The following is a 576,716-nucleotide window of genomic DNA, read 5'->3' as shown; positions in this document are numbered from 1 at the left end:
TTCCAAAGGGAGAGGGTGTCACACCCTCTCTCAGAGGAAGTTCTTTGTTCTGCCATCCTGGGCCAGGCCTGGCTGGACCCCAGGAGGGCAGATGCCTGTCTGAGGGGTTGGCAGCAGCAGCAGCTGCAGTGAAACCCCAGGAAGGGCAGTTTGGCAGTACCAGGGTCTGTGCTACAGACCACTGGGATCATGGGATTGTGCCAACTATGCCAGGATGGCATAGAGGGGGCAATTCCATGATCATAGACATGTTACATGGCCATATTCGGAGTTACCATTGTGAAGCTACATATAGGTAGTGACCTATATGTAGTGCACGCGTGTAATGGTGTACCCGCACTCACAAAGTTCAGGGAATTGGCTCTGAACAATGTGGGGGCACCTTGGCTAGTGCCAGGGTGCCCTCACACTAAATAACTTTGCACCTAACCTTTACCAGGTAAAGGTTAGACATATAGGTGACTTATAAGTTACTTAAGTGCAGTGTAAAATGGCTGTGAAATAACGTGGACGTTATTTCACTTAGGCTGCAGTGGCAGGCCTGTGTAAGAATTGTCAGAGCTCCCTATGGGTGGCAAAAGAAATGCTGCAGCCCATAGGGATCTCCTGGAACCCCAATACCCTGGGTACCTCAGTACCATATACTAGGGAATTATAAGGGTGTTCCAGTAAGCCAATGTAAATTGGTAAAAATGGTCACTAGCCTGTTAGTGACAATTTGGAAAGAAATGAGAGAGCATAACCACTGAGGTTCTGATTAGCAGAGCCTCAGTGAGACAGTTAGTCACTACACAGGTAACACATTCAGGCACACTTATGAGCACTGGGGCCCTGGGTTACCAGGGTCCCAGTGACACATACAACTAAAACAACATATATACAGTGAAAAATGGGGGTAACATGCCAGGCAAGATGGTACTTTCCTACAGGTGTGGCCTGGGGTCCCTGTAGAGGTGGGCACACTGCTGATTGACGTGTCCTGGGTACAGAAGTTTGGGTACACTGGGTGGGCGCTGTGGTGTTGTTTCCTGATGGGGGAGGCACTATGGTGGTATGTGACTGGGCTTGGGTAACTGGATATCCAGTGGTCCCTGATGGGCCAGGTAGTTCGTCCAGATCCTGAAGACCAGAGTTACTGTCATCACTGTGGGCCTCTTCAGTTGTGGGACTGGATAGTGCTGGCACCTCCTCTCCTGTGACATTGGCTGGGGTACCTGTGGGGATGTAAATGATGTGTTACGGTTAATGTGTATGACATATTGTACATCCCTGGCTTCCCCTCTATGGTTGGTGTTGCCCTGCCAGCTTTTACTTGTGTATGTTGTTGTATGGTGGGATTGTTAGTTTTCTATGCTGTGCATGCTTTAGTGATGAGTGTCCATGCAGGGCTGTGAGGGGTGACCATGCATTGGTACAGCATGCAGCGCTTGGCATTGGGATTGAAGAGATGTGATGGTGGAGTGTGTGGGCTGTAGTAGAGTGATGGGAGTGAGGGTGAGGGTATGTGATGGCATGCAGGTGGGGGAGTGATAGTAGTAGAGAGTTGGCTTACCAGAGTCCACTCCTCCTCTGACTCCGGCCAGGCCCTCAGGATGCAGTATTGCCAGTACTTGCTCCTCCCATGCTGTGGGCTGTGGGGGAGGAGGTGGGGATCCACCGCCAGTCCTCTGGATCGCGAGCTGGTGTCTTGCTTCAATGGAACGTACCTTCCCACAGAGGTCGTTCCACCTCTTCCTGATGTTGTCCCTTGTTCTGGGGTGCTGTCCCATGGCGTTGACCCTGTCCACGATTCTCCGCCATAGCTCCATCTTCGTTGCTATTGATATCTGCTGCATCTGTGCTCCAAATAGCTGTGGCTCTACCCTGACGATTTCCTCCACCATGACCATTAACTCCTCCTCAGTGAAACGGGGGTGCCTTTTTTGGTACCATGGGTGTTATGTGATGTGTGTTGGTGAGGATGTGTTGGGTAATGTGTTGGGGTGTGTGATGTGGGGTGCATGAGGGATGTATGGGTGTATGTGGTGTGTGTATGTGGATGTGTCGGAGGTCTTGGTGTCAGTCTCATGCCAATGATTTGTATTTGTAAGGGGTTGTGGGTATTGTGGGTGTGTTTTATGGTGGTGTGGGTGTGTGGGTGTGTGGGTGTGGTGTGTGTATGGGTGTCAGGTGTGTGTTGTTTGAATTCTACAAATGTGGTGTTGTTTTGTCTGTGGGTGTCTATTGTGAGCGCGGCGGTATGTACCGCCAATTGTTTACTGCCGTTGAATGTCCATTGTGGTGATTCGTGGGTTATAATGTGGTGGGCGTTGTTCTGTTGGCGTAACAGTGTGGGTTTTGATACCACCAGTTTATCACTGACCTTTGGGCTAGCGGATTTGTATCTGTAGCTGTATTCTGTCGGATTGATATGTGTGTGTCATAATATGGTGAATGGATATCCGCTGCTGCCGAGTTAAGTTGGCGGCCATCAGCATGGCGATAAGCGGGATTTACTGCCAGGGTCATAATCAGGGCCAAAGACATTTAACTGTTATAATACTAATTGAATCTGTGCTGTTCATTCCGAATTCCTGATCTATCTATCTTTCTATCTATCTACTTATCTGTCTGTCTATCTACCTGTCTTTACAAACTTCTCTGCCTTTGCAAGCCTATCTGTCTTCGCAAGCCTCTTTACTTCTCTGCCTTTGCAAGTGTCTATATTTGTTTTTCTTTTCAACCCTCTCCCCAGCCTGGGAGCTTGTAACGAATACGCCACATACGGAGCACTAGATTAGACGTCTTTATTCCTCTGCATACAATCACACCCCATTCAGTGATTATGTCATAAGAATTAATTAACAACTCCCAGCAAGTTACATGTTCTCTCTCTTAAGTCCGCAGAGAACCGCAACCGTCCTAGCGCACCTAGTCTCACAACACTACATCTCCCCACTTGTTAAATAAAAAGTACAAACAATAGTTATATCACATCCCTTCAATAAGTCGTTGAGGCATTGACCAGATCGAGTGGTGTGAGGTAGTTGAAATGCTTTCTGGTCAGGCACCGATGACACTAGTTCTGATGCTTGATTGAGACTGTCAGGCGGAATCACCTCATCCAAAAAGACAGAAGCTGATGAATGTCGATGTAGGTGTTTAAAATGTGATGAGTCCTGTGTGATGAACTTTCTGAGGCGATGTGCTGTCAACCATGTGTCCTTTGCACGCCACCCTCCTTAGAGGATCAACAGCAAACAGTGTCTGTTTTCCGTTTTTGTTTCTACTTGACCAGGACACAGTCACTTTCATCAAAAATTGTTTCCTGAGTTTGTTGACACACCGATCGTCATTTGTTTTCATCTTGCACGTTTGAGAAGTGTCAAGGACACAAACCTTTTCAGCATTTAAGGATCGGTCCACTCTCCACTGTGGCTCTGATGGCCCTCCCACATAGCAAGGTGATAGGGCTCTCGCCCGTTGTGGAGTGAGGAGTTGAGCTATAAGCATGGATTGCTTCTCTCAGCTTGATTCCTTTGAATTATGCTAATTAAATTACCCTCTTGAAAGTTCCCATGAATCTTTCAACAACGCCATTGGCTTGGGGCCACAGAGGGTAAAATTTCAGTTTGGGTAGAAACACCTTGAATTCTTGGCTATTGAATGGCAGGCCATTGTCATACTTAAGATGGCAGGTATGCCCCATGCTACAAAGATGTCGTCATGGGTGGTTGATGACAACTTGAATACTCATCAGTGACTACCTAGAGATGATGTCCACTTCCTAAGGGCCCAAAGAAATCAACTGCAACCCTATCCCACGCCTGTGTCGGAAGGTCAGACACTGTCACTCGAAATTTCAAATATTTCCTTTTTTATCACAATTTTAAGGTCTTAGCATTATCCTTTATATTTAGCTCTTTTTCTTTCTTTTGTAGTCCTGGTTCCTAGACTGGTGTCTATTCCAGACTTCACTGTTGATTAGACGGACTGGTGCACTGTCCCTTTTAGGCAAAAAATTACATCTTCACATGAAGTGAGCACATTATGAGTCCGCACGTTGATGATGTGGTTCAAAGAAAGTCCAGAATGAATTTACACTCAGTATGGTTGGTGGAGGAGCATTCATACAAGGGTGATCACTTTTTATGTGAAAAGCATGGCACTCAATATTGTAAAATTATCTTTTGCATGAGGCGATCACTGCATGCTTGAGGTCAAGGTCTTGGTCTCAAAGTTATAATTACTTTTTGTGGCTCTGCAGTTATATATGTTTTGTATTGTCGATGCAAGTGAATAAATTATGATGAGAATCTGAAGTGACATGTCCTGAGGGAGGCATGATGTGCCGAAACGCGTATAGAAGATCATGGTAGCCACAATAGTTAAAAAGCAAAAAGCAGTTTTGAGTTATAATTTTTAGGATGGAAGATTGTATTTTGGAACTCTCTAGGCATCTATCTATGAATGCCAAGAATTAATAGTGTCTGTACCATAAGATTAGGAGATGGTATGTCACAGGATGAAAACGACAAACTGCGACTTAAGTAAAAGTTAAACATACTGTTATGACGATGAAGATTTTCTTCGTACAGTTCATTGTTATAAAATATTAGCAGAAGTATGCATTTTTGTGACTTGGATATTTAGATGATTTTTATTTTATTTTATTTTTTGATGTTTATGAAGTATTTTGAGGTATGTATGAATAGAGGTTATGACTGGCTTCTGAATGTTTGAAGGTTTGGTTGTGGAAGTGATTGTTGGGGTGTAAGTTGATTGAGTTTTATTTTGTGTAGTATAGCATTGTTTACATATATATTTTTCTACATTTAATAAAAGGTTTTTGCACAACTATATTTCTGTTTGAGCCACATTTCACTAGAAAGGTTTATATATGGTTGCCAATGTTTTCTCTTTTACCTTAGCAATAACTTGACATGCCCAAGAAGGATCGCAGCATGGTGACATCCAGTGGGGGGTACGTGGCTGACAACCTGGATAAAGTATCGCTAAATAGGTTGCAGGTGATGCACAACACTGCTGCTAGGCTTCTACTGAAGCTGCCCCGCGCGGCCTCCGCCAAGAAGTGCCTAAAAAACCTACACTGGCTTCCGGTGGCCCAACGGATCTCTTTCAAGGCCCTCTGCATTACTCACAAGGCCGTCCATGGGATTGGGCCTAAGGCACTGACCACTAAGCTGCAATGGTACAGACCTAAAAGGCTGCTGCGATCTGCCACCGCCTATCAAATTCAAATTCCCCATACCAAAAAGGCGAAGTGGGGCGACAGAGCGTTCACTATCGCAGCTGCTAAAGTGTGGAACTCACTTCCACTGGAACTAAGGCAAGAACACAATTATCTGACATTTAGGAGACTGGTCAAGACCTGGCACTTCCCGCGATAAGCTACAGAGTCTCCCCTCTAGTGGACATAGCCTCACTCAGTTAGCGCTTTGATGCCCTTGGGCTGGAATGCGCTTTATAAATACTCAATACATACATACATACATACATACATACATACATACATACAATGCTTGCACTTTATCTGGGTCAGGAGACATCAGAGAATATGTCCCAAATAATTTAAGCTTGTTCTTGTGAAACTCACACTTTGCAGTATCAGTGAGCACCAGTATGTCATCACTGTAGTTAAAAGCATGTGTAACAGTTTGAATTATTTGACGTATACCATCCTGAAATATTTCTGCAGCTGACAACACTCCAAAACTCAACCTTCTATATCTGTACAAGCCAACATGAGGCTATAAAGTAGTGATGTACCTGCAGTTCTTTTCCAGCTCAAATTGGTGGTATCCCTTGTTCAGGTCAAGGTGAGAGAAGACTTTGGCACAGTTCAGTTGCATGATCATGTCCTCTATGAGTGGACCATGATGTCTTTCTCTCTCTATTGCTTTGTTTGCCTGGCGCATATCAACAAAGAAGCGCACTACACCTCCACTGTCCGTTTTTGGCACCACCACTATGAGCAAAATCCATGAGGTACGAGCAGTGGAGCACTCAACCATATCATGCTTCAACAACGTTTTCAGTTCTTGCTCAACAAGTGGAACGCAAGTCTGCGGTGCCTGTGGGTAATAGGGTGAATGTCTTCATTAATGTGAAGATGCACTTTCATTGTTTTGAGTCTTCCTAGGCCATGAAACAACAACTGAAACTAACTCACAATTTCAGACTGGGTGTGTAGACTGTTTTTGAGCGATATCAGTCCTATGTCAGCAGCAGTGGCAAAACTCAGCAGGCATGAACTGGACTTTGGGCCTGATGTATGAAATTCCTATTTTGTGTTTCCAAAATAGCAAATCCTAAGAAATTGCTATTTGGGAAATGCAAAATGGAATGTACAAAAATAGAGATTTTCCAATGCGATTCCTACAGACTAGGAATCTCTATTAGAAAATCGCTATTTTAAGAAATGCTACACCATTCGCTCCTATGGGCCTAAAGGCCCATGGATACAAATGGTTTTGCTTTTTCAAATTTGTGATTTACTAATAGGAAATTGCAAATTAGCAAATAAAAACCCAAGGGTGCCAAGAAACCTACGGCCTCCCCTTGATGCCCTCCAAAAAAAGTGGTGCACATGTAAAGCGCACAAATACCCTTAGGGCATTTGCGTGCTACATAGCACTTTAAAAAATGCATTTTTTAAACTTGCACATGGTTGCAATCGACTTGGAGTTGATGGTAATAGCATTTCCTAAATGGCATTTTTGCATTTACAAAATGCTTTATACATATGCTTAGGAATTCGCAAATAGGAAATCGCTGTTTGCAATTCCCTTTTTGTCTTTGTACATCTGAAAAGGAATTTAGCATTTCTTAAGAAATACTAGAGCCCTTATTACAACTTCAGTGGTCTTTTAAAAAGATAGCCGAAGCTGCTGGTGCCACTATACCGCCAGTGCTTGCGGTATATCTGGCTCCCTATGATGACTTTTCCGCTGGGCCAGCGGACAGAAACAGCGTTTCCGTCTGCTGACCCAGTGGAAAAATCACATCAACATTGCCGCCAGCACTATTATGAGCCGGCTGCAATGTTGATGTGCGGCGGGTGCAGCAGCACCCGTCGTGCATTTCACTACCCGAAATTCAGGCAGTGAAATGTGCGGTGGGGCTGTGCTGGGGGCCCCTGCACTGCCCATGCCAAGTGCATGGGCAGTGCAGGGGCCCCCAGGGGCACCCCAAGTCCCCCTTACTGCCAGCCTTTCCATGGAGGTGTTTACCGCCGTGGCCTGGCTGGCGGTTGGGGACTCATAATCCCAAAGGGCAGCGGTGCTATGCCTGGCGGTATGTTGGAGGGGCCGGCAGTATCGCTGTGGCTAATGTGCCACGGTCATAATATGCTGGCACTACACCGCCAGCCTGTTGGTGGTGTTACCACCACCTTACCGCCAGCCGCCAGGGTCGTAATGAGGCCCGGGTTGTAATGAGGCCGTAAATCCTTTCATACATCTGGCCCAAAGTTCCTTGAAGTACATGAATTGCCGCTTGAATGGACACTGCTTTGTATCACATAGTTGCTGTGAATGACCCTTGACTTTGCAATGGTTTGGAAGCAGCCCAGGTGTATACGTTTGTGTTTGATGGGTCGAGGCATGGCACAGGATACAAGTTATTAAACTCCTTGGCTGGCATGATGTTAATCAACACACTGCTGTCTATGATGAAAGTTATGGGGCAGCAATTGACTTTTATTGTAATCTTGGGACAGTGTCCAGATGAACTGGTTTGTTTGTTTGATGATCTATCTTTGTCTTTTGTTCTACCTTGCATGCAGCTCAGCCAACATGCACCCATCGCCCTTTGTTCGACATCATCAATGCACACCCATCTTCTTCTTTGGCACTTGACAATGACGCGGAAGAGCTTGTGCAGGATGAGCTTGACAATGGCTGAATTCGTCTGGTGTCTACTTGTCGCAACTGGTGTCACTTTCTGGCCTTGTAGGAGTGGTGAGAATGCTGCTGGAACTTTTCTAGCATCCATTTTTTTCTTCTCGTTTTGACGTATTTGTTTTCTCTTTCCCTTTGCAAAGCGTTATGAAGTGAATTTCCTCTCAGCAACCTTTGCATGCCTGTCCTGTGATATTTACCTCCGTTGGGTTATGAAGACCCACATTGGAAACACAACTTTTCCTTCTTTGATGACGTCGACTTGCATATACCTGCTTAGTACTTGTGCTTGCTTTTCATGACCAACACTGATTCATTTTTCTCTGTTCCTGCTTCCATATCAGCAGCTTTTCGATCTGCTCTTTCATCGGCTCTTCTAGCCATTAGTATTTTTACTAAACTGAGTGTCTCTCAACATGCATCTTCTGAAAGAGTCCAACAGACAGCCATCAATGACTATAAGGCATATGGCTTCTTCATCATTAAATTCACAAAAATTACAGTGTTTGAGCACATCATGGGCTACATGTACGAAGCATAAGAATTGCGAGTCGGAAAAAGCTACTCAATGCGAATCGCTGTTTCCTACTCGCAAAACGGGATGTAAGTACAAATCGCAATTCCATTTTGCGATTCGGTGTGGAGTCACATCGCAATTTGCGAAATCGCAAATTGCGATTTTGCAAATTGCACATGGGTGTGGCCCAGAGTCGCAAATTGCGACTGTGTCGCAATTTGCGAACAGGTGCAAAAAACTGTGAAAACACACTTCCCGGTGCTGTTTGATGACATCAGAACCAGGAAGTACCCCCCCATGGAACTGTGAGGAGTCTACCCAGCACAGACAGCAGAGGCACACCCAGCTGAGAGGAGCAACTGCAGTCATGTCACCTCAGACCAAGGAGACAACCACTGCATGGAGGAAGAGAAAACTGAAATTCTCTGATAAGGAGCTGGAGGTCCTGACTGGGGAGTGCTGCTGATTGCACCATGAGGTCCTGTTTGGCAAGGCAGCAATGAGTGTCCCTGACACACAGAAAAAGAAGATCTGGCTGGACATTCAGAGCAAGATCAATGCGATTGGAGTTAGCCATTGCACCATCGATGAAGTCTGCAAAAGGTGGTAAGACCTCAGGTCCAGAACCAAAGAAAGGGTGGCAGAGCGGATGAGCGAGGCGCATGGAACAGGTGGAGGACCATCCACAGTACCACCTCCTACAGCCATAGAGAGCATGGTGGAGACCACACTGGATCCAGAGGCTGTCGTAGGAATTGGGGACCTGGACAGTTCTGCACCAGGAACCTCCAAAAGTAAGTAGCAAATCTGACTTATTTACACCATTCAGTGCACCATGCACACAACCACAGTACACAAAAGCATGCATAACCCAAATTTGTTCCATGCCTATATTGCAATCTAAAGGACAAAGCATTATGGGCAATGTAGTACAGTAGTAGTCCAACTTTTGAGGAATATTTATTTTGATACACCACACATCAGAGAGGCGCTTACAGTGTATTCCCTGTGTCCCACAGGTCTCCCTCAAGTACCCACTGATGACCCTAGTGTGCAGGGAGATGAAGGTGCCACCATCACAGCAGACGAGGTGGCCAGAATATCTGCAGGGAAGTGCATGACCACACCAATTGTCCACCATGCACATGAGACAACAGAAGAGACCGATGTGGACACAGAGACAGGAAACCTAACACTGGGGCCACAGATGAGTGTGAGTCGGCCATTCAGAACAGCTGGGTCTGGGCGGTGACGGCGTCGTCAAACACAGGCTGCAGGTGAGGAGGGGGTCACAGGTGAACAATTCCTTGGACTAGAGGCATCCCTACTGAGCGGTCACCGCCTGCAAAGGAAACAGACTGCAACAGACCCTCACACAGGGATTTGCCAATTTTGACATTTTACGAACATGAACAACAACATGGTAAACCTCACTACCGCCATCAATGACTTGTGCAGGGAAATGGTAGCGGATAGGGCCCATGCATGGTGCAGAGAGCGCAACACTGCTGCCCATTTGGACCGGCTCAGTCCGTTGGTTGCCTCGCACCCACAACTACCTGCCTGTCAAGGCGCACTGTTATGGTACAGGTGGAACTCGGCCATTTTGCTTGAGATGTGGCAAGGGGCTTAGGGCACATCAGACATGCAGTTGACCTCATACAGACCTCCCAGGCAGCAAAGGGCATTGCGGAGACCCCTCAGGACAGTGAGGACATCTCAAGCGTGAGCAGCGTTTCTGCCTCAGATGCACGCATCCTGCGGAGTAGCAGTGCCCGCCAGACATCAGGGGACCAACCAGGAAAGGGCCATGGTGGGTGTAGTCGCAGGAGGGTGTGATGGTGCTTACCTAGGATTCGCCTGAGGCACATGATGTTAATTTGTCAGACGTTGTTATAGTTTACTTTTTAACTGCTAGCTAAACGTCAACAGTTCAATACTACACTCCTGAAATTAAAGGAATATTTTTTGTTGCACAACGTGGCTATGTGTATCTTACATTTGTGAGTGCTGGAACAGTTGCCACGTACCTACCAAAGTAGTGAGTTGCAATGTGGTCCCATCTCCGTCTGCCCTCCAGTACGATGCTACCATCCCCAGGCTGTCATTGTGGTGGCTCTTGCTCCTCATCCTCCGTATCCCACGTCTGGTTGCTATGTTATGTAGGATGGCACAAATGTCGCCACAATCTTGCATGCAGTCTCTAGGGCATACTGGAGTGCCCCTCCACTTGTGCAGGCATCGTAAACGTGACTTTAACATGCCGAATGTCCTCTCAATGACGGTTCTGATGCGCCAATGTCCAATGTTGTAGCGCCTCTCATTCTGATTGGCAGGTGTTAGATATGGGGTGAGTGTCCATGGCCTCCGAGCATATGCACTGTCACCTGTGGAACAAAACAGTAGATATGAGCATGGCTTCACATGGTTACGCAGTGACATGTATTCATTACATCGGTGTGTACTACACAGTACCTAATAAATATCCTTCACCAAACTCCCCACGTTCTAGGTGTTGGTGTATCCCACTGTGCCTGAAAACGTATGCATCGTGGTAATTTTGCCACTATATCAGTTATGACATTATGGGCATCACATACCACTTGGATGTTGAGTGAGTGAGTACATTTCCTATTGGGGAACTCATATTCCAGATTTCCAGGTGGTCAAATGGGTATATGTGTCCCGTCCACACACCCTATTACATGGGGAAAGTTTGCAATTCTGTAGATGTCCAATTTGGCGTTGTGTATTTCCTCCTCATTCCTGGGTAGGTATATGTATCTGGACATGTGTGTGAGTAAGGCATTAAAGAACCGTCTAAAAAATCGTGACAGGGCACTTTGAGACACCCCACCAGCAACTGCAATCACCCCCCTGGAAGCTACCCGAGGCCAAGAGGTGCAGTGAGCAGAGCACTTGCACATGTGTGGGGATGGAGCAGCTGCGCAAGGTCTGGTGTGATTATCTCTAAGATAACTGCGCTGCTCAGTCTGTATTTGTCATATATTTCCTCCTCAGTTTGTTGAAATATGGTCTGCCTGGTTCCGTATATCCTCTCCTGTCTCTGTCTCCTCCTCCTCTGCTGGGCAGCCTGGACTCTCCTCCTCCATGCAATCATGTATAGTGCCGTCATTTTGAGAAAGCCAGATGCCTTCTGGGTCTGCTTTTATACCTTGGTTCTGGTTACCACCTATTTGGAATCAGTGCTAATCTGGGTGTGCAAAACGGGCTTTTTGTGACTATTCGCAATTTGCGGCTGCCTTGTACATGCGGTTTGCGACTCGCAAATTTCGATTTCTTAATTGCAAGTCGCAATCACGAGTCGCAATTTTTGCAATTCGGTAATTGGTCGCATTGCTATTTGGGACTCTGAAATGGCATTGGAACATACCATTTATCTTTTTGAACAGTCTCAAATAGTGCTGCAACCAATTTGCGAGTCGCAAACTGTACGTACATGTAGCCCCAAGTCATTCATCAAACCCGTCCATCCTTTCACCAGCTTGCTGTCTCGCTTGATTGACAATGTACCTTTCATAGTCGACATCCGATCCGGTATCAGATTGAACTTGATTTTCAAAGCTTTCGGCGGTATGATATATAATCAGTCTGCAAACTTTTCTTCAATATACACAGTTTTTTCTTCAATAAGTTAGAGTAATTTGTGGTAGTTAGCAGTGCATGGCGAGGGCATGAGCTATAGTTACCTTAGGGCGTGAGTTATAGTTACTTAAAAGAACTCTAACTATAACTGTGGAATTTCTATGTTTTTGTACGAGTAAATTCAGAACCTAACTATAAAGTCCCTGTAACCTTTGTTACCTTTTTTGTTTTTTTCAGTGAGTTTTTATGTTTTTTTAACGCACACGTTAATATTTGTGTCAGGCTGTGGCAAGCCAATCAGGGCCTTACTTTTCCCAAGGATCCAAGGAGGATCTGCGAATCCACAGATCGGCCGAAACAAAAAGGACCCCTCCATGTGTCCTTTGGGGTCAGGATACTTGAATCATGACCCCTTATATGTTTTTACACTGCTTTTTCCCCACCCCCCAGGCAGTGCGGGAAACAAGATAGCAGCAGCTTTTCTGTCAGGTTGCGGCAGCCAATCATTGCCCTGCTTTTCCTCCGAATCCGCGGAGGATCCAAGGAGGATCTGCATCCCTATATATCCAAGTTTGTTTTCCAGATAACTACAAGAAATCCACTGGATGGATTCAAACCAAATCACAAAATGGTTGCGTTCTGGACCAGGACCTACCTTTCTGCTAAATTTATTGTAATTCCGTCCAGTAGTTTCGGCGCTATCGCTGTTCAAAATCACTATGGAAAAATGAATGGAGAAAAAGCGGTTTGAAACTCCTCCTTTTTCTCGGGTTTAGCTTGACAGATCACCCCAAAACTTTCCAGACAGCAGCTGACGTGGCTGGTAAATTGTTGTAGAAAATTTTGTGAAGATTTGTCAAAGATATAGGCGAGACGCTTTTTCTATGGAAACTATTTCCTAACTATAACTACTTAGTGGCAAGCGCCACTAGGTAATATATACTTGTGTATATATATATATATATGTATATATATATATGTTTTCTTTTTTTTTTACTGTGTCAAAATGTTTTGTCATCAATGTTTTTACCATGATATCAAGTACAATATTAAAGATTCATTTTTTTTTAGTACCATACCGAATAGGGCATGGCACCCTCCCTGGAAGGTCTTGCTGGAGTGGTTTTCGAAGAACAATAAGGCTAATATTTGACAAGAATCCTAGAGTTTATCATTAAGTCTGGATGAAATTTAAATTATGCCGCATAATGTGTCTAAGTTCAGTACTTTCGCATTACACTTGTTACGTGAAATTTCCACAATTATGCCATTGTGCCACATTACGTAATTGTGCTGCTGTTTGTGTCAAAATTATAATGCTGAAATGTGAGAACAAAGTAAACAACCGGCATGCATGCAATTTTCTGCTATTTTTCTGTTATTTTTAGTGTGAAACGAGTTCTCATGTCAGAAATTGACAGAGTTGCATTTCGTGTAATTTTCCCAAACTTTGCATATTTATGCGGAAACAATTTAAACACTCACGCCCCTATTTATGCAACGCAATACATTCAGCCAAGTTAAAGTAAAGTCACTTCTATACCATACACAGATAGTACTGGTCCTTGCAAAGAGATAGAGAATGAGACCCTAGTATCCAAAATACTGTTTCCACTGTAAAGTGCTTTTATCAGATGATTTTCACGTTATTCTGCTGCCCATATTAAGTGAATACTCTAACGCAGTGGGTAAGATCAGACATATCTTTGGTCACTTATATGAGAGTATTTAGTATCTGTTCTGAAAAGCAATATAGATGTTGCTTTTTTTAATCTGAGTCAAGTTCACATTTGTGTTAAGTAGACATTTATCCCCTCTAATGTTTGTGTGTTGGCTCTCTCATGCTAAGGGCACCAGGGCTTCCAACACGTGGTTGTAAAGTAGCTCGCTATGGGATGTGGGTACTTTTTCATGGCTGGCCCTTATGATCAAACAGTCAAAATATGTAAATCGGGCTCCCAACATGTAGGCGCAGTCAAGGTCGTTCTCTAGTGATGCCCACATAACTGTCTGGCGACTGCTGTGCTTTCAATCCAGACCATAAAAACAGTCCCATATATAGGCACGTCTTCACACAAATACACAGGTCCCTTATAATCTGTGGCTTGTGGTGATCTTTCAGCATAGGAAAATATTTGAGAGGCAGAGCAGGGAAAGTTAGAAACACACATTTGAGAGAGTATGGGAGATTATAGATTTAGCCTAACTGTCTTTTAAAGAGAATGATCTTAATTACTTTTATGAAGGTAGCTTGGCATAGGGTCATAAAGAGGGCTGGAGGGAGTGCATATCAGGTTCTTGTAGCGCTTTCAAAGAGTGATTGGTTCTCCTTTGAAGGTGTAAGTCTCCAGGAGAAGGAATTGTGAAGTTCTTGAACCCTGTTTTGAGCCAAAGATTTTCAATTTTCTAATTAGGTAGAGATGGGTGAAGGGGAATGTAGGGCCTTGTGTACAGTGCAGGCAGTTTTAAATTGTGCTCTTGTCTCAAAAAGAAGTCGTTGGAGGGATGGCAGGATATGTGTGATGTAAATTCTTTTGTTTCTTGTAACAACATGGGCTGCAGCATGCAAGAATGCTCTGAGCAGGGCTGAGTGTGCTTTGGGCGTAACTGAGAGGAGAGGAGAGATTTGCTTTAGTTTAAACTGGAGAGAACCAACACCTGATTTTAGGTCCTCTTCTGAGTTAAGCAGACTTAGAACCAGTTGCTCTTGGCCATGACTACAATTTGACTCTAGAGGTTGAGTCGATTGTGGAGGATGAAGCCAAGTGACTTACGGGGTGGAGCCAGTTGCCAGGAAATGGAGCACAGAGAGTACCTGTACAAGAGGGGGTATTACTGTGGTGCAACGAATAGCAGGAAGCAGATCAGGATCCAATTGTGCACACAGCTCTGTGATTGTGGCCCTGTCCAGACAATAGGTGAGTATGATGTCCTCCAGTGTAGCCAAGGCCACAAGTGGTCTGTACAGGGGTGCTTGCCTCCTCATCCTATTCCCCCTAAGGGACCCAAAAGTAAGAAGGGAGTGACCACAGGAACCATGACCTCACTACAGCAGTGTACACAAAGCATGTTTGTATGTTGGACACTGGAATTGTACAGGTGAGTACATTTGACTACAATGAGGCACTTTTAAATCTGTACATGTGTACTAGCATTAGAAAATGGCAACCGCCTGTCCTGTATGCAGGGACAGGTGGAAGTGACCTCACTTTGCCGGCGTTCGCGTCATGGCGGAAGGCGGTCTGCACTGCAGTGCAATTCCTCATTGGCTAACATGGCCCTCTATGGAGTACGGGAACCAACGATGATCAACGCCAGCAGTGACGGTGTTCACCACAAGAGAGATGACCGCCATTTTCTTTCTACCACTTCACTTGATTCCTGACTTTCCTCAGGACGACATCTCCATTGTGTGTGCTGCTCTGACCTGTGTCTGTAACCTGCCATGGCACATACAACAGGAGAAAGGGCCCCAGCCTTCACTTAGCAAGAGTTGGAGAGGCTTGTGGATGCGGTCCTACCCCTGTATGAGCAGTTGTATGGGCCTCCAGACCAACGGGTGAGTACATCATGGGTGTGTTGAATGCAACATGGCTGCATGGAGCTGTATAAGTGTGACAGCAGTGTCTCATTAGGGGGGTTAGGAGCCCCTTCAGTATCCAGTGGGCAAGGCGCCCCCTCAGTATCCAGTGGGCAAGGCGCCCCCTCTGTATCCAGTGGGCAAGGTGCCCCCTCAACATCCAGTGGGCAAGAGTCTCCTCCAGAACCAGTGGGCTAGGAGGCCCCTCAGTATCGAGTGTGTATGGAGCCCCCTCAGTATCCAGTGGACTAGGAGCCCTCTCAGTATCCAGTGGGCTAGAAGCCTCCTCAGTATCCAGTGGGCAAGGGCCCCTCCAGAACCAGTGGGCTAGGAGCCCCCTCACAATGAGATGCACCCCTTACCCACCCACCCTTCCCCCTGAGGTGCCTGCCAATTTCCAACATGATGCCCCTGAACAGTGGGGTCCCGATGTTGTCAGGAGTCAAGTTGGGGCCTGGACTTTGCCCTGTGGGCATTCGTGACTTTGAACTGGCTTTTGGGCCTGCATGTACATATGCAGTTGTATGTTCTTTGAATTTGAATTGTCATCCAATATGATTACAGTGGTTGGAACAGAGTTATGTGTCCAGGCCTTCTTTGCTCGTGGGTCCTGTTGCTGTCGATTTACTCTGTAGCTGATTTTGGGTGTGTGGTGTGTGTATGTTTGGGGTGTGTTGTGCGTGTGTGTGTTACTTTTCCACCCCATCTCTCCCTCCCTTGTGTGCTAGGTGGCTGTTACTCACTGTCATCGTCTTCGTCGGCGTTGGTGCTCCTGGACGGCCATGAAGTGGTAGAGCATTGGGAAGACTTGCAGTTCTGGTTCCATGGCAGCCGTGGACTCCTGTGTCCCTGGAGGTGAGTGTCTCCTTTTAAATGATGTGTTTATGCCAGGCTTTTGGTGTCATTGCTACCGCCCTGGAAATCTTGTCGGTGTGCTATGTCATTGTATGATGGGCGGATCCATGTCTTCCGCCTGCCTGTAGGTGGCTACCTCCTTGTTCAGTGTTCGTAAATCACTGGCGGTTGGGGTGGTACATTGGCTGTCTATGGGAGGAATCACCACCATGGTCATTATTTGGCGGTCATTATCGCCGGCCTGGCGACGGTACTACCGACATCACCAGTGTGGCGGTAACCTGACCGCCAATGTCATAATGACCACCTTTGTCTCTTGATCAATACCAAAAGATTATTTAAACTGACGGTTCAGCACAACCAGCAGTAGGCACTAAACAACAATACTCAACTGTGAGTGGATGCATGAAAGATGGCAAGATCTACCCTCAGAACACATACACACAGACCTTAGGGTACTGCACAATACAACTGGCAGAGCTTAAGGCTCCAATATTGGCACTGGAACACACAGACCCCGAGCTTCTGACACTCATTGTGTGCGATTCATATTATTGTGTCCAGTCCTTCAATGAATACCTGCATTACTGGCACCAGAATGGGTTCAGAGATTCTACAGGGAACACCATCAAACATAAACTTCTGTGGGGGAAAGTAGCAGACATAAAGGAGACGCTACCAAATACCCATGTACTGCATGCAATGGGCCATCAACGTGGAGGAATACACGTTGCAGGAAACACTTTGGCTGATGAAGCTGCCAAGTCAGCAGTAGCCACAGCTTCTGTTGCTGAGATTACTCATTCGAGGACGAGGTTGGATGATGTAACACTGGCTGCTGTGAAAGCTTTAGCTGACAGGAAGCCCCTGCCAAAGGTGTATCCCGCCAAATATTCCTACCATCTATGGCCCATATTTATACTTTTTTAGCGCTGCATTTGCGTCATTTTTTGACGCAAAAGCGGAGCAAACTTACAAAATACAATTTTATTTTGCAAGTTTGCGTCACTTGTGCGTCAAAAAGCAGTGCAAATGCGTCACTAAAAAAGTATAAATATGGGCCTAAGTGCCCAAAATGTTGCATTCATAATAATACTAGGGGTGGGTGATCGTGTGATCCCAAACCAAGTCCAAAGATTAGATCTAACAAAAGCAGCACATGAAGGGGTTGCTTCCGCCCATGCAGGTGTGGCAGCTACAACTCAATTATTGCAGAAACACTATTGGTGGCCAGGTCTATGCAAACAGACGAGACAGTATGGGTCACATGTAGCAAGCTTTTTTCACATTGCAAACAGCGAATTTCGCTGTTTGCGATGCGCAAAAAGCACATCGTGATGCACAAACCCTGTTTTGCGATTCAGTAACATGGTTACAGAATCGCAAAATGGGTTTGCGACTTGCAATTAGGAAGGGGTGTTCCCTTCCCAATTGCGAGTCGCAGTGCAATGTAGGATTAGTTTGTGACCGCGAATGCGGTCGCAAACCAATCGCATTTTTCACCCATTTGAAATGGGTGGTAACCCATTCGCAAAAGGGAAGGGGTCCCCATGGGGCCCCTTCTCCGTTGTGAATGTCACTGTAAACATGTTTTCAGAGCAGGCAGTGGTCCTATGGACCACTGCCTGCTCTGAAAAAATGAAACGAAAACATTTAATTTTTCATTTTTGTAATGCATCTCGTTTTCCTTTAAGGAAAATTGGCTGCATTACAAAAAAACTGCTTTATTGACAAGCAGTCACAGACATGGTGGTCTGCTGTCCACAGCAGGCCACCATCCCTGTGAGGGCTGCCATTCGCAAGGGTGTCGCAAATTGCGGCCCACCTCATGATTATTCATGAGGTGGGCATTTGCGACCCCCTTGCGAATCGCAGATGGTGTCAGGGACACCATCCAACATTCGGATTTGCGACTCGCAAATTGCGAGTCGCTGTGACTCGCAATTTGTGGGTCGCAATTCCGAATGTTGCTACATGTGGCCCTATGTCCTTTGTTGTGACATCTGCCAACAAATAAGAGGGTCCACGGCAAAAGTCCACTGCAGACACCCCTTCTAATTTCAAACAAACCACTACAATGCGTGTACCTTGACCATTGTGGTCCCTTAACAAATGATGAGGCCTACAAATGCATCCTAGTCGCTGTTGATTCTTGCTCTAGATTTTTTTGGGTATGGTCACAAAGATTAGCTGATGCAGTTATTAAAGATTTGCAAGTTTTCATCAGGACATATGCAGTTGCAGAATTCCATTTGGACCAGGGCCCTGCCTTTTCCTCAAGGGCACTCAGGGACATCATGGCGACAATGGGTGTCCAACTCCATTTCTCATCTCCCTATTATCCCGGGGGAAACGCAGTGATGGAGTGGAAAAACTGAGACTTAAAGTAATCCTTAACAGCAAGGGTACTAGGTACGGGTCGCAGCTGGCTTACCACCTATATGGAGTCCAGAGAGCACTAAATAATCTGCCCAGAAGGTCCTTGGGAGGGCGCACCCCATATGAAGTTCTGTTCGGCATACCCATTTATGTCTCTGATCTTGATGGCCCTGGCACAGTGGTGGCAGACACACCTTTTGACATAAATGAACATGTCAGTGTCTTGCAGGAATTACAACAGTTTTGTGATAAAAATCCATCAGTATGTGCTGCCACCTTGGGAATGAGAAATTCACCAACAACATCCACTGGCTGGATTCCACAAGTTGGGGATCTGGTTTGTGAAAAGATTGCTGTGAAGAAGGAATTTGGCCCTGCATATCGAGCACCCGTTCCAGTCCTGGGAATACACAGTACCAGAACTGTCATTCTACCACTGTCATTTGCCTGTTTCCAAAGAAAACCGTTTTGCATCAATTGACAGTGTGAAGTTACACCATGTGGCCAGTCCTACACAGTAGACCACACTGACTCCTGAGCAGTTCCTGAAACTCTCTCACTGCAAGAGGATGTACCTCTTCAGAGTTTGAGCAATAATGATGAGACTTCCCCGAGCTTGGGGAGAGTGGAAAATGAACTTTCATCAGTACCTGTCTCAACATTATCAACAAGAGATGTCCAAAGTTCCTATTTATCTTTCTCTAACTCAACACAAACGGATAAAGTTGTTTATTATGAACCACCAGTGGATATATCTGCCAGTTCTCCTTTTCCAACACCAGCCCCAGTATTTGCACAAACAGCTTCTGGATATTTTGCCAACAACAACAATTCCTTTTAAAATTATTCAGCTCCTTCAACTGCACCTGTATCTGTCGCGTAGGCTCTCATTATCCTAATGAGACTACTGGATGTTTTGGGCAAATCTAACCCACGGCGAAGGACCCTTGTCACCCCAAATCCGGGGTATGCTCCGGCTAACTAGCAGTGCCTCATCTCTCACAAAGGGAAGAGACAATTGGGCAGCCGAGCGCATGACATCTTAGTGCTTCCCAGGGAAGCCGTGGTCACTCAGATCCCAACCAGTTCTCTCATACACAATGTGGTCTCACATATAAATGACAAAGGCAGTTTGAGTTTTAAAGATTGGTTTAATAAAAGACTGCATTTTAGATAACAAGGCGTGAGCCGCAATAACCAGAACCATACAACACAGTAGGATTGAAATAGTAACGAGAAGAGTGAAACATAAAATAACGCTATCATAGTGCAACTAGATTACGTTCTCTCTCCTGAGTTCTATTTTGAGCACAGCATGTTAGGCTCTAAGCCTGCCTTTCAGGTTCCCCCGGGAGGACATCGACCCTCATACCTGAGCAAAGGCCTGTGATCGGGATCAGCATCTGCAACAGGGCAGTCAGCGTCTAGTTGTGGGTTCCTGGTCGGAATCTCCCTCCTACGTGAACCAGGACTAGGAAGTGTTTTTATAACTAACACGTTGGTGTTCTAAGAAATAGATAGAGTTGTTTATTATGAACCACCAGTGGATATATCTGCCAGTTCTCCTTTTCCAACACCAGCCCCAGTATTTGCACGAACAGCTTCTGGATATTTTGCCAACAACAACAATTCCTTTTAAAATTATTCAGCTCCTTCAACTGCACCTGTATCTGTCGCGTAGGCTCTCATTATCCTAATGAGACTACTGGATTTTTTGGGCAAATCTAACCCACGGCGAAGGACCCTTGTCACCCCAAATCCGGGGTATGCTCCGGCTAACTAGCAGTGCCTCATCTCTCACAAAGGGAAGAGACAATTGGGCAGCCGAGCGCATGACATCTTAGTGCTTCCCAGGGAAGCCGTGGTCACTCAGATCCCAACCAGTTCTCTCATACACAATGTGGTCTCACATATAAATGACAAAGGCAGTTTGAGTTTTAAAGATTGGTTTAATAAAAGACTGCATTTTAGATAACAAGGCGTGAGCCGCAATAACCAGAACCATACAACACAGTAGGATTGAAATAGTAACGAGAAGAGTGAAACATAAGAATAACGCTATCATAGTGCAACTAGATTACGTTCTCTCTCCTGAGTTCTATTTTGAGCACAGCATGTTAAGCTCTAAGCCTGCCTTTCAGGTTCCCCCGGGAGGACATCGACCCTCATACCTGAGCAAAGGCCTGTGATCGGGATCAGCATCTGCAACAGGGCAGTCAGCGTCTAGTTGTGGGTTCCTGGTCGGAATCTCCCTCCTACGTGAACCAGGACTAGGAAGTGTTTTTATAACTAACACGTTGGTGTTCTAAGAAATGTCCCTATGTAAGAATGTGTACTTTCTACGAACCCTAAAAACTAAACTTCTACCACGTCTATCGGCAATGTACCAGACTGTATCCTTGACTGAAGCACAGAGCGAACAAGAATGTAGTGTTTGAGAACTTCAGTGCTGAAGTAAGCTAAACAGTGTGATAGAAGAAAATAAAACAAGATTGTGAAACTGGTTATTGTAAAATAACACTGCGAGGCTAAATAAAATGCATCTAGGGCAAAGTGCACAGAGGCCTAATACTAAGCAAACGGGCAGAAAGCTACATTAAATTTGGCTACACTACACCCTCCCCTTGTCGGTAGAAAGTGGTTTAAGCTGAAGCTAAAAATGCCTTAAGCTAAAAAAATAATTAAAACCCTACAGAATTTCAACAAGTCAAGAGGACACCAAAGCTCATTAATCCTCAATTTAGAAATAAGCATGCAGCTAAGAGCCAAATTCATGTGACAGTTTTAATTTCGACCAGATCCAATTTAAGCAGTGGCCATGGAAAGCAAGAGGTTCTCCACTTCGGCAGATGACAAGACCGGAAAATCCACGCCAAAGACTATCAAGGAGCAGGTGTTTTCCGAAGCCCCAGTGTCAACCAAGGCGGCATCCCATGCAATGCCTATAAACGAGGTAATGTCAACTTCCTCCAGGAAGGGTATCTCGTAATCAGCCTCACGAAGCAAACGCAGCCGCAGCGCGCATGTCTGGGAATGAGCCCTCATCGGGAACATCAACAGATCGGCATCAACCACTGGGGGGAGTTGCTGTGAGAGACAGACAGCTAGTGCATGTTCAAAAGAGCACCAATGGCACCGAAACACAGGCTGCACAGAATCCAAAACCGGTCTGAATGACAGAGACCAGTCATACCCCAAATGTTTCAGGAGTGTTGCTCTAAAGTGCTGCATCATGCATTCACGACACAGCTGCGCTGATGGGAGCGCCCACATTCGTCCTTGTTGCGGCGGGACAGCCATTGCAGAAAAACAACAGCAACAGCAAAATGCCGGCTATTAAGGCCAAAGTTATCGGAAATCCCCCAAAAATGCTTCCGAAAATTGAATGAATAGCCGAAGGTATTAAACCGAGTATGGAAGAGAAGGTGTGAACGAAACCAACATCAACGGCTTTGAAAAAATTTGCTAATCCAGCCGTGCTGGACGCATTAAATATACGTCCCACGAGTTCACCAAAGTGGCTCGGAAAGTTGGTATTTAACAGGGACTGTATTTCCACTGATGACCTTGCCATCTGAAGTGCGTAGGTCTCACGTGCAGATGTAAGGGCCACATGCTTCTGAAACAATAAAGCCTTTAGTCTACTTAACTTGTCGAAATTCACATTGGAAGTAGCAATGTGAGGCCAGATATCTGCTACCTCCCTTAACTTAGTGAGGGGAAACAACACACTCCAGCAGCAAGGAACGACCTTAGTGACCGAAACAACGTAAACTATCCCGGCCTGCATGCCACAACAGTCTTCACTATTGAGGAGGACGTAGCTGCCGTTTGAAAGGACCTGGAATGGAATCAAGGGGACTCGAACTCCCTTCAGATAGCAAGCCAAGTTCGCAACCGAGGCATTACATGCCCCATGCAAGGACAGCTGCTTACAAATCATCGAATGGCTGACTGAAGTCTCGCATTCACTACTGCTTAGAAAGACCTCTCTCATACCATTGAGACATTTGTACAAGAAGGGAAGCTCCCACACCTCATGGATATAACTATCCCCCAACTTCTCATATCTGCCTACCGGAACATGTTTCAAACAAGAAGTGAATTGTAACGTAGAAATAGGCAGATTAATAACCCCGTGTATCAACCACTCTGCAGATGGAATTTCGGCCACGGTAAAAGGCAATCTTTCAACATTTTCAATGTTGAGCATGATATAAGTCGCCTCCTTCTTAGCCATTAGTTGTTGTTGTCGCGTTAAATTAAAGGAAAAAAAGATCTCCCTGGCACTGATGTGCTGCCAAGGAACGCGACCCGCCTTCAATGTCTGAAGTGTCCAACCCAACTGCATAATGGACCTGGTCTGACTTTGTCCATGATATAAAGAAGACCTATCAGATTGTATAATGTCTAATGCAGAAGAAACAATGTTGTTAATCATATATATTCAGTCGGACAAGGTGTGAATCCCATTATCCACAACAGCTAATGCCTTTTTCAAATTTTCCTGATCTATCTGCCTTAACCGGGCTGCAGCCTCCTGCTGGGAAAGTTTTCATATTTCATTGTACACTTCGTACAAGAAACGCTTCCTACGTGGTGTCTTCAGGCCTGACAACAAATCTTGCAAGTCAGTGTTATTAGACAGGAGAGTGAGATGTGTCTTGACTGCTTCTAGTGAGGATGATTTTAACCATTGTTGGCACAATTTTCCCACACTATGAGGGTCATTCTGACCCTGGCGGCCGGTGGCCGCCAGGGCCACCGACCACGGGAGCACCGCCGACAGGCTGGCGGTGCTCCCACGAGCATTCTGACCGCGGCGGTTCAGCCGCGGTCAGAAGCGGAAAGTCAGCGGTCTCCCGCTGACTTTCCGCTGCTCTTTGGAATCCTCCATGGCTGCGGAGCGCGCTCCGCAGCCATGAGGATTCTGACCCCCCCTACCGCCATCCAGTTCATGGCGGGAAAGCCGCCATGAACAGGATGGCGGTAGGGGGGGTCGCAGGGGCCCCCGTAAGAGGGCCCCAAAATGTATTTCACTGTCTGCCTTGCAGACAGTGAAATACGCGACGGGTGCAGTAGCACCCGTCGCACCTTCCCACTCCGCCGGCTCGATTACGAGCCGGCATCCTCGTGGGAAGGTCGTTTTCCCCTGGGCTGGCGGGCGGTTTAACTGGAACCGCCCGCCAGCCCAGGGGAAAACTCGTAATACCCGCTGCGGTCTTTTGACCGCGGCGCGGTAATTTGGAGGGCGGGATCCTGGCGGGCGGCCTCCGCCGCCCGCCAGGGTCATAATGAGGCCCTATATGTAGTAATTATTTCAGCATGTTCAGGTGATATATAGCGAGGGTCTGCCCGACTCGTCCTGAAACCCCCAGAGGAGGTGACAAAACATCGATGACACCCGTTGGTGTCTATAGGCCACAATAACCACCCGCCCGGACGTGTCAATGAAGTGTTAAATGTACCATTCTGGACCCAGTCTGCAAGCTCACTAAAAGTGGCATTTATGTATTTGTGCCAGTTATTAACTTTAGCAGGGACAGGTATACTAGGCATGTTCAATTCTCTAATCGTTGCTAAGCCCAAACAGCTAGTCTGTTGTACTGTTTCATTCAAAAAAATCATTTGGACGGGAATGAGACATGCTCTAAACAATGTTTCTCTACCCTTTGTCTGCCAATGTTTTGTTCCCCAAACACTTTTCAAATCAACATTATTTGACCAATATTCATAACCTTCAATCGACAGTCGGGAAACAAAAGAATCTGAGTATATGAATTTCGTATTAGTCAACAACATTTGCTTATCTTTAGACAGAGTTAACTTAAAATATTATGACTTAGCATTCATTTGATGATGCCCAGAAAAATACGTAAATTTGTCAGAATAAGTTTTAGAACTCCCTTGCGGGGGAGTTGGGCAATGCCCCCATTGCTTATAGTCAAATATAGTTTTTGGACTACTTGCTTTATGTATAAAATGGTGCCCATAATAATTATAGCAAAACATGTCACCATAATTGTCTTTAAACTGGTAAACATCTTCATTTTCATAGACAGTATAATATTGTATTTCAGTCAGCATGAAATCAACTGTCTTCACATCCCAATCATCAGATACAATGCCTGGTATTACGATATCATTCATAGATAACTTTAGGACATATGGTATTTGAATTATCTCAGTGGGACCGTATATATCAAACATTACTTTATCCCACACAATCCCATCCGGAATTGGCACTGCAGAAATGTTCACATAGGACAAGTCTCTTCAAACCTTATGTGATGAAAAATGTGGCTTCAACACCTCCTCCACCTATTCACCCGCTGATCTCTCAGGAAGAAAATGACCATGTATCAACAGAAAAAAGGTAATGACAAACCCTATCCTGAGAAAAAATGCTGACATAGTCAATAAGAGCCACAGCTAGTTCCAAGGAAAAACAAAATACATATCTTTAAGCCAACACAACAGCTTACGTGGACCAGGGTCAGTAGTTGAAGAGGCAAACGAGTCCGATAGACCATCGTTGTTGGTAAAGTACCCAGAGGCAGTTCGTGCAAAAGGTGTCGCCGTATTCAATGGAGGAGTCGGTGTTTCTCGCGGTGGTACACTGTAGATAGCACCATCCGCAACGTCAGTAGTCATGGTGACTCGATCAAAGGTTTGTAAGTTATTTGTTGTTAGTGGAACTAAAGCGAGATCATCATCCACCCTACCCAAGCTCGGAGAGGCAACAGTGTTGGTATAGATAACTTAAAGTGGAACATCTTCCCCAGTAGTGAGAGGGATTCGGGAACTACTGGACGTTCCTCTTGGTCTGCTGTGCAGAATCGGCCACATGTTGTAATTTGACATTGTCAATAGAAACAAAGCGATTTTCTTTGGCCCCTGGCAACGGGGGTAAAATAACAGTTCTCCTTCCGTGTATCCCCAACACAGGGACTGGTGCTCGATAAGAAGGGCCAAAGTCTTTTTTGACTGCAACCTTTTCTCGCACAAGATCCCCTACTCTGGGAATCCAACCAGTAGGTGTTACTGGAACATCCTTAATTCCTGTGGAGGCAGCGCTCTTAGAAAAGTTATCTTCACGGAACTGTTGTAATTCCTGCAAAACAGTGACACGATCATTTATGTCAAAGGGCGTCTCTGCCGCCTCCACACCAGGACCATCAAAATCCGGAACAAACATTTGTGTTCCGAACAGGCACTCATATGAAGTATGACCCCCAGGGACCTTCTAGGCAGGTTATTCAGTGCTCTCTGTACTCCATACAGGTGGGTTAGCCAACTATGACCCGTACCTAAGACTCTACCTGTTAAGGATTGCTTTAAATCGCGGTTTAATCACTCCACGACAGAATTTCCCTCGGGATGAAATGGAGACGAGAACTGGAGCTGAACCCCCAACGAAGCCATGGTGTCCCTGAATGCCCTTGAGGCAAAAGCAGGGCCCTGGTCCGAATGGAATGCCGCAACTGCATATGTACCGACAAAGACACGCAAATCTTTAATAACAGTTTGAGCGTCAGCCGCGCGCTGTGGCCACACCCACACAAATCTGGAGCAAGAATCAACAGCGACTAGTATATATTTGTATGCACTATCTGGTGTGAGTGGACCGCAATGATCCAAGTACACACATTGGGCCTGATTATGACCGCGGCGGGCGGCGGTCGCCGCCCGCCATGCAGTTCCCGCCAAATGACCGCACCGCGGTCACAAGACCGCGACGGCCATTCTGGCTTTCCCGCTGTGCTGGCGGGCGACCGCCAAAAGGCCGCCCGCCAGCACAGCGGGAAAGACCCAGCAACGATGAAGCCGGCTCCGAATGGAGCAGGCGGAGTTGCTGGAGTGAGACGGGTGCAGTAGCACCCGTCGCGAATTTCAGTGTCTGCTAGGCAGACACTGAAATTCTTTTTGGGGCCCTCTTACGGGGGCCCCTGCAGTGCCCATGCCATTGGCATGGGCACTGCAGGGGCCCCCAGGGGCCCCGCGGCACCCCCTATCGCCATCCTGTTCCTGGCGGGAGACCCGCCAGGAACAGGATGGCGGTAGGGGGTGTCAGAATCCCCATGGCATGGAGGATTCTCACGGGCAGCGGAAAGTCGGCGGTACACCGCCGACTTTCCGTTTCTGGCCGCGGCTGATCCGCCGCGGTCAGAATGCCCAGCGGTGCACCGCCAGCCTGTTGGCGGTGCTACCGCGGTCATTCGCCCTGGCGGTTTTTACCGCCAGGGTTAGAATGACCCCCATTTTAATGGTCTATTTGATATTAAGAGGGGAGTCTGCGGCGGGCGCCTGGCAGTTGAAACTTTAATTTGTTGACAGATGTCACAACAAAGGACATACTGCTTTGTCTCTTTATAGAGACCAGGCCACCAGTAACGGGCCTGTAATAGCGAAATTGTGGTGGCCACGCCAGCATGTGCAGATGCCACTCCCTCATGCACTGCATTTATCAATTGTGGTCTTACAACTTTATTGGGGATCTTGCGTATGCCTACACCAGGTATTTTAACCTCAGCGTTGAGCATACTTCCCATGAAGTATTGATATTTATTAGGAAATCCTTTAGGATAAGGCGTACCATCAACAATAGCTTTTATGGCAGCCAGAATCTGTGTCTGGTTTGGAACTCGAACGAGTCACTGCGGCTACAGTGGCAACTGCCACTGCCGACTTTGCGGCTTCATCAGCCAAAGTATTCCCAGCAACGTGTATTCCAACGCGCTGGTGTCCAAGAGTATGTACAACATGGACTTTAGGTAGCGTCTCCTTCAGGTCTGCTACCTTCCCCCACAGCAGTCTGTGTTTTATGGTTTTACCCTTTGAATCTCTGAACCCATTCAAGCGCCAGTAATGTAGGTATTCATTAAAAGACTGGACACAATTATACGAATCACAAACAATCAGTGTGAACTGTGTCGGATCCGTATGGTCTGATGCCATCAGTAGAGCTTTCAGCTCAGCCAATTGTGCCGTACAATCCCCTAAGGTTTGTGTATAAGTATGTTGGGGGCAGAATTTCTCCCCCTCCATATGGCCTCTCACTGTTGCACAAGCAGCAGAATATTGGTGTTTTGTCCCCACCGCTGGTTGCGCAGAGCCATCGGTGTACATGACTACTTGATATTGATCAATAGGTAACGTGTCAGCGGGAACTGGATATTCAACTTCATATTGCAGAAATTCCTGAGTTTGTAACTTTGGGTCAAAAATGTAATCTACATCAGTGGCTGTTAAAGACATAGCCCATTGTATCCATCGCGGGTATAGTGCTTTTGCGTTAGGAACGCTTGCTTTTGTAACAGCCTCTAGGGCCGGAATAGGGGAAACGACTATAATGCGTTTACCCTGGGCAAGAGGTCGTTCCTTAATAACAGCCATCTGTACAGCAGTGAGAATTTTCTCTGTTGGTGCGAATCGTTGTTCAGCAGCCAAATACAAGTGAGACTTGTATCCAATCTTCGTTAAATGTGACATACATAAACCCAATGGCCCCAGCTATCACCCTGATGACCAAATGCGTCTTATTGTCCCGTGCATATAAATGTTTTGCAGCTAGGAGATCTGCTTGTAACTTTCGAAGAGTATGTGTATGTTCAATTGTCCAGAATTTGCATGAAAAATCAGGACGTATTAATTCATATAAAGGTTTTATGCGTGTAGCATAATCAGGAATGTATGTTCTGCCAAAATTGAGAAAGCCCAACAATGATTTAATTTCTTAATCGTATTAGGTGGTTGCAATTGTGCACATTTGTCTAAAAATTGTGGCGCTAGGCTCTTACCTTCATTCGACAGTTCATATCCCAGGAATATGACGTTGAGGAAGGCAATTTTAGATTTTTTGAAGTTAAATTTGTAGCCAATTTTGGCAAACCCTACAACAATGCGGGCTACCCGTCTTAAATGTTGTAGTAACTCTTCATCCCTGAGATATATATCTCTACATATGACAATGCTTCAGGGTCCAACTCGTGTAAAATTGCAGTCACATGAGCCGCAAACAGTCCTGGGCTATTCTTATACCCCTGAGGCAAACAACAGAATTTTTTCTGGGAGCCTAACGCGCTAAAGCTTGTTAAATCCCTGCTTTCGGGTGCTATATTCTAGCAGAAGAATCCATTCGAGATGTCTAAAGTCATCTTATATTTTTTCCGCACAGTGTTGTTCATCAGTGCGGCGCTATGTGAATTTTGTATAGCATAGGTACGTGTATGTCCGTTCAAATGTCTGTAGTCTAAGACTATTCTATATGAATGGTCCGGTTTAGCTACAGGGAATAAGGGATTATTCATCGGTGAGACACAGGGTTCAATTACTCCCTGGTATTCTAGTTGTGTGAGTATTTCTCTCACCGGTGCCCTTGCTTCATGTTTTATTGGATACTGCGGTTGTGGCTGAGGTTCACCTTTAATCGTAATTACATGATATGGAGAATCCCTGTCCCACCCAACGTGATTTCTATATAGGGCAGGTGCTTGTGCTAGAGCCCATTTGATGCTATAGGACTCTGCGAGTTCCCCTGGAACAAGTGGTGAGAACGAAGGTTTAATATCCTCCTCCCCAAATGGGCAGGTGCGAACAAAGTCAGGCGGCCAATCCTGTTCAGCCAGCAAAATGTCATATATCTTGACTACACAATCCCAAAAGATTGCGTTTATAGTTCATTCAATGTCTCCTTCCAATTGTAAAGTCACTGTATACACCCTATCGGATTCAGAGACACGCATATCTGCTGTTTCAACTTGTATGAAGTAATCAGTTGCTTTCACCTCCAAACACCAAACTCTTAACTTAGTTCGCCTAGAAGATTCCGGCGAACTATTGGGACCTCTCCCGCGCTGTCTAGCAGTGCTAGTGCCCATGTCTTGTTCTTCAAGAGAACTCTCTTCCTGTGTGGCATGTCTAACTGAGACTGCCGCCACCTTTTTCTTTTTAAACTGTTGTTTTTGTTGTATCGGTTTCTCTTCCTTCTTGACAGAAACCTCCGAAGAGCGTTGTGATTCCCGTCTCGGTTTCACGTACTCTGTTCTCCGCTCTGACCGCCCACCTCTCTCATTTCTCTTTTCCGATGAGTCCTGAAAGGAACGAAATTGGCGTGTATCAGTGTATTGATATCTATCAGGCGTCTTCAAATTATCCCTATTTCTGAAATTATACCTATTCTGCGGGGTCTCCGTACGCGGAGATTCTCCCCTATCTTTTTTAGGTGTCTGTTGTTTTTTCTCCCAGCACTTCTTATTACCCTCCGGTTGCTGTTTAGCAGTGTCTTTACTAATTTTTCCTTGAAACTGTGGTTTCTGTGGTCTAGCCCCTAGACTATCTCGACCGATACTGGAATATGTTTCCGCTATTATTTTAGGCAGTTCCCGTTCCTGATCTAGTTGCGGGACGTCACGAAGACGCATACGCACTGCAAGTGCAACTGCCTCCCCTTTAAGATTACTTAGTATTATTGAAGAGACCGAGGCAAAATTGCCCATCAGTTGCATTCCTAAATCTAAGGCTGGGGCAGCCCCATATTCATCCTGAATCTGTTTAAGCACTTCCGGTAGGATGGCCAAGGTCGGTGTACCGTGTGCCGTTGTATAGAGCGCGGCAAACACCGTGCCCCATGTATTACAATGTTCCACTGTGGGAACCATGCCAAATGGTAAACACATAGTTAATATTCTATGTTTGTCCTGAGGTCCCGTATGGGGAAATACCGCCTACAGCGTATTCATTTTCTGTGCCAGCCAAAATGGAGTCTCCTCCTGTTTTGCTGGAACTTTACCTATGATAGAGTGTACAGTCACCGGATTTATACCTGGTGTTACTGCATGTGGTTGTGCTGGAGCAGCACACGCTGGGTTTGTATTTAGTTTCTGCATCACAAATTGTACTAAGCGTCTACATGTAGCCGTTAAGTCTGTATATAACCGATGAACTTCAGCCACCGGCATATTTGCAACCGCAGGATGTGGTGTATATGTGGCCAATAAAAGCCAGGTCGGACCATCGTTACTCAGTGGACCTAATCTTACTGGCAATATTGTATGGGGTAGGGCGTCATCAAGCCAATTATTATGTTCTTGATAAGATAGAGGTATCTCTAGGTATGTGTACGCCCTGTACTGGCCAGGCGCGTTCGAACCGTATATATGTGAAATGTATTTGTATTCCCATCAACTGCTGGAAATGTGACCCGGGAGTAGAAAAGTTCTGTTCTATAGGCTGCATGGACAGCCACCACAAACGCGACTGGACCACCCTGGATCGTAAGACCATGTGCAAGCAAATGTGCTGTGAGCGGCTGTCTCATATTAAGAGCTATTTGTATTACCTGGGGATTCGCCATTAGAAAAACAGCGTTAGTTCAGAGAAGGCACACCAAAACTAGGTTTTTCCTTTTAAGGTTCAAGCTTGAACAACCATCCGCTATATTTAGGGTTACCTATATCGCGGTGGTGGAAGTCCTCAGTGCCACAGACGTCTCAGTTAAAGGAACTGAGGGATCATTTTAATATATGAGACCGAGAGAGACTGGTGGAGACCAATAGTTGGCGGCGCCATGTCGCGTAGGCTCTCATTATCTTAATGAGACTACTGGATTTTTTGGGCGGCAAGATCATTCACAGTGTGGGGACTAAGCCTAACCCACGGAGAAGGACCCTTGTCACCCCAAATCCGGGGTATGCTCCGGCTAACTAGCAGTTCCTCATCTCTCCCAAAGGGAAGAGACAATTGGGCAGCCGAGTGCATGACATCTTAGTGCTTCCCAGCGAAGTCGTGGTCACTCAGATCCCAACCAGTTCTCTCATACACAATGTGGTCTCACATATAAATGACAAAGGCAGTTTGAGTTTTAAAGATTGGTTTAATAAACCAACTGCATTTTAGATAACAAGGCGTGAGTTGCAATAACCAGAACCATACAACACAGTAGGATTGAAATAGTAACGAGAAGAGTGAAACATAAGAATAACGCTATCATAGTGCAACTAGATTACGTTCTCTCTCCTAAGTTCTTTTTTGAGCACAGCATGTTAAGCTCTAAGCCTGCCTTTCAGGTTCCCCTGGGAGGACATCGACCCTCATACCTGAGCAAAGGCCTGTGATCGGGATCAGCATCTGCAACAGGGCAGTCAGCGTCTAGTTGTGGGTTCCTGGTCGGAATCTCCCTCCTACGTGAACCAGGACTAGGAAGTGGTTTTATAACTAACACGTCGGTGTTCTAAGAATCGTCCCTACGTAAGAATGTGTACTTTCTACAAACCCTAAAGACTAAACTTCTACCACATCTATCGGCAATGTACCAGACTGTATCCTTGACTGAAGCACAGAGCGAGCAAGAATGTATTGTTTGAGAACTTCAGTGCTGAAGTAAGCTAAACAGTGTGATAGAAGAAAATAAAACAAGACCGTGAAACTGGTTATTGTAAAATAACAGTGTGAGGCTAAATAAAATGCATCTAGGGCAAAGTGCACAGAGGCCTAATACTTTAAGCAAATGCACAGAAAGCTACATTAAAAATGGCTACACTACATATCAAAAGCACATAAGTTATGCAATTGCTTAAAACAAACTATCTTACTTGTCCATAGAGTTATCTATGGGTTTTGTTAACTGTGCTTGCCTTCCATCTTTAAATTGGTTTTCTCATTGTTTTCTTTCTGCTGATACACAGTCATTACCTTCCTGAACGCTCTGCTGTTGAACTGGTGGATGAGGTTTTGAAGGCTCACCTATCCTCACATAAGGTCCGCAGAGATTTGTTCCTAGTGAACATTTCAGCTATTCCGATTCCTGATTGGATTGTTTGGGATAAAGTTCCTTTTGATATATTCGGGCTGACGGAAATGATTCAAATTCCATATATATTTAAAGTCTCATTAAATGGTATAATTACACCTGGGGTGGTTTCTGATGATTGAGATGTGAAAACAGTTGATTCTATGCTTTCAGAGCTTGATTATTATACTGTGTTTGAAAGAGAGGATGTTTACCAAACAACAGCAAGTTATGTGGAAATGTTCTGTTACCATCATTTCGGACACTACTTTATACATAAAGCCAGCACCCTGAGAACTGTTTACAATTACACACAATGGGAACATTGTGTAAAACATGTGAAAAGTTTGCATATTTTACTGGGCATGAGGTAAAAAATGCTGAGTCCTATTATTTCAAACTGCCTTGAATGGAATTGAAGAATGTCCTGTTAACAGACATCAAATTAATTTATTCTTATTCCTTTGTTTCCCAGTTAGCTTTTGAAGGCTGTGAATATTGGTTGAAGTTGATTGACTTAAAGAGTGTGCGATGCAACTAGAAACTGGCAAATACAGGGATGGAAAGCTTTGTTTAGAGCATGCCTTATTCCATTGCAAAATATATTTCTCAATGAAACTGTACAATAAACAAGTTGTGACAATGTGGTGGGACTCTTCCTGTGTTTCACTTTCCTGGTCACTGCTGTAATAGTGTTGTGTTTCATTATCCTTATAATCACAATTTGTGCCTTTTTACATAGAACTCAGTTGCTTCAATAAAACCTATTGAATCAAGATTCTGCTTCTGTTCATGTCTTTGCATGTGTGAGACTTATATAACTGAGAGAAATGGGTATGATCTGTGCTACCACGATTTCCCTGAGGAGTCTGAGTGTCATGCGATAGGCTGCCGTAAATCACTTCTAGCTTTGGTATTGGTGAGGTGCTGCCAGCTAGTCGAAAGGGTTAGGCCGACAGCTGTCACATGGTGTGGGATCAGACTCAGTCTCCCATACTCGGTGGCGCTGCTGCCCAAAATCTAGTCTTTTTACTGTAACGGGAGTCTACGAGATCTCTCATACCTATATGAGTACGTTTTAATGTGAAACCGGATGGGGAAAGATTAAAAACAAAGATATGTTATTACTAATCCTTAGCATCTAGTAACTTGGTTTACATGTTTCGGCCAGTGGAGTCTATGTGGGTCAGTTGGCCTTCATCAGGACCTTGTCAATCAGATTCCTGTGTTAATATACAGGGATAGGGTCACTAACTCATAGGTCTAAAGGTCCCAAATGTTTGAAAATTTCCAAGTTATTTTAACAGACATGGCACAGAATGCCAGTTCATTACACCATGGACCAAAATGCACCACAAACGCTCCTAGTCCTTTACATTTACCCACAAAGGTGGCTAATGATAACAATTATTAGAACCTTTCCAGGACTAGAGGAGAGGATTTGGCGTAAGTGTCAGAACTGATGAATTTGAAGCTGGGGAACCAGGTTTGAGTGTCGGCGTTGGCTCAACATCCTGTGATTTTGGGCAAATCACTTAATCTCCCCTCCCGTGGCTACCAAAAACAAATGTGTCCATGTGTAACTTAACTGGTGCTCATGTAAAGTGCTCCAATACCATCAGGTCAAGATTGCGCTTTATAAAACCGCAAACTAAAAAAAAAACTAGGTGAAGCTATTTACTCATTTACAGCTATGTACTCACTCATACTATGGGAATGTACAAGGCCAGATATAGGATTACCAAAAGGCTCCATGTTGTCAGAACTAATCTTTTTCTACAGAAAAGTGAATTCTGCATTCTGATTCAAATAAACAAATTGGACTAAAACACTTGAAAACAATGATTTCTACGATCAAAGGCCATAAATGAAATGTTGAAATTGTGACATCTGATATTTAGAGTGATCCTATCAAAACAGAAACAATACAATAGAACTGAGAGGATTTATTCCAGTCTCATGACAAATGGAAGAAAAAGGATGGGCCTGATTTAGAGTTTGCAGGATGGAGTTAACTTCTGCAGATGGCGAAGGACGCTACCTACAACATGCCTCACTCCAAATGTCTGTCAGCCCTGTGGAACATTCTCTACATTAAACTGCTGTCCTGGTGGTTCCTGTCTATGCAGGAAAAGTTTGATGTAGAACACGATCATCTAATATCTTTTCAAAAGTTTTTTAGTTTTCAAAAACAAACTTCGAAAGTGGAGCTTGGTTTTGAAAAACAAAAAACGAATGTCCCAGCATGCAGGGAGTTTTTTTCCAGGATGTGGGGGTCATTATTTTATTTTCCTGTCCTGTACTGCCAGGTTTTAAGCTAAATAAGGTGGACAATATAAAGTCCTTCCTCGATTAGCTCCTACTCAGTCAGGCAGTCAGAAGTATTCTGTCAAAGGAGCCAACAAGCGAAGTAAATAGACTATGATTAATTGAACTGAATGTAATTGGAATATGAATGAACTAGTCAGCATCCCTTTGCTATCAAGGACCTCACAGAATTTCTATCAGTAGCCATTTCTCCATACTCCCTCACTTCATTTCTGGGCCTCTACCCTTCAATATCGGGGGATGAAATCAATACACCTCCACTGTCTAGGGAAACTAAATGTACCCTCCATCATATACCATTCTAAGCCAGTGTCTATCTGAAATGCATTCCACTTGTCCCAGCACCAATAGTTTTACTACACTAAAAGTCTTATTACAACACACTTGTTACATATTCATTGCACATACACACACATGGAATGTTAGCACAAAGATCTGGGAATCACACTGATTAATCTACCGGTCTTGAGCCCCAGTGCCTCTTTGCTGGCCTTCCAAACACTTCTTTCACATGTATATCTACCCTTCATCTAGTCCCCAGAGTTTTGCAGGTCACTCCTCTGGTTCTAAAGCTATCACTGCTGGCCTTAGTTGCCAGTGTGTGCCTTCTGAGATGATCTGTCTCGGGCCTCCCTGAATCTCTCTTCTGCTTATCAGTCTCCTTATGGTCCTGACCTTGCCTTTGCTGATTGTCATAGCTCTTTGACCCCCTTTATTAGCCATTCACCATTTTTGCTCACTTCAGCCATCTGAGTTCCTCAAAGTCATCCTTCGCAGACCACACTTCTTTCCCAATCCACCTTTAGACCCCTCTCCCAAGTTTCAGTCCCCTTGCCTTCTGATCCACCATCAGACTACTGTGCCAGCATTTGACAGCATCTGATATCACTCAGAGGTCACAATGTAAGAATTCTGGCTTGTTATTCACTTTGCATGTTCTGATTTTTCAGCAGCTGCTTAATATGAGGATATAGAGTGTTTTATATGGTGTGGATGTGCGACCTCACTGTGTAATACACTACCAAACCCCTTTAGGACTAGTAGGGTTAATTAGTCAAACCCTTTGCTCAACCCTGGGTAGCTGTGGCTCTGAGCAGTCAGATGTGTGCAATGGAAAAATAGTTAAATAAACAGCACCAAAACAATTGAAAAAGAAATACACAAGACACACAAGAAATCCAACATCAATTTATCAATATAGATTTTATTTTTACGTATTTTTAGACACCACAATGAAAAAGATCCACTGGAGGGTTCCAGAGACCTTGGTCGTCATTCCGAGTTTGGTGGTACCCGGACCGCCATGATGGCGGTGGCGGTCATACCGCCTACGGCCCGGTGGTGAAGACTGCCAAATTATGACCATGCGGTGTTGCCAACAGTTTATAGCCAATACACCGCCAGTACTTCCAGTGCGGTTTGGCCATCGCGAACAGCAGTAGGCACCTTCAGACCGGCGGGACTATGTTTCCGCCAGACACTTACAAGGCTGCACACCGCCAGGGTTTCCACTGCGGTTGCACCTCCACCAAAACCCTGGCAGGAACCAACTCAATAAAAGGAGACACTCACCTTCAGGAACACAGACACGTTCGGAGCCGGCATGGAGCCAGAACTCAAAGTCTTCTCGCTGCTCCTGCTCGCACTATGACTCCGGAACCAGCGACGACGAAGACAACAACCGTAAGTACACCCACCTAGCACACACTGGATGGAAAGCCATTAGAACACAAGCATGCACAACACACACAGCCGGGACGGCCAGCGACGGCCACACACACACACACGCAACCACACACCCATACCAACACAGACACACAGCTACATACAGACACGCTCACACATACCACACACACGCACACAAAAAATACACACACCACGGCCAACACACATGTGCCAACCACATATCATCCCGCACACACACATCACCGTCATTGGCTAACACACACAAACACAACACCACCGAGTCACACAATGACATCACAACCACAACTACACAAATATGTTAGCAAGCCAATGCACTGCACACCTACAAGTGACAACACATACTGACAAGAATACGGAATGACAATTCGCAACCAATCAACACCATCACACAGCTATACAACATACCATATGTCACACCATGCCCACACAACGCATATAACATAGCCATCACCACACAAACAGATGCACACACAGCAGCCACACAATGGCACACAACACCACCACAACACATCGCACCACAAACAATATACAATATAGCTACACCCATGCATGTTACTACACAATCATATGCTGCACACAATACACACCCATTACAGTGGGACTGGTGTCAGGGCCTCACACACACATTGAGGCCATACACAAGAGCACGCACAACCAACTCACACACGTCACACATACTCAAACGAAGGACCACAAACACAAATCTGACATGGAGAAAGAAAGGTAGGACAAGTAGTGTTCAATGGATGCCAACATCTTGTTGGCCCAGATGTATTAAATTGTGTAATTAGGAAATAAATATGAACTATGTAAAAAATAGGCCATAGGCCAGTCCAATGTCCGAGGTGCCAAAGGCACATTAAGTGCCAACTTGACTCCTGGCTGCAAATTGACCTCCACAGGATAGGGGCATCAAGGGGGCAGGCAGGCACCTCAGTGGTGAGGAGGAGGGGGGCTTTGGGATTGGGAAGAGGGTCTTTGGGTCTGGGCTTGGGAGGGGGCTCCTTGGCCTTGGGGGGGTCGACTCTTTGGCAGGGGGAGGGGAATGGGCACTACCGGGGTGGCAGGGGAGGACTCAGAGGTGGAAGGGCTGGACTTGGGGAGGGGCACAGAGCACTTAGGAGTCTCATGGGGTGGGAGAGGGGTTGGTCTCAGGGAAAATTCATAGAGGAAACGTTTCTTTGGCTCACGGGGCTATCATGGCAAAAGGTTTTGGTAATGGTGGTAAGATGTGTCTTTGATGGTGTCTTGGGTGCAGGTGTGTGCGTGGAATGCTTGTGTGTGCTGGGTGCTCATTTGGAGGGTGAGTGCAGGCGTTTAGGTGTTTTGGGAGGAGGGGGAAGGAGGTGCTGGGAGATGCCATGCTGGATGGGTGACTCTCTGTTGGGGTGGTGGCTGCAGGTATGGTACATGTGCTGCATGTGGGGGTGTCGGTGGTTGTGGTGAGTGCGGATGTGGTGACTGGGGTGGATGTCTGACGGTCTGATATTGTGGTGACTGTGGGAATGATGGGACTGGTGGCTGGATCTGCAAATGATGATGTGCTGGCTGCAGGAGTGGCAGGTGTGTGTCTGTGAAGGAGGAGGTGGTGGGGGAGTCTGTGAAGGGATTGGATGTTGTTGTGGTGCTTGTGTTTGTCAGTGCCAAATGTGTCTGTTGAGGTGGATGAATACCTATGTGATTGTGTGCTCTGGATGGGTGTAGGGAGAGGGGTTTGGGATTGGGAAGTGGTAGGTGGAGGGGGGACGGTAAAAAAAGGGACACTGGCTGCGGTCAATGAGGAGCCCAGAGCTTGAAAGGATCTCTGGAGGCCAGCAAGGATACAGTGAATGCCTTCCAGGAACACATTGCTCTGTTGGACTTGAGCTGCCAGTCCCTGGATGGCATTCACAATGGTCGACTGACCCACAGAGGTGGACCACAGGAGGTCAATAGCCTCCTCACTGAAGGCAGCAGGGCTGACTGGGGCAGGGGCCGTGGTGCCTGCAGCCAAGGAGATACCCACCCTCCTGGGTGAGCGGGCACGGGCAATTGGGTGTGGAGCTACAGGGACGGCGGTGCTAATAAGGGGAGTGGTGGACAATGATGGTACTGGGGTGGTCCCAGATGGGTCCACTACCGGCAGGGAGTGTTTACTGGAAGAGGGTTCCGAAGATGATGTGTTGGATCCGCTCTCACCTGTGGCATTCCTCTCGCCATCCATCCCACTGGCTGCCTCGGTGTCGGTGGTGCCACCTTCCTGGATCCCGTGGGCTGCTGCTTCCCCACTCGCCTGTGCCCCTGCTCCTTCGTCAGATGATGCTGATGCACACAATGAGAGAGAGAGGGAGGGAGAGAGAAAGAGATGGGGCAAAATGGTTAACATACACCTCCCATTGACACAGCTAAATATGTACATTTGTCACAATACATATCATGGCTAGGCAATCTCATTTGCAAAGACACATTACCTACATCATGTCATTACATGTCACAACTACGCACACCTGTCTGCCAACCCTCACACCTACAGCAAAACCTAAGTAGGACAGCACTTCTAGACTCATCCCCATGATGCCAACCTATGCCCTTCTAAGCTGGCGCAGCCCAATAGTCAAGCAAAGCTGTAAGAGTCACGGTCTATATGATGTGCCCCCAACTATCCATGTCGACATGATGTAGGCAGTCAGGCGGCAATGCAGCAGAGGACAAGCTAGGGGCTATGTAATAGATGCCATACATACCATGGTGACACATCATAGATCTCCCAGGGTACTTACCACCACCAGTACCAACCCATGGTATGGAAGGCCACATCCCCACAAGTTTTGCTCCTAGGAATACAACATCTGTTCTATCAGGCCTCATCAAATCAACATGTATCAGTATCCCAGTTTGCCTACCTATACATACCCTACAGTCAGCAGATCACCTATGTAGATCTAGTCAGTTCTCAGGCCAGTACTGTCCCATGAAGGCCAATTCTGTGGTGGGAGTGTGATGTCAGCCCCATAATCTGTCTATACCAGAAACAGTACATGATTTACATAGTCCAAGTGATGAAAGGGGAGTCACACAGTCGCATATACAGGTAGCCTACACAGATGGCAGTGGACTGACACCTCAGAGCCACTAAGGCAGATGGGTGGAGCTACTGATTCACAATGCTTCGGGTGCTACTGACACTCACAACCATTATATGGCCAGGATGGAGTCACACATGTGCCTATGTCATTAGTGCATCTCCACATCACAGATATGGAGAGTTATGGAACAGGGAGATGTAGATCCACTGACTGTAAAGCATGAGGACACATCTATATATAATTGCCAGGGAGCCTATTGCCAAATCCCAATAGTTGATGCACATGTGGCATTAACTACAATGGCACTTTGCCAGCATTGAGGCACCCATATCCTAATTAAGGCCAGTCAAGTCCCAGGATACAGTCAGTACTCACTCCCTTGTGACTGCTGTGCTGCCCTCAAATGTCCATTCAGGTCAGGGTAGGCCACTGCCAAAATGCGAGCAATATGGGGGTTCAGGGTCCAAAGGGCACCTCCTTCCTCATTGGGAGGACATCCCCAGCTGGGCCTCTGTGGTCTTTCGGGCCCAGAGCCTCAGGTCCTCCCACCTCTTACGACAATGGGTGTTCTGTCGCTATGGACCCCCAGGGCCCACAGTTGCTTGGCGATGGCACACCAGATCCCCTTTTTCTGATGGGTGTTGACCTGCATGGGTGACACAGACAGAAGGAGAAAGTCATGTACACTGGCACCCTACCAACAGCAGTGGACTATTTACAGAAGACCCATCAAATGCCCACACATACCCACTTCACTGTTCACACGCCTAAACGCCCATGCCCCCTGCATGCATGTACTCCCTGACCGGTACACGTACGCCATTCACCATTGCACACACCCCAATCACACATGACTAAGGCATTGGGCTCACCTGTTCCTCTTGTGCCCCATACAGCTGTCCATACAGTGGTAGGACCCCTTCAACCAACTTCTCCAGCTCTTCTTGGGTGAAGGCAGGGGCCTTATCACCTGCAGGACGTAGCATGATAGCTCCCAGAGACAGTACACAGCAGCTCACGTAGTGGAGGTCTTGCTTACTTGAATGTCAGGAGTCAAGTGAGCAAGGCAGCAGAAACAGCAGTCACAACTGCCATGTACTGTACCGTCACCGCCGGCGGTGATCGCCATTGGCCTCAGTCCCCCATAGGCAGCAGTGTTACCTAATGAGAAGTTGCATGGTGGTTGCGACTGCCTACCACCATGACAAGATAAGCCAGCGGACTTAGGTCACTTCCACCTGTCCAATGCTGCAGGACAGGTGGCTGCCATTTTATGCACGTCATACCTTGAGGCAACAAATTAAGTGCGCCATACACCTATTTTGGCAGAATGTGCAGTAGAGCCCAGTTGTGGCATCATGGTTTGGCACATACATGACATGCATGACAAACTGACCTTATGTGGCTGGTTGTCTAATGACCAGCATGTCCAGAAACTCGTCACCTGGTTGGTGCTGTTAACGTATTGTTATATGGCATGACTACATACATGCTCAGTGCAGGACAGGTCAGGGTTCCACTTATGGTACATGACAGCAATGTGCATCAAGGGTGTAGTCTTTGCCACTTCAGCATGCCCAATATAGTATGTGTCAGCAGTGTGTGGCATGTCGACAGTGTTGGGTATGTGCTATTTTGATATGTTCTGCTAACATGTGTAGGGTGCATTTCACATTGTACAATCTCTCCTCTCCATCCTAGACATCCTGTCATGAGGAGATTGAGACATGCACCTGTGTGAGGAGAGGCATGTAATACAGACCTATTGTCTGAATTGTCAGACCATCATGTGTCTATGTACCCAGTTGGAGCAGATCTATTGCCTGCCATACGTAATCTCTATGCCATCCCTCCCACAGTTCAAGTTCTGTCAGTGCTACACTTTCTTGCCACAGGATCCTTTCAAGTTACAGTGGACTTGGCAGCAGGGATGTCACAGCCCATGTTCAGTCTTGTGTTGAAGGATGTACTGCGTGCTTTTCTGAAACACCTAGAGAGCTACATCAGGTTCCCCAAAGAGGTGATTTGGCCTGTGCGAAGGCAGACTTCTATCATATGGGACACATCCTTCATGCGATAGGGGCCATAGATGCCACCCATATACCCTTGGTCCCTCCCAGTGCCACTGAACAGGTGTATAGGAACCGGAAAAACTACCACTCCATCAATGTTCAGGTGGTGTGTGTGGCAGACCAGTACATCTCACAACTGACAGCCAAGTTTCCTGGATCTGTGCATGACTCCTACATTCTGAGGCACAGCAATCTCCCACACATGATGGCACATCTACAGAGGGAGAGGGAGAGGGTTTGGTTCATTGGTATGTATGCATTTGGATGTGTGTCCCTGTTATGGCACCTGTCATCACAATGTTCCCTGTGGCTGTACCTATCCTGTAACAGGTCCTATCTCTGTGCATACAGGTGACTCTGGCTATCCTCACCTTCCCTGGCTGTTAACTCCAGTGAGGTACCCTGCCACGCAAGGGGAACTCCGTTTCAATGAGGCCCACGGCAGGACGAGGCATGTAATTGAAAGGACATTTAGCCTCCTGAAGGCTATATTCAGTTGCCTGAACATCTCTGGAGGTGCCCTCCTCTACACCCCCCAAAAGGTATGCCAGATCATAGTTGCCTGCTGAATGCTCCACAATCTAGCCCTGAGACGTCAGATACCCTTACTAGCTGATGAGGAGGAGGCAGCTGGAACAGTGGCTGGTGATGCAGACATGGAAATGGATAGGGAGGCAGATGAGGAAGCTGCAGCTGACTGAAGGGCTAAACTAATCATTCAGTACTTCCAGTAACATACAGGTATGTTGACTGTGCATTTGCACGTCTAGTATTGCAACATACTTTGGTGTCAATGGTCCTCCTGACTTGGAATATCAGCGGTGGTGTAATGTGTTCCTATCCCTATGTGTGTGTTGTAGGAGGTGACTGACTGCATGTAAGGTGCTGAGTTGAAATGTCTCATCTCTAAAATCTCTACTCTATGCAGGTTGAAAGAATCCCATCTCCTATAGACAGGCCTGTATTGTGCTATGTGTTCTGTATTCTCCTGTACTCATGTCATTCCAGCGACTGGCCGTGCACTGTTCATCTATGTGACTCCTACCTATTGCTCGAGCCATTCATTTTTGGCATCCTTAGATTACTGTTCACTGAGTGGTGTTTTGCAAATGAGAAGTGACATCTACAGTGTTTTGTGATGTATGTCCAACGACTGGTGATGTAGATGTGTTATCTGTTGTGCCCTGCTTAGTTGCCTACTACACTGGGCACGTCAACTATGGACTATATATGTGGTTTGTGCAGCACCATGCCGACTATCCTGGTAGATTCTATCATGGATTTTTTGCAGGTGGAATAAGTGGCTTTATTCTGGTGTGTGGCATGACTAGTGTCTCCCTTGCATCCACCCTGGCACATATATGTTCTACTGTGTATGCTGCACAGGATACCTCCCTCTGCAGTCCATTTCACAGCCTGTTGGGTTGTGGCCCATGCCACATTGAAAATGTGGTAAACATATAATTGTATCTATACAAATAAAGACACATATGCAGTGGCTGTGATCCATAGTGTTTATTGTGAATATAGTGGCAAACAGGTGATGAGTGGGCTCATGGTAGATGAATCCTTTGAGTAGGTGGCACAGCTATAGTTAGCACAGGTCCAGTGTCCACGGCCATAGAAAAATGGAGTAATGTCATTGAACAGTCAACAGGGTGTCTCAGTAGCAAAGAAGTGAGAGTAATCAGGAGAGGGTCACATCCTGGCAGTGGGTTTGGTCTTGACATCTGCTCCAGCAGGATGTCTGGGTGGACATCCACGTTTGCGGGGGTGCTCTTCAGCTACAGAGGGAGTGGTGCCTGAGGCCTGTGGTTTCCCTGGCAGGGCCTCCATTCTACTAGCTGCCGCAGAGGTTGAAGGCTCAGGTGTGATGTGGCTAGTGGAAGGCGCCTGCTGGTGGGTGGAGGAAACACGCATGATGGTGGGGAGGTCTCTGAGCACCCCTGCAATGGAGGCCATGGTGGCATTGTGGCCCTGCCACTGCTGGATGGCCTCCTGGTGGTATTCCCCTCTGAGGCCTCTGGTTTTCCCCCAACATGGATATGATCTGGCCCATCCTGTCCTGGGATAGTTGATATGCTCCCAGGACTTGGGAGATGGCTTCCTGGTCAGTGGCCTCCCTTGGCTGCCCCGTCCTCTGGCCCACAGGTTCTCTCCCACATCCCCTGCCCCCATGTGCCTGTGCCCACCACCTGTTTCACCAGTACCTTCATTGTCTTGGGAGGGAGGGATGGACTCAGGTCCCTGTGCTGTGGGGCACACAATAGATTGAACAGTCCTTGGGGCACAGGTTTGGGGACGAAGGGTTGGCTGAGATGTTGTTGCAACGGGGGAGGGAGTTTGATGTGGGAAGGGTGAATCAGGGAGTGGTAGACTGACCAGGGGTCCCAGATGGGCCAGGTAGCTCATCACTCTCCAGACATCCAGTGGTGTTGTCCTCACTGGGGCCTTCATCCTGAGGAGGGCTGGCAGTCTCTAGTAACCTCTCACTGCTGGCTGTATCAGGGGCATCTGTGAATGGTGTGAGAGTGTTAAATGTTTGAGGTGTGTATGGTTGTCTGTCCGTCTGATACATACTTTGGCTTGACTTGATTTTCAGCAATGGCATTGACAGGTGCAGCACAGCTAACACTGCTTGTGGATAGTGGATGTAGACATGCGTACCAAGCTCCTTGGGTTGTTGTGACTCAGGCTTAGTCACTTTAACTTGGTGGGTGGGTTCTGTTCCAGTGTGATGGTTCACATAACAGGTTTGCCGTGTTAGCTCGTGGGCATTCTGGCTTGGTGTATGTGAGTGGGAATGGCTGTACATTGCAGCATGGTGTCCAAATGCGAGGGGGTATGTGTGTATGCAAGGTTGTTTGTCCTGTCTGTGCCTGTTGTGCATGGAGTATACCTTCTTACTTTCAAGGCCAGGATTAGTCCATTTCAGGGTAGTGGGGCTGGATTAGTGGCCCTTAGGATTAGTGACAGTGCTGTGTTTGTGTTTGGGCGCGTTTGGCATTGTGTAGTGCCATTGCATTCCTGTCATTGCCATGTGGTGGTCCTCAGTGGAAGCATTCTGTTATTGTAGCCAGTGCAATAGGCATGCATGCAAGAGGTGTGATGTGATGTGCACATGCAGGTTTTGATGTGGATGGGCTAGTGCATTGTGGGAGTCGTAGTGATTGTACTTGGCAGTGTTATTCGTGCACTTGGAAGGGAGAGTGTGAGCATTGGGGGTGGGTGGTGGTGTGGCATGCAGGAGAGGGGCATTAGGTGACTGTGTGAGAGGTGTGGTGGGAAAAGGAGTGAATTGGGGAGTGTTTGGGTGGTGGGGAAGCATGCTGGACAGGACGAATTAGTTCCAGGGGAGTGTTAGTTACTCACCATAGTCCAGTCCTCTAGGTATTCCAGTCAGGCCCTCTGGACGCAGGATGTCCAAGACCTTCTCCTCCCATCATGTGAACTCTGGGGGAGGAGGTGGGGACCCGCCGCCAGTCTTCAGTACCGCCAGCTGGTGCCTGGACGCCATAGATTGCACCTTCCCCCTAAGGTCGTTCCACCTCTTCCTGATGTTCTCCCTTGTGCGTGGATGGGGGCCCACAGAGTTGACCCTGTTGACTATTCTGTGCCATAACTCCATTTTCCTGACTATGGAGGTTTGCTGTACCTGTGCTCCTAAGAGTTGTGGCTCTACCCTGAGGATTTCATCAGCCATGACCCTCAACTCCTCGTCAGTGAAGCGTGGGTGCTTTTTACGGGACATGGTGGTTGTGTTGTGGTGGGGTGGGTGTATTTGGTTGTGAGTTCTGGTTGGTTGTGGTGTTTGTGTGCAGTTGTGATGTGTGTATGGTGTAGGTGGTGCAGTTGTGTGGTGTGTGGTGAGTGGGTAGCATATATCTGCCTCTTGTGGCAAGGCGCTAGGTTTGTGATTGTGGCTGCTTTCCTCTCTCGTTCTGCAATGTTTTGTCGCAAAGGCTTGTGGGTTGTGTAGGGGTGTGTTATATAGTGCTGTGTGTGGGTGTCTGGTGGGTGTCAGGTGTGGGGTCTTTGAACTGTCCAATGTGGTGTTGTGCTCTGATGGGAGTCGGATCAGTCCGCTGTGGGTCGGACAGCCAATGGTTTTCCGCCATGGAGGGACCGCTGTGCTGATTTGCGGATCGTAATGTGGTGGGCGGAATGTTGTTGGTATGGCAGTGCTGGTGGGGGGACCACATCTTTCCCGCCTACCAGTGTCCTGGTAGTGTTTGATTTGTGACTGTGTTTTGGCGGTCTTCATTGTGGACTCAATTCAGCAGGCTGTTTACCACCATCACTGGTGGTCTTGTGGTGGCCCCAAATGCAGCGGTCTTGCCAAAAGACCGCCAAACTCGTAATGAGGGCCATAGACTTTACAAGGTATAGTAAATATGCATTTTTCACACACCACAAACAAACACTGGCAAATTCAACAAATTTGACACTTAGAAACTTTTTCAAGGAATACTTTATGCAAGTGTCACTGCAGTTACTTAGAGATTCGAAAGTGACCAACTCCAGTAGGAAGCCAGTCAGGGGGACCAACAAGGTCTACAGAAACAGTTAACTTGAAGATAGAAGTGATTTTCCGTCAGTTGCAGGCACTTTTACCCCTTTACTACAGGTTCATAGGGAAATGGTCCCGATGAAAAGGACACAGGATGCTGAATCTGCTAAAGGATGCTGTAGATTGCGATGCAGTCAATGGGGGGGGGGGTTTCTGTGGCTACTCCTCAGTCCACTTACTCGATGAGGCCGTTCTGGCCACAGGGGCCTATGTTCCTCAAAGTCCTCTCTGTCCTGGCAGAAGTCTAGTGCCACTGGGTTATCATCGCCCGGTATTGAGGTTACAGCCAAATAATTTCCTGGGCAATAGCTTGTCTTCTGGAGGTTGAAGCTGCACTCCAATGACTCTCCTGGGTCCAGTAGACTCAGGTGCAATTTTGAGCATTGGGCCCTAGTCTCTGGTGCTGCATGGCGGTGATAAATGGCATCTTGAAGATCTGAACTACCAACTCGCCCCAGCAGGCTTCTTCAGCTGTTGCTGTCCTGGGCTGCCAACAGGTGCAGTCCACAACGGTGCAGCCTCTCTTTGCTTGCTCCTAGTGACTGCATTGAGGCTCCTGTAGTTCACACAGAAACTCATCTCATGCTTCCCGTTTTTCGGATTGGGCTTTGGCCCCAGTACTGCTGGGCTCACCCATGGGTTACTAGATGGCTCTATCACCCCCAACTCCAACATCTTGGTAACCTCAGCCTTAATGCTAGTCACACAATCTGTATATTTTGCTCTTGATAGGCCAGCTACCACAGGTTTGCACATCATGGGTACATCATGTTGTCAGACCTAGGGTCAGAAACAACAGTCCAGAAAACTGCTTCAACAACTGATAGCAGTCCCTTTGTTGCTGTTCTTCTCACCCTCATCCATCTTGTCATGATACTGTTGGCCCTAGCCCTCCTTGTTATCCTAGTTCTACTCTAACTTGTCCACTTAGTCCTCATCCTCCTTGTTCAGGTTTCCTTTTCTTAGCCACCCGGGTTAGTCATGCAGCTTGTGTCATTGTGGAACCTTGTTTTCATCCTCGTCCTGGTCCTCCTTGTCCTGGTATGCCATGGCCTGATACTCCTGGGCCTCTGTGACTTGGTCTTACTTTTCCTCTTGGTTGTGGTCCCACTGGTTCTCCTTTCCTGGTCTGTCCTGCTGGCTGTAATTGCCTGGTCATCTCCTCATGATTCTTCAGGTGCTGTTTTCCTAGTCTTCATGGCTTGCAGTCTAATTTGCCTAGGTCTGGTCTTTCTATTCCTGATTCTCTCAATCTGTGTTCTCTTCCTGGTTTTGGGCTCCTTGTTTCTGCTCTCCCTTGCTTTGGCCTTTGTATACCTGGTCCTATTGGTCCTGGTCCCCCTGGCCTTCCTGGACCTTCCATGCACCCTTTTCCTTGCTCTTCCTGTTCCTTCTGAGTCATCTTGACCCTCATTCCTGTGGCCTAGATCTTCTGATCTTCTAGGAACACGCTGCTTCACTTTGATAGTTTCCATCCCCGTAACCAGAAGCAGTCTATTCCTTTTTCACAATTCCTGAGACTCAGGAGAAATTGCACCAGTATGGCAGACTTTTTGAAACATGCCGCAGATCTTACGTGCAAATTTGAACAGAGAGGTTATCCGATTAGAACCATCAAAGATTCCTTAAAAAGAGCCAAGTTTTACAACTGTGAGGCCCTGTTTTCAAAACAACGATGCAAGACCATTGACCGGCTAGCCTGTGTGATTCACCATTCTACCCTGAATAATCAAATCAGGGATATTATTAACAAAGAATGGCACATTTTGAATTCCAATACTAAAGCGGATAAACTTGAAAAAACATTGTTCGCTTTCAGGAGGAACAAAAACCTACGGAACCATTTGGTGAAATCAGCTACCAATTTTGTATCTACTTTTGGCCAAAAGTCTCTAACAGGATCTAATCCAGTTACGGGCAATTACAAATGTGGCCAATGCCATGCCTGTGACTCAGCCATTGTTGCAAAAGAGTTTACATTCAATGACAAGACTATCCCATTTATGGACATGACTAATTGTAGATCTAAAACTGTAATTTACTTGATTATTTGCCCCTGCAACCTGGGATATATAGGGGAGACCTCCAGGGAATTTAGAACTAGGCTATCGGAACATAAATCTGCGATCAGGACAAAAAAGATCAACGCCCCCCTAGTTGCTCATTGGTTATCTTTAAACCACAAGGAGGTAGATATCAGGTGGATTATTCTTGAGAAAGTACTGACAAGAAACGATGTGGACCCTGAAAAACAAAGGAAAAAGAAAGAAGTGTTTTGGATTTTTTCTTTAAACACATATGAGAATGGCCTGAACGAAGATCTCCCTTGGAGCAATGCCATCTGAGTACGTATGTACAGGATTTCCTGAGGGGTCAATATTTTTCCAGGTGCCTACCACAGGGCTGCTTTGTGCTCTCTTGTGGTGGCCCTTTATCTTACTTTGAAGTGAATTCTTCACTTTATACGATAAAACTGTTTTCGGTTCCTCCTTATAAAACCTTATGTTATCGATTTGTATTATATACACGATACGTATTGTATTTTACTAACCCATTTTGTGCCTACCCTTGGGACATGGAGTACCTCATACTTCGATGTTCCAAGATGGCGCCCACTGTTTTGGGCGTGCTGGTTAGTGATATCTCTCTTTGGTTTGATTTAGAACTGGCTATTATTTTTTATTGTTTATTTTTTATTTTTGGTTATTTCCTTTTGCCACTACTATATGGCTATGACTCTACAGTCTGATTGTACCCCTTATTCTCTGTAGAATTGGGCATATTTCATGCTGTTTTGACAGTTCTAAGATGGCGCATGTTTTACCATTTGCTTAGATGGCCCCTACGGGCCTGTTTCTATGTTCATCACATCACCTGTGGTGATTTGGTTTAAATAGGAGGCAGCTGGGGAAGTACGGGTTATTGCTCCTCGAGAGATCATCATGCTGGTCATATGTCCTGGATCCTGCTGATACTGGTAGGCTAGCTTTGCTGAACCTTTGGGGATTGAATTATTTTATACCGTCTGGATTGTGTCATTTCTATCTGGCTCATGACTCCCCCCTGTTCCTTTGCAGTTAGCAAGTTGTTCCCTACAAGATTGGTATCCTTGTGGGTTTCCCCTGTGGATTACGTTTTTTAAACCATGTGAACTTGTAGGTAAATCTGTAGTTAGCGATTGTACATATGAGCAGTTTTTTTCTTTTCTATCCTGTTGACTTTCCTGCCCTGTGCAAGCTAATGATTTCATTATGTTTGCTGTTAGAGTGAGAAAGCATAGCTTCATTTAGCTATATCCATGTGTTAGTCCTTCATTTTGGACTACAAATTTGAAGTTGGAGAGTGTTTAATCCAGCCTGTAAGGGATATCTAAGTTCTTTCATATCTAAGGTATTTTATCTTATTTTAATATAAACAAACTAGTCTTATACTATTCTTGACTAGATTCTCTCTGTGGTAATCCAACACTTTTATGCTATAGGTGATTCTATTTCTGCACTTTATCTAGCATTTTGCTGGACACTAATGGTGCTTTCCTTGGATCTTTAGATTTATTTACCTTTATTAAGCATTGGTTTTATAGATTTTGATCTTGGGCACTTTATCGGTGTTTTTTCTTAATTAAGTCACTTGAGTTGGTCTGGTTGCAAATCTGACATGATTCGAGCCTTCCCCCTATGCAAAGAACTGTAATGAATAATTTTGATGTTTCTTTGATAGGCAGATTACAAGATGTACGTATGCCAATTATACTGAATCATAAAGTCCTGATGAAGGTGTATTTATATTTTTCTTCACTCACCGAAACGCGCGTCGGCTTGTAAATTGGCATGTCCTGAACATTGGCATGAAGTGTTCGAAATTGGCAAATTTGAAGCCCTGACCAGGATTGGCTACCATCAGGCCTGTAACACGAGAATTTGAATCAGGAAACTATAACCTAGAATTGGCTGTTATTATGTTGAATTTTATACAATTCAAACTACAACGCATAATTGTAGCATCAAAGCAGTAACTTTATTGTGCTGTTTAAATATCCTCTCTTGTATAGGCGGTTGTAAATTTGTATGTATACTATTTTGTGATTTTGTTAGTTCTGTGTTATTAGTTTATTTTTGCGTATTTACTGGCATGTTATTTATGTTTTCATATATGTATGTTTCATTTAGGTTAGGGGGTTGTATTATATTTTTTTTGTTGATTCTATGTTGATTATATTATGTGCGATCTGAGGGGGTGATTCTAACCCTGGCGGTCGGTGATAAAGCGGCAGCCAACTCGCAAACAGGCTGGCGGTCCAAAAAATGGAATTCTGACCCTGGCGGGAACCGCCAACACAGCCCGCCACTTTAACACACCGACCGCCACGGCGGGACAGACAAACAGCGCGGCGGTCACCGCCAACAGGCAGGCGGCAGACAATGTACCGCCCACCCTATCACAACTCACCAATCCGCCACCTTTTCCGGGGCGGGAGCACCGCCAATAAAAACACGGCGGAAACAGACTACGAACGGGAAAACGCTCACCTCTACGCACTCCACGAGGAAGGAGGACAGCATGGAACCCGAATTAAACATCCTACCTGCTCTCGTCTACCTGCTCATCTACCACGAGTACAAACGCCGGCGCAGATGACAACGGTGAGTACCGCACCTACGACACAGGGGAGGGGGGACGATAAAATGTTACGGGCACACACATATGCGACGCCCCCCCCCCCCCCAAATATGTACACACCAATGCAGAGCAGCAAGTCACAGTGACACCACCCAAACCCCCATAAAAAATGCAATTACATAATCAAATTGGGAATAAAAATTTATGTACAAAATAGGCTCTGAGAAGTATTGGTCAACTATCAAAAATATTTACATTTCAAAAAGTCCATATACACAGTAGTGGATAACCGAAGCAATTAGTCTTGCAAATGTTACGAATTTCGATTTGTCCGTGGGCCAAAGTTTTGCGACACAAGGGCAAAGCCCACACAGGAGACCTGAGTCCTTTGGAGAGAACACTGCAGGGGCATCTGATGACAAAACTACAGGCACCTCAGGGGGAAGGGAAGGGGGGGGCACCACAGCCACATGAGTCCACGACGCCAGATCCACGAAGGGGCCACCATGCCCACTGTGCCATCCTGGGGAGTGCAAAGCCACAGTCTCTCAATGTCTCTACAGTGGGTGGGTTGCCCACTGGACCATCCTGGGGAGTGCAAAGCCACAGTCTCTCAATGTCTCTACAGTGGGTGGGGTGCCCACTGTACCATCCTGGGGAGTGCAAAGCCACAGTCTCTCAATGTCTCTACAGTGGGTGGGTTGCCCACTGTACCATCCTGGGGAGTGCAAAGCCACAGTCCATCAGGTGGATACATTTCTCCACTGGTCAAGGAGGATGGATGGTGTGCACAGTGAACCGTGAACAGTGCTTGCAGGAAGGGCCCAGCGGAGCGGTGCTTGAGAGGAAGGGCCCAGCGGAGCGGTGCTTGAGACGGCGGGGCCCAGCGGAGCGGGGCTTGACAGGAAGGGCCCAGCGGAGTGGTGCTTGAGACGGCGGGGCCCAGCGGAGCGGTGCTTGACAGGAAGGGCCCAGCGGAGCGGTGCTTGACACGGCGGGGCCCAGCGGAGCGGTGCTTGAGACGGCAGGGCCCAGCGGAGCGGTGCTTGAGACGGCGGGGCCCAGCGGAGCGGTGCTTGAGACGGCGGGGCCCAGCGGAGCGGTGCTTGACAGGAAGGGCCCAGCGGAGCGGTGCTTGAGACGGCGGGGCCCAGCGGAGCGGTGCTTGACAGGAAGGGCCCAGCTGAGCGGTGCTTGAGACGGCAGGGCCCAGCGGAGCGGTGCTTGAGACGGCGGGCCCAGCGGAGCGGGGCTTGACAGGAAGGGCCCAGCGGAGCGGTGCTTGAGACGGCGGGGCCCAGCGGAGCGGTGCTTGAGACGGCGGGGCCCAGCGGAGCGGTGCTTGAGACGGCGGGGCCCAGCGGAGCGGTGCTTGACAGGAAGGGCCCAGCGGAGCGGTGCTTGAGACGGCAGGGCCCAGCGGAGCGGTGCTTGACAGGAAGGGCCCAGCGCAGCGGTGCTTGAGACGGCGGGGCCCAGCGGAGCGGGGCTTGACAGGAAGGGCCCAGCGGAGCGGTGCTTGAGACGGCAGGGCCCAGCGGAGCAGTGCCTGACAGGAAGGGCCCAGCGGAGCGGTGCTTGAGACGGCGGGGCCCAGCGGAGCGGTGCTCTTCTGCACGGCGGGGCCCTGTTCAGCGGTGCCTGTCTTCACGGCGGGGCCCTGTTCAGCGGTGCCTGTCTTCACGGCGGGGCCCTGTTCAGCAGTGCCTGTCTTCACAGCGGGGCCCTGTTCAGCGGTGCTCTTCTGCACGGCGGGGCCCTGTTCAGCGGTGCCTGTCTTCACGGCGGGGCCCTGTTCAGCGGTGCCTGTCTTCACGGCGGGGCCCTGTTCAGCGGTGCTCTTCTGCACGGCGGGGCCCTGTTCAGCGGTGCCTGTCTTCACGGCGGGGCCCTGTTCAGCGGTGCCTGTCTTCACGGCGGGGCCCTGTTCAGCGGTGCCTGTCTTCACGGCGGGGCCCTTTTCAGCGGTGCCTGTCTTCACGGCGGGGCCCTGTTCAGCGGTGCCTGTCTTCACAGCGGGGCCCTGTTCAGCGGTGCCTGTCTTCACGGCGGGGCCCTGTTCAGCGGTGCTCTTCTGCACGGCGGGGCCCTGTTCAGCGGTGCCTGTCTTCACGGCGGGGCCCTGTTCAGCGGTGCTCTTCTGCACGGCGGGGCCCTGTTCAGCGGTGCCTGTCTTCACGGCGGGGCCCTGTTCAGCGGTGCTCTTCTGCACGGCGGGCCCTGTTCAGCGGTGCCTGTCTTCACGGGGGGGGCCCTGTTCAGCGGTGCTCTTCTGCACGGCGGGGCCCTGTTCAGCGGTGCCTGTCTTCACGGCGGGGCCCTGTTCAGCGGTGCTCTTCTGCACGGCGGGGCCCTGTTCAGCGGTGCTCTTCTGCACGGCGGGGCCCTGTTCAGCGGTGACTGTCTTCACGGCGGGGCCCTGTTCAGCGGTGCTCTTCCAGTAAGTCTAGGGAGCCAGACCTGGCCTGGACTCCCTGCTCACTCGCCCTCCGACCGTGCAGTGGCAGGCCCCTTCGGGGACGGAGTCCTGGGCCCTTTGTTCTCGTCCCTTGCAGCCGGGGTGGGGCTTGTGGGGCCCTCCTGCTCCGCGCTCCTGCTGGCTGACCTTTCCGCCCTGCTGCCCTTTCGCTCCTTAGATGGGGCTCTCGGGCCCTTCCCTCCCCTGGCTGTTGTGGCAGGTGAAGTGGCCGAAGTGAGCTCCTTGGGGGCAGCCGTGTCGGTCCTCTCACGGCGGCCCTTTAGTTTCCGGGTCCTCTTGCCTGGGGGGGGGGGCTGGATGTGTCCTTGCTGCTGAGTGAAGTGTCACTGCCGCCAAAGGGTGGACTCCAGAACCCATGCACCACTGTGACACTCGAAGCAGGGCTGGTGGTGGCTGAGGTGCTCTTGGGACTCTTAGCAGATGGAGGGGGTGGGTCAGGGGAGGGAAAGAGGTTAAGATTAGAGAGGTAATATTTCTTAGGACCAAGGTAAAGGGTAGGAGTAGTGGTGATGTAAGTGGAGGAAGAGGATGTGGTTGTAGGAGAGTCAGGTGTGCTGTCTTTGGGTGCAGGTGACTGAGACGTAGGCTGTCGTGAGGTGGTTGGCTGTTGTTTGGGTGTCTGCCTGCGTTTATGTGTCTTGAAAGAGGGGGTGACAGACACAGTGGGAGAGGACACAGGGGACGTGTAAATGGCAGTGGGGGTGGTGACTGCACGTGTGCGGACTGTACTGGAGGGTGTGCTGGTGATGGAAGCACTGGCTGATGGTGGTGTGCATGCATGTGTGAGTGTAGACGTCACAGGGAGGGAGGAGGGAGACGAGGAGGAGGGGGACACAGAGGTGGTAGTGACTGTTGGAATGTCTGCATCTGGGTGTTGCTTGGGTGAGTGTTTGTGGGATCTGTGGTGCTTGTGTCTGGATGAGCTGCTCTTGGGTGTTGAGGTGTGTGCAGGCTGGTCTGATGGTGTGGATGGGATAGGCTGAGGAACAGGAGACAGAGAAAGGGTGGAGGCAGTTAGAAGAGGGAGGCTGGAAACAGGGACAATGGCTGCCGTCAGTGCTGAGGCCAGAGCATTGAACGATCGTTGATGGGCAGCCTGACCCGAATGAATGCCCTCCAGGTAGGCATTGCTCCGATGCACCTCCCTTTCTACCCCCTGGATGGCATTCAAAAGGGTAGTCTGCCCAACAATGATGGTCTGAAGGAGGTCAATGACCTCCTCACTGAGGGCAGCAGGGGTGACAGGGGCAGGGGCTGAGGTGCCTGGGGCGAAGGAGACGCCTGCCTTCCTGGGCGAGCGGGCACGGAGCGAAGGCTGAGGGGCTGCTGGGAGGGCGGTGCTGGTGCGCTGGGTGGCGGCTGTACCTGTAGAGGCGGGGGGCCCGGATGTTGCCGCCACCGCTAGGGAGCTCCCAACCGAGGACGTGTCCGTGTCGCTGGTGTCTTCACCGGTCCCCGTGGTGGTGCTCCCCTCGCCCTCCGGATCACTGGTGCCCTCGGTGTCCGTTCCAGTGCCCACCGGGGCCTTGTGACTTGCAGCTCCCTCGTGCTCCGATGCCAAATCACCTCCGCCTGAGGATGCTAATGCACACATGCACATGAAGAGAAAGAAAAAGGGTGGGGGGAGAAATAAAAACAGGTTGAGTGCATGCCTTGTCAACACCGTTGGCGGAGAGGACAGACACAGGTGCCTCATGCACTAAGCCGCGCAATCGGGGTACACTACTCAGTACTTCTGACTCGGCCAACAGGTCTAGGGACAACAAACGCGCACATGTCTGATGCAGGATCATGGTTAGCTGTACTTGGCACCCTACAGAGGTGGGGGGCGGGGCACAGGGCCATGTCTAAGGGAGGGGACTACACTACAGAAAGCGCCCTGGCCTACTGTCACCCACAGCCCTCCTCCCCCACCCAGACGCCTCAACTGCGCGTAAAGATAGCAGAATGTGCAGATACTCACCCCCTTGTGTCTGCTTTGATGTCCTCAAGCGCCCATCCAAATCAGGGTAGGCCACCGCCAGGATCCGGGACATCAGGGGGGTCAGGGTACGACTGGCACCCCTCCTAGGTCGGGAGGCCATCCCCAGCAGTGACTCGGCGGTCTTTCTGGTTCTGCAGCGGATGTCCTCCCACCTCTTGCGGCAGTGGGTGCCCCGTCTGGTGTAGACCCCCAGGGCCCGGACTTCCTTGGCGATGGCACGCCAAATGTCGATTTTCTGATGGGCGCTGACCTGTTTCACATGTAAAGGGTGGGAAAGAAAAAACGTTAATTTTCTGCTTGTTAGATGTGAATGCCCCCCCCTCCCCAACCTTGCCATGTGGCACATTCTCTCATCTGCCGTGCCTTGCACTCCTCATTTTCTCCCCACCCCACCAACTTACATCCACCCCACTCCACACAGGCATAACCCATTCAATGTGCACCCAGTGTACTTACCTGTTGGTCTGGAGGACCGTAGAGTAGCGCATACTGGGGGAGGACCCCATCCACAAGTTTCTCCAACTCTTCAGAAGTGAAGGCAGGGGCCCTTTCCCCAGTCGCAGCAGCCATTGTATCTTCCAGACCGAGGTCACAGCAGCACTTGCAGTATAGGTCCTCTCCTGTGGATGATCAGGTCTCGAGTGATTAAGGAGATAGAAAATGGCGGTCACGCCCGCGGCGGTGCGTACCGCGGCGGTGCGTACCGCGACCGCCGGCGCACATCGTCATTGGCTCATGAAACCCATAGGGTTCAATGTTAACCAATGCGCCTTTGTACAGCGGTCTTCGACCGCCTACCGCCACGGTGTGCCACGCTAGCGCAGTGACCTCACATCCCATTGTCCCACTTCACAGGTCAGGCAGCCGCCATTCCAAGGGCCCACATGGCATAATTTCAACTGCGTCACAGAAGCCTAGGCCTTGCATTGCCACTCATACAAGCCTTTCACTGCATTTCAATTCACTTACTGTGCAAGCTGTGGTTACGTACCTGTGGGTTGCTTGACTCTGTGCTCCATGTTGTCCTTCCTAGGCACCGTCCGCTGGGACTTGCGATGAGAAGGATGAATCCTCGCGTGTACCGACCGCTGGTGGACCTGTCGACAATGGAAGAGCGCCATATAATACTACGCTACAGACTTGACCGAGCCACTATACATGAACTGTGTGCCCAGCTGGAGCCAGCCCTGTTGTCCCCCATCCGCCAACCCACAGGGATCCCCCCTCTAGTGCAGGTTCTGTCAGTCCTACATTTTTTGGCAAGTGGGTCATTCCAGACAACAGTGGCCATGTCATCTGGAATGTCTCAGCCTATGTTTTCAAAGATTTTGTCCAGAGTTTTGTCTGCCCTGATGAAATACATGCGTAGCTACATTGTTTTCCCTGAGGAGGGTGATTTGCCCACTGTGAAGGGTGATTTCTATGCCCTTGGACATATTCCCAACATCATTGGTGCCATTGATGGGACCCATGTGGCTTTAGTACCCCCAAAAGACGATGAGCAGGTGTACAGAAACAGGAAAAATTACCATTCTATGAATGTGCAAGTGGTCTGTTTGGCTGACCAGTACATCTCCCATGTAAATGCCAAATTCCCAGGGTCAGTGCATGACGCGTATGTGATGCGTAATAGCAGCATCCCCTATGTGATGGAACAGCTACAGAGACACCGTGTGTGGCTAATTGGTGACTCTGGTTACCCCAACCTGCCTTGGCTATTGACCCCAGTGAGGAATCCCTGGACCAGGGCTGAGGAAAGGTACAATGAGGCCCATGGGCGAACGAGGAGGATAATAGAAAGGACTTTCGGGGTCCTGAAGGCCAGGTTTAGGTGTCTGCATATGACTGGTGGATCCCTAATGTACTCACCAAAGAAGGTGTGCCAGATCATCGTGGCCTGCTGCATGCTTCACAACCTGGCTTTGCGACGGCAGGTGCCTTTCCTGCAGGACGATGGTCCAGATGGTGGTGTTGTAGCAGCTGTGGAGCCTGTGGAGAGTGAAGAGGAGGAAGACGACGGGGACGACACAGACAACAGGGACACAGTCATCCAACAGTATTTTCAGTAGCAGACAGGTAAGAATCACCCACGCAATTTAACATTTCCTTAAAGCGTTCTGCATCTCTACTTTCTGCATTTACCCCCAGTTGTTTTTTAACTTATTTTTGCTTTTCACTTCCCTTTTCAGTGCTGTTTGACCCACTGCGTGACTTCTGATTGTTTAGCCCATGGACAAAAGCGTATTGACATTGGTATGTTGTCATCACAAATTGTCTGACCATCATTGTACAGTATTGTGTAAAACATTTGTAAATAATACAGGCTGACTCCTGAATATTTTAAGTGCAATGAGTGTTTATTTGTGTTGCAAGATTTTGATGCATGATATTAGTACGGTGATGGGAGGGGGTGGGGTAATGTCCATGGCAGAGTCCAGTTCTCAGTTTCACAGGTGCCTTGTCCATAGGCCTGTGGAAGGATGGAGCAGGGGCAGTTCAAGGTTGGACAGGGTGACAATGTGGGACAGTGGGATGACATCAGGGGGTATCCTTTGCTGGCGGGGGTCTTGGCATCCTACTCTGTCTTCCTGTGAGATCTCAGGTTCCGCTTGCGGGGTGGTTGTTCTTCAGCAGGAGGTGGGCTTCTGGTGGCCTGACGTTGTGGTGGGGCCTCCTGTCCACTAGCGCCGGCGGAGGTGGTGGGCTGTTCCTGGTCCTGGCTAGTGACAGGGGCCCTTTGGGGTGCCACATGGTCCCGCAATGTGGTTTCAATCCGGTTTAAGACCTGGACTATGCTCCCCATAGCGGTACCGATGGACGTGAGTTCATTGCTGAACCCCATGTAGCGTTCCTCCTGCTGTGCCTGGATCTCGCTGAACCTGGCCAGTACCGTCGCCATCGTAGCTTGGGAGTGGTGGTATGCTCCCATGATGGTGGTGAGGGCCTCTTGGAGAGTGGGTTCCCTGGGCCTCTCCTCCCCCCCCTGTCGCACAGCAGCCCTCCCAGTTGCCCTGTTTCCCCGGGCCTCTGTCCCCTGGACGGTGTGCCCACTACCACTGCCCCCAGGTCCCTGTTGTTGTTGGGGTGTTGGGTCAGCCTGGGTGCCCTGTAGTGGCGGACACACCGCTGATTGACGCGTCCTGGAGACTGAGGCATGGGCCCGCTGGGTGGGAGCTGTGCTGGTGTTCCCAGAGGGGGTTGGGTCTGGTGTGGCCTGTGTCTGTGTGTGGGGAACCGACTGTCCAGAGGTCCCCGATGGTCCGGGCTGGTCGTCAGGGTCGAGGTCGACAGAGCTGCTGTCCTCACTGGGGGCCTGTTCTGGGGGTGGGATGGACAGATCTGGACCCTCCGTGGCGGTGTGTTGGCGTTCGGGCCCTGCAGGGGTAACAGAGTATTGTTATAGTTTTTGTGTGTGCCATGGCGTGCATTTTGTGTGTGCCCTTGTCCCCCAGTGCTGGCATTCCCTTGTGGGAGGGGTTGTGAGGGTGGTTGGGGGTGGGGGGGATGGGTATGTGCAGTGGTCATGCATTGGTGATGGCTGTCTATGGTTTGTGTTGTCATTCAGGGGTTGGTGTTGTTTAGGGTGGGTTGTGCTGGTGGGACAATGGCAGGGAGGATGTGTGCTGGGGGGTTTGTGATTGGGGGTGAGGGTGGGGTTGTGGGTTGGCATGCTGGTGATTGGGGGGGGGGTTAAGTAGTTGAGATTGTACTTACCAGAGTCCATTCCTCCGTGTACTCCAGCGAGGCCGTGAGGATGCAGGATGTTTACTACCTCTTGCTCCCATTCTGTAAATTGGGGTGGAGTGGGTGGGGGTCCGCCGCCAGTCTTCTGCACAGCGATGTTGTGCCTTGATACCATGGAGCGCACCTTCCCCCGTAGGTCGTTCCATCGCTTTCTGATGTCGTCCCGATTTCTGGGATGCTGTCCCACAGCGTTGACCCTGTCTACAATCCTTTGCCATAGCTCAGCCTTCCTTGCTATAGTGGTGTGCTGCACCTGTGTGCCGAAGAGCTGGGGCTCTACCCTTATTATTTCCTCCACCATGACCCGGAGTTCTTGGTCCGAGAACCTGGGGTGTCTTTGGGGTGCCATGGGGTGGTGTGGATGAGGTGTGGGGTGGTGTTTGTGGTGGTGTGCGTGGTGGTGTGTGCGTAGTTGTGGTGTGGGTGATGATGTTGGGTTCCTGTGTGTGTTGTGCTTAGCGTTCCCTGTGCTCTCTCTCAGTCTCTCTGGCCTTCTCTCAGTAATTGTGGTCGTAAGGGTTTGTGGGTGATGTGGGTGTGTGTTTTATATTGTAATGGGTGTGTGGGAGTGTTGTTTGTATGTGTATCAGGTGTGTGTAATTCAAATTGTCCAATGTGGCTGTGTTTTGTAAGGGTGTGTGTATTTTGACCGCGGCGGTATGTACCGCCAATGGAATACCGCGGTTGAAAGACCGCCGCGTGGATTTGTGGGTCAGAATGGCATGGGCGTGTTTGTGTTGGTGTGGCGGTGGAGGTTTGGTCTTCTCCAGTTTATCGCTGCCCGCTGCTGTGGCGGCCTTCCGTGGATGTCGAGTTTTTGGCGGGTTGACAGTTGGAGGTCAGAATGACCGTGGCGGTTTACCGCGGCCGCGGCGGTAGTATGGCGGTCTTCTGACCGGCGGTAAGGGCCTTTTACCGCCGAGGTCAGAATGACCCCCTGAATGTTTAATTAGCTATAATAAATATCTAAATTGAAATATATTGTATGTTGTATATTTGAATTTAAGATTTCCATTCCTATGTTTGCTATGTTAATGGAGAGTAAACTACGTTATACTCATACTAGATCTTCTGATCCTCTTCACTCTGTTCATCCAATTCCTAAGACACCAGCTCCTCATAATGCTGGTCACCCTGGTCCACCTGGCTTCTTGTGTCCTGGTCCTCTTTGGCCCTGCCATCTTAGACTTTATCCTCCTGTTTTGGATTGTCCTGGTCTTCTGGGCCTTGTGCCTCGTACTTATGATCCTTCTGGAACTGCATCTACAGGTCAGGGGCCTCTTGGTCCTTGTTCGCTTTGTTTGGGTCCTTCTGAGTCTAGTCATTTTGGTCCTTGTCCTCTTGGCCATCGAGGACCAGTCCCCATGGTCTACCTGGTTTCAGCTATTCTGGTTCTCCTGATTAAACTCACTCTACAGCCACCAGGTCCTGATCCTTCTGCTCCACTAGGTACTATGTGCCTTGGTCCTTGGAATATGGTGACCTTGGTTCTTGTAGGCCTATTCCCAGTCCTCTTGCCACCATGCTTCTAATCTTCCTTGTTCTGGTCCTCCTGGCTTTGGTCCTACTGGTATCTTTGGTACTGAACTCTTTGACTTCCTTGCATATTTTGGTCTACTGGTTCTACTGGCCATAATCCACATGCTCACAATCTTCCTAGTGTTCCTTGATCTGGTCCTGGCACCCATGAACCTAGCTCTCATAGTTTTACACCCATGACCTTAGGCCTACTTGTTCTGGTCCTCTTGGGGATTGGCCATCCTGTTCCTCATCTTCCTGGTCATCCTGTTCCTAATCCTGCAGCCTGCTCCTTCTTGCTCTGGTCATCCTGGTTCTGATGTTCCTCGTCCTCTTTTTCCTCCTGGCCCTGGTCCTCCTGATCCTATTTACCCCAATCTTCCTGTTCTCTCCCTGGTTGTTTGATTCCTGGTCATCTTAGAACTTTTCCTTCTGGCTCTGGTTGACTGTGTCCCTGGTCTCATGGTCTTGGTCTTCCTGGCCATGGTCATGCTATTTTTATTTTTCATAGTTGTGCTTCTCAAGATTATGTACCCATTGGCCCTGATCCTCTTTGTCCTGGTCTCTGTAGTTTGGGTTCTCCTGGGCCCAGTTCTCCTGGACCTAGTCTACTAGTCATCCTAGTCATGGTTTCCTTGGCCCTGGTCATCCTGATCCTTCCTGTCCTACTGTGCTGGTTATAATAAACCTTAAATTCTGGCCATCATGTCCTCATTGGTTCCTTCAGTCTTGGTCCATCTGACTGTGTTCCTTTCTATTTCTCTTGACCCTGGTCACTGTGTCCTTCTCCTCATCCTGAACCTCCTAGCCCTGTACTGCAGGCCCTGGCCCTGCTGATCTCCTTGGTTTATCTGGCCTTCCATGTCCTGTCCCCCTTAGCCTTTGTCCTCCTGTTTTGGATTGCACTGGTCCTCCTGGATCTGTTCTTTGCCCTCTTAGCCCTATTGGTACTGTAGCCATTGGTCCTAGCCCTCTTGGTCCAGGTTTTCCTTGTTCGGGCCTCCTAAGCCTGGTCATTTTGGTCCTGACCCTCCTGGCAAACCTGTCTATCCCTCATGGGCTTCCAGGCTCTGGTTGACCTTCCTACATTTAATCCTTCTCACCTTGGCCCTGCTACCCAAAATTATTGTTCTGCTTTACTGGATAAACAGAGCCCATGTCCCTTAGGGCCTAACCCTCTCTTTCCTGTTTTCAGTCCTCCTGGTCATAATCCTTTTATTTCACCTAGTCCTCCTTGTTCTGATCTTCTTAGTCCCTGTTCTGCCTGTCCTGGTCTCCTGGTCCTACTGATCATTGCCTTTCTAGTCCTGATCTACCTAGTCCTATTACTAGTGCCATGAGGTTGAGTGAACAGACACTGTCCTTATGAATTAGCCAGATGCATTGCTTACTGGTCTCCTGCTTTCACTTCACTGTTCTACTGAAGCCCTATTACTGTCTCACACTCAGTTTACCTCCTGCAAGTGTCCCAAAGTACTTTGCCCCCAAGAATCAATTGCCCACTGTAAGAGTGCCTCCCTCTGTGGCCCAGATGTCACCTATGTCTCTGCATTCCCTGCATACCCTGCTTCCTGCTTGTTATTGACTGCTACTGTGTTGTCAGGACGACTATACTAAGAAAGCACAATCCTCCTTAAAAAGAGCCTACAACTAACACAAGACATTTCACACCAGTCTAAAGTGAGCTCAGCCCTTGAAAATTATCAAAAGATCATGAACATAAAAAATGTATTCTTATAAGAGAAGAACATATTCACATAAAATGCTGTAAAACCATACTCATTATTCTTTGCAGAGAGGCAAATACTCCTAGACTGCAGCACAGAATATCTGTGTGCCATGTTTTGAAGCTCCTGAAACAGACGCTTGATTCCTACATTTATGTAAATATTGTGACGAAATGGGGTGTATTATAAGGTGTGGTTGTGCAACCTCAGTGTGTAATACACTTACCATCCTTTTTAAGACCCTTGGGCTTCAGTCTCAAACCCTCAACTCAATTCTGGGTAGCTGTGGTACTGAGCAGCAAGGCTTACACAGAGGAACATTTGTTAACCATTTAAACAGCACCAAAAAATTAAAGAAGAAATCAACACAGCACTTAAGAAATCCAGCACCAATTTATAAAAATAGGCTGTATTTTTATAAGAATTTAGACACTAGAAATAAAAAGATCCACCAGAGTGTTTCAGAGAAATACAAGATTTTACAAGCAATAATAAATTAAAGCAATTTCATTCAACCTCTAACAAGCCTTGGCAAAGTCAACAAAGTTGGCACAGGAACTTTTAAAAGGAAATCTTAGGTAAGTGTCAGTGCAGTATGTTAGAGGTACTTGCGGCAAACAACTCTGGCAGGGGGCTAGTCAAGGGGACCAGCACATATATACAGGGGAAGTGGTGGCTTTGCCATTGTTTTCAATAGTACAGTCAGGCTAGCAGTGTGGGACTGCTCTACCAGTCTTCAGTGCAGACTGGGGGACTCATTTTACTTTGGGGACCTTTAGGGTGGCACAACCAGTGCTGGGAACTTACAGGTATGTTAGCCATATCCAACTGGGTACAGCCAATTTGACAAACACTCTAGGTTCAGGCACTGGCACTGTGGTCTGGTTGGCAGGTTTCAGTGCACTCTCAGAGTCAGAAAACCAGCAGTATCAGTCGAAAATCTTGGGGCTGATCACTCAGGAAGAGGCATTTCCTTCCAAATGTTAAAATAAAAAATTTTTTTATTCAAAATTGATGTTACAGTTTTTTCATTGATAATCAACTTAGCTTACTTCATGCACTTACCTTTGTACATACTGTTGTACCTTCAAATGCTTCACGCCTTGGTGCATCTCCATCAGAAGATGGCCACCCCTCTACCTTTGCCTGGAGTCTCCTTTTTCTTCATGTTCAGCTAAATAAAGATTTCCCTCGCACTATTTATCCTGACGCCTGCCAAATAGCACATGATCTTTATTGTTTAGCCTGTGGCAGGATAAACAATGAAGTTTCAGATATTTAGCCTCCGCTTGCTTAAAAGCAGAGTTTATGTATTATTTTGTCAGAAGTCGGATAAATAACCACTTCAAAAGGGTGGTTAGCAGAATAGCGAATGAAGAAAAAAGAACACATTAGACTCTGATTTGTTAGTTTAATGTATCACCAGTCTAACAGGAGTAAACAGGTTAGAGCTCAGAGAGCAGAGAACAAGTCAACAGAAAACAGGGAAAGAGCTAATTAGCCTAGACAGGAAGTGATGTCACAACAACATTATACCTGTCACATTAATAGAAATAATACAACGTTCCAGTGAAGGCTAACTTACAAACTGTACAAACAATACATTAGTCCAGGTAACATAACAATAGTGTACATATATGAAAGAACGCTTTTTAATCAGTGTACTAGTTTGTATGTTACTGCAAAGTTATGAATACTGAGGTACTATATGAGGCCATATGCAATACATAATTCATACATTTATAAAGAATCAATAAAACTCGCCGTCAATAAAACACAAGCCACGGAATGCAAAGAATGTCTGAAGAAGTGATGCGCTCCCATGCCTTTCAAATTGATAACACAACTAATGTGCTTCTTTTGGAGACATTACAGGGCTCTCAGGTTTTTTGGTTATATTTATTACCAGTGTGTGACATGGTCTCATGAACTATATGAGTGCTAGAGAAGATGAGAATTAAACAGTACATACAAATCTGAAATAAAATGTGAGCTATTCAATGCCAGCGCTCTAAAGCAAATGTGATATACATTTGGTTGGTGCATTTTAAAGGGCTATTACCAGTAGCGGCCGCTTACATTCTAGAACGGTGGGGCAACATTTCTGACCCACTTACAGGCACTGTGAGAAACCAGCACAGCTCTCAATTGTCATCCGTAATAAACACCGTTTATAATGGACCACGGCTGAGAGCTCAGGCGTTGAGAGTGAACCAAGGCAGTGCAAGTTTCTCACACTGCCTGCATGTGCGTATAAAAGCAGTTTTAGTAAAAAAAATAAGATAGCCAACTCACCCAATCCCTCGTGTTCCTCTTTGGTCTTGCTACAGTCCGAGGCTTTAACACAGCAAGGAGTCTCAGAGTCACTCCCCTAACTAATACTGATGCTGCTCTCATGCCACTTACTAATATTACCCAGCATGAGAGAAGCACAGGGATTGGCTGGAGCAGGCTGCCGCCACGCTCTCTCAGGCACCTGGGGCCTGTGCCTGCTCTCCACCCAGTTGTCTAATACAGCTTGGGCTGGAGAGGATTAAAATACACATGAGAGGCTGGCCGTCGCAAGAGACATGCATAGTTAGGAATAGAGCAGCAACTACCACTGCTCCCTGCTGCTAATCAGCAGCAATGGCCCTGCGCAGCACTGCCACTGGGCTCGGCTGAACTGAGTAATAAAATGGTAATGAAATCTCTTTATTAACATCTCATTTTTCATGCTTGTGGCACTGTCAACGCGGGTGGTGTGGGGGTACGCTCCACTGCTCTAATGGAGGAAGCCCGGCTGGGTGTTTAATTGAGTAACCCGCATTTTCTGTATTTTTCTTTTTTTAAAGAGGTAAGGTTATACCACTCAGAAAAGGGAAGGCTTTCAGTGACAGTCCTGTATGTCTCTCTGTTTGAGCCGGAGATAAAACAGAGGTTTTCCCTGTTTTTCAACTGCCTGTCTGCCACATACTTCTGGCCTGGCATCATGAAGATCAAGGTAAGGATTACCGTTCCGAGTGGGTTTCATTTATAACAAGCACGACTGTACTTATGAAATGGAAAAACAGTATGGGATCTCACTTCACAACAGTTCCTGTCCACTTCTACCTGTGACGAGGACATTAGCAGCATCTTCCAGATACAACTCCTGTGAGTACTTCAGAAGCACAAGTGAGTAATATACATCACCAATAGACCTCTGGTCCCTGCAGTAAGGGAGGAAGAAAAGTAGGACTAGAATGGGAAAGAGAACTACTGAGTGTAATGAAGAATAAGTAATCTGGGCATTACCACTTAAACCTTCTTCTTCATCCAAGACTTAAACATGTAAAGATTGTGAATGGTTATGACAAGTGCCACTGGAATTATGCAATTCTGAAGCTGCAGTGTTTTATGCATATTTATTTATTTGCTGTATTTTCATCATCCATCATCTGCTGCATAAGATGCAGATTTTAACAACAAAAAATATTTCTAGCTCAAATGGATCAAAGGTTACTAAAAACTCAGCAATGCACGTTGCTGCTCTGTGGAAGAGCCTGCGTAAAGGTTGAGTGGTCACCTTTATGTTGCTCATTACTGTGTTTGCATGGCAAACTGGTACTAACGAGAAGAAACCATTGACTAGACAGTGTTAACAATTGTAAAAATGACAAAATAATGAATACTACCACAGAATGCGCCACTTTTGGCTCATAACTATGTCCTTCCCTGCTGCATAATTCCAGTGGCCCTCGTCATGAGAAGATAAAATAAGTGGAGTCTCATTGATGCACACCCATGTGAATTTTTATTGGCCTATTCCAAAACAGATTCATCAAATGCCTGCTACAGTAGGAACTGCGGAACAAATTCAGCAGCAACAGATAGCACATCCGGCTTCTAATACCAAAAGAAAGTAGGTGGGGGAGCCCATGTGGTTGCTCAACAAGTGCCTGACGATGGGATCTGCTGTTCTGAGCTGAGGATGCAGCCTTAGCTCCAGCAGGCCTCCTTTGGATCAAAGTTGGAAGAGGATGCCGTGCATATTTATATCAATCAATCAATCTGGATTTCTAGAGCTCAGCTATTCACCCGCAAGGGTATCGAGGTGCAGAGAGCCAAGCTGCTTGTGTGGAAACAGTTCAACAACCAGGTCTTGAGTCCCTTTCTGAGTTCCTGAAGGGCGGCTGATGTCCGGAGGTGGACGCGGAGGGTGTTCCAGGACTTTGAGGTGAGGTAGGAGAAGGAGCGTCCTCCACTGTTGCTTTGGCAAATGCGGGAGGTGTGCGTGACAAAGAGGAAAGCAGAATGCAGGTATCTAGAGGGTTGGTGAAGCTCAGGCGTAGGTTGATGTATGCTGGTCCTTGATTGTGCAGGGCTTTGTAGGCATGGGTCAGAATCCTGAATTGACATCTTTTGTGGATGGGGAGCCGGTGGAGTTTTTTGAGGTGAAGGGTGATGTGGGTCCGTCTGGGGAGGTTGATAATGAGTCTGACCGCTGAGTTCTGTATGGTCTGCAGTCTCCTCAGGAGATGTGAGGTAATTCCTGGGTAGGGTGTGTTGATGTAGAGTAGGGAGCTGGTGATGAGGACTTTAGTGACAGCACGTCTGATGCTGAGTGGGAGCCATAGGAAGACTTTTTAGAGCATGCGAAAAGTGAGGAAGCAAGCTGCAGAGACTGTCAACATCAGGACAGTGCACGCTGTACGGGCGACGTAAATGCAAAAACCCAGTCCTTATGCAAAGGCATATTTCATGCATTGTGTCCATATGCAGTATGTTAACTTTTTGCATTGCATAGCTTCTACCTTGAAAAGTCATTAATGCTGTTTGTAATTCATTGTTCATTTGAAAGGCTTGTTTGCAGGACTACAGGGTGTGGTCCTTTATTCTAAGACCTTCTAGAAGTCTTTCTTGCAGCATGGTTGGGTGTGGCTCGTGGGCGGGGCTTGGCTCTATATAAGGGAGCCAGCCCAGCTCCACGTGCTCACTATTCAGAGGTCCCGGTGCAGAGCAGCAGCATTTTCCACAGTTCCTGTCCTGGAGGCCTATCCAGTCATTTCCAGGCCTGCCCTCCTTTATTTGGTGATCTTCCAGCAGGACGGTAAGGCGGAGGGCGGGTTAGGCCCCCCGACTCCGTTTCCAGTGACACACGAGTTTTGGGCCTAAACTTGAAATCAAGTGTGCAATTGTTTTTCCTAGCATTTACTTCTTGGCATTTAGATCGTCAGTGTGCTCAATCATTTCATGGCATTTGTATCGTGAATTCCGAATCGGCAACAGTGTGCACGATTCATTCCTGGCATTTACTTCTTGGCACTCAGATCAGCAGTGCGTGCAATCATTTCATGGCATTTGTATTGTGAATTCCGAATCGGCAACAGTGTGCACAATTAATTCCTAGCATTTACTTCTTGGCTCTCAGATCGGCAGAGTGCGCGATCATTTCATGGCATTTGTATCGTGAATTCCGAATCGGCAACAGTGTGCGCGATTCATTCCTGGCATTTACTTCTTGCCACTCAGATCGGCAGTGCGCGCGATCATTTCATGGCATTTGTATCATGAATTCCGAATCGGCAACAGTGTGCGTGATTCATTCCTGACATTCACTTCTTAACATTCAGATCGGCAGTGCGTGCGATCATTTCATGGCATTTGTTTCTTGATAATCGCATCGGCAACAGTGTGCACGATTCATTCCAGACATTTAACTCTTGAAATACAGATCGGCAGTGCGCGCAATCGTTTTCCTTGCATTTGAATCTGGACTTTGAATCAGCACAGTGTGCGTGATTCATTCCTGGCGTTTAACCTTTGAAATACAAATCGGCAGAGTGCACGATCATTTTCTAGACATTGAAATCTAGATGTGCAGTTTGATTGAGGTGCATAATATTTCCTGAACATTTGAGTCTTGGAACTCTTAATCAGAGTGTGACGTAGCAGTGTTATTCATGATTCTAGTACAGTGTATTCATGCAGAGAAAACCAGGTGTTCTTTAACCTTTGTTATAATACAGTGACTATTCCAAGAACTAATTGGAGAGTATTATTGAATGTTCATAGTATTCTTGAAACACAGATTCAATAGAGTATTATTGAATGTTCATAGTATTCTTGAAATACAAATTCAATAGAGTGGTATTCAATGTTCATAGTATTCTTGAAACACAGATTCAATAGAGCAGTGGTTCCCAACCTTTTGATTTTTGTGGACCCCCACTTTAACATTAATGGAACCCAGGGACCCCCACTGAATCATCATTAGAATCTGGGGACCCCCACCTGAGTCATTACTGGAAGCTGGGGACCTAATTTGTCAATATTTGTTAATATTTTTTAATTTTCTAGGCTCTCGCGGACCCCCTGAGAAGGGTCCGCGGACCCCCAGGGGGCCCCGGACCACAGGTTGGGAACCACTGCAATAGAGTGTTATTCAAAGTTCATAGTATTCTTGAAACCCAGATCCAACAGAGAGTGTTATTCATTGTTCAAAATATGATATGTTAATTCTGGAATGTTCATATGAAACTTTGCATAACCTTTCTTGATTTCCAGGTACCTAGATTCCTGAGGCCTAGTTATAGTGAAGCCTTAGGCCATTCATGTTTTCAGTATAAGTGTTTATTTGAAACAAAACTTATTGAAAGTCATTGCGATTAATCTTGCAATTGTGTTGTTTAACTCTTGCTTCCACAGGTCTCCTTCCCCGCTGTTCCCAACCCAAAACCCATTCCCCCACTTGGTCATTCTTTAACTCTGTGCTATATTACCAGTGGAATTTGGAGCTGCCAAGAGGTGGACATGTTGGGAACATGCGCAAGCCCAGAGGATCTGGTCTCCTTGACAGTGACTGTGTTGATCTGGTTTTTCATGGTGAGTTTGCTGTCCAGGAGAATGCCGAGGTTCCAGATGTGGTCTGTGGGACTGGGTGAGGGTCCTACGTCAGCTGACCACCAAGAGTTGATCCACAGAGAGGTGTTGTTCCTGCAGATTAGTACTTACGTTTTGTCTGTGTTGTTTAAGGCAGTTGTTTTCCATTCAGTTAGCGATGTTGTTCATGCACAAGAAGAAGTTGCCTCTTGTGGTAGATAGAAAGAGGATGAGCTGAGTGTCGTCTGCATAGGATATGATGTTCAGTCTATGGGATCTGATGATTTTGGCCAGGGGGGTCATGTAGGCATTGAACAGAGTTGGGCTGAAGGATGAACCTTGAGGGGCTCCACAGATGATGTTCTTGCGTTTCGAGGCGGAAGGTGGAAGGCAGATTCTATGGGTTCTGCCAATGGGGAAGGATGTGATCCATTAGAGGGCATCCTCGTGCATTCTGATCTGATTAAGCCTCTTGATCAGAGTGTGGTGGGAGACGGTGTCAAAAGCTGCTGAGAAGTCAAGGAGGATCAAGGTGGCTGTTTCTCACCAGTCTAGGAGGGTTCTGATGTCGTTGGCGGCTGCAATCAGAGTGGTTTCTGTGCTGTGGTTCGTGTGGAATCCCAATTGGGATGGGTCCAGAATATCATTGCTCTCCAGGTATTCTGTGAGTTGGCGTTTGATAGCCTTTTCAAGAACCTTGACTGGAAAGGGGAGCAGAGAGATGGGCCAATAGTTCTTGACAGGAGTGGTTCCTCCACTAGGAAGGAGGATTGTCACTCCTCTGCCTAAAATGCCCCCCAGGAAAGAAAAATAAAATGGTAATAAATTTAATTCATGTCCATTTTATTTTCCATCCTTCCACCCTAAACCGAGTGTAAGGACAGGGCGGGCCAATGTTACTGGGTGGCAGCAGTGATCTGTGCATAGTTTAAAGTGCGCATGTCTTTTTGGCCGGATGTCTTGTGATGGCCAGTCAGACATGCACATTTTAAACTTCTCTAACCTAGCTATCTAGGTTAGACAAAGCACAGGCCTCCAGTGCTCTTGAAAGCGCTGAGAGAAGCTGCTCCCTCATACCCTGGCACTTTTCTCATGCTGGTTATCAGCATGAGAGCAAAGCCAGGATTGCTTAAGAGAATTTCCTGGACCAGAGTGAGGAGGACATTGGACGTCGTGCAGCAATGAAGGTAAGTACTTTTTTTTCTTTTTATTCACACACACCACTCACCTTTCACGCATGCACTCACCAACACCACATTTGCCTCCCCCCCACTCTGACTACATGCCAGCTGGCCACTGGTTCTTGAGCTTGTTGGGGGTTGGTGGACAGTTTCTTGAGGAGGGGTTTGATTTGAGTGTGTTTCCATTCTTCTGGGAAGTTGGCCGAGGTGATGGCTGTGTTAAATATGGCGGTGAGCTTGTTGCTTATAGTTTTGTTTCAAAGGGTGATCATGTGGTGGGGACAGGGGTCTTGTGAGTGCACCTGAGTGGATGGAGTGCATGATAGCTGTGGTGCTCTGTGTGGTGAACTGATCCCACATGTGAACCAGTGGTTGTGGTTTGCGTCTGTGGGAACAAGAAGGCTGAGGATGCGTGGTGATGGGTTGGGGTTTGAAATGTTTGTTGCTAGTGGAGATATAGTTGTGGAAGAAGTCCACCAGGGTGCTGCAGAAATCTTGGGAAGCGGCAATGATGTTTTCAGTTGATGAGGGGTTGGAAAAATCCTTGACAATGCTAAAGAGTTCTTTGCTGTGGGTAGAGCTGGCTTTGATGTGGTTGGCTAGGGCATTCTTTTTTTGCCTCTTTCAGGAGTTGGTGGTAGTGGATGAGCACTGTCTTGAACCAGACATGGATTAAGGGCTTCTTGTTGGTGTGCCATTTCCTTTCTAGTTGCTTGCAGTTATATTTCACGGTTCTCAGTTCCGAGGTGTACCAACTGGCATGTTTGGCAGGTCTCTTGAGTTTGGTGGGTTTGATAAGGGTGACTCTGTTGGCACACTTGGTGATCCAGGTTGTGAAGTTCTTGACAGCTTCTTAAAGGTTGGTAGTGGTGTCATGATGGGAGATGTTGAAGGCGCCGGTCCATTGGCTTTCGGATACCTTGTTCCAGTTGCAGTGTCCGGTGCTGGGCTGCTTGGTGGTGGTGTTGGGGGCTACTGTGATGGTGAAGCGGATGATGGAATGGTCCGTCCAAGTGAGGTTGGTGACATGGTTGTACTTGACTGTGGCTAACTGTGAAAATAGGGTCAAGCATGTGTCCTGCTTTGTGTGTGGGGTAGCATCTAGTTGGGTGAGGTCAATTTTGGTCATGCTTTCGAGGAGGTTGGCTGTGTAGGTATCATATGTGTAGTCGAGGTCAAAGTTGGGGTCGCCAAGAAAGATGTAGTGTTTGGTGTTGATGGCTTGTGGTGCAATGGATTTGGGGATGCCTTTGCAGAAGCAGGGATGTGGTCCTGAGGGTCTGTAGGTTAGTGTGCCTGTTTATACAAAAAGGAAGGGGCCAAATAGTAGGAGTTGTCTATGGAGGATGTCCCTATTAGTTCCTTCCTCTGTGATTGAGAGGAGTCAATGTCTTCATTTAGACAGCAAGCAAAGTTCTAGTGTCAGATGGTTGGAACGGGGAATAGGGACAAATCAGTAATGTAAATAATTTTGAACACTGATGAGCTTGTGGTGTGGATGAACATGTTTCTCAAAAAAACATTTCACAAATCATTGCAGTGCATCCCCTAAGCTGCTACTTATATTCAACCTCACAGAATCGATGATGAACTCTTAGGTGTATCACATTGTACCAACATCAATATATATAATGGGGTGTCATTTTGAGCCCGGCGGTAATATGGCGGTACATACCGCCACATTATGACATTGGCGGGTTGGCCAAAGCCAACCCGCCAATGTACCACTCCTACCACCAGAAGAATAGGACAACATTTTATAAATAATATGACATCAAAACTAATTAACTCCAAGCAGTAGAACTGATGTTTTGACATTTTAAAGTTTTTAGTGAAAAATAGCACTTAAAAGATTGTAATGGTGCCCATAGTGATATGGTTGACTTTGTTTTCTGTGATGATTTTGAACATTTAATTTTTCATAAATCTTGCCTCTGTGTTCCTGAAACTTGGAAAATGAAATTCTATCCCTATTCCACCACTTCCCATCATCTATTTTCACAGCACAGTTCTCAACCTTCACTATCCTTTTCTTACTTGAAAATGTAGATTCCCCCTTGGAAATTATTCTTGAACATTTCACCCTTAATTTATCCCCCACTTTCAAATTCATTGTCTTATTCTTTGATTTGTGTTGTGTTTGTATGTTGTTCTTTGCACATATTCTCTTTTCCTTGCTACCTGTTCAATTCTTTCCTTTGATACTTTAGATTGACCCATCCAATCCCTAACCAACTTGGATGTGGGAACACAACCTTTCGACAGTACAAATGGCGATACTTCTGTGTCTGCATTGTTTGTAGTTTGCGCTGCCAATAACAATGTTTCTATATGTGACTTACACTCTAACCCACTTGCCTTGGACAGTTGGACATTCTCATTTAGGACTCTATTAAAGTTTTCAAGAAGACCATTACTCCTGGGGTGGTATAAAGATGTTTTGGAGTGATTTATGCCCAAGAGACTTAACCAATGCTTCAAATTGCAGTGATGTAAATTGACAACCGTTGTCTGTTACAATTTCATCAGAAATTCCTTCTCTAGCAAAAATGTATTCCAACCATTTTATTAAACTTGACTTCAGGCCAGCGGCTGTAGTAGCCTATGAGTACTGTAACATATTCTGGGGTTCCCACAGTTTTGTCCATTGGTCATATAATATCAATAGCCATGTTACTCTAAGCCTTCTCTGAAGCCTTGACAGCTTCAACAGGACTGGGTATAGTTACCTGAGACTTATCACTGATGGAACAACTAATGCAGTCTCTGACAAAATGTTCCACCCACTTGCCTAACCCTGGCCACCAGAAATTCTACCTTATTCTCCTCTTCATGGTGCGTGTACCATGTGACCTTCATATGCCAGCTTCAGTGCTTTGTCCTTCATTTCTTGAGGTACTACTAGCAATTTGGACTGAAATAAAAGGTTATTTATAATGGATAATTTGTTAAAGATATGTTTGTATTTCCTTCCATAATTGTCTCTAAGATTCCATTTGGACCACCCCATTATTACACCTTGCATAACCATCTTAATCTCATGATTTGTTTCAGAAGCATCTCTCCACTCCTGCTCTGAATTGGCCTCTTCTGAATGATTTTCAACAGAATCTACATTCTCATTCTCTTCATCAATAACCTCAGCCTCATTATTTGGCAATGTTGAAAGACAATCAGCTAGCACGTTTGTTTTTCCTGTTACATATTCTATCTTAAAATTGAGTTCCCTAAGTCTGTACTTCCAACTGGCTATCCTGGGCGTTGTTTTTTCTGCACCTTTTGTAGTGAACAATTGTACTGAAGGATTATGATCCACGGGTACTGTGAATCGAGAACCCCATAAGTATTGTTTGAAGTGCATTATGCCCCACCAGCAGGCTAGAGTCTCAAGTTCAATAACAGAATACATGGCTTCTGCACCCCTCAGACTTCTGGAAGCGAAAGCTACAACTTCTTCCTTCCCATCCCTCTTCTGCATTAATTCTGTCTCTAATCCTCTTTTACTGGTGCCTGTCATAATTATTGTAGGATCTCTAGCGTCAAAAGGTTTTAAAGGGATCGCCTTAGAGATTTATTTTTTTATAATACCATACTCTTCCATACACACCTCATCCCACATAAATTTAGAATTCTTTTTTAAAAGATTTCTCATGTTGAATGTTTTTTCAGCACACTTGGACACAAACCTCACTTAAAATTCAATCAGACCCTTAAAGGACCTCAAATGATCCTTGTTTTCTGGACTGGTAAACTCTTTAATTGTTCTTCCTAAACTGGTTTTACGTTTTATGGTGTCCCCAAACAGTTTGTAGCCTAAATAGTCTATTGATGGTACATTTATGTGACATTTTTCTAGACTGAGGGTTACGCCTTTTTTTTTTTAGCAAATTTAGTACTTGACTCAATCTTTCATCATGTTGAGTTCTATTTTCCCCATAAATCAATACATCATCTTGAAAAGCTTTCACTCCATGCATGCCTTTAAACATACTGTCAACTGTTCTTTAAAATACAGCAGAAGCTAATGCAAGACCGAAAGGCGTGCGTTTGAATTTAAATAATCCATCTGGAGTTATAATTGCTGTATAATGCCTTGAATCATGATGTAAGCTATTTTGATGATAAGCAGACGTCATGTCTAACAGACTAAACACTTTATTGGGCAAAGGAAATTGATCAACCCAGATTTGTTCATTCAAATCTCACAAATCTACACACCTGCAAATAGATCCATTGGCTTTTTGAGCTAATACAATTGGTGCTACCCAGTCAAGGATTCGATAGGTTCAATTATATCATCCTTACACAATTTGTTAAGTTCTTTTTTAGGATCGTCTCTTAAAGCTAATGCGTACTTTGTGGATTTTTGGTTGAGCATCTTCTTTCATTTTTATTTTATGCAGAAAACCTTTGAACAAACCCAGTTTCTCATTAAGTATTTCTGGATATAACTCTTTCCAGTTGTGCATTTTTACTGTTGAAATCTGAATGTACTCCTGTCTCAATATAACCTATTCAGGATTGTTCAGATCTAGCAAAATGCCTAGACTTTTTTTGGTAACACCACCGTAAGAGACACGCTTCGTCCTTAGCAACATATACCGTATCTTGTGTCACTTTACTCTTGAATTTTAATTCTGCATCAAACTCCCCCAAAACATCAATGAATTTTCCTCCATACCCCTCTGGATGTATTTTAGTAGGGCTCAAAGTTGCACTCTGCTTTCTTCCCATTTTGTTTCACTAATCAAGGTGAATGGTGATCCTGAGTAGCCATGACTGTAATTTTTACATTATTAATTGATAATTGATAAAATGGCCTTTTTGATCCTTGTTTTATACTTCCTTGTGTATCTGTTATTTGTGTTGTTGAACCGGGTCTATTAATAGTAAATAATTCATCTTTCTAACTCGTCGATATTCCACTTGACGGTTCTATTCTATTTACCTTTTTAAAGTCTGAACTTCTTGCAAAATGTCCTTTTTTCCTGCACTTAGCACATGTTTTCTCTGAGGCTGGACATACTTTTGCATTTCCTATATGCGAAGTGCTACCACATCTGTAACATTCTAAAGGTCTTAGAAAACGCTTCTTCTCCGGTTTATCCATTTTATTTTGTTTGATCAGATCATCATTTTTTATGTTTTTTGTTTTTACCTTTGACTGCTAGAACACCTTGTGGTTTAGGTTGTATATTGTGACCTGTTAAGGCCATTTCTTCCATAAATTATGTAGTACTTTCAAATCTTGTAACAATTTCTAGGGCCGTCTCTAGGGTCACATTTGGTGTAGATAAGAGAGTCTTTTGAACTTTCTTATTATTAGTCTTCTCAGCTAATTGTTCACTTATAATTTACTCTTTGAAGTCCTTGTATTCACACGATACATAAAGAATTCTTAGTGCACCTACATAACTTGATAACTTGAAGCAGACTCACCTTCTACTTGTTCTCTTTTATAAAATGTGTGTCTTTCTAAGGTGACATTTTTACATGTTTTAAAGGGAATATTTAAAGATTTTATTGCAGTGGCATGTTCATCTTCAATTCCATCCCCTTCACCTTCTCAGAGAAGGTGTGTGCGTGACAGGGTACTTGAAAATCCCAAAATTATTCAAGAATCTGAGGTACCTGAGATGCGCTTGAAGAACGAACTGCTAACAAAAACACACCATCACCGAAATACTGTACCTCCCATCAACGTGGATGAGAGTGACATTCCTATTGAAAGCAGCTTGACATCTGGAACACGCATGGGAGATTCCTGCTGTCACTCGTCGAAGTACTACTTCGGTGATTGGTGATTTAACTTCTTTATTAATATGATAACAGCAGGAAAGTCCAGCACCGCATCCTTCCAGGTCCACTTCTGCCGCCGGCTCTCAAATTCTCTCCACCTGAATTCCACTCCTTACATTCTGATTCCTGACTGGCCCGTGCACAACATGACCATAAACCCAACAGACAGCATGTCCCTCGCCCAAAATATAAACTTTTGTTCTCTCCCTGGACCTGGCCCATCCATGGGACTTAAAAAAAATAAGCGCAGGAGACTGCACTTGTTTTAAAAAAAATAATGTTGGCACAGATTTGCAGACCCGCCATTAATTCTGTGGAAAATTCCCAGACCTAGGGATTCAGGGTATTTTCTACCCTGCCCCCTTGTGTCTTTTTTTCAGTTTTTCTTAGGATTTAGGACCGGGCCAATAGATTCATTATGGGGTGGGGGATGTGCAGTCCTCTCCCTCAAGCCTTCATGAGGTCCCAGGGACCCCATTTCCCAGGGCTGGTATTTTAATAGTAAGAACCCATCCCCCAGGGCCAGTGTAGTTTTTTGAGGAGGGGTTGTGCTTGGGTGCCCCTTCCTAAACAATGGCTCCAGGGACCCTATCTCCCAGGGTTCAATCACAATGTACTGGGGACCCTGCAGTTCCCTGTCTGGGAGAGTGCAGACACAGAACAAAAATCTTCTTTAAGGCACAAGTTAGAGTTACTTGAGATAACTACAACTGGTGAATTTCAGTGGGTTTGTTTGTTTCAAACAGTATGTTCTAACTGACATTTTCACCTAACAATAATGTGCCTTTATTCTTTAAATGTCTATGGTTGTTTTTTAATTTAAAGCACAATATAACTACAATTTCTAACTCTAACTTTTTTCAGTGAAAAACAAAAAACAAACAAACAAAATATATATATATATATATGTATATATATATATATAACACCAGTAGGTGGTCATGGTTAGGATCTAGCCAATACCTTTAGCGCCATTTGATGAATCCTCACGAAATTTTCAAAACTAATATGACAGTCAGTTCAGCTACCGTCTTGAAATTTTTGGGGTGATCCATCAAGCGGGGGTCGAGAAAAAATAGTGGTCCCATAACTGATTTTTCCCATTTTAACTCCCATTTATGGAGGTTAGACAGGTAATCCTACGCAATGTCTGGCATATTATGTAATACAGGGAAAATTATGTTTATACCTTGTAAATAGGAATGGTTTATTGTTTTAGTGCAAATCATTGATGCTTGCTTACTGAATAAATATAGCCTGAGTTTGTGATATTTCTATCAAAAAACAAGGCTTCTAGTCCCATAATGTCATTTGTATGAGGGGGTTGTCTTTTCATCAGTAAATTAGACTGAGGGCATCAACATGTTCCCCTCCATAAGGCATGGAATAGAGAATGCAAGTGCGAGCTCTGCTGTTGGTAGGTCACAACCGTAGCTAAAAAGTGTTGGTGCAAACATTAGTATAGCATCTTTAAAAGAAAGTTTTACCTTTAAAGAGCTATCCTAGGACACCGTGTTTTCCGAGCATTTGCAACTCGCAGCACCTTTATTCGTTCTTTCAAGATTTCCATTTAAGCATTTTATTTTGTTCACACACTAAGAGACTACACTGTGAGAAGAGGAAAGAACTCCAGAGGGTTCATGAGGGGACAGCTTGAGACAGAGGTGTATTTGTTTGCCACACAATTCACACTTTGTGTGATAATCACGCTTTCATGTGATAATCATCTTTTTGTCATACAAATGTACAGTTGTGAATGCTTCCAGGGGCCAGGGACATGCTTTGTACTTCCCTGCTGCTTTGTCACTGCTTGCTCTGAAGGATTCCTGGCAGAGTTCACATTATCACGTGACTCTATTTAGCCAGGCAGCAGATCAGCGAAGCAACACATTTGTCTTTATAAAACAAATAAAAAAGTCCACAGATCAAAGTTGGCCAGATACAGGCTGCACCTGAGGCAGTGTTGAGTGTGTGTAGCGCATCAGTATGCGTGTACCTGACAAAGATTTCAACCCCTTAAAATTGTGAATATTAGTTCCAGTTTGTTGATGAAAATTAAAAAGAGGGGGAGCCGGTGAGCGCCAAAGGAATCAAAAAAAGAACCAAACCGAACATTGCCTGGAGACAGTTTAGTGTGGTGGGAAAATATCTTGTGTCCATCGGTATAACTTCAACATATACATTTCATCAGGGGCGGCTCCTCCATGAGGGCTGAGGAGCGTCGCCCCCGCCAACACATCCACTGCAAATCCTTTCACAATGAAGGCTGTGGTGAGCAGAGGAGGGTTCTCTATGCACTCCCCTCAGAGCACATGTGTATTTGGCCGGCCCGAGACAGCCGGCCAAACACACATGCGCATAACCTGCACAGGCTCCCAGTCTGCCTGGGAGCGCCCTGGCTTGGAGCTCCCAGCCAATCCTGTTGCTGCTTTGAGCAGTGTCAGGAATGGCCGCAGGGCAGGCTGGGAGCCGGTGCCTGCAGGCACAGGTGAGGAGCAGTGCGGTTCTCCAGGCAGCGTCGGCGGCCCAGGTAAGTTTATTCTTTAAAAAAAAAAATACTATTCATAGTCCCCCCTTGTGCGTCCCACACTGCCCCTCTAACACTGCATGCTGCAACTGCATTTCACATTAAAAATTCACGTTGAGATTACTTTGCAAATTCTGCAGTGTAAAAACAGCAAATCGAAAGTTCAGAAAATTATGATAAATCATTAAGTAAATTAATGAGTCAAATCTCTGCCCCTCTTTTCTGCACTGCATCCCACGCCTATGGGCAAACCAGGCCCATGTTAAATTATTTAAACCCTACCAAGATGCTAGGTCCTGCTCTTACGTTTACCCCCAAAAACATGCCAGCGCTGCCCCACTGGGGAACCTGCTACCATCCTTTTCAAAGATGTGACTGGGCAAACGGAGCCATGACTTGGTCCCGTGGTGCAGGCTATTCTCACCACACCTGGTGTGTTGTAAGATGGAGTACCCTGTGTAGGGATTAAACACCAACGTCAGCACCAACCCAGCACAATCAGAAGCCTACAAATGGGGTAAACACAACCATTAACTATATGAGGCATGCAGATCATGTCTACTTGTATCTATGCAAGTCATGAGCCTAAAGCGCTATAGGCTGACCATGGACAACCAGCTACTTGATCTCTCTTGCTTAAAATGGAAAATTGGTGCTAGGTGTTAGCGATCACAGGAATCAAAAACACGTTGTTGCCCAGAGGGGATAGATACACACCATCACTATAAAGAAACTCCTTGTACCTCATAAAGTCAGGTGGGATACATTTTAAACATTCTGGGGGTCATTCTGACCGCCAGGGCCGGGGACCACGGAAGCACCGCCAACAGGCTGGCGGTGCTTCCCAGCCCATTCTGACCGCGGCGGTAAAGCCGCGGTCAGAAAAGGGAATCCGGCGGTTTCCCGCCGGATTTCCCCTGCATGGGCTGAATCTCCATGGCGGCGCTGCAAGCAGTGCCGCCATGGAGATTCCGACCCCCTTCCCGCCATCATGTTTCTGGCGGTTTTTACCGCCAGGAACAGGATGGCGGGAACGGGTGTTGTGGGGCCCCTGGGGGCCCCTGCACTGCCCATGCCACTGGCATGGGCAGTGCAGGGGCTCCCTAACAGGGCCCCACCATGATTTTCACTGTCTGCTTAGCAGACAGTGAAAATCGCGACGGGTGCAACTGCACCCGTCGCACCCCTGCAACTCCGCCGGCTCCATTCGGAGCCGGCTTCATTGTTGCAGGGCCTTTCCCGCTGGGCCGGCGGGCGCTCTTTTGGTGGTCACCCGCCGGCCCAGCGGGAAAGCCAGAATGGCCTCCGCGGTCTTCTGACCGCGGAGCGGCCATTTGGCGGTTCCCGCCGCCCGCCAGGGTCAGAATGACCCTCTCTGTATTGACAAGTTTTGAAATAAACTATTGAAACGCTTGACAGAATTGTCTAATCTTTGGGGAAGTGCCAATCCTACAGTTCCTATTGAGGATAATATCTTACCAATCTGTACCAGCTCAGGGTTTCTCACACCTTAAAAGAAATGTCCGCCATCAATAGTTCGATGAGGTATCTCCTGCCATGCTCAGCAGGTGATTGCGTTAGAAGAGTTATCAGTTCAATCAGCATATGGTCATAGTTTTTGGCACAATCTGTCTCAGGTCTCCCACATGCAGTCCACCAATGCCAAACTAATGAACTGAACTATCCTTACTTGCCCAATGTTGAAAATCACCTGAACAATAAAATTCTTCAGCTTGCCACACAAAGGAGCGGCCAAAATCCCAAACACTGCCCTATGCCATGGGCCCTGGTGCACTCATGAAGAAAAATAGAATATGTGAGCTGAACTGTCAAATAAACACAACACAAGCACTTCTAGGACACTCTCTGGTAAGTTGGAGGGGGCGCAATGCATTTCTGCCAGAATTATCTTTACTTGGCTTGGTTCTATACCCTACTCAGTATCCAATGTGGCTCCATGATCCTAATTGAATCACAACTTATAATAGCAGCTACAATGGCCACTATCACCAGGGCCATAACCAGCACTCTGGTCAAATTGAATTTTGTGAGGGTGGGCCCCCTTATTATGCACCAAGAGTGTAGATGCCTGGCAGACGGGGCACTTGCTAATGCAGTAACTGGGAATCGAGGCAGACCTTGAGAATTACCCAAAACTATGCAGACCTCCGTACTCAGCTGGTTGGTTTTAAAGAATTGGTGAGTGATGCATATGGAGGGGTATGAACCTGTTGAAGACCTAGGTATTAACTTGCTCTCTTTGAAAGTGCCATAGAATGTGGGGCATATACTGCCTTAAACAGCGTTGCCGTATAGGAAGGGATACACATCTGGTAGACATTCAATAAGCAGTACTAGTTTCGCAGTAGCAGCGGCCCTTCTGCTGTTCTGTCTATTACCTCATAACCCTTTAAAACATTCCAGATGTGGAAGGTGCTAAACAAAACCTTTGTTGTGAAATCCTGGGAAAGAAAGCCACAGGCGTGATGTTTCTTCTATCATATGCCACAGAACTCTCTTCACCTCCCAAATGCAACAGGAAGTTAACACAGGACTCCAAATTTAAATGCATGGCAAAAACTTCTCACATAAAGCACAACTATTCTCTAAGACCCCTTGATACACCCGGCTGGACTTAAGGGCTATACTGGCAGAAATTAGTTCTGGCAAAACTTTGCCCCAAGCTTCTGGACATCTGGGTGGAATGGAGTGGCTCTGTTACCTTCTCCTATTATATTATGTGTATTTGTAGTGGGTGCTATCGCCAGCTAGGGTATCCTGCCACTGAGCAGGTGTAAGGTCTTCATCTTAAAGGACAGGAGGGCCAAGTCTTCAGCTACTTGTAGAATTTAAGAAGAAAGTATGATCTGATGTGCTGTGGGAGGTCATGACATGCTTTAGCAGTGATGCATGAGAAAGTCTCAACTTCTGACTTTGTGTGTGGGAGGTGTGCAAGTAAGAATCTGGCTGAGTGGAAGTGTCTGGAGTGTTGATGAAAGGAGATGCGACTGTTCAGGTAGGCTGGGCCTCAGTTGTGTGGTGCTTTAAATGTGTGGGTAAGGGGTTTGAACTGAGCATACTTGAGTATTGAGAGCCAGTGGAGCTCCCAGAGGTGTGGTGTAATGTGAGTTCTGTGTGGAATGTTGAAGATTAGTCTGGCTGCCAAGTTCTGGATGGTTTATAGCATGGATACTTCTTTTCCCAATGGCCAAAAAGATTGGTCTGTGGTGTGACTGAGTGCCACATCGAAGCCAGCAGTATGGCAGTGGGGGAGATGGGGTGGTAGTGTAAGGTGGGAGTAGGGAAAACAAAGCATGTACGGCTGAAGACTTTTTTGCACTTTGTGAAATTAGAAAACCTGGGATCAATCTTTGCTTTTTAAGTAGCCACCCCAAGGAGACAGCTGGTGTGGCAACTGCAAAGCACCTGAATAACCAGACAGGTGACTAGCACACTATACATGTATACATAACATACCAACATTCCCGATCTCACATAATTCCAGTGGCTCCCGACTACAATGTTGTCCACGTATAATAGCAACCCAGGCATACAAAAGGTTCACAACTGACTTAACTCTTAGATTACTATTTGTATTATTGCCAGGGTGGAGTGAAGCATGAAAATGTCTATATTTATGTTTGTTAACTATTGCTTTAAAAATACTTATCAATGCACTGATATAGTCTGACGTACTAGGGTGAAACCTTTCTGCAAGTGAATGAAATACACTTTACACTTTTTGAATTTTGAAGAGAGTGAGGGCCTGATTATGACCTTGGCAAATGGGATACTCTGTCACAAACGTGACGAATATCCTGCCCGCCATATTACAAGTCCCATTACATGCAATGGAACTTGTAAAACAGGGGCGGGATATCCGTCTCGTTTGTGATACGCCAAGGTCGTTATCAGGCCCTTCATGTTATTTTTATAAGTTGTTGCCAAAGCCCAACCCACCAGACGACAGCCAGTTCTGGTGGTCAGCAGACCGCCATAAAACGAGTGCTGGCTACTTTCTGCAATTCTTGAGGCAGAAAGCACCCAGCAGTCGTCTGGCGGTCGGCACTGCAGAGGCGGTTTCCTCGCCAGCACTGCCATGCCAGCAGGACTCCACCTGCCATATTACAAGCCATAATACGGCTTGGTGGAGTCCTGCTGGCATGGTGGTGGCGGCAAGGGAAGACCGCCAGGACGCATCCCCTCCCGGCCGTCCCCCTCATCTAAGAAGGTAAGCAGCCTCCAAAAGGAGGGTACGGGTTCTGTGTTTGGGTGAGTGTGTGCATGTTTGCGGAGGGAGCAGGGGGAGCTGAATGCGTGCATGTCTGCGAGTGAATGTGAATGTCTGTGTGCATGTAGGTGCGCATGTTTGGGGGTGTCTGTATGGATGAATACGAGTGAGTGGGGGGTCTGTATGGATGAATACGAGTGAGTGGAGGTGTCTGTGTGGATGAATGCGAATGAGTGGAGGTGTCTGACTGCATGTACGCGTGTGCTGCATTTGTGTGTATGTCAATGCATGCGAGCGTGAAGGGGTGGGTTGGGGTTTTGAGTGTGTGGACAAGTGGGGGGGATGTGTGAGGACGTGTGTATGTGTGTGCCGGCGACCGGAATGAAGATTCCTGTCGCCGGGTGTGTGACCGCCAGGATTTTCGTGGCAGGGTGACCGCCACAGAAAGTCTGGCGGTGTGCAACCTTGTAATCCGGACAGCAGGCTGAGGCCTGCCACCGGGTTGGAGGTGCTCACCGCCGGCCATGGCGGTGCGACTGCACTGGTGGGCCTGGAGGGGTTGTGGAGGTTTGGCTTCTGCCAAGCCTCACAACTCTTAAAGTGGCGGTCTTTACCACTGGCTCCGTGGTGGAAGGACCACCGCAGTGAGGTTGAATGTCTCATGAACGCCAGCCTCGTAATAAGGGCCTTTGTATAAAATTATGTCCCCCGTAGCTTCTGTGTATTCCACTCTAAAAAGAGCACAGAATGATAGGAAAGCATGCAGGAATTAGAGCACAACATTTCAGAATGCTAACGGGCTTTTAAATCAGGGTATAGGTATGTTGACTATGGAAAGAAATATGAGCCGGTGCTACTAACACACATACAGTAAGTGAGTCCTTTGGCCTTCATGACAGAATTTACGGTTATCCTGACTTGGCCATAAACAAGTGTCTATGGTAGAAACTGAAGTACAAATTGTGCAGGAACAGTGCACCACTAAATTGCTTCCCTGCGTGCATTTAGCAAAAACCTGGTAAAATGTACAGTGGACAACATTCTGGAACAAGAAGAAAACATGCAGCAGTTGGTGCACACACAACACTTCCCGTTGTAAGTCTTCATTCCAATCAATGAAACACAGACTACCTTGTGAAATAAATGTTGTGTGTGCACTGTTGGGGGGAGGTGGTGTCTGGGTTCTGGATCCTCATCTATGACCTACAAAATGATTCTCTCGGAGATCTGTCCAACTTCTCCCACATTCCCATGAGCATAGCCCAAAGGATGGGTTGGGATGGGAAGTGCCTATTTGTCTGTATTACCGTTTTGTCCCTCGTTAGCCCTCATAAATGACCTTAGAACACACTGGCTTACTTACATCATCACTGTTCACAAAGGACTGTTTCATTTAGCTACATGGCAGAAAATCTTCTGCAGGAAGAGCTCCTCCACAATAGTGTTTACTATTTGCTTTTGGGAATACCATACAATCGGTTTTCCGGTCCAGGGAGGAACCTGGCCTGGCAGTTTGGGCTGCGCTGTTCCCATGACGAGCAGGGTCAAGACTGATTTACATTTGGGTGGGTCCAAACTGAAATGGCATGAAGTGCAAAAAACAAGATGGATTGAACCCATATCTGTGACTGGGGTGAATGTTTGATTTTTTCAGCATTCCGTCCATCATCTGTTCTTTTTACATTTGTCACCCTAAATGGGAGGAGGACCTAGACAGATAACTCTCTGATGCCGAGGAGAAATTGACAGTTGAGCACCCAAAAAAGGTGTTCAGAGATTCAAGACCCTCAAAGAATAATGCAGTTCCTTAAAATAATATTCAACTGTGTCAATCTGAAACTTCATTTAATCTGAAAGCAGATACGTTGTTTATCAGACACAAAACATTCTTGACAAGCATTCAAAACAACTTTCAACCTGTGTGTTCATTGATAGCCACTACTGCTTAAAACTTCTTATTGTTGTGGAAATTCCAAATGACAAAATAGTGAGCTAAGTCTACAAGATTCTTTCTCAATCCTTCTTGGGGAACAAACAATGCTTGCCTTAGGATCATGTGCTGCACAATAGATAGTTCTGATGCCACCAATGCAAACTCATGCAGATGTTCGCTAATGCTTCTTTTATATGGCCACCGATTACTGATGTTACTTTTCACCGGACACATTGTGGCATCCTTTGCATACACTGTCTTCCAAACATCCTCTGCACTACACAGCAACAATTTTGCACTGCATCCAACACAGCAATAACACTCAACAAATAATCGACACAATCATCATTAAACTTCCTACAACTAATGCCACTCCACTCCAAGTGGTACCACAATCCTGGCATAAATGTGTACAAATCTGATATAGTTTTCACAGAGCCCAGGAATGAGCATAGTGCATCTTCATCCATAGGCTGGGGTAAGTCCTTGATAGGCGACTCCGATATACATTTGGAGGTAATGTCAGAGCAGCCACACTCCTTTTCTTCAAAATTGTTGAGACATGTTTCAGCCTGTGTGGGAAATTGGGTTGTTGGCTGACTTTGGTGTGATCCCTGGTCAAGCAACAGCCACAATCCTTTGCAGGATGAACCACAAAAAGTCACTAAACTAACCTGTGCTTGTCCCTGGGTAGTTAGGCACAAAAATAAGTCAGGTTAAACTTAGAGTCAATGTGTTAAGTATTTTTGCAGTACACAAACAGCAACACAGTGACAACACAACACAATAAGAATCCCAAACGAATTTAGAAAAATAAAGAACAGTTTAATAAATCATTTAACACCAAAACCATGAAAATCCAATTAGTAGAACCAGAGTTATGAATTGCTAAAGTATCAAGGTTCAAAATAGCAAGTCATCGGTTTCAGAAAATGGCCATCTGGGTACCTTTAGTACTACAGCCAGCGGCCCAGGAGTGGAGTGAGACTTCTTGGGGGTTCAAGACTCACTCAGGTGGGGTTCAGATGCAAGCAGGCTCAAGATGGTGGGAGCCTGTTATGTCCCTGTGGCTCAAAACAGGAGACCAGTTGAACTAGCCCTTGGAGACACTTCTGGAGCCCTGGGTGTAGATGGTGATGCAGGACCCTGCAGCAGGGCTGGTCTCTGACGGTCCGAAGCAGGCTTCAGGCAGCAAAGCAGTCCTTCCAGGTACAGCAGCAGTCTGGTAGAGTGCAAAGCAGGTCACAGCAGCAGACAGTCCTCTAAAAGTACTTCCACAGGTCCAGTAGTGTGCTGAGAAGCAGGTCTGAGAGCAATCTTTTTATACCGTGGTGCCCTGTTCCTAGAATTTGGGAGAAGTTTCCAGAAGGCTCTCTGAAGTGCTGGGAAATTTCTGCCTCCCTTGTCCTGGCTCCTAGCTGGCTGCACTGACAATACAGTGTTGTTTAGCCTATTGTCATTAAGCCTATTGTAGTTAGGCCTATTGTGTGGTGGCAGAGCACAGGCTGACAGAACGAGTGAGGCTGTGCTTAGCCCCGCCCCCCATATAATCAGTTAATGGCCTCCCCATGAAGTCAGTTAATGGCCCATTTAAGCTCTGCTAATCTCCTGATTGCAGTGGTTTTCAAACTGTTTAAGGCCACACCCCCCTCAGAGGAAAATAAAATACCTGTGGGCCCCCCTCTGAACTCTCCACAATTATTCTCTTAAATTGGCAATGTTTAAATATGTCTAGACTCATTTAAAAATTGCAGTTAAGTTCTGTTGGTTTTTTAAAAATACAATCAAATACATGATGCCAAACATACTATTCTAGTCAGGCAGGCCTTTCTAACCTGTAAAAGTATCTACAGTGTGATTATTAGAAGTTGGAATGGATCTTGAAGCGTATTTGGAGTGCTTTCCCTTTTGACACATACTCCAAGCATGGATATAGATGACAAAACATGTTAGTGATGGCCCATTTCAAGACGGTTTGCTTCTTGTGTTTTCAGCCTAAAACAAAGCCCTGTTATCAGCATAATGATTCTGTTGGCCAGAGCCTGGTGCCCCCCTGGGTCATTTGAGGGCCCCATAGCCCCCCACCACTATTTGAAGACCCCTGTCCTAATGTGTGACTGTCTGGGATGAGTTCCTAAAGTCCCAACTGTCAGTTACACCCAGTCATGTGACATAAGGCAGGTTACAGGCACTGAGGGCTAAGGGCAGGAAAGTGTCAACTTTTTAAAAGTGGCATTTTCAAACTTGTAATACTAAATCCGACTTTATCGTTAAAGAGGGTTTATCATTACAAGTTCATAGGTTCCAAACCTGATATATCTACTACCTCCGGTTTAGTAATTATAACATATTAATTTTTAATAAGAAATCCCCAATGTTACCTTATGTGAAGGGTAGGCCTCTCAGTAGTGAGAAAACAAATTTAGGAATTTTTCACTACTAGTACATGTCAAACTAAAATGTTCATGTCCTACCTTTTTAATTACACATCAGCCTGCCCTATGGGATACCCAGGGCCTACTTTAGGGGTGACATATGTAAAAAGAGGGGAGTTTAAGGCTTGGCAAGAGGTTTTAAATGGCAAGTCGACATTGCAGTGGGCCACTGCCTTCAGGCTGCAATGGCAGGCCTGGGAAAAGGTTTTAATGTGCCACTTAAGTGGGTGGCACAATAGGTGCTGCAGGCCCACTGGTAGCATTTAATTTACAGGCCTTGGGTATATGGTATACTACTCTACAAGGGACTTACATGTAAATAAAATACTCCAATCAGGTATATGCCAATCAAACCATGTTTAGGAGAGTGAGCACATGCACTTTAGCACTGGTTAGAAGTGGTAAAGTACACAGAGTCCTAAGGCCAACAGAGCTAAAATCCAGACAAAATAGAAGCAAGCAGGCAAAAGGTTTGTGGGAAGACCACCCTAAGGCTTACAGGTCTAACATGTGGTCCCAACCAGCTGAAAGTGAGGAAAACTACCCAACCTCCTGGGAGTTATCATCACTAAGGCTGAAGAACCTCGATAGACCATCAGCACTGGCGTGGTCTGACCCAGATCTATGTTCCACAGTGAAGTCAATTACCTGTAGGGAGATGGACCGCCTCAGCAATTTTGGATCTCACCCCTCATTTGCATTAGCCACCGAGGGGCCTGTGGTCAGTCTGACCCTTGAAGTGAGTCCCAAACAGGTATGGCCTCCGTTTCTTCAGTACCCAGAAAACAGCAAATGCTTCTCTCTCAATAGCATCCCACCTCTGTTCCCTGGGAAGTAGCGTCCTAGAGATGAAGGCTACAGGTTGGTCTAGGCCCTCATCATTAAGCTGTGAAAGTACTGCCCCTATACCATGCTGTAAAGAATCTGTCTGGACTATAAATTCTTATGAAAACTTAGGGGCTTTGAGCACAGAGGCTGTGCACATGGTCTGCTTTAGGTAGTCAAAGGCTTTCTGGCAGGCCTCTGTCCAGATGACCTTTCTAGGCTGCTTCTTTGAAGTCAGCTCAGTCAAGGAGCAACAACGGTGCAATACCCCTTGACAAACCTCCTGTAATAACCTAAGGCACTCACCTCTGTTGAGTTTGTTGGGGCCCCAGGCCAGAATGGTCTCTATTTTGGCCTGGAGGGGCTGCAGCTTACCCCCACCCACCAGGTGTCCTAAGTACACCTTTGACCCCTGCCCTATCTGGCACTTACTGGCCTTGATATTCTGGCCTGCATCCTGCAGGGCCTGAAGCACTTCCTGGAGGTGGAAAAGGTAGTCAGCTGCTACTAAAGACAGCCACATCATCTACGTAGGTAGCACTGAAGGCCTCCATACCAGACAGTACTTGGTTTACCAGCCTTTGAAAGGTGGCAGGCGCATTCTTTATTCCAAAGGGCATCACTTTAATCTGATAGTGGCCCTGTGGAGTAGAGAAAGCTGACCTCTCCTTAGCCCTTTCAGTTACTGAAATCTGCTAGTAGCCTGAGGTTAAATCAAAGTGCTCAGGAACGTGGCAGGCCCTAACCTATCAATGAGCTCATGAGCTCTAGGTATGGGGTGAGCATCAGTCTTGGTGACTGAGTTGAGCCCTCTGTAACCCACACAGAACCTGAGTTCTGGGGCGATGCCCAGTAGGACAGCTTTAGGTACCAGCACCACAGGGCTAGACCAGGGGCTACTGGAGAGCTCAATCACCCCCAACTTCAACATCTAGCAGACTTCCTCTTTGATGCTGGCCCTCACTTTGTCAGACAGCCTGTACATTTTGTTTTTGATGGGGGGCTGTCTCCTGTATCAATATCATGGGTACACCAGTGAATAAGCGAAGGACTGGGGGACAACAGAGAGGAAAACGGTCCGAGTAACTGGGGTCATGGTAGGGGAAAGGTTCACACCTTCCACTGACCCATCTTGCTCTTTTGATGACAGGAGGTCAGAGAGAGACTCATTACCCTCCTCCTCCCCATCATCTGTCACCAACAGCATGGTGACCTGAGACCTCGCGTAGTGGGGTTTGAGAAGGTTGATGTGAAGGAACCTTAAGGGGTGCCTGGTAGGTGGCATATCCATTTCTCACAACTATCTCATAGGGCCCAGTCCAACAGTCTTGGAGGACCCAGGGATCCACTGGTTCCATCACCCACACTTTCTATCCAGTTTGAAACTCCACAGAGGTAGCCTTCTAGTCGTACCACTTCTTCATCACCTCCTGGCTTGCCTCCAAGTGCCCAGAAGCCTTCTTCCAGAACTTGGCCATCTGACTCCTGAGGGTTAGCATGTAGCTAACCATATCCTGGGGAGGGTTCTTGGGTACTTGCTCCCAACCCTCCTTAACCAGACTGACAGGTCCCCTCACAAGGTGACCATACAGATGCTCAAAGGGGCTGAATCAAACCCCCTTCTGTGGTAACCCTCTGTAAGCAAAGAACAGGCAGGGCAAGAGGACGTCCCACTTCTGCCTCAGCAGGTCAGGCAAGCCCCCAATCATGCCCTTTAGGGTCTTGTTGAACCTCTCAACAAGCCCATTTGTGTGTGTGGATGATAGGTGTGGAGAACGTATAGGTAACTATAAGACACCACATCTTTGAGGAAACTCACTCTGGTAAAAATCCCCATTAGGGCAATAGCAACTGCAGGTGCAGTTGCAGTCCTCAGAGGTACGGCCTCTGGGTATGTTGTAGCATGGTTTACCAATACCAGTATAAACCTGTTGCCAGAGGCTGTCTTGGGGTCTAGGGTCCCAATGATGTTGATGCCCACTCTTTCAAAGGGGGTGCCAATGACAGACAATGGTTGCAGGGGAGCTTCCAGCGTCTTCCCTGTCTTTCCACTGGGCTGGCAGGTCACACAAGTCCTGCAGAATGCATCTGAGGTCACCTTCATCCTGGGCAAGTAAAAGTGGGGGACACGCCTGGCAAAGATCTTGTCCTGCCCAAGATGTCCTGCCAGGGAAAGCTCATGGGCTAACTTTAGTGGTAAAACCCTGTAGCACTGGGGGACAACTAGGGCTCTTGTTGCCCCATGCAAAGGTACATTGGGTTCACTATACAGGAGGTCTTTCTCCCAATAAATGTAGCGATCTCCTGAGGTTTCACCAGCTGCCTGGACTTCAGCTTGCTGTCTTATGCCCTCCATGGCTGGGAATTATTTCTGTGCTTGACAGAATCCTCCCTGGTGGGCCCCACTTCTGCTTGCCATCCAGCAAGCTCAGGTACGTCGCCAAGGGAGGAAATGTCCTCTTCAGTGGGTTCTATGGTGGCCTTCACCTCCTCTTGAACACAAACAGGGGCTGGTTTCCCACGCCCCCTGCACTTCCCTCTTCTGGCAGTGATACTTTTTCCAGGCTCCAGACCCCTTTGACTCCCTTTATGGGCAGCCATGGGCCTGGTATCAGGCAACAGCAACATTCCAAGATGGGACCTGAGCTCCACTTCCTTCCAGGCAGGATGCTCCAGGTCATTTCCTAGTAGACAGCCCACAGGCATGGCAAGACAACTTTCAGAAGACCTGGGACCCCCACACTCAAAGGAAACTAGAGCTACAGGATAGTGGATCTCTTGGCTGTCTGCTTCTACAACCTAGTGGAATGTATTGGGAATGACTTGCTCTGAGGACACCTTACTGTAGTCCTGCTGACTCCTTTGTCCCTCAGAGCCTCCACACTCTGCCCATTGATGATGACCCACTGCCTATACTTTGAAGACTTTAAAAGCATGTGAGCTTTGGGCACCATCTCTTCGTTACCCAGGGGCATTCGGGTAAGCTCACTGACTTCCTCCCTACTGTCTAGGGCCATCTCCTCCCAAAGCACTACACTCACCAACCCTGGGGGGTTACCTCCAGTGGGAGTCTGTGCCCTCTTGGGACACTTAGGTTTACCCTTGTAGTGCTCATACTCATATCACTTATAGCACTTGGGGTTAGATTTGTTTTTGCCTAACAAGCCTTTCTTGTGGTGACCAGATTGGGATGGGGGCCATTCCCTTGGGAACTGTTTTGGGGACCTTGAGAGGAGTCCTTCTTTTTAACCCCCCCATCTTTCTTCTGGTGGGAACCCCGACCACCCTTTTGGAAGTCCCCCCCAGATGCCTTTTTGAACAATCTAGTGCTGGGAAAGAGGTCCGCCTCCTCAGCAAACTTCCTGGGGTCAGTCAGCTTGCTGTCTTCCAGGTGTTGGCACAGCTCTGTAAAACAACTATTCAGCATGTGTGCCCTCTGAATCTGGTTGTACAACTCATTGAAATCATCTACCTTGCTACCCCTCACCCAGCCCTTCAGTGCCTTGCTAGCACAATCAAGAAAGTCCACCCAAGTCTTGTTGGGAAGCTTGTCCCTGTCCATAAACCTCTGTCCATACTTTTCAGGGGTCAACCCAAACTAAGAAAGAAGATTGGACTTCATGGTCCTCCACCTCTAGAGTCAAGTGTGACCCTGCCATGGTCCCAGCTGTGAGCAGGGCTAGTCATACCTTAGTTATGCCTTATTCCCTCCTTACAAGTGATATGATATGACTTTATTTGGTTCATTCATAAATAATAACAGCACATCTTACTTAAAAACATAAAACAATCATAAATATATACATCAGTAATAATATTATGAATAACATCATCATACAATGATGGGACGCTTCATCCAGGGACATAGAGCTGTGTGATCTCACAACAGAGCAAAGAAAATAACTGACACATTGACATGACTCTTCATCTGACAGTTGTTAAAGGCAAAAAAAAACTGGTGCAGTTCCTAAGGCTCCTAGCTTTTAAGAAAGGAAATAAATACCTTCTAGTAAACAGCTTACAAAAACCACAGAAAACCAGGAAGTGCAAATTTGTTTGGAACTTTCATCACAAGGACATGACCTTTAAACCATGTTGATACCCTAGGGGGAAACAGAGCAAATATGTATTCATACCCATCCTGAACTGAAACAATGCAGAGCGTGGCCATTGGCCTTTGACATGCCACAAGTAACTGGTTGGGGATATTTCAGGAGCTAGGTCCATATAACCTGCTAGAGATGGTTTAGTGTGTCCTACATTATCCCTTTCAATTTGCCGCTGCACTAATAGAGAAGCCTGAACCAACTTGCTATCCACCTCAATACAAGCTACCCTGTCTGTGAAAATATGAGGCATACCAGTTGCAGTAAAGGACCTTTTGACATGTCCCAAACAGGGTATATGTCACACACCAAACAATCCGTTATGATTTCCCTAGTAAGTGATGCCTCCTCTTTCTTCCACACGGAAAGCAACAATAGGGGAGGTTTAATACAAATATAATCACAAAAATAATTAATCCCCAGCTCCGTATGGCAAACATAATGCAAATTTGAAACTGGGGCAGCTAATAATTTCCTCAAGAAACACTTTTTCTCACTTTGTAGGGTGTCATATTCTTTTTTGCCCCATACTTCTGCCCCATAAACTGCTATGGGTACACATTGGGCAGAATAAATTTTAACCACTGGTGCAAGAGCCCTTTCCCCTGTAGGACAAGGTAAACTGAGAGGGGAGCCCACCGACCTTCCCAATTTTGTTCCACTTATATCAACATTTGGTGCCCACAAACCAGATGCACTGAAAAACACATCGAGACAGGAAAAAGTACCAATGCTTGTCAGCCGGTGCTTGCTGACCCATATGTTCACTGGTTTCATTCACTTAAGGCTACATGGCATAGTGTATGATTTAGAATAATTTGTTGGTAAATCCAGACTAGCCCTTATGAGTGGTATAAGAGATGTTGTTATTTTCTTTTCAAACACAGTACCAGTTTCAATCATGTTATGCCTTTGGAACCTTGTGTAACTTGGCAACTTAATTATTAACATAATGGCTATGTTCAAAGCAGATCTAGATCAATGCTTTATGTCAAGATAACTTCTGAATACCTGGGCCTCACCCAGGAAATCCAGGAAGCACATGTCAACTGTCTACAACTGCTTGTTCTTTAATTAATCGTCCTAATGGAAAAAGACAATTGAGAAACAATGAATAATTACAATAATGACTAACAAGTTCTTAATTGATCCTCCTAATGGAAAAAAGACAGTTGAGAAACAAGTGCAATTACAATAATGACTCACGAGTTCCTCTGTTTTCCCCGTGTGTTTCCTTGCACCTGGTTTGGGCTGGCTATAAAAGCCGACGTTTCAGACTAAACCCTGCTTAGCCTCATTTAACTTGGAAGCAACACTTATCTGTCTCCAGTCTTCATTAGCATTCTCTTCGCAGCGGCATTCATACCTTCACAGCTACAGGTTTCTCCTCACAGCGATGTGCTTCCTGAAGTTCCGACCTAGTATTTAAGATCTTCTCAGCAGTTACCACAGTACCTGTAAAAGGCAGGCAGCTTGCAATTCATCTTTCACATCGCGTTTTCTTGCTCTGGCAAAGAAACACGAGTCATCCTAAATAAGGTAACACAAGTTTTTCTCTTTAATCTTGGATCTTAATCATCGCTGACCAATCAAACTCATCTAAAAGCCAGTAAACATATTTGGATCAATCTTGTGACTGAAAGGCATTAGAGAAACGTTTCATTTCTTGTAATAACTGCACCTCACCTTCCTGGCTCTTGTGCTCATAGTTTGTTTTCAATCTGTGTTTTCTCGATCAGAATCTGATGGTGGTGATCTAAAGACTTGTGGGAGAATTGAGAACTATAATCTGGTTGCCATTGCACATGTGCATCTGAATCTTGATCTCTTGAGACTCTTGAACTACTGAAGAATTTGAAGTAGTTTTATTGTGATTAACCCAGTTATTTTCTGTCATTGAAATCCCTGTACATGATAATTCCAGTTCATGATATTTCCTTGATAATTATTGAATCATACTGGAGAGTGTTTCTAATGTGAATTATTGGTATGTTGATCTAACCTTTGTTGATGTCAAAGATCTGTTTAGTTTTTCCTGTTTTAAAGTGTGGTTTCTTCACAGGGAAATCTGATTCCAGAACCTTGTATCTGAATAATCGTGATTGCTAGTATCTTGAATCCAGAACCAGAATCCAGATATCCTTGAGCCCAGCAGTGCCCAGAGTAGAGAAATCTGAATATGCAGAGGTCCTGGTAGTTCTCTCTTTCCCTCTCATCCCAAACCCCCGTCCTCTTGGAAACTCCAAGGGTTGCAGTGTATCTTTTGTTTCTGTCCTGCCAGTTGTCATTGGGATTGGGGAATAATTGTTGTCCTATCGGAACCACCTGGAGTTCAGGCGAGTGTCTTACAACAGTCTCTCGAACCCCCTCCTCCCCCAGTGTACCTCTGGAACCTTATGAGCCCTCATGGATACCTCATAGGCTGAAAGACACTTATATATATCATCCCCCACCCCATAACTGGGCACCAGGTTTTTGGAATGCGGACTCTCACCTCACCAGTAGACACTGCTGATTCGCTGCCACCACTGCTGCTGGACTCTGCTAGCTTGGTTTTAATGTCCAGCTCCTGCTGGCTCAGATAATGAGCCACCATGATCTTTTTCTCCTCCACCCTTAGTCTGGCAAGTTCCAGCTCCAGCTTGAGCTTCCTCTCCTCCCTTTCTGTCCTCTAGCTCCACTTGAGACAGACCTTTGGATGGTACACTTCCCCCGCCCCATCCCTGGTATCCTGATTCTCCTCCTGGGGGAAGGGATGTTCCTTCTGAAGTCCTTGGTTCTCCTGGCGGCCTTGGTCCTCTACCTCATCCAGTCCCAGGTCCTCTTTTGGATCATCCACCTCTGTTTCTGCTCGCAGTCTCCTGACCTCCTCTTAGGCCCGGAGGGCTAGCTGTAGGTCCACCTCGGAAGTCTTCTTGCTCACTTTTAGTCACCTCTCCTTGTAGAGCTTTTGCAGCTCAGCCTTTTTGAGGCTGTCAACATTGATCAGATCCATCTCCATGGTAGCAGAGGAAGGTAGGGTCAGTTAAAATTGAAAGAAAATAGCCAGTGGAGACTAAGGAGAATTTAAAAAGTCAGTCCTGATGCCAAATTATTTACCTTTTTGTGTAGCACCAATCACTGTATGATACTGCCAAAACACAAGTCCTGATCCACACCGCTGAACATCAATGTGAGAAGTTGGGTTGTTGGTTTACAGAGGTGTGAACCCTGGTCAAGCAACAGCCACAATCCCTTGTAGAGTGAACCACAAAAAGTTACTAAATTAACCTGTGTTTGACCCTGGGTAGCTATGGGCAAGAAACAGGCTAAACTTAGAGGCAACGTGTTAAGTATTTATGCAGTACACAAACAACAACACAGTGAAAACACAAAACAAAAAAAATCCCAAACCAATTTAGAATAATAGAGAACATTTTAATGAATTATTTGACACCAAAACCATGAACATCCAAGAACCAGAGTTCTAAATTTTTAAAGTTTAAGGTTCAAAATAGCAAGTCCTCAGTTTTAGAAAAAGGCCACCTGGGCACCTTTAGCACTACTGCCAAGGGTCCAGGAGTGGAGTGAGACCTCTTAGGGGTGCAAAATTCACTCAGGCTGGGTACAGGTGCAGGGTTAAGATGGTGGGAGCCTATTATGTCCCTGTGGCTCAAAACAGGAGACCAGCTGAACTAGCCCTTGTAGTCACTTCTGGAGTTCTGGGTGTAGGTGGTGATGCAGGGCTCTGCAGCATGGCTGGTCTCTGAAGGTCCTGAGCAGGCAGCAAAGGAGTTCTTCCAGGTACAGCAGCAGTCTGGCAAGCCTAGTGCACAGCAGGGCTCTGCTAGCTTGGCTTTACAGCAGCAATCAGCAGCAGGCAGACCTCTGAGAGTCCTTCCACAGGTCCAATAGTGAACTGAGAAGCAGGTCTGAGAGCGCTTTTTTATATACTGGTGTCCTGCTCCTAGAAGTTGGGAGATGTTTCTAGAAGGGTTCTCTGAAGGTTCAGTAATTTCCTGCCTCCCCTACCCTGGCTTCTAGTTGGCTGCACTGACAATACAGGGTTGTTAAGCTAATTGTGTGGTGGCAGTGGCCAGCCTATTCAGTTGCAAGTGGAGCTCTGCTTAGCTCTGCCCCCCATCAAGCCAGTGAGTTGCCCATTCAGGCTCTGCCAATCCCCCTATTATGTGACTGGCTGGGGTGAATTCACAAAGTCCCAACTGTCAGTTACACCCAGTTATGTGACCTAAGGCAGGATTCAGGTACAGAGGGCTTAGAAACATGTTTAAAGGAGTGAGCACATGTACTTTAGCACTGGTTAGCAGTGGGAAAGTGCACAGAGTCCAAAGGCCAACAGAGCAAACATCCATACAAAATGGAAGCAAGTAGGCAAAAGGTTTGGGGGAACACCACCCTAAGGCTGACAGGACTAACAGCCTGGCATTGTGTATTTGTGAGTCATTTCCATAAATAAGAGTACCGCCCTGGAAGGCCTGGATGTTTTTAAGAAAGGCACACAAATCATTCATCAACCTTTGAAAAACACTTGCAGTTGATGCAAGACCAAATTGCAGTTTTGAATATTTGTATTCACCAAAAGGTGTTATAAAAGTGGTGATATCTTGAGACTCAATGAAGGCACCTCGTGGTAAGGTAAGCATATGTCTATCATAGGAAAGTTTCAAGCACTTTCCAAGGCCACTAATATCTCCTGATTTGTTGGTAATGGATGATAGTCCATTATAATATTTTTTTGAGCATGCACAGATTGGCACAGAAGAGTATCTCTCCTGATTTCTTGCAGGCTTTCATGACGGCAGACACCCACTCAGAGGAAATGGTTGGTTGGATAACACACTTATTATGATCTTTTAACTTAATTCAGTGCTCAAAATGTTTGACAATTCCTTCTTTGCTTTCAAACACTTCAGAGAAATTATCTAGGACAACAGCAATATTTGATTACTTTACATTGATGTTTGACACAGGCATGTCACCCAGAGACACAGAGCAATTTGAGCCAGACAAAGAACAATACTCATTGTATTAAGTTCATTATTGCCTAGGTTCAGCCAACACAGAGACTCTTTGGTTGGATGAACTGAACTTCTTCTGCCACTTGTTTCAACTATGATTACCAGACTGTTAATTCTTTCTGGCACGCTAGACTCTTCTGTTTCTACATGACTCATTTTAACAGTGCTGCCCATGCTTCAGTTTCTACACACACTCTCAAAGCACCCATTTTTCTAAATTTGCAATTAGTACAAAATTTCCTTGTAGCTGGGCAAGTAGAGTTATTGTTTGTATGTGTCTTAAAAACACATCCAAAACAAAAATTACAATTATTTTTTTTGTAAAATTCTGTTAATTCTGCCTCTGTAGGTAACAGTGAATACAGAAGCTGTGCCCTTCTCATCAGCAGCCAGAACTTCAGAATATAATATGGATCTTTCTACATCATTAGCTATGTCCACAGACTTGTCCAAAGATGGGTTACAGCAACTCAAAAGCCTCCCCAATTTTTTTCAAAAAGTAACTACACACAAATGAGTGTAGATGTCAACATTGTTTTTAAATTCACTGCTTGCTGTAAGTGCAGAGCAGCAATATATTGCTCATTCTCGTGGCTGGTCTGCTATCGTTTGATGAAGGTATCACCATAAGAACAATGCTAGGCTCATCTGTGCACTGTTTTTTCAGGCATGACACTGCCTTTGTACCCATTCCCAATCCCAACCAGAACTTGAAGGGGTATTTATGGAAGGGTGTCAAAGACCTGTTATCCAGCATCTCTAGGAGGATTAAATACATTTGTCCTTTTTTTCTCTACGTCAGTTGTTGTAGATGAAGGGCGGAGTCATCACAGAAGAGTGTGGTGTCATTCACGAAGGATCTAAAATGGAGTGAAGAACTTACCTACTACTTGAATGGCTCAAGGCTATTGAGTGAAGACTCTATGCAACATGGGCATTTTTCAAGAGTTCTAGAGAAATGACAGAGGTTACACAACATTTCCAGCTGAGCCATAAATGAAGTACTAGCATGGGGAAGAGCAGCTATGCAGTGTAATAGAAAAATATGCCAAGGTCAATGCAGAAATTGTCCAAGCAAAATAGAAACCAGTCAGTGCCACAGTTAGATCACAGCGATGTCTACGGAACTTGCTGCTTTAACAGCTATGCCAATTTTTAAGAATACGTAAAGGTAAATTTTTTTATTTCTGAGTGATGATTTGCATCGGAAAATAGGGAACATTGTTACCAAACCAATCAAAGGACAGTCCCTTTGTATACTGTGAGCTGCTGCAGAGTCTGAGTTAGCGTGACAGCAGTGTTGCAAAAGAGAAAAGCTAGTTGCTGTAGCACTGCTCGTGCGGTCCAGTGGAAATGACTGCACCTGTAGCTTGTTGATATAGAGACATTCACCAAATGCTGCATTGAACACCTTCTACGTTGGAATCAAGGCACACCTAGTTCAAATACAAACCATCCAGAATGCCACAGCAAGAATCATCCTGCATCTTTCTTATTGCACCCACATCACTATCACATCAAAAAACTCCACTGGCTACCAGTTCAGAAGAGATGCCTGTTCAAGCTCCTCACCCACCCTTTCAAGGTCCTGCAAAGCTCCAGACCCACCTACATCAACCACTGCCTGAGGTTCCACACACCCTCCAGACACCTCCACTCCAATGGTTTCATACCCACATCTTATAAATGTTCTAATGGCTTCCCTATTGTTGATGTGCCTTTGTAATCACCAGTACTTTCTAAACAAAAGTTTGCATTTCACCTCAATTTAGGGTGCAAGCTCAGAGTCAAAATATTTCATAACAGATCTTTACTACCAAGTGATGCAGTGCACGGGAACAGCTCATCACACCCTTAACAAGCCCATTATTGAGATGTGAGTCACCTTACTGCCCACTTCAAATGTTTGCAAGTGAGCTCAGAAAGTCCCAAAGCCAATAGTGACCAACTTTTAGAGGTATGATCATTTACTCAACACCCATCGGACACAGATTAAGTTGAGTTAATTTGCAGATCAGAGCCCACAACAGTATTTTACATCATTGCATTAAAAATATTATACCAACTGCAAAGGAACAAGAGGAACACCCAAGACACATGGACACACACACTATCACCGCCATGTTTACAAGCAACAATTCAGATGGTAATAAGCAACATTCCAATAAAATGGAAATATGTACACCCAATATAATTCAAATCAATATCCTTTCAGGAGTAGAGTGCTGCATAAACTATGCAAAAAAGGAAGTAGGGATCTCTGGGAAGAACCCAAGTTTTAGGTGGAGAGCAGCTCCTTTATGTAGGACACTCAACAACACCACAAACACTTTAAAACTGCTCACCTTAAATGTCTGTTTTTCTAGGAGAGTTTTTAAGCATAGGATAAGCATAGTGCTATTAACGTTGAGCTAGAAAAGTGGCAAATTCCTTTGCAATTTTTTCAGCAAAGTCTCAAAAATTGGATTACCTAGTGCCATCCATGCCGAGGAAAGAAATGACAAAAGCCTTTTATCACTCTAGGCACAGTATTACAGCTTTGGATTGGTAAAATACCATACAAGCCAATTTGAAATGAATAAAAGCAGTCCCTGACACGTGTTTCTTTCTAATTAAAGCTCATCAGAGATACATTGCTTTGTCCAGACACAATGAAGCACCCAGTATAAGTCAATGCAATATCCTTCCAGGCTTAGAGTGCTGCAACAATAATGCATAATAAGAAGTAGGGAACTCTGGGTAGTTCCCATGCTTTAGGCGGAGAGCAAAAAAATGATCAAAGACTATAGCCTTTTCTCACTCCAGACACTGTATTACAGCTGTGCAAAGCTATGTCTCTCTGATGAGCTCTAATAGAAGCAAACCACATGTAAAACACATCGTATTCCCTTCCCAGTACAAAAATATTGAAAGAAGAATTAAAACATAATTGAAACATCAAAAAAAGTACAAAAAACTGTTTCCAGTAAAAGGATTCCAGAAGGAAACCTATGCTTTGGACCTGTAAGCATAGGGAAGGATAATTGTATAATTTACTGAACGTGACAGTTCATTGCATTTGGCCCTCTCAATGACTTAGGATGCATCTATTCTCACTACCATCTGCCAGACCCATTACATTTTTACAGCGTCATGGTAGGTGGACCATCCTACTCCTTCCCTGGGAGCAGAGCTACTTTCACCTGTACCTGAAATACCACAAGTGGTGCTAACTTTTCTACTGGAAATCGTCTCATGATCACTTATGAGCACTAAATTACTTCAGCTCTCACTGCCGCTGCCAGTTTGTGTGCGGTCAGAAGCTTTTTGATACAAAGATACTCTCCTCCTTTTCCAGTGTGGACCATTCTCAAATTCAACCTAGACACACAGCACTTTCTCAATCCTGAAGAAATCTTTAAACTTGAAAAAAAGCATTAATTGACCCTCCTGGTTTAATAGTCACCCAGTCACCCTTTTCCACCCACTCTTGTCTTTTTCCCACATGACTCTCACTCCTGGGTTTCTGGGAAGAAATAGTCAACCATCCATGAACAATCTTGATATTCGCAATCCTGCCCCTCATCAACACAAATTGACTTTTGTTTAAACTTTCTATGATTCTAGTTCAATATGCCCAGACTGTGTCCCTTATATGGCTCAACATCCTTCCCTGCATTCACTGCCATCTCTATACTACCCTTAATTAATATGATAATTAATTCTACTAATCCAGTGGACTGAGGGTTATACAAGGTGATAACATATTTTGTGCCACAACCCTCCAAAAATGCTTTCATCTCTACTAAAGTCAACTGAATACTCTTCTCAGTCATAAGGACAAAGGGAAAACCCTCCCTATTAAAACATTCCTCAAAAGCTTTGTGATAGACTGCATGGTTTCACACATTACAAACTCCACTTCAGTCCACTTGTAATATGTGCCAACCACAACCAATGCATATCTTAAATAGTCTATTAAAGGCCAAAACGGCCACATGAAATATAAAATGTATCCCTCAGCACATCAGAATTTTCTGTGTGCAGAGGAGTACATGTAGCACCCCTTGTTTTAAAACATTTCACACCTTCCTTACAGACTGAACTGTTCACATTCCACGTGTGTTTGAACATCTTGTCTAGGCCACCCAAAACTTCCTTCATATGTTTTCTTGTCATTGTCTGTCCTAAATATCCCTTGTTGGGTAACACAATAATTGTGGATCTAACAGTTTGAGAAGAGGTAAACCTATTTCCCACGCACCCACTAAAATTCCTTCATGACCTTTAGAGCACTATCCTGTACCATGGCAGCTTCCCATTCTTCCTTTGAAATAACCTCATCTAGACACTCCATTACACTGATGCGCTGGTTACCACTTCCTCAGTCTCCAGCTCATCAGCATCCTCCTCAAAATGAAGTACCCTTGTTGAACAGTCAGCCAAGCAATTCTTCCAACCCGTAAGATACTTAAAGGAGTAATTGACATTTTGAAACCGGGCACCATGTCTTGCCAGCCTTGTGTTATGCCATTTATTGTTTGACCACTGACTTTGTGTTTGACCACTGCGCATATTAGTTGTTCAATGTTCACCAGTAGCACATTACATGTTGTATTCAGTTTAGCTGCCTATTGGCTTTAACGTGGCATTAGACATTACATTTTGTATTCAGTTTAGCTGCCTATTGGCTTTATCGTGGAGTTCGACATTGCAGTTGAGACATTGCAGATCAGCTGTGTTTTTCCACATGGTAGACCACGCTGTGTTTTTCGTATTTTGAATTCTCACGAGCCCTAGCGTGATAAGAGAGCGCTTATTTTTGTGTTTTTCTTTAGTGCAGAAAACAGTCTGACCTTGAGGGGCGTGTCTTGAAATGGTGGCCAACTTTCGGCACATTCCTGTCAAGGTTTACCTAAACAAGCCAGCATTTTTTCCTATAAGACGGTGTCCCTGGGCAGCAGCAAAGGGGAATTTTCCAAGACTTCAGTCAGGAGCGGAAGTCAGCTGCCTGACCTCCCGTTTGGGTGGAAAATCTCTTTCTCGCAGTTGAACAGGAGTCATCAACTTGCAGGCATGAGAAAGATGACGAGCAGTGATAGGCCCTACGGTGATGAATTTTGACTTTATTCTTTGCTTTGAAGTTATGCTATAATATAATCACATGTATTTGCTGTGTACATTGCAATTGAGAAGTACTTTGATATATTTTCCTTTCATTGCTGTGACTACTTTTAAACGTGTGCTTCCAACCTACTAATCTCGTCTCTTAGGAACCTCATGGTGAAGTAATCATAAATGTCTTCTTTAAACTAAGAAGTGCATTCCAGAGAAGTTTTGTCAGCTCGGTCATATGATAAGATTAGGAAAGCAAAACATTTTGGCGTGAGTCGTCAGACTGGGAGTCGAATTAGAGATTGGAGGTGCACGATTTAAAAGTGTAATTGTTTTTGTTGTTTAGAGAATTAAAGAAGCACGGCAGACCATGTTTGAAAATGCATGTGAAGTCAAACTGCCTTATGGTGCTGTGAGAAACATGTTTTCTTGTTTATCAGGACTTTGAGTCTTGGGGTGAGTGCTTGGATAAAGCAAAAGTGTTTTCATATTTAGAAAATGTGCTTTTTGAAAGAAATTATGTCCCAATATGTTCTTGACAGAATGGCTTGGATACTTTTGTCTGCTTACAGAAAAATGCATGAGAGATGTAGGCAGTTAGAAAATGAAAATAATAATTTACGTGAGAAAATTAGCCAGAACATATTGTTGCAAGATAAAACTGAAATCTATAAAGCTGTTGCAGGAGAATCTGTTTTTTCCCATTCCATTAATGAGGAGGTTAAAAAAGGTGGGGGCCAGTGTGAGTCTCATGAGCAGAGCGGAGATCTCCGTGCGCAGAGCAGCCCACAGTTTTTGGCAGTAGTTCAAGTGCATTCCTCAAAAGATTACACTGAGCACGAAGTTGAGAATGTTATAGTCAGACCGCTTTTGCAAAGTATGATGTGTAAGATTAATTCAGACAAGACAGAGGTACTGTTGCAAAATGTGCAGTTTCTGGGAATTCTGTGGAATCCAGAAAATAGATGTTGTCACAGGTAAAACAAAATATTTTAGAGTTTCTTACTATTTGCACTAAGCAAGAGACACTGAGTTTCCCAAGTTTGTTTGATTTTTGGAAACAGTGTAGCCCTCATCTGAGTAAAATCTTAACACTTTGGTACAAAGTAACTAGGAAAAAACATGAGTTTGAAGGGAGTGAGAAGCAGCTGCGTGCTTTTGATTTGGCAAATGAAATAATTCAACAGACTTTAGATTTGTGTGCAGTGCAAGAGGGAAACACTGATGACACCTTGAGTATGGGTCAGAAACAGGGGAGGACAGGGGTGGCCCTGGAGCTTTGGATTAGAAAACTATCTGACTTTGTGGAGCGCTGTACTCCTTTTGAAAAACAGCTTTTGACTTGTTATTGGGCTCTAGTGTATACTGAGCAAATGACATTAAATGATAATGTAATTCTGAAATCTGAAATATCAATCATGCAGTGGGTGGTGAGTTCACCTAAATCTTACAGTATAGGACAGGCACAAGAGGCTAGTATCATACACTGGATCTGGTACATACAAAACAGGGCTCGAGTCACTGCAGCCCTACATGAACATGTGTCACAAGCCCCTTTACAGGATGAGGAGAGAGTGCGGGGAGTACCACAGGTAAAAGAGTCACCAGTGAAATTGAGTACACCCTTTTGAATTCTTGTCCCCTGAGGATAGAAAGCATGTTTGTTTTACTAATGATTCATTGAAATGCATGGATAGTAAAAGACAGTGGAGAGCAGTGTTATACAATCCAGTTCTTGAAAAGTTGTTATCTACCACAGGAGAAGGAAGAAGTAACCAATATGCAGAGTTGTACAATGTGTGTCAGACTTTAAAGCAAGAGCTGCTTGAGACGTGTCATTTTTACACTGATTCTTGGTTCACTGCCAATGGATTAGCCGTTTGGATTTCCACATGGCTTGCACATAACTTGTTAATTAATGCAAAGGAGTTGAAGAACAAAGAGTTGTGGATGGTAAAACAGAGCATAGTCATAGATACTAATTGTCCCATTGACTCATTAGAACGCTGGTTCAATTCCCTTACAGATGTTAAAGAGAAAAGTGCAAAGACAGAAGTGTCAACCCAGACTTCTGACTTGGTGGGGATGGCTAAGTGGGCGCACCAGTAATGTGGACATCTGGGAGAAAAAGCCACTTAGAGGTGGGCAGAGTTTAGAGAGATGTACATTCCCCTAGATTTGATAAAAACTGTGATTTTGCAATGTCCTATTTGTCAGCACACACAACAGAGATCTGTCCCACAAACAGTCAAAGATCAGTTCGGGAGAGGAAAGTTACCAGGACCGATATGGCAAATTGATCAGGTTTTAGGGGGAGTGATTGCTGCAGTTTACCAAGTGGAAATCAAAGTTATTCTGATAACTAGAAGAGAATCTGATTCATTCATACAGATTGGAGACAGAATTGCCCAACTTGTCATAAGTGCAGTGAATGGAGGTTTGGTAACGAAGGAGTCTGCCCCAGCCCTGCTGACAGTGCAAGGAAAGGGAAGCTGTGGTGCAGCATATAAAAACCTCAGTTCTAAGGTGTGGGTTGAATCCCCAAATGACCCTCCAGAACCTGCAGAAATCATAACAAAGGGCCCCAATAACGTCCTGCTGATTATAAAACAAGGAAAACAGAAAGGAGGGCACATGACAAATGTTATTTGCAAGAAAAGTCATACTTTTTTCTTTTGCAGATCCTACTACGACTCGCCACTGACCATGAGTGTGCAGTGTGGTGTCCCTTCGGGTGTTTGCGTGTGGGGTCAGGGGATGGACCGCACCCCCAACCTGAACCTGATTAATTAAAGTACAAACCCCATGGATCCATTTTGCACAACTGGCGCCTTCAGTTCAAGTTCTTCATGGGATCAATATAAAGTTTGTCAACTTGTTTGATTACATTCTTCCACTGGAACTAAGCAACATTGCCAGTTAGCTGTCTGTTTTTCATGTGGAAACCTGACATTCACTTACATTCCAGCAAACCTTTCAGGTGGACCGTGTACCTTTACATGAGTAGAACTCATGCTACATCAACTTGCTGTTTTAGAGACACTATTCAATCAGTTATTATCCCAATCAGAGCATATAAGTTTCAGTCTTTTCATTGTAGATGTGTCTGATTTGAAAGGTTATGAGATCAATATGTTAATCCACTTCCATTGCTTTACAGTGATTGTTTTTATCATCCAAATCTGATTTGCTAATAATGTTTTTGTTTGAAATAAGAGGAATGTAAACAAAAGTCATTGGTCATAGGGTGGATATGTTATACCATTAACCCCTTCGCTGCCAGGCCTTTTCCCCCTCCTGTGCCAAGCCTTTTTTTGGCTATTTGGAGCAGTTCGCGCTTAGGCCCTAATAACTTTTTGTTTACATAAGCTACCCACGCCAAATTTGCGTCCTTTTTTCCAACATCCTATGGATTCTAGAGGTACCCAGACTTTGTGGGTTCCCCAGAAGGAGGCCAAGAAATTAGCCAAAATACAGTGAAAATTTCGTTTTTTTCAAAAAAATGGGAAAAAGTGGCTGCAGAAGAAGGCTTGTGGTTTTTTCCCTGAAAAGGGCATCAACAAAGAGTTTGCGGTGCTAAAATCACCAGCTTCCCAGCTTTCAGGAACAGGCAGACTTGAATCAGAAAACTCAATTTTTCAACACAATTTTGGCATTTTACTGGGACATACCCCATTTTTACGATTTTTTGTGCTTTCAGCCTCCTTCCAGTCAGTGACAGAAATGGGCATGAAACCAATGCTGGATCTCAGAAACCGCAACATTTCTGAAAAGTATACAAAATTCTGAATTCAGCAAGGGGTAATTTGTGTAGATCCTACAAGTTTTTCCTACAGAAAATAACAACTGAAAAAGAAAAATATTGAAATTGAGGTGAAAAAAACATCAATTGTTCTCTACGTTTTACTCTGTAACTTTTTCCTGCAATGTCAGATTTTCAAAAGCAATATACCGTTCCATCTGCTGGACTCTTCTGGTTGCGGGGATATATAGGGCTTGTAGGTTCATCAAGAACTCTAGGTACCCAGAGCCAATAAATGACCTGCACCCTGCAGTGGGTTTTCATTCTATGCCGGGTATACAGCAATTCATTTGCTGAAATATAAAGAGTAAAAAATAGCTATCAAGAAAACCTTTGTATTTCCAAAATGGGCACAGGATAAGGTGTTGAGAAGCAGTGGTTATTTGCACATCTCTGAATTCCGGGCTGCCCATACTAGCATGTGAATTACAGGGCATTTCTCAAATAGACGTCTTTTTTACACACTGTCTTACATTTGGAAGGGAAAAATGTAGAGAAAGACAAGGGGCAATAACACTTGTTTTGCTATTCTATGTTCCCCCATGTCTCCCGATAAAAATGATACCTCACTTGTGTGGGTAGGCCTAGCGCCCGCGACAGGATATGCCCCAAAACACAACGTGAACACATCACAGAAAACAGAGCTGTTTTTAGCAAAGTGCCTACCTGTAGATTTTGGCCTGTAGCTCAGCCGCCACCTAGGGAAACCTACCAAACCTGTGCATTTCTGAAAACTAGAGACCTAGGGGAATCCAAGATGGGGTGACTTGTGTGGCTCGGACCAGGTTCTGTTACCCAGAATCCTTTGCAAACCTCAAAATTTGGCTAAAAAAACACATGTTCCTCACATTTCTGTGGCAGAAAGTTCTGGAATCTGAGAGGAGCCACAAATTTCCTTCCACCCAGCGTCCCCCCACGTCTCCCGATAAAAATGATACCTCACTTGTGTGGGTAGGCCTAGCGCCCGCGACAGGAAACGCCCCAAAGCGCAACGTGGACACATCCAAATTTGTGAAGGAAAACAGAGGTGTTTTTTGCAAAGTGCCTACCTGTAGATTTTGGCCTGTAGCTCAGCTGCCACCTAGGGAAACCTACCAAACCTGTGCATTTCTGAAAACTAGAGACCTAGGGGAATCCAAGATGGGGTGACTTGTGTGGCTCGGACCAGGTTCTGTTACCCAGAATCCTTTGCAAACCTCAAAATTTGGCTAAAAAAACACATGTTCCTCACATTTCTGTGGCAGGAAGTTCTGGAATCTGAGAGGAGCCACAAATTTCCTTCCACCCAGCGTTCCCCCATGTCTCCCGATAAAAATGATACCTCACTTGTGTGGGTAGGCCTAGCGCCCGCGACAGGAAATGCCCCAAAGCGCAACGTGGACACATCCACATTTTTGAAGGAAAACAGAGGTGTTTTTTGCAAAGTGCCTACCTGTAGATTTTGGCCTGTAGCTCAGCCGCCACCTAGGGAAACCTACCAAACCTGTGCATTTCTGAAAACTAGAGACCTAGAGGAATCTAAGATGGGGTGACTTGTGTGGCTCGGACTAGGTTCTGTTACCCAGAATCCTTTGCAAACCTCAAAATTTGGCTAAAAAAACACATCTTCCTCACATTTCTGTGGCAGAAAGTGCTGGAATCTGAGAGGAGCCACAAATTTCCTTCCACCCAGCGTTCCCCCATGTCTCCCGATAAAAATGATACCTCACTTGTGTGGGTAGGCCTAGCGCCCGCTACAGGAAACGCCCCAAAGCGCAACGTGGACACATCCAAATTTTTTAAGGAAAACAGAGGTGTTTTTTGCAAAGTGCCTACGTGTAGATTTTGGCCTGTAGCTCAGCCGCCACCTAGGGAAACTTACCAAACCTGTGCATTTCTGAAAACTAGAGACCTAGGGGAATCCAAGATGGGGTGACTTGTGTGGCTCGGATCAGGTTCTGTTACCCAGAATCCTTTGCAAACCTCAAAATTTGGCTAAAAAAACACATGTTCCTCACATTTCTGTGGCAGGAAGTTCTAGAATCTGAGAGGAGCCACAAATTTCCTTCCACCCAGCGTTCCCCCACGTCTCCCGATAAAAATGATACCTCACTTGTGTGGGTAGGCCTAGCGCCCGCGACAGGAAACGCCCCAAAGCGCAACGTGGACACATCCAAATTTGTGAAGGAAAACAGAGGTGTTTTTTGCAAAGTGCCTACCTGTAGATTTTGGCCTGTAGCTCAGCCGCCACCTAGGGAAACCTACCAAACCTGTGCATTTCTGAAAACTAGAGACCTAGGGGAATCCAAGATGGGGTGACTTGTGTGGCTAGGACTAGGTTCTGTTACCCAGAATCCTTTGCAAACCTCAAAATTTGGCTAAAAGAACACATGTTCCTCACATTTCTGTGGCAGAAAGTTCTGGAATCTGAGAGGAGCCACAAATTTCCTTCCCCCCAGCGTTTCCCCACGTCTCCCGATAAAAATGATACCTCACTTGTGTGGGTAGGCCTAGCGCCCGCGACAGGAAGCGCCCCAAAGCGCAACGTGGACACGTCACATTTTTTCATAGAAAACAGTGCCTACCTGTGGATTTTGGCCTCTAGCTCAGCCGCCACCTAGGGAAACCTACCAAACCTGTGCATTTCTGAAAACTAGAGACCTAGGGGAATCCAAGATGGGGTGACTTGTGTGGCTCGGATCACGTTCTGTTACCCAGAATCCTTTGCAAACCTCAAAATTTGGCTAAAAAAACACATGTTCCTCACATTTCTGTGGCAGGAAGTTCTGGAATCTGAGAGGAGCCACAAATTTCCTTCCACCCAGCGTTCCCCCACGTCTCCCGATAAAAATGATACCTCACTTGTGTGGGTAGGCCTAGCGCCCGTGACAGGAAACGCCCCAAAGCGCAACGTGGACACATCCAAATTTTTGAAGGAAAACAGAGGTGTTTTTGCAAAGTGCCTACCTGTAGATTTTGGCCTGTAGCTCAGCCGCCACCTAGGGAAACCTACCAAACCTGTGCATTTCTGAAAACTAGAGACCTAGGGGAATCCAGGATGGGGTGACTTGTGTGGCTAGGACTAGGTTCTGTTACCCAGAATCCTTTGCAAACCTCAAAATTTGGCTAAAAAAACACATGTTCCTCACATTTCTGTGGCAGGAAGTTCTGGAATCTGAGAGGAGCCACAAATTTCCTTCCACCCAGCGTTCCCCCATGTCTCCCGATAAAAATGATACCTCACTTGTGTGGGTAGGCCTAGCGCCCGCGACAGGAAACGCCCCAAAGCGCAACGTGGACACATCCAAATTTGTGAAGGAAAACAGAGGTGTTTTTTGCAAAGTGCCTACCTGTAGATTTTGGCCTGTAGCTCAGCCGCCACCTAGGGAAACCTACCAAACCTGTGCATTTCTTAAAACTAGAGACCTAGGGGAATCCAAGATGGGGTGACTTGTGTGGCTCGGACCAGGTTCTGTTACCCAGAATCCTTTGCAAACCTCAAAATTTGGCTAAAAAAACACATGTTCCTCACATTTCTGTGGCAGAAAGTTCTGGAATCTGAGAGGAGCCACAAATTTCCTTCCACCCAGCGTCCCCCCACGTCTCCCGATAAAAATGATACCTCACTTGTGTGGGTAGGCCTAGCGCCCGCGACAGGAAACGCCCCAAAGCGCAACGTGGACACATCCAAATTTGTGAAGGAAAACAGAGGTGTTTTTTGCAAAGTGCCTACCTGTAGATTTTGGCCTGTAGCTCAGCTGCCACCTAGGGAAACCTACCAAACCTGTGCATTTCTGAAAACTAGAGACCTAGGGGAATCCAAGATGGGGTGACTTGTGTGGCTCGGACCAGGTTCTGTTACCCAGAATCCTTTGCAAACCTCAAAATTTGGCTAAAAAAACACATGTTCCTCACATTTCTGTGGCAGGAAGTTCTGGAATCTGAGAGGAGCCACAAATTTCCTTCCACCCAGCGTTCCCCCATGTCTCCCGATAAAAATGATACCTCACTTGTGTGGGTAGGCCTAGCGCCCGCGACAGGAAATGCCCCAAAGCGCAACGTGGACACATCCACATTTTTGAAGGAAAACGGAGGTGTTTTTTGCAAAGTGCCTACCTGTAGATTTTGGCCTGTAGCTCAGCCGCCACCTAGGGAAACCTACCAAACCTGTGCATTTCTGAAAACTAGAGACCTAGAGGAATCTAAGATGGGGTGACTTGTGTGGCTCGGACTAGGTTCTGTTACCCAGAATCCTTTGCAAACCTCAAAATTTGGCTAAAAAAACACATCTTCCTAACATTTCTGTGGCAGAAAGTGCTGGAATCTGAGAGGAGCCACAAATTTCCTTCCACCCAGCGTTCCCCCATGTCTCCCGATAAAAATGATACCTCACTTGTGTGGGTAGGCCTAGCGCCCGCTACAGGAAACGCCCCAAAGCGCAACGTGGACACATCCAAATTTTTTAAGGAAAACAGAGGTGTTTTTTGCAAAGTGCCTACGTGTAGATTTTGGCCTGTAGCTCAGCCGCCACCTAGGGAAACTTACCAAACCTGTGCATTTCTGAAAACTAGAGACCTAGGGGAATCCAAGATGGGGTGACTTGTGTGGCTCGGATCAGGTTCTGTTACCCAGAATCCTTTGCAAACCTCAAAATTTGGCTAAAAAAACACATGTTCCTCACATTTCTGTGGCAGGAAGTTCTAGAATCTGAGAGGAGCCACAAATTTCCTTCCACCCAGCGTTCCCCCACGTCTCCCGATACAAATGATACCTCACTTGTGTGGGTAGGCCTAGCGCCCGCGACAGGAAACGCCCCAAAGCGCAACGTGGACACATCCAAATTTGTGAAGGAAAACAGAGGTGTTTTTTGCAAAGTGCCTACCTGTAGATTTTGGCCTGTAGCTCAGCCGCCACCTAGGGAAACCTACCAAACCTGTGCATTTCTGAAAACTAGAGACCTAGGGGAATCCAAGATGGGGTGACTTGTGTGGCTAGGACTAGGTTCTGTTACCCAGAATCCTTTGCAAACCTCAAAATTTGGCTAAAAGAACACATGTTCCTCACATTTCTGTGGCAGAAAGTTCTGGAATCTGAGAGGAGCCACAAATTTCCTTCCCCCCAGCGTTTCCCCACGTCTCCCGATAAAAATGATACCTCACTTGTGTGGGTAGGCCTAGCGCCCGCGACAGGAAGCGCCCCAAAGCGCAACGTGGACACGTCACATTTTTTCATAGAAAACAGTGCCTACCTGTGGATTTTGGCCTCTAGCTCAGCCGCCACCTAGGGAAACCTACCAAACCTGTGCATTTCTGAAAACTAGAGACCTAGGGGAATCCAAGATGGGGTGACTTGTGTGGCTCGGATCACGTTCTGTTACCCAGAATCCTTTGCAAACCTCAAAATTTGGCTAAAAAAACACATGTTCCTCACATTTCTGTGGCAGGAAGTTCTGGAATCTGAGAGGAGCCACAAATTTCCTTCCACCCAGCGTTCCCCCACGTCTCCCGATAAAAATGATACCTCACTTGTGTGGGTAGGCCTAGCGCCCGTGACAGGAAACGCCCCAAAGCGCAACGTGGACACATCCAAATTTTTGAAGGAAAACAGAGGTGTTTTTGCAAAGTGCCTACCTGTAGATTTTGGCCTGTAGCTCAGCCGCCACCTAGGGAAACCTACCAAACCTGTGCATTTCTGAAAACTAGAGACCTAGGGGAATCCAGGATGGGGTGACTTGTGTGGCTAGGACTAGGTTCTGTTACCCAGAATCCTTTGCAAACCTCAAAATTTGGCTAAAAAAACACATGTTCCTCACATTTCTGTGGCAGGAAGTTCTGGAATCTGAGAGGAGCCACAAATTTCCTTCCACCCAGCGTTCCCCCATGTCTCCCGATAAAAATGATACCTCACTTGTGTGGGTAGGCCTAGCGCCCGCGACAGGAAACGCCCCAAAGCGCAACGTGGACACATCCAAATTTGTGAAGGAAAACAGAGGTGTTTTTTGCAAAGTGCCTACCTGTAGATTTTGGCCTGTAGCTCAGCCGCCACCTAGGGAAACCTACCAAACCTGTGCATTTCTTAAAACTAGAGACCTAGGGGAATCCAAGATGGGGTGACTTGTGTGGCTCGGACCAGGTTCTGTTACCCAGAATCCTTTGCAAACCTCAAAATTTGGCTAAAAAAACACATGTTCCTCACATTTCTGTGGCAGAAAGTTCTGGAATCTGAGAGGAGCCACAAATTTCCTTCCACCCAGCGTTCCCCCACGTCTCCCGATAAAAATGATACCTCACTTGTGTGGGTAGGCCTAGCGCCCGCGACAGGAAACGCCCCAAAGCGCAACGTGGACACATCCAAATTTTTGAAGGAAAACAGAGGTGTTTTTTGCAAAGTGCCTACCTGTAGATTTTGGCCTGTAGCTCAGCCGCCACCTAGGGAAACCTACCAAACCTGTGCATTTCTGAAAACTAGAGACCTAGGGGAATCCAAGATGGGGTGACTTGTGTGGCTCGGATCAGGTTCTGTTACCCAGAATCCTTTGCAAACCTCCAAATTTGGCTAAAAAAACACATGTTCCTCACATTTCTGTGGCAGGAAGTTCTGGAATCTGAGAGGAGCCACAAATTTCCTTCCACCCAGCGTTCCCCCACGTCTCCCGATAAAAATGATACCTCACTTGTGTGGGTAGGCCTAGCACCCACGACAGGAAACGCCCCAAAGCGCAACGTGGACACATCCAAATTTTTGAAGGAAAAGAGAGGTGTTTTTTGCAAAGTGCCTACCTGTAGATTTTGGCCTGTAGCTCAGCCGCCACCTAGGGAAACCTACCAAACCTGTGCATTTCTGAAAACTAGAGACCTAGGGGAATCCAAGATGGGGTGACTTGTGTCGCTAGGACTAGGTTCTGTTACCCAGAATTCTTTGCAAACCTCAAAATTTGGCTAAAAAAACACATGTTCCTCACATTTCTGTGGCAGAAAGTTCTGGAATCTGAGAGGAGCCACAAATTTCCTTCCACCCAGCGTTTCCCCACGTCTCCCGATAAAAATGATACCTCACTTGTGTGGGTAGGCCTAGCGCCCGCGACAGGAAACGCCCCAAAGCGCAACGTGGACACGTCACATTTTTTCATAGAAAACAGTGCCTACCTGTGGATTTTGGCCTCTAGCTCAGCCGGCACCTGGGGAAACCTAGCAAACCAGCGCATTTTTGAAAACTAGAGACCTAGGGGAATCCAAAATGGGGTGATTTGCGGGGCTCTGACAAGGTTCTGTTACCCAGAATCCTTTGCAAACATCAAAATTTGGCCAAAAAACACTTTTTCCTCTCATTTAGGTGACAGAAAGTTCTGGAATCTGAGAGGAGCCACAAATTTCCTTCCACCCAGCGTTCCCCTAAGTCTCTCGATAAAAATGCTACCTCACTTGTGTGGGTAGGCCTAGCGCCCACGAAAGGAAATGGCCCAAAACACAACGTGGACACAACATATTTTTTCACAGAAAACAGAGGTGTTTTTTGCAAAGTGCCTACCTGTGGATTTTGGCCTCTAGCTCAGCCGGCCCCGGGGGGGGGGGGAATGCCCTAAAATAAATTTGACCCCCCCACCCCCCCAAACCCTCCCCTGCCCAGGAGCGACCCTTGCCTACGGGGTCGCTCCCCCTGCGTGACATTGGTGCCAAAAAACAAATCCCCGGTGCCTAGTGGTTTCTGCCCCCTTGGGGCAGATTGACCTAAAATCGACCAATCTGCCCCCAAGGGGGGCAGAAATGGTCTAAATACAGTTTGCCCCCCAGCAGAGCGACCCTTGCCTGATGGGTCGCTCCCGATCTCTAAAAAAACAAACAAACAAAAAAAAAACACAAAAAAAAAATTTGCCCTGGCGCCTAGAGGTTTCTGCCCCCCCTGGGGGCAGATCGGCCTAATACCAATAGGCCGATCAGCCCCCAGGGGGGGCAGAGATGGCCTAAAATAATTTTGCCCCCCCTACCCACCCCGGCCAGCGACCCTTGCCTACAAGGTCGCTCCCCTTGCGTGACGGCGCAAAAAAAAGATCCCTGGTGCCTAGTGGTTTCTGCCCCCCTTGGGGGCAGATTGACCTAAAATCGGCCGATCTGCCCCCAAAGCGGGCAGAAATGGCCTAAATACATTTTGCCCCTCCAGGGGAGCGACCCTTGTCCAAGGGGTCGCTCCCCATCTGTAAAACAAAAAAACAAAAACATCCCTGGTGCCTAGTGGTTGCTGCCCCCTTTGGGGGAAGATCAGCCGAATCAAAATAGGCTGATCTACCCCCCAGGGGGGCAGAAATGGCCTAAAATAATCCCCCCCCCCAGGGAGCGACCCTTGCCTAAGGGGTCGCTCCCCTTGCGTGAAATTCACGCAAAAAAAAAAAAACTCCCTGGTGTCTAATGGTTTCTGCCCCCATTGGGGGCAGATTGGCCTCATCAAAATGGGCCAATCTGCCCCCAAGGGGGGCAGAAATGGCCTAAATATAATTTGCCCCCTAGGTGAGCGACCCTTGCCTAAGGGGTCGCTCCCCACCTAAAAAAAAAAAGAAAACATTACAAAAAGAAGAAAAAAAAAGAAATGATCCCTGGTGCCTAGAGGTTTCTGCCCCCCCGGGGGGCAGATCGGCCTAATAATAGGGCAATCTGCCCCCAGGGGGGGCAGAAAAGGCCTTCCCAAAAAAATGCCCCCCCTGGGAGCGACCCTTGCCCAAGGGGTCGCTCCCGTTGCGTGAAATTTGCGCACAAAAAAAAACTCCCTGGTGTCTAATGGTTTCTGCCCCCCTTGGGGGCAGATTGGCCTCATCAAAATAGGCCAATCTGCCCCCAAGGGGGGCAGAAATGGCCTAAATATATATTGCCCCGTAGGGGAGCGACCCTTGCCTAAGGGATCGCTCCCCACGTAAAAAAAAAGAAAACATCACAAAAAGAAAAAACAAAAAAAAAGCTCCCTGGTGCCTAGAGGTTTCTGCCCCCCCTGGGGGCAGATCGGCCTAATAATAGGCCAATCTGCCCCCAGGGGGGGCAGAAAAGGCCTTCCTAAAAAAATGGCCCCCCTGGGAGCGGCCCTTGCCCAAGGGGTCGCTCCCTTTTGACAGTTTCATGAAAAAAAAAAAAAATCCCTGGTGTCTAGTGGGGTTTCAAAAGCCGGATTGCAAGCAATCCGGCTTTTGAAACCCTGTGAGAGACTTCAAAGGGAAGGAAATACATTTCCTTCGCTTTGAAGCCTCTCGGGCCTCCCCCATGGGATTGAAAGAGAAATGCAAAGCATTTCTCTTTCAATCGCGCTGGAAGCTCTGCTTCCAGCGCGATGGGGGAGGCCCTGTGACTAAACAGCGCACAGGGAGGGTTGGGGGGGATCGGGGGTGGGAGGGGAAGGGCTTCCCCTTCCATCCCTGACTTTGGGGGGTGGGGGGAAGCACACAGAGGGAGCGAGAGCGCTACCTCTGGGCTGTGTGCCGAGGACGTAGTGGTTACGTCCTCCGCACAGCAGCACTGTGCCGAAGGACGTAACCACTACATCCTCGGCACAGAAGGGGTTAATTGTGTTTGACCACTGACTTTGTGTTTCACCACTGCGCATATTAGTTGTTCAATGTTCGCCAGTAGCACATTACATGTTGTATTCAGTTTAGCTGCCTATTGGCTTTAACATGGCATTAGACATTACATTTTGTATTCAGTTTAGCTGCCTATTGGCTTTAACGTGGCATTAGACATTACATTTTGTATTCAGTTTAGCTGCCTATTGGCTTTATCGTGGAGTTCGACATTGCAGTTGAGACATTGCAGATCAGCTGTGTTTTTCCACATGGTAGTCCAAGCTGTGTTTTTCATATTTTGAATTCTCACCAAGCCCTAGCGTGATAAGAGAGCGCATATTTTTGTGTTTTTCTTTAGTGCAGAAAACAGTCTGACCTTGAGGGGCGTGTCTCGAAACGGTGGCCAACTTTCGGCACATTCCTGTCAAGGTTTACCTAAACAAGCCAGCATTTTTTGCTATAAGACGGTGTCCCTGGGCAGCAGCAAGGGGGAATTTTCCAGGACTTCAGTCAGGAGCGGTCATCAGCTGCCTGACCTCCCGTTTGGGTGGGAAATCTCTTTCTCTCAGTTGAACAGGAGTCATCAACTTGCAGGCATGAGAAAGCTGACAAGCAGTGATAGGCCCTACGGTGATGAATTTTGACTTTTATTCTTTGCTTTGAAGTTATGCTATAATATAATCACATGTATTTGCTGTGTACATTGCAATTGAGAAGTACTTTGATATATTTTCCTTTCATTGCTGTGACTACTTTTAAACGTGTGCTTCCAACCTACTAATCTCGTCTCTCAGGAACCTCGTGGTGAAGTAATAATAAATGTCTTCTTTAAACGAAGAAGTGCATTCCAGAGAAGTTTTGTCAGCTCAGTCATATGATAAGATTAGGAAAGCAAAACACCTGTTGATAAATTGTTTCTCCCTCCAGCTTCTAGAACTTTTAAGGAGTATTTTTATGACCTGTCCTCATATCCAATTCATACCCCATATGGATGTTCTAAAATATTCTTCAGCTCATGCGTCAGCTAACGCCTCCCTCTCAATCACTGAATAATTCCTTCCACAGATTGACAGTGACCCAGAAGTGAAAGCACCAGCTTTTAATCACTGAGATGCATTTGAGAATGTACTTCTCCCAGACCTATCACACATTTATTTACCATTAGCATTGTCTTCCATTTAACATCAAAGAGTAAGAGAATGCCAACTTTGACAGTGGTTGCCATTATCTTATCAAAAACTTAGTTTTGCACATGCTTCCAAATAAATGTTTTCCCTTCTGTGGAAGCACACATACATCTTTAGTTCTATCAACAAAATCTGGCACAAATTTAGAATAGTATTCAAATAACTGCATGACAGAACAGAGTTGTTGTTTATCTCTTAGAAGGGCATTATTGACAATCTCACTCACAAGATCAGTTTCTGGCTTTACCCCCACCCCACTTAGCAGAGATGGAATAGCCTAAATGTTCCATGTCACTTTGCAAAAATCTACACTTGCTTCATTGTAAATCGAGGCCTGCATCAGCCAAAGTAACCAAGACATGTTTCAGAGCTATGTTGAGCTATTCAATTGTTCTTCCAAAGTCAAAAATATCGTCCTGAATGAATAAGACTTTGTTTTGTTGGCCAAAAGAATCAAACATTAGTCTCTGAAACACACTAGAATTGAGGCCAAACCAAATGGAAGCCTTGTAAACTGAATAATTCCTTCAGATGTTATGAATACTGTCAAAGCTATAGATTCTTGATGTAAACCTATTTACTGGTAATCACTCCTCGAATCTAATTTAAAGAAGTACTTACCACCCTTTAGTGAAAGAACCATCTCATTGATGTATGGAAGTGGATAACAATCAAAGACAGTATGCCTATTTAAACAGCGAAGATCTTTGCAAACTCTGAAACTGCCATTGGGCTTTTTTGTGATAATGACTGGAGAGAGTTGTTCATCAGTTTCCATCAGGTCTTTGACACCACCTGCTACTGTTTGTGTTAACATTTCTTGGACATTTTCTCACAGCAAAATTGGTATTCTCTGCAGGCACTGCATCATGTCTCAACACATATGTTTCATATATCCCTTAGCAAGGCCAAGTTTTGAATCAAACCCTTCTTTGAATTGGATACAATCTCCTCACTGTTAGTGCCCTCAACTTCCATAACCTGATTCTCTGCCCAGGGATTCAAACTTAGGTGAAGATCATATTGAATCAGCGAACCTAATATTAGTGATGTGCTCCTGGATACATTTGCATTTCAATCCACTATTCTATCTCGAAACTCAATACCTGCCTACATATAACCTAGAACATCAATGTTACTGATATCATAAACTTTTGATTTGCTGTATGTTTGGCTTAGCTTGATACTAGGCCAGGTAGCTTCAAGCATATCCTGTGGAACTATTGTGTATAATCAACCTGAGTACACCATCAAAGCCAGATCTTTACAAGAAATATGTATTTGGGACAGTTTCCTCTTATGTTTGTTTTCGTGGCCACCAACACTTTTCAAATTTTTCATTATTTTGTTCTACCGCTGCAATTACAATTCTTCCTACATCCCTGCACATTCTTGCAAAGTGTCCTCTTCGCCCACATGTGCGGTACTCCTTTCCATTAGCGAAATAGTTCTTAGAATCTGGTCTGTGGTACAAACTATCAAATCTATTGCATGTTTTTGTGCTGTTTCTTAACAGGGAATTGTTACAGAATCTACTGCCTCTGTTTTCAATAGCTGTAGCTCTGTTGTAAGTTGCCATTTTCTTAATGACCACATGAATTTAATTGTCTGATTTATCCATAGTTGGTACATCATAATTTTTCTTCAAGTCTAACGTCTGGATTTTGTTTGTGGATCCTTCAGATTTTTCAACGAGTTTAGCAATGACTATCACTTCCTCCCACGTGGGATTTTTCTTTGGCCATAATCTTTCTTGCATTTTCTTATTAATGTATTTTACAACTAATTGATCCTTAATAAGTTCATCTATAATTTGACCATATTGACATTTTGTTGCTTACTTGCTCAGTCAAGCAACAAATTCATCAACAGATCCATCTTTACTTTGTAGTTGCATATAGTACTTGTGTCTTGCCATGGCGACATTTACATATTTAGAAAATCTGTCTTCTAATCTTTATTAATCCTTATATTGTTAGAGTGTGAAAATCACAAATACAATTACGTGATTAACTGAAAGAAAAATGTGAGTTTAAAAGTGCAAGGCTGAAATGAAAATGAAGCCCACACTGATAATTAACACAGATATTTCAAAAATGAAAATTAATCACTGTCTAATTAAATGTATTTTATGTTTTACTGAGAGTAATGAAAAAATTATAATTACATGTTCAGAAAATAAATAGTTTGAGTTTTATGAAATGTTGTACACTGCACATTTTACTGCGTTTTTTTAAAGGCATATGCTAAGCTAATTCAGAATGAAATAAATGTGATGCTTGGAAAGTTTTCTGATCTTTCTGAGACATCCTGTGTGATGATCTAATGTCTGAGAGAAATGTTCTCATGATGTAACTTTTGAAATATTTGTTTAGTTCCTGCCAGATAGTGTTCCACAGAAAACAATGGCTTTCAATAGTTTTATGTAGTTTGAAACATTTTATTTCTGCAACGGAAACTGGTGATGGCAGTGAAAGGAGCTGAACCAGTAAGGTAGAAAAGAACACAAGAAGTGCAACATGAAGAAACATGCATTAGTTTTAATTAGTTCTGTCCAAACCACCCTATAGTCTAACAAATGGCAGAGTATCTAGTTACTTTTTAGGACTTTAATATTATGATGTAAACTCAGACTTGGGGGGAGATTTTGATTTGTCCTTTGCTGTGATCAGTCTTATGCAGAATTCCTTCCTGCTGATTAGAGTGTAGTTCTTCCCTGTTCCTGCCTGTGTTCAGATGTTCTTTTGCTTCTGCTAGGGAAATAATGTGCTATGTGCCACTGACACTTCAGATGCATTAAGGCCAAACATTACTGAACTGTTCCCATATATGTCACTGCCCACTGAAGCTGACCATGAAGATGCTTCACTGAAGAAAACGTTGTTGCCTGATGAACCCATTAAGGAGAGGTATAACACAAATTGTGCAGTTGTCTTGCAGGTTTTAATATTTTTCTCTTCTAGAAACCGAACCACTATCTTTGCTAGCACCTTACATAGTGTTTTCCAGATTAGTTTTTGTCTTCTTTTTCTTTTTGCATGAAGTCCAACATGCCTAATGTTATTGGGGTAATAGTTAGAATGTCACATTCTGAATTTGGCTGTGCAAAATAACTGATTGTGAATAATACATCTGTGTTAACTCAATGTATTCAATCTCAACTGTGCATTTGATATTGCTGTTCTTCTCTATGGTGATTCTTGAGTGCCTAATGATTCATATTTTGTCAATAAAAGTTTTAACTTTACTAAACTGGTGTGGTGATTCATGGCCAAATAGGACATGGTGTGTTAAAATTACTGACATTGATCTAACATTGATTAATGGTGGTATTGTTTTTGTTTTGTTTATTGTTGACTTTGTTTTGTTCAGAGCCAAACACTCCCACCTCTCTGAGTCCCAAGGTTCATTCAATCCCATGAGTGTGGATGGTTGGTTACCCTTACGTGTCCCCTTATAAATTAAATTATAAAAAAAATATAAGGCAGAATGCGCCCACAATCTATATATATATATATATATATATATATATATATATATATATATTTATATATATATATATATATAAGAAATGATGACTTCATCAGAATCAACAGCTGCAAATAATTACTTGAAGCTATCAAGGCCTTCCTTATCTGAAGCACTTAATAATAAGACTTTTTTGGACTGGATGAGAAATTTAGTCCATCAAGAGCCGCAATTTAGTTCTTAAAAACTTAAATTACCTCTTGCCCTTCTTTGGGCGTTGGGCCAGTCTGTGGAAGAAAGCCTGGCGGTATGTGATTGCATGACATGCACTCATAATAAGAGAAAATATGCTGACAAAAACATATAAATGAGTATTAGTAAAAAGCTAAATACAGAGACAACAATAGTTCAATAAACCGATAATGTAATGGTTATATGTAACTGTGCCTCATAGCCATTTGTATTGCTTGAAACTGCAAAATTCTGCCTCTAGGAAGGCGGTCTTGTGGGCAATCCTTTCATTTCTAGGAAGGTTTGAACTAGCCCTCGCTGAGGAGCCTGTTGACACTGTGGCAGAGCTCTGGCAGAAGGAGATGCCTTGTGAAGTAAACACTAAGTTGCTGCAGTATGTTGCAGATGACTTACGAGCAGGCCCAACAGATGTATGAGACCTGAGAGCATGAGCGTAGGAGCAAGATTGTGATAATAAATGGATTCCCACTCACCAAGTACAGCATGAAGGATATTGCGCAGATCAAAATTTGAGAATAAAGTGTTCTAAACAATGCTGAGTGGATAAATTTCAGAGATGATGCTCTGTGGGCTCCTCAATCATCATCAATCTGGAGAAGATTATCACCAAATTGTAGTGCTCAATCTAAAGCCTTATAAAAGACAAGAAAGGTTTATTCAGGCATTTAACCCTGTGATAGGGCTCACAGATCAGCAGATGGGAGCGACTGTCAGTGTGGTACACCCACACAAGGGAAAAAATAAAATGTGGGTGAATTCCATTGTAACATTATATGGTTGATTAAAGATATAACATAAACCGTATTCCGAACTTTAGTGACAGCTATGTTATGGCTTTGCAAATTAGTGTATACACCTTAAAATATATAGGAAAAATCTAATCTTTTCATTGTAAAGTTATTTTACAGTAGCAGAATCAGCAGGAGTGAGAGTGATTTACTATGTAAATTTTGGCCCATATTTATACTTGGTTTGCGCTGAATTGGCGTCATTTTTTTACGCTAATTCAGCTCAAACCTAACTCCATATTTATGCTTGGCGCTAGACACGTCTAGAACCAAATTTATGGAGTTAACATAATTTTCTGGGCGTGAACACCTACCTTGTGTCAATGAGATGCAAGGTAGGCGTTCCTGTCCAGAAAAGGACGATATGGCCTTTGCGCCATATTTATCCCCCGTGCTAAAATCCAGCACGGAGGATGGGGACCGTTATTTAGACACCTGGGTAAGGGCAGGTGTAAGGGGACCTGTAGGCATATTTTCATGGTCAGAGACAGGTGCCCTTCCCTGGCCGCAGGGACACCCCCTTCCACACCAGGAGGACACCTAAGGATGGAGGACCCATCCCAGGTAAGTCTCGGTAAGTGTATATATTTTTTTCATCTAACACCGCTCGGGAGCCCTGACTTGGGGCCCCCCTTGCACTGGCTTTACTAAGACAGGAGCCATGTCTATGGGGGTTGTGCGCCAGAAAATGGCGCTACACTGCTTAGAGACAATATTTCTGCCTCTGAACAGTGTAGCTCTATAATTCGACACACAAGCCCGGTTTCCCCTAGAGCCCCCCCAGCCCTGTTAGCATCCTTCCCAAGGACACTGACAGGGTAATAGTGCCAGCTAGCACCATTCCATAAATATGGCGCCCCGCCGGTGTCTTGGAATGGTGCTAGACGGCACTATACTTTTTCACGCAAAACTGCGCTAACACAGTTTTGCGTGAAAAAGTATAAATCTGCCCCTTTGTACCTCCGGCTGCTATGTAATGCAGTTCTTCATCTGAGGTGCTGAATACAAAGCACGAAATAATAAAACCTACGCTCCACAACCTGTTCAGGGGGCCTCGTGCTCGTTATTCAGGCATTTTACATTTTGTTCAAGACCTGGCTCCTATTTAGTTATGCACTGCTATTTCTCTCTAGTTTTCTATTCTCAGTCTTTGTTATGGCTCTCATGTTATTTCCATTGAAGCGTCATGTACCCCACACCTCTCTGCTTCTTAGTTACCACTAAGTATTGGAACTCTCTTTCCCGGGTATATAGGCTCAGTCCCTTCACTTCGTTCATTCGGTTCCTTTTAACAGACCGGCTTGGTGCTGCGAGTTCGGGTGGTTTATTCTTTATTTTTATTTTTTATAATTTGGTCCACATGACTTCCATGTCAACATACCAACTGGACACCTCAAACTTCTTCTTGCCCGGAGAAGGGAACGGACAGGAGATGAAGAACACAAATCGTAGAAAACAGGGATTTATAGGGACTGGTGGATGGTGGAGTTTAGCTCCTCTAATTTAGTGCTAAAGTTTGAAGTTTTGAGATGTGTATCTTACTCTTTAGTGTGCTCCTTCGGGGATGCTTCAACTACCAGGACGTTATCACTGTAGGTAGTTCAGTGCACTGACTTCTGCTCTGATTGCCCTATTGATAGCAAACACAAGGGCTATGAGCAAACTTGCAGTTCACTTCATCTCGTTCTTAGACTGGATAATACGTTCCTCTTTATGTGTGTCTTGGACAACTTCACCACCAGTTGTTGTGTTCAGACTTGGAAATGATGAGTTGCACAATGTACTGGTTTGGAAGCAGCGGTGGCGCTAAGCAGTGCTTTACACTGCTCCAGACTTACAAACTGATGCATTGGGCCCAGTGTGTCAGTTTGTAAACTCTTGCGTCACATTATACCTGTGCCAGGTATAATGTATGCAAGGTAGGCGTTCCCAGGCAAAAAGCCATGCTGAAACTGACGCAGTGAAATTTACATTTCACTGCATCATTCTACCACTTCTCTGTGTCAAAATGTTATCGCCTGCTCAGAGCAGGTGTTAACCTAATGCAGGGCTTTTCTCTATGGGAACCTTCCTTGCATTTGTGGAACAGCGTCATTTTTTTTTACACTAGTCCAGCAATGCATCAGTTTTGCACCACAGATGTGTCAGAATTTCTGACATAACTGTGAAAATATGCGCCATGGAGAATTGTATAGTTATGGAATTGTTGGCCAGCCCAAGAAATCTGATGCATTGGGGCTGATGTGTCAGTTTCTTGTAAACAAGGCCTTCTGTTCCTTTGTACTGATATTCTTCATACTATAAACTTTAGCGCTCGCTCTCCTGGAGGAGCTAACAATTCGAACAGTCCACCAAATCATCTTTCACTCTACTTTGAATCCTCCACTGCCTGTCCTGCACACGCTACGTCCTATACGTCATTTTATGTTATTAGGTGTGTTGGCGAAACTGCCATATAAATTAAATAAAATGAAATGGGCTCTCATTCTGCACTGTCAAAAGGCAGGGTATTTGTACTGTTTGTGTAAAAGTGAAAATTGTGAACTTGACAGAATCCAACCACTCTTGTCGGACAAATCTAACGAACAGTTCGCTGGGTGGTGGCTTGGGCTTCAGTTCACCAAAATGCCATGGGTAGCGGAAGTGATATTGCATGCCATTTGACCTTTACTGTAACTAACACGTAGACACACAACCACACACTCTCTCTCACATAACACACACGCAGCCACAAGCAAGAATACTTCATGCATTTGAAAGCATTTTTTTACTTACCTTAGCTGTCGGATATGGTCATATTCCAGGGAATTATACTCCATTTTTTATCACACAAATAGTGACTAATACCATTCACTATTTGTGTAATAAAACCAATTGACAGAAAACCAGGAAAGTGAAGCCCAAACCGACGTTCATTATGACAAGTTACCCCTATGCTCCAGGCACTAATTTTGACAGTTGTGAGGCCAGGGGTCGCAAAAGGCAAGCAGCTGCGAACCCTAAATGACGTCCATGGGCGGTTGTCTTGTAGTTATTGTCAGCCGGTTACATTAAAACCTACTGCCTAAAAGTGAAACAATCTGACATGTATTGAGCGACTGCAAGTTAACTCTGCTACACACACTGCACGGCCCTTGAGCAGCACCTGGTGGCTAAAATTGTTATTGCACTTACGATGTTATTTAGTGATGGTACACCGAAAGGTGCAGTAGTCAAATACAGATGCAGCCAAGGACGGGGAGTCTCAGAGGGAGCTATCTTTCTGAAGGCCCTCGTTGTGTCCTAATCCTATGAATATCTGTGAACTATTGACGTTTTAGGGGGCAAACACCACATTCTGCAAGGGTGCACTATTTTATTTTAAGGCACTGTGCCTGTCATTTATTTGGTAGCATGCTACGCGTGTTGTCTAACTTTGCAAAGTTATTCGTGTAACTGGTGCGAATCCTCCTGTGGGACAGTGGCCTCTGCATCAGCCACAAGACAACTGTCTCACACTCGGAGGCCCTTGGAAAGCCTGTGGCACAACCGGCACGTGCTTCTATTTCAATGAAGACAACTAGTTCACTCCTCTCTCATATCCTTCTTCTCCCTGTTTTCCTATCCCCTCCTCCCGACCCTTTCTCTTCTCTATCACCATCTCAATACCACTATGGACCCACTTCCACGGTTTGATGCCCCCTCTAGTTTCATACATTTTTCACTCTTGTTCTTCTGTTCCTCTCTGTCATTATTTCACCCTCCACGCTTAAAGCTGACCCGTATTTTCCCCCTCTCTCTTCTTCTCCCAGCATTCTCATTCTCCTGTTCCACCTCTCCCACACTCTCTACGCCCTCCGTTGCTCTTCTACACTTGGGTCCGGGTGGCACAAGTCCTTCTATGTGTTTGGTGGTCGAGCTTGTCAGAAAGATGTGGTAAGTTCGTGTGTGAAGGCAGAGGCCTGTAATGAAATACTGCTGCGGGGGAGTGGACACGGTATTCCCAATGGAGCTCGCACATCGTTTGGTATGACTTGCACACAGAAAAGGAGTAATATATTTGATTAAAATACACCACTGTCTTGCATCTTCCCAGCGCTGTAAATAACAATTATTACTATCAGTGCTTAATTTGTAAATAAAAACATGCCGGTGCCCAAAGCCCTCCTCTTACACACGCAGCTGCGGCAATTAAATGTGCGAGCACGGAATACTGAGTTGGCGTAATACTGAAGCCATCTTGGGCCACTTCAATCCATTTAGAGCCACTCCCTGCCACTTCAGCTCACAACTGCAGCTTTCTGCTTTCTCCCATTGTGACGCTTTTTCATTTTTCTCTTCCTCCGTCTTTCCCATATGTGTCTTCTGCTCGCAGCAAATACTTGAGGCAGAATAATTAAGCTCCGGCCCTCAAAAATAAGTGCTGGTGCTCTTCATCGGAAACAACAAGCACAAATTAAGCACTGGTTAATATTATTATTAACTCCATGACACCAATTTTTTAAAGGCCTTGGATGGATAGCATGCTCAGGTTGCACCGGTGGACACTGAAGCTATGACCTGCTGGATAAGCACAGATGTGTGGAGTTGACGCATAACACACAACCTTATCATGCAGGCTGACGGGCACTGCTAAAGTAAAGCTCAGGTAACTCTGCCGAGGCTCTTCATCTTTGTGAGGCCCTCTTTACTTCCGGTTTCTACAAGTGGGACCAAAAAAAACTCAAAATAAACATGGAATGAAGTTGAGGACGATGCACAATGGTGAACTTTGCACGCTTTGCGAAAATGTTGATGCTAGCTTGGAGCTTGGCAGGATTAGTGTCAGGAATATCGACTCTAATCCTACAAAGTGAAAGGAGACCCATTGAAAACAATGGGAGCCTCATTTTAACACCTGCCATAGGGAGGAATTAAATATTATGCTAGAAATGGCGCTGTGGAATCTCATAGATTCCTCTGTGTCATTTTCCTGGGCCTCCTAATGCCAGAACGCCCCCCTTGCATACATTATGCCTGGCGCTGGCATAATATGGTGCAAGGGTTTACAAAGTGGCGCAATGTGTGCACTGCGCCACTTTGTAAATATGGAGCACCGTTTTGCCAACCTAATGCCACATTAGCATAAAAAATGATGCTAATGTGGTGCAAGGTTGCACCTGGGCCTACTTAAATCTGGCCGTAAGTGCTGAGGTATTGAAAAGATATTTCAACATCAAACAGCTGAAAGCTCTCTGGAGGCAAAACCTACAAAATCACTGCAAGGTTAACTTGCTCTGGCGAATGCATTGCATTTACTGAAATACAATGGAGAGAAAGGGTTTTTATCTGCTTTAGTAACATATCCCCTCCTCTGCTGTACCTGTTTTGCAACATAACCACTTCTGTCTCTTGACAGTGACAGAAAAAACAATCAGTCTGAAATCCCTAAAGGGCCACCTGACAGCCTTAACTACCTGGCAGTAGAGCTCTGCAGAAGTTACAAGATTTTGACACAATTCTTAAGTGCATTGTTTGAGAACCTAAGTTCAACGAAATCACGCAAAAAAACACTCTCTGTGGGAACCATTAAAAAAACTATAGGGTCTCTCCCTTCACACTCAATTGTCTTTTGTGATAAAGATCCCTATTTGAGTCCGGAGACTCTTGGGGTCAGATTTATCATTCTTTCACACAACACAATGCAGCAAGACAATTTACTGCGCTGTGTGAAAGGGAGAGAGCAGGAATGCGCCATATTTATCAAGCTGCAATGCATTCCTGCTCTCTGCCTGCACTGGCACACAACCTGCTGCCTAGCGCCAACATAGGCACCGTTGCTCCGTGGATTTTGGCTTTTTTTGGTTGTGTTAGCCAATACCTTTTGATTTTATTAAAATAATGTGCATGACTTACTTATAGGACTTTTCAGCCACACTTCATCCATTTGTCTGTTGTAGTGTCATTCACATTTATCTCCAACCCACTTGAGCATAACTCAAAGGGCAACGCGTCATTCCACTTCAGCCATTGTCTGACTTCACTATGAGTTAGAGCATGCTGCTTTTTCACAAGGAGCACCTCCACACACAAAGTAGTTTCCTTCAGTGCCAGGGAGTATTATGGTAATGTGTGATTTTTTTTTTAGACTAAATTGTCACAAAAAATATGCAAAACAAAACAAGAATTGTCAAAAGCTGGCAGAGAATGTCAGAACAGTTGGTTTTGCCACTGCTTGTTACTCTTTGTTCACCAATTTGAGAACAAAGTATTAAAGACAGTATTTGATAACGATCCAAGATACTTATTTTTATTGCCCACTTTGGCAAGAAATTATTTTTAGATTCTGTCAATTTCATGCATTCTGTGAAAATATAAATTATGCATTACTGATCTGAGAGGGATTGCATAAAGTTACCAGTGGTGCTCAGTTCGGTCTCTTTTCTCACCTACTGGATACTTCCTTAAAAATAGAATGTAATCATTCACTTAATTATGCTCTTTTGGCATGATCAGTTCTGGCAGAAGCAAGCCAGTAGAGAGAGATTAAACAGGAAACAAACCCTACTTTTGCATGATATGTTTTTTTGGTTTGTTTTTTTACCGATGCCCCAATCAAAATCCACGCGACGATGGACAACGTGACATGATGTCGCATAAGTGGTCGGATGAGAGCATGCGGCTGACTCTGGGTTTACCCTCGGCTGTTGTCTCAAATGAACCATGGTCAGGTTACCTGAATCGTACGTCCGTGCGATATCATGTTATGAAACACTGGACGGAAGTGAGGTGAGGACAACGTCACGTGTTTGTCAACAATATCCATGGCAGCGCCTCTCTTCTGCCCGAAGAGCATTACTTCTAATATGCTGCTTTGAGAGGCCCCTATTTCCTAACAACATGACATGGAAGTACTTTCAAATGTCACTTCTCTCTAGTTTTTATTATTAGTACTTATCGACAGAACACTAGAAAAACAGCTGAGAGACAAAAAAAAAGCATCATAACTGCGTCCAATGCGTGTTTTACTAAACATAACTATGAAAGACCACGAAGGAAACATTCCTCATTAGGCATGGTTGGAAGCATACAAATAAAATATCGGTTAACAAGGCATTAGACTTTCATTACTATGGTTTGTAATGTTACTGTACACACAATTAATAATTTACAATTCCTATCAGATGTCTCTGCCGCTCTCTCGCGTTCTTCTTCTGTCTCTTTCCACTTCCTCTCTCCGTGAACACCCTCATCCTTCTAATAGCTGCCAACTTTTCAGTTTGATTCAATGTGACACTTCCATGTTTTCAGTGTGCCTACATGTGGTATTTTAATGCCATATGTTTGTCACTATGAGTGACATTCGATCGAGAAAAGAACAACGCAGTTATTTACGTCCATGAAATAAGATAAACATTTGAAAATTCCCCCTGTGTGCAATCTGATGGGTTAGAGTTGGCTTTAATACAGCCCAGGATGCAAAATAATATTGACAAGAAAGCAAGGACATATGAAATGTGTCAGTCACCAAGACAAAGCACCCCTTACCAATTATACAATGGATGTGACATATTTATTTCATGACTCCCTGTGTGCGAGACCACAAACAAGGAGCGGTCCTGTTCTACCATAAATGTATAGCATGTCAGTAAATCTCGGAAGCAGCATAAACTCATTCCAAATTTCGCTCGAGTGATATCAATTAGAGATGGCCTCTTTGAAGCCAAGTCTACGATGTTGAAACGAAGGAATACAGACTGGGGTAAATATGGAATGCGATTTATGGAGCAATGTTGTCCTAAGAAGCAACTTATAAACAACATTCTTTACTTTTATGAAAATATTACACTTTTAGCATTTCGGACTGGGTTGTTCCCATTGGAGCAAGGCCAAGACTGATTTGCATATGCCAGCTCCAAACTTAGGTGGAGCGGTGTGTAAAATAATGATGGACTGGGGTGCGGCCTGATTACCAGTGGCTAGGAGAACTTCAAGCATTCCTTTCATCACTTTTTTGTATACATTAATTTGTCATCCTAAATGGGACAAGTATGCCCAGACGTGGGTCCTGTGCACACTGTACCACTTGAACCAAGTTATACCTGACTGATGAGCCTCAGTGCTTGATTTGTAAAAAAAAAAAAAAGTTCCAGGGCCCTTGTAAGGAGGCTGCTCTAGTTTGCACTACACATTGCCCCTGCCAGCACTACCAGGGATAATGCCAATACAACTACTAACCATCAGAGTCCTACAAGTGTGACAATTCAGACTATTCAACGTCCTCAACAGATAGGAGAATTTTGAACAACAGGTAATAGTTGTTTTTAATCTATATTGAATTACTAAACAACTGTTGGGGTGCTCCTCTCTAAATTAGTCAGACAGCACCTCCATGTGGTAGATTGTGACAAGCACCGGTGTTGACAATTATTGTTGATGCCCAGCACTGGAAAACACCTGCGCCGATTAAGCACTTTTTGAGCCCTAACTAGTGCAAAATAAGTATTGGGTTGGTTGTGTTTAGGGATGTCCTGGCCTGGCAGTTCAAGCGGGACTACTCCCATTGGAGGAGGCTCCAGAATGATTTGCATATGGCTGAATCCACTCTGAGGTGGCATGATGTGAAAAATTAATGATGGACTGGGGTGGAACTGAGTGATTAACAGCGGCTTAGATTAATTCAAGTATTCCACCCATCACTTTTATAAAGAGTTTTTTATTAATTTTTAAAAGAAACAGGAGTGAAACAAAATGCAAATACAACATAAATGTAAATACCCTAACACCATTCGTCTAAATACATCATTTGTCTCATTTGTCTTATTTGTCCCAGTGGTCCCTGCGCGTTCCATAAACTTAAAGTAAGTATCTGTGCTTACACACATAGCTCGGGATCAATAATCCTCATCGTTGCAGTAATTGAAGGAGATCGTCATAATCATCACATAACATAGGCCCGGCTCCTCAGCCACTGTGGAGTTAGGATTCCAGGCAGCGTTTCTCCTTCCCCCGGGTGAACTCCTGATTTAGAAGAGTTGTTTTTCGGCTGATCCGGCTGTCATAGGTAGGTTAGGTGACCAGTGTGCTCCCACACTTCCCCCACACTCTATTATATTTGTCTGGGAACCCCCTCGCTTCGTATACAAGTTTTTCGCACTGTGCACACCAATCTACTCCTCGTCTCCATTTGGTGAGGGTCGGTGCTTTTACGGCCTTCCACTCTGTCATGATGTCCCTTTTTGCCACCAGGAAGGCCACTCCTAAAAAGATTCGGTTTGCTCTATTCAGCCCCGTCTCTCCCATGGCCCCTAGCAAAAGCGGTACCGGGGATACCTCTACCGTTGTTTGTAATACCTCGGAGATCTCCCCCACAATCGACCTCCAATATAACTCTATAGTTGGGCAGGCCCAGACCATGTGAAAAAAATCAGCTCCCGGGTGTGAGCATCGAGGGCATTTATCTGTGGGTCGGAGATTAGCCTGGAAGAGTCTCTTGGGGGTAAGGTAGGCTGTGTGTAGGTAAAGGGTTTGTAGCAACTGAAATCGTGAGGTTATGGTCAGTGACCGAGGGGCCATTAATGCTTCCATCCAATCTATGTCATCTATGGGGCCTGTCCATCCCTCCCAGTTTTTACGGAGTCCCTCGAAGGGGGGGGGTATTAGTAAGGATAGAGCGGTATATCTGGGAGATTCCCCCTTTATTCAGGTTTCCCATTATGACCTTTGCTTCCAGTGGGCTGTATTCTGGAATGTTGTCCCCTGGACGCACGTGTACTAGTAGAACATGTCTAAGTTGTAGATATTTGTGAAATTGGGTGTTGTTTAAAGAGTATATTTTCTGAAGCTCCTCAAAGGATCGAATTTGTGACCCGCGCCAGATGTCCCCAAGCGTGGATATCCCAATGTTGTCCCATTTCCGGAACCCTTCCAATGCGGAGACTTCCCTCAGCCATTTCCCTTGCCAAAGAGGAGTCTGTTGAGTTAGGCGAGTCCACCACCCCAAGACCCTCTGGGCCGCTCGCCACCCTGTAAGAACCAGTCTGGTCACCTCAGGGATAGTTTGCGGGATTGAGCCCCCATATAGTGCATTGAAGACCCTGTTGTATCCCATTGCCTGAAGTTCTCCACCCATCACTTTTAAGTATATGCTTTCAGCATTGTCATAACCAAAACCAGACCAGTCAACTGTCAAAAAAATCAAATTTTAACTTGCACCTTGAGTGAGAACAAGATGCGTAGTAAATGTGGAGGAGAGCTAGAAAGACGGCATTGGGAGGAGGATCTAGGCGGTCGGAGGGAAGCAGCAAAAAAACAGTAATTAGAAGAGGAAAATTATGAGAGTTGGACCCACGGAGAAAGAACAAAAGAAAGGGGTAAAACTTGAATGAGAGCGCAAAAGGACTGTAGCAGCATCCGTGACGCAGGAAAGAGGAGGAGACCACAAAATGGAGGGAGTGAGATAGTCATGAGTGGGACGAAGTGGACGATGAACAAGAGAACAGACAACTACAATTTCACTTAGAAAGGCCCGCAGACCCATCCCTGGGCATTTAAGGCCTACAGCCAGACACTGTCAACCTTAATACTTCACACTAAAATAATGGCTAGAGGGTCTGATACAAATCTTCGGCCATTATTGAGAAAATGCTTGCTGATAATACTTCAAATCAAGAGTCAATAATTTGCGCAGACGTTTTGTGATAGACTAACCTGTGCTCTGGGGAGAGGTTTGCATTTACCATAGTTTCACCGTAAAATTAGCATCAGCTCTCGGGCCTGAGTTGCCAACTTCAGACCCCTTGGTCATTCGGTTCTAGTGTTGTAGTGCTTCCCAGCTAGGCTTGCTTTATGTACTTGTATGCAAGAACTTGTGGAATCTCTATTAGTTATGTGATATTTGCGATGTTTAAACGTTTATATAGAATGACTTTAATGCCCTGTTTTATGTGTCAGTAAAAGCCGTTTCCTTCTTTTCATTCTCATATCATTATAAGTATGGGTATAAACTTTAGTCATTTGTATGTGTAATGCAATGAATTGGTTGGATATATTGTGTTACCATGTATCTGAGTCCCTACTTGATTACCTTTCTTCTTCTTGTTCTAATACTACTTCTACTGCTCCTAATAATAATAATTATTATTGGTATGTTATAGGAGGGCAGAAACAAACAATATGTGTAGGAAGTCTGCTGATTTTCTGATCCTCAGATATATTTTATTGCATAGATTATGACTCAATAGAATATAAAATGATGCTCTTGTTGCTGTGGATCGCACTCAAGTGCAGGGAATGCATTGTGCTATACATGATACAGACAGAAATAATCAATAACGTTTACCACGAGATTACAACGGTATTAAAGGCCGCGCGTTGTCTTTCCTTTTGAAGCCACAGCAGCCCTTTTCAAGCGCAGCCTCCATTTCCTGATGAGACTTTTGTGTGGAGTGCACTTGATATGGATACCCGAGTCCCCGGCAAGGCCGAACAATGAAATGTCACCAGATACCCGGAGACCTTCTCGGTTACCACAGCGGCTAACACTGACACATTTCTTGCAGTTTCAGACGCGTCACCTGCACATGCTTTGGTTAGCACACCTTGGTCAGTTTGGTTCCTCCCTCCGCCTCAGTTCCATGGCTTGGTTTCCCTCTACAGGGAAGCCCCCCGCTGCTCACCTGGCTTCGAGCTGCTTATGTGCTGAGAGACAACGACTGACTTATCTTCTAGAAACAGGTCAGCACGATGGTGAATACAAGGCTGCGAGTGGAGTCAGCAAACATAAAGAGGTAAATTAGCAGGACACCAAGAAAAGAAACCTTCAAAGGAATGGAGCAACATCGAATCCCATCAGCTAATGGAAAACTCCTTTTTGCGCCATCATTGTGTGCGGAGTAAAGAACAGTGATCCTGGTGATATTCTTGAAGAGTACTCAAGAGTGGACAAGAAAACCAAATTGGTTCACCTTTGTTGCTTCTACTTTTAGCAAAGACAATGGTATTTGGAATGATTGTCTGGTGGCATGATTAGTTTCCATGCTTTCAATTGATTTTGTGGGAAGAGACCGTTAGTAAACAATTTTGACTTGGATGTCGAAGGATGTTTCGAAAACTCCACTCTGTTTTTCACCCCAATTCCTCCAGTCGGAATTTGAGTGATGGCAACGCTTGCTATGATGGTTCCAACCCTGCTGTGCGTTTGGTCCGCAGCACATCCATGTATGTGGTTGGGGAGCGGAACCAGAAGTTCACTGAATCTCTAAAAAAATACAAAAGCACAACCAACATTGAGTCCTCTGGCTGCTATCCTTACAAAGAGGAGGACCAGGCATGGATGTTCTCCAAGACCCAGGACTGCTTACAGTACCTGCAAGACCTGCTCGCCCTCCGGAAAAAATATCTCACCAGCCTTCACAACTTGAAGTCCCTCAATACATCAACACCAGTCTCTCCACTTTCTACGTCATCCAGAGGAAGAAATAAGCCACCTCCTATAGTTTCAGCAAATGGATCGTCATTGGTATGTAATGTGGACACCAAATACATTCAACTTCTTGTTTAAAAGCTTAATGGAAATTGTGGTAAGACTGTAATTGTTTTGGGGTATTTATCCTACTGAAAGTTCATGATGCTTAGGTTAGGATGGTGAAAACATAAAATACCCGCTTTGTAAGGGAAAAAAGAGGTCTTGCCCAGGTACAAATCTTCACGGGGGTGTTTAGAGTGTGACACACCCCAAATTAATGCATTCTTGGCTTGGTAGTTGGGTCTGTGGGCCCTGAGCCCCATCAGCTGTCTCAGTGCTTAATTTGTAAATAAAAAGGTGCCGGTGCCCAAAGCCCTCCTCTTAAAAACTCGGCTGCTGCAATTAAATGTGAGAACACAGAATACTGAGGCAGCGTAATCCTTAAAACATCTCGGGCCCCTTCAATCCATGTAAAGCCACTCCCTGCCCCTCCAGCTCACTCTAGCAGCTTCCTGCTTTCTCGCATTTTGACACCTTTTCATTTTTCCCTTCCTCCGTCTTTTCCATATGTGTCCTTTCCTCACAGCAAATGCTTGAGGCAGAAGAATAAGCCCTGGCCCGCAAAAATAAGTGCCGGTGCTCAGCACCGGAAACAACAAGCACAAATTAATCACTGAGCTGTATGTGTCAGCTTTTCTCCTTGTGCACCATGAATAAAAAACTAAATGGTGACCTTTGTGGTGAAATAGGAGGGAGAGACAGAGATATATATCTGGCGACTGAATGGCAAACTGTGAAACCGGATAACCTGAAATCAATACCAGATTCCCTGCTTGTCCAAATTATGTGGCCCTAGGCAAATGTTTAATTTCACAGAATCTCCCTTTTTTGTTATTGCAAATGTACGGACTTTTAAATACTCAAGCTCAGGATGTGTGCTGTACAAGAACCTATGTTTGATTTATTAGACTGAATGTTGCTTCATCTATAATAAGAATCTATGCCAGTGGTTCCCAACCTGTGGTCCGGGGACCCCTGGGAGTCCGCAAAGCCTTCTCAGGGGGTCCGCGAGGGCCTAGAAAATTAAAAAATATTAACAAATATTGACAAATTAGGTCCCCAGCTTCCAGTAATGACTCAAGCGGGGGTCCCCGGATTCCAATGATGATTCAGTGGGGGTCCCTGGGTTCCATTAATGTTAAAGTGGGGGTCCACAGAAATCAAAAGGTTAGGAACCACTGATCTAGGCCATGTTTAGGGTTTGCAACACTACTTGCCTTGCCTCCTAGTTCATAATTGGCATGTCACTGGGGCGAGCGATTATTTTTCATGTGTAAAAACCATCAATTTTAATAACTGCATGTCTATGCAGTGATGTGTTCTGATGTACTAAGGTGAAACACTTCCATGTGTTAAACACATACACTTTTCTGAAATTTGAAGAAACTGTATCATATTTTTACATATGCATGCCAAACCAGAATCAGACTGGGATAGAAAATAGTCCTGGGCACAAAAATAAAAGTGTCCCCCGATTATTGAATTAGATTGCTAAATAAGTGGCCCTTGTTTGAAAAATTGGGGCAGGGTTGAACTTGTAAATGCACTCTTTTAAGTGTTTTGAAAGGAATGGATAACTGTGTGGATTTGATCTTGCTGCAGACACTTGTTTTTTAGCATGAGGGAATTCAACAGTAAAAACTCAGCCAAGCACAACATAAAATAGGCCCACAAACAGCCAAATAAACGGCCCACACACTGACCTTTCATGTAGGCCTGGGGGCACTACCTAATTGCACTATAGACCTGTCCAATCTTGTGCCAAAAGTTTTCATGGCTTTCCTTGTGTACAAACTCTTAAAGGCCAAGCTAGACTCCTGTCTTGGCTCTGGCGTGGCTCATCCTATAAATTTGCTGCCACGCCCACCTCTATTTATAACTACTGGGCTAAGTACATGCGGCGGTCAGTCACTTGATAAAATTATTTGTATAAGACAAGAACTTGAACCATGAAGCCCTGCCTAGATGCACCAATTTGACAAGTCTAGCATCAAAGCCTCCCAAGCAAAGATAAAGAAGATTGTGTGCAGTGAAAACTAATTCAAAATAAGTGATCCCAGGGCAGGGACTCCAGGCCGTTTTGTTTTAGGTGACCATTATAATTAGTTCTAAGGTCCAGGTGGGATGGGCAGAAGAGGGGCATTGGGGGGAGTGCCTAGGATGTGAGACCCACCAATGTATTTTTGCCTTGTTAGTGGGGTCTGGGGGCCTAGAGTTTTGTTATGTCTGTTTCAGTTTTTCTCATTGCTACAATCATGGTAAAAGCTTTTAACTTGTTAATTTTTTGGAGAGGAAACACAAATGTTTATAGTGACATGTTTATCAAAAATAGTAAATCGGTATCCATAAAAGAACCCCTCAAATGGTTGCACATGTACTACTTTTGTAATTCACAAGTAGTAGGCTCGGAAAGCTGTGTCAGTTTTAAGTTTCCAGGCATACTACTGACAATCGAACACCTAAAAGGTGATGGGACCAATGCCTGCAAATAGTCTAACCAGTGGTAATCGCTCAGGGAAACATTTCAACCCATTGTTTTTCACCCACTGTGCAACTCTAGACAATGGTCCACATAATGCTAATCAGTAGTGATCCTGTTCATCGCAGAAACAGTCCATTCCAAACCTTGGTCATCTAACCCCTCCACCCAGCAGCCCACTCCCTTTTAGTTGGGAACTTCGAGGTCCATATCCCCAAATCTCATTGTTTAAGTTTCACCTCTGGTCTTGCCAAGAAACCACTTACTTATTTGTGAAGGAAGTAGATATATAGACCTGTTAATAGTCATTGCAGTGGAATTTTGAAAGCAATGGCACTGAAATCAAAAAGTGCTTTATTTGAAATTGTGTGAACTGAAAGACAAAATTGTAGGAAAAGCCATTTGTGAGTTATCTGCTCAACATAGACCCTAGAAATATTACTGGCAGTGTATTTGACTCCATTAAAGCAGCACTATTTTGGAAATAACCAATGGACTTCGGGACAGATGTGTCAAGCCTTTTTGCATTCGCAAACGGTGCAAATGCCCGTTTGCGAATGCAAAAATGCCTTTCAGTATTTATGAAAGGCATTCGCAATGCAAATTTAAGGAATTGCTAATAGCGATTCCTTAAATTTGCGACCCCATTCAGCGAATCGCAAATTGCGATTCTCTAAATAAGAAATCGCAAATAAGGAATCCTTATTTGCGATTTCTAAACCACATGTATCAAGCAATTCCTTAATGCGAATTTGGCATTAAGGAATCGCAATTACCACCAAGTAGAACTTGGCGGTAACCATGTGCAAATTTAAAAAATGCATTAAAAATGCATTTTTTAAATTGACATGTAAAGCACACATGCCCCTTTGGCATGTGTGGGCCTTACATATCCCCAAAAACTTTTTGGGGTGCAGCATAGGGGGCCTTAGGCCCCCAGCACCCTGGGGTTTTGCATTTCCAAAATTGCGAATTCCAGTTAGGAATTTTCTATTTGGGAAATGCAAAAAAATCGCAAATATGGGCCTACAGGCCCATAGGTGCGAATGGGGGCTGTATCGCAATTTGCGATTCGGTAATAGCATTTGCAATTTTTAAGAAATCGCTACTACCGAATCGCAAATATGATGCATAGCATTTTGCAAATCAGAAATAGCGATTTCTTAAAATTCACTATTTGCAAAAGGCTTTTTTGATTCATCTGGCCCTTAAAGAGGTAAAATTATCGTTATCATTTAGCTTTAAGTGGCATTTATATTCCAGGGAAGAGTATAGTGCCTAAAAAAAGATTAGACATATTTTATTTTTCTCAATATTCTACTATGCTCATTGCAATTAATGCTTTGGAGAGTGTTTGAGTTTTATATGCAAATCAGCACTTAAAGAGAACTTGTGTGTTTTACATGATCATGTTTTGATAAACAAATTAATAATAATGTATTTACCAAAATATTAGCATTTGAAGCACACAAGGTCTCTTTAATTAAATAATTTTCTTAACCTATATTTGATTCATACATTTGTATGGCATTCACTTCAAGGCATGACACTTGTGTTTAACGCAAGTCTTGAGTGAATAGCTTACTAGTTTAGTAGTGTGAATATCATGGTATTGGTTTAGAATGCCGATCTCATGGGTGTGGTAGAGATCAGGGGCAGATCATAGTCAGTGATATTCTGTGGGGGGGAGGGGATTTTGAATCTCAAAGTTCTTAACTTAAAAAGCAGTAGTCCTCTGAAAGAATGGGTGAGATAAATAGAATCCAGTATGGACTGTTCCCATGGGAAGCAGGGTCAGTATTCATTTGCATCAGGTGGGTCCCTTGGGCTGGTACTCCATTTCATCTGTAATTAGCTACCCTGTCCACCAAACGTCATATCCAGCCACTCAATTTTGAGTTGGAAGGCCCATAAGTTTTACTCCTATGGAGTAAAAATTTACTGTAGCATAGTAAAACTTTTTCAGACGATCCAACAGGGTATGCGATATGGAAGGTAAGCCATTTGACCTATTTAGAGTGGATGGTCCGGTGTCTTTTTTACTGTCCCTCACTGCCAGGAATATCCAAATATCCTTTGGAAAGGAAGTGAAGGGTAGGTACCAATGGGTCAAAATATATGGGTTTCCTGGAAATGAAGGGCAGAATCCTTGAGTTGGGGCTGAACAATTTTCAGATAGTCCTCCGTAGGGCACAAAGAAGGGAGAAAACAGACAGTGAAATTAGATGAATTGCACAAATACAGCCTAGTCACCCTGGGCCATGGTCAGTATAACTCTGAGTAAAGCTGCAGGCAGAATGCCCTATCGATGATCCCGTTTTGGTCAGCTTTTTATTTACTCTGAGCAAAATGTATAGTGTAGCCTGAAATCTTATAGAGGCAAGACGTCTATAGCATCTATGAGGCACAGTCCTAGGTGCTGCTCCGTGGATTGGCCTTACCTTATATAGAGGTACCACCATTTTGTGAAGCCCATCAACTCATCATGTAGTACTTGGTCGCGATGCATACAGTCCATTAGCTGAAACCAACAAGGATGCTATGAGGCAACTAGTTGGTTACGGCGACTAGGCTTCAACTCCACCACAGGCACAGGTTAAAAATCCTGTGCCCATTGAATGTACCTGGCAAGTCTAGAATCCCCTTGCTGTGGTAGGGTCACTACAGTTGGGCATCCTACATTGGTTTAGACCTATTCCTGATCATACGTTCCCTGGTTCTGGTGCTTCAGAAATTTTCAGAAATGGAAATGCATGCAAATGACTGACTCCTTGAGAAAGTTTTCTTTCTAAAACTGGGGATTCTTTCTCGAAGAGCAAAGCAAAACATTTGGGAATGCAGAGCTCAGAAATGTGTTCCAATGATTGACGGGGGTTACACCAACGGGTACTGGGAGACAAAATAATTTAGCTCCTGTGCAGTCTAATCTCAGATGCACAATACTTGTTATGGCACTCCACCACCAAATCCTTTGATTTGCACTGTCTTCTGAGAGGACATGCAGTTAGTGCTGTCTTCATCCTGCTCATCTTCTTTATTTGGCGCTGACTGGAAGCCAGGCAAACCAGGTCTGGAAGCACGTTGAACAATATTACACCCAGTCAAATGAAATAGAGGGCATCTGGTTTTCTTTGCGATTTCACAAAGGAAAGTAAGAGCAAGCAACCAATTGGTCAAGAAAGTGTGGATTCTTAGGTAAACAATACTGACTCTCTAGGTGGGATTTCTATGATTTCTAGATCGTCTTTGGCAAAGCAAAAAGGTTGGGCTTCAAAGGAGAAGAAGAGGGTTACTGAGAAATTTCAAATTAAATATCCTGACTGTGTGCACTTGTAAAATAGGTATCCTGATTGGAGGTCAGCTTATTTCCAGGCAAATCTGCAGGCACCGCGGATAAGCGGCAGAGTTTATCTGTTTGAGTTTTGAGTTGAATGTATATTCCATATAGAAAGCAGGCAAGGGTGAGATTGCCGTGACATCTCTAAGCTGTAGCCAAAGGCACTGTTACATGGACGCGAAAGCTGGGTTGGCCTTTCCTTGTGCCTGGCAAGCACCATTTGTCACACCACTGTTGGTGTCCATGTATGCATATTATGTTATGTAAGAGTAAGGCATAGTTATGTGAGTCCAAAACACAAAAGAATGTTAGATAACAAACAACTCACTATAAACAGACAGTGGGAAGAACCCTAATGTTGGTTGGGTAGGCCTTCTTCCCATTAGGATTACAGGTAAAAAATACTGTTGCCCGATAACTAGCTCAATGGGGCAGTAGTTATCTTCTACTAAGTGTAAGAGATACACCTAGAGTGCCCCCATCATCAGCAAAGCTTTGTTCTCTGCTGGGGAACTTCACCTAAAATGTTGTTCACCTTTAGTAGACTCATAGATTGTTGGATTTATTTACTGATGGAAAAACCAAGGCCAAAAGTCAAATGGTGGCAGGCTGGCAGTGAAGTTCTGACATAGAGCTTCCACTGTAGTTTATGGCTCACATAGCATTCAGTGGTAGCTGTGAGAAGACATGTTACTCAGGCTGAATTTGAAAATTCTGTTCTGAGATGCCCTATTTAATGGCTACATGGTATGGCAAAGAACATAGATCAGTGGTATGACCTTGAGCTTTGTTATTTTTTGTTGAAATGTAGGATGTTGTGACTATGTATGAGTGGTCAATGAATGAAAATACTTTTTGAGGTGTGAAGTGAGAGTGGAGAGTGAGTGGGTTGGTTTTCCCATTTTCTCCTTTCCTATTGCTGGAATGCTGCATATGGTGAATGTGTAAGTGTTTTTTTTTTAGATTAGGAAAGCTGGTGAGGGGATATACTCACCTTGGAAAGACCCACGAACCTTCATCATCATCAGATCTCTGAGATTCTAAGATTATACACATGTGTCCAAGCACAGTGCAACATCAGTGCTTGTCGCTGTGAATCACCACCACCCGAAGTACCTCAGGAAATCCCTCAGGGCTACCACAACCAGGATTTTCATCAAACCTAGAGTGTTCTATGGCTCTACTTTCTAGTTCCCAGGGACTCACTGGCTTGCAACTTTATGCAACCCCTGCACCAGCTCCTCCACCCCTGGATAAGTCATCATGCCAGCATCCCATCTACCTCCACAATTACTCTCCACTGCTGACACTGGGTCCTCCATAGGCCTACAAAGAGAGCAAGGCACATACAGTGAAATATTTCTAAAGGGCACAGAAGGAAGGATCCTGTGCTCAGGAATGGGAGGGAGAGTCCAGGTTGGTTCAACTGGCAAGAGTGCTATAGGTGTATGGAGACAGGGAGCAACAGAGACAAACGGGGCTCAGTGGTGGTATTTGAGCTAGTTGAGGTCAACAAGATGAAAAAGGGACCAGCATGTACAGCTAGAGAACTCCCCCTCACAAAAATCCAGAACATGATGTCCCATTCAAGAACCTCAACAGCGTGCCACACTCACCTGGATGGGGGCAGCGGGCTCCAAAACTATCAATGGTCATGGGTCAAAGCACCCAGTCTTGTTAGTATTCTTAAACACTTTAGAGGAGACTTAGATGAAAGGGGAGCATAGCGTGTTATGCAGACACTGGAGACAGACAGCAAGAGCAGTGCAGACGGAGACAGCGCACATGTAGCTTTCAGGTAATGTAAGGCAAATTCAAAGGGAGCAGAGGGATTGTCTCTTAAGGAAAAGCCTTCAAGGCAGTTATAGCCATATAAATGAGAGGGCACATCAAACTATGTTACTAAAATATTGGACACTATCTCCCTTTAGATTATTTGAGCACATTCCATCTGGGTAGGGTAAATTGACACTGAACGAATAACATTTAATCTGCTAAGTATTGAAACTAGCTAGAGAATGCATTAATCTTATTTTCAGAGAGTAAATGGAAAACATACAGAGCTGGGATGAATCTTCCCTTATTGTCTGTAATAAAATGAGGATGTTTGCTTATTATTAGATAGCATAATCAGCATTTTGTGGAGGACTGGGAGCTTCTAGTTTGTTTCTTTAAGGTCTGTTAACAATGATCATCTGAGATAATGGTACTTCCATGCAACAAAAGAGTCTCCAAGTTGTATCCTAAGCCAATTGTTTGATCTAGGAATATTCTCCTAGAAGGCATCAGCTCCAAAACCTTCAGATGCCATTGATTCCCTAGTTGAAGAAGCCCCAAAATTGGTGTTCATCCCCGTCAATTGCATCACCCACTCACCCAGCAAGATCAAGGGAGGAATGATTCATGAGTATGTAGTCTGCACAGGATGATTATTAATTGCTGTGAAGAAGACATTGTAGTGCTCTCTTTTCTATTCTATTTTCTTTCACAACAAACTACACAGTTTGAATGGCTCTTAAAAATAAGAATGTTCTATCCTAGTGGAATTGATCTTAGTTTGTCTACAAATGGCTGTGGGGAAAGGCCTCTTCTTAACATGGTTAGCCCCCACTTCTTGTCTGATGTTTGATGTAGCCTCAAAATTGTAGTGCCCAGTGCCCCTGCAAACCAGGTTCCCTGGGCCAGAGCTCTTTCCCTAAAACTGTTGTGATGCATTGGCACAATTGGATACACCCTTAGCTACCACTATAAGTTTCTAGTAAAAGGGTACTTAGTTACCCAGGGCATGGGGTACTATGGGTAGGCCCCTAAGGGCAGCAGCACTGATTGTGCCACTGCAGGCTGAGTGTCCTGGTGCAAACATAAAACCCAAACTCAGCATGGCACACCGCTAGTGTTCCCTGTCCACCATACACTGCATTTACTATGGACAAGACACCCCTCTGGCAGGCCTTACAGCCCTAAGGCAGGGTGCACCGTATCATATATGAGGGCTTAGCTGCATGAGCAATATGCCCCAGCTGTGTCTTTGCCATACCTGGGACATAGTGAGTGAACAGAACAGCCATTTTAATACATGTGCTGGACACTGGTAAACACAAGTTACCCAGCTACGTGATGGCCACGCTGAACCCTGGGTTGTGTGGTATCAAACAACTCAGAATGATAAATCCAAACTGGTACCAGTATTGGATTTATCCCTAAATGTACCCAGGGGCACCTTAGAGGTGCCCCCTGCAAAAGCTAACTACCCTGGCATGGTTGCTGACTGGTTCTATCCAGCCTGCCACCTGCAGACAGCCAAGATACAAACCTTTGGGGAGAGCCCTGTCTCTCTGGTTTGTAAAGCAATGCCCTTCCTGGGCAGAGGAGCTAACACCCCTGCATTTGTGGTGACCTTTAAAGCACTTACCACCCTTGAAACCCACAGGCCTGCTGCAAGCAGCAGATGGCCTCCTCCTTCACAAACCCCCACTATTGGCAGGAGCAAAGGTGGGAAACCATACAAAGGGTAGAAGCAGTGGCCCCTCCTGACATGCACCACCCCTAAGGTGTTGACTGTGAGGTGGAATCTTCATTTCATATTCCTCCATCTTAGATGGAAGGGAAATAGCCAATCAAGTAAAGAGAAGTGACCCTTCCCACAGGAAGTGGTTACGAGAGTGGGTGTAGCCACCCAAAGGTAAGTGTCCCATTGGACACTACCAGGTATCCCCTAAAATGCCCACTAAATTCAGTATTTACTGGGCATGCCTGGACCAAGAAATCAGATTCGAAGGACAAAAAGGAGACCAGCACAAAGAAGAACTAAGGCACGAGAACTGTGGACCTGCTGCACAAAGAAAAGGCGCCTAACCCAGGCCTGCTGCATCCAGGACCTGACAATCGCCACTGAGAAGCTGTTGGACAACTGGACTGACCTCAAGAAACCCAGAGGATCTCCAGGCTTCACCTATCGCCCAACTCCCTCCAGAATGGAGGTACCACTCTGCAACAACCAAGGAACCAGCAACCCAGTAAGGGTTACTTCTTTGACTCGCCGCTATCTCCCGAAAAGGAAGTTGCAGCCAGACCCAACAACACACTGATGATTACAAGGGCAAACCCTACAAGCTTGCCAGGTTTGGTGGCACTGCGCTCTCCAGTGGACGTACTGTACCAATACCCTGGGTAACGGTCAACTGGCGTTGGACACCAGGAAAACCAGCTTGCCCAGAGCTGAAAAAGGACCAAGAGGAAGCCAAAGTTAAGGGACTCACTCTACATTCGGCTGCCCTGTGCTCTGCAAGGAAGAACCTGCTATGCCTCAAGGGCCCATCACCCTTTGTGACCTCGACACTCCAAGGGGACCTCAAGGAACCACCTCTAAACTTACCTGTCCAGTGTTGTTCCAAGTATTCCCCCACAGTGGCCCTGCACCAGCTCCAGAGAATTTTCTCAGCTGCTCCCTTTCAAAACCGGGAGCCGCCTGAACTTCTCCAGCTGGCATAGTGTGCCCACCTATGACCTCGACCAACCTGCAAAAGGAGAACTTGGTACCTCAACTGTATGATTTTATATATATTTTAGAGGCGACTTTCCATTGATTCCTATGGTGTGTAATTACGCACAGGAATACTATTTTCTTTAAACTTCAAAAATTCATATCTCCAAAAGTACTGAACCAATTTTGATAATCTTGGTCTTAAAGTTTACATAAAAATCTGAAGTATTTTTATAAATTGGTCTCGAGATATTCTTTCGAATGTGTGAGTTGCATGATTGAAACTGTAAGTGCAACAAATGCTTTGCACTTTTTCAAGATTGGGCTAACTGCTCGGCCAAGCTACCATAAAAATTAGAGCACTAGGTGATCTAGTTTTTACCTCTGGAAACCATTGTGTGGTTGCCTGTACCCCCTGGACAGTGTGCCTATCTTTGCACACTACATAGAGGACCAACCTTCTACAATGGCTGTCACTCATCGTCTGTCCAATTAAGAAAAAGAGTGACATCTAATAACGTAAAATATTATGGAATATGGGGCTTGGGAAGAATAATACTGCATAGAAGTCAAGATACAAGCAGGTGTTCATCTTCTAGTTTATAACTGAGGTTGCCAATGAGATAGAGAATTGGCTTAAAGATAGCATCATATGGCTCTTTACTACAGTGCTTGTGTAGCTAAGATGTTGAGGGAGGTATTGATATGATTATTGTCTACTGAAAGGGGATCAAGGTCCCCACGAACACAACAGAGACACACTGCTAAGTGGTTGGGGAGGTTTGGTGGATTTGGAAGGAGCTATGATGATCAAAATAATGAGTTTGTAACACTACCTAAAATCCTAGAAGCTCTGGAAAATATATATGGGCACTCCAGAATTGAGGTATTGTTGTTATTAAATTTTGTATCTGGGAAAATAATCAAGAGAGCACAACAAAAGGAAGTAAAGCATAAATATTTACTTCTGATGTTTAACATAAACACTCAGATTGTTTTGGACACAGATGTGAGGTAAATAGACCGACTCATTTAAAGGTGTCCGAAAGTTGTTCAACTTGGAGAACTGACTTGTGGAGGTGTCAATAGCTGTAATTGATGACATTTTATGAATGCCAATCTGCAACTGTGTTGTGGGTTCCTGGATTGTGTTCTGCTCTGATTGACATTTTCCTTTAGAATCACAATTCTTCATTCCTTTTGGCCAGGTTAGTGAGAGGCTTCTATCACATATCCCCTTAATGGTATTTGTGTAGAACCATCGTTAGATTGTTGTTAAAGGCAAATGTGGGCAAAGTGTTTTGTGTTCTGTACAAGTATGATCGCAAAGACATTTAAAAGAATTTATGGGGCTTTTAATATGCCGAGTGACCATGGGCCATATGTACAAAGAGCTTTGCTAGTCACAAATGGCCAATTTGCAGAATCGCCAATTTGCAACTAGAACATTATTTTTTAGATGCACAAAGCCCAAATTGTGATTCTGTAACTTGTTACTGAATCGCAATTTGGGGTTTGCAATTAGGAAACGGCGTGTTAAGGGCATCCCATCCTAATACTGAATCTGAATGGTATGTATGATCCTTTTGCGACTGTGAAAGCGGTCTCAAAACAATCTCAGTTAACACCAGTTTCAAATTGGTTCTAACCCATTCGTAAATGGGAAGGGGTCCCCACGGTACCTCTTCCTCTTTGTGAATGGAAGCACAAATATTTTTTAGAGCAGGTAGTGTTCCCATGGACCACTACCTACTCTGAAAAAAATGAAAAGAAACTTTTCATTTTTTGTTTCAAATGCAGCCTGTTTTCCTTGTTTTCCTTCAAGGAAAATGGGTTGCATTTTAAAAGCAGTCAAAGACATGGTGCTCTGCTGTCCCCAGCAAGCCACCACCTTTGTGAGTGCAGCCACTCCCAATGAGGTCGCACATCGCGACCTACCTCACCAATATTGATGAGGTAGGTAATTTGTGACCCTATTGGGAATCGCAAAAAGTGTACTTAACACTTTCACATTTTGTTTTTCATCTCGCAATTTGTGATTCCCAAACGGATCGCAAATTGCGAGTCGCAAAACAAAAGGTCATACATATGGTCCCATATACGGTCAGTAGAGAGCTGGCCATGAGCTCCTGCACCTGACTCTAATAAAAACATCAGAGAATGTATCAAAAATACCATTCTCATTCCTGACATTGAGGTGTCCCATGAAAAGAACACCTTTTGAGTTTCCAGATCCAAAATGGGGATAGATTAAGTGCCCTGAAAAATGTCCTGAATTAAGATGTCAGTAGCATCACTAGCCTTGCCAAGTGACAAAAGAAAGAATTTCTCAGGGAAAGAATGCGTCGGGGGAAGCTTGTGCCTTCTTTCTTCATCAACATGATATTTGACTTCAGTAACTGCAGTACTAATTTCTCTCGTTCGACTGTGAAACACAATAACTCTGCTCCTTTTTGACTACTGTAGAACTGATTACTCTGAATTTACAACAGACCCTAATTTTTGAAGTAGTAAAATAGATGAAAACATCTTTGAATACAGAATACAGAAGCAATTGATCTTGAGTAATTCAAATTATGTCTACATAAATTAGTATATGATCACCTTGTGCCTTGTGGGAGTTGCAAAAGGTTTCAAGGTTCAATAACTTGGTTTAAGGCCAAGAAGCTGAAGGTAAACGCAATGCATAGGCCATGAACTGGTAAAAGGAAATCTCCCAAAATAACTTGACGAATTCTATTTCGGACAGACAGACAAGTATCTGTTACTTCAAGTTGACCATCCAATTGCTGGGTATAGTGAATCTCGATAGTGTATGGTAACTTCCATCTTGAAGTAACAGTAAAGAATACAAGCACTGAATTTCTGCTGATTTATGAAGTCTATTTTTTGTTTACATTTTTTACTACAAAGATGTTGCTAATCAAAGTGTTAAAATGACAAATAAATGAATTGTTCAATAGCTTTTTATGTAACAGATCTTGCCCGTTCCATTTAAATAGCTACTGAGTCTGTACCTTAGTGGGAAGAATATTGGCTTTCTGTTGCTAAGGGATGCACTGATACCTGCTGAGAAGTAAGGGCTGATTATCTGTTGCGTTGCCTGGCAGGTTTGACCCTGCTTTTGCTTCTGCTGATAAAAATACATGACATGGAAACCTGTCTTAGAGAGGATTGGGGGTTATTAATTGTAGTGAAGCTATGTGGATAGTTGGTCTTTTATCATTGATTTTCCAAAAATAATCCATGTATGGAATCACCAGCTTCTGATGTTTTCCAAATCACCCCTTTCTCCATTCCTTACAAATGACCCCAGCAGTAGTCCCCATGAAACCCAGAGCCCTCTGTGCGGACTTGGAAAATTGAACTGGATCCATGTACATATCTTTTTTGGAGTCATTTTTGGATTTAGTAGACAAAATACTTAGGGGCAGATTTATGAAAAGTGGCACTGCACCTAATGCAGCTCCACTTTTCTTGCGCCCCTTAGCGACGCACCTTGGCAGTAGTGAGGGCGACTAGCGTCATACTTTTTTACGCTAGTCCGGCGCCTTGCAGGACTAGCGTCAACAGTTTTGACAGTAATCCTGCAAAGCACCCAGAGACCCATTGAACACAATGGGAGCCTCTTTTTAATGCCTGCACTTAGCAGGCGTTAAAAAATGCCGATAAAAATGGTGCAGCGGAATCTCATGGATTCCTTTGTGCCATTTATACAGCCCCCATAGTGCCGGAATGCCTCCCTTTGCATACATTATCCCCGGCGCAGGCATAATGTGGCACAAAGGGTTACAAAGTGGCGCAATGCATGGATTGTGCCACTTTGTAAATATGGCATGGTGTTTTTGCCCTTCCAAGGCCACATGAGCATTAAAACATCACACTAATGTGGTTTTGGAATGGCGCAAGGCCACCATAAATCTGGCCCTTAATTTAGATAAACACCCAGCATGACTCATAAACATGTCTGATATAGCTGAATGTGGACACTCTGCCTATTGCTTGTTTCTGGCTGTTTAATTAATGGTTGTACAAAGGGAGCACCTAATCCATTCTGCCACCTCATATAATCGGACGCATTCCTGGGAATTAGGGTGATAAATTTAGCAAGAGTCATATAAATCGCTTGGGATGCTATTTTTTAAATTAAATTAGAAACACATCTAATATTCCTCGATTTAGAGGAACGAAACCAATCCAAGCTGCATTAATTATCTGTGTCAGTATTGATGACAAGCAGATGACGATCCCCTTTAAAATTACTATCTGCATCCATGTAAAAAATTACAATAATCTTTCTACTAGAAGCAGGTTATATGATTAATGGCTTGATTGTTGGTAATGAGGTTGGAACCCGCTAAAATCTTGTGATAAAACATCACAAATTGTAAATGTGACAAAACCCGAAATGAAAATAGCTTTCCTTTTTAAGTGATATGTTTTATCAATATTGATGAGCTTTCTTTTCTAGGCATGCTTGCATCTGAGTTAAAAGAGCACCATTATATCACAGTAGGTATTGAGACAGTGGGAAATCATAGCCAGTCAGGTTCAGTAAGAGAAGAAGCAAACAGCTTATAACATGGTTTCAGAAATGTGCATTGTCATTTTTTATCACAGAGGATGTAATTGCTCATTGCACTGATTTGAGTATGGGTTGAATTAAACACGACTCTGACGAGCTCTTCCACCACCGGGTGGGGCGGGGGGAGCTGCCCTTGTCTTCCACATCAGTAGCATCACGCGGTTCACTTGTTCTCATCAATTTTCTATTATTTTTGGAAGCGAACATGACTAACAAAGAATTAAAATTTATGGATTTCAGTTTTTAAATAAGGCATCATTAGTGTAGAAAGCAAGAAAGACTAGACCGCTAACCTTTCTCTCAACCACATGCCTTTCGCGCACTTGCACGTGTCACAGAGAAGGAAAAGCAGTGCTTAATTTGTGCTTGTTGTTTCCGGTGCTGAGCACCGGCACTTATTTTTGAGGGCCAGCACTTATTCTTCTCCTCAAGCATTTGCTGCGAGCAAAAGACAACTTTGGGAAAGAACGGAGGAAGAGAAAAACGAAAAAAGTGTCAGGATGGGAGAAAGCAGAAAACTGCAGGAGTGAGCTGAAGGGGCGGGGAGTGGCTTTAAATGGATTGAAGAGGCCCGAGATGGCTTCAGGATAACACTGCCTCAGTATTCCGTGTTCCCACAGTTAATTGCAGCAGCCACGCGTTTAAGGGGAAGGCTTTGGGCACTGGCACGTTTTTATTTACAAATTAAGCACTGAGGAAAAGTGAGCGTGCTGTTCATCATGAGCTAGGGGAATGGTGGGTTCTGGTGACACGAGAAGGAGAGCTTGGAACATTCTGTCTGGCAATGGTACCATTGTGTGCAGGATGACTCGCATTGAACTCGCAGACACCATGAACCAACAGGCCATGCAACAGTGGATTCGACCCCCTGGGAGGAAAAGCTGCAAGGCCTTTGAAGGGGCTTCTTATCAACAAAAGTTTTAACTTTTACGATATTAGCTACCTACTGCACCCCCTGTCCTCCTCTGGCATCCCGCGTGTAACGCAATTTAACAAATGAAGGCAAACCGAAGAAAGATAATGCTTGCAATAGGTAGCAATCAGTTATACACGCAGAAGAAGTTACAATATTGATAATAAAGAATAACATATTTAGAGGCACAGAGATAAAGCCAAAGGCACCCGGACTATTGTAAACAGATCACAAATATTTAAGAGTGCATATCTTAACGCTCATCCAATGAAGGCAGCACTCTATAATATTCTTTATTGTTCTTCTGAAAATATGCATATGCTCAGCAACATTTCCCTTATTAAATGCATTTACTGGCACTGTAAAAGATCTGTCAAAGAAAACAGCTATTCTCTCTTCATGATGAGTTAAAATAAAGTTGGAAGAGAAACTACTGAAGTCACACACATAACTCTTGCTAGCAGCCATAGCGAAAAACTATATTCACACCAACAATAAAGCTGCTAAAGTAAACAGAACTCTCTTCAAGGAAATCAAGCCTCATGCCTGACCCTCCTATCAAGCACTCCACAGACAACTGACCTGCCAACATTACTTTCTTCAGTGAGAAAACACAGATCATCCAACAGCATTTCAAAAGCATCAAGCCTGCTTCTCCTTTTTGAGCTACGCCTTCTCTTAGCATCCTACAATGGTCATCCTTCATAAACCTGTCTGATACAGTTCTCGCTGCCAAGCTGAGCTCCTTTAGAGCCATCTCATTTGAAGACAATGTCTTACCCTTATCCTTCATTAAAGCACTTTCTGGAAAAGCTTTGTTATCCCTACTCACCACCTTCAACACCCCTCACACTCAAAGGATCTTCTCACAACAGGCTGGACCCTTCCACTATTGAACAAATCACAGTTTACCCTAAATCCTCTCAAATTACCAGCCCATCACTCACTTACTATTCATTGATGAGTGATTGAAAAATCAGTCTATGCTCAACTCCTAGTCCACATCAACACATGCACCACCACATCCGCACCTGCACGACTACCCATTTGGCTTCAGTTCATGTTATAGCATGAAGACAGCTACCATACAAATCATTGGCAGTGCCCTCTTGACTGATAACATAGCTGGACCTCTCAGCTGCCTTTGACACCGTTGGCTACCCTCCTCTCATCCAAACCATAATTACTTGAATTGGATTCCCGGATAACATCTGTCACTGGTACTTCTCCTACCCATCCAATCCACACCAGTTTATTCATATGGCTACATTCGGGTCCCAGAAGATCCCTATCACATATGGGGTCCCCCAAGGATCCATGTTGTCCTCTGTCATCTTCAACCTGTGCATGGAGTCTTTTGGGGCTTTAGTCACCAGTAGCAGCATCAAACTTTACTATCATGTTGTGGTCTGGTACCATTTTATTCCTGAAAGATACAGAACTGCTGTACAAGGCTTTGTACTGTTGTGTCTGGATGGCGGCAATGTCTTGCTCCAGGGCCTCTCAGACTTCAGTCTGTTCGCTGCTAAGGATATCTGTCTGTGAAATCCTTTCATTACCTTCAAATAAAGACTAACAGACTTGTAGGACTCAAAGTGATTTGAATGTTAACACCTCAGCCACAGCTTCAGCAACTGTCACTTCCAAGAACATAACACTTACATCAGTCCATTCCAAAACCTGAGGATCCCAGTATTCTTACGACATAGCTTAACTCACAGTGACAGCGTTTAAAGTTACCATGCCTTCAGGACACAGCACATCACGCCTAAGGCCTGAAGAAATATAACCATGTCAACCATATCCCGATGGAACTCTAGTGGCTCCTTTTGCCTGCCCACACCATCTTCACAACCAGTCCATCACTGACACAGCCTTCAGGACCAGCCTTCCAGCATACCTGGGTGACAGGTTGAATGGATCAGGTGGCTCTCATCACATCTGCTGCCACAACACCATCAGTCTGAAGGCAAAGATGAACAAACAAGACAACATGCCCTCTCCATCTATGCAGATGTGATTGTGAACGACATCTCTGTTTCAATGAGGACTGCCCCAAGATTCCTGGGTCTTCAGGGACAACAGATAGTGGTTTCCTGGTCCCCCCTGCATGCTCCCCCCACACAAGTCTTCCAACACTATTCCTAACAAGGCATCTCACCCTTTGCGAATCTGTTACTACCTAGTTTGAGGTGTGTTTAACTGATCAATGGTTTGCGACCTCGACTCTGCAGTGCAAAACCATTGATGCATACCATTTAATCACAGTCAGAAATCAGCACCCCTTTCAAGACCCGTCAAAGCCCCTTCCTAGTTAGAAAGGGTCAATAAGCCTTTTTGTGAGTAAGAAATGTTTTTTTTTTTTGGCTTGCAGAATTGGGTTCATACATACCAAAAAGCCATTATTATGTTGCAAGTCCTATAATTTTGCAAATCGCAAGAGTTGTAACTGCAAAAGGCTTTGCACATCGGGCTCTTTTTTTGTGATGATCAGGAACCAGAAAGGAGATACAGAAGTGGGTGGTGGTGAGGAAGCACAGAGCCCGGTTTACAAGCAAGTTGTAAAAAAATCAAAGGCCACCTTCAATCATATAATGTTAAGTTAATAAACGATTATTTTAGGCCGCTGATGAATTTGGCTGAGCCTCACCTGTCATGTCAACCAAAACCCAGGGCCCAGTGCCATGAAAAGGTAGGTATAAACAGAATCAATGAGCCTAGAAAGGCCACACATAAAACAAGTGCAGTGATTCCACAAAGCAGCTTCCATGTTTCATTTAGTGGCTGTCTGCATGGCACTCCACCTGTGCAACTCTTTCTCCTTTCTAATGCCACACGCTGCCTCTCAGACCCCTGTGTGTGCTCACATTGCTCCCGCACCCATGATGAGGCAGAGGCGCTTCCCCTGCTTCCCCTCCTTACCTCACCTTGTAGTTCCCAGTTCTTCCACACAGAGGAAATGTATTGGTAGGTGGCCTGTTTCCCCCAGCCAAAAATAAACATCACCCGCCATCTCTTCTTTACCACATGAACAGGAGGAATCACCATATTCCTATTCTGGTCACACCTGCACTGCACCCAGTGCACTATTGGATCCACGTCCGAGCACACGCCTACATCTCTCTCCCAAATCACACGCCCACTGCTCTGTCATGATGATGTACACCCAATCTCCCAATCACCAGTCCTAAGCACTGGCTCTCTTTCTAAGGAACTCAGACCCCCTTGTAATTGACCTTTCTGCAAAATCTCCTACCATATGCTGTTACAAATCCTTACTTCCCACTCATACAATAAAACATACAACAGGTATCAATATGCTAGCTAAATCCCACCTGCTACAGCAGCTTTCACTTCCAGGGCTGAGCAAAGTTTTTGTTTTAACCCTGCAAAGTTTAGCGAAGTTCTTTTTTTTTGCAGAATTCCCAATGTTTCCTCGTTTACCTGAACCCATAATATGTTTTCCAACCACGGAAGACCTTGAGGACATTCAGGTGTGTTGCAACATGACACCTTATAAAGCAAGAGTTGGGCAGTCAGGCTGGGAGCGCTAGGTGAACAGACTGATGTGGTAGGTCAGACAGCCCAGACCAGATCGCCCACTCGTCTCCTGTTCTTAGTATATAATCACTTTGAATCCAAGGTTGAGGCAACTGATCAGATAAGGTTACTTGCATAAGATTGTACCAGTGATGACAGATACTGTGCACTTTATTTGACACTAAATAGACTTTCTCTCTGTAAGTACACTGTTCTGGAAGGTCCAGACGCCATCCTCCTTTCTACTGCTCACCAAAGAGCTCATGAGTGCCTTGAAGGTGTCTATCTACCTTCCAAAGTCAGCTTAGATGCTATACGCTTGTGAATCACACCAGCTAAGAGGCGTGGGGCTCCCACATCCACCCAGCTGGCAAACGAAAGTCGATCTCTTTGAAGAATGATAACGTTGTAAACCACGAGTATGCCAGAGGGTGAGGTCCTCCATTTTTAACAAAAGTGTAGCACTATCTGTCAATCGTCAGAAGTCCTATTAAGTTTGATATAATAACTTTGTTTCGTTTTTTTGTGTCAGATTTTCTAATGTATACAATTCACCTTTCTAAAACATTCGGGCATTTTTCTTGAGAACACGAACGTTTGACAGTGCAGGAAATGCACACCATGGTGTTGAGTAGAGCCCCTGGGACGCATTGACCTGCATGTATCAGTGCACCACCACGATCCTGTTCGCAAGCGATGAGAGCAGCTTGCTTGCGTATGCTGAGATCACTTTGGAAGCAGCTACGGATATGGTTACCCTCCACGCGCTGAGACTGAAAAAAGCCTGTGTCAGCATTCCGAGCTTGTGGCTTGTGCTACATAAACAGGAGCATGACACGCGTGGTTTGTGGTTTATTAAATAATGCTATAACGGAAATGACCTCATGCCGAAGATTAGCTCCTGTTCGTAGTGGCCGCCACAGAGGTTACGGCATGGGCTTGGTAGGGAAGCCAGAGGGGACAGATGGACCTACAGGTCTCTCGATGAGAGGAGGAGTACCAGGGACTGCTCACTCCTCAAATATTTTTTCTGACTGTTCCTACAGCTAGGGGCCACAGACCTGATCATTTGAGTGTTAGGCTGTGTACCACTGCTCTTCTAGCTGGGACAGATAAACTATTATATCATCAATACTGCAATATAACGGCTGCAAATACCCCTTTTTGTACTCGTCACATTACTGCACACAGCATTTAAAAAAATAGAGCTGCCTGTTTCAAACCACGGCCCATATTTACATTTTTTTTTACGCAAATTTGGCGCAAACCTAACTCCATATTTATATTTTGACGTTAGACATGTCCAATGTCAAAATACATGAGTATGCACCATTTTTTGGATGCGTGCCCCTACATTGCGTCCATGAGATGCAAGATAGGCGTTCCCATCCAAAAAAGTGTGCTGTACCCATAGCCCCATATTTATCCCCCTGTGCTAAAATGATGCACGGGTGGGAGGAGGGGCTAAATAATTGTGCTAAGCTTGCTTTGCACCATTTGTTAACGCCTGGGTCAGACCAGGCGTTAGGGGACCTGTGGACGCATTTCCATGGTTAATCACCATGGAATAAGTCCACAGTTGCCCTCCGCAAGCCCCAGGAACCCCCACCAGAAGGACACCGGACGATAGGGGACCCCTTCCCAGGAAAGACCAGGTTTTGTTGCCATCGGGAGCCCTAAGTTGGGGCCACCTGCATGGCACAGGGTACAATGGCCATGTCCAGGGGACACTTGCCCCCTGTGCTGGCCATTGGGGTGGTGGGCATGACTCCTGCCTTTCCTAAGACAGGAGCCATGTTTTTGGTGGTTGAGCGCCAGGAAATGGCGCTAGTCTGGTTAGAGGCATTTTTTTTGCCTCTAACCAGGCTAGTGTCATTTACTGACACACAACCCCCTTCTTCCCTCCCGCCACTCCCACCCAGCTAGTGTCTTTAATCATGACGCTAGCACAAGCTTTGCGCCATTCAATAAATATGACACCCGGCTGGCGTTTTGAAATGATGCAAGCTGGCACTATACTTTTTGTCGCAAAACTGCAATAGCATAGTTTTGCGGCAACAAATTAAAATATGGGCCCATATGTCCTATCTAAGAGATCCAGCTGCACTCTCCTAAACCTCAAGATTTGCTGGCTTCGTGTGCCTCCTTTTAGAAGTCAAATAAAGGGTTTGGCATACGTCTTTTTTCCACAACCATGTGAGTTTTGTGTAAATGAACAACACCAAGGTAAAGCGTTTTGAAGCAGCTGTCAATTGTCATGAGCTCCATACAAAACAGCTAAATAAAATAAATGCAATAGTGTATATGTAATCTGCACTCCATATGGGAAATGAACATTGATAAATCCGCTATGGTTGGCCTTTGCAAGCTAGTGCATTTTTTTATTAGACACAAATACCAAATAATAAAAAGAGGCAAAGAAAGAAAGCATGATGCTAATCATTGAATATAACTTTCGTAAAACAGTATAGATGTTTCATACCAGACAGGTGTAGGTAGAATTGGCATTGAATCACTTTTTAGATCACATCACAGGAAAATATGAACTTTATTGGTACAATAAATGTATTATTGGCTTTGAATTACTGTAACCTGAAGACATAGTTTAAAAACAAAAGGATGACTGATTTTTTTTTAAAAAGGATATAAAATAATAAGAAAAAACATTTGCAGAATAAAGCATTGGCTTATCAGCCCTGGCATTTAAGCGAATGTGCATGTGACCAGGCAAAATGCTGTTACAATACCAGAGAGCCAGTTGCTGTGGTGGGCAGACCTACTGGATCATGGGCAAATTCTCTATCCCGGACGCTGTGGTTGGTGGAACCAAATTGTGATTGACAGCTGAACAGACCTCTGGACAGGCTAACCCAAAGCCCATTGGCATATTTGTATGTATTTTTACGTCTCATTGTTTTTTTTAAATATGTGCAGAGGTGAAATACCTAAGGCTGATGCTAGGCTAGACCTAAAAGACTTCACAAACCGTTGTTATACCTTCCTCAAGAACGCTTAAGATTCTGGGGCAAATCCCTGTCTATGTATGTTTGTAGATACAGATGTCCATCAAAACCCATGGATGATAGCATAGCAATGCCCATATACCACCTATAAATCGCCCCCTTTATGCAAAGGAGCGCAAAGTAGCGCATAGTACAATCTTGTGATACTTGGGGAAACTATCAACTAACAATCATGATACTAAATCCCAATATAGCACTTTGTGCTTGGCTTATGTTACAAAAGTAACACAAACCTGCATAAAGCATTAGTAAATCTGGGCCGTATGTGCATCATCATCACCCAGTGATCAGCATTCCGACCACAGAATGATGACTTTAAAGTCTATGACCAAGAAAGGCTTGGTTCTTCTCACCCATGAGGCAAGCAGACATAGGGGACAGAGTTCTTCCTTTAAATTGCATTATTAAAATGATACCTTTGAGGGAACCATAAGCTTATATGAATCCTCTGCAGACTTCTTTGAGCTGCTGGAATGTTTGTGACAGAACTGTTTAGTGTTTTTGCCATTCGTGCTAGTTCTTGATGTCACTGGTCTTAACGTCTTTATCTAGTCCATCATGTATACACCCACCTTAATTTGCATCTATGAGCTCTTCTCATGCGCCACTGGTAAATGTTAGCTCTGTGCCTAAACACACTGTTGACAGGCATGGTGGTACTATAGAACTGCCTTCTCGTGAGCAAAAACATTATTGTATCTCCTGTCACGAAGGGAGGATGAGGTGAACAATCGTGGCCGGGCAGAATAAAGAGTAGGTGACCGCACCTGCAGTGAAATGACTGATCTGCTCATGCAGAAGAGTTTAGTTCACTTTAGTTTAGTTTAAATTAGTTTAGGGAATTTAAAATGTGCTGATGCTACTGAAAAATAGCCTCTTGGCAGAAAAATATTCTGATCCGACCCTTATATAATTTATACCCTATAATAAGCTAGGTTTTGACACAACATCTTAATACTTGGTGATTGTGTTGGTTCATTAGGGATAAGGACAGGGTGTCCTGGAGGCTAGCTGCCTGAACAGGTGAACTATCACAGGCTCCTATTCTCCTGGTATTAGGAACCCCATGGTGTACAAATCTATGCAACTTTTTAGGTTTGTAAAATATATTTGAAGAAACTGTGGACTTTATTTATGGATGGTGCTGCGTATCAGGAATAACCTTGAATTTAATCCTTTCACTGATAGGCAGTGGAGGGGCTCTAGATATTGCCCACATTGTTCCATCATAACACAGGATTAGAATGATTGCCAAACTGCCTGAAAGTTTGGCTAAGCCCTTGAAGGCTAGTGACTATTGCAACAGTGTGAGTAGTTTCCAGAGAGGCAGAAGTTATTGGAAAAACGAGGGAGGAGCCTAGGTAGAATGGGGCTTCCTACTGGGGAATGGACCAGAATCCTTTGGGAAGCAGTGGCTGGATGATCTGACACAAGTCAGTCTTGAACCGCCAGAAAATAGATTCCGCTAATGGCGTCTGTGTCACGGACCATCCTTAAAAGTAGGGATGGACTTGCTATTCTGCTACTGGGGTATTTCCCTGGTGGGCTGCAAGCTCGGGCTGCTTTCAAAACAGGATAGACTGCCATGAGCCAACCATGAAAGCTGATTCAAACATTTTTGTTAGGGACGAGTTTGGTTTCTTCTCTAGCACTGCTTACAGGTGCAGAGGATGGAGAGGAGTGACTGAACCCCAGCTTCACAGACATCTGTGTAGGTAGTAAATAAGACATGTATTCGGCCGCTGGTTAGGGCTACCAAACACAGGGGGATCCAGCTTTACTGCCCGAGCTAGGGCTTGCTCCAAACTTTGGCACAGACTCAGATCAGTACAAATAGGTTGATGTTTTGTTTTGCTACACCAAATAGAATCACTGAACCAGGGATGGGTGCCAGCTCCTGCACAGCCCAGCACTGAACAGAGACATACTCCCTGAACAAGCAGACATGGATTTTACAACTATATGGTAGTAGAGCCACATCATTTTAGAATAGTCTCCCGATACTTCTCATATTCCCCATTTGTCAAAGCATTTTTGCACAAATTACCACCATTAGCACTTCATGGTTCAGAAATGTAGATCCGATGGAATGAATATTAAGTTTGCTGAAAGGGTCATTGATCCAAAGTGTATGCTGTGAAATGAATTTATTAGCATGGTCTCATGTGGCAGGAATTATTTTTTTTAAAACCCTGTAATAAATTGATTGTGGAAGATGAAGTGCCAGAGCTATCACAGATCTGTTGGTTGGAAGCTCCACATAGTGAGCTCAAGTAGGCAAGATATATTTTGAAATATGCAAATAATATCAAGGAGTATTTCCTACATTCAAACGTTTTGGGCGGATGAAGTCTGTTCCCTCATAAAATGTTACTAAAGGAGGGCGCCCTAATACTGTTTTTGCAAAGAGGTAAGTGTTATTTATCTCAGAAGCCCTCTACTAGGTTAACAGTACAGTCCCTGGGTAACTATGATGTATTTCCACATCTTTATTATTTATCAGATCCGGCCCTTCATCTTGAAATATTGAAGTTTAGAATAGGATGTAACCGCGTTTTGAGGCTGTGATAATTAAGGAAAGGGGAGAGATTTGCATGTGCCATCAGAAAATGAAATGTACTAGTAAACGTTTAATAGAGTGCTCTGTGTTTTTAAGGTTGTGCCATACATTTGTAAAGCTTCTGTTTTTAAAATATGTGATTTATCTGCATGTCATCTAATATTGCCTTTTTGATGTTACTTTGAGGTTAAGACTTTTTTAAGATCGGTGAGAAACTTAATTATGACATTGTGATGGGGAATTTGTTTTATCTGCTAATTAATCTGTTTAATGGACAAGTGTTTCAATAAACATATTTATCTATCTATCTGAGGGTGCAGACATGAATTTTGCAACAATAGGGCACCGGTGCTACATCAGTTACGAATAGAATCCTGACATCATAGCTACGCCTTAAAGTTGTTTGTTCCCTCTTCAGCCCGCTTTTCGTACCAAAAATACATTCAGGTTAAGCATGTCTTCATATTCATAATTTAAGACACAATAATAGGGAGTGAAGAGACTGCAGTTTTGCACCAAAAAGTTTAGCGCCGGCTTGCGCTATTCCTGAGCGCCAGCTGGGCACCATATTAATGGAATGGCGCAAGCCGGCGCTAAGTTTGGGCTAGTGTCAACTAAAATGATGCTAGCCGGGTGGGAGTGGCGCAAGAGGAGATGGAGGATGAGTGTCTAAAAATTATGCTAGGCTGGTTAGAAGCAAAAAAAATGCCTCAAACCAGGCTAGCGTAATTTCCTGACTCACAACCATCCATAACACATGACTCCTGTCTTATAAAGGACAGGAGTCATGCCCACCACCCAAAAGGCCAGCACAGGGGGGCAGTGTTCACTGAGGATGGCCCCTGCACCCAGTGCCATGCAGGGTCCCCTTGTTAGGGGCCCCAATGGCACTTTAAAATAAAAACAAAAAATACTTACCTATACTTACCCTACTTACCTGGGATGGGGTCCCCCATCCTCTGGTGTCCCTCTGCTGTGGGTGGGGTGTTCCTGGGGCATGAGGTGGGCACCTGTGGAACCATTCCATGGTGGTTAACCATGGAAAAGGGTCCACAGGTCCCCTAACGCCTGGTCTGACCCAGGCTTTAAATATTGGTGCATAGAAAGCTTTTATTATTATTTAGCCCCTCCTCCCACCTGTGTGTCATTTTAGCACAGGGCGATAAATATGAGGCTTTGGGGATAGCACCATTTTTTAGCTGGTAATGCCTACCTTGCATCTCATTGATGCTGGGTAGGTTCACACATCCAAAAAATGGTGCAAACACCAATATTTTGACGCTAGACATGTCTAGCGTCAAAATATAAATATGGTGTTAAGTTTGTGCCAAATTTGCGTAAAAAAAAGTCGCAAATTTGGCAGAAACAGAGTATAAATATGCCCTTGTGTTTCTGAAAGATTATATATAGGCTCTTAGACTTCTGCACCTCTGCTGGTCTCTACAGGGTGCTTAACTGTAAAACATTAAGAGGCATATTTATAATGCCCTAGTGCCACCTTGTGCCACATTAACGTCATTGTTTTTGATGTTAATATGGCCCAACAAGGCTGAAATCCCCACGTCGTATTTACAGAGTGGCGCAATGCATGTGACCCTTTGCAATACATTATGCTTGCTACAGGCATAATGTATGGACAGGGGTCGTTACCCCATTGGGTGAGCCGGAAAAATGGCATAAGGAAATCTATGAGATTTCCTTGGGCCATTTTTTATGGCACTTTTAACGTCTGCTCAAGAGCATGCATTGAAAGTGGGCTTCCATTCTAATATTTTGGCGCTACTCATGCAGAGTACATCAATAGAGTCATGAGAAATGAAGCTATTGCCACCTACCCTGTGCCATGGTGCACCGTATTTTAAATATGGCGCACACATGGTTGCGGTAGGGGGGGTGCTAAGGAGCGCAGGGAAAGTGGCGCTGCACTTGGTTCAGCGCCACTTTCCATAAATCTTCCCCTTAGTATTCCCAGTTGTGATGATGTTTGTTTGGTGATCTGTCATGCTCTGGCTCACAACCCAGTCACTGGAACAACTTGAAATTGGTTGGTTTTGCAAGTGGTTTTGGATTTATTCAAAGAACTGGAGCTCTTTGAGGTTTGGACATGTGGCTTTGACAGCATTCCTTTTTTAAACTCGTTTTAGTAACTGAGTTTGATCGTGGCCATACCAACAGGTTAGGACGAACATTTATTCTTACTTATGCCTCAGCAGACCTCACTTCAGAGACCTATCTGATCCCTCATATTTGGTCAGACGGGGTCCTTTGACATTCTTCACTCCATGTTGTTGGCAGATAATTGGTTTGGATATTTTAAATCTCATTACTGCACTTTGGGCAAGCTTGAATAACTGATGTCTTAGCATTATAGGCTCGTTTATCAGAATGGTCCACTTCCCCACCCTCTAGTGGCGTTATATTCTTTTGAAGTGTGTTGCCCTTGCAGTCTCTATTTCTGATTTGCAACATTTTCTGGACATGTTAGCATACTAGAGAAAGTTCTTCTGCAATGTTGCCTCTCCCACCAATCCAATTTCTCATTTCCTCAAATTCTCATTCACCTGGAAGTGGAAGGAAGCTTTCCATACCACGAAACAGGTACTTTTGGCAAGGACCACACTCAAATATTTTTATCAGTAAAAAGAAACCAAGCTATCCATGGTCTGTGGCGAGTGGAGCCCATCACAATTTCCATTGTTGTCATTTCCATCTCTCTGTATGGAAATACAATCAACGTGACAACTGATTACAACTCTCTAGTTCCACTCCAATTGCACTCCAAGTGCAAAATGTTCCTTTCATGTAATCTACAAGCCAGGTTCCCACATCCGGGAGCCTCTCTTTCTCAACACCATCCCCCCATTACCAATGCAGAATCACACAACTCAGAAGAAACTGAGAAGCACATGAGGCTGGCTACAGACAACTGCTTGTTACATAAACTGGCTGTTTAATATTCATCCTGCAAGAACAAGTTTGCCAGCATAGAACCAGTGAGGCAGTTCCAAATGCCACTACACACGTCTGCCTCAAACTGTGAGTCACCCAAAATGACTACACATAGATGCTGTAAAAATGGTGCAATTGCACTTACTTGAGAGTCTGCTCCAAAATGTGCCCGGTACCACTACAAGAGCCACCATGCTCCTGCTAATGTTGCAACAAAGATGATTTTGCAACAAAGATGATTTTGCAACAAAAATGTATTTTACCTGTATGTGATTTGAGATCCTCAGCGTTTTCCACGTTCACACTGATCTGGCACCAATGGTAATTTTGCACCTCAGTGTGCTGTCAACCAAACATGATGTCATTCTGATGCACACTTTAAACATCTAATGTGACACCTTACACTGCATTTTTTTCTGTACCTAAATGTGATACCATAGTAATTCTGGCTTTCCACCAAGGCTGATTTTACACTTTCGTGTGCTTGAGTTCTTCCATTTGATTTCTGCAATTATATGTAGTTTTTCACCTAAGGGTGTCTCCACTTTTCTGCTGTTGTTGCTCCAATGGTGAATTGGCACCTAATGTGATTTTGTTCACATGCTTGTTTTTTATAACTAAATGTTACTTGCATGTAAGTTAGTTCCACCTTTCTGCTGATCTTGCACAAGGGTGATTTTGCACCTGAATGTGATTTTGCACCAAATGTGATTTTTTCTCCTACAATATTTTCACACATTTCTTGCTGAACTGAGGAGGCTTTGCGCCTAGGTATGGTTTTAATAAGTTCGATTTCTGCACCTAATTTTTGTCCATTCTTTTCTTGGTGTTGCAGCATAGACTATTTTCACCTAAACTTGTTTTTCCTAAATGTGGTTTGTGCTCCTAGAAGGGTTTTGACACCCCTGCCTATGTTGCACTCAAGGCAATTTGATCTTGCTTCTAATTTTTATACCGCGACGCTGCTACCTTGCGTCAAGAATGATTTCAAAACCTAAATATGTTTCTGCTCCTAAATGTGATTTTTATTACTAAATATATTTTGAAACTAAAGTGTTTCTTTTGTTCTGCTGATGTGGCATTAGGGTTATTTTTGCACCAAATGTAATTTTGCACTTAAAGATTATATTGCACCTAAAAGTGGTTTCTCACTCCTGCTGATGTTGCATAAAGCATGATTGTGCACCTAAATGTTATTTTATGTCAAACGTGATTCCACAATCCTACTTTCTTTGCACCAAGTGTGACTGTGTATTTGAAAGTGATTTTGCACCTAATTTTGTTGTTTCCACAGAAATATAATTTGCGGTCCTACATTTTTTCAACACTAGTGTTGATGTTGCACCAAGGGTAAGCTTGCTCCTTCATGTGCTTTCAAGAAAATAGGCAGTGATACCGATCCATACCTATCCCACCTGATGTGACATCATACGCCCATAAAATTGGGAATAAAAACACAGGGCTCGGATGTGTGGCATAGAAAGAGACGGGTTGCCTGGAAACACGGCACATATGCTCTGTGCACAACTGGCATGTGTGTATTTGATTGCATTAGTGGGTTAAAGCCTGTGGTGCTGTAACAGTTTTCGGAGTGTTACATCATTGAAGTCCTTAGAGATTGTGACAAATGCAAGCATCACACAAAGAACAAGTAGCAAGTGAGCCACGCCAATTTAGCCGGCGAGCGGGAGGCGTGGTATATGTAGCCAGTGGTGCATTTTGGAGGACACTTTTGCAAATACATCCGTAAAGCACGGTGTGGTAGCTCACTGTAATTTACAGACAGACATTTTCCATTGCAATGACAACAACATTCGCACTGACATGCAGCTCTACTAATAAGACTATATAGCCAACACATGATAATATGTGGAAATCTGGTTTCAGGAAATATTGATTGTTGGCACATTATCAAGTAAAGTATCTTGATTTATTTTTTTCCTTTTAAAATTTTTGTTCCCATCACATTTCAGGATGGCAAACACAATGTGCTAAGTTCTAAGGTTTAAATATTTGTACAATTCTTGTACAGCTATTTGTGTTGATCGTCTCTGGTAGCACTCCCTTGAAAGGGAGGGAGTGTGGCATAACGGCCTGAGCTTCCTACTTCAAAGCTGATGGGAAATAGGTTCGAGTCTTGGCATTAGCTGAACACCCTGTGATTCTGGGTGAATCACTTGATCTCCCTGTGCCTACAATTGAGCACCTTGAGGCCCTCACAGGTGATTTGCTGAACTTCACAAATCCTGGATTTATTTATTTATGTAAAGCAGTGCAAACTGGCACAAAGCAGTTTGTGAGCTGTGAAACCTTTGTGCTGAATAGTGAATAGCTTGCACTGCTTTGGCCTACTTAAAAAATTATTGCAAGGTAAAATTACAGATGTCTGCCAAAGATTTCCAGATTAATCTTGCCAATGAGAAAGGATCTGGGAACTATCAAAACAAAATGAATATAGCAGAATGCCTGGTACCTAGATAGGGATGGATGCAGGATAATTTCCTTTGACTGCATCAATAATTGAGTGTGGCTTCCTATCAGCAGACATCTACGGGCCCTACATCTCATTAACTCCCTCCTCTACAAACAGGTTAAGAACCAATGTTTTCTAACCATTTCACTTAATGCAAGTGGGATCCCACCTAGACCCTGTGCTGTATTATATGTACATATGTTCACTGGTTCCTGTGCACTACAAGCTGCTAAATTAAGGCGCAAGTTAATAATCAGAATAATATTGTTACAAGGTTAGAAAGCCGCATATCTCTATTAACAAGTGATTTAAAAGGAGTGATATTGATGCAGATATATCAACTGCAATAAAATAAATGTATTTGTGTCGTCGTTTTGTTCTAATTGTTTGGGGTTATTTTCATACAAAGAAGAAAGCTGAGGTGACTAATGGGGTTATTTAGGGTTTGAACATTCATCAGTCAAAAATTAGTGGATGCCTTGACTGCTAACCTTCCCCTTTTCCCGCCTCAATTAGATGTTGGGAAACTGCTTACTTTCCAAAGCAGAGGCTGTACGGGCCTTGCTGTCAGAAACCTTTAATTGACCATCTGCCACATGGCAACCTGCTACATTGCATTAGAAACCCGTCCTGTTAGATGAGACCTTCTGGGACAAATATTCCATGTTGATGACCACCATGCATGACATGGCAGCCACCAACATGAAAAAACACAAATGGATGCCAAACCCCAGCATATTGGGACAATTATTTTTTACTTTCTAAAAGATGAAAAACAAAATAATGTAGAGTGTGCTGTCATGACATGAAAATGCTTCCGCCAGTTGGTCGGAGCACTTTCAACAACAATGCAGGTCTATAGCTGGTGGAATCTTGTAATATGGTGACTCACTAAACAAAATCTCATTCCTTTCAGATTTAAAGAAAGGAAGATAGAGTTTTCAATGGAAGGCCTACTGGATGTTGTGTTCTTTAAATTATCCTTGTGTTTCCACCCCAATATAATCTTATTTTGCAAAATTCATTCACTCCATTGTTGACTTTCTTGTATACCTAGTCATTAGCCATTGGCATCCTAAAACACCCACATATTTTTCGTGTTAAGAACAAATGATTCCACCTCATCTCTACTTATAACCATCTACCTTGTACCTCCAACAATCCTTCTTCAATGTTAGCCAAACTATTGAATCTCCCCTTCCTCAAAGGAGCATTAGAGAAGTTTCCCCAAACCCATCTCAGTGTATAGACCTGAATACATTACAATGGAATGGTGACAAATCCAGACTTACAATGTCTTTCTCCGGGCTTTTGCATTCCCCAGGTGGTGCCACAGAAACACTGGTAATATAATTTAAGCCTGCATTTATCTCACAATCTTCTGTTTGAGCAGACATAACTCATAACCCATTCTGGCCTCTGACTACACAATCCCCTAAATTAATTTATGAGGCTCTAATCCTGATCCCTGGCATCGCTGCCCTGATCCACGAGAAGAGCTAAACACTCTGCAATCCAGCCCTGCACCCTCAAGAAGTTGTGAAGCATCTCTAACACATGGCCACTCAATAGACCCTGCCATTCTGGTGATAATACACTCGACTCTTGCTTTTACCCATTGTTGCTCTGAGTACCTCTACAAGGTTGCTTTCCCATCCACAGGTAACCTAAGTGAACTTAGTTCAATGCACCAGCGCTGAATTTGAAAGACAGTTTATTGTAGTCCCGCAGAACTCCACTCAAAACATAGTTGAAGTGAAATCATTGATTTTGGGTTGCTAATAATCCCCAGAAAGGGATCAGGGGTCAAGGACACTGTGGTAATAGTAAAACCTTATTTTGTTTTTTACAGTATCACACACACAGTACTAAGAAGAACAGACACTTTTAACTAAAAGTATTTATTACAACAAGGTGAATCTGTTTCTCAGTACATCTAAAATAATCACACAGAACCTCATAAAAAAGCAAGAAGGCATATTGCACACAATGAGAATAAAATATAATTTCTAACATGGTTAAAATGTCACCCAGAAGCATAACACCCTAAATCTACTTCTATGCGCTACCCTAATAGAGCATGTACTAGAGCAACTTGCAGGCTATAGTTTCTTGCGAAGAGACGGAGCATTACATACCTTGTTGACAGTTCGGGCTGTCGGTATCAGAAGGTCCATGGAGGAAGTGTTCCCTGTGAAATGCAATACAAATGAATTACCACCACCTTTAAGTGTAACTGTTCAATGGTTTGAGTCTGGAATTGTGATTGCATTTTATTGATACATTGAACACTGAATCACAATTTTATAAGAAGACCCCTTGTACTCTGCTATCAAATTGCAATTCAGTATGGGTTGCAGAAACCATTCTACTCACTGGAAAATCTTTTCTGACTCTTAAAATGGGTTTGGTACATTAGAATAGGGCATTTTTCACTTCCAAGCCCAATAGTTTTGTAAATGGAAGGGGTTGCAATCACAAAATACTTTCATACATCTGGCCAACAGTCTATCCATCTGATCAGTCCCCCCCCCATCGATCTATTTTGCTTTTACCATCCTTGATATACAGTATACTTTATCCTTACATTTACATCCTCTCATCACAGACTCACTATTTCCTTCATACCAATTGCCCACAATGGACTGAAAATTTAATCAAGAATAGGGTAGGAGCAGAATCATTTCTTACATTGGCAAGTACACCTCTTGATTATCACACATTTCATCTCTCCACACTGGTACAGTACCCACTCTCCTACCATCTTGGCACCTCCCCATCCTTCTGCACCAGGCCCTCCAAAATTCTTCTCCCAATCTCTCCCCATGGGTTCTCAAACTATAAATTAGTTTTCTGTAGAAATCTATCCCTGATGGTTGTATGACAGAACCCTGCATGCATTTACCCCACACGCCTTTACAACGCAGTTACTACCCTGACTGTGACGTTACTAGGCATTACTTTACCACGCAAGTTATTATGACTTGTCTTAGGGGACACTGGACTGTGGAATTGCAATAAATTACTATTTCAACTCCAGTCTATGCAACAGTAGGGAAGGTGTTGATCTTAAAAATCCAACACCAGTCCAACAAAGCCCCTCCTAAATAAAGTAAGTCGTTGTAATGACTTTCAGACTAAAGGAATGCGTGGTAATGCCACAGTTGGGGTAGTGACTGCGTTGTAAAGGCAGGTCGTTGTTGTGACTGCAGAGTAAAGGATGCTTCCCATCCCTGACGATTCCTGTATTAGTGGATGATATACACTCTTGTTCATTCAAGTACAAAACGAAGGTCACTACATCATCATTTCTTCTTTCTAATCCCACCTTAATTATGTATCCACTGTGTTCCTTCTGTCATGAAATATTCTCCAAACCTGGCTGTAGCTCGTTGAAGGAAATAGTGAGCTTGATACCACTTGCAAGTGATCACTTTGCTATGTCCCAGATTTCATTTGACTCCTATGTCACGTATCTCTCTGCTTTTATCGTCTGAACAGCACCCTCATGGAGAGTCTGTTCTCAGGCTGCAGTTCTCTATGCCAACTATATTTAATCACACCAGCAATTGTGACCAGTGATCCCTGGGTCAGCATTACATTTTTCTAAAAAAGATTAGGTCTTAGAAGGATACTTTTCCTCTGATGTTCAGCTACTATTTGTCTCTATTGCCTGTTTTGTTGGCTGTGTTAAACAAGACGGCAATTACTCAGGTACACACCTCCCAGAAAGCCAAATAAACTAACATGATGTTATGATAGTTCCTTCCTGTGTTCATTCAACTGTGATATTACCATGTGTTAAGTTGTAAGCATGTACCTTAACCTCTTTTGAATGCTTTTCATTCTCCTACAATTATTTCAACAGATACCCAAAGACAGAAAAAACACAATTCCACAGGCTGAGATACTGGATGCAATAGCTTACTTTGACTCAGTGATCGCAGATTTGGATGAGAGGCGAATAAAAGTTTCAGTAACAGATCACATAAACGCTGATGTCGACTTTGATGGTAAGAGCCTTTTTAGCACCTCACCAAAAAGATAGGTTAGTGGGTAAACCATTGGTTTCTGAGGCTAGGTGTGTACGAAATTATGCAATTTATCATGACTATTCATAACTATTTTGCCCTACTCATAAACCTATTGATTGTCTTGCACTCTGACAAGGTATTTAAATTTAGTATTTCACATTTCTTTATTGGACTTTTACTTGTGGACATCAGTAAATACTGCTTATTTCTATTGAACTTCTATGAAAAGTGTGAATGTATGTCAGCATTCTAGTCACACGTTAAACTTGACCTCAGTAAAGGACATATGATAAATATGTCTAAGGCCAAAGGTGTCCAATCTGTGCTTTGGATTGCTTAATTGGTTCAAGACTTTTAGGATATTCTAAGTAAATTTCTATAAATTTAAATTAGAACTATTTTTGATAGCGAGTTGTTATCCTGCAGATTTGTCACAAACCTGGCCCTCCTGTACCTACAAAGGAATGCCTCTTTTTTACGCAAAGAATCACAAAATGTAGAATTCCCATAGCAAATAACATTACCAATACACTATTACATTTTGAGGTGAGCCCAATATCTCATTGTCGGGTAATTTTGTTTCTTCACATTTGAGCACCATGGAATGGTCTGTAATGTATTCCATGGCTGTTAATAGTAGAAGTAAATCATTTCTTCAACCTGGCTCTGTTGACATTTTGTGGTTTACATGTTCTTATATGTATTGATCCACGTCAACTCCTATATTTTTCCAAATAAAAGCAAAAAGTGCTGCGGTAGTACAGAGATATTTATCAATGCATGTGACTTTAACTTTCTAATTCATGTCATAGTATTTTTCAAAGCTGCCTACTGCAATAGTTTTCCAACAAGAGGCTATTTTTCCTAAAAAAAAAAAACGGAAATGCAATCTTTGAACTATCCAGGCCTTTATAAAGCCAAGACTACTGGAAAAGAGATAATCCCTCACTCACCTTTGAATCCTATTATTTTTTTAAAAAACATGAAAGTAAACAAATACACATACTGAACAGTTTGTAATACAGCACACAATAGTGGAAGAAAACTTCTTAGGAGTAGTCCCTCCTCTTGGGATATGCAGTCCATTGCAAGAACAGGTAAAGATAACAATGGAAAATAGCCTAAAAACATTATTTTCAGTGACTCCTATCCAAATATTATTACATTGTTGAGACATAGTTGACATATTTTACTTTATATTCACCTTTAAATAAATAATTTGAGGGATGGTCTAATGTCATACGGTTGCTGCCCTTCCAGTTAGAGAATAATACTAGAAAGACTGGTGACTAAAACCAATACCTCTAACTATGGCCCTCATTTGCAGTTGCAAATAATTAACATAATTGTAAAAACACTGTTGTGCCCAATCCTGTTATTTCTATAACTCTGGTAAATTCACAGACCTGAGTTTTTGCCCAAGCACATATCAATAGGCAATATTTGTACAGGGAAAAGAGGTTGGCGGATAGATAAAAATGTGTGCTAATTAGATCTACACATTTCTTATTTACCTGTTATCCTTTACATACCATATGTAATTCCAAATGTATAATCATAAGTACAGTCCTAAATCGTTATATTGGTGGAGGAAAAATATCAATTTTAATTGAAGTTGTCTCTGCTTGTAAGGATAATTCAAACTTGGTTAGATACTCCTGTGTGTAATCACTTTGTGAGTGTTGAGCAATAATTAAAATGTCAAAGCTTCCTTAGTATTAAATTGTGTCCATTAAAAGTACTTAATTTCTATGTGCCTGATTCTAATTAAAGCCAGACAGTTACTCTTGAAAGGTTACTACTATGTTTGGAATAAACCGGTTAGCTTTTTTGGAATAAACAGGGGATTCTAGGATTATTCATAGGAAGCTGCACTAGTCATGGTTATGATGGAATAGTTCTGGAATTTTTTTGTCAACACCAATTTCCTCTGATATAAGACATTTATATATATAGATCTAATCTAACTTAAATGTAAGTACTCTGCTATAGGATGACTGCATATTAAAGCTTCATTTTTTTTTACACAGGGCAAATATATTTCCTGTTGAGAAGCCTCTTGCCCTACACCTTCACTGATATGTTGGGGTAAAGTGTGGGTGCTCTCCCCAATCCCACCACTGATACAGATTTAAGCCTTCCTTAGAAAGAAAATGTTTTACCATATCAGATTTGGGACTATACCTTGGAGAGGGCGATAGAAACCCACAACCTCACAGGTTTGTGAGTGTTTACCTGCTGTGCAAGTTAGCCAGCCCTAAAACGATCAGTTTCCACTCCTTGGCAAGATTTGATCTCATGCAATATTATACCATGAGGCTGTAATATTATGTGTGAGTGTCTTAGATTGGTTGCTGGCAATCAACCTGAGTGTTATTAATCAGATACAAATCAATGAGGACACTCAGTAAGGAGTGACACCCACACACAGAGACAGTGCAATGCCACTTGAATTAAGCAATAATATAGGATGACAGGGACCAAATAGCAAAGTGTACTCATAGTGAAGTCAATTACAATGCACAAATTGGAAAAAAGTAGCAAAGACCAGTCAACTCCCCTTGGGACTTAACTTTCCACAACGTTGATATAACATAGATATTTTTCTCTTCCACACACAATGGCTTCCGCATGCTAGGCCTATACTGAACACTCCACCCTTTTTGATGAGTGCCAATGCAAGCGAAAAAACCTGATTATGTAGTTGTGCATACAGGTGGTTTGCAGTGCAGCCCTGTGAGTTTTGCATCAAATCTCTATATTTTAACATAAAGCTGCTTAGTGCGCACATACAATCAGCACATTATAATAGCCAATACATTAAAAGCAATGAATAGCCAGATCAGGGGGTGCAACACCAGATTAAAACCTTTGTAGCTCCTGGTGCCCAGACAAAAAAGATCTCATACCCATGATGTTCAGTTAGTTGTTGAATATGTGAAGTGACATGCATAAGCTGTTTGGCATCAATAGTCATGCGTATAGCTGTGGCTTTTGTATATTTTGCAGCTGTATCAAACCTAACAAAAGTAGTTTGTGCATATTGTCTAAGAGCCTATAGTCTAGGCAGCTTAAAAATAAGCAGAACCTCCCACTCAAGCAATTCTTCAATGTGCATACTTAACTATGTAGTAGTAAATTTAGTAGGTTGGTATATTGTGTGGGTGCTTATATCAATAATGCTAGTCACGTTCTGAATACACTGAAATCACTTCTTCTCCTGTAGTTTGCATGAATCCATTAATGAGTAATGGGTGATTGGTGACATAACAGATAGTATTTGTCCCTACCAGGTACAAATCTGTGCTATTTATACAGTATGGTAACCACTCGTATTCTCCTGATATGGTATGTAAACATGGATCTAATGCTCTCCTCGTATGGGTGCATACCCACCCCTTTGGCTATTCTGCACATCTTGTAGGGTCTACGGTACAGTTTGATCAATCCAAGTCTTGTCTGTGTGTGGTACCCACCATCCCTTTCTTATTGTGATTGGGAATAATACAAAGGGACACCATACCTCCGGAGACCAAGATTACTTCTTGCTATATCAAAGCGAGCATAGCATAGTTCTTCTTCACATTGAAATTGTATGAGCTTCAGCCATACTTCCTCAGGTAACTGTAACTATTGTCTTCACTGTTCTCCCTGTAATTGCCCCCACTCCGCTTTAAATTCTGTAAACTGTAAATTTAGAACATTCTGCCATAATATACACTGGTCACCCTTGGTCATTGCATGCGTGTCTTTGAAAGCCCTTCCGAACTGTTCATATGTGACATTATGCCACTGCCAATATCAATACACCCCTCAAAGAACTTTCCATACTTCATGTGAATGAGTAGGGCCCAATTGAGATCTGACCTCAATGGCTTCTCCTGTTCTATATCTTGTGGCTCACAATTTATTTCTGATGGCTTCAATGTCAAGAGAAATCAGGGCCCCTACTCCTATGCCTGTTGCCCCAGCTATTAAAGATACTAAATGCCTCATAATTCGCAACTTTGGCAAGGGCCACAATTATAATATCCATTGGGTACATTGTGGGTCATAACATGAAATATTTCATTTAGTGATATTTATTTGTAACATAACATGGTTAATTATGCTTGCATGCAAAGCCTCTTTACATCCTATTCTATATCTAACTATTGATAAGTTGCCTATGTTGTTAACCAGCTGTTTCTTGAGGAGGGGCTATTGTCTGTAAGTCCACTGCCCCTAACATATCCTCTTGTAGCTTGGAAACTCCTGTCAGCCCAGGCTTTGCCCTGTGCTGCAGATACCATTTCCACTTCATGATGGTGGACTCCTGTGCCCCTTCCTACTCTAGCATCTCCTCCTCCTTCTTTTACCTAGCCCAAAAGGGGAACTTGTGTTCTTAGTGTGACTGGTTGGTCTCCAGTAATGCGTTCAGTTTCTATTAGTACCCAATATGCGCCTGCTAATTCTTTCTCTAGGGTGTATACTTGCTCATTGAAGGTGTCAACCTTCTGGACCAGAATGCCTGCGGAACTTTCCTCTTCCTTTGCCTCTGCCACAGACTCCATACTGTCATACCATCTTGTATTGTAACTTCTAACTCAAATGGGTTTCCCTCTGTGAGATGACCAAGGGAAAAGTAATTCTGTAGTGCATCTTTTGCTCCTTCAAAGGCTTCCTGCTGCTCAGGCCCCCACTGGAAAGCATGTTTCTACTTCCTCTTACAGTGTAACTCCCTCCATTTACTGAGTAAGTACCAGGTGGGTTTCCCATCTATTTCCTCCTCTTTCACCCAGGCCTTCAACAAGTCTATCCACATTTGTCACCGGTTCAATCTTATGGTGGTCTCTTCCCCTTTATCTTTACTGTTCTGGACCACCACCCTGACTGATTTCTGCTTGTCCAACCCTCTAGTTGCGCCATCATCAGTACTACTTCTCCCACAGGCTGTCACTCTGCTGGTCCTAGAAGTGCCAGCAAAGCTCTCTTCATGTGTAGAGGAGCGCTTCTTATCAAGCGTGCTTTAATTCCTGAAGGTAATGGTTCTACATCAGGTCCTGCAACCTGTTGAGAACACAGAGCAGTCTCCATCCCCATTTCTGTTAGCTGCACATTTGCTTCTGCAATAGTAAGCCACAGTCCCCCACTCTCCTTCAGAGCAGTGGGGTACAACTGCCTCAGTCCCTCCATCAGACATCCCATTAAGGAGAATGCCTGCTGCCCCAATGCACCCCACAGCCACTTCTCCAGCATGGCGTCGTAACAGATCCCATTTTCAAGAGTTCACCCTGTGATAAAAACGTTCCATCAGCCCCATTATCCCATAATCACACTAACCATTTAAATAAGTGCTCACCAGGCTTCTGTCTAAACATAAGTGTTATTTCCAATAGTTCACTCTATGTATAGTCCCTCACTATACGAGTATTTTGTACTTGTCCTCCACCCATTTCTTTTGACTTGTTCTGCACAGGGGACGAGCATCTAAATCTTCTCCTTTCTCATCTATGTCCTCATTCAACTTTGCTACATGTACCTCAACGTCCTCATCCCAGTCCCATTCATCACTGTCAGAGACTGATCGATCCTAAGTACTGGGGTTCCAAACCTCTTTGTGCATCAATGGTCTCACTTGCACAGCTGAGGGTACCCTGGGGTTGCATCTGCATTTTTTCTGCACCACAAGCACTGCTTGCTTTGCACTTTGTTTCCATCTGGTCACCTCGAACTACCCCACTTTCCACAGTTTCTCTCATAATTAATTGTCTCTTGTGCAAGGCTAAAACCTAATTTTGCAGTTTTCTTATTTCAGCCTCCAGAGTTAATGTTTGTTTATACACTTTATGGAGCGCAGACAGGAAAAGCCATCCTACTTGTCCTGCCGCTTCCAGCTCCAGTTTCCCTCCTCTTAACTTTCTGCTCTCCACAGCAGTTTCTACCAAAAGAGGAGTCGTCTTCTCATCTAATACTCACCATAGAACCAGTGCTGCCCATCAGTTCAAGGTCTCTGCAACACCAAAAAATGGGGCTCTTGACAGGCACCCAGGAAGGGACCTAGTCTCCTTCCCTTCTGCCTTAGTTCTCTTGCATCCCCACTGAGGAATTATTAATTTGTATCCTGCTGACTACACTAAGGGCCAGATGTAGCAATGTTTTTGCATGTCGCAAACAGCAAACTTAGCTGTTTGCGACGTGCAAAAACCACATTGCGATGCCCAATCCCCGTTTTGCGAGTCGGTAACCTGATTACCGACTCGCAAAACGGGACTGCGAGTTGCAATTCAGGAATTTCGTACATCTGGCCCTAATTGTCTTAGATTGGTTGCTGGCAACCATGAGCTTTATGAATCTGATACAAATCAAAAAGGACACTCAGTAAGGAGTGACACCCACACACAGAGCCAGTGCAATGCAATTTTAAACAAGCAATAACATAGGATGACAGAGACCAAATAGCACAGTTTATTCATAGTGAAGTCGATTACAATGCACAAATTGGAAAAAAAGTAGCAAAATCTGACCCGTCAACCCCTCTAGGGTCTTAAATTTCCACAACGCCAGGAAGTTCAGTTAGTCTCTCTCTCTCTCTCTCTCTCTCTCTCTCTCTCTCTCTCTCTCTATCTCTCTCTCTCCCTCATTCTCTATCTCTGTCTGTCTTCTCTTCTTCAGCTACTGGTGACTGCTACACACCTGGGGTGATAGCTTGCAGGCTGCCGGCAGTGCTAGATGACTCCGTCCATGAACTTCCCCGATGTTCAGACTCCGGTGTCTTTAATACACTAAAAGCTGACTGGCGTAATAGTATACAATATTCCACTCACTTCTCTCAGGTCCTGGCCATACTATCAATATTTACCATTTTGTTCTTTCTAGTACTCTTCCATCATGTTCCCAAGTCCTACCAAAGTCAGCTTGGTACAGTAAGTAAGATAGCAGTGTCTCATACCTTGGTGCAGCCTAGGATGACAAGCAGACCATTGTGGACACCTGTGAAATATCAGTGTCTGAAGAATGTTGGAACAAAGTCTGGTATGATAAACAGACTATTTTGACCGATGGTTACACCTGTGGAATATTGAAAGCAAGCATTGAGAGTCCAGCACTGTGCATGGGATTTTTCCGCAAACATTTTCACTCTTCAATACTGCCTGAGCTAAGTTAACCCTCCTGCGTCACAACGTCTTCCGCATGCTAGGCCTATACTGAACAGAGATTTAGAAGAAGCTTTGTAAGAGTAAAATCATGTTCTTTGCTTACAATGTTGAGTGATGAACTTTCTCTCATTCAGTGAACACTCTTAATATTACAGCAAAGAGGAAGGGCAAAATATGATTGTACCAATCAGAATCAACATAATTGAAGAAAACAGATACCCTACCTTCACTCATCTGCTCCGACATTCCCCTCTCTCCCTCTATAGTTATCTGAAAAATGACACAGCTTTACTTCACCTAGAGCTATAGAAGAAATAATTAATATACAAGAATATTAAAACAATAACCTCAACCCATTTTGAACATATTTTATATATTGCCTGGTAAGGGAATCCTTGAGCTTACTGTAGCATAATGTTTAGTACAATATTAAATATTAAATTAAACATAGCATTAAAATCAAGATGTGTTAGTCTAGAAAACATCTAAAAAAGTAAAAGAAACAAGTCAGCATTTTTAGCAAGGTGGTAGGAGAAGAGAGTGAAACAATTAGTCAGAAAATACTCAAGAGCGAATTTACAAAGTTTTCACGCATCACAGAACAGCAAAGTTGCTGCACTTTGTTGTGTGAAAGAGAGACAGTAGTAATTTGTACTATCAACTAAGATATTGTGTAAGATATTATGTATTTCTGCCGCCTCCGATCACTGGTATGCTGCCTAGTGCCAACCCAGGCACCCTTGCACAATGTTGAAAGTGTGTCTACATTACAGGCAGGATTTGTTTTGTGCAAGAAGGGACACATTCCTGCACAAAAACAATCCTTAACAGTGTTTTTCTATTTCTGTGTGTGATGCAAAATGCAGCAAACGTGGAAAGAGTATATAACAAGGAGAAATAAGGATATTTCTTCTTGTTACGCCCTGCATAAGGTAATACAAGGCAGCACTATGCTCTGCCTTTCATTACATAGTATTTACGAAGCTATGCAGATTGGCTTTGCATGGCTTAGTAAATAACAGAAGTCATTTTGTGTTGGGGCTGCACCACAAAAGTGACGCAACCCCAGAGGAAAATCTTAGTAACTCGGCCTCTTGGTGTACATATCCATAATATACTCTGAACCATTATGTAATATATTCCATACATTCAAAGGTTTTTTGGGGATATTATTTTTCTCATCACTTCTGATCGCCTTGAACTGATTTCTTTCCACAGAATCATGGTGCATTTGCAAGTAAAAGACTCTGAATCGTGTACACAGCCCAGCTTAGTACTGAAAGCAAACTAGCTGTCCGGTATCCAAAAGCATCTATTTTAGTGTCCTACTTCTCTGTCATTCTTGGCCATTGTCATCTGACTGGTTTGAAAGAGTTACAGGAACTCTGGGCCTCCAACAGTAGACAGTCAGGGAAAGCAGCAGTCACTGCGCCTCGCTGATCCAGGGGTATATTGGAGATCTTACTTATCCAACCCTGGTAGTCGGGTAAAGTCAGATATGGGTACCTGCACAATAGAGAACAAGTCTCCTCTTTTTACAGCTTCAGTTTTCTGGAAGAGCTTCACTTTCCAGAACTTCTGCGAAGTCACTGGGTTCGCTCTACACACTACATACAAGCTGCATTGGTGGTAGCTCAATTTCTGAATCGTCCCAGCCTAAAGAACACAAATTGCAAGCTGTGCCTAAACTAAACTACATCAACTGTTACTTCCAAATAAACCCACTTTACTCTGAAAGAGATACTTGCAAGCCCCTGAAATAAATTCCACAAGTCAAGTTTTCTTAGTTCCAAGATGGAAGAGGTATGTTGGCCTTTTTCTTCATTTCGTTTTATCTCAAAAGAAGAACATTTTAAGGAGTCCGAATGTAGGACCCCATCCAAGCTGAGTTTGCAGTGTATATGGTGATTCCAGTAAAAAAGGATTCACCAAGAAAAATTAATAATTTCTACTGCCCACTCCATCCTTAAAGCTCTGGGTGGCCTGAATAGTCACACTTTTTTTTAGTGTGATGGTTTGTATTTATGTTGGTACTGTTATTGGCAGCACTAGCAGGGGCAATGTGTGGTACAGGCTACAGAGGAATCCTGTGAAGTGCCCTGGCACTGTTTTTTCAAATTAAACACTGTTAATTCGACCTTCTATCTTGTTCTTCCATATGGTCATGGAACACCTCTGTGACTTGCAATATCCTTAAATGTATGTCAGGGTGTACTTTATCATATATAATGAACACACCCAATTCCCTATTATAAAAAAATTACATAGTCCAGTAACTGTTATAATGTATTACAGTTAATTTCTGATGTTACAATACCTGCTGCCAGAACCAGCTCCTGAGGGGAAAAGCAGTTCAGGACACTGAACATAACTATAGTAGCTGTTTAAAGAACCAAATCAAAAAATTGCTTATCTTTATTCTGCTCTGTTTTTATAGCTGTACAGTGACAAGCAGAAAGGAAATATTTACATGTTTATTTTGTACACTCCTTAGGCAATTATAGAAAAGTCTAATTTGTTCTGCATGTACTCTGAGCTGCTGAGCCCTTAAAAAAACTGACTTGCATTAAACAGATTCTAATATCTTTTTGCAACAAGTATTTAAATTTAACAGCTTTTGATGTGCTTAATTTTTCATTAAAGATTCTAATTTTATTCCTCGTGTTTGCTAGCATGCTCTTTCTTTTGTATTAATGTGCTATGTGCCAAGAATTTAAGTGGTTTATGGAAAAGGTGACTGTGTGACCCTGTATTATAAGGAATCAAATACCCCCTGTGTACGTGATAAGGATATTGGAAGTCTCCTTGGAGTTCCATAACCTTATAAAGGCACACAGACGTCTGTCTCGTTCCTTTTTATGGTCATGGAACTCCTTGGTGACTTGCAATATCCTTATAATGTACGGCGGGGTACTTTATCCCATATGTTACAGTAAAGTTGTAATATCTCTACTCGCCTGTAATAATGAATGAGATAGTTGCGGAACTGTAATAAAGTATTACAGTTATGGTGTGATGTCATAAAGCTTGCTGCCAGCAGCCAAGATGAATGGCAGGTCACAGAGCATAATTACAACTACCCTTTCACGACTGTTTAATAAAATACATCAATGCAATCTTTCTGAAAAGCATCCATTGTAGTATGTGCATGCTGTGGTGTGACGTTTTCTTATTCTGTTCTGCAGTGGCTACTAGCAGCAGTGAGCACAGCTTGCACTCAAACTGGATTCTTCGTGCCCCTAGGCGAAGCCCGGCAGAAGCATCGCTACCTGAAAACCATTGTAGACGAAACAATGAGGGGACATGGAGCTGTAAGAAAAGGATAGAAAGACACCCTGTGTACTTGCCGAAAGCAGTAGAAGGAGCTTTCAATACCCTAAAATTTCAGCCGAAATTATGTAAGAAAGGAGAACTCAAATGTAAATAAAGCAAAGCTGTGTGAGCGTTTAGAAGTACTGAGAGGATGGACCTATCAATCCCCCTCCACAGGCAAGTCATATGAGTGTGGAACAGTAGTGTGGGGTTGTTCTGGTGGACCATGGAGGTGATGCAGGCATCTTTGGCAGTCTGCTGCAGCATTAAGTGTCTGAAAATCATGACAACTGGAATATCTCTGTAGAAGTCTAATGCGAATCAGAAACAACAACGTTGTGGGATTTGTGCATGAATATTTAAAAGAGAAACATTTACAAACAAATGTCAAATCCCAAAGTTCATATGGACATAAATTAAATGTACAGATTAGCTTAGGAACTAAAAATAGGAAATAGCCCTACACCCGACTGGGGCTCACAGTTTGTCTTTGGATTTTTTAATTCTTTCGTTCAAACACCAACCATAATAGATCTTGACAATTCTTAACAAGAAGACTATTTTCTGTTCATCAGCCTCAGACACCCATAGACGCCAGATGTGTTTAATTAGCTCATTCATAGCAGTCATATTTGTAGTCCATATGTTGACTCCACTAAGAGGTCTATTGACTGATGACAACTATTTATTGAGTTATTCAACTGAATGACACGTATTTCATCAATCTCAGAGGGAGGATCGGCTGAGTGGACCTTCCAGGATTCCAACCTGTAACCATCATGGGCTACATTAGTCTACTGAGTTGCCAGACCTGAATATGGCATTGTCAATAGTATTGTTATTGTAGCATAAGAAAAACTCAACACCCTCTATAAGTTTATCAAAAGTATCAGATGTGTTTGAGACGTTTAAGAAAATACTGTAAGATTGGTATGGCAAATGGCAAATGGTTTTGGTCAGTTGGTAAGCAAAAAACGGTCCTCCAAGAGTAACCTGGAGCCCCTTCTCGAAGCATCAGTTTTGTTTCTTGTTTTTTTCCCCTAAGGGAAATCACAAAAAAAGTTTTCAAAAGGCAGCATCTCATGCGTTTAACTAATATTTTATATGCAAAAGTGGGGAAAAGGGAGCCGTACTGTTTTGTAGGGACATTTAAAGTTGTCCTTTATAAACATCATAGTTATTTTAATCCTTCTTCAACACAGATTAATTTGTAAACCAGACATGATCTAGTATTGTGTCAAGATCTGAGTTTCTTTTCAAACTTTTTCTCCGTTTGCAACTAATCAATATTTTTATTCCTGTTACATAGCTCACAAATCAACAATATTTCACTAGTACATGTGGCAATATCGACATATAAATATAGGAAAACATCTAAATGAACGTTATATTATCCAGAGTAACCAGGGTTTTAGAAACAAACATTTTAATTCCAATTTGAAAGTTAGTTGATGCCATGACTTGTTCGCAAGCATCTAGGCTGAGAATGTTCAGAAGATGGAGAATTGTCTCCAAATAACTTGTGGTCTCAAAGTTTTTTCAGTACTGATTACTTTTAGCAAACAAATGTTTGCTTTGTGTAAAAAGAAAGAAAGCGAAAATCAGGCATTACCCCAGGCAGTCAAGAGCTGATTCCAGACACACTGAGATGACAAACACGGCTTTGCAGTGATAAACACACACAATAATCATATTCCAGAACTGTCTTTGTATGCATGAGATATTTATATCCACTATCTGACCTTAAATGGATTCTTCAACCACAGTGATTTTCAGAGAGTAAGATTTGCTAGAAAAAATAAACAAATATAATAAAAACCCATCTGGTTCTTTTCACTGTAACCTTAATGCTTTAACATTGAGTGACCCAGACGTGCTACAAAGTTCATTCATCGCACCAATGAGGTCAAGGGAACTATAGGATTCACGCTAGCATTTATGTGGAGGTGAGTGCAAATAGCAGACTCTTACCACCAGGGCATACTAATGTAAGAATGTGCACAAGCGATCATAATATGTACAAAACAAGTCATAAGTTGAATCCCATTTTTTATATACAGGCAACAAATTGGTTAAAAAAACGTTGATGTGGGGTGCACCTTATTTTAATTCGAGGGTCTCAGTGACCCCACAAGTCCTGCCATCTTTTTGAGATTCTATAATACTCCAACTAACATTTGTTTAGCAGAGGAGAGGAAGACTGTAAAATACATCTTCCCAAGTGTTAAAATCCTTGAAACCTACTCTGAGGTCGTGCAACAGCGGAAAGCTGAGAGTGGCAGAGTGGCTTGCAGAACGTAGAAAGGGTATAAAGGAAATGCTCAATGTCTTGTACTGTTCTTTTACTTAAGAACCCTACAACACGCTCACAGTCTTTCTTCCATGCTACACACCTTCCAGTGCCTGATGCTGTGTCTTCCTCAGTGAGCAGAAGGCATTTGCTATTCTTAGTTTGACGATGGATTGACTCTCAACTATCAATTCATTTACAACAATTTCGTTCAGCAATGAGTGTGAGAAGTGTTGTATTCTGTATTTTTTCTGTGCATAATAAACGGAATTGCCACAGTGAGTTTTACACGCCTTGAGTTTGTCCACATGAATATCTTATGCGAGGCATGGCAAAATTATGCAAATTGTTTATGCTAATCCTCCAAAGCCCATGGGTTGCCAACTTTTAAAGCCTGCTCTGAGCAGGCGTTAAAGGTGCTGAAAAAAATGACGCATAGAAATCAATTATATTTCTTTGTGCTATTTTTTCAGCCCCCCTAATGGGGACACACCCCCTTTGCATACATTATGCATAGTACAGGCATAATGTAGTGCAAAGGGTTACAAAGTGGTACAATATATGCATTGCCCAACTTGGTAAATTTGGCATGGTGATTGTGGCTAATGTGGCGCAAGGAGGCACTAGGGGCTCTTAAATCAGCACCCAAATATCCTACAAGAGAAAACTACATGGTCAACATAAGTGTAAGGAAATTACACAACATACCCATAGCCCAATAATTGCCAATTAACATGTCATGAACCTAGAAAAAAAAACTATCATTTATTACCAACCACATCAGAAGCAACAGCATGCGACATTGTCATGCCAGCTCTCCTGTTCTATGCTAATGAATTAGTCAGATACTGTCAATATTTAATGCTGGTGAACACTGGCTCTTGTAACTCAGCTGTTGTAAGATGCACAGCATCAGTCTGGTACCACTGCAGGTCAATCATATAGAGCAGGGCATCCAATTGCAAACAGCACAAATATCGTCTTGTAAATTTATTGTGGTTCCAAGTCTGAGCCATAATGCGGTAGCACCTATGTTTTTAATTACACGTGTACCAGTGAGGTACATCTCCATGGAAAATAGACTGCATTGCCTGTACGTGAAAAGATTTCTACCTGTGTGACCTGGTGATTAAGCTCAGCAATCACGTTCAAAATCAGTGTTTTTTATTTGGTTCTCTTGGTGTTATCAATTGCAAATAATCGCCATGTGTCGATGTACAAAGTTCATAAATGTGTAATTTCATTTTTAAATTGAACTGAAATGAAAAATTGCATTAAACAGATGGATCTTGAACATACTACCTTTACACTGGCATCCATTTTCAAGAGACTGGCATCAACGATATTGTATGTCTGATGCTAATTTAAATGAAATAACTATCTATTCAAATATAACATTATAAACTAAATGAAAATAACCATTTATTGAAACTACAAAATTAAGATCACTAGAAAACATTTGTAGGCAGGATACCAACTTTTTCTATTGTTACCATGTAAGGTGGCCATCTAGTGAAAATGATTCCAGAATATTCATTGGCCCTCATAAACACCAAAACATGCAAATGAATGAATAAAAGCAGATGCAATATACGAAGATACCAAAATATGTCAAGCAGTCGCTCCACGTGTTTGCATCGTTATGTTTTTTTTAAATCATTTAGGTTTACACATCATATTGTGGGGCTATGATTATTGTGATCCATTGGTAAATGCATAACAGATATACTTTGTTCAATTACGCTAACATCTGACTAATGACATACTTCCTAAAGTGGTTTAATGTGAAGAACTGAACAAATGACTACACCTTCCTTGGGCTTTCTGCATACACCATCAACTCAAACCATGATGCAAAACTTAAAACTGTTTTTATTCCTCATGTTTTCCTACATTTTCCAAACCTCAAATTTCACTTTTGTTCCTCAACTCGCTTTCTTCCATTTTGTATTCTGTTTTCTCTAGTCAAATGTTCACTGTTGCCTTGTGTTACCCAGCTTTAGAAATGCAATATCCAGGAGATCCAGCATCCAACTAGAGACCAGCACTGCTGAGAAAGACTAGAAAGGCAAAGTTTTGGCTTCCACTTTGTTTTCTGTTAAAATATAGGAAAATCCTGTTAACCCCGTGGAAACGAGTATAAACACATACGACCATTAGGGGAACCGCAACATCACCAGTGTTTATCTTAACCGTGGGAATAAATCAGGAGGTGGTGATAGCTTAAAAAGCATTTATTACATTATTTTCTGAGTGGGTACAATACTACATTTGTCTTCTTGTAAGGCCCTGTAGTATTCATCATTTTCCAATAGGTGTTTTTTTCCCTTTTTTGTGATATGAATACATATCTCTGCTGTGCTCCAATATAATGGTTTTCTTTTTCTCATGTGCTTTCCGTTTCTACAGGTAATACACTTCTCATAAAGGTTTCCAGTTCTCCATACTGAGACAAAACGAATTTCCTTTTATTTTCCATTGCATGTTTCATTCTCTGTGTTTTGAGTCTGAGCTCTCTAACGCCTTGCAGTCATGCAGTCTATTTGTTTTGACTTCACCAAGTGCTTTCGTCACAAAAGAGGTGTTCTATGAAACATAATTGAAACAATCTTTTATCACCACTTCCTTGTAAGCTAGTAACCTGCACTTTTCATCTTAATCCTTATTTGATTATGTAAGAAACTATGGGCCAGATGTGTGAAAATATTTTGCACTCGCAAACGGTAAAATCGGCCGTTTGCGAGTGCAAAATAGTGGTCTGCAATGCATTAAAGGCATTCGCAGACCACAAAGTAGAAATCGCTAAAATTGCGATTTTTAGCGTTGCGACCTGGATTTTGCGAATCGCAATTTGCGATTCGCAAAATCCAGGTCGCAAGGCAATGCTGCAAAAAATCGCAAATTGCGATTTTTCACAGAATGGCATTTTGCACATGCAAAATACCATGATCTGCAACCAGGTGGTAACCTGGTGCAAAATTTAAAAATGCAGTAAAACTGCATTTTTAAATTGAACATGTAAGGCACACATTCCCTTTTGGCATGTGTGTACATTACATGTTAAAAAAATAATAATTGGGGTGCAGGAGAGGGGGCCTTAGGCCCCCAGCATCCTGGGGTTTTGCATTTCCAAAATTGCGATTTCTGGTTAAGAAATCGCAATTTTGGAAATGCTAAAAATTCGCAGAAATGGGCCAACAGGCCCATAGGTGCGATTGGGGACAGATTCTCTATTTGCGATTCGGTAATAGCATTTGCGATTTTTAAGAAATCGCTATTACCGAATCGCAAAAATCATACATACCTTTTTGCATTTCTGAAATAGCGATTTCTTAAAAATCGCTATTTGAGAATCGCAAATAGGTTATATGATACATCTGGCCCTATATTTTTCTGTTCTTTAAATTCTGTGCCAACGTGTTAGTGAATATTCTTAGAATAGGTCCACAGGAAGTCTATTAAATCAGACATGTTATTAAAGTGAAAAGAAGGTCATCAAGCACTGTGTTTAGCTGAACTCCTAATTCAATTCATCATGTGCCCGCCCAGAGTATGTCTCAAATACTCTGATGTTGATGTTTGGAGTCCACCATGCTATATTTTATGTTCAGTGTTTTTGGCTTAAATGTGCTGCTTAAGGAAACAGAAACTGAAAGGTCTGCTAAGCAGTTGGCTTATAGAAGTTCCAAAACTTTACAATGCGAAAAAAACAATTAAACTGATGCTAGGTATGTACCATTTATCACAAGACAGACTATATGCAATGAAACTAATTAAAGTAAAAGTCATGAAGACCAATTTGACTATGAGCAAAATGTAAACATTGTAATACTGGTAAAATGTGACGTTTTATAAGACATGTTTTGAAAAAAATCAGATTGTGATTTTTATTCTTAAGCAGTATTCTGTTCTACTGATAGAAGCTTGACACACATATTATTAAAGAAACAGATCACAGTGGTTTCGGTGTGTTGTTCTTTGAGAGAAACATCTACACATAGGTGAAAAAATGTACACATCATATAGTTATTTTATTTTACAATACTCAAAACTCTTCTCTAACTGAAAACTGTTTAATTTCACCAGTAGCTACTCTGAGATACACACAACAATAATATATCTTAATTGGCTTGACTCAGATTCGGAAACCCTAAAGAAAACATTTTTTCTTAATCCCATATTCCAATGATGACCTAGTTGTGGCGGCCTGGAAGAAAGATAGCAATATTCCCCATGAAAAATGTATGGTTTAGAGCTCCATATTGCTGCTCGCGAAGTGAGTACACCCAAGTTGTATTCAGTCATGAAGAGCATTATTACTGATTGGCCATGCACAGATAACCCTCCTTTTAGGTACAAGTGGTCAGTACAAGAGATTACAAAAAAATAAGAGCTATGAGGATATTCCAGTTCAGGAGTGTGTTGAAACAATAACCAGCCCACATCTACAATCATCCCAAAAGCTTGCATTCTCTGAAAATCTTTGGAAGGAATACATGTCATGATGACCTGAGCCAGAGTTTGATCGTAACATTGTGCACAATAGCAGTCACACTAACAATTTAGAACAAATGATACACGCCCCCTACCAGGACAGCTTGGAATCTGGGCTCTTTTGTGCCCTCATAAACAGTTGCAAATGATTGTGAACATGTGATATCATTGTGCTAACACTGCATAATTAAGGTATATGAATAAAGTGCATTTAATGTAATACTTTTTTTGGGAATATACAGGGGCAGATTTACCATTCTTTCACGTAACACAGGAAGGCAACTTACTGCGTTGAGCTGCATGAAAGGAAGAGGGCAGCAATGCTCCACATTTACAAAGATATCGAGCATTTCTGTTCTCTCTTGTGCTGGCGTACTGTGTGCTGCCTAGCGCCAAAGCAGGCACCTTCAGACCTTAGTCCTAGGGTGTCTGTATTACAGGCAGGCTTGTTTTTGTTCAGGAATGGACACCTCCTTTCGCAAAACCAATCCTTAGAGGCATATTACTCTTTCGATGTCTGCTGCAGAATGCAGCACATGTAGGATGAGGAATTAACAAGAAGAAATAAGAATATTTCTCTTTGTTACGCCTCTGTCCGGTAGATGCACCATTTTGGGGCAAAACAAGTTTTTGTCAATGTTAAAGTTGCTTTGCCTGGCTCTTTCAGTCCCAGTTAAGCAGTTGTATTGCCTTGTGAAGACTTATGTGACACAAGGATAACACAGGTCCTTAGCAAATCAGTCCAACAATTTATTGAAAAGATGGATATAGGCTGGGAGAAAGAAGGTCCAGCTCATTTGAAGTAGTTCACAATTTATGACATCAGACAAGCAGCAATATAAAGGAGGCATGTACTGTACAATACAATACTCAAGTGTCTTGAACACCCCAAATCCATCCTAGTTAGTTTGACCTTACAGTATTCGGAAACCTACTGAAACATATCTGTTCAATCTAATCTCAAAATGGGGCTTTTTCAGCTAGCATAAACTCTATGCCAGTCTGTACCCTCAGCACCAGGACACCCCGTGGGACCGCAGCCTCACTCTATAAATGTAGTCCATTCATTAATTTATTCATTCACTCATATCCCAAAAACATATATCATTAAGCTCTACTGTTATAATGCGGTGTAGTGAAATGATTGCAACATAGTGGTACAAAAATAATGGAAAAATAAAAAATAATTCTACTTGAAAGTGAACCCAAATATCCCTGAATGCTACTAATACATACTCTTTTGGTAGTTATAGAAAATGTGTATGCCAAATAAATAGTAATCAGAAATAAAGAGCTTATTTAAAAACATCTCTAATATCTCCTCACTTTTAGCCATCTGCTGCACATTTGGCTTAGATTCAACAGACTTTGTTGAACTCATTCCAGTTTCTATAGCCACATACTAGCTCTTCAATCACATCTGGGAAGTTAGGAATTTCATATGTATAAGACGGTACAGCTAGAATGTCTGATTATGCTCTGCTAATCAACATATATATTTTGGATGTTGACTATGTGAAGGCAGAGTGATCCACATGTTCTCCTGTGTATGAAAGAGAATGCCCCACTTTCCTCCAGGTACATGAAATGCATGTCTTAATCAGACTTCTTTGAGATTTTAACGATACCTTCAAGGTACCACTGTCTACCACGGGAAGAACGCACTCAATCTGGATTTTATAGATGGCACGTTTATGGCTTTGGAAGGAAAAGGAAGTCAGTTTGGTGTCTGAAACACATTCAGTCACTAGAGTCTGAGCTAATATATATGTGCAGCATCAGAATTACCACTAGTTAGTAATGAATATGTATAGTTGGAGTCGCATAATGAAACTTGAGCCTCCCCCCCACAAAGTACGTTGAGGGGGCCTCATCTGACCCAGTCAGGAACTCTCAAGCCAGGGACCTGATTTGCTGAGGGGACTGCTTGTAGCTCGGGCAGGGGACCCCATCCCCTGGTGCCAGATTCAATAAAAAAGGGAAGGGGGGCATGTGGCCTTCCCTTCCCAAGCCTTATTATGCCCAGGGACCCCATCCTCTGTGGCCAAATATAATAAAAAAGGGTTAAGGGTAATGCAGCCCCTCCTCCTCAAGCCTAATTATGCCCCAGAAGCCCCATCCCTTGGACCAACATGTTATTATTAAGAGAGGGAGACCGCGTGCCCCCCCCCCGAAACTACTTTGGGTCCGGGAACCCCATCTCTGGGACATTTCTAAATCATAGGTGAGTGCCCTGGTGCTGGGACCAACCACCACGGTGGGGACCACAGCGGGCAGCCCTAGTGTCCCCGCACCCCCAGCCAGCTCCCTGCATGGTGCGGGAGCCAACATTGCTCCAACCATGGGGGAGCAGCTTATTTCTGCTTGCCCCCTCTGGGTGGAAGCAATATATGTTCTATTTCCCTGCCCATAGAAGTGAAGACAGGGAAACAGAACAGAAGTCTGCTACTAGCTGGTGGGAGAATTTTTAAATCTCCCACAAGGTGGGAGCAGACTTGCCTGTTTGATCCCATCTGGCAGGAGATTTAAAAATATTCCCATCATTCCCTCGCCAAACCAATATTGGTCCCAGGGACCCCAGCCCACGGGGCCTGACTCTGTGTGCAAGCATGTCCCGGTGCCTACCCAGGGCACCCACCTAATAGTATGCTGGGGCTGTGGGAGGAGCCCCAGAACCCCTGCAGCCCCACAGGCTCCCTGCAAGCACCCATCATGGGGGCTCTGGGAGCTGGCTTTGCTCCTGCCTAGGAGGAGCAGCTGTTTTTGTTTGCTCCTGCTGGGCAGGTGCAATGTGAGTTTCCGTGTCCACAAGAGCCCCTCAGGGAAACAAAAGTCTGCTGCCCCCTGGCAAGAGTAATTTTAAAGCTTCCACTGACTGGGAGCAGAATGCCTTCCTTGCCCACTTTCTTGTGAGCAGGGAAGACATATTATCAATAACCTAAATGTAAGGCAAAATTAACATATATGTGAATGAAATATATATGCAATCTAATTTAAATATTTAGATATTACAAACAATTGAGTCTGTGAACTAAATATATCTTTTGTATAAAAATAACATATATATATCTCAATAGATTTAGCTCACAGTAGTAATAGTTTTTAATATTTAAATTAAATTGCATATATATTTATCCATATATATGTTCATTTTTACCTTACGTTTCTGTTATTGCAAATATTTTTTATGGATATATCTATATATATATATATATATATGCAAAAAAAGAGAATAGAGAACTCTGGGTAGTTCCCAAGTTTAGGTGGAGAGCAGCTCTAGTAAGGAGCACCCTGCAACACCAACGACACTCTAGATTTGCTCACCTCAAATGTCTGTTTATCTAGCAAAGTTTTTACTCATTCCGGGTTGGCTTGGATGGTATTTTACCAGTCCAAAGCTGTAATACTGTGCCTGGAGTGGTAAATGGCTTTTGTCATTTTGCAGCTCGGCAAGGTTGACACTGTGTCAAACCTATGCTTAAAGCCTTTGCTGTACAAATGGCAAAAGACTTTGTCACTATCTAGCTCGGCGTGGATAGCACTGTGCTGATCCAATGCTTAAAAACTTTGCTAGATAAACAGACATTTGAGGTGAGCAAATCTAGAGTGTCGTTGGTGTTGCAGGGTGCTCCTTACTAGAGCTGCTCTCCACCTAAACTTGGGAACTACCCAGAGTTCTCTATTCTCTTTTTTTGCATAATTTATGCAGCACTCTAACCCTGAAAGGGATTTGTTTTGACTTATACTGGGTGCTCCCTTGTGTCTGGACAGAGCTAAACCTCTCTGATGAGCTCTAATGAGAGCGAAACACATGTCAGGGGTTGCTTTTACTCATTCCAGGTTGGCTTGGATGGTATTTTACCAGTCCAAAGCTCTAATACTGTGCCTGGAGTGGTAAATGGCTTTTGTCATTTTGCAGCTCAGCAAGGTTGACACTGTGTCAAACCTATGCTTAAAGACTTTGCTGTACAAATGGCAAAAGACTTTGTCACTATCTAGCTCGGCGTGCATAGCACTGTGCTGATCCAATGCTTAAAAACTTTGCTAGATAAACAGACATTTGAGGTGAGCAAATCTAGAGTGTCGTTGGTGTTGCAGGGTGCTCCTTACTAGAGCTGCTCTCCACCTAAACTTGGGAACTACCCAGAGTTCTCTATTCTCTTTTTTTGCATAATTTATGCAGCACTCTAACCCTGAAAGGGATTTGTTTTGATATATATATATATATATATATATATATATATATATATATATATATATATATATATATATATATATATTCAGAAGCATGACTCACATAAGGCTCCATCCGCGACGATGAAAGGCAGTCCACGAACAGGTATGAATGGGCATCAATATCTAAAATGCCTCCTCCCAACAGTATTGATGACCTGTGAACAAAGCAAGTGTCACCAAAACGCATCAAGGCTTTGATGTTATCTGGTTATGAAATCACTTGAATACCACCTTTGAGCCCCTTAACAAGGTTGATGTTCAGTTAACTTGTGAAGAAGATGAAATATGGGCTGTTCCCCACTTGGTTACTCCTCCTATAAAAAGAAGAACACAGGCTGTTCTTTAGTTAAAGGCTTTCTCTATTGAATACAGGCTTAGGGCCACCAGTGGCCGTATTAAATTAGATCCAAATGGGGCCCATCCGTTTAACACACCAGAACACATGAGCTGCAACAACTATATTTTAGACAACCTAAGGCTCTGGTCAAAAGTCGAAGACATGGTTGTCATGGAGAAGTCAGAGAGCTACCACAATCTACTGTCATTTACTATGTTACCTCTTTGTGGTAATCATCCCTCTGACCCTCGTCCACCTTCTTAAACAAGGGATTTCGAGCTCAAAACTTACATGAGGCATCTAAAATGGCATCAAGTGGCAGCCCAGCCGAACATTTTTCCTGTCATAAGCCAAAACCTTCAATAGGTGTTTAACTATGTTGAGGGAGGCCCTAAAAGTGATGCAGACATGGTGTCTTACAGTGACTTGCATAAAGTTTTCTTTGAGCGCATGTTGTCTCACATTACAATCTCCGAGAGGCTCTATATGAAGCATGGTCATAAACCTAATCCCTGGTTCAACAGTGACTGTCAAGTTCTCAAATGTACCCTGGTAAAGGACATCAAAGCCTAGGATGTTGTACGCACCCCTGCCATTAGGAAAGACTTGAAGAAGTCTTTAGTTGAAGCGAAAAAGGTTTGGGACGAGCAGAAGTGGTGGTATCTTAAGGACACTTGTTCTGCCAAAGACTCTACTAAACTTTAGTCACTGGTCTCTGTGGGTGGTAGTTTTTTAGTACCCAAAGCCACCAACTATGTTTTAATCGTCAGACTGGCACGGCACAAACATTTTAAGAACCTATACCATGATGATATCTTGGATCCAACTGCAGGGATTTTACTTCCCGTACCATCTTTGAGCATCGCTCCCCCTATGTTTGATATCTCTGACTTTTTAGACTCCATTAGAGCTATTGTGAGTGGCAGGGCAGCTGGGCCAGACGGCATACCAGCCATCATATTTATTTATGATTCGGGGGCATGGTCCAAGTATGTGGTCATCCTATCAAACGCTATGGTTGGTGATGCCCCATCCAGCACTCTTGGTGGATGCTGTAGTGCTTCCAATCAACAAAAAAGGTGACAGGTCCCTTCCAGGCAATTGTAGGCCCATAAGATTAATAGACTATGTTCAAAAGGTCTTTTGTCGCTGTGTCTTATCTAAAATCCAGGATTTCATCAATACATATGTCCTCAGTCGTTCCAAGCCAGGTTTTGGAGAAAGATTTCGACCTCTGATCAGGCTTTTTGCTTCCTGTTAAATTACTGAAAGGCAGTAGTAATTGGCAGAGGCAACCTTTATGTTGCCTTTGTCGATGTAAAATCTGCCTTTGATTTAGTTCATCATCCTAGGCTTTTGCAAGCCCTCAAAGATACGGGCATGCCTTCTGACATCCTCCTCTTGTATGCTTACACAAGGACAATTTTGCTAGATTCCGATGGGGAGCTCAGGGCCAGCGTAGTGAGAGGGTACCAGTCTTTAAAGGTGTTCAGCAGAGCTGTGCATTGGCACCAGCATTGTTTTTGCTATATATAAATTAAATTGTGCGCTTTCTATCTTTGGACCTTACTGACGCCCCTTTACTTGCAAATGTTAAAACCCCCGTTCTTTTAGTTGCTAATGACACCTTATTGATCTCCAAGACCCTGAGCGGGCTACAGAAACTTTTGACTTGCTTCAATGAGTTCTTCCGGCCTCAATCAAAAACAAAATGTATTTTAATCCACCCAAATCTTATATAGAGGGTTTAACTTTAGGGTGAGTTGCATTAGAGAAGATGGATTAATTTGCTTATTTGGACATTACACTTTCCTCTGGCATGACATGGAAGCCCCTCATCAAAATGGCGGCTATAAAGCACAGTTAGTTTGTGGGGCAATTCTTAAAGAACATCGAGCTTTTTTTACAAAGCCAATAGCACCTGCTCTTCAAATTTATGAAGCAAAGGCCCTGAGTTTAGACCCTTCTAGGGTTGACCTTTGGGGCTCCTCCAACATTAGTGAGTTTGTTAGATCGGAGAATACATTATTGTGAACCCTTGCCCATCTGCCTCCCAGTACTCCAGCGCACCCTCTATTTTCTTGACTTGTGTATAAAGGGGGTAGTGGGCAAAGTCAGGTTGCACCCCTTCTGTATTGGAGGAGTATTTAATTCACTACTGAGCTAGCCCATTCTGCAGCTGCATTGCAGGATATTATTAAGGCAGATCACTTTTGAAAAATCCCTTGGCTCTTGCACATCGAAAGCTCACTATTTTCCCTTGGAATCCACATTTTGTGTGGGACTCCAGCTGTTGCTTATTTTCCCTCTAAAGAGTCTCTGAAACAGCAGTACAGGCTTTACACAATGGCTGAAGATGCCTGTAAAGCTGCCAGTGCTTCTTTGTCACAAGACTTTCTCAATTTAAGTCTTCGCGCGGCCTTGAGCTGTTTTGGGACTACATTACCCCGCCAATGGACAGGAATCTATACTTACAATTCAGAGTGGGCGCACTACCACCAACATCCTTCACTTCGAAGTGGTCGGCTATGGAATCTCCTGAATATCCAGTGTGTACTCTCTCCATAGAAACTGTTCCCCATGTTTTCTTTGCATGCCCTGCCTATGTACATCCACGCTGCTTTTGGCTAGTACCGATTTGCAGACAGCTGGACACATGCATGCATTCTACTGTCTTATGAATCCTAAGACTCCACTGTCGGCATTTATATGCCTATGCAGTCTCTAAGTTGTTGGGTGCAATGTGGCTGTTAAGAAGGAAAGCTCCTTCCTCTGGAGGTGACAGGGCTGTTCTCTTCTGGCTGATTTCTTGGTCTATTTCTGTATTATGTTGTATTTCATATTACTAAGGTTTTTTTTCCCCAGACACTGCACATGGCTCTTGACTTGTATTTTCAAGCTGTTTTCTTTGCTTACTAGTGTGCTTATGTATGTATACTCTTCGTTCAATCATGCCTTGTTTGCCTTTATCTGTTATTGACAAGAATTTCTAAACTAGGTAAGAATTGGTTCTCTAATGCAAAGATGTTGGGTTTTATCTATTTATATTATGTATTTTATGAACAGTTTTATTGCCCTAGTGGCTGAAATAAAGTTATTTTGGACTTGACTTGATTAAATAATTAAGAGCTCCCTAAAGACTAAGGGGGTGATTCTGACCCCGGCGGTACTAGACCGCCGGGGCCAGGGTCGGCGGGAGCACCGCCAACAGGCTGGCGGTATGGGGTGTCGTGGGGCCCATGGGGGCCCCTGCAGTGCCCATGCCAATGGCATGGGCACTGCAGGGGCCCCCGTAAGCGGGCCCCACTTTGAATTTCACTGTCTGCATTGCAGACAGTGAAATTTGCGACGGGTGCAACTGCACCCGTCGCACCTTCCCACTCAATTCTGAGCCGGCGTCCTCGTGGGAAGGGTTTTTGCACTGGGCTGGCGGGCGGCCTTTTGGCGGTCGCCCGCCAGCCCAGTGCAAAAGCCAAAATACCCTCAGCGGTCTTGCGACCGCGGAGCGGTATTTTGGAGGGGGGAAGTCTGGCGGGCGGGCTCCGCCGCCCGCCAGACTTAGAATGACCCCCTAAGTGAGCGTGTTTCCTTCATTGATATTATTGGGTGCATGAGTTGAAATATATCAAAATAATAATAAAGCAATTAAAAATAATAATAATGCTAACAATAACTGAAACATTAAAATTAACAAACATATTTTATAAAGATCTATCACACTCAAAAAATAAAATTAATATAAATTGGCAGCAAAGCATTGTGTGGTAGCCTTGCTGTTTCATAGATCCACGCACTTTCGGCTTTCGGGGTCACAACTAGATAAGGAGGGTAGATTCTTGTTGGTCAAGGGCTCCCTGGGTGAGCAGGTTTGTCTGATAGCCACACTCTATGTGCCCAATAGTGGCCAAACACAGTTCCTATTGCACTTTCTGGATGTGCTGGGGGCCTTGCGGAGGGTGAGATAGTGCTTCTGGGAGACTTCAACTTGATTTGCGATACCGCTCAGGATACAACACATCCCCAGAGACCGCTTACCAGTGCCTTTGCAAAATCCGTTAAGACAGCCTTTCACAGATTGGGGCTTCTTGACTCTTGGTGCACGTTTCACCCCACAGTAAAAGACTATACATTTTTTTCCCATTCTCACAGGTCCTATTCCAGGATTGACTATATATTTTTAAGCAAGCCCCTTCGACAGTTTTTCCGAACGGCTACTATCCACCCGATAATCATATCAGATCACGTACTAGTTGAGGTGGGTTTGGAGTGGTCCCTCCCTGAAGTCACGGAGTGGGCGTTGGTATTTTCCACACGTGTTAATTAAAGACTCAACGACTGAAGACGAGTTGCGGAGAGCTATCAGGGATTTTTTTCTGAGTAATAAACCTGCCCCCTCCCCCCCTCCCCATCATCTGGGACGCGTTTAAAGCTGTCCTCTGGGCACATGCATCTCTTTAGCGACCTCACTTTATCGGCTGAAAGCTGACGAGAGACGAGGTTTGGAGAGTGCACTGAAGGAGGCTGAACGGGCCCATAAGCTCTCCCCTACTTGGCAGAATCAGAGGAAAGTCACCTTCATTAAAGGTGAACTGCGATCTATTTATACGAACAGGGCAGAGGTGGTATTGTTACGGCTCCAGAGGTCTTATTATGTCAGTGGAACCAAAACGGCTTTCTCCTGGCCAGGCAATTGCGGGTTAAGCAATCTAAGGGCTACATAGCGCAAGTGCGGGCGAATCTAGGTAGCACTATTCGGAAGTGGAGAAAGCGCGAGCTTTCAGGAACCTTATACTCGCTTCTATAAATCAGATAATCAGAGTGCTACCGCCCAGGAGAGTTATTTGCGCCCCTTTCAGCTTCTGCAGGTTCCCGTGATACCAACGAGTTTCTAGAGGCCCCATTCACCTTAGACGAAGTGCGGAATGCCATTGACTCCCTTCCACTGCACAAAGCGCCGGGTTCTGATGGTTTCACTACGCATTTTTATAGGACTTTTGGGGCAGAGCTAGTCTTCCACCTAGCTGCACTATTCAATTTCATAAGAACTGAGCACACACTCTCCCCCACTATGGGGGAAGCCCTGATCTCACTTATTCCTAAGGAGGGGAAGGACCCCCAGCTCTGTGCTTCCTATAGGCCCATCACCCTGCTTATTCTCGATGCAAAACTTTACACCAAAATACTTACCTGGGGACTTGAAGGGGTATTGCCGGATTTGGTTCATCTGGATCAATTGGGTTTCATTAAGGGTCGGCAAACACATGATAACCTTAGGAGGGTCATCCACCTGATGGAAAAGGTGACGAAGAAGCAGGTCCTGGCTATGCTGTTAGCATTGGATGCTGAAAAAACTTTCGACCGGATGGAATGGTCCTTTTTGGTGGCAACCCTGCGTCACTTTGGGTTTGGAGAGCAGTTCATAGCGAAGGTGATGAGCAACTACTCGGGCCCCAGGTCACAGATATGTGTCAATGGGGTGACCTTGGATTTCTTTGACGCGTCCAGGCGAACCAGACAGGGGTGCCCTCTTTCCCCGCTGCTTTTTGCACTTAGCGTGGAGCCACTAGCAGCCCGGATAAAGGCCGATCCGAACTTTAATGGCATTCAATTTGGCTCCAATCAACATAAGATCTCACTATTTGCCGACGATATCCTGCTCTTTGTTACTCAGCCTCGTACGACCCTTCAGCCATTCAGGAGGAGTTGAGTCTCTTTGAGCAGGTAGCAGGCTTCAAAGTGAATGGGGGGAAATCCTATACCTTCAACTTAACAGTTCCTTCCGCAGAGATGAGTGTGTTGGCCGCCACTTCCCCATTTGTCTAGGCCAAGAAACAAATTCTATATCTGGGAGTACGGCTCACCCCTAGGGTGGCTGACCTATTTAAGGCAAATTTTCCACCCCTCCTTAGGACATTGCAAGCAGACTTTAAGAGATGGTCAACACTCTGGCACTCCTGGTTAGGCCGCATTAATACTATTAAGATGACGGTTCTCCCACAGCTGTTATATTTGTTCCAAGGCTTGCCCACTGACATTCCTCCAGACTTTTGTACCGAGCTGCCTAGGCTGTTCGCTCAGTTTCTTTAGCAAAATGCAAGAACCCGGCTCTCCAAAAGATTTCTTATGAGCCCCAGAGACAGGGGAGGGTTGGCCCTCCCGGGCCCTCTTATATACTATAGAGCGGCACAGCTCTGCGTTATCGCGGAATGGTCCCTTCGGGAATCGGACATGTTGTGGCTGCACATGGATAGGGGAGTGATGGGGTGGACATTGTGGGATGTGCTGTGGAAACCCAGGGGCGACCGCCTGAAAAATGCTTACCTCAGTACCCCTACGGCTACTACCCTCAAAGTGTGGGACGCGGTGACAAGCACCTACAGACTTACCACCTTTCCCTCACCCCTAACCCCAATCCACTACAACACAGCCTTCCCCCCGAGAGCTACTCCAGGACCTTTTGATAAGTGGAGGGCGGGGGGTTGTCTGACGATCGCTGATCTTTTTCATGGAGAACAAGTATGCACATTCGAAAATTGCTGTAGGGACTTCCATCTACCCATTTCTGAGCGCTTTCATTATAATCAACTACTCCGTTGGGTTACTCAACCCCCATATGAGAGCGGCGGCCATTAGGGATCTTCTTCCCATTGAGATATTTGTTCAGCGGGGGGTAGCGCAGGGTAGTATTTCCACACTATATAAATTATTGATTTCAGCACAGCACGCTTACACCCCTTGTCATTTGGCTTTTTGGGAGGGGACTTTGGAGGCTCCAGTGGAGGAGGGTCTCCGGACCCGTTTGTTTCAGGACAGAGTCAAATACAACCATTCCATGGGCATTAGAGAAGCTCATTATAAACTCCTCTACAATTGGTACCTCTACCTGGAGAAGCTTAAAAAACTCTTTCCCCAGGTGTCTGATAGGTGCTGGCGGGGATGTGGGATGTTGAAAGATTTTCAGCATGTCAGGTGGGAGTGTCCCACTATACGCCCATACTTGGATGAAATTCTGTCGCATCTAAAAGAGATTTTGGGCTACCTTGTCCCGGCATCACCTGCACATATTCTATTGGGCCTGCGTGCCCCGGAACCGCAACATCAGACTCAGGGTGACCGCTCTATTCTTTGGCATGCATTGGGTGCAGCGAAGACGGTACTAGTGCCATACTGGAAGAAAAAAGAACCACCCCCAATAGCGCTGTGGCACGCTAGACTGTGGCGCGGGCTTGCTATGGAGCCCTTAGCTGATAAACTGGACAACTTTAGGAGGAGTTTTGACTATATTTGGGACCCCCTGGTGAGGTTCCTTTCTGGGGCATACCACTCACAGCCTGTAGCCCGCATCTTAGGGCTTTACATCTTTTCCATGTATGAGGCTCAGTTCATGGGGGGAGACACTGGGGAGAGGGTTGAGGGGGGTCGCTCGTCAGGGGCAGATGAGCCCCTTGTCTTCTCGCACTCTAGCCTCAGACTGTATATAATACACTGTAGGAAATGAGACATATAGGGGGTCATTACAACCCTGGCGGTAAAAGCCGCTTACTGCCGTGCAGAAGACCGCCAATACACCGCCGCGGCCGCTGAATTCCGCTACAGCTATTATGACCCACATCTCGGAATCTGCCGAAATTCAGACACCCACACAAGTCCGCCACACCGAAGGTCAGTGATAAACTGGCGAAAACAAAACCTCCCCCGTCACGCCAGCAGGAACATGCCCATGCTATCACGACTCACGAATCCACGCGGCGGTCTTTCAACCGCGGTATTCCATTGGCAGTACACACCGCCGCTTTCAAAATACACACACATCTCCAAAACACTGCCACATTGGACAATTCCAAATACACACACCTGATACACATACACACACCACTCCCACACACCCAACACATTATAAAACACACACCCACATCACCCACAAACCCCTACGACCAAAAATCAGAGACGAAGGCGACAGACAGAGAGCACAGCAATAGACAACCCCACCACACAGAGGCACACAACACCATCACCCACACAAAATCCACGCACAAAACACCACACACCACTACACATCACCACACTCATCACCACATACACCACCCCACACGTCACCTACACCACCCCATGGCACGCCAAAGACACCCCAGGTTTTCGGAGGAGGAGCTCAGGGTTATGGTGGAGGAAATCGTACGGGTAGAGCCACAGCTATTTGGATCACAGGTGCAGCACACCTCTATAGCTAGGAAGATGGAGCTATGGCGAAGAATCGTGGACAGGGTCAACACAGTGGGACAGCACCCAAGAAATCGGGAGGACATCAGGAAGAGGTGGAACGACCTACGGGGGAAGGTGTGTTCCGTGGTCTCCAGGCACAACATCGCGGTTCAGCGGACTGGCGGCGGACCTCCACCTCCTCCCCCACAACTAACAACATGGGAGGAGCAAGTCTTGACCATTATGCATCCTGAGGGCCTCGGAGGAGTCGGTGGAGGAATGGACACTGGTAAGTCAAATCTTAACTATCATATCCCCCGCCCTACCTGCATGCTATCACACACCCCCACCCTCACCCCCTCCCCTATCACGCCAAATCCTCACTAATGTACTAATAACACAAACCACACATCCCAACACCAAGCCCTGCATGACACAACAAAGCATGGACACCCATCACTAAAGCATGCCCACTGCACATACTCATAACACCCCCTAACCATCAACACATAAGCCCCCACACTGGAATGCTAGCACTGGGGTACACACTCACCCACCCATTGCACACCATGACACACACAGATGCAATAATCATGCTTTTATACCCCTGCAGGACCACTACCTAGCGTCACCAGACAGGAGGGTCCAGACATCTCTACCCCACCCACAGAAGAGGCCCACAGTGACGACAGCAGCTCTGGCCAACTGGATCCAGATGACCAGCCCGGACCATCGTGGTCCTCGGGACAGTCGGTTCCCCTCGCACAGGCACAGCCCAACACTGACCTTCCACTCTCTGGTAACACCAGCACAGCACCCACCCAGCGGGCCCATACCTCCGTCCCTAGGACACGTCAATCAGCTGTGTGTCCACCACTACAGGGAACCCAGGATAACCCACCACCCCAACAACAACAGGGACCTGGGGGCAATGGTAGTGGGCACACGGTCCAGGGCATGGAGGCCCAGGAACACAGGGGAACTGGGAGGGTTGCTGTGCGACAGGGGGCGGACAGGCCAAGGGAACCCACTCTCCACGAGGCCCTCTCCTCCATCATGGGAGCATACCACCACTCCCAGGAGACGATGGCTACGGTCCTGGCCAAGTTTCAGGAGACCCAGCGCATGCAGGAGGAACAGTATTTGGGGTTCAGGGAGGAGCTCAGAACCATCAGCTCCGCCCTGGGCACCATCGTAGGGGTGCTGAAGGACATACAGAACACCATGAGGGACACGGTGGCACTCCAAGGGGCCCCTGACACTAGCATGGACGATGAACTGCCCACCACCTCCGCCGGCGCTAGTGGACAGGACGCCCCGCCACAGGACCACCACACCAGCACCCCACCCCCTGCAGACGGAGAACCACCCCGCAAGCGGTCCCTGAGATCCAGGAACAGGACAGAGCACGATTGCAAGACCCCTGCCAAGAAATTAGACCACCCTGATTGTCATCCCACTGTCCCACTTTGTTACCCTGTCCATTTTCGAACTGCCCCAGCTCCACTTCCTATGCCCATATGGGCAGTGCACCTGTGAGACTAATAGACTGGACTCTGCCATGGACATTCCTCCACCATCCCCCCTCACCATTTTGCCACCCCCTCCAATAATTAGCACATCAATAAACACCCTTGAACCACAAAACAATCTGGAGTCAGTCTGGGATTTTTAAAATTTGTATTATCTATGACAATGACAAAATCCTTTCGAAGATTGTAATGTAAACATACCTATGTCACACATCACAAGTCCATGAAGGATGCAAGCAGATGACACACATTGGTAACCACACCTGTGAAACCGTAATGGAAATGTACAACTCAGTTACCAAATACTGCTTCAAATTGACAGACAGGATAGAGGTAGAAGTGTGAAAGTAAATGTACTAGTAAAGAAATTGTTCTCACCTGTGTGCCACTGGACATATTGCTGCATGACAGAGTTCCTGTTGTCAATGTCTTCTTCCTCAGCGTCCTCCTCATCACTGTCCACAGGCTCCACAGCTGCCACAACACTGTCATCTAGACCGTCCTCCTGCAGAAAAGGCACCTGGCGTCGCAAAACAAGATTGTGAAGCATAGAGCAAGCGATGATGATCTGGCACACCTTCGTTGATGAGTAGAATAGGGAATCACCTGTCATATGCAGGCACCTGAACCTGGCCTTCAGGAGGCCGAAGGTGCATTCGATCACCCTCCTAGTCTGCCCATGGGCCTCATTGTAGCGTTCCTCTGCCCTGGTCCTGGGATTCCTCACTGGGGTCAGTAGCCATGACAAGTTGGGGTAACCAGAGTCCCCTAATAGCCACACCCGGTGCCTCTGGAGTTGACCCATCACATAAGGGATGCTGCTATTCCGCAGGATGTAGGCGTCATGCACTGAGTCAGGGAACATAGCATTTACCTGTGAGATGTACTGGTCTGCCAAACATACCATCTGTACATTCATGGAATTATAACTCTTCCGGTTCCTGTACACCTGTTCACTCCTGTGGGGGGGACCAGAGCTACATGTGTCCCATCAATGGCACCTATGATGTTAGGGATATGTCCAGGGGCATAGAAGTCACCTTTAACTGTAGCCAAATCCTCCACCTGAGGGAAAACGATGTAGCTCCTCATGTGTTTTAGCAGGGCAGACAACACTCTGGACAACACGTTGGAAAACATAGGCTGGGACATCCCTGATGCCATGGCCACTGTTGTTTGAAATGACCCACTTGCTAGGAAATGGAGCACTGACAGCACCTGCACTTGAGGGGGAATTCCTGTGGGATGGCGGATTGGTGACATAAGGTCTGGCTCCAACTGGGTACACAGTTCCTGGATTGTGGCACGGTCAAACCTGTAGGTGATGAATAAATGTCGCTCCTCCATTGTCAACAGGTCCACCAGCGGTCGGTACACCGGAGGATTCCACCATCTCCTCACATGTCCCAGCTGACGGTGCCTAGGAAGGACAACAGCGACCACAGAGTCAACCAATTCAGAGGTATGTACCCACAGCTACACAGAACACGACACAAAATACAAAAAACTTTCTGTATGTGTGTTGACTCCAGGCCTAGGTATGTGTGACGCAGTTGAAAATGAAGCCATGTGGGCCCCTGAAATGTCGGATGCCTGACCTCTAAAGTGGGACAATGGGATGTGAAGTAACTGCGCTGGTGTTGTACCCCGTCGCGGTAGGCGGTCGTAGACCGCGGCGCAATGCTACATTGGTTAACATAGGACCCTATGGGTCCCAGGAGCCAATGACGAAGTGCGCCGGCAGTGATGATACGCACCGCCGCGAACGTGACCTCCATTTTCTATCTGTTCAATCACTCGATACCTGATCTTCGACAGGAGAGGACCTACACTGCAAGTGCTGCTGTGACCTCGGTCTGGAAGAGACAATGGCACGTGCATCTGGGGAAAGGGCCCCTGCCTTCACTGCAAAGGAGTTGGAGAAGCTCGTGGACGGGGTCCTCCCCCAGTACACGCTACTCTACGGTCCTCCAGACCAACAGGTGCGTTCATAGGGTGCAAGTTGTATGGGCTATGTCTGGGTGGAGAGGGCTGGATGTAAGTAGGAAGGGGGCAGAGTTCTGTGAGCATGAAGGAGTGTGAATGTATGTGCCACATGGCAAGGGCAGGGATGTGGGCCACTCACTTCGACGGTGGAGTTGGTAATGACTTCTCTTCTTCCCCTGTACATGTCATGTAGGTCAGCGCCCACCAGAAGAAGGATATTTGGCGTGCCATCGCCAAGGACGTCCGGACCCTGGGGGTCCACCAGAGACGGAGCACCCACTGCCGTAAAAGATGGGAGGACATTCGCCGCTGGAGCAAGAAGACGGCGGAGGCTCAGCTGGGGATGGCCTCCCAACGTGGGAGGGGTGCCCATCGCACCATGACCCCCCTGATGTTCCGGATCCTGGCGGTGGCCTACCCTGAGTTGGATGGGCACATGAGGGCATCACAGCAGACACAAGGGGGTGAGTACACTCACATTCTCATGACTTTGCGCGCAGTGGAGGGGTCTTGGTGGGGGAGGAGGGCTGTGGGTTTCCCTAGGCCAGGGTGAGTTCCGTAGGCTAGGCCCCTCCGTAATGCAGGCCATATGGCACTCCACCCCACCTCTGTAGAGTGGCAAGTACAGGTATACATGCCCCTGTGTCATCTATGTCTGCAGATGTCTATCATAGCCATGTAGGCCATATCCCAGGAACTGCATCTGTAGAGCCCAAGAGCACGGCGTAGTGCAGGGGGCTGCTGTGTCTGTATTGTCCGCCAACGGTAGCGGTAAGCCATGCACTCAACCTGTCTTTCTTCTGTTTCCCCACCCCTTTTTGTGCTCTCCCTGTTCTCTTGTGCATCAGCATCATCAGGCGGAGGTACAGGGGCACCGGAGCACAAGGGGGCTGCATCCCACATGGCCATGGAGGGCCACACCACAGACTCTGAATACACCAGTGGGACGGAGGGTGAGGGGAGCTTCACGGCGGTCACCGGATCAGCAACCAGCGACACAGACTCGTCCTCCGATGGGAGCTCCCTTGTGGTGGCGGCAAAATCTGTGCCCCCCACTTCTACAGGTAAAGCCGCCACCGCCCCTACCAGCACCGCCCTCCCAGCAGCTCCTCAGTGTTCGCCCTGTGCCCGCTCACCCAGGAGGGTGGGCATCACCTTTGCCCCAGGCACCTCAGCCCCTGCCCCTGTCACCCCTGCTGCCCTCAGTGAGGAGGCCATTGACCTCCTCAGGTCACTCACTGTTAGGCAGTCTACCATTGTGAATGCCATCCAGGGTGTAGAAAGGGAGTTGCAATACACTAATGCATTCCTGGAGGGCATTCATTCTGGTCAGGCTGCCCACCATCGAACCCTGCAATCTCTGGCCTCAGCACTGATGGCAGCCATTGTCCCTGTGTCTAGCCTCCCCCCTCCAACTTCCTCCACCCAGACCCAATCCCCTGTACCTCAGCCTATCCCAAGCACACCATCAGACCAGCCTCCACACACCTCAACACACAAGGGCAGCTCAGGCAAACATAGGCACCACACATCCCACAGGCGCTCACACAAGCATCACCCACATACAGACACAGCAACATCCACTGCCTCCACTGTGTCCCCCTCCTCGTTGTCTCCCTCCTCCCTCCCAGTGTCGTCTACACTCTCACCTGCATGCACTACCACTACAGCCACTAGGACTCGCACCAGAACACTTGTGAGACTGTGGCTTTGCACTCCCCAGGATGGTACAGTGGGCAACCCACTCACTGCAAAGACTTGTGAGACTGTGGCTTTGCACTCCCCAGGATGGTACAGTGGGCAACCCACCCACTGTAGAGACTTGAGAGACTGTGGCTTTGCACTCCCCAGGATACAACAATGGGCATGGAGCCCCGTCGTGGATCTAGCGTGGTGCTGTCATCTGGCTGAGGTGCCCCCCCTTCCCTTCCCCCTGAGGTGCCTGTTGTATTTCTATCTGATGCCCCTACAGTGTTCTCTCAGTTTCTGGACAGGTATCGTGTGTGGGCCTTGCCCATGCATTTTGGGCCCAGTGGTCCACGGACATTGAAATGTGCATACCTGCACTACTAATCGTGATGTATATATTTGGAATGTGTATATATTTATGTTTGTATATATGTGCTTACTGTATTTTGATACATTTCAATGGTTGTACTTCATTTCCTTTTGCCTTTGCATTCTTCGGGGGGGTTGGGGGTTGTTCCTGTGATGTTTGGTAATGCATTGGTGTGTGTGTTGTAGTGTGCGAGGGTCGGGGTGGGGGTGTTGCATGTGTGTGTGTCTGACTTTTGCCTACCCCCTCCCCTATGTCGTAGGTGCAGTACTCACCTTTGTCTTCGGCGCTGCCGTTGCTGATGTTCGTAGAGGAGCAGGAACCCAATCGCAGGGAGTATTTGGAGTTCCGGCTCCATGGTATCCTCCTTCCTCGTGGAGTGTGTTCAGGTGAGCGTTTTCCCATTGCAAAAGCTGTTTCCGCCGTGTTTTTATCCACAGAGAATCCGCCCCGGAAAAGGTGGCGGATTGGCCTGTTGTAATACTGTGGGCGGTACTTTGTCTCCCGCCTGTCTCTTGGCGGTGACCGCCGTGCTGCTTGTCTGTACCGCCGTGGCGGTCGGAGTGTTAAAGTGGCTGTCTATGTTGGCGGTTTCCGCCACGGTCATAATTCCCTTTTTTGTTCCGCCGGCCTGTTTGCGGTATTACTGCCGCTTTAACACCGTCCGCCAGGATTGTAATGACCCCCATAGTTTGGTTGTTTATATTATGGGTTTTTGTTTCTCTTTTTCTTCTTCTTACTATTATTTCTCTTCTTGTTTCTTTTTCTGGCAGCGCAATTACAGAGGTTAGCGCGTGGGTGCATACTCCAGTAGAAATGTTTGCGTTATGTTGGGAGTGAAGCTCATCCTCTGTTGAATGTTGACATGATTACCCTTAAAGCGAGGGTGGGCTAACACATCTGTTATCTTGCTGGAGCATATATGTGATTTGAATTGTTTCTTTCATTGTTTTCTTTAATGATAAATATTAATAAAAACAGTTTCACAAAACCATACATAAATATAAATGAGTGTTATGAAAATAAATAAACATATGAATATGTTTTACTTAATCATAAAATATTTAACAAATATTTAATAATCTATTTTGAATTTAGAAATAAAAAGTAATCATACATGTTATTAAAAGGTGTTGCTGTACCAGTGGTTGGCCATGTGTGGTGCTGAACTTACTATAAAAGTGTAAGATAGTACAAAATTACCAAAAAAGCAGATCCTCTTCTGCTGTAAATCAGCAGGTCTCCTGCCCTGACAAACTTGTGGTTACCCCACCCCACCTAGGATGAGGAACAACTGCTTGAATGAGCACTCATGTCCATCATAGCCAGGTGGAAACTTGCCACAGGGTTGCAAACTTTCATACATTGGCGGTCCGTTGTTGTTAAGGTGCTATTCTTGATGCATATTTTCCCAGACTGTGCTCTGCCAAACGAAGCAAAGTGATTGCAGGCAGCAAAAATAAAAAATTACCCAACGTGAAGTGAAAAGCGCAGGCTATTGATTTTGTTGTTCACTTCTGAAATTGTGGAAAAGAACGTTGAAAGGGTGAAAAAAAAACACCCATTCTCCATTCAGCTCCTCCAAAAGTGCACCCACAACACTGATGGATATAATTTAGATATATGGATTGTCACCAAACAAGGTACATTTAAGGCAGTTAGTACTAATGTTTTAATATTTTTCTGCAAATGATATCCTGGCCAAATGTGTGACCTTTTTATCACAGGAGTGTAAAGGTATGTTGGGCCTCATTCACAAAGACGTGGTGCAGCAAGGAGGTGCTCAAACATTGTTTTCTATCTCTATTTGATTTAATTTTAAAATTTAGTTTAATGTAAATTATTTTTGATAATTTATTTTTGTACTGATACTATTTTTATTGTAGTATTGTTATGGTACAATGTTTTTTTTTATATTTAGTGTTTGTCATTATAAATAATTCTTCGTTTTTTGTGATTTATCTTTAAATCACTTTTATGTTTTTAAAATATTATGGGGCAGATGCACTAAATAGTGGTCACAATTTGTGACCAGTGTGGTATTTCATGAACCAACCTATGTACTCAGGTTTACAAAAAATGGAATCGTATTGGGGGTCACAATTCATTCTACTTGACACACTTTATTGAGGAAGTTCACAAACTGCGACCCACTACATTTTGCTCTCATTACAGAGATGGAGCCTGCTGGGGGCAGCACATCACCAAGTCTGCAACTGCTTTTTAATAAAAACAAGTTTATTTTTAATGTAGCCCTTTTTCCTTAACGGAAATAGGACTGTGTTTTAAAAGGAAAAGTTCACTTATGGTTTTCTGTTTGTTTAAGATCTTAAAGAAACTTTTTTTACATTCACAAAGAGAAAGGAGTCCCAACGGGATGCCTTTTCTTTTACAAATGGTTTACCACATCCATTGAACGATGTAGGTAAAATGTTAATGTTTGGAACCAGATTTTGGTCATAAAACATAGCATACCAGTTTGGAGTTTGGAAGGGACTCCTACAAAACTCCCCTTTCAAATATAAATACTTATTTCTAAACGCGTTTAGCCATTCAGAAACACTTTTCTAAATCACTAAATGCATTTAGCACATTGGAAAAAGGGTTTTAGCAGTTGTAAACCATCTGATTTACCAATCTGGAGAATTTGTGAATGCTAAAACCCTTTGTACATATATATTTTAACGTATAAATTTTATTTTTTGTTTTTAAGTTCCACTTTTTTATATATTTTTGATATTATAGCTATTTTTCAAATGTAGTGTTATTTTTAAAGTGAATATGTATTTTAAAGTTGCTGTAATGAATAATAGATAACATTTGAAATACCTGTTTTAGGACGATATTGTGGTCGCCTATATTTTTATAGTCTATAGTTTTAGCTTTACATACAAAGTATATGAGCTCTAAATTTCTGTCCTCAATGTTTTCTTGTGAATATTTTTGTCTCCCACAACCCTGAAAATAAGAAGCCTTCTACCGATTTTGAACAAGGTAAAATGTAACACCAGCAGGCTGCTGCTCTAGAAAAAAAAGGACTCTGGGCCTCATTACAGTGTGGCGGTCTTCAGACCGCCACACTGGCTGTGGCAGACAGGACCACTGCTGTTGCAGCGGTCTGACTGCCACATTAAAATCCTGGGGGTCAGACCGCCAGGGAACTTCCAGCACCGCCAGGATCCCAGCATACAGCGCTGCCCTACGGATTACGACCTTGTTCTCCGCCAGCCTTTTCATGGTGGCAACACCGCCATAAAAAGGCTGGCGGACAACAGGTGCAAGGGGCCACAGGGGGGGACCTTGCACTGCCCATGCATTTGGCATGGGCAATGCAGGACCCTCCCTGCCCAGCACCCTTAGCTTTGCAGACAGTAAACATTGCAAGGGTGGTGGTGCACCCTGCAGGCTACAGCATTGTTGCCAGCTCGATCACTAGCCGGAGTCAATGCTTTAGCCTGTTTCCCGCTAGGCCAGTGAGGAAAACTCTTAACAACTCTGGCAGGGTGGTCGCCACGAAGGCGGCGACCACCCTGTCAGGAGGTTGGCAGACAGGTTTTCCCATCTGCCAAACTCGAACTGATTCCCTATGTCATTAAAGAAGATGTGTAAACTTTAAAGCAGCATAAATGATTGTATTTTCCTAAATCAAAGGTCATGGTGTTGTTAACATTTTCATTTATCTTTTTTTTAAGATCTGTTTTGCAGAGAGAAGATGTTAAGGGTTTTTAGTGGTAAGGGCTCCATATAAGCGGACTATTCACTTTACTCAGCTATCAGTAAAGCGTTTGTCACCCATTTCCGTGTGCTTTCATTCTCTATGGAATGCCAGTTTGTTGTTTTCAAATGCAAACCTGCAAATGAGTTGACCGTAGGTTGGGCGGACCCCATGGACCAAACACATTAAAATGAAGGTGATGATTGAAGAAGGTCACGCAGACTTCAGAAGTTAGCTATCATTTTACTTCACCCACGTGGGACCAAAGAACACGGCACATGAAGTACACAAAAAAATGGCGTAGCAGACGGCACAGCATTAAAAAAAGGCAAGTCGCTGTCCTCAAGCTGAAAGACATTTACTGCGCGGGGGCAAGAAGAGCATTGCAATGGTAAGAGCCTTCACTAACTCATTTTCTAAATTTCAGTAGATATATTTACTTGTTTAGAAATCAGTCATTTTCTTTCAGCACTACTTTTCTGGCAGATTCACTGGAAATATATTTTACTGCCTTGCATTTCTACAGGGTGTTTACAACGTGGAGTTTGCAGTTTGCACTTGTAGTGGGGCCGTTTTAGAGAGCGAGGGCCGGAGGGGCTGTCTGCCAGTACTTGAGAATCTGGACTTGCTTACAGACTGAGAACTTTATTTACAGAAGGAAAGAAAATGTACAAATGAGTAGTAAATTATCAGTAATGGATTTAACATGTTTTTGTTTTAAAGGAATGAGGTATTCTTACATCACAACATGGGACAGGAGGTCCTGCTGGTATCAGCAGAACTCTATGGGCCTTATTACACGTCGCCCTATGTAATATGATAACTATTGCATGTGATAAACATCTTGCACTGAGGTATTTGGAATTTATCAGATTTGATAATGATCACACATTTCAAGTTTTGGGGGAATATCATGCGGATTTTGGTGTGGTAAAATTATGGCATGTTTGACCTGCAGAAAGTTTACCGTACGATATTGATCGTACCTGATAATTACTGGGTGCTATAAACGTTATACCACATGTAATCGGATATAATTTAACGAGCCACTTGTAATCAGGCTCAAAGCCTTCAAATGCGGAAAAACGCCCAGTAACACCTCTTTTGTATATATATTCAGCAACAGGGCGGCCCATTTTATAGTGATACCTTTTGCAGGGTGCAGTTACACAATTTTAGATTCAAGATATTGTCATATATTAAGCAAGGGGCTCTAAATCAGTGATTCAGACATATGTAAGTATATTTTAAATCTTAGCAGCAGCCCCACACTAATATAAAATGTATTCATACACTTTACCACTGGTGATGAAGTCTCCAACTCGCTTTTAGATGGAGAGCTTGAATTTTTTAATTGTGGACCAGAAAAAATGTAGGTAGTGTTGTACCTTTAATATAAGAGTTGAAGTCTATATATATATTTATGCACTTGAGTCCTATTTAGGTGCTCAAAATGGGAATTTTCCAATTGTAAATTCAAAAGTCGGTGGCAGACTTTCCACCATCCAATTTCTGCCTAAGATGTCAACCTCAAAGTGGCGATCGCTTTGCTAGATAATCCGTCCTTCAGCAGAAAATGATTAAAGTGCCACATTTTCCATCATTGCCAGGTGAACTAAACCTGCCGCACCAAACTGGAAATATTGCCAGCCTAACACTGAATTAGCATTTTAGTAGTTGAAAATAAGCTGATCCTGGTTCCTAGAACCAGAATTTGTTAAATTCTACAACCGTAATATGCACTTAGGATCCTGGAAAGTCCATCATTATGGTGTGTTATCCACCAATGTAAATTTAGTACATGCCTCACACAAAGGGCGTTTCTGGGTCGAACAAAATAAGGTAACATGCAAAAATGGGTAGATTTGTAAATAGTCTCATTCCTGTTAGAGGTTATTTCCCACTCTTTGAAAACACGCAAATGCTCACCTGTTAATGCAAGGAACAGGTGACTTTCCAAGGCGAGAAAGGAACCGGAAAAAGAGGTTTCTCCAGAGGAAATCATAATTTCCTAGATGAGGGAGCGAGAAGGTGATTGTGCAAATACAAATTCCACATGATTTGAAAATGTTCTACCTAGTAGAGAGTACAGCTGGGTTATTTTTAAAACTAGGTCTTACCATTCCAGTTGACTGCTCCTGTGAAACTTTGCACATCTCAGAAAATTCAGAAATCCACTCAAATCATGGAATTTATCCTACGGAGTAAATTTCTGACTTTCAGGGGTTAGGCTTTGTGAATCAGGGCCTGGAATTATAGATCACATAATTTTGACAGCTATTCTGAAATTGTTTAGATTTATTTAGACTTATTTTGTTTAGTAGTAAATTAGCTGTGTTATCAAAAGTAGATATTTTTTCATTATGAACGAACATCATGTTGGTTAAATAATATATCTGTGCCGTAATTGTATTTATTGCTTAAGTTTTTTGCAAAGTGTGGTGCATCACTTTTTAACCACTTCACTTATATAGCAGCAAGGAAGTGCTTCACTTGCTGGTAATAAGTAGATACAGTTCCAAAGAATGTGAATGCTATCCAGCCACCATATAGCACTTTTTACTCTCTGTCCCTATGCACTTTGAACTAACTTCCATCAGAACGGTTCAGTTTTCAGTCATCTTCTGAACGAAAGGTAGTTTAGTTCATTCTTCAGGCCAAGCACAAGAATATTCTAGTGCTCGACCGCCATTCCTTTACTGTTTGCCATTTGAAAGATTGAAATGAAACGTTCATTTCAAATTGTTTAACTGTTGAAGTTAGTAACCTTACTGTTTCATCTTCCTGCTATTTCTTCTAGTACGGATTCATCAACACCTGCCTGAAATCTCTTGTAATTGAGAAATTTGGGGAAACGACATGGGAAGCACTAATGTAAGCCATTCAATTTTAATTTAATTTGTTGTGGTGATATGGATACCATACCTTCCTAGATTGGGCTAGTTCAGCTGAAAATTATGAGGAGAAAGATATTTAGACTATCTTGTTAGTGACCTGAAAGATCCCTTTATTTTTGATTACCCAAGGAGACACAATTGACTCTGGGTCTCTGTATCACCACCTCAATTTACTCTATTGCAAATGACGTCAATACATCTAGGTATAGGGCTCGATTCAGAGACTTAGAAATGTACTCCTCTGAATGTATACGTATATTTTACTTATTGGTTGCTTTAATGGAATTAGCAATGATATCCAGGATGTCTATGACAAATCTCCAACTGATGCAGGTTCTCAAAATTAGACCTAGAACTCTTTGCGATTTTTCAAAGTACTCCACTACAAAAACATTTTTGCACATGTAAATTGAGGAACCGTTCATTTGTACACATGTAAAAATGCTGCAGAATTGTATTCTCACTTGCTAACGTTATTATTTTGTGTCTCTAAGGCAAATAGTATTCTCTAGGGGAGTGCCCTTTGCATACATGCCCACCAGTTTAGGAGAGTTCTCTTCCCATTCTGGATAGAGACTGCTTCCTGCTGGAGTAAATCCTCAACCATATGTAAAGAGGGAATGTGACTGCCAGCAGTTTGTGAATAGCCACAGCCTAACAAGGTAAACGGACCCCGGTATACCCAGACTGGTACCAAAGCGTATATTTCTTAATACATAATATTAAGACATACTGGTCTGATTTTTAAACTAATTAAATACATTTATAACTGCAACTTCACATTTTGTAAACATTAGCAGAGTGTTCATTCTCATAAATAAAGGTTTTTGAACACCTAAGTACAATACAGTTGGTGAACAGCAATAAATCTTGTAATGTAGGTCTAAAGTACACAGCAGCGACTTGCCAGAAAGGACTTTGGGGCCACGCCCTGCTAGTATTGAACAGACCCGAGGCAGCCTCCATAAAAAAAGAGAAAAAGATCTTGCTGCTCAAGGAAAGAGCTTAATGTTAAGAAAAGTCCGCACCTTCTGCTACTTGGTGAGAATTCTGCAGCCAGCCACCAGCATTTGTCTGCTGCGACTAGCAGGTGAGGTCATCACGGAAGCTAGGCCTAGTCAACTGTGGCGGCCTGATAACCCCCCTGAAAGAAGTGCGAGGCGAAATGCCCACTTCACCAAAAATATAATATCAGTGGGTTCTTATTGAAACAGCCCGCCATGATATGGTCAGCTTCGTACCAGCCGTGACCTGTTGAGTGGCAAAATGTGAGGCTGTGGGATAATATGAAGCTGTGACTGTCTGCACCAATACACGTGGCATCTAATCACGAGAGCAGACATGATGACACGGGCAGACATGGTGGACAGAAGCAGTACAGACGTCTCTAATATGTTGGTAAAACGTCACTGTTTATCTTTAAGCTTATATGACACTTTTTTAAGTGAAGACACTGTTGCTGTCAGTTTCACGGTTTTCCCTCAGGATATGAAATTTAAATAAAATGTTTTGGTCTTGTTACATTTCTTTAACCTTAACTATCTCTTTGGTTCCTGTTCCCTGCTTAAAACGTGTTTAGGCCAATATTAAGAGTTAGTGTCTCATTACACAAAAATACACACGATTCCTGTGAATGCAAAGCTTATAATATCGAACAAGATATATTTACACCTGTCTGCCTTATGTGTTTTCACATATTACTCGGTGCAGGGATTGGTACATTAGGTTTACAGGATAGGCTTGCAGTGGCAGCGGGTGAACTTTGAAAGTGTGTGCGGGGGCGTAACACTTTAAACAGAACAGACCAAGTGAGCAAGGTGAGTGAAGCTGACTCCTTCATAATCACTGCACTCATTTTATATCAGGGTTTGAACCATATTAGTATCAGTATATGCTGGGAGAAAAATATATTCTGTTTTTCAGGTACTCCAAGTACTTCAATGTGCTACACCATAAGGATGGAGCGTGCCATGCATGTGCGCAGAGAATTACTTTAAGGTGCACTTGCAGTGCTCTCTTTGTGGTGCCACTCACTAATAGAGAACTGTCTCCACGCACATGGTAATGTGACCTGTCTGGTGAGGGCGTGTAGTCATGCTCAAGAAGGGACTTCCACCACCTGAGCCCTCCTCCTGAGCCCTCCACCCTCGCACACACTTGCAAGCACACTCACACACACTTGCAAGCACACTGGCTCTCAGTCAGAAAAAAACTTTCACTTTTCTAGTTCTGGTCTGATTTTCTGTCCACAAAAACAGAGCTAGGGCGACAGGCAGCTCTTCCTTTTCTATTCCAGTTTCTGACAGGGCATAATGAACTGAATTGAATTTCTAAAGCCCGTGAGCCCGCCTAGTGGCTCTAGGAATTTCAAGGCATAAAGGCAAAACAATGTCTAAAGTGATAGGGAAAACAGATCTTTCCAAAAGCTTAACAGATTTGATTGGCTTCTGAGGAAGAACGGTAATTGATTCCACAGCTTGCAGGTGGTGTAAACAAAACTACGGCCACCACAAGAAATGTTGTCTATTCTGGGGACGGCAACCATAAAGGTATTCGCGGATCTTACGTTTCTTACAGGCTTGTACCATTTAATTTTATTTTGCAAGAGGGGTAGGTTTGATGTTAAACACAGTCCCTTAAATGACATCCTCTTTTTCAGTGGGAGCCAGTGAAGTTTGGCCAAATCTTTTGACACTGACACAAATTTAGGAAGATTTTTTAGGAGGCGAGCAGCTGCATTCTGCAGCATTGGAAGTTTGCTGAGTAATGATTGCATAGTGCCCAGATAGAGAGTGTTGCAATAGTCAATTCATGATAGAATCAAAGCAATGACTACCGGCTTTTGCATCTGGAATGGGATGAATGGTAGCACCTTTCTAAGGGATCTAAGCAATAAGAAACTCAATGATGTCAATTTATTGCTATGCTCCCTTAAAGATAAATCCTTGTAAAAAATTACCTTTCATTTTCTTTGATCTAATCACAAGATACAATTTACATATTCTCCATGGTCCAGTTATACAAATCACAATAATCAATATCCCTTGTATTTATATCAATATTATGCCTTTTCCAATGTTGCTGAGCCAATTTCCCACGGAAGCAAATCCTTTGCCAACTTTCTCCCAAACGCCTGGTTCTTTCAGCTCTTTCAAATCAGCACTATCATTAGTCAGATTAGTAAGTAAGCTTCTAACTTCTTTGCTATTAACAGGAATATATGATGGGCAATGCTTTGAAATCAGCATTTTGCAAACTCCGCCATCCTTTGCTAAAAGAATGTCTAATGGAAGGTGGTTCTCTTTTGTTTAAATGTGACATAACTCAGTCATTTTCGGTAATCTTTTCAAGTCATCAAGTTGAAATATGTTTGGGAAAACTAACCCCAAGTAACACGTGCCATACCATCCTCTTGGTAGACGGTAATAAACATTTGGCCCACAGTTGTAATAAATTCCAGAAATCGCTGGATCCTGTTCATTCAACATAAATGTCCATTTACCCTGAAACAAAAACACATGTCTACATTCATTCATTCATTCCCACAAACAACATATCAGTACTAGATTTAGGCCTATATACACAAAGCTTTCCTACGTGTTGCACATCTAAAGCTAATCTCCCTTGTGTTTTTATCTCACTAAATCCATAATCATTTCTAAATGCCCTTTTCTCTAAACCTTTTTCTAACTCCTCCTTTAATGCCTTTCTCCTGTCATCTGTCTGATCTAAGAAGCTCTTTTCTAGTGGTGTAAGCAAGCATGTTATATTATTTCTATGGGCATATGCAGTTCCAAAGGTTAATGTAGGGTCAAACAATCCTTTCACCAGCTCTATAGTGTTCTGATTAGCTACTCTACTCAGGTACTTAATTATAGGAACAAACGAAAACACAATGTCATAATTAGAAAAGAAATACTGGATGTACTCCTGGTTATAGAATCCTGTTATTAACAGACTACAACTTATCCCATAAGTGAGGGCCAATCTATGATAGGTAACTCCTTCCTCAACTGATGAAGGAATCTGTGTACAAACATAAAAATTTCTCGCATCCATAGTTTCAACATACTCACTCAATAAGCAATAGAAAACATTAGAAGAAAGTTCTCCTTGTGCATTATCTACGTGCAGATACTTCTCATCTTACCTGAACTTCTCTATTTCTGTAAGTGCAGTAACTGTTACCAAAACTGAAGTATGGTTGGCTTTATTCTTATCAAGAACAGTCATTCCCACAATCAGTGCCAGGCACAATATAATGCATGCAACAGCCAAACCAATACTCAAATATTTACATTACCTATTCTTCCTAACCTGCTGGCTAATGTTACTCATGATCTGTAAAGAATCAGGAAGTAGAAGAGAAAAATTATAACTATGCAGCAAAAATCTAAAACAAATCTTCTTTCAGCAATTATTTACAGCTTTCAGTCTTATTTCCAGGATCCCTTTTGTCAAAATCAGTAAGGTTGTCAAAAATCCAGTTTAGCAGCTTGTCAAATCAGGTTATTTTGTTAAATCAGGGTATCAAAAAGCCTTTTCCGGCTACTTTCAACAGTCTCTTTTTCTTTGTACTTCTCTCAGCTCATAGCTTCAACAGTTCAGTTCATTGGTTTTCTACCAGTGCCAAAATATTGACATGGAATGTCTTGATCAAAACTAAAAGAAAAACATTCTCTTTGCTATTCACTTTTTGTTGCATACGCCCATTCAGGATCAGCGTACCTTCGACCTGCAATTCTCGTACTTTTCAACTTTTGATCTCCATTCAATTCTCCTTCTCTCAGATCTTCCCTCCTTGTCGCGTCTACTTCTTCCTCAATAATTGTCACTACAGTTGCTTCTTTTCTCTATGTTTGTGACTCCGGACACTTATCTCCTTTTAGTGGACCTTTAGTCAATGCTCTTTTCAGTATCGAATTTGTGATTTCTTCTTGCTCTGCAAGATTTTCTCTTGAAGGACCTGCAACTAGTTGAGGAGGAGTCAGACCACAGTGGCTTTGATCCGCCTCAACTCCTTCCTCCTCGGGGTCTGTTGTTTGCTCTGTTTGTCTCTCAAGATACTCTACTTCTGGGAGAGCATCCTCTGACTAGACTCTCTTGCTGTCTCAATTGAGATTAGTTCACTTTCACTTTTCTGTAGGTCTTCTCCTTCATCTCTCACAGGAGTCGCTGAACCTTTCTCGATTTGCTCAGATTCGGTCTCAGTGCCTCTTTCTCCTCTTTCCGGGTCTGAGATCGGGCTGGTCGTTGTTGGTACTCTCAACAACTCCTCTTCATTGTCCAAAGGACATGGCACTTTCCTCATATGGCTTGCGTGGATCCAGTTTGGAACTTCAGCGCACTTCATAGCTGTGGTAGTGATCAAAACTACGTGGTAAGGGTCTTTCCATCGAGCTCCAAACATGTCTTCCTCATGTGTTTTCTGATCACAACCCAGTCACCTGCTCTCAATTTGTGTCCTTGATCTTGAGATGGTTGCAGTGTGGTGGCTTCCACCTGATGAGAGAAAAAGCGAACCACATCAGCCAGACCCTTGCAGTAGTCCAACACCATATCATTCCTTATGTTCACAAGAGCATTTGCAGGAACCGCTGTTGACCTCATGCTTGGCCCATGAGGATCTCATGCGGTGACAGTCCTGTCTTCCTGTCGGGTGTGTCTCTCATTGTCATCAGAACTAACAGTAGTGCGTCAGGCCATGTCAGATTCGTGGACACACAGATTTTCGCCATTCTTGATTTCAAGGTACCATTCATCTGTTCCACAAGTCCTGATGCTTCAGGGCTGTAAATACAATGAAACTTCTGCTCAATGTTTAAGGCTGAACATAGTAATTGAATTACTTCATTGTTGAAGTGACTTTCTCTATTTGATTCTAAAGAGATCGGAAACCCAAAACATGGTATCAGTTCCCTAAGCAGTAATTTCGCTACTTTGAGACTGTCATTTCTTCGTGTAGGATAAGATTCAACCCAATGACTAAAGATGCAGACAATCACCAACATTTATCTCAATCCTCCACACACAGGCATCTCAATAAAATCCATCTGCATTCTGCTGAATGGACCTCCTGCTCTTCTAATGTGGCTCAAATCGACCACTGTCCCTTTTCCCACGTTCATTTGTTGGCAAATGACGTAACGGCGGCAAACTGCTTCAGCAACCTGTCTAAAGTTTGGATTTAACCAATTCTGCTTGAACAGTCAAATCATTGTATCCCTCCCAACATGATAATATCTAGCCATTTGAATCAACAAACTGTTTGGACAGTACCAATTGACCCTATTCTGAAATCCTCAATTCATTCTGTCTTTGTACACATTTCATTTTGACCCATGACCTTTTTCATCCCTATCAACATTATTTTGTAGTGGTTTCAGCTCTTCCAAGGTATCTATACCATGTGATGCCTAACTTGGACATGTCTCATCTTCTTCAGGTAACACATCCCACTTATCTTTGAATGATATACAGTTCAATGCGCAAAACCTTGCGACTTGATCCGTATATCCATTTCCCATTGACACAAAATCGTGCAATTTCAGATATACCCTGCAATTCACCAGGGCAATCTTTTCAGGCATTTGGATAGCTTGCCACAACTCCTGAATTCTCTCAAAATTTCTTACTGGTGAACCAGAAGAGGTCAGGAAACCTCTCTGAGACCACAACTGGCCAAAATCATGCACTATTCCAAATCCATATTGGCTATCCGTATACATGGTAACTTTAAGCTGTTCAGAAACATGGCATGCTCTAGTATGGGCTACCAGTTCCGCTACTTGCACTGAGTATATTCCTCGAAGTCAGGACACTTCAAGTATACCAGAAATTATGCACACAGCATATCCTGCTCTCAGTATTACAGTATTGTCCTTTAGACAGGAGCCATCAACAAAGATAATTTGGTCATTTTCTTCCAATCGGGTGTCACTGATATCGGGTCTTGGTTTTGTGCACAGATCCATTACTTCAAGACAATCATGCTCAATATCTTCCAATTTTTCAATTTCAACATTTTCATTGGGGAGTAAGGTTGCCGGGTTAAGCACTGTACATCTCTTCAGTGACATGTTAAGGGATCCCAAGGTGCTCATTTTATAGAGAGTCAGCCTGGCACCTGTCACGTACTGTGTCTTTGTTCGTGTAAGTAAAACTTCAGCGGAGTGAGGGGCCATAATAGTCAGGGGATAACCCATCACAATGCCTTCACACTGTGTGAAACTCTGTCCAACCGCAGCGATTGAACGCAAACAGCCTGGTAAAGCTGCTGCAACTGGGTCCAAAGTAGCTGAAAAATATGCTACTGGGAGGTTTACACCACCATGGACTTGAGTCAAGACAGACAAAGAACATGCATCATGCTCATGACAAAACAACATGAAGGGTTTTGTGTAGTCAGGCATTCCCAAAGCTGGAGCTTTGCTTAACCTTTCTCTCAACTCAGAAAATGCTTTCATACAGGCCTGATCTAACACTAGGGAATCAGTGACTTCTTTGTGAGTGAGCTTCTGTAATGGATTCGAAATGACTGAAAAGTTGTGAATCCACTGGCAACAGTAGCCTACCATCCCCCAAAACATCCTGACATCTACCTCTGTGGCTGGGGGACTCATCTGCAATATGGCTGTGACCCTTTCTCTGGATATTTTCCTAATCCCCTTCTCATTCTGGTGACCCAAATATTTCATTTCTTTCTGACAGTATTGCAACTTAAGTGGGGATACTTTATGGCCATTCTTTCCCAAATGGTTCAGTAAGGCAATCGTGTCATACTTGCACTCTTCCTTTCTTTTGGATGTAATCAACAAATCATCAATGTACTGTACCAATGTCAATTGGAAAGGCATTTCCAATGACTCCAGGTTCTTTTTCAAGATCTGATTGAATATGGAAGGTGATTCTGAAAACCCTTGAGCAATTCTACATCAACAGTAAACTCGATCTAAAAATTTGAAACAAAAGAGAAATTGGCTATCCTCATGAAGAGGCACAGAAAACAATGCTTGTGAAAAATCTATGACGCTGAACCATTCGGCATCACATGGCATCTGAAACAAGATCACGGCTGGATTTGGCACTACTGAACAACATTTAATCACGTCATTTATTTTTCTCAAATCTTGCACAATCCAAACTTTCCCACAGGGCTTTCTCAATCCCCTTATCAGTGAATTACATGGCTGCTCAACACTTCTTTCGAGACCCCTTGGTTCACAAATTCTGCGATTATAGGAGCAACCTTTTCAATGATGTCCTGCATCATATGGTACTGGGGAATCTGGGGAAAAATTGCATTCAGCTTTACTGGAACATTAACTGGCTCAACTCCCTTTATCAGGTCAATGTCTTTCCCTGTCAAATCCCACACTTTCTATTTAACTGTTCCTTGTAAATCAGAAAGAAGATCCTTTACTGTGAAAACTGGAAAGAAACTAATCAAGGGGTACTCCTCATTTATTAACTCACACTCTGTCTCTGGAGCTGGGTCATCCTCATCATCACTGTTTGCCTGTATCTCAATTCCATCATTTGAACAAGTAATCGAGCATCTGGTTTTGCACAACAAGTACCTTCCCAGTAGGGATACCGGACTCAAGTCACAAGCTACAAATTTGTGCAATCCCTTAAAGTTGCCAATTTTAACCTGAACCGGTTCTGTAAGTGGGTTGGTCAAATACTGATTCGCTACCCCCACAGTCTGGATTGTTTTTCCTGAAATGGTCAAATTTGGAACTTCTGCAGTTCTCACTGTAGAGCGTTTAGCTTCTGTGTCAACAAAGAATGAAACTTTGTGACCCATTACTTTTCCCTTCACATATGGACCTTTCTGATCTACTTCTAAGGAAGCTGCAAGCACACATTCTTCTTCGTCCGAGCTCTCACTCACCCATTCATTGTTTATTCCATTCTCACTGTGTAACAGGAATTGGTCTATTATGTCATTGCTCTGCTTAAACTTTTGACCTGAGACCTGTTGAGGAAGCATAACCTGCCGCTGCTCCACTGGGGCTTGACGTATTTGATTTGCTGTCTAGGTACCATTTAAACCTGCTGTTGCATTGGCTGTGACTGTGCAATCTGCACATATGGCATTTGCACCTGCTGCATGGGTTGAAATTTTTGCATTTGATTTACATTACTTAGAAAATTTAGATTATGACCTCTCATTCTTGGTCCTCTCATATTTTGAAATGAATTGATGTCACTTGTTTGTTGAATAACATCTTCCTGAACCATCATCCGACACTCCCGCTTCCAATGTCTGATCCCTCCGTAAGTGTGACAAGGCAACAATCTCCTCATTCCCTGTACATCATTCGGAACCACTACAGTACCCAAATCAGGACAACGGTTTCCGTTTCCAATTCCTCTGTGACCTGTACCTCTTGACTGATTTTGAAATACCACATTTCCCTGCTGTTGCTGTGGAAATTTCCCTGCAACCATGTTTGTGCCGCTCTAATCTGCATCATCATCGACTTTTCCTTCAACTTTCTCTGCTTCAATGAAATCTCATCACTACAGTACTTTGCATACTGCAATACCTCATCAATCAGTTTTCCTTGCCAGCAAATCAAATGACTCTTAACCATCTGGCTGATTTCAGGTCTCAAACCTTTCACAAATCTGAACACAAAATGAATCATGTCTTTCAGCTCAATTGTCTCTGTATCACTGTAATGCGTAAATGCCTGCAACAATCTCTCATAATACGCATGTATTGATTCTTTCGCATCCTGGGCTGTCCTGTCTATTGTCTGCCAATCAATATTTTGGGGCAAAATTCCCGTTTTCAAAAATTCAATCACTTTATCGTAGTCTTTCATTACTGTGGGAGATCGTGAACCGTTAGCCGGGTCTCTCTCTGGTTCCTTTGCCTGCCAAACTGTGCTACTCTTGCACTCAATCCATAAATCTGCTGGAACTACTTTCTCCAGTAGAGTGTTCAAATCCTCCCACAGGCATTTTGCAAGTTTCACAAACCTGTCTATCTGCTGGTACCACTCTACTGGTTTCTCTCTCAACCTGATATAATTGTTGGTACAGGACAGAAGGTCACTTCTGCTCCAAGGAACATGGACAAAATTCCCTCCTGGAATTTTTTTCTTTGGTAAAAATTTTACAGGATCCTCAGCCTGCTGCACATTCGCAGTAAGATTTGCAGAATCCCTTTTCCTTTTATCTCTCTTCTTTACCCATCTGCCTTCCCACATGACTAATGCACCCCATGTCTGAACACTTTGGATTAACTCCTTAAAGTGTGCCTTCATTCCTGCAGATTGCATGTGTTTGAAATCTTTTGAGTCAAAATCTAACCTGTAGCTCCTTTTCAAGTGTTTTGTTTCCTCTATTTCTATGCCGTACTTCTCTGCTAAGTTTGCTAGCTTTAGATGCACTTCGCTCGCTTCCCTTGAAATTTTCAGGCACAACTATCTCAATTCTGCTTCAGTGTAGGATTCAAGTCTGTTCACACCTGTAGTTCCTTCAATAAGCTCACCTGCTTCCATCCGTAGTCTAGTATAGTTCAAGTACTCTTCTCCTCTAGGAGCACTCAGCCAGGTATTCATCTTATCTAACCAGTCAGTCAATTGTTGGGCAGTCAAACCTTGCAGTGAAAGGTTTTTGGGCTGAATATTTGGCAACGGCTGTACAGCTAGATTTGGAGACTGTGGTGTCAATAACTTCGAAAAGACTAAAGTCTAACAGTGATCCTGTTCTGTCAAAGCTCTGTCCTCATTAAATTCTGACTTAGGGCTCCCTGTCCATTTGTACTGTTACTTCCCTGGGCAAACAAGGGTATGACTGTACCAATGGTGACGGGTACAGACACAGCATCTGGACTTGGTCTAATGTTTGGGTTCTGTGGGTGCATAATTCCCGTATTCTGACTCATCAGTACGGACATGTCTGTCTGTGTCCCTGTTATAGGAGTATACTTTGGCATTGCTTGTGACTGTACTTGAGGCAGTAAGAGTGTTGTTGGCTCTGTCTGAACCAATGATGATTTCGGGAAAACCTGTCCTGTTGGCACTATTACATTTGTGGCAGATTCCATAATGGGTACATCTGGATAAATTCTCAGGACATTTGGCTGTGGCATTGAATTTTGTGCGGCAGATGTAGTTGATAGATTAAGACTTCTCTGCATTGGGCTCTGTGTCATGCTAGGATTAATCTGCACTGGACTTGTCGTCATGTTAACAGGTGTTGGTGCCGAAGGGTTTACACTAGTGCTTGAACCGCTCTCTTGTGCTGCATATGGTGGGGGACGATTTCTCACTAACTGTAAAATGAACTCATCATCATCTGATTCTTCCTCAAGTGTTAAAGATCTCCTAGACTCCTTTGATCTCCGCTCCCTACTGTCGGAGGGACTTCTGTTTTTCTTTCTGGTAGCTTTCCTTTCTTCTCTCTCGCTGTCCTGGGTAATTGCAGGAAACAACTTAATTCACTGTAAATTCTTGGTTCTCCAAAGTATCTGATCGCTGTCCCATCTAGCCTCTGCTTGTGTCTTTTCTGCCTTTCTCATTCTCCTCTCAAACTTCTGTTGCTTCTGCTGTCTGGCTACTAATTCCCAGTTTGCTAATGCCTCGAACTGTACTGGTCTTGGAGGAAGTTTCAAATCATATAGCACCCTCCTCAAATTATCTAAGCTTCTCAAATTAAATGCTTCATGGGCAGAAAATGCTAAACTCCCATCTTTCTCTGTCACTTTGTACCATTGTTTCAGCCAAAGACATGGTGGACCACCCTTTTCTTCAATTACAATGTAAGCAGGTGTACCTTCTGGCGGTGCATCTCTCCTATCTTCTTTGTAATATATGTATCTCCCTCTTTAAAGCCTTGAAAAATGTTATTTCTGTGACCTTTATGTTTTTCTAAATGAAATCAGGAAGTGACTTTCAATCCCAGAATTCTTTTCATCGACCTTCTCAACCAATCGTGCTTCATGGTTGTCCACCAATCCGTGCGCGATCCTTCTCACTAGCCGACCTATCTCAGCACGGCTGCAATTATGTCACACTCACACGTACAGCGGCTGACAAAGTCTTTCGGCTTTTCCTCCTAAACTCAGATTCACACTAGACTAATGCAAAATTATTGCGAGCACTAAACAAAATCAAAAACCCAATTTGTCCGTTTACTGCAGGTAAGGTAACACAATTGCTTCAGAAACCTTACAGATTTTTCACTGACGACGTTTCGCTCCAGTAGCTATTCTTTCTTTCTCAGTTTCCCTGATTTGCAAGCAAAATTCGACTTGCAAATTTTACTCTCAACTAGTCAGTGGGTCTGTCCTTGTGCACATAAGACTCACTAGATCTCAGTCGAAAATTCTTTCATTCACTTCGACTCACGCTCTGACTTGTCGACCACGCCCGATCGACCTATTTAACCAGACAAATTACAACAAAAATTAAGTGTCTCACACACTTTTCAATATACTCCGGAGTCTTAGACCTCACAGGGCCCGTATAACAACAACCATGTGGACAATTTTTTAGCACAAAGCGCCACACACATGAAGTTCGATGACTTGCCTACTCTCAAACTTTGGAGTACGCAAACTCCATCAACAACTTCATTTGGAGTACGCAAACTCCATAAACCCTCACAAACATCACAATTCACATGCTGTACAAAAACAATCATCCCTGCAATGCAGACAGCCTTATACTATGGTGCAAGGGTGACTGAGTTGGTGCATGGCAGCCCACTGTGTGCCAGCGCAAGGAAAAAAGGACAGGAATGGGTCATATCTTGAAGATTTGGCACATTTCTGCCCTTTTCTTTTAATGCAGGGCAGTGCAGCAAGAAGGCTTGCAGTGCTGCCCCGTGCCAGAAGCTTTTAAATATGCCCCTTAGTGGCTTAATGATTATCTTTTTATTCAACAATAATAACTGCCTACTGCTCAGGAAGGAAGAAAACTGTTCAAGGGCTTTTTCTTCATAGAGTGTTTTTCTTTCTGCTTGCAGGCTACTCTGTCATGGAAAATCCTTACAGAGGCTGCCAGGAGGTCAAGCTGCAAGAGAAGGAAGCAAATAGCATTATCCAATAAATACATGGAGCTTATTGTCAGTTATCATCTTGAGTGTGGATGTTCCCATACTGTAATCTGAGCAGAGTAGTATCGAAAGGGCAAGGAAGACTCAACATTCCAAATGGGAATTGGATTTACAGAAAAAGTCAGGGTTCCCAAGGGAGATATTTTTCATAGTTTTTTACTTACTTACTTGGAGGCAACATCAGTAAAAATGCATCATCTGGGCAGACGCCCTGTTGTCAGGTATCCATGATATTTTCTTCACATACATGACTGAAGATGGAGAGAGGAATAATGTTGATTAGCAATCAAAGGTGGAGTTGAGGATTTATTAAGAGTAGCATTACTTGGTGTATTTGTAAGTTTTTGGCTAGAAACCCTGGGTAAGGGATGTGCTGATCTAAAGGTAAGTGTGCTTAAGAAAAATGAATGCCTTTCATAGAAGTGGCTCTGAGCGGATAGATGAAGGAGTTTATGGGTTTTAAGTTTGCTTTAGATTTTTTAGAAGTGTCTAAATGAGAAACTTTGCTACATACAATCAAGGGAATAATGAGCTTATTGATCTACTGGAGGAGGCTTTGATGGCTGCTCATAAAATATATATTTAATCTGTCAAGAAGTTTATTTGTATTTATATTGTTCCACAATTTAAGACAAAGTCCTTCTTCGGTATATAACAGCAAACTGTGCAATGAGTCTTCATAATACTAGACCAATAGCACAAGACGTGGCACTACATCCACTAATCAGAAATAGTTGCCATCCCATAGAGTGATGGGTGTAAATCTTCTTCTATAATGCATTAAATCTTTTTAGCTAGGTCACGGTCTTCTCTCTTGTCAAAGGTTGTGCCTTGCTATGTATGGATTCCTATATCAGGATTAAAATGAAATTCAAAAACACTCAGTAATAGTGTATTGGTATGGCACCTTCTATAAAAGTATAGAGTTATGGGCAAGTAGAATTAATCACAAAAGTTAGAGTGGGTGATTATACAATATCATTTACCCTACTACCTGGGGTACTAATGATAGTATGCTGAGGTCCACTGTGTGAATCAACTAAATGAAGATACTATAGCACACAAATACAGAAGCCCAAAAGTAAAAGTGAAAGTCCATCACATAGATTTCTGTAGGCAGTTGTTTCTAAACAGTATGATTATTGATTCATAGGAAACTCTGCGTACTCCAGTACGTCATGCCACAATCTAGCAGAGTGGTCATAGTTTAAGTGTTTGGGAGTCAGAGCGTGTCCGCATCCAAGAGGTGTGCACCATCCCTGGTGATTCAGTGGTGGCAAGAGGACAATGACAAGAGCAGTGAGAGTCCTCTCACGCTGGTGTCCAGGGGGTCACGGAGCTTGAAACCCCACTGAATAATGCAGCACCCTACGGGCCCAGTGATGCCCATCTGGTGGGGCTGGTTGGTGTGTCTTTGTCATTGCCCTTAATGTGCCACATACCGCCATCACAGATAGATTTCATGGCAAGAAGTACCCATTAATCCTCTGCCTAAAGAAGCTGAGACAAGCCTGGAGGAGTAGCAGAGACTAAATGCAAAGTTGATAAGGTCCCAGGTTGTGGAGGGATTCACCTTATTTACATCTAACAAAAGAAAGGAACCACTGCAGCTTGCAGCTCCTGGCCAGACTGGTTATGATTGGTGCAGCACTTCATCCTCCCCTTAACCACTTCCCAGTGGTGGTGATTTCACCCTGGACACAGCAGTCCACTAATGATGCCAGGAGGGGCCCGACACTCGGTATGATGCCATGGCTTATGAGTGGGAGGCAGACTCTCCTTCCACGACGTCTGAACAGCAACCAGTTCTTTGGAACTAGATATGGACATTGAAATCATTGAAATCTCCAGATTTACATCAGCATGTACTGAACCCTCATGCTCCCTTCTTTTGCCCATAAGGAAAAGCCATGTATCTGGTGTAATGACATCTGAGTCCCATGGGTATTGAGGGTTGACTCGGAGTAGACACACCTCTTTGACATCCACACACTACCAGTGCCTTCTCCTCCCTTGCAAGATAGAAGTCTGGCTTACCACCACTTTGAAGGCACACGTTTTACTCGCCATTTTTAATTATACTGACTTGTTCTGGTCACATAAGCCCACTTGCCCGGGTGGGACATCACCTGCAGAGATCGACAGTCGAAATCAGACATAAAAGTAACAACATGTATTAGAATAGGATTACAAAGACATATGAAGTGTTGATTCCTGGGATGCCTACGCTGCCGTATTCTTGGGCACAAAGTGAAATCTATGTGAATTATTTCATGATAACTCTCCCTCTCCCCAATGCCCTAACTGTGACACCTAAGGACAAGAACTTAGCAAGAGGCATTGTCACTGGTTTCCATCACTGTGTCTCTGGAATAATTGTAAGGAGTCTGTTTTGAGCAAAGTAATAAAACCTATTTTTCACCATATTCTTCTACATCAAATGTCCAAGGCCAAATCATCCCGCCAAATACTTTTCACTGAGATGGTGACAGAGGAACAGAAACCAGTGCTAGGCAAATGGTGGAACTCATGCTGGAAACCCTGGACAGGGAGCTAACATCCATCAAAATTATAACCAACTCTGTGAAAGAAGATATGCAAACAACAATCAATGAACTTACATCTTTGAAGTCAGACCTGGGCATCTTCTAGACTTGACTCAACACAACAGAACGGAGAATGCAGGCAGTGTTAGCTTTCTAGGGTCCATGAGTGTGTGGAAAATAATGACTTTCTCGGCATACTGACATCATTCATCTCAAAATGAACAGCCTATCAATTTCGTTTCAGCAGGCCTTAAGAATCCGATTAAGGACTGGCAGAAACTAGACCAGTGCATAGCCAATCATTGCATATTTCCTTTGCCACCAACAGGCCAGGAAGTTAATCACTGTGGCAAGAAAGCATAATGGACCAGTTCATTTCAAAGATTCAAAAGTCTATATGATGGCAGACGTCTAATCAGATCCTATGACACAAAGAAATAAATATGTAGCACTATGACCCCAACTTTGGAAATGGAACATCCATTATGGCCTACTGGAACCTTCCACAATGCTATCACAGTCGCTGGAAGACATACGTCATTCTTCAAGCCAGAAGATCTAGAACAATTCCTTGAAACAACAATACAGGAGGGCAGAGACAAAAAGGAGACATCAAAGACTGTAAAAAGAGATAGTAACAAATCTCTATGGGGGTCATTCTGAGTCTGGCGGGCGGCGGAGGCCGCCCGCCAGACTTCCCCCTCCAAAATACCGCTCCGCAGTCGAAAGACCGCTGAGGGTATTTTGGCTTTTGCACTGGGCTGGCGGGCGACCGCCAAAAGGCCGCCCGCCAGCCCAGTGTCAGAATCCCCATGGCGGCGCAGCAAGCTGCGCCGCCATGGAGGATTCAATAGGGCAGCTGAAAACCGGCGGGAGACCGCCGGTTTTCCCTTTCTGACCGCGGCAAAACCGCCGCGGTCAGAATTCCCTGCGGGGCACCGCCAGCCTGTTGGCGGTACTCCCGCCGACCCTGGCCCCGGCTGTCCGTGACCGCCGGGGTCAGAATCACCCCCTATATCCCTTGAAAGCTTGAGACAATGCAACTCACAGGCTACTCCTGAGGGTAGATGGGACTGTAGTGTGGTAACTGGCCTCCTAGAATGCTGTGGTTAAATCCACTCTGTGAGAAAAGCTTGCACAGCTACATGCTAGACACACTACAGAATGTTGATATTAATGGAGACTATGGCCCTGATTTATACTTTCTTTGCTCCACATTACCGTCATTTTTTGACACAAAAGAAGCGCAAAGTTACAAAATACAATTGTATTTTGTAAGTCTGTGCCGCTTTTACGTCAATAAATGACAGTAATGCGGTGCAAAAAAAGCATAACTCAGGGCCTATATGTGAAATTGGGTAGAACTGGGTATGTTGGAGTATTTGCTCGCTTCATCATAAAACTAAGGCCCATATGTATGGGCTTTTGTTGCAAATCAACTTGCTGCGCTGCCCTGAGTCAAAGGGAAAGGGTAGGAATGCGTTATATCTATACCATACAGCACATTCCTGTCCTTCCCCACTTGCGCCTTTTTGGCTGTCTACCGCCAACGCAGGCACCCTTGCACTATAATGCAAGGGCTTCCGCATTGTAGGCAGGGTTGTTTTTGTGCAGGAAGGGGCAACTTTCTGCACAGAAACAAACCTAGGATCATGGAAGGCTTTTTCCTCTTTTCTTGTGTGCTGCAAAGAGGAAGTAACAATGAGAAATAAAGGTATTTCTCCTCGTATTTCCACCCCTTGGGAGGAGTACATTTTTGGCGTAAGTCTGAAGAAGCGTCAAAATCCATGGGTGCTGCACGGGAACACCCACCACACATACGTTGAACACCTCACTTGCGCACAGTAAGGCAGCGCAGCGATTTGTGCTGCTTTGCCTTCCTCCATCGCAAAGCGGCTTCGCGTGGCCTCATATGCAGGATTTAAAGGTTTGAGCCGCTGTTTCGTCATATAAAGTGACACAACAGCAGCGCAAAGGGCTCGTAAATATGTCCCTAAATATGAAATGACATAGTGAGAGCTGCACAGACCAACATTCAGGGTGCATGTAGTTGTTGGGTAGGCCGGGAGGTGGCAGGAGTGACTTTCCTGTTTAAAATTGACTAGTTACAGTTCATATTAGAAAGTTTAGTAAGTTAGAGTTCTTTCACATTATATTCAGCTACAGGTATTTGTGGTCTAATACTACACTCCTCAATACATAAAACACAAGGATGTGCACGCGTCAGAATAGTTTCATCCTTTTTGTCTTTTTGTTTCGCCTTAATCCCAAAAAGACACAGTTGTCCGGCATCCCTCGGGGATTGTGCTCCATAGATATTCACACTGCAGACAAAATCGTGGTCTCCTCTGCTAGCGTTATGGTTTCAAGGAAATCTAAACACATTAAGTTCAAATGACTAGGACTATTTTGCTTTTTATTTTACAATAATGTTCTGGTTTTTTTCTAGAATGAAAGCAGATGTTCAAGACACGTTTATGACTTACACGGCGTATGATGACGGAATAACACTGAAACTAATCAATGAAGCCTGCAAACTTCTGAGTAAGTGCTCTTGTAGATATTATTAAGTGTGTCTTAACTATTAAAGGTTCAACACCTGTATCATTGAACTCACTTCGTCTATGTAATTAGTGGTAGTTTGTACCACAAAAGTGTTGAGTTTCTAGTAACTTTAGAGAAACAGATGTCAATGTTATCTTCCCATGAGTCCCAGCAGTGCTTTAAGCATCCACTTTATCGTGAACGTCTACAGCGTCATGTGGGATTACAAATGTGCGTATCCATTCCTGCTTAGAAAGAATTACTTTTTCTTAAGTAAAAACGATCTAGTAACATGGCATTTGAATATTTCCCCTAGTTTCCATTGCTCAGTGGCAGAAGCAGGGAAGAGGGCCTGGCATAAATCCCACTGCATCTCTACTTAACTGTGTGTGATATATTGGAGTATGCACTTAAGAATGTTTTTATTTTTTATTTTGCTTAAATTATACCAGCATGCTATTTCAATGTTTTCTTTAAAATTACTAAGCAACTTGATGAGTTAATAGCGGATGTATTTTTTATTTCTGATTACTCATGCCCAGAGTTATTAGGTGTAGATCATGCATCTGTTTTGGGTGATTTTAACCTTTGATTTTGCACAGTCCCTTCTCCACCTTTTGCTCCTTTTATATCTTTCAGGCTGTCGCTTTCCCCAACATGGGGCACGCCCTAAATTTTCATTTCTCGTTGTGTGTTCATTGAACTCCGTCTCCTCAGTAGATTGCTCAGATGCCCATACTGTTGAAACCAGCCAAGTCGATTCAGTTTTATTGAGCAGTTAATAAAAATAATCTCAACGTAATATTAAAAACAACAGTTCAGTGTACAAATATCTAAAATATTCAAATTTTCCAATTTAATGTAATCTTCCGGCCTCTAAACATAATCTATAAATCAAGTTAATCAAGGGGGAGTGCAGACGGAGAAAACAATACAGCAACCCAGGTGTAATATAACGGTGTGACACAATTTCTTCAAAGCCACCCATGCGCCAGAGCATAAACTAAAATCTAATTGTTTTCGGCAAATTTAAACAGAATTAATGATCAGCGTAGAAAAACCAAGAGCAAATCATTAACCACTGCCATGAATTTATCAAAACCACCTAATGATGGCATATCATTCCAATTAAATCAAGTTTGCCTGGGAAGAAAAGAGCTGGGTGTATTGAGCTTAAGAATTGTTGGCTTCAAATACATTGTGTGTTCTATTATAGATGCTAGGCACATTGAAAGACATGTAAAATGGTCTCATGTTTGTAACTGCAAAACTGGTAGCCATTGTAACCATATGGCCCATTATTACCCCCGAAGAAACCCCTGTCACCATGACGTCCACTCACTCATGGGCCCCATTTGACTCCTACCCTCACCACACCTACTCCAGAGGACTGCAACCCATCAGCACAATGCTAACAACCATTTGGCATGCCTTCACCTCTTTTGCAACCCTCCCAGATGCTTGGAAGCACGCAACTGTCCTCCCAATGATGAAGAAATCTTCTGCGGACCTTTCAGTGCTTGCCAACTACAGACCGATCTCCCAGCTACCATTCCCGGCCAAGGTCTTAGAGAAAATCATCAACAGACGCTTCACTGAATACTTCAGTGACCAATAGCTCCACACAACCATTGGTTTCAGACCGAACCACAACCTACCTCCCTTCATCTCAGAAGCCAAGTGCACTATCGGCGGCATCCCTCAAAGTTCAACCCAACATGACACATCTAGCTGACATCGTCGGAACCCAGGACCTCAACATCATAACCTACGCCAATGACACCCAGCATCCTCTCGCTCTTAGCAGACCCCATCACCACGAAGACCATCTTCCACAACTGCATGAAGAACGTCGCCGACTGGATAAAGACCTAATGTCAGAAGCTCAACACTGTCAAGCCCAAAGTGCTGATCTTCGGCTAAACCGCCTCTCCCTGGAGCAACATATGGTGGACCACCAAACCAGGACTCTCTCCCACACTGACAGATCACTCCCACAACCTCTGCATCATCCTAGACAGCAAGTGCATCATCAAGCGACAGATCAACGCAGTCATCTCTTTCTGGTTCCACACTCTCCTCATGCTCAGAAGAATCTTCAAATGGCTCCCCATTGGCACGAGGAAAACTGTTACTTGTACCTAGACACCAGCCTGCTGGACTATGGTAACACACTGTAAGCAGGAAACACCACCAAACCTATGTGTAGACTGCAGACGATACAGAACTCAGTGAACAAACTCATCCTCAACCTGCCCAAAGGGACCCACAACACCCCACACCTTAGGAGCCTCCACCTGGCTCCCCGTCCAGGGAATATGCCAATTCAAGATACTGACACATGCCTACAAAGCCCTCCATGACCTAGGATCAACATACATCAACCACTGCCTGAACTTATACCAACCATCCAGAGACCTTCGCACAACCACCCTCACCCTCGTACAGACAGTGCACATCTGCTCAAGCCACAGCAGAGGCCTTTCCTTCTGCTACTTCACCGCCAAGTCCTGGAGTGGCCTTCCCCTCCACCTCTGGACATTGCCCTCGCTGGTGGAATTCAGGAAGAGACTTAAGACCTGGCTTTTTGACTGAGTCCTGTAACCTAGCACCTGGATACCCTCACTGGTGATTAGTAGAGTCATACAAATTCTGTTCGATTGACAGTATGGAAGCTGCCTTCATTCTTGCCACGGATGACTCTGGATAGAGGAGTCACAGCTCTCATCCTCCTGGACCTCTCGATGACATTTGACATGGTCTCCAACCACATCCTTAACCAACACCTACGTGACATCATAATCCAAGGACAAGGACTCTGATGGGTCTGCTCGATCGTGACTGGAAGGACACAGTCAGCCAGCCTGGAATCATACACCTCGGATGCCTGCAACGTCATCTGCAGAGTCCAGCAAGGATCCCCCCTGAGCCTGACCCTCTTCACAGCATACATGATTACCTAGCCAGCATCATCCATTCTCACAACATCAATGTCTCCTCCTACACCGATGACACGCACCTCATTCCCTCCCTCCTGGACAATACTCCCAGTACCCAGATCAAGTTCAATGCCTGCATGAATGAAATCGCACACTGGATGAAAAACAACTGTCTAAAGCTGAAAACAAACAAGACCAAAATCAGGATTTTAGGGAAGAATACTTTACAGTGGGATACCACCTGGTAGTCAATACATCTAGAACTGACACCCACAAGAACGTCAGGGTCATCATCAACCAGAAACTCAACATGACTGCCCAAGTCAACACCATCACCTCCTCATGGTTCCATTGTCGCGTGGGCTCTCATTATCCTAAATGAGACTCCTGGATTTCTAGGCAGCAGGATCGATAACGGTGTGGGGGACTGAGTCTGACCCACGTGTAAAGAACTCTGTCACTCTAAATCTGGTTTTTGCTCCGGCTAACTAGCAGTGCCTCATTTCTCCCAGGGGGAAGAAATGATTAGGCAGCCAAGCGCATGACATCTTTGGAACTTCTCAGGGAAGTCGTGGTCACTCAGATCCAAACCAACCCTCTTATTTCCAATATGATCTCATATACAAATGACAAAGACAGTATAAGTTTTATATAATGTTTTAATAAAACGACTGTATTTTAGATATTAAGGCGTGAGCCGCAATAACCAGAACGATACAACACAGTAGGATTGAAATAGTCACCAGGAGAGTAAAACATAAGAACAAAGCTATCATATTGTCTAACAGTTCCTACTCTCCCTCTGCTTGTTCTATTTAGAGCACAGCATGTTAAGCTTCTAGCTTGCCTGTCAGAATCACTGTGGAGACATCAGCCCTCATACCTGAGCAAAGACCTGTGATCTCGGTTCAGCATCTGCAACAAGGCAGTCAGCGTCTAGTTGTGGTTCCCTGGTCGGAATCTCCCTCTTGCGTGTATTGGGACAAGGAAGTTATTTTATAACTAACATGTCATCGTGATCACAAAATGTCCCTACGCAGGAATGCCAAGTCTAAACTCCTACCACGTCTATCGGCAATGTACCAGACTGTATCCTTGACTGAAGCACAGAGTAAATATGTTATGGAGAACTCCAGTGCTGAAGTAGGCAAAACAGTGTGATATGAATAAAAAACAACACCATAGAACTGGTTATTTGAAAAATAACAGTACGAAGCCTAATAAAAAGCATGTAGAGCAAAGTGCACAGAGGCTCTAAGCTGTCAGCAAATGAATAAAATATATTCAGGGCAAAGTGCACAAAGGCCTCCACTGTATGTCAATACCGGAAGATCCACGCCACAAAGTACCATGGAGCAGGTGTGGTCCAAAGCCCCAAAACCATTCAGGGCGGCACCCCGTGCAGGGCCTATGAAAGAGACAATACCATCTTCCTCCAGAAAGGGAATCTCATAAACCGCCTCACGAAGCAAGCGCATCCGTAGTGCACAAGTCTGGGAATGAGCCCTAATCGGGAACATCAACAGATCAATATCGACCATTGGAGGGCGCTGCAGCGAGAGACAGAGAGCCAGTGCATGTTCAAATGAGCACCAAAGGCATCGAAAGACGGGTTGCACACAATTCAAAACCGGTCTGAATGACAGAGACCAGTCACACTCCAAATGTCCCAGGAGTGTTGCTCCAAAATGCTGCATCATGCGTTCACGACACAGCTGTGCTGACGGGAGCAGCAATACAGGATCTCGTCGTGATGGGACAGCCATTGCGAAAAAATAGCAACAACACCAAGACTCCAGCCAATAAAGCCAAAGTAATCGGGAAACCCCCAAAAATGCTTCCGAAAATAGAATGTATAGCCGAAGGTATCAAACCGAATATGGAAGAGAAGGTGTGAGTAAAATCAACACCAACAGCTTTGAAAAAATGTGCAATACCAGCAGTGCTGGATGCATTAAATATACGTCCCACAAGTTCACCGAAGTGACTTGGAAAGTTAGTATTCAAAAGGGACTGTATCTCCGCCGATGACCTTGCCACCTGAAGTGCGTAGGTCTCGCTAGCAGATGTAAGGGCCACATGCTTTTGAAACAATAAAGCTTTTAGCCGAATCAACTTGTCGAAATCAACCTTGGAAGTAGCAATATGAGGCCAGATGTCCGCTACCTCCCTAATTTGAGTGGGGGGAAACAACACATTCCCGCAGCACTTAACGGCCTTGTTGACAACGACGATGTAAACTATTCCGGCACGCATGCCACAGCAGCGTTCGCTGTTAAGAACAATGTAACTGCAGTTAGAAAGCACCTGGAAAGTGTTTTTAATAACCAAGACTGGAACTCCCTTCAGATAACAAGCTAAGTTAGCAATCGAAGCGTTACACGCCCCGTGCAAGGACAGCTGTTTACAAACCATTGAATGGCTGACAGAAGCTTCGCATTCGCTGCCGCTAAGAAAAACCTCCCTCAAACCATTAACACATCTGCACTGAAAGGGAAGCTCCCACACCAAGTGTATGTAACTGTCTCCCAATAGTTCATATCTACCCACCGGAACGTGCTTCAAACAAGAAGTAAATTGCAGAGTGGAGATAGGCAAATTAATAACCCCATGAATCAACCACTCAGCTGACGGAATCTCAGCCACCGTGAAAGGCAGTTTCTCTAATTTCTCAATATTCAACATAACATATGTCGCTTCCTTTTTAGCCATCAGTTGTTGCTGACGAGTCAAATTAAAAGAGAAAAAGATCTCCCTGGCACGAACGTGCTGCCATGGAACGCGACCCGCCTTCAAGGTCTGAAGAGTCCAACCCAGCTGCATGATGGACCGCGTCTGACTCTGCCCATGATATAAAGAAGACATGTCCGATTTAATAATGTCAATGGCAGAGGAAACAATGCTGTCAATCGTGTAAACACGGTCAGAAAGGGTATGCATGCCATTATCAACAACGGACAAAGTCTGCATCAGGTTTTCCTGATCAATCTGCCTCAACCGGGCTGCAGCCTCTTGTTGTGAAAGCTTCCAAATCTCATTATAAACTTCGTATAAGAACCTTTTCTTCCGTGGTACTTTGGGACCCGACAAAAAATCTTGTAAATCAGTATCATTAGACAGTAATTTGAGATGTGACTTAACTGCATCCAGCGTGGATGACTTCAACCATTGCTGACAAAGCTTCCCCACGCTGTATGTAGTTATAATATCAGCATGTTCTGGTGAAATATAACGAGGGTCTGCCCTACTAGTCCTGAACCCCCCGAAGAGGTGACAAAACGTTGATGACACTTATTAGTGTCTACAGGCCATAATAACCACCCGCCTGGATGCAACGATGAAATGTTAAGCGTATCATTCTGGACCCAATGTGTAAATTCACTAAAAGTAGCATTCACATAGTGCTGCCAATTTTTTAATTTAGAAGGGACAGGTATATTAGGCAAATTCAACTCCCTGATTGTCGCTAAGCCCAAACAGCTAGTCTGTTGTACTGTGTCATTGAGGAAAATCATCTGCACAGGGATAATACATGCTCTAAATAACGTGTCCCTGCCTTGCATCTGCCAATTTTTCGAACCCCAAACACTTTTCAAGTCAACAGTTTTAAACCAGTATTCATACCCCTCGACCGAAAGTTTAGATACAAACACATTTGAATACAGTAATTTAGTATCGGTCAATAACATTTGCTTATTAGAATACTGTGCAACTTTGAAATAGTAAGACTTAGCATTTCGTTGATCATGCCCAGAAAAATATGCAAATTTATCATAATACGTTTTCGAACTCCCTTGTGGAGGAGTCGAGCAATGTTCCCACTGCACATAATTAAATATGGACTTAGGGCTACTAGCTTTATGAATAAAGTGGTGTCCATAATAGTTGTAGCAAAACATGTCACCATGATTATCTCTAAATTGGTAAGCATCTTCATCGTCATAGACAGTATAATATTGCAAATCTGTTAGCATAGAAGCTACTGTCTTCACATCCCAATCATCAGAAACAATGCCAGGTATAACAATATCATTCATTGATAACTTGAGGACATACGGTATTTGAATCAATTCAGTGGGACCATATATATCAAACATTACTTTGTCCCACACAATCCCATCCGAAATTGGTATTGCAGAAATGTTTACTGTGGACAAGTCTCTTCGAACCATATGAGACTAAAAATGCGGTTTTAACACAGTCTCCACGTGCTCAATGTCAGATCGATCAAGAAGAAAATTACCATGTATTATCAGAAAAAAAGTAACCACAATTCCCAACCATAATAAAAGAGTCATCACTGCCAAAAACAGCCACAAATAGTTCCAAGGAAAAACAAAATATGTGCGTTTAAGCCAAACCAGCATCCGTCGTGGACCGTGGACAGAAGACATCGAGGACGAGGAGCCGGACTCATCATTATCAGCGTCGTTGAAGTAGCCAGAGGCAGTTCTAGCAAAAGGTGCAACTGTGAACAAAGAAGCAGATGGAGGCTCTCGCCTTGGCACGCTATAAACCACATGTTCAGAAACATCAGTAGAACGTACAGCAATTTGATCAAAAGAATCCATATTAATCGTCGTCGGTGGAACAATCGCAAGATCATCATCCACCCTCCCCAAGCTCGGAGAGGAAACAGTGTCGGTGAAAATCACCTGCAGCGGTACTTCTTCCCCAGTAGTGAGAGGGATTCCGGAACTACTGGGTGTCCCTCTTGGTCTGCTGTGCAGAATCGGCCACATGTTGTAACCTGACATTATCAATGGAAACAAAGCGATTTCCTTTGGTCCCTCGCAGCGGCAGTAAAATCACAGTTCTCGTGCCGCTTATCCCCAACACAGGGACAGGTGCTCAATAAGAAGGACCAAATTCTTTTTTAACTGCGACCTTTTCACGCACTAGATCCCCAATCCTGGGTATCCAACCAGTAGGTGTTACTGGCTCATCCTTAATTCCTGAGGAGGCAGCACTGGCAGAAGAGTTATCTTCACGGAATTGTTGTAAATCCTGCAAAACAGTGACACGATCATTTATGTCAATGGGCGTATCTGCCGCCTCCACACCAGGACCATCTAGATCAGGAACATACATTTGTGTTCCAAACAGGCACTCATATGAAGTACGACCCCCCAGTGACCTTCTAGGCAAGTTATTAAGTGCTCTCTGTACTCCATATAGGTGGGCTAGCCAACCACGACCCGTACCTATAACCCTGGCCGTTAAGGATTGCTTTAAATCACGATTTAAACGCTCCACGACAGAATTTCCCTCGGGATGAAATGGAGACGAGAATTGGAGTTGGACCCCCAACTAAGCCATGGTGTCCCTGAATGCCTTAGAGGCAAAAGCAGGGCCCTGGTCCGAATGAAAAGCCCAACTGCAAATGTATCGACAAAGATGCGCAAATCTTTAATAACAGTTCGAGCATCAGCCGAGCGTTGTGGCCATACCCACACAAATCTGGAGCACGAATCTACAGCAACCAATATATATTTGTATGCACTATCTGGTGTCAGCGGACCACAATGATCCAAGTACACACACTGTAATGGTTTATTTGAAATCAGAAGGGGCGTCTGCTGCGGGCGTCTAGCCGACGACGCTTTAATTTGTTAACAAACGTCACAACAAAGGACATATTGCTTCGTCTCTTTATAGAGACCAGGCCACCAGTAATGAGCCTGTAAAAGTGAAATCGTGGCAGCCACCCCAGCATGAGCAGAAGCCACCCTCTCATGTGCTGCAGAAATTAATCGAGGTCTCTCAATTTTATTGGGAATTTCACGTACACCAATGCCTGGAATTGTAACAGTAGCATTTAGCGCACCATTCAAGCAGTAACTATATTTAGAAGGAAATCCTTTAGGAAAGGGCGTGCCATCAGCCGTAGCCTTTATGGCAGCCGAAATTTCTGTGTCTGGTTTGGAACTCGAACGAGTCACTGCGGCCACAGTGGCGACAGCCACTGCCGATTTCGCGGCTTCATCAGCCAAAGTATTCCCAGCAACGTGTATTCCAACGCACTGGTGTCCAAGTGTATGCACAACATGGACATTAGGAAGCGTTTCTTTCAGATCCACAACCTTACCCCACAACATTTTATGTTTAATGGTGTTGCCTTTAGAATCTCTGAACCCATTCATCTTCCAATAGTGTAGATATTCATTGAAAGACTGTACACAGTAGTAGGAGTCACAGACCAGCAAGGTTAAAATCGCCGGATCCGCGTGCTCCAATGCCAACAATAGAGCTTTGAGCTCAGCCAGCTGCGCCGTGCAATCTCCCAAGGTTTTAGTATAAGTATGTCGGGGGCAGAACTCCTCCCCCTCCATAGTGCCGCTCACCACCGCACATGCAGCAGAATACTGTTGTTTAGTCCCAACCGCTGGTTGCGCAGAGCCATCGGTATACATGACCACTTGATATTGGTCAATAGGCAACGTACCAGCAGGAACAGGGTATTCCATCTCATATTGAAGAAATTCTTGAGTCTGCAGTTTAGGGTCAAATACATAATCTACATCAGTGGCTGTCAAAGACGTAGCCCATTGTATCCATCGCGGGTGTAAAGCTTTCGAATTTGGAACACTCGCTTTTGTAACTGCCTCTAAGGCCAGAATCGGGGAAACGACAATGATGCGTTGGCCCTGGGCAAGCGGTCTTTCCTTAATAACAGCCATCTGTACTGCAGTGAGTATTTTCTCAGTCTGTGCAAATCGTTGTTCTGCAGCAGAATACAAGTGAGACTTGTATGCAATCAGGACTGTCTCCCCCTCATTAAAGGTGACATGCGTAAACCCAACAGCCTCAGGAATCACCCTGATGACTAAATGTGTCTTATTGTCCCGTGTGTGTAAATGTTTAACTGCTAAGAGATCAGTCTGCAACTCTCGTAGTATGTGTGTATGTTCAATCGTCCAAAATCTACTCGAAAAATTCGGGCAAATCAACTTGTATAAGGGTTTTATACGCGTCGCATAATCAGGAATGTAAGTTCTGCCAAAATTCAGAAACCCCAACAATGACTGGAGCTTCCGAACCGTATTAGGAGGCTGCAATAAAGCACATTTCTCCCAAAAATATGGCGCTAAGCTCATGCCCTCACTCGACAACTCATATCCCAGGAAAATGACGCTGAGGAAGGCAATCTTTGATTTCTTAAAATTAAACTTATAGCCAATATCAGCAAACTCCACAACAATGCACGATACACGCCGTAGATGTTGCAGAATCTCATCGTCTGTCAGATATATGTCATCAACATATGATAACGCTTCAGGGTCCAACTCGTGCACCATTTCAGTCACACGAGCCGAAAACAGTCCTGGGCTATTCTTATACCCCTGAGGCAAACAACAAAACTTTTTCTGAGAGCCAAACGCACTGAAACTGGTATAGTCCCGACTTTCGGGCACTATATTCTGGCAGAAAAATCCATTCGAGACATCTAACGTTGTTTTGTATTTTTTACGCACGATATTATTCATAAGCGCTGCGCTATGTGAATTCTGTTTTGCATATGTGCGTGTATGACTATTCAAATGTCTATAATCCACCACTATCCTATAGGAATGGTCCGATTTAGCAACCGGAAATAAGGGATTATTCATCGGCGAGACACAGGGCTCAATTACACCCTGGTACTCCAATTGTGTAAGAATGTTCCTAACCGATGCCCTTGCTTCAAATTTGATAGGATACTGCGGTTGTGGCTGAGGTTCGCCCTTTATTGGAATTACATGATAAGGTGATTGTCTATCCCACCCCACGTTATTTCTATACAGGGCGGGAGCCTGTGCTAGAGCCCATGATTTACTATAGGACTCCGCTAGTTCTCTCGGAACAAGTGGTGAGAAAGAAGGTGTAATAACCTCCTCCCCAACCGGGCAGTCGCGAACAAAGTCAGGTGGCCAATCCTGTTCGGCCAGCAGAACATCATATGATTTTACCACATGGTCCCAAAAAATGGCGAGTACAATACGGTCAATGTCCCCTTCCAATCGCAGAGTCACTTGATATACTCTATCAGGATCAGAGACTCGCATATCCGCCGTCTCGACTTGTAAGAAGTCATCAGTTGCTTTCACCTCCAGATGCTCTAGAAGACTCCGGCGAACTATTGTGACCTCTGCTGCGCTGTCTAACAGTGCTAACGCCCATGTCTTGTTCGTCAAGAGAACTCTCTTCTTGAGCGGCATGTCTAACTGAGACAGCTGCCACTTTCTTCTTTTTAAATTGCTGTTTTTGTTGCAGCGGTTTCTCTTCTTGTTTAATAGAAACCTCCGCCGAGCGTTGTGAATACTGTCTCGGTTTCACGTACTCCGTCCTCCGCTCTGACTGCCCACCTCTCTCACTTCTCTTTTCCGAGGAGTCCTGAAAGGAACGAGATTGGCGTGTATCAGTATATTGATATCTATCAGGCGTCTTCAAAGTATCCCTATTCCTGAGATTATACTTATTCTGCGGGGTCTCCGGTTGCGGAGACTGCCCACCATCTTTTTTAGGTGTTTGCTGTTTCTTTTCCCAGCGCTTTTTTGAACCCTCAGGTTGCTGCTGTTTAGCATTATCTTTATTATTTTTACCCTGTATCTGGGGTTTCTGTGGTCTAGCACCTAGGCTATCTCGACCAATACTAGAATATGTTTCCGCTGTTATTCTCGGAAGTTCCCGCTCCTGATTAAGCAGTGGAACATCCCGAAGACTCATTTGCACTGCTAGTGCTACTGCCTCTCCTTTGAGATTACTCAAAATAATAGAAGAAACTGTGGCAAAATTGCCCAGCAACTGCATGCCCAAATCCAAGGCAGGGGCAGCCCCATATTCATCTTGAATCTGTTTAAGCACATCCGGTAAATTAGCTAATGTCGGTGTACCGTGTGCCGTAGTGTAGAGAACGCGGCAAACACCGTGCCCCAGGTATTACAAAGGTCCACCGGAGGAACCATCCCATACGGCAAACACATCGTCAAAATTCTATGTTTATCCTGAGGTCCCGTATGGGGAAATACTGCTTCCAGCGTATTAATTTTCTGCGCCAGCCAAAATGGAGTCTCCTCACGTTTAGCCGGTACCTTACCCATCACTGAGTGTACAGTGGCCGGATTAATACCCGGTACCACTGCCTGTGGGTGCGCCGGAGCAGCACGCGCTGCGTTTGTATTTAGTGTCTGCATGACAAACTGAACCAATCGTCTATATGTAGCCGTTAAGTCTGTATATAAACGACGAACTTCAACCACTGCCAATTGAGCAACCGCAGGATGAGGTGTATATGTAGCCAATAAAGGCCAGGTAGGACCATCATTACTCAGTGGACCTAACGTAACTTGTGCTACTGTGTGTGGGAGGGCGCCATCAAGCCAATTATGGTGTTCTTGATAAGATAGAGGTATTTCTAAGTAAGCGTAAGCCCTGTATTGTCCAGGGACATTCGCAACAGTGTATTCGTGAAAAGTATTTGTACCCCCATCCACTGCTGGAAACCCGACCCAAGAATAAAAAAGTTCAGTTCTATAGGCTGCATGGGCATCTACCACAAAAGTGACTGGACCCCCCTGGACCGTCAGTCCATGTGCCAACAGATGTCCTGTGAGCGGGTGACGCATATTGATTGCTATATTCACTACATTAGGATTCGCCATTTATAAAAAATAGCTCTAGGTCAAAGAAGGCACACCAATATCGGGGTTTTCCTTTCAAAGTTCAAGCTTGAACAACCAACCACTAAGCAATAGGAAGCACCTATCCCGTGGCGGCGGAAACCCTCAGCCCCACGGACGTCTCCGTATACGGAACCGAGGAGTCAAAATATATATGAGACCAAGAGAGTCAGTCGGACCTAAACATTAGAGCCAGACCAAACGTTGGCGGCGCCATGTCGCGTGGGCTCTCATTATCCTAAATGAGACTCCTGGATTTCTAGGCAGCAGGATCGATAACGGTGTGGGGGACTGAGTCTGACCCACGTGTAAAGAACTCTGTCACCCTAAATCCGGTTTTTGCTCCGGCTAACTAGCAGTGCCTCATTTCTCCCAGGGGGAAGAAATGATTAGGCAGCTGAGCGCATGACATCTTTGGAACTTCTCAGGGAAGTCGTGGTCACTCAGATCCAAACCAACTCTCTTATTTCCAATATGATCTCATATACAAATGACAAAGACAGTATAAGTTTTATAGAATGTTTTTATAAAACAACTGTATTTTAGATATTAACGCGTGAGCCGCAATAACCAGAACGATACAACACAGTAGGATTGAAATAGTCACCAGGAGAGTAAAACATAAGAACAAAGCTATCATATTGTCTAACAGTTCCTACTCTCCCTCTGCTTGTTCTATTTAGAGCACAGCATGTTAAGCTTCTAGCTTGCCTGTCAGAATCACTGTGGAGACATCAGCCCTCATACCTGAGCAAAGACCTGTGATCTCGGTTCAGCATCTGCAACGAGGCAGTCAGCGTCTAGTTGTGGTTCCCTGGTCGGAATCTCCCTCTTGCGTGTATTGGGACAAGGAAGTTATTTTATAACTAACATGTCATCGTGATCACAAAATGTCCCTACGCAGGAATGCCAAGTCTAAACTCCTACCACGTCTATCGGCAATGTACCAGACTGTATCCTTGACTGAAGCACAGAGTAAATATGTTATGGAGAACTCCAGTGCTGAAGTAGGCAAAACAGTGTGATATGAATAAAAAACAACACCATAGAACTGGTTATTTGAAAAATAACAGTACGAAGCCTAATAAAAAGCATGTAGAGCAAAGTGCACAGAGGCTCTAAGCTGTCAGCAAATGAATAAAATATATTCAGGGCAAAGTGCACAAAGGCCTAAAGCCTGAAGCTAAAGCGCAATGAATACGTAAAACTAACCACACTACACCATACCCTGAAGATACTGGGAGATTATCAAATGGCTGGCAATCAGCACCTGGAAGAACATCACACATGCCCTCATCACACGCAACCTGGGCTACGGGAATATTCTGGGATCAATAAAAAACTCACCAGAAGGCTACAGACCATTCTAAACTTGGCAGACAGAATCTCTCTCCACCACGCCAAACTCACATCACGCTTGAAGAAGCTCCACTGGCTCCCCATACACAAATGACCACAATTCAAACGCCTCACCCAGACTTTCAAGGCACTAGAGAACACTGGCCCAGCATACCTGAAAATTACATATGCTTTCACAGACCTTCCAGACACTTCTGGTAATTTGCATTCTTACTTGCACACACCAAACGCATACTGAAAGGCAGATCTGGCAGTCAATCCTTCTCCTTCATCACTCCTGAATTAGGGAACAACCTTCCTCCTCACATAAGAGCCTGTTCCTTATTTCTTGAACTCAACAAGGTGCTGAAGACCTGGTTATTCAAATAGTCCCACTAGGCCTTAGGGTTGGCCAACTTCACTCTTGATAAGCGCCAGGATGCATTCCCGTGTGATAGTGCACTCTACAAAGCTGAACAACATCACATAACATTTGTTGGCGTAATAGGTCCAAGACTGATGCAGTCCTGTTACTGAAAACAGCCTATTCTTACCCTAAAGTAACTTATTTTGCAGGTCACAGAGGTAAGCTCAACAATATCATTTTGGAGCCTATTTTCCAAATAAGAATTGCTTAGCTGCATGTCTCCAAGTGAAAGATCTAGCTATGTTGGCTTCTCTTGATAGAACAAATTGCTTCCCCAGTGCCTTTTTTGAAAACAGTATGTGCCATTTTTTGATTCCAAACTTATGTGGCTAAAAGGATGTTAATGCCTTGCTTCAAATTGTTACTCCAGGTAGAGCTACTGAAAATGAGAAATCCTACGTGATAGGGAACTCGAAGAATGGGACAGTAACCTAAAAAGACAACATTGTTTCTGATCAAGCCAGCTAAAACATTTCTGGAATAGCCTCACGGCTGTGCATTAGTAAAGGAAGACTTTTTTTGATGACTACATTAAGTATCAGGACAAACCACAGGCCCAACAAGTCTTTAAATAATTTGTATAAGGCAAAAGATATCGTGGAAGATTTTGGTTCAAGATTAGTAAGATGAGTGAGATGCTGAAGATGGCCTAATGGCTCTTGCAATTAAAAGCCCCAATACTTATCTGAGGCAACTCTCTTGACATATATGCCATCCACAACCATCTTCCACACTTTTTCTTTCCTTTCCAGAGATTACACCATTGCTCTTCTCCATGTTAATGACAATCTTATTTGCTTTGGAATAAATATTGAGTGTGCTCAGTTCGCTTTGAAGACCCATGCTGGTTTTGACCTGTAAAGCAGTATTATCTGCATATTGTAAAGATGAAATATGCAACCTCATAATCCAGCAAGGTAAGAGCAGGAATCAGCCAGGTACAGGTTAAATAGTCTGAGATGAAACTATACACAAACTCTTTTCTAAGAAGGCCGCCAAACACAAACTCTATTACAAGGTGAACACCAAACATGAGCACCATTTCTGTATGGTGAGCCTATTTCTGTGAGGTGATTTCTGTTCTGGGTGCTTCTCCTTCCTGCCATGTGGATCATGTGGTTGTTGTTCTGAGACCAGTCTTTTCTTGTTATGCTGGTCCTGTCCTGATACAGCCCTTAATTTCAAGTTGTCCCTTTTCTGAGGCCATCCTCTCCTTTTAGTTGGGTCATGTCCAAAAGCATATAATGGGCCTGTGATCATTGTAGGAGTGCAATAATCAACTATTTTGTCTGTTCCTCCTTCTGGATTCTTGCTCCTGCTCCAGCCCTGCTAGCTTTAACTCTGCTTCAATACTGCCATCTCTAGGTCTGCTTCAGCCCTGGTCTTGCCCATAGTATTGCCTTCATCTATGCAGGAAGTGTCCTACAGCTGGGATCCAGCATCATAGAGGCAGTTTGGAGCTTACTTATGGGGAACTTGCATTATGCAGCAACACAAGTCTTCTTGCTGCTCTGTCCTATGCCAATTTGAAAGTGCAGGAGCACACTGTATTTATAAAATACGATGCATTCCTGTCCTTTCTCACTGTGCTGTCATGCAATGGGCAGCCTAGCGCCAACACAATCACCCTTGCACTATGGTGCAATAGGCCTGCTCTGAAAGACACTTACAGCGTTCCATGCAATGTATATTTCTATGTGTATTCTCGTATGGTTTTCACAAGTATGTGTGTTTCATGGCTCTCCTATTGCTAGAGGTCTAGAGAAATATTGACACATGCTTTTCAACTCTTTATACACGATTGAAGTGCCTAGTAGAATGACAACTTATTAAAGATTCAAACATTTTGTTGGGCGGCTTTTTGACATAGAAGACCCTGTACCCTGCTTTCTATAGCTGGATCCCTAGCACATTCACCACAACTCCAACTCAACAGGCTAGTTTCTGCACTTGCTTTGAGTTTCCATTAAGTGAGTACTATTTTACTCACTCTTCCCGCGTTCGTTTCTCTAGCCCAAACATTTATGCTAATATGCGTCATCACTGTTCTCAATTGGTAAGCAATACAATGTGTCTTCACACAAGACAATAAGATGAACGAAAAAAGGAATTTCAGTTACTTGTAAGAAGTTTATTAGAACATTTCTCTGTTGCAAATAAAATACATCATGCTAAAATTTGCAAAACCATTACTTAAAAGGGCTTTAATAAAATAGGTTTACAGTTATTTATCAGATTTGTTGTTTATCCATAAAACCCATATTTGGTCAAGGTAACAGCAATAACAAGAATAGCAAATATATATGCAATGGTACTTTTATCCGCATTTAGAAATGGGGTCAGAGTAGGTATCACAAAAGTGAGCTTTATGCCTTCTATCATAACTTTAGTGCTTACATCTGCTCACCCCTATTAGTTCGATTTCAAGGGAGCTTTCTAAGAAGATTCTTGCTTCAGGAGAGGTGAGACCGAAGGAAGCAGGACAAGATGCCAAATGTTTTCCTTGAGTGCACTAGCAGATTATGCTGAAGGCTGAGATCATCAGCCACCTCTAAATCTGCACCACCACACACACAGCCACTCCTTAACTACTCTCTCTCCAAGAGCAGGTCAGTGTATCTGGCATTGTAGCCATTCAACCACCAAAGCATTCCTTGGAGTACAGTTTGACTATATTGCCTGTCCGGCATCCCATGAAGCATTTGTCTTCAGTCGTGGACCTCCTCTCATCTCCCCCTTAGCTGCTCCTGTGGAATGCCTCTTGCAAATAGCAATGCGGGATGTTTCACCATGTCAATGCGCGCCTCATGGTGGCTATCTGGCTGTAAGGCCTGCTAGTCGCCACTGGTACGCTCATCCTGCTGTTAACTGTCTCCCGTCCCTAAAAGCAGAAGAAAATAACCTCTTTTATCATATTTTCAGCACTATCCTTAGCACAAGAGAAAAGAGCAAATCACGATGGCTTATCTAGGGTGTTGCTGTTCGGTTAAATTTTTAGGCAAGTCATTTATTTATTTGTATTGTATTTTAATTTATTTTATAACCACCAAAAAAATAATTACTGCAAATACCCAGTAGGAGTGCATAAAACAGCAAATAAAGGAATACATTCATCAAAACTGTGTGCAAGAAAAAAGGCAACTTACACAAATTACCAGTTCACAAGTACACAAAACAGTTAAACACTCACATTGTCAAACGAGGAAAGCCTAGTGCCTCTTCTCCATTAGTCTCCAAGAGGCTCTTTGATATTCCATGAGATCTCCAAAGAGAGTGGCTCAAGAGTGTATCTAACAACTTTGTTAAAACCGTTCACAAATTACAGAGTGGAATTGTGCACAAATAACAAGTGATTTTGTGTATTTCAAATTTTAAATTACTTGTATACACTTAAAAAGTATCATTAAAGTGAACCCCCATCAAACATTTTTACATTTTTAACCCCTTCACTGCCAGGCATTTTCCCTCTTCGGTGCTGAACCTTTTTTGGGCTATTTGGGGCTGTTCGCACTTAGGCCCTCATAATTTTTTAGCCACATAAGCTATCCATGCCAAATGTGGGTCCTTTTTTTCCAACATCCTAGGGATTCCAAAGATACCCAGAGTGTGTGGATACCCCTGGATGAGACCAAGAAATTAGCCAAAATAGCTGCAATTTCGGTTTGTTTTTGGAAAAATATGAAAAAGTGCTGAAGAAGAAAGCATGTGTTTTTTCCCCTGAAAATGGCATCAACAAAGGGTTTGTCGTGCTAAAATCACCATCTTCCCAGCTTCCAGGAACAGGAAGACTTGAATCAGAAAATCACATTTTTCAACGCAATTTTGGCATTTTACTGGAACATATCCCATTTTTACTATTTATTGTGCTTTCAGCCTCCTTCCAGTTATTGACAGAAATGGGTGTGAACCCAATGGTAGATCCCGGACAGCTAGACATTTCCGAAAAGTACAGAAACATCTGAATTCAGCAAGGGGTCATTTGTTTAAATCCTTCAAGGTTTTCCTACAGAAAGTAACAGCTGAAACAAAAAGAAATTGTAATTGAGTTGAAAAAAACAGCCATTTCGGTCCATGTTTCCTTCTGTTACTTTTTCCAGCTATGGCAGATTTTTTAAAGCAATTACACCTGCTGGACTCTTCTGGGTCCAGGGATATATAGGGCTTGTAGGTTCATCAAGAACCCTAGGTACTCTGAGCCAATAAATGAGCTGCACCTTACAATGGGTTTTCATTGTATACCGGGCATACAGCAATTCATTTGGTGAAATATAAAGAGTGAAAAATAGCTATCAAGGAAACCTTTGTATTTCCAAAATGTGCACAAGATAGGTGTTGAGAAACAGTGGTTATTTGCACATCTCTGAATTTCGGGGTCCTTGTACTAGCATGTGCATTGCAGGGCATTTCTCAAGTAGACTTATTTTTTACACACTGTCTTACATTTGGAAGATAAAAATGTAGAGAAAGACAAGGGGCAATAACACTTGTTCTTCTATTCTGTCTTCCCCCAAGACTCCTGATAAAAATGGTACCTCACCTGGGTGCGTAGGCCTAGTGCCGGCGACGGGAAACACAACATGGACATATCATATCTTTACAGTGAAATCTGACCAGTTTTTTGGAAAGTGCCCAGGGGTGGATTTTGGTCTCTAGCTCACCCGGCACCTAGGGAAACCTAGCAAACCTGTGTGTTTTTGAAAATTAGATATCTAGGGGAATCCAGGCTGGGTTGACTTGTGGGGCTTTCACCAGGTTCTGTTACCCAGAATCCTTTGCAAACCTCAAACCTTGGCAAAAAAAAAACATTTTCCTCACATTTCGATGATGGAAAGTTCTGAAATCTAAGGTGAGCCACAAACTTCCTTCCACCCAGCATTCCCCCAAGTCTTCCGATAAAAATGGCATCTCACTTGTGTGGGTAGGCCTAGTGCCCGCAATAGGAAATGCACCAAAACACAAAGTGGACACATCACATTTTCCCAAAGAAAACTGACCTGTTTTTTGCAAAGTGCCTAGATGTGGATTTTGGCCTCTAGCTCAGCCAGCACCTAGGGAAACCCAGTAAACCTATACATTTTTGAAAACTAAATACCTAGGGGAATTCAGAATGGGGTGACTTGTGGGGCTCTCACTAGAATCCTTTGCAAACCTCAAACATTTCTGGAAAAAACACTTTTCCCTCACATTTCAGTGCTTCAAAGTTCTGGAATCTGAGAGGAGTCACAAACTTCCTTCCACTCAGCATTCCCCCAAGTCCACAGTAAAAATGGTACCTCACTTGTATTGGTAGACCTAGTGCCTGTGACAGGAAACACCCCAAAATGCAACAGGGACACATCAAATGTTTACATTGTTTTTTGGAAAGTGTCTAGATATGGATTTTTGCCTCTAGCTCAGACGGCATCCAGGAAAACCTACCAAACCTGTGCATTTTTTAAAAGTAGACACCAAGGGGAACCAAGGATGGGGTAACTTGTGGGGCTTTCACCAGGTTCTGTTTCCCAGAATCCTTTCCAAACCTCAAAATTTGTAAAAAAAATACTTTTTCCTCACATTTCGGTGATGGAAAGTTATGGAATCTGACAGGAGCCACAAATTTCTTTCTATAAGCGCTTCCCCTGCCATCCCTGCACGGGGGTGTGTGTGGGTGCAGGAATGGTTGCATCCTCAGCAGAGCAGCGCTGAAGCCGAGGATGTAACCATTACGTCCACGGCACCCAAACGACAGAAATACACTCTTTAACCTCTAACACACATTACCTGAGGGTGGAGTTGTCATCATAAATAGAGCCTCTTCATAGGTCGCCCAGGCGACCTATGAGGCCTTATAATGAGGCAATATATTTGTTTCTCGATGATTCTAGCCCAGTGTAGAAAACGAGACATGAACCAAGCCCTGAATCACGGAGTCCTTGACACCCACCTCTTTTTCACAGCAATTCATATCTATTGGGAGCAGACCAAATTTTAATTTCATATACATACTCAGTACCTGAGGTTCCGAATTAGTTCTCAATTAGAACTGCATCACACCATGTGTTGCGAATAAACAATGAATTTGTCATCTTGAGATACCACGACAATGAGCCAGATAGCTTTGATAACTTTTTAGCTTCATTACCTTATTCAATCTCCAAGACATCACTTAAACTCCTTTTTCAGTGAGGAAGAATAAAAAGTCTACCTATAAATACCATATTTTGGAGTTCCTGTCACTTCTTTAAAAACACTGGCAGGGTTTATAGTTGCCCCTTATGAAGACAAAATCTCTTTCTGGACACAATTCAAGAATGTTTAGCTGCCTAAAAAAAATCAGATCATGGGCCTCACTCCAGGCTGTGGCCTATTATTCCCCCAAGTGAGAATAGACAATTATTTGACAGGTAGTCAATTGTTCCTTCCTTATTGGTTTTAGGTGCCTTAGTAATCCCTTTAACGATCAATAGATGTTTGTCAAATCCAGTGCTTCCCTCCCTCATGGCAGACATTCATCATGTCAGCCACTTCAGGAAAGAGGGGGACAAATGTGTTTGTAGTTCCTCCATGCCATAGTAAGCATGGCGGATCTGTCATCGCTCATGTCTGCTCTTAAGTTAGATCCAAATCATGGCTTTATCTCTAGGACACTAGGAGGCATATTTATGAGAAGCTTGAGCCGCCGTTGCATCAATTTTAGCACATCGCTGCGTTACCTAACTCTGTGTCAGGGAGGCATTTCATGGGTGTTGAGGTGTGTTTTCCCGTACAACACCCATGGATTTTGACACATCCCTAGATTCACAAGATCCTGTGAACCTGGGGATGTACCAAAACCTTACAGCTCCCAAGGGGAGGGAAAACAAGGGGAAATATCTTAATATTCTGCAGCACACATGGAAAGAGGAAAAAGCCTCTCCAGGATTATTTTTGTGCAGGAAGGTGCTCCTTCCTGCGCAAACACAATTCTACCAACAATGTAGACAACCTTGCACCATAGTGCAACGGTGCCTGTGTTAGCGCTAGGCAGCCAAAACGGCATCAGCGCAGTTTGAAGGAACAGTAACGTGCTATATCACATAGATACAGTGAATTCCTACTCTTTCCATTTATTGCAGGGCAGCACAGCAAGATGACTTACTGCCCTTCTGGTCCAAAAGTTCGTAAATTTGGCCCTAAAAGAGTAAATGCACTTTCCTCTCTAGGAGTTTTCTTCAAAAATGCCAATCACACACAGAATAATGCTGTTGCAGTCGCCTTTACATGAGAAGAGGTCACATGATTTTCCCATGAACATTATCTTTAATTAAAGGTAGAACTCTCAATTTTGTCTTGGCTAAAGAATTTATTAAATCTGACCTTACTGCGGCAGTACCATGATGAAACGTAAAAAATGCAAACTCTCAAATGTTTTCGAACATGGTTTAGGCTGAAAATGTTATATTAGTCCCATTTAAAGCAACTTTGCTGAAACTAAGGCTGCTTTTTTGAAGAAACTCTTCAATTTCTTTACATATATGTTTCCATTTAGATGTACCACAGGAGGCTGTACTTAAACTTTTTGGAGAATATTTCTTCAGTTTCTGTAAGATGTCTGGCTATGACAGAATGCTGCGCACTTTGGGTGGAAATCTCTTGGAGTTTATTGAGAATCTTGATGCACTTCATAGTTACCTTGGATTGTCTTACCAGGTACAGTATAGTAACATTTGTTATTGCAGTACACCATGGGTTCACAGGCTACACACAACAGATTTCAAATGTTTCATTCTTTTTTTCTTTGAGCATAAGATTGGTTGAAATAGCCACACTTACTGAGTATCTGAAACTCATGTTTTTCTATCAAAACTGTACCTCCTACTGCCGCGGCGACGGCCACCAAAAGACCGTCGCAGCGGCTACCAGCCATCTGCCGTATCATGACCACAGCCGGATTTCCTCCAGAAGGATGACGGAAATCTGGCTGTGTATTATGAGAATAATATGGCCTGGCAGTGTTCTGCTGGTGGACACTGCTACTGGCAGCAGCGCCTCATCCTGTCTCCTGCCAGAGGACACCCTGGATCCAGGTAAGTGGGTGCTCCTACAGGGGAGAGGGGTGGAGGGTGTTGTGTGTGTGGGGGGGTGTGTGTGTATGTATGTGCATGTGTGTATGCATGTGTGTGTTGCGTGTTGTATGTGTGTGCATGTTTGGGGGGGTGCGTGCATGCATGTTGAGTTGTCTGAATGCGTTTCTGCATGTATGTATGTAAGTGTGTGTGGATGTGTGTGTGAATGGATGTATGCATGCGTGGATAAATGTTGGAATGGGTGTGTGTATACGGGTGTGCGGGTGTGCATGTGTGAAGGGAGGGGCGTGTTTGAAGGGTGGTCTGGAGAGGAAGAGGGAGGGTGGGGGGAAACCTGGGAGGGGGCAAGGAAGACCCCTATCAGTGACAGGGACGGATTCCCTGTCACTGATAGTGCCTACCGCCATGGTTTTCGTGGCGGTAAGGATGCCACGAAAACCATGGCGGTAGACGGGGTCATAATCCCGCAGGCGGGCAAGTGACGGCCGCCGGGCTGGAGATTTAAGTCTCCAGCCCGGCGGTCGTTACCGCTGTGGAGGTCGGTGTGGTACATTGGCGGTTTGGCTAGCCAAAAAACCAATGTCATAATATGGAGGAAAGTACCGCCAGCCTGATAGCAGTACTTTCCTCCATATTAACGCCGACCGTCGGGGTCATAATGACCCCTGTATATCACAAGGTGGCGAATATACCTATGACTTTAACAAGTATTAGATTTTATCAGTTGAGTTGTACCTGGGAGCCGCTGCTCTTCACTGTTTAAGGTACTGGGTCACAGCCTTTGTAAACTTTATATTATACTAGGGACAGTGTGCAAGTTTTAAAGGATTTATTTGTTATTTTCATATGAAGTAAATCCTGGGATTCTAACATGCATCAGACTGAAGACGTGTTACTAATCAAGATCTCGCTGTTGTATGATGAGAGAAAGTTTTGTTTAAGAGACTGGCCAAGGAACCTGTAAAATACAAACAGGAGTTACTTGTGGACCAGAGAGCACTGCCTCTGGTCCCTCACGGGTCTAATCCATCATCCTCTCTCTTTAACATATGGATCTCCTCCAGTGCACCGATGCAACTCACAATTTGCTAAAACGTGTGGATTATCTGGGTGCAATGGCTTCACAATTCCAACCGAGTGTTTGGGTGATGTAGGTGTAAAAAGGTGGCCAGTGCCTAAGGTTGAACACCTACAAAATGGAAGTTATGGTGGTGGACAGTTCTGTCGACCTCTGGGGCCTCTCACCTTGACCCCAAGAGATGGGAGACTATCCTTCTTTGTTCTGGTCAGCACACTACACTTACCGCATTTACGGCATTAAAGAATCTTGATATGCATCCTTCCCGCCTTGACACAAAGGGGAAACATTTTAATCATACACCTCTGCTTTTACGTTTTGAAAGGACAACAGCAATTCACTATCACTTAGGCTATCATTGTCTCACTGAGCAGCACGAGGTTCTTTGACTACACAGATGCCCGTCAACATCATGGTGCTCAGATGGACGGCAGTGTATCTATAATATTGAAATCTCTTCATCTCTAGTATGTGGCACTGAGTGCAAAGTTTAAGGCATTCTGCACCATACACTGCTGTGTAAATGGCACCTTACCTCAGTTCTCCAAAACTCTTGGTCAGGCACATGTCTTTAAAACATTGCAGTGCCTGTTACAGATTCTTGTGTGCCGCAGGCGAATGAATGCAGATTCTTCCTTTCAGTTCTTGTCCCTAAACAATGGTGCAGTCTTCCTGCAGCTTTTCAATGAATTGTTACACATTCTGAATCAATTCCAATTTTAAACAAGCATTGCCAATGCCAATAGGACTGGCTTTAAAGGCTGGTGTGAAAGTTTTGTTTTATTTTTAATTGCAAGCTTGTACAACATAAATAAACAGAAAAAAGAAAACATGCAGCGATCTCACATGGCTGCCAAATGCTTACAATAAAACATGTACAATTTAAATATCATTTGCTTATGTCGTTACTTTGCTAGTGATATTTATTTAAATAAGAAGCCTTTCATTTGTGCATTCTACTCATATTTAACCCAAATAATAGACTAAACAAATAGCTAGTATTTAAAGTTATTATACAAAAATAAAATGAAACAAACTTTTAATCATATGTGTAACTGAAGCTCGAAGGAACTATTTGTCAGTGCATGTGAACATTGTGCACAAGCTTTGTACCATCACTTAAAGAAAAGGGAGACAATGTGCTGACCAACTGTCCCATGCTCTATTCCATGGAGGTCGCAAGCTAAATGTGAATGACCATTTAACACATCAGTGGATGAAGCTTGCTGACCAAAGGCTACATATGCATGTATGTATGTATGTATGATTTGTTTTGGAAATAATAATCTCGCAAGATAGCACTAGGCTGCCTCAAAGGTCAGGCCTAAAAAGGAAATAAACCCCATCTAGTTTAAAAATAATAATTAAGCAGATGAGGCCTATAGCCATGGTCATTGGCTTGCGATCATAGCCAACTCAGTCTTGCTGTAATGAGTATAATAAGCTTTGCTACGTTTCAAAAAGTACAATCCAAGCACTCTTTTTTGCGAAAGCGCACAACTTCAGCCCAATCAAATCCTTTACTCAGGTGTCCCAATATTTAGGTGGAGCATAATCCCCTCTCTCAGTAGAACCCTGAAAGTTTTATTTTATTTTATCACGTTTGGTCCAGAGACAGCTGCATTGTAAAGGCACACCTAAAAATGCATTAGGATCAGTGAAGATCTCGGCATCTCATACATTTCTTGAACGCACAACACCCTGAAATTTAAAGTTAATGATGGAAAGGGGGGCATCTCTGCTGCTGCCACAGATAAAACGTTGTAATTTATCTATTTATAATAATGGGATTCTGCAATCCCAGTATGGAAAGTCTTACTTTCTTTATAATCGGCGACATGTGACACATGGAGTCACTAGTTACAATGAAATTATGTCAGAGCTCAACTGTAATAATTGATTGCAGTGAAGTTCTGACATCAGAATGCCTTCTGCCAGAGCAAGGAGCCAAGGAAATACAGGTCAGATCACGAAGCATACTTAAAGTAGCTGTTTGAAGAACGAAACCAAAACCTTAATTTTTTTCTGCTCTGTTTTATTAGCTGTATCATGACAAACAGAAGGGGAAAATTTATGGCAACATGTTCATTTTTTGCACTTCTAAGGTAGTTATAGAAACATTAGAATCTTTCTGCATGTTTCTCCACATTCTGAGGTACTGCACCTTTTTTAAAAACAACTAACTTTTATTAAACTAATTCTAATATCTTTTTGCAATAAATATATAACCATTTTTTTGAAGTGTTTAAATCTTCTCCTGAGATTCTAACTTAATTCTTCATATTTTCAAACATTCTCTCCCTTTCTCATTAAAGAGCTAACAACAAGGATTTAAGTGGTGTGTGGGAAAGCGGATGGCGTTACCATATATACTAAGCAATAAAGTACTCCTGCCATACATGATAAGAATATTGTAAGTTACATGGGAGTGCGATAACTGTATAAAGAAGTTCCTCTCTATGGTCATGGAAATTCCTCTGTGTCTTACAAAATCCTTATAATGTATAGCAGAGCATACTTTATCCCATATATCCAAGACACTTTAACCGCGTTTTAGTGCCATGTTATTGAGCCTTTACTAGGCTGCCATTTTGCTGCTGGCTCATGCAGCTGGATAAATAAACAAAATAATCACAGCTGTGCGGAGGGGAAGCAATTTTTCTGGGGAAGCTCACAACATCTGCCCTATTCAAAACATGTACTTCAACCCATTAGGATGTGGGCAGAACCAAACCCTTTTCTGTAGTACTCCTTAACGCACTTTTTTTAGGTTGAGCATATGAGACCTGGCGACAGCTGCGTTGTCAAACCAGACCCAAAAACTAGGTATAAATAGACAGATCTTTTTATGACTTTTTTGTAAACATATTTTATTGTCTTTGTAAATGTGCACCATTCTTGCACATAGTTGGGCAGCAAGCATATCACGCGACCTCTCCAAAGGGTAGGATGGACAATGAACAATGGGAAAGAATATTTAACCATTGGAAGGATGTCCCTAAAACCATTTGTCCACCACCACAAAAGTACAGCAGTACTTAGCAATGGTTACATTTTGGAAGCATAGTCTACAAACAGGTGAACAATTCAATCCCAGCCGAACAATGATCCCATCCATCCATCTCCTTTCCTGAACTCCTGTGGTGTCTTGTTTCGCATTATAGTTAGATGGCAAAGAGGTAAAGTGGGTGACTAACATTCTGATAGATTCCGATAACCAAAGATTTTAATCATTATATTCCTTAACATTTATACATTGTCATTTTTTCTCTTATTACTTTTTTACTTTCATCCTACATCTTCTCCTTACAGGTTGAGGATGGTGGGATAATGTTAGCCTCCGCTCTCTTTAATAAAATCAAGATTCTCTTTGCATGTTAATAGGAAAGTCGCTATTTCATTACAAGACCAGAGGCTGCCATTATGCATGTTTAAAGCCATCTAGCGCCATACAACTTACATGCTCCACAGGTCTAAAGTAGAACTTTGCAAAAGTATTTGCATTTGACCAGTCTGATGCTTTCAAAATCTCAGGCACAGAACCACCTGCCCAGAAAACCTTACTAGCCAATTCACCTCTGGAACAATGGGCATCACACCTGGAAAGCTCCACACCTGCTTCACTCATAACTGATGGTTCATCTGGCAACCTTAGCAGTAGATGCTGCTTTATAACGTCTAACATAACACAATAGCAACTGATCTTCACTGTGTTCTCTAAACTCCAAATTCTTTTTCTCATACGCTCTCATATAATTCACCACGCATAGCTTTTCACATTCTCAAATAATTATAACTCGTGCCCTAAGGTAACTAAACTCACACCCTTGCCATGCACTGCTGCTTACCGCACAAATTACAGCACTCATGACATCTTTGATAACATCATTGATGATATCAATGTAATATTTTCGTAACATTTTTTCGAAAAAACTGTGCACTTGCGATAACTCTAACTGTAACTGATGAATTTCTATCTTGTGCGGTTATATACTGTACTTAAAACCAGAAATAGGTCCGCATGCAGTTAGCGTCCTTTCGACAGGCGGCAGAGACGGGGTGGCGAACCCCTAAATTTCCAACAAACAGCTTCCTTTATGCAGAAAGATGCCTTTGCCACATGGGCCCTCATTCTGACCCTGGCGGTCGGCGGAGAGACGGCGGTCGAACCGCGAACAGACCGGCGGTATTAAAAATGGCATTCTGACCGCGGCGGTCCCCGCCGCGACCGACCGCCACTTCTCCACTCCGACCGCCACGGCGGTCATGACCGCCGGGCTGGAGTTTGCGCACTCCGGCCCGGCGGTCGTCCCAAGACCGCCAAGGGTATTATGACCCTGCCTACCGCCGCGGTTTCTTGCGGGCGGGAACCGCCGTGCGAACCATGGCGGTAGGCACTATCGGGGCCAGGGAATTCCTTCCCTGGCACTGATAGGGGTCTCCCCCACCCCCCACTACCCACCCGAGTCCTCCCCCCACACCCTCCACCCCCCTGCCACCCCCCAGAGGTGGTACGAACCCCCTCCCCACCCCCACCCCGACATGCACATACATGCACCCCGACATGCACACACCCCCAACATGCACATATACACACCCCCTACACACACATACACAACGGGGACACATACCCGCACACATACATGCAGACATGTGCACCTGCCGAACAGCACACATTACCCATAGACACAGCAGCACCCCCCGCCCGCATACACGCACTCACACACCCCCTCTACACACTCAAACGCACACCCCCATGCACGCCCACATCACACAACACCCCCCCACCCCCTCCCCTCACGGACGGTCAACTTACCTTGTGCGTTGGTCCTCCGGGAGGCGACGGGAGCCATGGGGAGGTGACCGCCAACAGAAGACCGCCAACAGAAGACCGCCACACAGAAATGTGGGTCGTAATTCTGTGGGCGGTGTTCTGCTGGCGTGGCGGTGGAGGTTGACCAGTCTCCACTTTCCCGCCGTCCGCCAGTGTGGCTGCTGGCGGTTTTCCGGCGGAACGCTCCCAGCGGTCAGAATGCGCACAGCGGCATACCGCCGCGGTCGCCGGTCTTCACCGCGGCGGTAACTCGGCGGTCTTGCGAAAAGACCGCCAAGGTCAGAATGAGGGCCATGGTGTCTTCTTCATTCAAAATCACTTTATTATGGCACACAAACAAAAATACTCTGCGCGTTTCGGGAGTCACAGCTCCCTTGCTCACGAGTGATCGCAGTCCATACTTCTCTTTCCATATATTCCTGCAACAAGTGCTAACAACATAAAAAACGGACTCATAACATTCCTTCTAATTCGGCGACCATCTTAGAACTTGCTTTTTGTAAATATTAAGTCATATACATTATATTAAATAATTACTTTTTAAACAGTTACTTTTTTAACAATTGCTTTTTTAACAGTTACTTTTTTAACAGTTGCTCTTTTAACAGTTACTTTTTTAACAATTTCCTCTTAACACCTTCTTCCCCATCTCAAATTCGAATCGCTGGTTACTAAATCATATGATACCCTTATGTTTCAACAAATACACCTTCTTCAGTACCAGTTTATAAATACAATTTCTTACTCAAATTTTACTCAAATTATTAATCAAAATAAACTAACCACAAAAACAATGATTATACTTCACCAATCGATCTCAAATCAGATATAATAGCTCTCTTGCATTTCCTGGTCATAAGAATCTTCCCTTCTGTAGAGATAGAGAAAAATTAAGAAAAAATAAAAAAACAATATAGAATTAAAATTAAAAGGCACATAAGCACCATTGTTCATAACACATTATACACAGCTGTAGTGTAGCCATTTTTAATGTAGCTTTCTGCGCGTTTGCTTAAAGTATTAGGCCTATGTGCACTTTGCCCTAGATGCATTTGATTGAGCCTCGCACTGTTATTTTACAATAACCAGTTTCACGGTCTTGTTTTATTTTCCTCTATCACACTGTTTAGCTTACTTCAGCACTGAAGTTCTCAAACAATACATTCTTGCTCGCTCTGTGCTTCAGTCAAGGATACAGTCTGGTACATTGCCGATAGACGTGGTAGAAGTTTAGTCTTTAGGGTTCGTAGAAAGTACACATTCTTACGTAGGGACGTTTCTTAGAACACCAGCGTGTAAGTTATAAAAACACTTCCTAGTCCTGGTACACGTAAGAGGGAGATTTGGACCAGGAACCCACAACTAGATGCTGACTGCCCTGTTGCAGATGCTGATCCCGATCACAGGCCTTTGCTCAGGTATGAGGGTCGATGTCATCCCGGGGGAACCTGAAAGGCAGGCTTAGAGCTTAACATGCTGTGCTCAAAATATAACTTAGAGAGAGAACGTAATCTAGTTGCACTATGATAGCATTATTCTTATGTTTCACTCTCCTTGTTACTATTTCAATCCTACTGTGTTGTATGGTTCAGGTTATTGCGGCTCACGCCTTGTTATCTAAAATGCAGTCGTTTTATTAAACCAATCTTTAAAACTCAAACTGCCTTTTGTCATTTATATATGAGACCACACTCTGTATGAGAGAACTGGTTGGGACCTGAGTGACCACGACTTCCCTGGGAAGCACTAAGATGTCATGCGCTCGACTGCCCAATTGTCTCTTCCTTTTGGGAGAGATAAGGCACTGCTAGTTAGCCGGAGCTCAACCCGGATTTGGGGTGACAAGGGTCCTTCGCCGTGAGTCAGAATTAGTCCCCCACACTGTGAACGATCTTGCCGCCCGAAAATCCAGTAGTCTCATTAGGATAATGAGAGCCTACGCGACATGGCGCCGCCAACGATTGGTCTGCTCTAATTTTCGGGTCCACCAGTCTCTCTCGGTCTCATATACTATAATGATCCTTCAGTTCCTTTAACGGAGACGTCCGTGGCACTGAGGACTTCCACCAACGCGGTATAGGTAACCCTAATTATAGCGGATGGTTGTTCAAGCTTGAACCTTAAAATTAAAGCCTCAGTCTTGGTGTGCCTTCTCTGAACTCTCGCTGTTTTTCTAATGGCTAACCCCAGGTAATACAAATAGCTCTTAATATGAGACAACCGCTCACAGCACATTTGCTTGCACATGGTCTTACGATCCAGGGTGGTCCAGTCACGTTTGTGGTAGCCGCCCACGCAGCCTATAGAACAGAACTTTTTTACTCCTGGGTCACATTTCCAGCAGTTGATGGGAATACAAATACATTTCACACATATACGGTTTTGAACGCGCCTGGCCAGTACAGGGCGTACGCATACCTAGAGATACCTCTATCTTATCAAGAACATAATAATTGGCTTGATAGCGCCCTACCCCATACAATATTGCCAGTAAGGTTAGGTCCACTGAGTAATGATGGTCCAACCTGGCCTTTATTGGCCACATATACACCACATCCTGCGGTTGCAAATATGCCGGTGGCTGAAGTTCGTCGTTTATATACAGACTTAACGACTACATATAGACGTTTAGTACAATTTGTGATGCAGACACTAAATACAAACCCAGCGCGTGCTGCTCCAGCACAACCACATGCAGTAACACCAGGCATAAACCCGGTGACTGTACACTCTATCATGGGTAAAGTTCCAGCAAAACGGGAGGAGACTCCTTTTTGGCTGGCACAGAAAATCAATACGCTGGAGGCGGTATTTCCCCATACGGGACCTCAGGACAAACATAGAATATTAACTATGCGTTTACCATTTGGCATGGTTCACACAGTGGAACATTGTAATACATGGGGCACGGTGTTTATCGCGCTCTATACAACGGCACACGGTCACCGACCTTGGCCAACCTACCGGAAGTGCTTAAACAAATTCAGGATGAATACGGGGCTGCCCCGGCCTTAGATTTAGGAATGCAACTGATCAGCAACTTTGCCACAGTTTCTTCAATAATACTAAGTAATCTTAAAGGGGAGGCAGTGGCACTTGCGGTGCGTATGCGTCTTCGGGACGTCCCGCAACTAGATCAGGAGCAGGAACTGCCAAAAATAATAGCGGAAACATATTCCAGTATCGGTCGAGATAGCCTAGGGGCTAGACCGCAAAAACCTCAGTTTTAAGGAAAAATTAGTAAAGAAAATGCTATACAGCAACCTGAGGGTAATAAGAAGCACTGGGAGAAAAAATAACAGACACCTAAAAAAGAAAGGGGAGAATCTCCGCGTACGGAGACCCCGCAGAATAGGTATAATCTCAGAAATAGGGATAATTTGAAAACGCCTGATAGATATCAATACACTGATACACGCCAATCTCGTTCCTTTCAGGACTCATCGGAAAAGAGAAATGAGAGAGGTGGGCGGTCAGAGCGGAGAACAGAGTACGTGAAACCAAGACAGGAATCACAACGCTCTTCGGAGGTTTCTGTCAAGAAGGAAGAGAAACCGATACAACAAAAACTACAGTTTAATAAGAAAAAGGTGGCGGCAGTCTCAGTTAGACATGCCACTCAGGAAGAGAGTTCTCTTGAAGAACAAGACATGGGCACTAGCACTGCTAGACAGCGCGGCAGAGGTCACAATAGTTCGCCGGAATCTTCTAGAGCATCTGGAGGTGAAAGCAACTGATGACTTCATACAAGTTGAAACAGCAGATATGCATGTCTCTGAACCCGATAGGGTGTATACAGTGACTTTACAATTGGAAGGAGACATTGAACGCACTATACATGCAATCTTTTGGGATCGTGTAGTAAAGATATATGATATTTTGCTGGCTGAACAGGATTGGCCACATGATTTTGTCCTCACCTGCCCATTTGGGGAGGAGGTTATTAAACCTTCGTTCTCACCCCTTGTTCCAGGGGAACTCTCAGAGTCCTATTGCATCAAATGGGCTCTAGCACAAGCACCTGCCTTATATAGAAATCACGTAGGGTGGGATAGGGATTCTCCATATCATGTAATTCCGATTAAAGGTGAACCTCAGCCACAACCGCAGTATCCCATAAAACATGAAGCAAGGGCACCTGTGAGAGAAATACTTACACAACTGGAATACCAGGGGTAATTGAACCCTGTGTCTCACCGATTAATAATCCCTTATTCCCTGTAGCTAAACCGGACCATTCATATAGAATAGTCTTAGACTACAGACATTTGAACGGACATACACGTACATACGCTATACAAAATTCACATAGCGCCGTACTGATGAATAACATTGTGCGGAAAAAATATAAAACGACTTTAGACATCTCGAATGGATTCTTCTGCCAGAATATTGCACCCGAAAGTAGGGATTTAACAAGCTTTAGCACGTTAGGCTCCCAGAAAAATTCTGTCCTTTGCCTCAGGGGTATAAGAATAGCCCGGGACTGTTTGCGGCTCGTGTGACTGCAATTTTACACGAGTTGGACCCTGAAGCATTGTCATATGTAGATGATATATATCTTACGGATGATGAGTTACTACAACATTTAAGACTGGTAGCCCGCATTGTTGTAGGGTTTGCCAAAATTGGCCACAAATTTAACTTCAAAAAATCTAAAATTGCCTTCTTCAGCGTCATATTCCTGGGATATGAGCTGTTGAATGAAGGTAAGAGCCTAGCGCCACAATTTTTAGAAAAGTGTGCACAATTGCAACCACCTAATACGATTAAGAAACTCCAATCATTGTTGGGCTTTCTAAATTTTGGCAGAACATACATTCCTGATTATGCTACACGTAAAAAACCTTTATACAAATTAATCCGTCCTGATTTTTCAAGCAAATTCTGGACAATTGAACATACACATACTCTTCGGGAGTTACAAGCAGATCTCCTAGCTGCAAAACATTTACATACACGGGACAATAAGACGCATTTGGACATCAGGGTGATAGCTGGGGCCATTGGGTTTACGTATGTCACATTTAATGAAGGTGAGACAGTCCCGATAGGATACAAGTCCCACTTGTATTCGGCAGCTGAACAACGATTTGCACCCACTGAGAAAATTCTCACTGCTGTACAGATGGCTGTTATTAAAGAACGACCTCTTGCCCAGGGTAAACGCATTATTGTCGTTTCCCCTATTCCGGCCCTGGAGGCTGTTACAAAAGCTAGTGTTCATAACGCAAAAGCACTGCACCCGCGATGGATACAATGGGCTACGTCTTTAACAGCCACTGATGTAGATTACATTTTTGACCCAAAATTACAAACTCAAGAATTTCTGCAATATGAAGTTGAATATCCTATTCCCTCTGACACGTTGCCTATTGATCAATATCAAGTAGTCATGTACACCGATGGCTCGGCGCAACCGGCAGTAGGAACAAAACACCAATATTCTGCTGCATGTGCGGTAGTGAGCGGCCATATGGAGGGGGAGAAATTCTGCCCCCAACATACTTATACACAAACCTTAGGGGATTGTACGGCACAATTGGCTGAGCTGAAAGCTCTATTGATGGCATTAGAACATACAGATCCGACACAGTTCACACTGATTGTTTGTGATTTGTATTATTGTGTCCAGTCTTTTAATGAATACCTACATTACTGGCGCTTGAATGGGTTCAGAGATTCAAAAGGCAACACCATAAAACACAGACTACTGTGGGGGAAGGTAGCAGACCTGAAGGAGACGCTACCCAAAGTCCATGTTGTACATACTCTTGGACACTAGCACGTTGGAATACACGTTGCTGGGAATACTTTGGCTGATGAAGCTGCAAAGTCGGCAGTGGCAATTGCCACTGTGGCTGCAGTGACTCGTTCGAGTTCCAAACCAGACACAGAGATTCTGGCTGCCATAAAGGCTACGGTTGATGGCACGCCCTATCCCAAAGGATTTCCTAATAAATATCAATACTTCATGGGAAGTATGCTTAACGCTGAGGTTAACATACCTAGTGTAGGCATACGCGAAATCCCCAATAAAGTTGTAAGACCACAATTGATTAATGCAGCGCATGAGGGAGTGGCATCTGCACATGCTGGCGTGGCCGCTACAATTTCGCTATTACAGGTCCGTTACTGGTGGTCTGGTCTCTATAAAGAGACTAAGCAGTATGTCCTTTGTTGTGACATCTGTCAACAAATTAAAGTTTCAACAGCTAAGCGCCCGCCGCAGACACCCCTCTTAATATCCAACAGACCATTACAATGTGTGTACTTGGATCATTGCGGTCCACTAACACCGGATAGTGCATACGAATATATACTAGTCGCTGTTGATTCTTGCTCCAGATTTGTGTGGGTGTGGCCACCGCGCTCGTCTGACGCTTGAACTGTTATTAAAGATTTGCGTGTCTTTGTCGGTACATATGCAGTTGCGGAATTCCATTCGGACCAGGGCCCTGCTTTTGCCTCAAGGGCATTCAGGGACACCATGGCTTCGTTGGGGATCCAGCTCCAGTACTCGTCTCCATTTCATCCAGAGGGAAATTCTGTTGTGGAGCGATTAAACCACGATTTAAAGCAATCCTTAACTGCCAGAGTCTTAGGTACGGGTTGTAGTTGGCTAACCCACCTGTATGGAGTTCAGAGAGCACTAAATAACTTGCCTAGAAGGTCCCTGGGGGGGGGTCGTACTTCATATGAGTGCCTGTTCGGAACACGAATGTTGGTTCCGTATCTTGATGGTCCTGGTGTGGAGGTGGCGGAAACGCCTTTTGACATAAATGATCGTGTCACTGTTTTGCAGGAATTACAACAGTTCTGTGAAGATAACTCTTCTAAAAGTGCTGCCTCCACAGGAATTAAGGATGTGCCAGTAACACCTACTGGTTGGATTCCCAGAGTTGGGGATCTTGTGCGTGAAAAGGTTGCAGTGAAAAAAGAATTTGGCCCTTCTCATCGACCACCAGTCCCTGTGTAGGGGATACACGGAACGAGAACTGTTATTTTACCACCGATGCCAGGTGCCAAAGAAAATCGCTTTGTTTCTGTTGACAATGTCAAGATACAACATGTGGCCGATTCTGCACAGCAGACCAAGAGGAACGTCCAGTAGTTCCCGAATCCCTCTCACTACTGGGGAAGATGTTCCGCTTCAAGTTATCTATACCAACACTGTTGCCTCTCTGAGCTTGGGGAGGGTGGATGATGATCTTGCATTAGTTCCACTGACAACAAATAACTTAGAAACATTTGATCGAGTCACCATGACTACTGACGTGACGGATGGTGCTATCTACAGTGTACCACCGCGAGAAACACCAACTCCTACATTGAATACGGCAACACCTTTTGCACGAACTGCCTCTGGGTACTTTGCCAACAACAACGATGGTCTATCGGACTCATTTGCCTCTTCGACTACTGACCTGTCAGGTCCACGTAAGCTGATGTGTTGGCTTAAAGATACGTATTTTGTTTTTCCTTGGAACTATCTGTGGCTCTTATTGACTATGTCAGCATTTTTTCTCTACATAGGGTTTGTCATTACCTTTTTTCTGTTAATACATGGTCATTTTCTTCCTGAGAGATCAGCGGTTGAACAGGTGGAGGAGGTGTTGAAGCCACATTTCTCATCACATAAGGTTCGAAGAGACTTGTCCTTTGTGAACATTTCTGCAGTGCCAATTCCGGATGGGATTGTGTGGGATAAAGTAATGTTTGATATATACGGTCCCACTGAGATAATTCAAATACCGTATGTCCTAAAGTTATCTATGAATGATATAGTAATACCAGGCATTGTATCTGATGATTGGGATGTAAAGACAGTGGATTCCATGATGACTGAATTACAATATTATACTGTCTATGAAAATGAAGATGTTTACCAGTTTAAAGACAATTATGGTGATATGTTTTGCTATAATTATTATGGGCACCATTTTATACACAAAGTAAGTAGTCCACAAACGATATTTGACTATACGCAATGGGAGCATTGCCCAACTCCCCCGCAAGGGAGTTCCAAAACTTATTCTGACAATTTTACGTATTTCTCTGGGCATCATCAAATGGATGCTAAGTCATATTATTTTAGGTTAACTCCGTCTAAAGATAAGCAAATGTTGTTGACTAATACAAAATTCATATACTCAGATTCTTTTGTTTCCCGACTGTTGATTGAAGGTTATGAATATTGGTCAAAGAATGTTGATTTGAAAAGTGTTTGGGGAACAAAACATTGGCAGACAAAGGGTAGAGAAACATTGTTTAGAGCATGTCTCATTCCCGTCCAAATGATTTTTTTAAATGAAACAGTACAACAGACTAACTGTTTGGGCTTAGCAACGATTAGAGAATTGAACATGCCTAGTATACCTGTCCCTGCAAAAATTAATAATTGGCAGAAATACATAAATGCCACTTTTAGTGAGCTTACAGACTGGGTCCAGAATGGTACATTTAACACTTCATTGACACGTCCGGGCAGGTGGTTATTGTGGCCTATAGACACCAACGAGTGTCATCAACGTTTTGTCACCTCCTAGGGGGGTTTCCGGACGAGTCGGGCAGACCCTTGCTATATATCACCAGAACATGCTGAAATAATTACTACTTATAGTGTGGGAAAATTGTGCCAACAATGGTTAAAATCATCCTCGCTAGATGCAGTCAAGACACATCTCACTCTCCTGTCTAATAACACTGACTTACAAGATTTTTTGTCAGGCCCGAAGACACCACGTAGGAAGAGTTTCTTGTACGAAGTATACAATGAAATATGGAAACTTTCCCAGCATGAGGCTGCAGCCCGGTTAAGTCAGATAGATCAGGAAAATTTGAAAAAGGCATTAGCTGTTGTGGATAATGGAATTCACACCTTGTCCGACCGAATATGTACGATTAACAACATTGTTTCTTCTGCTATAGACATTATACGATCTGATATGTCTTCTTTATTTCATGGACAAAGTCAGACCCAGTCCATTATGCAGTTGGGTTGGACACTTCAGACATTGAAGGCGGGTCGCGTTCCGTGGCAGCACATCAGTGCCAGGGAGATATTTTTTTCCTAAATTTAACACGACAACAATAACTAATGGCTAAGAAGGAGGCGAGGTATGTCATACTCAACATTGAAAAATTAGAAAGATTGCCTTTTACCATGGCCGAAATCCCATCTGCAGAGTGGTTGATACACGGGGCTATTAATCTGCCTATTTCTACGTTACAATTCACTTCTTGTTTGAAACATGTTCCGGTAGGAAGATATGAGAGGTTGGGGGATAGTTATATCCATGAGGTGTGGGAGCTTCCCTTCTTGTACAAATGTCTCAATGGCATGAAAGAGGTCTTTCTTAGCTGTAGTGAATGCGAGACTTCAGTCAGCCATTCGATGATTTGTAAGCAGCTGCCCTTGCATGGGGCATGTAATGCCTCGGTTGCAAACTTGGCTTGCTATCTGAATGGAGTTCCGGTCCCCTTGATTAAACGCACGTTCCAGGTGCTTTCAAACGGCAGCTACGTCCTCCTCAATAGTGAAGACTGTTGTGGCATGCGGGCCGGAATAGTTTATGTTGTTTCGGTCACTAAGGTCGTTACTTGCTGCTGGAATGTGTTGTTTCCCCCCACTAAATTAAGGGAGGTAGCAGATATCTGGCCTCACATTGCTACTTCCAAGGTGAATTTCGACAAGTTAAGTAGACTAAAGGCTTTATTGTTTCAGAAGCATGTGGCCCTTACATCTGCACGCGAGACCTACGCACTTCAGGTGGCAAGGTCATCAGCAGAAATACAGTCCCTGTTAAATAACAACTTTCCGAGCCACTTTGGTGAACTTGCGGGACATATATTTAATGCGTCCAGCACGGCTGGATTAGCACATTTTTTCAAAGCCGTTGGTGTTGGTTTCGTTCACACCTTCTCTTCCATATTCAGTTTAATACCTTCGGCTATTCATTCAATTTTCTGATACATTTTTTGGGGATTTCCGATAACTTTGGCTTTATTAGCCGGCATTTTGCTGTTGCTGTTGTTTTTCCGCAATGGCTGTCCCGCCGCAACAAGGACGAATGTGGGCGCTCCCATCAGCGCAGCTGTGTCGTGAACGCATGATGCAGCACTTTGGAGCAACACTCCTGGAACATTTGGGGTGTGACTGGTCTCTGTCATTCAGACCGGTTTTGGATTGTGTGCAGCCCATGTTTCGGTGCCGTTGGTGCGATTTGGAATATGCACTGGATGTCTGTCTCTCACAGCAACACCCCCAGTGGTTGATGCTGAGCTGTTGATGTTCCCGATAAGGGCTCATTACCAGACATGCGCACTGCGGCTGCGTTTGCTTCGTGAGGCTGATTACGAGATACTCTTCCTGGAGGAAGTTGATATTAACTTGTTCACTGGCTCTTTATGGGATGCCGCCTTGGTTAACACTGGGGCTTTGGAACACACCTGCTCCTTGATAGTCTTTGGCGTGGATTTTCCGGTTTTGTCATCTGCCGAAATGGAGAACATCCTGCTTTCTATGACCACTGCTTAAATTGGATCTGGCCTCAATTAACACTGTTACATGAATTTGGCTCTTAGCCGCATGCTTATTTTTAAATTGAGGATTAATGTGCTTTGTGTCCTCTTGACTTGTTGAAATTCTATAGGGTTTTAATTATCTTTTAGCTTAGGGCATTTTTAGCTTCGGCTTAAACCACTTTCTACCGACAAGGGGAGGGTGTAGTGTAGCCATTTTTATGTAGCTTTCTGCGCGTTTGCTTAAAGTATTAGGCCTCTGTGCACTTTGCCCTAGATGCATTTTATTTAGCCTCGCACTGTTATTTTACAATCACCAGTTTCACGGTCTTGTTTTATTTTCTTCTATCACACTGTTTAGCTTACTTCAGCACTGAAGTTCTCAAACAATACAGTCTTGCTCGCTCTGTGCTTCAGTCAAGGATACAGTCTTTTACATTGCCGATAGACGTGGTAGAAGTTTAATCTTTAGGGTTAGTAGAAAGTACACATTCTTACGTAGGGACGTTTCTTAGAACACCGGCGTGTTAGTTATAAAAATACTTCCTAGTCCTGGTACACGTAAGAGGGAGATTCCGACCAGGAACCCACAACTAGACGCTGACTGCCCTGTTGCAGATGCTGATCCCGATCACAGGCCTTTGCTCAGGTATGAGGGTCGATGTCCTCCCAAGGGAACCTGAAAGGCAGGCTTAGAGCTTAACATGCTGTGCTCAAAATATAACTTAGAGAGAGAACGTAATCTAGTTGCACTATGATAGCATTATTCTTATGTTTCACTCTCCTCGTTACTATTTCAATCCTACTGTGTTGTATGGTTCAGGTTATTGCGGCTCACGCCTTGTTATCTAAAATGCAGTCGTTTTATTAAACCAATCTTTAAAACGCAAACTGCCTTTTGTCATTTATATATGAGACCACACTGTGTATGAGAGAACTGGTTGGGACCTGAGTGACCACGACTTCCCTGGGAAGCATTAAGATGTCATGCGCTCGACTGCCCAATTGTCTCTTCCTTTTGGGAGAGATAAGGCACTGCTAGTTAGCTGGAGCTCAACCCGGATTTGGGGTGACAAGGGTCCTTCGCCGTGGGTCAGACTTAGTCCCCCACACTGTGAACGATCTTGCCGCCCGAAAATCCAGTAGTCTGATTAGGATAATGAGAGCCTATGCGACACAGCCACCTGAAACAGCTATAAACCTATTACTGATTTTCTATATTTATGGCATTACTTTTCCAAATGTATTCATAACACTATTATCTAAAATCGCCTCATAGCTGTTATTATTATTCATTCAACATCTAATTCATCAAATGTATGGATAATTCTTCATCTTTATTCAATCCATCAGGTTCTCTTGTATTACATTCAATAATTAAACGGGATTCTAATTTCCTTAACTTTAAGGTTCTGTTTCCACCTCGTATATTTAGCACTATTCTATCCAGTACCACAAATTTTAAATCATTAGCATTACTGCCATGGTATTCTTTGAAGTGTCTAGCTACCGGATAAGACTTATCTATGTTTTTTATGGCTCTCATATGTTCAAGTACTCTCTTTTTTGCCATATGTATAGTGCTCCCTATGTATAATTTATCACAAGGCATAAACACAATAATCCGAATGACATTATACATGTTTTCTGATTTTAAATGGTTTTAGATTACCATTGAATCTGATTTCTTTGCAATTACGACTGTATCTGCATGCCTTACATTTTCCTCCGATATAGAAACCTTGTATCACATTTTTCTCCAATACTGGTATCAAGCATTGGCTCAATGTATCCTTTAGGGATTTACATCTCCTAAATGTGAATGTTGGGTAATCATTAATGATTTTTGCTAAATTTTAATCAGTTTTTAATGCAGGCCAATACTTGTTAAACATCTTTTTTATCTCCCATGTTTTGTCATGATATGTTGTGATAAATCCTACTTGATTTCTATCTTGAGTGTTTGTCTTCCGTTTAGTTACTAATAGATCTTCTCTTTTAATTTGTTCAACTTTCGTTAATGCTTTCTCTATACTGCTTTCCGAATATCCTCTTTCTTTAAATCTATTTATCATAATCTTTGATTCAATCTCAAATGTGGTGTCAAGACTACAGTTTCTCCTAGCCCTCAGTAACTCACCATATGGGATGCTCTGAATTAAGTTCCTAGGGTGACTACTGGTAGCGTGCAATTTGAGACTGAATCAAAGATTATTATAAATAAATTTAAAGAAAGAGGATATTCGGAAAGCAGTATAGAGAAAGCATTAATGAAAGTTAAACAAATTAAAAGAGAAGATCTATTAGTAACTAAACTGGAGTCTTCTGGACAAATTTAACATCAATAGTGGTCTGTATGCTGTCACATCTGTAGCAGGTCTTCCAGGTTTAAGTAGTGTAATTATTAATGCTTTCTACATTGACCTCGGGAGGAGGTATACCTTGCATGTCGCTTGTAGGGTGGCCAATTGAGGATATAATATAGGTTGTGTTCAATTCTACTAGTTGGCCATCTGTGCCTGGAACTTTACCCTGGGCAAGTCTCCTAACATCTGCCTTAATTTCCCCTACTGATATTTCCGCTCTAGATCCTCTGCATCTTCCAGTGGGAGGCAGCAAAGGGGTATGCCCTCTAGGAAGTGCCATATACTGTCCCTCTTCAGTCCCCGATTGCTAGAGTAGAGCGAGGTGTAGTAATCCACAAAGGACTGGTTTATCTGATCCTGTTTGTGGATTGTTTCGCACATGGTGTGTCTGTTTCTAAGATTTGGGATCCTCTCTTAGTTGGATTGACCAATCATGCTAGTATGGTTCCAAGAAATATCTTTTTATTTAAGTATTTGAGTGTGTATGCTTTTTATGAAGCTGCTTTACTTTTAAGCAGTTTTTATTAATTTGATCTTTGGGTCGCTTTCAAAAGTGCCCTGAAACATGGTATTTCATGATCTATCTGAAAACAAACACGCTATTTGTGTAGCAATTTCCTCCAAGGACCAGCAAACAACAGAAATCACTCTTTGATCAAGCAACAAAGAAAAGAAAATGTCTCCTTATGAATATAATAGCAATCTGTTGATTGCAATTCCATAAATAAAGGAAGCAATAAAGGAAGCAAAAGAAGTGGCAATTACCATACCTGTACTTGAACTTGAAGCAAATTTAAGTCACATAAATCTGGATCATGGGTATTGAAACCTTCCCCTGCTTACAGCCTTTGTGATGTGCATCGCCTTGCCACTAAGTGATGGACATATAGTACTGGCAACTTAACAAAAGATAGGCCCATCCTTATAGACCACCTCTGTCAATTTCGTTATGATTTATCTTTTCCACTCCTTGAGCTAGATTTTTGTCTAGTTGCTGCTTGGATATTTAATGATTTGGTTGGGAGAAAGAGGGATCTTATCTATATTTAAAATTGGTTTCCAGAAAGAGGTGTCAACTATGCATAAAAATGTAGCCTTGAAAGGCTTCTTATCTTGCGCTTATGTTCTGTAGTGAAGTCTGCAGAGAATTTGGGAAACTTAATAGAAGTCATGTAAGAAAAAATAATTTTGCAACTGTTTCATGTATGCCCTATTGTTAATTATTAATGATCTCCACCCTTTACTTACAGACTTGGGTGAGTGTATGCCCAGTCACACAATCAAAATAGTTTGGAGATAGAGAAGGACTGTGATCAGGCCCCATTTCTCTTCAATTTGTATATCACAGATTTACCATCAACAATAAATAAAGCGTAAATCACTCTTGTAAAGCTGTCTTCACTTCTATGTTATGTTTATGTTATAAATAGTTTATTAATACTTCCCAGTAGGCTGCTTCAGGGTGTGGAATAATGCATGGAAAACGTGCTTTCACAAGCAGAACTCGATAGAGAATCAGGACTTGTTTGATACCAATTCTTTCCTATCAAGCAGTCCAAAGCACCCTCTTAACACACTATTCACAAGGTGATTCATGTCCTTTGCCTCTATGACCTCTGTACCGCTATAATGCTTGAACACTTTCAACAACCTCTCATAGTAGGCATGCATTGACTCTTTAGCTTCCTGTGCCGTTCGATCAATCTTTTGGCAATCAATATTCTGCGGCGACACCTTCTGCTTCAAAAACTCAATTACCTTACAGTAATACTTCATTACCTCCGGAAAGGGTGCTCCGGTAACCCTATCCCTTGCCGGTTCTGCGGTTGGCCAGTCAACACTTCTCTTGCACTTGAGCCACAAATAAGCAGGAACAATGATCTCAGACAGGGTATTCAGGTCTTCCCAGAGACACTTTGCAAGCTTCACAAACCAGTCTGTCTGTTGATACGACTCTATTGGCTTCTCCCTCAGCCTGGGGAAGTCATTTGTGAAAGACAAAGGGGCATACTTATACTCTGTTTGCGCCGAATGTGCGTCAAAAATTTTGACGCGCATTTGGCGCAAATCTTGCCCCATCTTTAAACACTGACGCCCGACCCCGCGGACGTCAAAATTCCACCGTGTGCATCATTTTTTTGGAGCAGGAAACTGCCTTGCGTTAATGATATGCAAGGTAGGCGTTCCCGCCCAAAAACGACTTTAAGGCCTATGCGCCTTATTTATACCTCAGCGTCATTTTGACGCACAGGAGGGGGTGGGACTTAAAAAACGGCACACAGCCTGTTGTGCGCCGTTTTTTAAAGCCTGGGTCAGGACAGGCGTTAAGGGATCTGTGGGCTCGGAAGGAGGTGCCCTCCCCTGCCCCCAGGGACACCCCTTGCCACCTTCGCCCACCCCTGGAGGACACCCATGGATGGGAGGACCCATCCCAGGTAAGTAAATGTAAGTTCAGGTAAGTATTTTTTAAAGTTTTTTTAAAGTGGCATAGGGGGGCCTAATTTGCCCCCTCCTACATGCCACTATGCCCAATGACCATGCCCAGGGGACTGATGTCCCCTGGGCATGGCCATTGGGCAAGGGGGCATGAATCCTGTCTTTGCTAAGACAGGAGTCATGTCAATGGGGATTGTGCGACTAAAAAAATGGCGCAAGTCCGGTTTGAGGCATGATTTTTGCCTCAGACCTGACTTGCACCATTTTTTGACGCTCAAGCCCTATTTTCCCCTACGCCGGCGCTGCCTGGTGTGAGTCATTTTTTTTTACTCAGACCAGTCCGCAGCGCCAGCTAACGTCATTCCTTAAATAAGGCGCCCTCATGGAATGGGGTTAGCCAGCGGTAAAATATTTGACGCACAACTGCGTTGGCGCAGTTGTGCATCAAAAAGTATAAATATGCCCCAAAATGTCACCTCTAGACCATGTTACATGGACAAGAACCCCTCCAGCTGTTTCTCTCATGGGTAGCATTTTTATTGTACCGGTATCCGGTGCTGGCTTCGCACCTGCTGCTGCTCCGAGCAATCACTCTTTCTTTTATCTCTTTTCTTTGCCCATCTGCCTTCCCACTTTTATAATGCTCCCCAAACTTGAGCGCTCTGCAGTATCTCTTTGAGGTGTGCCTTCATCCCAGTAGACCTCATGTGATCAAAATCCTTCGGCTCGAAGTCTAACCTGTAACTTCTCTTCAGATGTTTAGCTTTGTCCAAGTCTATGCCATATTTATCTGCTAGGTTTTCCAACCTCTGATGCACTTTGCTCACTTCTTTAATAATTTTTGGGCACAAATATCTCAATTCTGCCTCAGTATAAGACTCTAGTCTGTTTACTCCCATGCTCCCTTCAATTAACTCAGCTGCTTCCATGCCCAACCTCACATAATTCAGGTACTCTTCCCTTTCCGACCTCTCTGCTTTCGCAGGTGTAGTCTGTGGTGTATTCAGCTTGTCTAACCATTCGTTCAATTGTTGCGCAGTTAAACCTTGCAACGAGATATTTCCAGCCTGTATCATTGGTGTTTGTGACGCATTGGCACTTGGAATCTGCGGAGTCAGTAATCCCAAACCTGAGTGTCTCATGGCATCTGGAGGAACCCCTATAGGACTGAAGTCTAACAGTGACCTCGACCTCTCTACCATCTGTTCCACTGGAGTCATCCCTTGAGAGCTCCCTACGAACCCTCCTCTTGTCATGTCCTGGGTCATTACCCCTTGATCACACACACTAGGCTTGTCCTGCGCGTACAATGGTACTGGTGGACCAACGGTAATGGGTAAGGATATGGCGCCTGGGGCTGGCTTATTTCTCACAGCCCGTGGAACATTTGCTCCCATATGCTGATTCATTATCTGTGCCGTAGGTAACTGCGGTCCTGTGACCGAAGTGTAACTCGGAAACACCTGTTGTTGCGGCTGGGGAAGTCAAATTGGAGTTGGCTCAATCTGCACTAACTTTGATCTCATTTATGTCTGATCAGGTGGCACCATCAAGTTCGTAGTCGTCTCTAGTATTGGGACATCAGGGTAGAGCCTCTGAACTGGTGGTGGTTGCAACTGGATCTGCATCTCTGGAGCAGTGGACACACTGACACTATTCTGTACTGGAGCTGGGGTCGCAACTGTATTTACCTGTGTTGTATTCGCTGTTCCCTGGCTCTGTGTTGAATTTAGAGGACCTGCACTAATACTTGGTCTATTGTCATCCATGGCATATGGCGGTGGACGATCATGTAACAACTGATTGAGGAACTCATCATCACCTGAGTCATCTGCATCTGCCCAAGACCTTTTAGTCTCCTTTTCCTTGCTAGAACCCTTATCCGTTTTACAAGTGGCCTTTCTTCCCTGCGTTTCGGCTTCCTGAGTTATTGCCGGAAACATTCTGACTCTGTCTATTATCTCCCTTCTCCACATTCTGTGTTCACTATCCCATCTAGCCTCCGCTAGTGTCTTTTCTGCTTTCCTCAGTCTCCTCTCAAATTTTTGTTGACGTTGTCGTATGGCCATCAGCTCCCAAATTGCCAAGGCCTCAAACTGTGCTGGCCTCGGAGGCGGCTTTTGCTCATTTAACGCCTTCTGCAAATTCTCTAAGATCCCTATATTGAACGACCCATTCTCTGGGAACGCCAAACACCCATCTTTCTCTGTTAATTTGCACCATTGCTTTAGCCAAAGACATGGCGCGACTCCCTTCTCCATTACGGCGTAAGCCGGAGTATCCTCTGGCAGTGTAGGCTCCTCCACACTCACGGTAATGTACACATCTCCCCTCAAAGTGCTCCTTAGAGCCTTGAAGAACTTAATTTTTGCGTCTTTTATTTTGTTTATAACTGAATCAGGAAGTGACTTTAATTCCCAGAACACCCTTCGCCTACCTTCTCACCCAATTGCCTCTCACGGACGGCTGCCAATCCGTGCGCGACCCTTCTCACTGATCAACCCATCCCAAGGCGGCTCCAATGACGTCACACTCACACACCCTGCGGTGCAGTCTTGCAGCTTGTCTCCCTCACTCAAAACTCAAATTTGACGGTTTACTACAGGAAGGGTAACACAATTGCTTCAGAACTTTACAGAGATTTCACTTGAAGCCTCGGCCGCTACTCTCTCCTTCTCAGATCTGCACTCGCAAGCAAAATTTGACCCGCAAATTTTACTCTCGACTTGTCAATGGTTTGTTCTAGTGCACTTGAGAACTCCCCAAATCTCCATCGAAGTTTGCATTCACTCACTTAGACTCAAACTCGACTCGTCAACCACGCCCGATTGACCAATCAAACCGCGCAAATTACAACATAAACCAAGTGTCTCATACACTTATCAATATATTCCGGAGTCTTAGACCACGCAGGGTCCGTACATCACCAACAACCATGAGGAATTTTTTTTAGCACAAAACGCCACACTCACATGAAGTTCGCCAACTTCCCTGCTCTCATACTGCGGAGTACGGCGTAGGGTTCGCACTTGCACAGCTTATGCATACCGCAGGTGAATTGTGAGATTTGAGAGGATTTGTAGGCCAGGAGATGTTTTAGTGGGAGTGTGCGTACTCCGCAGTCTTGAAGGGCCCTGTTCAGCGGTTCTTGACATGTGTCTCCAGGGCACCATATCCGGCCAATATCTGGAGTTCACTCGCCATCCGACTTCCCGCTTGCGGGGCCCTCCTGTGCTGCAGTCCCGGGCCTGTGGGTGTCCTCCTTCACACCCGGATTGGGGCTGGTGGGGCAGCTCGCCTGCTGCCGGACTTGTCGGCCGTGCTGCCCTTGCCATCCTTCCGTGAGTCTCTGTGGCCTTTGCCTCCTTTGTAGATGTGCCAGGTGGCACCACACTTCCTGACGGTGCCAGGGTAGTGCCTTTGGAGGCTGCCGTCTCTGCCGTCTCTGGCCTCTCGCGCCGGGCCTTGCCTTTCTTCGTTTTTTTCCCAGGGGGTGGGCTGGCTGTCTCTTTACTGCTGGCCGATGTAGCTGCCCTTGAAGGTGGTGGACTCCAATATCCCTGTACTATGGTCCTTGTAGGTACAGGGGTTGTGGTGGCTGAGGTGCAGATTGGACTCTTACGAGATGGAGGGGGTGGGTCAGGTGATGGAAAGAGGTTAATTTTGGACAGGAAAAACTTTTTAGGAGCAGTGCGAAGGGTAGGTGCAGTGGGTATGGGAGTGGAGGAAGAGGATGTGGTTGTAGGAGAGTCAAGTGTGGTATCTTTGGGTGCAGGTGCTTGTGACGGAGGCTGTTGTGAGGTGGATGGCTGTTGGGTGGGTGGCTGCCTGCGTTTGTGTGGTTTGGAAGAGGGGGTGACAGACACACTGGGAGAGGACACAGGGGACGTGTAAATGGCAGTGGGGGTGGTGACTGCACGTGTGCGGAGTGTTCTGGTGGGTGTGCTGGTGATGGACGTAGTGGCTGATGATGTTGTGCATGCAAGTGTGAGTGGAGACGTCACAGGGAGGGAGGAGGGAGACGAGGAGGAGGGGGACACAGAGGAGGCAGTGGCTGTTGGTATGTCTGCATGTGGCTGTTGCTTGTGTGAATGCTTGTGTGATTTGTGGTGCTTATGTCTGGATGAGCTGCCCTTGTGTGTTGAGGTGTGTGCAGGCTGGTCTGTAGGTGTGTCTGGGATAGGCAGAGGAACAGGGGAGTGGGACTGGGTGGAGGAAGTTGGAGGAGGGAGGCAGGAGACAGGGACAATGGCTGCCGTCAGTGCTGAGGCCAGAGCGTTGAACGATCGCTGATGGGCAGCCTGACCCGAATGATTGCCCTCCAGGTATGCATTGCTCCGGTGCACCTCCCTTTCTACCCCCTGGATGGCATTCAAAAGGTTAGACTGCCCAACAATGAGCGTCCTGAGGAGGTCAATGACCTCCTCACTGAGGGCAGCAGGGGTAACTGGGGCAGGGCCTGAGGTGCAGGGCCTGAGATGCCCGCCTTCCTGGGTGAGCCGGCACGGGGCGAACGCTGAGGGGCTGCTTGGAGGGCGGAGCTGGTGCGCAGGTGGTGGCTGTACCTGTTGTTGCGGTGGGCACGGATGTTGCCGCCACCACAAGGGAGCTCCCTTCCGAGGACGTGTCTGTGTCGCTGATGTCTCCAAGTGTCACCGTTGTGGAGCTCCCCTCGCCCTCCGTCTCACTGGTGAACTCAGAGTCGGTTGCATGGCCCTCCAGGGCCATGTGAGATGCAGCTCCCTCGTGCTCCGATGCCACTTCTCCTCCGCCTGATGATGCTAATGCACACATGAACAGGAAGAGCAGCAAAAAAGGGGGGGGGGGAACGAAGACATGTTGAGTGCATCCATTGGCAACACAGTTGGCGGAGAGGACAAACACAGAAGCCCCCTGCACTACTCCGCGCACTTGGGGTACACTACTCAATCATTGGGACTTGGCCTACAAGCCTATGGACGACAACTGCACACATAGGTGACACAGGGCCATGGATAGCTGTACTTGGCACCCTACAGAGGTGGGGGGCGGGGGCACAGGGCCATGCCTTACGGAGGGGCCTAGCCTACAGAAATCGCCCTGGCCTAGGGATACCCACAGCCCTCCTCCCCCACCCGGACACCTCCACTGCGCGCTAAGATAGCAGAATGTGCTGGTACTCACCCCCTTGTGTCTGCTGTGATGTCCTCACGCGCCCATCCAAATCTGGGTAGGCCACCGCCAGGATCCGAGACATCAGGGGGGTCAATTGACGAGTTGCACCCCTCCTACGTTGGGAGGCCATCCCCAGCAGAGCTTCCGCGGTCTTCCTGCTCCCGCGGCGGATGTCCTCCCACCTCTTGCGGCAGTGGGTGCCCCGTCTGTTGTGGACCCCCAGGGTCCAGACGTCCTTGGCGATGGCACGCCAAATGTCGAGTTTCTGATGGGCGCTGACCTATGTGACATGTACAGGGGGAGAAATAACATTATTATGATTTTCTGCATGCTCGATGTGAGTGGCCCCCCATCGCCACCCTTGCCATGTGGCACATGCTCTTATCTGTCCTTTGATGCCTGCCTCAATCGCTCCCTTCCCCACCATCTTACATCCACCCGACTCAACACAGGCATTGCCCCCAAAGCATGGTCCCAGTGTACTTACCTGTTGGTCTGGAGGACCGTAGAGTAGCGCATACTGGGGGAGGACCCCATCCACGAGTTTCTCCAATTCTTCAGAAGTGAAGGCAGGGGCCCTTTCCCCAGTCGCAGCAGCCATTGTATCTTCCAGACCGAGGTCACAGCAGCACTTGCAGTATAGGTCCTCTCCTGTGGATGATCAGGTCTCGAGTGATTAAGCAGATAGAAAATGGCGGTTACGTCCGCGGCGGTGCGTACCGCGGCGGTGCGTACCGCGACCGCCGGCGCACTTCGTCATTGGCTTCTGAAACGCATAGGGTTCAATGTTAACCAATGCGGCTTTGCACTGCGGTCTTCGACCGCCTACCGCCACGGTGTGCCACGCCAGCGCATTGACCTCACATCCCATTGTCGCACTTCACAGGTCAGGCAGCCGCCATTTCAAGGGCCCACATGGCTTAATTTCTACTGCGTCACACATGCCTAGGCCTTGCATCGACACTCATACAAGCCATTCAATGCATAGAGAATCGTGTACTGTGCAAGCTGTGGGAACTTACCTGTGGGTTGATTGGCTCTGTGCTCGCTGTTGTCCTTCCTAGGCACCGTCCGCTGGGACTTGCAAGGAGATGGAGGAATGTTCCCGTGTACAGACCGCTGGTGGACCTGTCGAAAATGGAGGAACGACATGTCATTCTGACATACAGGCTTGACCGAGCCACTATACATGAACTGTGTGCCCAGCTGGAGGCAGACCTGATGTCACCCATCCGCCAACCCACAGGGATCCCCCCTCTAGTGCAGGTGCTGTCAGTACTCCATTTCTTAGCAAGTGGGTCATTTCAAACAACAGTGGCCATTTCATCAGGGATGTCTCAGCCTATGTTTTCCAAGGTGTTGTCCAGAGTGTTGTCTGCCCTGCTCAAACACATGCGGAGATACATCGTTTTCCCTGAGGTGGGGGATTTGCCTACAGTGAAGGGTGATTTATATGCCCTTGGACATATTCCCAACATCATTGGTGCCATTGATGGGACACATGTGGTTTTGGTACCCCCCAGTGAAAGTGAACAGGTGTACAGGAACAGAAAAAGTTATCATTCCATGAATGTCCAGGTGGTCTGTTTGGCTGACCAGTACATCTCCCATGTAAATGCCAAGTTCCCTGGGTCAGTGCATGACGCGTACATCATGCGAAATAGCAGCATCCCTTATGTGATGGAACAACTACGGAGACACCGTGTGTGGCTAATTGGTGACTCAGGTTACCCCAACCTGTCGTGGTTACTGACCCCAGTGAGGAATCCCAGGACAAGGGCAGAGGAACGCTACAATGAGGCCCATGGGCGAACTAAAGAACCTTCGGCCTCCTGAAGGCCAGGTTTAGGTGCCTGCATATGACAGGTGGATCCCTAATGTACTCACCAAAGAAGGTGTGCCAGATCATCGTGGCCTGCTGTATGCTTCACAACCTGGCATTGCGACGCCAGGTGCCTTTTCTGCAGGAGGATGGTCCAGATGGTGGTGTTGAAGCAGCTGTGGAGCCTGCGGAGAGTGAAGAGGAGGAAGACGAAGAGGACGACACAGACAACAGGGACACAGTGATACAGCAGTATTTTCAATAACACACAGGTAAGAATCAACACCGGCACTTTACATTTACTTACAGTCTCCTGCCTCTCTACTGTCTGTCCTTTTCACCCAGTGGATGCTAACAGAGTTGTGACTTTCCTTCCAATTTCAGAGATGTGGGCCCCACTGCGTGACCTCTGCTTTGTTTGCCCATGGACTACAGCTGTGTGACAGTGGTATGTTGTCATCACAATGTAACTGGTCATTTTTGCACGTTTATGTCTAATACATATTTTCAACAAAAAAAGGCAGACTCCAGATTATTTGTGTGCAATAAGTGTGTTTATTAAAGTGCTCAATTTTGGGATATGGTTGAAAATCGGTGATGGGTGATGGTGGAGGAATGTCCATGGCAGAGTCCAGATTCTCAGTCTCACAGGTGCATTGTCCATATGCCTGTGGAAGGTGGAGCAGGGGCAGTTTAAGGTTGGACAGGGTGACAATGTGGGACAGTGGGATGACATCAGGGGGTATCCTTTCCTGGCGGGGTCTTGGCATCCTACTCTGTCTTCTTCCTAGATCTCAGGCCCCGCTTGCGGGGTGGTTCTTCTTCTGCAGGAGGTGGGGTTCTGGTGGCAGGTTGTTGCTGTGTCGGGGCCTTCTGTCCACTAGCGCCGGCGGAGGTGGTAGGCTGTTCCTGGTCCATGCTAGTGACAGGGGCCCTTTGTGGTGCCACATGGTCCCGCAATGTGGTGACAATCTGGTTGAGAGCCACAACGATGGTGCCCATTGCGGAACTAATGTTTCTCAGTTCTTCCCTGAACCCCATAAACTGTTCCTCCTGCAGTACCTGGATCTCCTGGAACCTGGCCAGGACCGTCGCCATCGTCTCCTGGGAGTGGTGGTATGCTCCCATGATGGAGGTGAGGGCCTCGTGGAGAGTGGGGTCCCTGGGCCTGTCCCCCCCCGTCGCACAGCAGCCCTCCCAGTTCCCCTGTTTCCCTGGGCCTCTGTCCCCTGGACCGTGTGCCCACTACCACTGCCCCCAGGTCCCTATTGTTGTTGGGGTGGTGGGTTAACCTGGGTGCCCTGTAGTGGTGGACACACCGCTGATTGACGTGTCCTGGAGACAGAGGCATGGGCCCGCTGGGTGGTTGCTGTGCTGGTGTTCCCAGAGGGGGGTAGGTCTGCTGTGGCCTGTGGCTGTCTGAGGGGAACCGACTGTCCCGAGGTCCCCGATGGGCCGGGCTGGTCATCTGGGTCCAGGGAGACAGAGCTGCTGTCATCACTGGGGGCCTCTTCTGGGGGTGGGATGGACATTTCTGGACCCTCCTGGGCGGTGTGGTGGCGTTCGGGTCCTGCAGGGGTATAAGAGTATGGTTATTGCTTCTGTGTGTGCCATTTCGTGCAATGGGTGGGTGCCCGTGTACCCCAGTTCTGGCATTCCTTTGTGGGGGCTGTTGTGACGGCGGTTTGTGGGGGAGATGGGTATGTGCAGTGGGCATGCTTAGGTGATGGGTGTCCATGCTTTGTGGTCGCATGCAGGGCTTGGTGTTGGGATGGGTGGGTTGTGAGGGTGAGACATTTGCAAGGAGTAGGTGTGATGGGGGTGGGGGTGAGGGTGGGGGTATGATTTGGCATGCTGGTGGGGTGGGGAGGATGAAGTAGTGGAGATTCGACTTACCAGAGTCCATTCCTCCACCTACTCCTGCGAGGCCCTCAGGATGCAGGATGTTCAAGACCTGTTCCTCCCATGTTGTAAGTTCTGGGGGTTGAGGTGGGGGTCCGCCGCCAGTCCGCTGCACCGCGATGTTGTGCCTGGATACCATGGAACGCACCTTCCCCCGTAGGTCGTTCCACCGCTTCCTGATGTCGTCCCGATTTCGTGGATGCTGTCCCACAGCGTTGACCCTGTCCACTATTCTTTGCCATAGCTCCATCTTCCTGGCAATGGTGGTGTGCTGCACCTGTGTCCCGAAAAGCTGGGGCTCTACCCGGACTATTTCCTCCACCATGACCCTGAGTTCTGCGTCTTAGAACCTGGGGTGTCTTTGGGGTGCCATGGGGTGGTGTGGATGAGGTGTGGGGTGGTGTTTGCGGTGATGAGTGTGGTGAGTGTAGTGGTGTGTGGTGTTTTGTGCGTGGTTGTTGTGTGGGTGATGGTGTAGTGTGCCTCTGTGTGATGGTGTTCTCTATTCTGTGCTGTCTCTCTCTGGGCTTCTTCTCTGATTTGTGGTCGTAGGGGTTTGTGGGTGTGTGTTTTATAGTTACTTGGGTGTGTGGGAGTGTTGTGTGTATGTGTATCAGGTGTGTGTATTTCAAATTGTCCAATGTGGCTGTGTTTTGGAGCTGTATGTGTATTTTGAGCGCAGCGGTGTGTACCGCCAATGGAATACCGCGGTTGAAAGACCGCCGCGTGGATTCGTGGGTCGTAATGGCATGGGCGTTTTTCTGTTGGCGTGACGGTGGAGGTTTGGTCTTCGCCAGTTTAACGCTGGCCGTTGGTGTGGCGGACTTTTGTTGATGTCAGGTTTTTGGCGGTTTGCCTCTTGAGGGTCAGAATGACCGTGGCGGTTTACCGCTACCGCGGCGGTGTTGTGGCGGCCTTCTGACCGGCGGTAAGCGGCTTTTACCGCCGAGGTCAGAATGACCCCCTTTATGACTTCGGCTCAGCCTATCAGGCTTAATTCTGCTTCCGCTTCTTTCCTGGTTTATGAAGTGCATGTGAACCGTGGTAGACTGTATTCCTGTCTTCAGAAAGGAGCAAGGCTGATACCAGCGTGGCCAACTCCACCGTGGCACAGTTTTACGCTTCTGACAGCATCTCTGCTTTGTGCATGTTGTCATCTTGATTACTGAGTAGTCTCTAATTTCCAACTTGTTTGGGGATTTGCATGTACACAGAGCCCTACTTCTCTCCTCTCAGAGTTGCGTGCTGCTTATCTGCCTCTATGTGTTCCTCCTAACAGTTTTAATTCGAACACCTGCCTTTAACGTCTCCATCACCCTTACACTGCTTGTCGCTGCGCCCCAAGACCGGATAAGAGCACTTCTCTGGTGACTCATGCACGACACTGAACTGCCTCAAGCATGCGGTCTCAACAAATGCTGCACTCTAGCGTTTGATCTCTCCCGCGGAGTAGCAAGCTACCCATCCGACAGCGCATGTCAGCGCACCACGGAGGCGCGTGAAATGTTGTATAGAGGCTTAAATGCAATAACGTAACTGCAACTTCCTTAATTACTGTAAGCATAATTATCATTGTGTGTAAATGCCTCTCACCTACAAATGTAAGGTTATCCAATTTGAAGTTGCGTTTCTGTGCTTTTTGAAAGCTTATAAAATGACTTAGTTAACTTGCTGATCAAGTTAAAGTTGTTTGACAGGAAATGAACGCCCCATCATTCCGTGTGGAAAAAAGATCCGATGGAGCCATGCTGCTGCACTACTACTCCGACAGACGGGGTCTGTGTCACATCGTCCCAGGTACAGGCTGTCTCTGGTCGCTGTTAACTACCGTCACTTGAAATGTCTAAATGAAATAGAATGTTTGTTATTGGCATCATTTTACATACGCCGTTTCCGCAAAACCCCACAGTCTACTGAGTTTCTTGGATCAATGCAATACAAATATGTGCGGGCCCAAAATAGGAGTTATTGGTTTGGCCCAATCCCTGGCAAATATGCACATTTTTAACACTGGAGTTTGTGTGTGAAGAAAGCTAAATCTGTGTTGCCCAGTGAAAGGCACAAAAAATCTCCGGTGTCTCATTTGGAATGAACATGGGACACTGCATTTTGTAGAGTAGCTTGGTGACTCTTGCTTAGGTGAGACCAAAGGTAACGTGGGCGGAAATTCTCAAAGAAGGCAGGGGTACCTTCAGTGATACTGTCGAATGGAATGTCCCCTGTGGAGAGACGTGTTCCCTTGCCCTGTGTCTCTCTGTGTGCAACCCTACTATTTATCTTTTAGTGAGTCCAATAGTCGTGGAAGCCCCCCAATCGTCCTCCTGCTTGCATCAATGTTGGGCTCTGGGGTTCAAGGGACACAATAACGGATGCCTGTTTGAGACAGTGGCTCCTACCCTCGTCCCTGGGCTATAAAAGACTGGCAGTGTTAGGAGTTTAATTCTAGTAAGATGATGGCCATTTACACCTGTGCTCCTATGGGTGAGTTGACTATTCCTTTCTCCAGCATAAAAGGTCAATTCATTCTTGCCTATCTGGAGCCCTATGCCTCCATCACGTCTGAAACATGCATGGTGGATTCCTCTACAATTGGGTGTATGACTGTGCTTCGGTGTGAGGTCCGTGAGCACATCTGATTGTTGGCTTTGTGGAGTCCATTGAACTCGGTGTGTGCACCCTTAAAAATTGTAGCTGGCTTTACGTAATGGGTACCCAGGTCCCTATTGAATCTGGATCCTGTATGTTTTTCCTTCCTTTCACTCCTGCCCCTAGTTAGTGGTTCATGTGGGGTGGTCTGTTAAGTAACCACAGTCCTCTGCCGGAACATTGTCAACTGCGCCTGCTCTTCCTGCTACATGGTAGGCACTTAATTCCTTTGGCAGGGCTCTTTGGGCAGCCTAAAGGGCGAAACAGGTTTTACAGGAAATGCCTTGACACTCAATAACATTACTGAACTGGCCCCTAAAATCACAGGTTTATCAATAAATTAGATATATTTCACTTTTGAACTGAAGCAACATCAACGATTGAGCTTTGAAGAGCATATTTTCCAGACTAAGGTATCAGTCTTCTATCAAGGAGTGCTTAAGTGGCCTACTAGATTTTGAAAGTCGAAACTTACATCATCTCCTTAAGTTAAATTTGCACTTCTCTGTCTCCTTATAATTGAATGTCAAGTCCTGAAGAGGGGTACCTGACTTTTCCATTTGGAGTCCAATAATACTGTACTCCATAACACAAGTTGTTACAATTACAGCCATGTGACCTCTAACTGCCCTGAGACCCCCAGTCACCAGGTCTAAAAATATCTCACAACTTTAGGTCCCAGGTACCTCACAGTGGTGACTTTTGTCCTACCTTTAAACTATCTATAGCCTTCAGTTTTCTATAGATTGTCTCAGGGCGGGGCACAGAGTGGAAGATATAAAATCTAATCAGAGCTCTGGCTCTAGAGTTTTAGGATAACTACTGACAATGTAAAATATTTCCATTTGGATCACTAGTTAATACACTTTTCAGAACCACAACCCACTTTTACAACGACAAACTTTTACGACCCACCTAGCTTAAATCGACAGGAGGCGGGCACGTTTTTAATGTAAAAAAAACATTGTGTGGTGGCACACTTTCATTTCCAGACAACACATTTTCTTTTGAAATGGCCACTAATTGTGCACAGACATACGTTTTCCCTCATGAAACCATATCACAAATGATAATATGTGGAAACCGTAATTCAGTTAAGATTTATCATCTGTGTACCATCAAGTAGTGCTTCTAGATTTGTTTTGATCTTAGTAAAATCTTAGCTTCCATCTCACTTCAGAAAATGTGCTTTATTTTTGCTTTCCTAGCTGCTGAACGTGTACAGTTAATTTACAAGTATTTACATTTTGTCGTGTGTTACAAGAAAATTACATCCGACAGACTTTCCTTTCACACACCTGCACCCCAGCAAGATTGTCACATAATTCACTTTACTTTTCCATCTCTGACTGCGAAGTGAAAGGATTTTGTAAACACCAATCCACATAATAAAAAAAACAGCAATTTGTCAGAAGATATAGCCTGACGTTTGACCTCTGTATTTGAAGTGTGGCAAATGTGACAAGATAAATATATAATTTATAGTATAAAGTTATGAACAAGGCAGCATTGCATTCTGCAAGGACTTTCTGAGAATGAAATGCAGGACATCATTGAAATCTAGGTTGATAAATAAATATGTCCTGCTAAATTACTTATATGTATAGCACCTTTACACTTCGCAAAGATGGTGTGTTTCTTGTAATATTCTATTTCTTGCAGGCATAATTGAGTCAGTTGCAAAAGACTTTTTCGACAGTGAAGTGATAATGGAAATTCTTAATCAAAGTGAAGAAGAAGAGCGCACTGGAAAGAAAGAACATGTAGTATTTCTTGTCCTTCAGACACTTAGAGGGCAACACAGAACACTGAAGCCCAGAGCAGGTGGCACTGATGTAAGTCTGTTGAAAGGACTCAGTAAACACAAATTGTACTATACATATGTTTTGTGTAAGGCTGTTAATCTTCTTAGTGTGCCCTCATTGTGTGCTGTGTGTATATGCATGTACATGACCCACAAAGGTATGCATTTTTGGTTGCATGATGAGATGGTACACATGACCATGTCTCTCCAACAACAACAAGGGAAGTTAAGGGACAGAGGTTAGCTCCACTCTTTGGACTTGCAGCCACATTCTTTTTTAAATTATCTTTTACTGAGGGCTGTGGTGGGAACCAAATGTTTTCAATGCCAGTTCCATAGTATTACAAGCGAGCAAGGCCTTACGCTGCCCATTCCACTACAGCCCACAATCTGAGGATTAGCTGGTTCTAAATCTGTGTAGACAGAAGTGTTTTGAGATTGACGTATTGAAGGTAACTGACAGATGAAAAAGTGCCAATACACAAAACTTGTTGCAGAAAGGCATAGGCAATGAGTAACATTAGAAGATCTAAGAAGGTCTCCCCATCTTCCAAGAATGTTTCGTAGCAACATCGCCTTTGCAGGAGGAAGGCTTAAGGTGTTAAATTCTGGTCAGAAATCAGGAAGCTCCATCGTTTCAAATAACGTCCAATATTATGTTTCACAACATTGCACATGAAAGGGGTGCTTGTATCCTAGAGAGGCAGCCTTTGCTAACATCGTGCAGACCTTATCTTGAAAAAAAACTGGAGATTTCTGCAACCAGTTTTGGATAATGGGGAATTTAAGTGCTTGAGACAAGGTTCACATATTTTTTGATTTTTGAAAACTGAGTTCTTATGGTGTGAGGAGAGGAGTTGATCTGATTTGACTAGATCATTTAGTAATAGGCATCTGTGTCAGATTTTGACATGAGATACTCTTTCCTCAGATTGACTTGTTTACTCTTTCAATCCCAAATTGCTTTCTGAGTTGGTGGATGGAAAGTATGGGGAGTGCCTAGCTGCTTTTAATGTGCAACCTGTCTGTATGTCGCATCATTTTTAGAGGAGACATATGATCATGGTGTTCCAACAGAACAGAGCCCCTCTACCTTTAGTATTGATAAGGAAACAAAGATGGGATTTTCCAAGCTAATAATTAAGGAAACTATTGTTCGGATAAAGCTCACCAGGGATGCATGACCAGATAATGTGCCGGCAGTGGTAATAACAACTAATATTGCATGGTGGACAAGGATGTTCTATACAGTCTTCCAGGAAGATTTCTGGAGAGTTGGAAGGGGGCAGTGATAAAACCAATCCACAAAAAATGTTACTATACTCTCCTGGGAAATTATAGGGAAATTAATCTGTTAGACATAGGTGTTAAAATGTTTTCCAAAATATCATTGAAGATGATTAAGGACTGTGGGGATATAAATTCCATCATACCCCAGGAGCAAGGGGGTTTCAAGGAGAGTCATTCGACCATTGATCACTGTTTTAGTTTGTGGGCCATTGCAAAGAAATCTATAGAGCGGGGGGACACTGTATTGTTGTCGATTTTTACTCCATTTTCTGTGGGATGTATTAAAGGGATATGAGATCCCAAAATACCTACTTTGAATTCTGCAGGAACTCCATAGGGACAACTGGGCTCAAGTGGAGCTGGATAGTGCGGGTTCACTCTCGAGGAAAATCAGTCTAAGAAATGGACTCAGGCAAGGATGTGTATTGGCCCCAACATTGTTTTCCCTGTTTCTCGCTGATCTCCTTGAAGTTTTAAGCTTGCCAAATGTTTTTAGTCCCAAAATGAATGGCAGAAATATTAGATGTCTCTTATATGCAGACGATTTGGTGATTTTTAATCGGACAGCAGTTGGTCTACAACGGAAATTGAAAATATTCGGGGATTATTGCATTAAGAAAAAAATTAAAATAAACATGGAAATAACTAAAGTGCTCAAAATAGGGAATCAGAAAAAGGGTATGAGTTGGGTAATTAATAAAACTAAATAGAGAGAGTGAATAAATATAAATACCTAGGGGTATGGTTTCTTGCCTCCTCACAAGATAAGGCACTGGTATCAATAGTAAGGCTAAGGATATTTGACAAATGATATGGGGGATCATCTCTTCAACCAGTACTGAAAGCCTATCAGGCTGTGGTAAGACCACAGTTTATGTATGGGGTGGAGGTGATGGGTATAGGGGTAATAAGAGCTGGGGTCTGGAAGGTGCCTAAAAAGGTTTCTCTGCCTCCCATCTCTACCATTGTGCAGGCGATTAGAGTAGAGACAGGTCTATTAGGGTGGACACAGATTGCTTGTGTAGAGATATTAAAATTTTGGACAAGAATTGATTTTGCGGGAATATCAAAAATCTCCCTGTTATGTAAAAAGAAGATACTACAAAGTAAATTATCTTGGGCACGGGGAGTAACAGGAAGAATTCAGGATTGTGCCAGAGCAGTAAATATATAGGTAACAAGGGGTATTGATGAGGTGGGATTAAGTATTGCAGAGTTTAAAAGATTATTAAAACAGGTCTCCAGGGATGAGGATCTGTTGTACCTGAGCAATAAATGTTTAGTCTCACATTTTCTAAATTCCGGGGAGAATGATGGAATCTTACCCATTTGGAAATGATTCCAAATATTAAGATGTGCCACATTATATTAAGGTTTCGTTGTGGTTGTAGTTTTTATGTCAGCGAATCGGGAGGTTCTGCAAAATTAACAGAAAATCTGCCAATGTTGTCTTAATGTGAAAATGAATATCCTGTTTGACTGCCTGTGGTTTTTACCCCAATGGGCGAAGTACCTAAAGCCTATGTTTTTTAGATATGGTATTAGAGATAGGGGAAAAAGCGATTTACCTATTGACAGGCATGAGATTTTCAGATGTGACATGTGTGATAGGTCGATTTTTAATCTCCGTTGGTACAGCGCTGAGAGACAATAATGTGACTGATTCACCAAGTTGAAGGAGAAAAAATAGGTTATATAGTAGGGCTTTGTATATGATGTATTTGAATAGTTAGGATATTTTTTATAGTATTTCATGGTATGATATTTAATTGTGTGTATTGAAATGTTATGTGATAAAGTGTTTTAGTAGTGTTTTAAAGGCTATGGCCTAAATAAACATGTTTTTTCAACAACAACAGTGTAATTTTAAACAGTGGTAGAATTCCAAAAATCATAAAGTATATGTTATCAGAGAAAATTACTATTAGAATGGAAGTTCAAATAAGAAAGATAATGTATTCAAGGAGGTTTAGGTACTTCATCAGCTAAGGGTTGATGCATAAAAGGTTTTGAAACTGCAGAATCTAGAAAAATGGTTATTGGAAACAGAGGAGCATTTTGATGATAGTTAAAGACATTGGGACACGATGGGGGTCATTACAACATTGGCGGCAAAAAGCCGCTTACCGCCGTGCAGAAGACCGCCAACACACTGCCGCGGAATTCCGCCACGGTCATTATGACCCACAGCTCGGAATCTGCCAAAATCCAGACACCCACACAAGTCCGCCACACCAAAGGTCAGTGATAAACTGGCGATAACAAAACCTCCACCATCACGCCAACAGGAATACGCCCACACTATCATGACCCACGAATACACACACATTTACAAAACACAACCACATTGGGCATTTCGAAATACACACACCTGATACACATACACACACCACTCCCACACACCCAATACAATATAAAACACACACCCACGTCACCCACAAACCCTTACATCATCAATTGCGACTGAGGGCCACAGAGAGACACCACCATCTACAAACTAGCATCCACAGGCACTCCACACCATCACTCACACAACATCCACGCACCTCACACAACACACCTCTAAATATCACCCCACACATCACAACACACACCACCCCACACATCACCCACACCACCCCATGGCACAGCAAAGACACCCCAGGTTCTCTGAGGAGGAGCTCAGGGTCATGGTGGAGGAAATCATCCGGGTAGAAACACAGCTATTCGGATCACAGGTGCAGCACACCACCATACCTAGGAAGATGGAGCTACGGCGAAGAATCGTGGACAGGGTCAACGCAGTAAGACAGCACCCAAGAACTAGGGATGACATCAGGAAGAGGTGGAACGACCTACGGGGAAAGGTGCGTTCCGTGGTCTCCAGACACCACATCGCGGTTCAGAGGACTGGCGGTGGACCCCCACCTCCTCCCCCACAACTAACAACATGGGAGGAGCAGGTCTTGGCTATACTGCATCCTGAGGGCCTCGCAGGAGTAGCTGGAGGAATGGACTCTGGTAAGTTAAATCTTAACTATTACACCCCCACCCACCTGCATGCTATCACATACCCCCACCCTCGCCCTCTCCCCCATCACTCCAACTCCTCATGTTTGTCCCAATATCAGAAACCACACATCCCAAACTCAAGCCCTGTATGTAACACCAAAGCATCAACACCCATCACCAATGCATGGCCACTACACATACCCATACACCCCCCTAAACCATTATCACACAAGGTCCGACACAGGAATGCAAGCACTGGGGTACACGGTCACCCTCCCATTGCACACCATGGCATACACAGATGCAATAATCATGCCTTTACACCCTTGCAGGACCCCTACCCAACGTCACCGGACAGAAGGGTCCACATATGTCCACTCCACCCACAGAAGAGGCCCACAGTGATGACAGCAGCTCTGTCCAACTGGATCTAGATGACCAGCCCGGCCCATCTGGGACCTCGGGACAGTCGGTTCCCCTCACACTGGCACAGGCCACTACAGAGCTTGCCCCCTCTGGAAACACCAGCGCAGCACCCACCCAGCGGGCCCATACCTCTGTCCCCAGGACACATCAATCAGCAGTGTGTCCACCACTACAGGGAACCCAGGCTAACCCACCACTGCAACAACACCAGGGACCTGGGGGCAGTGGTAGTGGGCACACAGTTCAGAAGACAGAGGCCCAGGAACACAGGGGAACTGGGAGGGCTGCTGTGCGACACGGGGAGGACAGGCCCAGGGAACCCACTCTCCACGAGGCCCTCTCCAACATCATGGGAGCCTACCACCATTCCCCGGAGACGATGACAACGGTACTGGCCAAGTTTCAGGAGACCCAGCGGCTGCAGGAGGAACAGTGTTTGGGCTTCAGGGAGGAACTCAAATCCATCAATTCCACCCTGGGCACCATTGTAGGGGTGCTGAAAGAACTCATCAACACCAGGAGGGACACTGTGGCACAACAAGGGGCCCCTGACACTAGCCTGCAGGGAGAACTGCCCATCACCTCCGCTGCCATTAGTGGACAGGAGGCATCGCCACAGGACCACCACACCAGCACCCCACCCCCTGCAGATGGAGAACCACCCCGCAAACAGTCCCTGAGATCTAGGAAAAAGACAGAGAACAATGCCATGGCCCCCACCAAGAAATGAGACCACCCTGATTGTCATCCTTCTGTCCCACTTTGTCACCCTGCCCATACTTAAACTGCCCCAGGTCTACTTCCTATGCCCCTTTGGACAATGCACCTGTGAGACTAATAGACTGGACTCTGCCATGGACATTCCTCCACCATCACCCCTGACCATCTTACAACCCCCTCAACTATTGAGCACTTAAATAAACACCCTTAAATCAAAAAACAATCTTGAGTCAGTCTGTGCTTTCGAAAATGTGTATTTGCAATAACAGTGGCAAAATGCTATATCAAATGTAATGTCAACATACCTATGTCACACAGCTCTAGTCCATGTGGAAACGAACCAGATGTCACACAGTGGGACCCACATCTGTGAAATCGTAAGGGAAAGTGACAACTCAGTGACCATACACTGGGTGAAAATGACAGACAGATGAGAGGAAGTAGAATTAAATCAGATGTAGCAGGCTGTGTTGTCTTCTTACCTGTGTCTCACTGGAAGTATTGCAGGATCACCGTTTTCCTGTTGTCTATGTCCTCTTCTTCTGCTTCCTCGTCTTCACTGTCCACAGGCTCCACAGCTGCCACAACACATCCATCTGGACCATCCTCCTGCAGAAAAGACACCTATCGTCGCAAAGCCAAGTTGTGAAGCATACAGCAGGCCACGATGATCTGGCACACCTTCTTTGGTGAGTAGAAGAGGGGACCACCATATGGAGGCACCAGAACCTGGCCTTCAGGAGGCCGAAGGTCCGCTCTATAACCCTCCTAGTTCTCCCATGGGCCTCATTGCAGCGTTCCTCTGACCTTGTCCTGGGATTCCTCACTGGGGTCAGTAGCCATTACAGGTTGGGGTAACCAGAGTCACCTGCAAATGGTGAGGGACAACTGTTAGACACACACTAACTCATACGGACATCCCCAGACCCAGACAACTATTCACACTGTATTGGGTCCATGTCCTCACCTAATAGGTACACACGGTTCCTCTGGAGTTGCCCCATCACATAAGGGATGCTGCTATTTCTCAAAATGTAAGCATCATGCTTTGAGCCAGGATATTTGGCATTCACATGGGAGATGTACTGGTCTGCCAAACACACCATCTGCACATTAATCGAATGGTAACTCTTCTGGTTTCTGTACACCTGTTCACTCCTGCGGGGGGACCAAGGCCACATGTGTCCCATCAATGGCACCTATGATGTTGGGGATATGTCCCAGGGCATAGAGATCACCTTTCACTGTAGGCAAATCCTCCACCTGACGGAAAACGATGTAGCTTCGCATGTGTTTCAGCAAGACAGACAACACTCTGGACAACACGTTGGAAAACATAGGCTGGGACATCCCTGATGCAATGGCCACTGTAGTTTGAAATGACCCACTTGCTAGGAAATGGAGTATTGACAGCACCTGCACTTGGGGGGATTCCTGTGGGATGGCGGATAGCTGACATCAGGTCTGGCTCCAACTGGGCACACAGTTCCTGGATTGTGGCACGATCAAGTCTGTAGGTGATGATCACATGTCGCTCCTCCATTGTTGACAGGTCCACCAGCGGTCTGTACACCGGAGGATGACGCCATCTCCTCACATGCCCCAGCGGACGGTGCCTATGGAGGAGAACAGCGAGCAGAGAGTCAACCAACTCTGAGGTACGTAAACAAAGCTTACTCTGAAATATTAGCAAATCGACATATGCCTGTGTTAGAAATTGGGTTTTTGGTTGCCAGTCAGGTTACCCTCTGTCCAAGCAAGAACCCTCACTCTAGTCAGGGTAAGTCACACACAATCCAAAATTAGCCTGTGCCCACCCTCTGGTAGCTTGGCACGAGCAGTCAGGCTTAACTTAGAAGGCAATGTGTAAAGCATTTGTGCAATAAATCACACAATAACATAATATAGCACCACAAAAATACACCACACAGTGTTTAGAAAAATATATAATATTTATCTGGGCATTTGCAGGTCAAAATGATCAAAGATGCAATAGGAATTTGTAAGGATATCACTGAAAAGTGATATAAAGGGGGTCATTCTGACCCTGGCGGTCTTGGACCGCCAGGGTCACGAATGACGGAAGCACCGCCAACAGGCTGGCGGTGCTTCAAATGTCATTCTGACCGCGGCGGTAAAGCCGCAGTTGCCCTGCCGGGGCCGGCGGTATTCTGCCGTTTTTGCCCCGGCTGGGAGAATCTGCCAGGGCAGCGCTGCAAGCAGCGCTGCCCTGGGGATTCTGACCCCCGTACCGCCAGCCTGTTTCTGGTGGTTTTCACCGCCAGGAAGAGGCTGGCGATAAGGGGTGTCCTGGGGCCCCTGGGGGCCCCTGCACTGCCCATGCCAGTGGCATGGGCAGTACAGGGGCCCCCTAACAGAGCCCCGGCCAGCTTTTCACTGTCTGCCTAGCAGACAGTGAAAAGCGCGACGGGTGCAACTGCACCCGTCGCACCGCTGCAACACAGCCGGCTCAATTCGGAGCCGGCTCTTGTGTTGCGGCCTCATTCCCACTGGGCCAGCGGGCGCTAACTTGGTTAGCGCCCGCCGGCCCAGCGGGAATGTTGGAATGGGGACGCGGAAATTTGGCCGCATGGCGGCCAAATGGCGGTTTCCGCCTGGCGGGCGGCGGTTCCCGCCCGCCAGAGTTGGAATCACCCCCAAAGTGTCTTAAGTCTTTAAAAAGCAAACAAAGTCTCTTTCAAGCACAAAGTACCTGGTTTGGAGTGGAAAATCTCCGCAAAGGGCCGCAGAAGAAGAGATACGTGGAAAAATGGTGTGTGCGTCGATTTCTCCCCAGCACACGCGGACTTGCGTCGTTATTTTTCACGCGGGGAAGTCGTGCGTCATTTTACGGCGCGCGAACAGTCTCTTTCTATGGGTCGCGGGATTACCAGATGTCCCGGGTCTGTGCGTGGATTCTCCTGCTTGTTTTCCGGCTGCGCGTCGTTCTGCAGGGCTGTGCGTCGAAGTTTCGCTCTCACGGCAGGCGTTGCGTCGATTTCTACTCTGGAGGTCGGGCGGCGTTGTCCCTGCGAGGCCGTGCGTCGAAGTTCCGGTCGTCCCGAAGGCGTCACGTCGGTGTGCAGCGTTTTTCTCGCCGCAGAACAAGCTGTGCGTCAAAAATTTTGCCGCACGAAGCGTCCAAGTGAAAAAGAGAAGTCTTTTTGGTCCTGAGACTTCAGGGAACAGGAGGCAAGCTCTATCCAAGCCCTTAGAGAGCACTTTTACAGCCAGATAAGAGTTCAGCAAGGCAGCAGGCCAACAGCAAGGCAGCAGTCCTTTGGAGAAAGCAGACAGGTGAGTCCTTTGAGCAGCCAGACAGTTCTTCTTGGCAGGATGTAGTTTCTGGTTCAGGTTTCTTGTCCAGCAAGTATCTGATGAGGTAGGGCAGAGGCCCTGTTTTATACTAAATTGTGCCTTTGAAGTGGGGATGACTTCAAAGAGTGTCTAAGAAATGCACCAGGTTCCCTTTCAGTTCAATCCTGTCTGCCAGGGTCCCAGTAGGGGGTGTGGCAGTCCTTTGTGTGAGGGCAGGCCCTCCACCCTCCCAGCCCAGGAAGACCCATTCAAAATGCAGATGTATGCAAGTGAGGCTGAGTACCCTGTGTTGGGATGTGTCTGAGTGAATGCACCAGGAGCTGTCAACTAAACCAAGCCAGACGTGGATTGAAGGGCACAGAAAGATTTAAGTGCAAAGAAATACTCACTTTCTAAAAGTGGCATTTCTAGAATAGTAATATTAAATCCGACTTCACCAGTCAGCAGGATTTTGTATTACCATTCTGGCCATACTAAATATGACCTCCCGGCTCCTTTCAGATCAGCAGCTGCCACTTCAACAATGTATGAGGGCAGCCCCAATGTTAGCCTATGAAGGGATCAGGCCTCACAGTAGTGTAAAAACGAATTTAGGAGTTCTACACTACCAGGACATATAACTACACAGGTACATGTCCTGCCTTTTACCCACATAGCACCCTGCTCTAGGGGTTACCTAGGGCACACATTAGGGGTGACTTATATGTAGGAAAAGGGGAGTTTTAGGCTTGGCAAGTACTTTTAAATGCCAAGTCGAAGTGGCAGTGAAACTGCACACACAAGCCTTGCAATGGCAGGCCTGAGACAAGGTTAAGGGGCTACTGAAGTGGGTGGTACAACCAGTGCTGCAGGCCCACTAGTAGCATTTAATCTACAGGCCCTAGGCACATATAGTGCACTCTACTAGGGACTTATAAGTAAATTAAATAGCCAGTCATGGATAAACCAACCAATAGTACAATTTACACAGAGAGCATATGAACTTTAGCAATGGTTAGCAGTGGTAAAGTGCCCAGAGGTCAAAAGCCAACAACAACAGGTCAGAAAAAATAGGAGGAAGGAGGCAAAAAGTTTGGGGATGACCCCGTCAAAAAGCCAGGTCCAACAGCCTGTATGAGTGTTTAGGCAAGGCCTAGATATGTGTGACGCAGTCCAAAATAATGGCATGTGGGCCCATGAAATGGCGGCTGCCTGACCTGTAAAGTGGGACAATGGGATATGAGGTATGTGCGCTGGCGTTGTACACCGTCACGGTAGGCGGTCGAAGACCGCAACGCAATCCTGCATTGGTTAACATTGGACCCTATGGGTCCCAGGAGCCAATGACAATTTACGCCGGCAGTGACGGTACGCACCGCCACGGACGTGACCACCATTTTCTCTCTGTTCAATCACTTGATACCTGATCTTCGACAGGAGGGGACCTACACTGCAAGTGCTGCTGTGACCTCAGTCTGGAAGAGAAAATGGCTTGTGTGTCTGGGGAAAGGGCCCCTGCCTTCAGCACGGAGGAGTTGGAGAAACTCGTGGATGGGGTCCTTCCTCAGAACACGCTACTCTATGGTCGTCCAGACAAACAGGTAAGTACACTGTGACCATGCTGTATGGGCAATGCCTGTGTGGAGTGGTGTGGATGAAAGATGGGGGAGGGTGAGAATGAGGCGTGCATGAAACGACGGTGAGTGCATGTGCGTCATGGCAAGGGTAGGGATGCGGGCCAATTACTGTGACAGTGCGGCCGGCAATAACTTCTCTTTTTCCCCTGTACTATTCCTGTAGGTCAGTGCCCACCAGAAAAAGGACATTTGGCGTGCCATCGCCAAAGAATTCCGGACCCTGGGGGTCTACCACAGACGGAGCACCCACTGCCGGAAAAGATGGGAGAACATTTGCCACTGGAGCAAGAAGACGGCAGAGGCCCAGCTGGGGATGGCCTCCCAACGTGGGAGGGGTGCCCGTCGCACCATGACCCCCCTGATGTTCAGGATCCTGGCGGTGGCGTATCCGGAGTTGGATAGGTGCCTGAGGGCATCACAGAAGCCACAAGAGGGTGAGTACACTCTCATTCTGCTGATTCAGCGCGCATAGTAGGTGTCTGGGTAGGGGAGGTGGGCTGTGGGTTCCCCTAGGCCAGGGCGAGTTTAGGAGGCAAAGACCCTTCTTAAGGCAGGCCCTGTGGCACCCCACCCCACCTGTGTACAGTGCCAACTACACCTAGTGAGGCTCTTGTGACATCCATGTGTGCAGCAATCAGGCATAGCCTTGTAACCCATGTCCCTGGGATTGAATAGGGAACTCCAAGTACACGGCGTAGTGGAGGGGGCTTCTGTGTCTGTAGTGCCCGCCAACGGTAGCGGTATTGCATGCTCTCAACATGACTTTCTTCTGTCTTCCCCCCCTTTTTGTGGTCTCCCTGTTCTTGTGTGCATTAGCATCATCAGGCGGAGGAGCAGTGGCACCGGAGCAGGAGGGAGCTGCATCCCACATGGCCCTGGAGGGCGACACTACGGAGTCTGAATTTACCAGTGGGACAGAGGGCGAGGGGAGCTCCACGGCAAGGACAGGAGCTGACACCAGAGACACGGACTCCTCCTCTGATGGGAGCTCCATTGCGGTGACGGGCCCATCTGTGCCCCCCGCATCTACTGGTACAGCCGCCACCCCACCTACCAGCACCGCCCTCCCAGCAGCCCCTCAGCGTGTGTCCCGTGCCCGCTCACCCAGGAGGGTGGGCATCTCCTTCACCCCAGGCACCTCAGCCCCTACCCTTGTCACCCCTGCTGCCCTCAGTGAGGAGGCCATTGACCTCCTCAGGTCCCTCACTGTTGGGCAGTCTACCATTTTAAATGCCATCCAGGGTGTAGAGAGGCAGTTGCAACCAACAAATGCATACCTGGAGGGCATTCATTCTGGTCAGGCAGCCCATCAGCGAGCTTTTCAGACTCTGGCCTCAGCACTGATGGCAGCCATTGTCCCTGTCTCTAGCCTCCCCCCTCCAACTTCCTCCACCCAGACCCAAACCCCTGTGCCTCAGACTATCCCAAGCACACCATCAGACCAGCATGCACACACCTCAACACACAAGGGAAGCTCTGGCAAACATAAGCACCACACATTCCACAGACACTCACGCAAGCATCACACACATGCAGACACACCAACATCCACTGCCTCCACTGTGTCCCCCTCCTCCTCGTCTCCCTCCTCCCTCCCTGTCTCGTCTCCACTCACACCTGCATGCACTACATCCTCAGCCACTACGTCCATCACCAGCACACCCACCACCACACCCCGCTCACGTGCAGTCACCACCCCCACTACCATTCACACATCCCCTGTGTCCTCTCCCAGTGTGTCTCTGAGGCCACCTCCCAAGGTACACAAACGCAGCCACACACCCACCCAACAGCCATCCACCTCACAACATCCTCCAGCCCAAGCACCTTCACCCAAAGTCACCAAACGTACACCTCCTACAACCACTACCTCTTCCTCCACTCCCAAACCCCCTCCATCTACCCGTCCCAGTGTTCCTAAGAAACTTTTCCTTTCCAACCTTGACCTCTTTCCCTCACCTCCCCAACCCTTCAGTCTCCTAGGGCCCGACTCTCCAGGTCCCAACCCAGCCCCTCAGACACAACATCTGCGGGACCAGTGGTGCCAGTAGTAACTGGCTTCTGGAGTGTGCCAGGCAGCAGGGCAGCCAGTGTGGCAAGGAGCCAGAGCACGGACAGTCCCCCACCTGTAAAGCATAAAAAGTTGGCCAGTGCCCGGCGGGAGAGGGGAAAGAAATCAGCCACCAAAGCTGCTCCCAGGGGTACAGTTGGGGTGTGGATACAGCTGCGCCACCATCCAAGGTCAGGAAGGGGCACAGTAAAACCAGCAAGTCTGGGAAGATCTGCACGGCGGACAAGACCGCCACCAGCCCCGTTGCCCAGGACACCGCTGCCCAGGACACCACCGCCACCAGCCCCGCTGCCCAGGACACCGCTTCCCAGGACACCACCGCCAGCAGCACCGCTGCCCAGGACACCGCCACCAGCAGCACCGCTGCCCAGGACACCGCCGGCACCAGCCCCGCTGTCCAGGACACCGCCGCCAGCAGCACCGCTGCCCAGGACACCGCCGTCACCAGCCCCGCTGCCCAGGACACTGCCGCCACAAGCAGCACTGCTGCCCAGGACACCGCCGCTAGCAGCACTGCTGCCCAGGACACTGCCGCCAGCAGCACGCAAGCCAGTGAGCGCCAATGATTCCGACGCTACTGAGGCCGCCACGGGCAGGATGAAGCACTCTGGGCACAAAGCCCCCTCCAGAACCAGTGGAGAACAGCATCCACTACCTCTGTCCTTGGCAGGATGAAGCACTCTGGGCACAAAGCCCCCTCCAGAACCAGTGGAGTATCACATCCACTCACACAGTCCTTGGCAGGATGAAGCACTCTGGGCACAAAGCCCCCTCCAGAACCAGTGGAGTATCACATTCACTCACACAGTCCTTGGCAGGATGAAGCACTCTGGGCACAAAGCCCCCTCCAGAAACCAGTGGAGAATGTTATCCACTTGAGAGACTGTGGCTTTGCACTCCCCAGGATTGAATAGTGGGCAAACCACGCACTGTAGAGACTTGAGAGACTGCGGCTTTGCACTCCCCAGGATTGAACAGTGGGCAAACCACCCACTGTAGAGACTTGAGAGACTGTGGCTTTGCACTCCCCAGGATATAGCAGTGGGCAAACCACCCACTGTAGAGACTTGAGAGACTGTGGCTTTGCACTCCCCAGGATTGAACAGTGGGCAAACCACCCACTGTAGAGACTTGAGAAACTGTGGCTTTGCACTCCTCAGGATTGGAGCCCCCTGGTAGATCTGGCGTCGTGCACTAGTTCGGCTGAGGTGCCCCCCCTTCCCTTCCCCCTGAGGTGCCTGTTTTATTTCTATCTAATGCCCCAGCAGTGTTCTCTCCATCTTGTTCGGGTATTGAGTGTCGGCCTCGCCCATGCCTTTTGGGCCCAGTGGTCCACATACTATGATAGTGGAATACCTTGGACTTGGATTATTGGTGTATATATTTGTTTATAGTGTGAATATCTGAATATATGTATAGATTTTTTATTACTGTCTTCGTATATATTACAATCATTCGACTCATTTCCTTTTGTCCTTCCTTCTTCCAGGGGGCCTGGGGGTGTAACTGTGATGTATCATGATGTATTAGTGTGTGTGTTGTCGTGGGTGAGGGTGGGGGTGGGAGTGTTGCGTGTTGCGTGTGTGTGTGTCACTGTTTTTCCCTTCCCCCTCCCCTGTGTCGTAGGTGCAGTACTCACCGTGGTCTTCGCCGCCAGCGTTCGTGCTCCTGGTAGAGGAGCAGGAAGATAAAGGCTGGAAGAATCTGAAGTTCCGGTTCCATGGCATCCTGGTTCCTCGTGGGATGTGTAGAGATGAGAGTTTTCCCTTCCAAGTCCTGTTTCCGCCGTGTTTTTGTTCGCGGTGTATCCGTCCCGGAAAAGGTGGCGGATTCGTGGCTTGTAATAATGTGGTACATTGTCTTCCGCCTGTCTTTTGGCGGTTATCGCCGCGGTGTTTGTTTGTACCACCTTGGCAGTCGGAGTGTTAAAGTGGCTGTCTATGTTGGCGGTTTCCGCCACGGTCGTAATTCCATTTTTTTTCCGCCGGCCTGTTGGTGGTTTTTCCACCACTTTAACACCGACCGCCAGGGTTGTAATGGCCACCTATATGCCCTATCTAGTCTATGATTGTAGCAAACACCATACCACCATGGGTGAATTAAATATGTAGAGCTTTCTTCAATTTTTTTGTAATCTGTTGATATGCAACAGCAATTAATAAGTCTGCAATTTGTATATTAAAAGCACAGCAATGCCAACCATCAGAAAGGCTACCTAAAAATAAACTAATAATGGAGACTGGTATTTGTGTGTGAATTTTTTTTAAATTTGTTTCCATACTTGTAACCAAAATTGATAGGTGGAGGGACCCTCAAATAAAATATGTTTAATATCAGAAACTAATGCAGAACAGGAACAACACGCCAAGCGTATGTAAAGAGGCAGAAGTAACTAAAAGAGGATTATGAATAAAAAAGAGCATTTGAGTTGTGTTGGAAGCCCATGATGTCTTGCGGTTTTAAGCCATAATTTGTTCCACAAGGGAACCGGAATGGAGGTGTGGAGATCTGCTTCCCATTGCATTTCAAGGGTTGATTTTTGTCGGTCAACAGGGGGAGAGGTAAGGTGGGTATATTAACAAGAAGCGGTAGGGGCAGTTAGCAGGAATGTTGGTATAGGTGAGATAGGAAGATAGGAACTAAATATTGAATGAAGTGAAGGGTGTGTGGTAGGAATAGAAGAGATCCGTAACTGAAATTTGTGTTGACCTGAGGAAGTGATAAATGGATTGAGCCTGTGAAAAAGAGATACTTGAGTGGTTACGGATTAATTGATGAGTCCATAGTAGACCTTTATTTCTCCATGCCTTCTAGAAAATAGCTTTATTATTAATTTTAATTAGTTTATTATAGCAGATCAAGGATTGAAGGAATTGATCTAGAGGTGTAAGAGAAGAAATACAAAATGGGCGCAATATACTGCAACCATTCTTAAGAATAGGAAGCAACATGGAATAAGGGCTTTGAGTAAAAGATAAAAATTCTACAAAGGAGAAAGTTTGAATAAAAGATAACTCCAATTCTGTCCATAAGGTAGGTGGAATTATGGTTGAGCTATCTAGAAACGTTATTGATTGTTTTAAAAAGAAAGCATTTTGATATGATTGAAAATGAGGAATATTAACTCCCCCTTATTGCTTATTCCTTTGCAATTTGAACAAAGATATACAGTGTTTTTGATTATTCTATAAGAATGCAGTTAGGATAGAATACATTTTTTTAAAGTAGAAGCAGGAAAATTAATTGGAGTTACCGAAAGACAGAAGAGAATGATAGGGACTAACATCATCTTAATAGAATCTAACCTACCCCATCAGGATAGAAATAGAGGATTTAATTGTGAAATACGGTTAGATAAAGAAAAGTAGTAGAATTTTGGTATAACGTACCTTTTACAAAATGTGTGAACCAAAGGCCCATGTATTTGATTTTTATAGGGCTCCAAAGAAACCCTAAAGGGAGAAAATCATGTTTGAGACACCATTTATTAAGTGGAAGAACTTCACATGTGTCATAATTAAGCTTATAACCTGAAATAGAAGCTTCATTTAAAAAGGGTTGTAAGGAAGGATTGGGAGAGGCCATATATATAAAAAGAATATAATCAGCATAGACTGAAAATTGTATTTGCTTTTCTCCATATTTTAAACCTTCTATGGCAAACTTTTGTCAAATTTTAGATAGAAAGGGCTCAACAGCAAGAGTAAAAAGAAGAAGAGATAGGGGACAGCCTTGTCATACCCCACTGTGTAAAAGAAAAGGAGAGGAGATTAATCAAAAGCAAATATAGATGCAGAAGGGGAAGAGTATAAAAGAGAGACTAAGGGGCTCATTAAGAGTTTGGTGGTCCAAACGGGCGACCGCCAAATTCATGGAGAGGACGCCACTTCGCCTCTACCCTATTGCAAGGTTTCAACCGGCCTGACCTGGCTGACCGGCAGAAACCTTGAAATAGAGTGTTCCCTATATATATACATATTAAGGCTTCTTGAAATGTCCCGGTAGCAGAATTAGAAGAAGTCAAAATGGTAAATAATAAATGTAATGTAGAACAACATTCATTAAAGAAAGAAGTGAAGAGAGAATTCAGTAGGAAACCCATCAGGTCTAGGAGTTTTGCCTCTTTTAATAAAGTAAATAGCAATACCAATGTCATGAGTTGTGATATCAGAATCAAGGGAAGAAAAATCATTGGTGAAATCAAACTCTTTATGTATAGAAGAAAGATATGAATTAATATCAGATTGTTGAGGATCTAATTCTGGTGTATAGAGATTTTGATTGAAGTTAGTAAATTCATTAAGGATACCATTGTCTCTAAAAAGAGGTATGGAGTCATCTCTTAAAATAGTTTCTATTTTAGTTCTTTCCTTTTTAATTTTAAGATAATTTGCTAAGAGGTTACCTGCTTTATTTTGACCACTATAGTATCTGGAAATAGATTATAAGAAGACAGAAGGGAGCTTATTTCATGGAGAGTTTATTGAAGTCAAATGTGGCCTTAAATTATCTAAACAGGTCATAGATTTGGATGTGAAGTAGGACTGTTCTAAAGATTTAATGTTTTTCATTAGATCCAGTGCTTTTTTAACTCTATTTTCCATTTGGTGGAAACATAATTGATTCTATAATTCCTAGAAGCAGCTTTGAAAGCATCCCAAATAATTTGAAATAATAAATCAGGAGATTTCTTCAAAGCAAAATATTCCTTAAAAAAGTATCAAAACATTTTGTGTTCCAATAAAAAAGAAGTATTGAAGTGCCAATGCCTAACTTTTGGGGGAAGGTGGAGAATAGAAGAGATTAGAAGCGAGTATGAAAGCAGAACGAGAAAAGAGGTACAAATAAAGAAAAGAAAACATAAAAAGGATAAAAGAAATCAGGATGTTGACAGGGTGAAAATAAGACAAAAGACACACCAAATATGAAGGAAAAATAATCGGGTGTGGTGCAACCACCAAAGGGAAGATGTCAACAACCGGGATCCAGAGGCAGCCGGAAAAAATAACATCCAGACCATAAATATGGGTATAAAAATAGGAGAGGTTGCGGGACACGACACAGGAAAAGTATCTAAGAAGTGAAGACAAAGATACATATTATTATGTTACACAAAAATATACTTCTAAAAGAGTAATAAACTAATAAAGCATGAAGTTAAATAGTAGATTAACCAAAATATTACAACATAAGATAATACAAGATAATACAACAACAACAACATGAAACATTACAAGAAATGTATATAATGCCTTCAAGTGAAAGTATAATTAGAAGTGTCCATTGTTTCCACTTTACAATAATGAATACACTTCTGGAGCACAGAGGCATCTTTGTACGTTGTCATTTTGTTATTATAATTTACTTTAAAGAAGCACGGATGTTTAAGACCAAATCGGGCTCCAAGAGAAGGTCTTGCAGGACGCATGTCTAGAAATTTCTTCCATCTGTCTGTTATAGCTTTAGCCAGATCCAAACAAAATGTGATGGGTTTCCTTGCCAAGTATTATGTCCTTTGGTTTTTGCTGCCTTGATAACTGTGAGGAGATCTTGATATTCTAGAAAACATATTATGACTCCCTGAGATTTTTGTGATTCAGAGGCATGTTGAAATCGATGACCAAGTCTATGAGCATGTTGTATATTGTGGGCCAAACTACTACAGTGGGGGCTGCCACATTCTATTTTAAATGCCATCAAAATGATATACTCCGATACTTGGGTGAAGGTTAAACTGGGGGAAGGCTCTCACCTATCCAGGGCAGTCAAAACAACAGTGGGGGTGAAGCAAGGCTGTGTATTGGCCCCAACACTCTTTAACCTGTACATAGCAGATCTCCCCACCAAGTTAAATGGTCACTCATCTCACTCTCCCTCACTGGGCGGTCAACAAGTATCCAACCTACTATATGCAGATGACCTACTACTAATCAGTAATACCAGAATAGGAATGCAGAAATTGTTAAAGGCATTAGAAGAATACTCAGGCTCCAATGATTTAGAAATTAATCATAAAAAATCTAAAATGATTACCTTAAACCGCAGGCCATCCACCCAAGGTAAATGGCATATGAATGGGAAAACCCTAGAGGAAGTAACATCATACAGATACCTAGGATTGGTGGTGGATGCTAGAGGTAATTACACGGCACAAAAAGAAGCAATAAAAAACAAGACGCAGGCCCTTACGCCTTTTGTAAGCTAGCAAACTCAATCTGTGGTCATGCTCTGAACCCATTAACAGCTGTAATGAGAGCAAAGCTTCTTCCAACTATCACCTATGGACCGAAATAATGAGGGGGATGGAAGTAGGTCTTCTGGAAAAGCTTCTGATAAAAACCTATAAACGCGTTTTTCGGCTACCTGGGCGTGCATCGCCAGCCCAGGTCAGACTGGAATTCATGCTGGTCAAACAGTCGTTAGCCCGTCCAGCGGCATACATTAAATGCTGCTACAAATTGAGCCGCGCTTCAAAGGGGTCTTTAGCCAATCTAGTCTGCCAGGAAATTATCCTAGAAAGAGGGAACTCCAACTACATAAAATTCCTAGAAGAAAGTAAGAGTCTTTTGAAATTAGATGAGGTATGGAACAGGTCCTTACCCATCCCCATTTTCAATAAAGCAGTGAATAAAGTGAGTAAATTACAGAGCAGGCTAGAAGAGAAGATCTCATTGTCCAAAAGGGAACATAGTTGGTTGATCCTTAACTCCTACAAAACATTTAAAGAATCACCACTTATGGCTGGCCCGTACTCACGGAAAATCAAGCAATCCTTTTTCAGACTTAGGCTGGGTGATGTCCCTACTTTAGACCTCATGCCAAAATGGAAGAAGTAGCGGCAAGTAGACTCCCAGGAGTGCCGTCTCTGCCATCTAGCAGATGAAAACTTGATGCATGTGGTCTGCATTTGTCCAGCCCTGGCGGCCGAAAGGAGACTCTTGCTGAAAAAAGAATTTAACGGCTTAAGAATTAGATCCTGCAGACAAGCACTAATTGCAGCTTTTAACCCTCAAAATACAATATTGAACATTAGGCTGGTTCATTTTTTGGAAATTTTCACTCATAAAACCACGACCTCTCGAAATGACCAGATAGAGGGAGGGCAGTTACGATAGCGAAATCCCTATAACCTGCTTTGAACATCCTAAAGAAGGGAAGGCTCCTATGTAGTCCACAGAGTTGCTTAGCTCGTGTCGTAATAAAGTCCGGCTTCAACAATCAGACGTAAGTAGGGGTAGATAAAACTGATAGAAGGCCTCCTCCCACTTTGTCCAATTTTTACCAATGCCTCATTTGTCTGCCACTGCTCTCGTTAAATATCTCGGGGGAACGATATTTCATATAGCTTTTCATTTTAAACACAGGATTTTATCTGGCGTTGTATTCATTTTACACACAAAAAGATTGTTCTGTTGTCTCATTATTAATACTTATAGCACCAGTATGTTCCTTTCTTAAAATCTTTAATAGAAGAAAAACTCACTAACCACTTCACCTTAAGCTAAAGAACTGTAATTGCCTTTTTGCACTAAAATTGTTCTGTTAAATGTTTATGTGGAAGGAAAGTTTTATGGTTTTAATTAACTAATAAACTTGTGTTTTACTAAAAAAAAAAAAAAAAAATTGTATATTGAGCTTAGTTGTTTCAGGCAAGACCAAAATTTGTGGGAGAAGATTTTGGAAAAAAGAAAGAGGTTTAGAACCCTCTGTTTCCTGCAAAATAATAAAAAATAAACTAAACTTTTTAAAAGCTTACCTCGGCTCTCGCGCCACACTGCTCCTCTGAACACTACTGGCACATGCTCCCAGCCTATTTAAAATTGTTCTTCAGGACTCCATATTTCAGGAAAATGTTTACCATAAAATTAACCTTTTTTGGGACACACCATGAAAACATGGAATGCCCTTCCATCCCTCAAAAAGTGTGTACCTTCACTCCATATCTTCAAAACTAAATTGATACCTCACTAATTGCAACCAGTATAATCTTGGACCTTCTACTACTACTACTGAAGCATGTCCCATTGCACGCCCTAATTCAGGATTTATCTTTTGTTAAACATGATACACTCATTCTACTGGGATTGAATGAATCTGAAGTCAAATGGTGTGCTGCTAATGCTCTCTCCCTAATGGTTAATTCTTGAAATATTGTTTATAACTCTAATCTGTTTTGTTCATATTAAGCGTTCTGACACCCCCGTGAGTTAAATAGCGCTGTATCAAAAGCTATAGATAAATAGAGCTCACTTTTTCCGTCATTATGAGAGATCTGTAAATTCTAATGTTTCTGGTAAATGACGTTACTAGGTCCATCATAATTATGACTTATTTTTTTCACTTGGAGATTCTGGCTGCTAAAAGCAAAAGTAATTGTGAATTTAAGACAGAAAAATAATAATGGGGATTTTAACTGGCCACTCACAATGAGGACCATGGATGCAGGCTATATTCTCCCTCATTCTGAAAAAGGCAAACAAGTGACTTTATGCGAAAGATACTGTCTCCCATAGTTGTTAAATATAAATACTAAAATGTAGCCTTATAGCCTGTCATAGCCGACTATACCAATAAATACCTGCTCCAGCATTAAAGGTCCAAGCTGAAGGCTATTTGAGCATTCCCCTCCTTGATGGTATAATGTCCTGGTTAAAAAAACAAAGGCATCTCAGATCCCAAGGGTATGAAACTTTTGATTCACAGCTGTTTCTGGGATTGTTCAGTAGATAACATCCACATGCAGGGTCACAGCTGTTAATTGTTGAACATTCACAGCAATACCTGTGAAAAGAGGCTGAAGTCAGCCCATGGTTCTCCCTGGGTTTGGCTAAGCACAGTTTTTCATTACTCAGCAGAGCCAGAGAACTAGCAGCATTGCCCACCCCCTGCTTCGGAGGCTACAGTGACACTGTGAGCTGTGGAAGAAGGAAGAGGGGAGGGCTCCTGGGTGCCCTACTGCACATGCTCTGCCATAGTAATGTAGAGAGCAGCGGGCCTTTACCATTTTATATAGATCGCTGGTGCTCCACTGTCTTCAGTAGAGCTCACAAAATTCCAGTGTTCCAATAGTACTTATTATTATGGCACAGCAGGTTAGCAAAGTCATCAAGAACATCACCAAGGTAAATCAATCTGGCTTCAGTAAGTGCTGAATGTCAGGGGTGGCTGGTGTTAAAAGGCAAAGTGGCCTTTGCCCTACTAACCCGAGAGAAGAGGCAACAAGAAGAAAAGAAACATTGAGCAGCTGAAAGAAATGTCTAAATGACTACTTGGTGCTTGGTGGTACAAAATACTTTGAATCTGTGTTTTATTATTTTAATTGAGTGCAAGGGATTGGAATTTGGACATGGTCTGCTGCGCATGTGCTGCTGGGCCGGGTGAAGTTTTCTTTGCCCTGAATGCAGAAGCTAGAGGGGTGATTTCCCAGTGGGGGACATGGAGGAGGGTGTATGGATTCCAAAGGCAAAGACAAAGGGTTGCTCTGGGGCACTTATACAATGACTTTGAGAGGAGCTTACTGATGTTTATTCATTTGAATGGCTGGAGGCGGGGCAGGCTAATAGGACCAATAACAGAAGTGGGTTGCAACAGGTTTGAGATCATCAGAAGAAGACAGGCTGTAGGAGGAGTCCAGCTGCTCTTCTAGTAACCTCCAGTACCCCCAGTGTTTTCCTGTCTTTTGGAATGGAAACATTATGTGGCTGCTGCTTCTCAGTGCCACTGTGCCCCTCTCTTTTCATTTTTTGACATCACTAAGCTACTGGCAGGCAGAAGACTGGACCCACAAGACAGAAGGTATTTAAATCCACTTTGGAAAATAACAAAAGGCAGGCTGACACACTCTGATCGATTTTTGGCCCACTTGTTTAATGTGCCCATAACTGGAACAGAATTCCAGCTCACCGTGCTCAGCTCATCCGCTTGCAGCAACTCTAGTACAGCAAGGATGCAAGATACAGGCAGGAAGGGGAGTATAGTCCATTGGTGCAGCAGGTGTAGTAGAACTGGATCTTAGAAGCCTGAAGGTCCATGTGAACCCTGATTATTGCTGTATTTTATAGCTGAAACAGCAGTCAGGGGTCCCATTTCCTAACTTGCACTAGGGCCCATGACACACTGGCTACACTACTACAGTAAGGCAGACACATGAGCACCTGGTCTAAGTAAAGTGCAGCAACCTGGGTCGGCGTGGTCATCTTGCTCTCTTCCCCTGCAGCCTCCAGTGGACATCAGTGCTGCAGTGAGATTAACTGCTTTGACTGCACACTTCCTGAAGGAGACATGCCTATCCTGGCAGTAGATGACATCATAGACTCTCAAGTGATGTGCTTATTGGAGTCCATGACTCTGGCATACAGGTAAGGACACCTATGTATGTACTGGAGTTGGAGGGATAGGCAAAGGGTGTAGAAGGAACACAGTGCAAGGGCACATGTGCCTCTCAAATGATCTATTTAAGAATGGCTGTGCAGTGTATACCTCTTGTTTAATCATTCCTAATCTGTGAGTGAATACTTTTCCCTATTTGCAGGTACTGCACATGCTACATAGGCATAAGCCGTCATTAACAGTTCCACACACTACTCTTCTGCCTGCCTTATTCCACAGCTACAGGGGGAGAGGAAACGGCCCTTTGAGCAAAGAGAAGATGTGAGAAGCATATGCACAAGGTCCTTAAAAGCAGTGTACTGTGTAACGTGTCCTAATAGAAGATGTGAGAAGCAGATGCACATGGTCCTTAAAAACAGTGCAGTGTGTAACATGTCCGAATAGAAGATGTGAGAAGTAGATGCACATGGTCCTTAAAAACAATGTAGTGTGTAACTTGTCCGAATAGAAAAGGTAGCACATGGGTGACAAGATAATGTTTTGATGCTCTTGCGTAGCAGAAGTGCATATGCATAGTGCTTAAAAAGCAAAAGTGTAGTGTCTGAAATCTGAGATTGATGGACAGATGTGTGGTAAGAGTGTGTTTCCATGGCACCAGTGGCACAGGCATGCCTGTTAGGAATAAACCACATAGGGCAGTGGTTCCCAACCTTTTGACTTCTGTGGACCCCAACTTTATCATTACTAGAACCTGGGGACCCCCACCAAATCATTATTAGAATCCGGGCACCCCCTACTGAGTCATTACTGAAAGCTGGGGACCTAATCTTTTAATATTATTCAGTTTTCTAACCAGTCGCAGACCCCCTGAGCAGGATTTGCGGACCCCCAGGGATCTCCAGACCACAGTTTGGGAACCACTGACATAGGGAACAACGTTGTCTGTAGTGTACGGGTATGTGTGTGTGTGTGGCTCATGCATGTCAAGCGAGTGTTCTGATGGCACTTGAGTAGTAGAGGTTGCGGCGCAACACAACCTTGGGACTCTGCTGCTCTGAGGCTGGTGGGCTTCGTCAATCAAGGCCCACGTTCTGGCAGGGAAGGGAGCTCTAGCATGGCCTTGGGAATGTGGGGAACACAAAACACTGCAGCTTTCAATTCCAGCGGGCTTGTGTACAGGGTGGCACTTTCTGGTGTTAGAGGGCTGCGGCCTCCTATATAATGGCCTGATCAGTGGCCCTAGGGGAAGGTAGCTCATAATCTGTTACTCCCTGAGTACATGAACACTTGCTTCTGAATGGGGAGACGCGTCTGGCAGTGGACAGCATGCTGAGCATGATTGATGGGCAGGCAAGATCTTTGATGTCCCAGAGACATCGCAGCAGAACCGGGGGCATGCCAACAATATCTTGGAGACTTTTGGGGCCAAGGACAGATAGAAGAGTCCAGTCCTTTTTCTGCAGGGTAGGCGCAACAGGCAGCAGGCCAACACACAGAGCAAAGCAAGGTGGTAGTCCCTCATACTAGTCAGCACAGCAGCAGTATGCCAACATAGCAATGAAGTGCAGAGTGACAGTCCATCCTGGTGGTACAGCAGTCCTTCTTCCTGGCAGAGTGTCCTTGTCCCAGTAGACTTCTGATTTTGTGGAGTTTGGAGACCAGCATTTATACTTTGGTGCCCAGGTTCCGGAAGGTTGGAGAAACTTCCAGACCTTCCTTTGAAGTCCACAAGGTCCCTTTTCTGTCCTTCCCAGCTCCAGACACTAAACAGGGGGGTATGCATTTCTTTGTGTGAGGAGAGGCACAGCTCCCCCCTCCCAATATGCAAATGCTTTACCCAAGCTTCCTTTGTGTGTGACTGTATAGTGGGAATGAAAAACGCCCAGCTGTCATGTACCCCAGACGTGTATTCAGGGATAGGCAGAGGCATGGGAGGGTTAAAGTAAGAAAATGACATTTCAAAAGTAGCATTTTCACACTTACAAATTAAAATCTGACTTCACCATCAGTTGTGATTATAGATTGTGTGTCCCGGGACACCAAACGTCAGGTACCTATATCTACCCTATGGGAATTTACACCTAAAAAATGTTCTAGGATAACCCCAAATGCTATCCTATGGGAGAGATAGCTCTTGAGATAGTGAAAAACGAACTTAAGAGTTTTTCACTATTTGGACATGTTAACCGTAAGAGTACATATTTCATCTTTTAAAATTAACTCCACCTGCCCTTGGGAATAACTGGGCCTACCTTAGGGGTGACTTACATGCAATAAAAAGGAACGGTGAGGCCTGGCAAGTGGGTACACTTGCTATGTTGAAATGGCAGTTTAAAACTGCACACACAGGCTTAGGAGTGGCAGTCCTGAGACATGTTTGAAAGGCTACTGTAGTGAGTGGCATAATCGGTGCAGCAGGCCCACTAGTAGCATTTAATTTACAGACCCTGGGCACATATAGTGCACTTTACAAGGGACTTACAAGTAAATTAAATATGCCTGTTATGGAGAAGCCAAAGTAACCATGTTTTAGACGACTAAGCACCTGCACTTCAGCACTGGTCAGCAGTTGTGAAGTGCACAGATCACTAAAGGCCAGTAGAAATAGGTCCGAAAAACATGAGTTTAGATGGCAAAAAGGGGAGACAACACCAAGGATGCTAGATCTAATAAGATCATTTTGTGACTCTCTCTAAGTGGGCAGTTTGAGGTGTGATTGATTCGTTCAAAGGTCATATCGCACGTTTACAGTCAGACCACATAATGGTGGTGCACAATAGCACCCACTATTCATGACCTACTTGTGTATACATCAGGCTTGGTCTGGATAATTCCCTTCCTTTTAAGATGGAATGGGGGCTTTGGAATTCAATCACTAATGGATTTGACCAAATGAGTTAATCAGTTTTGTAGCTTGCACATGGGGGCACCTAAGGGAAAAGTGGTATTGATCAAATGCATGAATGTATGTTTAAAAATATGTTATAAAAGGTGAGGGCCTGAGTCACAAAGTAAACTTACACTTTGGTGTAAGTTTACAATTGTTTGCTATTCACAAGGGGATTTACGAGTAGTATCTTTATGAGTGTAGAATCTCTGCACATAGAAAGATAAGACTGTGAAGTCACTGGTAAAGGCTAGACGCCTTACCGGTTTACTGGGAAAAGTTATGTCAGATTCCTTAGGCGTGATCTGTTTATACTGAAAAGTTATGACAAAGTACGCAGGCGTTACTTAGCTATTTGTCTTTACTTAATAAATCATGTGTTAAAATAAATAGGCTATAAGGGATGGATTGTTATTACAATGTGCTAAAACCTGTAGGCAGGTATTTTCTCTCACATTTTACCATATTAAGCAAAGGTTTTGATGTTGGTGGCCCACCTGAACAAACATTAGAGATATGTGATATGTTTTGTGGTAATCCCTATTAAGTTTTATTAGTAGGGTATTTTATACGTATTTGTAAAATTGTTATGGTTGCCTTGTAGGAAGGGTTATGATCAAGATAGTACGTCTTAGTTGGCTATTGTGACAAGCCAATTATAAAAGTTATAGATCTAAGGGGGTTATTACAACTTTGGAGGAGGTGTTAATCCGTCCCAAAAGTGACGGTAAAGTGACGGATATACCACCAGCCGTATTACGAGTCCATTATATCCTATGGAACTCGTAATACGGCTGGTGGTATATCCGTCACTTTACCGTCACTTTTGGGACGGATTAACACCTCCTCCAAAGTTGTAATAACCCCCTAAGTGTTTAAACTGAAAAGGTACAATAAAGGCATGACATATTGAATGTGAAAAGCATAGTTTATATCAATAGATATTTCAGGGTAGAATGTTATTCCTTAAAGCCAACAGATAGGAATTTTATTACATGGTTTCTCATAGATCATACTATGGGGGTCATTACCGCCAGGGGTAATGTGGCGTCCGTACCGCGAACAGGCTGGCGGTACGGAGACCCGTATTACGACCGCGGCGGTAGCGCCGCGGTCGCACCGCCGGGGCCGGCGGTTTCCCGCCGTTTTAGCCCCGGCGGTGATAATCCGCCAGGGCAGCGCTGCTCTGGGGATTATGACTCCCCTACCGCCAGCCTGTTTCTGGCGGTTTGCACCGCCAGGAAGAGGCTGGTGGTAAGGGGAGTCCTGGCATGGGCAGTGCAGGGGCCCCCTAACAGGGCCTGTGCAGCTTTTCACTGTCTGCATAGCAGACAGTGAAAAGCGCGACGGGTGCTACTGCACCCGTCGCACGGCCGCAACACCGCCGGCTCCATTAGGAGCCGGCTCCTATGTTGCGGCCGCATCCCCGCTGGGCCGGCGGGCGTAAACTAGGTTTGCGCCCGCCGGCCCAGCGGGGATGTTGTAATGGGGTCAGCGGGAGTGCGGCCGTATTGGCGCCCGCACCGCGGTTACCGCCAAGCTTGTAATGACCCCACTATGTAATTTTGTGATGTAATGCATGACGGTTGCCTTGTGGGAAAGTTTACTCTCCGAACAGGAGGACTCAGTTGGTTATGGTGAGAAGTCAACAATAACAGCTAGAGGCCTATTTGGTTTACTAGGTAAAAATATTTCTGATGCCACATGTCTGATCTGTTTAGTATGAAAAGTAATGATAAACGCAGAGTGGTTTGTTATTTCTATGTAGTAAATCATTCAACCGTTGCATGGATCATTCACTACTTTCCCTTTATAGGAGGGAATGATTTTGGTGTTGGGTACCACCTTCACAGAGAGGTCACTCCCTTCACACAACCAAGAACTGTAAGGAAGTCAAGCATGTTAGGAAGCTTACATCTATTAGTAGTACAGAGACTTTAGAAAGTTGTGTCTAGACCCAGGGTTTCCAATCTTTTCTGTGGTGGAAGCTACTTCTGATCGGTGAAAATCATTCTGAGCTACTGAAGGCTAAACAACTTGCGCATTGTTACCAAACACCCCCACGACCAGCTTTGTTGACTTTAAGCGTAATGTCCGTAGAGCCAGATACTATGGTTTGAACAAAATACTTTCGTAGGGGTGCTATAACAAGGCTACCATGCGTGTCAGTGAGATCGCTGTCTTTGGAGGATGTTTGAACATGTGTTTATATGAATGGGATATATGTGCATGGGTGACTGAGAGCCTGTGTTGTATGTACTTGTGGCACAGGATGTGCCTTTCACCATATGTGGCACTGTTACACATATAACATAAACATACAACATTTTTTTTTAAATTGAAGACATATAAAGTGCAGAAAAAATGTTCTGCAAAAATGTAAAAAATGTGGAATGTTAAAAATGTGGATCATTTTTCTGCACTTTAAATTTCTCTCATTTAAAGAAATACTATGGGGGTCATTCTGACTCCCGCCGGCCGCGGTAACCGCAGGGCCGGCGGGAGCCGCCGAATGACCGCACCGCGGTCATATGACCGCGGCGGCCATTCTGAGTTTCCCGCTGGGCTGGCGGGCGACCGCCAGAAGGCCGCCCGCCAGCCCAGCAGGAAACCCCCTTCCATGAGGATGCCGGCTCCGAATGGAGCAGGCGGAGTGGAAGGGGTGCGACGGGTGCAGTTGCACCCGTCGCGATTTTCAGTGTCTGCCAAGCAGACACTGAAAATCTTGGTGGGGCCCTGTTAGGGGGCCCCTGCAGTGCCCATGCCATTGGCATGGGCACTGCAGGGGCCCCCAGGGGCCCCACGACACCCGTTACCGCCAGCCAGGTTCTGGCGGTCAAAACCGCCAGAGCCAGGCTGGCGGTAAGGGGGTCGGAATCCCCATGGCGGCGCTGCTTGCAGCGCCGCCATGGAGGATTCCCTTGGGCAGCGGGAAACCGGCGGTGTCCCGCCGGTTTCCCACAGCCGCGGTCAGAATGCCCATGGGAGCACCGCCAGCCTGTTGGCGGTGCTCCCACAGTACATATGGCACAGTGCCTACTGGCCACTGGGAGCAAGAGGCCTGTTGTTTGTAAATTCAAAACTTTGAAATGGTAGAAAATAAAAATAAAGAGTTCACTCATTTAGTTAACTTTTCATTTTCATTTTTTCCCATTTAACAGCATTTGGAAACATCATTGTGTTCTTACCCTCCTATATTGAGTTGACATGGACTTTTATTTAAGAGTTTAATACCTCAGTGGTTCAGTTTTTCACCTCTATGTCTCAGATGCAGCCTGGATCGTAAAACTGACTGAGCACTGCTCATTATCAAGCACTTGTATCTGCAACCTGGTGATAATATTGCTATGTAAACACAGCCTTCCCTTAACTTTAAAAGGAAAATGTGGACCTGTGCTTATTTAAAAATGAACTCAGGGCCACAAGGTACTCTGAATGTGTCTGGGAGCTACTGCTAACTCACGATCAACTGGTAGGAGACACCTGGTCTAGACTAAAAACTTTCTAGTATGATAAGTGTATATCAAAATGTCACATTCATAGAAGTATGTCAGCAGTGATGACATAGTGATGACTTAGTGATGTCATCAATTATGTCATTGGACATGTCATGATTGATGTAATGTGTAATGTGTGAGGTCGCAAGCAGTGTTTGGCAGGGGCAAGCTATCTCGCTGAGCTCTAACTGGCAAATTTCAGTGTTCTTTCAAGTTTAAAATCTTATATTATGACTGCCATTGTCACCTAAGTATAACATTCTTTTAATCTTACTTTCTTTTTTGGTGAATTTCTGTTTTTTTTTAAATGTTAGTTGATTCCATACCTAGCTATAATGTCACTTTGAACTTTGTTTTTTTTCACTGTCTTTTTAAGCAAAAAAGTAAAATCTTATTACCATACCTAGCTATGTTGTTATATTCTTTGCTTTTTCAGTTAATTTCTAGGTTTATTTTTAACGTAAAGTAACATATTATTACCATATTTATTAATAATGCCACTTAATTTTTTAGTAAATTACAGAAGTAAAATCAAATTCACATAGTTAAGAATATGTCACTTTTATGTTTAGTTTTTCCACACAATATTTATTATTGTCTTCTAATTTCAGAACTAAATGGGAAATAATACTGTAGATATATATTTTAACTTCCCATATGTATCACAGTACCCTTAGAACCAATGTGAGGGTTCCCCAGGAGTTCAGTGTGAGTTTTGCTTCCTGTTTCGGGTTCTACAGATGTACTGTGCTACCCATTAAAAATTAAAACGTTGTTTTTAGTATGAAAGGGTGATTTTCATTTAACTTTGATCCTAGAGCTTTTCTAATTGGGTCAATTACTGAGCATTGCTTGTGTCTTTTTGTGAAATTTCATCAGTTTTGTGTGTAGTTGTATGGGGGTACCTGAATTTGGTAACACAAGACTTATTACACACGGAAAAGACATCTGATTGGTTCAAATCACCGTTTCCTTTATTTATAGTCTTTCAGCCTCGTTTGGGAGTAACACTTTAGTGTGATCACATTTTACGTTGCGCCATCCTTGTTTTTTGGTATATTCTAATTTCTTTGGGATATTACAAAGAAATGACATCTGCAGCAAACAGAGGCATGGAGATGGAGTAAAAGTAGGAGGAAATACCAAAGATGCCCAAGGAATCAGTTGTGTGGTAATAGTTTTCAATCCCTGCGGGTGAAGAGAAGACATTTGCAAGGATTGTCACTTTGAATGAAACAGTTTAACAGAGTCACTCCAAAAGAGTGCTTATTTGGAACATCTGAAGCAGCTGTCAAAAGTAGAGTGCAGACTTGAACAAGAAGAAGAGCTGTCCACATCCAGCACTAGACCATCTGATGAACCTGAGAACAGCGTCCCTTCGGTAGTACTGGAGAGACAAATGAACATAATACCAAAACACCAGCATATGGTTACCTATTGTGGCAATTTGACTTAGGGGGGGAGCAGGATGCAGCTGAGTACATCTGACAGAAATAAATTGGTGGTTAAACACAAGTGCCACCGGAAGAAGTATTGTTCTTTTACTGAGTCTTTAAGTTCAGATGCCCTTATTTTTATTTTTCAGTTGAACCCCCCAAACAATTTGAAAAATAAAAAAACTGTGGTTTTAAAAAATATAAAAAAGTTCTTTTTAGAACCAATTGATTTAAAAATAGAGAATGTAATGTTTGTCATATCTGTTTATGTTAGTGTGTCATTAAGTTATGCTTTAGCAGTCTGTACATAACAATAAAATGTAAGTCTACTCTTATAAGTGTAAGCAAAATGCAAAGACTTATAAGAATAGATCTGTGATTCATAGATTTTTGTTATTATATTTGCATTACTGCAATCCCAATGGAAAATCCAGGTTGATATTTAGAAAATAATGCAAATTGCAATTTGCAATGATTTATAACCAAAAGAAATGCAAAGTAATGCAAGGTTCTCCATGAGTTTCTTTGCATCAAGGGGTTGTACCATGTGTGGTGTATGGCTGTTCCTATGCATCCACCCATTTATTTAGCTGCAAAGACATAATACAAAAGACATGGATTTGTGCCAAACTCCTGAGAATCTGTGGGACTAGCATAACAAGGAGAAATGTTTTTATTTATCTTTGTTTTTTCCTGCATCCATATGTACTGCATTTGACTCCTTTTTAAAATATGTACTCTTATAACAGTACTCTGGCTGTACCATATCAGGTAAATACCCCATTTTTATGGGTATTTAATCAGAACAGTGGGAGTACCACTGGACAAATCAAACATTTTTTCAGAAAAGGGCACTCTACCTTAATCTCCTGGTAAAAAAATGACACGCAAGAAGGGATAAGAAAATGCAGATTGACGCTTTCACACATAAGGGAGATTTGGGGAGCTTTAGTGAGATTCAGTGTGTAACCCTTTCCATTCGTCAGACAGCCGCGAGAAGTCTGATGCCGCACTGCGGGTACTAGATGGATTTAATTTGGATGTTTTTAGCCTTGGTTGCAGGGGAAGACGTTCCCCAGCAACCAAGGCAAAAAATATTCCCACCCTCTAAACGGCACGCCGTGCGCGCCAACATTACATGGGAAAATGAAAATAAAATGAGCTGATTGGCTCATTTGGTTTTATTTTCTTCGATGCCCAGGGGCATATCTCAGCCCACTGAGCATCGATTTCAATGGGAGGGGTACCGTTGGGAAGGGGAGAATCTCCGCTTTCCCGAAGACACCTTTCTCTAGTGAATCCCTGCTTGGGGATTGCCTCAGGAGGGCGATCCCCAAGCAGGGATCGACTCCACTAGGCCGCCAAGGGGGGGAGTGGCCCCTTGGGGAAGGGCTTTTGCACCCCCTTAATTTTTTACATGATACAGCCTTTCTGCCCCCCTCCCCTCGTAGGAAGATTGGGGCAATAGCCCCTTATGTGCCACCAACAGGGGGGCTGAATGCCCACTAGCCAACAGGGACTATTTTTTTTAATTAATGGTGGGTGCTGCCCAAAATAGGCAAGTAATAGGAGCAGTCTTTCTGCCCCCCCCGGGGTACAGATGTGGGTTATTACCCTCAATCTGCCCTCGGGGGCAGAAAGCCCACTAGGCACCAGAGATTATTTTTTTAGAAAGGTCTAGGGATGGGGCTGACAAGAACGGGCATGGAAATGCCCCAACCACCTAAAAATAGGCAAAGTCTTTTTGCCCCCCCATTGGGGGCAGATTGGGGGTTATTATGCCCAGTCTGCCCCCAGGGAGCATAAAGCCCACTAGACACCAGGGTTTTTTTTGCAAGGGGGATGGGGACTATCCATCATGGGCATCACCATGGCCCCACATAAATGGGTATCAAAGCCTTTCTGCCCCCCTGGGGGGCATATAGGGTAATTGCTCCTGATCTGCCCCCCGGGTGGAGAAAGCCCACTAAGCGCCAGGGAATAATTTTATAAAAAAAGAAGAGGGGTAGGGGCTGTCCACCATGGGCATGGCCATTCACCCACCCCAAATAAATGGGGACACAATATTTCTGCTGCCCTGGGGGGCTGATGGAAATAATTACTCCTGATCAGCTCCTGGGGGTGGGGGTAGACAGGCCACTAGAAACCAGGGAATAAACACAAAAACAATAGAGGAGTGGGCATGGTTATGTCCCAACCCCAACTGAAGGGGGCAACAGTCTTACTGCCCCCACCCCACAGACTGAAGCATGTCCTCCCAGTGGCAAGCAAAAGGACATTTGACTCTTTTGCATGTTGATTTTACAAATGGGCTAGGAGAGTTTGGTTATCTCCCAATATCGTCCCACTTGCAATGGTGAGTGGCTGCACTTTTTGGGCTTGGGTTGGCTGCCATCTGGAAAAACCTACCAGACTCAGACACTTCTGAAAACTAACATTTGGGGGAGTCCAGGGTGGTGTGCTTCACATGCACCCCTCACCATTTTCTTACCCACAATGCCCTGCAAACCTCCAACTTGCCTAAAATCATGCACTTTCCCTACAGTTCTGTGATGGAAATTTCCGGGATCCGCATGAATCCATAGAATTCCTACCACCAAGCATCTCCCCATCTGTACTGATAAAAACTCTGCCCCACTTGTGTGGATGCCCAAAGCAGAGCTGGCCTAAAAACGCATACCAAAAACTGTCCCTTTGGACCCGCTTTGGTTCCCCCTCAATTTCTATATGTTTTTGGCCTTTCCCTGTTGTAGGCACTTAACTCACCTACAAAAGTGAGGCATCATTTTTATCGGGAGAACAAGGGGAACGCTGGGTAGTAGGAAATTTGGGGCATCTCTCAGATTCCAGAACTTTCCCTCACAGAAATATAAGGGAGGTGTGTTTTTAGACACATTTTGAGGTTTGCAGTCTGTGTAACAGAACTTGGTGGAGCCACAAAAGTCACCGCATTCTGGATTTTCCTGAGTGTCTAGTTTTTAAAAATGTACAGGCTTTCTAGATTTCTCTAGGACCCAGCTGAGTTAGGGCCCAAAATCCACAGCTAGGCACATTGCAAAAAAGGGCCAGTTGTCAGTAGAGAAATGTGATGTGTCCAGGTTGTGTTTTGGGCCGTTTCCTGTCATGACCACTGGGCCTACCTACACAGGGCAAATGCTGTATGTAGTAGAGGTTTGGCCACCTGTAAGGGCTTGAGTGTTTGGAGCAAGTGGGCTTTCCATCAAGAGTTGTGCAGAGGGTGAAGGCTGTGGTTAGTAGGGTTTTGGCCATCTAGGAGGGTTTAAGTGTGTTGAGGGAGTGGGCCTTCCATGAAGACATCTGTGCAAAGTGAACGGTGCGCGTTGTAGGGACTTGGTCAACTGCATTTCATAAATTGCACTCAAGAGCTTGCTTATCAGCAGAGGGCTGCTTCAGAGTGAATACAGTGTCCAGTAGAGGCTTGGCTACCTGATGAGGCGTGTGTGCCTGGAAATGGTGGGCTGTCCATGAAGACTTCTGTACAAAGCGAAGGCTGTGCGCTATAGGGGATAGGCCATCCATGACTCATTGGTTGCACACAAGAGGACACCTACCCCCAAATGGTCTGATACAGTCAGGTGGTGGTGCGTAGAATGGTCTTGGCCACCTATTGGAGCTTAGGTCTCTGGAGAAAATGGGTCTCCATGAAGATTTCAGTACAAAGAGAAGGCTGCACATTGTAGGGGTGAGGGCACCCATGTCTCATTGATTGCACACAAGAGGGTGCCTACCCATAAAGAGTCCGGTACAGAGCAAAGGCTGTGCATAGTAGGGGCTTGGCCACCTAATGAGGGTTGAGTGTCTGGAGGAGTGAGCTCTCCATGAACAGTTGTACATAGTAGGGGCTTGACCACTTAAAGGTATTTGGGGGCTTGGATGGAGTGACTCTCACTGTAGAGCTCTGTACAGGGAGAATGCTGTTTGTAGTAGAGACCTGGCAATATAAGGGCATGCTCCTAATACACACAGTGTGCAAAGCAAAGGGTGTGTGTTATAAGGGCTAGGCCAGCTGCCTCGAATTGACTGCACACAAGTCTTACAGGAGTACTAACCGGCCAAACTATTTTTTTTATTTTTTAACCCTAAGAGAGGCCTCTAGGGCCCCCTCATATCTCTAAATGGTGACATGGTACCCCTACCTTGCTCCCTTCTATCTTGTTTTATTTCAAATTCCAGGACATAGGGAACAAGTCTCCAGCCAATCAGATTCTTGGGTACTGTAGGACCAGTCCAGCCCTGTAGCACTGAACAGGCTGATGGGAAATTGGCCAATCAGAATGCTCTGTAATTTTAATTTATGGTACCATGGGATAATAAATATATAAATATGAATCCATGTAGATAGGTACGGGGCCTCTGTATCAGCTCTTTTTTATTGGTTTGTCTGTCATTTACACTCTGCTTCCATCTGCGGCAGCTTATAGCATGGGGTATTAGTTCAGAACCCATCAATTGTCATCTCTCCTACACGGTGAATGATGGTATTTTCTGATCACATGTGTAGTTCCACTTGAAAATGAGTGTGCCTCAGAGTCAGAGCTGGTGGGCCAGTCCTTTTGTTTTAAATTTTCTCCTTCTATAGTTCACCTTTCATTCCTTTGCTTATCCTCTTATTGTTTGAATGTTTCTTAAAGGTTTAATACAGCTGTCTGGCTGCTCTCCAGGCTGTGCCAATGGGTTGCTTGCTTGTCACTCATTTCCTCCACATCCAATGTGGCCGCTTTCTCTAAACCAAGAGATCATTGTGATGTCCATAGTGTATCATTGGTTTACCATTCCAGATTGGCCAAAACGTGTTTTTTATATGTGGTGGCCAAGCTGGAACCTTAAAACAACTATATCCTATTTATAGTACCTCTGCAATAAGGACACTTGCTGATATGATTAGTTAATGCAGGCATTAGCAGTGCTTGTTTGAGTTGAGACAAGATCTTGGGACTACTTTATCTTATCCTTTTGTGTCTTGTTGCATTTCCCTTGCAATTATTTTCGTACTTTCTGATGGCAGATGAGCAAATCATCTTTTCTATTGCAAATATTTTGTAGCATTATTAAAAACCTAAACACTGTCTGTGGTGTCCAGGTCGTTTTCAGGGCAGTGCTAGCCTTGTGTAGTACATAATTCTTTGCCCTTCATACATTTCACTCCAGTATTGGAATGCCCATTAGTCATACCCTGGATGCGGTCAATTGTTCTTTATTAAATGCGTTACCACACAATAAATCTATAAACCTTAAAGACAGAGCCTAAAAGATCATATTTAAACTAATATTCTTGTTGAATTGTATTTAGGTTTATTTTCCATAATGCCTATGTTATTTGTGCCCTGTAGAACATTTATTAAGCAGGGTTTTCTTCTGTCTTTCACAGAGAGTAGAGGAATCAACACAGAAAATGGATGTTACACGGTCAAGTTCATCTCGCCCTCCCGGAAAGAAATCCTACTGGGATATTCTGAGAAGTGTCGTCATCTTTGGAAGAGGTTGAGTAATGTTCCTACCCTAATATGGTTTAACCACTTTTTGGCCTTCACCAAAAAGTATTATGGACATTCCCGGCAGCTGGAATCCAGTTACTGGCTGGAATCTCCACAGAGAATCCCTGCAATTATGAGTTAAACCCCTCGGAAGAGGGAATAACTATTCAGACCCAGAATTCTGAATGGTATTTCCTATTCTAGCAGGTTTAAAACAGATGTTTCCCACCTCCTTCAAGGAAGTGGTAAATGTCTGCTTTAAGTAGGTGGTAAATGTCTGCTTTAAGTAGGTGGTAAATGTCTGCAGGAGACCTGTTCAGGGCGCAGGATATGAATGGGGGCATGAGGAGGGCTTCAGAGGCAATGGAGAAATGTCACCTGGCAGTGGGTGACATTACAAATGCCTAGGCTAGGGGTCATGTGGGGGCTGCTAGGAAAACGGGCTCTTGCTGCACTGTAGCCATTTCCCTCAAGCTACCTTGTGGACTTTCTGGCCAGTAAAATTGAGGGCTCATTTATGAGGCCTGTCGTGCAGGGGGGCTGCGCGGCCCTGCACCACCGGGAAAGGGCAGAATTGTGCCGTATCTACAAAATGCAGTGCATTTCTGTCCTCTCCCCCTATGATGGCGCACAAATTGCTGCCTACTGCAAATGCAGGCACCCTTGCACCAGAAGTGAAACAATCCCTCATTTGTCCAACAAGGATTGAACTTATTTGAGTAACGCAAAGGCGTTTTATTGTCTCTCTCACTGATGGTGTGTCCTTGAAGCCTGCTCCTGGGGGTTCTCTGAAGTTGATTTGGTAGTCATCCTGAATAACTGAGAAGCTGTAAGAGTCGCTGATTGTCGGAATCAATTTATGATGCAATTGCTGTAGTCAGCCTCCCACCATATAGTCATTTTTGCTGGGTGTGTTCTTGTGGTCTTCAGGTAGATGGTCAGGATTTATTATAAAACTCAGCCCCCTGACATTGATCCTGTTCTCGAATGGACTGCTTGTCTTGGGGAGAAAAGACCATTTTCTTATGAAAGAAAGGTTTTAGCACAGAAAAAAGACATAATATTTTTTTTCTCATCAGAAACCCTTTTCACCAGTTCACCCAACTTAGGACAAAATAGTTTTCACTGAGAAAGGGCAATTTATAGAGCAATGACTTCTGGCTGGGCTCCAACTTCCAGGGCTTAAGCCACAGACACCTATGGCCTGTAATAGCTGCACCAGCTCCTGAAGAAGCCCACAAGCCATCAGAGGTGGTATCTGAAAGAAATTAAGTCAATAACTCCCTCTTGGCAAATAACGGGGTCGAATTCTCAGTGGCTTGCAAGCATTCAGACATCTCATGAAAGTACTTCAGCAAAACCTGAGTTTTGTAAGCCACATAAGTATGGATTCTGGCAGCATAGTTAGCTGCAGCATGACCCATTTTAAGTGAGGCTTCCACCTTATTGCGCAATGGATAAGATAGTGCAGAATCCTCCAAAGTCAAAGAAGAAGCAAATGGCATGGAGTCAAGTAGGTGTTAGCCTTTGGGATTTGTGGAAAAAGTTCCTCAAAATTCACCAACAAATATTTCCCGCTAAGAATTCTAGAAAGGGAAGATGTCGACCTCTTTCGATTCTTTTAGTAACAGACTATTAAGCCATGCAAAGGCTGACCACTAGGCTCCGCAGCCTTAGAGTGCAAAAGAAATTGTCATTGTCCTGAGCCTTTTCTTCAAAACCCAGTCCATCTCTTATATGCTTGAGAACGTCTCCTAACAGCTGTGTCTGGGTGTGACAAACTTTATGACTCTCATCCACATGTCGCCATCATCATCAAGGGAGTGGAGACATTTATACAGTTTTAATAGACATAGAAGTAAGACTTCTGTGTCAGTTTCTATTAGTTAAAAAATAAAAAAGATTTTATATTTTATGGGTTGTCGTGGAGGCAGGGACACTTTAAGGTTAGGATTGTGACGATGTAAATTTCATGAAGCGGTAATTATCGTCCCCTCCCACTGCATGCTCTCCCGTCCCAGACACATCACATCTCACGTGCTTCTGGCCTTCCGTTAGCTATTATATTGTCCCCTGAGCTCTCACCTATGATTAGCCCTCTTTGATTTATTAGCTAGGTTTGCACTATACAAGTGCCAGTCCATACGTACAATCATCAGTAGAGTTGCAAAGATGCTACCGCCGTTGTGCAAGCAATGAAAATGGCTTCTTTGACTGCTGTTGGGGTAGTAAAATACAGCAATTATCAAGGTTCATTGAGCCCAATGCACTATACCTGCTGCACAAATAGTAGCTACGCCCCTGACAATAGTACATTTACGCACAAGCAACCTAAAAAATTAATTGCATACAAACAACTGTTCAATTGCTGACGTGTTCCAGAGCCTGTCAACACTTGTTCAAGCTATAGTTTTTTTGCAAGCACAGAGTGTTCATATATAACAAAAGTACGGAAGATTATTCCCCTCATCACTGTGAGGTAGCTAACATGACAAAAAATAATAAATGTTGCGTCACATACTGCAAACGTCTGAAAGCTTTGGGATATAGGGGGTCATTCTAACCCTGGCGGTCCAAGACCGCCAGGGCTAAAATGACGGGGGCACCGCCAACAGGCTGGCGGTGCCCCGCTGGGCATTCTGACCGCGGCGGTTTGGCCACGGTCAGAAGTGGAAAACCGGCGGTCTCCCGCCGGTTTTCCGCTGCCCAAATGAATCCTCCATGGCGGCGCAGCTCGCTGCGCCGCCATGGAGGATTCTGACACCCCATACCGCCATCCTGTTCCTGGCGGTTCGCCCGCCAGGAACAGGATGGCGGTATGGGATGTCGTGGGTCCCCTGGGGGCCCCTGCAGTGCCCATGCCAATGGCATGGGCACTGCAGGGGCCCCCGTAAGAGGGCCCCACTTTGTATTTCAGTGTCTGCTTTGCAGACATTGAAATACGCGACGGGTGCCACTGCACCCGTCGCACCTTCCCACTCCGCCGGCTCCATTCGGAGCCGGCATCCTCGTGGGAAGGTAGTTTTACACTGGGCTGGCGGGCGGCCTTTTGGCGGTCGCCCGCCAGCCCAGTGTAAAACCCAGAATACCCGCAGCGGTCTAATGACCGCGGTGCGGTATTCTGGAGGGGGGAACTCTGGCGGGTGGCCTCCGGCGCCCGCCAGGGTGAGAATCACCCCCATAGTGTTATGACATATGTGTGCTGTCCTTTAAGCTCTGATAGTAATAACGTATTGTTATCTAGTACTGTAAATAACAGATGTTACTATCACATGCTGTAATGGTGCTCGATTTCTCGGCCTTAGAATGATGAAAGTCGAACTCTTACCCTGCAGATCACACTCATAATGCCTTCTGATTAGTGATGAATGGTATGCAACCCAACTCTGCAGTGAGCTCGACATGGAAATACATTGCACTGAAGGAAGCTAACATCATGTGACAAAGAAGAGATGAGCATTATTTTTGGGGGGCAGTTGGGATACTACATGTTATTACTACACTAACCGATGGGAGTTTTGATAGTCTAACTTTAATTATATGTCTATGATAATGCACAGTATACTTAACATGAGTATCTCAATATGAGCATCTAGTTTTATAAGATAATTTAAAGATGAATTTACCTTTTTTTGTTAAAAGAGATTTCCCCATTAAGAAATAGAACAAGGACAAACAAAAAAAACTAGGGAAAAGGTAGAAGCAACCAACAAAGTGTTCTTTTCACCCCATTGTTTCAAGCCCATGAGAAAAAAAGATGCATTTAAATTATTTTTAATATGATATAGACCACAAAATAATAATTATTGTGAGAAAGTAGCCTCTTTCTAGCCTTGTTACCCCCACTTTTGGCCTGTTTGTGAGTGTATGTCAGGGTGTTTTCACTGTCTCACTGAGATCCTGCTAGTCAGGGCCCAGTGCTCATAGTGAAAACCCTATGTTTTCAGTATGTTTGTTATGTGCCACTGGGACCCTGCTAGTCAGGACCCCAGTGCTCATAAGTTTGTGACCTATAGGTATGTGTTCCCTGTGTGATGCCTAACTGTCTCACTGAGGCTCTGCTAACCAGAACCTCAGTGGTTATGCTCTCTCTGTACAAATTGTCACTAACAGGCTAGTGACCAATTTTACCAATTTACATTGGCATACTGGAACACCCTTATAATTCCCTAGTATATGGTACTGAGGTACCCAGGGTATTGGGGTTCCAGGAGATCCCTATGGGCTACAGCATTTCTTTTGCCACCCATAGGGAGCTCTGACAATTCTTACACAGGCCTGCCACTGCAGCCTGAGTGAAATAACGTCCACGTTATTTCACAGCCATTTTACACTGCACTTAAGTAACTTATAAGTCACCTATATGTCTAACCTTTACCTGGTAAAGGTTGGGTGCTAAGTTACTTAGTGTGTGGGCACCCTGGCACTAGCCAAGGTGCCCCCACATGTTTCAGGGCCAATTCCCCGGACTTTGTGAGTGCGGGGACACCATTACACGCGTGCACTACATATAGGTCACTACCTATGTGTAGCTTCACAATGGTAATTCCGAATATGGCCATGTAACATGTCTAAGATCATGGAATTGCCCCCTCTATGCCATCCTGGCATTGTTGGCACAATCCCATGATCCCACGGGTCTCTAGCACAGACCCGGGTACTGCCAAACTGCCTTTTCAGGGGTTTCACTGCAGCTGCTGCTGCTGCCAACCCCTCAGACAGGTTTCTGCCCTCCTGGGGTCCAGCCAGGCTTGGCCCAGGAAGGCAGAACAAAGGACTTCCTCAGAGAGAGGGTGTTACACCCTCTCCCTTTGGAAAATGGTGTTAAGGCAGGGGAGGAGTAGCCTCCCCCAGCCTCTGGAAATGCTTTCATGGGCACAGATGGTGCCCATTTCTGCATAAGCCAGTCTACACCGGTTCAGGGACCCCTCAGCCCTGCTCTGGCACAAAACTGGACAAAGGAAAGGGGAGTGACCACTCCCCTGACCTGCACCTCCCCTGGGAGGTGCCCAGAGCTCCTCCAGTGTGCTCCAGACCTCTGCCATCTTGGAAACAGAGGTGCTGCTGGCACACTGGACTGCTCTGAGTGGCCAGTGCCAGCAGGTGACGTCAGAGACTCCTTCTGATAGGCTCCTTCAGGTGTTGCTAGCCTATCTTCTCTCCTAAGTAGCCAAACCCTCTTTTCTGGCTATTTAGGGTCTCTGCCTTGGGGATTTCCTTAGATAACGAATGCAAGAGCTCATCCGAGTTCCTCTGCATCTCTCTCTTCACCTTCTGCCAAGGAGTCGACTGCTGACCGCGTTGGAAGCCTGCAAAACTGCAACAAAGTAGCGAAGACGACTACTGCAACTCTGTAACGCTGATCCTGCCGCCTTCTCGACTGCTTTCCTGGTGGTGCATGCTGTGGGGGTAGTCTGCCTCCTCTCTGCACTAGAAGCTCAGAAGAAATCTCCCGTGGGTCGACGGAATCGTCCCCTTGCAACCGCAGGCACCAAAGAACTGCATCACCGGTACCCTGGGTCTCCTCTCAGCACAACGAGCGAGGTCTCTTGAATCCAGCAACTCTGTCCAAGTGACTCCCACAGTCCAGTGACTCTTCAGTCCAAGTTTGGTGGAGGTAAGTCCTTGCCTCCCCACGCCAGACTGCATTGCTGGGAACCGCGACTTTTGCAGCTACTCTGGCCTCTGTGCACTTCCGGCGGAAATCCTTCATGTACAATCCAGCCTGGGTCCACGGCACTCTAACCTGCATTGCACGACCTTCTAAGTTGTCCTCCGGCGACGTGGGACTCCTTTGTGCGACTTTGGGTGAGCACTGTTTCACTCCACTTTGTAGTGCCTGTTCCGGCACTTCTGCGGGAGCTGTCTGCTTTTGAGAGGACTCCTTGTCTTGCTGGATGCCCCCTCTGTCCCCAGACGCAATTGGCGACATCCTGGTCCCTCCTGGGCCACAGCAGCATCCAAAAACCCTAACTAAACGATTTGCAGCTAGCAAGGCTTGTTGGCAGTATTTCTTCAGGAAAATACTTCTGCACAACTCTCCACGGCATGAGGGATCCGTCCTCCAAAGGGGAAGTTCCTAGCCCTTGTTGTTCCTGCAGAATCTTCAGCTTCTACTGTCCAGTAGCAGCTTCTTTGCACCCACAGCTGGCATTTCCTGGGCATCTGCCCATCTCCAACTTGCTTGTGACTTTTGGACTTGGTCCCCTTGTTCCACAGGTACCCTCGTTTGGAAATCCATCGTTGTTGCAGTGCTGAGTTGTGTCTTTCCTGCAGAATTCCCCTATCACGACTTCTATGTCCTTTGGGGAACTTTAGTGCACTTTGCACTCACTTTTCAGGGTCTTGGGGTGGGCTATTTTTCTAACCCTAACTGTTTTCTTACAGTCCCAGCGACCCTCTACAAGGTCACATAAGTTTGGGGTCCATTTGTGGTTTGCATTCCACTTTTGGAGTATATGGTTTGTGTTGCCCCTATCCCTATGTGTCCCCATTGCATCCTATTGTAACTATCCATTGTTTGCACTGTTTTCTAATACTATTACTGCATATTTTGGTATTGTGTACATATATCTTGTGTATATTTGCTATCCTCATACTGAGGGTACTCACTGAGATACTTTTGGCATATTGTCATAAAAATAAAGTACCTTTATTTTTAGTATATCTGTGTATTGTGTTTTCTTATGATATTGTGCATATGACACTAGTGGTACTGTAGGAACTTCACTCGTCTCCTAGTTCAGCCTAAGCTGCTCTGCTAAGCTACCATTATCTATCAGCCTAAGCTGCTAGACACCCTATACACTAATAAGGGATAACTGGGCCTGGTGCAAGGTGTAAGTACCCCTTGGTACTCACTACAAGCCCGTCCAGCCTCCTACATTGGTTGTGCAGTGGTGGGATAAGTGCTCTGTAACTACTTACCACTTTTGGCATTGTACTTTTCATAAGAGAAAAATATACAAAACAAGTTCAGTGTATGTACACCTAACCAAAACGTTTTGCATTTCTTTTCTCACTTCTTTTCTAAAAGTGCTGGAAAGTACTTTTAAACTTTCAAAAAGTTCTTTAAAAAATTTTACAAAGTTTTTTTCTCTGTCTTTCTAAAAGTTCTGAATAACTTTTTGTTCCTTTTTCTATCACTTAAACACTTTCTAAAATGTCTGGCACAGGCCAAAATGTTGATCTGTCCAAACTTGCTTATGATTACCTTAGCTGGAAAGGAGCAAGGAGTCTCTGCATAGAAAGAGGTTTAAGTGTAGGGAAGAATCCCCCCAGAGAACTGTTGGTTAACATGCTTATAGAACAGGATAAGGCCAGAGGTGCCCCATCTGTTGAAAAAGTAGCTAATGGTTCACAATCTGATCCAGGGACTCCCCTAGAAAAAGATTCAGGAAAGAAACTTCCTAGCCTGCCCATTACCAGACAGCCTAGCATAGTTGGTGCTGATGTAGAGTCACACCATAATGATAGTGTTGTCTCACATCATAGCAAGAGTATTCCTTCTCATCATAGTAGAAGTGATGTTTCTGTTAACCAAGCTGTTAGGATGCCTTCTGTAGGGGATGGATCTCCTTCTGTACATTCTCACCATACTTCTGTTTCAAGGAATGTCCCACCCACCCACCCTGATGACAGAGTGTTAGAAAGGGAGCTCAATAGATTGAGAGTGGAACAAACCAGACTGAAGCTCAAGAAGCAACAGCTGGATTTGGATAGACAGTCCTTAGAAGTGGAAAGGGAAAGACAGAAATTGGGTTTAGAAACCCATGGTGGCAGCAGCAGTATTCCCCATAGTCATCCTGCAAAAGAGCATGATTCTAGGAATCTGCACAAGATAGTTCCCCCTTATAAGGAGGGGGATGACATTAACAAGTGGTTTGCTGCACTTGAGAGGGCCGGTGTTGTACAGGATGTCCCTCAAAGGCAGTGGGCTGCTATCCTATGGCTATCATTTAGTGGAAAGGGTAGGGATAGGCTCCCTACTGTGAAAGAAAGTGTTGCCAATAATTTTACAGTTCTTAAGAATGCACTCCTGGATGGTTATGGCTTAACCACTGAACAGTACAGGATGAAGTTCAGAGAGACCAAAAAGGAGTCTTCACAAGACTGGGTTGATTTTGTTGACCATTCAGTGAAGGACTTGGAGGGGTGGTTACATGGCAGTAAAGTTACTGATTATGAAAGCCTGGATAACTTGATCCTGAGAGAGCATATTCTTAATAATTGTGTGTCTGATTTGTTGCACCAGTACTTGGTGGACTCTGATCTGACCTCTCCCCAAGAATTGGGAAAGAAGGCAGACAAATGGGTCAGAACAAGGGTGAACAGAAAAGTTCATACAGGTGGTGACAAGGATGGCAAGAAGAAAGATGGTGAAAAATCTCAAGATAAGCATGGGGATAAGGGTAAAACCAAAGATCCCACTTCAAATCTTAAACACTCTTCAGAGGGTGGGGATAAAACAAATTCTTCCTCTTCTTTTCAACCTGCACACATTAAAAAGCCTTGGTGCTTTGTGGTAAAAACAGAGGCCATAGGCCAGGGGATAAGTCCTGTCCAGGTAAACCCCCTGAGCCTACCACCACTAATACATCAAGCTCTAGTGCCCCTAGCAGTAGTGGTACTAGTGGTGGGACTGCTGGCAACAGTCAAGTTAAGGGTGTAGTTGGGTTCATGTATGGGTCCATAATAGAAACTGGGGTAGTCAGTCCCAAGACAGTTTCTGTCACACCTAGTGGCATTGGCCTTGCCACACTGGCTGCTTGGCCCCTTACAATGGATAAGTACAGGCAGACAGTTTCAATAAATGGTGTTGAGGCCTTGACCTACAGGGACACAGGTGCCAGTATCACTTTGGTGACTGAAAACCTAGTGGCTCCTGAACAACACATCATTGGACAACAGTATAAAATTATTGATGTCCATAACTCCACTAAGTTTCTTCCCTTAGCTATAATTCAGTTTAGTTGGGGTAGAGTTACTGGCCCTAAGCAGGTGGTGGTATCACCTAGCTTACCTGTAGACTGTCTCTTAGGTAATGACCTAGAGGCCTCACGTTGGGCTGATGTAGAGTTTTATGCCCATGCAGCCATGCTGGGCATCCCAGAGGAATTGTTCCCTCTCATTTCTACTGAAATGAAAAAGCAAAGGAGAGAAGGCCTGAAAACTCAGGATCCCTCTCCATCAACAGGTAAAAAGGGTACCACAGTATCCCCTAACCACCCTGCCATTCAGGATACCATTTCTGTGGTGGGAGAAACCTCTCCTAGGGTGGCACCTGTTCCAAGGGAAGCATCAACTGGCAAAGCTGTACTCCCTGAGGTAGAAGTACCTCTCTGTGGGATAACTAACATTGGTGAGAAAAAGAGCACCATTTTAGTTAACATGGAGCATCCCTCCAACCCTCCCAGAGAAACTTTAGTGCAGAAACTCTGCACTGCCTCACAACACTTAGGACAGCATCCCTGCCCTAGTGTGGAGCTCATAGGACAGCATCCCTGCCCTGCTCAAACTCAAAAGAAACAGCATCCCTGTTCTCTCTTCCAGCCATATGGACAAAGTTTTTGCCCAGCTATGGCTTTTCTGAGACAGCATCCCTGTCTGGCATTTCCATCATTACAGATAGGTTCAGTGGACAATTCCCACTGCTCTAAACTAAAACTTACTGATAGAAACTCTGAAAATACATCTTCACATTATTGCTTAGCTAAAAAACTTCAAACAGGGTGGTTTACATCCCCACAGGGAAGTAACCATATAGTGGATGATAAAGGGAGTAACCAGTCTATTGCAGAGCTACTCTCTACTTATCACCACTTAGACAATAAAGTCTCAACTGGCCAAGGTTAGCCTTATTGTCCTTCGTTTGGGGGGGGGGGGTTGTGTGAGAAAGTAGCCTCTTTCTAGCCTTGTTACCCCCACTTTTGGCCTGTTTGTGAGTGTATGTCAGGGTGTTTTCACTGTCTCACTGAGATCCTGCTAGCCAGGGCCCAGTGCTCATAGTGAAAACCCTATGTTTTCAGTATGTTTGTTATGTGTCACTGGGACCCTGCTAGTCAGGACCCCAGTGCTCATAAGTTTGTGACCTATAGGTATGTGTTCCCTGTGTGATGCCTAACTGTCTCACTGAGGCTCTGCTAACCAGAACCTCAGTGGTTATGCTCTCTCTGTACAAATTGTCACTAACAGGCTAGTGACCAATTTTACCAATTTACATTGGCATACTGGAACACCCTTATAATTCCCTAGTATATGGTACTGAGGTACCCAGGGTATTGGGGTTCCAGGAGATCCCTATGGGCTGCAGCATTTCTTTTGCCACCCATAGGGAGCTCTGACAATTCTTACACAGGCCTGCCACTGCAGCTAGAGTGAAATAACGTCCACGTTATTTCACAGCCATTTTACACTGCACTTAAGTAACTTATAAGTCACCTATATGTCTAACCTTTACCTGGTAAAGGTTGAGTGCTAAGTTACTTAGTGTGTGGGCACCCTGGCACTAGCCAAGGTGCCCCCACATTGTTCAGGGCCAATTCCCCAGACTTTGTGAGTGCGGGGACACCATTACACGCGTGCACTACATATAGGTCACTACCTATGTGTAGCTTCACAATGGTAACTCCGAATATGGCCGTGTAACATGTCTAAGATCATGGAATTGCCCCCTCTATGCCATCCTGGCATTGTTGGCACAATCCCATGATCCCACGGGTCTCTAGCACAGACCCGGGTACTGCCAAACTGCCTTTTCAGGGGTTTCACTGCAGCTGCTGCTGCTGCCAACCCCTCAGACAGGTTTCTGCCCTCCTGGGGTCCAGCCAGGCTTGGCCCAGGAAGGCAGAACAAAGGACTTCCTCAGAGAGAGGGTGTTACACCCTCTCCCTTTGGAAAATGGCGTTAAGGCAGGGGAGGAGTAGCCTCCCCCAGCCTCTGGAAATGCTTTCATGGGCACAGATGGTGCCCATTTCTGCATAAGCCAGTCTACACCGGTTCAGGGACCCCTCTGCCCTGCTCTGGCGCGAAACTGGACAAAGGAAAGGGGAGTGACCACTCCCCTGACCTGCACCTCCCCTGGGAGGTGCCCAGAGCTCCTCCAGACCTCTGCCATCTTGGAAACAGAGGTGCTGCTGGCACACTGGACTGCTCTGAGTGGCCAGTGCCAGCAGGTGACGTCAAAGACTCCTTCTGATAGGCTCCTTCAGGTGTTGCTAGCCTATCTTCTCTCCTAAGTAGGCAAACCCTCTTTTCTGGCTATTTAGGGTCTCTGCTTTGGGGATTTCCTTAGATAACGAATGCAAGAGCTCATCCGAGTTCCTCTGCATCTCTCTCTTCACCTTCTGCCAAGGAATCGACTGCTGACCGCGCTGGAAGCCTGCAAAACTGCAACAAAGTAGCGAAGACGACTACTGCAACTCTGTAACGCTGATCCTGCCGCCTTCTCGACTGCTTTCCTGGTGGTGCATGCTGAGGAGGTAGTCTGCCTCCTCTCTGCACTAGAAGCTCAGAAGAAATCTCCCGTGGGTCGACGGAATCGTCCCCCTGCAACCGCAGGCACCAAAGAACTGCATCACCGGTACCCTGGGTCTCCCCTCAGCACAACGAGCGAGGTCTCTTGAATCCAGCAACTCTGTCCAAGTGACTCCCACAGTCCAGTGACTCTTCAGTCCAAGTTTGGTGGAGGTAAGTCCTTGCCTCCCCACGCCAGACTGCATTGCTGGGAACCGCGACTTTTGCAGCTACTACGGCCTCTGTGCACTTCCGGCGGAAATCCTTCATGTACAATCCAGCCTGGGTCCACGGCACTCTAACCTGCATTGCACGACCTTCTAAGTTGTCCTCTGGCGACGTGGGACTCCTTTGTGCGACTTTGGGTGAGCACCATTTCACTCCACTTCGTAGTGCCTGTTCCAGCACTTTTGCGGGTGCTGCCTGCTTCTGAGAGGGCTCCTTATCTTGCTCGATGCCCCCTCTGTCCCCAGACGCAATTGGCGACATCCTGGTCCCTCCTGGGCTACAGCAGCATCCAAAAATCCTAACCGCATGATTTGCAGCTAGCAAGGCTTGTTGGCGGTCTTTCTTCAGGAAAACACTTCTGCACGACTCTCCACGACGTGAGGAATCCGTCCTCCAAAGGGGAAGTTCCTAGCCCTTGTCGTTCCGGCAGAATCTTCAGCTTCTACTGTCCAGTAGCAGCTTCTTTGCACCCACAGCTGGCATTTCCTGGGCATCTGCCCATCTCCGACTTGCTTGTGACTTTTGGACTTGGTCCCCTTGTTCCACAGGTACCCTCGTTTCGAAATGCATCGTTGTTGCAGTGCTGAGTTGTGTCTTTCCTGCAGAATTCCCCTATCACGACTTCTATGTCCTTTGGAGAACTTTAGTGCACTTTGCACTCACTTTTCAGGGTCTTGGGGTGGGCTATTTTTCTAACCCTAACTGTTTTCGTACAGTCCCAGCAACCCTCTACAAGGTCACATAAGTTTGGGGTCCATTCGTGGTTCGCATTCCACTTTTGGAGTATATGGTTTGCGTTGCCCCTATCCCTATGTGTCCCCATTGCATCCTATTGTAACTATACATTGTTTGCACTGTTTCTAATACTATTACTGCATATTTTGGTATTGTGTACATATATCTTGTGTATATTTGCTATCCTCATACTGAGGGTACTCACTGAGATACTTTTGGCATATTGTCATAAAAATAAAGTACCTTTATTTTTAGTATATCTGTGTATTGTGTTTTCTTATGATATTGTGCATATGACACTAGTGGTACTGTAGGAGCTTCACTCGTCTCCTAGTTCAGCCTAAGCTGCTCTGCTAAGCTACCATTATCTATCAGCCTAAGCTGCTAGACACCCTATACACTAATAAGGGATAACTGGGCCTGGTGCAAGGTGTAAGTACCCCTTGGTACTCACTACAAGCCAGTCCAGCCTCCTACAATTATACATGACATTTTTGAATTATTGCGTGTGAGAAAATATCATCTTGTAAAATGTTGTAAAATCATCAAAGGTGGGTGCAGACCATTGATCCCCAAAATGAAGAAGTAGTTTTTGTTCAATATGTTTCGCACAATGCCACAAAATCATGGATCTCATATCTTCTATATTCAAACTCTCTCCCGGTCATCTCTATCGAAAACATATATAAATGGTATAGAATTCTGATAATAATCCAGAAGTTGAAACCCGGTGTTGTAATTCATTATTCCAATTTGGAAAAAGTTACCCATTCGGATACCAATTTGGAAAAAGTTACCCATTCGGATACTGTGGAAGTATAATCGTATTTTGCTTGCGTTTGGTGATAAACTGTTTTTTAAACAGAGAGCTGCCTATGGACCACAAGTTTCTTTTTTATCTCTCGGGGTTGTGGCGCGTTGCTTTGTGCTTGAGGTTGCCTCTTTACTTCTTCACATTTAAGCACAAGCGCGTGTGTTTTTCTCACATTCTGTTCCCTGGATACAGAATCAGCTAACACCATAAACTACAGATTAAACCTGACGCCCCTGGTGTCCACGTGTCTCCCATGGGTGACACCCAACCCTTGACATCCGCATGGTTGTCTCTGGCAGATGGGAGCATTTCTTCCCACTTAGCAGGCCGAGGCAGGTGAGGTCTAGCTACCCTCTGGGGTCCAGGCTCAAAGCCAGATATAGCAGGTTGATTAAAGTGTAGTTGATGCTTAACAATGCTGTGTTGCTAGGCCGTTTTCAGCAGCTTGAAGGGCTGTAACTCCCTTACTAGGCCCCCTCTTTAACGTTTTCCTATAATCCAGATTTAGCCAAAAACAGTAATTTCAACCCAGATCGGATCAAGAGAAGTGCGGTAAAACCTACACCTTTTGGTATTTCCCAAGACACATTTCGCCTGTGAACTGAAAGCAGAATTTATCAGGGGAAATGCCACGGGAGGGTGTGAAAAGCCACAGGAACAGGTGCACCAACCGGAATCCGCCGTCATTTGAGTGGTAAGACATGGTGCAGTAATTATCTCCCACTGTATTCTAAGCTTGGTGTTACTCAGATTTTCCCTCATACTTTCCAATGGGGGCGTAAATTGCTCTTGTGTAAATCTTTAGCTACTGCAGTGACTTGCATAACTACGAGTTACTTGTCATTGTTTCTTTTGTTTTTAAGTCTTGCTCATGGCCGTGATGGAGCTTTCAAGCTTTATACTCCGCAGTGGGCAGTAATGGAGCGCTTAGCATGACTACAAGTTACTTCACATTGTTTCTTTTGTTTTTCATTCGCGCTCATGGTGGACATTGAGCTTTCAACCTTTATACTGCGCAGTGGGCAGTATTGGAACACTTTACATGACTACCAGTTACTACTCATTGTTAATTTTCCTTTCTCATTTGTGCTCATGGCGCCCATGGGCTTTCAAGTTTTTCACAGCGCAATGGGCACTATTGGAGCACTTTGCATGCCTAGCAGTTACTTCACATTGTTTCTTTTGTTTTTCCTACACGCTCATGGCTGCCATGGCGCTTTCAAATTTTACACAGCGCAATCGGCAGTATTGAAGCGCTTTGCATGATGACCAGTTACTTCTTACTGTTTTGTTTTTCTTTTGTGCTCATGGTGCCCATGGCGCTTTCAGGTTTTACACAGCACAATGGGCAGTATTGGAGCGTTTTTGCATGACTATGAGTTACTTCACATTGTTTCCTAGTTACCTCATGTCACAGTTATGGAGAGGACATTGCATCCCATTCACAGACAGCTTACAGAATGCCTGCGTAAAGCTTCTTTAACTATAGTTGAACATTTAAATTTTGTTCATCATTGTATATAGCTGTGGTACCCTATCCTTCACAATTCTTGTTTCGCTGTTTCTCATTAAAAGTTAGTGTTTATCATGCATGATCTTGTAGAGCTGCTTGTTCAGTGGTATTATGTGTCAGGAAAGGGCCATATTATGAGGCAGGGCTCACCAATTTATGTGGCAAAAAAAGTCAACTTATCCATTTACATTGCCAATAGCTCTAACTCTCGTGAATGCAAGACCTATTGCATTGCAAATGCTTGTTACCCTGAAGTGTGTCTTCGCATCCAACGCATTTTGCTGTAAAATACAATGCTAGAGTCCAGGGAACAGTTCAGTAATGTTTGGCCTTAATGCATCTGAACTGTCAATGGCAGAAAGCTAAAGACACAGCACATCATTACACTAGCAGAGTAAAGGAAGACAACTGAACTGAGAACAGCAATGATCTGAGCAGAACTGAACTTACATCACCTCATTTTGTTATATTAAAGTCCTAAAAAGCAACTAGCTAAGTTTCTATTGAACAGTCTGTGGGGTGGTTTAGGTCAGAACCTATTACCTTTGCTCCACATTCCAGAAATATATTTTCTTCATTTTCTGTATTCACAATTGGCTCATCTTCTTCCACTGCAGTCACCAGTTACTGAAGTAGAGTACAATTGTTGCAAGTTATAGAAGAAGACTAGTAACTATTGTTCTTGAGAACACACTATCTTGCAAGAAAACAAATGTTACAACATAAGAACATAACTTTTCCACAGTGAGCAAGTCACACAGGGTGCTAGAAAAACATTTTCTGCAGCGTTAACAATTTAATCATTGCCTCTGTATTTTACTAACATGAGACCTTTTTCAAACCAATGCTAAAATATGAGGAATACATCATTTCATAATACTTAAACTATTAATCCTTTTAGTACATATTAATATTCATTTCTCAGTACATTTAATTATTAATACACAAAATACATTTCATTAGACAGTTATTTATTATTATATCGACTAGATTATGACTGCCACCAAAGAGGTCAGGTTTTCCAAAACACACGTTTTCAGTATTGCATTTAAACACGTTATTTTATTATATTCTAGTGTCACAATTTCATTAATTTTGTTTGCACTCCAAGAAGATAGAAGAATGAAACATGATGGCAGCTCGCCTCCCTGAGCAGAATCAGAAACGTTTTCCATTTTCCAAGTTTCTAGTCACGCAGATCATCAGTGGCTGTATTGCCTGATCTCAGTCCTGCCACATAAAGTTATTTCCCCAACAGCCAAAGGTTTAAGTCACTCTGCCAACTCTCAATGGGAGAATCCAACGAAGACAATTTAGAGCTTGGCGGACAGTTACTCTGTTACAAATGTGACGGATAGCCCGTCGGCCGTATTACGATCTCCATAAGATACAATGGGACTATAATACAGTGTACGGGACATCCATCATAGTTGTGACGGAGTAACTCCATCCGCCAAACTCTAAATCGGGGCCAAAGTCTCCTTGCAAGGAGTAGGGGCGCCCCCATCCTGTAACTAATCTTGCCCTTTTGACATTTCTCATCTTCAAAGTTTTGATGGAGAGGAGGATGCAGCTCAGTTGTCCACCTACTGTTCTGTTGAATGCAAAATTATAAACACTTTCACAACAAAAGAACTGCATAATGCAGACCTGCATGCATAATCCAGAAATTGGCATTTGAAAGGATCTAGGAAACTCATTAAGAGCAGTAGACCACCTCTTCTTCCGAGCACTGTTGGTATGCCAGTAGTAAGTTTTCATAACAAATAAGCAGCGCTGAGCTAGTCACCATAAAAGTGCATAACTTCTCAAACTCCGGTCGCGTTTATAATGAACCCTGCAGTAATATCAATATTTTCTTTCAGGCAGCCTACTGAGTTGTTTCGAACCAGTATACCCCGCGCAGCTATGGCTGGAAGAAAAAGTATTCTGCGACGTGTTTCCGTTCCACATTGTCTTCGACAAATCCGTAAGCTATACGTTATTCTGTATGTTTGGCGCTCAACCTCACTTTCTTTCACACATATAAGTGCGCGCTCATTAGTTTTTACGTGCTGTAGAAAAAAGGCTTCACGGCGTTTGCAAATATTTAATAGAAGAATCAAAGTGTTCACGTCGCGAATATTTTTGACGTGAACTAACAAGTCCGTTCAGGTTCATATGTGCGCTGGCATTTTTAATTTAACAAGCTTGTTAGTGCAAAAAAAGATAGATATACATTGGTGGATTTCTGTAAATTCACATCAGATGGCAGTCTTTCCAGGTAGAGTTTTTGCATAACGGGGAATAAATTAGACAGATGCTGCCAACTAGCAACACACAACATGCCCTAGTATATCCAGGAAGTGGCAGAGTTTTCACGACGTGAAACAGACGTGGCAAACAGCACAAAACACATTTCAGTAAAAGGTTAATTCAGTATTATATGAAAGCCGCACTCACATCACCAAAGTGCCTGAGGCGTGTCTTTGAAGCAATCTCGTTAAACCGACGGATAATTAAGCGTGGACAGTGCTGTGCATAGCTTTTGCTTTGATGTTGTTTGTGTTGCGCTGAAATTCAAAGTTATATTCGTGTTTGTGTCCGTAAAAAAATAGATTAAAGGCTTAATGTACAACAGGGTTTTGCAGTCACAAAACCTGCACATTGCAAAATTGCAGGCTTTGTGACTGGAAAAACCTAACAGTACAATAGGGATATTAGGCATCTCAATTAGAAGTGGAAGTAACTCATGTCGTTTAATTAAATGAAATTACCTCAAAATTATACAAAATTACGCACAATTATACAGAATGCATCTAGCATTCAACAAGTTGCCAGAAAAGTCAGTTTGTGCAAAATTCTAACTCGAAAATGTCATTTCAAGTTGATTTCTGGTTGTTCGCTTGCAAAATACTGCCGCTCATGTTCAGATTTGTGGTTTTGCACACAAAGATTACCTCAACATTCCACTTTTTAATATATATTAAAAATGATGGTTTGGTAATGAAAATGGTTTTGTTTGCCAGGTCGAAATGGCAGCTTTATACTGCACTACATAGTGCTGTGGCAGTCCTGAGCCATGTTCTAAAAAATATACTTTAGTGGGTGGCACAATGAGTGATGGTAGCCCATCAGTAGAATTTAATTTACAAAACCTGGGTAATTAGAGTGCTGTTTACTAGGGACTTACAAGTAAATTAAATGTGGCAATTAGGTGTAGGCCCATTGTACCACATTTTAGGGAGAGGTTGCATGCATGTCAGCACTGATTAGCCGTGGTAAAGTGAACAAAGTCCTAAAGCCAACAAAAACAAATTCAGCAAAACAGGAGGGAAGGCAAAAATGCAAGGCAAAAAGTTTAGGGAACTATCACCCAAGGGTATCAGATCTAACATCTATTTAAAACTGTTAGAATTTGGGTCTCTAGTTGGCAGAGGTATGCACTCTGTATAAGTAGGGAACACAATCCTAGTCAGTGTAAGTCAAATACATGACCTAAATTAACCTGTGCTCACCCTCTGGTAGTTTGTTGCAGAGCAGTCATGCTTAACTTAGAAGTCAATGAGTAAGGTATTTGTGCAACACACACACAGCAATTACAGTAGCAACACCACAATAAGACTTCACACAGGGTTTAAGAGAAATAGACAATCTTTATCTATTTAAAAGTAAGGCCAACACATTAAAAATACAATCATTAAAATATGAAGGTCTGTTTAAATTAATAATAAAAACAGACGCAAAGCTGTAGGGGTCAACTGCACGCTTTTTAGAGGTAATTCGGTAATGCTCCACCTGGGCACACAAACAAGGTGGGGATGTGGCTCACTGTTGGGACCGCTCTGGCCCAAGTCATCAATGAAAGTGAAGAGGTACTTCTCTGCGAGGAGCGTAGAGAAGAATCATTAGGACTGCTATTGTCCGATCGTAGCCGTGGGGTGGTGTGCTGTCCTGCAGCATGACTCATCATCAAAGTCAGAGCTGGGTCCCGATACTGTTGGTGTTGGCAGCTTCACACACAAACATGGCCTCAACAAGTTACCATTTGAGAAACTAAAATCACTTAAGCGATTCCTGGCTTAATTTTGCAACAGCCATTCAGAACCACATAACTTTAATTAGAAAGTATCAGAAATACTGGTCGAATCAAAGAGACGAGAGTACCCTTAAGATAGCCTGCCAAATTTGCAACTTCTGCACTGCAAAGGCCGTTCAAGGACACCTGCTTACAAATCATATAATGACTAACAGTAGTCTCACATTCGCTTCTATTAAGAAAGACCTCTGTTTCACTGTTCATACATTTGTAATCAAAAGGAAACTCCCACATCTCATGTATGTAGCTGTCTCCTTGCTGCTCAAATCTGCCTACTGCAAAATGCTTTAAGCATTTTGTGAAACAAAAGGTGGAAAAGGGCAGATTTAATAATCCATGTATTAGTCATACAGGTGAGGGAATTTCTGCTACAGTGAAAGGCAACTTTTCTAATTTCTCAATGATAAGCATGATGTTACATGCTTCTTTTTTTAGAGATTATCTGTTGTTGTCTGGACAAATTAAAAGTAGCAAACAATTGTGTAATGTTAACATGTTTCCACAGTACGCGGCCACTTTGAGAAACTGTAATGTCCAACTTAACCTCATGATAGAGTGCAGCTGGCTTTGGCCATGTTGTAAAAAAGACACGTCATTCTGAATGATGTCAATTGCAGAAGACACAATATTATTTAGGGTGTAAATTATGTTGGACAGAGTGTTAATGCCATTATCGACAACAGCTAAAGCCTTGCCATATTTTCCTTATCAATCTGCTTTAAACGTGCAGCAGCATCCATTTGGGATAGTTTCCAGATCTCGTTATATATGGCATATAGGAAGTGCTTTGAGCATGGCTTCCTAGGACCTAACAGGAAATCTTGCACATTGACTTCCTCAGACAGGAGACTAAACTGTTCTTTTACAGATTTTACAGTACGGGAACGCAGCCATTGTTGGCACAGATTGCCCACACTGTATGTAGTAATGGTACCTGAGTGTTGAGCCAAGACAAAGCGAGGATCTGGCTGGCTTGTTGTGAAACACCCAGGGGAATTAACAAAACGTGCCTGGCACTCATTTGTGTCCACTGGCCACAATAACCACCCACTGGGACTTGAAAGTGAGGAATTAAAGGTACCATTCTAAACTCAAGCAGTTAGTTGTTCTTCAGTGATAGTTAAAAATGTTTGCCAATTGTGAAATTTAACAGGTGAGGGTATATTGGGTGTGTTTAATTTTTTTTTTTTTTGCTAACCCCAAACAGGATGTTTGTTGGATGGTGTCATTCAAAAATATAAACATTAAAGGAAAAAGGCATGCTCTAAACAAAGCTTCCCTACCTTGTATCAGCCAATCTTTTGCTCCCCATACACTTTTCAGTTCATTAATGATCTTCCAATATTCATAGCCTTCCACAAGAAGACAGGAAACAAAGGAATCTGAGTAGATTCATTTTGCACCGGTTTGTAATATCTTCCTCATTCTGGAAGGCGGCAGCTTGAAATAATATGACACAGCATTGCTGGTGTCATGCCCATTAAAATAAGCAAATTTATCTACATATGTTTTGGGAAACCCCCCCCCCCGGCGGTGTTGACCAATGTTTCCACTGTGAGTAATTATGAGCTAATTTCCGGTGCAGATAGGAATGTCCATAACTGCGATAACAAAATAATTCCCCATAACTCACTGTGTTCATATACAAATCTTCACTTTCAAACACAGTGGAGTATTCAAGCTCATATAGCATAGAATCAACTGTTTTAACATCCCAGTCATTGGAAACAATACCAGGTGTATTACATCACTCATCTAAACTTTAAACACATATGGAATTTGAATGACCTCAGTAGCGCTGTATATGTGAAATGGTACTTTATCCCACACAATCCCATCTGGAATCAGAACTGCTGGACTGTTCACAAGGGACATGTCTCTTCAGACCTTATGGGAAGATAGGTAATGCGTCAATACCTCTCCACAGGCTCAGCGGCAGATCGTTCAGGAAGATAATGACCAATTATAAGATGGAAAAAGACAATAACAAAACCAATTCAAAGCAGAAAGGCAAGCAATGTTAACAGTATTCACAGATAGTACCATAGATAAACTAAATAATTGTTCTTAAGCCAAATGTTCAGCTTATGTGTCTTTGATAGAGTCTCAGTTGCAGAAGCAGATAAGTCAGAAGAAAAGTCATCTAGGTCGATGAAATAACCAGAAGAAGTGTGTGCAAACACAGAGCCATTGCACAGGTTGTGGATGGAACCATTTGTGGTGGTTCATAGTAGACAATGTATTTGTCTGGGTCGAGTTGGATAAAGAGCGTTCCACATCTCGGACAGCGTTAACAGGAATCAGCAGGAGGTCATTCACCACCCTCCCCATGCATAAGGAGGAAACTGTAACATTGGTGCTGGCAGAAATGTGGTTTACTTCTTGTAGAGGTATATCCTTTTGGGTAGTGAGAGGGGAATGGGTAATACCAGAAGGACCTCTGGGTCTACTGTGCAGGATCGGCCACATGGTACAATTTGACGTTGTCAATAGAAACAAATCTGTTCTCCCAGGAACCAGGCAGCGCTGGTGTGATGGCAGTTCTGGTAATGTGTATTCCCAGGACTGGAACCAGTGCATTGTAGGATGGGCCAAGCTCCTTCTTCACAGCAATCCTTTCACATACTAAATCCCCTCCATTATAAATCCAGACTATAGATGTTATTGGCAGATCTCTCATTCCCAGGTTGGTGGCACAGGCATATGAATTCTCATCACTAAATTGCTGTAACTCCTGTAAAACAGCAACAGGTTCATTTAGGTCAAATGGTGTGATCTGCTGCCACTGCGCCCGAACTGTCAAGACCAGGGACATACATAGGTACCCCAAAGAGGACCCCATAGGAGGTGCGGTCTCCCAAAGACCTTCTGGGCAGATTATTTACTGCTTTCTGTACCCTATGTAGTTGATGAAGCCAACTATGGCCTGAACATATAACTCTCACTGTTAAGGACTGCTTTAAGTCTAGATTCTTTCTCTCCACCACGATGTTTCCCTCAGGATGATAAGGGAGGAATAATGTAGATGAACACCCTTTATTTGCATATTGAACCTGAATGACCTAAAGGCAAAATCAGGGCCCTGGTCTGAGTGGAATGCTGCAACTGCATATGTACTGAAAAAGACCAATAACAGTCCGATCGTCAGCCGACCATTGTGGCTATACCCACAGGAATCTAAAACAAGAATCAACAGCGACTAAGATGTATTTGCACCATCATGTTGTAAGGGAACACAATGGTCCAGGTACACACATTGTAGTGATTTGTTGAAAATTAGGAGGGATGGCTGCGGTGGGAGTTTGATGGGCGACACTTTAATTTGTTGAAAATATCACAGCAAAGGACATATTGCTGGGTCTGCTTGTAAAGCCCTGGCCACAAAAAGCATTTTGTAATGGTGATATTGTAGCCGCCACCGCTGGGCAGAAGTGACACCCTCATGTGCTGCTTTGATTAAATCCTTTCTCTGGTCTTGGTTGGGGATCACACGATCACCCACCCTTGGTTGCAAATGAGATGGTAGGAATATTTTGCAGTGAATGCTTTTGGGAAAGGCTTGCCGTAAGCAAAACCTTTCACAGTAGTCAGCGTCTTATTATTCAATCTCATCTGAGAAAGAGTTATTGCAGACACGGAAACCGTAACACCTGCAGATTTGGCAGCTTCATCAGTCAAAGTGTACTCCTACACGTTGATGGCCCAATGTCTGCACTATGTAAGCTTTTGGTAGTCTCTCCCATAGAACAGCTACCACCCCCCACAGGTTTCTGTGTTTGATGGTATTCCTTTTGGAATCTCTGAAGCCATTTAGGTGCCAGTGATTTAGGTAGCTGACACTATAGGTAGTGGACACAATAAAACAAATTGCGTACAATCAGCATTGGTTGGTCAGGATCCGTAAATTCCAGTGCCAGGACAAGAACCTTAAGCTCTGTCAAATGTGCAAGAGAGTCCCCTAGGGTCTTTGTGTAGGTATTTTGAGGGTGGAATGTACCATCCCTCATCACTCTGCTTACGACTGCGCAGGCAGCTGAGTATTGATGTTTAGTACCTATGGCTGGTTGTGCTGAGCTATCGATGTAAATGATAGTTTGGTCTTGTTCTAATGATAATTAATTAGTATGTGTGGGGTACTCCTTCTTATGTTGGAGGAATTCCTGGGTCTGTAGTTTTGGGTCAAAGATGTAATCAACATCAGTGGCAGTCATGGAGGTTGCCCATTGAATCCAATGTGGGTGTAACGCTATTATCATTTTATAAAGCTGGCCTTGGTGACCGCCTTGATGGTTGGCACCGGGGTAACAACAATAATGAGTTTGCCTTGGGCAAGTGGCCTCTCCTTGATGACGGCCATCTGATCAGCAGTCAATATTTTTTCTGTGGCGCAAAATGTTGTTCTACATTGGAATACAAGCGTGACTTCCATGCTCTGGGTACCTTGTCACATTCATTGAATGTGACATAGGTGAAACCGATGGCACTAGCAATTATTCCGATGACCACATTTGTTTTGTTTTCACATGTGTGTATATGTTTTTCCTTACAGCATGTCTTTCTGAAGTTCTTTGATAATATGTTTATGTTCTATTGTCCAGTGTTTGCTTGAAAAATCTGGACAAATTAAATCGTAGAGTGGTTTTATGCATTGTGCATAGTCAGGTATGTATATTCTGTCAGAGTTAAAGAAACCCAGCAAAGACTGCAGTTTCTTAATGGCATTTGGAGGTTGAAGTTGAGCGCAGGATAGGCTGCTGCCTTTATCTGATAGTTCGTATCCCAGAAAAAGGACACTTAAGAAAGCATTTTTAGTTTTCTTGAAATTGAATTTGTAGACGTAGGCAGCGAATCCAATCCACTCTGGCCAGATGTATGTTGAGGTTGTCGTCTGTGAGATAAATATCATCTACATAAGACAACGTCTCGGGATCAATCTCATGTAGTATTGATTTTACTCGGGCTGAAAACAACTCATGGCTGCTCTTATACCCCTAAGGTAAATGGCAAAAGTGACGCTGCAAGCTTAATGAGCTAAAAGCGCTTAGATCCCAACTTTCAGGCGGTAGATTTTGACAGAAAAAAACATTGGAAATATCTAAAGTTGTTTTGTATTTTTTGCGCACTGTGTTGTTAATTAGTGCTGTGCTGAGTTGGTTTTGTATTGCATAAGTGTGTGTATGACCAGTTAATTGTCTGTAATTAAGACTACTGTATATGAATGATCTGGTTTGGCAATGGGGAATAACAGGTTATGCATTGCAGAGACACAGGCTTCAATTACTCCCTGGTACTCAAGTTGTGTGAGAATCTCTCTCACTGGAGCTTTGGCCTCATGTTTAATAGGATTTTGAGGTTGAGGCTGTGGTGTAGATCTGATTGGTATTACATGGTAGGGGGATTCTTTATCCCATCTCTCATTGTTTACAGTACAGTTGGGAGCCTTCGCCAGAATCCAATCGGTGGCATAGGCTTCCTTTACAGCGTCTGGAACTAGGACTGAGAAAGAAGGCAAAATGACATCTTCCCCATGTGGGCGCTTGCGGACAAACTCTGGTGGCCAGTCTTCTTCTGCAATTAGAATATCACAGTTTAAATGTTCCCAAAATATTGCTTCAGTAGTGCACTCCATGTCTCCTTCTATTTGGATATTTAGTTCATAGGCCATGTTGGGTGGGTAGATGCGCCTGTCCGTTGTCTCTATGATGAGAAAATCATTAGTTGCTGTCACATCCAGATGAGCTATAAGATTCTGGCGACAAATCATGACTTCTGCCATACTATCTAGCAGAGTCGCTGCCCACGTCCTGTTCTCCAGCAAAGTTCTCAGCGTGGCTGGCATTTTGTACCAAAATTACAGCTACCTTTTTCTTTTTAAATTGGGGTTTTTGTTGAGGAGATGTGTCCTCTTTCTTAGCATAAGCTTCCGAAGCACGTTGTGAGTCCTTCTTCGGCTTTGTGTAGTCAGTTCGGGTTTCAGACCGTCCCTCTTTCTCACTCCCTTTATCTTGTGGGTCCAGAGGAGAGGGATGCATATCAGTTTATTGGTATCAATCAGAAGGTTTTAAAGCTTCTCTGTTTCAAAGATTATGGCCCTCATTTTGACCCTGGCGGTCTTTTGATTATGAGTGTGGCGTGTTGGCCTCTGCCAACCCGCCACATCTCCACTCATACCACCATGGTGGTATGAACCACCGGGCCGGAAATGTGCATCTCCAACCCGGCGGTCCACACAAGACCGCAGGCCTGTATAATGAGCCGGCTTACCGCCATGATTTCCTCGGCAGTTGCACCGCCACGAAAACCATGGCAATAGGGCTACCGGTGACAGGGAATTCCTTCCCTGTTACCGGTATACGGCCCCCCCATCCCCCACAGCAATCACCTGACACCCCCCCCCTAGAGTAACAGTGACCCCCAACCCCTACCCCCCACGCCCCTAGAGTCACAGCGCCCCCAAGCCCCCTAGAATCACTGCACCCCCACCCTCCCAGAGTCACAGTGCCACCAGCCCCCTAGAGTCATAGTGCCCCACCCCGTTCCCGCATACATGCACACACACATGCACCACTCATACACCCATTCATCTCCACTTCCATACACGCATTCACTCACACTCATCCATACACTCATTCACACACACATACTCACAAGCATTCAGGGAAGCATCCACACTAACATGCTCACATACATACACACTAACATGCATACACTCACTGTAACATTCATACACGCATTCACTCACATGCATACACCACAACACTCACAAACACATTCACACATGCACACACACATTCATAAACACACACAGATACCACACACTCACACACAACACCCTGCCACTCCCTCCCCTGTCGGGTGCCCGACTTACCTTGTCTGGCGAGGAGGTCGTCCAGCAGGGAACGGGAAGGGGCGCTGCTACCGCCGGCACCGCCCCACCAGCAGGACACCCCAAGGCCATATTATTGGTCATAATACGGCTGGTGGAGTCCTTCTGGCGGGGCGGTGCAGGTGGTAACACCACCCAAGCACTTCCGAGCGCCAGCATAGCTACTGCCGTATTTCCTCCTAAGTTGTGGAGGAAATCCATCAATATCCATAATAATATGGCAGTCGGGAGACCACCGGCACTGGCGGTCTCCTGGTGCCCGTGGCTTTGGCGGTTGCGCTTTGAGACCGCCAAAGTCATAATGAGGGCCTTTATCTTCTTTCAGAGGGCTTCGGATGCGGAGAATACCCTCTCTGCCTTCATCTGTCTTTATTTTGTTTTTGATTATCACAGCATTTTTCAGAACCCTCTTGTGCTTGTTTTGCACCTTCCTTAGGGGTGGTACTCTGTAGTTGTGGTTTAGTTGGTTTGGCCCCAAGACTATTGTGTCCAATACTACTATAGGTGTTGGAAATAATCTTTGGCAGCCCGTGCTCCTGTTCCTGCTGTGGGACCTCTCGGAGTCGTTGGTGAATAGCCATTGCTGCTGCTTGTTCTTTAATGTTACTTAAAAATAGTTAAGGAGACTGTGTCAAAATTGTGCATCCGTTTCATCCCCAAATCCAGGGGTGAGGCAACACTGTGTTTGTTTTGAATTTGTTTTAACACTTCCGGTAAATTGGCAAGTGCCGGAGTGCCATGCGTGGTAATGTAAGTTGCAGCAAAGACTGAACCCCAAGTGTCCAGTCCTCTTTTGAGGGGACTATGCCAAACGGCAAGCATATGGTGAGAATCTATGTTTGTCGTGGAGTCCCATATGGGGAAACACTGCTTCCAGATGATTTGTTTTTTTTGCAATCCAAAACAGAATATTCTCCTTCTCTCTGGGTGCTTTTCCCATTATTGAGAGTACTGTTTGTGGATTAACTCCCGGGACAGCCAATTGATGAATAGCTGGAGCTGCTCTTGCTGGTGTGGTGCTCAGAGTCCGCATCAAACATTGTATAACTTGCCTGTATATTGCTATTAGCTTGTTGTAAAGTGTTTGTACATCAGCTAGTTGCACAGCATGCACATTGGGATGTGGTGAATACGTGGCAAGTGTATGCCACATTGGTCCATCATTACTTAAAGGACCCAATCTCACATGTTGTACTATATGTGGAAGGGCACCACTGAACAGGTTTTGATGTTCTTGATAGGATAAGGGTATCTCTGCGTATTGGTAAGCTCTGTACTGCTGTGGTACATTTGCTATTCTGTATGCATGAAATGTATGTGTATTTGCATCTACTTCATGGAAGTTGACCCATGAGTAAATATTTCTGTCCTATATGAGTTGTGGGCTTTCACGATGAACGAGACATCCCTGCTGTCTTCTAATAAGACATTGGCTAAAAGAAACTGCGTGAGCAGCTGTCTGCTGTTATCACTGATGTTCACATTATTTGCCATATTTGGGAATAGGTATTAGGGTTGGGAACACCAACAGGGGAAAATGTTCTTTTATGGTTCATGCTTGAACAACCTACTGCCTAAAAATGTGCTCCCTATTTAGCTTAAGTGGATTCCCCCTAAGACCACGGATGTCTCCATGTAATGGTACTTCGGGTACCGTTAGTGTGTGAGAAGGAGATACTCAGGAGACTCGTAAAATGAATGCCTACACCATTGTTGGTGGCGCCATGTCATACGGACTTTTGTTCTCTGACGAGACTGCTGGATTTGGGACAGCAGCACCCTACATTGTAGGCAACTGAGTCACTCCTACACCAGATGGTAGTTATGGGCCCAAACCTCCCAGCTCACTAGCAGCACCTCAACAAAATCCAACCGTTAAAGGTGATATGTGGCAGCCTTGCATGCACTCTGAAACCCTCTCAAGGAAACAAGCCTTACCCTTTTCTCTCTACATACAAATCTCTTTCACACCCATAGGCAAGAAAAGAGATGCAGGACAGTTTTCAAATGCATGAGCTGCAATGATTAGGATAATGAGGAGTAACAAAATTAAGATTGTTAAAATCAGAGATGTGAATATAAACAACCCGATATATTTATAATAACATGAAAGCACAAATCCTAACTAAAAGCCTACTCTCTAGCCCCTAAGCGAGAGCATGGCGATGTAAGCCAAATCTGTCCATACAGTATCCATAAGAAGCTCACCCCACCCTTGTTACCTTAGTACAAGATCAGGCCGACAGCCTCCGGATCAGGATCCGTGGAGACACAAAGGCTGAGGTCTACCGAAAACCGGCATGCAGCATGGATAAACATTCTGGCTGGAACCCCCTCTAATACCCTTTGTCCTAAAGATGTTTTTATAGGGGACATGTTTATGTTCGTATACAGAAGCCTGACACGGGTATGTGCCTAAGCGCCGAACTGTTTAAGCAGTCTTGGGGCCAGCAATACAAAAAATTATGTGTGCCTCGCATTCTGTTCTTGTAATTCCAAGGAAAGAAGATGATGCAAATGATGTCATCCATAGTACTGATAATGACGCTTTCGCAGAATAGCAGCTGATATTGAAATTAAAACAATACCACAGAAAAAGGTTTTAAAAAACTAAAATAAATAAAAACAGCAAAGCATGATAACTGGGTTAAAGGGTGCAGGCCGCAAGTCTAGGCTAAGCTATTGTCGCCTAGGTTCTCATTATCCTAATGAGACTACTGTATTTGGGTGACAGAATAATTTGTACTGTGGGGGACTGAGTCTGAACCCACACCAGCTGACACCTGTCGGCCTAATCCAGGTTTTCTTCCGGCTAACTAGCAATGCCTCATCTCCACCCAAGAGCAGGGATGATTGGGCAACCGGGCGCATGACACAAATGACTCTTCAGGGAAATTGTGGTCACTCAGATCTCGTCCGTTTCTCTCAGTTACATTAGTCTCACATATGCATGGACAAACAGAGGCAGAGTACAGTTCAATAAGGTTTTATTGAAGTAACTGCATCTTAGATACTAAATCATGTATTGCAATAACTAGGACAATGAAGCACAACAAGATTAAAATTGTGACAAGGAGAGGAAAACACAAAAATAACGCTACCACTGTGTCACTAAGAATGTTACGAATAGTTCCTACCTAGGCTATGTTCGAGCACAGCATGTTAAGCTCTAATTCTGCCCTTTAGGTTCCCCTGGGAAGACATCATCCCTCATACCTGAGCAAGAGGCCTGTAGTCTACATAAGCAGCTGCAGCGAAGCACTCAGCAATCAGCATACAGTCGTGATTATCTGGCTGGAATCTCCCACTAACTTACCTGGGTCAAAGTAGTGTTTTAATAATAAAACAGCTGATGTTCCAAGAAAGGATCCCCACGTAAGAGTGTGTATGTTTCTGTGAACATTGGAGACAAAGCGTACCACTTTTGCCGGCAACCTATCTTACTGCAGCCTTGAGAAAAGCACACAGTGAAAGAAATGTCTTGTTTAAGAACGCAATGCTGGCCTAGGCAAAGAACAGCTACATAGAGAAAATAAAACAAGACCACAAATGTGGCTATAGTTAAAATAATATAACTGAGCTGGAATAAAACATATCTAGGTTAAAGTGCACAGTGGCAGGTCTAGTTTGCTAAAATAACAATGTAACTAAAATGGCTACACAACACTATCACTGTGCCCAGGCGTCTAACTAAAATGGACCCACGACAGGGGCTCAAGACACGGTGGGGACGAGCCACAGTACTGGCCGGCCCTCAGGGAGTTTTAGAAAGGGTGCACTCTACACTCAGGGGTTGTCAGGCCACTGGGAATGGCTCCACTCTCCCCTTTGTGATACGTGCTGATCTCAGGCACCTGTCCCCTACAGGAGAGGCTCCTTTCGTAGTCCTCAGGAGATTGGGAGCAGGGTGCAGAGTTGGAAGCACGAGGTCTTTGATGTCCCTGAGACATCGGGGAAGAACATAAGGCATGTCAGCAAGCCCTTTGAGACACCCTAGAGGTGAGTTTCAGTCCTCAGGGTGCATGCTAGAGATAAGCAGGCAGCAGGAAAGCACAACAGGGCATAGCAGCAGTTCCTTGGAACAGGTAGGTCTGGCAGAGTGGCGATCCTAGTACAAAGCAGTCTTTATTCGAGTAGAGTTTCCTCGAATTTAGAAGTGTACTGATTCTAGTGGGTCATGGACTCAGTACTTATACTAGAAAGGGTCTTTGATGTGGGGGATGACTACAAAGAGTTCTTGTGAAGAGCATAGGTCCCCCTTTCAGGTCAGCCCCTGTTCCAGACTATCAGTGGGAGGTAACAAGCCCCTTTGTGTAGACTCCGGTCACTACCTTTTGAGGTGTAAGTGTGAGCCCTTCCCAAACTCCTCTACAGGAAGACCCATCAGTATGCAGATGCATACAGATGCAGCAAGGTATCCTATGTTGTGGATGTCTGAAGGGAATGCACAGGTGTAGTTGTCACCTAGCCCAAGCCAGACGTGTATTGGACATAGGCTGTGGGCACACAGGATAGTGAGTGCAGGGAAATGCACACTTTCTAAAAGTGGCATTTCTAAAATAGTAAAAAAAAAAATCTGACTTTACCAGTAAAGAGGGTTTATTATTATCATTCCAATGGTACTAAACTGTTGCAGTTACTCCTCTTAGATCAGGAATTACAACTTAAAGGTATTATAAGGAATTTGCTGACCTGTGAGAGGGGCAGGCCTCACAGTAATGAAAAACGACTTTTGGGTTGAAAAACAACTTTTTTTAATTTTTAATTTATTACCAGGACATGAAAACCTAAACGTATATGACCTGCCTTTTGCTTACATGGCACCCTGTCCCATGGGCTACCTAGGGCCTACTTTAGAGTTGACATATATGTAAGGAAAAGGGAGTTTAAGGCTTGGCAAGACATTTTAAATGCCAAGTCCGGGTGGCAGTGAGAGTGTACACAGGCTGAGCAGTGGCAGGCCTGAGCCATGTTTACAGGTCTACTTAAGTGAGCTGCACAATCAGTGCTGCAGGCCCATTACTAGCATTCAATTTATAGGGCCTCTGTATGTGGCATACCACTCCACATGGGATAAGCAAACATAACTGTGACATACCATTTCCCTTTCATTCGTAACTTCCAGTGTCTAGGTATTGGCGGAGATACTGGAACAAACCGTTCGTATTGTTGTGGGCAGTTACTGGGCCTTACATGTATGTCCTAAGAAGAATCACTGCTCTGGAAATGCTAGAGTACATTGCCATTGTGTGCTGACAGAAAGGACAGTGTCACACTAGCTGGAAGCTCCATCAGAAGTAGGTGGCTTCTACCAAATGGATCATCACTCCCCTCCCCTATTAATGATGAGACAGCTAACTCGGCTGACACCAATACAGGACACCGGATGCTGGAGCTGTTGTGTTAGCTCTCTTCCTGTAGGACTTTTGTTTTTACTTCAATCAGACTTTAATGCCATGTGGGGCCTTGCAGGATGCTTTTGACCCTGGCCTCTCAAAAACCTAATGCATCGTTGGCAAAAACAAAGACTGGTTGTGCAGAGAAATGCAAATCAAGGTAACTATCATTCACTGGGTTCTAAAATGGCAGCTGTCTTAAGACAAGAGATGTGATGTGATTCCCGATATGTCGTACAGCCAAGGCAGCAGGCTCACTGATGGACACCTATAATGGGAGGCAGTGTAACCATGAATAACGACTCTTAACAGCTTTTGATGAAGCCACACAACCCCAAACAAGTTGCATAGATGCTATTCTAATGGCATAAAACAGAGAGATCATTGCTATGTTTTGAGGCCTTGTCATCCTTAGTAGAATCACATTTTATTCAGAAGAGAAACAGTTTTTCCTCTACAGTGCGGAAACTACATTGTTAGATTTACGATCTATTCCTCACAAATCATTTTATTAAAACAACTTTGTTATCTCACTTACACCAATGCATGGACTGCAACACAGTGTTTATCAACCATGATGTAGGATTTAAAATAGCACTACACTACAAATACAAAAAAAATGCATCATCAGGTACCGCCCATTTACAATCAGACATGCTGTTGCCCAACAAGCAGACGAACAACAAAACATATTTTATGTACTGTGTGACTACAGTAGCCTCTTACAGTAAAAGAGAGCCAAGATACAAAAGGAAACAAGCATTTGCAATGCAATGGGTCTTGTGTTTGCTCAAGTTAAAGCTATTAGCGTTGTAAATTCCTAACTGGACTTTCTTGCCACATAAATTGAAAATTAAAAGTAAAACAGTTGACATAAGCAAGCCAATTCAAAATGCCATGGCTGCCATGAGCATGAGCGCGAAAGAGAGACACAAAAGGAAAAAGAAGTTTGTTCCCAGTCAAACATATTGGCAAAAGTGCAATTATCTATGTAGCAGGGTCGGTCCCCAAGTTGGTAACAAAACCGCCCCAAGGAAGGACAAACGTAAAGCATTTACCAATGTCATCAAAAGATTTTTGAAAGACAAGGCCATGAATGAGTGAAAGTGATGGGCGTAAGGTGGGCGTGGTTAAAAGCCCAAACAGATACCAAGACGTCGGAAAAAGCAGCACTTGCGAGCTGCTATACTCAACCTAAAAAGATTTTAAAAACTTAGTAGAATTTTAGGGCAAGGAGAGTGAGTTGCCTTAACTGCAGTTCTGTTTGCAGAGCAAATGTACCTTTCTTTGAATAATTAAATCCTGCTCTTGCAATTCTTGATGAAGGATCAAATACGACTGTCTAGGAATAAGTCAATACTTGTCCTAAGCACTTCACTAGCCAACTGACCCTGCCTATTCTCTCCTTCTATACAAAAAGTAAATAGTGAACTAATTCAGAGCAGAATACAAAATAGAATCAAAGGACAGTGGGTTTGCAGAAATGCAAGAAGAAATTCAGGCAAGAAATAACACAAAAATGCATTTTTATTGTGCTAATGTTGGAGGAAATATTCAAACTGTGACTTGATAGCTCAACAATCTAGTTCAATGAGAGACAAGTACATATTCTCTGCAGCTTATCTCTAACCTATGTTCCATCATGGCAGGTTATCCTGACCACACTTCCACATCCGTGACGTCTTGCTTGCACCTCTACTGTCTGTGGCGCACTCAGAGTACTCCACACTGCTTCCTGTTCTTTTTGAGAGATTACACTGTTCACGTCTGACGTCAGAACACCCTTGCACTCCCCTTAGGACAGGGCTAAGCCTCTTGGATTTCCGGGTTACATTACATTTATATAGTTCTTCGCAGTGCTTAATTTGTAAATAAAAACGTGCCAGTGCTCAAAGCCCTCCTCTTAAACATGCGGCTGCACAATTAAATGTTCTAACACGGAATACTGAGGCACCGTAATCCTGAAGCCAGCTCGGGCCTCTTCAATCCATTTAAAGCCACTCCTTGACCCTTCAGCTCTCTCTTGCAGCTTTCTGCTTTCTCCAACTGTGACACTGTTTCGTTTTTCTCTTCCTCCGTCTTTCCCATATATGTCTTTTGCTCACAGTAAATGCCTGAAGCAGAAAAATAAGCGCCGGCCCTCAAAAATGGTGCTCCGCGCTGGAAACAACAAGCACAAATTAAGCACTGGTTCTTGGTACATCTGTTAAGCTCCAAAGCTCATCCGTAGCTCAGGGCGGCAACAGCATATTTTTGTCAACAGCAGAACTGTAACCAAGCGATACATGAACTCTTCACAAATGAAATGAATAGAAAGCTTAAATAGTGCTGTTTTGGGTGCTGACTGCCTGAACACTTGATACCCCATTGTAACCAAGGAAGAGTAATCGCATAATACTTCTGCACATGCTCTGGCAAAAGAATAACCCATTTTTTTAAAAGTCTTTCAGTGGACCCTGGCGTTCAACCCGTGAAATTGACACACCCCTCAAATTAGAACGCCATGAATTTGGAGACTGAATTAGTTGAGATTATATTACAGAAGAGGTGTAAATTGCTCTGCAGCCCGTAAACAGCGTTTAACTACCGGCGATTATTGTAAAAACTCCACGATCTGTAGAACCAGTTCGAAAGCACAAGTACCCCGGGTACATATTTTGAACTCAATCGGGATCTCTGACCAAATTCTGAAATAACTACATTCTCCCGGCCTCCTGTGCCAGCACCAGAATTCTTCATGTTTTTTTCCGAGCACATAAAGGAATGTATTCAAACAAGGTCAAATATGTTTTAAATATAGATTTTTTCGAACATTTTAATTAATTTTTATAACATTTTACATACTTTGCTAAATCCCATAAAAGGTTTGTGAATTACATTTCTCTAGTGAACTGTGGCTTGCTGTTATCGCGAGTGACTCTCTTCTCGTGAGCGCACTGGTTGATGCAGAATATGCCTCGTAGTGAAACATTTTCTGCACGAACAAGCCCACCACAAGCAAAACACTGCACGAAATTGCCTGGTACGAGATATCTAGAAAATGCACGAATTTCAACTAACTTAATGTAAACAAATTACACATTTTTTTAGCTTAATTAAAATGTTGCCTATGCATCGTCTTAAACTGCTTATTCAACTTCCCAAAGCTACATAAAGCCACTGTCCTTGAACATGACATCACAAGAACTATTTGCTGTAATTAAAAAAAACAGTGGTCCCATTTCGAATGAATGAACTACTTAAAAAAACAAGCGAGATCGCGCTGGCAAAATAGAGAAAAAGTAGTCCACGAGCCGGACGGAAAACAGCGAGCCTCGCATGTTTTCTGTACTTGGTCGATGCGCTCGAGGAGGGCTATCCACGGAAAAGACATGACGTATGCATGCCTTCCACTAATGAAATCAAGCAGATTCTAACAGGCAAGCCCACGAGCCAATGAAAGACACTGACGTGACGTGGACAGGGCTCCGAGCCCTTTTTAATTCCTAAAGCGTCTCGCTTAGCGAAACGCATGCGCAAGCGCATGCGACGCAGGCTCGACCCTAAAAAGGAACAAGAAATTAGTAACTCCTTGTGACTGTAAACTAAAAACCATATAATATCCTCCCACTTTTCTGTGAGAAACAGTGCCAATCTGTAACATGTCCTACCCAAAGTATTCCCGCGTCGCTCAGTCCCAATACACATTGGGGCCTGATAACAAAATGCATTTTGTAGTACATAATGAAAAAAAAAATCTTTTTTTACTTTAAGGGGATTTTTTTGTAATTTAAACTTCAATAAAGATTGTATTTGTTTATTATGCATTATCAATTTTTTAGATGTGATGAATATCGTTAATTACAGTTTAATAACAATTAATAGTTTATTAACTTTAAAATTAAAACATTACTAGAATGTGTTAAAATAAAGTCAAATATCTTGTTTTTTGGATAATTGTTTTTATATCAAATTATATCTTTATTTATATGTTTAACTATTAAAAGTAAAAATAATTTTATTTAACATTATTTCCTATAGGGATTTATTTTAAGTCCCTGGCTCCATTAGTTTCTATGGGAGGTATTCCACAATCAGTGGTTGGCCATGTGTGGTGCTGGACTTACTACTTTGTTTGTCATTTTTGTAAATTTGAGTCAGGTGGAGACATGTAAGTCTACTTTTTTGAGTAACTTTACATCAGTAAATTGGGAAAAAATTACACATAGGTCTGTCAGAAATGGGGTCTTTGGTTGGCAGTCAGGTTACCCCCTTTCCAAGCAAGGACCCTCGTTGTAGGAGGAACACATCTGGTTAACCCCCACTCGCCCCCTTGGTAGCTTGGCACAAGTAGGCAGGCTTAACTCAGAAGCAATGTGTAAAGTGCAATCTGTACACAGTAATACAGTGAAACACTACAAAATGGACACCACACCAGTTTAGAAAAATAGGCAATATTTACCTAAATCAAACAAGACCAAAACAACAAACATCCAACATACACAAGTTAAAATATAAATTTTCAAAAGAATAAGAGTCTTACTCCATAGGAAACAATGGAAATGATGATTCTGCACAAAGTACATGGTTATTGTCAAAATACAAGCCGCATGGGCGAGCGTGCATCGGAAAAGGCAGCGATGCGTTGATTCCTTCCTCGCAAGGGAGGCCGTGCATCGTTTCTTCTCCAGTTGGGTCTGCAATGCGTCATTTCTTCTCCCTCGCAAGAGAGCGATGCATCGATTTCCAGATGGGGCACCTCGGATCCATGCAGAGTTGGGTTGACTTTGGCACCCAGGGACGATGCATGGAAAATCCTGTCACACGGTGTTAGAAAACCAAGCTGTGTGGGGTTTGTGTCGTTATCAGCAGCCGCAAGCGGGTGTTGCGTGTCGTTTCTCCAGCCACGATGCGTCGATTTCCCAGCTGCGATGCAGGTGGTGCGCCGATTTTAGCTGTGAAGCCGGCAGCACATCGTTTATCAACTGCGTTGCAGATGGTGCATCGAAAATTTCCCCAAATGGCGTTCTGTGCGTGGATTTTCAGCTCTTGTCTGCTAACTTCACTTTTTAAGTGACCAGGGACTGGATAGGACACCACTTGGCAGGGCAGGAGTCTCAGCAGAGAGTTCAGATGTTAGCAGATGAAATCTCTGTTGGCCCTGAGACTTCAAAACAGGAGGCAAGCTCAGTTCAAGCCCTTGGAGATTCTTCAGAAGCAGGTATATGCCACAAACTCCAGCCTTTGTCCCCTTTCACAGGCAGACGCAGTGACTGCACGATAGCCCAACAAAGCATAGTCACGGGCAGGGGCAGTACTCCTCCTCAGCTTTTCAGCTCTTCTCCTTGGCTGAGGTTCCACTTGGTTCCAGAAGTGATCTAATTTTCAGGGATTTTGGGTCCAATACTTATACCCCTTTCTGCCGTTGAAGTTAGTAAACTTCAAAGGAAAGTCTCTCTTGTTTTGAAGATCCTGCCTTGCCCAGGCCAGGCCCCAGACACACACCAGGGGTTTGGAGACTGCACTGTGAGAGGGCAGGCGCAGCCCATTCAGGTGTAAGTGACCACTCCTCCCTCCAATCTAGCACAGATGGCTCATCCGATATGCAGGCTACACCCCAGCTCTCTTTGTTTCACTGTCTAGATGGGATTCACAAACAGCCCAACTGTCAAAGTGACCCAGACAGGCAATCCACAAACAGGAAGAGTCACAGAATGGTTTAAGCAAGGAAATGCCTACTTTCTAAAAGTGACATTTTCAAACTAACAATCTAAAAACCAACTTCACTAAAAGATGTATTTTTAAATTATGAGTTCAGAGACTCTAAACTCCTAATTTCTATCTGCTCCCAAAGGGAATGTGCACTTTAATAATATTTAAAGGAAGCCCCATGTTAACGTATGAGAGAAATAGGCCTTGCAACAGTGAAGACTGAAGTTAGCAGTATTTCACTGTTAGGCACATGTAACACACATCAGAACATGTCCCACCTTTAGCATACACTGCACCCTGCCCATGGGGCTACCGAGGGCCTTCCTTAGAAGTACCTTACATGTATGAAAAGGGAAGGTTTAGGCCTGGTAAGTGGGTACACTTGCCAAGTCGAATTGCCAGTTTAAAACTGCACACACAGGCACTGCAGTGGCAGGTCTGAGCCATGCTCACAGGGCTACTAATGTGGGTGGCACAACCAATGCTGCAGGCCCACTAGTAGCATTTGATTTACAGGTCCTGGGAACGTCTAGTGCACTTTACTAGGGACTTACTAGTAAATCAAATATGCCAATCATGGATAAGCCAACTACACATACATTTTACATAGCAGCACTTGCATGTTAGCACTGGTCAGCAGTGGTAAAGCGCCCAGAGTATCCAAAACAGCAAAAACAGAGTCCAGCACACATCAACAACCTGGGAAACAGAGGCAAAAAGTTAGGGGAGACCACGGCAAGGATGCCAAATCTAACAGTCATTCATTTCTCACTAATCAAAAAGCAAAGCTTTTTACCCTTGTGATCGCTTATAGCGAAAAAGTATGTTACAGCTTTCATTAGAAGCATTCTTCAGCCAAATCACTGTGCACAGACTTGTATCCATCAGTAGAGCACACTCCAACACCATTATGATTGTGGGAGCCCTGTCCTCCACCAATCTTGACCCTTAGTGGTTATGTACACCTGCCTTGGCAATGAGTCCACTCCCTCCTAACAGCAAGCTATCTAAGGTATGAGGAGACCTTCAAGTTCCCCCTTTAGTTTATGAGATGTATTCCTGGTAAGATTCCAAGTCCCAAAGATATAATCCCACAATGCAGGTTATCTAGAGTTTTAACCTCAAAAGCTAGGGCCAGATGTACTTACATTAGAAATACCAATTTCCTGATTGTGATTCTCTCCAAATGGCAATTAAGAAATCTGTATTCCTAATGTGTGAAACTCCTCTGAGTTTCATTAGCGATTCGTAGTGGGTCACAAATAGACCTACCTCATGCATAATTTTAAGGTAGGTTGCAATTTGCAACCCATTAATCATCTCTGCCATCGCAGGGATGGTGGCCTGCTGGGTTCAGCAGACCAACATGACGATGAGAACCCTCTGGGCCTATCCTGGTGCTGGAGGCCTTGGCATCCTCTGCCATATCCAGAATGCGAGTAAGCGGTCCGGCCACGTCCAGGAGCTTGTCCTGGCACGCACACCAGCATCTGTCATTCCCCTTCTTTGGGTCCCGCATAAACTTTCCCAGGAAGGTGGCCATACGCTCATTGACCTTGGGGGTCAGAGCCACTTTGTCGCACAGGGAGGGACAAGGGCATTCCGCTCTTAAGCTGTTACAGACCTCCTTGTCGAAAGGCTTACGCAGCCGCCAAGCGACATAGGCCGCAACCTTGTCTGCTGGGGTCCATTCGGACAAGCGTGGATGCAGGAGGAGGTCCGGATCCAGCATGTCCAACGGGCACTGAGGGGGACCCTCCATCGGTTCGTCGGGGTGAGATTGAGGAGAAGGGCGACAAGGGCATGATCCTGACCTCGGATCTCCATCTGAGGAGGGGGTATCAGTGTCCCTGGGAGGGAAATCTGGGGGCGGAGGAGTCAGCCGGGATTGGGTCCCAGAGTGGCCAGGAGCCACCTCATCCAGTGAAAGGGAGCGAGCGGTGAAAGCCATATTTAGGCACACAAAAAGATCAGAGTCCATTCCATTGGTGTTCCTCTTGTGTTTAGGGGGGTCAGTGGGGCTTACCGAGCCTGGAAGTAATAGGGTCGTAAGCCCTAGAAGGTCTTCCCGCCCAAGGGGGGTTCTGGCGCATTTCTGTGCATAATGCTTACGTTTCTGCTCCAGGGGGCCCAGCCTGTTGGACAGCCAACCATATGAAGGCATCCATAATTTTACAAAAATTCTCATCCAGGGGGAGGTAGATCACCTCTTCCTCCTCCACGTAGGTCTCCTCCTTGCCCATAATAAATATTAGCTGTAACTGCGGCCTTAATGTATGCGGGATGTTCTGGTTATGCAAGGAGGGACTTCGCACTTAAAGGTTATGTTTGGAATAACATAAAGCCTGGCATTACCAGGGCGCTACAGAGGTATGCCACGGGTGGGGGTTTCTCCGTCCTCTTATAGAGGCCCAAAAGCCACTGACAGGGGGTGACCCTGCAACACCGGACGCCATTCTAGAATTCAGCAGGGCACTTCACCGGCTAGGCCTAGTGTGCCCAACCACATATGGCTGAAGCCAGGTACTGACCCCGCTTGGGGGTGTCTTGCTCCAGGCGGTGGGGCAGAGGTCCGAGAGTCAGCTGCCGATCGGTGTGACGGCTCGCAAAACGTCCTTGAACCTCATGCCAATCTGCTACACTCTAAAGAGCAGCGCGAGTTACGCTATGAACGTGGCGCCCTCTGAAAGTCGGAAGACCTCACTGTAGCTGCCCCCAAGCATGCTGAGGCATGAACGTGTGATGTAAAGCAGCTTCGGAGGAGCGTCAGTCGTTCCCATGACCGCAAACGTGCTGAGAAGGAAACAACAGTTTATGCACAGTCTCAATATCAAGGGGACTCAAATATAATAAGAAAAACAAAAGCAGTCACGGAGGCCCTCAAGGCTCTTAGCTCAGCTACAGAGCAGTGAAGAAAGAGTGGATGCTGACTGTGAGGATGGACTTTGTGTAGCTGTCAGACTGTTCATTGGCTGAGAAGTTTAGAATGTTGACTGTTTTGCTTCCTTTCCCAGGTGCCTTTTGGAAATGTAGTTTGTTTGTCTGCTTGGCTGCTGGTTAATAAAAGCGAAGGAGGAAAAGCGTAATCCTCACCTCCGGTCCTGACACAGAATTCGGTCACAAAACAGTAATACATACTATACTGATTCAGTATTTGGAAGGAATTCCCTAAACACGCCCCTTCCAAATACTGAATCAGAAAAGTAAAATGTGCTTTGGTAACAAGTTACCAAATTGCATTTTGCTTTTTGTACTTTAGAAAAAGCATTTTTCAGTCACAAATGGCCCGATGTCGACGGAAAAATGTTTTGGACATCTGTTCCCTAGTTCCTTCATACCCTTAGTCAAACATTGCCTAAATGTTTCTGACTTCTTTATGCATGCACACATGGCCGCCACACGTTTCTTCATAGAGTCAAACTCACTTTGGGCTTTGAGTGAGTTTGCTTGAATCAGACATTCGGTATAAGAGCCCCAAAAGATTCCCTCACAGTCATTGCAATGTTCTCTGGCATAGTGTTTTAAAAAGCATGAATCATGTTGATTGAGGTCAGTGATATCCTTACTCAGCCTTACTCAGCCTATATATTCATCTTCTTACAAATCCAGTTGTAAGGTGGGTCTCTTCTGGCTAGTCTGATGTGCAGAACCTCTGGGTATGAAAAACTCCTCTCTATCGGCCTTTTCTGTCTGCCTTAGCATTTCTAGACACACTAGTTCAAGATAGGTGCCACAGTAGCAATTTAACCAGACTATGGGCCTCAGTGTCAGCGCAAGATGGACGCAACAAACCATTCCTCATTTAGCATTTACTTGGTGGCCTCTTGGAGGCATCCCAGCTCCACAGGGGGAAGCAGGGCACAACACCCAAACCTATACGACCTAGTGAATTGACTATTTACCACCTAGTCTGTGGGCCATGCATTTAACCTAAAGAGCTTCAAAGCCCAGAGGCATACACCTGTAAGGGAGTCAACTCGGTGGATCTGATTTTTCGTGGGACACTTTTGCCTCTTTGTCCTGCTCTCAAAACACTCATAAGTGAGGCAGGAGAAACACAAGCCCACCAGCCCAAGCCACAGCTTCTTCTCCACACACAGTCAGTGGGATCTCCAGTCCTCATCATTTCAGTCAAACAGTGAGCCTCTCACTGGCATCAATCAGTTTGTGCGATATGTTGCTCTTTCCTCTCAACTGAGATTCTGTCTTTGATGGCTCAAAATGCAATATTGATCACCATGAAAAGTCACTGGCATGGTGCAAAAATGTAATACCATCGTGATATCAGCTAACTCGGCCTCTGGGATATTAATCTAGAATCATACAAAATATTTGGAGGTGTAATGCAGAAAAGGAGTTGTTCTTGCAGCTTTGGGCAAGGATGTTTACTGAGGAGATGGTCAGGAAGAAACTCCTTTTAAACCTTTGCGGTGGGCTGATTAGTTGCGCCAGTATGTACAGCAGTGCGGAAATGGCTCTATTATTTTGTAAACTATTAATGTTAAAGGAAATGTGAAAGAAAATAAGTTGCTTCTGTTTAGGTTTATGTTTTAATTTTTATGTTTTATATTTTAATTTTTAATGCATAAACTGACAAATATGTTGACATTACTACAGCTCACATACTTCAGTGAAGGAAACCCTGGAAAGGATTTTTCTCCCAATACTCCATGTTGGAAAAAAGATATGTTGTCTTGAGATAAAAAAGGTAGTATCATATTATACATATAAAAGCACAGTAAAGGGTTGTAAAATCAACGTATTTAATTTACTTATTTAAAGAAGATGAATTAAGAGCCCTGAAGAAATGACTAGTGTCACACAAATCGTGTTGGGTTTTTCCAAGGTCGCATAATGTTGAGAATATACACTCATGATTAGTAAATAAGAATTATTTTTATTTGAAACAAAAGTTGTGACTTTGTTCTATGCAGAACTGGACGCATGGAGCCAGAGTGCTTTCTCAGGGTTGCACCTAGAATATAGCGCCATCACATCCTTTTAATGGTTCCCCTTTTTGATAAAGACTCAGGGCCCGATTTATATTGGTATTGTGTTGCCCTTGCACCAAGCATGGTGTTGCAAGGGCAACGCAATACCTAAGTTAGACTTACCAAGCAATGCAAGGCCACTTTGCATGGCCCTGCATTGCTTTGTAAATCTGGAGTAAAGCATTCCATGGGTAGAGAGTGGTTGTTCCCAAGCTTCCACCCACTGATTGTGGTAAACCTGGGAATGTGTCAAAATACTACGCCTTCCCAGGAGAGGCGCAACAAGGAGAAATATATTTATTTCTCCATGCTGTTTCCTCTGTCTAAGAAAGAGGAAAAAGCCTCAAAGGATTGTTTTTGTGCAGGAAAAACAATCCTGTCGGCAGTGCAGGCACCCTTTCACTATGACGCAGGGTGCCTGTGTTAGTGATAGGCAGCAGATTGTGCGACAAGGTAGGCTAAGAGCCGGAATGCGCTATGTCTTAAAAGATGTGGTGCATTCTTGCCCTCTAACGCAGTCCAGCAAGTTGTCTTGCTGCGTTGCATTGTGTTGCATGAAAGAATGATCATTCCGGCCCTTAGTTTATAAGATCATACAGTACCAACCCAGCAAAACATTTTGGTCTAGTGACCTTTTTGATATTAACTCTCCCAGAACAAAATGTAATATCCGGGAGACCCGAAATCCTCCATGCTTGTACCTAGACTGTGGAACCTATTCCTTCTTGGATCATGAAAATAGCGATTGCAAAGAACTGTGGTGGTTCAAATATGGCTGTTTTACTTAACATGGGCAAATTGTGTGAAGCAATGTAATGGAGTGCAAAAAGGAGTTACAAACCCAAATATTACATATGCTAAGTTGTCTGCAGAGCTTGGTTTGTGTGAAAGGAATATATTTCTTCAAGCTAAAAAGAACCCAGTGGTGGTTTCTCTGCTATGGCGGAGGAGCGTCACCTCCCTCCACCCCCCCCCCCCCCAGCAGCAACCGCTGCAAATCCTTCCACAAGGAAAGGATAATAAACTGTGAAAGTTGTGAAAGGGACTGGGCATTGGGGGTGACTAGCAGAGGGGCGTGCTCTTTGCACTCTCCTCATAGCACATGTGTGTTTGGCTGGCCGTCTCGGGCCAGCCAGACATTCATGCGCACAGGGCTTTCTCCAGCCCAAGAGCCTGTATACAGGCTCCCAGTCTGCCTAGGAGCGCCTTGGTGTCCTTTTGCTTTGAGCCGCATCAGGATTGGCCGCAGGTCAGGCTGGGAGCCTGTGACTGCGTGCAGCAAAGGAGCAGAGGAGCGGCACGGGAGCAGAGGTAAGTTAAAAAAAAAATGTTTTTAAATGTTATTAATCCCCCCCTGCGCACCGCCCCCAGTAATCCCTGCGAGCCGTGATTGTATGAACCGCATTGTTTTATAATGCATTGTTTATATCTTTAATAATATTGTTTTCACTGGTAGTACTAGATGATCAGTCTTGCAGTAGATGAAGTGTGTCAACACTACAGTAAAAATAATGAACTACCATGTTTCTGTTGAAACATGATGAAAGCAATGAAAAGCCTTCACCACTGCCCCAATAACCCTGATAGTCTCTGTCTTTTATTTCCTCTATCCAGTTAAGGGTGAAACAGGCGGGAGTAAACATCCAAAAGTATGTTCCGGGGCTTCAGACCCTGGAAATAAGATTGGACGAGTACTTTACAATTGTGCATCCACAAGTGACATTCACTATCTCCAGCATTTGCAAGTTCATCAACAGCCAATTTGTCCTAAAGACACGAAGAGAAATGATGCCTGCATCATGGAAGAAGCAGCCAATGCTAAAACTTCGAGGTAATTATTGCTACCATTCTGCATATTTTGCTACCTGGGGCCCAACTTACGCATCACATGCACATTTGGTCTGTACATCATGGAGCGCCCATAAATGAGTGCGCCCGGAGCAAACAGGGACAGTGCACCTAAAAACAAAAATGCAGTTCCCACTTCAGGCACACATTTCACTGGAGGCAGTAGACTTGACTGTGCTCTGGAGAGGGAGGGGGGATTCCCCTGCAGGTGTGTGCAGTGTGTGACTAAACCTATCTTTTGGGGTAAACCTGGATGGTACCTGTTACCCTTGTGTCAACCTCCAGATGGGCACCCCAACAGGTGCACTGACAGTGCACCGCCTATATGTGGTGTGTAATCAGTGCGCCTCCTGGCAACTTTGTTGCCCCCGGGTCCTCATCTGTAACATGGTGTGGGTGCAGGGGCAAAAGGTTTCCTCATTTGCATGGATACACATCCCATGCAAATAATGGGTTGTGCCATCACACGTTTAGCACCTATATAAACCATATCACACAATGGACTGCACAAGCGTCTCTGGCCCTTTCTGTACTACCAAAGTGCCCAGGTGGCGCACAATGCGAGCATAAATACTGTATTCTCAGGACACTTTCTGTAATACGTCCTCGGTGTGTGTTTAAGGGGAATATATAGAGTTCAGAGCTTACATTTTATATAAATAACGTTTGTTTTGTGTGAATGTAAGCAATATATATTAAATAAGATTTGAGCAATGGTGTTTGACAGATTTAAAATTCAAAAAAGTATGGTGTTCAGTCAGGAATGAACAGAAGAAAAGTTAGCAATTTTAGTCATGAAGAAGTTGAAGAAATAAAGTACTTAACAATAGGGAATTCGCACTTCCACGTCTCCTTATGAGCTCTCTGCCACTCACCAATATTTTGTGGCATTTTCCCTCAATGCATTGCCTGCCGGAGGTGTCCATTAGAGGCCCGAAGCCAGCACAAATACTTAGGTAACACATTATGAATTGGCAAAATGAAAAAGGAAACGAAAAACATTCTGTACAACGTTTATTACATGAAATAAGTACATGAAAAGTATGTAGTAGCTTTCTTCAAGGAAACCGAATAAGGTTATCAAGAAGAATGTTTTGGACTGAAATGTGGATGAATAGGTATATTAACGCCAATCTTCTTTCATAGGACAGGTCCAAGGAGCCTTTCGAGTGCGCATTCTTTATTGGCGTCCCAGGTCGTGTTGTGTGGGGGTGTGGGGAGATAGTTTTCATATGCATCTTAGGGTGCTGAACTGGGAGGATCGGGGTAGAGGTGAAAAAAGAACTAAAGCTCTGCAGTTGTTGAGATATGGTTCTCACAACCAGTGTTAGGTGCATGTAAATCTGAGATATTTCATACCAAAAAGCACATTCCTGAAGAGACCTTGAATCAGTCTCTCATACAATAGGAGCGAGAAGTGTGGGAGATTAATTCCAAATGCTTTAGGGATTGGCACCGGCAGTGCCCCTTACAAACTTTCTCTGGAGCCACTGCAAGGTTGGAACCTACATAGACCTGATAAAGAGCAGGTGACGTCCCTGCTTGACTGCACCGAAGAATCACCTCTTGCCAGAAAACTAGTGAGAGTTGTCTCCAGCCCTGCATTGAATTTCTGTCTCCAGCACTCCATTCTGCAATTGATAGTGTTAAGGATCCCTCCTGGTGCTCACAGGGACATAGGAGCCCATTTCCTGAGAAGAGCAACACAATACACAATGCACAATGCACAATGTAGAGTCATATGCATGAAATAGCTAGGACCACTGCCTGATCTGAAAAATTATTTTCGCTACCATTCACAAAGGGGAAGGGGTCCCCTGGGGACCCCTTCTCGTTTGCAAATGGGTTAGCACCAGTTTGAAACTGGTGGTAACTGTGATTGTTTTGTGACCGCATTTGCGGTCACAAAACAATCATACATACCATTTGGATTCGGTATTAGGAAGAGACACCCTGGTCACGCCCCTTCCTAATACCGAATCGCAAAACCCAAACTGCGATTCAGTAACAAGTTACCGAATCACAGTTTGGGCTTTGTGCATCCCAAAAAGCACTTTTCAAGTCGCAAACGGGCCGACTGCGAATTGAAAAATGCTTCATACATCTGGCCTACAGTGAAGCAAGCAACCTTGCTGTGCTTGGCTTTGTGACTGAAGGGACCACAGCAGTGAAATCTCTACTAAAATATGATGCTGTTTTCTCTGGCTGCCATGTGCCAACACACACACCCTTGTGGTTGATTTTATGGTTTCATTTTGTGGTCTGAAAAATGTAAAAAAAGACTCAAAGGAATGTTGATTTCACTTTTTAGTAACACTTAATTGAAAATATTTGATTCATTCAATTTTATTAAACGTTGCAGTGTGTGAATGTTTAAAATACAAAGGCAAGAGGTCTGTGTGATATCCTTCGTTACAGGCGACAGGAGTACAGCTGAGACATTGTAAATCTTTGTTCAGACACCTCAGCCAGCACACCAACTAACAGTTCTCTTTAACTGTCCACCCTCTACATTCTAATTCCATTTATCTCATCATGTTCTAATTCCCATTCCAAGGCAAGTTTACACTGCTCCCCACCAAAATAATATGCCACACTTCTCTCTCCCATACCAGAAACCCAAAAAAAGAAGCATACTGTTGAACAAACAATGAGATACAGAGAGAATGCATTAAACAACTACTACTATAACAAACATAAAACACATAGAACTAAAATTATATCACAAAATACCCCCATCCCAGGAAACTTACATGGAGCTAAAGATGATACATAAATATAATAATGTACAGAAATGTAAAATAAAACAGAAGATCCTCCTGACTACTGTGCAGCAATATCCTATAAATGGGAGGGTTTATTTGTAACTCTCCCACTTTTTCTCCCACCAGACACCAAAACAGGAGGTCTATTGATATACACAATTTCTGATTCATCCATCATACCACCTTGATTACCTGTAACAATGTATTTTCTCACAGGATCATGGTCTAGAACTGCCACTCTGTTTTTGTTCCAGATCTTGCCATCATGTGTTTTAACAGCATTTTTAAACATTTTGACCACCTCCAACCTTTTAAGGAACTTGGACCAATCAACACACCCCTTTGACCTCTCAATCTTACATAATCTTTCACCTTAATCGCAACATCCTTCACATTTGTCTGTTATAACCCTCCTTCCTTATTTTTTGTAAATCTGTCTAATTTTCTCTCCACTTTTCTGGAGAGTTAGTCAGGCAATCTTTATTCCAAATCGTCCACCCAGGACACACTTATGTAGACAGAGTTCTGTACTTGAACAATTCAAATAGCGGTGCACCTGTGGTGGAGCGGGAGACATGTGATACCCAGTTATTCTCTGGGACAGTTCAATTTTCCAATCAAGACCATTTACTGTAGCTAATTGTATCCCCTTCTTCAATGGCTTTATCACCCTCTCAATCACACCATTTGCCTGGAGGTGATACAAAGCTGATGTTTTGTGCTTTATTCCACACTATTTTAAATAATTCTCCATCTCCCTGGAACAGAACTATAACCTATTATCTGTGAGTAGATATTGCAGATAACTTTCCCTCTTGAATATATTCTCAAGAAACTTTAATAATACTAAAAGAGAAATGTCCTGTAAACATGACACTGCCACCCACCTTGAGTATAAACCCATCAGCACCTGTAAATATGAAATAGCATGTTCCCCCTGCACCGGCCCCAAAATATCAATGGTTACCTCTACCATGGATAGGATGGTGGCCTTCTGCACACATGTGTGTACTAGCAGATCTCAAACCTTTGTCACACCCTGCACATTCAACACATTCCCTAACCATACACTCAACATCATGATCAAGCGCTGACTTTCATAAATCTTTGCAAAGTCTCCCTTTTGTCTTTACTATTCCTAAATGATGTTCAATCACCAATTGTAATAGTTTCTCCTGCAACCTTCGTGGAGGTACTAATCTTGTCCCCCTCAAAAGAAAACCTTTATAGGTGGCAAACTCTTGCCTTAGCATCCATCAACATTCCATCCACTTCTTCAACTCTTTCTCATTGAAATCTTCAGCAGACAGCAATTCAGTCACCTTCTTTAACTCCTTATCTTTCTCAGTTTTTGTAACCATTTCCATCCTTCTATGCTTCCATGGCTAACTTTGTAGACACCAGCATCGTCTGTCATGCTGTCTCCAACATCCACATCATCTGAATCACACAGACCAACCAATCTTGATAAACAATCTTCTACAAAGCTCCCTGCACCAGTAAAACAATATTCCTGTAAACCCACAACCTACCTACACATAAGAGAGGAGACATAATCAAGCCCTTTCTGTGTGAAAACTCCTTACAATGGTTTGTGGTCTGCTTGAACTGTAAATTTCATTCGCCAATGTTTAAATCTGTGAAGATCACAAAAACCAACAATTGACTACCTTTATAGAACTGAAAAATAACATTCAGCATCTCTTAAGGCTTGCGAGACACGTGCAATGAGTTTCTCCTGACCATCTTTTGTCTGAATGAGAAGGGACCCTAAACCCTTCGCACTTGCATCATAGACCACGTTACTGTCACACCTGGGATCACAAGCTTGAAGAGATGGGGCATGATTCAATTCTTCCTTCACCCACATGAACTCCTTTATAGGTTCACTCCCTCACAAAAATTAAACTTTTTTCTTTAGCAGTTTCCTCATGTTATATTTTTTACCTGCAAAATCCTTCACAAACTTGCTGTAACATTCAATCATACCAAGGAAAGATGGTAATTCTTCTTTACATGTTGGTTCTTTCATCAACATGATTGTGTCCACCAACTCTTTTTGAGGATAGATACCATCACCTGAGATTTTATACCCAAGGTAATTCACCTCACTCACACCAAACATACACTTCCCTGTTTTAAGGTCAGCCCCACTCCCTGCAGTCTGCTCAGTACTTCTTGAATTGTCTTATCATGTTCTCCTGTGGTTGAGCCTAAAATGAAGATATCATCTCGGTAACATTTGACCCCAGAAATGCCTTTTAAAATCATCATCATTACCGTTTGAAAGAGCCACCACTGAGATCAAACCAGCAGGAATTCTTTTAAAATGATACACCATAGGTGTCATGAATGCTGTGAGACCATGAGATGCCTCATCCAGCTTTATTTGACAATACGCTTATACCAGAGCCAATATCGTAAATACTTTTGCCTCTGAAAAGGTAGAGATAATTTCTTCAGTGTTAGGCAATGGAAATTTGTCAACTATAACCTCCTTGTTGAGTGCACGCAGGTCAACATAGATACAAATGTCCCCGTTCTCCTTGCATGCAACAACAAAGGGGGCCAACTATTGTGTTGCCTCCACCAGTTCAATCACCCCTGTGTCACACAATTTCTGTAACTCCTCAGTTCCTGCATTCTGTATGCTCAGAGGAACGTGCCTTACTCTTGCCACCACTGGAATTACACCATCTCAACTTTTTCTTTTTGATTATAATCAACCAGCTTTCCAAATTTGTTCCGAAACAGACCTTGAAACTCCTTTACAAACTTGTCATACCCATTGTAACTTCCTCAACTTGAACCAGGGGAACTTTGTTAGGGTTTAAGCTAACTCCCAATTACTTTGGTGAACTCATCCCAAAAGGTCTTCTCCTTCACGTGACCCTTACGTCTTTCCATGTGTGTACTTGTTTCTTACTTCAATTTACTCCTCAAAATATTTCAGCATGCCAATAGCAGAACCACGATACTAGCCAGGTTTGACATCCGTTTCAACAGTTTTTTCCCTTTTCGGTAAACCTTTCTCCGTTATATCCCTGGAGATTACAGTAATCTTACTCAATGTAAGTAAGCCAAACTAAATTGGTACCGTAAGTCACTACAACCGCCGATGGATAATCTATGGTCATGCCTTTTACCTGCAACACCACCTCCTGGCATACTTCCAAAACTTAACTATCAGGAAAGGTCTTTCCTTTGCTCCTGTGACACTTGCTGAAATGGCCCTTACGCCCACAAGCATTGCATGTCTGAAACCAGGCTGGGCTGGGCCCTTACAAACTACACATAGAGCACAATCCCTTAAGCTCTGAGTCACTTTTCTTTTACAACGTTTTGTTTTTTACCACACACACTTAGGATGCATTGTCTTTCAACACATTAGATTTCCCTCCTCTTTCAGCACTGGATTCCTCTACACATTTAAACATGTGTTCCTCATATTTGGCCATCACAATCACTTCCTCCAACAGTGGTTGATTTTACATCCATGGTCCTTCCTGGATCTTGTCACTAATGCAACGCAGTACAAATTGATCTCCAATCCTCTTTTACAAAGTTCCTCCGAATGTACAGCTCAATACCAGTTGATTAAGACTAGTGACAAACTCCTCTACAGATTCATCTTTTCCTTGACTTCTCAAGCCAAAATTATACCTTTTGAGTATCTTGCTCACTCTTGGCAAATAATGGAAATCAAGTTTTATGATAGAAATGTCATACTTATTTAGATCTCTCACTTCATTTGGAGATAACTCAAGTAGGTTTTCCAACACTTCTTACCCTCCTGCATGCACACAATGTAAGAGAATGGCATGCCTCCTTTCAGCACTTACAATTTGTGCCATAAATCCATGAATAATTTCCAAAAATGTGCTTCCATTTGTTTCATTTGAGAATTGGTTCACCAGATGAGGGGGAAAAAACAGTGGTGCAGTAACATTCTGCATCTCACATCCCCAATGTACTAAACAATCACACTCAAAAACAACACTGCTGGCAGTGGTAATGGTATGTAATACCATGAAAGTGTCCCAAAATTGTAAAATAAAACTGGCTACCCAACTGTCACTCCAATATGTCAGTTGAATATCTCTGTTGAAGAGAGCTGCCCAATAACACTTCACTCTTCTCAAACTAAGATGGCCGCCCTTGTTCCAATCTGCTGAAATCTTTCCAACAAATTTCTGAAATTACAATGACCGCCACATTTTTTAATGTGAATATGTCACAGTTTGCTATTCCATAACCTCTGGACTCATAATCATCTCAAATTAAGATGGCTGCCATGTTTCTCTCTGCTGACACTCTTCTTCGGCATGTCGCTGTACCGCAGTAATCTTGTGGCACTTTCTCGCGCTGAAGCTTGCACATGCTCCCTCCATGCACATGCAGAGAAACTTTCTCTAGCTTCATGCTGCAAGATGACTCACACTGGCTCTGTGTGCACGTGCCAACCAAGCACAGCTGCTCACATCAGTACTCACACGTGCGCTCTTGGCCCAGACAATGTCAGGACATCTACAGACTTCGAAGAATACTCCACCATTGTGCTTCTCCGTGGTTACCTTCACCACTCTGACTTTCCAAAATGAGGCGCCGGATCCCATGCTCACAATTAGAGAGCTTCCCTCTTGTGTTAGGGTAGCTGAAGTTCGTTGTGGCAGATACCCATATCCAATGTCCGAGTCACCAAAATGTGGTGTTCTTCTGTCAGACGACAGGAGAACAGACAAGACAAGGTAAGTTGTTATTCAAGCAACTCAGCCACCACAGCAGCTGACAGTTCCTTTTCAGCTGTCCACCCTCTACATTCTAATTCCTCTTTCCTCATCACATTCAAATTCCCATTCCAAGACAAGTGTGCAGCTCCCTACCAACATATTATACTGCAGTCTGCTCTATGTGCGTTGCCTTGCTGATCCTTTGATAAAGTCATTAGGCCTGCTTTTTACTTTCTGGTGTTCCGACCCTTTGGCAAAGTCAATAGGTCTGCTTAACTTAAAATGACACTCTTTATGTTGTTAAATCACAGTCAGCTTTGTGAGCCCCTGAGGGGGTCAGGCCCTGTGTCCAACCATATGGCTTTTTACCATGCTCTCAAAGGGGATAGGGTGTTTGTAGGGGAATGTCGCAGGCCCTGCTCCCATTCCCACCCTTTGACCTTTTACTTTGTGTTAAAAAAAAGTTAGTAAATTCACCAAAAAAATGAAGTTTAAAGTGCCATTGTGGGGGCGTGGCTTGGCGCCGTAGAAGATGGCCGCCTTCACCGGAGCTCTGTGATCGCGACGGGGGTACAGGGAGCCGGTTTGCTTCCTTTTGAAGATTTTAATGCTGCTGAAGAGGGGAAAAGTTAGGGGAATATGCCTGGGCAGCATAGTTCCCCTTGAAATGCAGTAAAAGGTATTTTATTTGCACCTTTTATCACTGACTTACATTTCTCTGAAGAAATTATTGCGACTGCCATTTTGTTTTTTTCACTTTTCACCTCATGACTCCGTTTTTACTCTATTTATCGAGCTCTGAGTGTTTCTTTTTTTTGCACTTTTTTGGTCTATGGATGTATAGTTAGACTCTTTATTCACCGTATTTTCCTTTTTGGATGATTTGGTCTAGCTTAAGGAGAATTTTGGGCTGTTCTCATTTTTTAGATGAACCTTCCTTCATAAAACACATGCTTTAATATATCTTGGGCAGAATTAATAATTTTTGCTTATGGGCAGATCTAGGAACCTTCAATTGACTAGCAACAAAGTACAAAGCAATAAAGGTTCTGAATTTTTTTTTTTGTCAAACTCATTTGCTCCTTTATCAAATATAGAGAACGCCGGGTCTACTACTCTTGATGATACACTCTCAACGCCTATTTCTCCTCCTACTGCTATTAATGAAGTATCGTCCACGCTTCCTGTAATGGTTCCGACGTCCTTGAATAAGAGAGCTAAAAAGGATCCTCCGTCTCCTCTTAAAGTTGTTGATACTATTTCTATGGGGTTACTCCTTGGAGAAATAAGAGCACTTAAACCCTATATGCAGGATACAAACAATTACAATTATCGGACGACAAATGGTCTCTTGTGGAAAACAGAGTCTCTAGTGTGGAACGAAGAGTGGAGGTGCTTGAGGATTTAGTGACGGTTATTCAATCTCTGCAGTCTGAAGTTACTATGTTAAAATGGAGAACGCCGGGTCTACTACTCTTGATGCTACACTCTCAACACCTACTTCTCCTCCTACTGCTATTAATGAAGTATCATCCAAGCTTCCTGTAATGGTTCCGACGTCCTCGAATAAGAGAGCTAAAAAGGATCCTCCGTCTCCTCTTAAAGTTGTTGATACTATTTCTATGGGGTTACTCCTTGGAGAAATAAGAGCACTTAAACCCTATATGGAGGATACAAACAATTACAATTATCAGATGACAAATGGTCTCTTGTGGAAAACAGAGTCTCTAGTGTGGAACGAAGAGTGGAGGTGCTTGAGGATTCAGTGACGGTTATTCAATCTCTGCAGTCTGAAGTCACTATGTTAAAAAAACATGCAGAGGATATAGAAAATCGAAATTGAAGGAATAATCTCCTTATCTATGGTTTACCTGAAGGACTTGAGGGCTCGGATTCTCTATCTTTCTTTCAAACATTTCCAGATCTCCCTACTTCGCCTGTCTTTAATATACAAAGAGCGCACAGACTTGGTCATCCCTCACATTTGGCTTCAACGTCAAAGAAACCAAGAGGAATAATACTTTATTTTCTGGAGTATGTAGACCTGCTAAGACTATGCTAAATCAACAGCGGACAAACGAGAGAGATTTCTGGATATGCATCCGGCATTGAAGTTACTTAATGCTCGGTATGGTCTCTTTCATCCATGTTTGTTCAAGGTGACCTACAATAATAATACCACAACTTATGAAGACCCTGTTTTACTTCAGCGTTTTATTGAGTCTTGTAGGAGCGACACAAAGGACACTTCCAAAATATCAGCGACTCAAAAATTGTATTATTTTGTTTCTCTGTTTTACAGTTATCCTCTTGTTTAATGGATACGCCCATTTTTGTTTTTTGAAATCTTAAATTGTTTCAATTGTCCACGGTTTTCATTGTTTCATATGTTTCTCTCCTTTTAGATTTTCATGCATTTACATTCCCGTCTTTTGTGGTAGCAACCTATATGACCAGGTCCCTCTTCCCTTCGTGTCTGAGGTTGTGGAGTGAAGGTTATGTCATTTTCCTTTGTGGTTTCACCACCCTCACGTTGTTTTTTTTTGTCCTATAGGTATATTTTTATTACTCGTTGTGCGTTTTTTCTGTAGTTTTCATGTTTTCTTCTTTATTTTGTTCTCTTTGTTCTCTTTTACTTTACCTCTTTTGCTCTTAATTTTTCCTCCTTTTCTGATCTTTTTTCCATTTTCTCATGCTCATAGCTATATTGTTCTTTTTCTGGATAACAAATGTTTTCTTTTTGTTCAATTTCTCCATATTGGTAAGTGGTTTATATGCATTCATTTCATAGTCATATTACATTTTCTATATATTAAATGACAATTAGATTTCTTTCATGGAATGCTAAAGGTTTGTGTTCCCCAATAAAATGTCAGAGAGTTTTGACACAGAACTTAAAATTGAAAGCTGATATTGCTCTTTTGCAAGAGACTCACCTAACAGATGATGAGGTAGCTAAACCTAAAAGACAATGGGTAGGATATGTTTTTGTATCTCCGGGTACCGGGAAAAGAAATGGGGCTACTATACTGTGTCATAAGGCTTAGAATACTGATATTTCTCAAAATTCTGATGAGCACGTTAGATGGGTTATAGTTTCAATTAATATTAATAAAGTACCTTTCACCATATTTAATGTTTATGTGCCAACCCAACCTGATAAGTCATTTTGGAATGAAATATTAGCTAAGTTAATGACTCTTTCAGATGAATATTAGATTTTTGGAGGTGATTGTAACATTGATCGCAAATCCACTTCTCGATTTGTTCTATCCACCATCTTTTCACAGTTTACTTCCATGATTCAACAAAGAGCATTAACGGATGTTTGGAGATTGTGTAATCCCACACTACAGGAATTTTCCTTTTTTTCCCCAGTACATTTTTCCCAATTAAGGATTGATTATCTGTTTGTCTCTCAACCTCTTGTACAACATGTTTTGAGCTCGGAGATTGATTCCATATTAATCTCAGATCATGCTCCTGTAAGCATGGACCTTGATCTTATCGCACACAGTCCGCCAAGTAACAGATGGAGATTTAACAATTCACTACTTCTCGATAATAATTTTACTCAGCAGTTTGAGAAATTTGTCACACAGTTCTTTGTAGATAATAATACCCCTCAGATATCGGTTCAAATTGTCTGGGATACATTCAAAGCGGCCATTAGGGATTTTATTATATGCTATGTTGCCAACAAAAAGAAAACGGCTAAAAGAAATGATGAATCGCATTAAACAATTAGAGAATCTTGATTGCTCCTCCAAATCTACAAGTTGTCTTAATGACTTACTTCAAGCTAAATTCACTTTCAATAAAAATTTGACTGATATCGCTACGTATTATCGGGGCCAAAATAAATCAGGAAACCTTTTAGCAAATTATCTTAAAATCAAAAAAGATACAACAAAGAAAGAATCTGTTTATAACTCCTCCAATCTTTTATTACATAAGAATGAAGACATTTTGGATGAATTTGTTCATTTCTACACACAATTGTATACCCCTGATTCTGTTGCAATTCAGGATCTTATTGATCAATACTTGCTTACCATTAACCCACCTGTACTTCACACTTCTCATTTTTCTGAACTTGATAATGATATTTCTATTGATTACATTCTTAGTGCACTAAAACGTATTAAAAAAGGTAAAGCCCCAGGTCCTGATGGCTTTACTATTAAATTCTAGTTAAGGTTGTCTAAATTATTGGTTCCAAGATTATTTGAGCTTTATACCCATTTTGTTGAAGTGAAATCCTCTGGAGGGTCTTTCCAGGAAGCATTAATATTCCTTGTACCAAAAGATAATAAAGATCCAAAGCTTTGCAAGAATTATAGACCTATATCTCTAGTAAATTTAGACCCTAACATTTTTACTAAAACTATTGCCATATGTTTGGAATTGCTCCTATCCAAATTAACGTAAGGCCGTGGCATATAAAGTCACTCTAGCTGCAATAGCTCTGGATGCTGAAAAAGCTTTTGATCGGGTTAATTGGTCTTTTATTTTTTCAACACTTTCCTGGTTTGGCTTTGGAGCTAAATTCATAAATTTGATTTTGTTATTATATTCCTCTCCTAAAGCAGCTATTTTTCTAAATGGTCTTATATCTCCCTCGTTCTCACTCCGTAGAGGAGTTCGTCAGGGTTGTCCATTGTCACCGCTTTTGTTTGTTCTTGCCTTAGAACCTTTTTTATTGAAACTTAGAATGATTCCAAATTTGCATGGTTTCCATTATGGGGAAGGACAGATAACATTTTTGGCTTATGCAGATGACATCTTACTTTTTATATCAAATTCAAAATCTTCAGTTCCTTCTTTTCTGTCCGAAGTACACCTTCTTGCTTCTATTTCAGGATATAAGTTAAACGAAGACAAATGTGAAATACTCCAGCTAAATAAATTTTGTTTTCCTGAAGATTTTCAATCCTTAAATTTTCATTGGAATAATGATAACATTAAATATCTAGGTCTGTGGTTTAAACCCTCTTTTAAAGATACAATTTCTTGTAATTTTTTGCAATTATTTTCTGATCTTGACTCTCATTTCTAAATGGAACCCTCTATTTTTATCCTGGTGGGGTAGATTGGATTCTCTCAAAATTATGTTACTCCCTGTTATTCTCTTTTATTTGTCAAACATTCCAATTAATATTCCAAATCTTTATTTTAAGAAGTTGAATTCCCTTTTAATTACATTCTTATGTAATAATAAGAAAACCAGAATGTCTCTTCAAAAGTGAATGAACCCTAAATGCAATGGAGGGGTTAATTTTCTGAATCTCTGCTCTTATCATATGGCTTTTTCTCTTAAGCAACTTTCTTGTTTATTGAAGGATGATGATTCTATTTTTTTACCCTTGTGGGTTGACGTTGAAAAGTCTTTTGCTGCCCCCTTTACATTAACGGAGACATTGACTTTGTCAAATAAACCAGCTTCTATCTCTCTTCCGATTTTGAATAACTCTTGTCGAATTTTACAGCCTGTTTTTGCTTCGCACAATTAATTTGGTACAATAAGCTCATTAAGTTGAATAATAGAACCATGTATTGGAAATTGTGGCATTTACATGGGCTACGATGGGTATATCAATTATTTGAAAATTATTCCCCGCTTTCTTTTGTACGGGCACAATCTCTTTTTTCACTTCCATCCTCTTTTCATAAAAAATATGATGCTCTAATACATGTCATAAATACTTTATATCAATCTTTTCCAGCTCAGCAAACACCTTCAGTCCGTCCTTTTACAATTAAGAATGTGTTATTAAAATCCACATCAGCTTCTTGTCTTTATCAAACTCTTACAGCTCTTCTTGAAGATAGACCTAAGTCTGTAATAGAAATACAGTGGGAAACGGATCTGGATATTTCACTTTCACATTCTTAGTGAAATAGAGTGTGGATTAAAATACAGAAGTCTTCTAGAGCAGCTAACGCAATTCAAACTTTGTTTGCTATATATAATAGGTTATTAATTACACCTTCTTTTTTACATAAAATAAATTCTAATCTTCCGTCCTCCTGTTGGTCCTGTAAAATGCCAATCTCCGGACTTAAACACATGCTTTTTGAATATTCCTATACATTTCAATTTTGGGTTAAAGTATGGAGTCAAATTAATACTATTTTTAAAACTCAAATTCCCATGAGTTTTGCCAACATATTTCTAGGTAGCCTTGCAGCTGACTGGTCTAATTTTCCCCAAACTTCTATTATATTGTTGGATTTAATCCTGGCTGTTGCTTTTCAGCAAATTACGAAAAATTGGAAGGATTCATCTCAATTATCCTTTCAAGCTTGGGGGTACGGTGTTTGCTACAATCTTAGGCTGGATAGAGCTTATGTCTCTACAGTATCCCTTGCTATTAAGAGAGACATGCTATGGTTACCTATCACAAATTACTTAAACTCTTTGGCTTATTCTACATGAAATCATTTTTCTAGAAATGAGGTCTCTAAACCACCATGAATTGTTGTTTTTCTTATTCTCCCTATGTTAATGTGCATACTCATATTTAACTATCTCTTATAATATGTTTAATATTTGCATATATACTTTGGTTTTAGAGTATTAATATATTTAAAGTATTTTCTTTTGATATGTGTTTTCTCAGAAATTGAACTGCTGTTGTATTAATCTAATTTCTATTATCAAGTGTATTTATATATATATATATATATATTTTTTTTAGGTAGGTTATAGTTATCTCAAGTAACTATAATTTGTGCCCTTTAATCTGCACCCCTGCCATGCACTGCAAATTACCTCACATATGTCACAACTCATGGCATCATTGATACCATCACTGCAACATTTGAAGTGACATCATTGATTACAACACTCTGTATGGCAGGGGCACAAGTTTTAATTAATTTGAATTCAGAGTTACAGTTGCTTAGATAACTATGAATGGTGAATTTCAGTGGTCTTGTTAGCTTAAAACAGTATCTTTTAGCTGACACTTTCACCTAACTATAACATTTGGTTGTTAACCTTTGTTTGTCATTGAATGCACACAAACACACACACACACACACACACAGTGTTCTGAATAAGGAAAGCAACCACAGTCCCAGTTGGTTATGCTCCACCAGTCATTTATTTAGTGATGCTAACAAATGAGATTCAGTTACCTACTTGACCATGTTCATGGTTAACCAGCACCTTATCAACAACTTCTATTTCAACACTCAAATTGTAAACATAAACACAAGACCAGTACGGATTACAGAATAACTCAAACATATAGCGGCCACCTTAAGCTACCAAACAAAGTCCTCCTAATGAATTCACAATGTTGAAAAGAAAATGTCAGAAATTGTAAACCACAATAATTACCCTCAAATTGTGATAAATTGATGGGGAAACCTTTCCAAACGCTCCCATTGTGACACAATATATTCACTGTATTAATTTCCATACCACAATTATTACCCACATTAACTCAACACATTAAAATTTCACAATAAAGGAGCATGCATAACTCAATATCACATTTACCATATTTTTTTGTAGTCCCCTACCCATAGTGTCCAATGGAATAGGTCAAGAATAGCAGCTACAATTTTGCCCAAGTGGGCTTATGCCACGTTATATTTAATCGCTTAACATATCTACTATAAACTAATTAGCAAATGGATGAAAAAACTCAATACTTACTGTCTGGCCTCCGCAATAGATGTTCTACCTATTCTATCCTACTTTCCAAAATAAATCCAGTTTATTAATTATCGGTCCTGTAAGTAGAAAAAGAAAAGAAATAGAGAAAACACAAACAAGTCATTCTTAGATCCATGTCCTTAAAAGAAGCAAGAGAAACATGAGTTAAAAAATTCTTACATAAATACATGCAATTCAGTATCTACATTTAAGCCCCTCTGTTCTAGGGAGTCCAAGTTTAAGTATACATTTAGCTTCCAATCTGCACAGTTCTCTATTCCTACCTCTAGGGTTCCTCTGAATAAAATCAATTACTGAATATTCTAACAATTCTCTGTCACTGTGGTGTTCTTTCCAGAAATGCCCTTCCATAGGGTAGCTGTTGTAAAATATATGCGTGTGTGCCTACAAAATAGTACTTCCTACATGTATCTTATTACAACTGCATTTCAACTGATGTAAGGCAAACTCAGTCTTGCATGTGAGATGTTTTGTGATCTGAAGTTCATGCCCAAAAGGTGTCTGTACTATTGTAATGGTACTCCCATGTTTGCAGGCTTTACAATTATTGCATCTATAAAAGCTGGGTTTTAACCAGACAGGATCATAACTTATAATAATGTCATTACGCAGCAGCCTGTCCCTAAAACATCTTGCCCTCCTGAATACAATTAAGGGTTTCTAGGACATCTTATCAGAAATAGCCACATCACTCTTCAACACATGCCAATGCTTCAACTGCATTTTCCTTACTGAAAAGTGATCTCTTGTGAATGTGGTAATACATTTTATAGTAAGGTCACTCTTACTTTCCTTCCTGGTATTTTTGTTAAATGAAACGTCTTCCTGTCTGAGATTTTCCACCCCCTGATGTGCTGTGCTTACAATGCTTTCACTACACCCTCTACAAGCAAATATTTCCTTCATCTCCATACAACTCCTCCTAAAATTAGCTTCAATGTTACACATCCTTCTTGCTCCTAACATTTCACTATAAGCAATGTTCTTCTTTAGGAAATCCAGATAGCAGCTAGATGTGTGTAAAGTATTATTCTCCGATTTGGGCTTTCTCTGTATATTGGTTATCATCTTACAATCCACTATGTCAATAGACACTGCCAGTGATTCACCGTGGACAGCACTAATGTTACTTGTCATTTTGAAATTCAATTTGTGTTGTTCAATTCTTTAATAAATGTCCGGGCAGATATTATATAATCCTTCCATATAGCAAATAAATCATCAGTAAATCTAATCCAGAGCACATTGTGTTGGATGCATTTATTGTGTGGTTCAAAGACCAACTGCTCTTCCCACCAGCTCATATGCAAATTCGCATTGCTGGGGGCAAAGCAGGTGCCCATTGCTGCCCCCGTTGTTTTCTATATAGCTGTCCATCAAACAGGAATATGCTTTTGGTTAAACACAATTTTATCATCTCACACACCATATTGTTGTGTTCATAAAATGTGACAGGCTGGGATCTAAGGAAGCATCTCATGGCCCTCAGCCCATCCTCACAGATAATACTCATGCACAAAGCAGAAACATCCAGTGTAGTCATCATCATATCAGGTTCCCAATCAACATCAAATATTCTCTTAAGAAAATGAGTTAAACCTTCTATAAAAGATGGTAAACTAGTTACAAAAGGCATTACAATAATTATCTATAAACTTAGAAGTATTTTCCAAAGGCTTTCAATAGCTGAAATAATTGGTTTCCCCAGTGGTTGTCCGGGATTTCTGTGAACTTCTGGTATTAAGTATAGATAGAATAGATAGTTTAGGATAATCTTTGTATAAAAAACATTTCTCATTCAATAATTCTCTAGAATGCCACACTTTTTTTAACATCTTGTAATATTCTTCTATAGTATCCACATCTATGAATCCTCATATAAAAAGTACCATTTAGTTGACTGTATGCCTCCTCAAGATAACATTATATAGGCCATAACACTACATTTCTTCCTTAATTTCTCTTTCTCACCACACAATCCACATTATTCAATTTTGTCATAAATTGATTGATTTCCATTTGTCTTTGTACATTACCTTTCTTGAATTTATGTTTGACACTACAGACCAGATGTACAAAGCAGTTTGCATGTCGCAAACAGCGAATGTTGCTGTTTGTGACGTGCTAAAAGCACTTTGCAATGCACAAACCTCGTTTTGCGATTCAGTAACCTGGTTCCTAATTCCTAATTGTGAGTCGCAGTGCAATGCAGGAGTAGTTTGTGACCGCGAACGCGGTTGCAAACTAATCACAGTGTGCACCCTTTTGAAATGGGTGGTAACCCATTCGAAAAAGGGAAGGGGTCCCCATGGGACCCCTTCCCCGTTGTGAATGGCACTGCAAACATTTTTTCAGAGCAGGCAGTGGTCCTATGGACCACTGCCTGCTCTGAAAAAATGAAACAAAAACGTTTCATTTTTCATTTTTGTAATGCATCTCGTTTTCCTTTAAGGAAAACGTGCCGCATAACAAAAAAAAAATGCTTTATTAAAAAGCAGTCACAGACATGGTGGTCTGCTGTCCATAGCAGGCCACCATCCCTGTGAAGGCCGCCATTCACAAGGGGGTCGCAAATTGCGACCCACCTCATAATTATTCATGAGGTGGGCCTTTGCGACCCCCTTGCGAGTCGCAGTTGGTGTCAGGGACACCATCCAACATTCCGAATTGCGGCTCGCAAATTGCGAGTTGCTCTGACTCGCAATTTGCGGATCTCAATCGGAATGTTTCTACATCTGGCCCTACGTTCCTTCAATTCCTTTACCATAGCTTCCAAGAATAAGGTTTTGCTGTCCTATATTACTTGCAGAACCATCCGTGATCTTACTCTAAAACGTGGATCACCACCTGCAGATAAATAGACTCCCATTCTTTCCTCAATAGATCCTGTCCTGGGTTCCCCTCCACTCATGTATTCACTCTCAAGCTCAGAGAGCTGAAGGCACAGATCAACATCCTCGACCAGTAAATTACTTTCTTTTTCCACATCCATTAGTGCTGTAGCCCGATAGCTAGGTTTCCTCTTTTTTTTCCTCAAACAATTTTAGTAACCTTAATTTTCAAATAAACAAATACAGATCTATTCTAGATTTGGCATAGTCAAAACAAGAGTCCTGACAAAAAGATAACCCTAAATATAGGAGCTGAGTCTCTGTTCTTAAAAGTGTATAATCAGTCAAATGTATTACTGTGTTCAAGTCTCTATTAATTTCTTATAGCTCCTTGTCTTCCTCATATTCGACATCCCAGTATTTTTGTTTCCCTTGACCACCTCTTCTTTGATGTCTCTTCCACTTCCTTTACCTCTGCCTCTCCCTGGTCGATGATTGGTCCTTTTGGGCAAAGACAAAAAATCAATCAATCAATCAATCAATCAAACAATTTATAAAGCGCGCTACTCACCCGTTAGGGTCTCAAGGCACTGGGGGGGCAAGTTAATGGTCGAAGAGCCATGTCTTGAGGCGTTTTCTGAAGGCTAGGAGGTCTTGGGTCTGGCGTAGTTAGAGCAGTAGGGAGTTCCAGGTCTTGGCGGCGAGGTAAGAGAAGGAGATTCCTCCTGTGGTGGAGCAGTGAATACGGGGGACGGAGGCGAGGGCAAGGCTGGCGGAGCGGAGCTGGCAGTCGGGGGTGTGGAAGGTAAGTCTGTCATTGAGATAGGCCGGACCGGTGTTGTGGAGGGCTTTGTGTGCGTGGGTAAGTAGTTTGAAGGTGATCCTCTTCGATACGGGTAGCCAGTGTAGTTCTCCGAGATGGGCTGAGATGTGGATGCGGCGTGGGATGTCAAGAATTAGTCTGGCGGAGGCGTTTTGGATGCGTTGCATTTTCTTTTGTAGTTTGCCCGTGGTTCCTGCATAGATCGCATTGCCGGAGTCCAGTCGGCTGCTGACTAGGGCGTGGGTGACTGTTTTTCTTGTTTCGACAGGAATCCACTTGAAGATCTTGTGGAGCATTCGGAGTGTGTTGTAGCAGGAAGAGGAGACTGCGTTGACCTGCTGAGTCATGCTGAGTGCTGAGTCAAGGATGATGCCCAGGTTCCGTACGTGGGTGGTGGGAGTGGAGGCGGCTCCGAGGGAGGTAGGCCACCAGGGGCCGTTCCAGGCGGAGAGGTTGCTGCAGAGGATGAGAGCCTCTGTTTTGCCTGTGTTTAGCTTGAGGCAGCTTGATTCCATCCAGTCGGGGTTAGCGTGAAGTCCCTTGTGTAGGTTGTTTCTTGCTGTTGTGGGGTCTTTCGTGAGAGAGATGATCAGCTGGTTGTTGTCTGTGTAGGATACTATGTTAATGTTGTGGGATCGTGCGATGTTGGCGAAGGGAGCCATGCAGACGTTGAAAAGTGTTGGGCTGAGGGAGGATCCTTGAGGGATGCCACAGACGGTTTCGGAGGATTCAGACAGGTAGGGCGGAAGGCGGACTCTGTGGGCTCTGCCAGAGAGGAAAGACGAGATCCAGTCGAGGGCCTTGCCATGGATCCCGGTGTAGTGGAGGCGTGTTCGAAGGGTGTGGTGATAGACGGTGTTGAAAGCTGCGGAAAGGTCCAAGAGGATGAGAGCTGCGGTTTCGCCTTTGTCGAGCATGTAATCCTGATGTAATCTGTGGCAGCAATGAGTACGGTCTCCGTGCTGTGGTTTTTGCGAAATCCGGATTGGGAGGCATCGAGCGCTTTGCTGTCTTCCAGGTAGCGGGAAAGTTGGCTGTTCACTATTTTTTCGATGACCTTTGCTGGGAAGGGGAGGAGGGAGATAGGTTGGTAGTTAATGGGGTTATCTAGATCTGCTTTGGGTTTCTTCAACAGGGCGTTGACGTCGGCGTGTTTCCATCAATGAAATTAATCCGATATTGATGGGTTTTCAGATCCTTCCATACTTCTTTTTCTACTGCCCTCTGAACTTACATCAGAGCTGAAATCACTCACTGAGACTTCCTGTCTCACCCAGTTCTGTTCATTAAGTCTACAGATTCTCAAATGGTTTCAAGAAAGTATATATTTGGCTTCATCCATAAACTAGCCTATCTAGGGACATTATAGTTAGGAAATAGAATTAATAAAAACATAGAAATTGACTTAGAAAAGCAAAGATTACACGGACGTTATAGGTTGGCTTACATTTTAAATGTACAAAATAATAGAAATTCAGTTGTTATAGTTAGAGTTATTTCATGGAAATATAATAGGTACCCTAAGATAACTATAACTCGCGCTCCCACCATGCACAGCTATTTCATCAATAATTTTACTTCAAATGTTACAGTGACATAATCAATGGTGTTATAAAAGATGTAATCAGTGCTGTAATATCTGGGGTAGTTAGCAGTGCAAGGTGAGGGCGCGAGTTATAGTTACTTGAATTAAATATACCAACAGAATTTCTTTGGTTTTGGATGCTTAAAATGTAAGCCTAACTATAAGATCTATCTGCAGGACCCACCTAATAATAAGTTAATATCTTGCCACAGGGAGATGGTGGTCTTAGGGGTGTGGGGGGCCACGCAGCCCCTGTATAATTTTTACATATAGCCCCAGGAAGGTGGTGGTCCACAAACGCCCCCCATTACTATTTTTAATGATGTAGCCCTGGGGAGGTTGTGGTCTCTGGTACGCAGGGGGCTGTACGGCACCTCCTGCATACTTACAAAACAGCCCCAGGGATGTGGTGGTTCTCGGGGCTTCTAAAAGCCCTAGGAAGGGGGCCATATTAATTAAGAGCATGAGAGACCAAGCTTTTTAAAAAAAAAAATTCTCTGAAAAATCCATCAGTGGATTCTTCCAAGATGTTGTTTGTTTATAAAAAAGATTTTGTGCCCTGGCAGGGTCCCTTGGGAACCACTGCACCAAGGTCAGGGGCTCAGGGTATTTCTTCCTTGGACTCTTTACTTTTTTTGATTTTTTTTCTTCAAGCACGCAACTCTGGGGCCCCAAGTCCAACATCTAACTATAAGGGAAGGGGCAACCCAGGGCTGGCTCACATACTGTATTCCGTGGAGCCAACCCCCCAAAGCAAAGTAGCTTCCTTTGAAAATGCTCCTGCTATTTGGGAGCAGACTTTTAATTCCCTGCCCGTGCTCTTGCAGGCACAAAAACACAGATTGTCCTCGCCCAGGGGGAGTAAGCACAAGCAGGTGCTCTCACTTGGCAGAGCAATGGCAGCTCCTGCAACACCCAGGACCCCCGCACCTCCCAAGGTACTGTTTGGTGGGTACCCACGGTGGACACAGGGGCACCCACCCCTGAGCACCTAGTGCCCTAGGGGATGGGGTCCCTGAGACCACTATTGGCTCATGGAGGGAGTCGCACACCCGCTCTCCTTTATAAAACATTATGAACCAGCGGGATGGAGTCTCCAGGGCCAATAGTGGCTCAGGGAAGGAGGCCGCATGACCTTATGAAAAAATTAAGGCATGTTAGAGAGCAAACATTACTAATAAAAATTAATCATTAAAACACAATGTGAAATAACATGTATTTAGAGGCCTAACTGAAAAATGTTTGGCTTTAAAGTGACTGACATGGTGGCCACCATACCACCCCACAACATGCATTGTATGAAATAATGTCTAATGAAAATGTATTTTAATTTATCATAATTATATGTACTAAAGAAGATGAATTATTAATAAATTACAAAACGAATGGTTTAAAATTATTATTCAAACCAAATGTTTTATTTCCTTCATGTATTAGCATTAGTGATAGGCCTACATTTTAGCATTTTTAGAAGCATGATGTTTTAAATTGTTGCTGACTTTACTGAAATGTTTGCAAGCTTAGTTTATTAAACATCCTGTGTAACTTGCACAGTGGAAAAATTATGTTCTGTTCTTGCATCACTTGTCGTACCTCCTCAAGATAATAATTGTAAGTTTTAACAATGGGCTTCAGTGCTCAATGTTATGATTCATGTTGCTTTGTAAAATTGTAATATGAAATGTAAGTGATGACCAGAGAGGAGAGAGGAGTGACAACGTAAACCAATCCCAAGTATGCTGTATGAAAAAAAGATACTCTAAAGATGCAAGTTAAACCTGATTGCTATTAACACTCTCACCCTATAGTCTTGTCCAATAGATGCTTAGTTAGTAACTTTTGGAACTTTAATATAGTAAAGTTGTAGGTGATGTAAATTAGTTCTTAGAAGATTGGCTTCAGCTTCAGTTCTGTTTAGATGTGTTTTCGTCTTTGCCTATGATTCTATCAGTTCAGATACTTTAGACCCCAATTTTATTGAACTGCTGCCCCATTCATGTTTTTAATGCCTGATGCTGTCTAATGAAGACCTGATGTTCTGGTGCTCCATTGATGAAGGTAACGCTGTCTGCTGTCTCATTTCAGAAAGGTATAATCAATGTGCATTTGTCTTTCTTGCAGGTTTTTCTCATTTAGAAAGTCCAACCACTTATTTTGGTTAGTGCCATAGTTAGGTGATTTCCAAATTAATTTGTGACTTATTTTCCTTTTTGCATGAAGTCCAAACATGCTTACCGAATTAGAGTAATAGTTAGGGATGCCTTGTCTAAATTTGATTGTTTAATAATTGATTGTGATTAATTCATCTGCATAAACTAAATGTATATTGTTTCTATTTTTCACTTAATTCTGTTATTATTCTGCAATTTTCTTTTGGAGTACCTAATGATAAATGCTTGAACTAGTTTGAGATTCTTTAGAAGTGTTGTTTTTGTACTTCTATCATTTGATTTTGCGATGATTTATGTGACTTTAGCATTGTTAGTCTGAGGGCAGTAAAAGTTTTAACTTTACTAAACTGGTGTGGTGATTCATGACCACATAGGTCATGATACATCTACATTATTGACTCCAAATTGAATATTTTGATTATTGGATGATATATTTGATGTTGACTGGCTTATATTGTCTGTTTGGATGTTCTCCTACTCGTGTCTGAGTCCAAAGATTTGAGTCAACCTCTCAAGGTGGTATATGTCACTATTTTATTATGTGACACCTTATCATACTAATATAAATTGATATAAGGTTTCATCTCACAGGCCCCTAAGGATGGGCCCCCCCCTCTAAATATATGTTTTGGCCCAGAAGATGGGGTCCCAGGGCTATAAAAGCATGGGTAGAGGACATATACGTATAACTTTTACATGTCCTGGTAGTGAAAAACTGTTAAATTATTTTTTCACTACTGCAAAGACTGCCTCTTCTAGAGGATAACATTGGGTTATATTATTTAATAAGTGCTGCCTTTCAATCGGGAACAGGTAGGAATGTTGTGTTTGGTTTTTAAAGAATTGTAATTTAAAACCCTCTGTAATGGTAAACAGTGTATTTTAAGACACAATTCTGAACTTTTAGAAAGTTGACATTTTCTTGTGCCAACAATTTGGTGTCTGCAGCCTGTACCCTGGGTCACATGACTAAATGTAGCAGAGATTACTTTTGTTTATTATTCCCAGACTGGGAGACAGTGTGTTGTAACCTATTTCATCATAGAACCATGACTCACAGAGATTCCATGTGATGCCATGATTCTCCCATGGTAATAGAAGAACATTAAGTGAGACAGTGAAGGTTGACTGTTGGACAGACAAGAGTTGTGCTGATTTGTCCTGCATGTTGGTGGATTAAAGAAAAAGATTAAAACTACAAATTGCCTCAGTACTACTTCTTAACACAGGAGTTGGCAGGATCAGCCATTTCTGACTTGATATGGGGGCAGAGCGGTCACCTACCACACTTGCACATCACAAAGACTTTGCCTCAGCACACACACAAAGGGTTTCACACTAGTCTTTTTGTGCCCCCGCCAGTCAAGCTGGGGCCAGGGCAGGGAGGCAGGAAATTCCAAACACCTTTGTGGGGGGAAACCTCCAGAACCTTGTCCTACTTCAAAGCTGGATCAAGTATAAATATTGGTCTAGCAGACTCACCTTTAGAGTACACAGCTGGACCTATCGAAGACTCAGAAAGAAGGACTGCTGTGCTTCCCTGCTGCCTCAATGAAAAGGACCGGACCTGCATCTTGACCAGTGGACTACCAGAAGGACTCCGAGCCCTAGTTGGCTGGACTCCTGATCAGATCCTCAGGCACAGAAAAGGCACCAACCATCTTTGAACCCAGCACCTCTACTCTGCTGTGAGTCTTGTCCTCCAAGTGGTGCCACCCCAGTCCTGGACCCTTGGACTAAACAGAACCAATGTAGTACAACGCATCACCTCACAGTTTCACATAGGAACGCTGCTATGTAGCGCATCCCCAATGCAGGACCTCACAGCTCCTCAGAACTGATGCTGCATGTCACATATTCTAAACAGGACCTGGCATTGCAGCCTTGCAGCTGTCCAGAACCTTACCTGCGTGATGCATGCCTGATACAGAACCTCCCATCACAGCCCAGCAGCTCGTCTGAACCGCTGCTGTGTGATGCATCTTTGATGCAGGCCCTGGCAGTACAACCTGAATCACCTCAAGGTGGGACCTCACAACACTCCGCAACTAGGACTTAAGGTACTTTGTTATGCAGCTCTAACTTAGTCCCTGTATCCAGCATATGCTCCATCGCGGTCAGCCTGAACTTGTGACTTTGTCTGAGTCAAGTGTGACCAGATAACCCCTGTTGGTGCTTTGTGCTTTTAAGCACTATGGCCCTCATTTACAAGAGCAATGCGCTACTGGAACATAACTTTTACTGACTTTGACTGGTACAATGCCCTGCCCAATATTTGCAAATTGTGTTAATCCACTTTTTGTAGATAGGGTCCCTTTACACGCATCCCTTTGCTTGAAAGGGGCATGCAGTGGGTGTTGCTGTGAGCATTCCACTGCAACACCCATTGCATTTTGACACTGCCCAAGATTTACGAGGATTTGTAAACCTGAGGCAGTGCCAAAAACTAACGCCACCCCAGGGGTGGCATTAGCAAGGTGCAACGAGGAGAAATACTTTTATTTCTCCTCCTTTTTGCTTTTCCTATGTGTGCTGCATTCTGCAAAACACCATTAATTATTGTTTGTGTGCAGGAAGATTACCTTCCTGCACATAAACAATCATTCCCTGCAATGCAGACACCCTTGCACTACTGTGCAAGGGCGCCTGCGTTGGTACTAGGCATCTCATTTTAACGCCAGCGCTAGGGAAAACACAGGGTGTGTGCCGTATGTTATTAAATACGGCGCATCCCTGTTTTTCTGACGTGGCGCTGCGCTGTGCCACTTCTTAGTAGATAACACCCTATATTTTTCTAAATCTTTAAATTTGCATATCTCTGTTCTACTAATTGGATTTTTGTGGTTTTAGTGTCAAACAATGTATTACATTTCACTCTTCTTTCTTAATTTGGTGTGCAATTTTTTGTGTTGCATTTTCACTTTATTACTGGTTGAAATGCTGCATGACTACTTTGTCCAGTGCCTCTAAGGTAAGCCTGACTGCTTTGTGTCAAGCTACCAGAGGGTTAAGCACAGGTTAATTTGAGGTTTGCTTCTGATTTCACCCTGACAGGAATTGTGGTTGTTGCTTGAGTAGGGCTTCACCTCCTCAGCCAGTAACCCAGTTTTCTAAACCTTGCATCCTATTTTTGGGTAAATACTGTGCTTTAAAATAGAAACACATGCAAAACTGCCATGACATAAACCATATTTGAATCTATACCTAGTGTAACATATTGTTTATTACTATTGTCTTCAAGGTGCCTAGATGTGGAGGAAAGAAATAGTAAATGTATATTTACCTTTCATGTATGTTCCTCAATGATACAGTGGAAGCTGAGATCCTGTACTCAGCATTATGTTGGTTGATATTTTGTCATTTGTATATTGAGACACACAATTCAGCAAGGGTCTAGAGTGTGAGGAACCTACGTTTTGGTGGAATTGGCTATCTCAACCTAAGACTTGCCTTCTGGCTATGGATTTATAACATGCCACAATGACAATTCCCTGAAAATCCAAGGACTTGATGCATCTTTTAGTGGTCCTACACAAGGTTTCTAATTTTTGGTTATATATTTTCTTATTTTTTGGTATAGCCTCTCATTCTCGCTTGTCTTGGTTCTTCAGCAGGATCAAGGGCCAATCATAGCACCTGCATTCCCAGCTTCTCTAGGTCCACTCAATTTACTAGGGAATATTGGGCTTGAATTCTGAGTATAAATACTGGTGTATCACCAGCAGGGGTCAGCAAAACTTCCACCTTACTACCATGAACACAAACCGCCAACCTGGCACAACACGCAGCATGCATAGGAACCATAACGAGCATAATGTGCACTGTAGGGAGGACCATACAATAATGGCATTTGCTAACTGCACATTAACAACCTTCTTTCACAGGACAAATGACTTGGATGAAGTCGCTGCAGTGCATGCTCTACCTGTGCTCCCCTAAGCTGCGCAGCTTGCAGGAGCTGGAGGAGCGGAAGATGCACCTTTCAGACATCGCGCAGCATGACACGACGCGGGACCTCATCCTGCTCAACCAGCAGCGGCTGGCTGAGATCGAGCTGTCCAATCAGCTGGAAAGAAAGAAGGAAGAGCTCAGGATCCTCTCAAAGAATTTAGAGATTGAAAAAAAGAAAACGGAGACCTTGCTCTACGCCATGCTGCCCGAGCACGTGGCCAACCAGCTGAAGGAAGGCAAGAAAGTGGAAGCAGGTACAGAGCTTCAGTTAAGTTCCTAATTTTATTAGAACATGGTTTCTATTTGAAGTTGTTAAGAGCAGAAAAGTACATTATTTCAATTGTAACGAGTACGATTTATATACATACGAGCACATTTATAAACTTAGCCGGCAAGGTGGCTCAGTGAATTAATGCTTGCCACTGACCAGTGGCACAGCAACACTGTCACTGACCCTCATGCAACCAGGTCAAAAGGCGCTGCTGTGCTCCTGTTGGGGTTTAAAAATGATAAGTGGGGTGCAAAGGACCTCACAACCATGGCATGGACCTTAATTTACTACTCCTGCTGCATTACTGGTAGTTACTTGACTGGCGGCTGGACAGGGGCACAGCTTGTAGCCAGTAACATGCAGCCATCTTATTATTTCTTTAGCATATCAATATTTTTGAATGCCATTCTAGTTCAACATCCGTAGCTTCTTTGTTGCACCTGAACACTTTTCGTTTTGTCCAATAACTTATGCATGTATGTAAGCAGTGCCGGACAGTTTTCTCTGTTTTGTACCATGGCACAGGGCGTCATATTTCTCTCAACTTATATCTGTCCACATTCAGAATGCACCACTGTGTACCTTTCTGTATCTATGGCTCAGTCAGAATCAAATGCCTGAAGTGATGTGCAGGCCTTCAGCTCTGGCAGTGTCTGTTGTGGCCTCATATCTTTAGTGGGTTAGAGCTCACAGTGGCAACCATAGCTGCCAAGTTTTCCAGATCCATGCATGAATAGTTAGGTGAGTTTTCATTTTTCTTAGAATTCTGGGACTTGTAGTCCCGGTTTTATACTGAGTTAAATAAGACTGTAATTAAAAAAACTGGAACTGTCCTAACAAGTCACGCATTGACCTCGGAATCTTGGCAGCTAAGGCGCAACTGAGAAGCCACATTGGGAGGTGGAGTTAGATTACGGATCACAGGGGACCGCAGATTTGAGCCATGGTACACAGAAAGACGCAGGACATAAACCTATGTAAGGGATGCCCAATGTAAGGCCTGAGTGTGAGGGCTGAAGCAAAGCAAGATATTCAGGATAGCTACTGACTATGTAAATGATTCTCATTTGCAATAATTGTATGTAAATTTACCTCATGTGGATATCCTGTAAAACAGGCCTAGACCCACCCTCTGCACAATGAAGACATAAATGTCATGTGTTCATCACCTCCTGATTACCATCTGTCTTTAGCTGCTCAGAGGAACAATGGCTGATCCTCAATGGTGCCCAGGTTTGAAAAACAGTAACTTTCATCAAATGTTATTAGAAATTTGTGTGGATCCTGTTGGTTATGGGGTCATCGTGTGTACAACGTGTAGTTATGTATGTATGTAGGTAGGATTTTTAGTCAATTCGTTTAAGGAATAACAAAGAACACATCAAATATTGCAAAATGCATTAGAGTAAGATCGAAATCGGGTGCATCGATCAGGTTTGGCGAGGATGTAAAGAATATGTACACCCATTCTATAGTGTCAGAAAACTTTCCATTGTGTTCGCATTGTCCACAACAATGGTGGGGATGGCATAATACAGATATCGTACAGTAGTTTTAATGTTTCTTAATTGGCTGTGGGGCAAATTAAAGTGATCACCTTCCTCCAGGTACTTACAGACTGTTTATACTCCCAGACTTATTTGTGATCGCCTAGTACATTCTGGGTGTGGTAGTATAGGTTTGTTTTCACTGAGCTAATTAGACCAACACACCTTAAATTATTGATTTATATATGAAAAGTTCAGGACCGAAGAGTGTGTCTCTCTCTAATAGCCTGGATTGTGGTGATCACTCTAGGACAGTTACACCTAAGTATTATTCTTCTCAGTTATGGAACAAACTTGGGCCATACAGGATAAACCATTTCATCCTTATCGGGATCAGTTACAAATGGAGCTTCTAAAATGAGGCTGACCCCGTTCTAAGCATTATATAGACATTTGGATTTTGATTAAGGAGGAGACGCACTGAGACGCAGTAAGCCGCAACGAGCCACGCACTGCTCACATCAAGGAGAGGGAGGAGACCTGCCTGGAGCTGGACGGAGATGGCGGACGCCTGTTAGCCATCTGCCCCACCCTGTTGTGCTCCCGCTGGCTGTCTGGGGTGCCCCTGTGGGCCGTGGCTTGAGTGCCTGCGTGCAGGGAGCCAGGGGCGCTGTGTGCTGAGTTCCAATCACTACACTCAGTCACAGACAGCTGCAGCCATTCATTGTACTGACACTGGGGGTGCAGTGGCAAGCAGTGACTTTTGAACCTGAGGCAACATGGCTCCACCCCCTCTGTTCACTCCAGATACTCGCTAGGCGTCCCCTTCACTCTCAACATGGGTCCGATTCAAGCTGCCTTTAAGCGAGCCTTATTATATGGATTGAGGAGAGGAAGCTATTTGATTAGAGCAGTGGCAGTAGCAGTGCCATCACCTCAGTAAGTGAGCTCCACCATACGGTAAGTGGGCGCACGCTCCCATATCGTGGTTCTCCTGTTCCCTGCCTACCTGGTGTTATGTGGCATACGGACCTGTGGTGAGTTCTGACAGCAGGTCTTTCCCCAAGTAGCACTGAAACAGAGGTAGTGTAATAGGGACGCAGCACGGGTAGGGCTGCTGTACTAGGTTAAGCCCCGGCTGCGGATGTGACCTGACTAGGTTCAGCTGTGGCTTGAACCTTGGAAGTGCTTCCACCCTTTCCCCCTGCCTTGATTTTGAGAATTCCACAATTTTTAATCCTGAATTTGTGAACTTTGAACTGTGAATCTAGCACCCACTCCTCCTATTCTTCTGCCATGTTGAGTGGTGGTGCTAGGATCTTGAGGCATCAGCCCGCCCTTTCTACTGGTTGGTGCTTGGAAGGCGGAGGATTACAGGTAGCAAAACCTGGTGCAGGTCAGACATAAAAGAAGGATAGCATACTTTACACTCACTTTTATATCTGGCATGTCCCGTTTGTTTGCGTAACTTTGTGAATGTGTGCCTATACATGTGTGTTTACATATATATATATATATATATATATATATATATATATATATATATATATACACACATACACACACACACACATATTTTGTAGGCGTCTGTTAAAGGAGAGCATACCTTCAATTTATGCTTCCCTAGATAATCTGACCTTTGTCCCAAAAACAGGGGCATTTATGTAATGATATGACCTTTGTCTCAAAAACCGGGACATTTGTATAAAATTAAGAGAAGCATCAGGACACCAGGACAGTCCTCTAAAAACCGGGACTATCCGAGAGAATCCGGGACGTCTGGTCAACCTAATTAAGGGAGAGCCACTCTTCTAGCCTGTACGGAAAAGCAGAAAGAAAGATAGCCCTTTGCATCCTTAAAAGTACCACGCTGCCGCAGTCATGACATGATGCTGACAAACAGACGTAGCAAACTGACGGCCTGAGGCACTCATTGAGAGTCTATAATAAATTACCGCTGAATTACCAAACAGGAAAGGGCAGTATATGAAGGGGTAACATAAATGCCTCTGAGACAGTGCTTGACAAAGTGAGTGCACAATCTGAGGCAGTACATCACACCGTCTTCTCGAGTTCTAAGGCAGTAGACATATCTGCCCCAAAATTAATAACAAGTTTCTTCTGGAAGGTCGCAAAAGACTGTATCAGTGCCGCCCAATGACAATGTGCTGAGTCCTGCAACCCCGGCATCAGCCAACAAAGAGAAAACAGACTGCTCCAGAATTGATCCATGGTAAAAACAGGCCGACCCTTCATAGTGAAGATAGAGTGGACTGTCGAACTCTGGAAGGGTCGGGCAATGAGTGCAACAGTGCTATGGGGATGGCAGTGACCTCCACGGGCCTCCAACCCACCCCGAAGACCTAATACAATCCCTTTCTCAAATAAGGTCTCTAGGTATAATGGTTGCCTGACAGCCCCTAGTAGAGCCCATGATGATGCCTGTAGAAAAGGCCAGCAAAAAACTTGTCACCCCCCCATTGATCTGATCAGTTTACCTCCAGCTAGCACTGCAGGAGTGTCTGCCCTTCAGGTAGATAAATGCCCAGACAAAGACCAGCTGAGTGCCAGTTCCCTAATGTTTTTGGATTATACCCTGTCTGACATACAGTTTGGTGGTCGAGCATGTGGTTGGGCAAATAAAGAGGGGCCTGAAGAGGGGTCCAGGAACTCAGAGGACCGGATCATCATATTGGAAGACACTGTGGAGGCCCAGGTTGCCCCAGGTACCCTGCCGGCAGAAGGTGGCAGAGCCTCCATGGGAGGACCTCACTTTGGCGACTCTGTCTTATTGAACAACACTGGAAACCAGTCCCTGGGGTGTACTTCTCCAAATTTGCAGGTCCCGCAAGACTTTGCAGTTTCAGAGGCTATGAACGATCTTAATAGAATCCTGTTTCACTCCTAGAAAAGTTGCTGGGTGGGTCTGATCACATAACATCATTTCTGACACAGATACCTCATGTCCTAATCCATTCTGCCTGAAAACGGAATGTATCCTCTCAGAGAGATCCCCACCCTCAAACAGATCTGAGAAAATCGATAGCCCATGTTATACCGCACCTTAATAATACTCTAATGATGGCAGACATAAACTCAGTTTGCAAAGCTAAATCTGGACCATCTGCTCCCCGAACAATCACAGCAAAACCAGGTGAAACTGCCAACTCTCCAAACAACAGCAATGAAACCAGGTGTCCGGGAACAGGAGCTACCCTTAGTACAGAGGAATGTGAGCCCGCTTTTCGAGCCAGCACTCAAAGACTTGCTAATACTCAACTGTGCCATCTAGAGACCCCTGTTCTGCCACCCACTAGCGTTAAGAGCATACATTCAGCTGCTAGGGCAGCAGAGACGAAGAGAAAACAAGAGAAAAGTGGGAAACCCGGTACCTCCACTGCTGTATACTCCATAAAGAGGCTATTTTTTAAACCAAAGTGTGCCAACAAGAATGATGTGGCTCAAAGAGATTATGCAGTAATGCTTGACTCTACCAGAAGTGAAGTTGATTGTGCTCTAATCCCTACCAACCTAAATAAGGTGGGGGAGGATGCTGCTGGTACCACTAATAAGCCAGGCAGCTCTTCGCGGGACAGTGATGATCAAGACCTCGTTAATGAGAACCAGTTGAAAAATCCCTCTATGCAAATCAAAAGAAAAAGGAAAGCCAATAGGAGAACTCATCTCATAAAAAGAGTCAAAGCGGTGACCCATCCAGCCAGTGCAGAAAAGCCTGGGCCACTGACAGCACCAGAATTTAGCCCCGCTGCTGGATCGACTAGGTTCTCCAGTGCAAACTGTATAGGGGCAGCTGGAACAACAACTGGTCTTAATCCCCTGGCTCCGGTCTTTGCAGGGCAGAAAGTACTGTGTGGGGTCAAATTGTAAGGAAGGGCGGCCAATGGGACAACAACCTCACCTCAGCTGATCGAGATGCAGCGGACCACTGCCTGGAATTCATCGACCTCTTCCCAGACATTGGCTCCGCAAAGCCCTTAAATAGATCTAGGCTGTTAACCCTTTTCTATGCAGTCCCTGAGCTCAGAGTGGTCTCGTCACGTGACTGTAGGGCTGTGAAATTGTCTACAAAGGATTCTGGGTCAGCCCCAAGGGGGAACAATGTTTACAACATAAAGGTTGAATTCACCCTTCCTGGCATTACCAGACTAGTGGTCAGCCATGTTGACGATTTCCACATTATGGGGTCAATGTTTTGCCCTTTTCAGGTCTTGATTATGAGGGTGTTGCTACACCAGTTCATCATCAAGTGCAAACAGCACCCACTGACCAGGAGTGTCTCCTGACTCATAAGTTTTCTGGGGATGGCATCGACGAGTGACCATGAGATTACTTATGGTGCTGTACATAGGAACTTGTGCATTACATCATGAAAAAACTTAAGAACAATAGAAGTCCTAAACCCTGAGAGCAGAGAAATAAAGCCTGTTTATTTTCTGGTTATCAGCAGTGTTGGCCCCCTCCCCTGGAGAGTATGGCAGAGGGGGTATGGACTGAGTAGGGTTAACCTTTCCTCCCTAGACAGCTGCTCCAACCCAAGTAGGCTCTACCAAAGCGGGCATGATGGGCTAGGGAGGCAATGATCATCCTCTTGTGCTACCCTGGAACATCTGAGGCTTGGTTGGTAAAACTGTGGATGATGACTGGTTAAAGTTTGTTAGGAAATGTTCCATTTGTTGCTTCCAGGAAACTTGGGCCTTGGAGAAAGTCAATGTAAATTGTTTTTTTGGAAAACTATACCCAGGCTATCAGGAGCAAGAAGGGATGGCTCTTAGGGGTGTTTTGCATATGGGTATCCTGTAAATTGAAATGTAAAACAGAACAACCGGGGGTAGCAACATTCATATCTAATGTCCAGCATGTGAGAATTTGGTTGTCACGCTCTGTAGATAGAGTGGTTGATATACTGAATGTTTACATTCCCTCAGGATGGTCCTCAACTGTCCTAGGGATATGAGAAAAGTTTGTGTCCTATATCGAGAGCGTCAAGGAGGGGGTGGCTAACTGGAATCTACTAGGGGAGGGGAAAACAGAGAAGTACTTGCTCCTGGTCAGCGGCGGGTTCAATACACAGCCATCTGATGTGATCATTAATAATGAGGTTTTAATGGAAGATCGCTGATCGTTGTCATTGTATCCCCGAAACAGCCCTAGTTAATTTAAAATATAATAAGAAGGAGAACGCGTTCTCTGATCTTTTGATAAGTCATCATCATCTTCATTTTATTAATGGCCGCACCCCCTCAGACTACACCGCCACGGCGACATTTAATAAAGGGAGAAGTCCAACACTAATCAATTACATCCTAATCAATGTAGAGGGTTGGGACTAAGTATACGATTTGAGTGTTGTGGGAGTGTGGAGAGTGATAATGACCCTGTGGTACTGTTTAAAACCTTACTCATGATGTCCAGGCAATGTGGAAAAGTCCTGCGGGATTACTTTTGATTCATTGATCACTCCATTGAATAGTAGACAGAGAATATGACGGAGCACTGAGAAATACCAGCATGATCTCCCTCTCCTTGATGACATTTTGGGAATATTTGACCCTAACAATTCTGGACTCCTGTCATACCGACAATGAGTGATGGTAGCATCTGAAGGGATGGTGAAGGAGTTGATGGCCCTGTGGTCCAAGCCCTCCAGTTTTGATATCAGGGGCTATGAGGGAGGGAGCAGAAGTGCTGAGTCAGTTGGTTTGATGATGAATGCTATAAAATGAAGAAAGATGTTTCTGGCACCACTCCAGTAACGTAGTTGCACCAGCTGGCACTCTGGGAGGAACTGAGGGGGGCCTTCCATGGGAAACATACCAGAATATTCTGGTAGTTGGTTACAGGGTTGAGAACGGAGTGGTTAACAGCGTAGAAACCCACATTGGCCCAGTGGTGTGGACCAGGCACTTTTCTTCTATGTATGATATTAACCCTGCAGCTCGTCAGGTGTGCACATGCCCCAAGAGAATGCTCGCATTGACCCCCTTACAACGATAGTCATTCTGGTGCCTGAGGTTGAAAGAGCACTGAGAGACATGAAGAGACACAAGGCATGAGGCCTGATTTAGTGCCTGTTGATATATATTGCAAAGAACCTCATTGGCGGGACGCTACCCTCACGGAGGTGTTCAATGCTGCATTAACTAGCAATGTCATGCCCCCATCCTGGCAGTCTGCTATTATTGTGCCAGTTTTCAAGTTGGGCGATCTGGATTGTCCATCCAATTACTGCGCAATCTCCCTTGTTGATGGGGCAGGTAAAGTGCTAGAGAAGGTTTTGCTAAATCGTCTACAAGGATGGGTAGATGCTCAAAACATCCTGACAGACGTACAAGATGGTTTTCAGTGGCAAATAGAGACCATTGACCAGGCCTTTAGGATTTATATGATCGCCTATAAATTTCGATAGTCAGGAAGTCATTGCTGTAACTTATTTTTGTAGATCTTAAAACAGCTTTTGTTTTAGTGGATATAGAGAAATTTGGAGGTAGACCCATCATTAGTATCAGCTATAATCAGGGCCACTGGATTTATGCCATTGTGCGACTGCAGCGAATTTCGCATAATTATAGGTTTGTTTCAAATTCCACATAGTCCATCTTCTGCAGCACAATCTGCAGATTTTAACAAAAACAAATTATTTCTAGCACTAACGGTTCAAAAGTTACTAAAAATGCAGTGACACATGTTAGCTCGCAATGGAAGGCCTTCTAGCAAAGGTGGACTGGTCAACTTTCTGATGCTTTTTGCCATATTTGGGTAATAAGCGGGTACTAAGGAGGTGCACCCAACATCCTGACAGTGTCATCAAGTTAAAATATAATGAAATAATGGAATAATGCTTTTGCAAAATGTGCCTCATTATGCCACATAATTTGCCTTTTCTTCTGCATAATTTATTCAGCCCTGCCGCCTAATTTGACCCTCTCCTGCTGCATTATTCCAGTGGCCCTGGCCCTCTACACTAATAATACAGCCAGAGTTAGGTATGGCCTTGGTGGGGGGGGGATGTACTAACCCTTTCCCAGTTGAGAAAGGCGTGTGGAAAGGGGGTTTGTTGGATCCCCTGCTCTTCAGTCTGTTCCTGAATGATGCATCATGATATATTGGATGGAGGACCCTCTAGATATCCCCATTATAGCTGAAAAAAGGGTGACATTGCTGCTACATGCCGATGACGCAGTATTAAAAGCGCAAACTGAGAACTCCTCCCATAGGCTTTTGCAGCAGTTTGGCGAATACTGTACTATGAAAACCTTTACTATCAATGGGAGCAAAACAAAGAATATGGTATTCTGGCCGTCCTCCGCTGTAAGCGGGTCACTTCGATTGTGGGAACCGGTCTAGAAATTGTTAAGCAGGTTGATTACCTAGGTATCCATTTCTCAGGGAACTTGCAATGGAGTTACCAGGCGCAGAAGGCGGCTCAAGTCATATGACAAATGGCTGGTGAGGTACTGAAATTTAGGTGCAAAGCCTGCGCCAGAAGCATCAGCATTGTTCTGCAAATATATAAACAGAGGGCAGTGGCGGCTGCTCTATATAGGGCAGAACTCTGGGGGTTTGCAAATGTGCGTCCACACCAGGTGGCTGAGAAGAACTTTCTTAGAGCACTGCTGAAGTTCCGTCCGGGCACCCCACTGGTGGCACTCTATAGGGAACTAAAGTTCACTCTAGTCTCTGAAACCGCATCGTTAAGACCAATCCTGTATGGGGTCAGGCTGATAAGAAACCCAAAGGCGGCTGTTTATTTGGAAACCCTAGAAGATGCTACCCACAAAAAGGAGTGCAGGGGAAGAACATGGTCAGCTCATGTCCAGAATGTCTTAAATGATTTACAGATGGGATCTATATGAGCTGCTCCAAGCAATGTCAGGCAAAATACTGCCAGCTTAATTGAGGAGTGGTACTGGGTGCATTTGATACTGAGGAAGTGCCAGGATGGAGGCCAAGGTTTGTTACACACAATTACTTTAGTAACACCTGTGCTCCCATGTGTACCGAGTATTTGGATCTGCTGTATCCTGAGTTTAGAAGAACTGTGTTCAGGTTGGGCATCCTGCTGACTAGGGACTACCCAACGCGTGCCTAGAGGCTTGCCATGGGAGGGAACCCCTGCAACTGTAGCTTTGATGAGATAGACACTGTAATTCACCTCCTTCTGTTCTGTAATAAACATGATTCCCAACCGACTGCACTGGCTGATTCCTCTTTTTAAGATACCAAGCAGTTAGAGATGCTAAGTCAGCAGTAGCACCGTTCATAAGGTCGGATGTTCCCGAGGTGGTTAACTCTGCTGTGTCATTCCTAAGGGTGGTGTGGACCTATCTGAGAGATCTGCCCTCTGTGTTAGGGATCACACAGATTAGTTAAATTTGTTAATTTACGAGGCCCCGTACACTTGTTCTATGATTAAATTATATACCATGCACTGGCCTCCAGGTAAAAGGCCGCCCTCTCACATTGGGACAATTCGTACACTTTAAACGTCCCATTTCTGCTGGCCTTTTGTGGTTGTAACGTTACATTGCTCTTATGCAGAATGGCATTCCAAAACAAACCTATATTTACACAAAAGTGTAAATTTACCTTATTGAATCAGGTCTTTCTCTCTGTTCTGAAAAGGTGGAAAGAGCCAGCAGTTTTTTATCCAGTAGTGGACAAAAATGCACAGAAAAGGAACTGGTATTACTAAATATAATCAATCAGTCCTTAATTTGAGGATATAAGTTATAATTGTCAGATAAAGGTTGCGGAGTTACGGCTAGAATCAGAGATCCTGGTCCCCCTCACACCAGATTCCAATACACCCATAATGAAGGTCTTAGAAATACCTCATGTGGGCTGCTCTTTCCAGGAAGTCAGTTTTGTCACTTTCCAAAGCTGCGTACGAAGGATTTTAAAATCAGTTTCTGTGGTATAAACAATTATAAAGAAACTTCCCTTTACATTACATTAAAAGGATAATTATTTCATTTTCGCTTTAGGTATTCATACAGACAGTACTGGCATTTTATTGGTTTAAAATAAAAATAAATACATTCTACTTTGCTTTAAAACTGTTATTTTGTGCAGTAGCATATTTGCTTATCTAAGTACGAATTGTGGATTTTCTTTGCAGGGGAGTTCAGGAGGTGCACCATTTTATTCAGCGATGTTGTGACATTTACCAATATATGTGCAGCCTGCGAGCCAATCCAAATTGTGAACATGCTGAATACTATGTATTCAAAGTTTGATCGTCTCACCAGTGTTCACGATGTGTATAAGGTAAGTACTGCCTGCTCCTGATCCTTTGAGCAAATGAGCGAGCATGCAGTTGGACCAGTATTGTGTACTGTATGGTCAGTATTCTCTGGCTATGTACTGTATTAGAGCACACAAGATGTCTTGCTTCTAAAATAAGTGAGGTCACAGAAAAATGATAAATGATCTCTAAATTTGTATGAAACATTACCATTCGAACAGAAAGTGTAAGCTTGTTCCAAAGTGTAGAACCTACAATAGTGAGTGAGAAGCAGCAACCTCTTTTTGTGCCCAGGTTCAGTGAGCACTTCGGGACCATACAAACAGTGGGAATATACTATACAAATCTGTATATCGTAATATACCATACCACGACACTCCACACCCAGTATAACAAAACATAGTGTAATATAATATAACATGACATAATATTACATAATAATCTAAAATCAAAGAATGAGTATGCTCTCACCAAGGATCTATAGTTTCTACATGTATCGTAGCACTCTGTGATCTGCTCCAAATATGACTGGACCATTTTCACTAGACCCATATGCATAAAGTGTAGACTCAGAGGGCCTCATTTCTAAGAATCTGACGCATCTGCTCTGATGCGTCAGATGTCTTGCGCTGCCCTAAGTCGACCTAACGACACCATGGATGTGCTGTATTTACAATACAGAGCTCCTTGGCACACATTTTTACAGATGTGTACACATCTGTGGTGCTAAACTTACACATTACTGGACTAGCAAAAAAATGACGCTACTCCAGCAATACCAGGAGGCCCCCATTGAGAAAAGCCCTGCGTCAGTTTTATGCCTGCTCTGAGCAGGCGCTAACATTCGGACACAATGAAGTCATAGAATGACATAGTAAAATGTTGTATATTTCATTGCATCAGTTATGCTTAGCTTTTCCTGTGGGAATGCCTGCCTTGCATACATTATACCTGGCGCAGGTATAATATGAAGCAAGGTTTTACAAACTGGCGCATTGGGCCCAATGCGTCAGTTTGTAAGTGTGGAGCAGTGTAGCGCACTGTTGTCGTGAGGGTACCTTAGTAGCTTTATGGGCATGTTATATTAGGCATATGCCTGCAGCCTGTGCTCTTTAACCTAGTTGAAATTCATTTTTATTTTCTGAGCAGAAGCTCTCTTCTGCAGTGATGTCTTATTTTCCTTTATCTTGTATGCTTTTAGCACAGAAACTGTTTTCATTCTTTGTACTCTTACATTCTCGTTCTGTGCTCTAATCAAGGCTGTCTCCAATATGTTGCTGGCACAAAGTGGAACACTGCGATCTCTGCCATTTTACGGAAACATGCGTGTTTTACGTTAGGGCAGTTTTCCTAGAACATTAGCTGTTTAATTATGAAACACCTCTGTGCCCCCTATACGTAAGAGGGAGAGTTCCAGCCAGAAGTTTGCCACTGCCTGCTGTCGCTTCATTGCAGCTGTCTGCTGAGACTTGACATATTTCTCTGCCTACATGAGATTTGGAAACTGTCACATTAAGAAGCCACAGCCCAGTTAAGGGAAATAGATAAGGAAATGTTACAGAAAGTATTAGCCATTGTAGATGATGAGATTAACACCTTGTCTGACCATATTTACTCTCTCAACAACATCATTTCCTCTACAATCGACATTATGCAAACTGACATGTCATCTTTACACCGTGGGCAGAGTCAACTTAGGTCCATTATGCAGTTAGGTTGGACACTACAGACATTGAAAAATGGTCACGTTCCATGGCATTACGTCAGGGCCAAGGACCTGTTTGTCGCATTCAATTTGATGCAACAGCAACAAATAATGGCTAAGAAAGTAGCGACATATAATATGCTGAAGATCGAAAAATTAGAAACGTTTCCTTTAACTGTGGCAGAAATACCATCTGCAGTCTAGCTAATTCATGGGGTTATTAATCTGCCTATTTTAACGCTTTAATTCTCCTTCTGCTTGAAACACATTTCTGTAGGCAGATATGAAAGGAACTTTATTTTAGCCACAGGCCTGCAGCCTGTGTCCTTTAGCCTTTTTGCAATTCATTTTATCCATTTTTATTTTCCTAGAAGAAGCTCTCCTCTTGATTTTTTATTTTCCTTTATCTTGTATGCTTTTAGCACAGAAACTGTTTTCATTCTTTGTACTCTCACATTCTCGTTCTGTGCTCTGCTCAAGGCTGTCTCCAGTATGTTGCCGGCACAAAGTGGAACACCACAATCTCTGCCACTTCACAGAAACCTGTGTGTTTTACATTAGGGCAGTTTTCCTAGAACATTAGCTGTTTTGTTCTAGAACATCTCTGTGCCCCCTATACATTAGAGGGAGAGTTACACCCAGAAGTTTGCCACCGCGTTCTCTCTCTGCCTACATGAAAGAGGACTCTCAGTAGACTAACAACTCTCTTCATTACTACCAAATCCAGGTATGGAGGATGGTGTCTTCCTAGTGCTTCTGAAGGGTGGATTAGAGCTAACATTGCTGTGATCTATTATAGTACTTTAGTAGCTTAGGTAGGAATTCCAAGACGTAGCATTCTGACATTATGGTGGCACTCTTCTTACGTTTCACTTTTCTTATCACCACATCATTATTATTATGTTTTATCATCCTAATCATTGCTGTACATGCCATTTTATCTAGAACACAATTGATTCAATAAAGTATATGGAACCAATCTTTGTTTTTGTTTGTCTTTGCATGTGTGAGACAAAGGTAACTGGGAGAAAAGGATGAGGGCTGTTCCCCCACAATTTCCCTGAGAAGTCAGAATGTCATGCGCTCAGCTGCCATAAATCACCACCACTTCCACGTGCTGGTGAGGTACTGCTAGCTGACCGAAAGAGTTGGTCCGACAGGTGTGGAATTGGAATACGTTCCCCACAACCTGGTGATGTTGCCATGCCACCCGAATCCAGAAGTCTCATTGGTACAATGAGAGCCAACACGTCACTGCTTTCACCACCGTTGCGTCAATAAAAAAATTACGCGATGGTGGCGCAAAGGCCTTGTAAATGAGGCCCAAAGTATGGTCTGCAGTAGCCTGGTCTTATTTTAAATGGGCTATTGCCTGCTCTTCGTGGTTTTAAGGGAAACTTTGCAGACATCCCTGATTCATGGTCATGGTTATGGTCGATCCTTGGACTGAGAACCTACTCGATGATGATGCAATGCAAGAATTTTTTTTCTGAAACATTGGTCATCTTTATGGAATACACAGAAAGTTTGTGTACATGTGGGCTAAGCTTACTGTCTTCTAGACAACAGGGGTACTGGACAAAATCACATTAGTAATCTCAGCGTTGAGATGCAGTCAACTCTGGGGCAACCACTTTTCAATTCACATTTGCAAAGAAAATCAGATTGACTTATTATGGCTTTATAGCCTGCTGCCAAGTTCTACAACAGTTCTTAAAGACCTTGAACTTGAGATGCTGCTCAGGCCTATAAAGAGGGAGGGATCATATAACAACCAATATAGCCGAAGGCAGAAAGGCTGTACGGCTGTTAGAACTTTACACCCACTGAGGGTACACTGTTCTAAATTCAAAAGGGAGAAAAAGAAAGACAGACATTTCAATGTTGGAACAGAAGGCTTAAACCAGCCATTATAAGTCCCAAGCCACTTTATGGGCTTCAGTGGAGCTCCCAGCATTCCAATGTTCTTATCATTATTATGCCCAGTGTCTACAGAGACATTCTAAGTATTGTTGAATAATCAGGGAGTTCATTCACAAAGTATGTTTGTACAAGTAAGTCAAACCTATTTGCATAAAAATTGCTATCTGAACTTATAAGGAGGAGAATGCTGATTCACAAACGTAGGATATACTGATTGTTTCATATGTAGATTAAATCTATGACCGTAGAAAATACACCAGATATGTGGATAATCCGTAGTAGCAATTGGGTGAAGAAAATTATGTTCCTATGAGAGTGTTAGTTAGTTGCCATGGCCAACGTGATAAACACCTATGTGGATATTATAAAGCACTTTATACAGTCCTGGCATGTCTGTATCTATTTCAAGTAGGTGTAAGGGGTGCAATAGTTCAAACAAGAGTTCCAAACTCCCCATGGTTCAAGGCTTATGGGGCTATGTTTTTTGATAGGAGAAAATGTCTTCTATCTGAAAAAAGGAAGGAAAACTTAATAGTTCAATTGTATACTTAACCTAATGTAAATCTAGGAGATTTTCTGCTCCTCAGGCAATCCCTAGATGTGCCGTAAGGGTTGATAGGGAAAAAAACTCATAAAATAATTCAGAGTAACCCGTGACATACAGCTGTAATTTTGAAGCCCAACAGGAATGTGAAAACTACCTAAATCATAGGCATAATTGCCCACAGTATTTCAGGATTTCGATGTTCATCCCATAGTCAATAATTCCTGATCAGATCGAAGAAAGGACTCTTTTGGTACTCTCCAGCAGAGATTCTAGGAAAGAGTAGAGAAGGACCTTAATTTGATAATGTGCTGGTGGCTCCTAAACTAAGTAATGCATAAGAAATGTTTTTTTGCTCCTGTCATGAGTTCCGGGCACTTATACAATAACAGATGGTTCACTCTGTTGAAGGCGGTGGAGAGGTCGATTGATCTAATTATGTGAAGGTCACCCACAATCACCTCCTTCAGCAGGCTATCCAGATTGTTAAGGTGGAAAGCACCGTGATGGGGACTGAACATCTAGGTTTTTCATTTGGTGGACTACCACAGAAAGCAGTAGTTTACTGTCAGTTGCTTGCTAGAACAGGGGCAATAAATCGTTTTAGCAAGAGGGGTTGTAATTGTGTTTTTAACATATGGTACTGTTGTTTAGAGACAAAACGGTAGGGGTGAATGGAGCCACCAAGGGCAATTCATAAGTATCAATCAATACATGTGACTCACGCATGCCCAAGCTGTTAGTCTGGATGTGGCTACACTGAAAGTGAATAGTAGGTAGGGCAGGATTGAGTCTGAGACACTCTCATATGGCTTTTGGCATCTCGCAGGGGCAAGGCTCACATATTTCAAATACTTGATTTGGTTTATGCCAAGATTAGACAACCTGTTATTTGTAAGGGTGTGATCTTGGTTCTTGCAGGATAGTGTTTATCATATCCTGAACAGTTTGGAATAGTTCTTTAGCTCATTTACTTACAGGGATGTTCATGTGGTTGTACCAAACCATTGACTTAGATGCCTGCATGTCTTGATATTGTCTATTAAACATTTTATGCAAGTGGCTATTCCAAGATTATTTTCCTCCATTTAGCTTAGTGACTGAAGGGTTTCTCTCATGGTTTTTAACTACAGTAAATATCCAGCAGCCATAGAGGCTCATACTAGGTTTGTATTGTGGTACAATAATATATGTTGGTACACTAGCATAATAGGTGGTTAGCTGTTAGGTACTTGAGTTCCTATTACTGAGTATGTTCTGGACCTGATCCCCAAATTCCAAGTTCAGCTCAGGAAGATGAGCTGTGACCACAGCAATAGCATCTGTTTGGACAAGGTCTGCCCAGAATTATCTCACATCCCTTGTGTGTATAAGGGATGTCTTAGACAAATATAACATTATGTGATACCATGTCCCTATGGAATTGAAATGTACACAATAAAATTTGCATTTGTAATACTGTTGACTTGCTGGTGACCTGACACTAATTGCTACAGCCTTGGGATGTTCAGCTTTGGAATACAAGCTGAGACCAAAATATTCAAAGATTGATTTACAAGAGGCTCTGAACGTTCTTCCTCAAGGAGTTTTAGGAAATGCTGTGGTATTTGTTTAAATAACGTTTATTAACATTTACAATTGACACACCACATGCAGAGGACAGGGTCACATACACGTTATATACACATAGATGTGGCCTATGCATAGAAGTGGTCTAGCGGCTTGAGCTACGCCTTTAGGACTTGAGGGCTTGAGTTTTCCAATTCAGACCTCAATGCTAGATTCAACATCATGTGATTCTGGACAAATCACTTAATTTCCCTCTTCTTAAATATGTATCTTTGTGTTATCCCCACGTGATGTACATAATCTTGTAGATCGTCTTCTGACCCTTTACATAATGTACAGCACTCTGTTGCTGCACAGCTAGGTTTGCGCTCTATAAATACCAACCTGTACATACAAATGTATCCAAATTAAAGGGGGCCGTCATGAATACACCAGATTAACGGACACAGAATTCCATAGCTTGCTCCTTATTATTGATTTATTTTAGAGTTTTGTATAGGGTTGACCATGTCACTTTGTAGTCCCTTCAGAGCTCTCACTTGTGGTTAAATCACAAAGGCGCAATTGACTGAGGACCTAAGGAATGCAGTACTTTCCGAATAATGCACCTGGTAATTTTGTCAGGGGTAGTAGCTCTTGTATAGATCCTATTGAGCCAAGTCCATTAACGAGGGTGAAGTTGTCCAATTCCACCATTGTTGTGCTGAAACAATAGGTCTTTCCTGAATATGGGGCAGGTAGGTTGGTTTCCTACAGTTAGGTTGAGGCCTTTCCAAATTTGAGGACCTAGGACTTCTTCCACCATGTTTGAGTCAACTGGGATTGCTTTGGTTGAGATGAGCAGCATTTTTGGACAGAAATATTCCCTCCATGAGTGGATAGTGCAAGGAGTGTTTTTGCAAGAGAAGTTGGTCTTGAACGACAAAGTCTTTGTGCACGGTACATAGAACTTTAAAGTGGACCAACAAAAGGACATCAATGAAAGATCACATCCTCATGTCTTTATGTATTTTAAACCTAGTCTATCAGCTTGGTTCTGGATTCTTTCTGTGCTTGTCATTTTTGTGGGCTGGCAGAAATAATGTTGCAATAATCCAATCTGGACATGCATATCGTTCCTGTTAGTACGATGGCCAAGTTGCACTGAAGAAGCAGGTGAGCTTTCCTGAGCAAGGATAGTTGGAAATGTGTGTGTTTCATGACACAGTTACACAGAGGAATAAAGGAAAACCCCAAGACAAACAGGATTCTAATTTTTCTGCTTCATGTGTTAGGGTTTGAGCTTGTCTTAGTGCTGGCAGCCATTTGAAGCAAAGGAATGGATTGGTAGTAGCTGCTTCCCTTATAAGGATGAGGTTCTCAGCTTTCCCTTTGCAGATAGAAGCTATTCTTCATCAACGAAGATCTGTGCTCCAACTACTTTGTCATATTCTTATTTTGGTCAGCCAAATCACTCTCTAGCCCTAGGGAGATCTGAGTGACATCTGCATACATCCGTAACTCAGATGTGTACATTGATGACTTTGACAAGCAGTAAGTTTGAAGGCACTGACGATTCAGTTGTAAAATAAACACAGGAAATCTATTTTCAGCATTTTTCTTACTTTTATCATCAGGAATGGAACAAATGGGTTTGGTCCCAGTCCATATACTAAACGCATTTATGCACGAGGGTAAACATGGAGGAAACTGACTGTAAGATAGATATTAAATATGTAAACACATTATTCCTTATAAATTATTTTAAATCTGTAACAGAAATGTTAACAAAGAAATTGTAGTCGATTATTTTCCACTGTGTTTGCCCTAGTGCACAAAGCACTCTGTGGTATAGACTCAACCAGAATGTGTCCCCAGTCCATATTCCACAAGCAGCAAAAAAGCACGTTCTCGTTGGATGCCTGTTGTTTCAAACGAGTGCAATGTTTCCATAATACCCTGCATGCAAAAAGTTTAGTTTGGAGCGAATACCACTCACTTCGTTTTGAACACAAGCGTAAAAAAGTGTGCACCTTTTACCATGATTGTTGCACCAGTTCAAAATATCTGTGCTAAGATCTCAGATTTTGTTACTTTTAGTAAACTTTGTAACATTGATGCTGTTGTGAACATGCGGGAAAGAAGTCTAAAGTCCACTGTAATCTTCTACCCTCACCTACCCTGGCAGGTGGAGACGATCGGTGATGCGTACATGGTGGTGGGAGGGGTGCCAATTCCTGTTGCAAGCCATGCTGAGCGAGTAGCCAACTTTGCCCTGGGAATGAGGATTGCTGCAAGGGAGGTGATGAACCCAGTAACTGGGGAACCTATTCAGGTAAGCAAGCCAAGTTTGGCTATGTTCCACTAAAATACCATTACAATGTGCATTTATGCATAGATGGCACGCTCACAATTGTAACAAATGCAATGAGGAAGGTGGAGACATACGAATTATGGGTCATAACCTAAGGGAATCCATGATCTGAGCAGATCTTCATCAATTATACACAGTAAAAATTTTCTACAGGTAGAGCTATGCAAAATAACGTCTCTAACTCATCCTGGTCTCAAAAACTGATATAGCCTTACCTCAAATGCTAGCCACACGTAACTATGTTCCTAATCCTCATGAATGTATAAGCCCCTTGCAGTCCATAATGGTACATAATGCTGCCAAATGCCACCTTCAACCCGCTCTATATGTTGTGCAGTTGGAAAAATGTATCCTCTTTAGTGTGATAGGAATGAAACATGAGAAAAAGGACCAGCCCTGATATCATATTCACTCTTCAGCCTTGGTCTGTGGATCTCTGCATCAGTGGATGTCACAGCATGGCAGTGGCAGGGTCCAGTGGGACCAGAAGAAGACTGGCTCCTTAGCAGTTGAGTCTGAGAGGACTTCTGCAGTTTCTTAATTTTCTGCACATGACCCTCCGGGCTTTGTTGTCTGCATCTAACGTCTTTCTTTTCTCTGCAGCTTTGCCAGCAGCTTCCAGCTCATTTGATACAGTCATTGCTCCTTCCCTGCAATCTGTAACACCTGATCTTTGACCATCAATTTCAGAGACAGCACAGTCTGTTTCTGATCAGGCGAAATATAGTAGACATTGATACCAGATTCCACAATTGATTCCACTATTTATATGTGAACACTCAGCACAGGCCCCTTCTCTTTGATCAGCAATATAAATAATACGTAAAAATTAGGAAATCATTGCAAACAAATTCATAAGTAATAAATGGAGAGCCATACACAAATACTTACACAGCCCACCACTTAAGTCCTCATTCCCAGTAGCCTTTTATATGGTGAGGAAATAAAAGGGAATCAGTATATCCATTTCCAGCCATTATCCACACATCATAAAACAACCTTTGTTGAACTTAATCTTACTCACACCTGTACATGTTTTGTCTCTGCCCATTCTGCAACATGTACATCTTCTGTGCCTTTTCCGTCATGTGTCTCACCTTAACAGGAGACCAATTTACAACCCTTGCCTAACTCAAATATATGTAGTAACCATTCTGAGGCATTTCGTAAGGTCGCTGGTCATCGATTTTCATCAAAAATGGACATTTCCACTTGAATAGAAAATGGCTCCCTAACCAAAAATGTAAGGCGCCACCTTTGATACTTGTAACCTTACTATCATGATCCCAAATGAATTTCAACTAAGGGCCTCATTTAGACAGCAGAGGGAGGGCTGTACTTTATCATGAGAAAAATACTCCATCGCCCTGACAGAGCACCTGTCCTCTGAATCTAGAGGCATCTGCATTTCTGAATTGGGTGGGCAGTCAAATGGTCAAAACTTTGACAGTTCTTACTCCGTAGGAGGTGTATGTTAGTGACAGAGATGGAGTAGTTGCTGTGTCTGACACACTGATGTTTTGTCTGACTCTAAATGAGGGGGTGGAACTTCAGTTGAGAAAAAGTGTACTCTATTGTTGTTGAGGCGGAGTACCCAGTCCACTAAACTCAAAATCAGGGCTTCCGTAATCTCACTAGCTGCTTTTTATGTGGCAGATGTATAATTACTTTGATTACTTGATTAGGCAAGTCCATTTCCACTGGGATGATATGATGTTGTCAACTAATGTTCAATTTCTAAATTGTGCAAATATTCCTTCATTTTGACTGATTTCATATTCACACATATGATAGAGATCAAATTTTACTAATACATTAGTGGCACAGAAGTTAGCACACGGTGAGTGATAAACCTTAATTTAAAAATCTAACAGAGAAATTAACATGAAGTGTAAAATGTGCACGTTTGAATAATGGTGGTCATTATGACCTCCATTTCTTTTTGACATCACGTTTTGCTATGAAAGATGTTGTGCATTTATATTTTAGTGAACTACTGACATGGATTAGTATTAAAAGTATTATTTTTAGAGATTCAGTAGTAATTAAGTATATTATGAGTATTAGACGAACGTAAATTAATTGTACTTATATTGATTTAAATTAATTTATTAACCTGAGTGACATGTCTGCAAAAAATTAATGCATGTTTAAACTACTTTCTAATGTTATGCATGAATAATGATTGAAATTAAATAGTTTGCTTTGTATATTTGAATATAATTGTAAAGTGTGCAATAGGATTTATATGTATTAATTGCATTAAAATGTATTTGGGTTTCCTTAGCTTGGAGATTCATCTCTGCAGTAGTAGGGGAAAAGTGCTAAATTATTCTGTTTCCTTTGACCTGAGTTCATTCCTAGGTTGCTGATGTGTTAGAGAATGCCCTGTTGTATTAAAGAGAGAGAGCATGTTTTAACTAATAACAAACGTAAAAGTATTGTTCTAGCTGTCGAACAAGACAGGAATTTTTGTACAATTCACATGAGAACTGTTAGAATTATCCTGTGCACTGTGGGAAAGAATCAAAAAGTTTCAATTGATAAATAAGTGTTATATTTTGGTGGAAATGTATGAATTAATCAAGATGATTTTGCATCTTGCCTGAGAAAATCCGGTATAGTTGCAAACTTGATATGTCGTCAATTGTTTGTCATTGGATATTGACTAATTTGCACAAGATGAGCCCACATGGAGGACCAATCAGAAACTTGTGGACATTTCTTGTTAGGGAGAGACTTTTAAAACCTTTAGTCAATCGAGTCCTGCTTATCACCCGCCACTGTAATGCTACTCTCTGTTCTTCTCAATCCTTGTATCCCTTAGAATTCTTCTGAAGAATTAAAGTAATTCTTTCTATTTGCCCCATTTACTTATGCTGTTCAGTACTAATATGCCCAACAAATTCTGAACTGCTGACCTGCCCTATGTTCAGCCCGTGTTCTGCACTGTCTCTGATGCTGCTGTCTACTAATGCTGAGAAGTTGTAAGCGCTCTGGATCAATAAATCTTTCCTGTTTGCTCTCCCATGAGGAGAGTTTTATAATCCTTAATGTGGTTTGTTGTTTCTTTTTCAGCTTAGATGATTACACCAGTGTATTTTTATAGTGAGTTATCCTAGTTAGATGATTTTTCCAAATTATTTTTGTCTTTTCTTTTGTTTTGTCCACATGTGTTAGCCCATCCCAGCACATGCAAGTCCAAATTCTTATTAGGGATAGGGATGGTCAAGCCTCGAAAACTGACTGTTATTGAGTTTGATGATTTGCTGATGTCACCATCATCTGCATTGGAATTTAATTTTAATGTGCATATTATAGTTTGTTAATCAGTGTTATCCTCTCGGAGTGCTTAACAGTATTGATGTTTAGTAGGCTTAATCTCTTTAGACATTTTGGACAGCCTGTGCTTTTCATGTGTGTTTATAACTTAGTTTTGTACACCATTTACGTTACATTGACTTTGTGGTTGTAATAAAGCGTTAACACTTTATTCAGTTTGGTGTTTTGTTTCTGTGGCCTAATTGGACATGGTGTTTAAAATTGTTTGTTTTTCATGGTATTGATTTATGTTGAATGAATCTGATTACCACACTCCTCACTGACTCCAAAGATCCAATCGATCTCTAGTGTAGGTGGGACCAGTTGTGGGTCTCACCAGAGTGTGTGCCATTTCTAAACCTAAGGCAGAAAGGAGACTTCTGCGTGTGCTCCAGCACGTTTGTCACTCAGAAGCACTGAAGAGGTACTTTCACTCAAGTAAACCCTTTTGAAGACTCTCAGAACCGTGTCAGTATCTGCCTTTTCAACAACTGTGTTATTATCTTCCTTTGACCCTGAACTATTTTTAATTGTTGACTATCTTTTCGCATGGCATTTTGTAATAGTAAAAATGGCACCAAGGTGTCTATGATGATTAGTGTGTTTTGCCCACACATTCACACTTTGCATATTTCCTCACTACTCTCTTAATTTACTGGTCTGTACCTCACCACCAGTATGTGTCTCTAACCATTGTTTTGTTTGCACTTACCCCATATGTCACTAATCCTTATGATATGTTTTCATGAGCTTAGAATGCATTCTTATGAGTGGAATGGAGTTTCCCCTTCTCATTATACCACATCGGCATCCGTTAATTTATCCTAGCTCTTCACAGGATCTTTTTTTCTACCTCTCTCAATAATATTTTTCGCCTCTCATCATCAAAATAATCTTCACATAGTGTTAATTTCAGACAGTTAGGGGCAAGTATTAGTGATTGATGTGGTAAAGCTGCCAGTTGGACAGATGATAAAGAAATTCCTGAAAGTTTTCTGCAGGAAAATGGGGCAACCGAAGATTAATGCATAGTATAAGGGTAAAAGAGGATGCAATGGCTAGGGTCCACAGTATGAGAAATATCCTAACCCAGAGGAATTAAGTTGTGTCAGAATTAGAAAAACTGAAGGGAGCAGGTATTTTTGAACCCATAGATTCAGCTTCCTGAGTGGCCTTTTTTGAGGTTGCACAAAAACTCTAAAGGCTCAGCACTGTACTCATGTGGATTAATATCAGGCAGGATTAAGGTACCTTCCAGATTTTCTAAAAAATTCCCTTTCCACATGACTTCTATAAAAATTGTAATGGGAAATCCAGAATCTGCTAAATTGTGTCTTCCTGCTACACCAGTTGTAATTAAACAAATAGTTTTTTTTACATCCACCACATAACTATTAAATTAATTTTGAATTACAACTTTATTTAATGGATATATATTAAATTAAAATTATTTGTCTAAAATTTAAATTAGAAAATATATTCCCATATAAAAAAAATACCTTTTTTAATGTGAATTATTAATTATTATCAGTGATGTATAAAACGAATGAAAATAAATTTACTTATTTTGTATTGAATGTATGTTTACAAATGTATTGGTATATTATTTAATTAACTTTGTTACATTATTTTTTACATTCAAAATGTGTTATTAACATATGTTATGAATAAATAATAAATATGTACTATTTTTTTATATTTTATTTTGTATATTTTAAACTATTTTAAATATTTTGATATAAGTTAACAGTATTTCCTAAGGAGTTTTTTTTTATCAAACATTTTATTTTATTTTATTCATTGTCATTTTTTATTAGTGTCAAAAACAAGATTGGTGGGATGGTATATCTATCAGCACAAAGGGCACAGTTTACATTCAGTTTCCTATGGGTTTTTATTTTAAGCCCCTTGATAAACATGCTATTGTTTATTCGTCAAAGATGGAGGACTAATCATCATGCTCCTCAGAATGAAAGATGCTTCTACTGGTTAAGCGATGTTGACACCCAAATCTTCGAAGGTCAACCATACAAGCTACCAATAAATCATTTGAACTCATGTGCTTTCTTTGTTATGAGAGCACAGTAGGTGATCTATGCATAAGCATTTCAAAATAACAAACTATAGAAATACAAACCAGCAAAGGCGCACATTGATCAGGGCATTGTGTCAGACAGTATACATTGGAGAGCTGTACACTAGCAAATTGCTGTTTTTCACATTTTCGTCTGACTGATCAATATCTAATGGAGAAATTCATAGTCAGAACCTCAGACAAGTGTCATCCCAGTCATATCCCACATATCAATAGGCCTTGTTCCTTTACAAACTTTGTTGTGCACTGGTTTCATGGTATTTGTTCTGGCAGTGTCTAATGCCATTCATGGAACACCTCTGTGTTACTAGTGTTGGAAGCTTATTGCCTGAATACAATATACAAGCTGCACATTTCCGGTTATGTCAGTGTTGGCTTACAGTAAGGGGCCTGTAGTAAGAGGAATTTGCTTTAATTTGTGCCTCCTATTCTTCAAAAAAATATTTTTCCATCCAATGGAGATGTTTACTGCACCGTGTAATTGACAAATGGGAAATTATAAGCTATGGCAACTCAAGAGAGTGCACAGGAACATTTCAGGAGAATGTGTAAATCTTGTATGTATACATTTATGTGCATGGCAATTCTGTAGCAAGAACCAAGCCAACATTTTGAAATGGTCCACTGTATGGCCATCCAGGGCAACATTGTGCTGTTGGAGTATGGCTCACTCACCACAAAAATATAGAGAGGTGTCCTAGGGACATAAGTTGGGGTGAGAGAGGAATCTTAACTCCATAAATGGAAACTGGCAAAACATTTTGCAAACAGTGGACGCCCTGCACAGGGAGCTTGGAGTAGCAACTAATGAGGCACCATCCACCACATAGGTACATGATCTGAAGGGAAATAAAATGGTGGAACCACAGAGCAGAAATTTGCAATCCATGCTGTCTGCTGGTTATGTACTAAATCAGATTTACCAAGTTAATGTAGGTACAGTATGTACAGTTGTCAAAACAATTTTGTTGAAAACATTTGCCTTCTGCCCAAAAGGGCATCATCATAAGACAATTGGTATCTAATGCCTACTTCAGGACATGACCAAATGTCATGTGATTTGTAGCAAGTCATGTTATTTTTTTGTGCCTGAAATTGCACATAAATGTAATGTAAAAATAAGGGCACCTTTTTTCCTTTTAGTTTTCCTCAATAACCAGTTCTTTCTTCTTATCCACTGCATATTTGCTTTCGTAATGCTATCACCTGGATTGGGTACCATACTGTTGTACAGCAAAACATGGTGAAGATTCATTCTGTGGCAATAGAGTGTGAAAAGAGAAGGGGACGTGAGTCCAAATTTACATCATTTCTGAAAGCTGAAAGATGAACTGAGTTTGGTAGCCTTTGATAATATAGATATCGGGAGTAAGGGGTATATTCCACTGGATGTGGTGAAGGGGAGATTGTTAGAACTAGCACACAAGTAACATTTGGGGCAGAAGCTTATGAGGAAATGCTTTGAAGAAAGGTGCTGGTGGCCCAGGTTGGATGTCGAAGGATGGGTGTAAAGATGTAATATTTGCATGGAAAGTAAAAAGCGATTTAAAATGGGAGGACCAGCAGAAGATTTGCTTGGATTCCACTGGGTGAATGGACTATTAGAGGGCGTCGTAACGCTATGGATTAGTGGTGGTGGATGTTTTCATTAGATGGCTAGCCTTTGAATTTGTAAAGAAACTCCCCACAGATTCCACCATCAAGGTGTTAAAATATCTTCTGAATGGAAGGTTGACCAATATTTTTGGTGACCAACAAAGAGACACAATAAACCTCTGAGTTTTATGAAGGCTCATGGAGTGAAGCATGTAATAACCTCCCTGTACAAGCCTCAGGGAAACAGCATAGTGGAGTGAGTCAATCAATTAATTAACAGTATGATACAAATCGATGTGAGTGGGAGGACGAATGTAAGAAAGCTGTGGGAGAGATGATTTGAGCATATTGCGCATATTGCGCCACACAAAATGGTGCAAGAGGTGAAATCCCATTTGCAGCGATGGGGGGTAAAGAACCAAAGATAAAATTGAAGCTGCATTGGATGATTCACAAGAATACCATTGGAATAAAGACAGCAAAATCTGGTGATGGACGGTTACAACCAAATGACTGGGTTAAGATCAGGTTAGGGGCAAAAGATGAGGACATGAATACATTCCCAAGTTCAATAGAAGTGGAAAAATGATATGAGTGGCATGTAGTGCTGAAAAATGGTCAGAACTGGAACAGGAGCAGGGTGGTCTTTCACCGTAGGAAGAGTGAAGGTGATTAAAAGGAGTTGTAATAAAGAAGGTACAATGAAAGAGAAACAGGTTGTAGCAGTGTTATGATAATGAAGGATGAAGAAAAGGTGGGCAGTACACAGCACAAGTTAAGGGCAACAGAGAATGTGAGAGAGAAAGGATGTGGTTATGAGAGAAAAATTCTGGAAAGAACTGAAGGAGGAGGTTGATGGATTGAGCGACACAAGGAGCTAAGCCTACCAGCTAGGTTGCATGATTATGTTTTAGAACAGTGCTCTCCTCTATTATGTTGCCTTATGAGAGATAAAGCTATCCCGGGCTGAGGTATTTTGTGGTGGCTCTTTGTCATTGGGCAGGTACAGTGGAGTGAAGTCCCTTCATTCATAATTGTAATGGCTCATTACTTAATTTGTTTGTTGGTAAAGAAAGGAGATATGTTATATTGATGTAGTAGGCATATGTGTGACAGCACTAACACCTGGCTGTGTTGTCATTATGAACTTCAATATGTTATCAACCTGGTGGAGCTGTGTGAGATCACCATGTTCTACTGGGGTTTCAGATAGTTGCTCCTGTACAAGCAAGGGTGGCTGCAGGACTGTGCTCGATGTTTGTCTAATGAAGGGTTTACTTTTTACCAGACATGTATGGGAGCTTCTCTTCACTGGTCATAATGCAACACTTGGGAATAGCAAGAAAAGAACATATAGACCACACTGTGATGCATGCAGGTCATCACATTGCAACCTCTCTGACAGGCTCTCTGACAGGATAGGCCATGACTGCAGACATTGACCTGCTTCATCATGCACTCTGCGAGAGAAAATGAGCACAAATCAGCCCATACACATGCTGTGTCCTCTCTGACAGATAAGTAATCCAGTGGCCTGATGCGCATGATGTTCCATCCCCACTTGACAAACTGCAGACACAAGCGTATTTATTACCCAGAGATAGAGCATGACAGCACTTTAAGCTGCCGACAAACACACCCAAGACATTTGTAGCCCTCAAGTCAGAAAGTGCTCACATATGCCTGGGCAGCCTCTCCACTCTTCCAGTTTTATCTTGAAGTATGTGCAACTGGGTACATTTTAAGGTTATGGCAACTCACTTTGGAATTAAATGCCCTTATAGAGGCACTTAGGCTGGGGCTTGCATCTCTACAGAGGCAGTCCAGGAAAATAGCTCTTTTTGCATGATTACCCCAATTTTTAACTGATGCTGCTGTGTTTTGTGACTCTGTTCATTATTACTCTGCTAACAGGCCTCAATGCATGTGCTCAGATCTCCAAACCATGTTGAAAATGGCCTTACTCCTCATTGGCATATGTGATGTACCATTAAGTCCCTAGTATGTGATACAAAGTGTACCCAGGGCCTTTAAGTTAAATGTCTCTAGTGGACTGCAGCACCCTTGTGCAACGCAATGCAGTGACTCACTACAGTGACGGTGCAAACATGACTGCAGGCCTGCTTCTGTAATCTGTTTATGAAGACCTGTCAAAATTGCCCTCTTTTTTTACATGCGTAAACTTTCCTTTTAAATATTAATAAGTCACTCTTAAATAGGCCTTAATGCCAGTAGGATAGTGTGCATATTACTTAAAAGTACGGCATGCAAAGGTTTAATGTTAAACATGTCCTTACAGTGAAATGGCCTTCAAGTCTATTTTTACTGTTGCAGGGTTAGCTGTCCCATAGGAAAGTACTAGGAAACAATATTAAATGTAATAATGTTATTATAAGTCCAATTCACTCATAAAATCAGATTTGAAATAAATATTTTAAAAAAGGTCAAATTTTCCCTGCCTAAAACCTCTAGAATCCCATTAGCATGAGCTGCCAACTGTCACCTGGGAGACCCTTTAATGAGGTGTGAACTTGCTCATAGAGCTGAGACATAGGCCTTAGGTGTGGGGAGGTGTTCAGTTCCTCTGGCAGGAAGAACATATGAGGGGCATTGTGGGATTGTTTGAAGAAGGGCACACAGAAAGTGATGCAAAAGTGGGCAGCAACAACTGTCTGAATGCCCTCCTCACCATGGGAGATAACAGTAGGTATAACTTCTGACCAGAGTAAACCTGGTTTCTGTATGCAACCCATGCTCCATTGCAGTAGGCCCTTAATCACACCTATGTACTGGTCACATGCATTAACAAGACAGATGTTGCCACTTACTGCTTTTTGGTGCTATTTACATTTATGACTATAAAACTCCATATCTCCAGAATGCCTTATTGGGTTTTTTGCTGTTTTGGTGTCATTTTGGTTATTAAATTATTCTATAGTTTTATGAAATAGAATGGGATCTTAATTGTGTTGTTTTACCCTTTTTAAGAGGTTTGATATCTCTAAATGCCTTGAACATTTTCTGTTAAGCCTGCCTCCTTTGTGTCATAGCTACCAAGGGTTGAGCTCTGGTTTAAATTACTGAAACCTTTACTAGATTTAACAAGAACATTGAACCTATTACTTGAGGTGGACTACCAGCCACCCCAGCTAGTAATTCACTTTCTCACAGACAATGAAGTCTTCAGTGACTTACAGTATCCTTGTAATGCACACTTTATGTACTTTATTCCATATATAAGAACATAAGACAGGAATGAACACACAAAAATATAAATGAAACAGCTGTAATAACCACCAGATTAAAACTCAGTTCTAAAAATGTTATTAAAGATTTTTCAAGTCACTATTTTGTGCCTTTAAACCATCACTTCTATGTTTATAACATTGGAGTCGATGAGGGTTTTCTAAAATGTTCTTGTTGGTTCTCCCTGACAGATCAGAGTTGGGATACACACTGGACCAGTCCTGGCTGGAGTAGTTGGTGTTAAGATGCCCAGATACTGCTTGTTTGGGGACACTGTCAACACAGCTTCTCGAATGGAAAGTCATGGGGTTCCAGATAAAATACATCTCAGCCCAACATCATTTAGGTACAAGAGTGAATAGAAATGTAAATGTATCTCGGCCATTATAATCTGGTTTTATATATTTAAAAATATGATTTTGTAAATGGTGTTGGAATCTTAGACAGAGATTTAGGTAAATCATCCATCCATGCTTAATTTATTTTAAGAACATGAATACGTAATTCTTATTATGATTTTTCAGCAATTTATAATTTAAAACAGGACTTTCTAGCTTGCTGTAGACTCACCTTAAATAAGCACAATCATTTGGATAGCTTTAGAAGTGCTAATACTAGTACTAATGCTTTTGAATCTTGTGAGGATTTCGAAATGCTAAAGAACTTTCAAATATATAATGTAAGTATGTTCTTGTAGAATATATAAAACTCAAGCTATCTCATTTTCAGAGTCTTAATTGCAGATAGAAAAGTGCCTGTTTTGACTTCAGATCAGTTCTCATGTTGGTGAAGCAGTTTGCAATAATGTTCTTCTGAAGAAACTAAACTCTCTAATGTTGAAGCTATAGCAAACATGCAGCACCTTGATAAATTACTAGAGTGTGACATGACCTATTTGATTCAGTATCTTATGGAAATCCTTTTCAGACAGAATGTCATCATTTCAGAGTAGTGAAATATGTTTTGGTTTACATTTTGGAAGAACGATGGCACCATTATCCTCACTGAGTCCCACACTGTTCAACATATACATGGCCCCTCTCGCAGCCATTGTCAGAAATCATGGAGTGAACATAGTGTCATATGCCGATGACACACAAATCATCATTTTCCTCCCCGAAGACCCAGACCCGATCAAAAGAAGCTTCCACTCAGGAATGGAAGCCATCGCCACCTGGATGAGAGAAAGCTGCCTCAAGCTCACGTTTGACAAGACGGAGCTCTTCACCTTCAGAAGCGCCACCACAGCATGGACGACTCCTGGTGGCCCACAACCCTCAGTGCCCCTCCCTGCACCAACTGGGCACGCCTGCCACCTCGGCATCATCCTCGACTCCTCCCTATCCATGACCCGCCAGGTAAACTCAGTCACCTCCTCCTGCTGGCACACACACCGCAATCTTCAGATGGATCCTAGCAGACTGCCACAGGACAGTCACCCACGCCTTAGTCACAAGCAAGCTCGACTACTGCAATGCCCTCTACGCTGGCACCTTGACGAGAAACATTAAGAAACTACAATTCATCCAGAACGCTGCTTCCAGGCTCATCCTGGACCTCCCATGCCGAGAACATTATCTCACAACACCTGAGGACCCTCCACTGGCTCCTGGTTGAGAAAAAAATCACCCTCAAGATACTTACCCACACATACAAGGCCATATACCATACAGGACCAGCCTACTGAAACCACTGCGTCTCCTTCCACACCCCCACCACTGCTCTGCCAAGGTGGCCTTGGTCACCATGCCTCGCTTTTCGGAAAACCACCGCCGGAGGACGATTCTTCACCTACATCGCAGCAAAGAGCTGGAACAACCTCCCCTTGCACCTCAGACAAAGCTCATCGCTCACCATCTTCAGGAAGAACCTCAAGACGTGGCTCTTCGGATGAGGCTCTTTGGATTAGGCCCCCCAGCACCTCAACACCCTCAAAGGTGAGTAGCCACGCTTTACAAAAACTGATCTATTGATTGATTATTAGTATCTTAATTGTGCTGATTCTCAGTCTCAGTTTCTGTTCTATACCATGGAAAACAAGGGCTGCTGGCTTGCCTACATGAGATTGGAATCAGGGAATATGTTCTCTTAGACTCATTCACTATCCTGCAGGGTTCCCAAGATTTGAAAATGCTACCCTTCTTATTAACCTCCCTCTGGAGATATTTTCTGTTGCTATGATCATTGCATACCTTAAAAAGAATAGAAATTGTTGTGAGGAGGGATAGTGGTGGGTTACATTGTGATTCTGACAATTTGGAATCAAAATTGTAGAAGGGGAAGAAAAGGAAGAGGAAGAAGATGAAGAAGAAGGATGATAAGAAGAAGAGTGTAGTTATTAGAACAGTGTAATTATTATTATAATTATTATTATTTTTATTATTGTTATTACCATTTCTATTGTTGTTGTTGTGATTGTTGGAGTTGTGGGTGAATGGTGCCAAAGTCCGGCACACTACTTTGAAAATCATCTGCCTAGTCCAAACTGAATATTGGGTACAGCTAACAAAACTTTTGTTCATGGCACACGTTTAGTCTTGGAATTTCTTCTAAACTGGCCTTCCCTTGAACCTTGTCACTAGGCTTCAAAGTCAGGAAGTGATTTTTGTTCAAGTTATGTGTCTGGGAACAGAATAAGTTCAAAAAGGATGAGCCTGGTGAGTGAGGATTCTTATCAGAACATTAACATTACCAGATGGATGACAAGTACATTGTGGACTCTTGAATTAAGGCATCTGGGCATATCTTGCTGGCGGTGCCACAACAATAGCTTACAGCACATTGTGGATATTGCAAACTGACTTGAATTGCAGTTGCCCTTCGATAAAGGTAGGGCTTTCAATAATTGGATATGTTTTAAAACAAAGATGAAATGGTCTTGTGATTCTGGGCTCTTTGTGGTTTAGTCAGTCACTTAACGTGAAAGCTTGAGTCTAAGACATTAAACTTGTCCATGTGTGAAAGCAGTACAGCTGGGAGTGATGTGATCTTGTGCAGCAGGTGCAGTAGTGGGAGGTTGTTTGTAAGATTCATAGGTAATAGAATGTGTTTTGGTGCCTGCATTGATCTGTGGAGAGAAAGACATCATATGTCACCCCCACATTTCACGTCTTCTGTGATGGTCATGGTGGAAGGATCCATCATGACTGGGTACTTGAACAGCAAGGCTGCATTGGCTGTTTGGTACTGTATCACAATCATTTTAGAGGTGTTTAAGGGGAGCTTATTCTTGCACATCCATGACTGCACCTGAGACAATTAGTAGGCAGTTTATTGTTGAATGCCACATTCAGTTTGAATTTATATACGAATCTAGATATATTTGGAATGAATGTGGCAGACATCTTGGTAATCAACTTGGATGTGGGCCAGTGGGACCAAACAAACCTTTAACATGACCACTAAAACAGGAAATCTTTACTTCACAATACATCTTGAGGGTAAGGAGAAGAGGAGGAGCAGGAGAATAGATAAGAAGGATGTCTTAATTTTCTCAATTTTGGCGAAATCACCTGCACTGGAGGAGGACATGAAAGACTACATTCAGGTTAAGAGAGGTTTGACGGTGTTGTAGAGTTGGCAAGAGTGGTTGCAAAGAGAGAAGATGAGAGTCTCTAGAAGAAAGCTTTGTCAAGTTCTGGAGTTGTGAATAGGGCAATTATACAGTATTTATCTCATCCAAGTGCATGAAAACATTAGTTTTTTATAACTTCATGCACAGCGTTTTTGCTCATAGGCTTCAGAGTGGCTACATGTGCTGGGGATTAATGCTGAAGGACACTCCTGGACCTTGATGTAATTCAGAAGGAGAACGGACAATAGTGACATGTTTTGAAGTGCATCAGCTCCGTGTTCAAAGGAAGTCAAATCGGCTGTATTAGGCAGAGTCCAAAGACATTATGGGGGTGATTCTAACCCTGGCGGTCGGTGATAAAGCGGCGGCCAACCCGCCAACAGGCTGGCGGTCAAAAAAATGGAATTCTGACCCTGGCGGGAACCGCCAACAGAGTCCGCCACTTTAACACTCCGACCGCCACGGCGGTAGAGACAAACAGCGCGGCGGTCACCGCCAACAGGCAGGCGGCAGACAATGTACCACCCACAGAATCATAACTCACCAATCCGCCACCTTTTCCGGGGCGGGAGCCCCGCCGATAAAAACACGGCGGAAACAGACTACGAACAGGAAAACGCTCACCTCTACACACTCCACGAGGAATCTGGACAGCATGGAACCCGAATTAAACATCCTACCTGCTCTCGTCTACCTGCTCATCTACCACGAGTACGAACGCCGGCGCAGACGACAACGGTGAGTACTGCACCTACGACACACGGGAGGGGGGAGGACGAAAGGTTACGGCACACACATATGCGACCCCCACCCCCCCAAATATGTACACACCAATGCAGAGCAACAAGTTAGAGTGACACCACCCAAACCCCCCGGAAAAATGCAAAGACATAATTAAATTGTGAATAAAATTTTATGTACAAAATAGCCTCTGATAAGTATTGTTCAACTAACAAAAAAATTTATATCAAAAATATTCTATATACATTGCAATGGAAAACCGAGGCAATTAGTCCTGCACATCAAACGAAAATCGAAGTGTCCGTGGGCCAAAGTGTATCAACACAAGGGCAAAGCCCACACAGGAGACTTGAGTCCTTTGGAGAGAACACTGCAGGGGCATCTGATGACAAAACTACAGGCACCTCAGGGGGAAGGGAAGGGGGGGGCACCACAGCCACATGAGTCCACGACGCCAGATCCACGAAGGGGCCACCATGCCTACTGTGCCATCCTGGGGAGTGCAAAGCCACAGTCTCTCAAGTCTCTACATTGGGTGGATTGCCCACTGTGCCATCCTAGGGAGTGCAAAGCCACAGTCTCTCAAGTCTCTACAGTGGGTGGATTGCCCACTGTGCCATCCTGGGGAGTGCAAAGCCACAGTCTCTCAAGTCTCTACAGTGGGTGGGTTGACCACTGTGCCATCCTAGGGAGTGCAAAGACACAGTCCATCAGGTGGATTACAGTCTCCACTGGTCAAGGAGGAGGCATGGTGGGCACAGTGAACCGTTAACAGTGCTTGCAGGAAGGGCCCAGCGGAGCGGTGCTTGAGACGGCGGTGCCCAGCGGAGCGGTGCTTGCAGGAAGGGCCCAGCGGAGCGGTGCTTGAGATGAAGGGCCCAGCGGAGCGGTGCTTGAGACGGCGGTGCCCAGTGGAGCGGTGCTTGAGACGGCGGTGCCCAGCGGAGCGGTGCTTGAGACGGCGGTGCCCAGAGGAGCGGTGCTTGCAGGAAGGGCCCAGCGGAGCGGTGCTTGACAGGAAGGGCCCAGCGGAGCGGTGCTTGACAGGAAGGGCCCAGCGGAGCGGTGCTTGAGATGAAGGGCCCAGCGGAGCGGTGCTTGAGACGGCGGTGCCCAGCGGAGCGGTGCTTGAGACGGCGGTGCCCAGCGGAGCGGTGCTTGAGACGGCGGTGCCCAGCGGAGCGGTGCTTGCAGGAAGGGCCCAGCGGAGCGGTGCTTGACAGGAAGGGCCCAGCGGAGCGGTGCTTGAGACGGCAGTGCCCAGCGGAGCGGTGCTTGAGACGGCGGTGCCCAGCGGAGCGGTGCTTGAGACGGCTGTGCCCAGCGGAGCGGTGCTTGCAGGAAGGGCCCAGCGGAGCGGTGCTTGACAGGAGGGGCCCAGCGGAGCGGTGCTTGAGATGAAGAGCCCAGCGGAGCGGTGCTTGAGATGAAGGGCCCAGCGGAGCGGTGCTTGAGACGGCGGTGCCCAGCGGAGCGGTGCTTGAGACAGCGGTGCCCAGCGGAGCGGTGCTTGCAGGAAGGGCCCAGCGGAGCGGTGCTTGACAGGAAGGGCCCAGCGGAGCGGTGCTTGAGACGGCGGTGCCCAGCGGAGCGGTGCTTGAGATGAAGGGCCCAGCGGAGCGGTGCTTGAGACGGCGGTGCCCAGCGGAGCGGTGCTTGACAGGAAGGGCCCAGCGGAGCGGTGCTTGAGATGAAGGGCCCAGCAGAGTGGTGCTTGAGACGGCGGTGCCCAGCGGAGCGGTGCTTGACAGGAAGGGCCCAGTGGAGCGGTGCTTGAGACGGCGGTGCCCAGCGGAGCGGTGCTTGAGACGGCGGTGCCCAGCGGAGCGGTGCTTGACAGGAAGGGCCCAGCGGAGCGGTGCTTGACAGGAAGGGCCCAGCGGAGCGGTGCTTGAGATGAAGGGCCCAGCGGAGCGGTGCTTGAGACGGCGGTGCCCAGCGGAGCGGTGCTTGAGATGAAGGGCCCAGCGGAGCGGTGCTTGAGACGGCGGTGCCCAGCGGAGCGGTGCTTGAGATGAAGGGCCCAGCGGAGCGGTGTTTGAGACAGCAGTGCCCAGCGGAGCGGTGCTTGACAGGAAGGGCCCAGCGGAGCGGTGCTTGAGATGAAGGGCCCAGCGGAGCGGTGCTTGAGACGGCGGTGCCCAGCAGAGCGGTGCTTGACAGGAAGGGCCCAGCGGAGCGGTGCTTGAGACGGCGGTGCCCAGCGGTGCTTGAGATGAAGGGTCCAGCGGAGCGGTGCTTGACAGGAAGGGCCCAGCGGAGCGGTGCTTGACAGGAAGGGCCCAGCGGAGCGGTGCTTGACAGGAAGGGCCCAGCGGAGCGGTGCTTGAGATGAAGGGCCCAGCGGAGCGGTGCTTGAGACGGCGGTGCCCAGCAGAGCGGTGCTTGAGATGAAGGGCCCAGCGGAGCGGTGCTTGAGACGGTGGGGCCCAGCGGAGCGGTGCTTGACAGGAAGGGCCCAGCGGAGCAGTGCTTGAGATGAAGGGCCCAGCGGAGCGGTGCTTGAGACGGCGGTGCCCAGCGGAGCGGTGCTTGACAGGAAGGGCCCAGCGGAGCGGTGCTTGACAGGAAGGGCCCAGCGGAGCGGTGCTTGACAGGAAAGGCCCAGCAGAGCGGTGCTTGACAGGAAGGGCCCAGCGGAGCGGTGCTTGACAGGAAGGGCCCAGCGGAGCGGTGCTTGACAGGAAGGGCCCAGCGGAGCGGTGCTTGAGATGAAGGGCCCAGCGGAGCGGTGCTTGAGACGGCGGTGCCCAGCAGAGCGGTGCTTGAGATGAAGGGCCCAGCGGAGCGGTGCTTGAGACGGCGGTGCCCAGCGGAGCGGTGCTTGAGATGAAGGGCCCAGCGGAGCGGTGCTTGAGACGGCGGTGCCCAGCGGAGCGGTGCTTGACAGGAAGGGCCCAGCGGAGCGGTGCTTGAGATGAAGGGCCCAGCGGAGCGGTGCTTGAGACGGCGGTGCCCAGCGGAGCGGTGCTTGACAGGAAGGGCCCAGCGGAGCGGTGCTTGAGACGGCGGTGCCCAGCGGAGCGGTGCTTGAGACGGCAGTGCCCAGCGGAGCGGTGCTTGACAGGAAGGGCCCAGCGGAGCGGTGCTTGACAGGAAGGGCCCAGCGGAGCGGTGCTTGAGATGAAAGGCCCAGCGGAGCGGTGCTTGAGACGGCGGTGCCCAGCGGAGCAGTGCTTGAGATGAAGGGCCCAGCGGAGCGGTGCTTGAGACGGCGGTGCCCAGCGGAGCGGTGCTTGACAGGAAGGGCCCAGCGGAGCGGTGCTTGAGACGGCGGGGCCCTGTTCAGCGGTGCTCTTCTGCACGGCGGGGCCCTGTTCAGCGGTGCTCTTCTGCACGGCGGGGCCCTGTTCAGCGGTGCTCTTCTGCACGGCGGGGCCCTGTTCAGCGGTGCTCGTCCAGTAAGTCAAGGGAGCCAGACCTGGCCTGGACTCCCTGCTCAGTCGCCCTCCGACTGTGCTGTTGCTGGACCCTTCGGTGACGGAGTCCTGGGCCCTTTGGTGTCCTCCCTAACACCCGGGATGGGGCTTGTGGGGCCCTCCTGCTCCGCGCTCCTGCTGGCTGACTTCTCCACCCTGCTGCCCTTTCGCTCCTTAGATGGGGCTCTCGGGCCCTTGCCTCCCCTAGATGTTGTGGCAGGTGAAGTGGCCGAACTTTGCTCCTTGGGGGCAGCCGTGTCAGTCCTCTCACGGCGGCCCTTTAGTTTCCTGGTCCTCTTGCCTGGGGGGGGGGGCTGGCTGTCCCCTTGCTGCTGATTGAAGTGTCACTGCTGCCAAAGGGTGGACTCCAGAACCCATGCACCACAGTGACACTCGAAGCTGGGCTGGTGGTGGCTGAGGTGCTCTTGGGACTCTTAGCAGATGGAGGGGGTGGGTCAGGGGAGGGAAAGAGGTTAAGATTAGAGAGGTAAACTTTTTTAGGACCAAGGTAAAGGGTAGGAGTAGTGATGATGGGAGTGGAGGAAGAGGATGTGGTTGTAGGAGAGTCAGGTGTGCTGTCTTTGGGTGCAGGTGATTGTGACGTAGGCTGTTGTGAGGTGGATGGCTGTTGGGTGGGTGGCTGCCTGCGTTTGTGTGTTTTGGAAGAGGGGGTGACAGACACAGTGGGAGAGGACACAGGGGACGTGTAAATGGTAGTGGGGGTGGTGACTGCACGTGTGCGGACTGTACTGGAGGGTGTGCTGGTGATGGAAGCACTGGCTGATGGTGGTGTGCATGCAGGTGTGAGTGTAGACGTCACAGGGAGGGAGGAGGGAGACGAGGAGGAGGGGGACACAGAGGTGGTAGTGACTGTTGGAATGTCTGCATCTGGGTGTTGCTTGGGTGAATGCTTGTGGGATCTGTGGTGCTTGGGTCTGGATGAGCTGCCCTTGGGTGTTGAGGTGTGTGCAGGCTGGTCTGATGGTGTGGATGGGATAGGCTGAGGAACAGGAGACAGAGACAGGCTGGAGGCAGTTAGAAGAGGGAGGCTGGAAACAGGGATAAAGGGTGCCTGGGGCGAAGGAGATGCCCGCCTTCCTGGGCGAGCGGGCACGGAGCGAAGGCTGAGGGGCTGCTGGGAGTACCTGTAGAGACGGGGGCCCGGATGTTGCCGCCACCGCTAGGGAGCTCCCTTCCGAGGACGTGTCGGTGTCGCTGGTGTCACCACCGGTCCCCGTTGTGGTGCTCCCCTCGCCCTCCGGATCACTGGTGCCCTCGGTGTCTGTTCCAGGGCCCACCGGGGCCTTGTGACTTGCAGCTCCCTCGTGCTCCGATGCCAATTCTCCTCCGCCTGATGATGCTAATGCACACATGCACAAGAAGATAAAGAAAAAGGGTGGGGGGAGAAATAAAAACAGGTTGAGTGCATGCATTGTCAACACCGTTGGCGGAGAGGACAGACACAGGAGCCTCATGCACTAAGCCGCGCTATCGGGGTACACTACTCAGTACTTCTGACTAGGACAACAGGTCTAGGGACAACAAACGCGCACATGTGTGATGCTGGACCATCGATAGCTGTACTTGGCACCCTACAGAGGTGGGGGGCGGGAGCACAGGGCCATGCCTAAAGGAGAGGACTACACTACAGAAAGCGCCCTGGCCTAATGTCACCCACAGCCCTCCTCCCCCCACCCAGACGCCTCCACTGCGCGTAAAGATAGCAGAAAGTGCTGATACTCACCCCCTTGTGTCTGCTGTGATGTCCTCAAGCGCCCATCCAAATCAGGGTAGGCCACCGCCAGGATCCGGGACATCAGGGGGGTCAGGGTACGACTGGCACCCCTCCTAGGTTGGGAGGCCATCCCCAGCAGTGACTCGGCGGTCTTCCTGGTCCCGCGGCGGATGTCCTCCCACCTCTTTCGGCAGTGGTTGCCCGTCTGATGTGGACCCCCAGGGCCCGGACTTCCTTGGCGATGGCACGCCAAATGTCGACTTTCTGATGGGCGCTGACCTATTTGACATGTACAGGGTGGGAAAGAAAATTTCATCATTTTTCTGCATGTTAGATGTGAATGCCCCCCCTCCCCAACTTTGCCATATGGCACATGATCTCATCTGTCGTGCGTTGCACACCTCATTCGCCCACCACCCCACCAACTTACATCCACCCCACTCCACACAGGCATAGCCCATTCAATGTGCACCCAGTGTACTTACCTGTTGGTCTGGAGGACCGTAGAGTAACGCATACTGGGGGAGGACCCCATCCACAAGTTTCTCCAACTCTTCAGACGTGAAGGCAGGGGCCCTTTCCCCAGTCGCAGCAGCCATTGTCACTTCCAGACCGAGGTCACAGCAGCACTTGCAGTATAGGTCCTCTCCTGTGGATGATCAGGTCTCGAGTGATTAATCAGATAGAAAATGGCGGTCACGCCCGCGGCGGTGCGTACCGCGGCGGTGCGTACCGCGATCGCCGGCGCACATCGTCATTGGCTCCTGAAACCCATAGGCTTCAATGTTAACCAATGCGGCTTCGTACAGCGGTCTTCGACCGCCTACCGCCACGGTGCGCCACACCAGCGCATTGACCTCACATCCCATTGTCCCACTTCACAGGTCAGGCAGCCGCCATCTCAAGGGCCCACATGGATTTATTTCAACTGCGTCACACAGGCCTAGGCCTTGCATTGCCACACATACACGCCTTTCAATGCATTGCGATTCTTTTACTGTGCAAGCTGTGTGAACGAACCTGTGGTTTGCCTGACTCTGTGCTCCATGTTGTCCTTCCTAGGCACCGTCCGCTGGGACTGGCGAGGAGAAGGATGAATCCTCGCGTGTACCGACCGCTGGTGGACCTGTCGACAATGGAAGAACGCCATATTATACTACGATACAGACTTGACCGAGCCACTATACATGAACTGTGTGCCCAGCTGGAGCCAGCCCTGATGTCCCCCATCCGCCAACCAACAGGAATTCCCCCTCTAGTGCAGGTTCTGTCAGTCCTCCATTTTTTGGCAAGTGGCTCATTCCAGACAACAGTGGCCATGTCATCTGGAATGTCTCAGCCTATGTTTTCAAAGACTTTGTCCAGAGTGTTGTCTGCCCTGATGAAACACATGCGTAGCTACATTGTTTTCCCTGAGGAGGCTGATTTGCCCACTGTGAAGGGTGATTTCTATACCATTAGACATATCCCCAACATCATTGGTGCCATTGATGGGACCCATGTGGCTTTAGTACCCCCAAAAGACGATGAGCAGGTGTACAGAAACAGGAAAAATTACCATTCTATGAATGTGCAGGTGGTCTGTTTGGCTGACCAGTACATCTCCCATGTAAATGCCAAGTTCCCAGGGTCAGTGCATGACGCGTATGTTATGCGTAATAGCAGCATCCCCTATGTGATGGAACAGCTACAGAGACAACGTGTGTGGCTAATAGGTGACTCTGGTTACCCCAACCTGCCTTGGCTATTGACCCCAGTGAGGAATCCCCGAACCAGGGCTGAGGAACGGTACAATGAGGCCCATGGGCGAACTAGGAGGATCATTGAAAGAACCTTCGGGGTCCTGAAGGCCAGGTTTAGGTGCCTGCATATGACAGGGGGATTCCTGATGTACTCACCAAAGAAGGTGTGCCAGATCATCGTCGCCTGCTGTATGCTTCAAAATCTTGCATTGCGACGCCAGGTGCCTTTCCTGCAGGAGGATGGTCCAGATGGTGGTGTTGTAGCAGCTGTGGAGCCTGTGGAGAGTGAAGAGGAGGAAGACGACGGGGACGACACAGACAACAGGGACACAGTCATCCAACAGTATTTTCAGTAGCACATAGGTAAGAATCAACCACGCCATTTAACATTTACTTAAAGGCTCCTGCATCTCTACTTTGTGTATTTCCCCCCAGTTCTTTTTAATTGATTTTGGATTTTCCCTTCTCTTTTCAGTGCTGTATGACCCACTGCGTGACTTCTGCTTGGTTAGCCCATGGACTAATGGTTATTGACATTGGTATGTTGTCATCATAAATTGACTGACCATTATTGAACATTAATGTGTAATACATTTGTAAGTAATACAGGCTGACTCCTGAATGATTTCAGTGCAATGAGTGATTTATTTTTAGTGCTAGATATTGGTACATGATATTAAAACGGTGGAGTAATGTCCATGGCAGAGTCCAGTTCTCAGTTTCACAGGTGCATTGTCCATATGCCTGTGGAAGGATGGAGCAGGGGCAGTTAAGATTGGACAGGGTGACAATGTGGGACAGTGGGATGACATCAGGGGGTATGTTGTGCTGGCGGGGGTCTTGGCATCCTACTCTGTCTTCCTGTGAGATCTCAGGTTCCGCTTGCGGGGTGGTTGTTCTTCAGCAGGAGGTGGGGTTCTGGTGGCCTGACGTTGTGGTGGGGCCTCCTGTCCACTAGCGCTGGCGGAGGTGGTAGGCTGTTCCTGGTCCTGGCTAGTGACAGGGGCCCTTTGGGGTGCCACATGATCCCGCAATGTGGTTTCTATCCGGTTGAGGGCCTGGACTATGGTCCCCATGGCGGTAGCGATGTTCCTGAGTTCATTGCTGAACCCCATGTAGCGTTCCTCCTGCTGTGCCTGGATCTCGGTGAACCTGGCCAGTACCGTCGCCATCGTCTCCTGGGAGTGGTGGTATGCTCCCATGATGGTGGTGAGGGCCTCTTGGAGAGTGGGTTCCCGTGGCCTGTCCTCCCCCCCCTGTCGCACAGCAGCCCTCCCAGTTGCCCTGTTTCCCCGGGCCTCTGTCCCCTGGACGGTGTGCCCACTACCACTGCCCCCAGGTCCCTGTTGTTGTTGGGGTGTTGGGTCAGCCTGGGTGCCCTGTAGTGGCGGACACACCGCTGATTGACGCGTCCTGGAGAGGGAGGCATGGGCCCGCTGGGTGGGAGCTGTGCTGGTGTTCCCAGAGGGGGTTGGGTCTGGTGTGGCCTGTGTCTGTGTGTGGGGAACCGACTGTCCAGAGGTCCCCGATGGTCCGGGCTGGTCATCAGGTTCTAGGTCGACAGAGCTGCTGTCCTCACTGGGGGGCTGTTCTGGGGGTGGGATGGACAAATCTGGACCCTCCGTGGCGGTGTGTTGGCGTTCGGGCCCTGCAGGGGTAAAATAGTGTGGTTATTGTTTTTGTGTGTGCCATGGCGTGCATTTTGTGAGTGCCCTTGTCCCCCAGTGCTGGCATTCCCTTGTGGGAGGTGTTGTGAGGGTGGTTGGGGGGGGGATGGGTCTGTGCAGTGGTCATGCATTGGTGATGGATGTCTATGGTTTGTGTTGGCATTCAGGGGTTGGTGTTGTTTAGGGTGGGTTGTGCTGGTGGGACAATGGCAGGGAGGATGTGTGCTGGGGGGTTTGAGATTGGGGGTGAGGGTGGGGTTGTGGGTTGGCATGCTGGTGATTGGGGGGGGGGGTGAAGTAGTTGAGAATCGACTTACCAGAGTCCATTCCTCCGTGTACTCCAGTGAGGCCGTCAGGATGCAGGATGTTTACTACCTCTTGCTCCCATTCTGTAAATTGGGGTGGAATGGGTGGGGGTCCACCGCCAGTCTTCTGCACAGCGATGTTGTGTCGCGACACCATCGAGCGCACCTTCCCCCGTAGGTCGTTCCATCGCTTTCGGATGTCGTCCCGATTTCTGGGATGCTGTCCCACAGCGTTGACCCTGTCTATGATCCTTTGCCATAGCTCAGCCTTCCTTGCTATAGTGGTGTGCTGCACCTGTGTGCCGAAGAGCTGGGGCTCTACCCTGATTATTTCCTCCACCATGACCCTGAGTTCTTGGTCCGAGAACCTGGGGTGTCTTTGGGATGCCATGGGGTGGTGTGGATGAGGTGTGGGGTGGTGTTTGTGGTGATGTGCGTGGTGATGTGTGGTGATGTGTGCGTAGATGTGGTGTGGGTGATGATGTTGTGTTCCTGTGTGTGTTGTGCTTTGCGTTCCCTGTGCTCTCTCTCAGTGTATTGCGCCTTCTCTCAGATAATTTTGGTAGTAGGTGTTTGTGGGTGATGTGGGTTTGTGTTTTATATTGTATTGAGTGTGTGGGAGTGGTGTGTGTATGTGCATCAGGTGTGTGTATTTCGAATTGTCCAATGTGGCTGTGTTTTGTAAATGTGTGTGTATTTTGAGCGCGGCGGTGTGTACCGCCAATGGAATACCGCGGTTGAAAGACCGCCGCGTGGATTCGTGGGTCAGAATGGCATGGGCGTGTTTGTGTTGGCGTGGCGGTGGAGGTTTGGTTATCTCCAGTTTATCGCTGCCCGCTGATAAGGCGGCCTTCCGTGGATGTCGGGTTTTTGGCGGTTTGTCAGTTGGTGGTCAGAATGACCGTGGCGGTTTACCGCGCCCGCGGCGGTAGAATGGCGGACTTCTGACCGGCGGTAAGGGCCTTTTACCGCCGAGGTCAGAATGACCCCCTATATTTGTCTCTGCAGTGAAGGTGGCATTTGTCCTATGAACTTTAGTGACACTTTGGCTGAGAGTCATGATTCCTGCTGGAAAATACACATGGAACATCCTACATATAGATGAGGATGCCTTGCCTGAAGCCATTAACCTTGGCTGGTGTGGAATCAAGTCTCCCCAACGCTGTTAGGAATAAACCAATGAAGACATGAGGTGCTTTAAATGCAGCACAACAAGGTGATGGACAAAGTGCTGAAACTTTTCAAACATTCACACCCTGTCAAAGATCTTGGTTTAATCCATCGTTCTTTTGCTCACCATGTCACCCCAGTTTGGACCCAGCCATATGCAAATCAGGCTTGACCCTTCTCCCTACGGGAATAGCCCAGCCCAAACTGCCAAGCCAGGTCCTCCTTGGACCAGAAACGAGCATCCTCAGTCCAGTTTCAGGATATCACCCCTCACCAGCCAGGCTAGCTTGAATCCAATGGCACAGTGAGCAAGGGACCCACTTCTGGGCATACCCTGACCACTTAGGGCGAACACAGCAACACAACAAGATGATGGACGGAGTGCTGATGTTATGTAGTCATTTTAGCTATAGCTTCATGCACGTTATTTTAGCACACTAGGCCTGCCGCTGTGCACTTTAACCTAGATATATTTTATTCAGCTTCATTTATTATTTTAGCAATAGCCACATTTGCAGTCTTGTTTATTTCTCTCTACCTAGCTGTTCTTTGCCTAGGCCAGCACTATGTTCTTAAACAAGACATTTCTTTCGCTATGTGCTTCTCTCAAGGCTGCAGTAACATAGGTTGCTGGTAAACGTGGTAACATTTTGTCTCTGGTATTCATAGAAACATACACATCCTTACGTAGGGACATTTTCTCAGAACATCAGCTGTTTTATTAAAAAAACACTTCCCTGTCCCATACACATTAGAAGGAGATTTCAGCCAGATGACCACAACTGTATGCTGATTGCTGAACGCTTTGCTACAGTTTCTTATGCAGACTTCAGGCCTTTGCTTAGGTATGGGGGATGATGTCTTCCCACGGGAACCTGAAGAGCAGAACTAGAGCTTTACATGCTGTGCACTATTATAACCTAGGTAGGAATTAGTCTATTGATTCTAGTGACAGTATGGTAGCGTTATTTCTATGTTTCACTCTCCTTGTCAAAATTTGAATCCTGTCATGCTTTATCATCCTGGTTATTGCAGTACACGCTTTATTGTCTAAGATGCAGCTGCTTCATTAAAACCTTATTGAAACATAAACTGCCTTTGTTTGTCCTTGTATATGTGAGGCTAATGTAACTGAGCGAAACAGATGAGATCTGAGTGACCACGATTTCCCTGAGAAGTCAATTGTGTCATGCACTCGGCTGCCTTGCTCTTGGGTAGAGCTGAGGCACTGTTAGTTAGCCGGAGTAAAACCCGGATTGGGGCAACCTGTAGGGGGTTAAGTCTCCCGCACCACAGGCGATTCTGCCACTCAAATCAAGTAGTCTCATTAGAATAATGAGAGCCTACGCAACACTGAAACATTTCAAACCAGCACCTCCAGTCACAGATATGGGTTCAATCCATCCATTCTTTTACTCACCATACCACCCCAGTTTGGACCCAGCCATATGCAAATCAATCTTGACCCTGCGCCCCATGGAACCAGTCCAGCCCGAACTGCCAAGCCAGGTCCTCCCTAAACCGGAAACAAGTATCCTGGGACCTGTTTTGGGGTATCACCCATCATCAGCCAGGCTAGTTCAAATTAATTGGCATTGCAGGCAAAAATACCCACATCTTGGTATACCCTGGCCATTTAGGGCCAACCTACCACAAAAAGATGATTGATGGAGTGCTGAAACTTTTCAAACACCCCCCTTACACTACCACCTTTAAATGCAGGGCACCTTTTAAGAATGTGCAACAGCTCCACAATATATGTCCTTCTTATTATGGGTCTATCACCCACCACCCCAGAATTACTAAACTATGCTTTGCCACGCACAACATAATCTGGAAGGACGTGCACCCCCGCCCCTCCAAAAGAAGGCTCAGAATTCATCTGTTGGTACAGTGTACCCAACAGGGAATAAAGTTCAGGGACCTAACTGTATTTAAAAAAAAAAAATTGGCATCAGCTCATTGCTGATCAGGTCACCTTCTCACGATTGTGAATGCTGCAGAAAGTCCATAGACAAATGATATACAAAACTGGTAAATGCATATATCGATCATGGTGTTCCATTAGAAAGAGGTTTGTCCAGGTTATTATTTTGGCATAGGTTGGGAGGTAGAAGAAGGTAATTCTCACTCCAAACTTACATGATCTTTTAACTGAAGCACTACTTTCAGAAGCTTGAAAAGCAGCAAAGTATGTAATCATTATATTCCTATTGTGATAATGGACTTTAATTTTTAATTTCACAGAGCTCTTGAAAACCAACATTTTGAAATTGCTGAGCGGGGAGAAATCGAGGTAAAAGGCAAAGGAAAGATGACTACCTACTTTCTGATACAGAACCTGCAGGCAACTGAGAATGATATAATGGGGAGACCAGCAGATAATGGGTTACAGCGTGAGCAGGCGGATCAGAAAGGTAAGTACACCGGTACATCCTGTGCAGACCCTTAGATACTATTTTGCGATATTATAAAAGGGACTTTGTGTAAATTCATATCATTATCAGTGCACAATATAGCAATTATGTCATCACAATAAGGGGACATTAATTGATCCAACCTTTCAAGATAATTGGCAGTGGTGAATAACTGGTGAGGTAGCTACGATCTTTCTTCTGAAAACCTGAGATCTTTCCTGCAGCCTTGTACTGCAGGAAATGGGATCTTAAAGAGTAAAGGATTGACTTGGCCTTCCAGTGATGAATGTCACATTTCCCCTCCAGTCACTTCACTGACTAGCTAGTAAAACATATTTCAACATGATTGGCTTCAGTCAACATGTGACAGCCATCGTTAAACCAATAAATTATTGTACATGCATGCATGCATACATTAGATCTGTTCCCTTGCTTTCTCGTTTCAGTCTTGTTTCTACTTTTCAGTTTTCATACAGTAAAGAAACCTCTTTCCATGGTGTTAAGGGAATATTCTATTAAAGTGTGTGTCTAACATATTGTTCAAGAAGTTGCAATGTCAAATATTTTTCGAAACATGTGGTTCACAACACAGGGTCAGACAACTACTCACAAATACATGATTGTTGCACTCAAAGGGTAACATGGTAGACACCCCTCACTTTTAAAAATATTTTGCTCTGACCATTGGTGATGATCATAAAACGCAGCACACAAAATGTGTCAACTATGAAAGCACTGCAGAAACTAACAAGCATTTGCAATGCAAAATGTCTTGCATTTTCTGAAGTTAGAGCTATTAGTACTGTTAATTCATAACTGGACTTTTCTTGCCACGTAAATTGGTCAACCGTGCCTCATCATTTCATCTTTTCCTGCCATATCATTCCAGTGGTCCTGCATATAACTAAAGCACTTCAATTTACCTTCTTTCTCTACCTGCAGCAAAAAATGAAAATGCTGTTATTTAGCATCCTAATTTAAATCTGCCATGTTAATTCTAATAGAATACCACTTTCACCACCCTCCTATCAGAGTTGATGGCTGGCTAACACAATTCCCCCAAAAAAGACACAAGAAAGACACAGGGAAGAAATAATCTACAAGGGTCACCCAAACATATCACAAGACTTCAATAGTGTAATAATGATGTTTGGTTGGCCTGAATCATGGTTATAATTGTAACGAGAGATTATTAAAACATATACAATTATCATGTAAACCTTTATCAGGAATAAACTTTCGGCATTAGGCTATAATGCTCAAAACACCATGACAAAAATAGCATTAGTAAGAAACATGGTCATGTAACCATATTACTAGCTCCTAAAAGGCATACCATTATGGAAAAACAAGGGAAAGTAAGGCAGTGTAACCATACATTTAGCCCCTAGAGAACATAGTGCATTATACATTTTCAATGCTAGCAGATATGTTACAATGATATTACAAACTAGGACCATAAAACATACCTTCTCTCAGCTGTAAAACAAAAGCTCCAGCCATAGGTAAACTTAAAATAATAATTAATGGAGGTAGAGGTTATTATTTTGTAAGCCCCACTAACATAGCATGGAGACCCAGAGTTTTTTTTAGATAGAAAGAGCACATCATCTAGAACTTTGTGGTGGTGGCCTCATTGTCATAGGACCACCACAGTCTGAGTTATGAGCAACAATGCTTTGTAAAAGTAATGCCCTGCAAAGCATTATGGGGCAAGTTTCCATGTGCCACGAATATTGTAGTATGTTGATGTAACTGTAATGCTTAGAACAGCCCTAAAGGACACCAAAATGAAAATAGTATTTGTAAGAAAAATGGTCATGTTAATATATAATTAACCCCTAGAAGGCATAAACACCCAGAAAGAATATGTCATTAAATAATGTAGTATAACCATATATTTAGCCCGTAGAGGCCATAGTGCATTACAGATTTTCAGGAGTAGCAGGCCTATAGCAATGATATTACAAACAAGGCCCTTAAAACACAAACTAATCTCAACTGTAACACAAAGGTTCCAGTCATGAGAGAGCTTAAAAAGGCAGTGAATGGTGGGAGGGATTATTATTTTGGGGCCCCCACTAACCTTGTATGGGAACCCAAATTTGACCTAGACAGGAACGTTTTGGTGGTGGTTCCATTGTCCTAGGACCACAATGGGCAACAATGCTTTGTCAAAATTATGCATCTCTGTATACCACTTACATTGGTCCAATAAATGGTTCAAAGATAATTAATTTTGTTTTTATAGTGCGTTGCCATTTATGCGCACTGACAAGCTTTACTGCTCAGGTCAACATGAAACGGTTTAGAAATTAAAGGTTATTATGCCAAATCCAAACAAAAGTTAGAGGGAGTCTTACAACTTTTGGCAACTTGGAGAATGAAGCGGCTAATGTTGGAACTGAAGAACCAGGTTTGATTACAGGCATTAGCTGAACATCCTATAATTCTGGGCAAATCCCTTACTCTTGTTGAAAAAAAAAAAAAAGTAAACTTGTGTAATGTAACTGGTAGGAGCAGCTCCTCCGTTTGGGTGGAGGAGCGTCCCCACCCTTACCAGCAGCAGCTAAACGTCTACAAAACGTCTGCATAGTTTATTATTATTGTATTATAGAAGGGGCAGTCCACGGGCCGTGACGAGCACAGGGGGGAGTACTCAGCACTCCCCCTCAGTATGCATGTATGTTTGGCCGGCCCTCTCAGGCCGGCCAAACATACATGTGCACTAAGCTCTGTCAAATCCGGCAACGCAGGGCCGGGTTGGAGAGAGCAAGCAGACTCTCCCAGTCTGCCTAGGAACGCCCTGGCTGGGCAGTCTGACCAATCCGAACGCTGCTGTCATGCTGCCAGCAGCATTCTGATTGGCTGCAGGGCATCCTGGGATAATTTTAATTATTAATTTGTTTAATTTGATTTCACTGCCCCACAACCCACCCTAACCCCTCACGCACCGCCCCACCCCTGCCACGCACCGTGAGCCACTACTGGTAGCTGGTGCTCATATAATGCTTTCCAATGCCCACAAAGCAAATTTGCGCTATATAAACGTGCTAAAAAAAAGCACTAACTTAAAGCCTCATAGCAATGTGGTACACAGTGATCAAATGAAATCACAGAGCTCGAGAAGTGACAGACTTGAAATATTAGAGAGTTACAGCTTTCGGCGACCTGAGGAATCAAAGGGCTCTGTTACCCAATGAATTGGAGCTTTCAGTGAGCATTACACGTGAACTAAAAACTCCACATACATGGCTGCTCTCAGTTAATATCCATTGACCAACCATGCATTCAGTTCCGTAAAATATACGTTATGTTGTAATGGTTCTAAGGAGTTCTCCCCTCTAAGGAGTTCTTCCGAGTGCTGTGGTTTTTATGTCAGCAACAGGAGTTGTTCTATTTACCCTCCTGCGCTGGTCACTGAACTAGTCACTAAGGACTTCTAATGCTGGTAACGGCCTATGTGCTTTCCCTGCACAGCATTAGCAGTAATTAGCGTTTTATCATCTGCCCATCCATACCGCATACAAGCATGTTCTGTACACCCTGAGAAGGGATCAATGCAAATTTGTTAAACTCTTAGTGGAATGAGTTTTCAGCATTACATTTATTTATAATTACAGGATACCATCCAGGCCCCAGCTTATCTCTTCATTACCATCTATCAGGGATACATCTCAGCCTGAAGTGCATTTCATCAGCGAATAGATCAAATTAATGCCAGTTTGTAAGTGCTGTACTTTTAACGCAAGTGTCTCAAATGAACATATTTTTACTGCTAGTAGCAAGATGAATATGTGCTTACTTTCTAAAAGGGCTCCACTCATAGAAACAACCTATAAAATGGGACATCTCTATAAATAACAAGCTGACAATCAGAGCGGCAATAACCACACCGGGCATCATGCGTTAACTGGAAAAGTTGCATGGTGGGGGCCAGTTTTGTAACAGGGGATCAGTTTTACCAACAGCAGCATGACAATATGTTTAACTTTTTATTGCCACTGCCCTTGGCAAGATGAAGATACTGTAATCTTTTATAGCGCTGCACTCCTACAAATAGCTTCTAAAAATAAATAAGACTTTAAATCTTAAACAAACAAACTTTACCACTATAGTTGTCTCGGAGAGAATTTTGACTTGCTATATTACCAATTATAGCTTATTAAGTGGTGCTCAGTGTTACAATACCTGCTGTAAATATCGTGTACTATTGAAATAGAAATAATGCCAAACATAGATGAACGTGCAAAACAAATGAAACTAACAAAATAAAATTAATGACCTTCTTTACAAGCATTGATTTTTATATATTTTTAGCTTGTAGTAACCGCACTACTGCAACAAGCATTTAATATTTGGTACCAGTCTGAAGAATACATATTTAAAATGAGTCACACTAGCTGTCCCGGGTTTTATAAAAATCCCGGATAAGCTGGAAGTGTGGAGGCCATTTTTAGGCAACATCATGCACAGTAAAAAAGTGAACACTGGCATAGCCTTGAAAACTATGCAATATTCTGCAGGACCACAAAAATGTTCCGCAGAATCTTCCCTCCTGCCCTCCATTCTAGATGTAAATATTGCACCATCCACACATTCCGGTATGGAATAATCATCAACTACTGAAAACTGGAATGGGTAAATTAAAGCGCAGATCACTCAGAATGGAGATCCAGATACAGCACGTTGAAGAAAGTTGTCCGATAAAACCAATATTCACTGTGAGCTACCACATTTAGCAAACATTACAACTTCTGGTCGCCCAATAGTATAACTCTAATAAATTCACATCACAACTCTTGCTTTGCATTTTTTTATCTTAAAATCCATTAGCTTTAGCCAACAGAAGCTCATTACATAGAAATGATGCGCTGGTTATTCCATGTAATACTAATAGACCATCTACGGCAAAAGGGTCTAACATACATTACATTTTCAGACTTATCTAAGGTAGCGCACAAAGTTTATGTCAGCACTGTGATCCTACAATTAGCCTTAGACTGCATTTGCCACAATACATGACCTACATTATAAAAGCCTACGTTGGACAGACAAATAATTGAAATGTACTCACACCTTCTTGATCGAACCAAGATGGCTGCACAACAAAATAGTGTAAAGTGAAGGGAAATGGCAAAAGGAACAATAAAGATAGCTATCTCTTTTGTGACCAGATGTGTCTGTGATTCACACGCAAATATTAACTTACTTCTCTGACAACACAGCAGACAAAATCTTCCAACAGAGGCTGGAAACTAGTTTCCAAACTTGCCAAATGTTTCATGCAACTACAAAGTAGCATCTGTTGTTGTTGTTTTTTACTTTAAACAAACAAGCATAGGTCTCACATTTTCTTGAGTTGTAAATTCAGAACTGGACTTTTCTCGCCACATAACTTGGTCAGCACTGCATCATAATTTCTTCTTTTCCTGCCATGTTTTGGTGGTCACTGGCAGCTACTGACATCTGAAATAACAAGCCCTTGAGGACAGACGAGATGGTTGCACTTACCTCGAGCTGTGTTAACGTCTGAACAGAAATTGGAAAATAAGGATGGAAAAGTATTTTATTTTTTTGTTAACAGAATGAAAAGTCGTGCACGCGTTCTTGCCTCACATTTCAACAAATCTCTAATTAAGTTAACAATAGCAGAGTAGCATGAAAAGATTTTGTGGAATAATACATTAGTTTGTCACTGCTCTGAAACAGAAAAGCGAGGGAGGAAAAAGGCAGAATTGACCACTAGCGAGCAAGAATTTTTAAAGGACACTGCAACCAATAAATGAAATTGCTTTAAGCCACAAGAAGAACACTAAAAGTATACATGAGGTTGAACGATTATGCTTGACCTAAAAAGTCAAAAACAGAAAACATATTCAATGCTTCTTTAACTAACCCTAAACAAAGGACTAGTTATTTGGTGAACTAATACTTAGCCTTCTTCTCTGTGGCGAGATGAACAAATTTTAACTTGTAAGGACTATACTTTTAAAATAAGTCTCTCATATTTGCCTATTTTTAATACTAGCGGCAAGATAAATATGTGCTAACTAACATGTGGTCAGTTTTACAGATAGCAGTACAAGTGGATAAGACAGTATACTTTATATTAACTACACTTTTCAGGCAACTCTAAACATGTCTAAAAACTTAAGTTACTTATTGTTTCTGCTGAGTACAGTTCTGAATTTTACATGCTAACAATCGTAGCTTATCTAAGGTAGTGCAAAGGGTAAAGATAACTACTGCCAGTAGCCAAGTAAATATATTTATTGTATATAGTAATACTGCATTTTTGGAAGCAACCTTTTCATTTGGAAAATTGTGTAAATAATAAATATAAAAAAAGACACAGTAGTTGGACCGAGCTGAATGCCTCATCTTTATACAGTGCTACATAACGTGCTTCTGCCATATCTTTATGCTTAAATAACATGAACTGCCACTGTCCAAGTTAATGATACTCAATATACTGATCACAGAAGAATGAAAGACTAAGGCAGCCTTGCCAAGATAGTAATTGTGAGCTTCTTGTTGGTCCTGCACCGAATGTCCCAGGGGCTGCTGAACCAGGCTGCCCTGGAAAGGATGGAGATTTCTGTTGCAGTTCCCAACCTGCTGCATTTCCGAAGACAAAGCTTTCAGTTTTGCTTTTACCTTTTGGCAGACAGAGGAGATGGGATGTTGCAGGAGGATCAGAGCTTGCTTTCGCCATTACTGCAACAGATAATATGAAGTAATAGTCGAGACCGAGGGGAGGAACATCTCACTTGCCAAGGAAACCAATTGGAGGCTTTCTGGAGTGGAATGGGGTGCCTAAGTGGCAAAAGCAGTGAGCAGAGTCTGGATGCTCTTGGTGAAGTCCAGATTCCGAAGGGATGGCTTATAAGCGAAGTTGTTAGCTGTGTCTGAGAAGCTTCAAATGGAGGACCTGACAACACAATCATTTGGTGACAGTACCAAAGAGAAGAAATAAACATCTAATAACAAGTCTAAATTGTTAAAAAAAAATATTCGAACATGAAGCATGGCGCAGAGCCGCGAGGAGGACAATTGTGGCTCAGAATAAAGGGAAAACTAGATGGAGGAGGGGCCATCACACGCTGGAAGAGGAGGAAGCATGACATAGTTTGATGGCCAACAAGAATGTTCTCTCAGTGAAAGCTCCCTGGGTAGCAACTTAGCATGCAAAGGAGGGACATTTACACAATGCACCAATGACAGTGAAGCATTTGAGACAAACACAACAAATAATGAATGGCAAGAGTGGACGTGGTTAAAAGTCCATATTGAATGCAACACGTCTTGCAGACAGTGGTGAGCGCTGCCAAGCTCAGCTGGCACTGTCAAATAAGTGAAAATAGTGCAAAAAAAGACATCAGCCATAATATTTTGCTGAGATGACTAGTGTCACATATCGAATGACCCACACTAAAAAAAGATAGCCTCAGATTTAGGGGGTTATTACAACCTCGACAGTCTGCACGGCAGACCACCGAGGTTGCGGGTACCAGAATACCGCCATTGCTGGCGGTATGGCTGGCTCCCTATTTTGACATTTCCGCTGGGCCCGCGGAAAAGTCACATCAACATTGCCGCCGGCTCGTAATTGAGCCGGCGGCAATGCTGATGTGCAGCGGGTGCAGTAGCACCCGTCGCACATTTCACTGCCCGAAATTCGGGCAGTGAAATGCGCGGCGGGGCTCTGCCTGGGGGCCCCTGCACTGCCCATGCCAAGTGCATGGGCATGAGTCGCCTTACCGCCAGCCTCTTCCTGGCAGTGCAAACCGCCAGAAACAGGCTGGCAGTAGGGAAGTCATAATCCCCAGGGCAGCGCTGCTTGCAGCGCTGCCCTGGCAGATTATCACCGCCGGGGCTAAAATGGCGGTATACCGCCAGCCCCGGCGGTGCGACCGTGGCACTACCGCCGCGGTCAAAATACGCCGGGAGGCACCGCCAGCCTGTTGGCGGTGCTCCCGTCATTTTGGCCCTGGCGTTGTAATACCGCCAGGGTCATAATGACCCCCTTAGTAAGGATTTGCGTCATTGCAAAGTGAGGCAAAGCAACACATGGGTATTTACTTTCTAGCACAAAAGGGATTTTGTGCTGAAAAGGTGTCCTTTCCTCCAAGCAATAAGTGCTTTGAGCTTCTTTGCTTCACTTTGTATCAAGAGAGTGTTACTGGGTGTTAACTGTGCAAACACACAAAGGTTTTGATGCAATGCCTGATCTACTAAGGTAGATAGTCCGGGCTTTGCATCTTAAACTAACACCTCTTTGAAGCAGGCTTTAACAAGGGGAAATATTTCTATTTCTCAAAAATCCCACACATTGCCTGTGTGCTGAAGGGCACTGCTCTCATTCAAGGTGTGGGATCTTTCTGAGAACTGTCTAGACATAGGAGTTTGTATTGGAATGGAACGTTTCCACAAGAAATCCTACGCTAGACAGCATACACTCACCTCTGCACTTTGATGTAAAGTTTTGCATCACAGAAGGCAGCCTAAATATAGTGTTAGAGCAGGGGATTACATCAGCCATTCTTGTTAGATATGGCTCTGTGCTTTGTTTTCCGCTTTGCACAATGCAGCACATTTAGTTGTGGTGTTGCTTGAAAAATTAATAAATATGCCCATAATATTTTCATCATGTAAATTTGTCAGTACATAGATTCTCTTGATCTCAATTCAAAGCAACAAAGATAGGGTATGTAAAAGTATTTATAAACAAAATTGCAACAGAAAAAATCGACATTTGCAGTGCATTAGGTCTCACATATTTTGAACAAGTTAATTGTCATCTTTGGACAACAACGCCCTCGAGCAAAAACAAAAGAAAACATGAGAAGAAACTGAGAAGAAATGACTTGGCAAAATAACAGAAAGCTTAAAAAATAAAACTTTGCAACTTTGTGCCTGCTGGGCACGTTTATGCCAATCACAAGCCTTCTGCTTGCGTGGGCTCTAGAAGTTAAAAAGAACAAATAGTACCTCAATCACGAAGGGAGCAACGGACTGGCACTAATTAAGTTTCATCAATTAGTGCTTGATCCCTGCTGGTGCCTTGATGAATTAGGTGGCCTTCTTTCTTGATGAAAGAAGAGTGCCACGCAAACCAATAAATGGTGAGTGACAGGCGGGCTCCAAGCCCTTTATTGAACTCAACAGAGTCTTGCAAGCGAGATGTATGCACTAGCACATGTACTCGCAGGCTCCACCCTAAAAAGGTTAAATATAAGGTGAAATGTTGATACATTTTATGAGCCCAATACTCAGTATACCTTTGTTGCAAATAGACTGAGGCCCTCATTACGACTTTGGCGGTCAATTCCATTGACCGCTGAAGCCGAACCCGCCATTCGACCGCCAGTGCTGGCGGTCAGCAAAACTGCCATATTACGACTGGTGGCTGCGCAACTCAATTTTTGAGGCGGAGAGCAGCCATCATTCGCTCTGGCGGTTGGTGGTGCAGTCTGTTCGCTCGCCGGCACAGCCATGCCAACATGACTCCGCCCTCCGTATTATGAGCAGTAATATGGTTCGGTGGTGTCCTGCTGGTGTGGTGGTGGTGGAGAGGGAAGACCGCCAGGACCCCTCCCCTCCCGAACGTCCTCCTCGATGGAAGAGGTAGGTGGGAGTCCGAAATGGGAGGGGGTTTGTGGTGAATGCATGCATGTTTGCGAGTTTATGTATGTGTGTGTGTGTATGTGCATGTGTATGGGGTTGTCTGTATGGATGCATGCGAGTGAGTGGGTGTGTCTGAGTGCATGTATGCGTTTGCTGAATGTGTGTGTGTGAATGAATGCATGCGTGAAGGGGTGGGGGGTGCCTGTGAGTGTATGGATGGGTGGGGGGGATGTGTGCATGTGTGGTGACATGCGTGTGTGTGTGTGTGTGTTTGCCGGAGAGAGGAATGAAGATTCGTAATGAGGGCCTGAGTTTTCAGTCAGTCAGTCTGCATTGCTAAAATGAATTCTCATCTTACTGGTCCCACATGAGGGAAATTAAACACAAATTTCCTCTTGGGTACTATATTGCACGGAGGCCTATATTGTGTCACCCTTTCACAGTAGTCTGAAAATTGTCTTCTGCGTTCTATGACCTCTCCAGTGACAGAAGTCTTTAAAAAACAGGGCCATGAGACATAGGAAGGGGAACTCAAGGGATAATTGTGAGGGATACATGAGGAACGGAAGGAAAGTGAGGTGGATGGGGAGAGGTTGGGCTTTTGGAAGAAGAAGGACTGCCTGCTTCAGACTCTACACATACTTTTGAAAGTTAAACGATCAGGTTGCTCCAACTTGCATTGAGATGCTACTCAACACCGAATTACACATTGTGCATTGTACATTTGGGCTATTTTGCTCTATAACCAGTTATGTCTGAGTCATCCGAAAATTCATATTTTGTCAATATAAACAGATATTTATTAAGCCTTAATAAATGTTATAATCAAGCTGGCACCCCTTTCCGTTAGAAACAAACGTGGGTATAATACATTGAATATGCCATCAAGTATAAAAATCTGTCTCTAATTTCCTTATTACAGTTGAGTGTTTACAGAAAATCACGTACCTGCTCATACGTAATAACTTATTACAGCTGAGCTGTGAAGTCATAATGTCTGCTGGCGGAGCCAGTAGAAGATGAAATGCAGGTTGAGAAACATCATTGAAGTTACAGTTTAAACACGGAAAGGAAAACTGTCTCGTTTTTGTGATCTGTTTTTCTAAAAAGAATAGTAATCAGCAAAATGGAGAAATTCATCGCAACATATTTTTGCACACATGTTCATTACACTGATCCTGATACATATTTGATGAGAATTATGAACTGCTTTTTGGCAACTACAGATTCCGTTTTAATTCAACTTCTCGTGACTTCAGACTATCTCTTTCATATGAAGCAGCAAGACTCCAAAAATTGAAGATGCTTGTGGGAAGAATGAGGGTTTGATTACAAGGAATAAAATACCTTGTGCTATAAGTTACAAGGATATTGCAAGTCACTTCGGAATTCAATGACCACATAAAAGAGTCTGGCATTTAGCCTCATTCCTCTATAAGGTCATGGAACTCCGCTGTCACTAGGGATATCCTTGCAATGCATGGCAGGGTACTTTCTCCCATGTACAGAACATAGGTGTCAATTATTTACCCATTATCTCCTAGTATTTGTTTCTTATCACAGGCATATTCCGACATCAGAAAGCACCTCTAATAAGAAAATGTTTTTTATTAGAGGCCACTTTTGTTTTCACAATGGAGCCCATTCTGATCTTCTGTCCAGTAGCTTTTCTCCTAAGTATGTGAAAGATGATGAAGTATGGATGCCCAAGCAGTATGGGGCATATTTATACTTTCTTTGTGCTGAATTAGCATCATTTTTTTAAGCAAATTCAGCACAAACTTAACTCCATATTTATATTTTGACGCTAGACCCATCTATCATCAAAATACTGGAGTTAAAGTCATTATGACCAAAAATGACTCAAAGCCCCTGGAGCCTTATTTATCCTCCCAGGCAAAAATGGTGCATGGGGGAGGCGGGCCTAAATAATGGTGCTAAGCCTGCCTATCGCCATTATTTAACACCTGGGTCAGGGCAGGCATTAGGGGACCTGTGGACCCATTTCCATGGTCAAACACCATGAAAAGAGCCCACAGGCGCATACCCCAAGCCCCAGGAACACATCCACCCACACCAGAGGAAGGGGGGGGACAACATCCCTGGTACGTAGGATAAGTAGAGGTAAGTATATTAAAAAAAAAATTTAAGTGCCATTGTGGCACTGGTTACAATGACGATGCCCAGGGGACCCTTGTCCCCTGGGCTGGCCATTGGGGTGGTAAGACAGGAGTCATGTGATATGGATAGTTTTGCATCAGGAAATTATGCTAGGCTGGTTAAAGTCATTTTTTTGCATCTGACCAGCCCAGTGTCATTTTTTGGTGCAAATCCCCCTTCCCCATACCACCACCACCACCCGGCTAACATCATTTTCCCAGACGCTAGCCCACCCTTTGTGCCGGCTTGCGGGATTCCATAAATTTGCCACCCGGCTGGCACTCTGGAATGACGCAAGCCAGCGCTATACATTTGTGACGCTGTGAAGTATAAATATGGGCCTATGTCTGTATGCCTGCAAGAATGGCATAAATACCAGTGCTAATGGTAGTGCTTAGACGAAGTGCCCAGGTTCCTGTGTACCCACTTTCCACTGACACTCGAAGTGGTGGTGACAGCAACAGAAATGCAAGTGGAACTGCCAGAAATACAATACAGTATCGATGCTGTCAGAATCTGAAGGGAGAGGGTGAAAGGAGAAGAGAGTATTCCAAAAATGTATATTAAAAAGGAGAAGACGCAGGCAGACGATGCAGTTATGTTTGAGACCAAAGTCCATCATTAACTTGTTATTTCAGAATACCAAGTTCCCTAATGCATATGTTACCAATAGATCTATACAAGTAAAAACATGTTTACATAATGACATAGATTTAAAATGAGAGTACAATTTCAACCCTCATGAAATATATATTAAAATCTTCATAATACATACTCAAATCTTCATTACAGAATATCAATAATTACGAAACAAAATTAAGCTGAACCCTAGAAAAAGGTCGTAGGAAAGGTCAGGAAGGGAGAAATGCACATGATTTATCAGCACTGGTGTGGGGAATAATATTGTTGTGGGAAGCCAAAGAAGATGTAGAAAGGGGGATTATCAAAAAGGTATTCGGGACAAAAGAGAATGGAGGAGAATGCAGTATCATACATTATGAGGAAAATGTTCCCCAAATGTACATTAAAACTATATTGCAAGTCAACTTTGAGTTCTGTGACTTTTTAAAGGCGCTTGGCCTATGAACTTGTGCCTGCAAATGGTCGCATGTATTCTTGGTGAGTTGCCATATCCTTATAATGTGCATTGGGAAGTAGTTTAACTCATACTTCGTTAGAATAAGAATCTTCATTAGAATAAAAATGAGGGTACAGGCCATGCCATGACATCATGTCCATCAAAAGCCCAGAACATTGCGCTCTGCGGGGCCGTTCTTGGCAGTGGCGGCCTTCAGTGCCTTCTGGTCTGGGCAAAGTGACCGAAAAAACAGCCTCCACTATAGTACATGATGTTAGGTACGAGGCACGGCTAAAAGGGGGAAAAATGTTGATATCTTCCCCCCAGCAACTCACTGAGTCTGCCCACAGGGTCCCTGAGCAGTGCAGAGCAAGCTGGAGGCTGTAGTCAGCCAAAACAGAGATAGAGCCCGGCGGACCTGTGGGTGCGGCCCGGCTAGGACTGGGTGCAGCTTGCAGGGTACTCCGGTGTGCTCCCGCTTGGCTGCTAAAAAATGATCCCCTACATTCATCTGGAACCTTCCTGCCCCCTGCAAATGCCTGCTGCCTGCAGAGGAGGCAGTACCCCTTCAGGCAAAGTGGCTCCAAACATCTCGGAAGAGACACAGCACATTGGCTCCAAAACACTTGGAGGAGACAAAGCAGCAGAGAAGAAGTAAAGCTCAGACATCCAATACGGTAATTAGGCGTCCCCAAATATATATTAAAATGAAGGGGGATTTGCTATCCAAAGAATTAAATGCTATTAACTACTACAGTTTTATATCACTGCCGTAAGAAATATGCCGCCGTCTCCATCTACTCGCCTCAAGTCTCAGCACCGATGTCTCAATAACCACAAAAGCGCATAAATGAAATCTCTGTGCAGCCCAATACTCCTGATGAGCTTCGTCAGGAGCACAGCACTGTCTGCCAGCATCAATCGCTCCCTAGACACATGCTTAACTTTTGAACAGAGCTGGCACTGACGCTGATAATTGGAGCCATTGTTCCCCTGACATAAAGAACCCAGTGGCGCTATCATCTGTCCACAACTATATCCATACATAAACTGCGCCCAGTGTAAGGACCAAAGTAAATACAACCACACAAAATCTCTGAACACCAAAATCACAATAAAGTATGAAAATCCAACAAAAGCTCACTTTTCCTCACCTCCTTCCAGACCCTTCCTAAGCAAACATCAATTAATGGCTACCCATCAACAAAAGGATCGTCTTCAAAATCCTAATCCACGCTCACAAAGCCCTCCACGACCCCGGACCGGCCTGCCTCAACGAACGACGTAACTTCCACAACCCGACCCGCCAGCTCCTCTCTGCCGACCTCGCAACAGTTCCTCGCATCCAACGCACCACATCTGGCAGCAGATCCTTCTCCCACCTCGCCACCAAAACCTGGAACTCCCTCCCCACCAACCTACGCAAGACCCAGGACCTCCTAGCCTTCAGAAAGCGCTTCAAAACATGGCTCTTCGAGCAGTAGCACCCCCCCACCCCAGCGCCTTGAGACCTACCGGGTGAGTAGCACGCTTAACAAATTATTGATTGATTGATTGAGTGTTTGAATTAAAATGAGAACCGGGAGTTAACTTTTGCTAATGGCTCACGGCAGAGCACAGAGCATGTTCAAGAAAAGAAAATTAGTAAAGAGCAGACTTCCACCCTTAACACGAGGAAGGAGAAGAACAGGGTCCACCATTAACTACAATTCACAATGCAAGTCGAGACAGGAAACAATTAAACTAACCCAAGACAAAGCAGTGGCCACAATGACCAGAGTCCTATTAAAATGGAGAAAACAATTTGGGAATACTTCTGCCATGATAGAAACAAGCAGGTCCATAAAAAGGCCACAGTGAAGTACGCTATGGACTTAAGTGCAGACCAACATAAGGCCCCTTAGTGCCAGTGCAATCATGCAGAACCTGGAAAGTAGTAACCTGGTGCCTTGACTACAAGGATCTCTGCCCGAGCTAGAGGCTATTAATGACTTGGACCTTTTTCTGCCCTCGCACGTTACTAACCCAGGATACCCATTATCCCCAGAAATTAAGCTATTAAAACATCCAGGGTAAAAAAGCTCCCCTCCCACGTCAGTCGACCTTCACATGGGAGAGCTACAGCACAGACTGACCCCCCAGCCAAACCACTCGAAAGACAGCCCCACAATCACCTCCCCAATCCAGGGCAAGTGAGGCAAGCAGGGACCACAGCTACTGCACTGGTTCACAAAAAGAATAGTAGAGGTGCAGACAGTGGCAGAAGAGATGCCATCAGGTAGATCAAAAACACTGAGGCTGACTGGGCATCGCACCAGATCACGCCAGTATCTCAGGAACCTACAAACAAAAGCCCAACCCTCGACGAACAAAGTGTGTCTGAGGTGCAGAAGTAAAACTGAAAGACGAACGTTAGCAGACCAGACTGGAGCATTACCAATGTATTTCATACAACGCCTGAACTCCTGAAATCCACACACAGAAGCTCGGCCTTTGACGAACAAAGTGAACTTGAAACACTGTCAACCCGAGAAAAGGAATGGTAAAGGAATAGATTGGAGCACTTTTTACAGTCTTCTGACAACAACAATGAACACTGACTGACAAGCTGGATATACAGATATCAGTTCTGCAAACACTGGCATTGTATACAATGGCAACCGAAGCAAAAATGGAAAAACTGAACTCCTTGATAATAAGAGCACAGACCTACGCGGAGGAGAGAACACAGTATGCTCGTTGTAGTATAGTTGTTGAAAAATTGTCCGAACTACCAGAAGTCATGAAAGACAAGATAGTAGAAATAAAATAATGAGTTTCTGCTCGGGGCAAACAGGATACATCGCCAACTGAGGGGCACTCTCATCAAGGGGACGATGATGCACAGGACAAACTAGACACACTGCCAGCTAACAGGCAGTTTCATCAGGGGGAGGATGGCACCCCCAAAGTTAACGGTGAGGTGCCAACATGTCTAGATCTGCCCCTCTTCCTGTGCCAGGAACTAGCCTGGCATGCACTCACTAAAGAATTAGGACTAAAAAGACAATGTGGGCTGTGTAGACAATATAACCCAACAAAACCCAACCGCACACCCAAAGTAAAATGGTCTAGAGAGCCCTGAATCCCCTCAATTTGAACCAGTACTTTCAATAAAAAAATAAAAAAGGCTATAAAACAAAAATCAACAAAAAAACCTAATTAAGACCTTCTGAAGTCAGGAAACCTAAGGGCCAGGTAGGCTCACTACTTTATCAGCATTTCAGACACCCGCAAATGATTAGGACCAATGTCTACCTGGCAGACCAACAGGAGGCACTTATACAGAACAGTACACAACTCAGCTCAGATAACGGTATGACTAGCCAAGCCTTAAAATCAGCAAAACAAGACCCTCAGACCTTTGATTCACAGGAAATAGTGGACATGCAGGGCACCACCGACTATGATCCAACCTGCAAGCATTTTTCAAGCTGTGCACTCCAAAACAGCAGAGAGAAGAATTTTCTATAATGCTGCTTAAAGAAGAGCAGGCAACTACATTTGTGAAAATCTTGGAAACACAGCCCACCGATCAATTAGCCCTAATGCCTCCAGGAATCTGCCAACTGGAAGTATGGCCCCCATGCAGTTAACAAGAACTCAGGAAATTGGGGCCTCCACTACAGCGCTAACAGCTGTAAATCATCCCAGGCTCCCTGACACCAGCTCTGTGAACCAACGAGACCCAACAGGAAAGGAGTGGCCAAAACTTGCAATATTATAATTCTGAGGTAGGCTTTAGGAAAATGGAAGATTCCTGCCCAGCCTCCTACGTGGACAGCGCATTTCTGCCAACTTATGCTAGCCCCACAGAAATTGACCTAGAGAAGCACTCTATTCAAGCACAAAAACCATTACCGCCACACACAGCTACTTCCTCAAGCTTCAGTAATGCACAGGGCCACTACTGCACAAAAACTGAGACAGGAACATCATCCTTTCCTTCAGCCATGTTAATTGTCCGGCTAACCTATAATGCTCGAGGTTCCAGGGACATTTTAAACAGGTCAAATATACTCAAAATCTGCTCGATCCTCCCAGGCCTTGGCAAAGTAAACAGCAAGGACTTGGACCGTGTACCTTTTCTGCCACCTGGATCAGGGGAGAGCAGGAAATCCTCTGAAATACGATTTCATGACGCCAAAATCAAGGACCTTATTTTCCAGGATAGCGCTCTGATGGAAGAATGGGGAATCCATGTGAGCTCGTCGACGCCAGAGAACTATCTTGACTTTTGATCCCAGTGCATTCGGGAAAGCCATCCTATTAAGTGAACTAGCCAATCTGTGTTAGCAGATGTAAAATACCCTTTTTGTGCCTCAACACAAGTAAAAATACTTCAAAATCACTTTGACAACAATACATAGAACCAGAGGTAGCGGTTCAACACCGCCTAGCAACACAAATCTTGATTGGCTTATGACTCCCCTGCATGGATGCTTCTAGGATGCAGGCAGCAAAAAGAAACCTGGACACTCCCTCTTAGAACAAGACTAAAATTGCTTTAACCTCATGGAACATCGTGGGTGCAAATAAAATTGCGCTTGTCCCCGAGCTAAAACCTACTTATGTACATTCGATATAATATGCAAGGCAAAGGCAGGAGGCAAAGGAAGGCCAAAAGGAGAGCTCAGCATTTATATGACTGTTAATAAAAGTATAAACATAACCTAACTTGAAATAAACTCTCTTCATATGCAAGCTCTACTAATTAATAACTGAAAATGCGAGTCTTGGTAAGTTAAGGTCCTGGTAGTGAACGTTTACATGAACCCTAAGGGCGCCTGCAGCAAAAAGGCAATTGCAGCCCTGGAACATGCTTTGTTCGAATTTAAAGGCTGACAGAATAGATAGTGACCAGTCACTTTAACCTAAACCTGGCTAACCACCGCAGGAGGAGCACGGACGCACACGCCCTGGATGCCGGATGGAACATACCTGTGCAGGCCTCAAAATATGCAAATCTTGATACAGCTGACCACCAACTGCTGTCAACAGTTGAAGCAATGCGTCTAAGGGCACTGAATGGAAGATTTGACTCAGACTGCCCAATGGCGGCGACTCAAGTATCTAAGTTGCCTAAATCAGTGCTAGATTATGAATTTGTCTCCTTCCTCCTATTCAATAGGGTCATAGCTTTTTTAGTAGAAGTCAGTCGAGAAAGCGAACGCTATCCTTTAGTGGTAGAGATCATAAACAATGATTATGATGCCCAGAGGTGCCACATAGGCTTCAAAGACCGAGGAGCAACGTGACATTGAATAAGATGGACAGAAGTCACTCAAGAAGAATACGAGGGATGGAAAACAACCAATCCACTAGACAGGTGGAAATCACAGAACCCAGTGACCACACGGGTAAACATGCTAGTAGACTTATAAAAATGTCCTCATAGCAAAAAATTGGCAATATCTACTCTACCAAAAATCAGCCAATAACAGGTGGTACAATAGCGCTCTTAAACAACAGAAACAGGCCCTAAAGGCAGCAAAGGCAAAACAACATTGGCAAGCACTCAATACTCCTCCTACTTTTAAAGAGATTAGGAAGAAATATAAGAAAGCTGTTAGAAATGGGGTCTTTGGTTGGCAGTCAGGTTACCCCCTGTCCAAGCAAGGACCCTCACTCTAGTCAGGTTAAGTCACACACAAACCAAATTATCCTGTGCCCACCCTCTGGTAGCTTGGCACTTAGCAGTCAGGCTTAACTTAGAAGGCAATGTGTAAAGTATTTGTGCAATAAATCATACAATAACACAATATAGCACCACAAAAATACACCACACAGTATTTAGAAAAATAGATAATATTTATCTGGATAAATGCAGGTCAAAACGATTAAAGATGAAATAAGCAAATGTAGGGATATCACTGAAAGTGATATAAAGTGTCTTTGAATCAAAGTATTTCTGTAAAAGCAATAAAAAGTGTCTTAAGTTCTCCTAGAAAGAAGTGACTCTTGCAGGGCAAAGTACCTGGTTTGCGTTGAAAAATCCTCGCAAGGGACCGCAGAGGAGGAGGTGCGTGGAAAATGGTTGGTGTGCGTCGGTTTTGCCACTTCGCACACGGACTTGCCTCATTATTTTCCACGCGGGGAAGACGTTGCGTCAATTTCTGGCATGCAGACTTGCATCCTCTTCGGGTTGTGGGGTTTTTGGATGCCCCTGGGACAATGCGTGGAATCCTGGGCTTGCGGAGCGAAGTCACAGGTACTGCGTCGATTCCGGTGGGCGTTGCGTGGAATTTGTTTCTGCACAGCAGGCGCTGCGTCGATTCCTCTCAGGAAGTCAGGCTACGTCGTTCTGAGTAGGCTTGCGTCGATCCAGTAGGGCCGTGCGTTGAAGTTCCGGTCGCGTCACTGGCGCTGCGTCGATCTTCTGTCGTGAAGTCGGGCTGCGTCGTTCCGGTCTCAGCATGTGGTGAATTTTTCACCACGAGCAGGCTGTGCATCGGTTTTGGCAGGTGGTGCGTCGAATTTTCGCCACACGGGGATTTCAGCTGCAGGAGAGAAGTCTTTTTCGTCCTGAGACTTCAGGGAACAGGAGGCAAGCTCTATCCAAGCCCTTGATTAGCCCTTCTGCAGCCCAGCAAGAGAGCAGCAAGACAGAAGGGCAACAGCAAGGCAGCAGTCCTTCTCAGAAAGCAGTCAGGTGAGTCCTTTGGGCAGCCAGGCAGTTCTTCTTGTCAGGGTGCAGGTTTTGGTTCCGGTTTCTTCTCCAGGAAGTGTCTGAGTTGGTAGGGCAGAGGCCCTGTTTTATACCCAAATGTGCCTTTGAAGTGGGGGAGACTTCAAAGAGTGGCTTAAATGTGCACCAGGTCCCCTTTCAGTTCAATCTTGTCTGCCAGGGTCCCAGTAGGGGGTGTGGCAGTCCTTTGTGTGAGAGCAGGCCCTCCACCCTCCCAGCCCAGGAAGACCCATTCAAAATGCAGATGTGTGCAAGTGAGGCTCAGTATCCTGTGTTTTGGGTGTGTCTGAGTGAATGCACAAGGAGCTGTCAACTAAACCCAGCCAGACGTGGATTGTAAGGCACAGAAAGATTTAAGTGCAGAGAAACGCTCACTTTCTAAAAGTGGCATTTCTAAAACAGTAATAATAAATCCAACTTCACCAGTCAGCAGGATTTTGTATCACCATTCTGGCCATACTAAATATGACCTTCCCACTCCTTTCAGATCAGCAGCTACCACTCAAATACTGTATGAGGGCAGCCCCAATGTTAGCCTGTGAAGGGAGCAGGCCTCACAGCAGTGTAAAAACAAATTTAGGAGTTTTACACTACCAGGACATGTAAACTACACAGGTACATGTCCTACCTTTTACCTACACAGCACCCTGCCCTAGGGGTTACCCAGGGCACACCTTAGGGGTGACTTATATGTAGAAAAAGAGGAGTTTTAGGCTTGGCAAGCACTTTTCAATGGCAAGTCGAATTGGCAGTGAAACTGCACACACAGGCCTTGCAATGGCAGACCTGAGACAAGGTTAAGGTGCTACTTAAGTGGGTGGCACAATCAGTGCTGCAGGCCCACTAGTAGCTTTTAATCTACAGGACCTGGGCACATATAGTGCACTCTACTAAGGACTTATAAGTAAATTAAATAGCCCAATTGGGTATGATCCAATGTTACCATGTTTAAAGGGAGAGAGCATATGTACTGGTTAGCAGTGGTAAAGTGCGTAGAGTCGTAAAGCCAGCAAAAAATGAGGTCAGAAAAAGAGGAGGAGGAAGGCAAAAAGTCTGGGGATGACCCTGCAGAAAGACCATTTCCAACATATCCCCCTTCCAGCCTAAAGCCAAGGTAGACTAATCAACCTTCTGATGGACTTCCCTGTTTAAGGCGATAGAACATGGACAATGGCCCACTACTGCAGGTGCACTTGCCAGTTCTACGCCTTTCTGAACTCATTGAGGATTCTTTGTCTTTACTCTCTGTGGCCACTGAACTGACCTCTGGGGAACCCTTCTCATCACACGAGGACCCCACCTGTGAAGCTCCTAACTTTAATTTGCTCACAGATGCACCCCAGTATGCAGACATTACCACCATGGCCAACAAAGTGATGTGGCCCATTCCATTCCTTGGGTCTGACTTCTGTCCCCAACCCAGCGAAAACTCTGTCCACAAGGACAGAAACCAATAGACGCCACTGACAGCTGCCAGTGTCAAGAGCCAGGCTCCAGACCATCCACTGCTAAGTGGAGACCCTGAGTGGGGCCTTTGTATGAGCTTCTCTTCCAGCTGGGGGGCTGGTAGGGAGCTCCCAAGGGGCTCCTGAAGCATCTCAGAATGGGGGGCAGTAGCCCCAGGGGTCTTGCACCCATTTTCCATTCTCACCAGTTCAGGGGGGGGTCCCTGATACTGGTCACCCAGCCCAGGGTCTGTACCCTGAGGCTGAACAGAGGACACAGGTGAGTCCTTCCTCACCTTGCCTCCACATCTGGGCTTACGTATCCTCCTCTGGGGAGTGGTACTGCTAGACAGCTGAACTGTCAGGGCGCCCTTAGGGGTCAACCCACTCAGTTCTCCTGACACTAGGGGTAACTCATTCCCAAGAAGGCAGTCAATGGGCAACTGGGGACTAACTATGACCCACCTCTGGGTCACCTCCCCACCCCACTCTAGAGACATCAGGGCAATGGGGCGGAAGAAATCCTCCCCAATGGCTGGAGTCACTCTACACACCTGGCGGGTGCACTGCTCTGGTGACACTAGTCTCTCTACCATCATGGTAAGACTAGCCCCTGTGTCCCTCAGAGCGGTGACTGGGACCCCATTCACTTCCACCTGGTGGAAGTGACGACTTCCACCCTCAGGGATCACCAGTTTACCCTCGGAGTCCACCTCCCAACTAAAGGAGATGAAGGCATGGTCTACAACTTGCCCCTGAGGACTACTTTACCCTAAGGCCACATTGGCCACCCCTGTAGACGTCCCACTAGTGGGTGATTTCTTTGGACAGACAGAGTCCCCTTTCCTGTGTCCTAACAGGGAACACTCAAACCAGCGGGGTTGGGAATGGGATACTTTGGGCCACCTCCCACCAGAACCACCACCCTGTTTCTCAGATGGGGCATGGGAACCCTTTCATTACTCTGGGACTTGTCTGGGTCATCTCTAACCTCCCCTTCACTCTGTTGGGGGGAACCGGAACCACCCTTCTTGGGGTCACTCCCAAGTACCTTTCTGGACACTCTGGTGCTAGACCAGAGGTCCACCTCCTCAGCAAGCTTCCTGGGATCAGTCAGCTTACTGTCTACTAGGTGCTGGCACAAGTCTGTAAAACAAATACTGAGCATATGCTCTCTCAGAATCAAATTATACAATCCTGTGTAATAATCTACTTTGCAGCCCTGCAGCCATCCATTCAGTGCCTTACTGGAAAAGTCAAAGAAATCTAGCCATGTTTGTGTGTACTGTTTGGTGCTGTCCCTGAACCTTGACGGTATTTCTCAGGGATCAACCCAAACTTGGCAAGTAAAATGGCTTTCATGTGTGAGTATGTGTTTTGATCCTTTGGGTCCAATGTGAGAAGTGTGTCCCACCCAATTGCTAGCACATAACCCCACATAGCTGTACACCATTGCCCTTCAGGAACCTAATGAGCCCTTAGTGCAACTTCATAAGCAGCTGGCCATTTATCTATGTCATCTCCCACCACAAAACTGGGCACCACATTTTTGGGTATACAAACCTTCTTTTCTCCAGCAGGTCCTGCCTGTATGCTGCCACAATTACTGCTGGACTCAGACTGCTTCGCCTTAAGATCCAGCTCCTTGAGACTCAGTTCATGAGCCAACAAAAGTTTCTTTTCAACCAAGGCTCTCTCAGCTGCTTGGGCTTCTCTCTCTGCCCTCCTTTCCTCCTGTTGAGCCTCAATTTTCAGTCTTACCATTTGCAATTGGAACTCCCTCTCTTCTCTCCTTTCCTTTGCGGTCAGGCCTTGATCAGAGACACTACTCCCTGGTATGGCAGGGGGCACAATTGCAGTGGTAACATCATCCACTGATGGCAAAAAATCCTCTGGGTGGGCCATCATCTGGCTCCTCCTCCTCAGCATCCTCCTTGGGCTTCTGCCCAGGCCCTCAGCGCCACTTGAAAGTCCTCCTTTCTGGAGGCACCTTGGGTGGGTACTCCCATCTCCCTGCAGAACCCTTTCAGCTGTTTGACAGTACATGTCTCCAACAGGGCCAGGTCAAAATCTCCTGCTTGAGACCCAGCCTGAGACATGTTGAGTGAGGATTTTAGTTTAGAAAATTGTCAGGAAAAAACAAAATTGCAAAAAGAAAAAAATCAAGTTGACCTTTAACTGTGGGTAGGCATTGAAATACTTAGCTGCTGTATGCCACTGCACAAATACAAGTCCTATCCTCACCGCTGATCACCAATGTTAGAAATGGTGTCTTTGTTTGGAAGCCAGGTTACCCCCTGTCCAAGCAATGACCCTCACTCTAGTCAGGGTAAGTCACACACAATCCAAATTATCCTGTGCCCACCCTCTGGTAGCTTGGCACTGAGCAGTCAGGCTTAACTTAGAAGGCAATGCGTAAAGTATTTGTGCAAGAAATCATACAATAACACAATATAGCACCACAAAAATACACCACACAATGTTTAGAAAACTATATAATATTTATCTGGATAAATGCAGGTCAAAACGATTAAAGATGAAATAAGCAAATGTAGGGGTATCACTGAAAGTAATATCAAGTATCTTAGAATTGAAGTATTACTATAAAAGCAATAAAAAGTGTCTTAACTTCTAGAAACAAGTGTCTCTTGCAGGGCAAAGTACCTGGTTTGCATTGAAAAATCCTCACAAGGCACCGCAGAGGAGGAGGTGCCTGGCAAACGGTGGGTGTGCATCGGTTTCACCCCTTTGCACATTGACTTGTGTTGTTATTTTCCACGCGGGGAAGACGTTGCATCAATTTCTGGCACACGGACTTAGATCCTCTTCGGGTTAAGGGGTTTTCGGACACCCTGGGGACGATGCGTGGAATCCTGGGCTTGCAGAGCAAAGTCACAGGTACTGCGTCGATTCCAGTGGGTGATGTGTGGAATTTTCTTCCGCGCGGCAGGCGCTGCGTTGATTCCTCTCAGGAAGTCGGGCTGCGTCATTATGAGTCGGCTTGCGTTGATCAAGTGGGGCCATGCGTCAAAGTTCCGGTCGCGTCGCTGGCGCTGTGTCGATCTTCTGTCGCGAAGTCGGGCTGCCTCGTTCCGGTCTCAGCGTGCAGTGAATTTTTCACTGTGAGTAGGCTGTATGTCGGTTTTGGAAGGCAGTGCGTCAAATTTTCGCCGCACAGGGATTTCAGCTGAAGGAGAGAAGTCTTTTTGGTCCTGAGACTTCAGGGAACAGGAGGCAAGCTCTATCCAAGCCCTTTGAGAGCACTTCTGCAGCACAGCAAGAGAGCAGAAAGACAGCAGGGCAACAGCACGGCAGCAGTCCTTCTCAGAAAGCAGTCAGCTGAGTCCTTTGGGCAGCCAGGCAGTTCTTCTTGCCAGGGTGCAGGTTCTGGTTCAGGTTTCTTCTCCAGGAAGTGTCTGAGTTGGTAGGGCAGAGGCCCCGTTTTTATACCCAAATGTGCCTTTGAAGTGGGGGAGACTTCAAAGAGTGGCTTAGAAGTGCACCAGGTCCCCTTTCAGTTCAATCCTGTCTGCCAGGGTCCCAGTAGGGGGTGTGGTAGTCCTTTGTGTGAGAGCAGGCCCTCCACCCTCCCAGCCCAAGAAGACCCATTCAAAATGCAGATGTGTGCAAGTGAGGCTGAGTATCCTGTGTTTGGGGTGTGTCTGAGTGAATGCACAAAGAGCTGTCAACTAAACCCAGCCAGACGTGGATTGTAAGGCACAGAAAGATTTAAGTGCAGAGAAATGCTCACTTTCTAAAAGTGGCATTTCTAAAATAGTAATATTAAATCCAACTTTACCAGTCAGCAGGATTGTGTATCGCCATTCTGGCCATATTAAATATGACCTTCCTACTCCTTTCAGATCAGTAGCTACCACTCAAACAATGTATGAGGGCATCCCCAATGTTAGCCTATGAAGGGAGCAGTCCTCACAGCAGTGTAAAAATGAATTTAGGAGTTTTACACTACCAGGACATGTAAACTACACAGGTACATGTCCTGCCTTTTACCTACACAGCACCCTGCCCTAGGGGTTACCCAGGGCACACCTTATGGGTGACTTATATGTAGAAAAAGGGGAGTTTTAGGCTTGACAAGTACTTTTAAATGCCAAGTCGAATTGGCAGTGAAACTGCACACACAGGCCTTGCAATAGCAGGTCTGAGACAAGGTTAGGGGCTACTTAAGTGGGTGGCACAATCAGTGCTTCAGGCCCACTAGTATCTTTTAATCTACAGGCCCTGGGCACATATAGTGCACTCTACTAAGGACTGATATGAAAATTAAATAGCCCAATGGGTTATAATCCAATGTTACCATGTTTAAAGGGAGAGAGCATATGTACTTTAGCACTGGTTAGCAGTGGTAAAGTGTGCAGAGTCTTAAAGCCAGCAAAAATTAGGTCAGAAAAAGAGGAGGAGGAAGGCAAAAAGTCTGGGGATGACCCCGCAGAAAGGCTATTACCAACAAAAGCTACTTGGAGGTAAAGTGTGCAAGGAACAAACAGGAATGGATTGAAATTGTGCAAGCCTGTAAATCAAAAAACAGCAAATCTCTGTGGGCCCTGATCAACCAGGTAGACCATGTCACCACCTGTGCTGCTGAAAATAAAGTCCTGCAACAAACCTGCCTTGCTCATAATGGATCATTATATCACAGGAATGACTCAGCCCTGTCGAGTATAAACAACTATTTGGAAACCCCAGCTCTGGCTTTACCCCAAGCAGCTACTTCAGTGGAAAGGAAAATAAAGGCAAATGGGGTACCGGGCCGTAACGGGATAGCAGCTTCAGTCTACAAGCATGACCGGGACTATTGGAGCAAAACGCTCTGCCAGCTAATTAACTGCTGCCTCCATGAAAATGTCATACCAGAGTCTTGGCGAGGGTCAAGCCTCCACCAAATCTACAAAAAAGCCCAGTATTCGGCCCCAGACCTTTATCGCATGAGTGCATTACTAGACACTGATGCAAAGGGCATCTTACTGCAGGAATTGGAAAACTGGTTAGAGAAATCAGGCTAGCTCTCACGCAGTCAACAGGCTTCCGGCTGAACTTGAGCATGACAGAATATCTTGTCGCCCTCTGTATGCTAATATCGAATTCAATTCAGAAAAAACACCTGCTTTACACGTGCTTTATTGATTTTTCAAATGCTTTCGACCATGTTGATAGAAACTTGCTGTGGCATAAATTGCCATCATGGAATAACCCAGCCAACATTTTGTAGGCCCTGCAGCTTCTGTACTCTGAAACTTGGATAAGGACTAGCCTTGGCCAAGCAAGGGCCTAACTTCAGCAACACCAACAAATCGTGGCCTAATACAAGGCTGTGTCCTTGCCCCAACACTATTTAATCTTTTAATTTCTGATCTGGGTGCAGCTCTGGATGAGGTGCACTCACATCCCCCAAAAATAGGACAACAACCGCTGACATCACTTCAATATGCAGATGATATAGACCTTAAGAAATTAACGCCCATTGGTTTGCAAAATTTGCTTTATACACTAACTCTTTACTTAACAGCAAACCGGATGACAGTTAATTTAGGCAACACTAAAATAGTCATTTTTGGGAAGGGCAGTAAAAAGAAGGCAAATGGTTCCTGGGTAGGAGCACAGTAGAAAGCAGCCTCAGCTATAAATACCTAGGGGTATGGCGACACGAGTACCATTCTTTCAGGCATCATCTAAACTCATTAAAGCCTCATCTTGCCTCATTACTTGCTGCATTTCAAAAACTACACAGCAAATTTCCTATGCCAACTTGGAAACCAATTCTGGCAGCTATCAAAGCAAAACTGATCTCAATGTTGTCTTATGGATCAGTAGCCTTCCCGGGAAAACTAAACCTATTTCTGAACAATGCCTGGAGTAAAGACTACCGGCTGCTATTCCAGCTTCCACAGTATACGTCACCGTCACAACTCAGGTTGTAATTTGGACTTTACGAGCAAGGTCTAGTACAGCATGCAATCTCCTCAAGTACCTGTCAGCCTTAAGATCAAGCCCTCCAAACACTCAAAAAGCATTAATCTGGAAAGAGATTCAGGACAATAGTCAAATTACGTGCTGGGCTCAGGCGAGAAGTAAGGCCTTAGTAGTACTGGCCTCGCAATATTTATGGGAAGCACACTTTCCACACCACCTCTTTAACCTTGCATTGAACAAACAAATGAGGCTTCTATCCTGGGCACAAGACAATGAATGCTTTCACAAGAGCAACCACTCGTGTCTATGTATTAATACATATAAATTTCCAACTCCACTGTGCTATTTCTTCAAAACCATCAAAGGCCTTTACAAATCTAGGCTCTTGGCATTAAGATTTGGCCTGCTACCAACAAAGGACGCAATGCCTCCATGGGCGCCAGAACCGTCTTCAATGTTTTGCAGGCTGTGTTAAGGGTCGGATGAATCTTTTTTGCTCATATTATGTATTTGCCCTACTTTGCAACTGGCACGCAGAAAGCCACTACGCAGCTTCTTCAATGCTAATGGAGAAGGAACATGCTGCCAAGCCTTGCTGTTTTGCTTGCAAGGCCGGAGCCCCCAAGAAATAGCTTGCCTGGTAAAATTTACTATCACTGTGGAACAACAACTCAAAGAAACTACAACTCAAAGAATCTAAATGGAGGAATTATGCCCTATAGGCTTTCCTCTTCTCATCTGTGCTTTTTATGTACCAGCCCTTTACGGTGTGTCAATCTGTCTCAACAAAAGATGGCCTAATGCAGAGTCCATTAGTAATTAACATGCAATTGCACTTCTAACTGTTTTAGCTTGGTAAAAGCCATTCTACTCTTCAGTTCATCTCCTGTGCATTCGTTTTTTCAGCTATTATCATAGACAATTACTGAATAGTTTATGCACTAGCATTTTACTTTGTGTAGATTTCTTTTAAGCAGGACAACCCATTAAGGGGCAGATTTATGAAAAGTGTTGCTGCACCTAGTGCAGCGCCACTTTTCTTGTGCCCTCTAGCGCCCCCTTAATGGCACCATGTGTGCATCGTATTTAACATATGGCACACCATGGCGGTAGTTAGGGAACTAGCGTCAACATTTTTTAGGATTAACGTAAAATTTTAATGCTAATCCTGCAAAGCACCCAGAGGCCCATTGAAATCAAAGGGATCGTCCTTTTAATGCCTGCTCTGAGCTTTTAGATTTCTTTGTGCCACCATACATTATGACTGGCACAAGCATAATTTGGCTCAAGGGGTTACAAAGTGGCACAATGTAAGCATTGCGCCACTGTGTAATTCTGGCATGGCATTTTTGGCCATCTAATGCCACATTAGCATATAAAATGACAATAATGTTTTGTTAAATGGTGCTAGGCCCTCTTAAATATGGGTCTGAGTGTCTTCATCTATTAATATGACCTTGCTTTTTTAATTTGATACAGCACTGATTAACACTGTGCTTTATATCATGGAAAGGTTTTAGTTAACTATAACATGACTAATAAACTCAAAATGTCCATCAAAAGTGATACATAAATATTAATAATGCACAGTGAGTGAGGAAACCCTTTAGGAGTCTCACAAATAACCCTAGAAACGTCTGACATAAAGTGTTCCATTTTAACTCTTTAACCCAGATTTATCAAATGAGTGCATTGCCCTTGTGCCACACAGGGACACAGCAAGAGCAATGGAATCCTTAAGTAAGATTAACCAAGCTCCACAAGGTCACATTGTGTGACCCTTTGTTGCTTTGTAAATCTGGAGAAACGCAAGGCAGGACAAGTGGCTGCCTTGCATTACTCTGCGCCAAGAAGGCGTTACATGTGTCAAGCATGGGTGTTTTCGTGCATCCACCCATGCTTTTTGATGCATTCCTGGATTTACCAACATTAGTAAACATGGGAATGGGAATGTGTCAGATTTGTTCACCTTCCTAATATAGGCACCACAGGAGTAATATTGTTATATCTCCTTGTTTCCTCTTTCTCAGTGTGCTGCATTCTGCAATCTGGAGCACACTTAGAAAGAGGAAAATGTTTCTACAGATTGGTTTTGTGCAAGAAGGGACACCTTCCTGTACAAAAACAATCCAGTCTTCAACACAGGCACCCTTGCTCAAGGGTGCCTGTGTTGGTGCTTGGCAGCCCATATTGCACCAGCGCAGTGAGATAGCAGAAATGTGATAGCAGAAATGTGCCATACCTTGGTAAATATGGAGCTTTACCACCTTCTCCATTGATGCAGCACAGCACGTTGCCTTGTGCTGCATTAAATAATGAAAAGGCTGGTCCTTTGTTTCTAGTTTATTATAAAGGTGGATAGCCCTGTCAGATGCAGCCCCTTCACTCTTGGCCTCCTTGCTTGATATGCACACTCACCAGACTGAGATTTACTGCAAAGGTAACTGAGACCTAGAAAAACTGTGAACCTCAGACAGCTGTCATCAATGGTTTCATGGTGGGGTCCATCACATCCATGAAGGCCATTTCAGTATCACAGCTGTGGAGAAGTCCTTACTAAATTTGATAAATGAGGTGCAATTGCCTGCGGTGTCTATGCACTTGACTAGTAACTGTTTCCAAACCAAGGAAAAGTACAGGGTCCCTATGCGATAGGGAGAGAGATTCAGGGAAATATACAATAAGTAAAAAGTACCTCACTCTCTTATTGATTCCATACAGCAACCTATTTTCAAAAAAGGCCTAACTGACATTCAACAATTTATTAATCCAAACACAAGTATATGTGTGTATATATACATCATTGTTTTCAAACTATAAAGTTTCTAAAATAGACCATCAACCCCTGTCCACTCAGAGGCCCTCAAACACAAAACCCTCACAGATAAACATATAAATGAACACATAAGGACCATAAACAACCGACTACACATAAAACAAACATATAAACAGTACCAAGACACTGAAAAGACAAACAATTTGCCAATTGGTAGATCGTCCTTACTGCCTTAGTGGATCATCAGAAGTGCTGACGCGCAAGATTGCTGTCCTGTCCGCTCGTATAGATGATCGTATCTCATTCCCTGGAGGATCCCTAAAGTTTTGGCACTCTGGCCCTCCGACCCTCCAGCATAGCGGTAGCCTATTCTGTGTTTCCCCGACTACCATCAGATTTAAAAAGATGATGCAGTGCGCAATATGGGATTTAGTGCCCTGATGAAGGTGGCTGTAAGTATTAGGACTATATTTGAAAGTGCAAGTCCACCGAAACGCGCGTCAGCAGTTCTGATGATCCACTAAGGCAGTAAGGACGATCTACCAATTGGCAGCAAGGAGGATTTACCAATTAACGAAGAAACATTTTTGATGAGAACTTTCATCCAAAAACCAACCGGATTTAGCTACAACAGCTAGAACTGATGTTCTTATTATGAGCATCGATCCTTGTGACATTAATCATTATATATATGAAATGGACCTGTTTAAAGCTCACTATTGGAGAGAATTTGAAAAAAAAATCATATATGGATTTGATGTCTTAATTTGTCATTTATTTGATATTTAAAGTTGAGATTTTTTATATATATATCTGTTGATTGTAAATATCATTGTTTATGACATTGTTTGTCTTTTTGGTGTCTTGGTATTGTTTATATGTTTGTTTTATGTGTAGTCGGTTGTTTGTGGTCCTTATGTGTTGATTTATATGTTTAACTGTGAAGGTTTTGCGTTTGAGGGCCTCTGAGTGGACAGGGGTTGATGGTCTATTTTAGAAACTGTATAGTTTGAAAACAATGATGTATATATACACACATATACTTGTGTTTGGATTAATACATTTTTGAATATCAATTAGGCCTTTTTTGAAAATAGGTTGCTTTATGGAATTAATAGGAGAGTGATGTACTTTATACTTCTAGTAACTGTTCTCTTCAGAGCCTTGTTGAGTGCTAGCAGGGCTGATATTGTTCTGTAAATCACTAGAGTGGTCGGTCTTCAAGTGGGCAATTTTACTAATAGAGCAAATAATTAATGGATTTATTAAAGCCAGAGGAACCACCTCTTCCTTTGAGGTTAGGCTAAGTTAAGTTAATATTTATATAGTGCACTAGTAAATGAATGATGTATTAGACTCTGGAATAAGCAATTAATTTATTGACAAAACACACTGACCTGCTGACTATAAACATTGTCCGTTAAATACTTAAGTGTGGTCAGGAGTTTATACATATCCAGTAAGGAAGGCAGAACATCTATTTCACAAGACATAGGTGGATAGACTTTCAAGCTATTGCAACATGATTTTGTTATTACAGACCTTGGGCTGATCAGGCACATAACTTTGGGTCCCCTGTATCTGGAACAGTCTGCCATCAGAAATCCTAAAGTGTAGATTGTTACAGTCACTCAGATAAAAATTAAGGATAAAGTGGATCAAAATCGCACATTGTGTGGGGGAGCCCTTATAGTGGATCCTATTTAATTTTATTGGGACTCAGGAGGTTAGCTTAGCCTTTTGGCTTGCAGGTCTGTGCCCCGTCACCCCGTGACTTTTAACCTACTTAGCTTGCCATTTATTTTATTATTTCTTTTAAGATGGCTGCCATTGTTTATAGTTAGAGAAATGTATTGATTTGCATTATCAGTGCCACTCTGTGAAGGCGTCACTATCAGCGTCATAATCAAGTGATGTACATAGCTACTCACATCATGTCCCTCTCTTACGTGTGACAGGAACATAATGTACAGTTGTCGGGATTGTTTACATAATTGCCACAACAAGTATGCCTCCATATCTATTGTTTGGGAACATACCTGCGTCAGGGATCTACATGATCTGTATAAATACATCTCACACAGTCAAGGTTTTCAGAGGACTCCTACCAGATGCCATTGATGCCATCTGTGCAGCACGTCACCTCGCTGCAGAACCCAGCCTTCGTGTCACCATGGAGTCTGACCTAGAGACCTCATTCCAAGGTAACAAGGGTTTGGGGGGCACTTCTCATGGACATGGTACTGGCACATTAGGTTTATCACACCTAGCTCTCAGTATGTTAGCAATTAGGTTCTCCATGCTAGGGTTTTCACATTTCATGTTTATTGCAAGATGTTGGGGGTCTTTGTATTTATGACTCTCATCTTCACAATTATGCTTCTTTTATTGTTCGATATCCTAATCATTGCAGCTCATGCATTTTACCTTAGAGTGCAGTCATTTAAAAAAATATATTGAAAACTTTCCTGCATCTCCTTCATTGCCTGTGTGTGACTGAGACTTGTTGCTAACAAGAGAAAATGGTAATGACTGTTCCACCAGGGCTCCCCTGAGATGTCACAATCTAGAGTCCATGCATAAAGGCTGCCAGATATCACCTTCCACTGTTTGGGTTTTTGTTGATGTACTGCTAGTGAGCCGGGAGGGTTGTGCAGCCAGTTACAACTTGTTGTAGGATTGGCCTAGTCACCTGCAAGCAAAAGTTCTGTTTCCCTTAACTAGCAGTCTCATCTAAGAGTGAGAGTCCAACTACAACACCCTAATCAATTATCTTTTGTGAACAGGAGCGATGGAGCATTATGTTATTTCCTACACAATGAAAGACTACTGAAAAGCAGAATATAAAGAGCAAAGAAATCAGGGAGCTAAGGAAGCAGCTATCCTGCAACGAGGTCTTGATTCAGCTCAGTAACTTAAAGCTGGTTAATCAAGAGTGCATGTCTCATTTTGATGGTGATGGCAAAATTAAATGTAGATGTCAAAGATGAGTTCCAGCTTGAAGACTAGTGATATTTAAATTGTTCCTATGGAATTGTCCACATGAGACTTTCTGGCAAGCACCTGGCTTAGATGTTACCAGGATACAATCACAGATAGTGCTTATTGCATACCCAAAGCACGTGGCCACAGTGGCAGAACTCCTCCAGGGGTGCAGAAGGGAGACAGGAATCTTGTTCAAATATATAGCATTGCTAGTGTATTTATTTATGGTCATCAAAGGCTAATGGCATTCTTTCAAATGACTTTGTCAGATAGAAGATCCAACTCAGGGTACAATAGAAATGGCTTCTATAAGTAGTACTAATACTCCATAAAAGGCAATGAGAACTGGACACAATACTTCAGATGGGATGTTAGGCACTTGACACAATAATGGAGGTGAGCACTTCTAAAATAGACACAACACACCAGATATGGTCTTTAAAAGTAGTAGCAAAGCAACACAACTGATGCACTGACAACTAGAGGCTTTTCTAGATGAGTCCATGAGAACTCCAGATGAAGCCACACAAATCATCTGTATTATGTACTCTTGTAGCTCAACATCTGTTCGCTCCTGGTTATATTATCTCTCTATCATAACCCTCAAATACATCTCTTGAGCTTACAGTTGTGCTGTGTGTGCATGTGTGTGTGTGCATGTGTGTATCTATGTGCCTGCGTCTGTGAGTTAGAGACTCCTGCACTACAATAGCCTGTGCTGTAACTGAGTATGTATGTAAGCTTGTTTTTCTGCTGCATATGCTGTAACTGCTCTATTCTGTGTGCATGTATCTTTGTGTATGCATATGTGTGTATGTATATATTTATGTATGTATATAAATATGTATGCTTCTGCTGCACATACTGCAACTGGGCTGTCCTGTGTGCAAGTGTGTGTGTGGGGGGCGGTATGTGTGTGTGTGTGCACGTATGTGTGTGTGTGTGTGTGTGTGCGCTGGTTTGTTTTGTGTGCAAGTGTGTCTATGTGTGTGTGTATTTGTGTGCGTCTGTGGGCCTGTCTGTACACATGTGCCTGTGAGTATGAAGGTGTAGGCTGCTGGTGCTTGATCTGAACCTACACTTTGTGTTAGAGAAGCTTGCTGAAATATGTCCACTTTAAAAAAGTCAATGTAGATGACACTGTCAATGCTTGTTCTCAATGTAAGAAGTGTCATTTATTTGTATTATGTTGGACATCGCCCTTTCTGCAAGGCCATCCCCAAACCTTTTGCCTTCCTCCTCCCCTTTTTTTGCTGAATTTGTTGTTGTTGACCTTAGGACTCCACACTCTCCCACTACTAAGTGCTAAAGTGCTTGTATTTTTCCCTTAAAACAAGGTAATATTGGCATATGCACAATTGGCATATGTAATTTACTTATAAGCCCATATTAAAATGCACTATATGTGCCCAGGACCTGTAAATTAAATGCTGCTAGTGGGCCCGCAGCACTGATTGTGTCACCCACCTCAGTAGTCATTTATACATGTCAGGCCTGCCACTGCAGAGCCTGTGTGTATAGTTTAAACTGCCATGTCGACCTGGCAAAATAAACCTTTTGCCGGGCTCAAACTTTCCTTTTTCACCCCTAGGTAGGCCATGAACAGCCCAGAGGGCAGGGTGCAATGTATTTGAAAAGTAGAACATATACGTTTTAGTTTTACATGTCCTAGTGGTGAAAAACTCTGGCCTTCGTTTTTCACCAGTGCAATGCCTATATCTCCTATAGGTAAACATTGGAGTTACCTTATTACATCTTATAAATGTTTATTTCCAAATAGGAAGAGATGTTTGGTGTCTCTGGAATCACAATTAAAAATCCTAACTTATGGTGAAGTTGAATTTTAAATTGCAATTCTTAAAATGCAACTTTTAGGAAGTTGGCATTTCTTGCCTTAGCCATTTGGTGCCTGCAGCCTGTCTCTGCTCACATGCCAGGGTGCAGTTGGCAGTTAGGCTTTTTGTATACCTCCTAGACAGCTACACACAATGAAAGCTTACGTGTGGCGTAATGAGTCATCCTTGGCAGGATGGGAGGGAGGAGCTGGACAAAGCCTCACTTACACCTGAGTAGGCTGTGTTCTGTCCACACATAAAAGGCTTAACAAGAGCGGCGTTTTCTTCTCAAGGGTGGAGGAGCATCGCCCCCCTGCCCACTGTGTGCCACTCAGGAAAAAACTGAATGGCAATGAAAAGATTTCATTGCCATTTTATATTTTCATTCAAGTCGCACCAGCCCAGAGACATGCTTGGCGTTTCACCTGCTGCCGGCAACAGAGGACCGCTTCTGCTTCCAGCAGCAGAGGACTAGAGCAGTGCCTGGACTGGATGCCCCAAAGTGCGCATGTCACTTTGGCTGGCTACTTTGCACCGGCCACAGTGACATGCGCACTTTGAAGTTCTCCACTCAGCTGTCTTAAGAAAGCTGGGTGGGGACCAGGGCCTGAAGGAGCGTCCAGCCAGGATGCTCCATCCAAACCAGGCACTTCTCTCATGCTGGTTAACAGCATGAGAACAGCATCTGGATTGGTTATGGGAGCACTTCCTCTATCGGAGAGCAGAAGAACATGGAGGAGGATGCGCAGCCCGTGGGTAAGTGCCTTTTTTTGTTTAAATGTGTAATGTATGTAAGTGTGTAGTGCCTGTACGTGTAGTTGTTGTTTCTATTTCATGGTTAGTGTTATTTGGGCTTTTGGATGGAGAGGTGGTTTACTTTGGGGTTTTGGAGGGAGGGAGCTTTTTATTTTTTATTTTTTTTGCAAAGTAGTGGGACACTTCACTCGTCCCACCACTTTAAAAGGGTACAGGTCGCCACTGCTTAACAACCCTGTTTAGTCACTTCAGTCAGATTGGAGGCAGGGCAAGTGAGGAAGGGATTTCCTTGCACTTCAAAGCCAATTTCTAGAAATACTGTATAAATACTGGACCTCAGACACCATCACCTCAGTACATTTCTGGACCTGTGGATACTCTGTCAGGAAGAAGAACTGCTGTGCTGTTACAGGGACTGCCACTGTGCTGGACTGCTGCTCTACACAGTGGTGTCGAATTTATTAAAATATCTACATGTCCATGGGACAGGTTGCTTCTTGAATCTACTTGTCCTGTAAAAAAAATCTACTTGTCCCTTTGGTGGCATGTACTGTGGCGACAAATTATGGCAGCAATCGCATTATACAAGAGCTCTGATAATAGCCTCTCTGATTATGCCAGGTCTAATACTATAATAGGGCTCGGGTACTAGTCATTTCAAGTCCTACTATAGCAATTTCCTTATTTTGCTACCTTTCTACAGATCTACATACTGGGGCTGGAGGAGGAAGTAAGCAAAAGTTCCATGGCTGGAATTCCTTTGAGTCTGTGCAAACCTACTAACTTGCATGTTTTAAGGATTTTCACCAGCTCATCTCTAATCTTTTCCCATGCTGAGAATGGCTGGAAATGTACTCCTGACAAGGACAGAAGTAGAAGTTCTTCCAGGGTTGGGAAAAAAAGTGGTGGGAGGGAAAGTGAACTTGTAAACGTTCAATAGATTCTTTCATGAGCAAATCTACACATTCAAAATGCTCGTGCTAAAATACAGTTCACAAATATTTTCCCAGAGTATTTTTTCCTGGTCTACCTCTGTCAATTCTTGTGAATTAATTAATTAAAGCCCCTAATGCAAAGACATATAGCTGACATTCCTTAAGAATTGGGCCCCTAATTAGGTCTGGTATTAACCATGACATTTTGTTTTTATTAAAATTCTATTTCTATCTCGAGCTAGCTATCAGCTGGCTTTACTGTGAGTGAAAGCATTCTGGTCTTCCACCATGGGCATATTGGCACACAACGTAGTTTTGTTCAGTGCCAGGAACTAATGTGGCAATGTAGGACCAATTGTTTTTGCTCTTTGCCAATGTTTGTTACAATGGTGAGGGCCTGGGAGCCTCGACAACAATAAAGTGTTACAAAAGCCATGTCAAAACAAGACACGCATTGACAAATCCAAAATACTGACCAAAAATGCCAGGTTGGTTGACTTGCCAGTGCTTGTTTATTTTCATGTTTCCCATAATCTTGTTGAAAATGGTTACACTGATTTTCCATTATGAATATTTTTGGGAAATACCTGCATGCATTGATATATTTTACTAAATGATGCTTCGAAGAAATAGCACCTTAAATTTCACAGTAATTTAGAAAATGTTTTCTTCCTACTTGCATTTTTTTCATTTTGAAAGCAAAGAATCATCAATCTTGCTTACAAGCTTCTGCAAATCTTTGCATCTAATCAGAGAGCATTTTGGGAACTTTATACGTAGCCTCATATGGTTACATTTTTCAAACTTGTGTACATATTTTTTATTTTTTTTACTGGAACCACTGTCAGTAGTGCAGTGTGACCTTACAGCGTTTATTAGAGTGCTCACCAGAATAATAAAGGCTTTGCATTAATCAATCATAAATACAAGTTTGAACAGCATTAACATATGAACATAAATATTACCTCAGCTGCAGACAGATTATTTCCCTGCAAAACTGGCAGCCAAAGTGTTTGTGCTGCAGAGGGTTGGGCCTACTTGTCCCAAGCATAAGAAAAATTTGAAAAGTGGTTGTCCTAAACCCCAAACAATAAGTCCTGGGCATAAGGCTATAGGAATCCCACATCCCTATCTACAAGTAACTGCTGACCTGGGGCCTGCTGCCGTCTTGTTTGGGGAAGAAGAACTGGACCTGCACCTCCATCTTGTACCTAGGACCACAGAAAGATTTAAAGGGCTAGTCCACTGGCCTCTTGATCTGAGCCTCAGGAACATGGGGCCAGATGTACGTACCATTTTTCCTGTCACAAACTGCCCGATTCGCAGAATCGGACCGTTTGCGACAGGAAAAAAGCCTATTGGTATGTACAGACCCTATTTTGCGATTCGGTAACCTATTTACCGAATCGCAAAAAGGGTGTGCGAGTTGCAATTAGGAAGGGATATTCCCTTTATAATTGCGAGTCGCAGTCCAATGTATGATTGTTTTGTGACCGCAAATGAGGTCACAAAACAATCGCAGTTAGCACCAGTCTCAAATTGGTGCTAGCCCATTCGCAAAAGGGAAAGGGTCTCCATGGGACCCCTTCCCCTATGTGAATGCATCCGAAAACATTTTCATTTTTTTTCCGAAATGCATTCCGTTTTCCTTTAAGGAAAACAGGCTGCATTTAAAAACAAATACTGCTTTATTTAAAAGCAGTCACAGACATGGTGGTCTGCTGATCCCAGCAGCCACCATCCCTGTGAGTGCCGCCATTCCCAATGGGATCGCAAATTGCGACCTACCTCATGACCACGTACAACCACTGTTGTACATCCGGTTTTGCGACTCGCAAATTGCGAGTCGCTAAGACTCATAGGCCCATATTTATACTATTTTAGCACCGGATTTGCGTCATTTTGTGATGCAAAAGAGGCGCAAACGTACAAAATATAATTGTATTTTGTACGTTTGCGCTACTTTTGCGTCACAAAATGACGCAAAGGCGGCGCTAAAAAAGTATAAATATGGGCCTTAGTTTGCAAGTCGCAAAACCGGATCTTTGTACATGTGGCCCATAATAGGCTCCCCACAGTTCCTGGACCGGTCTTCAATGAGTTTCTTACCCCCCTCAAGTGGTGCTTCTCAGGTCCTGGGCTCTGGTGTGGCTGTAGAGCTCTTTAATACAGGCTTTTAGGTTTGTTGCGACTGTGAGTGGCATATTCGCACTGTTACTGTGCTGCTCATAGAGAGTCAGTGCAAGCTGTCATAAGTTTATCTCTTCGCATAGCAAGCATCGTCCGCCAGCATGGATTGCCACTGCGAATTTCCAGGCCATCCATTTGTGATTCCCGGCCTGCTCTTCGTGCCCCGTCGACCCTCGCCAGTGACACTCTCCTTGCTTCCGGTGAACTTTTTCCCCCTGAACGGAACTCTTCGCACAAAACTTGAAAAGGTAAACCTCCAGCGGGACCAATCTGGAACTGTATCCGACCTGTGCTCCATCACAATCGGCTTCAACTTTTGACTTTGACCCGGTCCAGCGCGACTAAATATTCCCGGGTTAGTGATTTATGCTTTTAGGCGCTATTGCACAGTTTCTCCTTTAAAAAATCATAATTCAATTTTTACTGGTTGGATTTTAGTCAATTTAGTCTTGATTAGTTTATTGAATTTTGCTCTATTTTTTCAAACCTGGTGTGGGATCTTTTCTGTGGTATTTTCTCTGTTTTACTATTTGAAGTGTTGCACAAATACTTTACACGTTGCCTCTAAATTAAGCCTGACTTCTCTGTGCTAAGCTACCAGGGGGTTGAGCACAGGTTAATTTGGGGTTGTTTATGACTTACTCTGACTAGGATTGTTGTTGCATCTTGACCAGGGCTCGCCCCCCACCCCAGTCAATCAACAACCCAATTTGTAATATATTAGTTTTACTGCATTCCACCTATTGTCGCTAGATGCTTTTATACATGAAGATATACTTAAACTTGGTACTATTATCAGCAACTAAGTTGCAGAGCATTGCAAGGTCTGCTAATGGTTACAGGTCTTTTACTTTGCTTTGTGTAAAGTCCAGTTGACATTGACATAAGAACTGTGTTGCTGCTCTTTTGAACTAGGGCAACAGTGTCTTAAATGAGCCACTTCTGCTGTTTTACCTTTTGGACCACATTATGACCCGACCAACTTGTACTCTATAAATGTTCAGAGTCAACCTGGTCACATCCAAAACATCTATCTTTTGAATGCATGATTCCAAGGCCTACTTCCACCTATGATCTAAGGGGCATATTTATACTCTGTTTGCGCCGGAATTGCGTCGTTTTTTTTTACGCAATTCCGACGCAAAACTAATTCCATATTTATACTTTGGCGTTAGACGCGTCTAGTGCCAAAGTCCATGGAGTTTGCGTCATTTTTTAGCGTGGACACCTACTTTGCGTTAATGATATGCAAGGTAGGCGTTCCCGTCTAAAAAATTTACTCCGAGGCATGTGCGCCGTATTTACACTCCCGGGCAAAAATCACGCCCGGGAGTGGGCGGGTAAAAAAAAATGACGTCCAGCCGCTTTAGCGTCGTTTTTTAGCGCCTGGTCAGGGCAGGCGTTAAGGGACCTGTGGGCTCGGAAGGAGCCCAGAGGTGCCCTCCCATGCCCCCAGGGACCCCCCCTGTCACCCTTGCCCACCCCAGGAGGACGCCTAAGGATGGAGGGACCCATCCCAGGGAACATAAGGTAAGTTCAGGTAAGTAATAATTTTTTTTTTTTTGTGGCATAGGGGGGCCTGATTTGTGCCCCCCTACATGCCACTATGCCCAATGACCATGCCCAGGGGACAGTAGTCCCCTGGGCATGGCCATTGGGCAAGGAGTCATTTCAATGGGGGTTGGGAGTCGAAAAAAATGGTGCAAATCGGGTTGAGGCGAAAAATTTGCCTCAGCCTGACTTGCCCCATTTTTTGGCGCCCAAGCTCCATATTCCCCTACGCCGGCGCTGCCTGGTGTACGTCATTTTTTTTTACGCACACCAGGCAGCGCCGCCGGCTAACTTCATTGAATAAATACGGCGCCCGCATGGCGCTTCAGAATGGCGTTAGCCGGCGCTAATTTTTGTGATGCAAAACTGCGTTAGCGCAGTTTTGCATCAAAAAGTATAAATATGGCCCTAAGTATTTAACAAATAAAGATGATATTGCAAACTTTGTCAGTCTAGTACCTATCATAACAACTATTAAGTAAATGCTACCAAATACTTTAATGTGCAAATACGTTTTGGGAATTTCACTCCATGTAATTTTTCCAACTTTCAGATGCAATTCGACCTGAAAATTCAGATGGTCGCCATGTTGTATTCATGAAGTATGCCGACAACACGCCACAGCCTAATCGTGAGAGTTTGTTCCTTGGTAATAATATAATATGTTTTTTGTTGTTATGCAAATTGTATCCTTCAGGTCTTTGATGAATGTTAAAGTTACTTTCCTGGGATTCATCCCTAACTTTGAACTATTTCCAGCATTAAGAGGCTTCCTTCTAAACGTGTTCATCATCATCATCATTTAACTTTATTTTGGTAAGTAAAAACATACCATAAAAGTACAATACACACATCGAGTTTTTTAAGAGAGAGAGAACACTAAAAATATAAACACAATGAAAAGTTTGAGAAAAGTTAAGATCCAAACAAGATAATCAGAGTATATGTCTCCTAATAATAGAAGGTTCCACTCAACAAGGAACCAGTTCCCTAGGTCCATAAATACTCAATAGTGTAGTGAGATAATGTCTTTATGCTAAAAATTGAGTACTAAAATCAAACATCAAAGGTCAATAAATATACATAAATAAATCTAAAAGTTAGCTACCCAGCCTGATTCTTTAAAATTGCTAATCTAAAACGCCAGATTGATTCGAGGAATTTTGCCACTGATAAAACTATCTGGACAGATGAGTCAGATTTAAAAATTCTCTCAGCATGAAGATAGGATCTGACGCCTATGTATTTACAAAGCGGGATGATCCAAAGAGCTCTTTGTTTGTGGTATGCATGGCAATGAAAAAGAACATGTGAAACAGACTCTTCACTTTTATAACCCATCGGACAGAACTTGGATCTATTGATGAAACTAGACCATTTGTACGTTAAGGAGCACAAAGGGAGAGACCCTATTCTGAATCTGATAAAAAGAGCTTGTGCGAATGGAGGTAGTGCTACATCCATAAAGGGCTCAAATTCATAATGGCATTTGACTGATAAATAACTATCAGACATAGACAACGGGACAATCTTGGTAAATTGAACAATCTGGACATTGTGCCAAAAAGCATCCTTCAGTAACTGCACAGCATTTTTAGGAATGGAGGATGGATCCAGCCAATAGGACCCTAGGCCAAGGTGAGTTAAGGACCGTTTGACATAAGCACACCATTTGGTTTTGATGATAGAATTACGGCCCACCAATTTAAGAAGCCCACAGCGAAATGGAATAAGGGAGTCTATTGACCAAAGCCGGATCCAGAATAGCAGGGGCCTTAAAGCGGCAATCTGCGAGATAGAAAAAAGGTTTAGATCCATTCGGATGGGCAGAGATGGAGTACTAGAGGGAACTTTCAGCAACATTTTCAAGAATTGATTTTCTGCCCTTGCCAAATTCACCAGGTTGCAATGGCCCCAAAGTTCGGCACCATATAGGGCCCCCCCCCCCCCCCGGCTTGAGATTTGTATATTTCAAGGGCGGAGACATTGCAAATTTGGGAGATCTAGCAGCAAATCTTACGATGCCACCCGCCCTTTGCTTCAGGCACAGTAAAGATTTCTGGCGGTGAGCATGCCAAAGATGAGAGTCTTCCAATTTAATACCCAAGTAGTCGAATGTGCCCACTCTTTCCAGGGGAACACCTTCTAGGTATACCGGCCTCTTCATTTTACACCTATTATCCCCAAAGACCATGTATTTTGTTTTTGCTGAGTTGATTTCCAACCCATGGTCCTTTCAAAACTCCGTGAATTGAGAGAGCAATCTGGAAAGGCCCGTGGCAGTTCGTGAGAGTAACAAGGTGTCATCCGCAAACAGAAGACAAGGGAACTTCTGCCCACCCAAGCTTGGGGCATCGCCATGGCAATCTGAGAGGTATGGAATACATGCATTAATAAACAGAAGGAACAAGGTAGGCGCAAGAACGCACCCCTGCCACACACCTCGGGCTCTTGGAAAATCTGGGGTCAGATCGCCAGCCGGGCCCCAGCGAACTTTGGCATAGTTGTCAGAATAAAGATCTTTAATAATGTTGATCATGGAACCCGGAACTCCAGTATTGCTCAGGACCTCCCAGAGCTTGGTGCGCGGGACAAGGTCGACCGCAGATTTCAAATCAACAAAGGCCACAAATAGATGGCCTTGATCTGGGTCTACGATCTTCCACTTGATGGTAGTAAATCAGAAGACCTGGTCGATGGTACTGACCTTGTCCCTGAATCCAGCCTGAAGATGGCTTAAAACCTGGTTTTTCGTTATCCAGTGTTTTAATCTGGATAGCAGCTGGAAGGAAAATATTTTTTGCAAGTTGTCTAATAGGCTGATGGGTCTATAATTTCCTGGGGCGCTCTTATCTCCTTTTTTGTGAATGGGGACAATAATTGCCACCTTCCACAAGTTCGGGTACGATCGAGTTGTCAAGACAATGTTCGATACACTGTTGATGTACCGGGTCCATGCGGATAAGTCTGATTTATACAGATCCGAAGGAATACCGTCTGAGCCAGGAGCCTTCCCTGTTCTTTGGGCACAAATTGCCAGCTCTGTTTCTTTTAGGGTAAAGGGCGGCACAGCAGAAAGACACAATAAAGAATCAGTAGGAGTATTGTCCGATTCCGGGCAAGAACCATACAGTTCCCCAAAATGGGAGAGCCAAGTTTCTGCATCAATGTGGCATTCGGGAATAAATGAGAGGGCGGGATCTCTACGTGAAACCAGAGACCAGAAAAGTTTGGCATTGCGAGCACTGGCTGCCTCCGCCAAACACTCCCATAGATTTTCCTCATATTTAAGTTTAGATAACTTGCAAGTAGAAACATAGTTTCTTCTCGCATGTATGATAGCGTCCCGGCTCTTTAGCTTTAGAGCTTTAGACAGAAGGCTCTTGGCCTCCCGGCACTCCTTATCAAACCATTTGCAGTTAGGTACAGAATGTTTCCTTTGGGTTGTAGGAGATTTAGTAAAAAGCTCCTTAAGGTCCGCAAAAAGAGCCTCATGAGACGACATAACTTCTGAGGGAGATAATACAGTAAGGTCATCGAAGAGCTGGTGGCAGGAAACTAAGGCGCAGAGCTTATCATTAAGCAGATTGGATTTCAAAAACGAAGGCCATCTCACCACGCGCCTATTGCTGGACAATTCCAGCAAATCGTTGGAAGCATCCGGAACATGAGGCGGAGCGTGCCCTTTAAAAAGAGTTGCATTGTATACAATTTGTAAAGGAGCGTGGTCACTAGTACGCCGAGAACCCACCTTTACGTTAATTATAAAATGCCAGACTCGTAGATCAAAAATGACGTAATCCAGAATACTGCTATAGGAGCCTCTGAAAAAGGTAGGTCTGACAGGATTGTCATTTGGAAATCGACCATTTCCGAAACGAAGGCCATATGTTACTGCCAGATCTATTATCTGCGACACCCTGAGGGGAGGAGTACATGACGCTGATTGTATTAAAAGCGGGGGAACATTCCACACTTCATCTTCAGCCTGGATAGACTCGGCGAAGGCTGAGTCAAATTCAATTTGAACATTGAGATCACCTGCAATAATGACATGATATTTAAAATGGAGTTCAGATAGAAGATTATGCAGCAGATGAATAGTGTCAGACTGGTAGTTAGAGGGACCAGGTCTGTTATAAATATTAATGCATAACACAGGAGTACCTAAGTTTGGCCATATTGCTATTGCTAGGATGTCACAAGAGTCGACGGCAATTTCCTTTACCCTGCCTACCTCAGTCAGCTTAACCCGGGTACATAGTCCCCCAATCGCCCTTCCCCTAGTGGACTGGATCGCCTTTTTGGTAAAACAACAATAGCCTTGCCTGTACACGCAATCCGTAGACCAAGTTTCCTGGAACATACAGATGGAAAAGGATTCAACATAAGCCCCCCACTCCGGATCAGATAATTTACTCTTATTGCCAGCCACGTTCCAAGACAGTAATTTCCCTGGTATGGTGCTACAGACAGGCATGCGAAAGTCAGCGTCAGGAACTGGATTGGAAGTCGCATTAACAATACAAGATGGAGCCCCTATAGTGTTAACACCCAAGCCGAGAGAAGATCTTGAAAGTGTCACGGCCTGGGGGTATGGAGCGCTATGTTTTTAGGAATTAGGATGGCGTAGTCAGTCCACATCTAATGTGTCCCCTGAAAAAACGGGGTCTCGAATGTTAGCGCCTTTGATGTTGGAGACCATGGCAGCCCCATCACCAGGGAAAGACAACAAGCCGGGGGGGGGCAACAGAAACAGGAACATTGCGAGGAGTTGTCTTAACCCTGGGTGGACGAGAGGGCAAGATCTTGTGACCCATTGCAGGCAAACTTTCTCTAAAAAATATATCAGAGTCCGTTCTTAGCAGGTTGCGAGCGTCCATCTGCAAGAGCCCTTTAACTAAAGCGGGGCTAACAAGATTGAGTTTAATGGTGTCCCTCCCACCAGGACAACCTTGCACACGTGAGGCAAAAACAATATCAGCGTGGATAATGGAGCCACAGCCCCTAGTGTGGCGAATCAAATACGACACCTTATTAATAAGAGAAGAAGTATCTTCCCTCATGTAAGGTGTAAGTTGAGGGACATTACACATGTCAATACAATTTTGATTGGACGCGTAAGTAGAATGGGCCACAGATTGATCAAGGTTGGAGGAAGAGGATATCAAATTTGCTGGAAATTAGGCCGAATAGTTTCCGTGATGAGGCCTATAGCTGGGGCCCTTTTCAATTTCTCGTAGCAGTGGAAGATCTGCTGGCAGTGCAACAGGGACCGGGGGCGAGGAGATTGAGCTGGCATTGGGTTCGAAGTACGCTGAGGGGCTAAATCAGGTTTTTTGAGGAGTTTGAGGACCTCAAACAGTAGACCCTTCAGCTCCCCAACTTCACGTTTTAGGCTAGAAACCATTGTTAAAACATCTTCACTGGGAGGATCACAATTGGGGTTAGGAAGCACAGGAGGCAAAGACTGTTTGGTGCCCGCTAATTCTGGTTGGTCCAGGACAGAAAACCGATTTACACAGGGAATCCCATTAAGGATGGGATCGGAAGAAGTTGCATCCAAATTGGAAACAAAACCAGGTGAAGATGAAGAATTGGCCAAACAAGTCGAACTGAAAGGAACAGAGATTTGGGCTGAAATTTTCAAAGGCTCAGCATCGGTAGAGATGTTAGGGCCTGTTGTTAAAAATGGAAGTAGAGTTCCTGGTTTCAGTCTCTTGCGGGCATTGCCCTCTTTTTCCTTAAGGATAGATTCCACTTCCTCAATTAAATTGTCAATTTCTCTAGAGACACAATTAGAGTGGATTTGCGTTACTCTATTGGATTTAGAGGTTTTGGACTTGGCTGAAGCTGGGTCAGGGCTGGAGCAGACCTTACGCTTTCCCATGCTAAATATAAAAAAAAAGACTCACTCAGCGCCGCTGAGAAGCACAACAAGAAAAACAAAAATTAAGAGATGTGGCCCAGCCCGGCCTCTTCCGGGCGCTGACGGGCGAAGGATGGGCCCGCCCTTGGCCCGGGCTTAGCCCGGGCGCGTCCCGCGAAGCGGGCACACTGATCAGTTTGAAGGGGGACTTGGCCCCGCCCCCTGGTGCCGGTGAGTAGTCCTTCCTTGTGCGCGACCCGCAAAGCGTGCGCGCTGATCAGTTTGAAGGGGGACTTGGCCCCGCCCCCTGGTGCCGGTGAGTAGTCCTTCCTTGTGTGTGTTCAAAGACATGCGTCGTATGGCAGGCTATGTCTTCGGCCGAGTGTCTGCCTTTTCTTTTAGCGGAGACAGGTTTTTTATTTTCCTTCTCTGACTCTTTCCATAGCCGTATTGACGTTTCTGGGATGTGCAAGTAGCTCATTAGCATAATTTGCCATTTGAGCGGTTTCACGTCGCCTGTTCCGGTAACGGTAAACTTGTTCAATAAAAGCTTTTCTACACACAACATTGAACATGCATGCGAGCATATGGTAAATATGCCACCTATCCTGTGTAGCTGCAAGATTTCACTAGTCCCTAATTTACTGTCAGATGGTGTAGAGTTTTAGCAGAAAATTAGCGAAAGGGTTGGTCTGGTCACCTAATTATCCTAAAGGAAATTTTGGAAAAACAAGAATGAACACAGAAAACTCACCATGCTCTCAGGTCCCTAATTCTCAATGTAGCTTGAGTTGCAGGGCAGACAGCATGGGAAAGGCACAGATCCCCATTTGCACTGTGGGGGCTTTGGGATTGCATATATTAATGCTGGCATGCCAACTTCAAAAGTGCAGGACAGGCCTGCCCAGACCTTGAGGAATAATCAGACATTTCCGGTTTCAGGAAAGTTGTTCCGGTTCCCTGCAGCTTACATCCTTCATTATCCTCCCCTGCACCACAAGCAGGGCGGGCAACACAGTTTTGAATACTTTCCTGTAACTGCCAGGACGCTTCAAATTAAGGTTTTTTTCAGCGTGGACAGTGGGCTATTACTGCCCACAGACACATAAGGCAATTATAAAGCATAGTGGCAGAATAATAAAGCGGTCTTTGCTGAAAACCGTGCAAGTACAGGACGCATAAAGGCCTCTTGGTGAAGAAGCTACAGTGTGATAGTAGAACAAGAAACATAGAAAGCGATTTTTTGCTTAGGTTTTCAGAAAAACAATACAAGAGTCCAACGAGCATAGCATATCAACATTTCGACCCCTGGGTTTTTATACAGGGTCTTCATCAGGAGGAGGTCAAGGAGTGCGATAGTAGCAACCCTGTTCATCAGAACAGAGCAATTGCAAAAAAATGAGTAGATGGAAAAAATGATAGACGTTTTGGGTTGTCCTCAAGGTAAACTCTCACCTTGAAACAAAAGAAATAGGTAAGGAAAATATACAAAATAACAAATCAAGAGAGAGAGCTTGGCCTCTATTAGTCCAATTCAAGCGCCCAAAAAACAAGATACTTGATTGAATCGCTGTATCATTACATTAAGGATGGGCTACACAGCAAAGAGTAGAGGGAATAAGACAATGTCAAGGACATAATCCCAGGGACAGACTAACCCAAAACTAGCGTGGGCTACAAAAAGTGAAACGAAAGGTAGGTTATTTTTTGCACATTGCACAAAGATCCAGTGTGCATAAAACTTACATAGTATAATCTGCCACATATGTTGGCTCTAGTTTTAAATGACATGATCAGAGAATAGCACGCCAGAATGACAAAATCATGTTTAGTAATAACATTCACAAAGGGAAAACGTGCTATGTGCTTACCCAGATACTCAACCGGAAATATACAGGAGTGTGCACGGAGTGAAACCAGATTTGGTGAAGGAAGTCCTTTCCTGTAATTCGTTTAGTCCAAGTTTGGCCATCTAGAGCTGGTCTCTCCATCTGCATTCAGAAGTAATGTATTTGTATTAACTTCTCTACCTCTAGGACCCAGAGTCACATGTTCAGTGTCTTTTCATCTGATGTTTTCGGTGGAGTGATTGTAGACCCTTTAATGTTGGACCAAAAATGCCTTAGGAGTGGAACAAGGATCTGACTCATGTGTTAAAGAACCCTCGCTCTTATTTTCTGTAAGGTCTGTTCAACATAAATCTTAGCGCTGGGGGACCCGATCGCATCAATTCCATTAATTACATTACAGTTTTTATAGCTTTTTAAAGTCAAAGGCCGTGTTCATGCTGAAAACTTGTTGTTCTAAAATTACATTTAAAATACTCTTTGACAAATAGGGATTTCTTTATGGCGCTGAAAGTGGGAGTCAGTATAGCCAAAGTTTGTTCACAGTTGTTTTCAGGGAGGGTGTTGCTGTCAGAAATAAGTTGGGTTATTAGGTAAATATGTCCTAACTAGTTTTTTTTATCTTCCACTCACAGCACACTTGCCTACGTTTCAGTGGCAGTGACTGCACTTAAGGACGAGATTAGTCAGCGTGTATTTAAACACAGATGAGCCTTCCCAACCCTTTCTCCCAATATACACACACCAGAACACCCCCCAGTGGAAAAGAGTTCATCTCTGTCTGTAACCCACACTTTGGTCCTTAACCTGAACATCATCGCGCACAAAAACAATCGCAGGGATGTGAGTATACAAGGACTGTACACATGCTTGGTACTCTTCCTCGACCCATAGGAACACCTACTATGCCCTCACTTTCCCATGGTCATTGTCCAAAATTTTTGAAATATTTTTCTAGGTGGCCTAGAGACCTGGGATTACCCTTTGACTTAATTGGGTCAAGAATGTCTTTTGCAACATATGCATGGAATAAGTGCAATTATACAATAGCTTCAAGATCCCTCTGAGGGAGGTTAGAAAAATCTCAAACAGACACAGAGGGCAACCTAAAAGACATATGATCCGCAACAAAGTCACAAGTCCAAGTGATACTGGAGAATACAATGAGGCAGACTTCTTTCAAATGAACTTGATCAATATCTGCAAAAGGACAAACCACCCTGAAAGAGACAGATCCCTTTCTTTGACAGTCGATGTTTTCAGAATGGAAAGTCATCGCATGTAGGTTCATTCTATGGTGCCTACTGACTGCTTAGTATTGCTCATGTGCTGCTATGTGTTGGATGACGTTTATTTTTACCTTTGACACCAAGTTTCGGAGACTGTGTTTCCAGGTTTGGTTCTCGGCTTGTTTGTCATCATGTCAAATTATTTTAGTTAGTTTTTTTCATGTGGTTGCTTTGGTTTGTTTTTGGCGCATATATGCCCTGATGTTTGCTGCATACAGTCACAAAGTCTGTTATACCATAAGAACATTCAGTTATACAGGTTGTAATGACTGCAGTGCTATCTGCGCTGGGTATTATCTCATTATATTGCTTGTATTATGTCTGTCTGATTCTCCACATTGCGATTTTTTTCAAAAATAAAATTATGGAAAATACAAAAAACAACTAAACACGTATGTCACCAGCTGCTCATCTGGAAGCAATAATATTCCATTTAGCAGGTGTTTCAAATAAAGAATCTGCAGTTTGACACAAACTCCATTCCAGTTTAAAATCAAACGATGCACCCATGGTATTGTTGCTGGTAACCAACAAAACATTTTGATTGTTTCCTGTTTCAGATTTTGATGCCTCAGTAAATGACAGTAATCTACCCTGCACCGAGAATCTGAGAAAAGAAGACTCTTACCAGATTCACCCTAATGAGAGTGACCATATACATTCAAAGTTCTGTCTCCTGCTGTAAATAATGACATGAACATTACACTTCATTTGTTTTGTCAAAACAAATCTTATTGCAACTCAAAGTTGTAAAATATCATAGGTTACAAATCCTTGCATGCAATGACAAAATGTTACAGTAGTGGTACAGAAAAAAGATGTGTGTTTCCCACCCAGTTTATTAAAATATTATCCAACTGAATGTTGTGTCCTTTGCAGACCGTTGTGTCTGTGATCTGGTCATTTAACCTACCACCTATCAAAGTGACATCAGATTCTCACTCACATGAATCAACAGAAGAGCAAAGTTACATGGTGAATACGATTACTCAAGTCTAAAGTTGATATTACTTTTTTGGAAAAAGTAGGTTTTGAGATATTTAATTTTGAAATGAGGCAGTAATTATACACAGGAGCTGACATTGATTTAAATCATACAGATTGTGCAGGGACAGTGATTCTTTTATCATTCATTCGTATCCCTGTTTCACAAACATATTTTTATGAGATCATAAAAAAGAAAAATCAGTTTGGTAAACATACGAAGCATAAAACCTACCAAGAAATAAGTGGCCTATGCAACTGCTGCAATGCTCAGCAGAAGCAAGGGATCTTCAAGCAGGTCTGTAATTTCAAATTTGCCTCGCAGATGCTGTTCCCGTGTTAAGCATGTACTCTGTAACATGTGATGGTTAAGTTTAGATTGCAACTGTAGTGTTGTCAAAAAGATAACGTTCAGTCCAATTCTCAAAATATAGAAGCGAAATGTACAGCTAAAGGCCCAGATTCCCTCCGAGAATCTGCAAAATGCGTGAATTCCCAACAGTGGGAACGCAAGGTGAATTCTGTGTTACTCCCATGAGGAGAAGGACGTTTGTGCATCAATGCATTTTCATTCCCTAATCATTTTTGGATTGAACTGAGGAAACAATATTTCCCTGGGGTGAGACTCCCTATACACCCCAGCCAGTTGTGAGGTGTCCCTCCACTTTCTCATCGTGAAAGCAATGTTATCCTTACTCCTAAATAAACGTTTGAACCATTTTGGTGGCACACGACCTGCAAAACATTAATCAATAACCAAGGCAGGCCATAAAGATTTACATATATTTATTCTCAAAAATGGCACAGCGCACTTCACCCTTCCTGGCATGCAACACATGCTCACACACACTGCACACAAGCAAAATACTAATCTGAATCCTTAACTTGCACCATTGACAACAGTACATTTGGAAGGTAGATGCAGATTTTATAGCTCTTCACAAGCACACTTATTTCAGCAGCCATGAAAATGCCTGTGGGCATGCCTGCCATGCAATGAAAACATTGCTCGAACAAGCTATTTAGGGGCATATTTATACTCTGTTTGCGCCGGATTTGCATAGTTTTTTTTACGCAAATCCGACGCAAAGCTAACTCCATATTTATACTTTGGCGTTAGACCCGTCTAGCGCCAAAGATCTTGGAGTTTGCGTCATTTTTTAGCGTGGACACCTACCTTGCGTTAATTATATGCAAGGTAGGCGTTCCCTTCTAAAAAATGACTCTAAGTCATGTGCGCCTTATTTAAACTCCCGTGCAAAAATGACGCACGGGAGTGGGCGGGCCTTAAAAAATGACGTCCAGCCGCTTTTGCGTAATTTTTTAATGCCTGGTCAGGGCAGGCATTAAGGGACCTGTGGGCTCGGAAGGAGCCCAGAGGTGCCCTCCCATGCCCCCAGGGACACCCCCTGCCACCCTTGCCCACCCCAGGAGGACGCCCAAGGATGGAGGGACCCATCCCAGGGAACATAAGGTAAGTTCAGGTAAGTATTTTTTTCGTTATTTTTTTGTGGCATAGGGGGGCCTGATTTGTGCCCCCCTACATGCCACTATGCCCAATGACCATGCCCAGGGGACAGAAGTCCCCTTGGCATGGCCATTGGGCAAGGGGGCATGACTCCTGTCTTTGCTAAGACAGGAGTCATTTTAATGGGGGTTGGGCGTAAAAAAAAATGGCGCAAATCGGGTTGAGGCCAAAATTTTGCCTCAGACCTGACTTGCCCCATTTTTTGACGCCCAAGCTCCATTTTCCCCTACGCCGGCGCTGCCTGGTGTGAGTCATTTTTTTTGACGCACACCAGTCAGCTGCGCCGGCTAACGTCATTCAATAAATAAGGCGCCCGCATGGCGCTTTGGAATGGAGTTAGCCAGCGTTACAATTTTTGACGCACAACTGCGTTGGCGCAGTTGTGCGTCAAAAAGTATAAATATGGCCTTTAGTCTTTATGTTGCTAACCTTTGTATTTCAAACATCTCAACTTGGTGCAAGGGAGACATAAAAAACGTGTGACGTCAGTATGAGTTTTTTGCTCATGCTATGATTGTTTTAGTGTTCTGGAAGAGGGCAAAAGAAAGCATCAAATATAATAAGTAGCATACCATATGAACGTGGAAGGAATATTTGGATGTGATTTTTGGCTTTTGTAAGAGGCAGGCATCTTAATAACCCTAAAGGAATAATTGTGATTCAGAGTGAAAACCTTTTAAAACGTGCGTTTCACTGACACTGTAGTTGAAATACAACGCTTGCATTTTTATTTTAAAAAGGGTACTGATTTTGTGTTCTATGTTTGTGGTTCGTTATGTGTTTTATGAATGAAGATGTGATCCCTTGACATGTTTTTAGAAACCAACATCCTCGCAATAAAAAAATACGGTGGAATGAAATAGTTTCCGTGGATTAAAGTGGTGTGCAACTCTTTATTTCCTGGCTCCCCAGACATCTGTTTTAGTGTGTCAGGTTATTGACGCAACTCTTTGCAGAACTACAAACTTGCTTCCATTTTCTTACGATAATGGCATTACTCCTAGTCCTACTCCCTCGCCTTCCTTTTAACCAATGAGGCCTCCCGCCTCCCCTCTAGACCCTCCCTTCCCCTTTCAAAAACCCCCCCCAGCCTTATCCCCTCCTGTACAAAAACCAAGCCCAAGCTGCAACTCGGACAGTCCGTACCGGGAGGGTGGGAGGGAACGGAAAAGGAAGGCGAGGGAGTAGGACTAGGAGTAATGCCATTATCGTAAGAAAATGGAAGCATTACCTCCCGTCCCTCCCTCGCCTTCCTTTTAACCAATGAGACATAGCAAGAAAACACACAGGAGACGGACATCGAGTTGCAAGACCTTTATTTAATATCCTGCACCAAGAACATCCCAAACATTATCTCATAGAGGATAAGACCCGGTGACCTAACACCGACTCCAAACTACCCAAGTCCGACAGCCTATAATGACGCACAAACGTCAAAGGAGAAGCCCAAGTGGCGGCCCTGCAAATTTCCACCACGGAAGTCCCCTGAAGCTCCGCCACCGTAGCCGCCATGCCTCTGGTAGATCTCCCCTGAATCCCTTGAGGAGGAACCACCTCTTTCAAGGAATAGGCCAACAGAATTAAAGATCGAACCCACCGACTCAAGGAAGCCGTGGAAGGTTTCTCACCTTTGCGAGCCGGACCAAAATTAACAAACAGTGAATCCCCTTTACGAAAAGGAGCCACCACCCGCAGATACTCCAACAAAACCCTGCGCACATCCAACGAATGCAAACGGACCTCCTCCCTTGAGGAGGGATTCGGACAAAATGAAGGAAGGATGACCTCCTGCCGGGAATGGAACGAAGAATTGACTTTAGGAATAAAGGAAGGTACCGGAACCAGAACCACCCGATCGTGAAAAATCTTACAAAAAGGAAAGGAACAAGCCAATGCCCCCAATTCCCCCAACCGACGAGCCGAAGTAATGGCTACCAAAAAGAATGTCTTCAAAGATAGATGGCGCAAATCACAGTCCCCCAAAGGTTCAAAAGGGGGCTCCGTCAACACATCCAAAACCAAGGACAGATCCCATGAAGGAAAAGAACGTACCGGGCGAGGAAATAAATTAACAAGCCCTTGAAAAAATCTCGGCATCAAGCGCCCTTCATCCTGAAGATTACGCCATGGTCCTCTGAATGCCTGAATAGCCGCCCACTGCACCCGAAGAGATGCCACTGACAACCCTAAATGAGCACCGCCCTGCAGGAACTGCATCACCTCAAAGATAGAAGCGCAGGTAGGATCTAACTCACGACTTAAGCACCATGACGAAAACACCTTCCACTGTCTACCATAAGAAAGCAAAGTGGAACGTCTCCTCGAAGCCAGCAATGTAGAACTCAAAGCTACCGGCACCCCCAGACCTGTCAATCCCCGTCGTTCAACTTCCAGGCCGTCAAGTGTAACCTTCTCAATGACCCCAATGGGAGGCAGGGAAACTCCAGGGGAGACGGACAAAGAGGCAGAGGCCACATCCTCCCGTCCGCCATCAGCCTCAACAAGGGGAACCAATTCGCCCTCGGCCAAAGTGGCGCAATTAGGACAACCCTGGACCCCAGATCCCTCACACGTAACAGAAACGCTCTGAGTAGTTGAAAAGGAGGGAACGCATACAAAAGGCCCTGCGGCCAAGGACATGACATCCCGTCCACCTCCCATGCTTGGGGACATCGAAACCGGGAGCAGAAGCGATCCACTTTCGCATTCCCTACTGACGCAAACACATCCAGCACTGGAAGACCCCAAAGCCGAACCAGATGCTGAAACAGAGACTTCCGGAGAGAGAAAAGTTGAGAGGAAGGAATCACTCTGCTCAGCCGATCCGCCCGAACATTCACCACCCCCCGAATGTACGTAGCCCTGAGAGAAGGAACCCACTCCTGAGCCCACACAAAAATCTCCCTGACTAGATTGAACAGAGCCCTTGACCTGGTCCCTCCTTGCCGATTGACATAAGCCTTGGCCACTAAGTTGTCTGTGCGAACCAGAACCGCCGAACCCCTCAGGGAATCCTGAAAATGGACCAGAGCCAGGAATACTGCCCGCAATTCGCGCCAATTCGACGACCGACTCGCCTCCCGAGGGGACCAAAACCCCTGAATCTGAGCCGACCCCATCCATGCCCCCCAACCGGAGAGGCTGGCATCCGTCGTCACCACCACGGGTCTCAGAGGCGATAAAGAAACCCCTATCCTCAGGTGGTCTGCATCCAACCACCATTGCAACTCTCTGTGAATCAATCCGGACCCTGGAACCCTGTCCTTCAGAGAACCGGACCCTGGTGTCCACCTTCTCAAGAACCATGTCATCAAGCACAGGAGATGGAAACGTGCCCAAGGAACCAGAAATATCACCGACGCCAAATGACCCTGCAGACGCAACCATAGAAGAGCTCGGGGAGCAGACCGCAACAATACCTTCTTTACCAAAGCCTGTAGGACACCCAACCGTTTTTCTGACACAGTCACCAACCCAAGAAGAGTCTGAAACCGAGCTCCCAGAAAAACCAGATCCTGGGACGGCACTAAGTCTGACTTCTCCCAATTGATTAAAAACCCGTGGTTTTGCAGGACCCCCAGAACATGGACCACCTGCTTCTGCAAAAGGTCTCGTGATTGGGCATGAATCAAAATGTCGTCTAGATAAGGATGCAGAAATACCCCTTCTGAATGAAGCAAAGCCACTAGAGGAGCCAGCACCTTTGTGAAAATTAGAGGAGAAGATTTTAGACCGAAAGGCAGAACGCAAAACTGATAATGGTCCTGACCCACAGCAAACCTCAGGAACTTTTGAGAGGATCTTGCCACCGGTACGTGTAGGTAAGCATCCTGCAGATCCAGTGACACCAGAAAGTCCCCGTGTCTGACAAATGGAAAAATAGTCTGAATGGACAGCATGCGGAAATGCACTGTCCTGATCCAGGTATTCACCTCCTTTAGATTGAGCACCGGCCGAAATCCCCCTGAAACTTTCTGCACAAGAAACAAGACCGAATAAGTGCCCTGACCCCGCTCGTCTAGCGGAACGTGGGAAATGGCCCCCTTGACCAGTAAGTCCCGCACTCCGTCCAATAATGCTCTTCTCCGTGACCCCTCTGAAGGCAGAGGTGTGGGACGTACCCCTGAATCTGGAGGAACCACCACAAAATCTATGACATAACCATTGGCCACAATGTCTAGTACCCAATGATCGTTTACACTGTCCTTCCAAGCCGAAAGAAAGTGACTCAGTCTTCCCCCAACCGGCCCTCTGCCAGGCCCACAGTGATTGTCAGGACCCCTTCTTGAAACCACCCCGGGTCGCAGGAGCAGACTTCTTAGGTGAAAAACGCGGCTGAAAACGCCGTTTCCTAAATGAAAAGGATTTAGCATCCCTAGTAGGAGAAGATCTGGAATGTTTCTTCCACCCTTTACCCGAAGAAGAACCCCCTTTATAAGGTAAGGCATGCTTCCGTTCCTTAAAAGCCTTGGAAAGCATGGATGGCAATTGTTCTCCAAACAAGGTACGACCTTCAAACGGCAGTCTCAACAAGGCCGCCTTTTCCCCCGGATCAGCCTTCCAGGAACGCAACCAGAGGGACCTACGAGCCCCAATCAAAGACCCAGATGCCAGAGCCGAAGTACGGACCACATCCGAAGACACATCAGCCAACAATCTGGCCTGCTGCTCCATACCAGCCAGGAGCTCCGAACATTCCGCCCCTTCCTGTACAGCCACCGCCAGTTTATCAAAGTCTTGAACCAATGACTGTGACGCATAAGCAGAATAAATCCCTGCCCTCAGCGCCAGATTCTCCGCAGCAAAAGCCCTCTTAAGACCCGAATCCACTTTACGGTCAGTGGCATCCGTAGGCACACAATCCTCCGGATTGACTGCCGTTTTGCCAATCAGAGTAGCCAAAATAGAGTCCAGGCGTACTGAAGGAGGCAAAACCTCTTCACCCTCAAGTAAATAAAGTTTCTGAAGGAATCGTGGAACCTGAGCCTTATCCACATCCTTCCACTCACGAAACACCATATCCCTCACAGGTCCCTGAAAAGGCATGGCAAACTTTGAAGGTGTCTTATATTGAGGAAATAAATGAGAATCCGAGTCTGCAGGTTGAAACACTGGGAAACCCAAATTGTCCCGAACATGTGCCATCACTTCCCACATATCTTCTCTGGAAACATATTTCCCCCCAGATGACGTCGATGGGGCCTCATCCCCACTCTCCGATGAGGATTTCCTAGCTGCTACCGATGAATGCGCACATTTAGACTGACCAGTCCTGGCCACGCCTGCTTGTAGTGCCCTGGTCACCGCCACCTCAATCATATCCTGAACCTCCTCTCTGGACATGAGGGGAGTACCCCTGCCAGGTACCTGTGAGTTCTCAGGAGTAGTAATGCTAGCCTCACCCCCCTCCTCCTCCGAGGAAGAAGAGACAATCCTACGTCTCTTTGCTGGAACTTTAGGCATGGTAAACAAATAATCACTGACTTGAACCCCAAAAAACTACCCTCTATATAGGCACCTGGTCCTCCCCCCAATCAGGGCTCCACCAATCCCTAAAGAGGTCACCTATTTCATCAAAATACATAAAAACCACGGGCCGAACGCCCGTCCTACCTGAGAGCATCTCAGAATTGAAGTCCCTCGGTTCCCCGCGGCTCCGCGGCGCTGAAACCCGGAAATCAACGTCCCAGCCACAGAGGGCCGGCTGACCCCGTCAGCCGGCCTCCAGGACACGCCTCTCGAGCAACCATGCTGCTCGTTCAAGACGCGACCCAGCCGTAGCACTCCTCGCGGAGCTCCGCGTCCCGAGGAGTGCCTCCATCGACGACCTCCAGGCCCCGCCGTGCAGGTAAGAAAGGGAAAGAAAACCGTCTAGCGTGGGCTAGACAAAAGAACAGGAGGGGATAAGGGTGGGGGGGGTTTTTGAAAGGGGAAGGGAGGGTCTAGAGGAGAGGCGGGAGGCCTCATTGGTTAAAAGGAAGGCGAGGGAGGGACGGGAGGTAATGTTCGTTTCGCCACCTTGTGCTGGTGCTCACAAAATACACTTAAGGGAATATTTACGCATATATACGAAAGTATGCCGTACTTGCATAATAGTAAGGAAGAGTACATTCATTAACAAGTTTAGAGCTATGTTTTGCGAATGGCAGACTTGAATTTGGGCTCATCAGTGATTCTGTTTTGTATTTAAGTCGGGCGAGGGTGCACTAGTGGCCAAGAACACACCTGTGGAACCACACAACTGATGTAATATAATTTGCCACAAAGTTGATCTTTTGTCCTTCACCATCCTGTATCTTTAGGGGAATGGAGCTGTAGGTGTTTTTTTGCTCTCCAGCCATCCACACCAACCAGGTAAATCTAAGATCCCACATTTCTGCCTTTAGTAGCATCACTTGGGATGTGTCCCAAAACTGGTCTAATAGCCAGTTCTTTGCAGCAACCAATTGGTGCCTGTGGCAATCATCTTTGAAAGCTGTAACTCCTGAATTCATATCCATGCATACAATACCCACATATACCACAGAAAGCAAGAGGGAATTGAGAGAACAGGAACTCACATGCAAATTGTAAAATGTCATAGACATGTCCTACTCCTAGACCCAGCAAATTCACCTCCCTGCCTTTTTACGGGCCAGCAACACTAGCTTGCCCTGAACCTATAAGGTGCTTCTAAAATTTCCTCGTGATTTTCAATGCAAAACTATTCCTGGTGTTCCAGCTCAGTGTGGTGACAGAAATTGTCTACTGCTACCTAATTACTGGTTCCTCTCTGTGCACGCTTGATCAGCTTTATCTCATTGGTGGTCCTTACCAGAACCCAGTGCTCTGGGGGGAGCTATCGGCAGCCTTCCATTGACAACGTGTTACTCTGTAAAGGCAAGCGACCCATGTCTTACCTCCACATAGTTACCTAAGAACCACGTAATGATCAGGCATCAACTCCACCTATCAACATGATCAATGTTCCCCTTTAAATAGGAAACATGACAAGTGGTTTCCATTTACATTTGAATCTGCTAATCACTGACGTGAGTTCAACAGTCTGACGTCCGGGAAGCCTTACATTGATTTGTGGAGGGAAAATATTTTTAAATGGACCCCAATAATTGCACTCATTTTCAAAACTCCATCATGAGAGCACTCCAGTAGCAGCCCAGAGAAGGTGAAACAGGATGGAGAAAGAGGACTTCGAAAGTTGGAGTAAGTGGAACAAGCTGAAGGTTTTAGGAGTTAATCAAAGAGGGAACCAAGGGGCGCATACAAAAACGCCAACAAGCTTGCACATGGAGGGCAGCTGGGTGAGACGTGGTTTTGCAGGGAATGAGCTCAACAAAATGTACAGTTGGCAGGCAAAAAGGTTTTGCTTTGAGCTGTAGAGATACTGTCTCTGCTATGCTCAGCCTGAAAGTAATACACCTCCGCCAGCTTGGATTGGGAATTAATTATAGTCCAAACCAGGAAATAAACTTAAATGGAACTGGACAGAAAGAGTCCATAAAAGTCCCGAAAACTGGAAGAGAAATCCCAATGGGGAAGGGTACATAGGTATGCTTTTTCTGAAGAAGAAGTCCTACTTTGTGAGTTTGTCGGTGGAAAAGAACATAGATGTTGACAGTTTTAGAACTACAGAAATAGTTTTTCAACACATTACTCAATCACAACATATTACTTGCTGTCAGCTTATCAGAGACGTATACTCCAGATAGCCATCGGAATGGTCTCAACAACATTCAACACAAAGAAACACAACACAGCCCACCTACAGACCACATCAGATAGCAGTGGTCGAAAACAACAAACACTGTTCCAATATGCTGAATAGTTGGCTACTTCCAACTGCACCCACCATCCAACATTGCATCGTATTACATCCCGTCCAGATATAATTGAGCATCATCCATTGACAAAAGAACAGATTTAGCACACCCACCCACGTTAGGCACACAACATGGCACCAAAGCAGTGTGCTAAGAATAGCCACATAAGCAGCAAATTCATATCCTTCTCCAGACCTACATCTCAAAACCATTCAGCACTAGATAGCTTAAACCTAAACATACACATGTGCACAACATTACAACAAAGCCATTTAACTGGGTAAACTGTGTCCCAATGATACAGACTCATCAGGGTGTGGATTGCACCGTGTGGACTCTGTGGAATGATAAACAGTAGTGGCATGTGGCATGGGCAACCATAAATATATTGTGCAACAAGAAATCATTGACAAAATCACAAAAGTCCTTTCTGACCCATCATCACTTAAAAAACAAAAACCGCTTACTCTAGCCAATGAGAATGCCAGAACTGTGAAGAGCGTCCAGTACCCGGAAGCGGTACAGGACCATAAATACAATAGAAACACACCACATTCCTGCTGGTAACACAGCATAAGTGAATCCAGAGTAAGTCCTTGGGTGATGTTCCCTAGAGATGGTTATTTTGTAACCCATGCTTGAGAACTCTGTGTGTGAACCCCATCCTCAGTGCACTAGAGGGACCCTTCCAGGTATGAGACTGAAAACTAGTCTTTGGCCCCACATCACAAGGCAAGAGTTGCATTACATGCTCAGTAAATGATGTCAGAGGAAAAACGCCTGGCTGGTAAATTCGAAGATAATTATTTTGGGGGAATATAGCGTTCAACATGTGGCAGAACTCTAGGTCCCACGCATGTGGCCCAACACAGGCTAAAATGCAGAGGTGTATAAAAAATATTTCATTTAATGGTGGACTAGTAAATGATACTCAGAACGGCCCCTAGAGGGTTTGCAAGGTACTTTTCCTGGGTCCAGTTGTAGTGGGATAACCAGATGTTTTTGTCAAAAGGCAATCGTAAGGTCCGGGTGGTTCAAGTACTTGATGTTGGAATCTGATCTGAGCAAAATGCAAATCACAGATTGAGTGCCAAGAGAGCCTGCTCAGCTTCTAATCCTTCCAGGGGTCATAGAATGAGTAAACTACATTTAATTGGGCAACAACAAGCCGTGTTGGATTTCATATAAGGTCAGTGTTTCCAAGCGTATACGACAGTAGGTATTTATGTATGTGCTGAGTTACGAAACAGCCAAAATGCAACACAGCACTGCACAATGTGGTGATGACACTCTATGAAAATGTGTACAAAAAAGCTTGATGGAATATGGAGGGTGAATCACATCTGAGTTGAGCCTGGGGCGGATTTTGAAACAACATAATTGATGGGTGACACCTTCTGCCATGAGATGTGCCTTTCTTATCTGAATTGGATGAGTACAGGTGCATGGCTCATGTGTGGAGGGGTTTTAGTTTATATTCTAGGCACAGAGCTGGAGAAGGGTTGCCTTCGTTTTAAAAAAATGTTTTTGCACTCTTTCACCCTTCTTCTACTATTGCCATGGTTCCTTGTGATTGATTTGTCTCTGCAGTGGTATAGGTTCAGCAAGTGCAAGAAGAGCGCTGTTTGTCAGTGGTGTAATGAAACAGGAGGGGCCCCACTGATAAGAATACAGAGGGGACCATCGTTCGGACTCACACAGGTCAAGTGCTGTACTGATGGGGGCACCCCGCACCATGGGGGCTGTAGGGGCCTTTGTTACGCGACTGCTGTTTGCTATTCATTGCATGTGATGCACCATGCTTTAAAGAAGATGATGGTGGGGCTTGCAATGTAGATCTAGCACAGTTAGAAAGAAGCTGTCCAGTTTCTTTGATGAGACGTGCAGTGGTGTGGAGGATTGGGTGACCGGATTATGAAACCAAACAGCAGGACATGCCACAAATACAGAAGTAGGACTGCAATTTTGTGTCAACTAAAAAGCAAAGAATGACTTAATTGACAGTGCTCACCCAAACAACGGGGATCTAAGTGGTATTTACATGGAACTTCCACATGTAGGCCCAGATTTAAGAGGTCCTTGCACCATTATAACAACACATTAGCATCATTTTTTGACGCTAATGTGGCATTAGATGGCCAAAAATGCTGCACCATATTTACAAAGTGGCGCAATGTATGAATTGTGCCACTTTGTTACGCTTTGCGCTACATTATGCCTGTGTCAGGTATAATGTATGGAAAGATGCCGTTTCCCCGTTTCAGGGGTGTTATGTAGAAGTGGGTTATTATTGAACAGCCTGTGTTTTCTTGGCGATTCCGCAATAAATAACTATTGTAAGTGAATATTACAGAAGAAGCGTGGTTGTGCCACTGCAGTTTGGAAGCATCCCCACAGCAGAAATCAATGGCACTGCGACATCAGTAGGCAAGTAAGATCTGACCAGAAAATCTCATCCTGATTGATACAGATCCTCCAGGTGCACTCAGGATTCACCTAATACCAACCAAAACTCACTCTCTCTCTACGAATAACTACTGGTATTGTTGACGGTGCCCAATCAACCAATACTTCACTGCAGACAATAAATTAACCAAATGTCTTCATACGCTTGTGCAGAACTTCAGAGTCTTAGGCCAGGCAGGACCCGTAAACAACAACAACCACAATGTGGGCAATTGTTTTGCACAAAGCGCAACAATCACTTTGAGTACGACGACTCCACAAACATCTCACACATCACACTTCACCTCAATTTTAGCAAAAACATTGCAAATGCAAAACTCTCTCAAAACGCATACCATACACTTGTGACACAGTGCTGGAATTTCATCATCCTCTAGACTTCACCATGCACAGCTCACAATACATCCCAAATCTGTTCCCCTCCTCATGAGGTAGAAGCGTCACTATGCTACCAAAAAATGCGAGTGCGATTTCCTCCTCCCAATCAGGATTTGGGGACTGCATGGGAAAGTTGGAACACAGCAACGTACCACACCTTGTAACTGAGAGGTCCAAGAGATCTTTGGACTGACAAGGAGTGTGGTAAGCAGATACATTCAACACAATTAATAAAACCAATTTAGACAATGGAGACTCCATGACCAATTTGACCATAAAACAAAACTCCAAACTAAATCAAGTTTCAAAGCTTTATTACAGCCACAATGCCAAAGTAATGTAAATGGTATGCAAAGCTAAGTTATAGACATACATGAAAGCCATAGGCTGTCCAAAACATCTGAAGAAATTCAAGCTACTAAGCATTAGAAATATCAAACACTCCAACAAATTAATAGAGATTAATAACACAATGATTTGAGCAACTGAGACAGATTTTAAGTTGGTTGATGGTGACATTAGTACAGTTCAACTATCAATAATGAATTGTCAGGCTTGGTCATCCCTACGTCTATCACAAATTTGGACTGGCATGTTGGGGAAGGGCTCACACAAGCGATAAAAAACAAAAGGCAAAAGAAGACAAAATCATTTGGAAACTCATCTAACTGAGAAAGCTAACTAATAAATACACTTGTGTAAGTCTTATAAGCTGAAAAGGAAAACAAGAGCATTGCAGATCACATATGCACCTCTCGTCATAGGACGACAGGGAGGATTTGTCAGTCCAGACCACCAACAGCATCAGTAGACAACATCATCCAGCACAGTGCAGAACATGAGCTGCACATTGGGCAGGGTAGCAGTTCACAGTATGTTGGATGTATTAATACAGAACAGCATAAGCAATGGGGCAAATAGGGAGGGAAAACTCATGGCATAAAAGGCTAAAGGGGAACTCATAAATTGATGGCCAGGAGAGAAGCAAAAGATGATTGACTGGAATTATGACTAAATGAACACTCACTCTGAGGATGGCCTAAGCAGACTAACTAAAGTTTCAGAAGTCTCTGCCTAACTAAAAGTGGCCACAGTTTACTGATTCGACCGTAGAGTGGGCCCACCAGATGCAAATTGATCAATATCCCATAGAAATTATAGAGGCCCATCAAGTTTGCAACTATTACGGATTTTCTACAAAAAAGGTGCAAAGTCATCTCAGCTGATGACTATAGTTTGGACAACTATACAACATTTTTATACATTGTGATTTCTTGCCATGGGACACAGGATGATTCCAAAGTTCTCATGTGAATTATGAATGCTTGCTGTTAGTCCGGTAGCTGGAACAAACTTTGCAACATTCCATGGTCAAGAAGACCATACTCAATGTCTTAATACAATAGGACATTCTCTAACAAATAAGCAACCTAGGAAAGAATTCTGGTCAAAGGTAACAAGATGAGATAGCAGTGCTTCTCCACTACTCCAAGATTACATTTTCAGGCCTAATCTGGCTAAAAGAACCTAAATACATAATGATAATTAGTAAACATTTATACTAAATGTGTACAATTCACATATGCAAAACAAAACCATTTTATTGCAATCATCTTTAATGCATAACATTAGAAATAATTGAGATGTGCATTTATTTTTCTGCACACATATAACTCCAAGTTAATAAATTCATATATATCAAGATAAGTATGATTAAATCATGTTTCATTTATTACTCATGAAACATAATATAGTTTTCATATCTACTATATCTCTAGAAATAATATTTTTAATAAGAAAATTCATGTCAGTCGTTAAATATAAATTCACAACATCTGCTGTGGTAATACACAATGCCCAAACAAGAGGAGGGCACAATGTCAACCATGCCAACCATGTTTCCAAAGTGCACATTTTCACATTTCATGTTAATTTATCTGTTAGGCTTTTTACACATAAATATGTATCGCCATGTGCTGACGTCTATACCACTAAAATATTAGTGAAATCTTGATTGCTATCAATCCCTCCTCTGCCATCAGAAAGGACACTCTCATTGTCAATTCTTTTCAGGTTCTTGTAGTATCTGTTTCTCTTATTCTCCATTTCTTTCTCTTTCCTTATCAGCTTATTCTTTGCCCTTTGCACCTTCCAGAAATTGGCATGCTTTGTAAAATCCAAGTGGACAGATTATGCAAACTGTCACAATCAGTAGAGGTCTCAGGATCATTCTCACAAAACCTTTACCTAAATCACCAAATCAAGATCCTACTTTTGGAAATCCTTCACCTATTGTCTCCCGCTATGTGTCTGTTTCAGGTCACTCAAGTAATTTTTTAACCTTGTCAGGTTAAAAATGTATCTCTTTACTGTTATCCGGTATGCAAGTACAGCAATGTTGCACCTTTAAAACTCAACAGACTCTGCATTCCTAATGCAAGGTGATTTTGCAAAACCATTGATCTCACAACAACCATTTCAGTGTCCATTAGGAGCACTGCACCTGCCAATTCTTTTGACATCTTATCCACAGTAGTTGACAACTTTCCTATCTTTATGCCATTCAGATTCACTCCCACTGATGGGATAATTTCTCCAAATATGTCTCCTGTAATCTCTGAACCACTTGCTCCTCAAAATTGTCTACTTGATAAATCTTCAGAAAAATCACTGCTCCTTTCGGCAGCCTGTAATAAGCGTTCTTCCCACAAATGTAAAACACACCAGGCACTGCTGGGTCTTATCCATTTAACATAAAATCCCAAAACACTTCAACAAAAATACATGTCCACATTAACTAGTGCCTATAAACTTATTACCAACCTTTGACTCCAGTCTATATATACAAAACTTTCCAACATGCTGCCAACCTAAAGCTAAGTGTCCTTGTGTGTCAAGTGTGTTGTGTGTGAAATCCTTCTTGTAATCATCTGAAACCATTCCCTTTCTATCTTTTCTTTGATTGCTTTTCTCCTGTAATCAGCTTGATTAATGAACTCCTTCTCTATCTGTAATAGGTTGCAGGTTAAATTGTTCTTGTGTGCATATGTGATGCCAAAAGTCAGTGTAGCGTTGAAAAATCCTCCCACTCTATCTATGTTCTTTGCCTTAGCAATGCTCCTCAGATACTGGTTAATGGGCATAAAACAGAAAAACAGGTCAAAGTTTGAATAGAAATATTGTATGTATTCCTGACTGTACAAGTGTGTTAATAGTAGGCTGCAACTAATGCCATAGGTCAATGGTAGTTTGTGGCATGTAATCCCTTCCTGCACTGATGAAGGAAATTGGGTGCACACATAACAGTCATGTGCATTCATTGTATGTACACACACATATGGCAAAGAATAAAAACACTTTCTTTCACTGAAACACTCAATCCTGCAATCAATAAAATACTCACAATCATACATACTATTGCTAAACCAATGCATATGTATTTAAATTGCCACATCTACCATGTTCCCAGTTCATGGCTCCTGTAGATTCAGAGAGAAAAGGGAAAATAAAAATTTAAATCAAAGGCAGAAGCAAGCAAAATCTAAAATTAAAATCAGCTTCTCGGAAGTCTCTTGCACTTCTTTACAACAGTTATTGATCTTCTAGAAAGTTAATCAAGTTTCAAATAGCAAGTTCTCAAAAATAGTTCAAAAAGATTTGTCTTTTTAATAAATCACAGTCTGATAATCACTTATGATTACTTCCAGTGTATAATGTCTGTCTTGATCAATTGGCAAGGTGTTTTCAAAACTCATTTTGAATGCAATTGCAGGTTCCTGAATGTTTAGCTGAATTCTCATTGTCAAAACAAAAGGCCATAAACTTGTTCTCCCATTCATTTGCAGCAAGGAAAGTCTATTCAGGGATTGAGTACTTGTCCCTTGGCACTCTTTTTCTTTTTGTTCTCCTTTCAGCACAGATTTCATCTTCACTTTGATCGGTTTCTTCAGCTGCTACTGTTATAGTTGGAAGAACGTCAGAAAATGGCTGAGGTGCAGGTGGGGTTATTGATCTCCTCTTACAGCTCTCCTTTTGGGTATACCTGGATTCTCAACAGTTGCTGTGTTGGCAGGCTTTGGCTTGACTCTCTTGCCCTTTGTTTGCTTTTGAAATACTCAGACTTTCACCAGATTGCACAGGCTGTGCTTCAGCCTCTTGACCAGTCCTCACTTCTTGGCTGATCTGAACCCCTTCACTTCCTGCATCTGCTCCTAGGAGAACAGACCCTGGCCCACATTATGACATTGGCGGTTTAAACCACCTACCGCTGCAGTAGACAGCCGCCAAAAGACTGTCACTGCGGCTACCATCCAACCGCCATATTATGACCACAGCTGGACTTCCGCCACAAGAAGTGTGGAAACCAGGACACGGCCAGACTGGCAGATGGTGGTAAGGTGGTGCTGCTATCACCAGCACGGCCAAGCCAGTAGACCGCCGCCAGCCATATCATGACATATGATACAGCCTGGTGGTGTTCTTCTGGCGGTAGCAGCGCCACGTCCCTTTCCCTGACGGAAGACCAGCTGGATGAAGGTAAGTTGGGTTTCCGTCAGGGGATGGGGGTTGGAGGTGTTGTGTGTGTGGGGGGGAGGGTTGTGTGCATGAATGTGTGAGTGTGTGCATGAATGTATCTGTGTGTGTAGTGTTGTTTGCTTAGGTGTATGCATGTGTGTGAATGCGTGTAAGAATGGACATGTGAATACATGTCTGCATGTCAGTGTGAATGTGTGTACGGATTTGTGTGAGCATGAATGGATGTATGCCTATATGATTGTGTATGCCAGTGTGAGTGAGTGGGTGTATGCGAGGTGCGTGTCTGCGGGTGTGTGCGTATATGGGGGAGTGGGGAATCAGAAGGGAGGGAGAGTGGATGGAGTGTTTGGGGTGGTGGGTGGGTGATCCTCGTACCAGTGACAGGGAAGGAATTCCCTGTCACTGGTAGGGCCTACCGCCATGGTTTTCGTGGCGTTTCTAACACCTCGAAAACCGGTAGGCTGGCTCAAAATGCCGCCGGTGGTACTATAGTGGCCGCCGGGCTGGAGATTGATATCCCCAGCCCGGCGGCTGCAACTGCCATGGCGGTAGGAATGGTAAATTGGTGGTGTACCGCCAGCCTGTTTGCGATACTACTGCCACCTTAACACCTAACGCTGGGGTCATAATGACCCCCTCTGTGTCTTTGAGAGGACATGGAACTTTGCGTGTATGGCTAGCATGGATCCAGTTTGGAATGCCAGCACATTTTAAGCTGTCTTAGTCACCAAAATGATTTGGTAGGGGCCCTTCCACCTTGGCTCAAGGCATGACTTCCTTACATGCTTCTTGACGAGGACCCACTCACCAGCCTTCAGGCTGTGACACTCTTCTTGGGCCAGCTGAACTGTTGCTCCCTCAACCAGACATAACAAAGAGCGAACCACATCAGCCAATCCTTTGCAATAATCCAGCACCAAGTCATCTGTTATACTCACAAGTGAATTTGCAGGTACTGCTGACAATCTAATTGTGCGTCCTATCAAGATTTCATGAGGCGACACTCCTATCTTCCTGTCAGCAGGCTATTTCAGCATTGTAGAGGCACAAACCTCTGCCAATTGAGCTTTCAGTGTGCCATTCATTTGCTCTACCAATCCAGATGCCTCAGGTCTGTAACTGCAATGCAATTTTTTTTCAATGTCTAGTGCTGCACAAAACAACTTTATGACCTCATTGTTAAAGTGAGATCATCTGTCTGATTCTAAAGAAGTCGGGATGCTGAACCTAGGTATCAGCTCCCTGAGCAGCAGCTTGGCCACAGTAAGACTGTTGTTCCTACATGCTCTATCCAATGTGAAAACACACACACAATCACCAACACATACTTCAATCCATTGCCTCAGGCATTTCAATGAAGTCAAGTTGCATTCTGTTGATAGGACCTCCCTGATCTGCCTATGTAGCACAAATTAACCACAGTGTGTTTTCCCACATTCATTTGCTGACAAATTAGATATCTGTGACACACTGCTTCTGCAATGAATCTGAATCTGAGGTTGTATCGACTGCTTAAATGTGCAAATTATTGCATCTCTGCCCATTTGAGCTTGGCCATGATAATATCTAACCATAGGTGTCAGTAAACAATTTGGCAATACTGCGTTTTCCTCATTTGAAATAACATCATCTTCCTCCCTCTGCATGCAACCTGCTCTATTCCAACTTCTGTGTTCTTCCTCTGTTGCTTCCTCCTGTAACCTTTTAACCTCTTCCCAGTTGTCAACCATTGACATTAAGTAGCTTTATTTTGCCTCACCAATGCCACTTCTATCACCCCACTCTTCATTGAAGGCGACGCAATGCAGCCCATAGTATCGGGCAATTCGGTCAACATAGGCATTGTCCAACAAGATACAATCATTTGATTTCTGGTGTGTTGCACATTTTACAGCAGCAACTTTCTCGGTAGTTGCAATGCATTCAATAAACTGTGTATTCTTTCACCCTTTTGGATGCGTGATCCAGAAGAGGTCATGAAACCTCTCTGGGACCATAAAATCCACATTGGCTGTTGGTAAAAATTGTCACTTTAAGCTCCTCAGAAACACAGCACGCCCTTGACAGAGCAATCAATTAGGCTTCTTGGACAGAAATGACTCTTTCAAGCCAGGAAGCTTTGACTACCACTGAGATGGTGCAAACTGTATATCCAGCTTTCAGGGTTCCTTCATTGTCTCTTAAGTAGAATCTATCAACAAACACCTCTCGGTCATTCTCCTCTAAAGTAGCATCCTGATTATCAGGTCTGGGTTTGGTGCATAGATCAGTGACATCGAGGCAGTCATGCTCCACTTCATTTGCATCTTTGGATCATTAACATTTACAGGTAACAGTGTGAAACATCTTTTAACTGTCACATTTTGAGAATCAAGAATGAGTAACTCATACCGGGAAGACACGCACTGGTCAGATATTGGGTTTTGGTCAAAAGAAACTCGACTGAATCAGGTACATAGATGGTTAAAGGATGTTCCATGTCAATGCCATCACATTAGTTCAAACGAACACCGGTGGCAGCCACATTCTTTAAGCAGCTGAGCAAAGCTGGCAACAGGATCCAATGTGGTGGGAAAATATGCCACAGGTCTATTTATTCCTCTGTGCAACTATGTTAAAACAGAAAGGGTACAACTATCACATTAATGACAAAACAATGAAAAACATTTTGGGTAATCAGGCATTCCCAGAGCCGGGGCTCTGCACAAATTCTCTCTCAGCTCAGTGAAAGCTTTTATGCACGTCTCATCAAATGGACTGGGTCAGTGATCCCTTTGTGCATTAACTTTTGCAGGGGCTTGGAAATTACTGACAATATTGCGATCCACTGGCAGCAGTAGCTCACCATACCCAGAAACATTCTGACATCTCTCTGTGTGACCTGGGTCTTAATTTGCATAATGGCAACAACTCTCTCCAGGAACTCTCTTCTTGCACCTTTCTCAATCAGGTGAACCAAGTAGTTTACCTCCTTCTGACAATGCTGTAGTTCAGCATGGGAAACTTTATGTCCGTTCTCACCTAAGTGATTCAATAGGCTATGGTATCTTCTCTGCAGGCTTCATGTGTGTTTGATGCAACCATCAGGTCATCAATGTACTGGACCAGGGCAAAACTCAAGATCTGATTAAAAATAGATGGTTATTCTGAGAATCCCTGTGGAGTGCAGCACCGCGAATATACGCAGTTGCCAAATTTGAAGGCGAAAAGGAAATGGCTCTCTTCATATAGAGGCATTGAGAAAAATTCTTGGGACAGATCAATGATAGAAAACCATTCTGCTTCACATGGAATCTGGACAAAATCACTGCTGGATTTGGCACCACAGGCCAGCATGACACCACAATTTCATTCACCTTTCTCAAATCTTGAACTTTGCTGTGTTTCCCACTAGGCTTCTGCAGTTCCATGAAAGGGGAATTACAAGGGCTGCTTATCACTTCCTTTAGAACTCCTTGCTCAACAAAGTCTGCAATTATCGGGGTAATCCCTTCAATCACTTCTGGGGATATATTATACTGGTGTGTCTTAGGAAAGACTGCATTTGGCTTTATGGTCACTTTCACAGGCTCAACACCTTGGATGAGTCTAATGTCTTTTCCGGAGAGATCCCACACTCTTAACATTACGGTGTCTTGTAATTCACCAGGCAGGTCTCGGACTGTCATGACTGGGAACAATGAAATGAGAGGGTAAATTTCATCAATTTGGCTGGAGGTTTTATCATTATTACTATTTGTCTGGATTGATGTTCCCACATGTGTACAAGTGACGGAGCATTTTAATTTGCACAACAAGTCCCTTCCTAACAGGCTCACAGGACTTGAATTACAGACTACGAATTGGTGTAGGTCCTCAAAGGTTCCTATTTTAACATGGAATAATTCTGTAATAGGGTTTGCCAGATACTGATTTGCTACTCCTACTGTCTGGACAGTTCTTCCAGAAAGGGACACTTTAGGGACTTATTTAGATCTGACAGTGGAATAGGTGGCTTGAGTGTCAACCAGGAATGAAACATCATGACCCATAACAGTCGCATTCACATGGGGACCACGCTAGTCTACCTCCATTCTTTGTCCCCTGAGCACTCACTCTGATGTTCTTCACTCATCTCATCATCACGGAAATCAGTGGATATTGTGTGATTAACTGACTCATGTTGGTAATCGACCTTTGGTTCGCGATTTGCTGAGGAACCATTACCTGCTGATGTGCCATCAGTGCTTGTGGAATCTGCATTTGCTATGGAACCTGAATTTGCTGTTGGGAAAACTATATTTGCTGTTGGGAAATTTACATTTGTTCTGCTCCAGTAGGAACATTCATGTTTAGATTTCGAGGCCTTTGAACTCTTTGATTTTGAAATGGACTACTGTCAACCATCTGCGCAACACCACGACCTTGTACCAAATTATTTACACTACTGTATGGACGCTCCCATCTCCAGTGTCCGACATTGCCATACGCATGACAAGGAAGCATTCTCATCATGGACTGAACATCAGCCACACTAGCATTCTGATCTACACAAGCTCCATGACCCCTACCTCTAAACTGAGGCACCATATTGCCTTACTAATGTACTCCCTCCACTCCACCTGTGTTCATCATCCCTTGCGGACCCAGCATCCCTACTATTTGGTCAGATTTTATTTTGCATCACCATCTCCTTTTCTTTTAATTTTTAGGATTGTTTACATTACTGTTTGTACACTCCCAAATCTAGTGTCCAACATTGCTGCACGCATGACAAAGAAGCATTCCCTTCATGGACTGAACATCAGCCACATCGACATTCTGATCTACACGAGGTCCACGACCCCTACCTCTAAACTAAGACACCATATTGCCTTCCTGTTGTACTCCCTGCATTCCACCTGCGTGTTTCATCACTACACTACTTTGCATACTGCAGCACTTCATCAATCGGTTTCCCTGCCAGCAAATCAAATGATTCTTAATCATATTGCCAACTTCAGGCTTCAATCCCTGCACAAATCTGAATACAAAATGAATCATGTCTCTCGGCCTAATTATCTCAGTACCACTGTCCTGTTTAAAGACTTGCAACAATCTCTCATAATAAGCATGAATCAACTCTTTTCATTCCTGGTATGTCCAGTCAATCTGTTGCCGATCAATCAATATCTTTAGCAGAAACTCTAGTCTTCAGAAACTCAATCACTTTATAATAACTTTTCATCACCTTTTTAGGTGACGCACCTGCACTGGGTCTCTTGGCAGTTCCCGAGTTGGCCAATCAACACTCTGTTTATCCTCAACCCACAAGTTGGCTGAAACCACAATTTCATATAAAGTGGTCAAATCTTCCCACAGGCACTTTGCAAGCTTAACAAACCTAGTCATTTGTTGGTACCATTCCAATGACTTCTCCCTCAACCTCAGGTAATCATAGGTGAATGATAATATGTTACTTTTGCTCCATGGGACATGAACAAAATTCCCTCCCCGAATTTCTCTCATTGGCACAGTTTTTACAGTTCCCTCAGCCTGCTGCACATCATTTGAGGGTGTAGTCAGCTTTTTCTTCTGGTCTCTTTTCTTCGCTCATCTGTCTTCCCTTTTATTTAATGCTCCCTATGTTTGGATGCTTTGGATTCATTCTCTAATGTGAATTTTCATGCCCGGTGACCTCATGTTTGCAATGTCCTCAGAGTCAAATTCTAATCCTCCCCTTGATTCCCCCCCCCAGCGCCTTGAGACCCTCATGGGTGAGTAGCGTGCTCTACAAATTTTTTTGATTGATTGATTGATTGATTGACTGAATCTGCAGCTCCTCTTCAATGGTATGGATTTATCCATTTCAATGTAAAAACTTTCAGCCAGATCAGCCAATAAGCATGTCCTGCTTGGTGTGTGATATCCTTGCACATAAAGTGCAACTCATCCTCATTGCATGAATCTAATCTGGCAAGCTCATGTGTTCCCTCAATCATTTAATTAAATTTCAATTTTAATCTAGCCAGATTTAATGTTTTCTCTCTTTCTGATGTGTTTCCCAAATCTGACACTCCACTCAAACTGTCTAACCATTCAGTTAATTGTTGTTCTGAAAATCCTTATAAGCTGACATTATTACCTCAGGTTATATGTTGTAGGGTATTACATGGTGGTCTGAACTCGGGGAACACAGGGGACATGTCACATCACTCAGAGGACCCATTTTATCAAATGTCTGGTTGGGACCGAAAAAATTCATTGTGGTCATCAATGCTGCAGTAGCATTCAGCCTCTCCATCTCTGCATTTTTTGCAAAAAAGGTGAATGTGCTGCTGATACCAGGTTTTGAGTCCGGAGACTCCAATTATTACCCTGGCCATACAACGAGACAACTGAACAACTGTTAATGTATGAGGTCCGAGCAAATTTGTTTGACTTGGTGGAAATATCAATCCTGCTTATTAGCCAGCAAATGCTGTGCTGAAGGTCTGATTCAATCGATTTGGGACAATATTCTGTGGTGTTGATAATGGAGTGTACATGGGCATTGTCTGTCTTTGATGCACATTTTGTGCAGGAATCACCACATTAGGTGTAGACTCCATTTGAGTCACCCTAGATTTTAGGTTGGCTGTGACACAATTGGAACTGTAACATTCTGGGCTGCATTAACAACTGAAACTGTCAGGTAAATTGCTGGCATCTGTGCTACTGTAGTAGCAGGTACATTTGGGGATACCTGTTTAGGAGGCTGGCCCTCTATGTAGTGTGCAAAATGTTGTACATTGTGCAGAGGGTGCGGGCAACCATACCTTGGTTTACCGAGGTAAAAACTAGAGCACCCTAATGCTCTAATTTTTATCGTAGCTTGATTGAGCAGTTAGGCTAATCTTGGGGAAGTGCAAATCATTTGTTGTATCCACAGTATGAATAAAGTAAGACACACACTCAAAAGTACAACTCAAGACCAATTTACAAAAATACTTCAAGTGTTTTTACAATCTTTAAGACCAAGATCATCAAAATCAGGTAAGTGCTTTTTAAGTTATGAATTTTCAATGTTTAGAAAATATCAGTTCTGTGCATAATTACCCACCAGGAATCAATGGAGAAATAATTTAAAAATGCATATAAAATTAGGAAATGTGCTTACCAATGTCTCTTCTTGGTTGTAGGTCGAGCTTATTAGTGGGCCCTGTGGACCAGCTGGAGAAGTTTGAGCGGCTACCGGTTTCAGCAGGAGCAGCTACAGAAAGTCTTTGTAGCTGGTGCAAGGCCCCGGTGGGGGACCACTTGGAAAAGCAGTACACAGGTGGACTTCAAGGTGAGTCTGGTGGGTCCCCTTGGAGTGTCAAGGTTGCAAGGAGTGGGGGACCCTTAGAACACAGCTCGATCATTGGTGCAGGGTACAGGGCGGCCGGGTGCGGAGCGAATCGGTGAGCCAAGAGCAGTGCGAAGAGGTGCCCTTGGAAGCAGGTAGTAGGGCACTTTGAGGGTTGCATGCGGGTCAGTAGGATCACTCTGGTGGGAGGTGCAATGTTTTCTGAAGTCACGTAAGGGGGGCTTCCTCCTGTTCCTTTTGCAGTCCGGAGTGGACTGTCCTTCTGGGTGTCCGATGTTGGGGGTCCAGTACCCCTGGCTATTGCATGGTTCAGCCACAGAAGGTTGCAATTCCACCAAAACTGGCATATTTGTAGGGTCTGTCCTTCAGGTTCATTTGGTCCAGCTATGGCATCCAGTTCGTTGGTCAGTAGCCGGTCAGTGAAATTGACTTTACTGGCTTTTGGGTCTTCGATGCAAAGGAGTGATGCCTTCACTCTGAAGGGACATCTTCAGTGATTTTTAGAAGAGTAGCGGTCCTCTGGGCATTTGTAAAGTCCTTCCAATGTCCGAGCAAACCCTCAGCAGTGATTGTCAAGTCCTGGGCAGGGTTTGGTACCTTTTCTTTGTGCAGCAGGTCTTCAGTTCTCCGAGCATTGAGGCTTCTTTGTTGCAGGTCTTCTTGTGTCATTGGAATCTGAATCTCTGGTCTAGGGGTGCCCACTAAATACTGTGGGTGTTTAGGGAAGTACCTAGTAGTGACCAATGGGTCATCTACCTTAGAGTGGCTATACCCACTAAGTAACCACTTCCTGTGGGCAGGGGTCACTTCCCTATCCCTGATTGGTTATTATCCTTCCATGCAAGATGGAGGAAAATGAAAAGGAGGGGTGACCTTGCATGCAACACCTTAGGAGTGGTGCAAGCTGGAGCTGCCCACTCCTCCTGGCCTTTGTGTGTTTCCCACCATTGCTCCTGCCAAACATGGGGGTTTGAAATGGGGCAGTCATCTGCTGCTAGTAGGAGGCCTGGGGGTCAAGTTTCAAAGGTGGTAAGCCCTTTGAAGCCTGCTAGCACGGCAGTGCACATTACCGAGGAGGGAAGTGTGACACTCCCACCCAGGAAGGGCTTGCTCTGGGACTCAGAGAGCAGGAATTCTCCCCCGAGGGTACCATAATCTTATGTGGCGGTGGCAAGGTGGTTGTGACTGGCCAGCAACCATGCCAGTGTTAGCTTTGTAGGGGCCATCTCTAAGGAGCAACTGGGTACATTTTGCAATAAATCCAATACTGGTACCAGTTTGGATTTATTAATCTGAGTTGTTTGATACAAAACAACCCAGTGTTAAGAGTGGCCATCATGTAGCTGAGAAACTCATACTGACCAGTGTCCAGCACATGCATTTAAAATGTCTGCTCTGTTCACTTACTATGTCCCAGGTTTGGCAAGGGCACAGTAGGTGCATATTGCTCTTGCACCTATGCCCTCACATATAGTATAGTGCACCCTGCCTTAGGGCTGGGAGGCCTGCCAGAGGGGTGACTTACCTATATTGTATCTAGTGTATAGTGGTCAAGGCACACAGGCTATCTGCCATGTGGAACTTGCATTTTAGGATTATACCAGGACACTCAGCCTGCAATGGCAGTGCTTTGTGCATTTGGATGCATGCTCTTGAGAGTGACACAATCTGTGTTGCTGCCCTCAGGGACCTACCCTTAGTACCCCATGCCTGAGTACCTAAGTACCATTTACTAGGGACTTATAGTGGCAGCTAAATGTGTTACCAATTGTGCCAATGCATCACAACAGTTTTAGGAAAACAGATCTGGCCCAGGGAACCTGGTTAGCTGGGACCCAGGACACTAACTACTTTGAGACAACATCAAATACCAGGCAAAAAGTGGGAGCTAGCCATGACAAAAGAGGCTTTTTCTCACACTACCCCCAAATGAAAGAGGATTAGACTAGTGAGTCTTTGTCATCTAACTGGAAGAATATGGAAAGGCCATCTGCATTGGCATGGGCAGTCCCAGTTCTGTGTTCCACTTGAAAGTCTATTCCCTGTAGGGAACTAGTCCATTTAAGCACTTTGGGATTTTCACCTTTCATCTGTTGTAGCAATCCGAGAGGCCTGTCATCAGTCTGAACTATGAAGTGAGAGGCAAATAAGTATGGTCTCAGCTTCCTCAGGGCCCAAACCACAGCAAAGGCTTTCCTCTCTATGGCACTCCATTTTTGTTCCCTAGTGCAGTGGTTCCCAACTTATGTTCTAGAGACTCCTGGGTGTCCACGAGGGCTCTGCAGGGGGTCAGCGACTGCTTTGGAAATTGAATATTATTAACAGATTATTAAAGCGCATATACATAAAGTGGCTAAATGTATAATTGAAAATTTTGAAACATAGTGTAAATGTCAAGGAATTAGCAATTGAAGGCTAAAATTTAAATTAGTATCCTCAGATTGATTTGTGGGAGCAGTGCAGGTGCATGAAACTGAATATAGTATGGACGATGTGTGACTGCAATTGAATTTTGAAAAGCTCCATTAATCCTATTAAAATTATTTTTGTATCTTCTTATTTATATTGGTTTCAAAATTAAATGAAATGTGTTACCATTTGTGTATGTGTTTAATGAATGTTTGTTTCTGTATTTTTTGTGAATTGTGTTGCGTTTCAAATCATTGACAATATTTAGGTCACGGTTCCAAGCTTCCAGTAATAACTCAGTAGGGGCGTTTTCAAATTCCAACAGTGACTCAGTGGGAGTCGCTGGGTTCCAGTAATGATAAAGTAAAGGTCAAAATGTTGAGAACCACTGCCCTAGGAAGTAGTCTTCTTCTTATAAAAGCAACAGGCATGTCCTTCATTATTTTTCTGGGCTAGGACCACTCTTACCGCCAGTTCTGAGGCATCTGTTTGAATAATGAACAACCTGCAGTAGTCTGGAGGTTGTAGGACCTGAGCACAGCAAATAGCATTCTTCAGAGAGTCAAAGTCCTTTTGACAACTCACTGTCCAGTTAAACTTTTTGGCCTTTTCTTGAAGGTTATCTCCTGTGAGGGGGCAACTATGGTGCAATAATCCTTCACAAATCTCCTATAATACCCAGTCAAGCCAAGAAATGCACTGATCTGTGCCTGGGTTGTGGGAGCTTCCCAAGCTAGAATGGTCTGAATCTTGGGTTAGAGGGGTTGAACATGGCCTCCACCAACCAGGTGGCACAAGTAAGTAACTTTACTCTGCCCTATCTGGCACTTACTAGCCTTGATAGTGAGGCCTGCCTTTTGCAGAGCCTCAAGAACCTTCCCTAGGTGGATCAGGTGATCCTGCCAAGTAGAGCTACAGACAGCTATGTCATCAAAGTAAGCTGCACTAAAGGATTCAAGCCCAGCAAGGACTTGGTTCACCAACCTTTGGAAGGTGGCAGGTGCATTCTTTAGTCTAAAGGGCATACCAGTGAACTGATAATGACCACTATGAGTGGAGAATGTTGAACTCTCTTTTGCTCCTGGGGTCAGGCCAATCTGCAAGTTCCCTGATGTTGAATCAAACGTACTCAGATACCTGGCTGCCCCTAGTCTGTCTACAAGCTCATCAGCTCTTGGGATTGGGTGTGCATTCATTGTTTGTCACAGAATTCAGGCCCCTGTAATCCACACAAAACCTCATTTCCTTTTTCTCTCCTTTGAAGTGAGATTTGGGGACTAAAACTACTGGGCTAGCCCAGGGAGTCCGTGAGGGCTCAATGGCACCCAAATCCAACATCTTTTGGATTTCAGCTTGTATGCTTTCCCTGACATAGTCTGTCTGTAAATTTTGTTTTTGACAGGAAAGCTGTCAGCAGTGTCCACATCATGGGTACACCAATCAGTCTTCCCAAGAGTCAGGGAGAATAACTCAGCATACTGGTTGAGAACTTGCCTGCAATCAGTTTGCTGTTGTTCTGTGAGGGTGACTGATAAGACAGCTCCAGCCACAGAACTATCTTGTGGGTTGCTGGAGAAGAGATCAGGAAGAGGCTCACTCTCTTCTTCCTGTCCCTCATCTGTAACCATAAGCATGGTCACATCAGCTCTGTCATTATAGGGTTTTAGGCGGTTGACATGTAGAATGTGTTTTGGATTTTTGCAACTGCCCAGGTAAACTAAATAAGTGACCTCCCCTTTCTTTTCATGTATGGGATAGGGCTGTAGTGAGGCCTATTTAGCAGCTTCTTATAGACACGTTATTTCATCCATAGGCCAGCAGCCTGTGTCCTTTAGCCTAGATTCCATTCATTTTATTTTTCAAGCAGAAGTTCCTCTCTGCAGTGATGCTTTATTTTCTTTTATCTTATAAGCTATCAGCACAAGAATAGTTTTTATTCCTTTTATTCTGACACTCTTGTTCTGTGCATTGCTCAAGGCTGTCAGCACAAAATTGTTCTCATTCCTTTTATTCTGACATTCTTGTTCTGTGCATTGATCAAGGCTGTCAGCACAAAGCGTTTCATCATGATATCTGCCACTTCATAGAACCACACAGATTTTCCTGAGAGAGCATCTTTTCTGGAACATCAGATGTTTTATCATAAAACAGCCCTTTGCCCTCTATACATTAGAGGGATGATTCCAGTCAGAAGATTTTCCACTGCATGCCATCATACCATTGCAGCTGTCTGATAAGACTTTACGTCCTTTCCAGCCACATGGAAGAGGACTCTCAGTAGACCGATAGCCCTCCTTGTTACTATCACATTAAGGTATAGGGGGAAGGTGTCTTCACAGAGACCATGAAAGGCAGATTAGGCTAACACCGCCGTGCTCTATTAGTACTTTAATACTTTAGTAGCGTAGGTAGGAATTCACACACCTTGGATTCTGACAATATGCTTCTATGTTTCTTTGTTTTACTTTCCTTGTCACTGTATTTTTATAGTCATGTTTTATCATCCTAAATATTGCAGTTCATGCTATTTTATCTAGAACGCACTTGTTTCAATTAATCGTATTGAACCAATTTCTTCTTTTATTTGTCTTTGCATGTGTGAGACAAATGTAACTGAGAGAAAAGCGATTTCCCATGAGAAATCAGAATGTTATGTGCACTGCTACCAGAAACCACTGCCACATCTAGGTGCTGGTGACGTACTGCTAGCTGGACGAAAGGGTTAGGCCAACAGTTGTCACAAGGTGTGGAACCAGACTTAGATCCCTGCATCCTACTGGTGCTGACACCCGAATCCAGCAGTCTCATTGATACAATGAGAGCCAACACGTCATGACACCACCAACGTTTGGTCAGGCAATGAATTACGGATCCTCCCGAGTATCTCTGTTTCACTATGTGCTAAAGGTACCTCAATACTATATATTGAGACGTCCGTGGTGTTGAGGATTTCTTCCTCGGCTAGATAGCTGGCACCTATTTTAGGTTGAAGGTGGTTGAAGCTTGAACCTTAAAAGGGTTATTCCCCAATTGGTGCCCTTATCCCTGACCAGATACATTCATCATGACAAACCCACAATGGGTGGTAATTGTAGTAAACATGCAACCTCCCCTTACTGCTCATTTAATAGCACACAGTGTTACAGTCCAGGGAGATCCTGTTTCATTTGTGGTTGAGACTCATCCAGTATACAGAACCAAGATTTTCTATTCTTGGGTCACTTTTCCAGCAGTTGATGGGAACACTCTTACATTCCACCAACATACACCTGCTAATGCACCTGCACAATACAGAGCATGCGCATATATAGAGATACCTCTATCTTATCAAGATCACAATAACTGGCTTGATGGTGCCCTACCACATACAATATTACATGCTAGATTAGGTCTTTTCAGCAATGAAGGTCCGACCTGGTCTTTACTGGCCACTTACACACCAAATCCCAATGCAGGCACGTTGGCTGTAGCCATGGTTTGCCGTTTACATGCTGAACTTACATCAATATACAGATGCTTAGTACAATTTGTAATGCAAACTTTCAATACAAACCCAATGCGCGCGGCTCCAGCACCACCATACGTAGTCACACCAAGCGTTAATCCTGTGACTGTGTATTCGATCATGGGTAAAGTATCCTCCAAACATGAAGAAATTCTGTTTGGTTAGCTAAAAAAATTAATGTGCTGGAAGCTGTGTTTCCCCATACGGGACCTCAAGATAAACACAGAATTCTCACCATGTGCTTGCCATTTGGGATGGTTCCCTCAGTAGATAACTGCAATAAGTTGGTATTTGTCACACTCTAAACTACGGCACACAGTACACCAACACTTGCCAACCTTCCGGATGTGTTAAAGCAAATTCAAGGTGAATGTGGGGCTGCTCTGGCCCTAGATTTGGGGATGCAAATAATGGGCAATTTTGCTACAGTGTCCTCAGTTATTTTAAGCAACCTTAAAGGGGAAGCAGTCGCACTAGCAGTGCAGTGCGCATGCGGCTCCGGGACGTTCCTGCACAGGATCAAGAACGTGAGCTGACTGAAATTATTGCTGCAACCTATTCAAGTATAGGTCGGGATAGTTTGGGAGCCAGACCTATTAAACCACAATTACAAGGTAAATCTATTAAGGATTCTACCAAGCAAGCAGCTGAGGGATCTAAAAAGTGCTGGGATAAACAAAAATAAACATTTAACAAAAACAGGGAAGAATCTATACATTCGGAGACCCCAGAATAAATGCTATAACTTGCGAAATAGAGATCATATAAAAAGTCTTCCGAGATATCAATATAGGTATAAAAACCAATCTCAGTCCTTTCCGGACTCAATGGATAAATGTAGTAAGAGAGGTGGGTGGTCAGAAGAACGAACTGAGTACGTGAAACTGAGAAAGGAGTCACAACGCTCATCAGAAGTTTCTGTTAAGAAAGAACAGAAACTTCCCCAACAAAAACCCCAATTTAAAAAGAGAAGGTGGTAGCAGTTTCTGCACAAAATTCCACTCATTATGAGAGCTTTACTGAAGAACAGGAAGTGGGCACTGACTCTGCTAGACAGCACAGTGCAGTGCAGTGCAGAGGTCACAATAGTTTGCCGGAATCTTCAAGCGCATCTTGATGTGAAAGCAAATGATTACTATTTAGTTGTCGAGACTGCAGACATGCCCGTCTCCACACTTGATAGAGTGTATAAACTACAATTAAAATTACAGGGAGAAATTGAGCGAACAAAAGACGCTATCTTTTGGGATCACGTAGTTACCATTTATGATAATTTGTTGGCCGAAAAGGATTGGCCACCAGAGTTTGTCAGTAATCTCCCATACCGGGAAGAGGTGATTGAAGCCTCTTTCTCACCACTAGTTCCAGTGAAGCTCAGGAAGTCTTACCCTATTGATTGGGCATTGGCGCAGGCACCCGTGTTGTATCGCAACCATGTTGGGTGGGATCAAGATTTTCCCAACCACCTAATACCAATTAGATCACAACAACAGCCTCAACCTCAATATCCTTAGCATGAGACTAAAGCTCCTGTGAGAGAAATTCTCACACAGCTAGAGTACCAGGGTATAATTGAACCCTGTGTCTCACCAATGAATAATCCTGACCATTCATATAGAATAGTCTTAGATTACAGACATTTAAACAGTCTCACACACACACATTTGCCATTCAAAATGCACATAGCACAACACTAATTAACAATAAAGTGCACAACAAATACAAAACAACCTTGGATATTTCCAATGGCTTGTTCTGCTAAAACATAGCGCCTGAAAGTAGAAACTGAACAAGTTTTAACACCTTAGGCTTGCAAATAAAGATTTTGCAGATTACCACAGGGGTATAAAAACAGCCCACGGCTATTTTCTGCCCTGGTTACTTCAATTTTACATGACATTGACCATGCGGCATTGTCCTATGTAGATGATATCTAGCTTATGGATGATGATCTTGTTCAACATTTAAGATGGGTAAGCCGCATTGATGTGGGATTTGCTGAATTAGTCTACAAATTTAATTAAAAAAAATAAAAAATGCCTTTCTCAGTGTCCTATTTCTGGGATGCGAACTATCAGATGAAGGCAAGAGCCCGGCACCCCACTTTCTAGAAAAGTGCACACTAATGTAACCACCAAATACTATAAAAAAGCTCCAATCTTTGTTGAGCTTTTTTAGCTTTGGCAGAACTCACATTCCAGACTATGCACAATGAATGAAACCATTATATGATTAAATAAGACTCAACTTTTCAAGTAAATATTGGACAGTTGAGCACACACACATTCTCAGAGCATTACAAGATATGCTTGAAGGAAACACATACAAGAAACAATAAAACACATTTGGTCATCAGAGTAATTGCTGGAGCCATTGGTTTTACCTATGTAACTGTCAATGAGGGTGATACAGTCCCTAATACATACAAATCACACCTGTATTCCACAGCGGAACAACGATTTGCTCCCAAGGAAAAAAGTCTGACTGCTGTTCAGATGGCTGTCATTAAAGAGAGACCTCTGACCCAGGGGAAACACATTATTATCTCTAATCCCAGCCCTCGAGGCTGTCACAAAGACTAGAGTTCCTAATGCAATAGCACTACATCCACTTTGGATTCAATGGGCAACATCTCGGACTGCCACTGATGCTGACTACATTTTTGACCCAAAACTACAAACTCAAGAATTCCTTCAATATGAAATGGAATATCTAATTCCGGCAAACATTTTGCCAATTGATCCATATCAAACAATAATTTACATGGGTGGTTCAGCCCAACCAGCCATAGGCACTAAACAACAATACTCTGCTGCTTGCGCAGCTGTGAGCGGCTACAGAAAGGATGGTGAATTACATCCACAACATACTTACATGCAGATCTTAGGGGACCGCACTGCACAATTGGCAGAGCTTAAGGCTATGGTGATGGCACTAGAACACACGGATCAAGAACAACTAACATTGATATCCTGTGATTCATACTACTGTGTCCAGTCCTTCTATGAATATCTGCATTATTGGCATCGGAATGGGTTCAGAGATTCAAAAGGCAACACCACCAAACACAGGTTACTGAGGGGGAAAGTAGCATATCTAAAGGAAATGCTACCCAGTGTCCATGTAGTACATACACTTGGACACCAACGTGTAGGAGTACACGTTACAGACAATACCTTGGTTGATGAAGCAGCCAAGTCAGCAGTAGCTACGGCTTCTGTTCCTGTAGTAATTCGTTCAAGGACGAGACCGGATGATGAAACACTTGCTGCTGTGAAAGCTTTGTCTGAAAACAGGCCTATGCCAAAGGCATATCCTGCAAAGTATTCCTACCGCATAACTGGCCTAAATACTGCCCTAGTAACAATACCAGGGGTGGATGATCGCATGATCCCCAACCAAGATTAAAGACCTGAGTTGATTAAAGCAGCGCACAAGGGAGTTGCTTCTGCCCATGCAGGTGTGGCACCTACTATATCTTTACTTCAAAAACTCTACTGGTGGCCAGGTCTATACAAACAGACCAAACAGTATGTAATTTGCTGTGACATCTGTTAGCAAATGAAATGGTCCACTGTCAAACAACCACAGCAGACACCCCTCTTAATTTCAAACAAACTACTAAAATGTGGGTTCTTGGAACATTGTGGTCACTTGACACCTGATGTTGCATACAAATACATTTTAGTTGCTGTTGCCTCATGCTCCAGATTCCTATAGTGTAGGAAAATCCCTCTTTTTGGCATGGTTACACTCACTCTTTGGCTGTTGTCAAAGTGAAAGTGCTTAGACTGTTTTCACTGGGATCCTGCTAACCAGGACCCCAGTGAGTGTGCTCTCTCTTCTAACTTTGGTTAACATGGTACACTTTACATCCCACAATTGGCACACTGGTGAACCCCTGTAAGTCCCTAATTTATGATACTTAGCTACCCAGGGCACTGGTACACCAAGGGTCCCCCATGGGCTACAGCATGTATTATGCAACCAATCGGAGCCCAGGCAAACTGTGTCAGTAGGCCTACTACTTGCAGCTTGCGTGAAAAGATGTATGCACCAGGTAACTGTAAGTCGCCCCTAAGGTAGGCCCTTCCAGCCCTAAGGACAGGGTGAAGGTCCCTGTGTGTGTGGGCACCCCTGCAAGAGCAGAGGTGCTCCTGTAGACTCCAGTTCTGATTCCCAGGATGTCGTAAGTGCAGGGAAGCCATTTTAGCTATGTACTGGCCATAGGTCACTACCTATGGTCCAGCTACATGAAGGTAACTCTGAACCTAGGCATGTTTGGTAACAAACATGTTGGAATCATACCGCAATACTGATGCTAGTATTGGTGGCATGATTCCAAGCACTCTGAGGGTTCCTTAGAAGACCCTCAGTATTGCTCCTGCCAGTCTTCCAGAGTCTTCGAGCACCCCACGCCTCTGCAGCCCCTCAGACAGGAGTCTGCCCTCCTGCTGCGTGATCAGCTCAAGCAGGGGAAGGCAGACAAAGGATTTCCTGTGAGAGGGGGGTGCAACCTCAGCTCCCTGGGAAATAAGTGTTACAAGACTGGGAGGGGTAGCCTTCCCATGCCACCAGCTTTCTTTGAAGGGCATGTTTGGTGCCCCCCCTTGCATGATCTGGTTTGCACCAGTCCATGGACCCCGGTCCCTGCTCTGGTGCAAAACTGCACAAAGGAAAGGGGAGTGCCGACTCCCCTGTCCATCACCACCCCAAGGGCGGTGCCCAGAGCTCCTCCAGGTGGCCACTTGATTCTGCCATCTTTAAACCAAAATGGGAAGAGGCACCTGGGAGCATATGCCTAGTCAGGGTAGGTAGATGATGTCAATGACCCCCTCTGATAGGTGTTCACCTTGCAAAGTGACCAACCCCCTTTTTGGGCTATTTAGGGACTCCCTTGCAGATGGGTCCCCAGATCCAGTGTGCAAGACACCACCAGGACTCCTATGCAATGAGTTCTTCTGCTCCTGACCACCGGAACCCCTGTTGTACTCCACAGGAACTGAACAAGTCTGCAACACCTAGACAACCTCTCCTTGCAACATTGTTTCCGTGGCTCCTATGAGCACTTTGCAACATTCCCACAGCTGTGCATCCTCTGGAGTCGGCAAGACTTCAGCTGCACCAAAGAAGCAAGAAGGCATCTCCCTTGGAGTGAAGGAGACACCCCCCTGCATCTGCAGGCACCTAAGGCAAAGACTCCCAGCTACTGAGATCTGCTGTCCTGTGGACCTGCGAAGATTCTACAACACAAGTGGTAGTTCAAAGGTGTCCCATGGGTCTTCTCTGCCTTCTGTCTAACTTGAAAGGTGGTGAGCCTTTGCCTCTTCCTCCAGGTCGGAATCCCTATGCACCACGACTGTTGCAGCAACCAAGGCTTGTTGACGCCTGCTCTAAGGCATCTTCAGGCTCCTAGTAGCCTTGGCACCCAGCACTCTACCTCTACAAGGACAGTCTCCTCTCTGTTGCTCCAGCAGCATGGGACTCATCTTCAGGTGTGCTGCGTGGGCCTCACTGCGACTTAGTGTGCCTGCTGCCAGTGGGTTGCTTGTGAGGGCTCTGACTGCTTCTTCTGGCTCTCCTGTCTTTGTAGGGTCAGCTTGGACTGCCCTCCAAGGGTTGAGTCCCTAGGACTTGCTTGTCCTCTTCAGCCCTGCAAATCTTCTTCAGCTCTGATTTGCTTGTGATTGTTGGTGGTCCTCCTGATCACTGACAATTTGCAATCTAGCAACCATTGAGGGACAGCTCCTAGATGACTTCAGGGACTCCTCTGCAGCTCCTGGACTCTGCAGCTGGACTTCATTCACCACTGTCGACCCAGGACTTCACCCACAGAGGGTGGGCATTGCCTCCTGCCCCACCTGGATACTCCTGCCTGGACTGGACTCTGTCCCCTTCTTTTACAGGTCCTCTTCATCTGGAATCCACCATTGGGATCCACTGGCCTGGTCCTGTCCTTGCATTGTTCCACTTCCAAGTCCCCATGTTAGCCTATGGAATGATCAGGTAACTTACCTCTGCTCTCCCGGTCGCTCCTACTCTTGAGGTTCCATACTCTCACAGCCCTTGGCTAACTACTCCGTACACTCTGGTGGGTGACCCATTCTTACATTCTACTATTTTAGTGTATGGTTTGGCCCCCTAGAGGGACCTTGCTATTTCTTGCTATTTCTAATGTTTTTATGCTAATTCCTAGTACGTACATGTATATATTTTGTGTGTACTTACCTCAAGAAAGGGGGGATAGCCTATAGTATTCTAGTTCAGTGTTATTATAATAAAGTACCTTTATTTTTGCAGCACTGTGTGGTTCCTTTCAAGTGGGATAAGTTGCTGTGTGACTACTGTGATGTTGCAACTGCTTCACACTCCTCCTAGCTAAGTCTTGGCTGCTCACCACAGCTACCACTAGAGAGCCCTGGCTTCCTAGACACTTTAGCACTTACTAATAGGGGTTGCCTGGACCTGGTATAAGGTGCCAACACCATAGGTGTCCACCACACACCAGGCCAGCCTCCTACATATGGGTATGGCCACAACGCTCAGCTGACGCTCATACTGTTATTAAAGATTTGCGAGTCTTTGTCGTTACATATACAGTTGCAACTTTCCACTCAGACCCAGGCCCTGCTTTCACCTCAAGGGCATTCAGGGACACCATAGCTGCGTTAGGGGTCCAACTCCATTATTTGCCTACCTATCATCCAGAGGGTAATAGTGTTATGGAGCGAAAGAAATGTGATTTAAAGCAATCCTTAGCAGCAAGAGTGTTAGGCACGGGACATAGCTAGCTCAGTCACCTGTATGGAGTCCAGAGAGCACTTAAAAATCTGCCAGAAGGTCCTTGGGAGGGCGCACCCCTCCCAAGGAAACAAAGATATGTTTCTGATCTTGATGGCTCTGGTGCGGAGGCGGCAGCACACCTTTTGACATGAATGAATGTGTCACTGTCTTGCAGGAATTACAACAGGTCTGTGACAAAAGCACAACTGCTTGCCCCACCTCCTTGGGACTAAGGGATGCACCAATAACATTTACTGGCTGAATTCCAAACGTTGGGGATCTAGGGCCATATGTACGAATGTTTTTTCCCATAGATACAGAATGGGTAAAATCCTTTCGTACATCTGGGCCCTAGTGTGATAAAAGATTGCTGTGAAAAAGGAGTTCCATCCATCCTACCATACTCCGGTCCCAGTCCTGGGAATACAAGGTACCAGAACAGTTAATCTTATCACCGCTGCCTGGATCGAAAGAAAACCTATATGTCCCCATCAATGTTCCCTCTAATTTTTTTCCACTGTGTGCGGCAGTGTGCGGTCTCTGTGCGCTGCAGCCAAGGATACGTGCGCCAAGAAATTGACCATTCACGCGCATGCAGCGCATAACTAGCCAAGATCTTTGGCATTAGCCTCTCCATACCACTAAAGCAAAAAAGGGATATCATTGCTCCATGCAAAAGGGCATCAAGGCAGTTTTGTGACCTGGTTGCACACCCCAAGGACATGACCTGTTAGGGGAGCACATATATTGCTCTAAAAGGCTTATTTAAGCTTAGAAAGTGATAACGCATATAAACTACCACAAAGTATAGGAATGGTAGAACATTTGATAACAGCACATTTTCTACTGTTCTGAAGCATTTCCTAGCTCATGAACCATTAATTTCCAAGACAAATATCACTTGCTCGCTTGTATGCTAAAGTACGCCAAATGATGTTTAAAACACTCCCCGTGGCATTTAAATGCTGTTTTCATTGATTTCAATCCAGATTCAAATATGAGCATTATCTGCCTTAGGGGAGCATGTATATCGCTCTAAAAGGCTTATTTAGGCTTAGAAAGTGATAACGCATATAAACTACCACAAAGTATAGGAATGGTGGAACATTTGAAAACAGCACATTTTCTACTGTTCTGAAGCATTTCCTAGCTCATGAACCATTAATTTCCAAGACAAATATCACTTGCTTGCTTGTATGCTAAAGTACGCCAAATGATGTTTAAAACACTCCCCGCGGCATTTAAACGCTGTTTTCATTGACTTCAATCCAGATTCAAATATGAGCATTATCTGCCTTAGGGGAGCACGTATATCGCTCTAAAAGGCTTATTTAGGCTTAGAAAGTGATAACGCATATAAACTACCACAAAGTATAGGAATGGTGGAACATTTGATAACAGCACATTTTCTACTGTTCTGAAGCATTTCCTAGCTCATGAACCATTAATTTCCAAGACAAATATCACTTGCTCGCTTGTATGCTAAAGTACGCCAAATGATGTTTAAAACACTCCTGCGGCATTTAAACGCGGTTTTCATTGACTTCAATCCAGATTCAAATATGAGCATTATCTGCCTTAGGGGAGCACGTATATCGCTCTAAAAGGCTTATTTATTAATGTGCGCGCTTGCCAAAGGGGCCTGCGCGATGGGGGAAGGAAAGGTGCGTGCGCGCGCCTTACAGAGAACATTGGTCCCCATTGATAATTCCAAACTACGCCATATGGCCGATCCTGCACAGCAGACCTAGTGTACTCCCGGGTAGTTCCTGAATCCCTCTCACTACAGACCAGGATGTTCACCTACAGGTTCTGAGCAGCAATGCTGATACTTCCCTGAGCTTGGGGAGGGTAGAAAATGAACTTTCATTAGTACCAATATCTTCATCTACAACAACAAATAATAGAAACAATGTAGACTACCACACAATCACAACCCAAACTGATGAAGTTGCTTACTACAAACCACCAAGGGAGACCTCAGCCAGTTATCCACCTTCTAACACGGCTCCAGTTTTGCACTAAATGCTTCTGGATACTTTGTTGACCAAGATGACTCCTTTGATGACTCTTCCACTACTTCATCGACTCGACCGTCAATAGCACATAAGCTGATGTATTGGCTTAAAGATAACTATTTAATTCTTCCATGGAACTATCTATGGCTTCTACTAACTGTGCTTGCCTTTCTTCTTTGGATTGATGATGTTATTGTCTTTTTCATATTTATACATGGTCATTACCTTACTGAACGCTCTGCAGTTGAACGGATGTATGAGGTCCTAAAACCACATTTTTCTTCACATAAGGTCCGTCGAGACTTGTCCCTAATGAACATTTCAGCTACACCAGTCCATGATGGGATAGTTTGAGATAAAGTTTCTTTTGATATATTTGGCCCGGCCGAGGTTCTGCAAATGTTGTATGTATTTAAATTTTCTTTAACTGATGTTATAATACCCGGGGTTGTTTCTGATGACTGGAATGTAAAGACAGTTGATTCTATGCTATCTAAATCCTAGAACTTTACAGTGTTTAAAGGTGAAGACATTTACCAAACAAAAGAAATGAATGGTGATATTTTCTGTTACAATAATTATGGACATCATTTTATTCATAAAGCAAGTACCCCAAGAACCATTTTCAATTATACACAGTAGGAACATTGTCCAACACCACCACTGGGAAGTTCCAGGCCATATTTGAAAAAGTTTACGTTTTTTTCTGGGCATATTGTTAAAAATGCTGCATTCTCTTATTTCAAAATGCCACAAATAGAATTGCACAACGTTTTTTTTAACTGATACGAAATAGATTTATTCTGATTACTTTGCTTACCGGTAGGCTATAGAGGGCTATGAATATTGGGGGAAGTCGATTGACTTAAAGAGTGTTTGGGGAAATAAAAATTGGCAAATACAGGGAAGGGAAGCTTTTTTCTTGCCTGGTACCTTTGCAAATGATATTTTTAAATGACACATTGCAGCTGACAAGTTGTTTAGTCTTGGCAAAAATTAAAAAGTTAAATGTGCCTAGTATTCCCACTCCTGCAAAATTTTACAAATGGTAAATATACAATAAATGCAGCTGAAGATCAGATTGATGGGTGGGTCCAAAATGGAACATTCAACACATCACTTTCAAGTCCTGGTGAGTGGTTATTGTGGCCAGAGGACACAAATGATTGTCATGTGTGTTTTGTAAACTCCACAGGGGGGTTTAGAACAAACAGACCGGACTCTTGCTATGTGTCATTAGAACATTCGGGTATTCTGAAAACATATAGGCCCTCATTATGACATTGGCGGTAAATCCCACTTACCGCCATACTGACTGCCACCAACATACCGCTGCGGCGGCGGATATCCGTTCACCATATTATGACACACATACACCAATCCGTCACTATTCAGACACAAGTCCGCCACACCAAAGGTCAGTGATAAACTGGCAGTATCCAAACCCACACCGTTACGCCAACAGAACAACGCCCATCACATTATGACCCACGAATCACCATGGCGGACATTCAATAGTGGTAAACCATTGGCGGTACACACCACCGCGCTCAAACTACACACACACATACAAAACAACACTACATTGGTCAATTTAAATAACACACACCTGACACCCATACACACACCACACCCACACCACTATAAAACACACACCCACATTACCCACAACCCTTTACGACTACAAATAATTGCCACCAGCGAGAGACAGCAAGACCACTCACACAACCAGAGCCGCACACCACTCACACCTATACACCACTCACGCACCCCACATCACACACCCCAATACATTACCCTATACACCCTCACCTACACACCTTACACAACAACCATGGCACCACAAAGACACCCCCGATTCTCAGAGGAGGAGCTAAGGGTCATGTTGGAGGAAATCTCAGGGTAGAGCCTCAGCTATATGGAGCACAGGCGCAGCAGGTATCTATAGCTAGGAAGATGGAGCTATGGTGGAGAATCGTGGACAGGGTCAAGGCCGTGGGACAGCACCCAAAAACCAGGGATGACATCAGGAGGAGGTAGAACGACCTATGGGGGAAGGTATGTTCCATTGCAGCAAGGCACCAACTAGGTGAACAGAGGACTGGCGGTGGACCCCCACCACGTCCCCCACAACTAACAACATGGGAGGAGCAAGTCTTGGCAATCATGCATCCTGGGGGCCTGGCCGGAGTAGGAGGAGGACTGGACTCTGGTAAGACAACTCTATACTACTACTACCCCCCTACCTGCATGCCATCACATACCCTCACCCTCACTCCCATCACTCCACCACCTCCCACACACCCCATATCACATTCCACTCATTCCAATGCCAAGCCCTGCATGCACTACCAATGCATGGATATCACTCACAGTCCTGCATGGACACCTATCACCAAAGCATGCACACTAGAGAGAATCAGCTAGCCCACCAAATACCAACCTACACAAGTGAAAGCTGCCAGGGCAAATACAACCACATAGGGCAAACCACTGATGCACAAAATGTCACACACAGAAACAATAACACTTAATTTACATCCTCATAGGTATCCCAGCCAATGTCACCGGAGAGGAGGTGCCAGCACTATCCGGTCCCCCAACTGAAGAGGCCCACAGGGATGACAGCAACTCTAGTCGCCTGGATCTGGATTACCAACCTGGCCCATCAGGGACCTCTGGACAGTCGGTTACCCAGGCCCAGTCACACACCACCACAGAGCCTCCCCCATCTGGAAACACCACCACGGCACCCACCCAGCGTACCCACACCTCCGTCCCCAGAACACGTCAATCAGCAGTGTGTCCACCGTAGAGGGGATCCCAGGCCACACCTTATACCCAAGACAATCAGGGACCTGGGGTCAGTGGCAGTGGCCACACGGTTTAGGGGACAGAGGCACAAGACAACAAGGAAACTGGGAGGAGTGCTGTGCACCAGGGGGAGGAGAGGCCCAGGGAACTGACTCTCCAGGAGGCACTTACCAAGATCCTAGGAGCATATAAACATTACCAGGACACGATTGGCCAGATCCTGGACAACGTGCAGGAGAACAGGCTGCTGCAAGAGGGACAGTACCAGGGGATCAGGCAGGACTTGCAGGCAATCAACATCACCCTGGCCTCCATTGCAGGGGTGCTGGCAGATATGGCCAACATTATGAGGGAGGCAGTCTCACAACAGCGGGCCCCTGCCACTAACCGGACATCTGAACAGCCGTCTGCCTCCGTTTCCGCTAGTGGACAGGAGGCCCCGCCACAGGACTCACAGGCCACCAGCACCCCTCCCTCTGCAGAAGGAGAACCACCCCGCAAACGATCCTGGCAGAAGCCAGAGACTATTGCCAAGACCCCGCCAGGAAATTAGACTCTCCTGATTGTCCCGCTTGTGTCTCACTCAGTCACCCTGTCCACCTTGAACTGCCATTGCTCCCCTTCCTATGTGCCCTTGGACAATGCACCTGTGCTACAAATAGACTGGAAACAAACCGTGGACTTTCCTCCATCATCACCCCATCCCCTTGCACTTGCCCCTCATCTTCTTAGCACTTCAATAAACACCCTTGGAAAAAAAAACAAATATGGAGTATGTCACATTTTTAAAGTATGCATTTGCTTAACCAGGTTCAAACATTGCAACTGTACAGTAATTGTGCACATAGGAAAGACCTGCATTTGGCTGCAGTGATTACACCAGGAGCGATAGTGGGGCACCAACATCTGTAAAATGAATTGCCAAAAGGTACAGTAAGTGGGCATATACAATATACAAGATATTGACAATGAAATGTGAAGTAACACTGTCTTACCTGTGTGTCATTGGAAGTATTGTCGTATCACTGCTGTTCTGCTGTCGTCATCCTCATCCTCTGCCTCCTCATCCTAACTGTCCATCTGGTCCACTGCTGCCACACGGCCATCTTCAGCCTCCTCCTCCTGCAGAAAAGGCACCTGGCGTCTCAAAGCAAGGTTGTGCAACATGCAGCATGCCACGATTATTTGGCAGACCTTCTTGGGTGAGTAGCACAGGGATCCACCTGTTAGATGGAGGCACCTGTACCTGGCCTTCAGGAGGCCAAAGGTTCTCCCTCTTCCCACCCCAATGTCCCTAAGAAGCTTTTCCTCCCCACCATTGACCTCTTCCCTATCCCTCCCCCCCCGTTATTCACATCTGCCCAGGGTGGCAAAAACCCAGGCAAGCACCTCAGCCACCCAGTCCATGGGCCCAGTTGTCTCCACACCCTCTCATGGTGGGAAAGGATCCAAGGCACTTGTGCAGAGGGTGAAGGAGCCTGCACCAGGCAGCCTCAAGGAAAGGGTGCCTACCCCAGCTGCTGCCCGGAAGGGCAAGGAGCCAGCCCCAGCTGCTGCCAGGAAGGGCAAGGCGCCAGCCCCAGCTGCTGCCAGGAAGGGCAAGGAGCCAGCTCCAGCTGCAGCCAGGAAAGGCAAGGAGCCAGCACCAGCTGCAGCCAGGAAGGGCAAGGAGCCAGTACCAGCAGGCAGTAAGGACAAGGGGCCTGGGGCAGGGACTCAGACAGAGCCCCCACCACCAACCATGGTTGTGCAGCCGTCTGAGGCAGCATGGGATGGGCAGGAGCTTCCCTCCACCAGCAGCAGCAGCAGCAGCAGCACCACCACCACCAGTTGGCATCCGTCCGAGGCTGCAGGAGATGGGCAGGAGCTTCCCCCCACCAGCAGCACTACCACCACCAGTGGGCAGCCGTCCGAGGCTGCAGGGGATGGGCGGGAGCTTCCCCCCACCAGCAGCAGCAGCACCACAACCAGTGGGCAGCCATCCGAGGATGCAGGGAATGGGCAGGAGCTTCTCCCCACCTGCAGCAGCAGCACCACTACCACCACTGAGCAGCCGTCACCGCAGGCGGACTGTATGTAGTCCAGCCTCCATGGGCTGCTGTGCGGCCTGGCCCCTGCAACTCCAGTGGGTATGACACCCACCTGAGAGACTGTGACCTTGCACTCCCCTGGATCAAGAGCACAGGCCACGATGCCCCCTCCAGAACCAGTGGGTAAGACACCCACCAACCCCAGACTCCCCAGGATCAAGAGCTCAGGGCACGATGCCCCCTCCAGAACCAGTGGGTAAGACACCCACCAACCTCAGCCTCCCAAGGATCAAGAGCACAGGGCACGATGCCCCCTCCAGAACCAGTGGGCAAGACACCCACCAACACCAGACTTCCCAGGACCAAGCACAGGGCATGTTGCCCCCTCCAGAGCATGTGGGCAAGTCACCCACTTAAGAGACTGTGGCCTTGCACTCCCCAGGACCAGGTACAGGGCATGTTGCCCCTCCAGAGCATGTGGGCAAGTCACCCACTTGAGAGACTGTGGCCTTGCACTCCCCAGGACCAAGCACAAGGCATGTTTCCCCCTCCAGAACCAGTGTTCTTGTTCCATCTGCTGGCAGAGGTGCCCCTGTTCCCTGTCCCCCTGAGGTGCCTGCCTATGTTCCAAATAATGCCCCTACAGTGTTCTCTCCGTGTTGGTGCAGGTGATAAGTGGGGCCTTGGACTTTGGCCTGTGGGCATGTGGGCCACAGACACACTGAGGACTGGGCAGTGTCACTTGAACTGTACATTTGTATATACCAGTTACATCGCATATTTCTTATTTCTACTGTGTTGATCATATTACACTCACTTTGGTAAATTCATGTTGTCCTTGCATTATTCATTCCAGGTACGGGGTATATATGTTTTATTACTGTAGCTGATTGAGCGTATGGTGTTGGGGGTTGGGGGGGGGGGTGTTGTGCGTGTGTGTCACTCTCTTTTTCCTCCCTCCCTCCCTTGTGTGCTAGGCGGTTGTACTCACTGTCGTCGTCTTTGCCGTCGTTGGTGTTCGTGGTGGAGCATCACATAGAGGAGCATGGGGAAGACATGTAGCTCGGGCTCCATGGCTGCATGGTTGTTCCCTGTGTCTCCAATGGTGAGTCCTTTGACTTCTTCGCTCTGTTTCCGCCAGGCTTTTGATGTCGTTTGTACTGCCCCGGAAAAGGTGGTGGATTGCAGGCTCTTAATACGGCGGGCAGGACATTGTCTTCCGCCTGGCTGTAGGTGGCTACCGCCGTGGTGGCTGTTGTTTCCGCCCTGGCGGTCAGTGTGGTAAAGTGGCTGTCTACCTGAGGTCTCACCGACATGGTCATAATTTGGCGGTAATTACCACCAGCCTCTTGCCAGTATTACAGCCAATTTATCACCAACCGCCAGGGTTGTAATGAGGGCCATAGTGTGGGAAAATTATGCCAGCAATGGTTAAAAGGTTCCTCACTAGGGGGCGTGGCCGGGCCACGAAACAAGATGGCCGCTTAGAGCGAGAGCTCTGTGCCGAGGCGGTCCCGGAGGGGCGACGGGGGCGAGAAGACAGCCGGACAACAAACCGGGTTCGGTGCCCCTCCACCCCTACAACAGCGGCGACACTGAACCATGTCCGGGAACCCCGTAGGAGCGGGACGCAAGGCAGGAAACTCGCGACTCGCCCCAGGCCGATAAGGCCTGACAAAAGGGGCGGAGTCGCGTCTTCGGAAGACCGGGGACGGCGTGCCCGCAGCGGCAAGGAGCAAGCTGAACAGGCCGCAGGGACTGCGGGAGCCGTGACGACCCACATCCATCTCCCTACAACGCCAACAAACACCCGTGGACCTTCGACCCCCCACAGGGAGACGGGGAGACGCAGTAAAGGGGTGCGGCCCCTTCGACAGCCGGGAGAGAAACCCGGCCAGAGAGGTAGGATCGAATCTCTTCAAAATAAGAACGGCATCGCCGGAGGCAGAGGCACGACTTCTCCCCTCTTTTCCATCACAGAGGGACAACAAAAACCCTCCCGCTGGGATAATAAACTTTCGCCCCCCCTCCAGACAACTAATACTGAGGAGGGCAGAGGGGCACGACGGGAGGCACGTGGAGGCGAAGAGACGAGAGGGGTGAGCGACTGGAGGGGCATCGGAGATGAGGAGAGCCAGAGGGAGCCAAGAGAACAGAGATACAGAAGAAGGGAGAGGACTGGCACCAGTGTAAGCCACCGAACATCTATATCCTTATCGGAATCCACTGAGGGAATCTCGGGCCCCACGTGGCCAGACTCTGTAGACAATTGAGGCGATGCCCGGCAACAAACCGAACCATAAACCTGTGAGCAAGCCTGCACGACAACTATTATTCTCAGAAGCGCTACAACACAAACGCCTAACCCCCAGGAAGATAAACCCTCAAACATCGCCACCTTTAAACGAGTCCACTACGATGTCTGATAAAGATCAATCCACAACTATGGACAGGATACTACAAGAGATCACCACCGTCAGCCGCCGCATAGAGGGGATGGACGCCTCTATAACTTCATTGACACTAGAAACCAAATCCATGCGATCTGACATTGCAGGCTTTCAATCTAGAGTGACAGGGCTAGAGCAACGCATGGGATCACTAGAGACGCAGATCAACACGTCTCAGGAGCGAGAACAAGACTTCATCTACCTCAGGAGCAAACTAACGGACATGGAGGACAGGAGCCGGAGAGACAATATCCGCGTACTTGGGATCCCGGAAAATGAAGAAGGCTCGGATATGCAGGCTTTTCTGACCTCCACTCTTCCAAAAATGATTTCATTGGACTTTGACCCGCCGCTAGAATTCCAACGTGTAAGGAAATGCCTCCTTGGCATGGTTGCCCCCTGACTTTTTGCCTTTGCTGATGCTATGTTTACCATTGAAAGTGTGCTGAGGCCTGCTAACCAGGCCCCAGCACCAGTGTTCTTTCCCTAACCTGTACTTTTGTATCCACAATTGGCAGACCCTGGCATCCAGATAAGTCCCTTGTAACTGGTACTTCTAGTACCAAGGGCCCTGATGCCAAGGAAGGTCTCTAAGGGCTGCAGCATGTCTTATGCCACCCTGGAGACCTCTCACTCAGCACAGACACACTGCTTGCCAGCTTGTGTGTGCTAGTGAGGACAAAACGAGTAAGTCGACATGGCACTCCCCTCAGGGTGCCATGCCAGCCTCTCACTGCCTATGCAGTATAGGTAAGACACCCCTCTAGCAGGCCTTACAGCCCTAAGGCAGGGTGCACTATACCATAGGTGAGGGTACCAGTGCATGAGCATGGTACCCCTACAGTGTCTAAACAAAACCTTAGACATTGTAAGTGCAGGGTAGCCATAAGAGTATATGGTCTGGGAGTTTGTCAAACACGAACTCCACAGCACCATAATGGCTACACTGAAAACTGGGAAGTTTGGTATCAAACTTCTCAGCACAATAAATGCACACTGATGCCAGTGTACATTTTATTGTAAAATACACCCCAGAGGGCACCTTAGAGGTGCCCCCTGAAACTTAACCGACTATCTGTGTAGGCTGACTAGTTTTAGCAGCCTGCCACAAACCGAGACATGTTGCTGGCCCCATGGGGAGAGTGCCTTTGTCACTCTGAGGCCAGTAACAAAGCCTGCACTGGGTGGAGATGCTAACACCTCCCCCAGGCAGGAATTGTCACACCTGGCGGTGAGCCTCAAAGGCTCACCTCCTTTGTGCCAACCCAGCAGGACACTCCAGCTAGTGGAGTTGCCCGCCCCCTCCGGCCATGCCCCACTTTTTGGCGGCAAGGCCGGAGAAGATAATGAGAAAAACAAGGAGGAGTCACTGACCAGTCAGGGCAGCCCCTAAGGTGTCCTGAGCTGAGGTGACTCTAACTTTTAGAAATCCTCCATCTTGCAGATGGAGGATTCCCCCAATAGGGTTAGGAATGTGACCCCCTCCCCTTGGGAGGAGGCACAAAGAGGGTGTACCCACCCTCAGGGCTAGTAGCCATTGGCTACTAACCCCCCAGACCTAAACACGCCCTTAAATTTAGTATTTAAGGGCTACCCTGAACCCTAGAAAATTAGATTCCTGCAACTACAAGAAGAAGGACTGCCTAGCTGAAAACCCCTGCAGCGGAAGACCAGAAGACGACAACTGCCTTGGCTCCAGAAACTCACCGGCCTGTCTCCTGCCTTCCAAAGATCCTGCTCCAGCGACGCCTTCCAAAGGGACCAGCGACCTCGACATCCTCTGAGGACTGCCCCTGCTTCGAAAAGACAAGAAACTCCTGAGGACAGCGGACCTGCTCCAAGAAAGGCTGCAACTTTGTTTCCAGCAGCCTTGAAAGAACCCTGCAAGCTCCCCGCAAGAAGCGTGAGACTTGCAACACTGCACCCGGCGACCCCGACTCGGCTGGTGGAGATCCGACACCTCAGGAGGGACCCCAGGACTACTCTGATACTGTGAGTACCAAAACCTGTCCCCCCTGAGCCCCCACAGCGCCGCCTGCAAAGAGAATCCCGAGGCTTCCCCTGACCGCGACTCTTTGAATCCTAAGTCCCGACACCTGGGAGAGACCCTGAACCCGCAGCCCCCAGGACCTGAAGGACCGGGCTTTCACCGGAGGAGTGACCCCCAGGAGTCCCTCTCCCTTGATCAAGTGGAGGTTTCCCCGAGGAACCCCCCCCCTTGCCTGCCTGCAGCGCTGAAGAGATCCCGAGATCTCTCATAGACTAACATTGCGAACCCGACGCTTGTTTCTACACTGCACCCGGCCGCCCCCGCGCCGCTGAGGGTGAAATTTCTGTGTGGGCTTGTGTCCCCCCCGGTGCCCTACAAAACCCCCCTGGTCTGCCCTCCGAAGACGCGGGTACTTACCTGCAAGCAGACCGGAATCGGGGCACCCCCTTCTCTCCATTCTAGCCTATGTGTTTTGGGCACCACTTGGAACTCTGCACCTGACCGGCCCTGAGCTGCTGGTGTGGTGACTTTGGGGTTGCTCTGAACCCCCAACGGTGGGCTACCTTGGACCAAGAACTAAGCCCTGTAAGTGTCTTACTTACCTGGTTAACCTAACAAATACTTACCTCCCCTAGGAACTGTGAAAATTGCACTGTGTCCACTTTTAAAACAGCTATTTGTGAATAACTTGAAAAGTATACATGCAATTTTGATGATTTGAAGTTCCTAAAGTACTTACCTGCAATACCTTTCGAATGAGATATTACATGTTAAATTTGAACCTGTGGTTCTTAAAATAAACTAAGAAAAGATATTTTTCTATAACAAAACCTATTGGCTGGATTTGTCTCTGAGTGTGTGTACCTCATTTATTGTCTATGTGTATGTACAACAAATGCTTAACACTACTCCTTGGATAAGCCTACTGCTCGACCACACTACCACAAAATAGAGCATTAGTATTATCTCTTTTTGCCACTATCTTACCTCTAAGGGGAACCCTTGGACTCTGTGCATGCTATTCCTTACTTTGAAATAGCACATACAGAGCCAACTTCCTACATTGGTGGATCAGCGGTGGGGTACAAGACTTTGCATTTGCTGGACTACTCAGCCAATACCTGATCACACGACAAATTCCAAAATTGTCATTAGAAATTCATTTTTGCAATTTGAAATTTTTCTAAATTCTTAAAAGTCCTGCTAGGGCCTTGTGTGTTAAGTCCCTGTTTAGCATTGTCTTTTAGAGTTTAAAAGTTTGTTAAAAGTTTGAAATTAGATTCTAGAAACAGTTTTAGATTCTTTAAAAAGTCTTCCAACTCTTAGCAAAATAATGTCTGATACAGAGATGAATGTGGTGGAACTCGACACCACACCTTACCTCCATCTTAAGATGAGGGAGCTAAGGTCTCTCTGTAATATCAAAAAAATAACCATTGGCTCCAGACCTGCCAAAATTCAGCTCCAGGAGCTGTTGGCAGAGTTTGAAAAAGCCAACCCCTCTGATGATGACCTCACAGAGGAAGAGATTAGTGACTTGGAGGCCAATGTCCCTCCTCCAGTCCTAAATAGGGAGAACAGGACCCCTCAAGTCCTGTCTCCAACTGTGTTAGTCAGAAATAGTGAGTCCCTCACAGGAGGGTCCCACATTTCTGAAATCACTGAGGATGCTCTCAGTGAAGATGACCTCCTGTTAGCCAGGATGGCCAAAAGATTGGCTTTAGAGAGACAGCTCCTAGCCATAGAAAGGGAAAGACAAGAGATGGGCCTAGGACCCATCAATGGTGGCAGCAATATAAATAGGGTCAGAGATTCTCCTGACATGTTAAAAATCCCCAAAGGGATTGTGACAAAATTTGAAGATGGTGATGACATCACCAAGTGGTTCACAGCTTTTGAGAGGGCTTGTGTAACCAGAAAAGTGAACAGATCTCACTGGGGTGCTCTCCTTTGGGAAATGTTCACAGGAAAGTGTAGGGATAGACTCCTCACACTCTCTGGACAAGATGCAGAATCTTATGACCTCATGAAGGGTACCCTGATTGAGGGCTTTGGATTCTCCACTGAGGAGTATAGGATTAGATTCAGGGGGGCTCAAAAATCCTCGAGCCAGACCTGGGTTGACTTTGTAGACTACTCAGTGAAAACACTAGATGGTTGGATTCAAGGCAGTGGTGTAAGTAATTATGATGGGCTGTACAATTTATTTGTGAAAGAACACCTATTAAGTAATTGTTTCAATGATAAACTGCATCAGCATCTGGTAGACCTAGGACCAATTTCTCCCCAAGAATTGGGAAAGAAGGCGGACCATTGGGTCAAGACAAGGGTGTCCAAGACTTCAACAGGGGGTGACCAAAAGAAAGGGTCACAAAGACTCCCCAGGGGAAGAGTGATGAGACAACCAAAACTAAAAATAGTAAAGAGTCTTCTACAGGCCCCCAAAAACCTGCACAGGAGGGTGGGCCCAGAGCCTCTTCACAAAACAATGGGTACAAGGGTAAAAACTTTGATCCCAAAAAGGCCTGGTGTCATAGCTGTAAACAGCATGGGCACCAAACTGGAGACAAGGCCTGTCCCAAGAAAGGTTCCACTCCAAACTCCCATCCAGGTAACACTGGTATGGCTAGTCTCCAAGTGGGATCAACAGTGTGCCCAGAGCAAATCAGGGTCCACACTGAAGCTACTCTAGTTTCTGAGGGTGGGGTGGATTTAGCCACACTAGCTGTCTGGCCGCCTAACATGCAAAAATACAGACAGCAACTCTTAATTAATGGGACTAGAATAGAGGGCCTGAGGGATACAGGTGCCAGTGTCACCATGGTGACAGAGAAACTGGTTTCCCCTGGCCAATACCTGACTGGAAAAACTTACACAGTCACCAACGCTGACAATCAGAGAAAAGTACATCCCATGGCAATGGTTACTTTAGAATGGGGAGGGGTCAATGGCCTGAAACAGGTGGTGGTCTCCTCAAATATCCCAGTGGACTGTCTGCTTGGAAATGACCTGGAGTCCTCAGCATGGGCTGAGGTAGAACTAAAAACCCATGCAGCAATGCTGGGTATCCCTGAACTGGTGTGTGTGAAAACAAGAGCACAATGCAAGGCACAGGGTGAACAAGTAGAGCTGGAGTCTGGGAGAATGGCCCAGCCTACCAAGAGAACAGGAAAGTCAGTTGGGAAACCAACTACAACACAGCAAAAGAAAGGGAACCTCTCTTCTCAGGAAGAAGTTCTGCCCTCTGAGGGAACTGAGCCTTTGGAGCTTGAACCTTATCAGGTTGAGCTCTTAGGCCCAGGGGGACCCTCAAGGGAGGAGCTGTGTAAGGGACAAGAAACCTGTCCCTCTCTTGAAGGCCTTAGGCAGCAAGCTGCTGAAGAGTCCAAAGGCAAGAAAAATGGAACGCATAGGGTCTATTGGGAAGATGGACTCCTGTACACTGAGGCCAGAGACCCCAAACCTGGTGCCACTAGGAGAGTGGTAGTGCCTCAGCTGTTCAGGAAGTTCATCCTAACATTGGCCCATGACATTCCCCTTGCTGGACATTTGGGACAAACCAAGACGTGGGAGAGGTTAGTCAACCAATTCTACTGGCCCAATATGTCCAACATGGTTAAGGAGTTTTGCCTCTCCTGCCCCACCTGTCAAGCAAGTGGTAAGACAGGTGGGCATCCAAAGGCCCCCCTCATTCCACTTCCAGTGGTGGGGGTTCCCTTTGAAAGAGTGGGTGTGGACATAGTTGGTCCACTAGAACCTCCCACCGCCTCAGGAAATATGTATATCCTGGTAGTAGTGGATCATGCTACCAGGTATCCTGAAGCTATTCCCCTTAGGTCGACTACTGCCCCTGCAGTAGCCAAGGCCCTCATTGGTATCTTTACCAGAGTGGGTTTCCCTAAGGAGGTGGTGTCTGACAGAGGTACCAACTTCATGTCAGCATACCTAAAGCACATGTGGAATGAGTGTGGAGTGACTTATAAATTCACTACACCATACCATCCACAAACTAATGGCTTGGTTGAGAGATTCAACAAGACATTAAAAGGCATGATCATGGGGCTCCCAGAAAAACTCAAAAGGAGATGGGATGTCCTCTTGCCATGTCTGCTTTTCGCTTACAGAGAGGTGCCACAGAAGGGAGTAGGATTCTCACCCTTTGAACTTCTGTTTGGTCATCCTGTAAGGGGACCACTTGCCCTTGTTAAAGAAGGCTGGGAGAGACAAAGAAGGCTGGGAGAGACCTCTCCATGAGCCTAAACAGGACATAGTGGACTATGTACTTGGCCTTCGCTCTAGAATGGCAGAGTACATGGAAAAGGCAACCAAAAACCTTGAGGCCAGCCAACAGCTCCAGAAGTTTTGGTATGACCAAAAGGCTGCACTGGTTGAGTTCCAACCAGGGCAGAAAGTCTGGGTTCTGGAGCCTGTGGCTCCCAGGGCACTCCAGGACAAATGGAGTGGCCCTTACCCAGTACTAGAAAGGAAGAGTCAGGTCACCTACCTGGTGGACCTGGGCACAAGCAGGAGCCCCAAGAGGGTGATCCATGTGAACCGCCTTAAGCTCTTCCATGACAGGGCTGATGTGAATCTGTTGATGGTAACAGATGAGGATCAGGAGGCAGAGAGTGAACCTCTCCCTGATCTTCTGTCATCAGACCCAAAAGATGGCACAGTAGATGGAGTGATCTACTCAGACACCCTCTCTGGCCAACAGCAAGCTGATTGTAGGAGAGTCCTACAACAGTTTCCTGAGCTCTTCTCCTTAACCCCTGGTCAGACACACCTGTGTACCCATGATGTGGACACAGGAGACAGCATGCCTGTCAAGAACAAAATCTTTAGACAATCTGACCATGTTAAAGAAAGCATCAAGGTGGAAGTCCACAAGATGCTGGAATTGGGAGTAATTGAGCGCTCTGACAGCCCCTGGGCTAGCCCAGTGGTCTTAGTCCCCAAACCTCACACCAAAGATGGAAAGAAAGAGATGAGGTTTTGTGTGGACTACAGAGGGCTCAATTCTGTCACCAAGACAGATGCTCATCCAATTCCAAGAGCTGATGAGCTCATAGACAAATTAGGTGCTGCCAAATTCTTAAGTACCTTTGACTTGACAGCAGGGTACTGGCAAATAAAAATGGCACCTGGAGCAAAAGAGAAAACAGCATTCTCCACACCTGATGGGCATTATCAGTTTACTGTTATGCCCTTTGGTTTAAAGAATGCCCCTGCCACCTTCCAAAGGTTGGTGAATCAAGTCCTTGCTGGCTTGGAGTCCTTTAGCACAGCTTATCTTGATGATATTGCTGTCTTTAGCTCCACCTGGCAGGATCACCTGGTCCACCTGAAGAAGGTTTTGAAGGCTCTGCAATCAGCAGGCCTCTCTATCAAGGCATCCAAATGCCAGATAGGGCAGGGAACTGTGGTTTACTTGGGCCACCTTGTAGGTGGAGGCCAAGTTCAGCCACTCCAACCCAAGATCCAGACTATTCTGGACTGGGTAGCTCCAAAAACCCAGACTCAAGTCAGGGCATTCCTTGGCTTGACTGGGTATTACAGGAGGTTTGTGAAGGGATATGGATCCATTGTGACAGCCCTCACTGAACTCACCTCCAAGAAAATGCCCAAGAAAGTGAACTGGACTGTGGAATGCCAACAGGCCTTTGACACCCTGAAACAAGCAATGTGCTCAGCACCAGTTCTAAAAGCTCCAGATTATTCTAAGCAGTTCATTGTGCAGACTGATGCCTCTGAACATGGGATAGGGGCAGTTTTGTCCCAAACAAACGATGATGGCCTTGACCAGCCTGTTGCTTTTATTAGCAGGAGGTTACTCCCCAGGGAGCAGCGTTGGAGTGCCATTGAGAGGGAGGCCTTTGCTGTGGTTTGGTCCCTGAAGAAGCTGAGACCATACCTCTTTGGGACTCACTTCCTAGTTCAAACTGACCACAGACCTCTCAAATGGCTGATGCAAATGAAAGGTGAAAATCCTAAACTGTTGAGGTGGTCCATCTCCCTACAGGGAATGGACTTTATAGTGGAACACAGACCTGGGACTGCCCATGCCAATGCAGATGGCCTTTCCAGGTTCTTCCACTTAGAAAATGAAGACTCTCTTGGGAAAGGTTAGTCTCATCCTCTTTCGTTTGGGGGGGGGGTTGTGTAAGGAAATGCCTCCTTGGCATGGTTGCCCCCTGACTTTTTGCCTTTGCTGATGCTATGTTTACCATTGAAAGTGTGCTGAGGCCTGCTAACCAGGCCCCAGCACCAGTGTTCTTTCCCTAACCTGTACTTTTGTATCCACAATTGGCAGACCCTGGCATCCAGATAAGTCCCTTGTAACTGGTACTTCTAGTACCAAGGGCCCTGATGCCAAGGAAGGTCTCTAAGGGCTGCAGCATGTCTTATGCCACCCTGGAGACCTCTCACTCAGCACAGACACACTGCTTGCCAGCTTGTGTGTGCTAGTGAGGACAAAACGAGTAAGTCGACATGGCACTCCCCTCAGGGTGCCATGCCAGCCTCTCACTGCCTATGCAGTATAGGTAAGACACCCCTCTAGCAGGCCTTACAGCCCTAAGGCAGGGTGCACTATACCATAGGTGAGGGTACCAGTGCATGAGCATGGTACCCCTACAGTGTCTAAACAAAACCTTAGACATTGTAAGTGCAGGGTAGCCATAAGAGTATATGGTCTGGGAGTTTGTCAAACACGAACTCCACAGCACCATAATGGCTACACTGAAAACTGGGAAGTTTGGTATCAAACTTCTCAGCACAATAAATGCACACTGATGCCAGTGTACATTTTATTGTAAAATACACCCCAGAGGGCACCTTAGAGGTGCCCCCTGAAACTTAACCGACTATCTGTGTAGGCTGACTAGTTTTAGCAGCCTGCCACAAACCGAGACATGTTGCTGGCCCCATGGGGAGAGTGCCTTTGTCACTCTGAGGCCAGTAACAAAGCCTGCACTGGGTGGAGATGCTAACACCTCCCCCAGGCAGGAATTGTCACACCTGGCGGTGAGCCTCAAAGGCTCACCTCCTTTGTGCCAACCCAGCAGGACACTCCAGCTAGTGGAGTTGCCCGCCCCCTCCGGCCAGGCCCCACTTTTTGGCGGCAAGGCCGGAGAAGATAATGAGAAAAACAAGGAGGAGTCACTGACCAGTCAGGGCAGCCCCTAAGGTGTCCTGAGCTGAGGTGACTCTAACTTTTAGAAATCCTCCATCTTGCAGATGGAGGATTCCCCCAATAGGGTTAGGAATGTGACCCCCTCCCCTTGGGAGGAGGCACAAAGAGGGTGTACCCACCCTCAGGGCTAGTAGCCATTGGCTACTAACCCCCCAGACCTAAACACGCCCTTAAATTTAGTATTTAAGGGCTACCCTGAACCCTAGAAAATTAGATTCCTGCAACTACAAGAAGAAGGACTGCCTAGCTGAAAACCCCTGCAGCGGAAGACCAGAAGACGACAACTGCCTTGGCTCCAGAAACTCACCGGCCTGTCTCCTGCCTTCCAAAGATCCTGCTCCAGCGACGCCTTCCAAAGGGACCAGCGACCTCGACATCCTCTGAGGACTGCCCCTGCTTCGAAAAGACAAGAAACTCCCGAGGACAGCGGACCTGCTCCAAGAAAGGCTGCAACTTTGTTTCCAGCAGCCTTGAAAGAACCCTGCAAGCTCCCCGCAAGAAGCGTGAGACTTGCAACACTGCACCCGGCGACCCCGACTCGGCTGGTGGAGATCCGACACCTCAGGAGGGACCCCAGGACTACTCTGATACTGTGAGTACCAAAACCTGTCCTCCCTGAGCCCCCACAGCGCCGCCTGCAGAGAGAATCCCGAGGCTTCCCCTGACCGCGACTCTTTGAATCCTAAGTCCCGACACCTGGGAGAGACCCTGCACCCGCAGCCCCCAGGACCTGAAGGACCGGGCTTTCACCGGAGGAGTGACCCCCAGGAGTCCCTCTCCCTTGATCAAGTGGAGGTTTCCCCGAGGAACCCCCCCCTTGCCTGCCTGCAGCGCTGAAGAGATCCCGAGATCTCTCATAGACTAACATTGCGAACCCGACGCTTGTTTCTACACTGCACCCGGCCGCCCCCGCGCCGCTGAGGGTGAAATTTCTGTGTGGGCTTGTGTCCCCCCCGGTGCCCTACAAAACCCCCCTGGTCTGCCCTCCGAAGACGCGGGTACTTACCTGCAAGCAGACCGGAATCGGGGCACCCCCTTCTCTCCATTCTAGCCTATGTGTTTTGGGCACCACTTGGAACTCTGCACCTGACCGGCCCTGAGCTGCTGGTGTGGTGACTTTGGGGTTGCTCTGAACCCCCAACGGTGGGCTACCTTGGACCAAGAACTAAGCCCTGTAAGTGTCTTACTTATCTGGTTAACCTAACAAATACTTACCTCCCCTAGGAACTGTGAAAATTGCACTGTGTCCACTTTTAAAACAGCTATTTGTGAATAACTTGAAAAGTATACATGCAATTTTGATGATTTGAAGTTCCTAAAGTACTTACCTGCAATACCTTTCGAATGAGATATTACATGTTAAATTTGAACCTGTGGTTCTTAAAATAAACTAAGAAAAGATATTTTTCTATAACAAAACCTATTGGCTGGATTTGTCTCTGAGTGTGTGTACCTCATTTATTGTCTATGTGTATGTACAACAAATGCTTAATACTACTCCTTGGATAAGCCTACTGCTCGACCACACTACCACAAAATAGAGCATTAGTATTATCTCTTTTTGCCACTATCTTACCTCTAAGGGGAACCCTTGGACTCTGTGCATGCTATTCCTTACTTTGAAATAGCACATACAGAGCCAACTTCCTACACAACGGGCACACAGGAAACGCCCAAAACGCTCTGACAACTCCTCAAGGCCCCGCCCAATCATTGCATGCTTGCTGCGGCATAATCAAACCCGACAAATACTCCAAGTAGCACGCAACCACAGCCCTTTCCGAATAGACCAGCACGAGATCCGAATAACCGCCGATTACTCCAAGGAAACCAACGAACGTAGAAAGGCTTTCCTAGCCCTACGACCCCGGCTTCGCAAACTAGAGATGAAATACGGTCTCTTTGATCCTGCAAGAATGTGGGTTACCAAAAATGGAGTATCCAAGGACTTTTATAACCCCGACGAATTGAGACTCTTCCTTGACTCTTTCCAATCCCAGCCTATGGACTCTCTCAACACAGACAGTGAGCATGACATTGTAGGAGGCAGTGATAGGGCCGAAATCCCCCACTCGGGAATAGAAAAGGTGAAGACGGCTCTACACGACACCGGAGCCAGTCATAGAGGTAGAGACATGGAGAGACTAACCAGATCATATGATGACAGGGGTCAGATTTTACACGCAGTAGTAACCCACACCCAACTATCGGAAAGAGATAAATCCCACTCCCCTTTAAAGCCTACCACTGGGTCTTCTTGAGAAGGTAACGCGACAAGACGACTTGTGGGACTATCGCTAGAGAGTCGAAAATAACAACTATAGACTCCGCGGAAGGATGAGTACCTTTCCAGATCATATGTGTATTACTATTGTAATTGTCTAAGACTGCTAGTATCAATGTTAAAACCAGATACATGAAAAATCTATGCTCTTTATGACTAGAGCTGAGGCCCTATAATGAAAAACTACCAGTAAATCGTTATTTGCCCTCAGTACACAACAGATGATGATTATTAGAACAGGGATCAGACCCCACCAACTCCCTGTATGTTGAATAAGGGCCCGGTCCCGACCCTATCACCCTATAACAAGGTAACAAGGTAACAGGGGCATTAAACAGATAACAAAACAATAAACACTAATTAACTATCATGGAACTTACCTTATATTCCACACACTACAAAATATCTCATGGTAGTAAACAACAAAGTATGTGAAACCTTCCTAATACACACCACACTCGACCAGCGCTGACATTGGAACCGTTTAGCCCCCATTATCACCCCAAGGGATGGGACTAGACCATGTAAAGATAAATTAATTCCAATACAGGGACACACAATACGATATAACCTGAGACATATCAAAGCTCCCATTACTTGACTTTACTTTATTCTACAATAAGAAACTGGGGAAAAAAATAAAAAATAGAACACGAGGACACAATACAACATAATACCGCATAACAAAGCGAAATAATATGACATTCTACACTGCTACTCCACACCACATTATAACATCACAATGTAAATTATAAACTATTAGCTATTCCTTTCCCCAGATGTTCGTACCTACCCCCATCCTAATCATTATTACTATCTTAAACTATCATCTACAACAGAACGACTATGATGGTGGCACATACCAAGTAAGACCTTAGTAGGTCAGTATTATGATGTAATAATGCACGGCAAGGAGTTAGTAATAGGATGAGATACGCATTATCCTCGCGTAACCCGGGGCTCAGCTACACTCATTACCTATCCTACGATTAATAGAGAGACGCTTGGCATAATGGCTCCTAACATGATAATGTGATAAGATACCAGGATATGTTATGTTGATCAACCTAATATGTCATTGAAAAGTTGTAAGGCGAGACGAGACGAGGCAGTGTTATAGTTAAAAAGAAATGCTCAGGAAGTATTATATTATACTGTATATTGGTATCTTTATGTACCCATGCATACGCGAGAACTGTAATACTCTGTTTGAGCTCTTTCCCCCCTCCTTCGCCCTGCCCCCCCCCCCTCGCCAGCCGGTCTCGGTCTTTCTGTCTGCCCAGTCCCTACTTTAATTTACGACCTTATCTTATGAACTCCTAAACACCCTACGATACCATACAACATCAAGTACTAGGCACAACATCCTAAACACCATACCCCATCAATACCCGACATCCCCCCCTCCTCTCCAGCGCCGCCCAGGTACTATAGTTATTAACCGACCATTACTTCTGCCAATATACACTTTAGTTATATAACTAATACACTAGCCACTAACCACCGATGAACAGACCCACTTCCCGATACATAAACATAAGCACTGCTGTGTACCCCCCCCCCCCACCCCTCCTTATCACCGACATATCGATAACTGGCTGTCTGTTGTTTCCCCCCTAACCCCCCCCGATCGAGACCGCCCGACGGCACGAGAGCTCCGAGAGAAATCGGTCCCGCCGTTTACAGACCTAACTAACGAAGGAGGTTGGACTCCTAACCTCCCTCATCCCTATCCTTCTCCACTTCTTCCCCCAAATTGCACGCTCTCTTGCTATACTCTCAATCTCAACTTCAGCACACGCATCCATCCCTTCCCCCTCCTTCTCCCTCTTTTCTTCTCCCTCTCATTTCTCCTTGTCTTCTTTTCCCCTCATATTTCCCCTCCATCTGGCTCTCGTCCTACTTATATTGCCTCTCTTCCTTCACCCTCTCCTCTCTCTTCTCTTTCTTCTCCAGAGGACTCCCTTGGCCTCCACCAGCTGCTAACCCCCGTATAAAATAAAACACTGTATCATATCGAAACACAACTCCCACTCTAACAACTAAGTCAATATCTCCCACCCTCCCTCCCCCCCCCACCAACACCAACCCCGGAACGAGGGTGCTTACTCACAATTATCCAAGATGTCGAAGTCCCACCCTCAAGCGACGCGACCATTACGCATACTCTCTTGGAATGTACACGGCATGACGAGCTATGTCAAGCGGAAAAAGATACTGTCCTATCTTCAATCCAAAAAAACAGGTATAGCTCTGATTCAAGAGACTCACCTTGACACTCTGGAATCCAGTAAACTTAAACGGGATTGGGTAGGGAGGGTTTGCCTTCAGCTGCCGTCCAACGAGTCAGGAATCTGGAAGTAACGGACCCCGCAAATGTGGAGTGGCGATACTAGTGCGTAAATCCCTCCCGGTCACTATCATTAAAACCTGGAATGATACGGAAGGAAGGTATATATTTGCTAAACTAAAACTAGGGGACACTGTTTTATGCGTGGGATCCATTTACGCACCAACCGGCCCAAAACGCCCATTCCTTCTACAGCTAAATCGCCTCCTGACAGAAATCGGAACTACTCGATACATAATCGGGGGAGACTGGAATCTCGTCCAAGACGCCATAATGGATAGGACAGGCCCTGTTGATATATGTAACAATCACGACAGAGCGCTTCTGGCAGACCTGACCACCGACGTCGGTCTGGTGGACTGCTGGAGAATACAACACCCGAAAGATAAGGAATATACTTTCCTATCCACCGTCCATGGCACCCAATCGCGTCTGGATTATTTCTTAGTATCACACACTGTAATCCCTCATATACAAGACACCTGCATCCTAGACAGCGGGCTCTCAGATCACTCCCCAATACTAATCCGGATCCAGGTGGGACTCTCCTTCTCTGGTCGTAAACCATGGCGATTGGCTGTACACAGATATCGCTCTCCCCAAGGGAAGGAACAATTAAAAGCTCATGTAGTTACATACATGGCCGAGAATACAGGCACTGTATCCTCAAAAAGGATCCTATGAGCGGCAGCAAAAGCAACCCTAAGAGGGAATATGATGCGAGATGCAGCACTGGCCAACAAAGGCAGAATAGCCCGCCAAACCACCTTAGAGACCACGATACAGGACCTCACTAAACAATATACCGCCCAACCATCCCCTAGGCTGCGACACGCCTTAGAACAGGCCCGCATGGCACACAATGAACTCTATACATCTCAGGCGGAATACGCACTGCATAAATTGCGAGTCCGCCATTTCGAACAAGGGGAAAAAGCAGGTCGCCTCCTAGCGGCACAGCTCCGACAAAGAGAGGCAGACTCTGCCATTGCGGCCATAACATCTTCTTCAGGAGCAGTGCTAACTCGCCCACAAGACATTGTAAACGAGTTCGCCAAGTACTACCGACATTTGTACACTCCTGAAACAACGACAGATCAAACACAAATGAAGACATTCCTTACCGCGGCCAATCTACCCCGTCTGTCTGAGGCAGGCAGGGCCCTCTTGGACGGTAACATAAGCAAAGAAGAGATAACCCAAGTTATAACAAGCCTCCCCTACCATAAATCACCAGGAGAGGACGGATTCCCTGCGGAATTCTATAAATGGGCTGGGGAGGAGGCAATAACCGCAGTACATGAAGCACTGACGAAAGCATGTCAAGAAGGCTCCCTGGGCGCTCTATCCAATAAAGCCACAATTGTCATCTTGCCTAAGCCAGGGAGAGACCCCCTTCTTTGCGGCAGTTACCGTCCTATCTCCCTTTTGAATGGGGATGTCAAACTCCTAGCCAGTGTTCTAGCAGCGTGGCTCCGCAAGGTGATACCATCATTGATTCGTAATACCCAAGTAGGATTTGTACCAGGCCGTACCTTCAGAAATCATATGCGAACTCTTTGCCATACACTGTTAGAATCCATACAATTACCTGACGAAGCCCTAGCCCTGTCCCTAGACGCGGAGAAAGCATTCGTCCGCATTGAGTGGTCCTACCTATTCACAACCATGAAGCATTTTGGCCTGGGGGAACAATTTATCTCTAAAGTACGTTTATTATATGACCACCCCACAGCACAGGTTAACTGTGGGGGCATCATGTCAGACCCATTCCCTATCGGAAGGGGCACACGCCAGGGATGCCCCTTGCCGCCACTTCTATTTTTATTGGCCATGGAACCCCTAGCTGCCACCATACGAAATTCTCACCAAATAAAAGGGATCCATATCACCGGGGGCATATCCAAAATATATCTCTACGCAGACAATGTCCGATCTAGAAACCTCGCTCCCAGCACTACTTTCCACTATAGAAGACTTCGCATCCCTATCCGGATATCGGGTAAACTGGGATAAAAGTGAGGCACTACCATTATCCTGCATAACGACGAGGGCAGCGATACATGGCCTCCAATTCAAATGGACCCCGACCCGCCTTAAATATTTAGTAACGTTCATTAACAGAGGTCTAGAACATATGGTCAGGGACAACATAGACCCCCTTATATCTAAAATGAAACAAAACTTTGCCAAATGGTCCCTGCTAGGCCTGTCCATGTGGGGCAGGACACAGGCGGTCAGAATGGTCACCTTACCACGCTTCACATACGTGCTAGGCATGCTCCCCCTACAGATACCTCTTTCCTCACTCCGATTAATAGACGCATCCATAAGGGCCTTCGTCTGGGGCTCCTCACGCCCAAGACTGAAACCTGCAATAATACTGGCACGACGGCTCTACGGAGGATTAGGACTACCCTCGGTAGAACAATACTCTCTGGCCCTACAACTCTCACAGCTAATATATACACTTCCGGATATAGCCGATCCACCACAATGGGTGATCACAGAGAAACTCCTATATGGACAGTATACGGAGATGGGAGGAACATACGCCGACCATGTTCCCTTAGCTAACCCCATCCTCAAGGCTACAAACACAGCGTGGTGCAGAGCCCATCGACTACTAGGAGTACACCCCTCCCTGCATACTCAGGCTCCGATAGCAGGGAATAAAAGCATTAAAATAGGAGGGAATACTCTCAGATGGCCCCAATGGTCCGAGGCAGGTATCCACAATATATCTCACATAATAAATGGAGATAGCTTCCGCACATTCGCCTCCCTCCAGGAAGAATTCGGTATCCAAAGTAACCAGGAGTGGCGATATCTACAGCTCAAACACTGTATGCGGAGAACATTAGGAACCTCCCCGTGGATGCTCAAAACCTCACCCATCGTCACCTATCTTCAGAAATGGGGCCGACAAAAAGGCGTCTTGGCTGGCCTCTATGCCGAATTAACTAACCACGACTACGCTTAAAGTGGCAGGATATACTAGAGATATACTAGAGATAACCTACACGGACGAAGAATGGCCAGACATACTAGAAGCCCTCGACAGGGGCGTACGTGAAGCACGCCTGAAATTTTGCCTATTTAAAATCCTTCAGGGGTGGTACTGGACCCCCGTTAAACTCTTCAGGGCTGGGTTGATACCTCACGCGAACTGTTGGAGATGCACAGAGCCATATTGTGACCAACTTCATATTTTATGCCACTGCCCAACGGTACAGTCACTATGGGACGCGGTACGCCTCGCCTTATCGGACTTCATACAGACACCAAAACCGACCCCACCAGCATTTATCATTCTACATGACATTCGCCCGTATCCCTCCCTATCGCGGGCACATAAACGATTAATCCACACGGCGCTTGCCACGGCCAAAATATGCATACTCCGGCACTGGAGATCTAGCGTTGCCCCCACACCCATAGAATGGATGACGGCCATGTATCAAACGGCTACCCATGAACGAGTGATTTATAACCTACAGGACCAAGCAGAACAAGTTGAGGAGGTCTCGTGCCCATTCTTGAAGAGACCATGAAGCGGCTGGTGGATGACCAACGGATGATCAATGTTCAATGATCAATGATTAGGGAATATCAATTACCAATCACCCTCTGAGAATCCTAGACTCTGAAAACACATTTAATCTCCTACTGTCCCCTCTCTCTCTCTCCCTAGCTACGCTATCCTCTCCCCTTTCTCTCTTTTTTTTTTCTCTCTCTCTATCAATCCACAGGCCTCAAATTTTGTCATATGCCCGAGACCCTGAACTACCCAACATAGTAATACAAGTCGCTTCCTAACACAAACAAGGACTGAGAAATCAACTCATATAAGACGTAGACACTCTCTAACCGACCTTACCATATCTAACATACATACTATCTACCCCTAGATAATAACTTGCTACAGACGGAGATGTACAGAACGATTAACTCTTAGGCCTGAACAAGCTAGTCTCAGGATACAAAGACCCCCTGCCTACCTCGAGTCTCTTCATTCTACATTCCCCCGCGATTACCCTTCCTCTTTCTTCCTCTTTCTTCCCCTTCTCTCCCCCTCCCCATTTCATATGACTATTTCGTCTCTCCCCTATACCAAGATCAGCCCCTCCCACACAACCCTATCCTCGCTCCCCCTCCCCTTACCACCCCCCCCACCTGTTTTCCATTTTTCTCCAAAATAAGGGTACAAAACACAACTATGCAACTGGGAATTTTTATTTACCTGACAGTACATGCATATATGCTCACAATGGAAATAATTGTGGTAAAAGAACAAAAACAATGTTTTGAAAGCTAAACAGTCTGTTTATATGCTGTATGTACCGCCTTATATATTCTTAATAAAACTTTTGAAACTTTAAAAAAAAAAAAAAAAAAAAAAAAAAAGGTTCCTCACTAGATGCTGTAAAAGAACACCTCAGTCTCCTGTCAAATAACACAGATTTACAAGATTTTCTGTCAGGCCCCAGAAGACAATGTAAAAAGCGCTTCTTATATTCAATTTACAATGAAATTTGGAAACTTTCCCAAGGAGAAGCCGCAGCCCAGTTAAGGCAAATAGACCAGGGAAATTTACTGAAAGCAGTACCCATTGTAGATAATGTATGAACACGAGTTCTGACTGCATATGCACTCTTAACAACATTATTTCGGCTGCAACAGATATTGCGCAGATTGACATGTCATTTTTACACCATGGACAGAGTCAATTAAGATGCAGATAGGTTGGACACTACAGACAATGAAAAATGGTTGCGTTCTATGGCACTATGTCAAAGTGCGAGACCTGTTTGTCGCATTTAATTTAATACAACTGCAACAAATAATGGCTAAGAAAGAAGCAACATATTATGCTTAACATTGAAAAGTTTGAAAAGTTGCCTTTTACTGTGGCAGAAACACCATCTGCAGTATGGTTAATTCATGGGTTGATCAATCTGCCTATTTCAACACTGCAAATCACATCCTGTTTGAAACACATTCCTGTACACAGATGTGAAAAGCTAGGAGATAATTACAAGCATGAGGGGCAGGAGCAATCCTTTTCCTTCAAATGTTTCAATGGCATGAAAGAGGCCTTGTTAACTGAAGCGAATGCAAGACTTTTGTGAGCCATTCAGTGGGTTGCAAGCAGCTTTCCTTCTGCCACAGCATGCAATGCTTCTGCAGTGAATTTAGCTTGTTATCTGAAGGGAGGTCCAGTCCCCTAAATTTGATCAGTGTGCTAGGTGCTCTCTAATGGAAGGTATGTGCTTCTTAATAGTAAGAGCTGTTGAGGAATGCAAGCCAGAATTGCCTACGTAGTTTCTGTCTCTCAAATTGTAACATGTTGGGGGAACGTTCTTTTCCCCCCTACGCAATGGATGAAAGTAGCAGACATCTGGTTTCATATTGGTACTTCTAATGTAAATTTTGACAAGCTGAGTAGACTTAGGGCCTGATTACAACTTTGGAGGAGGGTGTTAATCCATCCCAAATGTGACGGATATCCTGCCCACCGTATTACGAGTTCCATAGGATATAATGGACTCGTAATACGGCGGGTGGTATATCCGTCGCATTTGGGACGGATTAACACCTTCCTTCAAAGTTGTAATCAGGCCCTAAAAGCTCTATTTTTTAAAAAAATGTAGCGCTGATATCTGCACGTGAGATCTACGCACTTCAAGCGGCAATGTCAGCTGCGGAAATACAGTCCCTTTTAAACACCAACTTTCCGAAACACTTCAGAGAACTTGTGGGACGAATATTTAATGCATGCAATACTGCCGGGATTGTACACTTTTTTAAGGTTGTTGGTTCTGGGTTTGCCAGCACCTTCTCATCTATATTCGGCATAATACCTTCAGCCAGACATTCAATATTTTCAGGTGTATTTGGGGGATTCCCAATTACTTTAGCTTTAATTGCCGGCATTCTGCTATTGCTATTTTTTCTTCACAATGGCTGCCCCATCTCACCAAGGAGGACTGATGGCACTTCCACAAGCACAGCTGTGTCGTGAACGCATGATGCAGTATTTTGGAGCACCGTTGCTGGAGTGGAACTGTTTTTTGTCATTCAGACTGGTACCGAACTGTGTGCAGCTCGTGTTTCATTGTCTTTGGTGCCTCTTCGAATGTGCACTACAACTGTGTCTTTCTATGTGGTGCTTACTTTCACTGGACACTGATCTCTTGATATTCTCGATGAGGGCTCATTACCACACATGTGCATTGAGGGTGTGTTTGCTACAGGAAGCCTCCTATGAACTACCATTTGTGGATCAAGTTGCTTTGGGTACTTTAACATCTGGCACTACACTAAATTCTGCCGCCTTTGCTGGTTCTGAGGTTTTGGAACACAAATGCTCTTTGGATTTTCTTGGCACTGATTTGATTAATCTAACATCTGCCAAAGTGGGGTCGTTCCTCGATTCTTTTGTCCTGGATATAATTGGGAGCTTTCAAAATGACACTGACTTTTAAATTTGATATTTGGCCTCTTTTACACAAATACGGTTTTGTTTCTAATTGACAGTTTTAATTTGGCCTACTTCAAGTATGCTTACTTGTCAATTTGGACATTTATGTATATATGTATTTCAATATGTTTTGGTGCTCTTAACATTTTAGGCTTGCCTCTAACACTTTGAACCGACAAGGGGAGGGTGCTGTGAAGCCTATTTAGCAGCTTCTTATGGGCACATTATTTTATCTATAGGCCTGTGCTGAAGCAGAAGCTCCTGATGTTTTATTTTCTTGTAGCTCATACAATCCCAGCATAAGAATTGTTTCATTCTGTCTTCTATTCTGACATTCTTATTCTGTGCTTTGCTCAAGACTGTCGCCAGTAAATTGTCGGCACAAAGCATTCCATCATGATACCTGCCACTTCACAGAAACATGCATATTTTTGCTTGAGGGCATCTTTTCCAGAACATCAGCCTTTTTATTAGAAAACACCCCTTTGCCCCCTATATGTTAAAGGAATGGTTCAAGCCAGAAGATTTGCCACCACATGCTGTCATACCATTGCAGCTGTTTGCTGAGACTTCACGTCCTTTCCAGCCACATGGGAGAGGACTCTCAGTAGACCAACAGGCCTCCTTGCTACTACCACATTCAGGTGTGGGGGATAGTGTCTTCCTAAAGACCCTGAAGGGCGGATTAGGCTAACACTGCCGTGCTCTATCTTTAGTGGCATAGGCAGGAGTTCCAACACCTTACATTCTGACAACATGGTGGAAATGTTTCTATGTTTTACTTTCCTTGTCACTGTATTTTTATTGTCATGTTTTATCATCCTAATCATTGCAGTTCATGCTATTTTATCTAGAACGCACTTGTTTCAATGAGTCATAGTGAACCAATTTCTGCTCCTATTTGTCTTTGCATGTGCTAGACGAATGTAACTGAGAGGAAAGGATGGGATTGGTTCCACCACGATTTCCCCTAAGAAATCAGGATGTCTTGCGCATAGCTGCCACAAACCACTGCCACATTTAGGTGCCAGTGAGGCACTGCTAGCTGGTCGAAAGGGTTAGGCAGATAGTTGTTACAAGGTGCGGAACTGGACTCAGATCCCCACATCCTAGTGTGCTGCCACCCAAAGCCAGCAGTCTAATTGAAACAATGAGAGCCAACACATCAGGTCTCAGACCAATTGTCCTGGAGAGCCCTTATTGCAACTGGCTCCAACACCCACATTTTCTGCCCTGGTTGGAATGCCACCATAGTAGCTTTTTGGTCGTTACAGAGCTGTTGCAGCTCCTGGCTGGCCTGAAGATTTTGGCTGGCTTTTTGCATGTACTCTGCCATCCTTAAGGCTGTAGGCCAAGTACACAGTTCACTTTGACTCGTCTTGCCTGTTTGAGAGGTCTCTCCTAGCCTTCCATTACAAGACTTAATGGCCCCCTAACAGAAGTTCAAATGGAGAAATCTTACTCCCTTTTGTGGCATGTCCCTGTAGGCAAAAAGCAGACATGTAAGTAAGGCATCCCATCATGTTTTTTGGTGGAATGGGGTTGTGAACTTATAGGTCACACTACATATCCTCCACATATGTTTTAGGTATGCAGACATGAAGCTAGAACCTCTGTCTAATACTACCTCCTTAGGGAACCTTACTCTGGCAAAGCATACCCAGGAGGGCTTTTGCTACTGCAGGAGCAGCAATGGTCTTAAGGGGTACGGCTTCAGGGTATCTCCACTACTAGAAGTGTCCACCTGCCTTCACTTTCTGGGACATTTCAGGCCAGTAAAAATGGTTTACCAACCTACTCCAAGTTTTATTTTGGCCCAAATGCCCAGCAAGGGGAATGGCATAAGACAGAGTGAGGAGTAACCCTCTGAACATCTGTGGTATTACCACCCTCCTGGTTGCTCCAGGTTTGAGGTCTTTGGCCTCAGTGAACCAGAGCCCATCCTCCCAATAAACCCGGTGGGCACCACTGACACTACCTTTTTCTTCCTGTGCAGCTTGCTGCCTTAGGCCTTCAAGAGTGGAACAGGCTCCCTGACCCTGGCACAGATCCTCCTTAAGGAGTCCCGTGGCCCCAAGAGCTTTGGGTGGTAAGGTCATTTCCAAGCAGGCAATCTACTGGGATAGATGAGGACACAACCACTTCTTTCTGCACTGCTACTCCCCCCAAAGGTTACCATAACCATGGGATGGAATTGTGTCTCATTTACAGCATTTGTGACATGATAAGACTTTCCTACTAGGAACAGATTTTAGTGGACCAAGTGCTCAGTTAACACGGTAACACTAGCTCCTGTGTCCCTTAGGACTTCACATTTCTGCCCATTAATCAAAGGGTGCTGCCTTTATTTTTGCATATTACTTGGCCAGGCAGCACAGGATAATTCTATCCCTCTCTCAGTTACTAATGTTGCCTCTGTGGGATCACTGACATGATCAGGCAACAACTTTGACCCCATCGGGAGATTAGCTACTGTATTTACTGCAGGTTGGCTAGAGGCATTCTTTTTATTCTTACAGCTAGCATCTCCAGTTTGGTGCCCTCTGTTTTTGCAATCATGGAACCAAGCCTGTTTGGGGTCAAAGTTTCTACCCATAGGCTGAGGGGAGTCTCGAGGCCCACCCTCCTGTACAGGTTTTTGGGGGGCTTGAGAAGAGTCTTTGTTTTTGTTTTGGCTAAAATCTATCCTTGGGGGTGCTTTTTGTCCTCTTTCATTTGGTCTTCCACACCAGTGGAAGTTTTGATCACCCTTAATTTGACCCAGTGGTCTGCTTTTCTCAGAAACTCTTGAGGGGAAAACATACCTTGGGCTACCAGGTATTGATGTAGCCTCTCATTGTAACAATTACTGAGCAGATGCTCTTTCATGAATAGGTTATACAGCCCATCATAGGCCCTCATTATGAACATGGCGGATTGGCCTGCCATGCCAGCATTGGCGGCTGATTCCACCAGCTGGCATGGCGGGCCAACCCGCCATATTCGGAACAGGGTGAGGGCCACCTTCGGCGGCCCTCACTCACCGCTAGGCTTCCGCCGTCAGGCAGCCTGGCCGTGAGTGGAAACACTATCCGCCACCTGCGAATAATGTTCCCATTTCCACCAGCCTTTTCCTGGCGGGTTATCCTGCCAGGGAAAGGCTGGCAGAGGGGGTGCCCCGGGGCCCCGTCACGCAGGTCACTGCCCGAATTTCAGGCAGTGATCTGAGTGATCTGAGTGATGGGTGCAACTGCACCTGACGCACAGAGGCATTGACGGCGGCTCCATGTGGAGCTGCCTCAATGTCCCGGCCAGGCCTTTCTGTGAGCCAGCAGGCAGAAACAATGTTTCTGCCTGCCGGCCCACAGAAATGTTCATAATTTGGCCGGTGGGGTTCCGGGGTCGCTGGCGGTCAGTGTTTTGACCGCAGCCATCAACACGGCGGTTTTTACCACTGTGTTCATAATGACCCCCATAATCTTGTAACCTGTTACCAGCTAAGCACATACTCCACAAACCCTACCCAAGTTTGGCTCTGGGATCTTCAATCCTCCCTGAACTTTATGCGGTACTCTTCAGTTGTAAATCCAAAACCTTTAATCAGGGTCCCTTTCATAAGGTCATAGGATTTAGAATCTGCCTCATTCAGTGTCAGGAGCCTATCCCAGCATTCCTTGAGGATAACTCCCACAACAATGTGCCCTATGTTTCTTTTAAATTTCTCACCCAGTGCAGGCTCTTTCAAAGGTTGAAAACCATTTGGCTACATAATCCCCTTCAGAGAAGGGAAGGACAATTCATTTTGGGAGTATGATATTGAAAAGTTTATTTTTTAAGAATTGTATGCTGCTACCAGAAATGGGCACTAGCCCCAACTCTTTTTAATTTGTTTAAATTTTCAAAAGACGAGCCTCTAGAGCCAGTCTTTTGTTCAGCTTTGCAAAGGCCAGGTCTTCCTCTGTGCGTGCTGGGGCTAGGGGCTAGAGGAGCTACCCTCATCCCCATTGTCCATGGGGTCCTCTTCTCCTCCAGACACTTCATAATCTACTTCCTCTGTGGACTTATCTTTCTCATACTGGGCCACCAGACGCCTACGCTTGTCTGCGTTGGCATGGTTTGCAATATGTATCTTGTACACCTTTGCAGAGTTTTTTTAACTGGTCATAGCTATATGCCTGATAAGAGGCCAGATCGAGCTCCTGGCTCTGGTTATCTACATCTGACATGTACTAAAGCTGGGACCTTACTATACATTTTGAACCTCTTTTTGAATATGGCCAACTAAAGTAAGCGCTTATAAACTTTAGGTATTGTTGTAGGAACCTAACCAGGGCCCTAGAAATTAGTTTTTTAAATTGCAAAAAGTTTACCCAGTTGCAAAAAAATGCAATTAAGCTGGAGACAATTTTGAGACTTATTTGTGTGCTCACAAATTGACAAAATGGTATCAGCAAATGCAAAGTCTTTATCACACTGCTGAGGCACCATATGTAGGAGGCTGGAACTCTATGTAGTGTGCAAAACTTTTTACGCTATGTAGAAGGTCCAGGCAACCACACATTGGTTTACAGAGGTAAAAACTAGACCACCTATTGCACTAATTTTTATGGTAGCTTGGTCAAGCTGTTAGACTAATCTTGGAAAGCTGCAAAGCATTTGTTCTACTCACAGTATCAATAAAGCAAGACACATACTCAAAAGAATACCTCAACACCAATTTTAAAAAATACCTCAGGTTTTTATAATTTATTTAAGACCAAGATCATCAAAACCATGTAAGTACTTTTTAAGTTATCAATTTGCAAAGTTTAGAGAATGTCTCAGTTCTGTGCGTTAATTACGCACCGTAGGAATCAATGGAGAAATACTTTAAAAATGCATTTAAAATCAGGCAGTGTGTTTACCAGAGGTCACTGCTGGGCCCTGTGGACCAGTTGTTGAGGTTTTGGCTGCAGAAAGTCTTTGGAGCTGGTTCAAGGCCCCTGCCGGGGACCACTTGGAAAAGCACTGCACAGGTTTACTTCAAGGTGAGTCTAGTGGGTGCCCTTGAAGTATCAAGGTGGCAAGGGGTAGGGGACTCTTAGAACACAGCCAGATCTTCGGTGCAGGGCACAGGTAGTCGGGTGCAGAGTGAATCGGTGAGCCAAGAGCTGTGCACAAAGGTGCCCTTGGACGCAGGAGGTAGGTCACTTGGAGGGTTTCTTGCAGGTCAGCAGGGTAACTCTGGTGGGAGGTCCTGATGTTTTCTAAAGACTCTCGACTAGGGCTTCCTCCTGGTCCTTTTGCAGTCTTGAGTGGACTGTCCTTCTGGGTGTCTGATGTTGGGGGTCTAGTATCCCTGGCTATTGCACACATCAGCCACTGGAGGTGGCAATGCCACCAAGCATGGCACACTTGCATGGTTTGTCCTGTGGGTTCACTGGGTGAAATTTGGTCCAATTACAGTGTCCGGTACCTTGGTCAGCAGCCGGTCAGTGAACTGGACTTTACTTGCTTTTGTTTCTGTGATGCAAAAGAGCGATGCCTTCACTCTGAAGGGAGATCTTCAGCAATTTTTAGACAAGTGGAGGTCTTCTTGGGATTTGTAGAGTCTATCTGTTGAGTCCTGGGTGCAGCAGGCATGGTTTGGCGCCTTTATTTTGTGCAGCAGGTCTTTAGTTCTCGAGCTTTGGGTCTTCTTTGCTGCTGGTCTTCCTTTGTCTTTGGAATCTGAATCTCTGGTCTAGTGGTGTCCACTGAATTCTGTATCTAGTGGGTGTTTTAGGGGAGTACCTGGTAGTGACCAATGGCTCGTCTACCTTAGGATGGCTTTCCCACTAAGTGACCGCTTCATTTGGGCAGAGGCCACTTCCCTAACCCTGATAGGCTATTTTACCTCCATGCAAGATAGAGGAAAATTAAATGGAGGGTTCACCTCATGTGCAACACCTTAGGGGTTGTGCAAACTGGAGCTGACCACTTCTCCTGTCCTTTGTGTGTTTTCCCACTGTTGCTGCTGTCAAAAGTGGGAGTTTTGCAAAGGAGGCAACCATCTGTTACTAGCAGCAGGCCCGGGGGCAATTTTCAAAGGCGGTAAGCCCTTTGAAGCCTGCTGGCAGGGCAGTGCACATTCCTGACGAGGAAGGTGTTCCACCTCCACCCAGGAAAGGCTGTGTTCTGGGCCCGAGAGAGCAGGATCTCTCACCCCAGGGTCCCAGAATCTTGTCTGGTGGTGGCAGACTGGTTGTGACCAGCCAGCAACCATGCCAGTGTTAGTTAGCTTTGCAGGGGTCACCTCTAATGTAGCCCCTAAGTAGATTTTGCATTAAATCCAATGCTGGTACCAGATTGTAGTTATCATTCTGAGCTGTTTGATACAAAACAACCCATGGTTCAGAGTAGCCATCATGTGAGACTCGTGTTGACCAGTGTCCAGCAGATGCATTTAAAATGACTGCTCTGTTCACTTACTATGTTCCAGGTTTGGCAAGGACACAGTAAGGCTTATTGCTCTTGCATATATGCCCTTACATACAGTATAGTGCTCCCATCCTTAGGGCAGGAAGGCCTGCCAGAGGGGTGACTTACCTATATTGCATGCAGTATTTAGTGGACAGGGCACACAGGCTGTGTGCCATGCCGAGTTTGCACTGTAAGATTGCATCAGGACACTCAGCCTGCAATTGAAGTGCTAGGTGCATCTGGATACATGGCCCTAGAGGGTGGCACAATCTATGCTGCTTTCCTCAGGGGCTACCCTTAGTACCCATGCCTTTGGTACCAAAGTACCATTTACTAGGGACATAGGGCCAGATGTATCAAAGGGTTTTACCCATTCTGTGTCTATGGGAAAATGTGTTCGTACATATGGCCCTTAGAGTGGCAGCTAAAGGTGCTGCCAATTGTGCCAAAGCATCACAACAGTTTTAGGGAAAGAGATCCGGCACAGGGAAACTGGTTAGCAGTGGCCATTGACACTAACAACTTTGTGACCGCATCAAATACCAAGCAAAATGTGGGGGCTATCCATGATAAAAGAGGTTTTTTCACACAACCTGATTCAGGCTTTGCACAACTGGAGCTGTGGCTACACTTGGGGTTACATTCTGATTTACTGGTCCAAGAGCACTGTATGGCGGGCGATTCTGTAAAAGCTGAATTATGAATTAATCATCTGAATCAATTTTGACAGCTGTTGCCTTTTTGCGTTCATCTGATTTTTGCTGTGAATCCTGTGGGGGTTTCTTTTTGGGTTTGGGTCTAACACTTCCGTCACCCTCCTTGGTCATTGCTGGAAAGACTTTCACTGCATGTATTGTGTCTGCTCTCCAGATTTTCGGTTCCACATCCCATCTAGCTTCTGCCAATGTATTTTCTGCTTTTCTCATTCTCCTCTCAAATTTCTGAGCCTCTTTCAGTCTGGCAACTAATTCCCAAATGGCAAGTGCTTCAAATTCTGCAGGTCTTGGAAGAGATTTTGTTTTATATAATTCCCTTCTTACGTTTTCTAAAATTCTTAAATTAAAAGTTCTGTAACAGGGAAAAGCTAAGCAACCCTTCTCTTCTGTAATTTTGCACTACTGTTTTACCCATGGGCATGCTGAAACTCTTCTCTCTTCCGTTACCACAAATGCTGGTGTACCCTCAGGTGGAGCAGGTTCACCCTCCCTAACTGGAACAAACACATCTCCTCTCAACACACTACTTAAAGCTTTGCAAAATGTCATTTTTACTCACATTTTAATCCACAAACAGAAATTCTACAATTCCAGGAAGTAAATTTCAATCCCACAATCCTTTTTGCAAGCTGTCTTCATCCAATAGCAGTACAGGCTTGTCCACCAATCAGTGCGCAGCTCTTCTCACTAACCAACCATTCCCAGTGCGGACCAAATGATTTCACACTCACTTCACTCCATGGCTGCAGCTCTCTTCACAGCCGTCTCATACACAACTCATGCATACAACTAAAATCACTTTGAGTACGACGACTCCACAAACATCTCACACATCACATTTCCCCGCAATTTTAGCAAGAGCATTGCAAGCGCAAAACCTTACTCAAAACACATACCATACATGTGTGACACAAAGCTGGAATTTCATCAACCCCTAGACTTCATCATGCACAGTTCACGATACTGGCCAAATCTGATTCCCTTCCTCATGAGGCAGAACCATCATGCTGCTACCAAAAACTGAGGGCGTGGTTTACTCCACCCAATCAGAATTAGGAGAACACGTGGGCAAGGTGGGGCACAACAACGTACCACACCTTATAACTGAGAGGTCAATGGGATTTTTGGACTCAACAAGGAGTGTGATAATCTGATACATTCAACACAATTAATAATTTTAGCTCATTTAAACCAATTTAGACTCCTGTCCAATTTTGGAAACAAAACTCCAAATTGAATCAAATTTCAAAGCTTTATTACAACCACAATGCCAAAGTAATATAAATGGTACGTGAAGTTAAGTTATAGACATACATGAAAACCATAGGCTCTCCGAAACATCTGAAGAAATTCAACCTATTAAGCATTAGAACTATCAAACACTCCAACAAAATAACAGAGATTAACAGCACAATGATTTGAGTAACTGAGACCGATTTCAAATTGGTTGATGGTGACATTAGTACATTTCAAATAACAATAATCAATTGTTGGCCTGGCTCATCACTACTTCTATCATAAATTTAAACTGGCATGTGTGGGGAAGGGCTGACACATGTAAAATACAATAGGCAAAAGAAGACAACAATAATTTGAGAAATCATCTAACTAGAGAAGCTAGCTATAAAATACACTGGTGTAAGTCTTCTAAGCTGAAAAGAGAAACAAGAACATTGCATTGCAGATCACATATATATCTCTCCTCATAGGACAGCAGACAGGAAGGATTTGTCAGTCTAGAGTACCAACAGCTTCACAGCATCAGTAGACAACAGCATCCAGAGCAGGGGTAGCAGTTGCGAGAACGCTGGGCATATTAGTACTGAACAGCTTAAGCAATCGGGCAAATAGGGAAAGAAAAATTCATGGCATAAAAGGCTAAAGGGGAACTCATAAGGTGATGGCCAAGAGAGAACCGAAAGATAACTGAGTGGAAAGATGACCAAATAAAAACTCACTCTGAAGATGGCCAAATCAGACTAACTAAAGTTTCAAAGTCTCTCCATAGCTGAAAGTGTCCAAGGTTTTCGGTTTGGGCCCTAGAGTGGGCCGACCAGATGCAAATTGATCACTATTCAATAGAAATTTCAGCACCTATCAAGTTTCCAAGCATTCTGAATTCTCTCAAAGAAGGTGCAAGGTCATCTCGGACAATGACTGTAGTTCAGTTGAAAAATGACAAATTATACAACATTTGATACATTGTGATTTCTTCCCATGGGACACAGGATGATTCCAACAGTTCTCATGTGAATTATGAATGCTTGCTGTTAGTTCGGTAGCTGGAACAAACTTCGCCACATCCTAAGGTCAATAAGACCATACTCAGTGGCTGATTATGAGTTTGGCGGTCCCAGGGCAGCCTTGATGGAGTTGGCGATCCGACCGTTGCCCAACAAAAGACTGCCAGCGATCCGCCGGCACCCCCAGGCTGCATAGACTGCCATGGTCACCAGGAAGCACAAACAGGCCGACGGAGCCTATATTTGCACCTGACTCATTATGAGGTTGCACACCGCCAATGTGACCGTGGCAGTCCAAACACCTTGTACAAACTGGCAGGAATGGACAGTATAAAGGGAGACATTCACCTGCAGGCAGAATTACACGTCCGGTGCTGCCATGGAGCCCTTCACAAACATCATGCCGCTGCTGATGGTCATCGGAAGACTACGAAATCAACGCTGCTGTGGATGACAACAACCGTAAGTATACACACCTACCTGTAACAGGTTGTAGAGTCAACTTACACAATATAGGGGGCCACGGGCAGCAGGAACACATCTCAACCTATACATACTTAGAAACATACATAAACATGGACACATACTCACAATATACAGCACGCTCACACTGCACTGCAACACTACACAAATACGCACGGCACACGGACACTGAAGGCTACACAACATTGTTACACACATCAACAACACACCAAAAGCACATACACAAATGCAATTCATACACTCACATTACATACAGGGCAGGGACTGTCCTCACATACAACACACATATGTATCAAGGCGGCATGCAACGCATACAATACCACCATTAAACAGCCCTGAAATGGACACACACATCACAGCACAATGGAGAGACAATGGCATGCACAATACACACAGAGACAAAAAGACAACAAACTACATGCTAACAATACCTGCACAATAGGTATGGGGGAATCTGGGACACCCAGGAAAGGAGAATGCACTTGGACATATATCACTTTGAACAGACCCCTCAAACAACATGTGCACTGGAACTGACCATACATGGATCTTGGGGACAAACAGTACTTCACATAAATTCCATGCACATCTGCACAATGGGGAAGGGCAAGTCCACAAATCACATACTACTCCTACTGTATGGAACATACCTCTACAGGGATAAGCTGCAAGGGACACACACCTAAATGGACACATGCACAGTCAATTGCAAACACGGCTAGCACAACTTAACATACTCCATGTCTGCACTAACAAACCTCAAGATGACACACATCACATGAACATACTAGCTCTATCAGGGGGACAAGCCTAACACAATACATGTCCCCATGGACACAACAAAATAAAATACTTACCATACAAAACAGTACATGATGCCACAACATCACCATTGCATATGTGCACACATACTTATACACTCAGGGGGTGATTCTAACTTCGGTGGGCGGCGGAGGCCGCCCGCCGAACTTCCCCCACCAAAATACCGCTCCGCGGTCGAAAGAATTGAGCCGGCGGAGTGGGAAGGTGCGACGGGTGCAGTTGCACCCGTCGCGTATTTCAGTGTCTGCTAGGCAGACACTGAAATACTTTGTGGGGCCCTCTTACGGGGGCCCCTGCCGTGCCCATGCCATTGGCATGGGCACGGCAGGGGCCCCCAGGGGCCCCGCGGCACCCCCTACCGCCATCCTGTTCCTGGCGGGCGAACCGCCAGGAACAGGATGGCGGTAGGGGGTGTCAGAATCCCCCATGGCGGCGCAGCAAGCTGCGCCGCCATGGGGGATTCTAAGGGCAGCGGTAAACCGGCGGGAGACCGCCGGTTTACCCTTTCTGACCGCGGCCAAACCGCCGCGGTCAGAATGCCCTGCGGGGCACCGCCGGTCTGTCGGCGGTGCTCCCGCCGACCCTGGCCCCGGCGGTCTGAGACCGCCGGGGTTAGAATGAGGGCCTCAATATATACCCTTCCCACAAACTCAGACATTGTAAACAACACCACATGGAGCAGCAAGCAGCCTCAAACACACACAACTGGAGGCACACAACATAAGTCACTCAGGAACAACCTAAATGGGAAAAGTCTAAGGTCACTGGCCAGTCCATCAGGTCCTAAAGAGCACAGTACTATGCCAATACTTGACTCTTTTTATTGTCAGGTAACCTCCACAGGAAGAGGCACCAATGGGACAGGCACCTCAGGGATTATCCAGGGTAGGGTGTGGGGGCGTTGGATTTCAGAGGGGGGTTTGGCCTTGGGAGGAGGGGTCTTCTTCTTGGGAGGGGTGGACTTCTTCTTGGGAGGGGTGGACTTCTTCTTCGGGGGAGAGCTATGGCTACTTGCAGGGGAGCAGGGGAGGACTAGGAGGTGGAAGGAATGGCCTGGGAGCTGGATGTTGTCCTTCTGGGTCTGGGATGGGGAGGTAACAGGGCAAAGGTCAAGGCCATGCAAAAAAAGTTTTTAGACACACAGGGATGGGATTTGGAGGTTGAGGGAGTGGTTGTAGGCTGTGTCGCCGTGGATGTTGTGGGTATGTGCTTCTGCGAGGTCTGCGTGTGTGTGTGGTGTGTGTGTGTGTTGGGTGGGTGAGTGTGGACGTTTGTGTATCTTGAAGGATAAAAGGTGGAGGTGGTGGGGTGTAGGAGTGGTGGATGTGTGTGTGTCTTTTGGGGTGTTGACTACGGTTTGGCTGGATGTTTTGAATGTACGTGTGTCTGTAGCTGTGCTATCTAAGGGTGAGGTGCTCGTGGTGGATGTCTGCTGACCTGCTGGGTTGGTATCTGTGGATTTGATAGGTGTAGTGTGTATGTCAGTGACTTTTGGTATGATGCCTGTGGGTATGCTTGATGTTGTGTCTGTGATGCAGGGGGTAGTGGGGGTGTCTGGGTAAGTAGTGAATGTTGTTGTGTCTGTAGGTGGCTGTTGTTTGTGTGAGTGCTGGTGTGTTTTGTGGTGCTTGTGTTTGTGTGAGCTACTCTTGGATGTTGAGGTGGATGTCTACAGATTTGTCTGTGTGCCTTGGCTATGTAAGGGAGGGGGGTTGGATTGAGAAGAGGGAGTTGGAGGGGGAACGGAAGGTTGAGGGTGACTTGCTGCCATCGGTGAGGAGGCCAGAGCCTCAAGAGATCTCTAAAGGCCAGCCATTGCACCATGAATGCCTTCCAGGAATGCATGTGTCTGTTGCACCTCAGTTGCCAATCCCTGGATGGCATTCACAATGGCTGACTGACCCACAGAGATACTTCTCATGAGGTCAATAGCCTCCTCACTGAGGGTAGCAGGGGTGACAGGGGCTGGGTCAGAGGTGCCTACGGTGAAGGAGATGCCTAACCTCTTAGGTGAGCCAGCACAGCCTACTGGGTGGGGAGCAACAGGGAGGGTGGTGATAGAACAGGGGGTAGTGGACAAAGATGGTACTGGGGGATCCCCCAATTGGTTCACCACCACTAAGGAGTGGCCACTGGAAGAAGAACCTGAAGATGAAGACAAAGTTGGGGTCTCTCCCATGGCACACCCTCACCCCCCAGGCCACTGGGTCCCTCTGTTTCAGTTGTCTCTTGACCTGAGGTCCCTTGGCCAGATGCTTCCCCACTCAGCTCAGCTCAGTCTCCTCCACTTGCCAGTGTTGATGTTGCAAAGACAAAGAGGAATAGGGTCATCACATGTTCATGATCACACTTGAACCACAACTCAGATTGTTAAGCAATCACATAATGTAAAGTAGTAGTCCCCAGGAACAACTTACACCTAGGTGGCACATACATGTCTCATAACATATGCATGCATGCCATTTGAATCATCAACAGCTGCCCACATGAAAATCTGGATCACAGACAACTACGATTACATTGCTTATGTTGTGCAACCACAATAACCATACATCAACTAGGAGGCCTCATCACCCTCACAATTGAGCCCCATGCAGCAGACCTCTGTTATCTATTGGAAAACAATAGTACCCAATGTAAAGTCCATTCGCACATGCCATGCGCACATCTATTTGTTACATACATCAGGACACAACAATAATAAATGATTCCTGCTATGTTGCTTACACAAGTTCAATATCCTGGAGAAGGTGGCATGGAAATAGTCATGTCATATTGGAAACCTATCAGCAATGTACACTTCACGAAGTGGCATATGTCCCTATAGAGCCAAAAAGGTTGAAATTGTTTTACTCTGATAAGCCTCACAAGTGGCATTGAAAGGAACACTGTAGACATCATGTCCAAACTCTTAGGGAGACATGTCCCCAGAATACACAACACAAAGAATCTGCAAACCACAGGATATTCACCAGTATTGTCTGGCTCACATTACAATGTCATTCTCTTACTGCTCCTGTGGAAGCCACCTGTCCTTTGCATGTTGGAGAGAACTTGCAAGAATGAATAGAAGGCCCTCAAACTGTTGCCCAAAGAGAATCTACATCACTACCCACATCTTGAACATGCCAACCCTGGTGTATGTCTGTGGTTGAATGCTTGTATCCAAACACATGTGATCTCAACATCATTGCAAGTCGCTCTATGATACATGCCAACAGCCAGGGCACAGTCCTTAACCATTACACATGTGCAGTGCACTTTTCTACAAGCTTCTACATAAAGGCCATAGATAAGCACAACGTGGACCCAAACTGTGGGCTTACCTGTCATGTCCCTCATTGCTAATGCGGTTCTACATGCCAACTGACATACTATGATGCATGAAGGTATCTGTCAGACAATAAACCATGGTGACACACTCATATCTATTGTACGACATGAAATGTGTCCCGATTGTAAATGTGCAATTCTACAAACAGTTTTCCATGCACAAATATGTGACGGAATACAGACATAATCCCATCAACATAGATAGACCATGCATGGAACAGCAGCCTACAAATGCCTACTGAAAAGGAAGGGAAACATGCTGACATGTAGGCAATAGGAATGTTTGCTACAGTGATGGTACATTATTCATGTCAATAGACATTCCCAACTTACCAAGGGAAAGTAGTTTCTACAGCTGCAACCATTTAGCCATGAAGCCATGTCACATGTAAATTGGACACCTACACATCACAGACTGCAGTGAGGCACCAGCACCCATCATGCATTGAAGATAACTAGCTTCTGGGTGATTGATGTCTCCATAGTCATATGTACATGGCAGAAAACAGTGATCCATCACCTACCTATATTTGGCCTGTAACATTTAGAAGTAGTGATCTGTTGGACAGAAATTACATCTACTATAACAACATAGAAAACATGAATGATCACTGTACACAGCCATATGTAGTCCCTGTAGAGCAAGCGGTTTGAGCAATCACCTCCGTTTAGTCTTAGGTCCCTGGTCCAAAAGGCAAGGCACCTCAGTTTGATACACATGACATGGCAACACAAACAATCTCCCATCTACTGTGTGATACCTGGCTCATCCCTAATTGTCGGGGGCAGTCAGAACCTCACTCAACCGCTTGGCAATGGGACAGGGAGGAATCTGCTTTGTACTCACTCCCTTGTGGCTGCTGTGCTGCCCTCAAATGCCCATCAAGCTCCAAGTGAGCCTCCTCCAGAATGCGGGGCCATTGTTCAACAAGCACCCCACCCACATTGGGAGAACAGCCCCAGCTGGGCCTCCATGGTCTTCCAGGCCCAGCGCCTCAGGCCCTCCCATCTCTTGCAACAGTGGGCGCTCCACCGGCTGTGGACCCCCAGTGTCCGCACCTTCTTGGCGACGGCTCTCCATATCCCTTTCTTCTGATGAGCATTGACCTGCATGGATGCAGAAGACAAAACAAGAAATGATGTTCACAAGTGCCATACAATATGGCAGAGTCACATACATGTCAGTACAACAAATCAAGAACATTCTCTTCTGCCCATACTGCCCAAGTGTGGTACATACTAGCCATTGAGCATACGGACATGACTACAAACACTTCCCAATCTGCAAACCAACCCACCACCCTGCTCAGCCCCTGCACTGACTAGGTAGGTCAACCGACATTGTGTAGGACATGTTCTAGCAATCTGACTGAGATCTGAGCAACTTTGAGACACATCACACCTCTGTGGCTTTTGAAAGGTAGACTCTTTAGGCATGATTGCATCAGAACAATCAGTCACTACAGGCTACTGCCAGAGTACAAACTCAAGCATCACACATGGTTAACAATAAAGAGAATGGCATGGTGGGTACAGAAATTGCCTATCCTGTCCATGTGTGGACATGTCTAATTACAAATGCAGACTCATGCCACTTCAGGGGGTAAGTTATCTGTGTGACTTATCATTTACAGAGGACACACTTTTGGTCATATGTGTCAATGTTACATAGATGGCATTCAAAACAACATAGGCATGCATTGTCAATTTTCTGCAATGTGACTAAAGTACTGAGTAACATGTCATGGGTTCATAGAAAACAACACATTGTTTGCACTGTGGAAATATCAGTAATACAATGTGTCTGCACAGGACATATGTGACTTGTATGAAGGTGACAACAGGGCTGTGAGACTAAGGGACCTGTCAGGGTCAGAGATACACATTGACAATGATCCCAAGTGCACATCTGTCACAGATCAGTAACTCACCCCTAAACCCAGTCACTATCTTATCAAATAATTGTGTTGTTTTCAGTAGCATATTACCAGGATCTGCTGTGATACAGGGAGTGGGCACAGTGCCACAGTTGCATAGCTAAAGATACTCATCCTAGACTAGGAACTATACTGGGAGAAACATGTCACAGGATTTGGTCTTTGCAGGCGGAGCAGACAGAGCCTACATGACACTACATTCACATCACTTCCATGCATGACAGGACATAATGTAGACAACAACAAATTGACATGTGGTGTGTGTGGCAACCTTAAAGGCATTGAGAGTGATGACATGCCTTCCAAACAACAGTCTAGCAAAGGCAGATGTGTGAAGAAATCACTGTGGCAACAAATATATAGCTAACTTTACACACAACTGACACATACAACATGCATACACAGCTCATACTTTTATGCACATACATGCTGCCTCACACTGACAACAGTCATGAGGTAAGAGATGTCTATGGATGGCTGTAATGTCACCTCACCTAGTTAGGTGCATCCAACCCAAGGTGGATCAGGGAAAACTCAAAACACACACACTGCAATGTATTAGAACTCAGCATCTGGCACAGAACACCAATACATCCACATTGACTCTCCATTTGATGTCACACTGTTTGCACCTACAGAGCATTACATTTTAAATCTGGCACCCTTGGGCACAATCTAGCCAGTGAGTAGGGAATATATGGTGATGTACAGAGAAAACTGTACACATAAGGCACTCGCCTGCTTCTCTTGTGCACCATAGAGCTGTTCATACAGGGGTAGGACCTCAGACACCAGCTTCTTCAACTCCTTTGGTGAGAAGGCAGGGGCCCTATCACAGTTGCACATGGCATGATTGCTCACAGAGGCAGTTCACAGAAGCTCAAGTCATGGAAGTCTTGCTGGCAGCACTGTCAGGAGTCAAGAGAGGTATTTTGTAGACCATGTCGGTCACGTCAGCCAAGTATGCAGTCGTGACCACTGGTGAATACGGCAATTGGCCTGCGACCGCCAAAAGCAACGTTAGCCTACGGCTGTGTCCGCTGTGGTTGCAGCCGCCTACCGCCATGACGACTTCCTAAGCAGTCACGGGTGGTTCCTAATGTCCATGTCAATAGGCCTGGCATCCGCCATTTTAGAGGGCTCCTAAAAATGTCTCACACCTCTGAAAATGTTGTTTTTTGGACAAAACACTACTTGTATCATCTTGTTATACAGGTCTTAGTACTCATACACCATTGTTGTACATTGCTGGGCACAGATGGCAATTTGTAATGGGGCACAGTTCACCCCTGACAAAGATTGTTTTAAGGCTTGGGACATCTAGACACTTTCTGAGTGGCATTTGTAATGAACAAATTGTTGATTCCCAGATATATGATGTGTACACATGTGTAGCAAAGCAAGGGGGTAATGTGTGACCCCTGTGTGATCATCAGCTATGATGTGTACTGTGTATCATGTTCACACCTTACTACATGCCTTGTCACATTTTATCATGGACATGCATCCTGTATGTCAAAAGGGACACATTGACTAATGCCAATACTAATTTCTTCTCTTACATATATACCCAGGGACGGGGAGGATCAGACAACCTCCTGTCTATCGACCACTGCCAGGCCTTCATACCTTGGAATAATGCTACATCATTCAGATCTACCGTCTGAATCAGCAAACAATTGTGGACCTATGTTGTCAGTTAGAACCAGATTTGATGCCTGCCATTAGTTATCCAGCAAGCAAACCACCCATTGCAAAAGTCATGGCAGTGTTCCACTTCCTCTCCGCAGGGTCCTTTCAGGGTAAGTCCAGTCTGGTGTTGAAGGATGCGCTCTCATCACTATTGAAACACCTCAACAGCTACATCCGGTTTCCTCAAAGTGAGGATTTCGCCCATTGAAGTCTGACTTCTATGGTTTGGCGCACATCCCACATGTGGTGGGAGCTATTGATGGCGCACATGTTGCCATGGTCCCTCTGCATGGCAATGAACAAGTGTAGCGCAACAGGAAGAGCTTCCATTCCATCAACGTCCAAGTTATGTGTTTGGTGGACCTCTACATTTCATAGGTCTGTTCCTGCTATCCAGGTTCAGTCCATGACGTCTTCATTATGCGGAACAGCCCAATCCCCCTGCTGATGTCACAATTGTACCCAGAGAAGGCCTAGCTGGTGGTAAGTCACGTCTGTCCTGTTTGTGTGTGTGCAATGTCTGCTGCAACATTTGCAATGAGAAGGACTCATAGTTGCTCATATGTCCCATTCCAAAAATGTGACTCTGCATACCCAAACTGTCCTTGGTTGTTGACCGCACTGAGGAACCCAACTATGCCAGGGGAAGTCCGTCTCAACGACGCCCATGGAAGAACAAGGCATGTAATGGAGAGGGCTTTTAGGCTCCTGAAGGCCAGATTTCATTGTCTCGACAAGACAGTTGGCGCCCTCCTCTACTCAACCAGAAAAGTGTGTAAGATCATTGTGACCTGCTGCATGCTCCACAACATTGCCCTGTTGATCCAGGTAACGTTGGTTACAGAATTGGGGTGTATGAGTGTTGTGCTAAAACAACTCAGACAGTGTGTTTGTGGAGGTCTGACGTGCAAAATACACCTTTTTGATGTGGTGTTTTGGGCCATTTGTTTAACATGTGTGATCATATGGCCTTGATATATGTTGTCATCAAGTGCAATCCATGCATTCACCCTTCACATTGTGTTGACAATGATCTTATATGACTAGTGTGTGGCTGCAGATGTGCTTTCTTGTTACAGGCCACAGTGCCTGTGCCACAATACTGACATAGGTTTGTGTCAAACCACCAGATGCTTGCCCATTATAATAAGATGGACCTATGATAAGGGCTTGTTGTACTGCCCTCTGTCTGTACCATGGTTTATGTGATGTTGGAGAACCTGGGGACAGCATCCACTATTCTGTTAGCCTCTTCTACTGTACGAGGTCTGACAAAGCCCTTTCTTCTGTGGTCTAGGAGACTGCAACTTGGTATATCTACCCTGACTCATTATGATTCAGCCATTCTTGGCTATGACACTCTAGACATTTTGACAGCCTATGTGCTGTACAGTCCAATAAAATGTTGATGATGATCAGACACTTGTATCAGTGTGTTGCTAGTAATAATCAGCATGACACTACCGGTCACATATCCCTCCTTCCATTACCTTCTTGTGTTTTCTTCGTGTGCACCACATGGGCTTACATATCTACACGTCAAAATTGTGAAACAGAAGCAAACAAGCAATGACTTTGTGATTGGTTAATATATTGACATATGTGCAGGAAATAAAAGAGTAGATGCAACACAAAAGGAAAGTGAAAGGATCAGTCATGGTGGATGAAATTATTGTAGTAGATGCCACAACATTTGAAGTTCAAAGTCCAGTGTCCTACTACCATGGAAAACGGAAGGTGGTTGAAGAACAGTGAACAGAGTAAATACATGGCACACAAGAGAGTTCCTGTAGGAAGAGGTCACTAGCTTGCAGTGGTTGGTGTCTTGCCATCCGATGCTCCTGGCTTTTTGGCTGGATGACCCCACTTGCGGGGGGATCTGCTGCTACAGAGGCAGGAGTGTCTGAGTCGGGTCCTTCCCTTGACAGGGCCTCTCACTCAGTGGCCAGCACCGGTGAAGGGCATGGTGTAGATGCCCCAAAGGAAGGGGTAGGGTGTTGTTGTTGATCCACTCTTAGGGTGGTGTTGATGTCCTTCTGCACCCCGTTAGGTAGGCCATGTTGGCATTGTGAACCCTCCCCCTGTTCACACATTTCCTGAGAGCAGTCCCTCTGTAGATGGTTCATTTCCCTGAGTTTGGCAAGTACCTGGCCCATCACTCCTTAGGATTCTTGTTAGGCTTCCAAGACTTGGCTGATGGTGTCCTGGCCAGGCTCATCCCCAGTGGCCTCACGCCACTGGCCCACAATATCCCTCCCACGCACCCTACCCCAAGGGTCTGTGCCCTTGCCACTGATTGCCCCCTACCAGTAGTTCTAGGACCATCATTGTCGGAGGTGTGTTGCTGTGACTCAGGTTCCTGGTCTGGGGGACACAAGATGGTCGGAACTGTCCTTGGGACACAAGTTGGGAGGTGAATGGCTGCCTGCGATGTTGATCCAACTAGGCTGGGAGGAATCTATGTGGGAAAGGTGAGGCTCACTGGTGTCGTCTGATCAGCTTGCCGTGATGGGTCAGAACCATCCTCAATGTCCAGACATCCAGGAGTGTTGTCATCATTGAGGGCTTCATTCAGGGGTTGGTGGCAGTCTCTTCAGTGGGCTCGGTGTTCCCAGTGGCAGCTCCACCTTGGATTCAATGTTACTGGTTGTAATGTGACATCTACCTCCAATAGTTTACAGTGACATTTTGCAAAGGCTGTGTACATATTGATTTATCAGTGTTTCCTTCTTTAACAGGTATCCATGTTATCAGTTGTATTGGCCTGAAATGTGTGAAACATGCCAATTCCATTTCAGTAAACCAGCTGCTGAATTTAAGAGTCCATTAGCACTTTGGAGGATGGACATAGACTTATATCTTGCTGCCAGTGCAGGCAAAACTGTGCCCAGACAGGATGTGGCTTTTATCATTTTGAGGTCTAGTTCACTCTAATGCAGGTAGACCCAGATATTTGTGGTATATGTGATTGGAGTCATCATGTGGTCAGTGCATTGTGAATGTGTCTGCAGCCAATACCATTGAGGTGATGCATCTTGAGGCCTTGGGTTTATTATTTTTACCACACAGGTTAGGCTATCCTTCCTGTCCACAATATGTTCATCTTGGCTTAGCTGCTCAAGATGGATGAGGTAGCTAGCCACATCACAGAGTGTACCATTATCTGTATCTTGGTCCCTTCAAGGTGAGTGAACTCCATTTGTGAGTTCACAGAGAGAGGCATTGTGACATATGGACACTGGCCTGGTGATTGGAGTTACAGGGATTGGCCCTCCTGCAATTTAAAGTCATGTTACTCCCTGTTCGACACACACTATACAAATGTTATCCTTCCAGGTGACTACACTTTCATAGTGAGTTAACGAACAAGGGCAGTTGGACAAGTGCACACTGTGCTTGTGTTTTTAGTTGGAGAGACAGATCCTCCTGGCCTTAGCAGTCATGTCACTCCCTGTACTTCATGCACTTGTTGTATGTCATCCCCCCTCAGGTAAGTACACTTCATGTGTGAATTCCCAAAGAAGGGTATTTTGGCAACTGTACACTTGACTGGTGGTTGGAGTGACAGTAAAGGAGCCTCCTGTGAGTTGTGGCGATGCAACGTCCTGTATTACACACACTATACTGATGGTTTCTTCCCAGGTGAGTAGACTTCAATGATGATTTGGTACACAGGGGTAATTTGAGGGGAGAACACTGTTTTGGTGTTTGGAGTTGAGGGAACATTGCCTCCAGTGAGTTGCAGTCCTGTCACTCTTACTTCTCTCCAACACTTAACAGATGCCAACCCCCTGGTGAGTAAACTTCATTTTGTCACGATCTACCCTTTGCTTATGGCCTTTGTCAACTTGAACTGGAGGACGACTTCAATTCTTGCAGGTCCTGCTCTGGCCAAGGTAAGGGCAGCCCTTTCCGGTAGCCATGGTGCTGCTGACAATGGTACGTCAAAGGCAGTCCATTCCCTCCAGAAGGAGTCCCAGATGAAAAAGCCCTAAGGGAAAAAACCTCTATGACAGGAACTCCCTGGAACAGAAGAAAAAACACGTGGAAAAAAATATCAGACTTCCAAGACAAGAAAAATAACTGGTAGAAAGCTGGAACAAACAGGAATAAAGGCTGGAATCGGAAGAAAACAACCAGAGCATGATCACCACCAAAGGAAGTGTTGCAGTGCAAGGAGAACAAGAATCCAACTCCTTAAATACCCCTGAACAGGAAGTGGCATGCAGGAAGAAGCAAGAACGCCATGTTATATTAGGAAAAAGATTATACAATGAGATAGATAAGGACGCCATTTTAGAAAGGGAACCAGATGCATGCAGGGAAGAAGACAAGAAGAAAGGCATGCTGGGATAAAGAGAATATGGCCCCACTAGAGAAGAAAAGAGAAAAGGAAAAAGAAAATAGCCCAAAAAAGGCAGGACATCAGGTAAGAGGAGTGGGGGACGGGGTTGCCCACTCCTACTGCCCAGGCCATGCCACGAACATGACAAGGCCCAATGCCCAATCCTGGGCCTCGGATATTGTGCGGCCCGAAAAAGGGGCCGTGGCGAGCCCCGCAGCCGGGAAAATGGACCGCGGCACAAACCGCGGCCCGAACCAGTTCCCCTGCCCGGGCCGGGGAGGCCTGC

General features: G+C 44.6%; 2 protein-coding genes across 2 annotated transcripts; both read left to right on the top strand.

Annotated features, from left to right (window-relative positions):
• The first annotated feature begins 133,508 nt into the window (after positions 1–133,508).
• C8H13orf42 (chromosome 8 C13orf42 homolog) lies at positions 133,509–178,876 on the top strand. Its single transcript, XM_069203531.1, has 3 exons — positions 133,509–133,937; positions 168,145–168,289; positions 178,635–178,876. The coding sequence occupies exons 1-3, from the start codon at positions 133,509–133,511 to the stop codon at positions 178,874–178,876; spliced, it is 816 nt and encodes a 271-aa protein (XP_069059632.1).
• Positions 178,877–209,453: 30,577 nt separating this feature from the next.
• On the top strand, positions 209,454–487,936 carry LOC138249586 (guanylate cyclase soluble subunit beta-2-like). The gene is made up of 16 exons (XM_069203529.1): positions 209,454–209,465; positions 210,407–210,480; positions 228,576–228,670; positions 250,541–250,701; positions 282,892–282,991; positions 285,503–285,675; positions 321,615–321,726; positions 338,390–338,493; positions 365,181–365,397; positions 391,894–392,214; positions 402,858–403,006; positions 410,892–411,038; positions 421,527–421,681; positions 437,936–438,105; positions 478,658–478,753; positions 487,670–487,936. The coding sequence occupies exons 1-16, from the start codon at positions 209,454–209,456 to the stop codon at positions 487,792–487,794; spliced, it is 2,211 nt and encodes a 736-aa protein (XP_069059630.1). The 3' UTR covers positions 487,795–487,936.
• Positions 487,937–576,716: the final 88,780 nt, after the last annotated feature.

The sequence above is a fragment of the Pleurodeles waltl genome, chromosome 8 (assembly GCF_031143425.1).
Source record: "Pleurodeles waltl isolate 20211129_DDA chromosome 8, aPleWal1.hap1.20221129, whole genome shotgun sequence".
NCBI lineage: Eukaryota > Metazoa > Chordata > Amphibia > Caudata > Salamandridae > Pleurodeles > Pleurodeles waltl.
The sequence above is the reverse complement of the archived record's forward strand: the minus strand, read 5'-3'. Positions and strand labels throughout refer to the sequence as shown.

Excerpts from the sequence above, each read along its gene's own strand:
- C8H13orf42 (XM_069203531.1), top strand. The coding sequence starts at position 133,509 with ATGTTTCGAAAACTCCACTCTGTTTTTCACCCCAATTCCTCCAGTCGG. Across the intron at positions 133,938-168,144 it reads GATCGTCATTGGTATGTAAT|ATACCCAAAGACAGAAAAAA; the intron begins GTGGACACCAAA and ends TTATTTCAACAG. Across the intron at positions 168,290-178,634 it reads CGCTGATGTCGACTTTGATG|TGGCTACTAGCAGCAGTGAG; the intron begins GTAAGAGCCTTT and ends TCTGTTCTGCAG.
- LOC138249586 (XM_069203529.1), top strand. Across the intron at positions 228,671-250,540 it reads TGAAGCCTGCAAACTTCTGA|ATGTACCACAGGAGGCTGTA; the intron begins GTAAGTGCTCTT and ends GTTTCCATTTAG. Across the intron at positions 438,106-478,657 it reads TGAGCAGGCGGATCAGAAAG|ATGCAATTCGACCTGAAAAT; the intron begins GTAAGTACACCG and ends TCCAACTTTCAG.